We start from the raw sequence: 576,716 nt of genomic DNA, 5'->3' as shown, positions 1-576,716 counted from the left end.
GGAGGAGGAATCCCGTGACCAAAGTATCCTCCCAGAATGAGAAGCCTCTTTCTCTTCCAGGGAGTTGTTCAATTTTCACACCTGGATGTGACAGGACAGCAGAGCTTCGATCTTATCTATCGGTTGTGGAAACACTAAGTTCTGACTCTACTCCCTCTGCTTTTACTGCACAATCAGTCCTGATCTGTCACTTCACTGACCAACACCATCACTTACAAGTTCCCCTCCAAGCCACTCACCATCCTGACTTGGAAATATATTGCACTTCCTTCACTGTCACTGGGTCAAAATCCTGGAATTCCCTCCCTAATGACATTGTGGGTCTCCCACCACCACATGAACTGCTGCTGTTCAGGAAGGTACCTCACCCCCACCTTCTCAAGGACAGTTAGGGACGGGAAATAAATTCCAGCAGCCAGTGATTCCCACATCCCTCCAGTGAATAAAAAAGACATCACTTTTCATCTCTCCTTGGTCCTGCTCCTGTGATCCCTCCCACTTTCCTCATTGAACCGGGGTTGGTCCCCCTGGCTTGGTGGTAATGAGAGACTGGGGGTTGGGGTGAGCCATGAGGTTACAGTTTGTATTGGATGGCAGTTCTGCTGGTGTTGATGGCCCACAGTACCTCATGGACACACAGTCTTCATCTGCTCGACCTGTTCACATCCCACAGGAGGGGAGGGAGGGGGTGTGCCATGAGGTTTAATGGGGAAATGTGTTCTCACAAGATGGTTATTGGGAGGTGAAGGGTGAAGTGAACGGGAAGTAACCACCCTCCCCTCCCCGACACTGGGTTCTCTGTACCTGACTCTCACCATCAATCCCCCCCGACCCGCCCCCCCCCCACCCCGGGTTCTCTGTACCTGTACCAACCGGATTCACTTTAATTAAAAGTTTCAATCAATTCAGAAATAAATCCTTTTCACAAAAGCCCACAGGCCAACCTGACTCTCTGTAATTAATCCACTCCATGTTCCCTCACATTAAACTCTCTGTCAGGTTTAGCTCATTGATCACTGACTGGGTGAAGAATCTCTCTCACTGTAACTGTGTCCTCCTGTTCTGAATCTCTCGGTTTAGTTTAAAACAATCTCAGATTTCTCGTTTCCAGACTGTTTAATGTTTTATAAATCCCATCATGTGCTTCCTTTCTTGGTAGAATAGCCCAATTCTCTTTGCCACCTGACCCAGAACCTTGACCATGGGGGTGAGCCTGGGTGTTTCTCTCTCTGCACTCCCCCCTTCCACACTCCCCCCTCCCAGGGTCTGAGTGTCCCCCCTGTGACTGTGTCCTGAATTAGACTCAGTACCAGGAAGAACACCAGGGTCCATGGGATTCCCAGCCAGCAGAGGGTTAGCAGTGATTGATACTGACCTGTGACCCATGACCCAGGGTGGCACCATGCCTCAGTGGTTAGCACTTCTGCCTCACAGCACCAGAGACCTGAGTTTGATTCCAGCCTTGGGTGACTATCTGTATGTAGTTTCCCTGAGTCTGCATGGGGTTCCTCCGGGTGCTCCAGTTTCCTGTCATAGTCGAACAGGTGCACCTTGGGTGGATTGGCCATGCTCAATTGCCCAGTGTCCAGGGTTTATTTTTTGGCTAACATGTGCAGGGATGTGTATGTTGGGTGGATTTGCTGTCGGGATTCTATGATTCACGAATGGCATTTTAATCTCCCAGTTCACAGAGACAGAATGGAAAGCTGAATTCTGTACTCATCGGGAGAGACTCACGAAAAACACAGGGAGGTAAAGGAAAGGATCACAACATTCTGGGAATACACTGTCCCTATTCCAATCAGGGACTGGGAATTAAACACTCTGAGGGGAAACAGCTTCTGTTTACAAACTGGAAAAACCAGTAATACAACAATCTTTGGAGACTACACCCTATTTGTTGAGAAATTTGATCCATTGTTTGATGTGAAGCTGCAGAAGCAGAAAAATGGAACAAGTGCTAAGTGATGACCCGGTCCCAGTGACGGGGAAGCTCCAGCACAGCCAGGCTGAGGTTCAGGCTCTGAGCCAGTAAGGCTGGGGGTGAGAAGAGGCCTCCCCCACCAGCTCAAGGAGCATCAGGACAGCACGAGGACCCTGGGATCCCCCTCTCACCGTAAACATATGGCTCAGTCCTTCCAACTGGGGGAGGTGACGGTACATCGGGATAGTCCCTCGGGCATAGAGTCACGGAAACAGACCCTGCAGTCCAACTTCTCCATGTATCTGACATTGTACCTATTACCCGTGTGTGTACATCTTTCTACAGTCCTGAGTGAGCTGTGTATGGGTGCACACTGAACACTCTCTGTGTATCTGCCTATCTCCCTTCCCTTATCCCGGTTCCGTAAGTTCACTATCAGCCTCTTCTCGGCCACTTTGTGTTATTGCCTGTCCTGAAGTCTGCATTGGAGGATGGTCACCGGAAGATCTGAAGCTGAATGTCCCTGACCGCTGAAGTGTTCCCCACCTGGGAGGGAGCACACGCCTGCCTGGTGATGACTGAGCTGTTTCCCTGAGGGTAACTCAACCTGTCTGAGTGTGACCATCCTGGGAACTGGTGACAGGAATCTGTTCATCTCTTTATTGGGTATTTTACTGAGACTGGGACCAATCATTGACTCTCTGCTTCTGCAGCTTGAAGTTCTGGAAATGATCTGCAGCTCAGCATTGACATGGAGTGGCGGGGAGAAGGTGGTTTGTTCTTATAGACTCTAACAGCAGTTGATCCCGTTCCCTCACCCTGAATGTTTTATTCCCAATCCCTGATTCCCAGAGTAGATTCCCAGAATGTTGCTGATCCTTCTCTCCATCTCCCTGTGTTTTTCCCGGGTCTCTCCCGGTAAGTACAGAATTCAGCTTTCCATTCTCTCTCTCTCTCTCTGTGTCTGGGGTGAATGTGAATCTCTTGGGGAGAGTTTGAAATGGGGGATGTTTGATCAGCCGCCTGTTATACAGCCAGCCTGATCTTTTACACATTGAAGGCAGCACAGTCTGGAAGACTCTGATGGGATTTGTGTCCAGGTTTCCTGACAGCAGGATGTAGACACCCTGAGATCAGAGAGGCTCCAAGCAAATGGGAAATGGTTCCAATGGACAATTTTAATTTTCGCATCGATTAGGAGAAGCCAAACAGCTTCATCATTCCTGGTCTAAAGTCTTGTAAACACTGCGGGGAGGAGAAGGAGACTCCATGTTTAACCCAGCCCAGGCTCAGGGATCCATGATGGAGGTGACTCAGCAAGTCTGAGTCGATAGTGCTTCTCCCAAGACCGAGGCAAAGTGGGCCATCCTCCTTCACCACACTCACCAAGTCCTGACCTTCTTGAGAAGATATGTCCAGGTCGAGGGAGAGAGTACCGATGTGGTCGATCCTTTCGGGATCTGGACCAGCAAACGACAGGTCAGGGTAACCTTGAGGGTCGATGCCAGTGGGAACATCCTCCACCCACCCTCCAGCTTTGCCATCGGAGGAAGCAGAGGTTACCTGACATACGCAGGGCAGCCGAAAGTGTGCCGAACCTGCGGGAGGTCAGGCCACATGGCGGCGGATTGTAAGGTGACCGTCTGCCGAAACGGTAAGCAGGAAGGCCACCCGACCAAGGAATGTAAGGAGGCCAAGAACTGTAATCTGTGCGGAGAGGCGGGCCACATGTACAAGGCCTGCCCAAGACGAGGGGCCGCCACCTACGCACAGATGGCCGGAGGTGGCAACACGAGCCGTGGACCGAGTAAGACCAGCAAGGTACCACAAAACAGCACGGGAACGGTGCCTGGAGGCAACCAGAAGGAAGGGCGGGCTGTAGGGGAGCAGACGGCAGACAGCGGGGAGGTGCAGCAGCCGATCCAAGCTCCTTCAGGACAGACGGAGGAAATGGAAGAGAAGGGACCAAAGGAGGCAGAGGATTGGATTACTGTCAAAAGCAGGAAGAGGAAACCTCCCAGAGCCACCCAGCGAAGGGGGAAGCGACACCTACACGGCGAGGATACAGGCAGCTCTTCCGACGTTGAGGACGGGCGCAAGGAGGGTCGTCACCAGAGGAAGAGACAGAGCGCCGCGGGGAAAAAGGAGGGCAGCACCGCCCAAGCAGGAAAAGACCATCCCTCTGAGGGGATGGGTAAAGGCCTCCCCCCACCCGGTGAGAACCAAGAGGTACCCACCGGCCCACAGCTCCAGGTAACTGGGAGCAGCGGTCCTGTGACAGCCCCGCTGTCAGACAGAGAACTGGACCGTGCGGACCCTGGGCCCGACCTGAAGACACCAGAACGGGGAAATGGCTCCAGCGTGGAGCCGGACAGCTACCTCAGCCCTGGGAAGGTCCAGCAGTTTGCCGTCACCACGGGGATGCACACAGCTACCCCAGAGGGGCACGACCAGCAGCAAATGGACACTGTTAACTGAGTAAACTGTTAAAATGGGGTTTAGAATTGCCAGCATCAATATGCGTAGCATCAAATCGGCTACGCGATGTGTTTCTACGATGGCCTTCCTGGCCAACGTTAAAGCCGACGTCCTGTTTCTGCAGGAGTGTGGGATACCGCACCTCAGCAGCTACAGGAGATGGTCGAGATTGTGGGTCCATGGGCTGTCAGTTTGGTCGGGGGGCAACAATAGCCGCGCTTCCGGCCTGGGTATCCTGTTGAGAGGAGGCAACTTCACCATCTCGAGGTTAAGGAGGTGCTGGGCGGGCGTCTCCTCGTCGCCGACGTCATGCACAGGAATGCTCCCCTGAGACTGATTAATGTGTACGCCCCAGTGGGTAAGAGGGAACGGTTGGCCGTCCTGCAACAGCTTCCTCTGTTACTGGCTACGTCCAGGCCGGTCATTCTGGCCGGAGACTTCAACTGTATCATTGATGCAGATGGACGATCCGGCGGGGGGGGACAGTAAACTGGACACCACATCCAGAGCCCTGATGGACACGGTAAAAGATGCCAAGCTGCACGACGTCTTCAGCACCCCTGCAGACGGAGCGGAGCGTAGATACACCTGGCAGACGGGTCTATCCGCTCAAGGATAGATTACCTGTTTGTGTCCTGAACGCTCTTGGTCAGATCCACCAATGTCAAGCCGGTGTTCTTCTCTGACCACTGCCTCCTGCTGGCCGACTGTCGCCTACAGGATGAGCAGCGGGCTGGTAAGGGAACGTGGAAGCTGAACACCAAGCTGTTGACCCCGGGAAACATTGAGGAGCTCAAGAGGGACTACGCAGGTTGGAGAACCGTGAAGCCCCTCTTTGAGTCCCCAGAGGACTGGTGGGAAACAGTAAAAGGGAACATCAAGAGGTTCTTCATCCTCAAAGGTGTTCAGGAGGCGAGAGAGAGGTGGGGAAAACTGTCCCAGCTCCAGGAAAGTATGCAGAACCTGATCCTGCTGCAGACGATGGGGGTGGATGTCACGGAGGACCTCAAGGAGGTGAAGGGCCAGCAAGCCTCGCTCTTTGCTTCGGAGGCCTCCAAGATAATCTTCCGGTCCAGGGTCCGCTCGGTGGAGCAGGACGAGACGTGCTCACGTTTCTTCATCCAGAAGGTGCACAAAGAGAGCTCTGTGCTCAGCAGCCTGAAGGAAGAAGATGGATCGATAACGTCATCGCAGGCTGACGTCATGAGGATCAGTAAATCCTTCTATGCCACTCTGTATGACGCAAAGCCGACCGACAGCGCGGCCTCCCAGTCGTTCCTGTCCTCTATCACGGAGGTCTTAGACGAAAGAACACGGGAGAGGCAGGACCAACTGCTATCTCTGGATGAGCTGACCAAGGCCCTCGAGTCCTTCAAAAAGAATAAAACTCCCGGAAGCAACGGCTTATCGGTCCAGCTGTATTCCGCTCTGTGGGACTTGATTGGTCAGGACCTGCTGGAGGTGTATGTCAGTATGCTTCGGGCAGGTACCATGAGTGAATCCATGAGGAAAGGCATCATCACCCTCATCTACAAGCAGAAGGGGGAGAGGGAGGAATTCAAAAATTGGAGACCAATCTCACTGTTGAATGCGGATTACAAAATTCTGTCAAAGGTAATCGCCAACCGGGTCAGGTCTGCTCTGGGGTCGGTGATTCACCCTGACCAAACCTGTGCTGTACTGGGCAGGAAGATTGCTGAGAGACTCGTGCTCCTCAGGGATACGATCGCCTACGTGTAGGACAGAGGGTTGGACACCTGCCTGATCAGCCTGGACCAGGAGAAAGCCTTTGACAGGATATCACACAGGTATATGAGAGATGTTGTCTCCAAAATGGGCTTTGGGGAGGGAATCTGCAATTGGATCAGACTGCTCTACACCAACATTGTCAGTGCAGTCTCAATCAATGGGTGGGAATCAGATAGCTTCCCAGTCAGATCTGGAGTCAGGCAGGGCTGCCCTCTCTCTCCTGCCTTGTTTGTGTGCTGCATAGAGCCATTTGCCGAGTCCATCAGGAAGGATGCGAGCCTGAGAGGGGTGACTATTTCTGGCAGTGGGGGCCTGAAAGTTAAGGCCTCCCTGTACATGGATGACGTCGCCGTTTTCTGCTCGGATCCGCTGTCCGTGCGCAGACTCATGTGCATATGTCACCAGTTCGAACGGGCCTCGGGGGCCAAGGTAAACCGAGGCAAGAGCGAGGCCATGCTCTTCGGGAACTGGGCCGACCAATCCTCGATCCCCTTCACCGTCAGGACCGACCACCTGAAGGTGCTGGGTATTCGGTTCGGGGGGCTGGGGCATGTGCCAAGTCTTGGGAGGAGTGTATCAGCAAAATGAGGCAGAAACTGGGAAGATGGAAGCTACGGTCGCTCTCCATCGCGGGAAAAACCTGGTCATCAGTCGTGAGGCACTGTCATTGCTGTTATACGTGGCACAGGTCTGGCCTATTCCCAGAACCTGTGCCGCTGCAGTCACCCTGGCCATCTTCCAGTTTATATGGAGGTCAAAGATGGACCGGGTCCGAAGGGACTCGTTGTACAAAGATCTGGGCAACGAGGGAAAAAATACACCCAATGCCACCCTCACCCTGATGGCCACCTTTGTGTGTGGCTGCATCAAGCTGTGCGTGGATCCCCGGTACGCAAACACCAAGTGTCACTACGTACTGAGGTTCTACCTGTCCCCGGTGTTGCGAAGGATGGGCCTGGCCTCGCTGCCGCGGAACGCTCCGAGTTGTTGGACCGTCCCGTATCACCTGTCCTTCGTGGAGAAATTTATGAAGAAAAACACCTTTGACCACAAGTCCATTAGGAAGTGGTCAGCACGTAATGTCCTTGAGACCCTTCGGGAAAAGGAGAGGGCGGATCCTATTGAGCAGTTCCCTGAGCAGACTGTCAAAGCCATTTGGCAGAATGCCTCATCGCCAGAACTTTCCAACAAGCACCAAGACATGGCTTGGCTGGTGGTGAGAAGGGCTCTGCCTGTGAGATCCTTTATGCATGCCCGGACTCTCAGCCACACCGCACGCTGCCCTCGAAGCGGCTGCAGGGGGGACGAGACTGTCACACACCTCCTTCTGGAATGTGCCTACGCAGAGGAAGTCTGGAGAGGAATGCAGTGGTGTTTGTCGAGGTTCGTCCCGAGCAGCGCCGTGACGCAGGACTCCGTGCTCTACGGCCTGTTCCCCGGGACGCACACCGAGACGAACATCAACTGTGCCTGGAGGATCATCAACTCGGTGAAGGACGCTCTCTGGGTGGTCCGAAACCTGCTGATCTTCCAGCTGAAGGAGTTGGCCCCGACTGAATGTTGCAGACTGGCACATTCCATGGTCCAGGACTACGTGTTGAGGGACGCACTGAAGCTTGGGGCAGCTGCCGACAAGGCGCGGTGGGGAAAGACCACCGTGTAACATCTGCCTGCCTAACGAAGAACAGGGGGCCCGCGCAGTCATTTGGGCTCTGCTGACGCCTCAGCTAATAATATGGGCATATGATTCAAAAATGTACAGAAAAATGTACAAAATGATAAATTCTGATCTCTGTATGTAAATGTTTACATATGTATGGCATGACCAGCTGTACAGACCATCAAATTATTTTATGAATAAAGTATATTTTTGAAATAAAACAAAATAAATTGGCAGGGCAGGAGCAGCCTCATTAAACAAGCTGGGACTGATTGTGGGACCAGGAAGCATTCCAAATTGTCAAAAATTCACAAACTGTTTTTCATTTTTCTTCTGCCAAAAGTTACAAAACATCACACACGAGTCAAACACTGATGTTGTATGCTTACAGATCCAAACTGTAGTTGCTTCACACTTTTGTGCAAACCTTGAACTTTAAGTGCAATCGAGCAGGGGCATGATCGACTCTGAAGAGAATGACAGGATTGTGGGACAAGAGACTTTGGTTCAAATGAGCAGCTCTGGAATTGACACACCTCTCTCTCCCGAAGTGGATTCCTGCTGTTCTTCAATGTGGAACGACAAGTCAGAGACAAAAACACTGCAGATACTGGAATCCAAAATAATCAGGCAGGAGGCTGGAAGAACACAGCAAGCCAGGCAGCATCAGGAGGGGGAGAAGTCCACATTTCAGGTGTAACCCTTCTTCAGGACTGGGGGTGGGGGTGGGAGGACCTGCAGGTAAAGGGGGTGGTGGGGGCAGTGTGTGAGGTGAGGGATAGGTGAAGACAGGTAGAGGACACGACCTGGTTCGTCAATGGAAGGAGTGAATCCGGTGGGTGTCAGGGAGCAGTGGAAGGGAGGGCGTTTGTGGGCTGGGAAGGGAGTCAGGGAATGGTACAGGAGGTTATTTTGAGCAACGAGTTTTTCCTCCCTCTTGTCATCCAGAAGCCCTTTGCTGCACCATCTCCATTCCAGGTTCCACGGCTCTAAACACCCCACACCCCAATGCAATAAAGACAGAGTCACCCTTGTCCTCACCTATCACTCCACCAGTCTCCACATCCAACGCATCCTCCTTAAACACTTCCACCAACTCCAACTAGACCCCACCCCCTCCACACCGCCCTCTGCCTTTCGCAAGGACCATTCCTTTCAGCAGCCCTTGGTTTGCACCACTCTGCATCGGGGAGACCAAACCTAAACTTAGGGAACGGTTCACCGAGCATCTCAGGCGGGACCGCAGGGACTGACCGGACCTCCCATTTTAATTCCCCTTCCCACTCCCTTTCCAACACGACCAGCCTTGGTCTCCTCCACTGCCACAATGAACCCAACTGCAAATTGGAGGAACAACACCTCATCTTCGTCTGGACAGCCTCCAGCCTGGAGGACTCAACATTGGGTTCTCCAGTTTTAAATAACCTCCCTCCCCAACCCCCCGTCTCCCTTCCCAACCCCTCCCCCATCCCTTCCACTGCTCCCTCCCACCAACTGGATTCATTCCACCCATTGACCAAATGGGTTGTACTCTCTACCTGTCTTCACCTATCCCCATTTAACCACCCTGCCCTCACCACCCCCTTTATCTGCACCCCACCCCGAACACCCAGCCCTAGTCCTGAAAAAGGGTTACACCCGAAACGTTCACCTCTCCACCTCCTGGTGTTGCCTGGCCTGCTGTGGGATTACAAGAGAGGGCAGCACCGTTTCTGTGCCAAGAAGCTCAGGTTACTGTGTACCCAAATGTTTAATGGAATTTCACAGGGAAGGTGTGGCTTAAAAACACTTGGTGAGACAAATCAGGAAAAACAGCTTGTTGTTTGCCAGTCGGGGACTGGACTGAAGGACATAACACACTCTAACGTCACTGGTGCCTGAGCACTCTGACACGATGGCTTTCCTCAAGCTCTTCCCCACGGACTACACCTTGGCCCTATTGCTGCTGGCCCTCTTTCTCTTCCTGGTCGTGTCCGTAATTCGGCGGAGAGTTCCCATGAATTTCCCTCCCGGACCAAACCCGCTTCCTCTGATCGGAAACCTGCACCAACTGGACCTCAAAAGGCTGGACTGGTCTCTCATTGGGGTAAGTGAGAATCCTTCACTGGGGGACTGTCTGAGGGATGGGGCGGTGTGAGGGAACAGCTCCCAAGGAGAAGCTCACAGAGACCGAGAGAGACACAAACCGAAGCAGATCCCTAATCCCTGACTGAGGAATCTGTTAGTCCTGGGGGCTGTGTTCTGAGAGTCTCTGATCTCTGGTCGGACTTTAATTCTAAACAGAACGGGAGGCAGAAAAAAAAAGCAATTGCAAAGTTATGGCACCTCAGAGAGTGACCAATCTGGGAAATGTTCAATTTAATTAACGTGACAGTAAAGCGAGAGCGACGCTGGACGATGGACCGAATGGCCTCTGACCATGCTGGATTTGGTCTGAATCCTGAAGCCTATTTGAGAGCTTATCAGATCCTTACAACCAGATATTTAAAGCAGAGAGGGGATCGATATAAAATGATGGAAGAAGATTTGGGAGAATCAAAAATCTCTGGATTTTTTATTTCAGGCCATTATAACCAGATAATGACATTGTGAAAGTTCAGGAAAACACCTGAATTCACATCCTGATCAAAAACCTGATCAAAAACCGAAGTGAGGTCAGTGCAAAGGGAAGGGACTGGTTTGTGAGAGTGAGTGTTCCTTTGAGGAATATCCCAGAGCCAAGTGCCCATCAAATACGTGTCACAAGGGAAAGAAAAAAAAGTCTTAAAATTCAGTCCAATAATCATGAACAAAATGCGGACTGAGTTGTCTTTCTGTTTTGCAAATACAATCACCGCTTCCCAACGCAATTTAAAGTGCAAGGGTCCATACCACCAGAGGGGGGGCCCAAGGTTGGGAATGGGGTGGAGCAGGGTTGCAGGGGGAGGATTGGGAAAGCAACAGCTCTAAGGAATTTGGGACTTGGGAGATATGGCATGATTTGGAGGAGCCGGTGTTGGATTGGGGTGGACAAAGTTAAAGCTCACACAACACCAGCCAATAGCACTGCTTCTGCATCAGGTGGTTGTGGAACAAACACAGGATTTATAGCAACAGGATTGCAGTGTCATGGAGTGTCATAGTAAACAAATAAAGATCCAGTCTTTCATCTTTTAGAATGATCATGTTCGTTTCAGTTCTTTCATATGTAAATCCCAGAACTCCTTTTAAAGTTACATTCTCGAGGGATCTTGAACAATAGGTACCACCTCAACTCAGATAATGCATTGAAGGTGTGAGGTTAAAATCTGTCGGTGTCCCAGTTTACAGAATCTGACATGTATTTATGCAGTTTTTGAACAAAATAAAATGTAACACTTCAAGTACAAACTCACCCCACAAACATATACTCTGGATTAGTGGTGCTGGAAGAGCACAGCAGTTCAGGCAGCATCTGAGGAGCAGGAAAATCAATGTTTCAGACAACAGCCCTTCATCAGGAATAAGGGCAGTGAGTCTGAAGCGTGGAGAGATAAGCTAGAGGAGGGTGGGGGTGGGGAGAAAGTAGCATAGAGTACAATGGGTGAATGGGGGAGGGGATGAAGGTGATAGGTCAGGGAGGAGGGTGGAGTGGATAGGTGGAAAAGATTAGATTAGATTACTTACAGTGTGGAAACAGGCCCTTTGGCCCAACAAGTCCACACCGACCCGCCGAAGCGCAACCCACCAATTACCCTACATTTACCCCTTTACCTAACACTACGGGCAATTTAGCATGGCCAATTCACCTGACCTGCACATCTTTGGAGTGTGAGAGGAAACCGGAGCACCCGGAGGAAACCCACGCAGACACGGGGAGAATGTGCAAACTCCACACAGCCAGTCGTCTGACTCGGGAATTGAACCCGAGTCTCTGGCGCTGTGATGCAGCAGTGCTAACCACTGTGCCACCGTGCCGCCCCACAGAAAAGGAGTTAGGCAGGTAGGACAAGTCTGGACAAGTAATGGGGACAGTGCTGAGCTGGAAGATTGAAACTAGGATGAGGTGGGGGAAGGGGAAATGAGGAAGTTTCACAACCATGTCATGAAACAAACTCAACTTCAACAGCTTCCTCATTTCCCCTTCCCCCACCTCATCCTAGTTTCAAACTTCCAGCTCAGCACTGTCCCCATTACTTGTTCGGATTTGTCTGACCTGCCCAGCTCCTTTTCCACCTATCCATCCACCCTCTCCTCCCTGACCTATCACCTTCACCCCCTCCCCCACTCACCTATTGTACTCTATGCTACTCTCTCCCCACCCCCACCCTCCTTTAGCTTATCTCTCCACGCTTCAGGCTCTCTGCCTTTATTCCTGATGAAGGGCTTTTGCCCGAAACGTTGATTTTACTGCTGCTCCTCGGATGCTGGCTGAACTGCTGTGCTCTTCCAGCACCACTAATCCAGAATCTGGTCTCCAGCATCTGCAGTCATTGTTTTTACCACAAACTTATATGTGTGTGGGTGCGGGGGAGACTGAGTGTGTGTCTGTGCATGTGGGGGTGAGTGTATGTGAGAGAGTGAGAGGGTGGGGGGTGTATGTGTGAGTGTATGAGAGAGGGTCTGTGTGTGTGTGTGGTGTGTGTGTTTGGGTGTATGTATGAGAAAGTGTGTGTGTGTGTGTATATATACATATTCAAAGTTTGGGTGAAGATTTGTAGCTCGGGTGCTCGTTGTTGTGGTTCTGTTCACCGAGCTGGGAATTTGTGTTGCAGACATTTCGTCCCCTGTCTAGGTGACATCTTCAGTGCTTGGGAGCCTCCTGTGAAGTGCTTCTGTGATCTTTTCTCCGGCATTTATAGTGGTTTGAATCTGCCACTTCCAGTTGTCAGTTCCAGCTGTCCGTTGCAGTGGTCGGTATATTGGATCCAGGTCGATGTGCTTATTGACTGAATCTGTGGATGAGTGCCATGCCTCGAGGAATTCACTGGCTGTTCTCTGTTTGGCTTGTCCTATAATAGTAGTGTTGTCCCAGTCGAATACTGGCCAACATTGGCCTTCCTGGCCAACGTTAAAGCCGACGTCCTGTTTCTGCAGGAGTGTGGGATACTGCACCTCAGCAGCTACAGGAGATGGTCGAGCTTGTGGGCCCATGGGCCGTCAGTTTGGTCGGGGGGCAACGATAGCCGCGCCTCCGGCCTGGGTATCCTGTTGAGAGGAGGCAACTTCACCATCTCCGAGGTTAAGGAGGTGGTGGGCGGGCGCCTCCTCGTCGCCGACGTCATGTACAGGAATGCTCCCCTGAGACTGATTAATGTGTAGCCCCAGTGGGTAAGAGGGAACGGTTGGCCGTCCTGCAGCAGCTTCCACTGTTGCTGGCTACGTCCAGGCCGGTCATTCTGGCCGGAGACTTCAACTGTATCAATGATGCAGATGGACGATCCGGCGGGGGGGACCGTAAACTGGACACCACGTCCAGAGCCCTGATGGACACGGTAAAAGATGCCAAGCTGCACAATGTCTTCAGCACCCCTGCAGATGGAGCGCAGCGTAGATACACCTGGTCATGGGCAGACGGGTCTATCCGCTCAAGGATAGATTACCTGTTTGTGTCCTGAACGCTCTCGGTCAGATCCACCGACGTCAAGCCGGTGTTCTTCTCTGACCACTGCCTCCTGCTGGCCGACTGTCACCTACAGGACGAGCAGCGGGCTGGTATGGGAACGTGGAAGCTGAACACTAAGCTGTTGACCCCGGGAAGCATTGAGGAGCTCAAGATGGACTACGCAGGATGGAGAACCGTGAAGCCCCTCTTTGAGTCCCCAGCGGACTGGTGGGAAACAGTAAAAGGGAACATCAAGAGGTTCTTCATCCTCAAAGGTGTTCAGGAGGCGAGAGAGAGGCGGGGAAAACTGTCCCAGCTCCAGGAAAGTATGCAGAACCTGCTCCTGCTGCAGACGATGGGGGTGGATGTCACGGAGGACCTCAAGGAGGTGAAGGGCCAGCAAGCCTCGCTCTTTGCCTCGGAGGCCTCCAAGATAATCTTCCGGTCCAGAGTCCGCTCGGTGGAGCAGGACGAGACGTGCTCACGTTTCTTCTTCCAGAAGGTGCACAAAGAGAGCTCCGTGCTCAGCAGCCTGAAGGAAGAAGACAGCTCGATAACGTCATCTCAGGCTGATGTCATGAGGATCAGTAAATCCTTCTACGCCAGTCTGTATGACGCGAAGCCGACCGACAGTGCGGCCTCCCAGTCGTTCCTGTCCTCTATCACGGAGATCTTAGACGACAGAACAGGCAAGAGGCTGGACCAGCCGCTATCTCTGGACGAGCTGACCAAAGCACTCGAGTCCTTCGAAAAGAATAAAACTCCCGGAAGCGACGGCTTACCGGTCGAGCTCTATTCCGCTCTGTGGGACTTGATTGGCCGGGACCTGCTGGAGGTGTATGTCAGTATGCTTCGGGCAGGTACCATGAGTGAATCCATGAGGAAAGGCATCATCACCCTCATTTACAAGCGGAAGGGGGAGAGGGAGGAACTCAAAAATTGGAGACCAATCTCACTGTTGAATGCGGATTACAAAATTCTGTCAAAGGTAATCACCAACCAGGTCAGGTCTGCTCTAGGGTCGGTGATTCACCCTGACCAAACCTGTGCTGTGCCGGGCAGGAAGATCGCTGAGAGTCTCGCACTCCTCAGGGATACGATCGCCTATGTGCAGAACAGAGGGTTGGACACCTGCCTGATCAGCCTTCACCAGGAGAAAGCCTTTGACAGGATATCACACACGTATATGAAAGATGTTCTCTCCAAAATGGGCTTTGGGGAGGGAATCTGCAATTGGATCAGACTGCTCTACACCAACATTGTCAGTGCTGTCTCAATCAACGGGTGGGAATCAGATGACTTCCCAGTCAGATCTGGAGTCAGGCAGGGCTGCCCTCTCTCTCCTGCCTTGTTTGTGTGCTGCATAGAGCCATTTGTCGAGTCCATCAGGAAGGATGCGAGCCTGAGAGGGGTGACTATTCCTGGCAGCGGGGGCCTGCAGGTTAAGGCCTCCCTGTACATGGATGACATCGCCGTTTTCTGCTCGGATCCGCTGTCCGTGCACAGACTCATGTGCATATGTGACCAGTTCGAACGGGCCTCGGGGGCCAAGGTAAACAGAGGCAAGAGCGAGGCCATGCTCTTCGGGAACTGGGCCGACCAATCCTCGATCCCCTTTACCGTCAGGACCGACCACCTGAAGGTGCTGGGTATTTGGTTTTGGGGGGCTGAGGCGTGCGCCAAGTCTTGGGAGGAGCGTATTAGCAAAGTGAGGCAGAAACTGGGCAGATGGAAGCTACGGTCGCTCTCCATCACGGGAAAAAACCTGGTCATCAGGTGTGAGGCACTGTCATTGCTATTATACGTGGCACAGGTCTGGCCTATTCCCAGAACCTGTGCCGCTGCAGTCACCCGGGCCATCTTCCAGTTTATATGGAGGTCAAAGATGGACCGGGTCCGAAGGGACTCGCTGTACAAAGATCTGGGCGATGGGGGAAAAAATACACCCAATGCCACCCTCACCTGATGGCCACCTTTGTGTGTGGCTGCATCAAGCTGTGCGTGGATCCCCGGTACGCAAACACCAAGTGTCACTACGTACTGAGGTTCTACCTGTCCCGGTGTTGTGAAGGATGGGCCTGGCCTCGCTGCCGCGGAACGCTCCGAGTAGTTGGACCGTTCCGTATCACCTGTCCTTCGTGGAGAAGTTGATGAAGAAAAACACCTTTGACCACAAGTCCATCAGGAAGTGGTCAGCACGTAGTGTCCTTGAGACCCTTCGGGAAAAGGAGAGGGCGGATCCTATCGAGCAGTTCCCTGAGCAGACTTTCAAAGCCATTTGGCAGAATGCCTCATCGCCAGAACTTTCCAACAAGCACCAAGACATGGCTTGGCTGGTGGTGAGAAGGGCTCTGCCTGTGAGATCCTTTATGCACGCCCGGACTCTCAGCCGCACCGCACGCTGCCCTCGAAGCGGCTGCGGAGGGGACGAGACTGTCACACACCTCCTTCTGGAATGTGCCTATGCAGAGGAAGTCTGGAGAGGAATGCAGTGGTGTTTGTCGAGGTTCGTCCCGAGCTGCGCCATGACGCGGGACTCCGTGCTCTACGGTCTGTTCCCCGGGACGCACACCGAGACGAACATCAACTGTGCCTGGAGGATCATCAACTCGGTGAAGGACGCTCTCTGGGCGGTCCGAAACCTGCTGATCTTCCAGCTGAAGGAGTTGAACCCGACTGAGTGTTGCAGACTGGCACATTCCAAGGTCCAGGACTACGTGTTGAAGGACGCGCTGAAGCTTGGGGCAGCTGCCACCAAGGCGCGGTGGGGAAAGACCACCATGTAACATCTGCATCAGCTAAATATGTGGAGGGTCAATGTACAGACTTGTATATATGAATGATTACTCGATCTCTGTATGCAAAGAAATGGAATGTTTATGTATGTATGGCTTGACCAATTGTACAGATCTTCAAAATATTTTTATGAATAAAGTATATTTTTGAAATATAAAAAAAATCCTGGTTCAAGAACGTCACTGAATGAATGAAGAACATTCAGAAGGTGAACAGCTAGTGGCTATGCACCAGCTGGGTGGGGCCCTGCAGTTTGAGTTGAGGGAGCTGTGTTCCAGGTTGGTAACTGTGCCACCGCGATACCCTCCCGGGCACCCCCACCACCACCCATGTACACACCCATAACCTCCTCCTCTGCTCCAGATGTCTCCTACAACAGCACTCAGATCAGCTTCGTCTTCCCTCCAGCTCCCACCTCCACTTCTGGCTCTGCCCTCTCTGCAAGCAAGACTCGGACGACATTTCCCAGGGTCACCCCTGGGTCCTACTGCCAACCCTCAGCCTGTCAGCCAGTGCACCCACTCTCCCTCCTCACCCATCCACCTCCACAATGCACCCTACCCCTCCACCTCTTCCTCTTAACCTCACCCCTCCGACCCCAGCATCCCTTCCCCCCACATCCCCACAACACTCCCCAGCCCACTGCCCTCCCAATCTCCTTTCTCCCCCACACTCACTACCCTCTACCACACCACACATCCAAAACTCACCCACCACATGCCATCACCCTTCTCCCCTCCCCCACATCAGCCACCTCAGGATTTCACCCCAAAATTCCCAACCTCCCTCTGGTGAACCCCTCTTCCACCTCCAAGGTTCCTCCTCCACTTGGTCGCCACCCGCCCTTGTCCTCTGACGTGACATCCACCGCTTCAATGTCTCCAACCCTCCCCCACCCACTCCAACCTCACCCCCTCCAAACGTGCAGCACACCACTCGCTCCTCACCAAACACACTGACAAAGATAGTTGTCTGGACAACGGACCTCAATGTTCCAGAGGCTGAACGTCAACTCTCCAACACCACGTCCTACCCGCCCCCCTTGCCCACGACCCCCTCCCCCCACCAACCTTCGCGACCCATCAGGCTAAATTCACTCACACTGTCTGTGCCCTCATTGTCTCCAGTGATCTCCCCTCCACTGCCTCCAAACCCATAGTACCCATGCCCCACACTGCCCGGTCTACCTGCTCCCCAAGATCCACAAGCTCAACTACTCCAGCTGACCCATCGTCTCGGCATGCCCCTGTCCCACTGAACACATCCTGTCCTACCTTGACTCCATCCTCTCCCCCTTGGATCAGGCATTTCCCACCTACACCCACGACACTGACCACACCCTCCATCTCTTCAGCAACTTCCAGTTCTCTGGCCCCCAGCGCTTGATCTACTCTCTGGACGTGCCGTCCTTATTTACATCCATACCCCACAAGGATGGTCTCCAGGCCCTCCGCCTCTTCCTGTCCAACAGACCGATCCAGACCCCTCCTCCACCAATACCCTCCTCCACCTTGCTGAAAGGGTCCTCACCCTCAATAACTTTTCCTTTAACTCCTCCCATTTCCTCCAAATCAAGGTGATGTCCATGGGCACCTGGATGGGCCACAGCTACACCTGTCTTTTTGTTGGCTATATCGAACAGTCCCTCTTCAGTACTTATACAGGCACTGTGCCATAACTCTTCCACCATTACATCGATGACTGCATTGGGGCAGCATCCTGAATCCAGACTGAATTGGAGCTATTCAGCGATTTCACCCACAACTTCCACCCCTCCCTCAAATTCATTTGGTCCATTCCGGACACCTCCCTCCCCTTTCTTGACCTCACCATTTCCATCTCCAGCGACAGTCTCCAGATGGATGTTTACTACAAGCCCACAGACTCCCGTGACTACCTGGACTACACCTTTTCCCACCCAGTATCCTGCCAGAATTCCATCCCATTCTCCCAATTCCTCTGCCTCTGCCGCATTTGCTCAGACGAGGAGACATTCCTCTCCCAAGCATCCCAGATGTCCAGCTATTTTGAATAACCAGCTATTCCTCCCTCCATCATCCAGAGAGCCCTCTGCTACACCACCTCCATTTCCCACTCCACTGCTCTAAACCCCCACCAAAGCAATAATGTCTGAGTCCCCCTTGTCCTCACGTACCATCCCACCAGTCTGTGTATCCAATGCATCATTCATAAACACTTCCGCCAACTCCAACTCGACCTCACCACCCAGAATATCTCCCCCTGCCCACCCCCCTCTGCCTTCTGCAAGGACAGTTCCCTTCGACAGTCCTTTGTTTGCACCACTCTCCCCACCAACACCTCCGAACCCCCAGGTATCTTCCCCTGCAACCAGAAATGATTCAAAACTTGCCAGTACACCACCTCCCTCACCTCCATCCAGGGCCCAAACAGTCCTTCCGGGTGAGACAGAGATTCACCTGCCTCTCCTCCAACCTAGTTTACTGCATCAGGTGCTCCCGATGTGGTCTTCTCTACATCGGGGAAACTGAATGTAAACTTAGGGAATGGTTTACCGAGGATCTCTGCCGGGCCCGCAGCTGCTTTAATCCCACTTCCCACTCCCTTTCTGACATGACCATCCTTGACCTCCTGAATTGCCACAACGACCCCAATAACAAATTGGAGGAACAGCACCTCATCTTCCGCCCGGGCTGCCTCCTGCCTGGTGGACTCAACATTGAGTTCTCCAATTTCAAATAACCTCCCTCCCCATCCCCCGAATCCCTTCCCAGCCCCTCCCCCATCCCTTGCACTGCTCCCTCCCACCAACTGGATCCATTCCTCCCATTGACTAACCAGGTCATACCCTCTACCTGTCTTCATCTATCCCCACTTCACCACCCTGCCCCAACCTCCCACTTTATCTGCAGCCCACCACTCCCAACACCCACCCCAGTCCTGAAGAAGTGTTGCCCCTGAAATGTTGACCTCTCCACTGCCTGGTTTACTGTGTTCTTCCAGCCACCTCCTGCTTGTCCATAGCAGAACCTCAAAGGAAACAATCTCCAGATTACCCATAGTGCCACACACGGGTCAGGAAACAAGATGGAAGATAAGCAGATGGATACGTGCCAGGGGATATGGCATTTGGGGGGGTGAAAGTTTGGGGGAATTAGGCTCCTCAGAGATTAGTAACAATTCTGGAGCCGTTGAGACTTGTCCCGGCCGGATGGTTTGCACCTGAATAGAGGCTAGACCAGCGTCCTGATGGGATAGTATATTAATGTTATTGAGGAGGGTTCAGATTAATTTTTAGGGGGGGGATGGGAATGAGAAGATAACACTAGAGAGGAAAATCCAGGAATTGGAAGAGACAGCTAGCAAGAGAGTGAAAAAGGTTACTTACATTCTGAGTAAGAGGAACAGCAGTAAGGTCAAAATGACCATCACTGAGCCTGCCCATGAATTCATGGAGTGTGGTCAATGATATTGGTGAGTCGCTGATGCAGATAGCCAGCCACATGGGAACATGACAACATGGAAATAAGTTAGACCTGAATCTACAAGGACAAAGTATTGCTGTTCCTTCAGTGTCACTGGCTCAACAGTGGATGTGCAAAGAGACTTGAGAGTTTGGGTGCACAGATCTTTGAAATATTGTAAGTAGGTTCAGAATATAATCAAGAAAGTTGGTTGAATGTTGGCCTTCATACCTGGAATACAAAAGGATGAATAAATTAAGCTGCAGTTAGACAGGACCCTGGTCAGAGCCCACGTGGAGCACTGTGAGCAGGTCTGGGCTACACACCTCAGGGAGGATGGAATGGCCTTGGAGGGAGCACAGCGAAGGTTTACAGGAATAATGCATGTCCTTCAGGGGTTAGGTTATGAGGAGAGATGATCCAAATAAGGCCTGCTTTCTCTTAAATTTAGAAGGATAAGGGGTGATCTGATCAAAATCTTCGAGATTATTAACATGAAAAGGGTGGATAATGATAAACTATTTCCACTGTTTGGAGAGTCTCAAACGAAAGGACACAGTCTGGGCCAGACCATTTGGGAGGGAGATATGAGAAAGGGTGGTAGAACACTCTTCCACAAATGGCAGTGGGTGTGGGATCAGTTATTAGTTTTAAACTTGAGGTAGATACATTTTAATGAAGCAAAACCATGAGGGGATATGGGCCAAAGGCAGGAACATGGAGTTCGGCCAAAGATCATTCATGATGTCATTGAGTTGTGGAGGGAGCTTGAGGGGCTGAATGGCCTCCTTCTGTTTCTATGTTCAACATTCTGGAATTCCTTTCCCAACACCATTGAAGGTTTACCCACCTGCACTGCAGTGGGTCAGGAAGGCAGCTCACCAACACCTTCTCGAGGGAAAATACAGATGGGCATCAAATTCTTCAGAATTGGGGATTAATATTCTTTCCTTCATTTTTCGCCCCTGACTTGTGCTACAGCTGATTAGAAATGAAACCTTAATGAAATAAATCTCTCTTTGTTAGCTTGCAGAGAAATATGGAAGTGTATTTTCAGTGGAGCTCGGCCCGCTGAAGGCAGTGGTGTTGACTGGTTACGACACAGTGAAAGACGCTCTTGTGAATCACGCTGATCAATTCAGTGGGAGGCCACACTTACCGATATATGACGCAGTTTCATTCCAAAGTGGTAATTTCCCTCTTTCATCTCTGTGTTACTCTTTGGTCATTTCTGTCTTCAACTCAGCTCACCCGATCATGCTGGTTAAAGTGACACAAAATGTTCTGGAATTGAACTGTAGCCTTTTAGCCACTATTTCCGTCAATTTATAAATACCCAAGCTTCTCATTCACAATAATCCTGGGTTAGGCCAATGTTTATCAGTGATTACAACTGAAATGGTCCTGCTCCCCTGCCCTTTCCCTGCATCCCTGAAAAGCCTTTCCCTCGTCAGGCACTTATTCAAATCTTTTTTGAAAACTTCCATTGAATTTCCATTGATCAGGCACTTCTGATCATCACCATTCAATGTGTCTTTCACAAACCCTCTTTGTTTCTTTTGCCAATGCTATGAGCTCTGTGCCATCTGATTCTCAGTCCTCCAGCCAATGGGAAACAGTGTCTTTTCATTGACTCTGACGAGATCCCTTATGATCTTGGATATTTCCATCCAAAAGCCCACACAACCTTCTCTTCTCCAAGGTGAACAACACCACCTTTGACAAGCGATCATCTATCATTCGTCTGATGGTGACCCTCGCTCAACCATTTCCCGACAATGTGGCGCTCAGAATTGAATACATTGCTCCACTTGAAGCCAAACAAATGTTTTATTAAATTTCAACATAATTTCCTTTGGTTTTGCTGAAGAAATACACATTTTGACAATCTGAATTCTTGCAATGTGCTAGAAAATGCCAAAGTAATGCCAACCAAAACTTGTGCTGTGTGAGAGGAGGGCTACTAGCAATTAAAATCATTACATTTCACATCCACAGAAATACATAGTGCAACTTTGGCATCTCATTCAAAACCCCAATACGCTCGAGCTTCCTGCTGTCATAGTAAATGGCAGGGATCAGATCCCGAGCTGCTAACAGACCTCACACTCCTCCCTTGGTTAAGCTGCTGGGTTGGCAGTCAGACCCTGTTACCTTCCTACTTTTTATTTCCTGCCAATTGGCCACTTGCCAATACCTTGCTGTCTCAAGGTACTGCACTTCTCCCTCACCTCCCTCAATATAATGGGAGTCATTGAATACCTGGGACAATCCCCTGCATCAACAATTTGTCTAACTCCATAAATGTTGCTCAAGCTACAGAACATTAACCTTCACATGATATATTCGAGTTGTTCAATATTAAATCAACAAATAAAAAGGGCACATTTTACTGTGGGACAACCTTAAATATGAACTGACAAATACAGAAATTGGGAGTCATAGATCATAGAGTCATAAAACACTGAAACAGACCCTTCGGCCTAACCAGTCCATGCTGAACGTAATCCCAAACTAAACTTATCCCACTTGGCTGCGCTTGGTCCACATTCCTCCAAACATTTCTTATTCGTGTACTTATCCAAATGTCTTTTAAATGTTATAACTATATCCACTTCTACCACTTCCACTGGAAGTTCATTCCACACAAAAACCACACTCTGTATAAAACAACTGCCCCCATGTCTTTTTTTAAAACCTTTCTACTCACATCTAAAGAATATGCCCCTTGCCTTGAAATCCTCCATCCCGGGGAGAAAAGACACCTGCCATTCACCTTATCCATGTCCCTCATGATTTTATAAACTTCTGCAAGGTCACCCCTCAACCTCCCACACTCCAGTGAAAAACGTTGCAGCCTATGCAGCCTCTCCCCATACCTCAAACTCTCTAATCCCGGTAACATCCTGGTGAATCTCTTCTTAACCCCGTCCAGCTTAATAATATCCTCCCTGCAACAGGGAGACCAGAATTGGGCAGACTACATCAAAAGAGGCCACTTGGTTACAAAAATCAGAGGGAAGATGAGATTTGGTTTTACGGCTGTCATTGTCATCTGGAATGCAGTACCTGGGATGGTTCTGGAAGCAGGGTTAACAGGAACATCCAAAGGGGAATTGAGAATGACAACATCAAGAAGAATTTTGTGAAGTCAGACCAATGGCTCACTCCCCCAAAGAGCACTCATGGATACAATGACCTTCCTCTTGGTTGTAGAATGGTGTAATTCTCAGGAAAGGAAAGGGCGTTAGAAACCTGGGGTTTGGCAGCACTCACAGCAGAACCCGTGTACAATATTTGATCAGCTTTTTGTGTGTCACTTTCAGGCGTGATATTCAGTGACGGGAAGTTGTGGCGGGAGAACCGAAAGTTTGTGATCTCAGCTCTCCGAGGATTTGGCATGGGCAAGAAATCCATTGAAGACAGGATCAATGAAGAGGCCAGCTTTCTTGTCAATGTGTTTGAGAGTCACAAGGGTGAGTGCTTGGTAGGTCATGACATGCTGGGATTCATGGTTCCCTCGAAATTGACATCTACAGAAAAGATTTTCACTTGAACAAAAGATCCCAACACCAACTTTAGATCAAGAGAATGTTCCAGGGCAGCATTCACATACCAATGCTGCTGCTGCTGTGAAGATTCAGGTCTATTATTCCCCTCAATTTAACTAGGTCCTGCCTGATCAGCAGAGACTCTGCCACTCTGGTTCTTTGACCATCGCCTCCACGTGTTGGTGACAGGCTCTCACGTATACAGCAGAGATGTGGGTGGCGAGGTACCTAGACTTGCTGAGCTATGGCTGTGGTGAGGCTCCCAGGTCAGTCACTGTTGGGGTGGCCCTTGGGGGCCCTCAGGTTCCAGGTCCCAATACAACTTGGAGATGAGTGGAAAGCATCCTTGTGGGATTTCTTATTTTAAAATGTGGACTGGTCCGTGCACACCGATTCCCACAGGACACAACAGGGTGTGACACTGGTGCAGTGGCAAGGGAGTTTGAAGGTAATTTGAGTCCAGACTCTGGTGTGTAAGCACAGACACAACATGGTCTGTGTCTGGTTGTCCGCTCCTGCACAAAGCTTACTGAATTATTTCCATTCCTTCAGTGTGGACGGTGGTTGCTAAAAGTTAGGTGCGATGGTGTATTAACAGCCTTTCTCATGCTCTTCCCAACTCTCGGGTCAATTTAGGCATTTGTTTGTTCAAGCCATTGGTCCATTTCACCCCTAAAATCTGTTTGTTCCTCCTCGACTTGGTCTGACATAATTGACAGGTGAAATCACCGTTGTCCCTCTCTCTCTCACTGAGTAGACATGACTGGTGCTGAGTTTAACCTTAAACATGCCTCAGGTGAGGGACGAGATTGAAAAGGTGGGACCTTTATAGCAATCACAGCCAGTGTGAGAATTGAGACCATGCTATATGTTCAAACCTTTACACATGGCATTGGCACCGCTGACTGCCAGCAACATTTTGCCTGTGTCTAGTTGTCTCTTGAGAAGGAGATGGTGAGCTGTCTACTTGAACAATTCCAGTTCACGTGCTGTAGGTTGACCCACAATGTCCTAACAGAGGGAATTCCAGGAGTTTGATTCAGTGATGTTAAACAATGATACATTTCTTCCTCCCAACTCCAGTCTCTTCGGAGATGTAGCTTTGAATCCCATCGCTGCCAAGTCATTTTAAGCTGAAGGATTCTGCGTAACCTGAGGTGGAGGATGGGAAAAAATTGTGGCTGTAACAGCTGCTCCATATTGGAGATATTGCAGTGTTGGAGATGATTTCCTGGAATCTTTGGAGCAGTAATTACTGTTTTATAAGCTGTTGCTTTGATTATTTTGGGAAGAAATCAAAAGAACAATGGTTTTAAAAATGATGAAGCAAGACAAAGCAGATATCACATGGAAGGTTAGAAATGGAGACATCAAACCGAAACAGCTGAGTGACCCAGGAATGACCCTGTACAGCTGTGTGACCCAGCAATGACACTGTACAGCTGCATGACCCGGCAGTGAATGTGCACAACTGTGTTACACAGAAATGACCCTGAACAGCTGTGTGACCCAGCAATGACCCCGAACAGCTGTGTGAGACAGCGGTGACCCTGTACAACTGTTCTAACGGAGGGAATTCCAGGAGTTTGATTCAGTGATGTTAAACAATGATACATTTCTTCTTCCCACACTCCAGTCTCCTCAGAGATGTCGGTTTGAATCCCATCGCTGTGACCCAGCAGTGACCCTGCACAGCTGTGTTAACCCAGCAGTGATCCTGTACAGCTGTGTGACCCAGCAGTGACCCTGTACAGCTGTGTGACCCAGCAGTGATCTTGGACAGCTGTGTGACCCAGCAATGATCCTGTACAGGTGTGTGACCCAGCAGTGACCCTGTACAGCTGTGTGACCCAGCAGTGACCCTGTACAGCTGTGTGAGACAGCAGTGACCCTGTACAGCTGTGTGACCCAGCAGTGACCCTGTACAGCTGTGTGACCCAGCAGTGACCCTGTACAGCTGTGTGAGACAGCAGTGACCCTGTACAGCTGTGTGAGACAGCAGTGATCCTGTACAGCTGTGTTACCCAGCAGTGATCCTGTACAACTGTGTGACCCAGCAATGACCCTGTACAGCTGTGTGACCCAGCAGTGACCCTGTACAGCTGTGTGAGACAGCAGTGATCCTGTACAGCTGTGTTAGCCAGCAGTGATCCTGTACAACTGTGTGACCCAGCAGTGACCCTGCACAGCTGTGTGACCCAGCAGTGACCCTGTACAGCTGTGTGAACAAGCAGTGATCCTGTACAGCTGTGTGACCCAGTAGTGACCCTGTACAGCTGTGTGAACAAGCAGTGATCCTGTACAGTTGTGTGACCCAGCAGTGATCCTGTACAGCTGTGTGACCCAGCAATGATCCTGTACAGCTGTGTGGCCCAGCAGTGACCCTGTACAGCTGTGTGACCCAGCAATGATCCTGTACAGCTGTGTGACCCAGCAATGAACCTGTACAGCTGTGTGACCCAGCAATGACCCTGCACAGCTGTGTGACCCAGCAGTAACCCTGTACAGCTCTGTGACCCAGCAGTGACCCTGTAAAGCTGTGTGACCCAGCAGTGAGCCTGTACAGCTGTGTGACCCATCAATGACCAAGTACAGCTGTTTGACCCAGCAGTTACCCTGCACAGCTGTGTGACCCAGCAGTGATCCTGTACAGCTGTGTGACCCAGCAATGACCCTGCACAGCTGTGTGACCAATCAGTAAGTAACCCTGTACAGCTGTGTAACCTAGTAGTGACCCTGCACAGCAGTGTGACCCAGCAGTGATCCTGCACAGCTGTGTAACCCAGCAGTAACCCCCCGCACAGCTGTGTGACCAAGCAGTGACCCTGTACGGCTGCGTGACCCAGCAGTGACCCTGTACAGCTGCGTGACCCAGCAATGACCCTGCACAGCTGGGTAACCCAGCAATGACCCTGCACAGCTGTGTGACCCAGCAGTGACACTGCACAGCTGTGTTACCCAGCATTAATCCTGTACAGCTGTGTGACCCAGCAATGGCCCTGTACAGATGTGTGAACCAGCAGTGACCCAGTACAGCTGTGTTAACCAGCAGTGATCCTGTACAGCTGTGTGACCCAGCAATGACCCGGTACAGCTGTGAGAGACAGCAATGATCCTGTACAGCTGTGTGACCCAGCAGTGACCCTGTACAGTTGTGTGACCCAGCAGTGATCCTGGACAGCTGTCTGACCCAGCAAAGACCCTGTACAGCTGTGTGAGACAGCAGTGATCCTGTACAGCTGTGTGACCCAGCAATGATCCTGTACAGCTGTGTGACCCAGCAGTGACCCTGTACAGCTGTGTTACCCAGCAGTGATCCTGTACAGCTGTGCGACCCAGCAATGATCCTGTACAGCTGTGTGAGACAGCAGTGATCCTGTACAGCTGTGTGACCCAGCAATGACCGTGTACAGCTGTGAGAGACAGCAATGATCCTGTACAGCTGTGTGACCCAGCAGTGACCCTGTACAGCTGTGTGACCCAGCAGTGACCCTGCACAGCTGTGTGACCCAGCAGTGATCCTGTACAGCTGTCTGACCCAGCAAAGACACTGTACAGCTGTGTGAGACAGCAGTGTCCCTGTACAGCTGTGTAACCCAGCAGTAATCCCCCGCACAGCTGTGTGGCCAAGCAGTGACGCTCTACAGCTGCGTGACCCAGCAATGACCCTGTACAGCTGCGTGACCCAGCAATGACCCTGCACAGCTGTGTGACCCAGCAGTGATCCTGTACAGCTGTGTGACCCAGCAAAGACACTGTACAGCTGTGTGAGACAGCAGTGACCCTGTACAGCTGTGTTACCCAGCAGTGACCCTGTACAGCTGTGTTAACCAGCAGTGATCCTGGACAGCTGTCTGACCCAGCAAAGACCCTGTACAGCTGTGTGAGACAGCAGTGACCCTGTACAGCTGTGTGACCCAGCAATGATCCTGTACAGCTGTGTGACCCAGCAGTGACCCAGTACAGCTGTGTTACCCAGCAGTGATCCTGTACAGCTGTGTGACCCAGCAATGAACCTGTACAGCTGTGTGAGACAGCAGTGATCCTGTACAGCAGTGTTAACCAGCAGTGATCCTGTACAGCTGTGTGACCCAGCAATGACCGTGTACAGCTGTGAGAGACAGCAATGATCCTGTACAGCTGTGTGACCCAGCAGTGACCCTGTACAGCTGTGTGACCCAGCAGTGACCCTGCACAGCTGTGTGACCCAGCAGTGATCCTGTACAGCTGTCTGACCCAGCAAAGACACTGTACAGCTGTGTGAGACAGCAGTGACCCTGTACAGCTGTGTGACCCAGCAGTGACCCTGTACAGCTGTGTTACCCAGCAGTGATCCTGTACAGCTGTGTGACCCAGCAGTGACCCTGCACAGCTGTGTGACCCAGCAGTGACCCTGCAATGCTGTGTTACCCAGCAGTGATCCTGTACAGCTGTGTGGCCCAGCAATGAACGTGCACAGCTGTCTGACCAAGCAGTAACCCTGTACAGCTGTGTGACCCAGCAGTGTCCCTGTACAGCTGTGTAACCCAGCAGTAATCCCCCACACAGCTGTGTGGCCAAGCAGTGACGCTCTACAGCTGCGTGACCCAGCAATGACCCTGTACAGCTGCGTGACCCAGCAATGACCCTGCACAGCTGTGTGACCCAGCAGTCACCCTGCCCAGCTGTGTGACCCAGCAGTAACCCTGCACAGCTGTGTGACCCAGCAGTGACCCTGCACAGCTGCGTGACCCAGCAATTACCCTGCACAGCTGTGTGACCTAGCAGTGACCCTGCAAAGCTGTGTTACCCAGCAGTGATCCTGTACAGCTGTGTGACCCAGCAATTACCCTGTACAGCTGTGTGGCCCAGCAATGATCCTGTACAGCTGTGTGACCCAGCAATGACCCTGTACAGCTGTGTGACCCAGCAGTGATCCTGTACAGCTGTGTGACCCAGCAGTAACCCTGTACAGCTGTGTGACCCAGCAGTGACCCTGTACAGCTGTGTGGCCCAGCAAAGACACTGTACAGCTGTGTGAGACAGCAGTGACCCTGTACAGCTGTGTTACCCAGCAGTGACCCTGTACAGCTGTGTTAACCAGCAGTGATCCTGGACAGCTGTCTGACCCAGCAAAGACCCTGTACAGCTGTGTGAGACAGCAGTGACCCTGTACAGCTGTGTGACCCAGCAATGATCCTGTACAGCTGTGTGACCCAGCAGTGACCCAGTACAGCTGTGTTACCCAGCAGTGATCCTGTACAGCTGTGTGACCCAGCAATGAACCTGTACAGCTGTGTGAGACAGCAGTGATCCTGTACAGCAGTGTTAACCAGCAGTGATCCTGTACAGCTGTGTGACCCAGCAATGACCGTGTACAGCTGTGAGAGACAGCAATGATCCTGTACAGCTGTGTGACCCAGCAGTGACCCTGTACAGCTGTGTGACCCAGCAGTGACCCTGCACAGCTGTGTGACCCAGCAGTGATCCTGTACAGCTGTCTGACCCAGCAAAGACACTGTACAGCTGTGTGAGACAGCAGTGACCCTGTACAGCTGTGTGACCCAGCAGTGACCCTGTACAGCTGTGTTACCCAGCAGTGATCCTGTACAGCTGTGTGACCCAGCAGTGACCCTGCACAGCTGTGTGACCCAGCAGTGACCCTGCAATGCTGTGTTACCCAGCAGTGATCCTGTACAGCTGTGTGGCCCAGCAATGAACGTGCACAGCTGTCTGACCAAGCAGTAACCCTGTACAGCTGTGTGACCCAGCAGTGTCCCTGTACAGCTGTGTAACCCAGCAGTAATCCCCCACACAGCTGTGTGGCCAAGCAGTGACGCTCTACAGCTGCGTGACCCAGCAATGACCCTGTACAGCTGCGTGACCCAGCAATGACCCTGCACAGCTGTGTGACCCAGCAGTCACCCTGCCCAGCTGTGTGACCCAGCAGTAACCCTGCACAGCTGTGTGACCCAGCAGTGACCCTGCACAGCTGCGTGACCCAGCAATTACCCTGCACAGCTGTGTGACCTAGCAGTGACCCTGCAAAGCTGTGTTACCCAGCAGTGATCCTGTACAGCTGTGTGACCCAGCAATTACCCTGTACAGCTGTGTGGCCCAGCAATGATCCTGTACAGCTGTGTGACCCAGCAATGACCCTGTACAGCTGTGTGACCCAGCAGTGATCCTGTACAGCTGTGTGACCCAGCAGTAACCCTGTACAGCTGTGTGACCCAGCAGTGACCCTGTACAGCTGTGTGGCCCAGCAGTGATCCTGTACAGCTGTGTGACCCAGCAGTAAGCCTGTACAGCTGTGTGACCCAGCAGTAACCCTGCACAGCTGTGTGACCCAGCAGTGACCCTGCACAGCTGTGTGACCCAGCAATGATCCTATACAGCTGTGTGACCCAGCAGTGACCCTGCACAGCTGTGTGAGACAGCAGTGATCCTGTACAGCTGTGTGACTCAGCAGTAACCCTGCACAGCTGTGTGGCCCAGCAATGATCCTGTACAGCTGTGTGACCCAGCAATGACCCTGTACAGATGTGTGAGACAGCAGTGATCCTGTAAAGCTGTGTGGCCCAGCAGTGATCCTGTACAGCTGTGTGACCCAGCAGTAACCCTGTACAGCTGTGGGACCCAGCAGTAACCCTGCACAGCTGTGTGACCCAGCAGTGACCCTGTACAGCTGTGTGACCCAGCAATGACCGTGTACAGCTGTGAGAGACAGCAATGATCCTGTACAGCTGTGTGACCCAGCAGTGACCCTGTACAGCTGTGTGACCCAGCAGTGACCCTGCACAGCTGTGTGACCCAGCAGTGATCCTGTACAGCTGTCTGACCAAGCAAAGACCCTGCAGAGCTGTATGATTTTGCTGTTTAGTAATAAGTGTATCTGGACATTGGCGTTCATTCTGAGAAAAATGAACAAACAGTAAAATTCGAAGCTGACCTTTGAGAAACCATGTGGGGATCTCACAACAGGGAGCAGTGAAATGGCTAGCTTGAAAGTGTAACCTGACTGTGGTTTTTGGTAAATCTACAACAGTGAGTATAAGGGGTACTTTTGATTATATGTTTTTATTAAGATCTCTCTCTTCAATAAACTTTAATGATATAAAACACAGGTACTAAGTTATCCTTTTTTGAGCGGTACGACAAGGCTATTTTCTGCGTCTGTCGATTAAGGTGTAAAGATGGCTTTTAGTAGAGTGATGTGCTCTTCCTGTTGGATGTGGGAGATTGGGGAGAGTTTCCAAGTTACTGATGATTACATCTGCAGGAAGTGTGTTGTTTGCGAATTCTATTGGATTGCATGGATTGGTGAGAGTGGCAGGTTGAGGAAATGAGGAATTTACAGGAGCAAGGGGTGTGGTGGATGGCAGCTTCAGGAAGGGAGAAAAACTGCACAGACAGTCCGGTAGATGGGTTAACTCCAGGAAAGGTAGGCAGATAGTGCAGGAGTCTCCTGTGGCTATTCCATCTCAAACAAGTATGTTGTTTTGGAAAATGTAGGAGGTGGTGGGCTCTCAGGGAAATGTAGCACCAAGTTTTTAGTAGTGAGACTGGCTCTAATGTAACAAGATGGTATGTCTCCTTCAAAGTGATTTCTTGTAACTAAGAGGATTGATGTGGGCAGAGTGGTGGATGTGATCCAAATGGACTTCAGCAAGGCATTCAACAAGCTTCCGCATGGTAGACTGGTTAGCAAGGTTAGATCACATGGAATACAGAGAGAACTAGCCATTTGGATATAGAACTGGCTCAAAGGTAGAAGACAGAGGGTGGTAGTGAAGGGTTGCTTTTCAGACTGGAGGCCTATGATCAGTGGAGTGCCACAAGGATCAGTGCCTGGGTTCATTGATTTTTATCATTTATATAAATGATTTGGATGTGAACACAGGAAGTATTGTTGGTTTGTTTGCAGATGATGCCAAAATTGTAGGTGTTGCAGACAGCAACGAAGGTTATCTCAGAGTACTACAGGATCTTGGCGAGATGGGCCAGTGGACGAAGAGTGGCAAATAGAGGTCAATTTAAATAATCGGAGATGCTGTATTTTGGAAAGGCAAATCAGGCAGGGCTTATGCACTTAACGGTAAGGTCCTCGGGAGTGTTGCTAAACAAAGAGACCTTGGAGGGCAGGTTCATAGTTCCTTGAAAGTGGAGTTGCAGGTAGATAGGATCGTGAAGAAGGCATTTAGTATGCTTTTCTTTATTGGTAAGAGCAGTGAGTATAGGAGTTGGGAAGTCATGTTGTACAGGACATTGGCTAGGCCACTTTTGGAAGATTTTGTGCAATTCAGGTCTCCCTTCCTCAAGGAAGGATGTTGTGAAATGTGAAATGGTGTAGAAATGATTTACAAGGATGTTGCCAGGTTGGAGGGTTTGAGTTATAGGGAGAGGCTGAATAGGCTCGGGCTGTTTTCCCTGGAGTGTCGGAGGCTGAGGGGTGACCTCTTAGAGGTTTATAAAATCATGAGAGGCATGGATCAGGTAAATAGACAAGGCCTTTTCGCTGGGGTAGGGAAGCCCAGAACTACAGAGCATAGGTTTAGGGTGAGAGGGGAAAGATATAATGGACGCCTAAAGGGGCAACATTTTCATGCAAAGGGGGGTACATGGATGGAATAAGCTGCCAGAGGAAGTGGTGGAGGCTGATATGGTGACAACATTTAAAATTCATCTGGACATGTGTATGAATAGGATGGGTTTAGAGGGATATGGGCCATGTACAAGCAAAAGGCACTAGATATAGATGAATTGGATGGAATGGTCTATTTCTATGCTGTACATCCCTATCACTATGACTCATCTAAAAGCTGCAATTTTGACTTCCCGCTTCCTGATTAATCTTAAATCTTCCCAATTCTGACAAAACTCAGCAGGTCGGGGCATATATGTGGGAGAGAAAACAGCGTTAACCTTTCGAGTCCCCTTCTTCAGAACAGGAACATTGAATAGGGAACTGGACCGATTCCTGAAGAAGCAGGGAATAGAGGGATATGGAGTGTGTGGAGGCAGAAACGTTTTAGTTCAGAAAGGTTTCATGCATCAATACAGGCTCGATGGGCAGAAGGGCCTGTTCCAGTAATGTACTGTTGTTTGTTAAAATACTAACTCTGCTTTCTCCCCAGGGATGCTGCCAGATGTGCTGAGTTTCTCCAGCAATTTCTGTTGTCGCTTCAGATTTGCGGTTCTTTGTTTTATATGAGTAACTTGTGCTTTGTGAAAGAGGACAATGATTGAAGTATGATTACTGTTTAGAGGCCTTTTTGTAATGGAATTCTGTGTTTATTCACAGGTCAGCCTTTTGAAACTGCACAGATTATGTATTTGGCTGTGAGCAATATCGTCTGTTCCATCATATTTGGAGACCGTTTTGATTATAACAATGAAGTATTTATCCACCTAACAAACATGGTTAATGAGAACACGAGACTGTTGGGAACAGCTCCAATACATGTAATTGTCGTTTTGTGGTATTGTACTCAGGCTGAGTGTTGAGGTCATTTGCAATTTGGTGTGTGTGACGTCCACATTCCTGAGGAAGGGCCTGTGCCCGAAACGTCGAATCTCCTGTTCCCTGGATGCTGCCTGACCTGCTGTGCTGTTCCAGCAATAAAGTTTCAACTTTCACATCTGACTTGTTACAGGTTGAAGAATCGTGTTAACATTCTGTCTCAGTCATAAATGCTGATATGTGAGACAGGCTTACGTGGGCTAAATTGGAAAACTTTTGGTCAGAAAATAAACGTGGAAATCTATTTTAAAATAAAGCAAAGAACTGCAGCATTGCTGGCAATCAGAAAATGGTTGGGAAGTTGCTGGAAAGACCCAGGAGGTCTGGTCGTCTCTGAGGAGAGAAAGTTTCAGGTCCAATGGCCCTCCTTCAGCACTGACAAAATTAATCTGGCCTGGCACTGAACGTGTTGTCACCGTAATGAGTTTTCTGAACTCATTTAGAATGAAGTGAGGCATTTTATAGAATCACAGAAAGATTCCCCGAAGTGGAATCATTCTCCCAGACTCTTGATATGGAGAGGGAGTGGGTGGGGTCGGGGTGTGGGGGGGGGGAGGTGGGGTAATACTTTCAAGAGATGTGATTCCCTCAGCTTCCCACATGAAGGAAAATGATGCAAGTGACATCAACCTGGGGGAGCCGGGTTCAAATCCTGCTGTGGTGGATGGCGGAATTTCAATTCGCTTTAACAATACAAATCTGGATTTAAGAGTATAATGATGAATATAATTGGCAAGAAAAGCCCAGCTGGTCCACTAATTTGGAGGAAATCTGCTGTCCTTACTTGGTCTGACCTGTATCTGAGTTTTGGAATCCATGTGTAACAGATGATAGCTGATAGGTCACCCATTCTGGATGAGAGCTAAAGCATTCAAACTAAAGCTGTAAATTTGGAGGGTTTATGGGTTGGGGTAGGGGCACTGAGGAGAGGAGAGGAAGTGAGGTGTTGCCATGATAATCTCCTATCTCCCATGAAGCATCACTGAATGTAAGTAGTTGCTGCACTGACCGTGGACGAGCGATCACTGGATCCTCCAAAGGCCTGATCCTTATGTTCTTGTTCCAATCCAGCTGTTCAACTCTTTCCCATCTCTGGGATTTCTGATTCCGAGCCGCAGGAAGATTATTCAAAATCTCGTGAAGGTGCACGAAATAATTGAAGATTTCTTCAAAGCTGCCAAAGAGACGTTGAGCGAGAACAGCATCCAGACACTCAGCGAGGCCTTAATTCTGAGGCATCAGCAGGTACAGTGACACATCTCTTCAGCACTAAGGGGAATCTCTCCAGATTTCAGACTCCACACCAGGACTTTGTGGGTTTTGATGGAGGAAGATTCTGTGTCAAACATCTGTTAAAATGTCGCTCAGTGCTGCCCCTCGTTTCTGGATACAACCACGAATGTGTAACTTCAAGCGCTCACTGTATCTGATTATTTATCTCATCGTTTTGCTCATGACATCACGTGGATGCTCAATGTGTCCAGAATATAGCATTGATGGTGTGTGAGCTTCAATCTTGCAACAGTCAACACAGAAAGTCTCATGAGTAATTTAACTGAGGAGAGGTCTTTCCTAATTTTACACATTATTTTCCCCGAACACTGCCCTTGAAATTACACCTGGATCTGTTGTTCAGTGCTTTGGAACCACACTATTCTCATTTTGACTGGGAAATCAATCTCTTTAATGAATTTAAACCCCACATTCATTAAGTCCTGCCCCTTCATCTCTGCTGAGCTGCCAGAGTGAATTGAAACCTAATGGTGAACTCAGACAGGAAAGGCAACTTTCCTTCAGAGAATTGGAGGGTAATACAGCAAAGGGGAAGGTCGCTCGGCCCATCATATCGATAGCTGCTCCCTGGTAGAGCTATCCCACTCCCCTATTCTTTCTCCACTGCCTTGTCACTTATTTCCCTTCAAGTATATCCCCGACTCTCGTGTGAATGTAGCTTTGTGTCTGTGTCAGGAATTCCAGTCACTCAGCATCGCATTGCAGTAGAGTGCTCCTTGTTGCCCCCTCCTACTGGACTTGTCCCTGACCCACCCTGCTCCTGCAATCATCTCTCCTTACTTATCCAGTCAAACCCATTCATGATTTCCAACAGTTCTATCGAATCTCCCCTTGACCTTCTCCCCTTCAGTAAATCTGCCCTGCACCCACGCCCCAGCATTGACATTTTCCCAAAAGTGTGGCACCAGAACTGGATGCAATATTCCAGCTGAGGCCTCACCAGATTTTTATATATATTTGTATATAAAACAGAATGGTGTGGGTTAACTTCCTGATGTACGTACTCAGTCCAACAAAAGCTGTAAAGTTGCTTTAAAGGACTTCTCGACCTGTCCCTCCACCTTCAAATTGGTGAAATCTATTGCCTCCCCAAAGCCTGACCATGAGTGAGTGTATTTCTCCTCCCTCCACTTCCCATTTCCCTGCATTGTATTCTATCTGCCAAGTCTGTCATTGTCATTGTGACGTTCATGACCAGAGGCTGGAAGGATCACTATCCTCAGGCACACATACCCCTGTCCAGACATTTATGGAGCTGAATATTTTCCTGAAGGAGGCGACACACTCTCCTTTGTTTCATTTTGTCTTGAAGGAGCTGGGAGGTGAAGATTTAGAGAGTAAGAAAAAGGATATCGTGGTTACAATCACTGACCTGTTTGCTGCTGGCACAGAAACCACCTCCACTACCCTGTGCTGGGGACTTCTTCTGATGGTAAACTACCCAGAAATCCAGAGTAAGGAATTCTTCACTCTGTGTTTGTTAGTTTGCTGGTTGTGCCTAAATTGGCATCTGAATCTAATATAATATTGTTGCTTGTATAATTGTATCTTGTTGCTTGTAATGTATATAGATGGTTGGGCGGGGAATGCAGACATGGTCTGATTGATGCGTTTGTGGATGACACACAGTTCAGGGGTGCTGTGGATGGTAAGGAGGATTGTCAGAGGATACAGCAGGAAAGAGATTGGTTGGAGAGTTGGGTGGAGAAATGGCAGATGGAGTTTAATCCAGACAAATGGAAGGTGATGCATTTCGGGAGATCGAATGCAGGAGGGAAGTACTGCACACAGTAAATGGCAGAAACCTTCGTAGCACCAACATACCGAGGCATTTGGTGTGCAGGGCCACAGTTCCCTGAAAGTGACAACACAAGTTGATAAGGAGGTCAAGAAGACATCTGGGCGTGCTTGCCTTCACTAGTCAGGAATAGAGGATGAATAATTAGCAAGTCATGTGGCAGTGGTGTGGTACTTTCGTGAAGCCACATTTGAAATATTGTGTACAGTTCTGGTCACCACACTACCAGAAGGATGTGGAGGCTTTGGAGAGGGTTCAGAAATGGTTGATAAGGATGTTGCCTGGTGTAGAGGGCATTAGCCATGAGGAGACAGTGGAAAAACTCAGTTGTTTTCACTATAATTTCAAAGGATGAGGGGTGACCTGATAGATGTTTACAAATTATGAGAGGCATGGATAGATGGAGTCCTTAATGACAGTTCCTGGGTGACATCAATTTAAGGTAAAAGGGGGTAAGTTTAACAAAAATGTGAGAGCCAAATTTTTCTTACCCAGAGGGTGGTAAGTGCCTGGAGGAGGTGGTGGAGGTGGAGACAATAGTAACGTTTAAGAGACATCTTAACAATTGAGGAACAGGCAGGGAATAGAGGGATACTGACCACATAGAGGCAAAAGGGTTTTAGTTAGAGAGGCATCACGTGTCAAGCACAGTCTTGTTGGGCCGAAGGTCCTGTTCCTGGGCTCTACTCTCCTTTGTTTTGTTTTAGTCAGTCCTTTATGTTCACTGAGGGAGGTTAGTTCCAGTCATGAGTATCTTGGCACATGGCATTTCATATCTACATCTGGTGCTCAAACCCACCCTCCCCTCAGGGTAAAATACTGACCCCTGTAAGAATCTGATTGAGAATAAGACAAGACATTGTCAGTCAGGAACCCAGTGACCATCAAGAGCAATACTGAAACAGCTCTGGGTCAGCACGATATTGGCCATCTCAATCAGAAACCCCTCCAATGGTTGGGATTAGAAAGAGCTGATCATTAGTGAGCCAGCAAGTGGAGTCTTCCTGAGCTTGAGCCCAAGGTGACACCTCTGGGCACAGAGGAGACAACTTTCATTGCAGGTTCCGGGATGATTCCCAGGGTGACGTTCATAAAGACACAAAATCAATATTGACACATCTCATCAATCCACATTTTAAATTCTGTATTTGATTTCTGCCCTGGAATTGGAGCACAAAAACTTTATTAAACACCAGAGAAAGTGCTAGACCTGGGAGTGCAGGTTTGAAAGAGAGCAGAGCTATAACCTGTTGACAGTGTGGCACAGTCATACTCCTGCATCTACACACCAATCCCACTAGGTGGAGCCTTGCAGTCCAGCACTGAGCTCCATACCTGGATCGATGTTCGGAGAATTATCCAATTTATCACAATTTTCCTGAGTTTAAGCCCAGGTGAACACCCCAGTAGCTGCACAGTGAACCCTCCAATCTTGTGGATCGTTGTGGTCAAGGGGAACCAACGGCATGGAGTGTGGAGACAGAGCATTGATAAGCCTCGAACAAGTTGTATCCAAGACCTCTCTCGCTCTCTGACAGAGAGACAAAGCCTCCCTCAGGGACATCGGGAATCCAACAGAATTGGCAGATCCTCTGTCAGTCTGATTCACTTGGGTAAATAATTACCTCACTGTCTGATTCCCAATTGGACTGAAGGCAAGAAGGCTTTATGTAGGTTGAGGTGAACAGTTATCCCAATAAACAGGTCACTGAGGAGGGGATGGGCCACTTGGATTGATTTGTTATACTTTCGATCTAGGTTGAGGGGGGGAATACTCTGGGGGTGGCCCTAAAATGTCCCTCCTGGGATCATCCTGCCCCTGCCGAGTTTCCTGCCCAACGCTTATTTTATGGAAATTTCGGCTCGACAAATCAGCACTTTCAATCGGATCCTTCTCAAGGGTAATAAATATGAATAGTGGAATGGAATTATTTTAAATAGATTGTCAAATTGTCCTCAGTAGTTTACAATAAAAATTTACCTTGGAGGTTAGCACACAGTGGGTGGTATCACATCAGCTGTGTGTTTGGGGCAGTTTGATGTTTATGCCTGTCAGAGTTGATGAAGCAAAGTATTGAGAGGGGAATGTACTGGCAATGGAACTGATCGAGCCCGTTCCGTGTCACTCAACAACACAAAGTTCTCCACTTCAGTTCAGTCTGCTGTAAACTGTTACCCTCCATCCAAAGATCTTTACCTTTTTGCCTATTTCAGGGAAAGTTCAAGATGAAATTGATCGGGTGATAGGAGCTGGTCGATTCCCGAGGACAGAAGACCAGAGACACATGCCCTACACTGAGGCTGTGATTCACGAAATCCAGAGGTTTGCCAACATTGTCCCCACGAACCTTCCTCATTCGACAACTGAGGACACGCATTTCAGAGGGTATTTCCTTCCAAAGGTATCAGAGATACAAGGCTTACTTTTCACAATTTGTGCCACTTGGAGCATTGTTCGAGACAAAAGAAACTGCAGAGACTGGAAACCAAAATAAACAAACAGGAGGCTGGAAGGACACAGCAAGTCAGGCAGCACCAGGAGGTGGGGAAGTGGGCGTTTCGGGTGTAACCCTTCTTCAGGACGGGGGGTGGGGGTGAGGGGGTGAGGTGGGGGATGGGGGTCAGAGTGGTGAGGTAGGAATAGGTGAACACAGGGAGAGGGCACGATCTGGTTGGTCGATGGGAGGAATGTATCCAGTTGGTAGCCAGAAGGAAGGGTCGATCAGAGGAATGGAAGGGAGGAGGAGGGGCTGGGAAGTGAGCTGGATGGGGAGGTAGATTATTTGAAATGGGAGAACACAGTGTTGAGTCTTCCCGGCTGTAGGCTGTCCAGGCAGAAGATGAGCTGCTGTTCCTCCAACTTGTGGTCTGGCAATGGAGGAGGCTGAGGATGATCATATTGGAGAGGGAGTGGGAAGGGTTATTAAAATGGACAGTGACTGGGAGGTCAGGTCGGCCCCTGTGGGTCCGGCTGAGAGGTTCAGTGAACCGTTCCTTAAGTTTACATTTGGCCTCCCCAGTGTAGAGAAGACCACATTGGGAGGACCTGATACAGTAAACTAGGTTGGAAGTGAGGCAGGTGAACCTCTGTCTGACCTGGAAGGACTGTTTGGGGCCCTGGAGGGAGGTGAGGGAGGTGGTGTACTGACAAGTTTTGCATCTTTTCCAGTTGCAGGGGAGGTACCGTGGGTTGGATGTGGGATGACAGGGAGATATTGGTGGGGAGAGGGGCATAAACCAAAGGGAACATTTTTTTCCGGAGGGCAGAGAGGTGTGAGGAGGGGAGATGTTCTTGGGGTTGGGTCTAGTTGGAGTTGGCCAACCTGACCTCCCAACCACCACCTATTTCAATTCCCCTTCCCATACCCTCTCCGACATGTCCATCATCCTCCACCTCAACATTGAACTCTCCAATTTCAAACAACCTCCCTTCCCATCCCCCGACTCCCTTCACAGCCCCTTCCCCTCCCTTCAACTGCTCCCTGCCACCCTTCCCACCCAAAACCCTCCCCCACAACCCCACCCCATCTTTATCTCCAGCTCCCCTCACCCCCCACCCCCGGTCCTGAAGAAAGATTTTACTTGGAACATTGTTGCCATGGTAATAATATTATGGTACTTTCTGAATAAATGCAGGAACTGAGTTAGAAGGGAAACAAATTAAAACGGGGAATTTCAATGTTGAGGATTGCTATTAAAAAGTCTCATTGAAGGTTCTCATCACACAACCTTGTAAGAAATGGGGAAGTGTGCTGTTTTTACAGATATAGAAAAGCAAGAGTGTGTATGTGCAGAAAAGGGGTACAGGGAAAAATATCAGCTAGGCAAGCATTAGGGAAATGTATCTTTATCTTTAATGAATAATTGTGGATAATTTAATACTAACTTTAGTGCAGAATTATTAAAGCAAATAATTCTTTTTAATAATAGTCTCAGCAAAATAGCTGAGACAGCTGAAACGCATAAACCAAGCATGAAAAGGTACATTGTTAAAAGGTATGTTCAAGAATGGAATGTACCTGTGAACAATGGAAGATGTTCCAGGCAAAGTAAAAGAACATCAGGATACAAGTTTCGCCTTATGTCAGCACTTACAGAGGGAAAGGTTGCCAACTTGGAGAAAAGGGGGCAATAAGAGCGGAGCGCAGCTGGGTAGTGGTAGAATACAATAAGAAAGATTGGGTAATGTAAGAGTCGGGAGAGGTGACCTCACGCAGCTCAAAAGAATAACTGTGAACTAGTTTGAATGTTCATTGCTCATTTGCTTCTGCATTTGATGCCCTTTCTTGCAAGATCGTAGAATAAATTGTCTTGTTTCCAGTTTTGGTGGTCTCGTCTAAATTTTATTAAAATTGTTTCTAACAACCTCAACGGTGAAAAATGAGGCCATTTCTCCCATCTCATCTGTACTAGCTCACTTTAGCATTTTGACAGAACCAAACGCCTGCCTTTCCCCCATAAGCCATTGGTCCTATTGAAATAATCATCAAGTGCTCTCCTGAATGCCTCATGTGACCCTGCCTTGACCATACTTCATTCCAAACCCAGTCACTAACTGTGGGAAGAGGTTTGATTTTAAATCTCACCTCACATTTGTGTTTTTTAAAATGCGTTAAAACTGTGCTGTCTGATTCTCAATTCAGTTACAAACACTTGGCACTCATCAGGATGATGCCAATGTAAAGGGTAACATTGTTGTTAATGAATGAGAGGAGAGTGCTGATTGGTTGGCCAGTAAACCCTGAGTAGCAGAGGCTAAAGAAAATGCACCCGTTAATGATGACTGGCGCTTAACTTCCAAGCTCTGGTTAAGTTTAAAACTGGGCAGGTTGACTATGATTTCCCTGAAGGGTGAACTGGAGAGAGGCAGTCACCTATTTTATTGAGTTGAACAGGCTCAATCTATGTACGTGTTCCTTCTGTCAGCAAGTAGCGGGGCCCTGTGCACTAATCTACCCAGCCTCCGCTGCAGGTAAATGTGTCCCACTGCAGGCCAAGCAGCAATTTGGATTTTAGGAACTGAGTTTCTTTAATCGTGGGGATGCGCCGTTACATTTGACAATAAGGTGGAGCCGGTTATAACCTGAGGTGTCTAGTGAAACTAACAGGATCAGGGATAAAACTGGGTTTTCCACATCCTGCATGACTCACTCTCCATTAAACACAGGCACAGTAACACATTCAGAATGGCTTTCTGTGTTTTTCAGGGAACGTACGTTATTCCTTTACTGACCTCGGTGCTGTACGATAAAACCCAATGGGAAAAGCCCCACCAGTTTAACCCGGCTCACTTCCTGGATGCTGATGGGAATTTTGTGAAGAGAGACGCCTTCATGCCTTTCTCTGCAGGTAACCGGTTGTAAAAGGGGCCATGTGTTCCGTTACTAAAATATTCCCATTTCTGAAGTGAGGCAACTGACTGTGGAGAGCCAGCTCTGATTTGAACTGGGAGCGAGTTCCAAAATTTCACAATGGGAGGGAACTCCACGATTCTGAGCCAGCGACACTGAAGGAATGGGGAGATGGAAAAGGCAGGCCAGTGGATGTGAAGAATGTGGAATGAGCCATAATCCTATTGAATGACAGAACAGTCTCCAGGAGCCGAATGGTCTGCTCCAGTTCTTATTTCTCGTGGTCTTAAGGTCAGGATGGTGAGTGGCTTGGAGGGACTGTAGTGTTTCAAGAAGCCAGCTCACCACCACCTTCCCAATGGGACAAATCAGGAATGGGCAATAAGTGCTGGGCCCAGCCAGTGATGTTCATGTTCCATGAGTGAATAAGGAGAAGGGAAGTTAAATTCGAAGGCTATGACCAGTAATGTCAACTAATTCAGCTCAGGAGGTGCCACAGGTCCTGCGATCCCATAGGGGTTTGGTGGGACCACACTCAGTCACAGTTTTGGTCTCTCCACCCAAGGAAGGGTAAAGTTACCTTAGAGAGAGTCACTGAGCTGACTCCTGGAACAGGATCTTGGTGCTCTATTCCTTAAAGACATTGAAATAAGAATAATTCTTCAGGCCCTGGAGAGGGGATGTGTCATAGAGTCAAAGAGATGTACAGCATGGAAACAGACCCTTCGGTCCAACCCGTCCATGCCGACCAGGTATCCCAATCCAATCTTGTCCCACCTGCCAGCACCCGGCCCATATCCCTCCAAACCCTTCCTATTCATATACCCATCCAAATGCTTCTTAAATGTTGCAATTGTACCAGCCTCCACCACATCCTCTGGCAGCTCATTCTATACCCATACCACCCTCTGGGTGAAACGTTTGCCCCTTAGGTCTCTTTTATATCTTTCCCCTCGCACCCTAAACCTATGCCCGCTAGTTCTGAACTCCCTGACCCCATGGAAAAGACTTTGCCTATTTACCCTATCTATGCCCCTCAGAATTTTTAAACCACTATAAGGTCACCCCCAGCCTCCGACACTCCAGGGAAAACAGCCCCAGCCTGTTCAGCCTCTCCCTATAGCTCAAATCCTCCAACTCTGGCAACCTCCTTGTAAATCTTTTCTGAACCCTTTCACAACATCTTTCCGATAGGAAGGAGACCAGAATTACATGCAATATTCCAACAGTGGCCTCACCAAGGTCCTGTACAGCCACAACAGGACCTCCCAACTCCTGTACTCAATACTCTGACCAATAAAAGAAAGCATACCAAATGCCTTCTTCACTATCCTATCTAACTGCAACTTCACTTTCAAGGAGTTATGAACCTGCACTCGAAGGTCTCTTTGTTCAGCAACATTCCCTAGGACCTTACCATTAAGTGTATAAGTCCTGCTAAGATTTGCTTTCCAAAAATGTAGCACCTCGCATTTATCTGAATTAAACTCCATCATTTCTGTTCAATGGACAGCCTCACAGTAAAGGAGTGTCCATTTAGGACAGAGAGAAGGACAATGTTCTCTCACTCAGAGTGGGGTGTGTCTTTGGAATTCCCTGCACTGAGGGTCTGTGGATGTTCAGTCATTGAGTAGATTCAGGACCGATTCAGGATCTGAGTTAAATGGATAGGAATGGGGAAGGTTTGGGAAGGTGGGGTGAATGAGCAAAGAGCTTGAAGGGCTGAATGTACTCCCAGCTGTTTGATTTCTATCTGTACGGGGATAGAGAGACACACTGTGGGAATGGAATTGCTTGCAGTTGGTGACCATTGAGATGGTTTCAGCGATGGGGGTTTGGAAGATGGTGGTCTATGAACGGACTGTGTGTGTGTGTGTATGTCTGTGTGTGTGTATGTGTGTGTGTCTGTGTGTGTGAGTGGGTGTGTGTGTGGGGGTGTCAGTGTGGGTCTGTGTGTGTGTATCTGTGTGTGTTGCTGTGTCTGTGTGTGTTGGTGTGTATGTCTGTGAATGTGTTGGTGTGTGTGCGTCTGTGTGTGTGAGTGTGTGTGTGTGTACGTGTGTCTGTGTGTATGTGTGAGAATGTGTGTAAGTGTGTGTTGGTGTGTGTTGGTGAGTGTGCGTATCTGAGTATGTGTGTGTGAGTGTGTGAATGTCAGTGTGTGTGAGTGTGTGTGTCTGTGTGTGTGAGCGTGTGTGTATGTGTGTGTGTCTGTGTGTGTGAGTGTCTGTGTGTGTGTCTGTGTGTGTGTATGTTGGTGTGTGTCTATGTGTGTTTCTGTATTTCTATGTGTGAGTGCCTGTGTGTGTGTCTATGTGTTGGTGTGTCTGTGTGTGTGTGTCTGTGTGTGTAAGTGGGTGCGTGTGGGGGGGTGTCGGTGTGGGTCTGTGTGTGTGTCTGTGTGTGTTGGTGTGTCTGTGTGTGTTGGTGTGTATGTCTGTGAGTGTGTTGGTGTGTGTGCGTCTGTGTGTGTGTATGTGTGTGTGTGTATGTGTGAGAATGTGTGTAAGTGTGTGTTGGTGAGTGTGTGGGTCTGAGTATGTGTGTGTGTGTGTGTGTGTGTCTGTGTGTCTGTGTGCCTGTGTGAGAATGTGTGTCTGTGTGTGTTGGTGTGTGTTGGTGAGTGTGTGTGTCTGAGTATGTGTTTGTGTGTGTGAATGTGAGTGTGTGTGAGTGTGTGTGTCTGTGTGTGTGTGTGTGTCTGTGTATGTGTCTGTGTCTGTGTGTCTGTGTCAGTGTGTGTGTGTCTGTGTGTGTGGGTGAGGTACTGACCGTCCCCTGTTCTTTTTCAGGTCGGAGGGTGTGCGCTGGTGAGGCACTGGCTAAAGTGGAGCTTTTCCTGTTCTTCACCACTCTGCTGCAGAAATTCCACTTCCAGGCCCCACCAGGCGTGACAGACCTGGACACCAGCCCGAGAATCGGCTTAGTGTCCAACCCGAAACCCCACCGGGTTTGTGCTGTGTCTCGCTGATGGGACCCAGCGACAGGCCCAGTCGGTCTTTCACTGCTGGGTTTATAAAGGTGGGAGCTGCAGCACAAAGTGTGAGGCAGCACCAGAACCGGATTACCCTGTCTCTATGTGACGTGGCACACAATCATTTACTCTTCGTACAAATCTATATTGTCCCACCTTCACTTCTGTAACGATAATGTTTCCAGGGAATCGGCTGAGAATGTTCTCCCATTACAAAAGGAGGCAGACATTTCATTGAGGGTTTGAATGCTCTTTGCAAATTAACTCAGACCCCATTCCAAACCTGTCTGACTGATTCATTTTGAGGTGAATCCTTGCTTTTTGGAGCATTACATTCATTGAGGTATTTGAACTGATGCATTGCAATGACTGAATGATTAAACCATGTTCCCGAATCTTGCAATAATTCACATTTCTCTCTGAATTGTTTGTTTGGGAGGTTTCACACAGCCTAGTCAGACTGGTCGGTCTAGTTCCATACAAACCTAATTGTGCGAAAACTGTCAGATTAAAATGAATAACTGAATGGTTTAACCATGTTCGCTATTAGAGTCGTACAGTCATAGAGATGTACAGCACAGAAACAGGCCCTTCAGTCCACCTTGTCCATGCTGACCAGATATCCCAACCTAATCTAATACCTTTTGCCCGCACTTGGTCCATATCCCTCCAAACCCTTCCTATTCATACACCCATCCAGATGCCTTTTAAAGGTTGTAATTGTACCAGCCTCCACCACTTCCTCTGGCAGCTCATTCCATACACTCAACAGTCTCTATGTGAAAAAATTGTCCCTCAAGTCCCTTTTAAATCTTGCCCCTCTCACATTAAACCTAACCCCTTGCGTTTTAGACTCCCTACCTTGCGGAAACTACATTGGCTGTTCACCCTCTCCATATCCTTCATGGTTTTTGTAAACCCCTAGAAGGTCACCCCTCAGCCTCCGACACTCCAGTAAAACCAGCCCCAGCCTGTTCAGCCTCTCCCTGAAGCTCAAATCCTCCAATCCTGGCAACATCCTTGTAAATCTTTTCTGAACCCTTTCAGGTTTCACAACATCCTTCCTATAGCAGGGAGACCAGAACTGAACACAGTATTCCAAAAGGGCCCTAACCAAGGTCCTGTACAACCACAGCATGACCTCCAACTCCTATACTGAAGTGAATTGTTAATCTGCGACAGCCCATTTTGCTCTCTGTAATAATTGAGGAGTCACAGCTGGAAAGGAAAATTGTTTCTTATTGGACACCAAAATAGAGCCATTACTTGTTTTGTATATGAGCCAGTCCCAGCCTGGGGCAGACACACCCCTGAGTCTGCAGCACGATGGTCCTGTGGTTAGCACTGCTGCCTCACAGCGCCAAGGACCCGGGTTCGATCCCAGCCTCGGGCGATTGTCTGTGTGGAATTTGCACAGTCTCCCCGTGTCTGTGTGGGTTTCCTCCCACTATCCAAAGATATGCAGGTAAGGCTGGATTGGCTGTGCTAAATTACCCCAAAGTGTTCAGGGATGTGGTTAGATGCATTAGTCAGGGGTAAATGTAGAGTAATAGGGTGGGGAATGGGTCTGGGTGGGTTACTCTTCAGAGGGTCAGTGTGGACTTGTTGGGCTGAATGGCCTGTTTCCGTCCTGTGAGGATTCTACTCTATGAATAGTGCCCAGAGTGTGGGGCCCGGACTGGTGGCTGGTTGCTTGCTGTTTTGAGTCAGAGCATGGAGATGAGCAGGTTTGTACTTTCCCTCTGTTACACAGGCTCATGTATATCACACTGAGAGGCCACATGATAGAGAATTCATGGTGCCTTTTTGAACACCTCTGTATCCCTGGGTCTGCCGCTTAAACAGATCTCTGCTCGCAACTCACAGTGTCTCCGGGAATGGGGCAGACCAAGATTAATCTTTGTGCATTTAGGGAAGAGATAGAATCCCCACATTCGGCCCAACAGGTCCACACCAATCCTCCAAAGAGGATCCTATCCACATCCATCCTCAACCCTAACCCTGCCCTCCTCGTGGCTAATGCACCATCCTGCACATCCCTGGATACTGTGGACTATTTAACACAGGCCAATCCACCCTGACCCACAGCCCTGAACACTCTGGGCAATTTACTGTGCCAATCTATCGAACCTGCACATCCCTGGACACCATGGGTAATCCACCTAAGCTGCACATCTTTGGACTGTGGGAGGAAACTGGAGCACCTGGAGGAAACCCATTCAGACACGGGGAGAATGTGCAAACTCCACACAGACAGTTGCCCGAGGGTGGGATTGAACCCGGGTCCCTGCCGTTGTGAGGCAGCTGTGCTAACCACTGAGCCACCGTGCTGTCCCTAGATCTCCACTGTCTTTCTCTCCCTTCCATGTCACCTTCTCCTGCTATTGCTGAAGGCATCTCACTGACATAACAATGTAGGAACACAAGAAGTGGGAATGGGACTGACCAATTGAACCCCTTGATTGAATATGACCAAGGCTGAATTCATCTTGACTTCAACTCCACTTTGCTGCCCACTCTCCATATCCCTTCAACCCATCACTTATTAAACATCTGTCTATCTCCTGCTCAACTTTAATCAATGTCCTGGCATCCACCACATCCGTCCACATTCAACAGAGATTTGCCTGCACTTCCACACACTACTGTGTCCGTTGCTCCCGATGCGGTCTCCTCTCATTGGGGAGACAGAATGCCAATTTGTGGAACGTTTCATGGAATATCTCTGGGATATCTGCACCAAACAGCCCCACCACCCTGTGGTCGACCACTTCAACTCCCCCTCCCACTCCCGCAAGGATTTGCAAGTCCTGGGTCTCCTCCACCACCAAATTCTGGCCACCCGCCGCCTGGAGGCAGAATGCCTCATCTTCTGCCTTGGGACCCTCCAACCACACGGAATCAATGTTGATTTCACCAGTTTCCTTAATTCCCCTCCAATTCCAGATCCAACTTTCCAACTCGGCACCTCCCTCTTGAACTATTGTAACTGTCCATCTTCCTTCCCACCTATCCGTTCCACCCTCCACTCTGTCACCGTCACCCTCCCCTTCATCGACCTATCGCATTCCCAGCTGCCTTTCCCCCCACCCTCACACTCTCCCATTTATCTCTCAGACCCCTTGGGCACCCCCTCTCATTCCTGATGAAGATCTTATGCTTGAAACGTTGACTCTCATGCTCCTCGGATGCTGCCTGACCAGCTGTGCTTTTCCATCACCACACTCTCGACTTTGATCTCCAGCATCTGCAGTCCTCACTTTCTCCTGCTGCCAGATCTGCTGCGTTTCTCCACCCAGACCCCGATGTTTGCAGCAGATTTCCAGCACACACTGTATTTGACATTACTTTTCCCAGGTCTCGGACCTCAGTGGTATTTCGAAACAGGGCTCGGAAAAATTGCTTGAGTGAAGGAAAATGCAGAAGTGGCATTCATGGGGAGGTAATAAATGGCAGAGAGAAAATCGTACGTGTGGAGAGAATTGCAAGTAAGTGTAGGAATTATGTAGGATAGGGACAATCACGTGGCAGTTACTGCGGTATGGAACAATGTGAAAGGGGGGAAGTGATGATTGGAAGGGGTATCTGTGGGGTTAGAGAACGAAAGCTCAACAAACATACCTGACAGAATCGTCTTCTCTGTGGATTGTAAACCAGGGGAGGGGTGGGGAGGGGGTGGGTGGGATAGAGAGAAAGAAAGAGAGAGACAGGATCCACCAGTTTTGGCATCATCCGCAAACTTACTAACCATATCTCCTGTATTCACATCCACATCATTGATATAAATGATGAAAAGCCATGACCTAAATGAGCGGTGGGGCAACATCTACAGGCTGAATGGTCTACTCTTGTTGCTATCTTGTGAGGGGAGCATTGTAACTGTGCAGGCAGCTGGGGTGACTATCTTCCTTAATGCTGGAAAACGGTCAGCTCCAGTCACAGTCAGCGCCACAGACCGCAGCAGATGGACCACTGCCTCCCTCTGCTGGAGTAGCCCCTGCACTGCACATTAGGGCCAGTTGAAGGTCCAGCTCAAAAACAAGTGAAAAGCCCTTCCTCATGAAGAGTTTATGCCTGAAACGTCGACTCTCCTGCCCCTCGGATGCTGCCTGACTGGCTGTACTTTTCCAGCACCACACTCTTCAACTCTGACTCTCCAGCATCTGCAGTCCTCACATTCTCCTACGTTATTATCAGTACACCTCACAAACCTGATTCTGTTGTGATTACCACCTCTCATCCCCAGGGAACACAGGGACAGCAGACCATTTAGCCCGCCATTTAATGTAGCCATGGCTGATTGAACAGTTACCATTTACTCGCACTATCGCCATAGTCCCTTTTACCAACGATACCTAAAACTCTAAACTTTAAAGACAGCTAATTCCTGATTTCTTAGGATTCAAATTCCAGCATCTGTCGCAATGGGATTCGAACCTGCGCCTCAGAACATCTCCTGAGCTGTGGTTAGTACCAATATCCCATCGCCTCCCCAACAAGCCACGCTCTTTTTCCCTTTTATGTCACGAATGGGTCAAACTTTCTGTCAAAATGATGGATGGTGACTGCTTCAAATGTTCCATTCTGTGGGGAATTCCCTACCTGCAACACGACGTGGGAACAAATCCTCCAAAGTTCCATGCTCATTCCCATGCAACAATTGTAAGTGTATCCTCTGGAGTTATCCGAAAAACAGGAATGGTTTCTGCATGCCCACTTCTTCAAATTCCTTCCCAAAGTTAAAGATGCCCATTTGTTGTCCCCAACACTCCACAGTATAAAGTCTGAGATTGACATCATTTCCTGGCTGGCAGCTCCTTAACCTGAATCAATGATATGGAAACATGAGTGGTCCGGTGGCTCAGTGGTTAGCACTGCAGCCTCACGGCACCAGGATCCAGTTTCGGTTCCACCCTCGGGCAACTGTCTGTGTGGAGCTTGCACATTCTTCCCGTGTCCAATAGTGTGCAGGTTAGGGTGGATTGGCCATGGGAAATGCAGGGTTATAGGGTAGGGGGTGGGTCTGGTTGGGATGCTCCCTGGAGGGTCAGTATGGACTCGATGGGCCTAATGACCTGCTTCCACACTGTAGGGACTCTATGGTTTCTGTGCAATATTGCCCACATTTTCTCCAAAGATGTCTATTTAATATGAAGATTGGGGATCCTCACTGGCAAAACACGCAATGCTGACACGAGAAACAGCACAAGTGGATTGGATCTGGAATACATTGCCGCAGAGCACACAGGGGGCTCGATCAGTTGTGGCTTTCTGAGGAGAATTGATTAACTATCTGATGTAGAAATAGGGCAATCCTGTCTTACAGAGAGCTCTTCCTGGGGTGTAAGCACTCTCTTGATTCTCTTATTCCCCAAGTGTCATCGATGCACATTGGCACATTTTGACCTGGCTACAGAATTGGCTATTTGCCAAGAAACACTGAGTGGAGATAAGGGCTTCTTTTTCAGGTCGGTGACCTGTAACCAATTGGGTTCTCTAGAGGTCAGTGCTGGGACCACAAGTGTTTCTATTAACCACTTGGAGGAAGAAAGGGGATGTACCATCACCAAACTTACAGACAGCATAAAAATGGGTAGAAAGGCAGACAGTTTATGGAGGGAACTGAAAGAACTTTGGATGCTGTAAATCATAAACAAAACACCAATTGCTGGTTTCATCCCACCATCAGACTGACCATGGACTACTCCTTAGTAGCTGTCTCATTCTTCGACACATGCATCTCCATCAAGGATGTGGGCCTCAGTATTCCACTCTCCCCAAACCCACAGATAATCTCGTAATGCTACAATTCTCCAGCTTCCACCCACAACATATTAAAACAGCCATCCCCTATGGACAAGCCCTACACATTCACAGGATCTGTTCAGATGAGGAGTAACATGACGGACACCTGAAGGTGCTCAAGGATGTTCGTAAAAGAACAGGGTTCGATGATCAACTCATCGACTGCCAGTTCCGATGTGCCACAGCGAGTACCCGTAATGACCCCCTCAGGAGACAGATACGAGCTGCAACCAACAGTATCCTTTGTTGTTCAGTACTTCCTGGGAGCTGAAAAATGACACCGTGTTCTTCACAGCTTTCAACATGTTATCGATGAGGATGAGCATCTCGCCAAGACCTTCCCTATGCCTCCAGTTCTCACCTTTAAACAACCACCAGACCTTAAACAGACTGCCCAGCCTTCAGGATAACATCGACCACAACACTGTACATCCCTATCATGGGAACCCTGCAGGACATGTCAGAGTGTGGACACGGATACCACCATTACACGTGGGGACACCACCCACCGTGTACTGGCTGTATCCCAATCTTTGTCTCAGCCAGCGCTGTCTACCTCATACGCTGCAGGCAAGGATGCCCCGAGGTATGGCTCATTGGTGAGACCAAGCAGACGCTACAACAACAGATGACACCACACAGCAATCACCAGGCAGGGGGGTTCCCTCCCAGTTGGGGAACACTTCAGCAGTCAGGGAAATTTGGCCTCAGATCATCGGGTGACCATCCTCCAATGGGACTTTGGGATATACAACAACTCAGAATGGCCGAGCAGAGGCTGATAACCAAGTTCGGTATCCATGGGGATGGCCTCAACTGGGACCTTGGGTTCATGTCACACTACAGGTGACCCCACTACACTACACACTGTCCCTCACACATATACTCACACAGTCATGCAGACCCTCTCTCATACACACTCTCTCTCTCATACACACGAACATACACCTCCCACACTCACACATTTTCACCAAGCTTTCACACATGCAAACACACTCTCTCACTTTCACTAACACTCACCTACTCACATGCACATACCAACTCTCTCTCTCTCTCAAACACATGCACACACATATTAGTCGATAGGGTGAAGTTATATGTGTAGTATTATATTTGCAGATACATTCTATTTTGCTCAATGCACAATCTGCAGGCAGTCAATACATGCATGTTTTGTAAACTCCATGTTGGAAATAGAATCATAGCCCTTCTTCAGGAAAGGTTGGGACATAGACAGACTTTAACCTCACACCTTTAATGCATTGTCTGAGCTGAATTATCACCATTTGTGATGAAACCTTAAGTTATCTTGAAAAGGTGACTTGAAAGATATTCTGCGATTTACATATTAATGAATTGAAATATTCTAATGATGAAAGACTTAACAACAATCTAGGTTTGTTCAATATATTATTTTAGTTGCATGACACTGTATGCCCTCTCTCTCTCTCCTGCCTTGTTTGTACGCAAACACTAAGTGTCACTTCGTACTGAGGTTCTACCTGTCCCCGGTGTTGCGAAGGATGGGCCTGGCCTCGCTGCCGTGGAACGCTCCGAGTAGTTGGACCGTTCCGTATCAACTGTCCTTCGTGGAGAAGTTTATGAAGAAAAACACCTTTGACTACAAGTCCATCAGGAAGTGGTCAGCACGTAGTGTCCTTGAGACCCTTCGGGAAAAGGAGAGGGCGGATCCTATCGAGCGGTTCCCTGAGCAGACTGTCAAAGCCATTTGGCAGAATGCCTCATCGCCAGAACTTTTCAACAAGCACCAAGACATGGCTTGGCTGGCGGTGAGAAGGGCTTTGCCTGTGAGATCCTTTATGCACGCTCGGACTCTCAGCCGCACCGCACGCTGCCCTCGAAGCGGCTGCGGGGGGGACGAGACTGTCACACACCTCCTTCTGGAATGTGCCTACGCAGAGGAAGTCTGGAGAGGAATGCAGTGGTGTTTGTTCAGGTTTGTCCCGAGCAGCGCCGTGACGTGGGACTCCGTGCTCTACGGCCTGTTCCCCCGGTACGCACACCGAGACGGACATCAACTGTGCCTGGAGGATCATCAACTCGGTGAAGGACACTCTCTGGGCGGTCCGTAACCTGCTGATCTTCCAGCTGAAGGAGTTGCCCCGACTGAGTGTTGCAGACTGGCACATTCCAAGGTCCAGGACTACGTGTTGAGGGACGCGCTGAAGCTTGGGGCAGCTGCCGCCAAGGCGCGGTGGGGAAAGACCACTGTGTAACATCTGCCTGCCTAAAGAAGAACAGGGGGCCCACGCAGTCATTTGGGCTCTGCTGACGCCTCAGCACAATGTAATCGCATCAACCTGTAAATAAGTATGATTACACTGTCTCGATACGCAAAGAAATGGAATGTGTACATGTGTGTGACATGTCCAGTTGTATAGATCAAAGTATTTATGAATAAAGTATATTTTTGAAATAAAAAAGGGTGGCGCTTCCAGGACGAGTCTATCCCATTGCACTTCGGGTGTGCTGACGCCTGCGATGTCCCCAAATGCAGGATACTCGACTGCAAAATTTGTGGTAGTGGGGGACTGCGTTCGCGCTCTCCCCTGGTTTACAAACCAATGACAGAATCTGAATTGCGGTTTTTCTGGAGGCAGTGCTGTTATGCTGCGACTTGTCTTGTCACTGCTACATTAACACCCAAGTTTGCTCGGGCAGTCTTTGGTATACCTTTCTTCCCTCTCCAAGCAAGAGCCGTCCTAACTTTAAAACCGTTAAGCCCACCAAACCTCTGCTGCATATGCGACCATTTCCCTCTATTTCCTCACTATATCTCTCAACATGCTGCTTAACCACCTTCCCTCTTAACTGCTCTCAGTCACTATCTGCTCCATGTCTTACTACCGTTTGCTTCTTCGCCAACCTATCAAGCAAGGGCACCAACACCCTGAGCTACAAAGTGCAAAGTCCAGCCCACCTCACGCCTGGGGGGAGCAATGCCTCATCTTCCGCCTTCGGACTCTCCAACCACACAGCATCAATGTTGACTTCACCCGTTTCCTCATCTTCCAACCCCCACCTCATCTCAGACCCGACCCTCCACTTGACATGTCCCACCTGTCCATTTCCTTCCCACCTATCCACTCCACACTGACCTATCCCCATCAATGCTCCCCAACCCCCACCCACTTGCATGTGCCTATCACCTTCACAGTAAGTTTCCCCCACCTCCACAACCACCTCCAGTCCAATTACTGCTTTCGCTCCGCTCCAAGTCTCCAGTCTGCTCCAATTCAGCTCTCAGTCTTTCTGTACTGATCCAGGCCTCAGTCATCCTGTACTGATCCAGGCCTCGAATCCTGCCCCAACCAGCTCTCAGCCATTCTGTACTGATACAGGCCTCTAATCCACTCCAGTCCAACTCTCAGCCATTCTGTACTAATACAGGCCTCTAATCCGCCCCCATCCAGCTCTCAGCCATTCTGTAGTGACACAGGCCTCTAATCCACTCCAATCCAACTCTCAGCCATTCTGTACTGATCCAGGCCTAAATCCGCCTCCATCCAGCTCTCAGCCATTCTGAACTGATACAGGCCTCTAATCCGCTCCCCCCCATCCAGCTCTCAGCCATTCTGAACTGATACAGGCCTCTAATCCGCCCCCGCCCCCCATCCAGCTCTCAGCTATTCTGTACTGATCCAGGCCTCGAATCCGCCCCCATCCAGCTCTCAGCCATTTTGAACTGATACAGTCCTTCTAGATTAGTTTAGATTACTTACAGTGTGGAAACAGGCCCTTCGGCCCAACAAGTCCACACCGACCCGCCGAACGCACCCACCCAGACCCATTCCTCTCCACCTAACACCACGGGCAATTTAGCGTGGCCAATTCACCTAACCTGCACATTTTTTGCACTGTGGGAGGAAACCGGATCACTGGAAGAAACCCACGGGGAGAATGTGCAAACTCCACACAGTCAGTCACCTGAGTCGGGAATTGAACCCAGGTCTCTGGCGCTGTGAGGCAGCAGTGCTAACCACTGTGCCACCATGCCGCCCCGTCCTCTAATCCGCACCCCCCCCCCCCCCCCCCCGCATCCAGCTCTCAGCTATTCTGTACTGATACAGGCCTCGAATCCGCCCCCATCCAGCTCTCAGCCATTCTGTAGTGATCCAGGCCTCAAATCCGCACCAATCCAGCTCTCAACCATTCTGTCCTGATACAGGTCTCTAATCCACTTCAATCCAGCTCTCAGTCATCCTGTACTAATTCAGGCCTCGAATCCGCTCCAATCCAGCTCTCAGCCATTCGAGACTGTTGCAGCTCTCCATCGGCTCCTCTTCAGCTCTCAGCTGCTCCACACTGATCCAAGCCTCTGGCTCACTCTGTTCTGCCTCACATCTGCTCCACACTGATCCAGGCCTCCAGCCCACCCTGTTGTGCCTCTCAGACTCTCTACACCACACTAGGCCTCCAGCCCACTCTGATCTGCCTCTCAGCCTCACCACACCACACTAGGCCGCCAGTCCACTGTGTGCTGGGTCACAGCAGCCCCGCACTGATCCAGGTCTCCAGCCCACTTTGTTCTGCCGCACAGTTGCTCCGCAGTAATCCAGATATCCTAATTTAATCTTGTCCCGTTTGCCAGCACTTGGCCCTTATCCCTCTGAACCCTTCCTATTCAGATGCCTTTCGTGTACTTGTACCAACCTCCATCACTTCCTCTGGCAGCTCATTGCGTCCACGCAGCACCCTCTGTGTGAAATAGTTGCCCCCTAGATCCCTTTGAAATCTTTCTCTTCTCACCCTAAACTATGCCCTCTAAATTTGGAATCCTTTACCCTAGGGAAAGCAGCAGGTAAATCAGACACGGAAGAAAAGGACGATTACATTTTAATCACAGGCCAGTTTATTTTACACAGAGGGTGGTGAGTGCTCGGAATGTGCAGCCAGACGAGGTGGTGGTGGTCTCAGTTTCGTGTCTCATCCAACGTAATGTTGAGAAATATGTTTCCCTGGCACCCTTAATCTTGTATGTGATTTCAACCTGAAGTCACTAATCTGATTGAAGAGAGATTTGCAAAGCTGCAGCTAAACATTGTAGAAAGTCGAGGTAAATTGGTTTTAAAAAATGCTTCTAGTTTCACAATCAAAGATTGTAAGTTGCTTTTATTCGCGTTGACATCAAATTCGGACGAGTGTTTGAAAACAAAGTTGGAACTTTCCCTCCTGTTTTTCCGCGAATCAGGAGGCAGCCTGAAGGAAACAGGGGCGGGGCGCGTCCTTTTAAGGGATAGATGCAGATAAGCAGCGCAGGCGCAGCCGTGGGTGGTATTTGAGTAAAACGGGAGTCCTGGAGACATTCGGTGATCCAATTGAAGAATGAAGCTGATCGACAGGCAGGGCAGGTTGAGGAAGTGAATGTTCGATGTTGCAAAAGTGAGTGAGTGTGAGAGTGAGAGGGAGCGGCTGTTGTGGGGTGTGAGTGAGTGTGAGTGCTGAGCATACTTACCTGGCAGGGGAGATGACATGATCATTGCGGTGGCGCTCCCAGGACGAGACTATCCCATTGCACTTCGGGTGTGCTGACGCCTGCGATGTCCCCAAATGCGGGATACTCGACTGCAACATTTGTGGTAGTGGGGGACTGCGTTCGCGCTCTCCCCTGATTTACAAACCAATGACAGAATCTGAATTGCGGTTTTTCTGGAGGCAGTGCTGTTATGCTGTGACTTGTCTTGTCACTGCTACGTTAACACCCAAGTTTGCTCGGTCAGTCTTTGGTATACCTTTCTTCCCTCTCCAAGCAAGAGCCGTCCTAACTTTAAAACCGTTCAGCCCACCAAACCTCTGCTGCATATGCGACCATTTCCCTCTGTTTCCTCACTATATCTCTCAACATGCTGCTGAACCACCTTCCCTCTTAACTGCTCTCAGTCACCATCTGCTCCATGTCTTACCACCGTTTGCTTCTTCGCCAACCTACCAAGCAAGGGCACCAACACCCTGAGCTACAAAGTGCAAAATCCAGCCCACCTCACGCCTGGGGGGAGCAATGCCTCATCTTCCGCCTTCGGACCCTCCAACCACACAGCATCAATGTTGACTTCACCCGTTTCCTCATCTTCCCACCCCCACCTCATCTCAGACCTGACCCTCCACTTGACTTGTCCCACCTGTCCCAAAACAGCTGTTATTTTATCCCTAATATTTCGTACAAGGTTCCAGAAACTTCCTCACGTGCCTCCTTTAGCATTCTGGGATATTTCCCCATCGGATCCGGGGGACCTGTCCACCTTAATGCTTTTTAAAGGCCCCCAACCCCACCTGTTGTTTAATGTTGAGATGCCCGGAGTACCAACATACCTGTCCCTAAACTCCCCATCCACCATGCCCTCCTGCTTTGTGAATACTGGTGCAAAGTATTCGCCACCAACATCACCCACTTCCACCAACCCCACACATAGATTTAGGTTCTGTTGTGTCACGTGTACTCAAGTACAGGAGTACGGTGGAAAGTATATAATGTCGCCACACACGGGGTCACCTTCCAAATAAACTTTAGTACTAACTATTAAAAGTTTAAACGAAAAACACCACCCAACACCAGGTTATAGTCCAACAGGGTTTATTTGGAAATACAAGCTTTCGGAGCACTGCTTCTTCAGGTGGTTGTAGGAGATACAAGACACAGAACTTGTACCAAATACACCGGCGTCTCCAAATCATCACCGAACATAGTTCGTGGCTGGGGATCAGCCCTTGATCGCGGATTGAGGGTCAGCCCTTGATCGCGGATTGAGGATCAGCCCTTGATCGCGGATTGAGGATCAGCCCTTGATCGCGGATTGAGGATCAGCCCTTGATCGCGGATTGAGGATCAGCCCTTGATTGTAGAGTTGAGTCTTTCACACCCAGAGCCAGCTACCAGGCAGGGTTCAGCAAACAATCTGGCGCCTTCGGTGACCTGTGGGGAAAGGAAACAAAGTGGTTAAGGTTTCAACTTGCATCTGAACAGCATTAACACTGACGCACTGCTCGAGTAACTAACGTAACTAACTCAGTCAGAACAGAAAAGTGTAGTTCAGTTGGAAACTCCTGACTCGAAACCGGTTACTTTCTGAGCTAACCTTTAAAAAATAGGGGGAAGTAAGATGGAAGAGAATGGCAGAAGATAGGGTAGAAGTAGCAAGGTAGAGATTGACAGCCGAAAGAGGGAAGGAATGAAGGTAGTCCAAGTGAAGAGAGCGCTTAGCTTGGGTAAAGCCTTTGCTTGATGCAGCCGTCCGAGTGGTTGGTGTCCTCGAAGAGTCCCAGCAGGCAAAGTCTGGCTGGCCTCTTGCAGGACCATGGGGGCCGAGCTCTGGAAGCGCAGGTGGGTCTTGAAGCCCTGGGCGATGTCCCGTAGCGGGCGCTGGAAGGGCAGCTTGCGGATCAGCAGCTCGGTGGGGTTCTGGTAGCGGCGGATCTCTGGCAGTCCCACGGTCCTTTCCCCTCCCAGTGAACTTCCGCGCCGTCTGCTTCGTCCTCGCCCATCCCCACTCTCTCCCATCTCCATCCTCTCCCCCTCATCCCCATCCACTCTCTTAACCCCCTCCCCCCCTTACATACTCACTCACTCACTCACTCACTCACTCACTCACTCACTCACTCACTCACTCACTCACTCACTCACTCACTCACTCACTCACTCACTCACTCTCTCTCACACACACACACCCATCTCCCCGCCCCTCCTTTTATACAGTCCTGAGCCACTGGCGGCTGGCGCCCGGCGTTTTCTGATTGGTCCATTAAAGCCTTCGTCTGATTGGTGCATAAAGCACCCTCGCTGATCTCACTGATTGGTTGATATTGCGCTTTGTGATTGGACAGTTTGACAATCCGGGAACAATCACCCCCATATTTGGGAAACACAAAGTTTGAGCTTTAACCTCTGTGTTGCTGGACAGAATTGCATCAGGCTGCCTTATTAGGTTATGATGCTCGTGTTCAGCACAGGGTGCTGTTGTTTTGAGCGCATAACATTTTTTTTCTATTTTGTATGCTTTGTTCACACAAATCTTTGTTACATTCACAGCTGATGGTGCCATTCACATTCATAGAACAGATTCCGTCGTTGATTTCACTGGATTAAATGCCCATCCTCTTGGCTTCAGCTTGGGTCACTCAGCACATCGTCCTGGACCTTGGAATGTGCCAGTCTGCAACACTCAGTCAGGGGCTGGGAGATTTGTCATAACCAAAGCAATCATTTTGTCACAAACTAAAAGCCTGGAAACCATTTTGAATCTTATGTTAGTGTCTGTCTGTCATACGTTCCCTGGCTCAGTGAGGTGGTTGAACTTGCAGCTGCACAAATACCTAACAGTGAAGTCTTTCCCAGTTCTTCCTTTACAAGAACCTCTTGTATAAGACACTTTACAAGACACTTGCTTATCAGCTAATAACCAACACTTTCCAGACACTATGTGACTGAGGCTAGTGACTGGGCAAAGTGCCTGAACTCGCCTTATCCTGCAATTAACAGTTGATGCTGCTAGATTAGCAGAGCGCATGATGTGGAGGAGGAGGTCTTGGGCTGGGATGAACAAAGTTAAAAATCACACAAGCCCAGGTTCTGGTCCAAGAGGTTTATTTGGATCACTAGCTTTCAGAGTGCTGCTCCATCATCAGGTTGCTGTGGAGAATAGGACCAAGACACATAACTTATCGTGAAGGATTACAGTGTCATGCAACTGAAATAATATATTGAACAAACCTGGATTGTTGTTAAGTCTTTCATCATTTAGAATATTTTAATTCATTAATACGTAAATCCCAGAACTTCTTTTAAGTCACCTTTTCAAGATAACTTAAGGTTTCATAACAAATGGTGATAATTCAGCTCAGACAATGCATTAAAGGGGTGAGGTTAGAGTCTGTCTGTATCCCAACCTTTCCTGAAGAAGGGCTTATGCCCGAAATGTCGATTCTCCTGCTCCTCGGATGCTGCCTGACTTGCTGTGCTTTTCCAGCACCACACTCTCGACTCTGATCTCCAGCATCTGCGGTTCTCACTTTCTCCCAGATATCCCAATTTTGAGTCAGACTGGTTCTATTTCCAAAGTGGAATTTACAAAATGTTACATATATTGACTGCCTGCAGATTAAGCATTTTGTGAGCAAAATAGAATGTATCTGCAAATATAATTCTGCCAATACAAATTCACCCCATCGACTAATATGTGTGTGCACGTCTTTCAGAGAGAGAGAGAGCGAGGGTATGTGCGTGTGAGTGGGTGAGTGTGAGTGAAAGTGAGAAAGTGTGTGTTTGCATGTGTGAAAGCTTGGTGAAAGTGTGTATGTGGATGTGATGGAGTATAAGCCTGTGAGAGGGTGTGAGTATGGGAGGTGTATGTTTGTGTGTATGAGACAGAGCTTGTGTATAAGAGAGGATCTGCATGACTGTGTGAGTAAGTAAGAGTGTTTGTGTTTATGTGAGAGAGTGTGTATCGTGTAGTGGGGTCACCTGTAGTCCAGTTGAAGCCATTCCCATGGGTACCGAACTTAGTTATCAGCCTCTGCGAGGCCACTCTGATTTGTTGTATATCCCAAAGTCCTCCTTGGAGGATCTGAGGCCAAATTTCCCTGACTGCTGAAGTGTTCCCCGACTGGGAGGGAACACCCCTGCCTGGTGATTGTTGTGCGGTGTCATCTGTTGTTGTAGCGTCTGCTTGGTCTCACCAATGAGCCAGGCCTCGGGGCATCCTTGCCTGCAGTGTATGAGGTAGACAGTGCTGGCCGAGACAAAGATTGTGATACAGCCAGACCTGCTGCGTACACGGTGCGTGGTGTCCCCACGTATAATGGTGGTATCCGTGTCGACACTCTGACATGTGTTGCAGGGTTGCCATGATAGGGCTGTACAGTGTTGTGGTCGATGTTATCCTGCAGGCTGGGCAGTTTGCTGTGAATAATGGTCTGTTTAAGGTTTGGCAGTTGTCTAAAGGTGAAAAGTGGAGGCGTAGGGAAGGTCTTGGCGATAACGTGTTGCAAGCTGTGAAGAACATGGTGTCGTTTTTCACCAGCCTGAAAAAGAAGCCGTTAACTCCACTCGTTATTTCTTGCCCAATAGTCAATTCTGCAGCCAGGTCAAAATGCGCCAATGTGCATTGACGAGAGCATCCTAACCAAACCCACCCCCTACCTACACTATAACCCTGCATTTCCCAGTTGCAATGCACCCTAACCCTGCACGTGTTCAGACTGTGGGAGGAAACCCACACAGACACAGGGGGAAGGTGCAAGTTGCACACAGACAGTTGCCGGAGGGTGGAACCGAACCTGGATTCTTGGCGCTGTGAGGCTGCAGTGATAACTACTGAGTCACTGTACCACCCGGGTTTCCATATCATTGATTCAGGTTAAGGAGCTGCCACAGCCAGGAAATGATGTCAAGCTCGGAGTTTATACTGTGGAGTGTTGGGGTCGGACAACTCCAGAGGAAACCCTGACAATTATTGCTTGGGAAAGAGCATGGAACTTTGGAGGATTTGTTCCCACGTCGTGTTGCAGGTAGGAAATTCCCCACAGAATGGAGCGTTTGCAGCAGTCTCCATCCATCCTTCTCACAGAAAGTTTGATGCATTCGTGACGGAAAAGGGAAAAAGAGCGTGGCTTGTTGGGGAGGCGATGGGATATTGGTACTAACCACAGCTCAGGAGATGTTCTGAGGCGCAGGTTCCAATCCCCTTGTGACAGATGCTGGAATTTGAATCCTAAAAATAAATCAGGAATTAGATGTCCTTAAAGGTTAGGTTTTGAAGTGTCATTGTTAAAGGGATTATGATGGTAGTGCGAGTAAATGGGAACTGTTCAATCAGCCATGGCTACATTAAATGGCGGGCTAAATGGTCTGCTGTCCCTGTGTTCCTGGGGATGAGAGGAGGTAATCACAACAGGAGCAGGTTTGTGAGATGTTCAGAGAACAACGGAGGAAAACGTGAGGACTACAGATGCTGGAGAGTCAGAGTTGAAGAGTGTGGTGCTGGAAAAGTACAGCCAGTCAGGCAGCATCCGAGGGGCAGGAGAGTGGACGTTTCAGGCATAAGCCCTTCATGAGGAAGGGCTTTTCACTTGTTTTTGTGCTGGAACTTCAACTGGCCGTTATGTGCAGTGCAGGGGTTACTCCAGCAGAGGGAGGCAGTGGTCCATCTGCTGCGGTCTGTGGCGCTGACTGTGACTGGAGCTGACCGTTGTCCAGCATTAAGGAAGATATTCACCCCAGCTGCCTGCACAGTTACAATGGTCCCCTCACAAGGTAGCAACAGGAGTAGACCATTCAGTCTGTAGATGCTGCCCCACCGCTCATTTAGGTCATGGCTTTCATAATTTCTCTCAATGATGTGGATATGAATTTAGTAGATATGGTTAGTAAGTTTGCAGATGATGCCAAAATTGATGGTACAGGGTAACTTTCTCTCCCTCCCTCCCCTGGTTTACAAGATTTAGGCTGACAAGTGACAAGTAACATTCACACCACACAAATGCCAGACTATGACCATCTCCAATGCAAGACAATCTAACCACGCCCCTTCACATTCAATGGTGTTACCCTCACTGAATCCCCCACTATCAACATCCTGGGGGTTATCATTGACCAGACACTCAACTGGACTTACCACATAAACACAGCGGCTACAAGAACAGGTCAGAGGCGAGAAACATCTCTTGAGTCCCCAAAGCCTGTCCACCACCTACAAAGTGCAAGTCAGGAGTGTGATGGAATACTCCCCACTTGCCTGGATGGGTGCAGCTCCAACAACACTCAAGAAGCTTGACACCATCCAGGACAAAGCAGCCTTCGCTTGTTTGGCACCACATCCACAAGCATCCACTCCCTCCACCACCGATGCTCAGTAGCAGTAGTGTGTACTATCTACAAGATAGAACATAGAACATTACAGCACAGTACAGTCCCTTCAGCCCTCAATGTTGCGCCGACCTGTCATACCAATCTGAACCCCATCTAACCTACACTATTCCATGTCCGTCCATATGCTTGTCCAATGACAACTTAAATGTACCTAAAGTTGGCACTGCAGAAATTCACCAAAGATTCTCAGACAGCGCCTTGCAATCTAGACTTCCTCTATCTAAAAGGACAAGGACAGCAGATACATGGGAACACCACCCCTTGCAAGTTGCCATCCAAGCCACTCACCATCAAGAAGGGATTAGATTAGTTTAGATTCCCTACAGTGTGGAAACAGGCCCGTTGGCCCAACAAGTCCACACCGACCCTGTAACCCAGCCAGACCCATTTCCCTCTGACTAATGCACCTAACACTATGAGCAATTTAGAATGGCCAATTAACCTGACCTGCACATCTTTGGACTGTGGGAGGAAACCGGAGCACCCGGAGGAAATCACGCAGACACAGGGAGAATGTGCAAACTACACACAGACAGTCGCCCATGGCTGGGATTGCACCTGGGTCCCTGGTGTTGTGATGCAGCAGTGCTAACCACTGAGCCACCATGTTATCCTCATGGGTCTAGGTAGGATGCTGTTCGGAGGGTTGGTGTAGACCTGTTGGGCTGAATGGCCTGTTCCCACACTGTGGAGATATATCGCCGTTCCTTCACTGTCACTGGGTCAAAATCCTGGAATTCCCTCCCCACAGCAGGTGGGCAGCAGTGATTCAAGAAGGCAGCTCACCACCATCTTCAGAAGGGGGCAACTAGGGACGGGCAGTGACTGCTGGGCCCAGACAGTGATGCCCATGTCCCATGAGAGAATGAAATAAAATTGAGACCAAGAGGTATCCAATTTAAAAGAGTAATGAGGAGGAAGTGTTGTGAATTGATTAGCCCAGAGGGTGGTGGATGCCAGGAGATTGATTAAAGTTAAGGAGGAGATAGACAGATTTTTAATTAGCAATGAGTTGAAGGGATATGGAGAGTGAGAAGGAAAGTGGGGTTGAAGCTGAAATGAGATTCACTTTCGTCATATTAAATGGTGGAGCAGGCTCAAGGGGTTCAATTGGTCAGTTCCGCTCCCACCTCTTGAGTTCCAACATTTTTATGTAAGTGAGATGCTTCAGCAATAGCAGTAGAAGGTGACATGGAAGGGAGAGAGAGAGAGAGAGAAAGAGAGTGGGTTAGCACCAATGCCTCACTGTGCTAGTGACCCTGGTTCAATCACAGCCTCAGGCAACTGTCTGTGTTGAGTTTGCACATTCTCCCTGTGTCTGCGTGGGTTTCCTCTAAGTGCTCCGGTTTCCTCCCACCATCCAAACATGTGCAGGTTAAGTGGATTGGCCACAGTAACTTGCCCCATAATGTCCTGGGATGTGCAGGTTAGGGTGGAATGGCCCACGTGCAGGCTAGGTGCATTGGCCATGAGGAGGACAGGGAGTGGGTGGGATGCCCTTTGGAAGGTTGGTGTGGATCTGTTGGGCCGAATGGCCTGTTTCCACACTTGTGCGGATTCTATCTCTTCTCTAAATGCACAAAGATTAATCCTGGTCTGCCCCATTCCTGTGGACACTGCAAGTTGCAAGCAGAGATCTGTTTAAACGACAGACCCAGGGATACATTGGTGTTCCAAAAGGCACGATGAATTCTCTATCATGTGACCTCTCAGTGTTGTATACATGAGCCTGTGTAACAGAGAAAAAGTACAAACCTGCCCATCTCCACGCTCTGACTCAGAACAGCAAGCGACCAGCCACCAGTCCAGGCCCCACACTCTGGGCAGTGACAGGCATTGGGTGATACAGTTGGAACGCATCAACGGAGCCCTTTACAAAGCAGCCTCAGGGATGGGTCTGCAGAACTGTCTGCCCCAGGCTGGGACTAGCCCATATACAAAACAAGTAGTGGCTCTGTTTTGGTGTCCAACAAGAAACTATTTTCCTTTTCAGCTGTGATTCCGCAATTATCACAGAGAGCAAAATGGGCTGTCGCAGATTAACAGTTCACTTCAGTATAGGAGTTGGAGGTCATGTTGTAGTTGTACAGGACCTTGGTTAGGGCCCTTTTGGAATACTGCGTTCAGTTCTGGTCTCCCTGCTGTAGGAAGGATGTTGTGAAACTTGAAAGTGTTCAGAGGGATCTGGGTCAAATGCTGACAAAAGGGAGTTGATTAATTTCGGATATCTGGTCAGCATGGAGGAGTTGGACTGAAGGGTCTGTTTCCATGCTGTCCATCTCTGAGACGCGATGACCTCATACTCATTACATCTTGTTCTGAATCACTGGGGTCGCTGGTGGTTAAGCCTCATTGTTCCCAGTGTCATTAGGAACATTAACAATTTCAAGGAGTATTCCCCAGTTTCAAGGGGAATACTCCTTGAAATTGTTAATGTTCCTAATGACACTGGGAACAATGAGGCTTAACCACCAGCGACCCCAGTGATTTCTGATAAAAACAGCCCCAATTTCTGATAGAAATCACAGACCAGGTTTCTGCATTGAACCAGAATCAATATTTATTACAAGAAATTAGTCTCTAACTTCAGGTAACCATAATGTGGAGGAGCCGTGTTGGACTGGGGTGGGCCAAGTTAGAAACCACACAACACTTGGTTATAGTCCAACAGGTTTATTTGGAAACACTAGCTTACTTCCCAATAAGCCTTTTGGACTATAACCTGGTTCCACCGGCATATAATTACTAACTTCTAATCCCCTTCGAAACTCCCCTGTCACACACATGCACCCACAGACAAATGAGAGGGTAAAACAGATTGATCACAGGAAAGACTGGAAAGACAGCTCAATAGTGTTCATTCCCAGATTCTGTTGTCAAAATGATCTCATAGACTCACAGAGTCATAGACATGTCCAGCATGGAAACAGATCCTTCGGTCCAACCTGTCCATGCCGACCAGATATCCCAACCCAATCTGGTCCCACCTTACAGCACCCAGCCCATCTCCCTCCAAATCAATCCTATTCATATACCCATCCAAATGCCTCTTAAATGTTGTAATTGAACCAGCCTCCGCCACTTCCTCTGGCAGCTCATTCCATACACATATCACCCTCTGTGTGAAAAAATTGCCCCTTAGGTCTCTTTCATATCTTTCCCCTCTCACCCTAAACCTATGCCTTTTATTTCTGGACTCACCCACCCCAGGGAAAAGACTTTGCCTATTTATCCTAGCTCTGCCCATCTTGATTTTGTAAACGTCTACAAGGTCACCCTCAGCCTCCGACATTCCAGGGAAAACAGCCCCAAGCCTGTTCAGCCTCTCCCTACAGCTCAAAACCTCCAAACCTGGCAACATCCTTGTAAATCTTTTCTGAACCCTTTCAAGTTTCACAACATCTTTCCGATAGGAAGGAGACCAGAATTGCATGCAATATTCCAACAGTGGCCTAACCAATGTCCTGTACAGCCACAACATGACCTCCCAATTCCTGTACTCAATACTCTGACCAATAAAGGAAAGCATACCAAACGCCTTCTTCACTATCCTATTTACCTGTGACTTCACTTTCAAAGAGCTATGAACCTGCAGACCAAGGTCTCTTTGATCAGCAACCCTCCCTAGAACCTTATCATTAAGTGTATAAGTCTTCCTGCTGGCCAACACATTGCAGTACTCCTTACTCTGAATGCTTGCAGAGGCAGCAGATGGCTGGTACCACATAAAAAATGCCTCTGACTTATCAGTTACAAGCCACAGCTTACTATTGATGCAGGAAAGATAAGACCATAAGACATGGAGCAGAAATTAGGCCATTCAGCCCATCGAGTCTGCTCCACCATTCAGTCATGTCTGATAAAGTTCTCAATCCCATTCTCCCCATAACCCTTGATCCCCATGATACTCAAACTGCTTTTCATCAGATGCTTTGACTGCAGTGAACAGAGAGACCACTCCTGAGCTGAGTAAGTACTGTACTCCCCTCTTTCTCTTTGAAATTTGTTCCCAGCTTCAGGCTTTCCAGAGACCTGAGAACCAATCACTCAGTTGTTGCCAGGCAGAACAGTCTCTGTGTGGGAGAAGGGAATACCATTTTGCCAATTGACCACTTCCTTACAGAAAATATGTTTGGCTCTAGCGAAAGAGGGCCTACCCACAATGCCACTGGTACCTCAAATTAGCTACACTCAGGAACTAACAGTAAAAGAGCCAATACCTGAGCCATTACCTAATTGGAGGAATATGTTATCTAAACAACGCGCCAATGGGATTCTCGACTTCAGAATGGCACTGCACCTCCAGAATCCACAAAGGCTCTCTCTGTCTCCCCAGGAGCCTAGCCGACACAATGCCCCCACAGACTAAATGGCACCAGGGTATTCCATATGGATGACCACTGTCCTATGGAACTATTGTCAACAGGATGCTACCCCTTACTGTTTCAATGCCTTTAGATTAGCTAACCTCCTGTGGGCATTGTTTACCTGACAGATACTGCTGGACACACAGCATTGATTCAACAATCTCAAACTATCAACTGTAATCAGAACGGTATTGTCCTGTAATTAACTTTATTTTTATTTCAAAAATATACTTTATTCATAAAATAATTTGATGGTCTGCACAATTGGTCATGCCATAGATACGTAAATATTTGCACACAGAGATCAGAATTTATCATTTTTATACAGGTCTGTACATTTTTCAATCATATGCCCATATAATTCGCTTGAGGCGTCAGCAGAGCCCAAATGACTGCATGGGCCCCCTGTTCTTCTTTAGGCAGGCAGACTTTACACAGTGGTCTTTCCCCACCACGCCTTGGCGGCAGCTGCCCCAAGCTTCAGAGCGTCCCTCAACACGTAGTCCTGGACCATGGAATGTGCCAGTCTGCAACACTCAGTCGGGGTCAACTCCTTCAGCTGGAAGATCAGCAGGTTTCAGACCACCCAGAGAGCGTCCTTCACCGAGTTGATGATCCTCCAGGCACAGTTGATGTTCGTCTCGGTGTGCGTCCCGGGAAACAGACCGTAGAGCACGGAGTCCCGCATCACGGCGCTGCTTGGGATGAACCTCGACAAACACCTCTGCATTCCTCTCCAGACTTCCTCTGCGTCGGCACATTCCAGAAGGAGGTGTGTGACAGTCTGGTCCCCCCCGCAGCCGCTTCGAGGGCAGCGTGTGGTGCGGCTGAGAGTCCGGGCGTGCATAAAGGATCTCACAGGCAGAGCCCTTCTCACCACCAGCCAAGCCATGTCTTGGTGCTTGTTGGAAAGTTCTGGCGATGAGGCATTCTGCCAAATGGCTTTGACAGTCTGCTCAGGGAACCGCTCGATAGGATCCGCCCTCTCCTTTTCCCGAAGGGTCTCAAGGACACTACGTGCTGACCACTTCCTGATGGACTTGTAGTCAAAGGTGTTTTTCTTCATAAACTTCTCCACGAAGGACAGGTGATATGGAACGGTCCAACTACTCGGAGCGTTCCGCGGCAGCGAGGCCAGGACCATCCTTCGCAACACCGGGGACAGGTAGAACCTCAGTACGTAGTGACACTTGGTGTTTGCGTACCGGGGATCCACGCACAGCTTGATGCAGCCACACACAAAGGTGGCCATCAGGGGGAGGGTGGCATTGGGTGTATTTTTTCCCCCGTTGCCCAGATCTTTATACAGTGAGTCCCTTCGGACCCGGTCCATCTTTGACCTCCATATAAACTGGAAGATGGCCCGGGTGACTGCAGCGGCACAGGTTCTGGGAATAGGCCAGACCTGTGCCACATATAATAGCAATGACAGTGCCTCACACCTGATGACCAGGTTTTTTCCCACGATGGAGAGCGACCGTAGCTTCCATCTGCCCAGTTTCTACCTCCCTTTGCTGATACACTCCTCCCAAGACTTGGCGCACTCCCCAGCCCCCCCCGAACCAAATACCCAGCACCTTCAGGTGGTCGGTCCTGACGGAGAAGGGGATCGAGGATTGGTCGGCCCAGTTCCTGAAGAGCATGGCCTTGCTCTTGCCTCGGTTTACCTTGGCCCCCGAGGCCCGTTCGAACTGGTCACAAATGCACATGAGTCTGCGCACGGACAGCGGATCCGAGCAGAAAATGGTGATGTCATCCATGTAAAGGGAGGCCTTAACCTGCAGACCCCCGCTGCCAGGAATAGTCACCCCTCTCAGGCTCGCATCCTTCCTGATGGACTCGGCAAATGGCTCTATGCAGCACACAAACAAGGCAGGAGAGAGAGGGCAGCCATGCCTGACTCCAGATCTGACTGGGAAGCTATCTGATTCCCACCCATTGATTGAGACTGCACTGACAATGTTGGTGTAGAGCAGTCTGATCCAATTGCAGATTCCCTCCCCAAAGCCCATTTTGGAGAGAACATCTCTCATATACCTGTGTGATATCCTGTCAAAGGCTTTCTCCTGGTCCAGGCTGATCAGGCAGGTGTCCAACCCTCTGTCCTGCACGTAGGCGATCGTATCCCTGAGGAGTGCGAGACTCTCAGCGATCTTCCTGCCCGGCACAGCACAGGATTGGTCAGGGTGAATCACTGACCCCAGAGCAGACCTGACCCGGTTGGCGATTACCTCTGACAGAATTTTGTAATCTGCATTCAACAGTGAGATTGGTCTCCAATTTTTGAGTTCCTCCCTCTCCACCTTCCGCTTGTAGACGAGGGTGATGATGCCTTTCCTCATGGATTCACTCATGGTACCTGCCCGAAGCATACTGACATACACCTCTGGCAGGTCCTGGCCAATCAAGTCCCACAGAGCGGAATAGAGCTTGACCGGTAAGCCGTCACTTCCGGGAGTTTTATTCTTTTCGAAGGACTCGAGGGCCTTGGTCAGCTCGTCCAGAGATAGCGGCTGGTCCAGCCTCTCCCGTGTTCTGTTGTCTAAGACCTCCGTGATAGAGGACAGGAACGACTGGGGGCGGTGTCTTGTTTATAGGCTCTGCCTGGGTCGATACCTGCATGGAGGACACTGTCACCCTGCTTCACTGCCTGGCTCAGGATGGCCACACAGTCTCAGTTGAGAAGATGTTACTGTTTCAGGCAATGGTCCATTACTTGGGATTTGAATTCTCACTGTAGGAGAGCGCTGGCTCCTGATCTCCTCACTGCCAGTATCCACCTCCCTCCCCCTGCTACACACACTGAACTGTTGTCCTACTTGGGGATGGTGAATCACTGTAACCATTGGATACCTGATCACTGTGAAATCGATGTACCTCTCCGTGAGGCATTCTGGCTGTAATGGTGGGAAAGGCCAGCCCCATCGTGTTGGATTATCCATGCACAGTATCTGTTCCACATTCAGTGGTTAGCACTGTTGCCTTACAGTACCAGACACCAGGGTTCAATTCTGGCCTCAGGCGACTGACTGTGTGGAGTTTGCACATTCTCCCTGTGTCTGTGTGGGGTTCCTCCCACAATCCCAACATGTGCAGGTTAGGGGAATTGGCCCATGCTAAATTGTCTGTAGTGTGAGGTGAAGGGGGAAATGTAGGGGAATGGGTCTGGGTGGGTTGCGGGTCGGTGTGGATGTGTTGGGCCGAAGGGCCTGTTTCCACCCTGTATTTTCCCCACTCTCATCTCCCACAGTGACACGCCCCAGCGTTAGCCCCAGCTGCTCCCTGCTGCTGAGGATTCCCTGACAGAGGAACATGACTGTCTGCATGTTGTCCGCTCGCCCTGATCTCTCTGAGACCACCCCCCCCGACACCCAGATATGGGTCTAGTTCACAGACAGATGGTCTCTCCAACCCCCTGACCATCAGAGAGCAGCCGGCTCTGCAATATACCCGCCCTTTGGGATCCCCGAGGCTGCCGCGCTGCCGACTGCAGCATCCGCACAAACAGCTGAACTGCTCCCTCTGCCGGCAGCTTGGATTCTGGCCACTGGCCCCCGCGGCGCTTTCCGGGTGGGCCATGGGCTGGGCTCCCTCTGGAGGCACAGGGCCGCTATTACAGGGGCGTCTGGGAAACCCAGGCAGCGAGGCCGACTCCTGAGCAACCTTTTCCAGGCTGTCCTCCTGCCCTCTGCCATTGCAGTTATCATGTGCACCGTCCACACTCCTGCCGACGGTCCTGACACCCACAGAAATGCTGTCACTGGGCAAGCTTCTGTTAACCCGATGATGTGTGGTTCACAGACACCAAAACTAAAGGGAGCTCCTGTGCTCCCCGAGCTGATGGAAGGAATTTGCGCTGCACGCCTTCTCACTGTCTCGGTCCGGACGCGATGTGACTAGAGCTTGCCCTCTGCCTGGCCATTACTCTATAGTTAACAGCGATATATCACAAATAAACATGTCAATATTCAAGGCTCGTGTGCGCAAATCATTCCGAGAGTTTTTCTCCAACAGCTTTGATTGGTTTCACAGGTGGGTGAAACATTGAGGGCCGAAGGGCCTGTACTGTGCCTTAATGTTCTCTGCTCTACGTATGTAAATATAGTCTTGTGTGAATAAGAAATGTTTTTGGTTTGTTTTTGGATCCAGTGCTTGTTTGTTTTCCCCAAGTGATACAGAATAGAACGGCTTCAGTGCCTTCATTTATATGGTTAGAGTCATAGAGATGTACAGCATGGAAACAGACCCTTCGGTCCAACCCGTCCATGCCGACCAGATATCCCAACCCAATCTAGTCCCACCTGCCAGCACCCGGCCCATAACCCTCCAAACCCTTCCTATTCATAGACCCATCTAAATGCCTTTTAAATGTTGCAATTGTACCAGCCTCCACCACAGTCTCTGGCAGCTCATTCCACACACTCTGTGGGAAAAACATTGTCCCTTAGGTCTCTTTTATATCTTTCCCCTCTCACCCTAAACCTATGCCCTCTACTTCTGGACTCCCCGACCCCAGGGAAGAGACTTTGTCTATTTATCCTATCCATGCCTCTCATAATTTTATAAACCTCTATAAGGTCACCCCTCAGCCTCTTACACTCCATGGAAAATAGCTCCAGCCTGTTCAGCCTCTCTGTAGCTCAAACCCTCCAACTCTGGCAACATCCTTGTAAATCTTTTCTGAACCCTTTCAAGTTTCATGACATCTTTGCGATAGGAAGGAGACCAGAATTGCACACAATATTCCAACAGTGGCCTAACCAATGCCCTGTATATAATACTTTTTATCGAGATATTATATGTATATTATGAATAGAGTTTATGTTTGAAAACTTAAAAGCATTCTCATCTGCACATTTGGTCACCTCCTCGGCGTGACTTCCCTCTGACAAAGCCATTAGAACTATCCCTGATCAAACCTTGCCTCTCCCAGTGGTGAGAAATTCTCTCCTGCAGAATTGGCTGCAATGGTTCCCTTCCAAAGATGTTCACCTCACTGGCTGATAGTGTCATGGTCCATCTCTACTACTTCTCTTGTCAAGTGGAACCACCTCAGCTATTGGTGACTGGGTGATCACTCAGCAGAATATCTTTGTTCAGTCTGCAAGTGTCACTCTGACAGTCTGCAAGTGTAATTCTACCCCACGCTCTCACACTGCCATACCTGTCAGTGCACTGTTCATGTGAAGTTCAAGTTCAGATCAAGGATCAGCTCCTCATCTTCCAATCAGAAACCAATCATTTGGAATCAAAATTCAGTGCAACAGTCTCAGTCTATAAGCTCTGCTTCCTGAATCCTCTGTGTGGGGCTGGAATGACCAAATGATTCACTCTACACCCAGGAGTCCACTTCCAGCAACAAAGAGTTTATTGAAATTACCCCAAGGGGAGGAAACCCTCTGAAAATCCAGAGAGCACTTCCCCGAACAAAGGAAACATATATTTTCACACCTTTGTTTCATACTGCCTTTAACATTTACAAACTAATCACATTTTAATTAATTGCGTACATTTCCAATGAAGCGAGTGATCTGACTGCATGGCGAGATGTGGACAGGATTGTGGTCAGCTTTTAGCCCTCCAAGGTCTCATGATGTTTCCCAGACTCTCTCATCTCCCTTAGTAGGGTTTTTCCCAATGGCCACTGTATTCAAATACATTCCTGCCCAGATATTTACCAGCTGCCCCGTGTTAAATGACAGTTCATTGGATAGTCACCTATTTTACATTCCTTATTACAGGAAACACAAAAGCATATTGCTTTTTTACAAATTGTTATAATGTCAGTTCCAACAAAGTTAGATGGTCACATCTTATGTTAGAATTCTTTAGCTAACAAGTTGTGAGCAGTTTCTTCCTCACCATGCTTACTAGACTCCATGTTTATTCGGCTTTACAGAAACTATTCTTGATGAACAAAGTTGAGAATCACACAACACCAGGTTGTAGTCTGACAGGTTTATTTAGAAGTAGTGGCTTTCAGAGTGCTCCTCCTTCATCAGGTAGCTGTGGAGCAGAATCATAAGAAACAGAAATTATAGCAAAATATCTGTGTCATGCAAATAAAACGATAGGTTGAACAAATCTGGATTGCTGTTAAGTCTTTCATCTTTTAGAATGGGCTGCAGGTTTCGGGCCACATCATATTCTTGATGGAGCAACACCACCACCTACTGGCTTACATGGGGGCTCCACGGGCTTGTTCTTCTCCTGCATTACCGGCTATGGGCAATTGGTGGTGCTATTGTCCGTTTCCAAACCCACACCGTGGATTGACTGAACTTTTTTCAAGCCATTGCATTGTCATCGTTGATTTTGAAGTTATCTCTCGAAATGCAATTTGTCAAATAAGGAACTTCCCTAATCTACAGGCATAACCCTGAACTTCCAGTCACATGGTTTTAATTGCCCCAACCTCACTTCAACTTCTCTGTTCTACACTTTTCCGATGAATACTTACAATAGCTTGAGAGACAGCAACACCCCATCTTTCGATTTACAACCTTCCAGACTCAACATCAAATTCAACAATTTTACTGCCAAATTGCTGACACCATTGTTTTTGGGTGATGTGTTTTGGCGATGTTTCTGTGATTCCTATCAACATGCCATGGAAATGCACCTTTACATGTCCCACTGCTATTTCCTTCTGTCTTGCTCTCACCATCACTTTGCCATTTCGCCTTCCGCCCTCTGCCCTGTCTTCCTTCTGCATTGCCTCCTGTTCTTATCGCTCCACCGCATTTTTTCCTGCGGCTCCACAAACATAGAATCTGCAACATCTTTGGCCTTTTCCCAGTTCTGGCTAAAGTTCACAGGCCTGAAACGCTAAGTTTAGTTCTTTCTCCGCAGATGCTGAGTATTTACAGCGCGTTTGTTTGTTTATTTCAGTTTTCCAGCGTGCACAATGTTTTGATTTTGTGCCAGTGCCATCCATTGGATGTGATCGACGCTGAATGAATGCCGCAGTTCCGTTTGTCGCCAGGAGGTGGCAGACCTGTACCATCAGCGTCACCTGCGGGATAATTTTTTGTTTGCAGTACCACACACGGCCAGCAGGTGGAAATATTGCACCAATAATTCACCGACTGGGACAAAATTGTTGAAGTACATTCAATGTGACAGAAGGCAGAGAGGGGGAAACTGTCTAGAAATACTTCCCCTTAAAATTCAATGGTGTTACCGTCCCTGAATCCGCCAGGACCAACATCCTTGGGGTTACCATTGCCCAGAAACACCACTGGACTCAGCACATAAACACAGTGGCTACAAGAACAGGTCAGAGACTCGGAATACTGCGGTGAGTAACTCACCTCCTGACTCTCCAAAACCTGTCCATTACCTACAAGGCACAAGCCAGGAGTGTGATGGAGTATTCCCCTCTTACCTGGATGGGTGCAGCTCCAACAACACTCAAGGAGCTTGACACCATGTGGGACAACTGACACCACATCCACTCCCTCCACCATCAATGCTCAGGAGCAGCGTGTGTACCATCGACAAGATACTCTGCAGAAATTCCCCAAAGATCCTCAGACAGCACCTTCCAAACCCACGGCCACTTCCATCAGGAAGGAGATGGGGAGCAGATATACAGTATATACATATACAAGCCATTCACCATCCTGATTTGGAAGTATATCACTGTTCCATCACTGTCACTGGGGGAACATTCTGGAATTCCCACCCTCAGGGCACTCACCCATTTGGATGATGTTTTGATCTCTCTGCCCTTTCTCCTTCTGCCCATAAATTCTGTTTCCTGTGCTTCCCTCTCACTTCACCTGACCAAGGGCTGATGCTCCAAACACCAGTGATTCCGAATGAACCGATTGGACTCTAACCTGGTGTCATGGGAATTCTGACAATAACCTGGGACACACCTGGTCTATCATTAACCTGGGTCAGTAACCTGGGTCACCCCTGGTCTATCACTAACCTGGGTCAGTAACCTGGGACACACCCGGTCTATCACTAACCTGGCTCAGTAACCTGGGACACACCCGGTCTATCATTAACCTGGGTCAGTAACCTGGGACACACCCGGTCTATCACTAACCTGGGTCAGTAACATGGGACACACCCGGTCTATCGCTAACCTGGGTCAGTAACCTGGAACACATCAGGTCTATCATTAACTTGGGTCAGTAACCTGGTACACACCAGTCTATCACTAACCTGGCTCAGTAACCTGGGACACACCCAGTCTATTACTAGTTGAAAAATGTGGTGCTGGAAAAACACAGCAGGCCAGGCAACATCCGAGGAGCAGGAGAATCGAAGTTTCGGGCATAAGCCCTCCTTCGGGAAAGCACCACATTTTTCATGTCTGGTCTCCAGCATCTGCAGTCCTCACTTTCTCCAGTCTATCACTAACCTGGTTCAGTAACCTAGGGCCCACCCAGTCTAATACTAACCTGGATCAGTAACCTGGAACACACCAGGCCTATCACTAACCTGGATCAGTAACCTGGGATACACCCGGTCTATCACTAACTGGGATCAGTAAACTGGGACACACCCGGTCTATCACTAACCTGGGTCAGTAACCTGGGACACACTCGGTCTATCACTAACCTGGATCAGTAACCTGGGACACACCCGGTCTATCACTAACCTGGGTCAGTAACCTGGGACACACTCGGTCTATCACTAACTGGGATCAGTAAACTGGGATATGCCTGGTCTATCACTAACCTAGCTCAGTAACCTGGGACACACCTGGTCTATCACTAACCTGGGTCAGTAACCTGGGACACACCTGGTCTATCACTAACCTGAGTCAGTAACCTGGGACACACTCGGTCTATCACTAACTGGGATCAGTAACCTGGGACACACCCGGTCTATCACTAACCTGAGTCAGTAACCTGGGACACACCCGGTCTATCACTAACCTGGGTCAGTAGCCTGGGACACACCCCGGTCTATCACTAACCTGAGTTAGTAACCTGGGACACACCCCGGTCTATCACTAACCTGAGTCAGTAACCTGGGACACACTCGGTCTATCACTAACCTGGGTCAGTAAACTGGGATATACCTGGTCTATCACTAACCTGGGTCAGTAACCTGGGACACACCCGGTCTATCACTAACCTGGTCCTTTTGTTTGAATTCATTCCCTGGATGTAGCGATCATTGGTTGGCCAACATTTATTGCCTGCCCCTGGTTGCCTTTGAGCAGGTGATGGTGAGCTGCTTTCTTGAACCGATGTAGTCCACATGCTGTCCATTTACCCACAATGCCATTCGGGAGGCAGTTCCAGGATTTGACACAGTGAAGGATCGGCAATATCTTTCCAAGTCAGGAGAGCGAGTGGCTTGGAGGGGAACTTGCAGCTGGTGATGCTCTCAAGTATCTATTGCCCTTGTCCTTCTTGGTGGAAGTGGCTGTGGGTTTGGAATGCACTGTCGAAGGAGGTTTGGTGAATTTCTGCAGTGCATCATGTCGATAGTTCAAACTGCTGCTAGTTAGCAGGGGATGGTGGAGGGAGTGAGTGCACTGCTTCCTCCTGGATGGTGTCAAGCTCCTTGAGTGTTGTTGGAGCTGCACCCATCCAGGCAAGAGGGGAGTATTCCAGCACACTCCTGACTTGTGCCGTGTAGATAGTGAACAGGCTTTGGGATGTTAGGAAGTGAGTTACTCGCCTCAGTACTCCTGGCCTCTGACCTGCAGGTGGCAAGTCCAGTTCAGTTTCTGATCAATGGTAACCCCAAGGATGTTGACAGTGGGGGATTCAGTGACGGTAACACCATTACATTTTGAGAGGGGGTGATCAGATTGTCCTCTATTGCCTGGCATTTGTGGGGTGCACACGTTACCACTTGTCAGCCCAGGCCTGGATATCATCCACCCCTTTGTTCCATTTGAATGTGGACTGTTTCAGTATCTGAGGACTGACGAACAGTAATGAACATTGTGTCATCATCAGTGACCATCACATTTCTAATATGATGGAGAGAAGGTCAGAGGAAGATGGTTGGGCCTTGGACAGTCCCTCGAGGAACTCCTACAGAGATGACCTGAAGCTGAGATGACTGACCTCTAACAGCCCCAACCATCTTCCTCTGAGCCAGGTATGACTCGAACCAGTGGAGAGTTTTTCCCAGTACCCATTAATTCCAGTTTTCCCAGGGCTCCCTGGTGCATCAATCATCGGAATGCAGCCTCGATGTTCAAGGACGGTCACTCTCACCTCACCTCACCTTTTGGATTTCAGCTTTTTTGTCCATGTTTGGCCCAAGGCTGTATAAGGTCAGGAGCTGAGTGGCCCTGGTGGAACCTAAACTGGGTATTGCTGAGCAGCTGCTGCTTGTTGTCATTGTTGATAACACCTTCTGTTACTTCACTGGTGATTGAGAGGAGACTGATGGGGAGAGGGCGTAATTGGCCAGGTTGGATTTCTCCCGCTTTTCTGTACAGGAGATACCGCGGCAATTTTCCATGTTTTGGGGTAAATGCCAGTAGTTCTGGAACACAGGTCTTCAGCACAATTACCAAAATGTTGTCAGGACTGATAGCCTTTGGAGTATCCAGGGCTTCCAACTGTTCCTTGCCATTGCATGGAATGAATTGAATTGACTGAAGTTTGATATCTGTGATGCTGGGGACTACTGGAGGAGATGTTGTGGTATTATCATCAGACTGTAATAATACCAAAGACCATATAATGCTCTGGGGACCTCAGTTTGAATCCAACTGTGGCAAAGGTAGAAGTTGAAATCAATAAAAAAAATTGACATTATGTGTATAATGATGACTCTGAAACCATTGTCGATTGTCAGAAAACCCCATTTCATTGATTAATTCCCTTCAGAGAAGGAAACGAGCTGTTCCTGCCACCAAGTGACTCCATTTCCACTCCATTTACACTCCATTCACAATGTGGGTGACTTTCAACTGCCCACCAGGCAATTCAGATCAATGTTGTGGTTCTGTTCGCCGAGCTGGGAATTTGTGTTGCAGACGTTTCGTCCCCTGTCCAGGTAACATCCTCAGTGCTTGGGAGCCTCCTGTGAAGCGCTTCTGTGATCTTTCCTCCGGCATTTATAGTGGTTTGAATCTGCCGCTTGCAGTTGTCAGTTCCAGCTGTCCGTTGCAGTGGTCGGTATATTGGATCCAGGTTGATGTGCTTATTGACTGAATCTGTGGATGAGTGCCATGCCTCTAGGAATTCCCTGGCTGTTCTCTGTTTGGCTTGTCCTATAATAGTAGTGTTGTCCCAGTCAAATTCATGTTGCTTGCCATCCGCGTGTGTGGCTACTAAGGATAGCTGGTCGTGTCGTTTCGTGGCTAGTTGATGTTCGTGGATGCGGACCGTTAGCTGTCTTCCTGTTTGTCCCATGTAGTGTTTTGTGCAGTCCTTGCATGGGATCAGTCCTTGCATTCAGATCAATGCCAGGCCAGCCCATCTCACTTGCAGTTTGTGGTTTATATAATTGATTGAGACTTGAATGTCGAACAGTTGATCAGTTTGGTCACAGACAATACAAAGATTGGTGGGGTAGTAAACAGTGAGGAGGATAGCTTTAGGTTACAGGAGGGTACAGATGGGCTGGTCAGTGGCAAGTGGAATTCAATCCAGATGAATGTGTTGTACCTGGGAAGGATAAACAAGACAAGGGAACACGTGATGAACAGTAGGACCCCAGGAAACAGCAAGGATCAGAGGGAGCCTGATGTCCCTGTACACTGGTCCCATAATGTGTCAGCATAGATAGATCGTGATTAAGAAGGCATATGGGATACCAGACTTTATTAGCCAAGGCACAGAGTTTCAGAACTAGAAAAGTAAACTGGATCTATTTCAAAAGTTGGGTTTATTTATAATCATTCACAGGAAGACGACATTGCTGACTAGGCCAGCGGTTATTGACCATTCGTAATTGTCCAGTGGTCATTTAGAGTCAGCCACATTGCTGTGGGTCAGGAGTCACATGTAGGCCAGACCAGGTATGGAGAGCAGTTTCCCTCCCTAAAGGACATCAGGGAATCACAGGTTCGATCACAGCAGTTCTGGAACCCACATTCCCCTGGAGAGGCTGCAAGCGAGATTTACCAGAATGTTATCGGGTCGAGAGAGTTTTAGTTATGAAGACAGACTGGACAGATTGAATTTGTTTTGTTTGGAGTGGATGAGCAGGAGATGATTGAGATATATAAAATGTTGAGGGGCATCAATAGGGTAGACAGACAGAAACATTTCCCATTGTAGGGATCAATAACCAGGCATGGGGGTGGGAGGTTTAGAAAAGATGTGAAGAAAGATGTTTTCACTGAGATGGTGAGGGGAATCTGAAACTCACTGCCTGAAATGGCAGATAGAAACACTCATAACGATGACCAACTATATAGACGTGCACTTGTGATGTCAAGGCAGACAAGGCTCAGGGTCAAGTGCTGGTAATGGGATTAGAATAGGTAGTTGGTTGTATCCGTTGCTCCTGATGTGGTCTCCTCTACATTGGGGAGACTGGACGCCTCCTAGCAGAGCGCTTTAGGAAACATCTCTGGGACACCCGCACCAATCAACCACACCGCCCCATGGCCCAACATTTCAACTCCCCCTCCCACTCTGCCGAGGACATGGAGGTCCTGGGCCTCCTTCACTGCCGCTCCCTCACCACCAGACGCCTGGAGGAAGAATGCCTCATCTTCCGCCTCAGAACACTTCAACCCCAGGGCATCAATGTGGACTTCAACAGTTTCCTCATTTCCCCTTCCCCCACCTCACCCTAGTTCCAAACTTCCAGCTCAGCACTGTCCCCATGACTTGTCCTACCTGCCTATCTCCTTTTCCACCTATCCACTCCACCCTCTCCTCCCTGACCTATCACCTTCATCCCCTCCCCCACTCACCTATTGTACTCTATGCTACTTTCACCCCACCCCCACCCTCCTCTAGCTTATCTTTCCACGCTTCAGGCTCACTGCCCTTATTCCTGATGAAGGGCTTTTACCCAAAACATCAATTCCGCTGCTCCTTGGATGCTGCCTGAACTGCTGTGCTCTTCCAGCACCACTAATCCAGAATATGGTTTCCAGTATCTGCAGTCATTGTTTTTTACCTGTGTGAGTCTGAGTGATGGGGCCGAGTCAGGTAACATTTAATGTGATCAAGAGCTTCAGTTACAGCATTGCAAAAAGGCACACAAAAAGTTTCAGAATGTCTGAACATATACAGTTTAAGCAGAGAGTGTGCAGGACCCCCCTCCCCCACCAATTACAATTTGTCAATGATGCTGAGTTATCCCTCTGTAATTGGCTCTCTGTACAGCATCTTACACAGTTCAAGCTTACCTCAGTGTAAGAGATGGACAGGTTTGTAGTCCAACCCGAGTCCGTCATGATGTTTACCCAGCCTTTCTACTTGAGGTATTTCACAATGGATACTGTATTCCAGTGACTCTGCTGACGCCTCAGCTAAAAATGTAATCGTACAGACCTGTAAATAGGAATGATTACAAATGGAATGTTTACATATGTATGGCATGTCCAGTTGAACAGATCATCAAAGTATTTTATGAATAAAGTATATTTTTGAAATAAAAAAATACTGTACTCCAGTGACATCTCCCAGCTGCACCATGTTAACTGCCAATTTACTGGATACTTGCTTATCACATCAGGAAGCTTTCACATTTCTCATCACAGGAAATACAAACGAATATCAATTTTTGGTTTGTCCCAACAAAGTTATGTAGTTATACCTAATGTTAGAATTCTTCAGCTGACAAGTTCTGTCTTAAGGTATTCATTCAGTGCACATTCCATTGTCTGCTGATCTCTGTATTCATTCCTGTCGTGATGGGGGGAGGGGGGCTGCTTTTACTGTGTGAAACCGGTTTGAATCTTTTTCTCTAATTCTTTTAGTGTTTTTTTAATATATATGTAGATTCACAATTACTTCAGAATCTATATTCATGATTATCTGAAGAATCTGAACTAAAACCTACTCTTAATATTGTAACAGATTGATTAAATAATTCAAGAGAAACAGCTAATTAGTGTGAAATGTTCTTATCTAAGGAAGCAACTGCAGCTGCATCTTCTCTCTCAGTCAGTAACTTTGATTATACAGAGTTACTATTGTCCTCCATGTGAAGGCTACGTGAAGCAAACATTTTCCTAAGTGCTGTAACTACTGTCAGCCATGTCCTGCTGCATTAACCCCGAACGCTCTCGGTCAGATCCACCGACGTCAAGCCGGTGTTCTTCTCTGACCACTGCCTCCTGCTGGCCGACTGTCACCTACAGGACGAGCAGCGGGCTGGTAAGGGAACGTGGAAGCTGAACACAAAGCTGTTGACCCCGGGAAACATTGAGGAGCTCAAGAGGGACTACGCAGGATGGAGAACCGTGAAGCCCCTCTTTGAGTCCCCAGCGGACTGGTGGGAAACAGTAAAAGGGAACATCAAGAGGTTCTTCATCCTCAAAGGTGTTCAGGAGGCGAGAGAGGGGTGGGGAAAACTGTCCCAGCTCCAGGAAAGTATGCAGAACCTGTTCCTGCTGCAGACGATAGGGGTGGATGTCACGGAGGACCTCAAGGAGGTGAAGGGCCAGCAAGCCTCGCTCTTTGCCTCGGAGGGCTCCAAGATAATCTTCCGGTCCAGGGTCTGCTCGGTGGAGCAGGACGAGACATGCTCACGTTTCTTCTTCCAGAAGGTGCACAAAGAGAGCTCTGTGCTCAGCAGCCTGAAGGAAGAAGATGGATCGCTAACGTCATCTCAGGCTGACGTCATGAGGATCAGTAAATCCTTCTATGCCAGTCTGTATGACGCAAAGCCGCCCGACAGCGCGGCCTCCCAGTCATTCCTGTCCTCTATCACGGAGGTCTTAGACGACAGAACATGGGAGAGGCTGGACCAGCCGCTATCTCTGGACGAGCTGACCAAGGCCCTCGAGTCCTTCAAAAAGAATAAAACTCCCGGAAGCGACGGCTTACCGGTCGAGCTCTATTCCGCTCTGTGGGACTTGATTGGCCAGGACCTGCTGGAGGTGTATGTCAGTATGCTTTGGGCAGGTACCATGAGTGAATCCATGAGGAAAGGCATCATCACCCTCATCTACAAGCGGAAGGGGGAGAGGGAGGAACTCAAAAATTGGAGACCAATCTCACTGTTGAATGCAGATTACAAAATTCTGTCAAAGGTAATCGCCAACCGGGTCAGGTCTGCTCTGGGGTCGGTGATTCACCCTGACCAAACCTGTGCTGTGCCGGGCAGGAAGATCGCTGAGAGTCTCACACTCCTCAGGGATACGATCGCCTACGTGCAGGACAGAGGGTTGGACACCTGCCTGATCAGCCTGGACCAGGAGAAAGCCTTTGACAGGATATCACACAGGTATGTGAGAGATGTTCTCTCCAAAATGGGCTTTGGGGAGGGAATCTGCAATTGGATCAGACTGCTCAACACCAACATTGTCAGTGCAGTCTCAATCAACGGGTGGGAATCAGATAGCTTCCCAGTCAGATCTGGAGTCAGGCAGGGCTGCCCCCTCTCTCCTGCCTTATTTGTGTGCTGCATAGAGCCATTTGCCGAGTCCATCAGGAAGGTTGCGAGCCTGAGAGGGGTGACTATTCCTGGCAGCGGGGGCCTGCAGGTTAAGGCCTCCCTGTACATGGATGACGTCGCCGTTTTCTGCTCGGATCCGCTGTCCGTGTGCAGAATCATGTACATTTGTGACCAGTTCGAACGGGCCTCGGGGGCCAAGGTAAGCCGAGGCAAGAGCGAGGCCATGCTCTTCGGGAACTAGGCCGACCAATCCTCGATTCCCTTCACCATCAGGACCGACCACCTGAAGGTGCTGGGTATTTGGTTTGTAGGGGCTGGGGCGTGCGCCAAGTCTTGGGAGGAGCGTATCAGCAAAGTGAGGCAGAAACTGGGCAGATGGAAGCTACAGTCGCTCTGCATCGCGGGAAAAAACCTGGTCATCAGGTGTGAGGCACTGTCATTGCTGTTATACGTGGCACAGGTCTGGCCTATTCCCAGAACCTGTGCCGCTGCAGTCACCCGGGCTGTCTTCCAGTTTATATGGCGGTCAAAGATGGACCGGGTCCGATGGGATTCACTGTATAAAGATCTGGGCAACGGGGGAAAAAATACACCCAATGCCACCCTCACCCTGATGGCCACCTTTGTGTGTGGCTGCATCAAGCTGTGTGTGGATCCCCGGTACGCAAACACCAAGTGTCACTACGTACTGAGGTTCTACCTGTCCCCGGTGTTGCGAAGGATGGGCCTGGCCTCGCTGCCGCGGAACGCTCCGAGTAGTTGGACCGTTCCGTATCACCTGTCCTTCATGGAGAAGTTTATGAAGAAAACACCTTTGACCACAAGTCCATCAGGAAGTGGTCAGCACGTAGTGTCCTTGAGACCCTTCGGGAAAAGGAGAGGGCGGATCCTATCGAGCGGTTCCCTGAGCAGACTGTCAAAGCCATTTGGCAGAATGCCTCATCGCCAGAACTTTCCAACAAGCACCAAGACATGGCTTGGCTGGTGGTGAGAAGGGCTCTGCCTGTGAGATCCTTTATGCACGCCCGGACTCTCAGCCGCACCGCCCGCTGCCCTCGAAGTGGCTGCGGGGGGGACGAGACTGTCACACACCTCCTTCTGGAATGTGCCAACGCATAAGACGTCTGGAGAGGAATGCAGTGGTGTTTGTCGAGGTTCGTCCCGAGCAGCGCCGTGACGTGGGACTCCGAGCTCTACGGCCTGTTCCCCGGGACGCACACGGAGACGGACATCAACTGTGCCTGGAGGATCATCAACTCGGTGAAGGACGCTCTCTGGGTGGTTCGAAACCTGCTGATCTTCCAGCTGAAGGAGTTGACCCCGACTGAGTGTTGCAGACTTGCACATTCCAAGGTCCAGGACTACGTATTGAGGGACGCGCTGAAGCTTGGGGCAGCTGCCGCCAAGGCGCGGTGGGGAAAGACCACCGTGTAACATCTGCCTGCTTCATGAAGAACAGGGGGCCTGCGCAGTCATTTGGGCTCTGCTGACGCCTCAGCTGATTAGATGGGCATATGATGGAAAAATGTACAGACCTGTATAAAAATGATAAATTCTGATCTCTGTATGTACATGTTTACATATGTATGGCATTACCAACTGTACAGACCATCCAATTATTTTATGAATAAAGTACATTTTTGAAATAAAAAAAAATTTACCATGGGCAGTCGGCAGCCATTTTGTGCCACTCAGTGATGGGAGCCCTCCCACCAGACAATGTCACACAACTTGCTTTTTCCTGTTATGTGAGCATCTCTGTTTCTTCAATGCTGGCTCTGTGCAGTAACATCTTGCAGGTACCCTGCAGCATATCACAGTATAGAAAAATGTTGCAGGAGGCTGGAAATCTGAAATTTAAACAGAAAATGTTGGAAATTCAAAGCTGGCCAGGCAGCATCCGTTGAGAGATAAACAGAGTCAATCAAGGTTTGTGTAAAGATTTGTAGCTCGGGTGCCAGTTGCCATGCCCGAAACGTCGATTTCGAAGCTCCTTGGATGCTGCCTGAAATGCTGTGCTCTTCTAGCACCACCAATCCAGAATCTGGTTTCCAGCATCTGCAGTCATTGTTTTTACCCCGTGGTTATGGGTGTGTTCACCGAGCTGGGAAGTTGATTTGTAGATGGTTTGTCCCGGTCTAGGTGATACCTTCAGTGCTGTGGAGCCTCCTGTGAAGTGCTGCTCTGCTGTGTCCTCAGGAATTTATTTAGTTCCGTTCCTGCTGCATCCAGTTGCCAGTTCTGATTGTTCGTTTTAGTGGCTGGTACATTGGGTCTGGGTCACTGTGTTTGTGGATGGAGTCAGTGGATGAGTGTCTTGCCTCTAGAAATTCTCTGGCTGTCCTCTGTTTAGCTTGTCCTATGATCGTTGTGGTGTCCCAGTTGAATTTGTGGTCCCTGTCATCGGTGTGTGGGGCTATCAGGGACAGCTGGTTGTGGTGTTTAGTGGTTAGTTGGTGTTCGTGGATGCTGATTGCTAGCTGTCTGCCTGTTTGTCCTGTACAGTGTTTCATACAGTCTTTGCATGGAATCGTACCCAAGGGTCTGTCATGTTGTCTTCTCTGCTGTTGGTTAGTCATTTTGTTTTGGAGTGCCGTTCTCTTTCTGTGTGTCGCAAAAGAACTCCAACAAAAATGGAACCATCTTCTCAACGGATCCAAACACTCCATACAATCATCACAGGGATTCCTAGACAACGTCAAGAACATAAACAGAGATAAGGATGAAGCAACGGTCTCATTTGATGGAACAACACTGTTCACTTCAATTGACAAAACTCCAGCCAGAGAGACAATAGCCAACCTCCAGGACAAACAGAACAGGCGACACGACAGGGAACCTCCCAACAAGGACTGCAGAGTCACACTACCAGACCTGTGCTTGAGGACACACTTCCCATTTAACAACCAAATACAGAACAATCTCCGTTATCTGGACGTCAATTATCCAAATTATCCAAAGATCTTGAGGTCCCATAAAAATGGCATGAGGCAACTCAGCATTGCCGGATAACAGAGGAATGTTCAGATAATCAGCAATCATAAATTACTGCTTGCATACGATCAGATCAGTTACCCGACACATACTCCTCGCCCGTCTTGTTGAGATAATCGAGGTTATTCTGGATGTGAGCAGATCAACGGGACACCTGTGGGCTCACCCATCTTTGGGCTCAGAGCACAAACAAGTGATGCAAAGAGTAGAGCAAACAGCTCTCCTATAAATCTGAACCAATCTCTGAATCAGATAAGTGGATGACATTTTTGTATTTATTAAGAGAACAGAGATTGAGAACACACACTGCATTATCCATACCATGCTCACAGGGATCAAGTTTACATTCCTGGATGTGACGGTAGAAAGAACACAGAGCGGTGAATGTACCACAACAGTGTACAGAAAGGCCACACACATGGACCACGTCCTGAACTACTACAGCAACCACCCAAACACACACAAGGGAAGCTGCATGAGGCCCCTGTTCAAAAGGGCTACAACACACTGCAGCTCTCCCGGCCGACGAAGGGAAGAAGAAGAACACCTTTTCACCAAGGACGGATATCCCTGCAACTTCATCCGCAGATGCCTAACAGACAAGCAACGTGACCAGGATATACAAAGAACAAAGAAGATTACGGCACAGGAACAGGCCCTTCAGCCTTCCAAGCCTGTCCGAACCAGATCCTCCATCTAAACTGCCGCCTATTTTTGAAGCATCTGTATCCCTCTACTCCTTGCCCATTCATGTATCTGTCTCGATACATCTTAAATGACGCTCTAATGCCTGCCCCTACCAGCTCTGCTGACAATGTCCCCACCACCCTCTGTGTAAAGAACTTTCAAATTATATCTCCCCTCAACGTTTCCCCTCTCACTTTGAACTCATGACCCTTAGTAATTGAGTCCCCGACTCTGGGAAAAAGCTTCTTACTGTCCACCCTGGGAAAAATCAATCTTTAATAATTTTGTAGACCTCAATCAGGTTCTCCCTCAACCTCTGTCTTTCTCATGAAAATAATCCTAATCTACTCAACCTCTCTTCATAGCTCATGCCCTTCATACCAGGCAACATCCTGCTGACCCTCCTGTGCACCGTCTCCAAAGCATCCACATCCTTTTGGTAATGTGGTGATCAGAACTGCACAGAGCATTCCAAATGTGGCTGAACCAAAGACTTCTATAACTGTAACATGATCTGCCAACCCTTGTACTCAATACCCCGTCCAATGAAAGAAAGCATTCTGGACCACTCTACTGATCTGCATTGTCACCTTCAGGGAACAATTGGGCTTGAACACCCAGATCTCTCTGTACATCAATATCCTCAGGACCTTTCCTCCTACAGTATAGTTCACTCTTGAATTGGACCTTCCAAAATGCATCACTTCGCATTTGCTCGGATTGAACTCCACCTGCCATTTCTCTGCCCAACTTCCCAATCTATCTATATTCTGCTGCATTCTCTGACAGTGCCCTTCTTCTACTCCACCAATCTTAGTGGCATCTGCAAACTTGTTAATCAGGTCACCTATACCTTCCTCCAAATCATTTATACATATTACAAACAATTGTGGTCCTAGCACGGATCCCTGTGGCACACCACTTGTCACAGGTCTACATTTTGAGAAACTCCCTTCCACTGCTACTCTCTGTCTCCTGTTGCCCAGCCAGTTCTCTATCCATCTAGCTAGTACACCCTGGACTCCATGTGACTTCACCTTCTCCATCAGTCTACCATGGGGAAGCTTAGCAAATGCTTTGCTGAAGCCCATGTATATGACATCTACAGCCCTTCCCTAATCAATCAAATTTGTCAATTCCTCAAAGAATTCTATTAGGTTTGTAAGACATGACCTTCCCTGCACAAAATAATGTTGCCTATCACTGATAAGCCCATTTTTCTTTCAAATGGGAATAGATCCAGTCCCTCAGAATCTTCTCTGGCAGCTTCCCTACAACTGACGTCAGGCTCACCAGTCTATAATTGCCTGGATTATCCCTGTTACCATTCTTAAACAAGGGGAAAACACTAGCAATTCTCCAGTCTTCCGGGCCTCACCGGTGTTTAAGGATGCTGCAAAGATATCTGTTAAGGCTCCAGCTATTTCCTCTCTCACTTTCCTCAGTAACCTGGGATAGATCCCATCTAGACATGGGGACTTGTCTACCTTAATGCCTTTTAGAATACCCAACATGCCCTTCTTTCTTATGCCAACTTGACCTAGAGTTATCAAAGATCTATCCCTAACCTCAACATCTGTCGTGTCCCTTTCCTTGGTGAATACCGATGGAAAGTACTCGTTAAGAATCTCACCTATTTTCTTTGACTCCAAGCATAACTTTCCTCCTTTGTCTTTGAGTGAGCCAACCCTTTCTCTAGTTACCCTCTTGCTCCTTACATATGAATAAAAGGCTTTGGGATTTTCCTTAATCCTGTTTCCTTAACATGCCACAACCCAGCACACTAACCACTCGACTTCATGTAAAAAATATCTTGGAACTGACAGCCAGATGTCTCTGATCACTAGGATCCATGACAGTCCACAAACTGACAGGCACGCTCAGACACCTCACCAGGACAAAAGACCCTATACCCATTGTGTGCAAGACTAAGGTCATTTACAAGATTCCATGCAAAGACTGCATGAAACACCATATAGAAGAAACAGGCACACAACGAGCAATCTGCATCCACGAACACCAACTAACTGCTAAACACCATGACCAGCTGTCCCTAGTAGCCATATACACTGATTACAGGGACCACAAATTCGACTAAGTCAATACGACGATCATAGGACAAACTAAACAGAGGACAGCCAGAGACTCCGAGAGGCATGGCACCCACTACAGATGCCATCAACAAACACATTGACCTAGACCAGTATGCCAGCCAATATCTGCAACACATAATAAGAAAGGCAAATGGAATACTGGCATTTATTGCAAAGAAGTGTTGTTACAATCATATAAGGTGTTGCTGAGACCACACCTGGAGAATGATGTCCAGTTGTGGTCTCCTTACCTAAGGGAGGATGTGGTGACATTGCAGGCAGTTCAGACGAGGTTCACCAGGCTGTTCCAGGGATGAAAGGGTTATTGTACGAGAAGCAATTGTATAGCTTGGGTCTGGACTCACTGGAGACAAGAAGAATGAAGAAGGATCTGATTGAGGAATATAAAATGCTCAAGGGGATTGATAAGGTCGATGTCAAACAGACGTTCCCCTTGTGGGACAGTCTCGAACAATAGATGATAGATGTACAGAGAGAGGAGGTCGGTTCAAAACTGAGATGAGAATTACCTACCCCTTTCAGAGGGTTGTGAATCTGTGGAACTCACTGACCCAGAGCGGGGCAGAACCAATCAACAAATTCAGGACAGAAATGGCTACGTTTCTGATGGAAAGCAGGATAATGGGGGATGGGAGCAGGCAGGAAGGTGGAGGTGAGACCAGGATAAGATCAGCCATGATCATGTTAAATGGTGGAGTGGACTCAAAGGGCTGACTTGCCCACTCTCCCTCTGAACTCCCATGTTACTAGAATTAACTGGGAATGTGTTTGAAAGCAGCATATCAAGTGTAGCACTGGAATCTATTACTTGTTGTCATTAAAACAGAAAATATTTGCAAAGTAAACAATGCTTGGAATGAAGAAATATTTTAAAAATGAAGAAATTGATGGAATGATCATTAACATTAATCATGTTTAGTTATTAGGAGAAAGTGAGGACTGCAGATGCTGGAGATCAGAGCTGAAAATCTGTTGCTGGAAAAGCGCAGCAGGTCAGGCAGCATCCAAGGAGCAGGAGAATCGACATTTCGGGCATGATTCCTGAAGAAGGGCTCATGCCCAAAACCTCGACTGACCTGCTGCGCTTTTCCAGCAACACATTTTCAGCATGTTTAGTTATTAGCCAATCAGCAAACAGTGCGATAACTAATAAATTGAGAACATGAGGGACATGAAAGAGAACATTTGACTGTCACGGTCCATTCATGATCTGGAGATATTTTTGAATCACGTTGTGCAGATATATTGTGACCCCTTTGGGGCAGCTGGGACCTGAAACAGGGCATTCTGGGAAATCACCACTGACCCAAAAGAGGCCAACTCATTGTGTTTAATTTGTGATGAATGGATTAAACAACGAGAACAAAGTTTAAAAACACTGTAATAATTAGAGGAAATTGTACAGAAGGTAGATTCATAGAATCGTACAGCACAGAGACAGACCCAACAGTTCAACTCTTCCATGCAGACCAGATATCCTAAACTGATCTAAGTCCCATTTGTCAGCATTTAGAGTCAGAGAGATGTACAGCACAGAAACAGACCTTTCAGTTCAAGTCACCCATGCTGACGAGATATCCAAAATTAATCTGGTCCCCTGTGCCAGCACTTGGCCCATATTACTCTAAACCTTTCCCATTCATATACTCATCCAGATATTTTTAAATGTTGCAATTGTACCAACCTCCACAACTTCCTCTGACAGCCCATTTCATACATGCACCACCCTCTGTGTGAAAAAGTTGCCCCTTAGGTCCCTTTTATATCTTTTCCCTCTCTCCCTAAACCTATGCCCTCAAGTTCTGGACTCCCCGATCCCAGGGAAAAGACTTTGTCTATTTAACCAATCCATACCCCTCATGATTTTATGAACCTCTCTAAGATCACCCCACAGCCTCTGACACTTCTGGGAAAATAGCCCTAGCTTATTCAGCCTCTCCCCACAGCTCAAATCCTCCAACCCTGGCAACATCCTTGTAAATCTTTTCTGAACCCTTTCAAGTTTCACATCTTTCCGATAGGAAGGAGACCAGAATTGCACACAATATTCCAACAGTGGCCTAACCAATGTCCTGTACATAACCTCCTAACTCCGAAACTCAATGCCGTGACCAATGAAAGAAAGCATACCAAGCACCTTCTTCACTATCCTACCTACCTGCAACTCTACTTTGAAGGAGCTATGAACCTGCACTTCAAGGTCTCTTTGTTCAGCAACACTCCTTCGGACTTTATCATTAAGTGTATAAGTGATGCTCTGATTTGCTTTTCCAAAATGCAGCACCTCACATTTATCTAACTTAAACTCCATCTGCCACTTCTCAGCCCATTGGCTGATCTGATCAAGATCCCATTGTAATCTGAGGTAACCTTCTTTGCTGTCCATTACATCTCCAATTTTGGTGTCATCTGCAAACTTACTAATGATACCTCTGATGTTCACACCCAAATGATGTAAATAAATGATGAAAAGCAGTGGGCCCATCATCGATCCTTGTGGTACGCCACTGGTCACAGGCCTCCAGTCTGAAAAACAACCCTCCACCTCCACCATCTGTCTTCTACCTTTGAGCCAGTTCTATATCCAAATGGCTAGTTCTCCCTGTATTCCATGAGGAACCTTGTTGAACACCTCACTGAAGTCCATATAGATCATGTCTTCTGCTCTGTCCTCATCAATCCTTTTTGTTATTTCTTCAACATAACTCAATCAAGTTATAGAGTCATAGAATCAAAGAGATGTATAGCACAGAAACAGACCCTTCGGTCCAACCCGTCCATGCTGATCAGATATCCCAACCCAATCTGGTCCCACTTGCCAGCACCCAGCCCATATCCCTCCAAACCCTTCCTATTCATATATCCATCCAAATACCTTTTAAATGTTGCAATTGTACTAGCATCCACCACTTCCTCTGGCAGCTCATTCCATACACATACCACCCTCTGTGTGAAAACGTTGCCCCTTAGGTCTCATTAGATTTTAGATTACATTACAGTGTGGAAACAGGCCCTTCGGCCCAACAAGTCCACACCGACCCGCCGGAGCGCAACCCACCCATACTCCTACAATTACCTCTTACTAACACTACGGACAATTTAGCATGGCCAATTCACCTAACCTGCACACCTTTGGACTGTGGGAGGAAACCGGAGCACCCGGAGGAAACCCACGCAGACACTGGGAGAACGTGCAAACTCCACACAGTCGCCTGAGGCGGGAATTGAACCCGGGTCTCTGACGCTGTGAGACAGCAGTGCTAACCACTGTGCCACCGTGCCACCCACTGTCTCTTTTATATCTTTTCCCTCTCACCCTAAACCTATCCTCTCTAATTCTGGACTCCCTCACTCCAGGGAAGAGACTTTGTCTATTTATCTATACATGCCCCTCGTAATTTTGTAAACTTCTATAAGGTCACCCCTCAGCCTCCAACGCTCCAGGGAAAACAGCCCCAGCCTGTTCAGCCTCTCCCTATAGTTCAAATCCTCCATCCCTGGCAACATCCTTGTAAATCTTTTCTGAACCCTTTCAAGCTCCACAACATCCTTCGAAAAGGAAGGAGACCAGAATTGCATGCAATATTCCAACAGCGGCCTAACCAATGTCCTGTACAGCCGTAACATGAACTCCCAACTCCTGTACTCAATACTCTGACCAATAAGTTTGTCAGACATGACTTCCCATACACAAAGCCATGCTGACTATCCCTTAAATACATGTACATCCTGTCCCTCAGGATTCCCTCCAACAATTTTCCCCCCACCAATGCCAGGCTCACTGGTCTATAGTTCCCTGGCTTGTCCTTAACATCCTTCTTCAATAGTGGCACCATGTTAGCCAATCCCCAGTCTTCCTGTGACTATCAATGATACAAATATCTCAGCACGAGGCCCAACAATCACTTCTCTAGCTTCCCACAGAGCTCTAGGGTACACCTGATTAGGTCCTGGCGATTTATCCACCTTTATGCATTTCAAGACATCCAGCACTTCCTCCTCTATAATATGGACATTTTTCAAGATGTCACCATCCATTTCCCTATATTCTATATCTTCCATGTCCTTCTCCACCGTAAACATTGATGCAAAATACTTGTTTAGTATCTCCCCCATCTCCTTCAGCTGATCTTTGAGGGGCCTTATTCTCTCCCTAGTTACCCCTTATCCTTAATGTAAAAACCCTTTGGATTCTCCTTAACCCTTAGGACTCTCCTAACCCAAAGCTATCTCATGTCCCTTTTTTGCCCTCCGATTTCCCTCTTAAGTGTACTCCTACTGCCTTTACTCTATTCTGAGGATTCACTCAATCTCTCCTGTCTATACGCGACATATGCTTCCTTCTTTTTCTTAACCAAACCTTCAATTTCTCTTGTCATCCAGCATTCCCTATACCTACCAGTCTTTCCTTTCACCCTGACAGGAACATACTTTCTCTGGATTCATGTTATCTCATTCCTGAAGGATTCCCATTTTCCAGCCGTATTTTTACCTGCGAACACCTGCCCCCAGTCAGCTTTTGAAAGTTCTTGCCTAATACCGTCATCATTAGCCTTCCTCCAATTTAGAACTTCAACCTTTAGATCAGGTCTGTCCTTTTCCATCACTATTTTAAATCTAAGAGAATTATGGTCGCTGGCCCCAAAGTGCTCCCCCATTGACACATCAGTGACCTGCTCTGCCTTATTTCCCAAGAGTAGGTCAAGTTTTGCACCTCTCTAGTAGGTCCATCCCCATACTGATTCAGAAAATTTTCCTATACACAAATTCCCCTCGATCCAAACCCTTAACACTAAGGCAGTCCAAGTCTATGTTTGGAAAATTAAAATCCCCCACCATAACCACCCTATTATTCTTATAGATAACTGAAATCTCACTACAAACTTGTTTCTCAGTTTCCCTCTCACTATTAAGAGATCTATGATCTCAATAAGGTGATCATCCTTTCTTATTTCTCAGCTCCACCCAAATAACTCCCTTGGATGTATTTGTGGGAATATCCTCCCTCAGCACAGCTGTAATGCTATCCCTTATCAAATACACCGTCCCCCTCCTCGCTTGCCTCCCTTTCTATCTTTCCTGTAGCATTTATATCCTGGAACATTAAGCTGCCAGCCCTGTCCATCCCTGAGCCACATTTCTGTAATTACTATGATATTCCAGTCCCATGTTCCGAACCATGCCATGAGTTCATTTGCCTTCTCTGTATTAGCCTCTTGCATTGAAATAAATGCAGTTTAATTTTTCATTCCTGCCTTGCTCTTTGCTCTGTCCCTGCCTGTCCTGACTGTTTGACTCGCTTCTTTTCTCAGCTGTACCAGACTCAGATTGATCTCTTTCCATACCCTTACTAATTTAAATCCATCTGAACAGCTCAAGCAAATCTCCCTGCCAGTCCCCTTCCAGTTCTGGTGCAATTCTTGTACAGGTCACTTCTATCTCAGAAGAGGTTCCAATGATCCAAAAAGGTGAATCCTTCTCCCATGCACCAGCTCCTCAGCCGTGCATTCATCTGCTCTATCTTCCTATTTCTACACTCACTAGCTTGCAGCACCAGGAGTAATCCAGATATTACTACCCTCGAGGAACACCTTTTCAAATCTCTGCCTAACTTTGCAAGGTTTGTGAAGGTTTGTAGCTCAGGTTGGGGTTTAGGGTGTAGGTTTGCTCGCTGAGCTGTAGGTTTGATATCCAGATGTTTCATTACCTGGCTAGGTAACATCATTAGTGGTGACCTCCAAGTGAAGCGAAGCTGTTGTCTCCTGCTTTCTATTTATATGTATGTCCTGGATGGGGTTCCTGGGGTTTGTGGTGATGTCATTCTCTGTTCATTTTCTGAAGGGTTGATAGATGGTATCTAGATCTATGTGGTTGTTCATGGCGTTGTGGTTGGAGTGCCAGACCTCCAAGAATTCTCTGGCATGTCTTTGCTTAGCCTGTCCCAGGATAGATGTGTTGTCCCAGTCGAAATGGTGGGTTTTTTTCATCGGTGTGTAGGGCTACGAGGGAGAGAGGGTCGTGTCTTTTTGTGGCTAGCTGGTGTTCGTGTATCCTGGTGGCTAACTTTCTTCCTGTTTGTCCTACGTAGTGTTTGTGGCAGTCCTTGCATGGAATTTTGCACTCCAACCACAACGCCATAAACAAACAAATAGATAGATCTAGATCTATCAACCCCTCAGAAAATGAACAGGAAATGACATCACCACAAACCCCAGGAACCCCATCCAGGATAAACATATAAATAGAAAGCAGGAGACAACAGCTTCGCTTCACTTGGAGGTCGCCACTGATGATGTTACTGAGCCAGGTAATGAAACGTCAGGATATCAAACCTACAGCTCAGCGAGCAAACCTACACCCTAACACTCTGCCTAACTTTCTATATTCCCCCTTCAGAATCTCATCCTTTTCCCTTCCTATGTCATTGGTTCCAATATGTACAATGACAGCCTGCTGTCCCTCTCCCCTTTGAGAACATTCTGAACCCTCTCTGAGACATCCTTGATCCTGGCACCAGGGAGGCAATGCACCATTCTGATTTTTCACCGCTGGTCACAGAAACGTTGTCTGTGCCTCTGAATAGAGAGTCCTCTGACACAATCGATTGCTTGGAAATGAACATACCCCTCATTACATGAGAGCCAGTCTTGATACCAGAAACTTGACAGTTCCTGTTACATTCCCCTGAGAATCCATCACCCTCTTCATTTTTCAAAACTTTTTCATACTTGTTTGAAATGGGGATAGCCACAGGAGACTCCTGCACTTCCTGCTTAACCCTCCTACCTTTCCTGGAGGTAACCCATCTACCTGACTGTATCTGCAGCTTTTCTGCCTTCCTATAACTGCCATCCATCACACCCCATTGCTCTAGTAAATTCCTCTTTGCCTCTAACTGTTGCTCCAACCAATCCATGCGACTCAATAGGATTCGCTCCAACCAAACACATTTCCTGCAAACATAATCAGGCCCAGAAAATAGCACCATCTTATTGCCCTGAAAAGCAGTGCTCCAGGCTAAGTGGAAACGTGTGGTTTATATTTTTTAAAATTTAATCAAGAGACAGATTTCAACTAAACGTATAATCAAAACAGAATTTGACTCTATTTCGTACTGCAGACTTCCAGCAAGGTTACACATTAAAAATTATGAACGTATCTGTGCCTGTGCTGGTTCCTCCAAGGTCAGCTGTGAATTTCGCTGTTTGCTAATTTTCCAAGACACACTCTGATATCCACAGATACGTGAACTCTTTGTCTGCCTTTCCTCCTTTTAAAAGTGCTGTTGTTTTGACATTTCTTTTCTCCAAAGTTCCAAAACAATGCAACAGCATATACAACAGTAATTGCTGCTCCTGGAATTTGAGAAAATCACCCAAACACCTAAAATACCTCAAAACAAAAGCAGCTCTTCCAGACACAATTTCTTTCCTGTCCTCCATCTTGGATTACCCAGAACAGCCCAGATCCTTCTCAACTCTTTATAAACCCATCCTGATGCCTTTTAAATGCTGTAATTGTACCAGCCTCTATCACTTCCTCTGATGGCTCATTCCATCCTTGCACCAACGATTATGCAAAAAGTTGCCTCTTAGATCTCTTTTATATCTTTTCCCTCTCACCTTCAACCAATGCCCTTTAGTTTCAGACTCCTCTATTATGAAAAAAAGAACTTGGCTATTCACTTTATCCATGCCCCTCATGATTTTATAAACTTCTGTGAGCTCACCCCTCAGCCTCCAACACTGAAGGGAAAATAGCCCCAGCCTATTCAGTCTCTCCCTAGAGCTCCAAACCTTGTAAGTCCTTTCTGGACCCTTTCACATTTCCTATAGCAGTAAGTGCGGAATTTAACATAGCATTCGAAAAGTGGCTGAATCAATGTCCTGTACAGCTGCAGCATGACATCTCAACTCACGTACTCAATACATTGACCAATAAAGGCAAGTAGACCAAACACCTTCTTCACTATCCTGTCAATCTGCAACTCCACCTTCAGGAACTATGACTCTACACTCCAAGGTCTGTTTGTTTGGCAACACTCCCCAGCACCCTACCATTAACTGTATAAATGCCGCTATGATTTACCCAAAGTGCAACACCTCACATTTATCAAAATTAATCTCCATCTGCCACTCCTCAGCCCATCTGATCAAGGTCCCATTGTACTCTGAGATAACCTTCCTCACTGCCCACTACATTTCCTGTTTTGGTGTCATCTGAAAACAAACCATTACTAACCATTCCCTCCTATATGCACATCCAAATCATTTATAAAGATAATAGGAAGCAGTGGACACAGGTAGTGAGTAATTTAAAGAGATTGATCCTCATCTCCATTCCGCCAGGCTCAGGGGAAGAGATTGCACAGCCCCACGCAGAGAGAGGGTCCTTGTAAATAACACACAGAGTCCGATCGTGGGCCAGAGCCTGTGGGAGGCTGACAGAGTGGTCACTGACAGACATGGACTACATCCCCCAGAATGCAGCCTGTGATTGAAACAAATGACTGGAAGGACTGGGTCTGTCGTTCCAGGATAGTGGGAATGTGAGCGCTGGAATTCTGACCCGGATTGGAGAGCATATTGCTTATCTGCTCCAGGTTGAGGTGTGAGGCAGCCACTGGAGAAAGGGGCAGTACTGCCTGAGTCTGGGACCCTCTGACAGCACAGGCCCTGGAGATTAGCCCCATGTGTAACTCCCTCTCCCTGGCCCTGATACAGGATCCCCCTTCCCCTTTGATCAGATTGTTCCTGTGGTTATTAATGATTAATTATCTATGACTGTTTGATCACCGACAGGAATTCACATTTTTCAACAGAAACTACTGTTGAGGTCAGTGATGACGGCAGCATTAAGAGATCAATGAGATTTGGATTTGATGGAGAAGATTTTATCAGTTTAGACCCAGACAGAATGAGATCGCATACAATCCCATTGCAGTGATGACTAAAGAGAAATGGAATTCTGATGATTCCTGGAACAATTACTGGAAAAGACACCTGGAAGAAGTAACTGTAGAAATGTTAAAGAGATATCTGGAAGCTGGAAAAGATTATTTCAAAAGGAAAGGTATGTATTTCTGTTTTGCTCCATGTTCTGATCTAACCTCACTGATCTATGAAACCGCTCTCCCATTCCATTCAGTGTCTGTCTATTGTTTGTGGTTTCACCCTTTCCCATCACAGTTCAGCCTGAAGTGTTCATCTCCAGGAGGGAGCCCAATGGTCAGGACAAGCCGCTCACTCTCTCCTGCCTAGTCACTGGGTTTTATCCTGTAGACATCGAGGTGACCTGGCTAAGGAATGGAGAGGTCATGTCTGAGACCCAATCCTCGGGGGTACGACCGAACCACGATGGGACCCATCAGATCCAGAAAGAGATTGAGATCAATGCTGGGGATGAGGATCAATACTCCTGTCACATTGAACACAGCAGCCTGGCAGAGGGCAAGCTCTATCAGTGGGGTAAGGGACTGGAGAGAGAGAGAGAGAGAGAGAGAGAGAGTGTGTGTGTGAGAGAGAGAGAGAGAGAGAGCAGGCATTTGGAGAATCCAATACAATGTGTCAACCAATCCCATCAGTTCCCAATGGGCAGGATCTGTGACAATTGTCCCAATTGTCCCAATCAACACAGAACTGAGACTGGAAATGGAACAGCGACAATGTTGATTTATTACATTGTGTTTCAGAAATCCAACAAAACAGTGTGGAACGTTCCCATTGTGTACTTTTGATTGGATTAGTCTCTGCAATGGCTGCAATATTTGGAATAATCATCTGGAAAAAGCCCTGGAGAGGTAAGAATCCAAGAGAGGGGAATGTGGAACTGAGGAGACAGAGTGGGTGTGGGGGAATCTCCAGTACTGGGAGTACAGGGCACTGTGGGGAATGGAACTGATTGAATTCCCACACACAGATACACACGTATAAACACGTATTGTTCCCTGTCTTAAACCCCTGCACACACCCCATTCCTCACTGATTGAATATTGATGCAATGGAAGAGATGTTGAAAATCTCCATAAAGTGTAAGGATGGAGGGGAGTGTGGGAATAAGGATTTCTGACACAGTCTCCATCCCCTCACACTGTGTTGTCATCCTTTGAGAATGGATTATTCCCCATTCTAATGGACATTTACTTTGTTTCTGCAGGTTCACCAAGTGGAACCTACACAATAGCTCCCAGTAAGTGACTGAGGGGATAGAGTGTTGGGAATGATGGAGAAGGGATTGGAAGGTGTAGTGTTACATTCTCCTGGATGGGACACACATCAGGATCGCTTCTCGGCCTTTTGGCTAAGATCAAGTGTCTGTTCTTATCAGGACAGGGGTCGAGTTGCGAGTCATCAGAGCTAGTGGAGATCATTGCTGGATCGTGATTGGACGTTGGAGGATCGTCTGGTTGTGCTGACCTGCTATTGGTGGATCTTCATGCTGGCTTCGGCCTAACGCCAATTCAGGGACCAGCCAACCTCAGAGCTATGGCCTCAACAGCTGCGCGCAGCCCTGGGCAGGGTGTTCGAAACACCGTCCGGGTGTCTGTCAAGAAGGTGGAGGAGCGTACACCAGTCGATCGGACGGTGTTCATCAAGAAGGTGTTGTTCGAGTGCTGTGGATTTGCCGCAGCAGACATGTACTGCCTGCAGGATTTCCCTGGGGCAGGCTACTTCGACGTCACCTTCGGGAGTGTGAAGCAATGTGAGCAGCTCCTGAAGGTCTTCAAAGAAAAGGAAGGGGAGCCGCTGTTCTCCATCTTGTCGGCGGTCCCGTTGTGTGTGCTTCCTGCACAGAGGAGCCGGGTTGTTACAATCCACATGTACAACCCCTACGTGCCAGCAACTGATGTCCTGACGTTCCTGGGAAGATATGTGCAGGTCGAGGGTCAAAGCACCGACGTGGTTGACCCTTTCGGGGTCTGGACCAGCAAACGACAGGTCAAGGTAACCCTGAGGGTCGATGCCAGCGGGAATATCCTCCACCCACCCTCCAGCTTTGCTATCGGAGGGAGCAGAGGGTACCTGACTTATGCAGGGCAGCCGAAAGTGTGCCGAACCTGTGGGAGGTCAGGCCACATGGCGGCGGACTGCAAGGTCACGATCTGTCGCAATTGCAAGAAGGAGGGCCACCCGACCAAAGACTGCAAGGAGGAAAAGAACTGCAATCTGTGCGGGGAGGCGGGCCACGTGTACAGGGCCTGCCCAAGATGAGGGGCCGCCACCTACGCACAGATGGCCGGAGGGGGGCCACAAAAGGACAGCAAGGCACCGCAAACCGGCAAGGGAATGGTGTCAGGGGGCACGCAACAGGAAGGACAGGCCGGAGCAGAGCAGATGACAGTTACCGGAGAGGTACAGCTGCCGAGCGAAGCTCCAACAGGACAGGAGGAGGAGGCGGAGAAGGGAAAGAAGGAGGCAGAGGAATGGACCGTGGTGCAAAACAGGAAGAGGAAAACCCACCCGGTCACCAAGACCTCCCAGAAAAAGGGGAAAAGGCAGCTGCAGGTGGAAGACATGGACAGCTCTTCGGAGGGTGAGGACGGAAGAAAGGAGGGTCGTCACCAAAAGAAGAGGCAGAGCGCTGCGAGGAGAAAGGAGAGCAGCAACTGCCAACCAAGGGACGAGCCTCCTGAGGAAATGGGAAACCACCACCCCCCACCAGGTGAAAGCCAGAAGGGCCCCACCGCCACACAGCTCCAGGTCACTGGGAGCAGCGACCCTCTGACAGCCCCGCTGTCAGATATAGAAACAGACAGCGTGGACCCTGGTCGCGGCCCGATGACACCGAAGCGGGCAAATGGGCCGAGTGAGGAACTGGACAGCTACCTCAGCCCCGCGAGGGTCCAGCAGTTTGCGTACTGCATGGGGATGCAGACAGCTACCCCAGAGGGGCAGGACCAGCAGCAATCGGACATGGGTAACCTTACAACCTGTTAACAAAATGGGGTTTAAAATTGCAACTATTAATGTGCACAGCATAAAATCTGCTGCGCGATGTGTTTCAACACTGGCCTTCCTGGCCAACGTGAAAGCTGATGTCCTGTTTCTGCAGGAATGTGGGATACCGCACCTCAGCAGCTACAGGAGATGGTCGAGCTTGTGGGCCCATGGGCCGTCAGTGTGGTCGGGGGGTAACGATAACCGCGCCTCCGGCCTGGGTATTCTGTTACGGGGAGGCAACTTCACCATCTCCGAGGTTAAGGAGGTGGTGGGCGGGCGCCTCCTCGTCGCCGACGTCATGTACAGAAACGCTCCCCTGAGACTGATTAATGTGTACGCCCCAGCGGGTAAGAGGGAACGGTTGGCCGTCCTGCAGCAGCTCCACTGTTGCTGGCTACATCCAGGCCGGTCATTCTGGCCGGAGACTTCAACTGTATCATCGATCCGGCGGGGGGGACAGTAAACTGGACGCCACGTCCAGAGCCCTGATGGACACGGTCAAAGACGCCAAGCTGCACGACGTCTTCAGCACCCCTGCAGACCGAGCGCAGCGTAGATATACATGGTCATGGACAGACGGGTCTATCCGCTCAAGGATAGATTACCTGTTTGTGTCCCGAACGTTCTCGGTCAGATCCACCGACGTCAAGCCGGTGTTCTTCTCTGACCACTGCCTCCTGCTGGCCGACTGTCACCTACAGGACGAGCAGCGGGCTGGTAAGGGAACGTGGAAACTGAACACCAAGCTGTTGACCCCGGGAAGCATTGAGGAGCTCAAGAGGGATTACGCAGGTTGGAGAACCGTGAAGTCCCTATTTGAGTCTCCAGCAGACTGGTGGGAAACAGTAAAAGGGAACATCAAGAGGTTCTTCATCCTCAAAGGTGTTCAGGAGGCGAGAGAGAGACGGGGAAAACTGTCCCAGCTCCAGGAAAGTATGCAGAACCTGCTCCTGCTGCAGACGTTGGGGGTCGATGTCACGGAGGACCTCAAGGAGGTGAAGGGCCAGCAAGCCTCGCTCTTTGCCTCGGAGTCCTCCAAGATAATCTTCCGGTCCAGGGTCCGCTCGGTGGAGCAGGACGAGACGTGCTCACGTTTCTTCTTCCAGAAGGTGCACAAAGAGAGCTCTGTGCTCAGCAGCCTGAAGGAAGAAGATGGCTCGCTAACGTCATCTCAGGCTGACGTCATGAGGATCAGTAAATCCTTCTATGCCAGTCTGTATGACGCGAAGCCGACCGACAGCGTGGCCTCCCAGTCATTCCTGTCCTCTATCACGGAGGTCTTAGACGACAGAACACGGGAGAGGCTGGACCAGCCGCTATCTCTGGACGAGCTGACCAAGGCCCTCGAGTCCTTCGAAAAGAATAAAGCTCCCAGAAGCGACGGCTTACCGGTCGAGCTCTATTCCGCTCTGTGGGACTTGATTGGCCGGGACCTGCTGGAGGTGTATGTCAGTATGCTTCGGGCAGGTACCATGAGTGAATCCATGAGGAAAGGCATCATCACCCTCATCTACAAGCAGAAGGGGGAGAGGGAAGAAATTAGAAATTGGAGACCGATCTCACTGTTAAACACAGACTACAAAATCTTGTCAAAGGTCATCGCCAACCGGGTCAGGTCTGCTCTGGGATCGGTGATTCACCCTGACCAAACCTGTGCTGTACCGGGCAGGAAGATCGCTGAGAGTCTCGCACTCCTCAGGGATACGATCGCCTATGTGCAGGACAGTGGGGTGGACACCTGCCTCATCAGCCTGGACCAGGAGAAAGCCTTTGACAGGATATCACACACGTATATGAGAGATGTTCTATCCAAAATGGGCTTCAGGGAGGGAATCACTAATTGGATCAGACTGCTCTACACCAACATTGTCAGTGCAGTCTCAATCAATGGGTGGGAATCAGATAGCTTCCCAGTCAGATCTGGAGTCAGGCAGGGCTGCCCTCTCTCTCCTGCCTTGTTTGTGTGCTGCATAGAGCCAATTGCCGAGTCCATCAGGAAGGATGCGAGCCTGAGAGGGGTGACTATTCCTGGCAGCAGGGGTCTGCAGGTTAAGGCCTCCCTGTACATGGATGACGTCGCCGTTTTCTGCTCAGATCCGCTGTCCGTGCACAGACTCATGTGCATTTGTGACCAGTTCGAACGGGCATCGGGGGCCAAGGTAAACCGAGGCAAGAGCAAAGCCATGCTCTTCGGGAACTGGGCCGACCAATCCTCGATCCCCTTCACCGTCAGGACTGACCACCTGAAGGTGCTGGGTATTTGGTTCGGGGGGGGGCTGGGGCGTGCGCCAAGTCTTGGGAGGAGCGGATCAGGAAGGTGAGACAGAAACTGGGCAGATGGGAGCAACGGTCGCTCTCCATCGCAGGTAAGAACCTGGTCATCAGGTGTGAGGTACTCTCAGTATTGTTATACGTGGCACAGGTCTGGCCTATTCCCAGAACCTGTGCTGCCGCAGTCACCCGGGCCATCTTCCACTTCGTGTGGAGATCAAAGATGGACCGGGTCCGAAGAGATGTAATGTACAAAGACCGGTGCAATGCGGGAAAAAATACACCCAATGCAACCCTCACCCTGATGGCCACCTTTGTGTGTGGCTGCATCAAGCTGTGCGTGGATCCCTGGTACGCAAACACCAAGTGCCACTACGTACTGAGGTTCTACCTGTCCCCGGTGTTGCGAAGGATGGGCCTGGCCTCGCTGCCGCGGAACGCTCCGAGTAGTTGGACTGTTCCGTACCACCTGTCCTTCGTGGAGAAATTTATCAAGAAAAACACCTTTGACCACAAGTCCATCAGGAAGTGGTCAGCACGTAGTGTCCTTGAGACCCTTCGGGAAAAGGAGAGGGCAGATCCTATCGAGCGGTTCCCTGAGCAGACTGTCAAAGCCATTTGGCAGAATGCCTCATCGCCAGAACTTTCCAACAAGCACCAAGACATGGCTTGGCTGGTGGTGAGAAGGGCTCTGCCTGTGAGATCCTTTACGCACGCCCGGACTCTCAGCCGCACCGCACGCTGCCCTCGAAGCAGCTGCGGCGGGGACGAGACTGTCACACACCTCCTTCTGGAATGTGCCTATGCAGAGGAAGTCTGGAGAGGAATGCAGTGGTGTCTGTCGAGGTTCGTCCCGAGCAGCGCCGTGACGCGGGACTCCGTGCTCTACAGCCTGTTCCCCGGGACGCACACCGAGACGAACATCAACTGTGCCTGGAGGATCATCAACTCGGTGAAGGACCCTCTCTGGGTGGTCCGAAACCTGTTGATCTTCCAGCTGAAGGAGTTGACCCCGACTGAGTGTTGCAGACTGGCACATTCCATGGTCCAGGACTACGTGTTGAGGGACGCGCTGAAGCTTGGGGCAGCTGCCGCCAAGGCGCGGTGGGGAAAGACCACCGTCTAACATCTGCCTGCCTAATGAAGAACAGGGGGCCCACCCAGTCATTTGGGCTCCGCTGGCGTCTGAGCTCAATGTAATCGCACTAACCTGTGAATATGAATGATTACCCTGTTTCGATACGTAAAGAAATGGAATGTTTACAGAATGATGACATGTCCAATTGTATAGATTAAATATATATGAATAAAGTATATTTTTGAAATAAAAAAAAAAATTAGTTGTGTAATATTACATTTAAACAACTTAGTCCTAAGTTAAAATGACTAAAGGGAAGGGAGCCCGCAGCTCTCAGCAAGCAGGAACCCCTCCCCCACACACTCCAGCTGCAGCAGAGGCGTCCACAGCCGCCTCGGGGGACTTACCAACAGTAGCAAGCCTTGCAGAAATGCTTTCCAAGCTTGACTTGAAGATCAATGCTTTTATTGTCAAATCCAGAAACCGTTGGGAGTCGCTCTCGGCCGCGCTGCAGAAGCACGACCGTGAGATTGAAGAAATTCAACGCCGAGTCGGAGGGGCGGAGCTAAAGGCCGCGACCTCCGAGACAACCGCTCAATCGGCCGTGGATCAGGTCCGGACTCTCGAGCAGCGAGTCCGGACCTTGGAAAATCATATTGACGACCTCGATAATCGAGGTCGCCGAAAAAATATTCGTTTGCTGGGCCTTCCCGAACGGGAAGAGGAAGGCCAGCTTACAGCATTCCTGGAGCAGTGGCTGCCACAACTTTTAAATCTGGAGGCTGGATCAGGCCAGGTAAGGGTGGAATGGGCCTACCGGGTCGCAATACGTGGGCCCGGCTCGAACCAGCGCCCGCGCCCGGTCCTGTTCCGGCTGCAGGACTACAGGGAGAGGCAGATACTCCTAGAAGCCTCTAGAAATCTCGGAAAAGACCCCCAAGCTATGATCTACAAAAGATCCAAGATCATGCTATTTCAGGACTTTTCCCCGGCTCTGGTTCGAAAGAGGAAGGCATTCGACGAGGTGAAGAAGCGTTTAAGGGACTTAAATGTTCAGTACTCCTTACGCTACCCAGCGATGTTACGCTTTAACCATGAAGGATCCGTATATAACTTTGGATCACCAGAAAAGGCTAAGGAATTCTTGGACTCTCTTAGATAAACTGTAGGACATAATGGATGTTGGTCTGCCTTTCCCTACCCCCCCCCCTCTGCTTTGGTTTATATCCCCTCCCCTTTTTTTTTCTCTTCCCTTACTGCTTAATATTATCATGGGGGGTGGGGAGAGGGATTTGATTTTCTCCCCCCCCCCCCTTGGAGTTGTTTTCTGTTATTATTTTATGTATATATGAGGGATGTATGTATATGTGTGTGTATGTATATATGTATGTATATATATATATAAGCTGGGGGATTTGGTTAATGTTGGTGGGGGGAGGTGGTTACCTTATTCGATTTTACCTCTGTCTTTAGGAGCGGGGTTGTTTTCCCTTCGTTATTTTGTATTATCATATTTAATTATTATTTGTTGAAGTGGTAATTTTATAGTTATATGTTTATATATGGTATTAACATTACCAAATATACCCAGGTGTTGGTATGGGTGGGGGTGGGGTGCGCACTGTTAACTCTAGCTTTGTATTATATTTGAATTCTCCTCATTTTATTGAGGAGTGCCTGGGTCAAGGGTGGGGAAATGGTTGGGAGAGGGTATGAGGGACTTTTGGAGAGGAAGTGACGCCCCCTGGGAACAAAGGGGAAAGTCTCCACTTAGATACGTTTTATATTTTTTTTATTTAGAAATAGTTTTTTACTGTATTGTTGTGGGTGTATTAAAGAGGCTTTATTTTTGTAAATTTTACATGTTCCACGCTCGGGATGTCCTGGATAGGGTTCCCCCTCCCGAGGGGTCTCGGATTGGCCCAGAGGATTATGGTTGATCAGTCGGTTAAGTGGTGCACCTGGAATGTCAAGGGGAGTAATTCGCCACTCAAAAGGAAGAAAATATTATCAAATCTTAAGAAGGAAAGAGTTGATATAGCTCTCCTACAGGAGACACACCTGTCAGATAAAGAACACTTGAAATTACGACAGGGCGGATTTGATCAGGCCTTTTTTTCTTCTTTTAGCTCAAAAAGTCTCAGCAGGCTTGGAATGACAGTAAATGTCCCCTTGCGCTGGTTCAGGACCATCGCACCTACCTGACCTTTCCACATCACTGGTCCTGATCTCACATGGAGCATGCCTCTTTCCCATATAGGGCCATTTCCATCATTCTTACACCAAAACTCCTCCCCTTACTGTGATGATACTGCGACTTTGAGAGGTTATTTTGTCCTGTTTCTTTTTAAAGAGAGGTTGTAAGGCAGAGGTATCGAGTTGTCTGGTTGGAAAGCCAGTGAAGTGGCTGGCTTATGAGGCCTTGGGTTTTTTAAAGCAGGAACAATAGAAGCAGCCTGGCTGGGTGTGGCCCGCTCTCGGACCTAGATTTCTAGTTTGTAGTTTGTAGTTTTTTAGCTTTGTGATTCAGCATCAGTTACTGTTGGAGTCTCAACAGGCTTGGAATGACAGTAAATGTCCCCTTGCTGCTCCTCTCTCTGAGCTTTCTCTTGAAGCTTTTCCTTCTGGCTTGCTGCAGTTACCTGTGAGACAAATCTATTTTCTGAACTTTGCCAAGGGGTCTGTTTATGGGATGTTACTACATTGAATCATTAATTAGTAATCGGTACTGTATCTATTGATTTGTTAATTTTTCTGAGATTTATGGTATTCTAAATTCCACTTTCTTTAGTTATATTTTAGCTCTAGTGTTTCGATAAAGTGTGTTTTGCCTAAAGCTGTGTAGTGTGACCAATCGAATTGCATCTGGAACACAGCACTTTACAGTTGCCTTTAAAATAAGATAAAGTTAGGCTCCAGGCTTCCTTCTTAAAATATATTGCAGGGGTCTGGTCTGATCCTTAATTCCCTGCATCAAACAGTTTCTCTTGTTTGATGGAGACTTGTGTCCAGCATTGGTGTTCCTGAGGCCATTACACCCGACTCCCACAGGTCTGGGAAGATCAGATTCAACCTGGTGGAGAGTCTTCTACCCATTAGCAACTCTGCTGGCCCCAACTCTGCTGTTGCATGTGGGGTAATCCCATAATCAAATAAGAACCATGATACCTTGGTAACTATCAAGAGGGTAGGCTGTTTTTCAAGCCAGCCTTTAAAGTTTGTGTGCAAGATAGGGGACTCTGCGACCCCCCATCAGGCACTCTGCTTCCCTTCCCAAGAACAAAGACACGGAGGAGTTCGTCCAAAACTATTTATTCAATTCTGCAGAACCGGGTGTTACCTCAATGGCTTCCCACGAGGCACACACACAGATTGTAATCCCCGCACGTTATTTTCATGTAGGAGTGGGCTGGGCCTTCTACTGTCTCAGCCAATGAGTGTTAAAGTTCCCCACTGTCCTCCTGATGGATGAGATTATTTGGTTATTCACCCAGCCAATCAGTGTTCGAGTTCCCCGCTTCTCCCTTATATGGATGATGACGTACAGCCGTGGTTGTGGGTGGTCCCTCAGCCACGAGGAAAGCTGTTTCCATTGTTCCATTCATGAAAATCTGGGGGAGTGTCTGCTCGTGCTTACTACAAGGTAGAGAAGACTAAAATGGTGGCTTTGTACTTACTATGTGCTTACTACAGCAGTTAATGATTTCAAAACTACACCACCCCCTACAAATCCCCCGTGTCTTTTCTTACGGTTTGTAATTTTTAAACTGGGAGTTTCTTCTCCAGGGCGTCCAATAGCTCCCGAGCTTGTTTATCAAGCTGCCCGTCTCTAATGCTACCCCCGCCCAAGAGGGATTCAGACTGTTCTATCTCGAGGTTCATCCTTTCGACCTGCCCATAAGGAACATCCCTCTTAGTAAGGGCGGTTTCAATCAGTCGCTGAGTTAACCCCCTGGCGCAGGGAATGATGCAACACCCGAGGGCAGTTAGTACCCCTGCCACCACTATACATGAGACGAGAAAGGAAACGACCACCCCCTTCCATTTACCGAACCAAGCTTCCAACCAACCCGTGAGGCCAGAATCGATGCCCGAGTTTTCGGCGAGTTCATCCGCCAATGTGGTGAGCCCATCCAGGCCGCGGGTGATGGACCCATCAGGGGCTGTGTTGTTGGGGTGAAAGTGCAGCACTGAGTGCCTATCATGACACAAACACCCCCCTTCTCTGCTAACATCATGTCCAGGGCCAACCTATTTTCCCACGCCATTCTGCTAGTGGCGTCTAGTTGTTCTGCTATTCCCTTCACTGCATCCCGAGTATAATTAATGAACCTCTGCTGATTGTAGTAAATATAATTAATCCAATCCACGTTCTTATTGATGGTAACCCACCAGAACAGTGACGACTCAAAACCCGCCGCTATCTGGTTCCTAGCCTTGTATTCATCAGGAACACCCCTGGGGACCCCTATGACATCTAAATATATGTTATCATCGAAAGAGGTCTCCAAAGCCCTCTTAGTTCTTCTACTGGAACGGGGTTGCTCTTGTTTTTCGAATGCCACGGTGAATGGGATGGCCAATTGAACGATTGCACAAGTGCCCGCCCATTTTTGGGGCAGGGTCGGTCGCAGAATCTTCCCACCACAGTACCACTAGAGGTCTGCCCTAGGCACATGAATGTGGGAGTAATTCCTGCCCCCGGTAGTTTCGTTGACCCGCCGAATTGACCCGCTGCACTTGTCAAATGTCCCCACATCATTGTCCCATTGCGGTCCCGTCCGAGAGACGCAGGCTTGGTGCGTACCCGTTACCCCTGTGAATGACGGAGGGCGGGGCGCCCCTTTAGACCTGACGGGAGGAAACTTCAAACTTAAGGGTCGACAAGTGGGGTCGTTCCAGGCCTCTCGGTCCTGGTACAGCCTTACCATGCAGTCCAAGGCTTGTGTATGTTTCTCCCATCCCAGCGGGAATGGGACCACCTGAGGGTTAGGACGGGCACCCGTGCACGCGTAGCAATCACTCTTTTTCACGCTCCTTACCGTATATTTGACCCATTCCATCCAGGCATTCGCCTCCCCGTATCCCGTTTCTATTTCAAAGGTCCTTTCCAAGTCCATCACCTCAATCATCCTAACCTTTTCCTGCTCATCGGGGGTGGATGAGGCCCCAGACTCAGCTTCAATGACTGTGATGGTTGTGCAGCACAGCTGCAACCCCTTCTGTCCTGCCTGGCCCCCAACCCTAATACCCAGGATCGTTCCATTAAGGCTCGTCCCGTTGTTCCCCAAGGTCTTTATGGTCAGATAGAGTGGATTGCACTGATTCTGCTCACAATTCCGCCCAGGGGTGATGGGATCACGGACAATTGACACCATAGCCTGGACCCCGGGGGCCGGAGGCCTATTGATGCCTTCTTTGCCATGCAACTGTAATACTAACGTCTGACCCTGGAATCCCCTTTCTCTCTCTAGGTTACGCTTAGTCTGATTCAGTTCACTTTTAGTTGCACAGGGCACCAACCCACATAGGTCTAAACTAAGTGTCTGTGTTGGCTTGTTGGCGGGAACGGAGATGGAGAGCCACCGACGGTCCTCTGCCTGTTTTTTTCCCAGAGGCCGAATTGGGTAACACGCACACTATGACCCAGCCGAAGGATAATGGCAAAGCAAGTTAACAATACGATTGACTGCATTTTGTTGCAACACTCGTGTCCGGCCGGAGGACACAGTCCTTTAAACTCGCCAAAGTCCAATTAGTCTGTTCTCAGGGTCTCTGTTCCTTAGATGCCTCTGTCAGAGAGATTTGTTCGTCCTCCGTCGGTTGTGGCACCGGTCCCTTGATCCGAGTATAATGTGTCCAGCCCTTTTCGGCCGTGCGGACAGCCGTTTCGGTAGTCAAAAGTACTAGGAAGGGACCGTCCCAAGTTGGTTCGAGGGTGCGTTGCTTCCAGCTTTTAATCAGGACCCACTGACCCGGCTTGACGGTGTGCACCGCGAACTCGAGGGGCGGCGTCTGTGCCAAAAGTCCCTGTTGGCGTAAACGAGATAGAGCAGACCCCAGAGCCACCACATATTTTTGCACAAACATGTCCCGAGACTCGAATAAGGGAGGTTCTCCCTTCGGCCCATGGAACGGGAGGCCAAACAGCATTTCGTAAGGGGAGACGCCCAAATCCTGTCTTGGCTGGGTGCGAATTTGCAACAGGGCGAGGGGTAGGCATTTGGTAACTGTCTTCAGGCCCTGCCTCCCTTCCCAAGAGATGGGGTATTGGCGAACTCTGACGTCGGGGCTCTGGGGCTTTAATTTTACCTCCACAGGTTGAATTGCGAGCCCCCCCCGGTTCCCTTTGACGACCCAAACCCTAGGGTCTATCTCTGTCAATCGGGACTCACTAAGGTATGACATGGTAATGGCTAATTCTTCCTCTTCTCCCACTTCTATTCGTAGTCCGAAACGGACTATTAAATCCCGTCCCAACAACCCATAGGGAAGATGGGGGAGGTGAAGGAGTTCTACTTGGAGCTCCTCCTCCTCCAGCCGCAAGGGTTGTGGTTCAAATATTCTTGCACTGAAAACCCCACCCTTTACTCCTGAAATGTTTAATGTTTTAGCCTGGAAGCCAACCCCCCTAGGATGGAGGGGGATTGAGGACCTGCCGGCGCCTGTGTCAACTAAGAAAGTAACATCTTGTCTAAATGGGCCCACCTGTAAATTTACCAGGGGTTCTTGGTAGGCCCGTGTTCCGATCCTCCCCTGACTTCCCTAATCCATTTGTTCGCGCTCCATTTCATACATCCCTTCTCGCTCCCTTTTAAAATCGGGACAATCCCTCTTGAAGTGTCCCAGTTTCCCGCAATGGTAACATCCGGCCGCCTGAGGCCGTTCGATTCCATAAGATCCTCCTCTCCCACTTCTGCCCCGTCTCGCTCCTCTCCCTCTCCAACTTTCCCTCGACCTTCCTCTTTCTATCCCATAACCTTCTTCCCCCATTCCGGTGGATTTACAAGCTTCCCGTACAGCTGCCACCATCATTTTTGTCTTCTGTTTCTCCCTTATTACATCCCTCTGAACGTACACCTTCTGTGCTTCCCGTAATAATTCTGCAACATCTTTTTCAGCCCAATCCTCCACTTTCTGTAATTTCTTCTGAATGTCAGGCCATGACTTAGTCACAAAGTGCACCTTAAGCATGCCCTTGCCTATTTCCCCATCGGGGTCTAAACCTGAATACTTTCGTATGGACTCCCGCAAACGGTCTAAAAACTCACTCGGGGATTCATCCTTTTTCTGTCCAACTTCGAATGCTTTCGCTAAATTCCGCTGTTTAGGCACGCAGGTTTTGATTCCCCTGATTATAAGGTTTCTGAGGTCTGTCATATTAGCCCGTCCCCCCTCGTCATTATGATCCCACCGGGGGGTCCTCTAAGGGGTACTTCTGCTCTCCACGCTGAGGGCCGTCCTGATGCTCCCTATCCCAAATGGCCATTGCACTATTCCGGATCATGACAATTTCATCGTAATTAAATAGTATTCTCATCATGGCCTGCAATTCGGCCCATGTGCATATACTGGGCCCCAGAAATTGATCTAATTGTGTTCCCACACTGACGGGGTCGTCCAGTAGACGGGGTAGTTCATTACGGAGTTGTCGGATATCCCCAGAATTTAAAGGTTGTACTACGAATCCGGTCCGTTCGTTCCCAAACGGCACCTCTCGTAAAGGGTTCATCTGTTCAACATTGTTAACCCTCTCAGCACCCAATCTCTCTTCTTGATCTCTCCGCATCTCAATTCGGGCTGATCTCCTAATGCCTGGGGTGGGCTCTTCTTCCCTTCCTGTGTCCCCCCCAGCAGGCTCTCCCTCACTGAGCATGACCTGCCGGGAACCGGGATTATCCGACGCAGGAGAGAGGTCCGCGCTGGACGCCTGGTCGTGCGCCTGGTCGTGCGCCTGGTCGTGCGCCTGGCCGTGCGCGGGTTGTACATACGGGGGCGGGGCAGAAGGGGGCAAACCGTCGGTGAGGACGTCCCAAGACTTCTGGGGCTTTCTCGGGTCTGTTTGGGGAATCAGAGGATAGAGACGCGTGGGGTCCCCGCAGTCACTCGCCAACCAGGCGGCGGCGTATTTGCTCTCTTCTGGGTCAAACGGTTGTTTTCTGTTAACATATATATGTTTAGGAGTTGACACACCCAGTCTTCATCAGACCCATACTTGGGCCAAACTACCGAGGGGGCGCGGATAGGTTCTTTGGTCCATATAAAACAACAATATTTTATCATAGTCTCTTTCTTTAAGTCCTTTGTCCTACTGCTTTCCGTCCATAAACTCAATTTCCGACCTAGTGGACTATCGGGGGTATTTCTTTTCCATTTTCAGTCCTCCCTGACTTGTCCTTAGTGGACCTAAAAGTCTGATTTCCCATGGTCTATCTTCGGTCCTGGTCTTAAACGCCTAAAGCATTTTCACAGATAACCGTCAAAACCACAATTTCCCATGGTCTATCTTCGGTCCTGGTCTTAAACGCCTAAAGCATTTTCACAGATAACCGTCAAAACCACAATTTCCCGTGGCTTATCTTCGGTCCTGGTCTTAAACGCTTAAAGCGTTCTCACAGATGACCGTCAAAACCACGTGGCCAACAAGGAAGAACAAAAGAATCTCTTACCTTGATCCGTGCACGGAGTTGTCTGGCCTTTTTAAATGTGTGTACCCCCGCGTATAGTCACTAACCGGTCGTCCCAGCACTCGTCCGTGTGTTCCTTTTCTCGGGATCCAAAATTATTTTAATGAGCCGGGTCACTCTCTTGGCCGACGGCTGACGGACCAAGCCGATCCAGTGAGCAGTATAAATATATACCAGACGCGTCTTTTTGTATCAGACTTGATCCACGAGCCGAAGAGAGCCCCGGCAATAATTATTGCATCCCGGAAGAGCCCCCAATTGTGCACGATAGGGGCCTCTGCGACCCCCCATCAGGCACTCTGCTTCCCTTCCCAAGAACAAAGACACGGAGGAGTTCGTCCAAAACTATTTATTCAATTCTGCAGAACTGGGTGTTACCTCAATGGCTTCCCACGAGGCACACACACAGATTGTAATCCCCGCACGTTATTTTCATGTAGGAGTGGGCTGGGCCTTCTACTGTCTCAGCCAATGAGTGTTAAAGTTCCCCACTGTCCTCCTGATGGATGAGATTATTTGGTTATTCACCCAGCCAATCAGTGTTCGAGTTCCCCGCTTCTCCCTTATATGGATGATGACGTACAGCCGTGGTTGTGGGCGGTCCCTCAGCCACGAGGAAAGCTGTTTCCATTGTTCCATTCATGAAAATCTGGGGGAGTGTCTGCTCGTGCTTACTACAAGGTAGAGAAGACTAAAATGGTGGCTTTGTACTTACTATGTGCTTACTACAGCAGTTAATGATTTCAAAATTACACCACCCCCTACATTTGGACTGCTTTTTCTGCCAGGCCATTCAATGTTGGGTGGTATGAAGCTGTCCTTACCTGAAGAATCTCATCCCATTTTAAAAACATGACAAAATTTCTGGTTTGTGAATTGTGGTCTGTTACTTGTGCTACCTGGGAGGCTTTATCGTGCTACTGCAGAGGCTTTAAACTAGTAAGGGGAATGGCTCAAACCAAAGTAACAGTGAGTAAAGAGAAAGGGCTGAGGCTGGTACAGCAGGTAAGGGGAACAGCTCAAATAGTCAAAACAGGCAAGAGCTTGGCAGTGACCAAGGTCAGAATGATAAACTGCATTTACTTCAATGTAAGAGGTCTGTCAGGTAAGGCAGATGAACTTAGGGCATGGTTGGGAACATGGGACTAGGGTATCACCGCTATTACAGAGACATAGCTCAGAGATGGACTGGACTGGTATCTCAATGTTCCAAGGTATAGATGCTGCAGGAAGGATAGAAAGGGGGGGGAGGGCAAGAGAGGAGGACAAGATTTTGGTTCAGGATAACATTACAGCTGTACTTAGGGAGGCATATATTGGGAGATTGACCAGTGAAGTTATATGGGTGGAACTGAGAAATAAGGAGGAGATGATCAGCTGGTTGAGATTGTATTATAGCCCCCAGTAGGCAGCAGGAAATTGAAAACCAAATGTGTAAGGAGATCTCATATCTGTAAGAATATTCGGATGGTAAAAGTAGACTTTAATTTCCAAACTAGACTAGGGCTGTCATTGTGTTAAAGGCTTGGATTGGAAGGAAGTTGTTAAGTATGTCCAAGAAAACGTTCTTCTTCAATATGTGGATGTACCAACTGGAGAAGGAGTAATACTTGAACTTCTGTTGGGAAAAATTGTAGGGCAAGTGAATGAGGTGTCCAGGGGGAGCATTGTGGTGCAAGTGATCATAACTCTATTAGTTTTAAAGTAGTGATGGAAAAGGATAGAACTGATCAAAAAGTTAAAGTTCTAAATTGGAGTAAGACTAATTTGGACAGTATCAGACAGGAACGTGCAAAAGGTGATTGGAGGGAGGCTATTTGCAGGTAAAGGGATGAATGGGAAGTGGGAGGCCTTTAAGAATAAGATAATGAGGGTCCAGAGACAGTATGTTCCTGTTAGTGTGAAGTGTTACAAAGTCAAAAGCCAGTCTGTTCACTTTAAAATAGAAAGTGTTTTCTGAAGTTTGAAGTAAACTTCAAGAGCAGGCTCAGCTGCCTGAATGGAAAGACTGGGAGACGAGCTGTTCCAAAATAGATACATGCAGCAACTGGCTGTTAAATAGTTACCTGCAGCTCCCCTTACACCCAGCCCCCGACCTGAAGAAGGGTTACACCTGAAATGTTGGTTTCTCCACCTCCTGATGCTGCCTGGCCTGCTGTGTTCTTCCAGCCTCCTGCCTGTCTACCCTGAGCTTTGCTTGCTGTTTTGACAACAACTCGAATTTAACTGATCAGTTTAAATTGTGCCAAGGATACTAGAAACCCAATTGAGTTTGAGTTTATTGTTTTGACACCTGGAAACCAATCAAATTATAAGAATTTAGTGTGTCATGGAAGCGATAAAACATGGGAGTTTTGAAAATTTATCAGAAAGCAACTGCCATCAAACCGCGGAGCAACTGCCCATCTGACATCCTGCTCTCAAAGAAATTAGAAACAGTGTCTATCAAAGGTACCTTTGCATGTGAAACATCCTCGCAGTAACAAAGAAAGAAGACAACCCCAGGGAGATCAGCAGAGGGAAGACTGAAGACACCGAAGAAGATAGAGAGTAAGTGGTCTTGAGATTAAGTTAATGTAATGTTTAATAAGTGTGTTATTGGAATAGCTTTTTTTTGTAGAGTTGGGGTCAGATCGGAAGAAATTAAGAGAAGCGGGGAGGGGGGTTTGGATATGTGAATTTTTTTTGGTTTAATGTTCACTATTAGAGTTAGGAAAATAAATTGTTATTCTTTTTACGTAACAGAGGGGTTTGACCACGGCATGATAATAGAAGGACAAGGCTGGTAGATGTAGGGAATGCTGGAAGACTTGAGAAATTGAGGTTCTGGTCAAGATAAAGAAAGAGGCATAGACAGGTATAGACAGCAGGGATTGGGTAAATCCCAAGAAATGTATAAGGGCAGTTGGAGTATCCTTAAGAGGGAAATCAGGAGGACAAAAAGGGGACATGAGACAGCTTTAGCAAATGCAGTTAAGGAGAATCCAAAGAGACTCTAAAAGTACATTTTGGCAAAAGAGTAAATAGTTAGAGAATAGTGCACCTTAAAGATCAATGTGGCTGTCTATGTGTGGAATCATAAGAGATGAGTCAGATACTAATCACATATTTTGTGTCAGTGCGTATCATGGAGAAGGGCATGGAAGCAAGGGAACTTGGGAAAATAAATAGTAATGTCTTGAAAACAGTGCACATTACAGAAGAGGTACTGAAGATTAAAATGTATAATGGTAGATAAATCCCCAGGACCTGATCAGGTGTTACCCAGAATTCTGTGGGAAGCTAGGGAAGAGATTGCTGCGTACCTCGCTCAGATGTTTGGATCATTAATAGTCAAGGGAGAGGTGCCAGAAGACTGCAGAGTGGCTAATATGGTGCCACTATTTAAGAAAGGCTGTTATGAAAAGCTAGGGAACTATAGACCAATGAGCCATACGTCAGTGGTGCATACATAGTTGGAGGAGATTCTGAGGAATAGGACTTATATGCATTTGGAAAGCAAGGACTGATTAGGGATAGTCAACGTGGCTTTGTGCATGGGAAATTGTGTCTCTGTAACCTGACTGAGTTTTTTGAAGAAATAACAAAGAAGATTGGTGAAGGTAGAGGGGTAGATGTTGTCCATGTGGACTTCAGCAAAGTGTTTGACCAAGTTCTGCATGTAGACTGGTTAGTCAGGTTAGATCACATAGGACCCAGAGGAAGCTAGCTAACTGAATATAAAACTTGGCTTCAAGGTGGGAAACAAAGGTTGGTCTAAGAGGGTTGCTTTTTGGACCGGAAGCCTGTGACCAGTGGTGTGCCACAAGGATCGGTGCTGGCCCCATTGCTTTTCATCATTTATATAAATCAGTTGCAGATTTGGGCGGAAAAATGGTAGATGGAGTTTAATCCAGGTAATTGTGAGGTGCTGTGCTTTGGGAGATCACACGTTAAGGAAAAGGATACAGTTAATGGCAGGACTCTGAACAGCATTGATAGACAGAAGGATCTTGAGGTTCAAGTCTATAGCTCCCTGAAAGTGACCACCCAAGTAGAGAGGGTGGTAAAGAAGGCGTATGGCACCTTGCCTTCATTGGTCAGGGTCGAAGAATGTGGCACTGGAAAAGCACAGCCAGTCAGGCAGCATCTGAGGTGCAGGAGAATAAACGTTTTGAGAGTAAGCTCTTCATCAGGAATGAGGCTTGTGGCCCAAGATAAATGGGAGGGGAGGTTGGGTGAGGGGAAGGAAGCTGGGAATGCAATAGGTAGATGAAGGTGGGGGCAAAGATGATAGATTGAAGAGGAGAGTGGAGTGGATATGTGGGAAGAAATATGGATAGGTGGGACAGTTCAAGAGGGCGGTGCTGAGTTGGAAGGTTGCTTCTGGGATTAAGATATGGGGAGGGAAAATGAGGAAACTGGTGAAATCCACAAAGATCCTGTGTGGTTGGAGGGACCCAAGGTGGAAGATGAGGCGTTCTTCCTCCAGGCATCGGGTGGTTAGGGTTTGGCAGTGAAGGAGGCCCAGGGACTTGCATGACCTTGGCAGAGTGAGAGGGGGAGTTAAAGTGTTCAGCCACAGGGTGGTGTGTGTGTGTGTGTGTGTGAGAGATGTTCTCTGAAATGCCCTAAACATGCACTATGGCTGAACACTTTAACTTGCTTGCAAACATAAGCCCGAGATTTCAATGAAGTGATGAAACAACTGTCATTGTCTAAGGATTGGCACTCTGTGATCCCAAGGAAGATCTCGTGTTGACATGCGATGTCTCCCCGTGCATTTCATTTTAGAGATCCCTGGTGGAGTTCAGCTAGAGTTTGGCAGCGGCCTTTACTCAGGATAATCACACTTTCTCTAACAAGTTCTAACAATATTCCATCCTCTGCCGTGAGCTGGTATCTCTGGGTCCAAAAATTTTTCAATTCAAAGGATATCAACTGCCTTTTGGTTTCCCTCATAAATACAAGTTATTTCCGTTTTGAAGGGATTGGATCATTCTGTGTCCAAAGCCTGATAGTCAGCTCTGATTAGGAGCTTGTCCAGAAAGTTTAATACCATTATAGACTTTTCCATTGGGGGTGCTACCCAGTGGTGTATTTGCTAATGGTAGGCAGTTCAATGCATCCACATTCACTACTCAGTCTCCCAGGCGGTGTTCTGGCTTGCGATTGTAAGCACTTAGTATTAGAAACCCACCACTGATGGTGGCCCAAAATTACAGGGTGGCCCTGCCTTGTCTTCTTTAAGCACACCAAGTAGTCCATGATTATCATAAATTTTAATTCATAAAGGTATTGGTGGAATGTCCTGACTCCAGATATGACCATCAATCCTTCCTTCTGTATCTGGGTGTATTTACGTGCTGCATTGGCCAAAGTCCTGGATGTATATGCTCTTGGATGTTCCTCTCCACTGAGCCACCATGAGCTAATACAACTCCAATGCTGTGCGGGAAAACATCACATGTCAATACTAGATCTTTCTTGGGATCATAGAGTGCCAATCCTTCGAGGATGACAGTTGTATCGTTCCTTCATTGAAAGCTCGGTCTTATGTTTGCAACCATTTCCCAGGCTGATCCTTTCTGTCACGAGTTGATGTTACGTTGCCAGGACGGAGGCCAGGTTATGTACAAACTTTCCAAAATAATTTACCAGCCCAAGGTATGATGTAAGTTCCTGGACAGACGTAGGAACCAGAGCACCTTTGATCTCCCTCACTTTATCTTCCAACAAGTGTAACCCAGAGTTGTCGAATCTGTATCCCAAGTAGATCATTTGGCATATCCATTTTTCCCTTTTTATGTCTTTTTTCCCTTCCAATGCCTGCCTTGGAAAACCACCTTCGGACTATATCCAGTTCTCTGACTGCTCCTTATTAGTTTTCCCTGTTATTGGCTAATTTACCATCTAAGTAAATGGCGACCTGGGGTAGACCATGCAAGATGTTCTCTATTGTCCACTGAAAGATCAAACAGGCTGACAATACCTCAAATGGCAGTCTTGTATCTTGGTTCAATCCCTGATGGATATTAATTGGAGCATATGTCTGGGAACCTGGTCTAATCACAATTGCAAGAAAGCGTGGCTCATGTCCAGCTTTGTGAAGGAGAACTCCCATCCTGCACCAACGCTGTGCACAAATCCTGAGGGGCTGGTTATCTATTCTGCTGTCAAAAGCAGTTTACACTTTGTTTAAAATCCCCACAAAGCGACCCACTGGGCTTCAGAACCATTCCAATCACTGCTGCCTATTCCACAAACTGGACTGGTTTGATAATTCCTTCACTTTCCAGCCTTTTAATTTCTGCCTTGACTTTTGCCTGTCAGGCCAATGGCACTGGGCAGGCCTTACAGCATCATGGGATTGATTCCTGGTCAACATGCCAGGTGGCCTGGCTCCTCTGATAACCCCTAGATCTTCCTGGATGACCTGCAGGTAATTAAATTGAATTTCACTCAAGCAGCCATTTTCTAATTGAAACATATTGAGCCATTCAGGGTGAATCTCTCACAACTGATTTCTCCCCATTCAGCTTGGATTTGAAGCTTTTAGCACAATCACTGGTCACTGAACCAGCTGCCTTCCGTGAAAGAGCGGAACTGAAGTTGTAACCATATTCTCTGAAGCTTCCTCAGTTTAGGTTCTCAGTCTGGCCAAGATCTTGTGCAAAGTTAAGGGTTGGAATTCAGAGTGAATCTTGTTAAAGATTGGTTCTGTGATCACTGATCCAGCTGCATTCGGATCGTCCTCCATCAGAACAGAATGACCAGTTAACCAGACATTTAAATTGGTTGGTTCTGATTTTGATGTTGCGATGCAATTTAACTGTTCCAAACCAGATATAGGTGGATTTTTCAGGATACCCACCTGGATATGGGGCTATAATTTATCTCGCTCAATTTAAGTCGAGTAGGACACTTTTGCTGTCCACCCACCAACAGAAACTGCAATGCCTTAATGGCCAGGATCCTGATCAACATTTTAACTGTTTGTTGAGGCTTGGTTTAGAGTTTTACTATGAGCCAACCTCAAGTCCCTCTGATCGATATGTCCTGAGTGAGGCTATGCAATTGCATGCACCCAGGTGGTGTCCTCTCAGTTTAGTCGGACTATCGAGGGTGTCCAATTCCATTGGAATACCCTGTAACTCATGAGCTCCACTTGCTGCATTTTCCAATGATAAAGCCAGTTGTAGTACCTGCTTGAAGTGCAGTTGGGATTCAGCCAGTAGGTGTTTTTGCATAGTTACATCATTAATTACATCATAGTTATATCAGTATTACATCATAGTTACATCAGTAATTTCACATACCATTCTCTTAGCATCTCATTAAGGGTTAAACCAATTTCACATACTTTTGCCAGTCTTTTTAACCTAGTCAGATATCCCAGTGTGGATTTCCCTGGTTCTTGAATTGCCAAATAAAAATGATAGCATCTCAGAATTAGAAGAGGCTTTTGCTCATAATATTCCTTAATTATTCCTATCAATGCTTGAAAGGTTTTAGGGAAACCACAGGGAAAGCTAGAATCCTAATAACAGAAAAAGCTGCAGCTCCACAAGCTGTTAGGAGAATTACTCATTGCTTTTCACCTGCCACAATGCCATTTGCCCAGAAAATATGCCACATTATTTTCACACACTGGGCCCAGTCCTCGATGGCAGGATCGAACGAGTCAAGTTTCCCAAACAAAGGCATGATGTACCAAATGCTTCCCTCACTGAAAGGTGCCTGTTGTGAGCAAGTTTCTTCACGATCATGCTTTACTCCCATTGCCACTGAAATAACCCGACAGAAGCTGGCATTCACTCACCAAGTCACCCTTTATTTACACAAGAACAGTCCTAGACTTTAGTAGTACCTAATTCAGATTCAGCTGCCAGACCCTCAATACCTCTGACACTCATACTTTTTTTAATGTCAGTCAGGACTACCTAATTGGATCAGGTTAACGGCCCAATCAGAGGCCTCCTATTGATGCTAATGGAAATCTGGAGTTTTCTAACCAAATTGCTGTAAGTGCTGAGGATCAATTGAATATTTCCAGCCTGAGATCAGGAGGGTTTTGTTGGGGAAGAGCAGCAAAAGACATGGAGCAGGAATGGGTAAAGGGAATGAGGGACAGATCAGAGCAACCTCAATGAATGGTGGAACAGACAGGACACACACACACACACACAGACACACACACACAGACACACACACACAGACACAACAGACACACACAGACACACACAGACACACACAGACACACACAGACACACACAGACACACACACACACAGACACACTCCAGTCCCTTACCCCACTGATAGAGCTGGGCCTCTGCCAGACTGCTGTGTTCAATTTGACAGGAGTATTGATCCTCATCCCCAGCATTGATTTCAATCTCTTTCTGGATCTGATGGGTCCCATCGTGGTTTGGTCGTACCCCCGAGGATTGGGTCTCAGGCATGACCTCTCCATTCCTTAGCCAGGTCACCTCAATGCCTGCAGGATAAAACCCAGTGACCAGGCAGGAGAGAGTGAGCGGCTTGTCCTGACAACTGGGCTCCCTCCTGGAGATGAACACTTCAGGCTGAACTGTGATGGGAAAGGGTGAAAACACAAACAACAGACAGACACTGAATGGAATGGGAGAGCGGTTTCATAGATCAGTGAGGTTAGATCAGAACATGGAGCAAAACTGAAATACATACCTTTCCTTCTGAAATATTCCTTTCCAGCTTCCAGATATCTCTTTAAATGCTTAACAAAGATTCCATGCAGCTGTGTTTCCCAGTAATTGTTCCAGGATTCATCGGAATCCCATTCCTCTTTCGTCATCACTGCAAAGTGATTGGTTGCGATCCATCTCATTCTGTCTGGGTCTAAACTGATATAATCCTTTCCATTGAATCCAAATCTCATTGATCTCTTCACAGAGCCATCATCACTGACCTCAACAGAATGCATCCATTGGAGAGTGTGAATTCCTGTCAGTGACCAAACAGGGATCAATCATCAGTGATTAATTGTGAACTGAAACTGAGAAATGCAGTCTGATCAAAGCAGATTGGGGATCTCGTATCAGGCCCAGGGTGAGGGGGTTACACACGGTGCTAATCCCCAGGCCCTTTGGCCCAACAAGTCCACACTGACCCTCCAAAGAGTAACCCACCCAGACCCATTTCCCTCTGACTAATGCACCTGGCACTATGGGCAATTTAGCATGGCCAATTCACCTAACTTGCACATCTTTAGACTGTGGGAGGAAACCGGGAGCACCTGGCTAAGGAATGGAGGAAACCCACACAGACACGGGCAGAACGTGCAAACTCCACACAGACAGGAATCGAACCTGGGACCCTGGTGCTGTGAGGCATCAATGCTAACCACTGAGCCACCATGTCACCCAGTGGTGAGAAGTATTATATTTCTGTGATACACTTAGAGTGCTCTTATTAAATACATTTCCAATAAGTTACCAAAACTATTTTTTTCATTTGCACTTGACCAGACCACATGCACACTATTTCATGAAAATTAAAAATGGACTGTTTCTGGCTGGTGTGAGGGTCTGAGTCAACCATCTCCCAAATCAACCTTCTCCTTCACAATGGTATAATGTGGGAGTAGGGGACTGTTGGTGTGTGACCCACTGTGTGAACCCTGGACCAGGAGGGGAAGAAAACCCAGTTGGGAGGGAAACCCAATTCCTACACCTTCTTTTGTATGAATTCCATCTACAGCAGCTCAGAGAGTGCACCACCAGAGGAGAATGTAAACTCAGTGTTACTTAAACCCAACTCCTTATTGAATCTCCTCCCCCTCCCTGATGACCCAGATCTGAGCCTCAGGCTGTCCCCTTCCAGCTCTGCTTCTTAAGCAAAAAGACAAGAAAGATTTTTAGTTCGCTCTGCACCTTCACACATTTCATTGGTTATTTTTATCAATTACTCAATTTGTAACAAGCTATCAATGGATTGCTTTGTCTAGTTTGATTGCTGAGCAAGTTGTGAATGTTTACTTCATACATTAACATGATATAAAATTAAAGTTTAAAGTTGTGCTAAACGAGACCCCAAGCAGCTGCCTCTGGGTTTCTTGCTGTTGGAGAATGAGGAGCTCTGATGGCTTTTTGCAGGATGGACAAAGAGGTTTTTTAACTCCAGGAGAAAATGGCAAGTGTTGACAATGCTCAGCGAGTCTCTCAGTATCTGTGCAGGGAGAAGCAAGACCCTTCTTCAGGATTGGTGTAGATCTTGAACCTGAAGCTTTGACTCTCTTTTTCTCATTACAGATACTGCCTGACCTGCTGGGGATTTCCAGAATTTTGAATTTATATTTCAGGTTTCCAGTATCTGCAATAATCTGCTGTCCTATTACATGTCCCTGTGGCATTTGTAAATCTGATTTGTTTAAATCAAAATGAGAAAATATTTATCACACAATGCAGGATAAATAACAGGAATGGGACACTGAGATTGCATGATCATCTATGATCATATTGAATGGTGCTGTAGGCTCAAAGGGACAAATGGCCTATCCCTGCACCTACCTTCAATGTTTCTATGAAGGTGTGTCACTCTCTGAGTCGGCTGTGGTGATAAAGTGAGTCAAACTGAAACCTAAGCTTTCAATGAGTGTTTTAAATACAGGAACGGAGCACAAAGGCCAAGAAATTTTGCTGAAAGTCCGTAAAACAGTTTGGTGCTTCCGTAAGCTCCCAATGGCTCCCATTCTTCAATACCCAAGGATGTGAGGAGTGGGGTAAATGTCAGGGCTGAGCAGGTGATGGAAAAAAGGTTCAAGGAAACAGGAGAAGAACAAAGACATATCTTACCCAGCCCTGGAGCCCAGCAGTCAGTGCTGGGGAATGGATTAGGGTTTGTGATGAAAAGGGACAACAAACAGGGAATTTCTGACACGCCTGTTCTTACCTGGTGTCTGGTTTGTCCTCTTCGTTATCACATTCAGAGTTTTGTTTGCCATTTCTGTATGCTCGATCACAAGGTCTGTGATGTAATCCCAGAATTTCATGTCAAAATATTTTTTGATGAACTGCGGCCTGGGGATGCATCGATGGGTTTTGCTGTCACGATAACTTATTGTAACTCCATTGACCATTGCAGTGCTTGTAGCTTCAGGAAAATCATTAATTCCAGAAACAATTGTGTAAATCACATTAAGGTCGTTAGTAGCTGTAAATCAAAGAAAGGAGCTGATTACTAATCACCGTCAGAAACAACATCACAACAACAGCCTGCACTGACCATAATAACACCACCACAAAACTCAGGAAAATCACTGATGTCAGAGACTATCATGAAAACCACTTTAAACATGTTAATATCTGGAAGGCACACTTCAGGAACAGGCAAATAAACATTAGGGAAAAGTGAGGCAGCATCCAAATAGCGACAATCTTCATTAATTCAGTACTTTATCACACTATCAGAATCCTGTCTGATATAATAAACAGAATCAGATACAACTGGGACAGAATTAGCTGCTGTAGCGTCTCAGAACAGGGAGTAAACACAGAATCAGACTAAATCAGATACTCGATGGAGTCAGTGTAGACACAGGGGAGAGGCTGGGATACAATCCAGGGATTGGATTGTTCAACAGACGATCACTAACCAGGAACAGTAACCTGGGACACGCCGAATATGTCACTAACTTGGAACAGTAACCTGGGACACACCGAGTATATCACTGACCTGGAACAGTAACCGGGGACACACCGAGTACGTCACTGACATGGAACACTAACCTGGGACACACCGAGTATATCACTGACCTGGAACAGTAACCTGGGACACACCGAGTATGTCACTGACCTGGAACAGTAACCTGGGACACACCGAGTATATCACTGACATGGAACAGTAACCTGGGACACACCAAGTATGTCCCTGACCGGGAACAGTAACCTGGGACACACCGAGTATATCACTGACCTGGAACAGTAACCTGGGACACACCGAGTATATCACTGACCTGGAACAGTAACCTGGGACACACCCAGTATGTCCCTGACCTGGAACAGTAACCTGGGACACACCGGGTATATAACTGACTTGGAACAGTGATCTGGGACACACCGAGTACATCACTGACCTGGAACAGTAACATGGGACACACCGAGTACGTCACTGACCTAGAACAGTAACCTGGGACACACCGAGTATGTCACTGACCTGGAACAGTAACCTGGGACACACCAAGTATGTCACTGACTTGGAACAGTAACCTGGGACACACCGAGTGTATCACTGACCTGGAACAGTAACCTGGGACACACCGAGTATATCACTGACCTGGAACAGTAACCTGGGACACACCGAGTATATCACTGACCTGGAACAGTAACCTGGGACACACCGAGTATATCACTCACCTGGAAAAGTAACCTGGGACACACCGGGTATATCACTGACCTGGAACAGTAATCTGGGACACACCGAGTACATCACTGACCTGGAACAGTAACCTGGGACACACCAAGTACGTCACTGAACTGGAACAGGGATTGGATTGTTCAACAGACGATCACTAACCAGGAACAGTAACCTGGAACAGACCGAGTATGTCACTAACCTGGAACAGTAACCTGGGACACGCCGAGTATATCACTGACCTGGAACAGTAACCTGGGACACGCCGAGTATATCACTGACCTGGAACAGTAACCGGGGACACACCGAGTACGTCAGTGACATGGAACACTAACCTGGGACACACCGAGTATATCACTGACCTGGAACAGTAACCTGGGACACGCCGAGTATATCACTGACCTGGAACAGTAACCGGGGACACACCGAGTACGTCACTGACATGGAACACTAACCTGGGACACACCGAGTATATCACTGACCTGAAATAGTAAACTGGGACACGCCGAGTATGTCACTAACCTGGAACAGTAACCTGGGACACACCGAGTATGTCACTAACCTGGAACAGTAACCTGGGACACACCGAGTATGTCACTGACCTAGAACAGAAAGCTGGGACACAACGGGTATGTCACTCACCTGGAACAGTAACCTGGGACACACCGAGTATATCACTGATCTGGAACAGTAACCTGGGACACACCGAGTATGTCACTCACCTGCAAAAGTAACCTGGGACACACCGGGTATATCACTGACCTGGAACAGTAACCTGGGACACACCGAGTATGTCACTGACGTAGAACAGAAAGCTGGGACACAACGGGTATGTCACTCACCTGGAACAGTAACCTGGGACACACCGAGTATATCACTGATCTGGAACAGTAACCTGGGACACACCGAGTATGTCACTCACCTGCAAAAGTAACCTGGGACACACCGGGTATATCACTGACCTGGAACAGTAACCTTGGACACACCGAGTACGTCACTGAACTGGAACAGTAACCTGGGACACACCGAGTATATCACTGACCTGGAACAGTAACCTGGGACACACCCAGTATGTCCCTGACCTGGAACAGTAACCTGGGACACACCGGGTATATAACTGACTTGGAACAGTGATCTGGGACACACCGAGTACATCACTGACCTGGAACAGTAACATGGGACACACCGAGTACGTCACTGACCTAGAACAGTAACCTGGGACACACCGAGTATGTCACTGACCTGGAACAGTAACCTGGGACACACCAAGTATGTCACTGACTTGGAACAGTAACCTGGGACACACCGAGTGTATCACTGACCTGGAACAGTAACCTGGGACACACCGAGTATATCACTGACCTGGAACAGTAACCTGTGACACACCGAGTATATCACTGACCTGGAACAGTAACCTGGGACACACCGAGTATACCACTCACCTGGAAAAGTAACCTGGGACACACCGGGTATATCACTGACCTGGAACAGTAATCTGGGACACACCGAGTACATCACTGACCTGGAACAGTAACCTGGGACATACCAAGTACGTCACTGAACTGGAACAGGGATTGGATTGTTCAACAGACGATCACTAACCAGGAACAGTAACCTGGAACAGACCGAGTATGTCACTAACCTGGAACAGTAACCTGGGACACGCCGAGTATATCACTGACCTGGAACAGTAACCGGGGACACACCGAGTACGTCACTGACATGGAACACTAACCTGGGACACACCGAGTATATCACTGACCTGAAATAGTAAACTGGGACACGCCGAGTATGTCACTAACCTGGAACAGTAACCTGGGACACACCGAGTATGTCACTGACCTAGAACAGAAAGCTGGGACACAACGGGTATGTCACTCACCTGGAACAGTAACCTGGGACACACCGAGTATGTCACTCACCTGCAAAAGTAACCTGGGACACACCGGGTATATCACAGACCTGGAACAGTAACCTTGGACACACCGAGTACGTCACTGAACTGGAACAGTAACCTGGGACACACCGAGTATATCACTGACCTGGAACAGTAACCTGGGACACACCGAGTATATCACTGATCTGGAACAGTAACCTGGGACACACCGAGTATGTCACTCACCTGCAAAAGTAACCTGGGACACACCGGGTATATCACAGACCTGGAACAGTAACCTTGGACACACCGAGTACGTCACTGAACTGGAACAGTAACCTGGGACACACCGAGTACATCACTGACCTGGAACAGTAACCTGGGACACACCGAGTACGTCACTGAACTGGAACAGTAACCTGGGACACACCGAGTATGTCACTGACCTAGAACAGTAACCTGGGACACACCGAGTATGTCACTGACCTGGAAGAGTAACCTGGGACACACCGAGTATGTCACTGACCTGGAACAATAACCTGGGACACACCGAGTATGTCACTCACCTGGAACAGTAACCTGGGTCACACGGAGTATGTCACTGACCTGGAACAGTAACCTGGGACACACCGAGTATGTCCCTGACCTGGAACAGTAACCTGGGACACACTGAGTATGTCACTGACCTGGAACAGTAACCTGGAACACACCGAGTATATCACTGACCTGGAACCGTAACCTGGGACACACCGAGTATGTCACTGACCTGGAACAGTAACCTGGGACACACCGAGTATATCACTGACCTGGAACAGTAACCTGGGACACACCGAGTACGTCACTGACCTGGAACAGTAACCTGGGACACACCGAGTATATCACTGACCTGGAACAGTAACCTGGGACACACCGAGTATATCACTGACCTGGAACAGTAACCTGGGACACAGCGAGTATATCACTGATCTGGAACAGTAACCTGGGACACACCAAGTATGTCACTGACCTGGAACAGTAACCTGGGACACACCGAGTATATCACTGACCTGGAACAGTAATCTGGGACACACCGAGTATGTCACTGTCCTAGAACAGTAACCTCGGACACACCGGGTAAATCACTAACCTGGAACAGTAATCTGGGACACACCGAGTATATCACTGACCTGGAACAGTAACCTTGGACACACCGAGTATATCACTGACCTGGAACAGTAACCTGGGACACACCCAGTATGTCCCTGACCTGGAACAGTAACCTGGGACACACCGGGTATATAACTGACTTGGAACAGTGATCTGGGACACACCGAGTACATCACTGACCTGGAACAGTAACATGGGACACACCGAGTACGTCACTGACCTAGAACAGTAACCTGGGACACACCGAGTATGTCACTGACCTGGAACAGTAACCTGGGACACACCAAGTATGTCACTGACTTGGAACAGTAACCTGGGACACACCGAGTGTATCACTGACCTGGAACAGTAACCTGGGACACACCGAGTATATCACTGACCTGGAACAGTAACCTGTGACACACCGAGTATATCACTGACCTGGAACAGTAACCTGGGACACACCGAGTATATCACTCACCTGGAAAAGTAACCTGGGACACACCGGGTATATCACTGACCTGGAACAGTAATCTGGGACACACCGAGTACATCACTGACCTGGAACAGTAACCTGGGACATACCAAGTACGTCACTGAACTGGAACAGGGATTGGATTGTTCAACAGACGATCACTAACCAGGAACAGTAACCTGGAACAGACCGAGTATGTCACTAACCTGGAACAGTAACCTGGGACACGCCGAGTATATCACTGACCTGGAACAGTAACCGGGGACACACCGAGTACGTCACTGACATGGAACACTAACCTGGGACACACCGAGTATATCACTGACCTGAAATAGTAAACTGGGACACGCCGAGTATGTCACTAACCTGGAACAGTAACCTGGGACACACCGAGTATGTCACTGACCTAGAACAGAAAGCTGGGACACAACGGGTATGTCACTCACCTGGAACAGTAACCTGGGACACACCGAGTATATCACTGATCTGGAACAGTAACCAGGGACACACCGAGTATGTCACTCACCTGCAAAAGTAACCTGGGACACACCGGGTATATCACTGACCTGGAACAGTAACCTTGGACACACCGAGTACGTCACTGAACTGGAACAGTAACCTGGGACACACCGAGTACATCACTGACCTGGAACAGTAACCTGGGACACACCGAGTACGTCACTGAACTGGAACAGTAACCTGGGACACACCGAGTATGTCACTGACCTGGAAGAGTAACCTGGGACACACCGAGTATGTCACTGACCTGGAACAATAACCTGGGACACACCGAGTATGTCACTCACCTGGAACAGTAACCTGGGTCACACGGAGTATGTCACTGACCTGGAACAGTAACCTGGGACACACCGAGTATGTCCCTGACCTGGAACAGTAACCTGGGACACACTGAGTATGTCACTGACCTGGAACAGTAACCTGGAACACACCGAGTATATCACTGACCTGGAACCGTAACCTGGGACACACCGAGTATGTCACTGACCTGGAACAGTAACCTGGGACACACCGAGTATATCACTGACCTGGAACAGTAACCTGGGACACACCGAGTACGTCACTGACCTGGAACAGTAACCTGGGACACACCGAGTATATCACTGACCTGGAACAGTAACCTGGGACACACCGAGTATATCACTGACCTGGAACAGTAATCTGGGACACACCAAGTATATCACTGACCTGGAACAGTAACCTGGGACACACCGATTATATCACTGACCTGGAACAGTAACCTGGGACACACCGAGTATATCACTGACCTGGAACAGTAACCTGGGACACAGCGAGTATATCACTGACCTGGAACAGTAACCTGGGACACACCAAGTATGTCACTGACCTGGAACAGTAACCTGGGACACACCGAGTATATCACTGACCTGGAACAGTAATCTGGGACACACCGAGTATGTCACTGTCCTAGAACAGTAACCTCGGACACACCGGGTAAATCACTAACCTGGAACAGTAATCTGGGACACACCGAGTATATCACTGACCTGGAACAGTAACCTTGGACACACCGAGTATATCACTGACCTAGAACAGTAACCTGGGACACACCGAGTATGTCACTGACCTAGAACAGTAACCTGGGACACACCAAGTACATCACTGACCTGGAACAGTAACCTGGGACACACCGAGTATATCACTGACCTCGAACAGTAACCAGGGACACACCAGGTACGTCACTGACCTAGAACAGAAAGCTGGGACACACCGAGTGTATCACTGACCTGGAACAGTAACCTGGGACACACCGAGTATGTCACTGACCTGGAACAGTAACCTGGGACACACCGAGTATGTCACTGACCTGGAACAGTAACCTGGGACACACCGAGTGAATCACTGACCTGGAACAGTAACCTGGGACACACCGAGTATGTCACTGACCTGGAACAGTAACCTGGGACACACCGGGTGTATCACTGACCAGGAACAGTAACCTGGGACACACCGAGTATGTCACTGACCTAGAACAGTAACCTGGGACACACCGAGTATGTCACTGACCTAGAACAGAAAGCTGGGACACAACGGGTATGTCACTCACCTGGAACAGTAACCTGGGACACACCGAGTATATCACTGATCTGGAACAGTAACCAGGGACACACCGAGTATGTCACTCACCTGCAAAAGTAACCTGGGACACACCGGGTATATCACTGACCTGGAACAGTAACCTTGGACACACCGAGTACGTCACTGAACTGGAACAGTAACCTGGGACACACCGAGTACATCACTGACCTGGAACAGTAACCTGGGACACACCGAGTACGTCACTGAACTGGAACAGTAACCTGGGACACACCGAGTATGTCACTGACCTAGAACAGTAACCTGGGACACACCGAGTATGTCACTGACCTGGAAGAGTAACCTGGGACACACCGAGTATGTCACTGACCTGGAACAATAACCTGGGACACACCGAGTATGTCACTCACCTGGAACAGTAACCTGGGTCACACGGAGTATGTCACTGACCTGGAACAGTAACCTGGGACACACCGAGTATGTCCCTGACCTGGAACAGTAACCTGGGACACACTGAGTATGTCACTGACCTGGAACAGTAACCTGGAACACACCGAGTATATCACTGACCTGGAACCGTAACCTGGGACACACCGAGTATGTCACTGACCTGGAACAGTAACCTGGGACACACCGAGTATATCACTGACCTGGAACAGTAACCTGGGACACACCGAGTACGTCACTGACCTGGAACAGTAACCTGGGACACACCGAGTATATCACTGACCTGGAACAGTAACCTGGGACACACCGAGTATATCACTGACCTGGAACAGTAATCTGGGACACACCAAGTATATCACTGACCTGGAACAGTAACCTGGGACACACCGATTATATCACTGACCTGGAACAGTAACCTGGGACACACCGAGTATATCACTGACCTGGAACAGTAACCTGGGACACAGCGAGTATATCACTGACCTGGAACAGTAACCTGGGACACACCAAGTATGTCACTGACCTGGAACAGTAACCTGGGACACACCGAGTATATCACTGACCTGGAACAGTAATCTGGGACACACCGAGTATGTCACTGTCCTAGAACAGTAACCTCGGACACACCGGGTAAATCACTAACCTGGAACAGTAATCTGGGACACACCGAGTATATCACTGACCTGGAACAGTAACCTTGGACACACCGAGTATATCACTGACCTAGAACAGTAACCTGGGACACACCGAGTATGTCACTGACCTAGAACAGTAACCTGGGACACACCAAGTACATCACTGACCTGGAACAGTAACCTGGGACACACCGAGTATATCACTGACCTCGAACAGTAACCAGGGACACACCAGGTACGTCACTGACCTAGAACAGAAAGCTGGGACACACCGAGTGTATCACTGACCTGGAACAGTAACCTGGGACACACCGAGTATGTCACTGACCTGGAACAGTAACCTGGGACACACCGAGTATGTCACTGACCTGGAACAGTAACCTGGGACACACCGAGTGAATCACTGACCTGGAACAGTAACCTGGGACACACCGAGTATGTCACTGACCTGGAACAGTAACCTGGGACACACCGGGTGTATCACTGACCAGGAACAGTAACCTGGGACACATCGAGTATGTCACTGACCTAGAACAGTAACCTGGGACACACCGGGTGTATCACTGACCTGGAACAGTAACCTGGGACACACCGAGTATGTCACTGACTTGGAACAGTAACCTGGGACACACCGGGTATATCAGTGATCTGCAACATTAACCTGGGACACACCGAGTATATCAATGACCTGGAACAGTAACCTGGGACACACCAAGTATGTCACTGACTTGGAACCGTAACCTGGGACACACCGGGTATATCACTGACCTGGAACAGTAACCTGGGACGCACCGAGTGTATCACTGACCTGGAACAGGAACCTGGGACACACCGAGTATGTCACTGACCTAGAACAGTAACCTGGGACACACCGAGTGTATCACTGACCTGGAACAGTAACCTGGGACACACCGAGTACATCACTGACCTAGAACAGTAACCTGGGACACACCGAGTATGTCACTGACCTGCAACAGTAACCTGGGACACACCAAGTATGTCACTGACCTAGAACAGTAACCTGGGACACATCGAGTATGTCACTGACCTAGAACAGTAACCTGGGACACACCGAGTGTGTCACTGACCTGCAACAGTAACCTGGGACACACCAAGTATGTCACAGACCTAGAACAGTAACCTGGGACACACAGAGTACGTCACTGAACTGGAACAGTAACCTGTGACACAACGGGTATGTCACTGACCTAGAACAGTAACCTGGGACACACCGAGTATGTCACTGACCTGGAACAGTAACCTGGGACACACCGAGCATGTCACTGACCTAGAACAGTAACCTGGGACACACCGAGTATGTCACTCACCTGGAACAGTAACCTGGGACACACCAGTATGTCACTGACCTGGAACAGTAACCTGGGACACACCGAGTATGTCCCTGACCTGGAACAGTAACCTGGGACACACCGAGTATGTCACTGACCTGGAACAGTAACCTAGGACACACCGAGTATATCACTGACCTGGAACAGTAACCTGGGACACACCGAGTATGTCACTGACCTGGAACAGTAACCTGGGACACACCGAGTATGTCCCTGACCTGGAACAGTAACCTGGGACATACCGAGTATGTCACTGACCTGGAACAGTAACCTGGGACACACCGAGTATGTCACTGACCTGGAACAGTAACCTAGGACACACCGAGTATATCACTGACCTGGAACAGTAACCTGGGACACACCGAGTATGTCACTGACCTGGAACAGTAACCTGGGACACACCGAGTATGTCCCTGACCTGGAACAGTAACCTGGGACACACCGGGTATATCACTGACCTGGAACCGTAACCTGGGACATACCGAGTATGTCACTGACCTGGAACAGTAACCTGGGACACACCGAGTATGTCACTGACCTGGAACAGTAACCTAGGACACACCGAGTATGTCACTGACCTGGAACAGTAACCTGGGACACACCGAGTATATCACTGACCTGGAACAGTAACCTGGGACACACCGAGTATGTCACTGACCTGGAACAGTAACCTGGGACACACCGAGTATGTCACTGACCTGGAACAGTAACCTGGGACACACCGGGTATATCACTGACCTGGAACCGTAACCTGGGACACACTGAGTATATCACTGTCCTGGAACAGTAACCTGGGACACACCGAGTATGTCACTGACCTGGAACAGTAACCTGGGACACACCGAGTATGTCACTGACCTGGAACAGTAACCTGGGACACACCGAGTATATCACTGACCTGGAACAGTAACCTGGGACACACCGGGTATGTCACTGACCTGGAACAGTAAACTGGGACACACCGAGTATGTCACTGACCTGGAACAGTAACCTGGGACACACCGGGTATATCACTGACCTGGAACAGTAACCTGGGACACACCGAGTATATCACTGACCTGGAACAGTAACCTGGGACACACCGAGTATATCACTGATCTGGAACAGTAACCTGGAACACACCGAGTATGTCACTGTCCTAGAACAGTAACCTGGGACACACCGAGTATATCACTGACCTGGAACAGTAACCTGGGACACACCGAGTATGTCACTGACCTGGAACAGTAACCGGGGACACACCGAGTATATCACTGACCAGGAACAGTAACCTGGGACACACCGAGTATGTCACTGTCCTAGAACAGTAACCTGGGACACACCGGGTATATCACTGACCTGGAACAGTAACCTGGGACACACCGAGTATGTCACTGTCCTAGAACAGTAACCTGGGACACACCGGGTATATCACTGACCTGGAACAGTAACCTGGGACACGCCGAGTATGTCAATGACCTGGAACAGTAACCTGGGACACACCGAGTATATCACTGACCTGGAACAGTAATCTGGGACACACCGGGTACGTCACTGAACTGGAACAGTAACCTGGGACACACCGAGTATGTCACTGACCTCGAACAGTAACCTGGGACACACCGAGTATGTCACTGACCTGGAACAGTAACCTGGGACACACCGAGTATGTCACTGACGTGGAACCGTAACCTGGGACACACCGGGTATATCACTGACCTGGAACAGTAACCTGGGATACACCGAGTGTATCACTGACCTGGAACAGGAACCTGGGACACACCGAGTATGTCACTGACCTAGAACAGTAACCTGGGCTACACCGAGTGTATCACTGACCTGGAACAGTAACCTGGGACACACCAAGTATGTCACTGACCTAGAACAGTAACCTGGGACACACCGAGTACGTCACTGAACTGGAACAGTAACCTGTGACACACCGAGTATGTCACTGACCTAGAACAGTAACCTGGGACACACCGGGTATATCACTGACCTGGAACAGTAACCTGGGACACACCGAGTATATCACTGACCTGGAACAGTAACCTGGGACACACCGGGTATATCACTGACCTGGAACCGTAACCTGGGACACACTGAGTATATCACTGACCTGGAACAGTAACCTGGGACACACCGAGTATGTCACTGACCTGGAACAGTAAACTGGGACACACCGAGTATGTCACTGACCTGGAACAGTAACCTGGGACACACCGAGTATATCACTGACCTGAAACAGTAACCTGGGACACACCGAGTATGTCACTGACCTGGAACAGTAACCTGGGACACACCGAGTATGTCACTGACCTGGAACAGTAACCTGGGACACACCGGGTATGTCAATGACCTAGAACAGTAACCTGGGACACACCGAGTATATCACTGACCTGGAACAGTAACCTGGGACACACCGAGTATATCACTGACCTGGAACAGTAATCTGGGACACACCGGGTATGTCACTGAACTGGAACAGTAACCTGGGACACACCGAGTATGTCACTGACCTCGAACAGTAACCTGGGACACACCGAGTATGTCACTGACCTGGAACAGTAACCTGGGACACACCGAGTATATCACTGACCTCGAACAGGACCCTGGGACACACCGGGTATGTCACTGACCTGGGACACACCAGTATGTCTCTGACCTGGAACAGTAACCTGGGACACACCGAGTATGTCACTGACTTGGAACCGTAACCTGGGACACATCGGGTATATCACTGACCTGGAACAGTAACCTGGGACACACCGAGTGTATCACTGACCTGGAACAGGAACCTGGGACACACCGAGTATGTCACTGACCTAGAACAGTAACCTGGGCTTCACCGAGTGTATCACTGACCTGGAACAGGAACCTGGGACACACCGGGTATATCACTGACCTGGAACAGGAACCTGGGACACACCGAGTACATCACTGACCTGGAACAAGAACCGGGAACACACCGAGTACGTTACTGACCTGGAACAGTAACCTGGGACACACCGGGTGTATCACTGACCTGGAACAGTCACCTGGGACACACCGAGTATGTCACTGACCTGGGACACACCAAGTACGTCACTGACCTGGAACAGGAACCTGGGATACACCGGGTCTATTACTAACCTGGGACACACCGAGTGTATGACTGACCTGGAACTGTTACCTGGGACACACCAATATATTTGGACGGTATTATCAAGAACTTTTGAAAACTGATTGGGGGCAGATGTTTGCAGGTAAAGGGACGGCTGGAAAATGGGAAGCCTTCAGAAATGAGATAACAAGAATCCAGAGAAAGTATATTACTGTCAGGGTGAAAGGGAAGGCTGGTAGGTATAGTGAATGCTGGATGACTAAAGAAACTGAGGGTTTGGTTAAGAAAAATAAGGAAGCCTAGACAGGTATAGTCAGGATAGCAAGGTTTGTGAAGGTTTGTAGCTCAGGTTGAGGTTTAGGGTGTAGGTTTGCTCACTGAGCTGTAGGTTTGATACCCAGACATTTCATTACCTGGCTCGGTAACATCATCAGTGGTGACCTCCAAGTGAAGCGAAGCTGTTGTCTCCTGCTTTCTATTTATATGTTTGTCCTGGATGGGGTTCCTGGGGTTTGTGGTGATGTCATTTCCTGTTTGTTTTCTGAGGGGTTGGTCCGTAGATTCTTCAGGAACAAACCACGACAAACAGACCAAACACAGCCAGAAACCCTAACCACCTTACCACACATCAAAGAAGTCTCAGAAATGACAGCCAGACTACCAAGACCCCTCGGAATCCTAGTAGTACACAAACCCACTAACACTCTCAAACAGAACCTAACAAACTTAAAAGACCCAGTACAACCCGTGGACAAAACCAACATCATCTACAAAATTCCATGCAAAGACTGCCACAGACACTACGTAGGACAAACAGGAAGAAAGTTAGCCACCAGGATACATGAACACCAGCTAGCCACAAAAAGACACGACCCTCTCTCCCTCGCAGCCCTACACACGGAGGGAAAAGAAACCACCATTTCGACTGGAACAACACATCTATCCTGGGACAGGCTCAGCAAAGACATGCCAGAGAATTCCTAGAGGCCTGGCACTCCAACCACAACGCCATAAACAAACACATAGATCTAGATATCATCTATCAACCCCTCAGAAAACAAACAGGAAATGACATCACCACAAACCCCAGGAACCCCATCCAAGACAAACATATAAATAGAAAGCAGGAGACAACAGCTTCGCTTCACTTGGAGGTTGCCACTGATGATGTTACCGAGCCAGGTAATGAATCGTCTGGATATCAAACCTACAGCTCAGCGAGCAAACCCACACAGCACAGATTGAGTGAATTCTTAGAAGAGTATAAAGGAAGTAGGAGTATACTTAAGAGGGAAATCAGGAGGACAAAAAGAGGACATGAGATAGCTTTGGCAAATAGAATTAAGGAGAATCCAAAAGGGTTTTACAAATATATTCAGGACAAAAGAGTAACTAGGGAGAGAATAGGGCCCCCCAAAGGTCAGCAAGGCAGCCTTTGTATGGAGCCACAGAAAATGGGGGAGGTACTAAATGAGTATTTTGTATCAGTATTTACTGTGGAAAAGGATATAGAAGATATAGACTGTAGGGAAATAGATGGTGACATCTTGCAAAATGTCCAGATTATAGAGGAGGAAGTGCTGGATGTCTTGAAACGGTTAAAGGTGGATAAATCCCCAAGACCTGATCAGGTGTACCCGAGAACTCTGTGGGAAGCTGGAGAAGCAATTGCTGGGCCTCTTGCTGAGATAGTTGTATCATCGATAGTCACAGGTGAGGTGCCAGAAGACTGGCAGTAAAGACAAGCCAGGGAATTATAGACCAGTGAGCCTTGTCTCAGTAGTGGGCAAGTTGTTGGAGGGAATCCTGAGGGAAAGGATGTACATGTATTTGGAAAGGCAAGGACTGATTAGTGATAGTCAACGTGGCTTTGTGCATGGGAAATCACGTCTCACAAACTTGATAGAGTTTTTTGAGAAAGTAACAAAGAAGGTTGATGAGTGCAGAGCAGTAGATGTGATCTATGTGGACTTCAGTAAGGCGTTTGACAAGGTTCCCCATGGAAGACTGATTAGCAAGGTTAGATCTCATGGAATACAGGGAGAACTAGCCATTTGGAAACAGAACTGGCTCAAAGACAGAGAGTGGTGGTGGAGGGTAGTTTTTCAGACTGGAGGCCTGTGACTAGTTGAGTGCCACAAGGATCGGTGCTGGATCCTCTACTTTTTGTCATTTACATAAATGATTTGGATGCGAGCATAAGAGGTACAGTTAGTAAGTTTGCAGATTACACCAAAATTGGAGGTGTAGTGGACAGCGAAGAGGGTGACCACAGATTACAACAGGATCTGGACCAGATGAGCCAATGGGCTGAGAAGTGGCAGATGGAGTTTAATTCAGATAAATGCGAGGTGCTGCATTTTGGGAAAGCAAATCTTAGCAGAACTTATACACTTAATGGTAACGTCCGAGGGAGTGTTGCTGAACAAAGAGACCTTGGAGTGCAGGTTCATAGCTCCTTGAAAGTGAAGTCGCAGGTAGATAGGATTGTGAAGAAGTTGTTTGGTATGCTTTCCTTTATTGGTCAGAGTATTGAGTACAGGAGTTGGGTGATCATGTTGTGGCTGTACAGGACATTGGTTAGGCCACTGTTGGAATATTGCATGCAATTCTGGTTTCCTTCCTATTGGAAAGCTGTTGTGAAACTTGAAAGGGTTCAGAAAAGATTTACAAGGATGTTGCCAGGGTTGGAGGATCTGAGCTACAGGGAGAGGCTGAACAGGCTGGGGCTGTTTTCCCTAGAGCGTTGGAGGCTGAGGGGTGACCTTATAGAGGTTTACAAAATTATGAGGGGCATGGATAGGGTAAATAGGCAAAGTCTTTTCCCTGGGGTTGGGGAGTGCAGAACTAGAGGGCAGAGGTTTAGGGTGAGAGGGGAAAGACATAAAAGAGTCCTAAGGGGCAACCTTTTCACGCAGAGGGTGGTACGTGTATGGAATGAGCTTCCAGAGGATGTGGTGGAGGCTTGTACAATTGCAACATTTAAGAGGCATTTGGATGGGTATATGAATAGGAAGGGTTTGGAGGGATATGGGCCGGGTGCTGGCAGGTAGGACTAGATTGGGTTGGGATATCTGGTCGGCATGGACAGGTTGGACCGAAGGGTCTGTTTCCATGCTGTACATCTCTATGACTCTATGACTCTATTACTAACCTGGAACAGTAACCTGGGACACACCGGGTCTATTACTAACTGGAACATAGCCTGTCAGCAGCCTGGAATAGTGACCTGGGGCACACCTAGTGTACATCGAAGGGAAGGCGATGCAAGTGGTAATATTGCTAGTCTGTTAATCCAGAAACTCAGCTCGTCCGAGAACCCCATTCCACGTTGAACAATACTTTGAGGAAGTACTGAAGGTGGCAAGGGTACATAATTTCCTCTGGGCGGGGGATTTCAATGTCCACCTCCAAGTGTGGCTTGGCAGCAGCACCACTGATTGAGCTGGTTCAGGTCCCAAAGGAGATAGCTATTAGGCAGGTGATGAGGAAACCAACAAGAGGGAAAAACATACTTGACCTCATCCTTACTGATCTGCCAGCCATATATGTATCTGTCCTTGACAGTATTGGTAAGAGTGACCACTGCACAGTCTTTGTGGAGACTTCATGTTGAGAATAACCTCCATTATGTTGTGTGGCAATATCCCCACGCTAAATGGGACAGAGTTCAAACTGGGCATCCTGGAGACACTGTGAGCCATCAACAGCAGCAGAATCGTATTCCACACCTACTCAGAATTTGCAGCCTCTTTGGTCTGTCACACCACCATTAAGTTAGGGCATCAACCCTAGTTCAATGGAGAGTGCAGGAGGGTATGCCAGGAGCAGCACCAGACATTTCTAAAAATAAAGGTGTCAACCTGGTGAAGCTACCAAACAGGTCTCCTTGCATGCCAATTATAGTGGAGTTACCAAACAGGTCTCCTTGCATGCCAATTATAGTGGAGTTACCAAACAGGTCTCCTTGCATGCCAATTATAGTGGAGTTACCAAACAGGTCTCCTTGCATGCCAATTATAGTGGAGTTACCAAACAGGTCTCCTTGCATGCCAATTATAGTGGAGTTACCAAACAGGTCTCCTTGCATGCCAATTATAGTGAAGCTACCAAACAGGTCTCCTTGCATGCCAATTATAGTGGAGTTACCAAACAGGTCTCCTTGCATGCCAATTATAGTGGAGTTACCAAACAGGTCTCCTTGCATGCCAATTATAGTGGAGTTACCAAACAGGTCTCCTTGCATGCCAAATATGGTGAAGCTACCAAACAGGTCTCCTTGCGCCAAACAGCATGAGCAGCAAGTGATCAGCAGAGCTCAGTGACCCACAATCAACAGCCATAATGCATTCATACCACATCCAGTTGTGAATGATGGTGGATAATTATACAACTCACCGGAGGAGGACGCTGCACAAATAGCCCCATCCTCAATGATGGAAGAGCCCAGAAGATCAGTGCGAAAGGTAAGGCTGAAGCTCTCACAGCAATCTTCAGCAATAAATACCAAGTGGTTGTTCCATCTCGCCACCTCCAGTCGTCCCCAGCATCGCAGACTTCAACCAGTTTGATTTACTTCATGCGATAATAAGAAATGGTTGGAGGCACTGGATACTGCAAAGGCTATGACAACATGCCAGCAATAGTACTGGAGATGTGTGCTCCCCTAGCCAAGTTGTTCCAGTAGAGCAACAATACAGGCACCTATCGACAATGTGAAAAACTGCCCGTATGTCCGACACCCAAAAATCAGAGTGAACAAAAATCCAACCTGGCCAATAACCGTTCCATCAGCCTCCTCTCGATCATCAGTAAAGTGATGGAAGGGGTCATTAACAGTGCTATCAAGCAGCACCTGCTCAGCAATAACCTGCTCAGTGACGCCCAGTTTGGGCTCTGCCAGGGCCACTCAGCTCCTGACCTCATTACAGCCTTGGTTCGAACATGGACTAAAGAGCTGAATTCCAGAGGGAAGGTGAGAGTGACAGCCCTTGAACTCAAGGCTGCACTAAACCAAGTGTGGGATCAAGCAGCCCTAGCAAAACTGGAATCAATGTGTATCAGTGGTTTGGGTCAGACCTGGCACACAGGAATATTGATATGGTTGTTGATGGTCAGTCATCTCAAATCCAGGACATCTCTGCAGGAGTTCCTCAGGGTTGTGTCCCAGGGGCAACCATCTTCAGCTGCTTCATCAATGGCCTTCCCTCCATCATAAGGTCAGAAGTGGGATGTTCGCAGCTGATTATGCTTTTGTTCATCAGTCAGTGTTCAAGTGCCACAAGATCTAGACAATATCCAGGCTTGAGCTGACAAGTGGCAAGTAACAGTCACACCACACAAATGCCATCTCCAATAAGATACAAATCTAAACACGATCCTTTGAGATTCAATGGTGTTACCCTCACCTGAATCATCCACATCAACATCCTAGGGCTTACCATTGACCACAGCCATATAAACACAGTGGCTACAAGTTCAGGTCAGAGGCAAGGTATACTTTGGTGAGTAACTCACCACCTGACTCCCCTAAGCCTGTCCATCATCTACAAGACACAAGCCATGAGTATGATGGAATACTCCCCACTTGTTTGGATGAGTGCAGTTCCAAGAACACTCAAGAAGCTTGACACCATTATGATGACTCTGTGGCTTTAAGAGGTTATTTTGCTTTTTTTTTAAGAGAGGCTTTAGGGCACAGGTACCAAGCTGGCTAGTGAAGATCCATAAACTATACAACTTGTGGGGCCTTGGGTTTTTTAAAAGTTGGAACAATAGAAGCAGCCTGGCTGGGTGTGGCTAGCTGTCACAGACCAAGATTGCTAGTTATTTTTAGCTTTTAGATTTGACAGAGGCTGCTGGAGTTTTGAAGAAGTAGCAGATATCTTTTCTGTCTCTCAGTTACAGCTGAAAGCTGGGGTTTCTCTCTGCTGCTGAGTTACCTGGGAGACAGGTAATTTGCCTTTTTGCCAAGGGGTGTGTGTATGGGATGCTACTACATTGGAATAGTTAATTAGTAATAGATAGTGTATCTATTATTCTGTGAAGTTTTCCAATAGAGTTGTTACTCAAAATTCATCTTTCTTTTGTCGTATTTTAACCAAAGCCTTTTGCTTAACATTGAGTAGATTGATCAATCAAGTTTCATCTGGAACACAACATGTTATATTTCCATTTAAAATAAGAAAAGGCTGGGGTCTAGGATACCTTCTTAAAATATTTTGGGGGGATTTGGTCTGGTCCATAACCCTATCCAAAGCAGCTGCTTGATTGGCACTACATCCACAATATTCTAAGCAAGATGGCGGCAGAGTAGGATACCTCAGCCAGAGCTTTATCTGTTCATTTTCCTTTTTCTCACCTTTAGCCTTTCTTTCCTCCTCTTCTCTTTCTTGGCCTCGTACCTCACAGTGTCAGAACTCCAGGCTACCATTTTTCTCTCTGGATGCACATGTCAGACAGGGAGTGGGAAGGGGAATTGAAATGGGCAATGACCTGGAGGTCAGGCTGGTCCTTATGGGCCCAGCTGAGATGCTCGGTGAATTGTGCTGTTAGTTTACGTTTGGTCTTGCCAATGTATAGAAGATCACATCAGGAGCACTCCTTACAGTAAACTAGGTTGGAGGAGAGATAGGTGAATCTCTGTCTCACCCCAAAGGACTGGATGGAGGTAGTAGTGTACTGGCAGGTTTTGCATCTTGTACGGTTGCAGGGGAAGGTATGGGGTGGTGAGGTTAGGGAGTTGGTGGGGAGAGAAGTTGCACAAACCAAGGAGTGACAGAGGGAATGGTCCTTATGGAAGACAGAGAAGGGTGGGGAGGGGAAGATATTCTTGGTGGTGGAGCATCTCAGCCAGGCCTGTAAAGGCCGAACTGACCTCCCAGTCACTGCGCATTTCAGTTCCCCCTCCCACTCCCTCTCCAACATGTCTACCCTTGGCCTCCTCCATTGCCACAGTGAATCAGACCACAAACTGGAGGAACGACACTTCCATTGGGGCAGCCCACAGCCAAGGAGGACTCAACAACCTCAGCCTTCCTTCCAGTTACGAACCAGATTCATCCCTCCCATCGACCAACCAGGTCATACCCACCACCTGTATTCACCTCACCATTCTGCCCCTCTCCCCACCCATAACCCTCCCTCCTGTACCTGCAGCTCCCCCCATCTCTATCTCCATACCTGAAGAAAGATTACACCCTAAACGTCCACTTGTGTCCCTCCTAATGCTGCCTGGCTTGCTGTGTTCTTCCAGCCTCCTGGTGGTCTGAAAGATCAGGCTGGCTGTGTAACAGGCGGCTGATCAAACATCCCCCATTTCAAACTCTCACCAAGAGATTCACATTCACCCCAGACACAGAGAGAGAGAGAGAGAATGGAAAGCTGAATTCTGTACTTAACGGGAGAGACCCGGGAAAACCACAGGGAGATGGAGAGAAGGATCAGCAACATTCTGGGAATATAGTGATCCTGTTTCCTAAACAGGGACTTGATTCCTCCGAGGAGAAATAGCTCAAAAGCTGTTCATAAACCAGAAATCATCAAAGACAACTTTCTCGAAGCAGCATTTCATGTTGATCCTCGATCATTTCCTGATTGCAGAAGCAGAGATCTGGTTAGTCTCAGAGGGACATCCAATTCAAGAGATAAGCAGTCACTCGTTACCAGTTTCTGGGAAGATGTCTCTCAGTCAGGTTACAGTCAGTAACAACTACACACATCGATACTGTCCCCTTCAGGCAGTGCTAAACATCTCCTGTCTCTTCAGGGGATATTTTACCGAACAGAGGATGCTACCAAGCCACATTTTCTCATTTTCCACCCTCCGTGTTGCTGAGGGGTAGCCACAGGATGAACAGGGTCCCTGGTTACTCCCGGGGAAAAGGCTGCAGTGCTCTGACATTGCCTTCTGCAGGATGTCCTCACTATGAAGGGTTCCCCTCTCTCACAGACTGCCATCGGGCGGATTGGGAAGATTGATGGGCTGAGAAACAACATGTTTGGGCAGGTTACAAGAGTGGGATCAACAAAAGGTGAAATTGCTGGAGAAACTCGGCAGGTCTGGCAGCATCTTTGGAGAAAGAACAATGTTTAGGTTATGTGTCCAATGACACTTTTTCAGAACGAGCTTATGAGAGACAGATGGAAAGGTGTAGGGAGGGAGTTGGTGAGAGCCCAGCCAACTGGAGGTACAGCCCCCAATGTGGGCTGATGTTGATGTGGGTGGCTCAATGGCGAGCACAGCTGCCTCATAGTGCCAGCCCAGCCTCGGGCGACTGTCTGTGTGGAGTTTGCACATTCTCCCCGTGTCTGCGTGGGTTTCCTCCGGTTTCCTCCCACAGTCCAAAGATGTGCAGGTTAGGTGAGTTGGTCATGTAAAATTGACCCCTTGTGTTCAGGGATGTGTAGGCGTGTTAGTCAGTAATAGGATGGGACTGTAGGCTACTGTTTAGAGGGTAGGGATGGACTTGTTGGGCCCATTGGCCTTGTCTCCATTCAACAGGATGATGGATAATCTACCATTTCCTCATAACTTTTGACTCCCTAGCTAATCACAACACTATCTATCGAAGACTTGAACTTAAAAGGGAGAAGAACATACATAGGAAGCACATGGTGAGGACATTGCAGGAGAGAGAGAGAGAGAGAACCTGCACAGTTAGTGCCTTTGATGTTTGAATTTGTGTATCGCTGGACATCGAAGTGCACCTGGGAAAATGATCAAACAGTGAGATTCACAATTAATCGTGGAGGAACTGTTGAGCGAAGTTTACAGCACAGAATCAGATAAGTTAATCGTTGTTTTAAGTGTGGCTGACAGAGAATCTGCAGTAATAAGTAGAGTGGTTCTTTCTTGATTATATGTTTTTGGAGATATGTCTCTTGATTAAACTTAAAATATAAGCCATAACTATTAATTTAACCTGGGCAGTGTTTGTAGAGGAATAAGTGTTATTTTCTGTGTCTGTAGATTGTGAAGGAGCAAAAATGGCTTTTAATAGAGTGATAAGTACTTCTTGTGGGAGTATAAAGAGAGTTTAAGGGTTACTGTGGAGTATATCTGCCATAAATATGGCTGCAAATCTTATCAGATCGAATGGATCATTTGGAGAGACAATTAGAAGCAATAAGGAATTTGGAACAGCAACAGTATGTGATGGATGGCAGTTATAGGAAGGAGGGAACGTCTCAGATACAATCACATAGATAGGCTAACTCCAGGAAAGGTAAGAGAGGTAGGCACCTAGTGCAGGAGTATTTTATGGATATACCCATTTCAAACAGGTATGCTGTTGGAAAATGTAGGGGGTGATGGATTCTCAGGGGAACATAGCACAAACAGCTAAGTTTCTGGTATTGAGACTGGCTCTAATGCAAGAAGGGGCACGTCAGCTTCCAAGAGATCAATTGTGTTAGGGGATTCTGTAGTCTGAGGTTCAGGCAGACGTTTCTGTGGCCAGCAGAGAAAAATCAGAATGGTGTGTTGCTTCCCTGGTGCCAGGATTAAGGATGTCTCAGAGAGGGTGCAGAATGTTCTCATGGGGGACAGAGGTCCAGCAAGAGATCATTGTCCACATTGGAACCAATAACATAGGAAGGGAAATGGATGCAATTCTGTAGGGAGATTACAGAGAATTAGGCAGAAATTTAAAAAGGAGGTCCTCGAGAGTAGTTATATCTGGAATACTCCCAGTGCTCCGAGCTAGTGAGGGCAGGAATAGGAGGATACAGCAGATGAATGCATGGCTGAGCAGCTGGTGTATGGGGGACGGATTCACATTTTTGGATCATTGGAATCTCTTTTGGGGTAGAAGTGACCTGTACAAGAAGGATGGATTGCACCTAAATTGGAAAAGGACTAATATACTGGCAGGGAAATTTGCTGGAGCTGCTCAAGAGGATTTAAACGAGTATGATTGGGGGAGGCGGGTGGTGGGATCCAGGGAGATAGTGAGGAAAGAGATCAATCTGAGACTGGTACAGTTGAGAACAGAAGCGAGTCAAACAGTCAGGGCCGACAAAGACAAGGTAGGACTAATAAATTAAACTGCATTTATTTCAATGCAAGGGGCCGAACAGGGAAGGCAGATGAACTCAGGGCATGGTTAGGAACATGGGACTGGGATATCATAGTAATTATAGAAGCATGGCTCCGGGATGGGCAGGACTGGCAGCTTAATGTTCCAGAATATAAATGCTACAGGAAGGATAGAAAGGGAGGCAAGGGAGGAGGGGAGTGGCATTTTTGACAAGGGACAGGATTACAGCTGTGCTGAGTAAGAATATTCCTGGAAATACATCCAGGGAAGTTATTTGGGTGGAATTGAGAAATAAGAACGGGATGATAATGTTTTTGGGATTGTATTACAGACCCTCTAAGAGTCAGAGAGAAATTGAGAAACAAACTTGTGAGGAGATCTTAGCTATCTGTAAGAATAATAGGGTAGTTATGGTAGGGGATTTAACTTTCCAAACATAGACTGGGACTGCCATAGTGTGAAGGGTTTCGATGGAGAGGACTTTATTCAGTGGGTACAAGACAATTTTCTGATTCAGTATGTGGATGTACCTACCAGAGAAGGTGCAAAACTTGACTTACTCTTGGGAAATAAGGCTGGGCAGGTGACTGGGGTGTCAGTGGGGGAGCACTTTGGGGCCAGCAACCATAATTCTATTCATTTTAAAATAGTGATGGAAAAGGATAGACCAGATCTAAAAGTTGAAGTTCTAAATTGGAGAAAGGCCAATTTTGATGGTATTAGGCAAGAACTTTCAAAAGCTGATTGAGGACAGATGTTCACAGGTAAAGGGACGGCTGGAAAATGGGAAGCCTTCAGAAATAAGATAACGAGAATCCAGAGGGACAGGATGTACATGCATTTGGAAAGGCAAGGACTGATTAGGGATAGTCAACATGACTTTGTGCGTGGGAAATCATGTCTCACAAACATGATTGAGTTTTTTGAGGAAGTAACAAAGAGGATTGATGAGGGCAGAGCGGTAGATGTAATCAATAAGGCATTCGGCAAGGTTCCTTATGGGAGACTGGTGAGCAGGGTTAGATCTCACCGAATACAGGGAGAACTAGCATTTGGATACAGAACTGGCCCAAAGGTAGATGACAGGGGGTGGTGGTTGAGAGTTGTTTTTCAGACTGGAGGCCTGTGACCAGTGGAGTGCCACAAGGATCGGTGCTGGGTCCTCTACTTTGTCATTTACATAAATGATTTAGATGTGAGCATAAGAGGTACAGTAAGCAAGTTTGCAGATGACACCAAAATTGGAGGTGAAGTGGACAGCGAAGAAGGTTCCCTCAGATTACAACAGGATCTTGACCAGATGGGCCAATGGGCTGAGAAGTGGCAGATGGAGTTTAATTCAGCTAAATGAAAGGTGCTGCATTTTGGGAAAGCAAATCTTAGCAGGACTTATACACTCAATGGTAAGGTCCTAGGGAGTGTTACTGAAGAGACCTTGGAGTGCAGGTTCATAGCTCCTTGAAAGTGGAGTCGCAGATAAATAGGATAGGATAGCTTTCTTTTGTTGGTCAGAGCACTGACTACAGGAGTTGGGAAGTCATGTTGTGGTTGTACAGGACATTGGTTAGGCCACTGTTGGAATATTGCATGCAATTCTGGTCTCCTTCCTATCGGAAAGATGTTGTGAAACTTGAAAGGTTTTAGAAAAGATTTACAAGGATGTTGCCAGGGTTGGAGGATTTTAGCTAGAGGGAGAGGCTGAACAGGCTGGGGTTGTGTTCGCTGGAGCGTCGGAGGCTGAGGGGTGACCTCATAGAACATAGAACGTAGAACATTACAGCGCAGTACAGGCCCTTCGGCCCTCGATGTTGCACCGACCTGTCATACCAATCTGAAGCCCATCTAACCTACACTATTCCATATACATCCATATGCTTGTCCAATGACGACTTAAATGTACTTAAAGTTGGCAAATCTACTACAGTTGCAGGCAAAGCATTCCATACTCTTACTACTCTCTGAGTAAAGAGGTTTACAGAGGTTTACAAAATTATGAGGGGCATGGATAGGGTATATAGGCAACGTCTTTTCTCTGGGGTCAGGGAGTCCAGAACTAGAGGGCATAGGTTTAGAGTGAGAGGGGAAAGATATAAAAGAGACCTAAGGGGCAGCTTTTTCACACAGAGGGTGGTACGGGTATGGAATGAGCTGTCTCAGGAAGTGGTAGAAGCTGGTACAATGACAACATTTAAGAGGCATTTGGATGGGTATATGAATAGGAAGGGTTTGGAGGGATATGGGTTGGGCACTGGCAGGTGGGACTAGATTAGGTTGGGATATCTGGTTGGCATGGACGGGTTGGACCGAAGGGTCTGTTTCCATGCTGTACATCACGATGACTCTACGACTCTATGACTCCTTCACCCTTGACTCCCTCTGCACTGTGCTGTGTGAATGTGGTTCGTTAATGCTGAGGGTGAATGAATCCTGGGTCCAATGAGTGAGTGAATGTTTCAGAGTGTGTCATTTTATATTTCTTTCCATTTCAAACATTCTTTTGTTTATTTTCTCAGCCTTGGACATCTCTGTTCCAGCTTCTTCATAATTTAGTAAATGATATGTCAATTTCTCTATGTAGACTTATTTGGAACTTCTTCACTCCCCTCCTGACCCTGTCCCACCCTCCCAGAGACTGTTAAACCCTGTCAGACTAATTCCCCTCCCCTCCTGACCCTGTTCCACACTCCCAGACACTGTTAAACCCTGTCAGACTAATTCCCCTCCCCTCCTGACCCTGTCCCACACTCCCAGACACTGTTAAACCCTGTCAGACTAATTCCCCTCCCCTCCTGACCCTGTCCCACCCTCCCAGAGACTGTTATACCCTGTCAGACTAATTCCCCTCCCCTCCTGACCCTGTCCCACCCTCCCAGAGACTGTTAAACCCTGTCAGACTAATTCCCCAACCATCCTGACCCTGTCCCACCCTCCCAGACACAGTTAAACGCCGTCAGACTAATTCCCCTCCCCTCCTGACCCTATCCCGCCCTCCCAGACACTGTTAAACCCTGTCAGATTAATTCCCCTCCCCTCCTGACCCTGTCCCACCCTCCCAGACACTGTTAAACCCTGTCAGACTAATTCCCCAACCATCCTGACCCTGTCCCACCCTCCCAGACACTGTTAAACCCTGTCAGACTAATTCCCCTCCCCTCCTGACCCTGTCCCGCCCTCCCAGACACTGTTAAACCCTGTCAGACTAATTCCCCTCCCCTCCTGACCCTGTCCCACCCTCCCAGAGACTGTTAAACCCTGTCAGACTAATTCCCCTCCCCTCCTGACCCTGTCCCGCCCTCCCAGTCACTGTTAAACCCTGTCAGACTAATTCCCCACCCCTCCTGACCCTGTCCCACCCTCCCAGACACTGTTAAACCCTGTCAGACTAATTCCCCTCCCCTCCTGACCCTGTCCCGCCCTCCCAGTCACTGTTAAACCCTGTCAGACTAATTCCCCTCCCCTCCTGACCCTGTCCCACCCTCCCAGACACTGTTAAACCCTGTCAGACTAATTCCCCTCCCCTCCTGACCCTGTCCCACCCTCCCAGACACTGTTAAACCTTGTCATATTAATTCCCCATCGCTCCTGTCCCTATCTCACCCTCCCAGACTAATTCCCCTCCCCTCCTGACCCTGTCCCACCTGCCCAGACACTGTTAAACCCTGTCAGACTAATTCCCCTCCCCTCCTGACCCTGTCCCACCCTCTCAGTCACTGTTAAACCCTGTCAGACTAATCCCCCTTCCCTCCTGACCCTGTCCCAGCCTCCCAGACACTGTTAAACCCTGTCAGACTAATTCCCCTCCCCTCCTGACCCTGTCCCAGCCTCCCAGACACTGTTAAACCCTGTCAGACTAATTCCCCTCCCCTCCTGACCCTGTCCCACCCTCCCAGACACTGTTAAACCCTGTCAGAGTAATTCCCCTCCCCTCCTGACCATGTCCCACCCTCCCAGACACTGTTAAACCCTGTCAGACTAATTCCCCTCCCCTCCTGACCCTGTCCCACCCTCCCAGACACTGTTAAACCCTGTCAGAGTAATTCCCCTCCCCTCCTGACCATGTCCCACCCTCCCAGACACTGTTAAACCCTGTCAGACTAATTCCCCTCCCCTCCTGACCCTGTCCCGCCCTCCCAGTCACTGGTAAACCCTGTCAGACTAATCCCCCTCCCCTCCTGACCCTGTCCCACCCTCCCAGACACTGTTAAACCCTGTCAGACTAATTCCCCTCCCCACCTGACTCTGTCCCGCCCTCCCAGGCACTGTTAAACCCTGTCAGACTAATTCCCGAACCATCCTGACCCTGTCCCACCCTCCCAGACAATGATAAACGCCGTCAGACTAATTCCCCTCCCCTCCTGACCCTGTCCCGCCCTCCCAGTCACTGTTAAACCCTGTCAGACTAATTCCCCTCCCCTCCTGACCCTGTCCCACCCTCCCAGACACTGTTAAACCCTGTCAGACTAATTCCCCTCCCTTCCTGACCCTGTCCCACCCTCCCAGACACTTAAACCCTGTCAGACTAATTCCCCTCCCCTCCTGACCCTGTCCCACACTCCCAGACACTGTTAAACCCTGTCAGACTAATTCCCCTCCCCTCCTGACCCTGTCCCACCCTCACAGACACTGTTAATCCCTGTCAGATTAATTCCCCTCCCCTCCTGACCCTGTCCCACCCTCCCAGACACTGTTAAACCCTGTCAGACTAATTCCCCTCGCCTCCTGTCCCTATCTCACCCTCCCAGACACTGTTAAACCCTGTCAGACTAATCCCCCTCCCCTCCTGACCCTGTCCCACCCTCCCAGACACTGGTAAACCCTGTCAGACTAATTCCCCTCCCCTCCTGACCCTGTCCCACCCTCCCTGACACTGTTAAACCCTGTCAGACTAATTCCCCTCCCCTCCTGACCCTGTCCCACTCTCCCAGACACTGTTAAACCCTGTCAGACTAATTCCCCTCCCCTCCTGACCCTGTCCCACCCTCCCAGAGACTGTTATACCCTGTCAGACTAATTCCCCCCCCCTCCTGACCCTGTCCCACCCTCCCAGAGACTGTAAAACCCTGTCAGACTAATTCCCCAACCATCCTGACCCTGTCCCACCCTCCCAGACACAGTTAAACGCCGCCCGACTAATTTCTCTCCCCTCCTGACCCTGTCCCGCCCTCCCAGACACTGTTAAACCCTGTCAGACTAATTCCCCTCCCCTCCTGACCCTGTCCCACCCTCCCAGACACTGTTAAACCCTGTCAGACTAATTCCCCTCCCCTCCTGACCCTGTCCCACCCTCCCAGACACTGTTAAACCCTGTCAGACTAATTCCCCTCCCCTCCTGACCCTGTCCCACCCTCCCAGACACTGTTAAACCCTGTCAGACTAATTCCCCTCCCCTCCTGACCCTGTCCCACCCTCCCAGAGACTGTTATACCCTGTCAGACTAATTCCCCTCCCCTCCTGACCCTGTCCCACCCTCCCAGACACTGTTAAACCCTGTCAGACTAATTCCCCTCCCCTCCTGACCCTGTCCCACCCTCCCAGAGACTGTTAAACCCTGTCAGACTAATTCCCCAACCATCCTGACCCTGTCCCACCCTCCCAGACACTGTTAAAACCTGTCAGACTAATTACCCTCCCCTCCTGACCCTGTCCCACCCTCCCAGACACAGTTAAACGCCACCCAACTAATTCCCCTCCCCTGCTGACCCTGTCCCACCCTCCCAGACACTGTTAAACCCTGTCAGACTAATTCCCCTCCCCTCCTGACCCTGTCCCACCCTCCCAGACACTGTTAAAACCTGTCAGATTAATACCCCATCCCTCCTGACCCTGTCCCACCCTCCCAGACACTGTTAAAACCTGTCAGACTAATTACCCTCCCCTCCTGACCCTGTCCCACCCTCCCAGTCACTGTTAAACACTGTCAGACTAATTCCCTCCCCTCCTGACCCTGTCCCACCCTCCCAGACACTGTTAAATCCTGTCAGACTAATTCCCCTCCCCTCCTGACCCTGTCCCACCTGCCCAGACACTGTTAAACCCTGTCAGACTAATTCCCCTCCCCTCCTGACCCTGTCCCACCCTCCCAGTCACTGTTAAACACTGTCAGACTAATTCCCTCCCCTCCTGACCCTGTCCCAGCCTCCCAGACACTGTTAAACCCTGTCAGACTAATTCCCCTCCCCTCCTGACCCTGTCCCAGTCTCCCAGACACTGTTAAACCCTGTCAGACTAATTCCCCTCCCCTCCTGACCCTGTCCCACCCTCCCAGACACTGTTAAACCCTGTCAGACTAATTCCCCTCCCCTCCTGACCCTGTCCCACCCTCCCAGACACTGTTAAACCCTGTCAGACTAATTCCCCTCCCCTCCTGACCCTGTCCCACCCTCCCAGACACTATTAAACCCTGTCAGACTAATTCCCCTCCCCTCCTGACCCTGTCCCACACTCCCAGACACTGTTAAACCCTGTCAGACTAATTCCCCTCCCCTCCTGACCCTGTCCCACCCTCCCAGACACTGTTAAACCCTGTCAGACTAATTTCCTGACCCTGTCCCACCCTCCCAGACACTGTTAAACCCTGTCAGACTAATTCCCCTCCCCTCCTGACCCTGTCCCACCCTCCCAGTCACTGTTAAACCCTGTCAGACTAATCCCCCTCCCCTCCTGACCCTGTCCCACCCTCCCAGACACTGTTATACCCTGTCGGACTAATTCCCCTCCCCTCCTGACCCTGTCCCACCCTCTCACACACCTTTAAAACCTGTCTGTCTAATTTCATCCCTCTCCTTGCCCTGCCTCACCCTCACAGATACTGTTACAGCTGTAGCAGTCCAATTGACAGTCTAATTTCACTCCCCTCTAGACTTTGTCCCACCTTCCCAGACACTGCTAAATGCTGTCAGACTGATTTCAGTCTCCTCCTGGCCCTGCCTCACCTTCCCGGACACTGTTAATACCTGCCAGTCTAATTCCCCTCCCCTTCCCTCCCTGAAGCAATTACCTTGTTTCTGTCCATTCCTGACCTCGTGGGTTTCCTGGGATCCACTTCAGGACATACCAGGAGTCTCATTGAGGAATAGCAGGATTCTCGTGTTCCAGTGTGAACATGGAAACACCGTCCATCCTTCCATATCACAGCAGATACACAGAATTACAGCTCATTGCTCACACCCAGTTCTTTCAGGATTGAGATTGACTTCTCCTGGCAATGTGCTTCCACGGATTGAACAGTGGATCCCAGATCCAGCAGGTCAGGATCCTGATTCTTCAGTGAGACCTTCTCAAGGCGTGTTTCCATCCCATCTCAGAAATGTGAGCAGTGTCACCGTCAGAGGGATCTTCATGGTGGTTCCTCCCTCACACTTTCTCAAATCTGTCACTTTTATCTTCAGCGATTAAATGATCATTGCAGTTGCCAATCAATAAATTATTGTTGATCATTGATTTGTCTGAATTCATTAATGATTTCACAGGAAAGGGTTAATTCATTCACTCTGCAGATTGTGGATCTTGGAATCAGCAGTGTTTGAGCTTCAGTTCAGTGTGAACTGGGAGGGGGTTGTGACCATGCAACTCCCCAGGAAGCCTTCCCCAAACCAAGCAGGATGTACACAGTGAACACCGACAGAACTGTACATGCTGTAAATCAGAAACAACAATGGAAATGGCTGGAAAAGCTCAGCAGGTCTGGCAGCATCTGTGCAGAGAAATCAGAGTTACCGTTTCAGGTCTGGTGACCTTTCCTCAGAACTGGTCTGATTTCTTTGATTTCTCTTGACAGATGCTGCCAGACCTGCTGAGCTTTTCCAGCAATCTCTGTTTTTGTTCAGGAAGCACAAAATGATGTTTATTTAATATGTGTGTTTCAGAGTTGGATGGTTGATAATGTCTGGGAGTGTTCATTCCTGGGGTGGGGGCTTTTCTTTCAGAAGGATCTGAATGAGTGTGAAGAGGGGGCCAGGCAGCTGCTGGGAATCAGGAATACTTCACTGACTGGTGACCCAGCAGCTATTGGAGGGAGGAAAGGGCAGGCTCACCAGCTGAATGTTTCACCCAGGGCTGAGCACACAAGCCTCTGGGCTGGGACAGATGGAGAGGAACCTTCATTGTCAATTGTAGTGTGTCATTAATAAATAATTGTCAGTGGTTGATTTGTCCACTTTTTTCATTAATGAATTTCACAAGAAAGGTTTAATTCATTCACCCAGCAATTTGTGGCTCTTGGAATCAACAGATGTGGAGCTTCAATTCAATGTGAACTGGGGGAGTTAAGACCATCCAACTCCCCAACAAGCCTTCCCCAAACTAACCAGGAAGCTCAAAGTGAGGCTTATTCAATGTGTGTTAAGAATTGGATGGTTGACAATGTCTGTAAGTCTGCAGTTTTGGAACAAAATAAAATGTACCCACACCCCGTAGATATCGCACTTTCACTTAATGCCTGGCCCAGACTGCTGGGGGGGGTGGGGGGTGTGTGTGTGAAAATCTACCTTTTCCTCCAAACAAACCCCCATGCACACACCCTCTCACACTCAGACACACACTTGACCAAACCTACACACACATATACATACACTCACACCCACATGCACACATTCACATACACACACCCACTTTCTCTCCTGCACACGCGCACATATACATTTATGGAGTGGATCTGCAGTTGCAGAATTACATTTTTTTTGCTCAAAAACTGCATAAATCCATGTCAGAATCTAAGAGTCCCACTTTAAAAATAAAACTGACTCAACACTGGGACAGACTTTAAGTTCACACCTTTAATACATTGTCTGAGCTGGGATAACGTCTATTGTTAGATAAACTGAAGCTACCTTGAGAATGTACCTTCAAAGTTTTCGAATTTGCATATTAAAGAGCTGAAACCAATATGTCCCAATCTGAAAGATGCAAGACTTAATCTAAGTTTGTTTAATATGTCAGTACAACTCCGTAACCCTTTTGCTATAAATTCTGTGTCTTCTGGTCCTGCTCCACAACCACCATTTGAAGGAGCAGCGCTCCGAAAGCTAGTGCTTTCAAATAAACCTGTTGGACTCTAACCTGGTGTTGTGTGATTTTTAAGGTTGATCTTCGATTAAGATAAATGTTCAGTACAACATCATGGGCCGAAGGGCCTGTACTGTGCTGTACTGTTCTATGTTCTTTGTTTTATGTGCTATAGGTAGACCCACAATACTCTTGGGAGGGAATTCCAGGATTTTGACCCAGTGACAGGGAAGGTACGGCGATATGTTTCCTGATGAAGGAGCAGCGCTCTGAAAACTAGTGCTTCCAAATAAACTATAACTTGGGACTATAACTTGGTGTTGTGTGATTTTTAACTTTGTCCATCCCCGCCCCACGCTGGTTCCTCCTCATTCTGGATACATTTCCAAGTCAGGATGATGAGTAGCCTGGAGGGGAACTTGCAGATGGTAGTGTTACCATTGATCTATTACCCTTGCCCTTTGAGATGGATGTGGTCATGGGTGCCAGTATATCAGTAATAACGGATGTAACACTGGAAATACGGCCCAGGGTATCTGTGTGACTGGTCATGATCAGCCACAATGTCTGTGGTGACAATAATACATGGTACCAACAATACCAGTCATGCAGCCAGCAATGCTAATTGTGATGCCAGTGATGCTGGCCATGTTGCTTGACCAGACGTACTGGCTGTAATTGTGATTGTTTAACCTCTCTTTTTATAGACTCGAGCTTCATTCACTCTCAGGATCAGTGTCAGTGAACATTGTATAACACAGGCCAGACAGCAATGAGCACAGTGTAGTCCTTGGCTGCTATATAAATGCACCCTGCCCCTGCCCCTGATTGGGAATACTGCTTATCAACACAATCACTCATCACCCTTTCATCTGGCACCCTGCTCCCACTGGGAGTCCATTACTGGGAGCCTATTTCCTTTTACCATCTTCCTGGTTGCTTTCAATAGCAGTCCGGAGATGATGAAGAATCTGCTCATCTCCCTGCCTTCCAGGGGCAATTATCAACCTGAGCTCCCAGTCTCTCAGGGAATGTTACACTGGTGAGAGGCCCAGACTGGTGAGAGACCAGTTCCCTCATGAAACACTGTTAACCCCCTCACGTAAAATCCCAGGAAAGTTCCTGTCCTCATCCTGAGCTGCAGAACTGAGAGACAGAATGGAAAGCTGAATTCTGTACTCATCGGGAGGGACTCAGGGAAAACACAGGGAGGTAAAGGAAAGGATCAGCAACATTCTGGGAATACACTATCCCTATTCCAATCAGGGACTGGGAATTAAACACTGAGGGGAAACAGCTTCTGTTTACAAACTGGAAAAACCAGTAATACAACAATCTTTGGAGACTGCACCCTATTTGTTGAGAAATTTGATCCATTGTTTGATGTGAAGCTGCAGAAGCAGAAAAATGGAACAAGTGCTAAGTGATGACCCGGTCCCAGTGACGGGGAAGCTCCAGCACAGCCAGGCTGAGGTTCAGGCTCTGAGCCAGTAAGGCTGGGGCTGAGAAGAGGCCTCTCCCACCAGCTCGGAGCATCAGGACAGCGCTAGGACCCTGGGATCCCCCTCTCACAGTAAACATATGGCTCAGTCCTTCCAACTGGGGGAGGTGACGGTACATCGGGATTGTCCCTGGAGCAGGAATCCAGCAACTCAAGTGGAGCCTCCTCCTCCTACATTGAGTTGTTGAATGGTCATGACTGGATGTGGTAGGACAGCAGATCTGATCTGTTGGTTGTGGAATCTCTGAGCTCTGTCTCTGCTGCTCCTGTTGTTTCTGCACACCTCGGCCTGTTCTGTAGCTTCACCGAGGAACACCATCATCTGCAAGTTCCCTCAAAGCCACTCACCATCCTGACCATCCATTCCTTCACTGTCACTGGCTCCAAATCTTGGAATTCCCTCCCTCCATAATGACATTGTGGGTCTGTCTCCAGCACATGGAATGCTCCATGAGGATCACTGGGGAGATGGGCTCTCCCATGACTGCAGGGAACCAGCTGAATCTCCATGCTGGATTCTCTGTACCAGACTCTCACCATCAACTCCCATACTGGATCCTCTGGAACTAAACGTCCCACACCACTCTCTGTCATTAAACCACTCCATGAAGCCCCCACACCACACTCTTTGTTTCTCTCTCTGCACTCCCCTCCCTCCCCCAGGGTCTGAGTGTCTCCCCTGTGACTGTGTCCTGAATTAGACTCAGTACCAGGAAGAACACTGGGGTCCATGGGATTCCCAGCCAGCCCAGGGTTAGCAGTGACTGATACTGACCTGCGACCCATGAATAGCCTTAACTCTCCCAGGTCGCATTGAACTGACCCTCAACAACTGCTGATACGAGGACCCACAAGCTGCTGAGTGAAAATCTCGTGAAATTATTAGCAATGAATTCAATCAACAACGAACAATTATTTATTGATGATTAACCACAATTATCAGCATTTATAGTCAGCTTAATGATATAAATAGGAAAAGACTGTTTTCCTATTTGCATATTTACTGTCTAAAAATTGTAAAACAAATTTCCACATTGGATCCAATTTGCATGACACAAAGTACAAAGTCGGTCACATCCTTTCAGTGCAGTCTGTGGCTCTCTGAGCTGCCTCACTACATTTATAATTGTCGGTTATATTTTACAATATACACAGTACACATCCTCCGTATTATTGGAGACTAATAGGGTGATGTAAATTGCATACCTAACATCGAAACATCACCTTTCACATTAGCTTAGGGGCAGAGCGTCTGATTTACAATCCAGCTGTTGTTTGTATCAGCAATGGTAAGCACATCACACCCTCGAAAATATATCTAAGCAACAACAATATCTTGCATTTATATAGTATCTTTGATGAAGTAGACACTTCAGAAGAATAATTAGCAAACACAATTTAAGACCAAATCACTTAAGCAGCTATTAGGTGATGTCCATGAAACCATTTTTGATGAATGCTTCTGAATTATTCCAATTAGGAATGGCCAATAAATGCTGGCCTGGCTGTTGATGCCCTCATCCTGTGAATGAAGCTTTTTAAAAAAAAGGTCAGGTGACTGCACGCTTGGTCAAAGAGGTGGTTTTAGAGCATCTTAAAACAAGATTGAATGAGATAGAGATGTTCAGGAAGGGCATTCCCTACTTCAGGGTCCAGTGAGTTGGAGAGACACACATTGTTGGTGGAGGAACTAAGACAGAGGCAACTTGAAGAAGCCAGAGTTGGAGGAGTACAGAGACCCTGAAGGGTTGTGGGCTTGAGGATGTTATGGAGACAGAGAGAAGTGAGACCATGGAGGGATTTTAAAACATGTATGAAAATTTTCAAAATCAAGGCATTGTTTAACTGGGAGCTATCATGGACCAGTCACCAAGGTGGAGTGGGGAAATAAGATCTGAAAATGTGTTGCTAGAAAAGCGCAGCAGGTCAGGCAGCATCCAAGGAGCAGGAGAATCGACGTTTCGGGCATGAGCCCTTCTTCATGAATGAGGAAAGTGTGTCCAGCAGGCTAAGATAAAAGGTAGGGAGGAGGGACTTGGGGGAGGGGCGTTGGAAATGCGATAGGTGGAAGGAGGTCAAGGTGAGGGTGATAGGCCAGAGTGGGGGTGGGGGCGGAGAGGTCAGGAAGAAGATTGCAGGTTAGGAAGGCGGTGCTGAGTTCGAGGGATTTGACTGAGACAAGGTGGGGGGAGGGGAAATGAGGAAACTGGAGAAATCGGAGTTCATCCCTTGTGGTAGGAGGGTTCCTAGGCGGAAGATGAGGCGCTCTTCCTCCAACTGTCGTGTTGCTATGGTCTGGCGATGGAGGAGTCCAAGGACCTGCATGTCCTTGGTGGAGTGGGAGGGGGAGTTGAAGTGTTGAGCCATGGGGTGGTTGGGTTGGTTGGTCCAGGTGTCCCAGAGGTGTTCTCTAAAATGTTCCGCAAGTAGGCGGCCTGTCTCCCCAATATAGAGGAGGCCACATCGGGTTCAGCGGATGCAATAAATGATGTGTGTGGAGGTGCAGGTGAATTTGTGGTGGATATGGAAGGATCCCTTTGGACCTTGGAAGGAAGTAAGGGGGGAGGTGTGGGCGCAAGTTTTGCATTTCTTGCGGTTGCAGGGGAAGGTGCCGGAAGTGGAGGTTGGATTGGTGGGGGGTGTGGACTTGACGAGGGAGTCACAGAGGGAGTGGTCTTTTCGGGGAAATAAGATGTTCACTAATGAAGTGATGTTTGGCATGAAGCATGAGTTTGAAACATACTAAAACACATAATATTCAAATAGTATTGTGAAACATTCCTTGGTAAAGTGAGACACCCACCCTCCAGTTACTCTTTGCAGAGATTTAACCAAGAATTTAGTTGTTATTAAAGGTTACATGAAGTTGGATTAAATCTTTTTTTTTTGTAAAGTGATTAATTGCTGATTACATTTTGTACAGTTTCAAACCCGATTGCTTGATAAGGTTTACTTAACTAATGGAAGTGAGGACCATTTGTTCAGACTTTATGGGAAATCCAATTATGTTCAAACACTTTCAAACAGAATTCAAGCCTTTGTTCACCATGAAATTAACATTCTAAACAATTTATTTATCGTAGATTATAAAATCCTACAAAAGGACAACATTGCCAGAAACATTTTTGAAAGAGTAAAATCATAACATGTAACAATAGGAATAACTGAGTAGAAATGTTAATGTAGTGTTTAACCTCCAAAAACTGATATTTTAGGAATGTGTGATCGTTACTATTTTTTTCTGAAGTTAGTTCCTGATTTTCTTTAGATACATTCATGACCTTCCTCCTTGCCCTATCCATGGCACTGATCATCGCTGTGTGCAGTGTGGACAGATAACTCAAGAATAAGAAAATTGTTATGGAATTATTAAATAAATTTCTTCTCTGAAGCTAAAATAAAACAGATACAAATTGAAAATAGTGCAAATACATGATAGGCTAGTCAGCATTTGAATAGGGAAAGTACAGTTTCAGGTTTTAGACTGAGATTTTGAAAAGTCAATCTTATTGTTCCTTAAGGATTTTACATTGTGTCTTTTCAATCGGACTAGAATTAGGTTTATTGTCCTGTGTGTTCAAGTTACAAAAGACCAGGGGTTCAGTGTAAAGTGTACAATGTCACCAACACACTGCGCCAGCTTAGGTACAAATCTTAGTACAAAAAAGAGAAAATAAAAAAATGTTATGCTACATTAGAGATGTACATAATATAAATCAGGAAAATACAAAACAAAGCTAATAAGATAGACATTAGCCTTTCCACAAGGGCTTTCCACTGGTTACCAACCAGTATCCATCGTTGCTCCAGACTACTGGCCCCCCCACTCTAGAGATGCTGGTTGCCCCTGCCCTGGGCCCACTGGCTACTGTCCCCACTTCACTCTGGGCTGCTGGCTTCCCCACTGTGGGCCCACTAGTTGCCCCTGTTCTGGGCCCACTGGCTACCGGCCCAGAGTGAGGTGGGACAGCAGTCAGCAGGCTTGGAGCTGGGGTGACGAGCTGCATGGTCATTGTCTAACACGTGTCAGCTGGATGATACTTGCTACTTAATAGTAGATGTTGGGATCATGTCCAGGCCTTGCTGCATTTTGACTGCTCAGTATCTGAAAGGTCATGAATTGTGCTGAATATTGTGCACCCCCACCTCTGTCCTTATGATGGGGGGGGGGGGGGGGGATGTGGAGATCATTGACAAAACAGCTGGAGATGGTTGGGCGAAGTACACCACCCTGAAGAACTCATACAGTGACGTCTTCTGGATATGGTGAGTGATTCTTAACAATTACAGTCATTATTTATTGTGCGGGATGTGTCTCCAACCAGTGGGGAGTTTTCCCCGATTCCGATTGACTAGTTTTACAGGACTCATTAAGGTTACACTTGGTCAAATAAAACACTGAAATCATTGGCAGTCATCCTTACTTTCCCTCTTGAATTTTCTTTTGTCCATTTTGTACCAAGGCTGTAATGACAGTAGGAGGTGAATGGGCCAAGTGCAACCCAAACTGAGTGATAAGGTTATTGTGGAGAAAGTGCCACTTGATGGCATTGTCAATGACACGTTTTATAGTTTTGCTGATGAATGAGAGTAGAATTACAGGGTGGAAACAGGGTGGATTTTTGTGTACAGGACCTACCTGGATGATTTTCCACATTCTTGGTAAATACTAATGTTGTAGCTGCACTGGATCAGCTTGGCTAGGTGCATGGCTCATTCTGGAGGCTTAGTCTTCACTGCTGTTGCTGGAATATTGTCTGGGCATAAAACTGCGATGGTATCCAGTGCCAAGATCATTCACTTGGCATGTCTAGCTGAAGAAAATGCTTCCACCTTAGTAAAGGAACAACAAAAACCGTGGAAGACATCTACATCCAGGCAATTTGATTTGATTTAAGTGACCTGGATTCTTCAAATCACATGAGTGGTGAGCACAAATGAGGCGAGTAATACCAAGTGATAAATTGTTCACAAAATTGGGTTTAAGAGCCTTTGGATGGTGGCTCTTATCAAAAGGGGGATTGTTCGGGTAACCATGACCGAGCAGCACAAAACGGCCAATGACTGCACCTGAGTGAAACAGCAGAACATGGCTGACAGTTGTCTTAGAGCTTGGAAAAATATTTGCTGAATGTAGCCTGCACAACCTCGTCGCTCTGTGGACCCAAGGTACCAGAACTGAGATAGAATATGCAGCTGCAGTTGTTTAACCATAAGACATAGATAAGAAATTTTAACACTACAATAGACAATAGGTGCAGGAGTAGGCCATTCAGCCCTTCGAGCCTGCACCGCCATTCAATATAATCATGGCTGATGATTCCTAATCAGTATCCTGTTCCTGCCTTATCTCCATAACCCTTGATTCCACTATCTTTGAGAGCTCTATCCAACTCCTTCTTAAATGAATCCAGAGAGTGGGCCTCCACTGCCCCCTGTGGCAGAGCATTCCACACAGCCACCACTCTCTGGGTGAAGAAGTTTCTCCTGAGCTCTGTCCTAAATGGTCTACCCCATATTTTTAAGCTGTGTCCTCTGGTTCGGCACTCATCCATCAGTGGAAATATGTTTCCTACTGCGAGCGTGTCCAATCCTTTCATAATCTTATACGTCTCAATCAGATCCCCTCTCAATCTTCGAAACTCAAGGGTATACAAGCCCAGTCGCTTCAGTCTTTCAGTGTAAGGTAATCCTGCCATTCCAGGAATTGACCTTGTGAACCTACGCTGCACTCCCTCAATAGTCAGAATGTCTTTTCTCAAATTTGGAGACCAGAACTGCACACAGTACTCCATGTGTGGTCTCACCAGGGTCCTGTACAGCTGCAGAAGCACCTCTTTGCTTCTATACTCAATTCCTCTTGTTATGAAGGCCAGCATGCTATTAGCCTTCTTCACTACCTGCTGTACCTGCATGCTTGCCTTCATTGACTGGTGTACAAGAACACCCAGATCTCTCTGTACTGCCCCTTTACATAAATTGATTCCATTGAGGTAGAAGTCTGCCTTCCTGTTCTTGCTACCAAAGTGGATAACCATACATTTATCCACATTAAACTGCATCTGCCATGCATCTGACCACTCACCTAACTTGTCCAGGTCACCCTGTAATCTCCTAACATCCTCATCACTTTTCACCCTGCCACCCAGCTTTGTATCATCAGCAAATTTGCTAATGTTATTGCTGATACCATCTTCTATATCATTAACATATATTGTAAAAAGCTGTGGTCCCAGCACGGATCCCTGCGGTACCCCACTGGTCATTGCCTGCCATTCCGAAATGGAGCCGTTTATCACTACCCTTTGTTTCCTATTAGCCAACCAATTTTCAATCCAATCTAGTACCTTGCCCCCAATACCATGCACCCTAATTTTACTCACTAACCTCCTGTGTGGGACTTTATCAAAAGCTTTCTGAAAGTCCAGGTACACTACATCTACTGGATTTCCCTCGTCCAACTTCATAGTTACATCCTCAAAAAATTCAAGAAGATTAGTCAAGCATGATTTCCCCTTCATAAATCCATGCTGACTCTGTCCTATCCTGTTACTACTATCCAGATGTGCAGTAATTTCATCCTTTATAATAGACTCCAGCATCTTTCCCACCACTGAGGTCAGACTAACTGGTCTATAATTACCTGCTTTCTCTCGCCCACCTTTCTTAAAAAGTGGTATAACATTTGCCACCCTCCAATCCTCAGGAACCGACCCCGAATCTATTGAACTCTGGAAAATAATCACCAACGCATCCACGATTTCCCGAGCCACCTCCTTCAGTACCCTGGGATGCAGACCATCAGGCCCCGGAGACTTATCAACCTTCAGACCCAACAGCTTCTCCAACACCAAATCCTGGCAAATATAAATTCCCTTAAGTTCAGTGCCTTCAGCCACTGTTACCTCAGGGACATTGCTTGTGTCTTCCCAAGTGAACACAGATCTGAAGTACCCATTTAATTCCTCTGCCATTTCTTTGTTCCTAGTAATATATTCCCCTGTTTCTGTCTTCAAGGGCCCAATTTTTGTCCTAACCATTTTTTTGCCTTGCACATACCTAAAAAAGCTTTTACTATCCTCCTTAATATTCTTGGCCAGTTTACATTCGTACCTCATTTTTCCTCTGCGTATTTCCTTCTTAGTAATCCTCTGTTGCTCTTTAAAAGCTTCCCAGTCCTCAGTTTTCCCACTTATCTTAGCTATGTTATACTTTTTCTCTTTTAACTTTATATGTTTCTTTACTTCCCTCGTCAGCCATGGCCGCCCATGCCTCCTCCTGGGATCTTTCTTCCTTTTAGGAATGAACTGATCCTGCAACTTCTGCTTCTGCATTATACACTACATTTAATTAGTGAGTCTGTCTTGAATTATTTAATTAATCTGTTACAATACTAATAGTAGCTTTTCGTTAAGATCCTTCAAATAATCATCGGTATGGATTCTGAGGTAGTTCTATATTCATTTATATACAAAAATGAAAACTGAAAACATGAAGGGGAAAGATCCAAATAAAATCATGAGGGAAAACCAGTGTCAGAGAGTAAAAGCAGCCTCTATATCATTACAGGGAGAACAGGTACAGAAACTAGCATGCAGGTTAAATGAACATATTGTAAGACACCCAAGGGTAAAGATCAGGGTGTCTCAAACACGGTGAGAAAGAAACTGCTCACAACTCAGTAGCTAAAGAATTCTAACATTAGGTGTAACTCAGTAGCTAAAAAATTCTAACATTAGGTGGAAACCATATAACTTCATTGGAACTGATATTATAACAACTAGTAAAGATTGTTTTTTGCATTTCATGTAATGAGGTTAATGAGGAACTTAAAAAGTCCTTAAGGTGAATATCCAATTAATTTTCAGTTATTTGGGCGGGAATGTACTTGAATACAGTGCCCATTGTGAAAAGTCCCAAGAAGGGAGTGAGGAGAGTCTGGGAAACATTATGAGACCATGGAGGACTGGGGGCTGACCACAAGCATGTCCATCTGTAGCTGTTTAGACAGACAATTACCTTAATTGAAAATATATGTAATTAATTAACGATTAGTTTGGAAGCGTTACAGGCGAGATGAAACAAATGTATAAAAATGTACATTGTCCTTTGTTAGTGAAGACTTCTTTGGATTTTCAGCTGTTTTTCTTCCCCAATGGAATAAACTCTTTGGTGCTGGCAGTGAACTCCTGGGTGCAGAGTGAATCATTTGGTCATTCCACCCCGACACTAGAAATCTGAAACAAATATAGAAAATATTGGCTATGTTCAGCTGAAGTCAACAGGATCTGTGGACCAAGAAAAACAACATTTACTAATGGTGTTGACTACCTTTCAACAGAAATGGAATGGAATATTGATGGTGAACAAAAGTCTAAGTTTTCAGCTTTGGAGGTTATGCCAACACTAGTGAACACCGACCCTCCAATCTTCCAGCACCTCACCCATGGCTAACAATGATGCAAAAATATCAGCCAGGGTTGATATTTCAGTCTTTGTTTCAGATTTCTGAGGAATTCAGTCTGGTTCGGTGGCACGTGGAACCTGGTCAAGCTGGATGGGTGAAAGCTTCATGGGACCTGACCCAATATTCTCTCAGAGATTTGTTCCTGCTGATAGGGGTGGGTTTAAACCCACCCCTATCAGGGAAAGGAAACTTGAGGGGTAACCCAAATTAGAGAGCAGTGAAGTTGGTAAAAGGATAGCAAAATGATTCTTGGGAGAATAGCAGGTAGGAGAACAAAGTAGAGGCACTGATTAAGGTTTGAAAATAGAATGATGTCAAAAATCCAAAGTTAAAGGCACTTGACCTAAAAGCACACTGCTTTCACAGCAATATAATCAATCTAAAGGCACAAATAAAGATCATGGGTATGATCTAATGTTGCTGCTGAAACAATGGCTGCATGGTAACCAGGACTGGGAATGCAATATTTAAAGGCAGATAGAAGGAAAAGGAAGTGGTGTTGTGCTGATAATAATAGATGGGATCAATACAGTAATGAGGGAGGATTTCAGATCAGCAGAGTAAATGTGTGTCAGCTGTCTGGGTGGAGCTAAGAAACAGGAAGGGGCAACAATATCAGCTGGATTTGTTTATTTGCCACCAACAGTAGTAATGGTGTGGGGTGTGGTATTCATCAGGAGATGAAATTATGTTCTAACATGGGCAATACAGCTGGGTGACTTCAATCTGCATATGCAATGGGAAAACTAATTATGCATAATGCAGTGAAGGACAATATTTTATTTCAATTCACTCATGGATGAGAGTGAGACTGGCTGGGCTAGAATTTATTGCCCGTCCTTAGCTACCCTTGAAAAGATAGTTGTGAGCTGCCTTCTTGAACATCAGCAGTCCATCTGCTCTAGTTACAGCCATTATGCCATTGAAGAGGGAATTACAGGATTTTGATTCAGCAACAATAAAGTAACGGTGATATAGTTCCAACACAGAATGGTGAATGGTTTAGAGGGGAAACTGTAGATGGTGGTGATGCTAAGTATCTGTGGCTTGGAATGTATCTGTTGCTCTTGTCCTTTTGGAAGGAAGTGGTAATGGGTTCAGAAGGTGCTGTCTCAGGATCTTTGGCAAATTTCTGTAGTGAATCTTATCGCTAGTATGCAGTGATGCAACTGAGTGGGTGGTGGGGAGTGTGGATATTTGAGGATTAGGTACCAGTCAAGCTGGTTGCTTTATGAGAGATGGTTTTAAGCTCCTTGTGTGTTCTTTGAGCTTTTCTCATCCTGACAAGTGTAGAGTATTCCATCACACTCCTGACTTGTGCCTTGCAGATAGTAGCTAGGCTTTGGGAAGTTAGAAGTTACTCGGTGCGCTAATCCTCACCTCACTGGAATGTATTTGGGATGGGGTTGTCAAGCAATATCTTGGTTAACCAACTCGATCATGTGTCATTTTTGATCTAGTATTTTGTAACGCAAAAATGCTAATTAGTAATCTCATTCTTCAAGACCCAAATGGAGTGAGTTGTCACTCAGACACTGTTACATTATGTTTAAAAGTGAAGAAGTTCATTTGAATTAAGGAAATGAAGGAGACAAGAGTAACAAATGGTTCAGGTGAATTGGAAAAAGACTTTATAAGGCATGACTGCACAAAGTAATGGATGGGTTTGTTTGAAAAGCTTGGTCACATGACTTACAGCAACTATCCATTTGTTCATGCTGCAAAAACTGAAAAAAAGCCAGTCAACGGAGGTTAACAAATGAAGTTCAGAGTTGCCTTGCACTAAAAGGAATGATCTGTAAAGTTGCGAGAAATAGCAGCAATTCTCACTTTTGCAAGGTTCATAGAATAGAGTGACAGAGGCCTGAGAATCTGATAAACTAATAGAACGTTAACATAATTTAACAACTTAAATATGTAAATAGTCTGTAAAAGCTTACATAGAGATGTAAACAGAAAACACGACTGAAATAAAGTTGAATATATTACAGAAAGTTTATATTGATGAATATAGAAATGGCAGAGAAGCTTTATATATATTTTCAATAAGGAAGATACCAGAGATCTCCAGAAATTTTAGAGATGGTATGGTTATACTGGAGATATTAATGCAGCTGGAAATGGATAAATCCCTCAGACCTGATAGTCTTCATCCCAATATATTGAAGGAGATGGCTATGGAGATAATTGATGCATTTTTATTATCTGTTCTCACTGATTGGAAATTAGTGAATGTCACTATTATTTAAAAGGGAGCCAGAGAGAAAATAAGGAATTACAAACATGTTAGGCCGACGTTAGTAACAGGAAAAAATGCTACAAATCTACAGAATCAATGAGCAAAAACTGATAGTCAAGTTCAATACCCATGAAGATGACCTCAACCATGATCTTGGGTTCATGTCATTTACATGTGAGCCCACCACACAGTTCTGTATCTGTAAAACCTTCCTTTCTGCCCTGTTTTGACACAATCACCTTGATAAATTATGATTGATCTTAATTACATCATATAGTTTTAGATTTATTACTTTTGTTAGACCTGTAACATGCGATTCTTATACCGATTATATTATTCAAACAAAACCAAAAGAATTACGGATACTGAAAATGAGGAGGGGGTTTGCTTAGTGGGTCTAGCGGCATCTGTGAAAAAGATTCAGAGTTAACGCTTTGGGTCCGGTGATCCTTCCTCCGGGATTTCTTCCCAGATACTGCCGGGCCTGCTGTGCTTTTCCAGTAGCTTCCGTTTGTGTTCCCTGTTACTCCAGTCAATTGGGCTGTGTCCAGCACCACTTTATTTTCATTTTTTTGTAATTATCTCTCTGCCTCACTTAAACTGATTAGAGGTTATCCTTTCAGCTGTTATTCAGCTGTTGACACTTTACTCACACTGTATAATACTCTTAGTCACCTGCAGAGGCTTATTGTGTAACACTTGACTCACACCATTGATATGATCTGATTTCTTGCCGATAAACTGTGTTCTGTGTTTTTCTCACTCACTTCACCTGACAAAGGGGCTACACTTTGAAAGCTTGTGATTTCAAATAAACCTGTTGGGCTATAAGCTGGTGTTGTCTAATTACTGACTTTGTTCACCCCAGTCCAACACCGGCACCTCCACATCATATAAATCTATTGTGGAGGATGGGATAATCCACACCTAGGTGTTGAAGATCGGTTTGGGCATAGACAGTGTGGATTTGCAAAAGAGAAATTGTGTTGGACAAAATCGTTGGAGTTTCCTTAAAACAGAATTTTAAGAAGAGAGCCAATGATGTGAATAAACTTAATTTTTAGAATATGTTTGATGAAGTCCTCTGTGCAGGCTAGTTAGAAAGATTAAATATATTGGATAGGACTGGCACAGATTAATGATTGGCAAACAGACAGAATCAGAGATACAGGTCATTCTCATGTTGGCAGGATGTGCTTCATGGGATAACACAAAGATCTGTATTTAGTTCCAGCTCTTCACAATATACATCAGTGATTTGGAGGCAAGGATCAAATGCAATATTTCCAAATCTGCAGCTCATATAAACTGAGGACAGGGAGAGGCCATTCAGCCCCTCGAGGCTGTTCCATCGTTCAATAAAACATGGCTGGCCTATGGCCTAAATCTATATACTAAAATCTTGAGACTTTTGTCCAATAAAAATCTGTCCATCTTAGATGTAGTAGCCTGCTATTGTTCAAGAAAACTAAAGTCATTAAAAAACAAAGCCAGAAATACAATCAGAGCAACTGAAATAAACAGGGCAGAAACACTGGCCAAAAAGCAAGGTATGGTGGCAACACCGAAGCCAAGACACAGACAATTTTGCCCAAACAGGTCCTTGCAAAGATTCAAGCCCAGACAACTCAAAAGTAGAGAGATTCAAGACTGCTTTACAGAGTGTAAAGGGCAACTCAATATTTCCTTTCAAACAAGTCACCACATGGGGCAGATATGCCTCAATAAAAAAGATTAGGTTCATACTCTGGTTTCAAAAGGTGGACACTCAGTCCCCAAAGTAAACAATTCAAACAGGTCACTGTTAGCAAGCCATCAAAAACTATTAACAATATTTCAAGATGGCAAAAGCAATTAACTCAATGCCCCAATTGTTCAAGTTTTTGGGAAAAATCAGCAAAATTTACTTATCCAGGTATTTTTCAGTGTAATCGGGAAAGGACTACACACCAGCAGCCAACCATACGTGAAGCATGTAGACACTTTATTCAAATACAACAAAAGGTAAGAAATAAACTTTTACAGTTTTAACTGGAACAACTTGTTTCTTTGGAAACTTGAATATTCCCAGAGACTGTCAGCTTTTGCTGGCTTTTCAAACTCATAGAAATCCATTTAGTCCACACAGATCCTTCAAAGAGCATTCCACCCAGACCCATTCCCCACGGCCTGAACACTGTGGGTAATTTAAAGTATGGCCAATTCAGCTAATCTGCACATCTTTGGTCTGTGGTCGGAAACCCACAGAGAAACTCTACACAGACAATGGTCCCGAGTGTGGAATCGAACCTCCGTCCCTGGAGCTGTAATGCAGCAGCGCTAACCACTGAGCTCCCGTGCTCCCCTGACAGTGACCATTCAGGGTCTACTCCTTTTTCCTGCCCTTCCTTCGGTCGGAGGCAGGACTTTAATCGAGGTTTGCAGCCTTTAATAAATGTTTTGAACCATTTCCCCATCCACCCTCCGGCTCCAAGGTTCACCTTCTCGTTCCCACATCCTCACCACCAGCATCACCCAGCCCTCTGTCACAATGCGCATGCTCCAGAGTGAGGGCGTTACTGCGTCTGCGTCCTTCCCTGTTGTGGCCTGTATAGGGGAAGTTCTCAACCGCGGGGATTTCTGGGTAGGTAGACTAGCCATTGCTGTGTAACTTCTCTTCGTTGGATATGGAGTGTGGGCAGGGAGATGGTGGTTTTTAATTAATAAAATTTGGAACCAAATTATACTTGAATAGCGGTAGTGTAACGAACAATGAAGTGTAAATGTTCTGCGAGCAGCTGCTGGGCGGATTACACCTTTAACTGTGCCGGATCTGATATCCCGAAAGCGAGATTTCCGAGAGTTGTTGGTGTGGGTTTAAACCAGCTCATCGGGGATACAAACCTAATTGGAAGGAAGTAATTTTGATAACAAGAAGCAGAACAAAGGCAAGGAAGACGAGAAGGCAGGACAGAGAGCTGAACATCGAGCATGGTCTGAAAGTGAAATGGTGTCAAAAAGGTAAAGTTAATAGCACTCCCCCTGAATGGATGGAACATTCACAGCAAGGTAACCAAGCAAAAGGCTCGAATAGAGCTCACTATGAGCTAATTGCTATTACACAAACAAAGGTCACATGTTTAGCAGAACTGGGAAGTGAATAGTCAAGGAAATTCGAAGATTTGGAACAAATGACAAGTTGTAAAGGGAGGTTGTGTTAGAACAGTATTACGGGATGCGATGAATGGATTACCAAGGGAACAGCTCGGATCAGGAGCGGTGTGTGGAATCTGTTCAGACGTGGCTAAAAGATAGCAGGGGGGCAGCAGACGTTAGTTAGATTCATTTAGAGGCCACCAAATAGCGGTGGGGGTGTGTGGCATGATTTTCATCAGGACATGAGAGTGTTATGTCACATGGACATCTGAGTTGCCATGGGTGACTTCTATCCGCATATATAATGAGAAAACACAACACAGTTGAACGCCGAAGCTGTGAAGAACGAGATTGTGGAGTCTTTATCGGGTGGTTTTCTCAAACACAGTGTTGAAGGGCCAATGACAGGATGTGTTATTGTAGATCTAGTATTTTGGAAGAAGAAATGATTAATTAATAATCTTGTTATTATTTTTAAAAAAAAACTTCAAGAATGAGTGATCTGAAAACGACAGAATGTTATATAATCTTTAAAATCATGGTAGCATTCTAGCAAGGGTGTTAATTTTCACATAAGGCAAATTATGAAAACCTGAGTTCCAAATTAGTTTTGGTGAAGTTGAAAAATACAATAAACGGCATGACTCTACATAAGCAATGGACAGTCATTAAAGGACTGTCACATAACTTGCAGCCAGTATGCATTCTGTCAATGTGCAATAAAGACAAAACAAAATACATCAACCAGCCTGGACAGACGCGAGGCAATCACTTCGGGGGCGGGGGAGTTATTTTGAGAGGTTTAAGAGTCTGGGAGGGTGAAACAGGGTTCTGAGAGAGTGAAAATGTCTCAGATACATAAATGGATCCAAGCTAAATGTCACTTTTCCCCACCCCCACATACTAGGCCTTGTTATCACATCAGCTGCTATTGGACATAATCCTTTGTCAGATGCAAATAGTCCCAGTAGCAGCTATTAATGTTCCCAGACTAACCATTATCCACTCCTTTGTTTGTCTAACTGTTTATCTCTCTCTTTAGACTATTTCCACCTATTGTTTACCCATCCCCATCCCCCACAACATTTATCTCAAAAAATGCTGTCAGACCTGCTGAGTTTTCCCAGCAATTTCTGTTTTTGTTTGATTTCCAGCATCCGCACACAGTTAATTCAGGTTTTTGTTAACTGTTTAACTCACTGCCACGTCTCTTCTGGTTATGGCCAATTTGAAGAAGTGCTGCTCCTCTCTCTGACAGGATTTCCATTCCAATCTTTCTTTTTTCTTGTTCACCACCGTTAATTTTGCTGTCACTCCTGGTGTTTGACAAGGTATTTGTGAAAACCACTATCCACAATCACATCATATTTCTCAGAGACTGCCTCCGGCTCAGACTCCCCCCACGTGGATTCCAACTCCAGTTCCATCCTTTGTGTTGAATCCATCCAGCATCACAGGGATCTCTGTGCTGTTCAACGGGCCCCTGACAGCTGTTCTCATCATTTCCTGAGATCCACACTCAGCGTCATACATCGTCATATGCACATTCCCAACCTCTGTCCAACAGCAGCGCCTCATGCTGGCTCAGACCTGTGGTTGTTGCCTGATGTACTGATCTCTACATTGCACAGGATGAGCACCAGCTCTCTGGTCCCTCCTCCTATCTCCCCCTGACCCATGACCCTACCATTGGTACAACAGTGCATTGTGTCCACAATGGTCACCAACCTCATCTCATCCAAGAATCTCACCCTCTGTGTATCCCAGCTCATAGTCTCCTAACTCCACACATCTCATTTCTACCTCCTTCCCAAAATCCCCACACTGGGCTGCCTGGGCAGACTCACTGCTCCAGCTGCACAGGAACCATCTTATCCTTCCTCTACTTTGTTTTGTGGTCTGCCCTTGTCCAGTCCCTTCCCCCTTACACCTACCATTCCTCTGCTTTATGTCAGTTTAGAATTTCCAGTTCATGGGCTCTGGCTACCTCCTCTTCACCTTGGATGTATTATCCCCTTTTACACATCTATCCCCAGTCAGGATGGTCTCAGGGCTCTCCGCGTCTTCGTGGTAAAATGGTCTGAACCATCTCCATCCATCACCAACCTCCTCCTGGCCAAGCCCATCCTTACAACTTCCCTCAACTCTTTCTTAAGGTCAAAGGTATGCGTACCAGACATATCCACTTGCCTGCCTCTTGGAACATTCCTTGTTCCACTCTTATTCTGGCCTCCATCACAACTGTTTCTCCGGTAGGTCAATGATATCACCAATGCTGCTTCCCTCCCTTATCCAGAATTGGTTTATCAAGTTTATCAATTTCCCTTTCAGTTTCCACCCTGTTCTCACCCTCACTTGGTCCATCTCTGACTCCTCCCTTCCCTTCCTTAACACCTGTTTCCATTTCTGGGAGAGCCTGGTGACAATACCCACTACAAACCGACCGAGTCCCACGGGTACCTTGACTGGACATCCTCACATCCTGCTTCCTGTAAAGACTGTTCTATTCTCTGAGCGACTTTGTCTCCACTGCATCTGTTTGAATGATGCCAGCTTCGATAAGATGGCCTCAGAAATGTCCATCTTCTTCCTCAGCCGAGGAATTCCCAACACCGTGGTTGACAGGGCAGTTGGCCGGGTCTGACCCATCTCCCACACTTTGCCCCCCCCCCCTTCCCACAACAGTGATAGGGTCTCCCTTGTCTTCACCCACCGTCCCACCATCTACATCCGGAGGACCATTAGCTGCCATTTCCACCTCCAGCAGGATGCCAGCACCAAACCGACATTCCACTGCCTGACCCTTCCCGACCTTCTACAAGGACCATTCCCTCTGGGAAACCCTGGTCCATTCTTTCTTCACTCCCAACCCCCACCCCAATCCCCCTGCTGACCTCCGCGTCTCCCCCCCCCACAGCCACACAGCACCTTTCCCTGTCATGGCAGAAGGTGTGTCACCTACCCATTTACTTCCACTGTCCTCCGTATCCCAGAATCAAAACACAACTTCCAGGTGAAGCATTCCACTCAATCCCGGCGACTGTATTCACTGCTGAGACTGTGGTCCCCTCTCCATTGGGGAAACAAAGCGTACACTGCGGGACTGCTCCACACAACCCCATGCTCTAGTCGCAGAAACGACCTGGAGATTTCAGTTCCTATCACTTCAACACATCACCCTGTTCCCTGGCCAACATCTCTGTCTCAGGCTTGCTGCAGTGCACCAGTGAAGCTCAGCACAAGCTTGAAGGACAGCACTTCATTTTCTGCTTGGGAACCCTGCAGCTGTGTGGACTCAATACAGAGTTTAACAATTTCAGGCTTGAGTACCTTTCTCCATGTTACACACACACACACACACACACACACACACACACACACACACACACACACACACACACACACACACACACACACACACACACACACACACACACACACACACACACACACACACACACACACACACACACACACACACACACACACACCTATTGGCCACAACCCTTGTCAGCCATTAATAATCCCCATTAGCAGTGACCCATTCTCCCAGGCTCTGTTATCCAATCCTTTGTCTGTACAACTGGTTTTCTCTCTATTTGGGCTTTATCTCCACTGATTGTTTACCTTTATCCAGATCCTTTTATTGTACAACGTGAACAGTTGTGCTCCCAACACGGAGTCCTACAGAATTATACCATCCTTAAAAAGATCCCTTTATCCCTACTCTCTGCCTTCTGCCAGTCAGCCAATCCTGTAACCGTGCCAGTATCTTGCCCCTAACAGGGTGGGCTCTTGTTGTCTTGAGCAGCCGTCTGTGTGGCACCTTGTCAAAGGTCTTCTAGAAATCCAAATAGATTCACTGCCTCTCCTTGTCAAACTTGCTCATTACCTCCTCGAAGAATTCTAACGGATCTGTCAGACATGCTGGCTCAGCCTTACTTTACCTTCACTTCCAATACTCCACATTCTCATCCTTCAGTATAGACTCTCAAATCTCACCAATGACCAAGGGCAGGCTAAAGGGCCAAGTATTTCTTTCTTTTGCTTTTGAACAGGGGTGTTATATTAACCATTTCACAATCCATGTTACTGCTTCAAGAAGACCACCATCATCCCAGTGCCAAGGAAAACCCACACAATGTGCCTTAATGTGGACTGCCCAGTGGCTCTGACCTCCATCATCATGAAGTGCTCGAGAGGCTGGTCATGACTCACACCAACTCTAGTCTCCCCCTTGATCCCCTCCAATTTGCCGACCAGCAAAACAGGTCCACAGTGGATGCATTTCCGTAGCCCGACACTCATCCCTGGAACATCTGGACAGTAAGGACACCTATGACTACAGCTCCTCCTTAAACACCATAACCCGCTCCAGTCCGATCTCAAAACACCAAGACCTAGGTCTCGCCCCCACCCTCAGCTTCCTGACCTACAGACCACAATCAGTGAAGATAGATAACAGCACCTCCTCCATGATAATCCTTAACACTGACACCCCACAATGATGCGTACTCAGTCCTCTACCATATTCCCTGTACCCCCATAGCTGTGGTGCCAAATTCCCAACAAATGCCATCTGCACATTTGCTGATGACACCACCGTGGTAGGATGGGTATCAAACAGTGGGGAGTCCGAACACAGGAAGGAGTTAGAGTGCTCAGTGCCATGGTGCAATGATAACATTCCCCCTCTCAATGTTGGCAAAACTAATGAGCTGATCATTGACTTCCTGAAGCAGGGAGGAGGACATGCCGTTATCTACATTAACAGAGCTGAGGTGGAGAGGGTCGAGCCTTTCGTTGGGAAGCCTGATGCAAACTATCTATTCAGTTCCCCCACCATTTCCTTGTGCCTCATTACTGTTTCTCCAGCCTCAGCGTCCAGTGATCCAAAGGCCACTCTTGTCTCTCACATTTTTAGTCATCAAAAAATCTCTTGCAACCTTCTTTCATATTACTAGTTGGCCTCACTTATATTTCAGCTTCTCCCCCTTATTGCTTCTTCAATTGTCCTCTGCTGGGTTTTAAAGTTATCCCAATTTTCACCACACTCTATCCTTTATCATTTGACTTTTATTCTGTCCTGACTTCACTTGTCAGCCGTGGTTACCTCATCCTCCCTTTAGTATGTTTCTTCTTCCCTGGGATGAGTTTTAGGTGTATCTCCTGGATCATCCCCCCCCCCCCCAGAAACCCCTCTTATTGCTGCTGGGCTCCCCTTCCGATTCACTCAGGCCTGCTCCTCCCTCATGTCTTTGTGGTTACCTTTTACTCAATGGTAATACTGTAACATCTGATTCAAGCTTCTCCCTCTCAAACTGCAAGGTGAAACTTTTCATATTATCATCACTGACGACTCAGGGTTCCTTCCCCTTCACCTCAGGTCTGCCTCATTACACATCATCAAACCCAGAACGGCCTGTTCCCTGGGGGCTCCACCACCAGCTGCTGCAAAAGACATCTCATAGACATTCCACACAAGCTCATTTCTGAGGCTCCACTGCCGAGCTGATTTTCCCAGATCACCTTCTTATTGAAGTCCCTCATGATTATTGTAATAGTGCCTTTTCTTACAGACCTTTTCTATCCCTAGATTTATTTTCTGCCCCACACCCTGATTCCTGCTGGGAACGGAACACAACTCCCATCAGGGTTATTATGTCGTTGTGGTTCCTGACCTGTATACAGACAGATTCGACACCTTCTGTCCATATGTTGCTTTTTGCTGTAAATTGAATTTCATTTCTTATTAACAAGGCAATCCTGCCTCCTCTGCCCACCTGTCTATCTTATTGGTAGGACTTGTTTCTGGGATATTTCATTCCCAACCCCGATCTCCTTGTAACTATGTCTCTGTGATGCCCAGAACCATATACCTACTGATTTCAACCTGAGCTACAAACTCAACTCATTCACTTTGTTTTGTATCCTGGATATTCCCCTCAACCACCCTGACCCCTCAGTTTGACATTTTCCACTCCTTGTTTCTTACCTCTCCACGGCCTTTTCCAGATAATTATTCCAAATATTGCAGCCATTGCAGTGTCTAATACAAGCACAGGTACGAGATGGAAATGTCCCACATTGTTTTCTGGGATTTCTGAAACATATTCGAATAACATCAAGATTGTCTCTGTTCCCAAATCCATTCCCAGGTCTGTGTTATTTGGGGACAATTTTAACTGGCCTTGCCCACCGGGAATTGATGGAATTGGTTGAAATGTTGGTTTGACCCACACCTGACTTCACTCTTCAGAGTCATTCCTGAAGATCCCATTTCTGGGGCTGTGAAAGATCTGGTGCTAGAATCCTGGACAAGACAGAAACATTGTGAAATAATCCTTTCCAGCTTCCAGATACCTCTTTAAATGCTCAACAAACTGTCCATGCAGCTGTGTTTCCCAGTAATTGTTCCAGGATTCATCGGAATCCCATTCCTCTTTTGTCTTCACTGCAAAGTGATTGGTTACGATCCATCTCATTCTGTCTGGGTCTAAACTGATATAATCCTTTCCATTGGCTCCAAATCTCATCGATCCCTTCACAGAGCCACCATCACTGACCTCAACAGTAATAAACCATTGAAAGATGTGAATTCCTGTCACTAACCCAATAAGAATCAATGATCAATAATTAATTCTTAACTGAAACTGCGAAACAATATGATCAAAGGTGAATGGGGATCCTGTATCAGGCCCAGGGTGAGGGGGGTTACACATGGTGCTAATCCCCAGGGCCTGTGCTGTCAGAGGGTCCCAGACTCAGGCAGCACTGCCCCTTTCTCCAGCTGCTGCCTCACACCTCAACCTGGAGCAGATAAGGAACGGGCTCTCTGATCCGGGTCAGAATTCCAGCGTTCACATTCCCACTGTCCTGGAACGACAGGCCCAGTCCTTCATTAAAACAATGTGACTGGAAGTTCAGGATCATGTCTGTAGAACAGAAAAGTTTTTTATTTGACAAATTGTGTTTAGAGAGATGCATCGTAATCAACGATGGCAGCGCGGTGGCTTGAAAGAAGTACATTAACTCCATTGTGTGAGTTTGGATGGTGGAAGATGGACAATACCACCACCAACTGTCCACCGCCGGTAATGCAGGAGATGAACAAACACATGAAGTCCCGTTGTTAGGCAGCAGGTGGTGGTGTTGCTCCATCAAGAAGATTTTGTGGCCCATAGTCTGGGACCCTCTGAAACCTGCAACCCATTCGAAAAGATTGCACAACACCAGGTTATCGTCCAACATGTATATTTGGAAGCACTAGCTTTCGACCGCTGCTCCTTCATCTCCTTTCCTTATCCTCATATTCCTAACTTTCAACTTTATTGATTGTATTTGCTGATTTTCTAAGCCTGCACTCCTTCACTCCCTTGCAAATGCTATGGCTCCCACCTCCTCTGCCCTCCAATGTTTTCAATCCTCACCCGAGCCCCTCAGCACATTTTGGTGGAGAACATTTAGTGAGGACCTTTGGTAAGATTCTTGTTCAATACCTGTAGAATCAAAGTTGGTTCATTAAATATTTTTAAACATCATTTCAATGATCAGATTTTCTGTCTATGTAGATACTGCCCACAGAGGAAACCAATTACTATATTTAGTAAAAAAATTAAACTGGCCAATTAAACAGTCTGAATAAAAAAAAGAGTTATTATAGTTGTTAGTTGATCATTTTTGACTCACCCAAAACCACAAGCCTGACTCTGCACTGCTTTATTCAGGAATTCAATTGTTTGCAAAGATTAAAATAAACTGAATGAAATAAGCTATTTTATTGTCAACTGAATAAAATTAATTCCGTTTCAGTAACTAAGAGGACACAGAAAATTGACTGTAAATCTTATAGAATGTTTAACTAATTGCAGCCATTTAGGATTTGTTGACTGGAATTGGAATTTTGAATAATTGCTGTCAGATTGTTTTGCATAATGATTTCCGAGGTTAACAAGATAACGTTGTCACAGGTCACATATTGTCCACTTATTGGGCACTCGTGACATCATTGATAATCTGCAAACTAATTCGGAGAAAACATAAGACCTGTAAAATGCGAATAAATCTGTTTGAATAGCCCTGTACAAATGTTCAAATTATGTTTTACCTGTCTGTATTACACAGAAGACTGGTACAGTGTCTATTTATTTCAACAGTTAGCTATTGATTTCCTTTTGGCATTCATACACAATGATTAAACAACACAACTGTATTCTATCTCCAAATAACTATAGAAAATAATACAAATTCACATCAAGCCTGGAATGAGCTGCCAGAGGAAGTGGTGGAGGCTGGTACAATTACAACATTTAAGAGGCATTTGGATGGGTACATGAATAGGAAGGGTTTGGAGGGATATGGGCCAGGTGCTGGCAGGTGGGACTAGATTGGGTTGGGATATCTGGTCAGCATGGACGGGTTGGACCGAAGGGTCTGTTTCCGTGCTGTACATCTCAATGACTCTATTACTATATAAGCCAGTCAGCATTAGTAAAGACAATAGAGTTTAAATATGTTGATCATAGTATTTTACATTTTCAGTCATCAGTTATAAAAGACAATATTCTTTTTCTCTCTTTGTTCTGCTTGCAATTGTAAAGCAAACTGTTTCATTTCCTTTTCATATTCAAGCTGTTCTAATTCTTTTGCTCTTTGTTCTACTGCAATTCTCTCTCTCCTTTACTGTTGCCTCTATTATTAGATCCTTCATGTGCAATTGAAGTTTAGCCATTTCCAACGGTTCTGAGAGCACCTACATTTGCCAGAAATGCAGAGCTCTCACTGCCATTATCTCCCACTTTCCTCACATCTGCAGGTAACTGGAGCTCATCTGCCAACTCCAAAAGCTTTCCATTATTCACCATCTGCAATCTACCCCAAGTGACTACTTGCCCCGCAGCCCAGAAACGTTTAACCTCTGAGAACAGCCATTATTATACAACCCACCCCTATTCAAACCAACTGATTGCAACACACCAATAGAGAATACCAACCCTCCCCATTTGCTGCCTTTGAGGACAATCCTCCTGAACCCAACCTGGAGTTGGAGGTTCTGATCCCAGACCAGACGTCCCGATTTATTACAGATCACACCAGTTCCCTCACTAAGTATATGATGGAAATTGCCTCGACCCGAACTTTTATATTTATTGAAAGGCAAGTCAAGGTGTTGTGTTCCAGATGTGATTTGATTGGCCCATCGCTAGGCTTGAAACAAAACACATTTTATTTTTACAGTGCAGTTAAAATACAAAAGAAGGGCATAACTTTCATCCCTTAAACTCTTGACAAATGAAATTCAGCAGAAGTTATTATTCTCACATGCTATCTCTCTCCAGCTCAATTGTAGGAAACACCCAAATAAACATTTGCCCATGTTGATTCCTGAAAGGAAGCCTCTCTGTCGAAGGTTTCACTCCAGCAGCAGAGAACTCAGGTTTTCAGCTCCAGCAGCCAGCAAAGACTTCACCAAACCCACCCCACGCAGCCCGACCCCACCCACTCATGATTCAAAGCTGTTCACCACCTGCTTGTCTGAATGAGACATTTAGGTCCCAGTGTGACAACACCCCTCTGCAAGAGAAACAGGACAAAACACATCCCTTAAAGGCACAGCACTGTCACACCTCACATACACCAGAACATGGTGAGGGAGAGGGTGGGGAGGGCTGCGGCTGAGGGGAGGATGCTGAGAGACCTGGACAGTGAGCAAGTGGATGAAAAATGATTGAGGAAGAGAGATTGAAGAGCAAGGACGAAAGAAGGAACAACTGCAGGCTGAGGATCTGGATGTTGAGGATTCCACGACTGAGTAACTCCCAGGGAGTTTAATTCTCCACATTCCAATCCCTCTCCCACCATTCCCAACACTCTGTCCCCTCAGTCACTTACTGGGAGCTGTTGTGTAGGTCCCACTTGGGGAACCTGCAGAAACAAAATAAATGTCCATGAGGATGGGGAATGATCCATTCTCAGAGAGTGAGAACACAACAAGTGTGAGGGGATGGAGACTGTGTCAGAAATCCTCATTCCCACACTCCCCTCCATCCTTATACCTTATGGAGACACTGGAGATCTCTCCCATCCCATCAGTATTCAGTCAGTGAGGATGAGAGTGTGTGTGATGGGTTTAATGATCAATATTAGACCTGGTCTGGGCCGATCACACAAAGGAAGATCAGATAGGGAGCAAGATGTGCTTATGTGTGTAGACTGCTCGCACTGGGCATGCTCCAAACATTGGCTGTCAGTGTGTCCGTGCACCACTCCCCTGTGTCCTTGGGAGGGGATAGTCCCCACTGTATAGACGGCTGGGTAAAGCAATCAGCCATTAAGCGTCTCTCGTTTTCTGTGATATGAAATGTGGGACGGGGGAGGGGGGAAAGGTATTTAAACAAACAAAATTAGGAACTAAGCCAAATGGGAATATCAGGAGTATACAGAATAGTAAAGTCCAAGAGTGTGAGAGTGTGCTGAAGGAGATTTTCTCCCATGTGTGGAGCTGCAGGAGATGGGGGAGACACTAAATGAGTATTTCGCATCAGTATTCACTGTGGTAAAGGACATGGAAGATACAGAATGTAGGGAAATAGATGGTGACATCTTGAAAAGTGTTATATTGCAGAGGAGGAAGTGCTGGATATCTTGAAACGCATAAAAGTGGATAACTCCCCAGGACCTGATCAGGTGTACCCTAGAACTCTGTGGGAAGCTAGGGAAGTGATTGCTGGGCCTCTTGCTGAGATATTTGTATCATCGATAGTCACAGGTGAGGTGCCGGAAGACTAGAGGTTGGCAAATGTGGTGCCACTGTTTAAGAAGGATAGTAAGGACAAGCCAGGGAACTATAGGCCAGTGAGCCTGACCTCGGTGGTGGGCAAGTTGTTGGAGGGAATCCTGAGGGACAGGATGTACATATATTTGGAAAGGAAAGGACTGATTAGGGATAGTCAACATGGCTTTGTACGTGGGGAATCATGTCTCAAAACATGATTGAGTTTTTTGAAGAAGTAACAAAGAGGATTGATGAGGGCAGAGCGGTAGACGTGATCTATGTGGACTTCAGTAAGGCATTCGACAAGGTTCCCCATGGGAGACAGATTAGCAAGGTTAGATCTCATGGAATACAGGGAGAACTAGCCATTTGGATACAGAACTGGATCAAAGGTAGAAGACAGAGGGTGGTGGTGGAGGGTTGTTTTTCAGACTGGAGGCCTGTGACCAGTGGAGTGCCACAAGGATTGGGCCCACTACATTTCATATAAATGATTTACATAAATGATTTGGATGTGAGTTTAAGAGGTACAGTTAGTAAGTTTGCAGATGACACCAAAATTGGAGGTGTAATGGACAGCGAAGAGGGTTACCCTGAATTATAATGGGATCTTGACCAGATGGGCCAATGGGCTGAGCAATGGTAGATGGAGTTTAATTCAGATAAATGCGAGGTGCTGCATTTTGGGAAAGCAAACCTTAGCAGGATTTATACACTTATTGGTAAGGTCCTAGGGAGTGTTGCTGAACAAAGAGACCTTGGAGTGCAGGTTCATAGCTCCTTGAAAGTACAGTCACAGGTAGATAGGATAGTGAATAAGGTGTTTAGAATGCTTGCCTTTATTGGTCAGAGTATTGAGTACAGGAGTTGGGAGGTCATGTTGCAGCTGTACAGAACATTGGTTAGGCCACTCTTGGAATATTGTCTGCAATTCTGGTCTCCTTCCTATCGGAAGGATGTTGTGAAACTTGAAAGAGTTCAGAAAAGATTTAAAAGGATGTTTCCAGGGAGTGTTGGAGGCTGAGGGGTGACCTTATAGAGGTTTACAAAATCATGAGGGGCATGGATAGGGTAGATACCCAAGGTCTTTTCCCTGGGGTCGGGGAGTCCAGAACCAGAGGGCATTGGTTTAGGGCGCAAGGGGAAAGATATAAAAGAGACCTAAGGGTCAACCTTTTCATGCAGAGGGTGGTATGTCTATGGAATGAGCTGCCAGAGGAAGTGGTGGAGACTGGTACAATTACAACATATAAAAGGCATTTGGATGGGTATATGTTTAGGAAGGGTTTGGAGGGATATGGGCCGGGTGCTGGCAGGTGGGCCTAGATTGGGTCGGGATATCTGGTCAGTATGGACGGATTGGACCGAAGGGTCTGTTTCCATGCTGTACATCTCTGTGACTCTATGACTCTGACTTGCTTCCAGTTCAGTCAGAGAGGAGACACTGTGAGACTTTGTTCTCAGGAATGAGGGAGGCACCAAGTTAGCAGGGAACATTTAAAGGACGGTGATCGTTGTAGCATGAGGTTTCGGCTGATTAAAGAATAGGACATGAAACAATCCAAAGTAAGAAGTGATTATAAGAACAGGAGGATCAGTTGTTTCAATCCATGGTGAGAGAAGCAATGCTGAGGGACGGCATGAGACTTCCGAGGAATTCAATCTAATCCTGGGGAAGGTGAGACTTGTCAAGAGGAACTTTTGTTTTATTTTACCCATTTTCCTAATGAATGTTGTTCCATACCTCTGGAGCAGGTAGGACTGGAACCAGGCCTCGCGGTCTAGCGTAGGGACACTACCACTTGGTTACACCCTATTGGGACTAGAAGTGAAATGCCTATGTGGAGATTTGCTGATGCTGATGAGATGAGTTCAGATGGATGGGAACCAAACTGATGGAAGTAAAGTTGGTGACAGTGAGTTAAAAAGCCATGAGGAAGTCTAGAAGGCCGAGGGAAGAAAGTGGAGCATCCAGTGTGCTTGGGAAATGGAATGGTGTCAAAAAGAGCAAGTTCAGGTGTCCCCACTTGGATGTATGTAACACTCACAATGAGGTAAACAACGGAAGGCTCAACTGAAGGCTTTGGAATGACCTAAATGACGGAAACAATGATTACATGGGAACCATGACTGGGAATGGAATATCTGAGGAAAATCAGGAGGAAATGGAATGGGATGTGGAAAATGGGAGGTGACCCCCTTTGTCAGGAAAAAGAGGTGTGTCAAGTATTCCCAAAATGGTAAGAGAACATCGCAGGGTGTGGTTAGTAAGTTTGCAGATGACCCCAACAGTTTTGGTGGAGTGGACAGTGAAGAAGGTGACCTCAGAGTACAATGGGGTCTTGATCAGATGGGCCAGTGGGGTGAGGAGTGGCAGATGGAGCTTGATTTACATAAATGCGAGGTGCTGATTTTAGAAAGGGCAGGACTTATACACTTCATGGTAAGGTCTGAGGAGTGATTCTGAACAAAGAGACCTTGGAGTACTGGTTCATAGTTCCTCAAATGTGGGGTTGCAAGTTTATAGGATAGTGAAGAAGGCATTTGGTATGTTCGCCGTGTTGGTCAGAGTATTGAGTACATGAGCTGGGAGGTCCTATTGTGGCTGTACAGGACATTGGTGAGCCTACTTATGAAATTCTGTGTGCAATTCTGGTCTCCCTGCTGTCGGAAGGATGAAATATGAACATTTTTCAAGTTGTCACTACTTGTTTCCTCATGTCCCCTATCTTCCATATCCTTCCTCACAATAAACACTGATACAACTCATTTAGTATCTCCCCCATCTCATGTGGTTCCACACATAGGTGTCCTTGCTGATCTTTGAGGGACTCTGTTCTCTCCTTTTCTCCTTAATGTATTTCCAGAACCCCTTTAGATTGTCATTAACCCCCGTTTGCCAAAGCTTCCTCATGTCCCCTTTCTGCCTTCCTGATTTCCCTGTGAAGTATACTCAGTCCGTCAGATACTTTCCTCATGAAGGGTGAGGAACTGAATGTCAGACAGGCCACTGCCTGTCTCGGTTCTTCCTGCCCGACAGTGGGCGTTTTACCCTGGGGATGGGAGAAAGGGAGTTATTAAAGGAGATAGAAGGGGGTTGGACAGCTCTTGGTGCTGGTGCAGGTGGGGGCAAGTGGGGAGTTGTCCCAAGCAGGCAGCGTAGAGGGAGCATGCAGGGTTTCTGATGTTGGGGTCGGTGGGAACGACTGGGGGAAGATGTTGCATGCAAAAGTGAGGGTGGGTGGAATTTAGCCTTGGTGGGAGCTGGGTCCAGTTACAGAGATAGAGTGAACGTGAGGTGTTGGAGTGAGATGGTGACCCCCACACTGTCTGAGTGGACATTGTCACTGACCCCCATCCTACACTGCTGGACATTCCTCCAATCAGCCGACACTGCACTGACCTGACTGGCAATGTCAGGGCAGACTGGCAGGATCTATTCCCATAGCATTCTCTGTGGTCCTGAGGAAAGAGGACACCCCTCCTCTGCATCACCCTGCTCAGTAGGGCCTCCAGGTACCTGTCCACAATGTGGGACACAAAATGTCCCCTGTATGCCATGGCCGGGGAAGATCTCAGAAAGCAGTCAGGAAATCTCCAGACTGACAGTGCTTGGCCAAATGAAGAATGTCCTTCAGGAATGGCACTGGCATCAGTCAGTATTCAGATCACCAGAATGTTTTTAGAAATTAGACGGGGAGATGGGAAAAGATTATTTCTCTTTGTAGAAGAGTTGAAGAGAAGAGAGCTTAAACCCAGAGTAAGGGGTTAGCTATTTAAGGAGTGTTTTTTGGGGGGATGAATCTCTGGAATTCTGTACCACATTGGGCTTTCAAGCTTGTTTATTAAGTATTTTCAAGGCTGAGACAGACAGATTTTAATCAGTTAGGGTCAGGAAGGAAAATGCAGCTGTAAGATTATCAGATCAGCCACGAGTTAATCAAATCATGGAGCAGGAACTAATGAGCTGGATGATCTAGTTCTGGTCCTGTGCCTTCAGGCCTTTGGACAAAATTAGGCAGATCTTCTGAATTCCAAGTGCCGGTATCAGAAATAATTACAAATATATTGTTATGAAGTTGTGTAGAGTACTCCTGAAGTGGAATGGAATTTGTTTGTTAAAATGATAGGAGGAAAGAGTGCATGGTCCCTTTAAGAGATAAAGTGCTTATCTAAACTTAACATTTAACACAGAGACTGAGTTAATAAACAGATGCATATTACAGGCAGTTCTCAAATTGAAACATGCATCAATTAGCTGTGTGATTGCTGTTTTGGCAGCAATTTGAATTTAACCAATCAGTTTAAATTATGCTCCAGGATACTAAAACATTATCAAGTTTCAATTTATTGTCTTGCGAACGTTGACCCAATGAGATGATCCAATGTTGGGAATATAAAACAGGCAGGCATTTTGAAAATCAGACAGAGCAATTGCCATCAACACACATCCAAGAAATTAGGAAACACTATCTATCAAAGGTACCTTTTCATATGAAGCATTATCAAAGGATAAAGAAAGATGATGACCCAGGGAGATCTTCATCCAGAAGAAGAAAGACACCGATGACGACAGCTGTTGTGTGGTTTTGAAATTAAGTTGATGTAATTTTAATAAGTGTCTTACTGGAACAGTATATTGTTATACAGTTGGAAACAAGTAATAAACAGATATGAGAAAGGGGGGGCTCAGGGTTGTGAACAGTTGTTGGTTAATGTTCACTTTTAGAATTAAAAAAATAAACACGTTATTTTCTTTAAATAGTGAAATTTGTGTGTTCTCTGTCACTCATATTTTAACAGATTACAAGGTGAGATGAGCTTTTCTGTGTGTTTGGTTTAATTAGCAGAAGAGTTTACCCCATGTCCTAACAGTCGGGGGCTTGGGTCTGTGATTTGGACAGGTTTAGACAGATCCAGTCTGAGATTAGGACAGATTTGAACAGATTTGGGGTTTGAAAGGTCCCAGCAGATTTAACCACTTGCTGATTAGTCTCCTGGATTTTTAAATAAATGGTAGGGGAGGCAATTTATATGATTTTGGTCACTTGTGGTTGGTTAAATTAAAAGTGAGGGAAATGGCTCTTAAGAATTGCAGAGGAGGTTCTGGGGTTTGAAGAAAACTTGTTTCCCAAATTTGCCAAAAACATTTAGAAAGATAGTGGAAGGACATATTTTAAAAATTAGCAAGTAGGTTAGAATTGGGTTTAACCAGGGACAAAAGTAAAGCTGAAATTGTCATGGAGTTGGTCAAGCACTTTGGTGTCTCAGAGAAACAGACCAGTGCAGTAGAGTTAGAAAAACTTAAATTGCAATTGAGACAAATGGAGTTAGATGATAAAGGAAGAGAAGAAGAGCCATGAGAGAAGAAAGAGAGAGAGAGAGAGAGAGAGAGAGAGGGGAAAAAGAAAGAAAGAGCTGAGCAAAGAGGAAGAGAAAGGAGAGAGAATTTGAACTTCAGAAGTTGCGAATTAGTCAGGAAAATCAAATTAAAAGGATGGAGATGCAGAGAAAAGGTAGTGATACATACAAATGGAGTTGTGGTTGTGGAGAGTCAGTCATTTCAGCTCCAGGACATCTCTGCAGGAGTCCCTCAGGGTAGTGTCCTAGGCCCAACCATCTTCAGCTGCTTCATCAATGACCTTCCCTCTGTCATCAGGTCAGAAGGGGGGATGTTCGCCGATGGTTGCACAGTGTTCAGCATCATTCGCGACTCCTCAAGTACTGAAAGAGTCTGTGCTCAAATGCAACACGACCTGGACAATATTCAGGCTGGGCTGACAAGTGACAAGTAACATTCGCACCATTTAGAAAGATAGTGGAAGGACACACCTCTTCTGCAATTCTTAAGAGCCATTTCCCTCATTTTTAATTTAACCAACCACAAGTAACCAAAATCATATAAATATACCAGACAATGACTATCACCAATAAGAGACACTCTAACCACTGCCCCTTGGCATTCAATGGCATTACCATCACTGAATCCCCTACTGTCAACATCCTTGGGGTCACTATTGACCAGAAACACAACTGGACTCACCACATAAACACAGTGGCTACAAGAGCAGGTCAGAGACAAGCGACACAGCAGCAGGTAACTCACTTCCTGACACCCCAAAGTCGATCCACCATCTACAGGCACAAGGCAGGGGTGTGATGGGATCCTCCCCACTTGCCTGGATGGGGGCAGCTCCAACAACACTCAAGAAGCTTGACACCATCCAGGACAAAGCAGCCCACTTGATTGGCACCACATCTACAAACCTTCAATCCCTCCACCACCAGTGCTCAGTAGCAGCGTGTGTACTATCTACAAGATGCGCTGCAGAAATTCACCAAAGATCCTTAAACAGCACCTTCCAAACCCACGACCACTTCCATCGAGAAGGACAAGGGCAGCAGGTACTTGGGAACACCACCACCTGCAAGTTCCCCTCCAAGCCACTCACCATCCTGACTTGGAAAATATACTGCCGTTCCTTCACAGTCACTGGGTCAAAATCCTGGAATTCCCTCCCTACCAACATTGTGCGTTAACCCACAGCACGTGGACTGCAGCGATTCAAGAAGGCAGCTCCCCACTACCTTCTCCAGGGTAAATAGGGATGGGCTATCAATGCTGACCCAGCCAGCAACACCCAAATCCTGCAAATGGATTTTTAAAAAGTGTTTAAACATTGCTACATTTTGGTGAGAAAGATGTCGAAGCCACCTTTATTTCATTTAAAAAATTGGTGTGGTGGATAGAGTGGTCAGAGAACTTGTGGGTAATGCTAGATCAGACTGAGCTGGTAGGCAGTTCGAGTGAGATATAGGCAACGCTGTCAGATGATGGGTCAAGAGATCATGCAGATGGCAAACAGACTACTTTGAGAGCTCATGGATTGGTGCCAGAAACATATAGACAGTGGTTCAGAAACAGAAAGAAGGAACCAGGTCAGACTTACACTGCGTTCAAAAGAATTAAATATGGTCATTTTGATAGATGGGTGCAGGCCTTAAAACTAGATAAGACCTGTGAGGCTGTAAGAGAGATTATTTTGCTGGAGGAGTTTAAAAGCTCATGTCCAGAGATGATAAGAATTTATGTGGATGAACAGAGAGTGCAAAAAGTGAGAAGAGCAGCAGAGATGGCAGATGAATGTACGTTGGTACATACGCAAATTTCAGCTTCCGGCAAGCATTTCATCCTGTGAGGGATAGAAACTGGGAGAAGGGGAGATCCGACACTACACAACAAAGAGTAGAGCACACTGGGAATAGTTTACCACAGGTGAAAAAAGAAGCCCAAAAGGGTGGAAAGGAGGTGAAAGGCGGGACATGGGAAGGTGGGACATGGAAAGTCACAGTGCTGTTTGTTGAAGAAAGGCACTGTGGGAAAAAAATGTGGTAAAGGAGGCGAAGCCAGTGGCATTAGTGAAAGTAGTACTGAGGAAGTGGGGAGGCTACAGAAGGATCTAGACAGGTTGGGAGAGTGGTCTAGGAAATGGCTGATGGAATTTAACGTGAGCAAATGCGAGGTCTTGCACTTTGGCAAAAAGAATAAAAGCATAGACTACTTTCTAAATGGTGAGAAAATTAATAAAGCCAAAGCACAAAGGGATCTGGGAGTCCTAGTCGAGGATTCTCTAAAGGTAAACATGCAGGTTGAGTCCGTGATTAAGAAAGCGAATGCAATGTTGTCTCTTATCTCAAGAGGGTTGGAATATAAAAGCAGAGATGTACTACTAAGACTTTATAAAGCTCTGGTTAGGCCCCATTTGGCGTACTGTGTCCAGTTTTGATCCCCACACCTCAGGAAGGACATACTGGCACTGGAACGTGTCCAGCGGAGATTCACACGGATGATCCCTGGAATGACAGGTCTAACATATGAGGAATGGCTGAGGATACTGGGATTGTATTCGTTGGAGTTTAGAAGATTAATGGGAGACTTAATAGAGACGTACAAAATAATACATGGCTTGGAAAAGGTGGATGCTAGGAAATTGTTTCAGTTAGACGAGGAGACTAGGACCCGTGGATACAGCCTTAGAATTAGAGGGGGTCATTTCAGAACAGAAATGCGGAGACATTTTTCAGCCAGAGAGTGGTGGGCCTGTGGAATTCATTGCCACGGAGTGCAGTGGAAGCCGGGACGCGAAATGTCTTCAAGGCCGAGATTCATAGATTCTTGTTGTCAAGAGGAATTAAGGGCTATGGGGAGAACGCTGGTAAGTGGAGCTGAAATGTGCATCAGCCATGATTGAATGGCGGAGTGGACTCGATGGGCCGAATGGCCTTACTTCCACTCCTATGTCTTATGTCTTATCTTATGGTCTTATAGTGAAGGAAACCCCAAGAGAAGTCGAGGATCTGCAGGAGAGTGCACGGCCTCGGCACGGGCTGGGGACTGAGTTAGTGCCTGATCTCTATAAAGACATCACCTCCATGGGTAAAGTTTATTCAGAAAGAAGGGGGGAGAAGGCAAAGATGTTAAAATTTTGAAAGATAAGGAATTCAATCAGACTTTAATAGAAAGAGATGACTGTATTTACGCTCTTTCTGACATGTGACCTGAGACAGTGGTAATTTGTGGAATAGATGGACATTTCGTGTTCTCCAGTGTAAGATCAGGTTGGAGAGCCAAATCAAGACTGGGGAAGTAACAGTGGGAGTGATTGACAGAGTGTCAGTTCCAGGAATATAGATTGTTCTTGGGAACGATCTAGCAGGATCCAAGGTGGGAGTGACACCCCTTGTTGTGGAGAAACCAAAGGAAGACCAGGGAACTGAGGAATTAAAAGAAAAATACCCTGGAAATTTCCCAGACTGTGTAGTAACAAGGTCCCACCATCATAATTCATAGCACGAAGGAAAAACTAAAGAGAAAGATGAAGGAGTTGAAGTTCAGTTAGCGGACACCCTGTTTGATGTAATGGTGCAGGAAAGGCCTGAACAGGGAGAGGGGCCTGGTAATGTGACGACCAGAATTGAATGCAATACTCTAAGTGTGGCCTAAGTGCAGCAATCTTACAAAGCTGCAATATGACATCCTGACTCTTTTACTCCATTCCCCGACTGTAAAGGCCAGTATGCCATACGCCTTCTTTACCACCCTCTCTACTTGGGTGGTCACTTTCAGGGAGCTATGGACTTGAACCCCAAGATCCTTCTGTTCAGAGTCCTGCCATTAACTGTATTCTTTTGCTTAACATCTGATCTCCCAAAACGCATCACCTCACACTGACCTCGATTGAACTCCATCTACCATTCCTCACCCATATCTGCAACTGATCTATGTAAATGATGAAAAGCAGTGGACCCAGCACCGAACCTTGTGGCACTCCACTGGTCACAAGTCTCCAGTCTGAAAAACAACCCTAAAAAGCTTGATGGTTTTCCTGCCAATGACTTCTCCTGTCCCCTCCTGGCTCCTCTTAGCTCCCTCTTTAGCTCCTTTCTGGCTAACGTGTATCTCCCAAGTATCCTAGCTGAGCTTTACACCTCATCTTAGCAGAAGTCTCCTTCTCCCACTTGACAAGAGATTCAACTTCTTTTGTAAACCACAGTTTCCTCGCTCGACCATTTCCTCCCTGCCTGAAAGGTACATACTTATCAAGGATATGCAGTAGCTGTTCCTTGAATAAGCTCCACATTTCAGTTGTGCCCATCCCCTGCAGTTTCCTTCCCCATCCTATACATCCTAAATCTTGCCTAAACTCCTCATAATTGCTTTTCCCCCAACTATAATGCTTGCCTTGCGCTATATATCTATCCCTTTCCATCGCTAACGTAAATGTAAATAAATTGTTGTCACTATCACCAAAGTGCTCACCTACCTCCAAATCTAACACTTGGCCTGGTTCATTCTTGTCACATCCTCAAAGAATTCAATAAGGCTTGTGAGGCATGACCTGCCCCTCACAAAACCAAGCTAACCATCCTTAACCAAGCTGTGCTTTTCCAAAATATGATAAATCCTGTTTCTCAGGATGCTCTCCAATACTTTCCACACCACCGATATAAGACTGACTGCTCTTTGATTCCCAGGGTTATCCCTATTCCCTTCCTTGAACAAGGGAATAATTTGTGCCATCCTTCAATCATCTGTCACTACTCCAGTGGATAGTGAGGGTGCAAAGATCATCGCCAAAGGAACAGCAAGCTCTTGCCTTGCTTCTCCTAGTAACCTTGGATATATTCCGTCTGGCCCAGAGGACTTACCTAGCCTCATGTTTTTCAAACTTTCCAGCATATCCTCAGTCTTTACATCAACCTGTTCAAGTGTATCCGCCTGTTCCACGCTGTCCTCACAAATGACAAGGTCGTTTTGAGGTAAATGTGAGGTGTTGCATTTTTCTTAGGCAAATCAGCAGAGGACTTATCCAGATAATGTTAGGGCCCTGGGGTGTGTTGCTGAACAAAGAGACTGAGGGCTGGAAGTTCAGTTCCTTAAAAGTGGAGTCACTGGGAGACAGGGTGGTGTAAAAGGCACTGGGAGACCCCGCCGTCATTGATCAGTGCATTGAGTTTCGGAGTTAGGATGTCATTTTCTGGCTGTACAGGACATTGGTTATGCCACTTTTACAATATTACATTCAATTCTCCCTGCTATAGGAAGGATGCTGTCAGTGCAGGTTCATAGCTCCTTGAAAGTGGAGACGCAGGTAGATAGGATAGTGAAGAAGGCTTTTGGTATGCTTTCCATTATTGGTCAGAGTATTGAGTATAGGAGTTGGGAGGTCATATTGTGGCACTACAGGACATTGGCTTGGCCACTTTTACAATATTACATTCAATTCTGGTCTCCCTGCTGCAGGAAGGATGTTATCAAACATCAAAGGGTTCACAAAAGATTTACAAGGATGTTGCCAGGATTGAGGCGGGTTTGAGATACAGGGAGAGGCTGAATATGCTGAGGCTTTTTTCACTGGAGAGTCAGAGGCTGAGGATTGACTTTATGGAGGCTCATATATTCATGAGAGACTTGGATAGGATGAATAACCAAAGGAATTTTTCCCCAAGTTGGTGCAGTCCATAACTCGAGGTGCATAGGTTTAAGGGAGGAGGGGAAAGCTTGAAAAGGGACCTGAACAGCAACATTTTCACTCGGTGGGTGTTCGGTGGATAGAATGAACAGCCAGAGGAAGTGATGGAGATGTGTGAAAATAGAACATTTACAAGGCATCTGGACCAGCACATGGGCAGGAAGGGTTAGAGGCAGACAGGTCAAATGCTGGTCAATGGGATTAGATCAGTTCAGGGTATCTGGTTGGCATGATGAGTTGAAAGGAAGGGTCTGTTTCCCAACTACTGTCAGTTCTGAAGAAGAGTAACTGGACCCAAAATATTAACTCTGATTTCTCTCCACAGATGCTGAAGCACTTGCTGAGATCTTCCAGCAATTTCTGGTTTTGTCTCAGGTTTCCAACTTGTTTTTTTTGGATCGGAAACATTCCCAGTTTCACTCTGACTCATCCAGAATCATGCTCAGTGAGACCATGATTCCAGCAGAAACATTCACAGTGAGAATATAACTTGGGCAAAATAATTCCGAGTGTGAGTCTGACTTGGTCCGAATCAAGCTGAGTGTGAATCGGAGTAGACTGGAATCATTCCAAATGTGAATCTGATTCACTGGATTAACTATGACCTGAACAGAAAACCAATCTGTGTGTCAATCTGCCAGGCCTGCAGCATCCTGAGAGTGGATCTGAGGATCACAGAATGATGCTGAATGGCACTCTGACAGATTGGAATCACTCTTCGGCTCAGTCTGATAAAACTGGATGAATTTTGAGTGTGAATCTGATGAGATGGTTCCCATTCTGAGTGTGAATGTGACTCCTCTAGAATCACTCTGATAGTGAGTCTGACTAGTGCCGAATGATTGAGTGTGAATCAGACCAGAGCACAATCGTTCTGAGTGTGAATGTGACCAGCCGTGATTAGTACAAATCTGTCGACACTGGAATAATTCTGAACGTGATCCGACCAGGGCAGTCTGAGGCCGTGTTTGAATCTGATTCAACCGGGATCATTCTGAGTATGAGTCTGACCAGGCGATTGGCATTTGAAATGGGAACATTAGGAAACTAGAATCATCCTAAGTGTGAAACACCTTGTCACGGGCAGAAGGGTCTATCTGCTCAAGGATAGATTACCTGTTTGTGTCCCGAACGCTCTCGGTCAGATCCACTGACGTCAAGCCGGTGTTCTTCTCTGACCACTGCCTCCTGCTGGCCGACTGTCACCTACAGGACGAGCAGCGGGCTGGTAAGGGAATGTGGAAGTTGAACACCAAGCTGTTGACCCCAGGAAACATTGAGGAGCTTAAGAGGGACTACGCAGGTTAGAGAACCGTGAAGCCCCTCTTTGAGTCCCCAGCGGACTGGTGGGAAACAGTAAAAGGGAACATCAAGAGGTTCTTCATCCTCAAAGGTGTTCAGGAGGCGAGAGAGAGGCGGGGAAAACTGTCCCAGCTCCAGGAAAGTATGCAGAACCTGCTCCTGCTGCAGACGATGGGGGTGGATGTCACGGAGGACCTCAAGGAGGTGAAGGGCCAGCAAGCCTCGCTCTTTGCTTCGGAGGCCTCCAAGATAATCTTCCGGTCCAGGGTCCGCTCGGTGGAGCAGGACGAGACGTGCTCACGTTTCTTCTTCCAGAAGGTGCACAAAGAGATCTCTGTGCTCAGCAGCCTGAAGGAAGAAGATGGCTCGGTAACATCATCTCAGGCTGACGTCATGAGGATCAGTAAATCCTTCTATGCCAGTCTGTATGACGCGAAGCCGACCGACAGCGCGGCCTCCCAGTCGTTCCTGTCCTCTATCACGGAGATCTTAGACGACAGAACACGGGAGAGGCTGGACCAGCCGCTATCTCTGGACGAGCTGACCAAGGCCCTCGAGTCCTTCGAAAAGAATAAAACTCCCGGGAGTGACGGCTGACCGGTCAAGCTCTATTCCGCTCTGTGGGACTTGATTGGCCAGGACCTGCCGGAGGTGTATGTCAGTATGCTTCGGACAGGTACCATGAGTGAATCCATGAGGAAAGGCATCATCACCCTCATCTACAAGCGGAAGGGGGAGAGGGAGGAACTCAAAAATTGGAGATCAATCTCACTGTTGAATGCGGATTACAAAATTCTGTCAAAGGTAATCGCCAACCGGGTCAGGTCTGCTCTGGGGTCGGTGATTCACCCTGACCAAACCTGTGCTGTTCCGGGCAGGAAGATCGCTGAGAGTCTCGCACTCCTCAGGGATACGATCGCCTACGTACAGGACAGAGGGTTGGACACCTGCCTGATCAGCCTGGACCAGGAGAAAGCCTTTGACAGGATATCACACAGGTATATGAGAGATGTTCTCTCCAAAATGGGCTTTGGGGAGGGAATCTGCAATTGGATCAGACTGCTCTACACCAACATTGTCAGTGCAGTCTCAATCAATGGGTGGGAATCAGATAGCTTCCCAGTCAGATCTGGAGCCAGGCAGGGCTGCCCTCTCTCTCCTGCCTTGTTTGTGTGCTGCATAGAGCCATTTGCCGAGTCCATCAGGAAGGATGTGAGCCTGAGAGGGGTGACTATTCCTGGCAGCGGGGGCCTGCAGGCCCACGCCTCCCTGTACATGGACGACGTCGCCATTTTCTGCTCGGATCCGCTGTCCGTGCGCAGACTCATGTGCATTTGTGACCAGTTCGAACGGGCCTCGGGGGCCAAGGTAAACCGAGGCAAGAGCGAGGCCATGCTCTTCGGGAACTGGGCCGACCAATCCTCGATCCCCTTCCCCGTCAGGACCGACCACCCTGAAGGTGCTGGGTATTTGGTTCGGAGGAGCTGGGGTGTGCGCCAAGTCTTGGGAGGAGCGTATCAGCAAAGTGAGGCACAAACTGGGCAGATGGAAGCTACGGTCGCTCTCCATCGCGGGAAAAAACCTGGTCATCAGGTGTGAGGCACTGTCATTGCTGTATACGTGGCACACGTCTGGCCTATTCCCAGAACCTGTGCCGCTGCAGTCACCCGGGCCATCTTCCAGTTTATATGGAGGTCAAAGATGGACCGGGTCCAAAGGGACTCGCTATACAAAGATCTGGGCAACAGTGGAAAAAACACACCCAATGCCACCCTCACCCTGATGGCCACCTTTGTGTGTGGCTGCATCAAGCAGTGCGTGGATCCCCGATACGCAAACACCAAGTGTCACTACGTACTGAGGTTCTCCCTGTCCCCGGTGTTGCGAAGGATGGGCCTGGCCTCGCTGCCATGGAATGCTCTGAGCAGTTGGACCGTTCCGTATCACCGTCCTTCATGGAGAAATTTATGAAGAAAAACACCTTTGACCACAAGTCCATCAGGAAGTGGTCAGCACGTAGTGTCCTTGAGACCCTTCGGGAAAAGGAGAGGGCGGATCCTATCGAGCGGTTCCCTGAGCAGACTGTCAAAGCCATTTGGCAGAATGCCTCATCGCCAGAACTTTCCAACAAGCACCAAAACATGGCTTGGCTGGTGGTGAGAAGGGCTTTGCCTGTGAGATCCTTTATGCACGCCCGGACTCTCAGCCGCACCGCACGCTGCCCTCGAAGCGGCTGCGGGGGGGACAAGACTGTCACACACCTCCTTCTGGAATGTGCCAGGGAGAATACGACTTGACCGGGATTATTCCGAGTATGAATCTGACTACACTGGAATCATTCTGAATTTGACTCTGGTTGGAAAACTGCAGTCATCCTGAATGTGAATCTGAGTGGACCAGAATCAATCTGTGTCTGAATCTGTCTAGTTCAGGAATTATTCCGAATGTGAGTACACGAGACAGTGTGAATCCTAGTGAGTGTGAATGTGAGTACACGCTGAGCATTCTGAATTTGAATCCGATTAGACCAGCATCATTCTGAGTGGAAATCTGACTGGACCAAAAATATTCTGAAAGTCAATCTGATGAGCACAAAATGATTCTGACTGTGAGCCCGGCTCGACTGCAATCATTCTTTATCTCAATCTGACTAGAAGGGAATCGCCGAGTGTGAATCTAACTAGATAGTAATCACTCAGTTTCTGTTGAGACTGGGATCTTTGTTAATGTGAGTCTGAGGAGTGGAGTATGAGACTGAGTGAGAATCTGATGAGACTGGAATCATATTTTGTCTGACTGTGATGAGATTGGGTTCATTTAGGAAGGGACAGAGAAAGGGGAGAGAGTTGGTCAGAGTGTGGATGTAAGTCGGACAGGAAGAGAGAGAGAGGGGAAAGAGGGTTTGAACAGGAAGTGTACCTCAGGGCTCGAGGGAGACAAGGGAGAGTTTGTCAAGGTCACTATGAGAGCATGAGAATCCAAAGTATATGATAGGGCAGTGCATTGTGGACTGGGTGTCCCCATGGATTGTGTATCAATGGAGGCCGGTCAGGGAGCATCAGACAGGCAACTGTGATGGGGTGGGACAAAATTAGGGGGTAAAAACCTGGGATGTAAAACTGCGGGAAGCACAATTTGGGGGTGGTGCAAACCTTTGGGCAACACAGGTGAGAGAATGGATCCCCATGGAGCAAGGGAAATGTGAGATGAAAGAGGAAGAGAAAGAGAGACATAAGAGGGAAAGAGAAACATTTTACTCTGTAATGTGCAGCCTGATTCCGAAAACATCAGAGAGGCATTGTGACACTCGATGTTTTCAATGGTTGTAATTGTGGTAAGAACATCAACAAAACAAAATTGGGCCTTATGTTACGTGGTTATTGTGCATATTTAACGATCTTTTCTTTCGGGAATAAAATGTATTTTTAACATCTATATATATCTTCAGTAGTTTCCAAAGTATCAGCGATTAAAGTATTGCAATTCAGTCTCAAAAAGCTAAAATATATTCTGTCAGAATTTGGACTCAATTTGGTGTCGTCATTTGCATGCTCTCCTTTACAAATAAGTGCGAACAATGTGGTAACATCAGTGTCCCAGTGGAGATCCTGTCGAGAATAAATTAAAGAGTTCTGATAATAAACTGTCTCGGAGTTGTACTCGAGAGATCTCTTCAGCACGAATAAGCAAATCACTTCACAGTGGAAATGCTTGAACCATTTAACAGCATCAGGAAGACATACTATACGGCTCTAGCTGCCATTGGTGTCCCTGGTAAGTGCCTTTCACCATAGGATTGTGTAATTTTATCTGCATCTGGATTGGATCTGGGGTTGATGATATATCACAATGAAACAGCAGTGACGGTTATACAGAGGCCGATATCATTTTCTGAAAGCAACTGTCCAGAGTTATCGCTGATGCGTTATCATATCTCAGTTTAATAATACCCTGGATTAGAGCCAATCATCTTTGATGGGTCGTCGTATAATGTTAAGAAAGCTTCAAACAACTTCATACAGGTATTGGAGTAAGTTGAGCATTTCTTACGCTAAAAATCCAGCATTGAAACATTTACCCTGTGCCCAACTGTTACTGATTGTACCTGTCATTATAAGTTCTACTGAGTGGAGCTTATGAACTGAAGCAAGCCACCCAACACAACTGACCCAATTTTACTGTTTGTATCTACTCACTGTTTGTCAGGCGTTAATGAAACATTAACATCTCTCATTCGCTACTTGAACTTTCAAAGTTCATGCTGAAGGACATTTTTGGAATGTTGCAGTCCACGGTCAACATAGGTAGGTCATTTTTTGGGCTGCAGTTTGAGCTTTCTGGATCCGAAGTGGGAAAGTAAAATGACCAACATATAAATTAAGACCAAGAGTTTCATTGGTTTGGCCTGTAACATCCAATGTCCCATATTTCTGCTGCGATTGTACAGGTTGTGGGTGGGGCAGGATATTTTTCGAAGGATACTTGGTGTGCTGTTACAATTTATGCTATAGATTGTGGCAACTACTGACAACGTGAACATCTCGGGGCCCGAATGAATTTCATGCAGTGCCCACAAGTGGTTACTTTGCCCTGGGGAAACGTCGTGTGATTTGGAACAAACCTATAGAGGCAAATGGTGTCCAGTCCTTACAATCGTGACTTGTGCTGTAGTCATGGTGGGAAGTGTTGTGGAGTGAGAGACGAATGAATATCTGCTGAATTCCCAGTCTTGACCGATTCTTGTGCTCAAAAACTGGTCCAGTTAAACATTCACTCAAGTCGGATGCACAGATTGTTGGCATGGGCTGTTGTAGTGCACTGTCAATTCTCAAACAGCATGAGCTTTCAACTTGATTTTTAGATACATTTGTTACGTATGCAGGTACATTCTTCCGAACAGCTGATTAAACCATAACGATGGCGTTATGATAATGGCACACTGCATGGCAGGCAGATCTCGGCCATTAGTGACTCGTGGATGATCAGCTGTGAACTAGTGAATCAATTCTGAAAACCTAACAGCCTTGGTGTGCAGTGCTAATGTCCCTCCCTCTGAGACAGGAGAGCCAAATTCAAAACTCACATGTGCCAGAGATGTGTAATAACATCTACGGACTGTATGATTCAAAAATATCTATTGACTGCATATTATTGCAAATGTTTGCTGTAGGGTGTTTTCAATGGTACAGAAGCAGAATTGGCAGGAACTGCTGTTCTCAGTTTTTGGAACTAACTGAAATGTTAAGGTGAGAGGAGAGAGATTTCGTAAACACATGAGGGACCAATGTTTCACACAGTGGTTGGTTCTATTGTAGAATAAACCTCCTGAGAAATTGGTGGATGTTGGTACAATTACAACATTTAAAAGGCACTTGGATAAATACGTGAGTTTGGACCAGGAGCAGGCAGACTGGTTGAACTGAAGGGTTTGATTCCGTGTTGTATGACCCCATGACATTAACGAGACCCAGGGCAGCATGGGAGATTTTGAAACCTTGTCTCTCCCTTAAGGCATCTGCAGCTAACTAACAGTGTGGCAGGGTCATCCCTTTTCAACTGTGAGGAGATCATTGCATTTCTGAACGAGTTTTGCCTTTCACAAGACAATTTACACGACTTTTCTGTGGAGATTTCTGTGTTAATCAATTACGTAGTTATCAAGTAACAAGGGTCAGGTACTTTAGATAAATATTCTCATTTCCACCCAATGGGAAATTTGTTTTCATTCTCACTTTCTTGGAAAGTCGCCTTAACATTTCATTAGATATCTGGGTTCTTCGTGGGCAACAATATTCCATTTTATAACTGATCGTTATAATCTCACAATTCTGGTTTAATTACTGCAAACAAAAATCAAATGACAGCCTTCTCCATTATCTTGATATCCTTTCTCATATATGTCAGGTGGCTGTAGGTAAGTCAATCTTAGCTTGCTGTGTTTTGATTAATTTTAAACAGTTTTCTAATCGTGTTCCTAATTCAATTTACTTTTACGTTTCTGATCAAGAAGCACGTTGCCATTCACATATTTTGTTACTTTCTGACATATAGCTGAGTGTTTCTTTTTTAACTGTCACCGATTATTCCCAGGGAGTATAGTTGCTTGGTTACCCAGCATGCCAGTTTCCAGGTGCCTGTCCTCTCAATCAATCTCCTCCATTGCCAACTTGATGTCATTGATTCTATTGAACTCACTCCAGTCGCTTCCTCATGCAATACACCACTTTCAGCTCAAGGCACCAGCCCACACCTTGCCTTCTGTCCACATCAAGATGCAACATCCTGGTTTATTCTCTCACTCTCCAAATTCAGTCCAATACATGAAAGGAAGTACGAGACACCCCTGATCCCATATTTCTGTCCACTTTCAGAGGCTGAAACAGTCCTTTCAGATAAACAGTAATTTGGTTCATTTCTTCATATTTCGTGAGCATATTGAATACCCACAATTCACTTTGTTGTATTCTGAGGATAGTATGATTTTTGTTTTGCTGAACCCTTCCTTTAATTGCAATTATCAGCCTTTACTTTTGTTGCATTTTCCTTGTAAGTTTAAATACATCCTCCATCTCCTCAGCCTCTGAAACTATGTAACCTTTAAACCCAATAAAGAATAACTATCCATTTGTCATCGGATATTTGCTGGACACAGCACGAGAATAAAAGCTTCAGTTTACAACCATTGCTCCGAATTCATTCGATGGCGTGTTTCAGTGAATCTGGGTGAGGTCAGACAGGATGATTGCCAGTGGGGTTGGCACAGGCTGGATTTGGAAGGGTGAAGCCCCAGTTGCAGCACAACTGACAGGCCGACCAAGACCATTTGGGGTCGACCCAACGTTCTCTGTCATACAGCAGCATTCTCCTTTTGGCCAGGGCATCCATGGCTTCCCAGAATTCCTCAACCTGCTCTTGGGTCAGCATTTACAACTTCATTTTTTATTTATTTCACAGTCATATTCAGTTTTTTGAAAAGCAGAGTACTTCCAACAACCTGAATTCTATTCTCACACCAGCTGAGTTCCCATGAAGGACTCTCCTTTGGAACCTCTATCCATGTCTGAGGTGTGGTGACCCTCAGGTTAAACCACCATTGGTCCTGTCTCGAGTGAGAGTACAGCCTGGTAGGACAATGTCGACTTTCCCATTATAGTTTTCCTTCTTCTTGTTTTGTTATTGAGCTAGTGTTAGGGTTGGGCTTTTCAATCACCGCCGTTCTTTCCTTCCCCTCTATTTGTTTCTCTGATTGTATGATTAGCTTGAAACTGCTTTTACTAACATTTCCTGTCATTATTATCAGATACTTTTTTCTGTTGTAAAAATTTACCCAAGCTGTTGAGTGATTTGTTAATTCTCTGTATGTTCATTTTTTTTTCAATTGGATTCCCTTGCGGATCAGTACAGCGTTTTACTTTTACCATCCACAGCTGTGTTCTCAGACAGTACAGTCCAACTTTAAAGCTGTACAAGACAGCTGTACAAGGCATTGGTGAGGCCACGTTTGGGGTACTGTGTACAAATCTGGGCACCCTTTTCTGGGAAGGATGTATTTAAATTGGAAAGGGTGCAAAACAAATTACAAAGATGTTACCGGGACTGGAAGGTATGAGTTATAGGGAAGGCTGGATACGCAGGGAAACTTTTTTCATCTCTGGAGCATAGGAGGCTGAGGTGACCTTATGATAGTTTATAAAATCATGAGGGGCATAGATAAGGCAAACAGCCAAGGTCTCTTCCCCGTGGTTGGGGAGTCCAAAACACAAAGGCAGTGGTTTAAGGCGAGAAGGGAAAGATTTAAAAGCAACGTGAGGGACAAGAAGATTGGAAAAAGGAAAGTGACTTTTTTTTATTCAGGGCATGAGGACGTCACTGGCTAGGCCAGCATTTATTGCCCACAGGGTAGTTAAGTGTCAACCACATTGCAGTGGGTCTAAAGTCATATGCAGGCCAGACAAGGATGGCAGTTCCCTTCCTTGAAGGATATTAGTGAACCAGATAGGTTTTTCCAACCATCGATAATGGATTCATGATCATCTGAATTCCAGGTTTTTGTTGAATTCCAATTCCACCATCTGTCATGGTGGGATTCAAACCACCTGTGTCTCTGAATGAATAGTCCAGCGATTACACCACTAGGCCATTGCCTCCCCTGGACATTGTGCAGAATCTAGATGGTGTGGGAGTGTTCAATCCTTGGCAGAGCTATGGCAGAGACTTAGCATGGTGCAGATAGTTCAAACTTGGTGGTTCACAGGCAACACATAAAATTTGTGGCTCTGGTTACTGGTACAGGTTTAGAAATTTTTTAAGGTCCAGAATCGATAGGCTGAACAGCCATTTATGTACTGTATAATATTACAATTTTATGACTAGACAATCCATTATCCTGTTGCAGATTGGTCATTATTCTTGCATATTATTGCACCATGTCTAAGAATCCAATTGGTCTTTACTAGCATTCAGTGTTTCATCCAAATCTCTCAGCATTGTTTCAATATTAATAACCTAACTTCCCTGCTCTCCCATTTGTTAACATTGGAAAGGAACAGAATAGACATGGATGAATATTGTGGTTGTGATTATGCAAACTCAGAAATCATTCCAACCAATAATTTTTGAGTAGTAAATAAACAGCTCCAACGGCTGTGTATGGACACTGAGAAAATGTGATCAGTATTTTTAAGCTTATGCTGACATTTCTGTCTTACAGTTAATTTAATGGCGATAGGCATCCTGTCCCGAAGAAAGTGTGGCCTCTCGAACTGTACAACTTGCTATCTGGTGGCCATGGCGACAGTGGATCTCATGGTCATTCTGACCGAGATTATACTGAGGCGTTTTCGTTATTATTATTACAGGAACGGTGGTTTAATCCTGCATTTCCTTGACATTACTCCTCTGTGCAGTGTTCTCTATGTCCTGCATCGTGCAGCCATTGATTGTTCTGTCTGGTTCACTGTCACATTCTCCTTTGACCGATTTGTAGCTATTTGTTGTAGAAAGTTTACAATCAAGTATTGCAACCAGAAAACTTCATTTACAGTACTAGCGACAACCTGCATTCTGCTTTGTTCCAAAAATGTTCCCTTTTACTTTAGATTTGAAGCTAAAATGTTCATCAACAACGTGCCATGGTTCTGTTCGAATAAGCGAAACTATTTTAGTGACCCTGGATGGATTGGTTTTAAGATGATCGATAAACTTTTAACCCCATTGATCCCATTCACTTTAATTTTGTTGCTCAACGTTTTGACAGTCAGATATATTTTACTGGCCAATCAAGCCCGTGTGGCACTGAGGAGTCAGACTAATGGGCAGAATCGCGGTGATCCAGAGATAGAAAGTAGAAGGAAATCAATTGTGTTACTCTTCACCATATCTGGCAGCTTCATATTTCTGTGGTTTGTAAACGTTTTGTATTTCTTTAATATTACACATCACTTTGATTACAATTCTTTTTATATCTTTGAGCAATGTGGATATATGCTGCGGAACCTGAGCTGCTGCATGAACACGTTTATTTATGTGGTGACTCAGTCCAAGTTCAGACATCAATTCAAGACTGCAATGAAATATCCAATTAAATCTATCACTCGTTTAATTAATTTTCAGAAATCTTAGAGCATCCTATGATCCAATGTACGAGGAGCAAGATCTCACAAGTTAAAGACCAGAAAGAATTGATGAGCTGAGATTGGAGAATATGATAACTAAGTAAGAGGCAAGATTCATTCCTGATGAATGGCTTTTGCCCGAAACATCAATTTTTCTGCTCCTCGGATACTGCCTGACTGGCTGTGCTTTTACAACACCACTCTAATCTAGACTCTGATCTCCAGCATCTGCAGTCCACACTTTTGCCTATGAGACAAGAGGTGGCCGCTGAGGAAGAAGAAGGAAATTGTGTACATGTGTACAAAACCCAAAAGAGCTGTGAATGACAGAAATGTATCTGGAGCACGAGTTACACAAGCAAGAAGAATCCAACAAACCAAACTTCTGTGCTGTAGGGCAAAAGGCAACATTTGCAAGTCCAGAAACAACAGATGCAGGACCTATATCTCAGCCCGAGAGTCTGGTGCTGGAAAAGCACAGTAGGTTGGGCAGCGTTCGACGAGCAGGAGAATCGACGTTTCAGGCAAAAGTCCTTCATCAGGAATGGGCGGAATCCTGATGAAGGGCTTATGTCCAAAATGTCAATTCTCCTGCTCCTCGGATGCTGCCTGACCTGCTGTGCTTTTCCAGCAGCACTCTGTGGATTCTGATCTCCAGAATCTGCAGTCCTCACTTTCTCCTATATCTCAGCCCCCACCACATTGAATGAAGAGACTTGCTCACTCCTCCAACTCCTATCGCTCGACTTGTTCACCTCCCATCAACTCAGAAATGAAACCAAGCTGTTCCCACTGAGCTAAATTACTTCAGATCTGTGAAATCAAATAACTACAGAATGGCTATGGCACAGGAAGTGCCCATTCTCTCAGCCATGTTTGGGCTGGGTCTCACTAGGGAAATTCCCCCACCTTCTCCAATTAATTCTACCTGTTATAAGCTTGCAAATATTAATCTAAATTTATCTTGCATGCTTGATTCAATATTCCCAATTGCTGCATAAATTTTTTTTTTCTCGAATTTCCCCACAGCTAGTTTTGCCAATTCCATTCCATCAGAGTGCCATCGGTTCTTCATCCCTCCAGCAATGGGAAGATTTGCTCCCTTTTGACTCTGTTCATATTTCCTCATGATGTCAAATGTGACTCACTAATATTTTGTTAACATTCCCTTCTCCAGCATAAACAAGCCGAACTGTTCCTGAAGCTCCTCATCCCTGAAACAATTCTTAACGGCAGCCTTCAAATTCTGCTTGGACTGGAGCAGCAGGACTACATAAAATATGCAATTAAGTCTGAATCAGAGCTGTATCCAATGTTTAAACAATTTGGTTCCCTGTCTTCTTCAAACTCTTAGGATAGATTTTGCACATGGTATTGACTGCTTTCTCAGCCCACGTTGGCATCTTTAACTATTTATACAGAGTAGTCAACCAGATCCCTTCTTTGCCCCCCTCTTTTGGTGTGTAAAGTTACATCTGTTGTGTTCTTCCCACAAAAAAAGCTTCATCCTCCCTGCATGAACTTTCATTCAGCACATCTCTGCTCATTCCGACAGAATCACAAGCCTGTTGCAATGTAGAAACAGGAGATTTGTCCCCTCATTACTGCACCATCTGTGCAAATTGCCATTTCACTTAGTGACATTCCTGGGCCTACTCCCCATGATGTTGCATTTTTCCATTTTATCAAATACCTGATGTCATTCCCATTTGAATGCTTCAATTGAAACAAACTCGTATATTGTCTCTGACAATGCAAACTTTTTATTTTACTTTTTAGAAAAAAACAATAGCTATTTTTCATCAACTTGTTCAAAGGTATTACTACAGACCTACCAGAGCAAGTTAAACTTCAATTCAGTTCGGGACATTCCCTCTGCAGCACAAGAAACCCCAAACCCAAATCGGTCTCTGTTTTTCTCCCTCCCTCTAAACCAGCACTAAAAGACATTGAAGGGAAGGGGGCAAGTTCTTCAAAGTCAAGCAAAGATCGACACCTGTTTGACCAAACAGAGAATTGAAGAACTGCTATAATCAAAACAAAGGCGATTTCTTCCCCTGAGAACTAAGAGACATGCACTTTGTCTTATACTTGGGTTTTGGATTCCTAATACACTGTGAATTTACATATTAATCAGTAAACACCATTTTGCCACTTGTTAATTGATAAATTTGTGAATATAAATAATATTGATTATTTTTGCTGGTGAAATGTTTGTGAGTTTCTCATACTGAGATGATAACTAACTGCTAGCACATTAAACTATGAGAGATTATGTGGTTATGTGCATATTTGTGACCACTTGCAGAATAATGGGGCTTTAATTTCAGCATACCCTCACATCAGCATCATGGGAATGCTGCCTAGCATTGCTTATTGATCTATCCTTTATGTTAAACTGTCCTTTTCTGTCCTCTCGAGCAATAAGTCTTCTCGCCGGTCCTCAAAATTATTTTAATCATGTTAAAGATTCATGCACAATTCTCCTCACAGTTCCTTGTGTTTTAGATTTTTATAACATCTTCAAACATTTAAGTTGATCCATGTACCCAAAGTTTCAGTCATCAGAAGTAAAAAACATTTAGAACATTGAATTCTTGGGAATTCCACTTCAAGCTTTGTACTGGGATGAGAAAAACCTCTGGAAGTCACAGAGTCATTGAGTCATGCAGCACCGAAACAGACTCTTCGGTTCAACCAGGCCATTTTGACCATAATCGAAATCTAAACTAGTCCCACCTGCCTGGCCCTGGCCCATATCCCTGCCTTTCCTATTCATGGCCTTATTCAAGCCTCTTTTAAATGCTGTAATAGTACGCACAACCCACCACTTCCTCAGGAAGTTCATTCCACACACAAAACACGCTGTAAAAATATACTGTGTACTCTCAGTGGGTAAAAACAATGACTGCAGATGCTGGAAACCAGATTCCTGATGAAGGGCTTTTGCCCGAAACGTCGATTTTACTGCTCCTCGGATGCTGCCTGAACTGCTGTGCTCTTCCAGCACCATTAATCCAGAATGTGTACTCTCAGTGTTTGGAGTATCCTGAGTTAAACTGATATGTTTGTCCAGAATCTCATACCTCCCCTTTTATATACAGTTAATTCTAACATGAAAGAAAATCAGGTTAAAAAGATATATGAATCCATAAATACTTACTGCGATTCATTGAGAATGAAGTGTTAGCCTGTGCAGTTCCCTCAGCCAAGGATAGTTGTTCTTCATTTCCGCTCCATGGTTAAATTGAGTAGCTTTAAATGCATCAGCTCTTCAAGAAATTTATGAAATTTGTGAAATATAATTTTGATTTAATAATTACAAGCCAGTTGTATTTAATTAAACTCATATTTTTTCATGAGTATTGTTTTTATCCACAATCATTCTTTGAAAACACTTGGCCATTTTCAAGCTTAAACTATGTGAAGCAGCTTTTATTTTGGTCTCCCTGAAGATGAAACAAAAATGTTAACTCCTGTTATAGCAAGTAATTTGGAAGGAGCATCAAATGCAGTCCTGTCCTTGCAAGGTGTGGCGCATAACAATGGACGATAAGCACTTAGCTAAGTCTGCAAATGGTGTACTGTGTACAGATTTTCTCAGGATTTCATGGAACATCATAAGGGAGGACATTAAAAGATAGGACCTCAAGAGAAGCAAAATCAGGATTAATCACAATTCCCTATGTTCATAAACATAGGAGAAGGAGGTGATCGATTGAACATAGCTGAAGGAAAGGTGCATGTGATATGACATCAGATTTCTAAAACATTGGGACATATTATGGGATGGGGTAACAGTTACAAAGGTTGGCCAGATTACACCTTCCAAAACCCTGACTGACATCCTCAGGGGGATTTTCTACTGGTGTTGTGCTGGTTTTATACTAATTTATCAATAGATTGTGAACTGAAAAGTAGCTCACACTGGAAGGACAGAAGATGTGAAAGGAAAGGAGAAAGTTTGGAAGGCAAATTAGAAGGCAGGGAACATAACCCAGTCATTCACTAATCTAAACAGCAGAATGACATCAAAATGGCAAAGTTAAGGGTATCCTGCTTGAATGCACGAAATGTTCACAACAAGGTAGATGACATAAATACTCAAATTGTAAATGGCTGAGAATTAGTGGATGAGCCATGTCTGGCTAAAACATTGGTTAGAGACAAAAAAGAGTGCAGATGCTGGAATCCAAAGTAGATGGCAGGAGGCTGCAAGAACACAGCAAGCCAGGCAGCTTCAGGAAGTGCAGAAGTTGATGTTTCAAGTATAACCCTTCTTCAGGACCCGGGGTGGATGTGGGGGGACCTGCAGATAAAAGGGGTGGTGGGGGCAGAGTGATGAAGTGGGGATAGGTAAAGACCTGGTTGGTCAATGGGAGAAATCTATCCGGTTGGTGGCAGGGAGCAGTGGAAGGGAGGGGGAGGGGTTGGGAAGGGGGTCGGGGGATGGGGAGAGAGGTTATTTGAAATTGGAGAATACAATGTTGAGTCCTCTGGGCTGTAGGGTGCCAGGCGGAAGATGAGGTGTTCCTCCAATAGGAGCTGTGGTTTGTTTTGGCAATGAAGGAGGCCAAGGATGGTCATGTTGGAAAGGGAGTGGCTGGGGGAATTGAAATGGGCGGTGACTGGGAGGATGGCCATATTGGAAAGGGAGTGGTTAGGGAATTGAAATGGGCGGTGACTGGGAGGATGGTCATGTTGGAAAGGGAGTGGCTGGGGGAATTGAAATGGGCGGTGACTGGGAGGATGGTCTTGTTGGAAAGGGAGTGGTTGTGGGAATTGAAATGGGCGGTGACTGGGAGGATGGTCATGTTGGAAAGGGAGTGGTTGGGGGAATTGAAATGGGCGGTGACTGGGAGGATGGTCATGTTGGAAGGGGAGCGGTTGGGAGAATTGAAATGGGCGGTGACTGGGAGGTCCGATCGGCCCCTACAGACCCGGCTGTGATACTCGATGAACCGTTCCCTCAGTTTACATTCGGCCTCTCTGATGTAGAGAAGACCCCACCGGGAGCACCTGATGCAGTAAACTGGGTTGGAAGAGAGGCAGGTGAATCTCTATCTCACCTGGAAGGAGGGTTTGCAGCCCTGGATGGAGGTGAGGGGTGTGTTGAGCAGGTTTTGCATCCTGTCTGGTTGCAGGGGTAGGTACCTGGGGGTTCGGGGGGGTTCGGTGGGGAGAGTGGCGCAAAGCAAGGTCTGGCAGAGGGAATGGTCCTTGTGGAAAACAGTGAGGGGTGGGGAGGGGAAGATGTTCTTTGGGGAGGGGGAGATGTTCTTGGTGGTGGGGTCAAGTTGGAGTTGGCAGAAGTGTTTAAGGGTGATGTGCTGGATGTGGAGACTGATGGGATGGTAGGTGAGGACAAGAGGGGCCACCCCCTTTATCTGCAGCTCCCCCCACACCCACCCCCAGTCCTAAAGAAGGGTTATCCCCAAAACGACAAGTTCTCCACCTCCTGATGCTGCCTGGCTTGCTGTGTTCTTCCAGCCTCCTGCCTCTCTGGTTTGGATTCCCAGCACCTGCAGTTTTTTTGTCTCTGTCAATAATAAAATGTGAGCTGTGGTGTGGATGGCCCTCAGTTTGAAATGTGTAAAAACAGTGTATTTTTATTGTGATTTTTAATATTGTGGACTGAAATGGGAAAGCCCTGTTTTCCAGCAGGGATTTACAAGGATGGCTGCATGTTTTGGAAGTAAGGAATTCGATATCTTTTGTGAACCCTGTTTGTGTAGCTGTTGGTTTCAGCTGAAATATCTCCACCAAGGCTGGGATCCTGTCACCAAGTCACATGTTCATAAGATCTAGGAGCAGAATTAGGCCATTCGGCCCATCAAATCTGCTCTGCCATTCTATCATGGCTGTTCTGCTCCTCACCCCCATTTTCCTGCCTTCTCCCCATATCCCTTCACCCCATTACCAATTAAACATCTGTCTCACTCCTCCTTAAATTTACTCACTGTCCCAGCATCCACCGCACTTTGGGGGAATGAATCCCACCGATTCGCAACCCTTTGGGAGAAGTCGCTTCTCCCCAACTCTGTTTGAAATTTGCTCCCTCTCATCCTACAACCTCCCGTCCGAGGATGCCCCACAAGGGGAAGCATCCATTCCCCATCCATTTTATCCATGACTTTTATCATCTTGACAACCTCAATTTGATCTCCCCACATTCTTCGAAACTCCAGACAGTATCGGCCTACACTGGTCAATCTCTCTTCATGTGACAAACCCCTTATCTCTGGGGTCAATCTCATGAACCCTCTTGGGAACTGCCTCCAATGCCATTACATCTTTCCTCAAATAAGGGGATCAAAACTGTGCACAATACTCCAGGTGCGGTCTCACTAATGCCTTGTATAGCTGCAAAATTATGGCCTTCCCTTGATATTTTATTCACTTGCTTTACTATCTGCTGGACCTGAATGCGAGCTTTCTGTACCTCATGAATGAGGACACCCACCTCCCTCTGTACCTCAGCATCACAAGTCTCTTCCCATGTAGATAAAAGGTCACCTTCCCATTGCTTGACCCCAATGCATGACCTCACACATATCCGTATTAAACTCCATCTGCCACATTTTGGCTGACTCCCCTACCCTATCTGTTGTAAGGTTCCTGTTTCCTCATTGCAATTTACCATCCCGCCTATTTTTGGCAACCTTCCCTATCTCCAAGTCGTGAATATAGATTGTCAAAAACTGGGGCCCAAGGACCAAACCCTGTGGCACCCCACTCGTAACCTCTTGCCATCCGGAAAAAAAACCCTATTTATCCCGATTCTCTGTCTTCTGTCCATTAGCCAGTCATCTGCCCAAGATAATAAATTACCCATAATCCCATATGATCCAACTTTGTGAATTATCCTTTTGTGCGGCACCTCATCAAATGTCTGCCAAAAGTCCAGATACATTCCACCTAAAGGATCCCCAGTATCTACTTTGCTTCTCACATCTTCAAAGCCATCCAGCAAATTAGTCAAACATGATTTGCCCTTCATAAACCCATGCTGACTCTGATGGACCACATTCTGACTTGCCACCTGTCCTGATGTTGCTTCCTTAATAATTGATTCTAACACTTTCCCATCAACAGATATTAAACTAACTGGTCTGTAATTTTTGAACAAGATTAGTATTTTTCCAATCCATGGGAGCTTTTCCTGTGTCGAGGGAATTTTGGAATATTGTAATGAATGGATCCATGATCTCCACCGTCACTTCCTTTAATACCCTCGGCTCTCGGCCATCTGGCCCGGGGGACTTGTCTGCCCTCAATCCTAATAGTTTGCTGAGTACCTTTTCCTGATCAATGCTGATTGTTTTACGTTCTCCCCTTTCTATTGCCTCTGACTCGAACCAATAAGAATGGTCCTTCACTGTGAAAACTGGGGCAAAGCATTGCTTTGGCATCTCTGCCATTTCAGTTGTCCCCACGATTAACTCTCCAGTTTCACCTTCCAAGGGAACCAACATTCACATCAGCGACTCTCTTCCCTTTTGTACACTTATAGAAGCTTTTGCTATCCTTTTTGGTTTTTTGTGCCAATTTTCTTTCATCATTTACCTTAGCTCATTTTATGAATTATTTAGTATCCCTTTACTTATGTTTGACAGTTTCCCAAGCTTCCAGCCTGCCACTGGCCTTTGAAATGGGCCACCGTGGGCGGCACGGTGGCACAGTGGTTAGCACTGTTGCCTCGCAGCGCCAGAGACCCGGGTTCAATTCCCGCCTCAGGCGACTGACTGTGTGGAGTTTGCACGTTCTCCCCGTGTCTGCGTGGGTTTCCTCCGGGTGCTCCGGTTTCCTCCCACAGTCCAAAGATGTGCAGGGCCAGGTGAATTGGCCATGCTAAATTGCCCGTAGTGTTAGGTAAGGGGTAAATGTAGGGGTAGGGGTATGGGTGGGTTCGCTTCGGCGGGTCGGTGTGGACTTGTTGGGCCGAAGGGCCTGTTTCCACACTGTAATGTAATCTAAAAATCTAAAAATATGGTAGACCTTCATTTTTGACTTTATATTGTCCTTGACCTCCTTTTTTAGCCATGGATGTTTTTGACTCCCCCACCCCCCCTCCCCCACACCTCCCTTACCACCTTTCTTATTCACTGGGATATATTTTAGTTGTGAGGAATTGAGTGGCTCATAAACCAACTGCCACTGCTCATCCGTTGTCTTACTTTTTAGCCTTCCCACCCAATCTTTACATGGGCCAAACCTGTCCTCATGCCTATGTAAATTCCTATGTTTAATTCTAGAACATTGGTGTGGGACTCCACTTTCTCCCTCCAAATGGGAGTCACCCTTTATTTACAGGTACATAGCACATGACAGTGACTCAGCTAGCATGGAGCCAGCTCCAAGAGTGGACAGAACCCCTGACCCTCCTGTTTATTTTTTTTCTTTTTTTTCTTTTTTCTTTTTTTTTAGATTAGATTAGATTACAGTGTGGAAACAGGCCCTTCGGCCCAACAAGTCCACACCGACCCGCCGAAGCATGACCCACCCATACCCCTACATTTTTACCCCTTACCTAACATACGGGCAATTTAACATGGCCAATTCACCTGACCCTGCACATCTTTGGACTGTGGGAGGAAACCGGAGCACCCGGAGGAAACCCACGCAGACATGGGGAGAATGTGCAAACTCCACACAGTCAGTCGCCTGAGGCGGGAATTGAACCCGGGTCTCTGGCGCTGTGAGGCAGCAGTGCTAACCACTGTGCCACCGTGCCGCCCACGGTGACACTCCTGTTAATTTTTTTTTCTTTTTTGCAGGTGTGAGACACAGTGAAAGACGCAAAGTGCACGAATCTTTATTCAAATTCCACCACCAGGAAGATAGGAAAACACCCGGGTGGCCAGTGACAAACACTGCTCTTCACATCAAAGGGCAATGGTGTGTGATCAAAACAGTGAAGGGGAGGGTAGGGACTAAATCAAAATAGAGTTGGACCCCTCCTGTTTATTTTTTTTTTATTTTTCTTCTTTTTTTTCTTTTTTTCTCTTTTTTTCTTTTTTTTTGTGAGACACAGTGAAAGACACAGTGAAAGAGGGGTAGGGACTAAATCAAAATAGAATTGGAGGGAGAAATGATGCACTCCACTCCCTGCGGCGTCCACCTCTCCCTGAACAACTCCAGGGTGTTGGTCGACACCACGTGCTCCTTCTCCAAGGACACCCGGGCCCTAACGTAACCGCGGAAGAGGGGCAGGCAGTCGGCCCTAACGACCCCCTCCACTGCCCGCTGCCTGGACCTGTTAATGGCCAGTTTGGCCAGGCCCAGGAGCAGACCCACGAGGAGGTCTTCAGACCTGCCCTCCCTCCTCCGTACCGGGTGCCCAAAGATCAGGAGCGTGGGACTGAAGTGCAGCCAAAAACAGAGGAGAAGGTTTTTAAGGAAATCAAAAAGGGAGTGCAAACGCCCACACCCAATATATACATGGTCCACGGACTCCACAGCGCCACAGAACAAGCAGTTGGGCTGGGAGTCTGTGAACCACCGCAGTCTGCGGTTGCAGGGGACTGCTGCGTGCAGCACCCTCCACCCCAGATCCCCGAGAGAAAGGGGGAGGACTCCCGCGTAGAGAGCCCTCCACTGGGGATCCCCACCGCCCGGTGGCAACCCTCCTGTTTATTTTTTTTTTAAATTTTTTTTTTACACTACCACCTAAGTGCGGTAGTGCTTATTTTATCCCCAGCACCCATGGTGTGTGTGTGCAGGTGTAAGACACAGTGGAAGACACAAAGTGCACGAATCTTTATTCAAATTCCACCACCAGGAAGATAGGAAAACACCCGAGTGGCCAGTGACAAACACTGCCCTTCACATCAAGGGACAGTGCTGTGTGATCAAAACAGTGAAGGGGAGGGGAGGGACTAAATCAAAATAGAATTGGAGGGGGAAATGATGCACTCCACTCCCTGCGGCACCCACCTCTCCCTGAACAACTCCAGGGTGTTGGTGGACACCGCGTGCTCCTTCTCCAAGGACACCCGGGCCCTAACGTAACCGCGGAAGAGGGGCAGGCAGTCGGCCCTAACGACCCCCTCCACGGCCCGCTGCCTGGACCTGTTGATGGCCAGTTTGGCCAGGCCCAGGAGCAGACCCACGAGGAGGTCTTCAGACCTGCCCTCCTTCCTCCGTACCGGGTGCCCAAAGATCAGGAGCGTGGGACTGAAGTGCAGCCAAAAACAGAGGAGAAGGTTTTTAAGAAAATCAAAAAGGGAGTGCAAACGCCCACACCCCATATACACATGGTCCACGGACTCCACAGCGCCACAGAACAAGCAGTTGGGCTGGGAGTCTGTGAACCACCGTAATCTGCGGTTGCAGGGGACTGCTGCGTGCAGCACCCTCCACCCCAGATCCCTGAGAGAAAGGGGGAGGACTCCCGCGTAGAGAGCCCTCCACTGGGGATCCCCACCGCCCGGTGGCAACCCTCCTGTTTATATCTGTCAGCTGGGGTTCCCTGATTGGATTAAGTTAACAGCCATAATCAGGGAACTCATATTCGATGAGGTAAATCTGAATGATATCATACGGATCAGTACACCAGTAAACTGGGGCTGAGGGGTGGTTTAAAGTGAAGCTGATTGGTTTGTGGCCTCATAGCCGGTTGTAATGACAGGGGTCCTCTGCCCGCCAACAGCAAGGTGATTGGTTGTCAGGGAACTGAACAGCTCAGGGCTGACAGCAAAATTGTATTGAATTTATTGTCATGTGTACCGAGGAACAGTGAAAAGCTTTGTCTTGTGAGCAATACAGGCAGATCACAGAGTTAAGTAGCATAGATAAGCAAATAATAATTAAAACAGCAGCAAAACAAAAACACAGGTACAGGCAAATGCTACGAGTTTGTGAGTCCATTCAGTATTCTAGCAACAGTCGGGTAGAAACGGATTTGAAACCAGCTGGTGAATGTGTTCAGGCTTCTGTACCTTCTCCCTGATGGCAGAGGGTATAGAAAAACATTGCCAGGGTGGGATGGATCTTTAAGAATGCTGGTGGCCTTTCCTTGACAGCGGGCCTGGTAGATGGATTCCATAGATGGGAAGTTGACCTTTGTGATTGTCCGGGCTGAGTTCACCACTCTCTGTAACCGTCTCCGATCTTGAATGGTACAGTTGCCATACCAGGTAGTGATACATCCAGACATAATGCTCTCAGTGGCGCACCTATAAACGTTGGCAGAGCGTCATGCCAAATTCCCTCAGCTGCCTGAGGAAGAAGAGACGTTGTTGGGCCTTTGTCACCCGTGTGTCCACATGAAGAGTCCAAGAAAGCTTGTTGTGGATGACCACTCCCAGGAGCTTGACACTCTCCACTCGTTCCACATCTGTGCTGTTAATGTGTAGGGGGGGCATGAGTAACATCCCACCGAAAGTCAATAATGAGTTCCTTGGTTTTGCCGGCATTGAGAGCTAGGCTGTTCTCAGTGCACCATTTTTCCAGGTCTTCCACCTCCCGTCTGTAGTCTGTATCATTGCCATCTGAGTTTCGACCGACTATGGTGGATGTCATCAGCGAACTTGTAAATGACATTAGTCTGGTATTTGGCGACACAGTCATGGGTATACAGTGAGTAGTGTAGGGGACTGAGTATGCACCCCTGAGGTTAGGGTGTGTGTGTGTTGTGGGGGGAGGTGTGGGGGTGTGGGGTATTGGTTCCAGTGTTGAGTGTTGGTGAAGATAAAATATTGTCCCCAATCTTCACTGTTTGTGGCCTGTTGGTCAGAAAACTGAGGATCCAGTTGCAGAGAGTGAGGCTTAGTCCGAGATCACTAAGTTTAGTCATCAGTCTCGAGGGGATAATAGTGTTGAAGCCTGAACTGTAGTCAATGAGTAGGATTCTTACATAGCTGCTCTTGGTGTCAAGATGTTCTTGGGAGGAGTGAAGGACAAGTGATATGGCATCTGATGTGGATCTGTTGGTTCGATAGGCAAATTGGAGTGGGTCAAGAATTGTGGGGAGGCTGGAGTTGATTAATGCCATGACCAAACTTTCAAAGCACTTCATGATCACCGAAGTTAGGGCCACTGGGCGGTAATCACTGAGACATGTAGCATGAGTGTTCTTAGGCACAGGGATGATGTTGGCCCTCTTGAAACAGGCAGGGACAGTGGCCTGCTCCAGGGAGAGGTTGAAGGTGTCCAAGAAGACCTCTGTCAGTTGATCTGCGCATGCTCTGAATGCACAGCCTGGTACTCCGTCTGGTCCCATCGCTTTCATTGGATTCACATGAAGGAAAACTGATCTGACCTCTGATACAGTGACTGTTAGGATAGGTTGGTGAGGACTTGTCAGGTAGGTGTTACCTCTCTCCCGAAATTCTGCTCAAAGCGAGCATAGATGGTGTTGAGACAATCTGGGAGGGATGTGTCAATGTCTACTAACTTAAACTGTCTCTTTTTAGAACTGATTCGGAGATCACCTGATGAAGGAGCGTCGCTCCGAAAGCTAGTGTGCTTCCAATTAAACCTGTTGGACTATAACCTCATGTTGTGTGATTTTTATCTTTTTAGAACATGTGGTATCATTCAGTCCTTGCCATAGTCGCTGGGTGTCTGTCTGGGTCTCTAGTTTGGATTGGTATTGGTCCTTGGCTGTCTTCATGGCTCTGTGAAGGTCATACTTGGATTCCAGAGTGAAGCCAGTTCAGAGAACAAGAGAGGCCAGCAGGTCTGCAGCTGCCTCTGTCTCTCAGTTCTCTGCAGTAAGCCACTTGAAACCCGAAGAAAACCACCTTATATTTCCTTCAGCAAAATGTGCAAATTGTGGTCTTTAATTGAATATGTCCGAGAGCTCTCATATGTAAACCAGTAGCTGCATTTGAGAAAGGGATGTTTGAGGGGAAAGCTTCATTTCAGCAAAAACGAACCCAATAGATCTTGTGAGCAAAACATTACTGAACTATTTTCACTCTGCCTGTGTGCTTCTTTCCTGTTTATGTGTGTGTGTCTGTGTGTGTGTGCACATGTGCTTGTGTATCTGTGTGTGTCTGTGTGTGTATGTGTGTCTGTGTGTGTGTCTGTGTCTATGTGTGTGTGTCTGTGTCTATGTGTGCGTGTGTGTGTGTGTCTGTGTGTGTGTGCGTGTGTGTCTGTGTCTGTGTGTGCGCGTGTGTGTGTCTGTGCATGTGTCTGCGTGTGTGTGTCTATGTCTGTGTGTGCGTGTGTCTGTGTGTGTCTGTGCATGTGTCTGTGTGTGCGCATGTGTGTGTCTGTGTGTGTGTGTCTGTGTGTGTCTGTGTGTGTGTGCGTGTGTGTCTGTGTCTGTGTGTGCGCGTGTGTGTGTCTGTGCATGTGTCTGCGTGTGTGTGTCTATGTCTGTGTGTGCGTGTGTCTGTGTGTGTCTGTGCATGTGTCTGTGTGTGCGCATGTGTGTGTCTGTGTGTGTGTGTCTGTGTGTGCGTGTGTGTGAGAGAGATAGTGAAAGAGAGAGAGAGAGAGAGAGATAGCGAGGAGGTGTTCAAGGAGCTTTCAAGCTTCAGTTTGAAGAGTTTCCTGGCTTTAGTTTAATTGCTTATCTGCAGCGAGAACATAATGAACAGTAATACTGGTCATTCTTGGTAAGTACAGAAACCTGGACTGTGATCGCAATTAATCTGGGACTGAACATTTGGTGATTTTTGCCCATTTTGTTTTAAAAAACCCTTTAACTGTTGTGATGGCTCTGGGAGTAGTGGTGCTTTATTTCCAGTGTATCACCCATACAATGAAAACAGAATATCAAATTCATATTGAAATAACAGACCTTTAACCATGAACATATTTTACCAAACCCCATCCCATTTGTTTGGATTAAACAATGTAGAAATGTCCTTCCTACTCGCTCTGATCATGTGTCTTCTACCCTGAGAGACACACATCTGTAGGCAGTTTGTCTTCTCCTCAATAAAGTGTTCCTGGAGAACACACTGCAGTGTTAGAAGAGGGATTGATGTGAGTGTTTCAGAGCTGTGTGATCGGCCAGTAGAATTAAAACAATGCATGGATTAATGAAGCAAACCCCAGTTCAAATACCAAATGAAATGATGTGGCACAGCTCCTGTTTAAATGACAGGGATAAATGAAGCGAAATTGGACATTTTTAACATCCAATGGCAGAACTACGAAATATCAACCGAATTATTGAACAAACTTCCAAATCTCTCTCTTTTTCCGGATAATCTCTCTCTCTTCCTTCCCACTGCTCTCTCTCTTACCTCTCCCTCTCTCTCTCCCTTTCTGTTCCTCCTGAGTCTCTCCATCTCCTCCTAGCTCTTATCCCCCCCTCACCCTCAGCCTCTTTCCCATCCCCTCCAACCTTCCCCAGAGTCTCATTTCCCTCCCTGGTCTCAACCCCTCCACCCTGCTCCCCATCCCAGTTTCTTTCTGTCCTGTGTAATCTCTCTCTCCCCCTCCTTCACAGTCTTTATCCCCCTCATCACTCCCTTTGCTCCTCCCAATCCCTTTCCCTCCCCTGCAATACCTTTGCCTTTTACACCCGTCTCTCCTCCTTCCCGATGTGTAACCTCTCCCATTCTATTCCTCCAGATCCCAGTCTCTTGTCCACATCCTCTTCACCTCTGACTTTCCTTATTTCATTTCCAAACCCTCCACAATATCTCCCCACACCTCAGTGTCCTTCCTCCATGCTCTCCAGTCTCCCTCACTTCCCAGTTCCTCCCCAATGTCTCTCTCTTCCCCCATCCCCAGTATTTATCTTCCATTCCAAGCCCCTGTCACTTCCCAGCCTCTGCCCCCTCCCAATCTCTGTCCCTCCCCAGTCTCTGTTCCTCTCCAATCTCTGTCTCTCCCCAGTCCCTTTTCCTCCCCAATCTCTGTCCCTCCCCAATCTCTGCCCCTCCCCAGTCTCTGTCCCTCCCCAGTCACTGTCCCTCTCCAATCTCTGTCCCTCCCCAGTCTCTGTCCCTCCCCAATCTCTGTCCCTCCCCAGTCTCTGTCCCTCCCCAGTCTCTGTCCCTCCCCAATCCCTGTCCCTCCCCAATCTCTGTCCCTACCCAGTCTCTGTCCATTCCCAATCTCTGTCCCACCCCAATCTCTGTCCCACCCCAGTCTCTGTCCCTCCCCATTCTCTGTCCTCCCCCAGTCTCTGTCCATCCCCAGTCTCTGTCCCTCCCCAATCTCTGTCCTCCCCTGTCTCTGTCCCTCCAAAGTCTTTGTCCCTCCCCAGTCTCTGCCCCTCCCCAATCTCTGTCCCTCCCCAAGCCCTTTTCCTCCCCAATCTCTGTCCCTCCCCAATCTCTGTCCCTCTCAGTCTGGCTCTCTTCATCCCCCAAGTCTCTCTTCCTCCCCCCACCCCAGCCACATTCTGTCTTGTTTGCTAGTTCCACTCCCTCCCAGTTTCCCTTCCAGTGCTTGTTCTGCAGTTTGATAACCAGCTCCTCGAACTGTTTATATTACAGAGACTAATTCACGAACTATAAAATATACAATTGTCTCAGGAGAACAAGATTTCCCTGAAGTCACTGTTGTTGCGATGGTCAACGGAATACAAACAGGTTACTTTGACAGTGATACCCGTCGCTGTGTCCCCAGGCAGCAGTTCCTGGCTGATTCACTCAGTGTGAAATTCTGGGATGATGCTACAGATCAGGCGAAAACACACACCAGGCTGGCAAAGGGGAATCTGAAATCGATCACACACACACCGGGCTGGCAAAGGGGAATCTGAAATCGATCACACACACCGGGCTGGCAAAGGGAATCTGAAATCGATCACACACACCGGGCTGGCAAAGGGGAATCTGAAATCGATCACACACACCGAGCTGGCAAAGGGGAATCTGAAATCGATCACACACACACCGGGCTGGCAAAGGGGAATCTGAAATCGATCACACGCACCGGGCTGTCAAAGGAGGATCTGAAATCGATCACACACACACCGGGCTGGCAAAGGGGAATCTGAAATCGATCACACACACCGGGCTGGCAAAGGGGAATCTGAAATCGATCACACACACCAGGCTATCAAAGGGGAATCTGAAATCGATAACACACACCAGGCTGGAATAGGAGGATCTGAAATCGATCAAACACACACCGGGCTGGCAAAGGAGGATCTGAAATTGATCACACACATCGGGCTGGCAAAGGGGAATCTGAAATCGATCACACACACCGGGCTGGCAAAGGGGAATCTGAAATCGATCACACACACACCGGGCTGGCAAAGGGGAATCTGAAATCGATCACACGCACCGGGCTGTCAAAGGAGGATCTGAAATCGATCACACACACCAGGCTATCAAAGGGGAATCTGAAATCGATAACACACACCAGGCTGGAAAAGGAGGATCTGAAATCGATCAAACACACACCGGGCTGGCAAAGGGCAATCTGAAATCGATCACACACACACCGGGCTGGCAAAGGGGAATCTGAAATCGATAACACACAACGGGCTGCCAAAGGGGAATCTGAAATCGATCACACACACCGGGCTGGCAAAGGAGGATCTGAAATCGATCACACACACCGGGCTGGCAAAGGGGAATCTGAAATCGATCACACACACCGGGCTGGCAAAGGGGAATCTGAAATCGATCACACACATCAGGTTGGCAAAGGAGGATCTGAAATCGATCAAACACACACCAGGCTGGCAAAGGAGAATCTGAAATCGATCACACACACCGGGCGGCAAAGGAGAATCTGAAATCGATCACACACACACCGGGCTGGCAAAGGAGAATCTGAAATCGATCACACACACCGGGCTGGCAAAGGAGAATCTAAAATCGATCAAACACACACCGGGCTGGCAAAGGGGAATCTGAAATCGATCACACACACACCGGGCTGGCAAAGGGGAATCTGAAATCGATCACAAACACACCAGGCTGGCAAAGGAGAATCTGAAATCGATCACACACACCGGGCTGGCAAAGGGGAATCTGAAATCGATCACACACACCGGGCTGGCAAAGGGGAATCTGAAATCGATCACACACACCAGGCTGGCAAAGGAGAATCTGAAATCGATCACACACACCGGGCGGCAAAGGAGAATCTGAAATCGATCACACACACACCGGGCTGGCAAAGGAGAATCTGAAATCGATCACACACACCGGGCTGGCAAAGGAGAATCTAAAATCGATCAAACACACACCGGGCTGGCAAAGGGGAATCTGAAATCGATCACACACACACCGGGCTGGCAAAGGGGAATCTGAAATCGATCACAAACACACCGGGCTGGCAAAGGAGAATCTGAAATCGATCACACACACCGGGCTGGCAAAGGGGAATCTGAAATCGATAACACACACCGGGCTGCCAAAGGGGAATCTGAAATTGATCACACACACCGGGCTGGCAAAGGAGGATCTGAAATCGATCACACACACCGGGCTGGCAAAGGGGAATCTGAAATCGATCACACACACCGGGCTGGCAAAGGGGAATCTGAAATCGATCACACACACCAGGTTGGCAAAGGAGGATCTGAACTCGATCAAACACACACCAGGCTGGCAAAGGAGAATCTGAAATCGATCACACGCACCGGGCGGCAAAGGAGAATCTGAAATCGATCACACACACACCGGGCTGGCAAAGGGGAATCTGAAATCGATCACACACACCGGGCTGGCAAAGGAGAATCTGAATTCGATCAAACACACACCGGGCTGGCAAAGGGGAATCCGAAATCGATCACACACACCGGGCTGGCAAAGGAGAATCTGAAATCGATCACACACACAGCGGGCTGGCAAAGGAGAATCTGAAATCGATCACACACACCGGGCTGGCAAAGGGGAATCTGAAATCGATCACACACACCGGGCTGGCAAAGGGGAAACTGAAATCGATCACACAAACCAGGCTGGCAAAAAAGGGATCTGAAATCGATCACACACACCGGGCTGGCAAAGGGGAATCTGAAGTCGATCACACAAACCGGGCTGGCAAAGGGCAATCTGAAATAGACCACACACACCAGGCTGGCAAAGGAGGATCTGAAATCGATCAAACACACACCATGCTGGCAAAGGAGAATCTGAAATCGATCACACGCACACCGGGCTGGCAAAGGAGAATCTGTAATCGATCACACACATCAGGTTGGCAAAGGAGGATCTGAAATCGATCAAACACACACCAGGCTGGCAAAGGAGAATCTGAAATCGATCACACACACCGGGCGGCAAAGGAGAATCTGAAATCGATCACACACACACACCGGGCTGGCAAAGGAGAATCTGAAATCGATCACACACACCGGGCTGGCAAAGGAGAATCTGAAATCGATCACACACATCAGGTTGGCAAAGGAGGATCTGAAATCGATCAAACACACACCAGGCTGGCAAAGGAGAATCTGAAATCGATCACACACACCGGGCGGCAAAGGAGAATCTGAAATCGATCACACACACACACCGGGCTGGCAAAGGAGAATCTGAAATCGATCACACACACCGGGCTGGCAAAGGAGAATCTAAAATCGATCAAACACACACCGGGCTGGCAAAGGGGAATCTGAAATCGATCACACACACACCGGGCTGGCAAAGGGGAATCTGAAATCGATCACAAACACACCGGGCTGGCAAAGGAGAATCTGAAATCGATCACACACACCGGGCTGGCAAAGGGGAATCTGAAATCGATCACACACACCGGGCTGGCAAAGGGGAATCTGAAATCGATAACACACACCGGGCTGCCAAAGGGGAATCTGAAATTGATCACACACACCGGGCTGGCAAAGGAGGATCTGAAATCGATCACACACACCGGGCTGGCAAAGGGGAATCTGAAATCGATCACACACACCGGGCTGGCAAAGGGGAATCTGAAATCGATCACACACACCAGGTTGGCAAAGGAGGATCTGAACTCGATCAAACACACACCAGGCTGGCAAAGGAGAATCTGAAATCGATCACACGCACCGGGCGGCAAAGGAGAATCTGAAATCGATCACACACACACCGGGCTGGCAAAGGAGAATCTGAAATCGATCACACACACCGGGCTGGCAAAGGAGAATCTGAATTCGATCAAACACACACCGGGCTGGCAAAGGGGAATCCGAAATCGATCACACACACCGGGCTGGCAAAGGAGAATCTGAAATCGATCACACACACAGCGGGCTGGCAAAGGAGAATCTGAAATCGATCACACACACCGGGCTGGCAAAGGGGAATCTGAAATCGATCACACACACCGGGCTGGCAAAGGGGAATCTGAAATCGATCACACAAACCAGGCTGGCAAAAAAGGGATCTGAAATCGATCACACACACCGGGCTGGCAAAGGGGAATCTGAAGTCGATCACACAAACCGGGCTGGCAAAGGGCAATCTGAAATAGACCACACACACCAGGCTGGCAAAGGAGGATCTGAAATCGATCAAACACACACCATGCTGGCAAAGGAGAATCTGAAATCGATCACACGCACACCGGGCTGGCAAAGGAGAATCTGTAATCGATCACACACACCGGGCTGGCAAAGGGGAATCTGAAATCGATCACACACACCGGGCTGGCAAAGGGGAATCTGAAATCGATCACACACACCAGGCTGGCAAAGGAGGATCTGAAATCGATCATACACACCGGACTGGCAAAGGGGAATCAGAAATCGATCACACACACCGGGCTGGCAAAGGGGAATCTGAAATCGATCACACACACCAGGCTGGCAAAGGAGGATCTGAAATGGATCAAACACACACCAGGATGGCAAAGGAGAATCTGAAATCTCACACACACCGGGCTGGCAAAGGAGAACATGAAATCGATCACACACACCGGGCTGGCAAAGGAGAATCTGAAATCGAGCACACACACACACCGGGCTGGCAAAGGAGGATCTGAAATCGATCACACATACCGGGCTGGCAAAGGGGAATCTGAAATCGATCACACACACCGGGCTGGCAAAGGGGAATCTGAAATCGATCACACACACCAGGCTGGCAAAGGAGGATCTGAAATCGATCACACACACCGGACTGGTAAAGGGGAATCAGAAATCGATCACACACACCGGGCTGGCAAAGGGGAATCTGAAATCGATCACACACACCAGGCTGGCAAAGGAGGATCTGAAATGGATCAAACACACACCAGGATGGCAAAGGAGAATCTGAAATCGATCATACACACCAGGCTGTCAAAGGGGAATCTGAAATTGATCACACATACCGGGCTGGCAATGGGGTATCTGAAATCGATCATACACACATCGGCTGGCAAAGGAGAATCTGAAATCGATCAAACACACCGGGCTGGCAAAGGAGGATCTGAAATCGATCACACACACCGGGCTGGCAATTGGGAATCTGAAATTGATCACACACACACCGGGTTGGCAAAGGGGAGTCTGAAATCGAGCACACACACACTGGGCTGGCAAAGGGGAATCTGAAATCGATCACACACACACCGGGCTGGCAAATGGGAATCTGAAATCGATCACACACACTGGGCTGGCAAAGGGGAATCTGAAATCGATCACGCACACACCGGGCTGGCAAAGGGGAATCTGAAATCGATCACACACACCGGGCTGGCAAAGGGGAAACTGAAATCGATCACACAAACCAGGCTGGCAAAAAAGGGATCTGAAATCGATCACACACACCGGGCTGGCAAAGGGGAATCTGAAGTCGATCACACAAACCGGGCTGGCAAAGGGCAATCTGAAATAGACCACACACACCAGGCTGGCAAAGGAGGATCTGAAATCGATCAAACACACACCATGCTGGCAAAGGAGAATCTGAAATCGATCACACGCACACCGGGCTGGCAAAGGAGAATCTGTAATCGATCACACACATCAGGTTGGCAAAGGAGGATCTGAAATCGATCAAACACACACCAGGCTGGCAAAGGAGAATCTGAAATCGATCACACACACCGGGCGGCAAAGGAGAATCTGAAATCGATCACACACACACACCGGGCTGGCAAAGGAGAATCTGAAATCGATCACACACACCGGGCTGGCAAAGGAGAATCTGAAATCGATCACACACATCAGGTTGGCAAAGGAGGATCTGAAATCGATCAAACACACACCAGGCTGGCAAAGGAGAATCTGAAATCGATCACACACACCGGGCGGCAAAGGAGAATCTGAAATCGATCACACACACACACCGGGCTGGCAAAGGAGAATCTGAAATCGATCACACACACCGGGCTGGCAAAGGAGAATCTAAAATCGATCAAACACACACCGGGCTGGCAAAGGGGAATCTGAAATCGATCACACACACACCGGGCTGGCAAAGGGGAATCTGAAATCGATCACAAACACACCGGGCTGGCAAAGGAGAATCTGAAATCGATCACACACACCGGGCTGGCAAAGGGGAATCTGAAATCGATCACACACACCGGGCTGGCAAAGGGGAATCTGAAATCGATAACACACACCGGGCTGCCAAAGGGGAATCTGAAATTGATCACACACACCGGGCTGGCAAAGGAGGATCTGAAATCGATCACACACACCGGGCTGGCAAAGGGGAATCTGAAATCGATCACACACACCGGGCTGGCAAAGGGGAATCTGAAATCGATCACACACACCAGGTTGGCAAAGGAGGATCTGAACTCGATCAAACACACACCAGGCTGGCAAAGGAGAATCTGAAATCGATCACACGCACCGGGCGGCAAAGGAGAATCTGAAATCGATCACACACACACCGGGCTGGCAAAGGAGAATCTGAAATCGATCACACACACCGGGCTGGCAAAGGAGAATCTGAATTCGATCAAACACACACCGGGCTGGCAAAGGGGAATCCAAAATCGATCACACACACCGGGCTGGCAAAGGAGAATCTGAAATCGATCACACACACAGCGGGCTGGCAAAGGAGAATCTGAAATCGATCACACACACCGGGCTGGCAAAGGGGAATCTGAAATCGATCACACACACCGGGCTGGCAAAGGGGAATCTGAAATCGATCACACAAACCAGGCTGGCAAAAAAGGGATCTGAAATCGATCACACACACCGGGCTGGCAAAGGGGAATCTGAAGTCGATCACACAAACCGGGCTGGCAAAGGGCAATCTGAAATAGACCACACACACCAGGCTGGCAAAGGAGGATCTGAAATCGATCAAACACACACCATGCTGGCAAAGGAGAATCTGAAATCGATCACACGCACACCGGGCTGGCAAAGGAGAATCTGTAATCGATCACACACACGAGGCTGGCAAAGGGGAATCTGAAATCGATCACACACACCGGGCTGGCAAAGGGGAATCTGAAATCGATCACACACACCAGGCTGGCAAAGGAGGATCTGAAATCGATCATACACACCGGACTGGCAAAGGGGAATCAGAAATCGATCACACACACCGGGCTGGCAAAGGGGAATCTGAAATCGATCACACACACCAGGCTGGCAAAGGAGGATCTGAAATGGATCAAACACACACCAGGATGGCAAAGGAGAATCTGAAATCTCACACACACCGGGCTGGCAAAGGAGAACATGAAATCGATCACACACACCGGGCTGGCAAAGGAGAATCTGAAATCGAGCACACACACACACCGGGCTGGCAAAGGAGGATCTGAAATCGATCACACACACCGGGCTGGCAAAGGGGAATCTGAAATCGATCACACACACCGGGCTGGCAAAGGGGAATCTGAAATCGATCACACACACCAGGCTGGCAAAGGAGGATCTGAAATCGATCACACACACCGGACTGGTAAAGGGGAATCAGAAATCGATCACACACACCGGGCTGGCAAAGGGGAATCTGAAATCGATCACACACACCAGGCTGGCAAAGGAGGATCTGAAATGGATCAAACACACACCAGGATGGCAAAGGAGAATCTGAAATCGATCATACACACCAGGCTGTCAAAGGGGAATCTGAAATTGATCACACATACCGGGCTGGCAATGGGGTATCTGAAATCGATCATACACACATCGGCTGGCAAAGGAGAATCTGAAATCGATCAAACACACCGGGCTGGCAAAGGAGGATCTGAAATCGATCACACACACCGGGCTGGCAATTGGGAATCTGAAATTGATCACACACACACCGGGTTGGCAAAGGGGAGTCTGAAATCGAGCACACACACACTGGGCTGGCAAAGGGGAATCTGAAATCGATCACACACACACCGGGCTGGCAAATGGGAATCTGAAATCGATCACACACACTGGGCTGGCAAAGGGGAATCTGAAATCGATCACGCACACACCGGGCTGGCAAAGGTGAATCTGAAATCGATCACACACACCGGGCTGGCAAAGGGGAATCTGAAATCGATCACACACACCAGGCTAGCAAAAGAGGATCTGAAATCGATCACACACACCGGGCTGACAAAGGGGAATCTGAAATCGATCACACACACCGGGCGGCAAAGGAGAATCTGAAATCGATCACACACACATCAGGCTGGCAAAGGAGAAACTGAAATCGATCACACACACACCGGGCTGGCAAAGGAGAATCTGAAATCGATCACACACACCGGGCTGGAAAAGGAGAATCTGAACTCGATCACACACACACCGGGCTGGCAAAGGAGAATCTGAAATCGATCACACAAACCGGGCTCGCAAAGGGGAATCTGAAATCGATCACACACACCAGGCTGACAAAGGAGGATCTGAAATTGATCACACACACCGGGCTGGCAAAGGGGAATCTGAAATCGATCACACACACCGGGCTGGCAAAGGGGAATCTGAAATCGATCACACACACCAGGCTGGCAAAAGGGAATCTGAAATCGAACACACACACCGGGCTGGCAAAGGAGGATCTGAAATCGATCACACACACCGGGCTGGCAAAGGGGAATCTGAAATCGATCATACACACCGGGCTGGCAAAGGGGAATCTGAAATCGATCACACACACACCTGGCTGGCAAAGGAGGATCTGAAATCGATCACACACACCGGGCTGGCAAAGGGGAATCTGAAATCGAACACACACACCGGGCTGGCAAAGGGGAATCTGAAATCGATCACACACACCAGGTTGGCAAAGGAGGATCTGAAATCGATCAAACACACACCAGGCTAGCAAAGAAGAATCTGAAATCGATCACACACATCGGGCGGCAAAGGAGAATCTGAAATCGATGACACACACACCGGGCTGGCAAAGGGGAATCTGAAATCGATCACACACACCAGGCTGGCAAAGGAGGATCTGAAATCGATCATACACACCGGACTGGCAAAGGGGAATCAGAAATCGATCACACACACCGGGCTGGCAAAGGGGAATCTGAAATCGATCACACACACCAGGCTGGCAAAGGAGGATCTGAAATGGATCAAACACACACCAGGATGGCAAAGGAGAATCTGAAATCTCACACACACCGGGCTGGCAAAGGAGAATCTGAAATCGAACACACACACACACCGGTCTGGCAAAGGAGAATCTGCAATCGATCACACACACCAGGCTGGCAAAGGAGAATCTGAAATCGATCACACGCACACTGGGCTGGCAAAGGAGAACATGAAATCGATCACACACACCGGGCTGGCAAAGGAGAATCTGAAATCGAGCACACACACACACCGGGCTGGCAAAGGAGGATCTGAAATCGATCACACACACCGGGCTGGCAAAGGGGAATCTGAAATCGATCACACACACCGGGCTGGCAAAGGGGAATCTGAAATCGATCACACACACCAGGCTGGCAAAGGAGGATCTGAAATCGATCACACACACCGGACTGGGAAAGGGGAATCAGAAATCGATCACACACACCGGGCTGGCAAAGGGGAATCTGAAATCGATCACACACACCAGGCTGGCAAAGGAGGATCTGAAATGGATCAAACACACACCAGGATGGCAAAGGAGAATCTGAAATCGATCATACACACCAGGCTGTCAAAGGGGAATCTGAAATTGATCACACATACCGGGCTGGCAATGGGGTATCTGAAATCGATCATACACACATCGGCTGGCAAAGGAGAATCTGAAATCGATCAAACACACCGGGCTGGCAAAGGAGGATCTGAAATCGATCACACACACCGGGCTGGCAATTGGGAATCTGAAATTGATCACACACACACCGGGCTGGCAAAGGGGAATCTGAAAGCAATCACACACACACCGGGTTGGCAAAGGGGAGTCTGAAATCGATCACACACACACTGGGCTGGCAAAGGGGAATCTGAAATCGATCACACACACACTGGGCTGGCAAAGGGGAATCTGAAATCGATCACACACACACCGGGCTGGCAAATGGGAATCTGAAATCGATCACACACACTGGGCTGGCAAAGGGGAATCTGAAATCGATCACGCACACACCGGGCTGGCAAAGGTTAATCTGAAATCGATCACACACACCGGGCTGGCAAAGGGGAATCTGAAATCGATCACACACACCAGGCTAGCAAAGGAGGATCTGAAATCGATCACACACACCGGGCTGACAAAGGGGAATCTGAAATCGATCACGCACACACCGGGCTGGCAAAGGTTAATCTGAAATCGATCACACACACCGGGCTGGCAAAGGAGGATCTGAAATCGATCACACACACCGGGCTGACAAAGGGGAATCTGAAATCGATCACACACACCGGGCGGCAAAGGAGAATCTGAAATCGAGCACACACACACACCGGGCTGGCAAAGGAGGATCTGAAATCGATCACACACACCGGGCTGGCAAAGGGGAATCTGAAATCGATCACACACACCGGGCTGGCAAAGGGGAATCTGAAATCGATCACACACACCAGGCTGGCAAAGGAGGATCTGAAATCGATCACACACACCGGACTGGGAAAGGGGAATCAGAAATCGATCACACACACCGGGCTGGCAAAGGGGAATCTGAAATCGATCACACACACCAGGCTGGCAAAGGAGGATCTGAAATGGATCAAACACACACCAGGATGGCAAAGGAGAATCTGAAATCGATCATACACACCAGGCTGTCAAAGGGGAATCTGAAATTGATCACACATACCGGGCTGGCAATGGGGTATCTGAAATCGATCATACACACATCGGCTGGCAAAGGAGAATCTGAAATCGATCAAACACACCGGGCTGGCAAAGGAGGATCTGAAATCGATCACACACACCGGGCTGGCAATTGGGAATCTGAAATTGATCACACACACACCGGGCTGGCAAAGGGGAATCTGAAAGCAATCACACACACACCGGGTTGGCAAAGGGGAGTCTGAAATCGATCACACACACACTGGGCTGGCAAAGGGGAATCTGAAATCGATCACACACACACTGGGCTGGCAAAGGGGAATCTGAAATCGATCACACACACACCGGGCTGGCAAATGGGAATCTGAAATCGATCACACACACTGGGCTGGCAAAGGGGAATCTGAAATCGATCACGCACACACCGGGCTGGCAAAGGTTAATCTGAAATCGATCACACACACCGGGCTGGCAAAGGGGAATCTGAAATCGATCACACACACCAGGCTAGCAAAGGAGGATCTGAAATCGATCACACACACCGGGCTGACAAAGGGGAATCTGAAATCGATCACGCACACACCGGGCTGGCAAAGGTTAATCTGAAATCGATCACACACACCGGGCTGGCAAAGGAGGATCTGAAATCGATCACACACACCGGGCTGACAAAGGGGAATCTGAAATCGATCACACACACCGGGCGGCAAAGGAGAATCTGAAATCGATCACACACACATCAGGCTGGCAAAGGAGAAACTGAAATCGATCACACACACACCGGGCTGGCAAAGGAGAATCTGAAATCGATCACACACACCGGGCTGGAAAAGGAGAATCTGAACTCGATCACACACACACCGGGCTGGAAAAGGAGAATCTGAAATCGATCACACACACCGGGCTGGCAAAGGGGAATCTGAAATCGATCACACACACCAGGTTGGCAAAGGAGGATCTGAACTCGATCAAACACACACCAGGCTGGCAAAGGAGAATCTGAAATCGATCACACGCACCGGGCGGCAAAGGAGAATCTGAAATCGATCACACACACACCTGGCTGGCAAAGGGGAATCTGAAATCGATCACACACACCGGGCTGGCAAAGGAGAATCTGAATTCGATCAAACACACACCGGGCTGGCAAAGGGGAATCCGAAATCGATCACACACACCGGGCTGGCAAAGGAGAATCTGAAATCGATCACACACACAGCGGGCTGGCAAAGGAGAATCTGAAATCGATCACACACACCGGGCTGGCAAAGGGGAATCTGAAATCGATCACACACACCGGGCTGGCAAAGGGGAATCTGAAATCGATCACACAAACCAGGCTGGCAAAAAAGGGATCTGAAATCGATCACACACACCGGGCTGGCAAAGGGGAATCTGAAGTCGATCACACAAACCGGGCTGGCAAAGGGCAATCTGAAATAGACCACACACACCAGGCTGGCAAAGGAGGATCTGAAATCGATCAAACACACACCATGCTGGCAAAGGAGAATCTGAAATCGATCACACGCACACCGGGCTGGCAAAGGAGAATCTGTAATCGATCACACACACGAGGCTGGCAAAGGGGAATCTGAAATCGATCACACACACCGGGCTGGCAAAGGGGAATCTGAAATCGATCACACACACCAGGCTGGCAAAGGAGGATCTGAAATCGATCATACACACCGGGCTGGCAAAGGGGAATCTGAAATCGATCACACACATCAGGTTGGCAAAGGAGGATCTGAAATCGATCAAACACACACCAGGCTGGCAAAGGAGAATCTGAAATCGATCACACACACCAGGCTGTCAAAGGGGAATCTGAAATTGATCACACATACCGGGCTGGCAATGGGGTATCTGAAATCGATCATACACACATCGGCTGGCAAAGGAGAATCTGAAATCGATCAAACACACCGGGCTGGCAAAGGAGGATCTGAAATCGATCACACACACCGGGCTGGCAATTGGGAATCTGAAATTGATCACACACACACCGGGCTGGCAAAGGGGAATCTGAAAGCAATCACACACACACCGGGTTGGCAAAGGGGAGTCTGAAATCGATCACACACACACTGGGCTGGCAAAGGGGAATCTGAAATCGATCACACACACACTGGGCTGGCAAAGGGGAATCTGAAATCGATCACACACACACCGGGCTGGCAAATGGGAATCTGAAATCGATCACACACACTGGGCTGGCAAAGGGGAATCTGAAATCGATCACGCACACACCGGGCTGGCAAAGGTTAATCTGAAATCGATCACACACACCGGGCTGGCAAAGGGGAATCTGAAATCGATCACACACACCAGGCTAGCAAAGGAGGATCTGAAATCGATCACACACACCGGGCTGACAAAGGGGAATCTGAAATCGATCACGCACACACCGGGCTGGCAAAGGTTAATCTGAAATCGATCACACACACCGGGCTGGCAAAGGAGGATCTGAAATCGATCACACACACCGGGCTGACAAAGGGGAATCTGAAATCGATCACACACACCGGGCGGCAAAGGAGAATCTGAAATCGATCACACACACATCAGGCTGGCAAAGGAGAAACTGAAATCGATCACACACACACCGGGCTGGCAAAGGAGAATCTGAAATCGATCACACACACCGGGCTGGAAAAGGAGAATCTGAACTCGATCACACACACACCGGGCTGGAAAAGGAGAATCTGAAATCGATCACACACACCGGGCTGGCAAAGGGGAATCTGAAATCGATCACACACACCAGGTTGGCAAAGGAGGATCTGAACTCGATCAAACACACACCAGGCTGGCAAAGGAGAATCTGAAATCGATCACACGCACCGGGCGGCAAAGGAGAATCTGAAATCGATCACACACACACCTGGCTGGCAAAGGGGAATCTGAAATCGATCACACACACCGGGCTGGCAAAGGAGAATCTGAATTCGATCAAACACACACCGGGCTGGCAAAGGGGAATCCGAAATCGATCACACACACCGGGCTGGCAAAGGAGAATCTGAAATCGATCACACACACAGCGGGCTGGCAAAGGAGAATCTGAAATCGATCACACACACCGGGCTGGCAAAGGGGAATCTGAAATCGATCACACACACCGGGCTGGCAAAGGGGAATCTGAAATCGATCACACAAACCAGGCTGGCAAAAAAGGGATCTGAAATCGATCACACACACCGGGCTGGCAAAGGGGAATCTGAAGTCGATCACACAAACCGGGCTGGCAAAGGGCAATCTGAAATAGACCACACACACCAGGCTGGCAAAGGAGGATCTGAAATCGATCAAACACACACCATGCTGGCAAAGGAGAATCTGAAATCGATCACACGCACACCGGGCTGGCAAAGGAGAATCTGTAATCGATCACACACACGAGGCTGGCAAAGGGGAATCTGAAATCGATCACACACACCGGGCTGGCAAAGGGGAATCTGAAATCGATCACACACACCAGGCTGGCAAAGGAGGATCTGAAATCGATCATACACACCGGGCTGGCAAAGGGGAATCTGAAATCGATCACACACATCAGGTTGGCAAAGGAGGATCTGAAATCGATCAAACACACACCAGGCTGGCAAAGGAGAATCTGAAATCGATCACACACACCGGGCGGCAAAGGAGAATCTGAAATCGATCACACACACACCGGGCTGGCAAAGGAGAATCTGAAATCGATCACACACACCGGGCTGGCAAAGGAGAATCTAAAATCGATCAAACACACACCGGGCTGGCAAAGGGGAATCTGAAATCGATCACACACACACACCGGGCTGGCAAAGGGGAATCTGAAATCGATCACAAACACACCGGGCTGGCAAAGGAGAATCTGAAATCGATCACACACACCGGGCTGGCAAAGGGGAATCTGAAATCGATCACACACACCGGGCTGGCAAAGGGGAATCTGAAATCGATAACACACACCGGGCTGCCAAAGGGGAATCTGAAATTGATCACACACACCGGGCTGGCAAAGGAGGATCTGAAATCGATCACACACACCGGGCTGGCAAAGGGGAATCTGAAATCGATCACACACACCGGGCTGGCAAAGGGGAATCTGAAATCGATCACACACACCAGGTTGGCAAAGGAGGATCTGAACTCGATCAAACACACACCAGGCTGGCAAAGGAGAATCTGAAATCGATCACACGCACCGGGCGGCAAAGGAGAATCTGAAATCGATCACACACACACCGGGCTGGCAAAGGAGAATCTGAAATCGATCACACACACCGGGCTGGCAAAGGAGAATCTGAATTCGATCAAACACACACCGGGCTGGCAAAGGGGAATCCGAAATCGATCACACACACCGGGCTGGCAAAGGAGAATCTGAAATCGATCACACACACAGCGGGCTGGCAAAGGAGAATCTGAAATCGATCACACACACCGGGCTGGCAAAGGGGAATCTGAAATCGATCACACACACCGGGCTGGCAAAGGGGAATCTGAAATCGATCACACAAACCAGGCTGGCAAAAAAGGGATCTGAAATCGATCACACACACCGGGCTGGCAAAGGGGAATCTGAAGTCGATCACACAAACCGGGCTGGCAAAGGGCAATCTGAAATAGACCACACACACCAGGCTGGCAAAGGAGGATCTGAAATCGATCAAACACACACCATGCTGGCAAAGGAGAATCTGAAATCGATCACATGCACACCGGGCTGGCAAAGGAGAATCTGTAATCGATCACACACACGAGGCTGGCAAAGGGGAATCTGAAATCGATCACACACACCGGGCTGGCAAAGGGGAATCTGAAATCGATCACACACACCAGGCTGGCAAAGGAGGATCTGAAATCGATCATACACACCGGACTGGCAAAGGGGAATCAGAAATCGATCACACACACCGGGCTGGCAAAGGGGAATCTGAAATCGATCACACACACCAGGCTGGCAAAGGAGGATCTGAAATGGATCAAACACACACCAGGATGGCAAAGGAGAATCTGAAATCTCACACACACCGGGCTGGCAAAGGAGAACATGAAATCGATCACACACACCGGGCTGGCAAAGGAGAATCTGAAATCGAGCACACACACACACCGGGCTGGCAAAGGAGGATCTGAAATCGATCACACACACCGGGCTGGCAAAGGGGAATCTGAAATCGATCACACACACCGGGCTGGCAAAGGGGAATCTGAAATCGATCACACACACCAGGCTGGCAAAGGAGGATCTGAAATCGATCACACACACCGGACTGGTAAAGGGGAATCAGAAATCGATCACACACACCGGGCTGGCAAAGGGGAATCTGAAATCGATCACACACACCAGGCTGGCAAAGGAGGATCTGAAATGGATCAAACACACACCAGGATGGCAAAGGAGAATCTGAAATCGATCATACACACCAGGCTGTCAAAGGGGAATCTGAAATTGATCACACATACCGGGCTGGCAATGGGGTATCTGAAATCGATCATACACACATCGGCTGGCAAAGGAGAATCTGAAATCGATCAAACACACCGGGCTGGCAAAGGAGGATCTGAAATCGATCACACACACCGGGCTGGCAAGTGGGAATCTGAAATTGATCACACACACACCGGGTTGGCAAAGGGGAGTCTGAAATCGAGCACACACACACTGGGCTGGCAAAGGGGAATCTGAAATCGATCACACACACCGGGCTGGCAAATGGGAATCTGAAATCGATCACACACACTGGGCTGGCAAAGGGGAATCTGAAATCGATCACGCACACACCGGGCTGGCAAAGGTGAATCTGAAATCGATCACACACACCGGGCTGGCAAAGGGGAATCTGAAATCGATCACACACACCAGGCTAGCAAAGGAGGATCTGAAATCGATCACACACACCGGGCTGACAAAGGGGAATCTGAAATCGGTCACACACACCGGGCGGCAAAGGAGAATCTGAAATCGATCACACACACATCAGGCTGGCAAAGGAGAAACTGAAATCGATCACACACACACCGGGCTGGCAAAGGAGAATCTGAAATCGATCACACACACCGGGCTGGAAAAGGAGAATCTGAACTCGATCACACACACACCGGGCTGGCAAAGGAGAATCTGAAATCGATCACACACACCGGGCTCGCAAAGGGGAATCTGAAATCGATCACACACACCAGGCTGACAAAGGAGGATCTGAAATTGATCACACACACCGGGCTGGCAAAGGGGAATCTGAAATCGATCACACACACCGGGCTGGCAAAGGGGAATCTGAAATCGATCACACACACCAGGCTGGCAAAAGGGAATCTGAAATCGAACACACACACCGGGCTGGCAAAGGAGGATCTGAAATCGATCACACACACCGGGCTGGCAAAGGGGAATCTGAAATCGATCATACACACCGGGCTGGCAAAGGGGAATCTGAAATCGATCACACACACACCTGGCTGGCAAAGGAGGATCTGAAATCGATCACACACACCGGGCTGGCAAAGGGGAATCTGAAATCGATCACACACACCGGGCTGGCAAAGGGGAATCTGAAATCGATCACACACACCAGGTTGGCAAAGGAGGATCTGAAATCGATCAAACACACACCAGGCTGGCAAAGGAGAATCTGAAATCGATCACACGCACCGGGCTGGCAAAGAAGAATCTGAAATCGATCACACACATCGGGCGGCAAAGGAGAATCTGAAATCGATGACACACACACCGGGCTGGCAAAGGGGAATCTGAAATCGATCACACACACCAGGCTGGCAAAGGAGGATCTGAAATCGATCATACACACCGGACTGGCAAAGGGGAATCAGAAATCGATCACACACACCGGGCTGGCAAAGGGGAATCTGAAATCGATCACACACACCAGGCTGGCAAAGGAGGATCTGAAATGGATCAAACACACACCAGGATGGCAAAGGAGAATCTGAAATCTCACACACACCGGGCTGGCAAAGGAGAATCTGAAATCGAACACACACACACACCGGTCTGGCAAAGGAGAATCTGCAATCGATCACACACACCAGGCTGGCAAAGGAGAATCTGAAATCGATCACACGCACACTGGGCTGGCAAAGGAGAACATGAAATCGATCACACACACCGGGCTGGCAAAGGAGAATCTGAAATCGAGCACACACACACACCGGGCTGGCAAAGGAGGATCTGAAATCGATCACACACACCGGGCTGGCAAAGGGGAATCTGAAATCGATCACACACACCGGGCTGGCAAAGGGGAATCTGAAATCGATCACACACACCAGGCTGGCAAAGGAGGATCTGAAATCGATCACACACACCGGACTGGTAAAGGGGAATCAGAAATCGATCACACACACCGGGCTGGCAAAGGGGAATCTGAAATCGATCACACACACCAGGCTGGCAAAGGAGGATCTGAAATGGATCAAACACACACCAGGATGGCAAAGGAGAATCTGAAATCGATCATACACACCAGGCTGTCAAAGGGGAATCTGAAATTGATCACACATACCGGGCTGGCAATGGGGTATCTGAAATCGATCATACACACATCGGCTGGCAAAGGAGAATCTGAAATCGATCAAACACACCGGGCTGGCAAAGGAGGATCTGAAATCGATCACACACACCGGGCTGGCAATTGGGAATCTGAAATTGATCACACACACACCGGGCTGGCAAAGGGGAATCTGAAAGCAATCACACACACACCGGGTTGGCAAAGGGGAGTCTGAAATCGATCACACACACACTGGGCTGGCAAAGGGGAATCTGAAATCGATCACACACACACTGGGCTGGCAAAGGGGAATCTGAAATCGATCACACACACACCGGGCTGGCAAATGGGAATCTGAAATCGATCACACACACTGGGCTGGCAAAGGGGAATCTGAAATCGATCACGCACACACCGGGCTGGCAAAGGGGAATCTGAAATCGATCACACACACCAGGCTGGCAAAGGAGGATCTGAAATGGATCAAACACACACCAGGATGGCAAAGGAGAATCTGAAATCTCACACACACCGGGCTGGCAAAGGAGAACATGAAATCGATCACACACACCGGGCTGGCAAAGGAGAATCTGAAATCGAGCACACACACACACCGGGCTGGCAAAGGAGGATCTGAAATCGATCACACACACCGGGCTGGCAAAGGGGAATCTGAAATCGATCACACACACCGGGCTGGCAAAGGGGAATCTGAAATCGATCACACACACCAGGCTGGCAAAGGAGGATCTGAAATCGATCACACACACCGGACTGGTAAAGGGGAATCAGAAATCGATCACACACACCGGGCTGGCAAAGGGGAATCTGAAATCGATCACACACACCAGGCTGGCAAAGGAGGATCTGAAATGGATCAAACACACACCAGGATGGCAAAGGAGAATCTGAAATCGATCATACACACCAGGCTGTCAAAGGGGAATCTGAAATTGATCACACATACCGGGCTGGCAATGGGGTATCTGAAATCGATCATACACACATCGGCTGGCAAAGGAGAATCTGAAATCGATCAAACACACCGGGCTGGCAAAGGAGGATCTGAAATCGATCACACACACCGGGCTGGCAATTGGGAATCTGAAATTGATCACACACACACCGGGTTGGCAAAGGGGAGTCTGAAATCGAGCACACACACACTGGGCTGGCAAAGGGGAATCTGAAATCGATCACACACACACCGGGCTGGCAAATGGGAATCTGAAATCGATCACACACACTGGGCTGGCAAAGGGGAATCTGAAATCGATCACGCACACACCGGGCTGGCAAAGGTGAATCTGAAATCGATCACACACACCGGGCTGGCAAAGGGGAATCTGAAATCGATCACACACACCAGGCTAGCAAAGGAGGATCTGAAATCGATCACACACACCGGGCTGACAAAGGGGAATCTGAAATCGGTCACACACACCGGGCGGCAAAGGAGAATCTGAAATCGATCACACACACATCAGGCTGGCAAAGGAGAAACTGAAATCGATCACACACACACCGGGCTGGCAAAGGAGAATCTGAAATCGATCACACACACCGGGCTGGAAAAGGAGAATCTGAACTCGATCACACACACACCGGGCTGGCAAAGGAGAATCTGAAATCGATCACACACACCGGGCGGCAAAGGAGAATCTGAAATCGATCACACACATCGGGCGGCAAAGGAGAATCTGAAATCGATGACACACACACCGGGCTGGCAAAGGGGAATCTGAAATCGATCACACACACCAGGCTGGCAAAGGAGGATCTGAAATCGATCATACACACCGGACTGGCAAAGGGGAATCAGAAATCGATCACACACACCGGGCTGGCAAAGGGGAATCTGAAATCGATCACACACACCAGGCTGGCAAAGGAGGATCTGAAATGGATCAAACACACACCAGGATGGCAAAGGAGAATCTGAAATCTCACACACACCGGGCTGGCAAAGGAGAATCTGAAATCGAACACACACACACACCGGTCTGGCAAAGGAGAATCTGCAATCGATCACACACACCAGGCTGGCAAAGGAGAATCTGAAATCGATCACACGCACACTGGGCTGGCAAAGGAGAACATGAAATCGATCACACACACCGGGCTGGCAAAGGAGAATCTGAAATCGAGCACACACACACACCGGGCTGGCAAAGGAGGATCTGAAATCGATCACACACACCGGGCTGGCAAAGGGGAATCTGAAATCGATCACACACACCGGGCTGGCAAAGGGGAATCTGAAATCGATCACACACACCAGGCTGGCAAAGGAGGATCTGAAATCGATCACACACACCGGACTGGGAAAGGGGAATCAGAAATCGATCACACACACCGGGCTGGCAAAGGGGAATCTGAAATCGATCACACACACCAGGCTGGCAAAGGAGGATCTGAAATGGATCAAACACACACCAGGATGGCAAAGGAGAATCTGAAATCGATCATACACACCAGGCTGTCAAAGGGGAATCTGAAATTGATCACACATACCGGGCTGGCAATGGGGTATCTGAAATCGATCATACACACATCGGCTGGCAAAGGAGAATCTGAAATCGATCAAACACACCGGGCTGGCAAAGGAGGATCTGAAATCGATCACACACACCGGGCTGGCAATTGGGAATCTGAAATTGATCACACACACACCGGGCTGGCAAAGGGGAATCTGAAAGCAATCACACACACACCGGGTTGGCAAAGGGGAGTCTGAAATCGATCACACACACACTGGGCTGGCAAAGGGGAATCTGAAATCGATCACACACACACTGGGCTGGCAAAGGGGAATCTGAAATCGATCACACACACACCGGGCTGGCAAATGGGAATCTGAAATCGATCACACACACTGGGCTGGCAAAGGGGAATCTGAAATCGATCACGCACACACCGGGCTGGCAAAGGTGAATCTGAAATCGATCACACACACCGGGCTGGCAAAGGGGAATCTGAAATCGATCACACACACCAGGCTAGCAAAAGAGGATCTGAAATCGATCACACACACCGGGCTGACAAAGGGGAATCTGAAATCGATCACACACACCGGGCGGCAAAGGAGAATCTGAAATCGATCACACACACATCAGGCTGGCAAAGGAGAAACTGAAATCGATCACACACACACCGGGCTGGCAAAGGAGAATCTGAAATCGATCACACACACCGGGCTGGAAAAGGAGAATCTGAACTCGATCACACACACACCGGGCTGGCAAAGGAGAATCTGAAATCGATCACACACACCGGGCTCGCAAAGGGGAATCTGAAATCGATCACACACACCAGGCTGGCAAAGGAGGATCTGAAATTGATCACACACACCGGGCTGGCAAAGGGGAATCTGAAATCGATCACACACACCGGGCTGGCAAAGGGAATCTGAAATCGATCACACACACCAGGCTGGCAAAAGGGAATCTGAAATCGAACACACACACCGGGCTGGCAAAGGAGGATCTGAAATCGATCACACACACCGGGCTGGCAAAGGGGAATCTGAAATCGATCATACACACCGGGCTGGCAAAGGGGAATCTGAAATCGATCACACACACACCTGGCTGGCAAAGGAGGATCTGAAATCGATCACACACACCGGGCTGGCAAAGGGGAATCTGAAATCGAACACACACACCGGGCTGGCAAAGGGGATTCTGAAATCGATCACACACACCAGGCTAGTAAAGAAGAATCTGAAATCGATCACACACATCGGGCGGCAAAGGAGAATCTGAAATCGATGACACACACACCGGGCTGGCAAAGGAGAATCTGAATTCGATCAAACACACACCAGGCTGGCAAAGGGGAATCTGAAATCGATCACACACACCATGCTGGCAAAGGAGGATCTGAAATCAATCAAACACACGCCAGGCTGGCAAAGGAGAATCTGAAATCGATCACACACACACTGGGCTGGCAATGGAGAATCTGAAATCGATCACACACACACCGGGCTGGCAAAGGGGAATCTGAAATCGATCACACACACTGGGCTGGCAAAGGGGAATCTGAAATCGATCACAAACACCAGGCTGGCAAAGGGGAATCTGAAATCGACCAAACACACACCGGGCTGGCAAAGGGGAATCTGAAATCAATCACACACACATCGGGCTGGCAAAGCAAAATCTGAAATCGATCACACACACTGGGCTGGCAAAGGGGAATCTGAAATCGATCACACACACACCGGGATTGGCAAAGGGGAATCTGAAATCGAACACACACACTGGGCTGGCAAAGGGGAATCTGAAATCGATCACACACACCAGGCCGGCAAAGGGGGATCTGAAATCGACCAAACACACACCGGGCTGGCAAAGGGGAATCTGAAATCAATCACACACACATCGGGCTGGCAAAGTCAAATCTGCAATCGATCACACACACTGGGCTGGCAAAGGGCATACTGAAATCGATCACACACACACACCGGGCTGGCAAAGGAGGATCTGAAATCGATCAAACACACACTGGGCTGGCAAAGGGGAATCTGAAATCGATCACACACACCAGGCTGGCAATGGAGGATCTGAAATCGATCAAACACACACCAGGCGGGCAAAGGAGAATCTGAAATCGATCACACACACCGGGCTGGCAAAGGGGAATCTGAAATCGATCACACACATCGGGCGGGCAAAGGAGAATCTGAAATCGATCACACACACGTGGCTGGCAAAGGAGGATCTGAAATCGATCACACACACCGGGCTGGCAAAGGGGAATCTGAAATCGATCACAGACACCGGGCTGGCAAAGGGGAATCTGAAATCGATCACACACACCAGGCTAGCAAAGGAGGATCTGAAATCGATCAAACACACACCAGGCTGACAAAGGGGAATCTGAAATCGATCACACACACCGGGCGGCAAAGGAGAATCAGAAATCGAGCACACACACACCAGGCTGGCAAAGGAGAAACTGAAATCGATCACACACACACCGGGCTGGCAAAGGAGAATCTGAAATCGATCACACACACCGGGCCGGAAAAGGAGAATCTGAAATCGATCACACACACACCGGGCTGGCAAAGGAGAATCTGAAATCGATCACACACACCGGGCTGGCAAAGGGGAATCTGAAATCGATCACACACACCAGGCTGGCAAAGGAGGATCTGAAATTGATCACACACACTGGGCTGGCAAAGGAGAGTCTGAAATCGATCACACACACCGGGCTGGCAAAGGGGAATCTGAAATCGATCACACACACCAGGCTGGCAAAAGGGAATCTGAAATCGAACACACACACCAGGCTGGCAAAGGAGGATCTGAAATCGATCACACACACCGGGCTGGCAAAGGGGAATCTGAAATCGATCATACACACCGGGCTGGCAAAGGGGAATCTGAAATCGATCACAGACACCAGGCTATCAAAGGGGAACCTGAAATCGATCACACACACCGGCCTGGCAAAGGAGGATCTGAAATCGATCAAACACACACCGGGCTGGCAAAGGGGAATCTGAAATCGATCACGCACACCAGGCTGGCAAAGGAGAATCTGAAATCGATCACACACACCGGGCTGGCAAAGGGGAATCTGAAAGCAATAACACACATCGGGCTGCCAAAGGGGAATCTGAAAGCGATCACACACACACCTGGCTGGCAAAGGAGGATCTGAAGTCGATCACACACACCGGGCTGGCAAAGGGGAATCTGAAATCGAACACACACACCGGGCTGGCAAAGGGGAATCTGAAATCGATCACACACACCAGGTTGGCAAAGGAGGATCTGAAATCGATCAAACACACACCAGGCTGGCAAAGGAGAATCTGAAATCGATCACACACATCGGGCGGCAAAGGAGAATCTGAAATCGATGACACACACACCGGGCTGGCAAAGGAGAACCGGAATTCGATCAAACACACACCGGGCTGGCAAAGGGGAATCTGAAATCGATCACACACACACCGGGCTGGCAAATGGGAATTTGAAATCGAACACACACACCGGGCTGGCAAAGGGGAATCTGAAATCGATCACACACACCAGGCCGGCAAAGGGGGATCTGAAATCGACCAAACACACACCAGGCTGACAAAGGGGAATCTGAAATCAATCACACACACCGGGCGGCAAAGGGGAATCTGAAATCGATCACACACACACCGGGCTGGCAAAGGGGAATCTGAAATCGATCACACACACCGGGCCGGAAAAGGAGAATCTGAAATCGATCACACACACCAGGCTAGCAAAGGGGGATCTGAAATCGATCAAACACACACCGGGCTGACAAAGGGGAATCTGAAATCGATCACACACACCGGGCGGCAAAGGGGAATCTGAAATCGATCACACACACTTCAGGCTGGCAAAGGAGAAACTGAAATCGATCACACACACACCGGGCTGGCAAAGGAGAATCTGAAATCGATCACACACACCGGGCTGGCAAAGGAGGATCTGAAATCGATCACACACACCGGGCTGGCAAAGGGGAATCTGAAGTCGATCATACACACCGGGCTGGCAAATGGGAATCTGAAATCGATCACAGACACCAGGCTATCAAAGGGGAACCTGAAATCGATCACACACACCGGCCTGGCAAAGGAGGATCTGAAATCGATCAAACACACACCGGGCTGGCAAAGGGGAATCTGAAATCGATCACGCACACCAGGCTGGCAAAGGAGAATCTGAAATCGATCACACACACCGGGCTGGCAAAGGGGAATCTGAAATCAATAACACACATCGGGCTGCCAAAGGGGAATCTGAAAGCGATCACACACACACCTGGCTGGCAAAGGAGGATCTGAAGTCGATCACACACACCGGGCTGGCAAAGGGGAATCTGAAATCGAACACACACACCAGGCTGGCAAAGGGGAATCTGAAATCGATCACACACACCGGGCTGGCAAAGGGGAATCTGAAATCGATCACACACACCAGGCTGGCAAAAGGGAATTTGAAATCGAACACACACACCGGGCTGGCAAAGGGGAATCTGAAATCGATCACACACACACTGGGCTGGCAATGGAGAATCTGAAATCGATCACACACACACCGGGCTGGCAAAGGGGAATCTGAAATCGATCACACACACACTGGGCTGGCAAAGGGGAATCTGAAATCGATCACACACACCAGGCTGGCAAAGGGGAATCTGAAATCGATCAAACACACGCCAGGCTGGCAAAGGAGAATCTGAAATCGATCACACACACACTGGGCTGGCAATGGAGAATCTGAAATCGATCACACACACACCGGGCTGGCAAAGGGGAATCTGAAATCGATCACACACACACCAGGCTGGCAAAGGGGAATCTGAAATCGATCACACACACCAGGCTGGCAAAGGGGAATCTGAAATCGACCAAACACACACCGGGCTGGCAAAGGGGAATCTGAAATCAATCACACACACATCGGGCTGGCAACGAAAAATCTGAATTGATCACACACACTGGGCTGGCAAAGGGGAATCTGAAATCGATCACACACACACCGGGATTGGCAAAGGGGAATCTGAAATCGAACACACACACTGGGCTGGCAAAGGGGAATCTGAAATCGATCACACACACCAGGCCGGCAAAGGGGGATCTGAAATCGACCAAACACACACCGGGCTGGCAAAGGGGAATCTGAAATCAATCACACACACATCGGGTTGGCAAAGGCAAATCTGCAATCGATCACACACACTGGGCTGGCAAAGGGCATACTGAAATCGATCACACACACACCGGGCTGGCAAAGGAGGATCTGAAATCGATCAAACACACACTGGGCTGGCAAAGGGGAATCTGAAATCGATCACACACACCAGGCTGGCAATGGAGGATCTGAAATCGATCAAACACACACCAGGCGGGCAAAGGAGAATCTGAAATCGATCACACACACCGGGCTGGCAAAGGGGAATCTGAAATCGATCACACACATCGGGCGGGCAAAGGAGAATCTGAAATCGATCACACACACGTGGCTGGCAAAGGAGGATCTGAAATCGATCACACACACCGGGCTGGCAAAGGGGAATCTGAAATCGATCACACACACCAGGCTAGCAAAGGAGGATCTGAAATCGATCAAACACACACCAGGCTGACAAAGGGGAATCTGAAATCGATCACACACTCCAGGCTGGCAAAGGAGGATCTGAAATTGATCACACACACCGGGCTGGCAAAGGAGAATCTGAAATCGATCACACACACCGGGCTGGCAAAGGGGAATCTGAAATCGATCACACACACCAGGCTGGCAAAAGGGAATCTGAAATCGAACACACACACCAGGCTGGCAAAGGAGGATCTGAAATCGATCACACACACCGGGCTGGCAAAGGGGAATCTGAAATCGATCATACACACCGGGCTGGCAAAGGGGAATCTGAAATCGATCATACACACCGGGCTATCAAAGGGGAACCTGAAATCGATCACACACACCGGCCTGGCAAAGGAGGATCTGAAATCGATCACACACACCGGGCTGGCAAAGGGGAATCTGAAATCGATCACACACACCAGGTTGGCAAAGGAGGATCTGAAATCGATCACACACACCAGGTTGGCAAAGGAGGATCTGAAATCGATCACACACATCGGGCTGGCAAACAAGAATCTGAAATCGATCAAACACACACCAGGCTGGCAAAGGAGAATCTGAAATCGATCACACACATCGGGCGGCAAAGGAGAATCTGAAATCGATGACACACACACCGGGCTGGCAAAGGAGAATCTGAATTCGATCAAACACACACCGGGCTGGCAAAGGGGAATCTGAAATCGATCACACACATCGGGCTGGCAAAGGGGAATCGGAAATCGATCACACACACCGGGCTGGCAAAGGAGAATCTGAAATCGATCACACACATCGGGCGGCAAAGGAGAATCTGAAATCGATGACACACACACCGGGCTGGCAAAGGAGAATCTGAATTCGATCAAACACACACCGGGCTGGCAAAGGGGAATCTGAAATCGATCACACACATCGGGCTGGCAAAGGGGAATCGGAAATCGATCACAGACACCGGGCTGGCAAAGGGGAATCTGAAATCGAACACACACACCAGGCTGGCAAAGGAGGATCTGAAATCGATCAAACACACACCAGGCTGGCAAAGGAGAATCTGAAATCGATCACACACACACCGGGCTGGCAAAGGAGAATCTGAAATCGATCACACACACCGGGCTGGCAAAGGGGAATCTGAAATCGATCACACACACACCGGGATGGCAAAGGGGAATCTGAAAACGATCACATACACCGGGCTGGCAAAGGGGAATCTGAAATCGATCACATACACCTGGCTGGCAAAGGAGGATCTGAAATCGATCACACACACCGGGCTGGCAAAGGGGAATCTGAAATCGATCACACACACTGGGCTGGCAAAAGGGAATCTGAAATCGATCACACACACCAGGCTGGCAATGGAGGATCTGAAATCGATCAAACACACACCAGGCGGGCAAAGGAGAATCTGAAATCGATCACACACACCGGGCTGGCAAAGGGGAATCTGAAATCGATCACACACACCAGGCTATCAAAGGGGAATCTGAAATCGATCACACACACCTGGCTGGCAAAGGAGGATCTGAAATCGATCACACACACCGGGCTGGCAAAGGGGAATCTGAAATCGATCACACACACCGGGCTGGCAAAGGGGAATCTGAAATCGATCACACACACCAGGCTAGCAAAGGAGGATCTGAAATCGATCAAACACACACCAGGCTGACAAAGGCGAATCTGAAATCGATCACACACACCGGGCGGCAAAGGAGAATCTGAAATCGATCACACACACACCAGGCTGGCAAAGGAGAAACTGAAATCGATCACACACACACCGGGCTGGCAAAGGAGAATCTGAAATCGATCAAACACACCGGGCTGGAAAAGGAGAATCTGAAATCGATCACACACACACCGGGCTGACAAAGGAGAATCTGAAATCGATCACACACACCGGGCTCGCAAAGGGGAATCTGAAATCGATCACACACACCAGGCTGGCAAAGGAGGATCTGAAATTGATCACACACACCGGGCTGGCAAAGGAGAATCTGAAATCGATCACACACACCGGGCTGGCAAAGGGGAATCTGAAATCGATCACACACACCAGGCTGGCAAAAGGGAATCTGAAATAGAACACACACACCGGGCTGGCAAATGAGGATCTGAAATCGATCACACACACCGGGCTGGCAAAGTGGAATCTGAAATCGATCATACACACCGGGCTGGCAAAGGGGAATCTGAAATCGATCACAGACACCAGGCTATCGAAGGGGAACCTGAAATCGTTCACAGACACCAGGCTGGCAAAGGAGGATCTGAAATCAATCAAACACACACCGGGCTGGCAAAGGGGAGTCTGAAATCGATCACACACACCAGGCTGGCAAAGGAGAATCTGAAATCGATCACACACACCGGGCTGGCAAAGGGGAATCTGAAATCGATAACACACATCGGGCTGCCAAAGGGGAATCAGAAAGCGATCACACACACACCTGGCTGGCAAAGGAGGATCTGAAGTCGATCACACACACCGGGCTGGCAAAGGGGAATCTGAAATCGAACACACACACCGGGCTGGCAAAGGGGAATCTGAAATCGATCACACACACTGGGCTGGCAAAGGGGAATCTGAAATCGATTACTCACACCAGGCTGGCAAAGGAGGATCTGAAATCGATCAAACACACACCAGGCTGGCAATGGAGGATCTGAAATCGATCACACACACCGGGCTGGCAAAGGGGAATCTGAAATCGATCACACACACTGGGCTGGCAAAGGGGAATCTGAAATCGATCACACACATCGGGCGGGCAAAGGAGAATCTGAAATCGATCACACACACCTGGCTGGCAAAGGAGGATCTGAAATCGATCACACACACCGGGCTGGCAAAGGGGAATCTGAAATCGATCACACACACACCGGGCTGGCAAAGGGGAATCTGAAATCGATCACACACACCAGGCTAGCAAAGAGGATCTGAAATCGATCAAACACACACCAGGCTGACAAAGGGGAATCTGAAATCGATCACACACACCGGGCGGCAAAGGAGAATCTGAAATCGATCACACACACACCAGGCTGGCAAAGGAGAAACTGAAATCGATCACACACACACCGGGCTGGCAAAGGAGAATCTGAAATCGATCAAACACACCGGGCTGGAAAAGGAGAATCTGAAATCGATCACACACACACCGGGCTGGCAAAGAAGAATCTGAAATCGATCACACACACCGGGCTCGCAAAGGGGAATCTGAAATCGATCACACACACCAGGCTGGCAAAGGAGGATCTGAAATTGATCACACACACCGGGCTGGCAAAGGAGAATCTGAAATCGATCACACACACCGGGCTGGCAAAGGGGAATCTGAAATCGATCACACACACCAGGCTGGCAAAAGGGAATCTGAAATCGAACACACACACCAGGCTGGCAAAGGAGGATCTGAAATCGATCACACACACCAGGCTGGCAAAGTGGAATCTGAAATCGATCATACACACCGGGCTGGCAAAGGGGAATCTGAAATCGATCACAGACACCAGGCTATCTAAGGGGAACCTGAAATCGATCACACACACCAGGCTGGCAAAGGAGGATCTGAAATCAATCAAACACACACCGGGCTGGCAAAGGGGAGTCTGAAATCGATCACACACACCAGGCTGGCAAAGGAGAATCTGAAATCGATCACACACACCGGGCTGGCAAAGGGGAATCTGAAATCGATAACACACATCGGGCTGCCAAAGGGGAATCAGAAAGCGATCACACACACACCTGGCTGGCAAAGGAGGATCTGAAGTCGATCACACACACCGGGCTGGCAAAGGGGAATCTGAAATCGATCACACACACCGGGCTGGCAAAGGGGAATCTGAAATCGAACACACACACCGGGCTGGCAAAGGAGGATCTGAAATCGATCAAACACACACGGGGCTGGCAAAGGAGGATCTGAAGTCGATCAAACACACCGGGCTGGCAAAGGAGGATCTGAAATCGATCACACACACACCTGGCTGGCAATGGGGAATCTGAAATCGATCACACACACACCGGGCTGGCAAAGGAGGATCTGAAATCGATCACGCACACACCGGGCTGACAAAGGGGAATCTGAAATCGATCACACACACCGGGTTGGCAAAGGGGAATCTGAAATCGATCACACACACCGGGCTGGCAAAGGGAATCTGAAATCAATCACACACACCGGGCTGGCAAAGTGGAATCTGAAATCGATCTCATAAAATGGGATGGCAAAGGGGAATCTGAAATCGATCTCATAAAACGGGATGGCAAAGGGGAATCTGAAATCGATCACACACACCAGGCTGGCAAAGGGGAATCTGACATTGATCACACACACACCGGGCTGGCAAAGCAGAATCTTAAATCGATCACACAGACCGGGCTGGCAAAGGAGGATCTGAAATCGATCACACACACCGGGCTGGCAAAGGAGGATGTGAAATCGATCACACACATACCGGGCTGGCAAAGGGGAATCTGAAATCGATCACACACACCGGGATGGCAAAGGAGGATCTGAAATCGATCACACACACCAGGCTGGCATAGGAGGATCTGAAATCGATCACACACACCGGGCTGGCAAAGGGGAATCTGAAATCGATCACACACACCGGGCTGGCAAAGGGGAATCTGAAATCGATCACACACACCCGGCTGGCAAAGGGAATCTGAAATCAATCACACACACCGGGCTGGCAAAGTGGAATCTGAAATCGATCTCATAAAACGGGATGGCAAAGGGGAATCTGAAATCGATCACACACACCAGGCTGGCAAAGGGGAATCTGACATTGATCACACACACACCGGGCTGGCAAAGCAGAATCTTAAATCGATCACACAGACCGGGCTGGCAAAGGAGGATCTGAAATCGATCACACACACCGGGCTGGCAAAGGAGGATGTGAAATCGATCACACACATACCGGGCTGGCAAAGGGGAATCTGAAATCGATCACACACACCGGGCTGGCAAAGGAGGATCTGAAATCGATCAAACACACCGGGCTGGCAAAGGAGGATGTGAAATCGATCACACACATACCGGGCTGGCAAAGGGGAATCTGAAATCGATCACACACACCGGGCTGGCAAAGGAGGATCTGAAATCAATCACACACACCGGGCTGGCAAAGGGGAATCTGAAATCGATCACTCACACACCGGGCTGGCAAAGGGGAATCTGAAATCAATCACACACACACCGGACTGGCAAAGGGGAGTCTGAAATCGATCTCACACACACCGGGTTGGGAAAGGGGAATCTGAAATCGATCACACACACACCGGGCTGGCAAAGGGGAATCTGAAATCGATCACACACATCGGGTTGGCAAAGGAGGATCTGAAATCGATCACACACACACTGGGCTGGCAAAGGGGAATCTGAAATCGATCACACACACCGGGCTGGCAAAGGGGAATCTGAAATTGATCACACACATCGGGCTGGCAAAGGAGTATCTGAAATCGATCACGCACTCACCGGGCTGGCAAAGGGGAATCTGAAATCAATCACACACACACCGGGCTTGCAAAGGGGAATCTGAAATCGATCACACACATCGGGCTGGCAAAGGAGGATCTGAAATCGATCACACACACCGGGCGGGGAAAGGGGAATCTGAAATCGATCACACACACCGGGCTGGCAAAGGGAATCTGAAATCAATCACACACACCGGGCTGGCAAAGGGAATCTGAAATCGATCTCATAAAACGGGATGGCAAAGGGGAATCTGAAATCGATCACACACACCAGGCTGGCAAAGGGGAATCTGACATTGATCACACACACACCGGGCTGTCAAAGGAGAATCAGAAATTGATCACATACACACCGGGCTGGCAAAGGGAAATCTGAAATCGATCACACACACACCGGGCTGGCAAAGGAGGATCTGAAATCGATCACACACACCGGGCTGGCAAAGGAGGATGTGAAATCGATCACACACACCAGGCTGGCAAAGGAGGATCTGAAATCGATCACACACACCGGGCTGGCAAAGGGGAATCTGAAATCGATCACACACACCGGGCTGGCAAAGGGGAATCTGAAATCAATCACACACACCGGGCTGGCAAATGAGGATCTGAAATCGATCACATACACACCGGGCTGGCAAAGGGAATCTGAAATCGATCACACAAACACCAGGCTGGCAAAGGGCAATCTGAAATCGATCACACACACCGGGCTGGCAAAGGAGGATCTGAAATCGATCACACACACCGGGCTGGCAAAGGAGGATGTGAAATCGATCACACACACCGGGCTGGCAACGGAGGATCTAAAATCGATCACACACACCGGGCTGGTAAAGGAGGATCTGAAATCGATCACACACACCAGGCTGGCAAAGGAGGATCTGAAATCGATCACACACACCGGGCTGGCAAAGGGGAATCTGAAATCGATCACACAGGCACCGGGCTGGCAAAGAGGAATCTGAAATCGATCACACACACCGGGCTGGCAAAGGGGAATCTGAAATCGATCACACACACACCGGGCTGGCAAAGGAAATCTGAAATCGATCACACACACACCAGGCTGGCAAAGGAGGATCTGAAGTCGATCAAACACACCGGGCTGGCAAAGGAGGATCTGAAATCGATCACACACACCGGGCTGGCAATGGGGAATCTGAAATCGATCACACACACACCTGGCTGGCAAAGGAGGATCTGAAATCGATGAAACATACACCGGCCTGGCAAAGGGGAATCTGAAATCGATCACACACACACCAGGCTTGCAAAGGAGAATCTGAAATCGAACACACACACACCGGGCTGGCAAAGGAAAATCTGAAATCGAACACACACACCGGGCTGGCAAAGGAGAATCTGAAATCGATCACACACACCGGGCTGGCAAAGTGGAATCTGAAATCGATCTCATAAAACGGGATGGCAAAGGGGAATCTGAAATCGATCACACACACCAGGCTGGCAAAGGGGAATCTGACATTGATCACACACACACCGGGCTGGCAAAGGAGAATCAGAAATTGATCACACACACACCGGGCTGGCAAAGGAGAATCTTAAATCGATCACACACACCGGGTTGGCAAAGGAGGATCTGAAATCGATCACACACATACCAGGCTGGCAAAGGGGAATCTGAAATCAATCACACACACACCGGGCTGGCAAAGGGGAATCTGAAATCGATCACACACACACCGGGCTGGAAAAGGAGGATCTGAAATTGATCACACACACCGGGCTGGCAAAGGGGAATCTGAAATCGATCACACACACCGAGCTGGCAAAGGGGAATCTGAAATCGATCACTCACACCGGGCTGGCAAAGGGGAATCTGCAATCGGTCACGCACACACCGGGCTGGCAAAGGAGGATCTGAAATCGATCAAACACACCGGGCTGGCAAAGGAGGATCTGAAATCGATCACACACACCGGGCTGGCAATGGGGAATCTGAAATCGATCACTCACACACCGGGCTGGCAAAGGGGAATCTGAAATCAATCACACACACACCGGACTGGCAAAGGGGAGTCTGAAATCGATCTCACACACACCGGGTTGGGAAAGGGGAATCTGAAATCGATCACACACACACCGGGCCGGCAAAGGGGAATCTGAAATCGATCACACACATCGGGTTGGCAAAGGAGGATCTGAAATCGATCACACACACACCGGGCTGGCAAAGGGGAATCTGAAATCGATCACACACACCGGGCTGGCAAAGGGGAATCTGAAATTGATCACACACACACCGGGCTGGCAAAGGGGAATCTGAAATCGATCACACACATCGGGCTGGCAAAGGAGGATCTGAAATCGATCACACACACCGGGCGGGGAAAGGGGAATCTGAAATCGATCACACACACCGGGCTGGCAAAGGGAATCTGAAATCAATCACACACACCGGGCTGGCAAAGTGGAATCTGAAATCGATCTCATAAAACGGGATGGCAAAGGGGAATCTGAAATCGATCACACACACCGGGCTGGCAAAGGGGAATCTGACATTGATCACACACACACCGGGCTGTCAAAGGAGAATCAGAAATTGATCACATACACACCGGGCTGGCAAAGGAGAATCTTAAATCGATCACACACACCGGGCTGGCAAAGGAGGATCTGAAATCGATCACACACACCGGGCTGGCAAAGGAGGATGTGAAATCGATCACACACATACCGGGCTGGCAAAGGAGGATCTAAAATCGATCACACACACCGGATTGGCAAAGGAGGATCTGAAATCGATCACACACACCAGGCTGGCAAAGGAGGATCTGAAATCGATCACACACACCGGGCTGGCAAAGGGGAATCTGAAATCAATCACACACACACCGGGCTGGCAAAGGGGAATCTGAAATCGATCACACACACCAGGCTGGCAAAGGAGAATCTGAAATCGATCACACACACCGGGCTGGCAAAGGGGAATCTGAAATCGATCACACAGGCACCGGGCTGGCAAAGGGGAATCTGAAATCGATCACACACACCGGGCTGGCAAAGGGGAATCTGAAATCGATCACACACACACCGAGCTGGCAAAGGGAATCTGAAATCGATCACACACACACCAGGCTGGCAAAGGAGGATCTGAAGTCGATCAAACACACCGGGCTGGCAAAGGAGGATCTGAAATCGATCACACACACCGGGCTGGCAATGGGGAATCTGAAATCGATCACACACACACCTGGCTGGCAAAGGAGGATCTGAAATCGATGAAACATACACCGGCCTGGCAAAGGGGAATCTGAAATCGATCACACACACACCAGGCTTGCAAAGGAGAATCTGAAATCGAACACACACACCGGGCTGGCAAAGGAGAATCTGAAATCGAACACACACACCGGGCTGGCAAAGGAGAATCTGAAATCGATCACACACACCGGGCTGGCAAAGTGGAATCTGAAATCGATCTCATAAAACGGGATGGCAAAGGGGAATCTGAAATCGATCACACACACCAGGCTGGCAAAGGGGAATCTGACATTGATCTCACACACACACCGGGCTGGCAAAGGCAATCAGAAATTGATCTCACACACACCGGGCTGGCAAAGGAGAATCTTAAATCGATCACACACAGCGGGCTGGCAAAGGAGGATCTGAAATCGATCACACACACCGGGCTGGCAAAGGAGGATGCGAAATCGATCACACACACCAGGCTGGCAAAGCGGAATCTGAAATCAATCACACACACACCGGGCTGGAAAAGGAGGATCTGAAATTGATCACACACACACTGGGCTGGCAAAGGGGAATCTGAAATCGATCACACACACCGAGCTGGCAAAGGGGAATCTGAAATCGATCACTCACACCGGGCTGGCAAAGGGGAATCTGCAATCGGTCACGCACACACCGGGCTGGCAAAGGAGGATCTGAAATCGATCAAACACACCGGGCTGGCAAAGGAGGATCTGAAATCGATCACACACACCGGGCTGGCAATGGGGAATCTGAAATCGATCACTCACACACCGGGCTGGCAAAGGGGAATCTGAAATCAATCACACACACACCGGACTGGCAAAGGGGAGTCTGAAATCGATCTCACACACACCGGGTTGGGAAAGGGGAATCTGAAATCGATCACACACACACCGGGCTGGCAAAGGGGAATCTGAAATCGATCACACACATCGGGTTGGCAAAGGAGGATCTGAAATCGATCACACACACACCGGGCTGGCAAAGGGGAATCTGAAATCGATCACACACACCGGGCTGGCAAAGGGGAATCTGAAATCGATCACACACATCGGGCTGGCAAAGGAGGATCTGAAATCGATCACGCACTCACCGGGCTGGCAAAGGGGAATCTGAAATCAATCACACACACACCGGGCTGGCAAAGGGGAATCTGAAATCGATCACACACATCGGGCTGGCAAAGGAGGATCTGAAATTGATCACACACATCGGGCGGGGAAAGGGGAATCTTAAATCGATCACACACACCAGGATGGCAAAGGGAATCTGAAATCAATCACACACACCGGGCTGGCAAAGTGGAATCTGAAATCGATCTCATAAAACGGGATGGCAAAGGGGAATCTGAAATCGATCACACACACCAGGCTGGCAAAGGGGAATCTGAAATCGATCACACACACACCGGGCTGGAAAAGGAGGATCTGAAATTGATCACACACACCGGGCCGGCAAAGGGGAATCTGAAATCGATCACAAACACCGAGCTGGCAAAGATGAATCTGAAATCGATCACTCACACCGGGCTGGCAAAGGGGAATCTGCAATCGATCACGCACACACCGGGCTGGCAAAGGAGGATCTGAAATCGATCAAACACACCGGGCTGGCAAAGGAGGATCTGAAATCGATCACACACACCGGGCTGGCAATGGGGAATCTGAAATCGATCACTCACACACCGGGCTGGCAAAGGGGAATCTGAAATCAAACACACACACACCGGGCTGGCAAAGGAGGATCTGAAATCGATCAAACACACCGGGCTGGCAAAGGAGGATCTGAAATCGATCACACACACCGGGCTGGCAATGGGGAATCTGAAATCGATCACACACACACCGGGCTGGCAAAGGGGAATCTGCAATCGATCACACACACCGGGCTGGCAAAGGGGAATCTGAAATTGATCACACACACACCGGGCTGGCAAAGGAGAATCTGAAATCGATCACACACACACCGGGCTGGCAAAGGGGAATCTGCAATCGATCACACACACCGGGCTGGCAAAGGGGAATCTGAAATTGATCACACACACACCGGGCTGGCAAAGGGGAATCTGAAATTGATCACACACACATCGGCTGGCAAAGGAGGATCTGAAATCGATCACGCACTCACCGGGCTGGCAAAGGGGAATCTGAAATCAATCACACACACACCGGGCTGGCAAAGGGGAATCTGAAATCGATCACACACATCGGGCTGGCAAAGGAGGATCTGAAATCGATCACACACACCGGGCGGGGAAAGGGGAATCTGAAATCGATCACACACACCGGGCTGGCAAAGGGAATCTGAAATCAATCACACACACCGGGCTAACAAAGTGGAATCTGAAATCGATCTCATAAAACGGGATGGCAAAGGGGAATCTGAAATCGATCACACACACCGGGCTGGCAAAGGGGAATCTGACATTGATCACACACACACCGGGCTGTCAAAGGAGAATCAGAAATTGATCACATACACACCGGGCTGGCAAAGGAGAATCTTAAATCGATCACACACACCGGGCTGGCAAAGGAGGATCTGAAATCGATCACACACACCGGGCTGGCAAAGGAGGATGTGAAATCGATCACACACATACCGGGCTGGCAAAGGAGGATCTAAAATCGATCACACACACCGGGTTGGCAAAGGAGGATCTGAAATCGATCACACACACCAGGCTGGCAAAGGAGGATCTGAAATCGATCACACACACCGGGCTGGCAAAGGGGAATCTGAAATCAATCACACACACACCGGGCTGGCAAAGGGGAATCTGAAATCGATCACACACACCAGGCTGGCAAAGGAGGATCTGAAATCGATCACACACACCGGGCTGGCAAAGGGGAATCTGAAATCGATCACACAGGCACCGGGCTGGCAAAGGGGAATCTGAAATCGATCACACACACCGGGCTGGCAAAGGGGAATCTGAAATCGATCACACACACACCGGGCTGGCAAAGGGAATCTGAAATCGATCACACACACACCAGGCTGGCAAAGGAGGATCTGAAGTCGATCAAACACACCGGGCTGGCAAAGGAGGATCTGAAATCGATCACACACACCAGGCTGGCAATGGGGAATCTGAAATCGATCACACACACACCTGGCTGGCAAAGGAGGATCTGAAATCGATGAAACATACACCGGCCTGGCAAAGGGGAATCTGAAATCGATCACACACACACCAGGCTTGCAAAGGAGAATCTGAAATCGAACACACACACCGGGCTGGCAAAGGAGAATCTGAAATCGAACACACACACCGGGCTGGCAAAGGAGAATCTGAAATCGATCACACACACCGGGCTGGCAAAGTGGAATCTGAAATCGATCTCATAAAAAGGGATGGCAAAGGGGAATCTGAAATCGATCACACACACCAGGCTGGCAAAGTGGAATCTGACATTGATCTCACACACACACCGGGCTGGCAAAGGAGAATCAGAAATTGATCACACACACACCGGGCTGGCAAAGGAGAATCTTAAATCGATCACACACAGCGGGCTGGCAAAGGAGGATCTGAAATCGATCAAACACAGCGGGCTGGCAAAGGAGGATCTGAAATCGATCACACACACCAGGCTGGCAAAGGGGAATCTGAAATCAATCACACACACACCGGGCTGGCAAAGGGGAATCTGAAATCGATCACACACACACCGGGCTGGAAAAGGAGGATCTGAAATTGATCACACACACCGGGCTGGCAAAGGGGAATCTGAAATCGATCACACACACCGAGCTGGCAAAGGGGAATCTGAAATCGATCACTCACACCGGGCTGGCAAAGGGGAATCTGCAATCGGTCACGCACACACCGGGCTGGCAAAGGAGGATCTGAAATCGATCAAACACACCGGGCTGGCAAAGGAGGATCTGAAATCGATCACACACACCGGGCTGGCAATGGGGAATCTGAAATCGATCACTCACACACCGGGCTGGCAAAGGGGAATCTGAAATCAATCACACACACACCGGACTGGCAAAGGGGAGTCTGAAATCGATCTCACACACACCGGGTTGGGAAAGGGGAATCTGAAATCGATCACACACACACCGGGCTGGCAAAGGGGAATCTGAAATCGATCACACACATCGGGTTGGCAAAGGAGGATCTGAAATCGATCACACACACACCGGGCTGGCAAAGGGGAATCTGAAATCGATCACACACACCGGGCTGGCAAAGGGGAATCTGAAATTGATCACACACATCGGGCTGGCAAAGGAGGATCTGAAATCGATCACGCACTCACCGGGCTGGCAAAGGGGAATCTGAAATCAATCACACACACACCGGGCTGGCAAAGGGGAATCTGAAATCGATCACACACATCGGGCTGGCAAAGGAGGATCTGAAATCGATCACACACACTGGGCGGGGAAAGGGGAATCTGAAATCGATCACACACACCGAGCTGGCAAAGGGAATCTGAAATCAATCACACACACCGGGCTGGCAAAGTGGAATCTGAAATCGATCTCATAAAACGGGATGGCAAAAGGGAATCTGAAATCGATCACACACACCAGGCTGGCAAAGGGGAATCTGACATTGATCACACACACACCGGGCTGTCAAAGGAGAATCAGAAATTGATCACATACACACCGGGCTGGCAAAGGAGAATCTTAAATCGATCACACACACCGGGCTGGCAAAGGAGGATCTGAAATCGATCACACACACCGGGCTGGCAAAGGAGGATGTGAAATCGATCACACACATACCGGGCTGGCAAAGGAGTATCTAAAATCGATCACACACACCAGGCTGGCAAAGGAGGATCAGAAATCGATCACACACACCAGGCTGGCAAAGGAGGATCTGAAATCGATCACACACACAGGGCTGGCAAAGGGGAATCTGAAATCGATCACACACACACCGGGCTGGCAAAGGGGAATCTGAAATCGATCACACACACACCAGGCTGGCAAAGGGGAATCTGAAATCGATCACACACACCGGGCTGGCAAAGGGGAATCTGAAATCAATCACACACACCGGGCTGGCAAAGGAGGATCTGAAATCGATCACACACACACCGGGCTGGCAAAGGGAATCTGAAATCGATCACACACACACCAGGCTGGCAAAGGGGAATCTGAAATCGATCAAACACACCGGGCTGGCAAAGGAGGATCTGAAATCGATCACACACACCGGGCTGGCAAAGGAGGATGTGAAATCGATCACACACACCGGGCTGGCAACGGAGGATCTAAAATCGATCACACACATCGGGCTGGCAAAGGAGGATCTGAAATCGATCACACACACCAGGCTGGCAAAGGAGGATCTGAAATCGATCACACACACCGGGCTGGCAAAGGGGAATCTGAAATCGATCACACAGGCACCGGGCTGGCAAAGGGGAATCTGAAATCGATCACATACACCGGCCTGGCAAAGGGGAATCTGAAATCGATCACACACACACCAGGCTTGCAAAGGAGAATCTGAAATCGAACACACATACCGGGCTGGCAAAGGAGAATCTGAAATCGAACTCACACACCGGGCTGGCAAAGGAGAATCTGAAATCGATCACACACACACCGGGCTGGCAAAGGAGAATCTGAAATCGATCACACACACACCGGGATGGCAAAGGAGGATCTGAAATCGATCACACACACCAGGCTGGCAAAGGAGGATCTGAAATCGCTCACACACACCGGGCTGGCAAAGGAGGATCTGAAATCGATCACGCACTCACCGGGCTGGCAAAGGGGAATCTGAAATCGATCACACACACACCGGGCTGTCAAAGGGGAATCTGAAATCAATCACACACACATCGGGCTGGCAAAGGAGAATCTGAAATCGATCACACACACACTGGCTGGCAAAGGGGAATCTGAAATCGATCACACACATCGGGTTGGCAAAGCAGGATCTGAAATCGATCACACACACACCGGGCTGGCAAAGGGGAATCTGAAATCGATCAGACACACCGGGCTGGCAAAGGAGGATGTGAAATCGATCACACACATACCGGGCTGGCAAAGGAGTATCTAAAATCGATCACACACACCAGGCTGGCAAAGGAGGATCTGAAATCGATCACACACACCAGGCTGGCAAAGGAGGATCTGAAATCGATCACACACACAGGGCTGGCAAAGGGGAATCTGAAATCGATCACACACACACCAGGCTGGCAAAGGGGAATCTGAAATCGATCACACACACACCAGGCTGGCAAAGGGGAATCTGAAATCGATCACACACACCGGGCTGGCAAAGGGGAATCTGAAATCAATCACACACACCGGGCTGGCAAAGGAGGATCTGAAATCGATCACACACACACCGGGCTGGCAAAGGGAATCTGAAATCGATCACACACACACCAGGCTGGCAAAGGGGAATCTGAAATCGATCAAACACACCGGGCTGGCAAAGGAGGATCTGAAATCGATCACACACACCGGGCTGGCAAAGGAGGATGTGAAATCGATCACACACACCGGGCTGGCAACGGAGGATCTAAAATCGATCACACACATCGGGCTGGCAAAGGAGGATCTGAAATCGATCACACACACCAGGCTGGCAAAGGAGGATCTGAAATCGATCACACACACCGGGCTGGCAAAGGGGAATCTGAAATCGATCACACAGGCACCGGGCTGGCAAAGGGGAATCTGAAATCGATCACAAACACCGGGCTGGCAAAGGGGAATCTGAAATCGATCACACACATACCTGGCTGGCAAAGGAGGATCTGAAATCGATGAAACATACACCGGCCTGGCAAAGGGGAATCTGAAATCGATCACACACACACCAGGCTTGCAAAGGAGAATCTGAAATCGAACACACACACCGGGCTGGCAAAGGAGAATCTGAAATCGATCACACACACCGGGCTGGCAAAGTGGAATCTGAAATCGATCTCATAAAACGGGATGGCAAAGGGGAATCTGAAATCGATCACACACACCAGGCTGGCAAAGTGGAATCTGACATTGATCTCACACACACACCGGGCTGGCAAAGGAGAATCAGAAATTGATCACACACACACCGGGCTGGCAAAGGAGAATCTTAAATCGATCACACACAGAGGGCTGGCAAAGGAGGATCTGAAATCGATCACACACACCGGGCTGGCAAAGGAGGATGTGAAATCGATCACACACACCAGGCTGGCAAAGGGGAATCTGAAATCAATCACACACACACCGGGCTGGCAAAGGGGAATCTGAAATCGATCACACACACACCGGGCTGGAAAAGGAGGATCTGAAATTGATCACACACACCGGGCTGGCAAAGGGGGATCTGAAATTGATCACACACACCGAGCTGGCAAAGGGGAATCTGAAATCGATCACTCACACCGGGCTGGCAAAGGGGAATCTGCAATCGGTCACGCACACACCGGGCTGGCAAAGGAGGATCTGAAATCGATCAAACACACCGGGCTGGCAAAGGAGGATCTGAAATCGATCACACACACCGGGCTGGCAATGGGGAATCTGAAATCGATCACTCACACACCGGGCTGGCAAAGGGGAATCTGAAATCAATCACACACACACCGGACTGGCAAAGGGGAGTCTGAAATCGATCTCACACACACCGGGTTGGGAAAGGGGAATCTGAAATCGATCACACACACACCGGGCTGGCAAAGGGGAATCTGAAATCGATCACACACATCGGGTTGGCAAAGGAGGATCTGAAATCGATCACTCACACACCGGGCTGGCAAAGGGGAATCTGAATTCGATCACACACACCGGGCTGGCAAAGGGGAATCTGAAATTGATCACACACATCGGGCTGGCAAAGGAGGATCTGAAATCGATCACGCACTCACCGGGCTGGCAAAGGGGAATCTGAAATCAATCACACACACACCGGGCTGGCAAAGGGGAATCTGAAATCGATCACACACATCGGGCTGGCAAAGGAGGATCTGAAATCGATCACACACACTGGGCGGGGAAAGGGGAATCTGAAATCGATCACACACACCGAGCTGGCAAAGGGAATCTGAAATCAATCACACACACCGGGCTGGCAAAGTGGAATCTGAAATCGATCTCATAAAACGGGATGGCAAAAGGGAATCTGAAATCGATCACACACACCAGGCTGGCAAAGGGGAATCTGACATTGATCACACACACACCGGGCTGTCAAAGGAGAATCAGAAATTGATCACATACACACCGGGCTGGCAAAGGAGAATCTTAAATCGATCACACACACCGGGCTGGCAAAGGAGGATCTGAAATCGATCACACACACCGGGCTGGCAAAGGAGGATGTGAAATCGATCACACACATACCGGGCTGGCAAAGGAGTATCTAAAATCGATCACACACACCGGGCTGGCAAAGGAGGATCAGAAATCGATCACACACACCAGGCTGGCAAAGGAGGATCTGAAATCGATCACACACACAGGGCTGGCAAAGGGGAATCTGAAATCGATCACACACACACCGGGCTGGCAAAGGGGAATCTGAAATCGATCACACACACACCAGGCTGGCAAAGGGGAATCTGAAATCGATCACACACACCGGGCTGGCAAAGGGGAATCTGAAATCAATCACACACACCGGGCTGGCAAAGGAGGATCTGAAATCGATCACACACACACCGGGCTGGCAAAGGGAATCTGAAATCGATCACACACACACCAGGCTGGCAAAGGGGAATCTGAAATCGATCAAACACACCAGGCTGGCAAAGGAGGATCTGAAATCGATCACACACACCGGGCTGGCAAAGGAGGATGTGAAATCGATCACACACACCGGGCTGGCAACGGAGGATCTAAAATCGATCACACACATCGGGCTGGCAAAGGAGGATCTGAAATCGATCACACACACCGGGCTGGCAAAGGAGGATCTGAAATCGATCACACACACCGGGCTGGCAAAGGGGAATCTGAAATCGATCACACAGGCACCGGGCTGGCAAAGGGGAATCTGAAATCGATCACATACACCGGCCTGGCAAAGGGGAATCTGAAATCGATCACACACACACCAGGCTTGCAAAGGAGAATCTGAAATCGAACACACATACCGGGCTGGCAAAGGAGAATCTGAAATCGAACTCACACACCGGGTTGGCAAAGGAGAATCTGAAATCGATCACACACACACCGGGCTGGCAAAGGAGAATCTGAAATCGATCACACACACACCGAGATGGCAAAGGAGGATCTGAAATCGATCACACACACCAGGCTGGCAAAGGAGGATCTGAAATCGCTCACACACACCGGGCTGGCAAAGGAGGATCTGAAATCGATCACGCACTCACCGGGCTGGCAAAGGGGAATCTGAAATCGATCACACACACACCGGGCTGTCAAAGGGGAATCTGAAATCAATCACACACACATCGGGCTGGCAAAGGAGAATCTGAAATCGATCACACACACACTGGCTGGCAAAGGGGAATCTGAAATCGATCACACACATCGGGTTGGCAAAGCAGGATCTGAAATCGATCACACACACACCGGGCTGGCAAAGGGGAATCTGAAATCGATCAGACACACCGGGCTGGCAAAGGAGGATGTGAAATCGATCACACACATACCGGGCTGGCAAAGGAGTATCTAAAATCGATCACACACACCAGGCTGGCAAAGGAGGATCTGAAATCGATCACACACACCAGGCTGGCAAAGGAGGATCTGAAATCGATCACACACACAGGGCTGGCAAAGGGGAATCTGAAATCGATCACACACACACCAGGCTGGCAAAGGGGAATCTGAAATCGATCACACACACACCAGGCTGGCAAAGGGGAATCTGAAATCGATCACACACACCGGGCTGGCAAAGGGGAATCTGAAATCAATCACACACACCGGGCTGGCAAAGGAGGATCTGAAATCGATCACACACACACCGGGCTGGCAAAGGGAATCTGAAATCGATCACACACACACCAGGCTGGCAAAGGGGAATCTGAAATCGATCAAACACACCGGGCTGGCAAAGGAGGATCTGAAATCGATCACACACACCGGGCTGGCAAAGGAGGATGTGAAATCGATCACACACACCGGGCTGGCAACGGAGGATCTAAAATCGATCACACACATCGGGCTGGCAAAGGAGGATCTGAAATCGATCACACACACCAGGCTGGCAAAGGAGGATCTGAAATCGATCACACACACCGGGCTGGCAAAGGGGAATCTGAAATCGATCACACAGGCACCGGGCTGGCAAAGGGGAATCTGAAATCGATCACAAACACCGGGCTGGCAAAGGGGAATCTGAAATCGATCACACACATACCTGGCTGGCAAAGGAGGATCTGAAATCGATGAAACATACACCGGCCTGGCAAAGGGGAATCTGAAATCGATCACACACACACCAGGCTTGCAAAGGAGAATCTGAAATCGAACACACACACCGGGCTGGCAAAGGAGAATCTGAAATCGAACTCACACACCAGGCTGGCAAAGGAGAATCTGAAATCGATCACACACACACCGGGCTGGCAAAGGAGAATCTGAAATCGATCACACACACACCGGGATGGCAAAGGAGGATCTGAAATCGATCACACACACCAGGCTGGCAAAGGAGGATCTGAAATCGCTCACACACACCGGGCTGGCAAAGGAGGATCTGAAATCGATCACGCACTCACCGGGCTGGCAAAGGGGAATCCGAAATCGATCACACACACACCGGGCTGTAAAAGGGGAATCTGAAATCAATCACACACACATCGGGCTGGCAAAGGAGAATCTGAAATCGATCACACACACACCGGGCTGGCAAAGGGGAATCTGAAATCGATCACACACATCGGGTTGGCAAAGGAGGATCTGAAATCGATCACACACACACCGGGCTGGCAAAGGGGAATCTGAAATCGATCACACACACAGGGCTGGAAAAGGGGAATCTGAAATTGATCACACACATCGGGCTGGCAAAGGAGGATCTGAAATCGATCACGCACTCACCGGGCTGGCAAAGGGGAATCTGAAATCAATCACACACACCGGGCTGGCAAAGGGGAATCTGAAATCGATCACACACATCGGGCTGGCAAAGGAGGATCTGAAATCGATCACACACACCGGGCGGGGAAAGGGGAATCTGAAATCGATCACACACACCGGGCTGGCAAAGGGAATCTGAAATCAATCACACACACCGGGCTGGCAAAGTGGAATCTGAAATCGATCTCATAAAACGGGATGGCAAAGGGGAATCTGAAATCGATCACACACACCAGGCTGGCAAAGGGGAATCTGACATTGATCACACACACACCGGGCTGTCAAAGGAGAATCAGAAATTGATCACATACACACCGGGCTGGCAAAGGAGAATCTTAAATCGATCACACACACCGGGCTGGCAAAGGAGGATCTGAAATCGATCACACACACCGGGCTGGCAAAGGAGGATGTGAAATCGATCACACACATACCGGGCTGGCAAAGGAGGATCTAAAATCGATCACACACACACCGGGTTGGCAAAGGAGGATCTGAAATCGATCACACACACCAGGCTGGCAAAGGAGGATCTGAAATCGATCACACACACCGGGCTGGCAAAGGGGAATCTGAAATCGATCACACAGGCACCGGGCTGGCAAAGGGGAATCTGAAATCAATCACACACACCGGGCTGGCAAAGCAGAATCTGAAATCGATCACACACACACCGGGCTGGCAAAGGGAATCTGAAATCGATCACACACACACCAGGCTGGCAAAGGGGAATCTGAAATCGATCAAACACACCGGGCTGGCAAAGGAGGATCTGAAATCGATCACACACACCGGGCTGGCAAAGGAGGATGTGAAATCGATCACACACACCGGGCTGGCAACGGAGGATCTAAAATCGATCACACACACCGGGCTGGCAAAGGAGGATCTGAAATCGATCACACACACCAGGCTGGCAAAGGAGGATCTGAAATCGATCACACACACCGGGCTGGCAAAGGGGAATCTGAAATCGATCACACAGGCACCGGGCTGGCAAAGGGGAATCTGAAATCGATCACACACACCGGGCTGGCAAAGGAGGATCTGAAATCGATCACACACACCGGGCTGGCAAAGGGGAATCTGAAATCGATCACACACACCGGGCTGGCAAAGGGGAATCTGAAATCAATCACACACACCAGGCTGGCAAAGCAGAATCTGAAATCGATCACACACACACCGGGCTGGCAAAGGGAATCTGAAATCGATCACACACACACCAGGCTGGCAAAGGGGAATCTGAAATCGATCAAACACACCGGGCTGGCAAAGGAGGATCTGAAATCGATCACACACACCGGGCTGGCAAAGGAGGATGTGAAATCGATCACACACACCGGGCTGGCAACGGAGGATCTAAAATCGATCACACACACCGGGCTGGCAAAGGAGGATCTGAAATCGATCACACACACCAGGCTGGCAAAGGAGGATCTGAAATCGATCACACACACCGGGCTGGCAAAGGGGAATCTGAAATCGATCACACAGGCACCGGGCTGGCAAAGGGGAATCTGAAATCGATCACACACACCGGGCTGGCAAAGGGGAATCTGAAATCGATCACATACACCGAGCTGGCAAAGGAGGATCTGAAATCGATGAAACATACACCGGCCTGGCAAAGGGGAATCTGAAATCGATCACACACACACCAGGCTTGCAAAGGAGAATCTGAAATCGAACACACACACCGGGCTGGCAAAGGAGAATCTGAAATCGAACACACACACCGGGCTGGCAAAGGAGAATCTGAAATCGATCACACACACACCAGGCTGGCAAAGGAGAATCTGAAATCAATCACACACACACCGGGCTGGCAAAGGGGAATCTGAAATTGATCACACACACCAGGCTGGCAAAGGGGAATCTGAAATCGATCACACACACTGAGCTGGCAAAGGGGAATCGGAAATCGATCACTCACACCGGGCTGGCAAAGGGGAATCTGAAATCGATCACTCACACCGGGCTGGCAAAGGGGAATCTGAAATCGATCACACACACCGGGCTGGCAAAGGAGGATCTGAAATCGATCAAACACAGCGGGCTGGCAAAGGAGGATCTGAAATCGATCACACACACCGGGCTGGCAATGGGGAATCTGAAATCGATCACTCACACCGGGCTGGCAAAGGGGAATCTGAAATAGATCACACACACACCGGGCTGGCAAAGGAGGATCTGAAATCGATCAAACACACCGGGCTGGCAAAGGAGGATCTGAAATCGATCACAGACACCGGCTGGCAATGGGGAATCTGAAATCGATCACTCACACACCGGGCTGGCAAAGGGGAATCTGAAATCGATCACACACACACCGGGCTGTCAAAGGAGGATCTGAAATCGATCAAACACACCGGGCTGGCAAAGGAGGATCTGAAATCGATCAAACACACCGAGCTGGCAAAGGGGAATCTGAAATCGATCACTCACACCGGGCTGGCAAAGGGGAATCTGAAATCGATCACACACACCGGGCTGGCAAAGGGGAATCTGAAATCGATCACACACACACCGGGCTGGCAAAGGAGGATCTGAAATCGATCAAACACACCGGGCTGGCAAAGGAGGATCTGAAATCGATCACACACACCGGGCTGGCAATGGGGAATCTGAAATCGATCACTCACACCGGGCTGGCAAAGGAGGATGTGAAATCGATCACACACATACCGGGCTGGCAAAGGAGGATCTAAAATCGATCACACACAGCAGGCTGGCAAAGGAGGATCTGAAATCGATCACACACACCAGGCTGGCAAAGGAGGATCTGAAATCGATCACACACACAGGGCTGGCAAAGGGGAATCTGAAATCGATCACACACACCGGGCTGGCAAAGGGGAATCTGAAATCAATCACACACACCGGGCTGGAAAAGGAGGATCTGAAATCGATCACACACACACACCGGGCTGGCAAAGGGAATCTGAAATCGATCACACACACACCAGGCTGGCAAAGGGGAATCTTAAATCGATCAAACACACCGGGCTGGCAAAGGTGGATGTGAAATCGATCACACACAACGGGCTGGCAACGGAGGATCTAAAATCGATCACACACACTGGGCTGGCAAAGGAGGATCTGAAATCGATCACACACACCAGGCTGGCAAAGGAGGATCTGAAATCGATCACACACACCGGGCTGGCAAAGGGGAATCTGAAATCGATCACACAGGCACCGGGCTGGCAAAGGGGAATCTGAAATCGATCACACACACCGGGCTGGCAAAGGGGAATCTGAAATCGATCACACACACACCTGGCTGGCAAAGGAGGATCTGAAATCGATGAAACATACACCGGGCTGGCAAAGGGGAATCTGAAATCGATCACACACACACCAGGCTTGCAAAGGAGAATCTGAAATCGAACACACACACCGGGCTGGCAAATGAGAATCTGAAATCGAACACACACACCGGGCTGGCAAAGGAGAATCTGAAATCGATCACACACACACCGGGCTGGCAAAGGAGAATCTGAAATCGATCACACACACACCGGGATGGCAAAGGAGGATCTGAAATCGATCACACACACCAGGCTGGCAAAGGAGGATCTGAAATCGCTCACACACACACCGGGCTCGCAAAGGAGAATCAGAAATTGATCACACACACATCGGGCTGGCAAAGGAGGATCTGAAATCGATCACGCACTCACCGGGCTGGAAAAGGGGAATCTGAAATCAATCACACACACACCGGGCTGGCAAAGGGGAATCTGAAATCGATCACACACACCGGGCTGGCAAAGGGGAATCTGAAATCGATCACACACACCAGGCTGGCAAAGGGGAATCTGAAATCGATCACACACACACCGGGCTGTCAAAGGAGAATCTGAAATCAATCACACACACATCGGGCTGGCAAAGGAGAATCTGAAATCGATCACACACACACACCGGGCTGGCAAAGGGGAATCTGAAATCGATCACACACATCGGGTTGGCAAAGGAGGATCTGAAATCGATCACACACACACCGGGCTGGCAAAGGGGAATCTGAAATCAATCACACACACCGGGCTGGCAAAGGGGAATCTGAAATCGATCACACACATCGGGCTGACAAAGGAGGATCTGAAATCGATCACACACACCGGGTGGGGAAAGGGGAATCTGAAATCGATCACACACACCGGGCTGGCAAAGGGAATCTGAAATCAATCACACACACCGGGCTGGCAAAGTGGAATCTGAAATCGATCTCATAAAACGGGATGGCAAAGGGGAATCTGAAATCGATCACACACACCAGGCTGGCAAAGGGGAATCTGACATTGATCACACACACACCGGGCTGTCAAAGGAGAATCAGAAATTGATCACATACACACCGGGCTGGCAAAGGAGAATCTTAAATCGATCACACACACCGGGCTGGCAAAGGAGGATCTGAAATCGATCACACACACCGGGCTGGCAAAGGAGGATGTGAAATCGATCACACACATACTGGGCTGGCAAAGGAGGATCAAAAATCGATCACACACACCGGGTTGGCAAAGGAGGATCTGAAATCGATCACACACACCAGGCTGGCAAAGGAGGATCTGAAATCGATCACACACACCGTGCTGGCAAAGGGGAATCTGAAATCGATCACACACACCGGGCTGGCAAAGGGGAATCTGAAATCAATCACACACACCGGGCTGGCAAAGCAGGATCTGAAATCGATCACACACACACCGGGCTGGCAAAGGGAATCTGAAATCGATCACACACACACCAGGCTGGCAAAGGGGAATCTGAAATCGATCAAACACACCGGGCTGGTAAAGGAGGATGTGAAATCGATCACACACACCGGGCTGGCAACGGAGGATCTAAAATCGATCACACACACCGGGCTGGCAAAGGAGGATCTGAAATCGATCACACACACCGGGCTGGCAAAGGGGAATCTGAAATCGATCACACACACCGAGCTGGCAAAGGGGAATCTGAAATCGATGAAACATACACTGGCCTGGCAAAGGGGAATCTGAAATCGAACACACACACACAAGGCTTGCAAAGGAGAATCTGAAATCGAACACAAACACACCGGACTGGCAAAGGAGAATCTTAAATCGATCACACACACCGGGCTGGCAAAGGAGGATCTGAAATCGATCACGCACACCGGGCTGGCAAAGGAGGATGTGAAATCGATCACACACATACCGGGCTGGCAAAGGAGGATCTAAAATCGATCACACACACCAGGCTGGCAAAGGAGGATCTGAAATCGCTCACACACACCAGGCTGGCAAAGGAGGATCTGAAATCGCTCACACACACCAGGCTGGCAAAGGAGGATCTGAAATCGATCACACACACCGGGCTGGCAAAGGAGGATCTGAAATCGATCACACACACCAGGCTGGCAAAGGAGGATCTGAAATCGATCACACACACCAGGCTGGCAAAGGAGGATCTGAAATTGCTCACACACACCAGGCTGGCAAAGGAGGATCTGAAATTGACCACACACACCGAGCTGGCAAAGGAGAATCTGAAATCAATCACACACACACCGGGCTGGCAAAGGGGAATCTGAAATTGATCACACACACCAGGCTGGCAAAGGGGAATCTGAAATCGATCACACACACTGAGCTGGCAAAGGGGAATCTGAAATCGATCACTCACACCGGGCTGGCAAAGGGGAATCTGAAATCGATCACTCACACCGGGCTGGCAAAGGGGAATCTGAAATCGATCACACACACCGGGCTGGCAAAGGAGGATCTGAAATCGATCAAACACAGCGGGCTGGCAAAGGAGGATCTGAAATCGATCACACACACCGGGCTGGCAATGGGGAATCTGAAATCGATCACTCACACCGGGCTGGCAAAGGGGAATCTGAAATAGATCACACACACACCGGGCTGGCAAAGGAGGATCTGAAATCGATCAAACACACCGGGCTGGCAAAGGAGGATCTGAAATCGATCACAGACACCGGGCTGGCAATGGGGAATCTGAAATCGATCACTCACACACCGGGCTGGCAAAGGGGAATCTGAAATCGATCACTCACACCGGGCTGGCAAAGGGGAATCTGAAATCGATCACACACACACCGGGCTGGCAAAGGAGGATCTGAAATCGATCAAACACACCGGGCTGGCAAAGGAGGATCTGAAATCGATCAAACACACCGAGCTGGCAAAGGGGAATCTGAAATCGATCACTCACACCGGGCTGGCAAAGGGGAATCTGAAATCGATCACACACACCGGGCTGGCAAAGGGGAATCTGAAATCGATCACACACACACACCGGGCTGGCAAAGGAGGATCTGAAATCGATCAAACACACCGGGCTGGCAAAGGAGGATCTGAAATCGATCACACACACCGGGCTGGCAATGGGGAATCTGAAATCGATCACTCACACCGGGCTGGCAAAGGAGGATGTGAAATCGATCACACACATACCGGGCTGGCAAAGGAGGATCTAAAATCGAACACACACAGCAGGCTGGCAAAGGAGGATCTGAAATCGATCACACACACCAGGCTGGCAAAGGAGGATCTGAAATCGATCACACACACAGGGCTGACAAAGGGGAATCTGAAATCGATCACACACACCGGGCTGGCAAAGGGGAATCTGAAATCAATCACACACACCGGGCTGGAAAAGGAGGATCTGAAATCGATCACACACACACACCAGGCTGGCAAAGGGAATCTGAAATCGATCACACACACACCAGGCTGGCAAAGGGGAATCTGAAATCGATCAAACACACCGGGCTGGCAAAGGTGGATGTGAAATCGATCACACACAACGGGCTGGCAACGGAGGATCTAAAATCGATCACACACACCGGGCTGGCAAAGGAGGATCTGAAATCGATCACACACACCAGGCTGGCAAAGGAGGATCTGAAATCGATCACACACACCGGGCTGGCAAAGGGGAATCTGAAATCGATCACACACACCAGGCTGGCAAAGGGGAATCTGAAATCGATCACACACACACCGGGCTGTCAAAGGAGAATCTGAAATCAATCACACACACATCGGGCTGGCAAAGGAGAATCTGAAATCGATCACACACACACACCGGGCTGGCAAAGGGGAATCTGAAATCGATCACACACATCGGGTTGGCAAAGGAGGATCTGAAATCGATCACACACACACCGGGCTGGCAAAGGGGAATCTGAAATCAATCACACACACCGGGCTGGCAAAGGGGAATCTGAAATCGATCACACACATCGGGCTGGCAAAGGAGGATCTGAAATCGATCACACACACCGGGTGGGGAAAGGGGAATCTGAAATCGATCACACACACCGGGCTGGCAAAGGGAATCTGAAATCAATCACACACACCGGGCTGGCAAAGTGGAATCTGAAATCGATCTCATAAAACGGGATGGCAAAGGGGAATCTGAAATCGATCACACACACCAGGCTGGCAAAGGGGAATCTGACATTGATCACACACACACCGGGCTGTCAAAGGAGAATCAGAAATTGATCACATACACACCGGGCTGGCAAAGGAGAATCTTAAATCGATCACACACACCGGGCTGGCAAAGGAGGATCTGAAATCGATCACACACACTGTGCTGGCAAAGGAGGATGTGAAATCGATCACACACATACTGGGCTGGCAAAGGAGGATCAAAAATCGATCACACACACCGGGTTGGCAAAGGAGGATCTGAAATCGATCACACACACCAGGCTGGCAAAGGAGGATCTGAAATCGATCACACACACCGTGCTGGCAAAGGGGAATCTGAAATCGATCACACACACCGGGCTGGCAAAGGGGAATCTGAAATCAATCACACACACCGGGCTGGCAAAGCAGGATCTGAAATCGATCACACACACACCGGGCTGGCAAAGGGAATCTGAAATCGATCACACACACACCAGGCTGGCAAAGGGGAATCTGAAATCGATCAAACACACCGGGCTGGTAAAGGAGGATGTGAAATCGATCACACACACCGGGCTGGCAACGGAGGATCTAAAATCGATCACACACACCGGGCTGGCAAAGGAGGATCTGAAATCGATCACACACACCGGGCTGGCAAAGGGGAATCTGAAATCGATCACACACACCGAGCTGGCAAAGGGGAATCTGAAATCGATGAAACATACACTGGCCTGGCAAAGGGGAATCTGAAATCGAACACACACACACAAGGCTTGCAAAGGAGAATCTGAAATCGAACACACACACACCGGACTGGCAAAGGGGAATCTGAAATCGATCAAACACACCGGGCTGGTAAAGGAGGATGTGAAATCGATCACACACACCGGGCTGGCAACGGAGGATCTAAAATCGATCACACACACCGGGCTGGCAAAGGAGGATCTGAAATCGATCACACACACCGGGCTGGCAAAGGGGAATCTGAAATCGATCACACACACCGAGCTGGCAAAGGGGAATCTGAAATCGATGAAACATACACTGGCCTGGCAAAGGGGAATCTGAAATCGAACACACACACACAAGGCTTGCAAAGGAGAATCTGAAATCGAACACACACACACCGGGCTGGCAAAGGAGGATCTGAAATCGATCACACACACCAGGCTGGCAAAGGAGGATCTGAAATCGATCACACACACCAGGCTGGCAAAGGAGGATCTGAAATTGCTCACACACACCAGGCTGGCAAAGGAGGATCTGAAATTGACCACACACACCGGGCTGGCAAAGGGGAATCTGAAATCGATCACACACACCGAGCTGGCAAAGGGGAATCTGAAATCGATCACACACACCGGGCTGGCAAAGGGGAATCTGAAATCGAACACACACACCGGGCTGGCAAAGGAGAATCTGAAATCGATCACACACACACCAGGCTGGCAAAGGAGAATCTGAAATCAATCACACACACACCGGGCTGGCAAAGGGGAATCTGAAATTGATCACACACACCAGGCTGGCAAAGGGGAATCTGAAATCGATCACACACACTGAGCTGGCAAAGGGGAATCTGAAATCGATCACTCACACCGGGCTGGCAAAGGGGAATCTGAAATCGATCACTCACACCGGGCTGGCAAAGGGGAATCTGAAATCGATCACACACACCGGGCTGGCAAAGGAGGATCTGAAATCGATCAAACACAGCGGGCTGGCAAAGGAGGATCTGAAATCGATCACACACACCGGGCTGGCAATGGGGAATCTGAAATCGATCACTCACACCGGGCTGGCAAAGGGGAATCTGAAATAGATCACACACACACCGGGCTGGCAAAGGAGGATCTGAAATCGATCAAACACACCGGGCTGGCAAAGGAGGATCTGAAATCGATCACAGACACCGGGCTGGCAATGGGGAATCTGAAATCGATCACTCACACACACCGGGCTGGCAAAGGGGAATCTGAAATCGATCACTCACACCGGGCTGGCAAAGGGGAATCTGAAATCGATCACACACACACCGGGCTGGCAAAGGAGGATCTGAAATCGATCAAACACACCGGGCTGGCAAATGAGGATCTGAAATCGATCAAACACACCGAGCTGGCAAAGGGGAATCTGAAATCGATCACTCACACCGGGCTGGCAAAGGGGAATCTGAAATCGATCACACACACCGGGCTGGCAAAGGGGAATCTGAAATCGATCACACACACACCGGGCTGGCAAAGGAGGATCTGAAATCGATCAAACACACCGGGCTGGCAAAGGAGGATCTGAAATCGATCACACACACCGGGCTGGCAATGGGGAATCTGAAATCGATCACTCACACCGGGCTGGCAAAGGAGGATGTGAAATCGATCACACACATACCGGGCTGGCAAAGGAGGATCTAAAATCGAACACACACAGCAGGCTGGCAAAGGAGGATCTGAAATCGATCACACACACCAGGCTGGCAAAGGAGGATCTGAAATCGATCACACACACAGGGCTGACAAAGGGGAATCTGAAATCGATCACACACACCGGGCTGGCAAAGGGGAATCTGAAATCAATCACACACACCGGGCTGGAAAAGGAGGATCTGAAATCGATCACACACACACACCAGGCTGGCAAAGGGGAATCTGAAATCGATCAAACACACCGGGCTGGCAAAGGTGGATGTGAAATCGATCACACACAACGGGCTGGCAACGGAGGATCTAAAATCGATCACACACACCGGGCTGGCAAAGGAGGATCTGAAATCGATCACACACACCAGGCTGGCAAAGGAGGATCTGAAATCGATCACACACACCGGGCTGGCAAAGGGGAATCTGAAATCGATCACACAGGCACCGGGCTGGCAAAGGGGAATCTGAAATCGATCACACACACCGGGCTGGCAAAGGGGAATCTGAAATCGATCACACACACACCTGGCTGGCAAAGGAGGATCTGAAATCGATGAAACATACACCGGGCTGGCAAAGGGGAATCTGAAATCGATCACACACACACCAGGCTTGCAAAGGAGAATCTGAAATCGAACACACACACCGGGCTGGCAAAGGAGAATCTGAAATCGAACACACACACCGGGCTGGCAAAGGAGAATCTGAAATCGATCACACACACACCGGGCTGGCAAAGGAGAATCTGAAATCGATCACACACACACCGGGATGGCAAAGGAGGATCTCAAATCGATCACACACACCAGGCTGGCAAAGGAGGATCTGAAATCGCTCACACACACCGGGCTAGCAAAGGGGAATCTGAAATCGATCACACACACCGGGCTGGCAAAGGGGAATCTGAAATCGATCACACACACACCGGGCTCGCAAAGGAGAATCAGAAATTGATCACACACACATCGGGCTGGCAAAGGAGGATCTGAAATCGATCACGCACTCACCGGGCTGGAAAAGGGGAATCTGAAATCAATCACACACACACCGGGCTGGCAAAGGGGAATCTGAAATCGATCACACACACCGGGCTGGCAAAGGGGAATCTGAAATCGATCACACACACCAGGCTGGCAAAGGGGAATCTGAAATCGATCACACACACACCGGGCTGTCAAAGGAGAATCTGAAATCAATCACACACACATCGGGCTGGCAAAGGAGAATCTGAAATCGATCACACACACACACCGGGCTGGCAAAGGAGGATCTGAAATCGATCACACACACACCGGGCTGGCAAAGGGGAATCTGAAATCAATCACACACACCGGGCTGGCAAAGGGGAATCTGAAATCGATCACACACATCGGGCTGGCAAAGGAGGATCTGAAATCGATCACACACACCGGGCGGGGAAAGGGGAATCTGAAATCGATCACACACACCGGGCTGGCAAAGGGAATCTGAAATCAATCACACACACCGGGCTGGCAAAGTGGAATCTGAAATCGATCTCATAAAACGGGATGGCAAAGGGGAATCTGAAATCGATCACACACACCAGGCTGGCAAAGGGGAATCTGACATTGATCACACACACACCGGGCTGTCAAAGGAGAATCAGAAATTGATCACATACACACCGGGCTGGCAAAGGAGAATCTTAAATCGATCACACACACCGGGCTGGCAAAGGAGGATCTGAAATCGATCACACACACCGGGCTGGCAAAGGAGGATCTGAAATCGATCAAACACAGCGGGCTGGCAAAGGAGGATCTGAAATCGATCACACACACCGGGCTGGCAATGGGGAATCTGAAATCGATCACTCACACCGGGCTGGCAAAGGGGAATCTGAAATAGATCACACACACACCGGGCTGGCAAAGGAGGATCTGAAATCGATCAAACACAGCGGGCTGGCAAAGGAGGATCTGAAATCGATCACACACACCGGGCTGGCAATGGGGAATCTGAAATCGATCACTCACACCGGGCTGGCAAAGGGGAATCTGAAATAGATCACACACACACCGGGCTGGCAAAGGAGGATCTGAAATCGATCAAACACACCGGGCTGGCAAAGGAGGATCTGAAATCGATCACAGACACCGGGCTGGCAATGGGGAATCTGAAATCGATCACTCACACACCGGGCTGGCAAAGGGGAATCTGAAATCGATCACTCACACCGGGCTGGCAAAGGGGAATCTGAAATCAATCACACACACCGGGCTGGCAAAGCAGGATCTGAAATCGATCACACACACACCGGGCTGGCAAAGGGAATCTGAAATCAATCACACACACACCAGGCTGGCAAAGGGGAATCTGAAATCGATCAAACACACCGGGCTGGCAAAGGAGGATCTGAAATCGATCACACACACCGGGCTGGTAAAGGAGGATGTGAAATCGATCACACACACCGGGCTGGCAACGGAGGATCTAAAATCGATCACACACACCGGGCTGGCAAAGGAGGATCTGAAATCGATCACACACACCAGGCTGGCAAAGGAGGATCTGAAATCGATCACACACACCGGGCTGGCAAAGGGGAATCTGAAATCAATCACACAGGCACCGGGCTGGCAAAGGGGAATCTGAAATCGATCACACACACCGGGCTGGCAAAGGGGAATCTGAAATCGATCACACACACCGAGCTGGCAAAGGGGAATCTGAAATCGATGAAACATACACTGGCCTGGCAAAGGGGAATCTGAAATCGATCACACACACACCAGGCTTGCAAAGGAGAATCTGAAATCGAACACACACACACCGGACTGGCAAAGGAGAATCTTAAATCGATCACACACACCGGGCTGGCAAAGGAGAATCTGAAATCGAACACACACACACCGGACTGGCAAAGGAGAATCTTAAATCGATCACACACACCGGGCTGGCAAAGGAGGATCTGAAATCGATCACGCACACCGGGCTGGCAAAGGAGGATGTGAAATCGATCACACACATACCGGGCTGGCAAAGGAGGATCTAAAATCGATCACACACACCAGGCTGGCAAAGGAGGATCTGAAATCGCTCACACACACCAGGCTGGCAAAGGAGGATCTGAAATCGCTCACACACACCGGGCTGGCAAAGGAGGATCTGAAATCGATCACACACACCGGGCTGGCAAAGGAGGATCTGAAATCGATCACACACACCAGGCTGGCAAAGGAGGATCTGAAATCGATCACACACACCAGGCTGGCAAAGGAGGATCTGAAATTGCTCACACACACCAGGCTGGCAAAGGAGGATCTGAAATTGACCACACACACCGGGCTGGCAAAGGGGAATCTGAAATCGATCACACACACCGAGCTGGCAAAGGGGAATCTGAAATCGATCACACACACCGGGCTGGCAAAGGGGAATCTGAAATCGATCACACACACCGAGCTGGCAAAGGGGAATCTGAAATCGATCACACACACCGGGCTGGCAAAGGGGAATCTGAAACCGATCACACACACTGGGCTGGCAAAGGAGGATCTGAAATCGATCAAACACACCGGGCTGGCAAAGGAGGATCTGAAATCGATCACACACACCGGGCTGGCAAAGGAGGATCTGAAATCGATCAAACACACCGGGCTGGCAAAGGAGGATCTGAAATCGATCACACACACCGGGCTGGCAATGGGGAATCTGAAATCGATCACTCACACACCGGGCTGGCAAAGGGGAATCTGAAATCAATCACTCACACACCGGGTTGGGAAAGGGGAATCTGAAATCGATCACACACACACCAGGCTGGCAAAGGAGAATCTGAAATCGATCACACACACCGGGCTGGCAAAGGGGAATGTGAAATCGATCACAAACACACCGGGCTGGCAAAGGGGAATCTGAAATCGATCAACAACACACCAGGCTGGCAAAGGAGAATCTGAAATCGATCACACACACCGGGCTGGCAAAGGAGAATCTGAAATCGATCACACACGCACCGGGCTGGCAATGGAGAATCTGAAATCGATCACACACACCGGGCGGGGAAAGGGGAATCTGAAATCGATCACGCACACCGGGCTGACAAAGGGGAATCTGAAATCGATCACACACACCGGGCTGGCAAAGGGGAATCTGAAATCAATCACACACACCGGGCTGGCAAAGGGAATCTGAAATCGATCAACAACACACCAGGCTGGCAAAGGAGAATCTGAAATCGATCACACACACCGGGCTGGCAAAGGAGAATCTGAAATCGACCACACACGCACCGGGCTGGCAATGGAGAATCTGAAATCGATCACACACACCGGGCGGGGAAAGGGGAATCTGAAATCGATCACGCACACCGGGCTGGCAAAGGGGAATCTGAAATCGATCACACACACCGGGCTGGCAAAGGGGAATCTGAAATCAATCACACACACCGGGCTGGCAATGGAGAATCTGAAATCGATCACACACACCGGGCGGGGAAAAGGGAATCTGAAATCGATCTCATAAAACGGGATGGCAAAGGGGAATCTGAAATCGATCTCATAAAACGGGATGGCAAAGGGGAATCTGAAATCGATCACACACACCAGGCTGGCAAAGGGGAATCTGACATTGATCACACACGCACCGGGCTGGCAAAGGAGAATCTTAAATCGATCTCATAAAACGGGATGGCAAAGGGGAATCTGAAATCGATCACACACACCAGGCTGGCAAAGGGGAATCTGACATTGATCACACACACACCGGGCTGGCAAAGGGGAATCTTAAATCGATCACACACACCGGGCTTGCAAAGGAGGATCTGAAATCGATCACACACACCGGGCTGCCAAAGGAGGATGTGAAATCGATCACACACACACACCGGGCTGGCAAAGGGGAATCTGAAATCGATCACACACACACCGGGCTGGCAAAGGAGTATCTGAAATTGATCACACACACCGGGCTGGCAAAGGGGAATCTGAAATCGATCACACACACCGAGCTGGCAAAGGGGAATCTGAAATCGATCACTCACACCGAGCTGGCAAAGGGGAATCTGAAATCGATCACACACACACACCAGGCTGGCAAAGGAGGATCTGAAATCGATCAAACACACCGGGCTGGCAAAGGAGGATATGAAATCGATCACACACACCGGGCTGGCAATGGGGAATCTGAAATCGATCACTCACACACCGGGCTGGCAAAGGGGAATCTGAAATCAATCACACACACACCGGACTGGCAAAGGAGAGTCTGAAATCGATCTCACACACACCGGGTTGGGAAAGGGGAATCTGAAATCGATCACACACACCGGGCTGGCAAAGGGGAATCTGAAATCGATCACACACATCGGGCTGGCAAAGGGGAATCTGAAATTGATCACACAGACCAGGCTGGCAAAGGGGAATCTGAAATCGATCACACACACACCGGGCTGGCAAAGATGAATCGGAAATCAATCACACACACACCGGGCTGGCAAAGGGGAGTCTGAAATCGATCACACACACCGGGCTGGCAAAGGAGGATCTGAAATCGATCACGCACTCACCGGGCTGGAAAAGGGGAATCTGAAATCAATCACACACACACCGGGCTGGCAAAGGGGAATCTGAAATCGATCACACACACCGGGCTGGCAAAGGGGAATCTGAAATCGATCACACACACACCGGGCTGTCAAAGGAGAATCTGAAATCAATCACACACACATCGGGCTGGCAAAGGAGAATCTGAAATCGATCACACACACACACCGGGCTGGCAAAGGGGAATCTGAAATCGATCACACACATCGGGTTGGCAAAGGAGGATCTGAAATCGATCACACACACACCGGGCTGGCAAAGGGGAATCTGAAATCAATCACACACACCGGGCTGGCAAAGGGGAATCTGAAATCGATCACACACATCGGGCTGGCAAAGGAGGATCTGAAATCGATCACACACACCGGGCGGGGAAAGGGGAATCTGAAATCGATCACACACACCGGGCTGGCAAAGGGAATCTGAAATCAATCACACACACCGGGCTGGCAAAGTGGAATCTGAAATCGATCTCATAAAACGGGATGGCAAAGGGGAATCTGAAATCGATCACACACACCAGGCTGGCAAAGGGGAATCTGACATTGATCACACACACACCGGGCTGTCAAAGGAGAATCAGAAATTGATCACATACACACCGGGCTGGCAAAGGAGAATCTTAAATCGATCACACACACCGGGCTGGCAAAGGAGGATCTGAAATCGATCACACACACCGGGCTGGCAAAGGAGGATGTGAAATCGATCACACACATACCGGGCTGGCAAAGGAGGATCTAAAATCGATCACACACACACCGGGTTGGCAAAGGAGGATCTGAATTCGATCACACACACCAGGCTGGCAAAGGAGGATCTGAAATCGATCACACACACCGGGCTGGCAAAGGGGAATCTGAAATCGATCACACACACCGGGCTGGCAAAGGGGAATCTGAAATCAATCACACACACCGGGCTGGCAAAGCAGGATCTGAAATCGATCACACACACACCGGGCTGGCAAAGGGAATCTGAAATCAATCACACACACACCAGGCTGGCAAAGGGGAATCTGAAATCGATCAAACACACCGGGCTGGCAAAGGAGGATCTGAAATCGATCACACACACCGGGCTGGTAAAGGAGGATGTGAAATCGATCACACACACCGGGCTGGCAACGGAGGATCTAAAATCGATCACACACACCGGGCTGGCAAAGGAGGATCTGAAATCGATCACACACACCAGGCTGGCAAAGGAGGATCTGAAATCGATCACACACCGGGCTGGCAAAGGGGAATCTGAAATCAATCACACAGGCACCGGGCTGGCAAAGGGGAATCTGAAATCGATCACACACACCGGGGTGGCAAAGGGGAATCTGAAATCGATCACACACACCGAGCTGGCAAAGGGGAATCTGAAATCGATGAAACATACACTGGCCTGGCAAAGGGGAATCTGAAATCGATCACACACACACCAGGCTTGCAAAGGAGAATCTGAAATCGAACACACACACACCGGACTGGCAAAGGAGAATCTTAAATCGATCACACACACCGGGCTGGCAAAGGAGGATCTGAAATCGATCACGCACACCGGGCTGGCAAAGGAGGATGTGAAATCGATCACACACATACCGGGCTGGCAAAGGAGGATCTAAAATCGATCACACACACCAGGCTGGCAAAGGAGGATCTGAAATCGCTCACACACACCAGGCTGGCAAAGGAGGATCTGAAATCGCTCACACACACCGGGCTGGCAAAGGAGGATCTGAAATCGATCACACACACCGGGCTGGCAAAGGAGGATCTGAAATCGATCACACACACCAGGCTGGCAAAGGAGGATCTGAAATCGATCACACACACCAGGCTGGCAAAGGAGGATCTGAAATTGCTCACACACACCAGGCTGGCAAAGGAGGATCTGAAATTGACCACACACACCGGGCTGGCAAAGGGGAATCTGAAATCGATCACACACACCGAGCTGGCAAAGGGGAATCTGAAATCGATCACACACACCGGGCTGGCAAAGGGGAATCTGAAATCGATCACACACACCGAGCTGGCAAAGGGGAATCTGAAATCGATCACACACACCGGGCTGGCAAAGGGGAATCTGAAACCGATCACACACACTGGGCTGGCAAAGGAGGATCTGAAATCGATCAAACACACCGGGCTGGCAAAGGAGGATCTGAAATCGATCACACACACCGGGCTGGCAAAGGAGGATCTGAAATCGATCAAACACACCGGGCTGGCAAAGGAGGATCTGAAATCGATCACACACACCGGGCTGGCAATGGGGAATCTGAAATCGATCACTCACACACCGGGCTGGCAAAGGGGAATCTGAAATCAATCACTCACACACCGGGTTGGGAAAGGGGAATCTGAAATCGATCACACACACACCAGGCTGGCAAAGGAGAATCTGAAATCGATCACACACACCGGGCTGGCAAAGGGGAATGTGAAATCGATCACAAACACACCGGGCTGGCAAAGGGGAATCTGAAATCGATCAACAACACACCAGGCTGGCAAAGGAGAATCTGAAATCGATCACACACACCGGGCTGGCAAAGGAGAATCTGAAATCGATCACACACGCACCGGGCTGGCAATGGAGAATCTGAAATCGATCACACACACCGGGCGGGGAAAGGGGAATCTGAAATCGATCACGCACACCGGGCTGGCAAAGGGGAATCTGAAATCGATCACACACACCGGGCTGGCAAAGGGGAATCTGAAATCAATCACACACACCGGGCTGGCAAAGGGAATCTGAAATCGATCAACAACACACCAGGCTGGCAAAGGAGAATCTGAAATCGATCACACACACCGGGCTGGCAAAGGAGAATCTGAAATCGACCACACACGCACCGGGCTGGCAATGGAGAATCTGAAATCGATCACACACACCGGGCGGGGAAAGGGGAATCTGAAATCGATCACGCACACCGGGCTGGCAAAGGAGGATCTGAAATCGATCACACACACCGGGCTGGCAAAGGAGGATGTGAAATCGATCACACACATACCGGGCTGGCAAAGGAGGATCTAAAATCGATCACACACACACCGGGTTGGCAAAGGAGGATCTGAATTCGATCACACACACCAGGCTGGCAAAGGAGGATCTGAAATCGATCACACACACCGGGCTGGCAAAGGGGAATCTGAAATCGATCACACACACCGGGCTGGCAAAGGGGAATCTGAAATCAATCACACACACCGGGCTGGCAAAGCAGGATCTGAAATCGATCACACACACACCGGGCTGGCAAAGGGAATCTGAAATCAATCACACACACACCAGGCTGGCAAAGGGGAATCTGAAATCGATCAAACACACCGGGCTGGCAAAGGAGGATCTGAAATCGATCACACACACCGGGCTGGTAAAGGAGGATGTGAAATCGATCACACACACCGGGCTGGCAACGGAGGATCTAAAATCGATCACACACACCGGGCTGGCAAAGGAGGATCTGAAATCGATCACACACACCAGGCTGGCAAAGGAGGATCTGAAATCGATCACACACACCGGGCTGGCAAAGGGGAATCTGAAATCAATCACACAGGCACCGGGCTGGCAAAGGGGAATCTGAAATCGATCACACACACCGGGGTGGCAAAGGGGAATCTGAAATCGATCACACACACCGAGCTGGCAAAGGGGAATCTGAAATCGATGAAACATACACTGGCCTGGCAAAGGGGAATCTGAAATCGATCACACACACACCAGGCTTGCAAAGGAGAATCTGAAATCGAACACACACACACCGGACTGGCAAAGGAGAATCTTAAATCGATCACACACACCGGGCTGGCAAAGGAGGATCTGAAATCGATCACGCACACCGGGCTGGCAAAGGAGGATGTGAAATCGATCACACACATACCGGGCTGGCAAAGGAGGATCTAAAATCGATCACACACACCAGGCTGGCAAAGGAGGATCTGAAATCGCTCACACACACCAGGCTGGCAAAGGAGGATCTGAAATCGCTCACACACACCGGGCTGGCAAAGGAGGATCTGAAATCGATCACACACACCGGGCTGGCAAAGGAGGATCTGAAATCGATCACACACACCAGGCTGGCAAAGGAGGATCTGAAATCGATCACACACACCAGGCTGGCAAAGGAGGATCTGAAATTGCTCACACACACCAGGCTGGCAAAGGAGGATCTGAAATTGACCACACACACCGGGCTGGCAAAGGGGAATCTGAAATCGATCACACACACCGAGCTGGCAAAGGGGAATCTGAAATCGATCACACACACCGGGCTGGCAAAGGGGAATCTGAAATCGATCACACACACCGAGCTGGCAAAGGGGAATCTGAAATCGATCACACACACCGGGCTGGCAAAGGGGAATCTGAAACCGATCACACACACTGGGCTGGCAAAGGAGGATCTGAAATCGATCAAACACACCGGGCTGGCAAAGGAGGATCTGAAATCGATCACACACACCGGGCTGGCAAAGGAGGATCTGAAATCGATCAAACACACCGGGCTGGCAAAGGAGGATCTGAAATCGATCACACACACCGGGCTGGCAATGGGGAATCTGAAATCGATCACTCACACACCGGGCTGGCAAAGGGGAATCTGAAATCAATCACTCACACACCGGGTTGGGAAAGGGGAATCTGAAATCGATCACACACACACCAGGCTGGCAAAGGAGAATCTGAAATCGATCACACACACCGGGCTGGCAAAGGGGAATGTGAAATCGATCACAAACACACCGGGCTGGCAAAGGGGAATCTGAAATCGATCAACAACACACCAGGCTGGCAAAGGAGAATCTGAAATCGATCACACACACCGGGCTGGCAAAGGAGAATCTGAAATCGATCACACACGCACCGGGCTGGCAATGGAGAATCTGAAATCGATCACACACACCGGGCGGGGAAAGGGGAATCTGAAATCGATCACGCACACCGGGCTGGCAAAGGGGAATCTGAAATCGATCACACACACCGGGCTGGCAAAGGGGAATCTGAAATCAATCACACACACCGGGCTGGCAAAGGGAATCTGAAATCGATCAACAACACACCAGGCTGGCAAAGGAGAATCTGAAATCGATCACACACACCGGGCTGGCAAAGGAGAATCTGAAATCGACCACACACGCACCGGGCTGGCAATGGAGAATCTGAAATCGATCACACACACCGGGCGGGGAAAGGGGAATCTGAAATCGATCACGCACACCGGGCTGGCAAAGGGGAATCTGAAATCGATCACACACACCGGGCTGGCAAAGGGGAATCTGAAATCAATCACACACACCGGGCTGGCAATGGAGAATCTGAAATCGATCACACACACCGGGCGGGGAAAGGGGAATCTGAAATCGATCTCATAAAACGGGATGGCAAAGGGGAATCTGAAATCGATCTCATAAAACGGGATGGCAAAGGGGAATCTGAAATCGATCACACACACCAGGCTGGCAAAGGGGAATCTGACATTGATCACACACACACCGGGCTGGCAAAGGAGAATCTTAAATCGATCTCATAAAACGGGATGGCAAAGGGGAATCTGAAATCGATCACACACACCAGGCTGGCAAAGGGGAATCTGACATTGATCACACACACACCGGGCTGGCAAAGGAGAATCTTAAATCGATCACACACACCGGGCTTGCAAAGGAGGATCTGAAATCGATCACACACACCGGGCTGGCAAAGGAGGATGTGAAATCGATCACACACACACACCGGGCTGGCAAAGGGGAATCTGAAATCGATCACACACACACCGGGCTGGCAAAGGAGTATCTGAAATTGATCACACACACCGGGCTGGCAAAGGGGAATCTGAAATCGATCACACACACCGAGCTGGCAAAGGGGAATCTGAAATCGATCACTCACACCGAGCTGGCAAAGGGGAATCTGAAATCGATCACACACACACACCAGGCTGGCAAAGGAGGATCTGAAATCGATCAAACACACCGGGCTGGCAAAGGAGGATATGAAATCGATCACACACACCGGGCTGGCAATGGGGAATCTGAAATCGATCACTCACACACCGGGCTGGCAAAGGGGAATCTGAAATCAATCACACACACACCGGACTGGCAAAGGGGAGTCTGAAATCGATCTCACACACACCGGGTTGGGAAAGGGGAATCTGAAATCGATCACACACACCGGGCTGGCAAAGGGGAATCTGAAATCGATCACACACACCGGGCTGGCAAAGGGGAATCTGAAATTGATCACACAGACCAGGCTGGCAAAGGGGAATCTGAAATCGATCACACACACACCGGGCTGGCAAAGATGAATCGGAAATCAATCACACACACACCGGGCTGGCAAAGGAGAATCTGAAATCGATCACACACACCGGGCTGGCAAAGGGGAATGTGAAATCGATCACACACACACCGGGCAGGAAAAGGAGGATCTGAAATCGATCAAACACACACCGGGCTGGCAAAGGGGAATCTGAAATCGATCAACAACACACCAGGCTGGCAAAGGAGAATCTGAAATCGATCACTCACACCGGGCTGGCAAAGGAGAATCTGAAATCGATCACACACGTACCGGGCTGGCAATGGAGAATCTGAAATCGATCACACACACTGGGCTGGCAAAGCAGAATCTGAAATCGATCACGCACACCGGGCTGGCAAAGGGGAATCTGAAATCGATCACACACACCAGGCTGGCAAAGGGGAATCTGAAATCGATCACACACACCGGGCTGGCAAAGGGGAATCTGAAATCGATCACACACACCGGGCTGGCAAAGGGAATCTGAAATCAATCACACACACCGGGCTGGCAAAGTGGAATCTGAAATCGATCTCATAAAACGGGATGGCAAAGGGGAATCTGAAATCGATCACACACACCGAGCTGGCAAAGGGGAATCTGAAATCGATCACTCACACCGGGCTGGCAAAGGGGAATCTGAAATCGATCACACACACCGAGCAGGCAAAGGGGAATCTGAAATCGATCACACACACACCGGGCTGGCAAAGGAGGATCTGAAATCGATCAAACACACCGGGCTGGCAAAGGAGGATCTGAAATCGATCACACACACCGGGCTGGCAATGGGGAATCTGAAATCGATCACTCACACACCGGGCTGGCAAAGGGGAATCTGAAATTAATCACACACACACCGGACTGGCAAAGGGGAGTCTGAAATCGATCTCACACACACCGGGTTGGGAAAGGGGAATCTGAAATCGATCACACACACACCGGGCTGGCAAAGGGGAATCTGAAATCGATCACACACACCGGGCTGGCAAAGGGGAATCTGAAATTGATCACACACACCAGGCTGGCAAAGGGGAATCTGAAATCGATCACACACACACCGGGCTGGCAAAGGGGAATCGGAAATCAATCACACACACACCGGGCTGGCAAAGGAGAATCTGAAATCGATCACACACACCGGGCTGGCAAAGGGGAATGTGAAATCGATCACACACACACCGGGCTGGCAAAGGAGGAAATGAAATCGATCAAACACACACCGGGCTGGCAAAGGGGAATCTGAAATCGATCAACAACACACCAGGCTGGCAAAGGAGAATCTGAAATCGATCACACACACCGGGCTGGCAAAGGAGAATCTGAAATCGATCACACACGCACCTGGCTGGCAATGGAGAATCTGAAATCGATCACACACACTGGGCTGGCAAAGCAGAATCTGAAATCGATCACGCACACCGGGCTGGCAAAGGGGAATCTGAAATTGATCACACACACTGGGCTGGCAAAGGGGAATCTGAAATCGATCACACACACCGGGCTGGCAAAGGGAATCTGAAATCAATCACACACACCAGGCTTGCAAAGTGGAATCTGAAATCGATCGCATAAAACGGGATGGCAAAGGGGAATCTGAAATCGATCACACACACCAGGCTGGCAAAGGGGAATCTGACATTGATCACACACACACCGGGCTGGAAAAGGAGAATCAGAAATTGATCACACACACACCGGGCTGGCAAAGGAGAATCTTAAATCGATCACACACACCGGGCTGGCAAAGGAGGATCTGAAATTGATCACACACACCGCGCTGGCAAAGGAGGATGTGAAATCGATCACACACACCAGGCTGGCAAAGGAGAATCTGAAATCAATCACACACACACCGGGCTGGCAAAGGGGAATCTGAAATCGATCACACACACACCGGGCTGGGAAAGGAGGATCTGAAATTGATCACACACACCGGGCTGGCAAAGGGGAATCTGAAATCGATCACACACACCGGGCTGGCAAAGGGGAATCTGAAATCGATCACTCACACTTGGCTGGCAAAGGGGAATCTGCAATCGATCACACACACACCAGGCTGGCAAAGGAGGATCTGAAATCGATCAAACACACCGGGCTGGCAAAGGAGGATCTGAAATCGATCACATACACCGGGCTGGCAATGGGGAATCTGAAATCGATCACTCACACACCGGGCTGGCAAAGGGGAATCTGAAATCAATCACACACACACCGGGCTGGCAAAGGGGAGTCTGAAATCGATCTCACACACACCGGGTTGGGAAAGGGGAATCTGAAATCGATCACACACACACCGGGCTGGCAAAGGGGAATCTGAAATCGATCACACACACCGGGCTGGCAAAGGGGAATCTGAAATTGATCACACACACCAGGCTGGCAAAGGGGAATCTGAAATCGATCACACACACACCAGGCTGGCAAAGGGGAATCTGAAATCGATCACACACATACCGGGCTGGCAAAGGAGAATCTGAAATCGATCACACACACCGGGCTGGCAAAGGGGAATGTGAAATCGATCAGACACACACCGGGCAGGAAAAGGAGGATCTGAAATCGATCAAACACACACCGGGCTGGCAAAGGGGAATCTGAAATCGATCAACAACACACCAGGCTGGCAAAGGAGAATCTGAAATCGATCACACACACCGAGCTGGCAAAGGGGAATCTGAAATCGATCACTCACACCGGGCTGGCAAAGGGGAATCTGAAATCGATCACACACACCGAGCTGGCAAAGGGGAATCTGAAATCGATCACACACACACCGGGCTGGCAAAGGAGGAAATGAAATCGATCAAACACACACCGGGCTGGCAAAGGGGAATCTGAAATCGATCAACAACACACCAGGCTGGCAAAGGAGAATCTGAAATCGATCACACACACCGAGCTGGCAAAGGGGAATCTGAAATCGATCACTCACACCGGGCTGGCAAAGGGGAATCTGAAATCGATCACACACACCGAGCTGGCAAAGGGGAATCTGAAATCGATCACACACACACCGGGCTGGCAAAGGAGGAAATGAAATCGATCAAACACACACCGGGCTGGCAAAGGGGAATCTGAAATCGATCAACAACACACCAGGCTGGCAAAGGAGAATCTGAAATCGATCACACACACCGGGCTGGCAAAGGAGAATCTGAAATCGACCACACACGCACCGGGCTGTCAATGGAGAATCTGAAATCGATCACACACACTGTACTGGCAAAGGAGGATCTGAAATCGATCACACACACTGTGCTGGCAAAGGGGAATCTGAAATCGATCACACACACCGGGCTGGCAAAGGAGAATCTTAATTCGATCACACACACCGAGCTGGCAAAGGGGAATCTGAAATCGATCACACACACACCGGGCTGGCAAAGGAGGATCTGAAATCGATCAAACACACCGGGCTGGCAAAGGAGGATCTGAAATCGATCACAGACACCGGGCTGGCAATGGGGAATCTGAAATCGATCACTCACACACCGGGCTGGCAAAGGGGAATCTGAAATCAATCACACACACACCGGACTGGCAAAGGGGAGTCTGAAATCGATCTCACACACACCGGGTTGGGAAAGGGGAATCTGAAATCGATCACACACACACCGGGCTGGCAAAGGGGAATCTGAAATCGATCACACACACCGGGCTGGCAAAGGGGAATCTAAAATTGATCACACACACCAGGCTGGCAAAGGGGAATCTGAAATCGATCACACACACACCGGGCTGGCAAAGGGGAATCGGAAATCAATCACACACACACCGGGCTGGCAAAGGAGAATCTGAAATCGATCACACACACCGGGCTGGCAAAGGAGAATCTGAAATCGATCACACACACACCGGGCTGGCAAAGGAGGAAATGAAATCGATCAAACACACACCGGGCTGGCAAAGGGGAATCTGAAATCGATCAACAACACACAAGGCTGGCAAAGGAGAATCTGAAATTGATCACACACACCGGGCTGTCAAAGGAGAATCTGAAATCCACCACACACGCACCTGGCTGGCAATGGAGAATCTGAAATCTATCACACACACACCGGGCTGGGAAAGGAGGATCTGAAATTGATCACACACACCGGGCTGGCAAATGGGAATCTGAAATCGATCACACACACCGGGCTGGCAAAGGGGAATCTGAAATCGATCACTCACAATTGGCTGGCAAAGGGGAATCTGCAAACGATCACACACACACCAGGCTGTCAAAGGAGGATCTGAAATCGATCAAACACACCGGGCTGGCAAAGGAGGATCTGAAATCGATCACACACACCGGGCTGGCAATGGGGAATCTGAAATCGATCACTCACACACCGGGCTGGCAAAGGGGAATCTGAAATCAATCACACACACACCGGGCTGGCAAAGGGGAGTCTGAAATCGATCTCACACACACCGGGTTGGGAAAGGGGAATCTGAAATCGATCTCACACACACACCGGGCTGGCAAAGGGGAATCTGAAATCGATCACACACACCGGGCTGGCAAAGGGGAATCTGAAATTGATCACACACACCAGGCTGGCGAAGGGGAATCTGAAATCGATCACACACACACACCGGGCTGGCAAAGATGAATCGGAAATCAATCACACACACACCGGGCTAGCAAAGGAGAATCTGAAATCGATCACACACACCGGGCTGGCAAAGGGGAATGTGAAATCGATCACACACACACCGGGCAGGAAAAGGAGGATCTGAAATCGATCAAACACACACCGGGCTGGCAAAGGGGAATCTGAAATCGATCAACAACACACCAGGCTGGCAAAGGAGAATCTGAAATCGATCACACACACCGGGCTGGCAAAGGAGAATCTGAAATCGATCACACACACCAGGCTGGCAAAGGGGAATGTGAAATCGATCACACACACACCGGGCTGGCAAAGGAGGAAATGAAATCGATCAAACACACACCGGGCTGGCAAAGGGGAATCTGAAATCGATCAACAACACACCAGGCTGGCAAAGGAGAATCTGAAATCGATCACACACACCGGGCTGGCAAAGGAGAATCTGAAATCGACCACACACGCACCGGGCTGTCAATGGAGAATCTGAAATCGATCACACACACTGTGCTGGCAAAGGAGGATCTGAAATCGATCACACACACTGTGCTGGCAAAGGGGAATCTGAAATCGATCACACACACCGGGCTGGCAAAGGAGAATCTTAATTCGATCACACACACCGGGCTGGCAAAGGAGGATCTGAAATCGATCACACACACTGTGCTGGCAAAGGAGGATGTGAAATCGATCACACACACCAGGCTGGCAAAGGAGAATCTGAAATCAATCACACACACACCGGGCTGGCAAAGGGGAATCTGAAATCGATCACACACACACCGGGCTGGCAAAGGAGGATCTGAAATTGATCACACACACCGGGCTGGCAAAGGGGAATCTGAAAACGATCACACACACCTAGCTGGCAAAGGGGAATCTGAAATCGGTCACTCACACAGGGCTGGCAAAGGGGAATCTGCAATCGATCACACACACACCGGGCTGGCAAAGGAGGATCTGAAATCGATCAAACACACCGGGCTGGCAATGGAGGATCTGAAATCGATCACACACACCGGGCTGGCAATGGGGAATCTGAAATCGATCACTCACACACCGGGCTGGCAAAGGGGAATCTGAAATCGATCACACACACACCGGGCTGGCAAAGGGGAATCTGAAATCGATCACACACACCGGGCTGGCAAAGAGAAATCTGAAATTGATCACACACACCAGGCTGGCAAAGGGGAATCTGAAATCGATCACACACACACCGGGCTGGCAAAGATGAATCGGAAATCAATCACACACACACCGGGCTAGCAAAGGAGAACCTGAAATCGATCACACACACCGGCTGGCAAAGGGGAATGTGAAATCGATCACACACACACCGGGCAGGAAAAGGAGGATCTGAAATCGATCAAAAACACACCGGGCTGGCAAAGGGGAATCTGAAATCGATCAACAACACACCAGGCTGGCAAAGGAGAATCTGAAATTGATCACACACACCGGGCTGGCAAAGGAGAATCTGAAATCCACCACACACGCACCTGGCTGGCAATGGAGAATCTGAAATCTATCACACACACACCGGGCTGGGAAAGGAGGATCTGAAATTGATCACACACACCGGGCTGGCAAAGGGGAATCTGAAATCGATCACACACACCGGGCTGGCAAAGGGGAATCTGAAATCGATCACTCACAATTGGCTGGTAAAGGGGAATCTGCAATCGATCACACACACACCAGGCTGTCAAAGGAGGATCTGAAATCGATCAAACACACCGGGCTGGCAAAGGGGAATCTGAAATCAATCACACACACACCGGGCTGGCAAAGGGGAGTCTGAAATCGATCTCACACACACCGGGTTGGGAAAGGGGAATCTGAAATCGATCACACACACACCGGGCTGGCAAAGGGGAATCTGAAATCGATCACACACACCGGGCTGGCAAAGGGGAATCTGAAATTGATCACACACACCAGGCTTGCAAAGGGGAATCTGAAATCGATCACACACACACCGGGCTGGCAAAGATGAATCGGAAATCAATCACACACACACCGGGCTAGCAAAGGAGAATCTGAAATCGATCACACACACCGGGCTGGCAAAGGGGAATGTGAAATCGATCACACACACACCGGGCAGGAAAAGGAGGATCTGAAATCGATCAAACACACACCGGGCTGGCAAAGGAGAATCTGAAATCGATCACACACACCGGGCTGGCAAAGGAGAATCTGAAATCGATCACACACACCAGGCTGGCAAAGGGGAATGTGAAATCGATCACACACACACCGGGCTGGCAAAGGAGGAAATGAAATCGATCAATCACACACCGGGCCGGCAAAGGGGATTCTGAAATCGATCAACAACACACCAGGCTGGCAAAGGAGAATCTGAAATCGATCACACACACCGGGCTGGCATAGGAGAATCTGAAATCGACCACACACGAACCGGGCTGGCAATGGAGAATCTGAAATCGATCACACACACCAGGCTGGCAAAGCAGAATCTGAAATCGATCACGCACACCGGGCTGGCAAAGGGGAATCTGAAATCGATCACACACACCGGGCTGGCAAACGGGAATCTGAAATCGATCACACACACCGGGCTGGCAAAGGAGAATCTGAAATCGATCACACACACCGTGCTGGCAAAGGAGGATGTGAAATCGATCACACACACCAGGCTGGCAAAGGAGAATCTGAAATCAATCACACACACACCGGGCTGGCAAAGGGGAATCTGAAATCGATCACACACACACCGGGCTGGCAAAGGAGGATCTGAAATTGATCACACACACCGGGCTGGCAAAAGGGAATCTGAAATCGATCACACACACCGAACTGGCAAAGGGGAATCTGAAATCGATCACTCACACCGGGCTGGCAAAGGGGAATCTGAAATCAATCACACACACACCGGACTGGCAAAGTGGAGTCTGAAATCGATCTCACACACACCGGGCTGGCAAAGGGGAATCTGAAATCGATCACACACACCGGGCTGGCAAAGGCGAATCTGAAATTGATCACACACACCAGGCTGGCAAAGGGGAATCTGAAATCGATCACACACACACCGGGCTGGCAAAGGGGAATCGGAAATCAATCACACACACACCGGGCGAGCAAAGGGGAATCTGAAATCGATCACACACACACCGGGCTGGCAAAGATGAATCGGAAATCAATCACACACACACCGGGCTAGCAAAGGAGAATCTGAAATCGATCACACACACCGGGCTGGCAAAGGGGAATGTGAAATCGATCACACACACACCGGGCAGGAAAAGGAGGATCTGAAATCGATCAACACACACCGGGCTGGCAAAGGGGAATCTGAAATCGATCAACAACACACCAGGCTGGCAAAGGAGAATCTGAAATCGATCACACACACCGGGCTGGCAAAGGAGAATCTGAAATTGATCATACACGCACCGGGCTGGCAACGGGGAATCTGAAATCGATCACACACACCGGGCTGGCAAAGGGGAATCTGAAATCGATCACACACACCGGGCTGGCAAAGGGGAATCTGAAATCGATCACACACACCGGGCTGGCAAGGGGAATCTGAAATCAATCACACACACCAGGCTGGTAAAGTGGAATCTGAAATCGATCGCATAAAACGGGATGGCAAAGGGGAATCTGAAATCGATCACTCACACCAGGCTGGCAAAGGGGAATCTGACATTGATCACACACACACCGGGCTGGCAAAGGAGAATCAGAAATTGATCACACACACACCGGGCTGGCAAAGGAGAATCTTAAATCGATCACACACACCGGGCTGGCAAAGGAGGATCTGAAATCGATCACACACACTGTGCTGGCAAAGGAGGATGTGAAATCGATCACACACACCAGGCTGGCAAAGGAGAATCTGAAATCAATCACACACACACCGGGCTGGCAAAGGGGAATCTGAAATCGATCACACACATCGGGCTGGCAAAGGAGGATCTGAAATCGATCACACACACCGGGCGGGGAAAGGGGAATCTGAAATCAATCACACACACACCGGGCTGGCAAAGGGGAGTCTGAAATCGATCTCACACACACCGGGTTGGGAAAGGGGAATCTGAAATCGATCACACACACACCGGGCTGGCAAAGGGGAATCTGAAATCGATCACACACACCGGGCTGGCAAAGGGGAATCTGAAATTGATCACACACACCAGGCTTGCAAAGGGGAATCTGAAATCGATCACACACACACCGGGCTGGCAAAGATGAATCGGAAATCAATCACACACACACCGGGCTAGCAAAGGAGAATCTGAAATCGATCACACACACCGGGCTGGCAAAGGGGAATGTGAAATCGATCACACACACACCGGGCAGGAAAAGGAGGATCTGAAATCGATCAAACACACACCGGGCTGGCAAAGGAGAATCTGAAATCGATCACACACACCGGGCTGGCAAAGGAGAATCTGAAATCGATCACACACACCAGGCTGGCAAAGGGGAATGTGAAATCGATCACACACACACCGGGCTGGCAAAGGAGGAAATGAAATCGATCAAACACACACCGGGCCGGCAAAGGGGATTCTGAAATCGATCAACAACACACCAGGCTGGCAAAGGAGAATCTGAAATCGATCACACACACCGGGCTGGCATAGGAGAAACTGAAATCGACCACACACGAACCGGGCTGGCAATGGAGAATCTGAAATCGATCACACACACCAGGCTCGCAAAGCAGAATCTGAAATCGATCACGCACACCGGGCTGGCAAAGGGGAATCTGAAATCGATCACACACACCGGGCTGGCAAACGGGAATCTGAAATCGATCACACACACCGGGCTGGCAAAGGAGAATCTGAAATCGATCACACACACCGTGCTGGCAAAGGAGGATGTGAAATCGATCACACACACCAGGCTGGCAAAGGAGAATCTGAAATCAATCACACACACACCGGGCTGGCAAAGGGGAATCTGAAATCGATTACACACACACCGGGCTGGCAAAGGAGGATCTGAAATTGATCACACACACCGGGCTGGCAAAAGGGAATCTGAAATCGATCACACACACCGAACTGGCAAAGGGGAATCTGAAATCGATCACACGCACCGGGCTGGCAAAGGGGAATCTGAAATCAATCACACACACACCGGACTGGCAAAGTGGAGTCTGAAATCGATCTCACACACACCGGGCTGGCAAAGGGGAATCTGAAATCGATCACACACACCGGGCTGGCAAAGGCGAATCTGAAATTGATCACACACACCAGGCTGGCAAAGGGGAATCTGAAATCGATCACACACACACCGGGCTGGCAAAGGGGAATCGGAAATCAATCACACACACACCGGGCGAGCAAAGGGGAATCTGAAATCGATCACACACACACCGGGCTGGCAAAGATGAATCGGAAATCAATCACACACACACCGGGCTAGCAAAGGAGAATCTGAAATCGATCACACACACCGGGCTGGCAAAGGGGAATGTGAAATCGATCACACACACACCGGGCAGGAAAAGGAGGATCTGAAATCGATCAACACACACCGGGCTGGCAAAGGGGAATCTGAAATCGATCAACAACACACCAGGCTGGCAAAGGAGAATCTGAAATCGATCACACACACCGGGCTGGCAAAGGAGAATCTGAAATCGATCATACACGCACCGGGCTGGCAAAGGGGAATCTGAAATCGATCACACACACCGGGCTGGCAAAGGGGAATCTGAAATCGATCACACACACCGGGCTGGCAAAGGGGAATCTGAAATCGATCACACACACCGGGCTGGCAAGGGGAATCTGAAATCAATCACACACACCAGGCTGGTAAAGTGGAATCTGAAATCGATCGCATAAAACGGGATGGCAAAGGGGAATCTGAAATCGATCACTCACACCAGGCTGGCAAAGGGGAATCTGACATTGATCACACACACACCGGGCTGGCAAAGGAGAATCAGAAATTGATCACACACACACCGGGCTGGCAAAGGAGAATCTTAAATCGATCACACACACCGGGCTGGCAAAGGAGGATCTGAAATCGATCACACACACTGTGCTGGCAAAGGAGGATGTGAAATCGATCACACACAGCAGGCTGGCAAAGGAGAATCTGAAATCAATCACACACACACCGGGCTGGCAAAGGGGAATCTGAAATCGATCACACACACACCGGGCTGGCAAAGGAGGATCTGAAATTGATCACACACACCGGGCTGGCAAAGGGGAATCTGAAAACGATCACACACACCTAGCTGGCAAAGGGGAATCTGAAATCGATCACTCACACAGGGCTGGCAAACGGAAATCTGCAATCGATCACACACACACCGGGCTGGCAAAGGAGGATCTGAAATCGATCAACACACCGGGCTGGCAAAGGAGGATCTGAAATCGATCACACACACCGGGCTGGCAATGGGGAATCTGAAATCGATCACTCACACACCGGGCTGGCAAAGGGGAATCTGAAATCAATCACACACACACCGGACTGGCAAAGGGAAGTCTGAAATCGATCTCACACACACCGGGCTGGCAAAGGGGAATCTGAAATCGATCACACACACACCGGGCTGGCAAAGGGGAATCTGAAATCGATCACACACACCGGGCTGGCAAAGAGAAATCTGAAATTGATCACACACACCAGGCTGGCAAAGGGGAATCTGAAATCGATCACACACACACCGGGCTGGCAAAGATGAATCGGAAATCAATCACACACACACCGGGCTAGCAAAGGAGAATCTGAAATCGATCACACACACCGGGCTGGCAAAGGGGAATGTGAAATCGATCACACACACACCGGGCAGGAAAAGGAGGATCTGAAATCGATCAAACACACACCGGGCTGGCAAAGGAGAATCTGAAATCGATCACACACACCGGGCTGGCAAAGGAGAATCTGAAATCGATCACACACACCAGGCTGGCAAAGGGGAATGTGAAATCGATCACACACACCGGGCTGGCAAAGGGGAATCTGAAATCAATCACACACACACCGGGCTGGCAAAGGAGGAAATGAAATCGATCAAACACACACCGGGCTGGCAAAGGAGAATCTGAAATTGATCACACACACCGGGCTGGCATAGGAGAATCTGAAATCGACCACACACGCACCGGGCTGGCAATGGAGAATCTGAAATCGATCACACACACTGGGCTGGCAAAGCAGAATCTGAAATCGATCACGCACACCGGGCTGGCAAAGGGGAATCTGAAATCGATCACACACACCGGGCTGGCAAAGGGGAATCTGAAATCGATCACACACACCGGGCTGGCAAAGGGGAATCTGAAATCGATCACACACACCGGGCTGGCAAAGGGGAATCTGAAATCGATCACACACACCGGGCTGGCAAAGGGAATCTGAAATCAATCACACACACCGGGCTGGCAAAGTGGAATCTGAAATCGATCTCATAAAACGGGATGGCAAAGGGGAATCTGAAATCGATCACACACACCGAGCTGGCAAAGATGAATCGGAAATCAATCACACACACCGGGCTGGCAAAGTGGAATCTGAAATCGATCACACACACCGGGCTGGCAAAGGGAATCTGAAATCAATCACACACACCGGGCTGGCAAAGTGGAATCTGAAATCGATCTCATAAAACGGGATGGCAAAGGGGAATCTGAAATCGATCACACACACCGGGCTAGCAAAGGAGAATCTGAAATCGATCACACACACCAGGCTGGCAAAGGGGAATCTGAAATCGATCACACACACCGAGCTGGCAAAGGGGAATCTGAAATCGATCACACACACACCGGGCTGGCAAAGGAGGATCTGAAATCGATCACACACACCGGGCTGGCAATGGGGAATCTGAAATCGATCACTCACACACCGGGCTGACAAAGGGGAATCTGAAATCAATCACACACACACCGGACTGGCAAAGGGGAGTCTGAAATCGATCTCACACACACCGGGTTGGGAAAGGGGAATCTGAAATCGATCACACACACACCGGGCTGGCAAAGGGGAATCTGAAATCGATCACACACACCGGGCTGGCAAAGGGGAATCTCAAATTGATCACACACACCAGGCTGGCAAAGGGGAATCTGAAATCGATCACACACACACCGGGCTGGCAAAGGGGAATCGGAAATCAATCACACACACACCGGGCTGGCAAAGGAGAATCTGAAATCGATCACACACACCGGGCTGGCAAAGGGGAATGTGAAATCGATCACACACACCGGGCTGGCAAAGGAGGAAATGAAATTGATCAAACACACACCGGGCTGGCAAAGGGGAATCTGAAATCGATCAACAACACACCAGGCTGGCAAAGGAGAATCTGAAATCGATCACACACACCGGGCTGGCAAAGGAGAATCAGAAATCGACCACACACGCACCGGGCTGTCAATGGAGAATCTGAAATCGATCACACACACTGTGCTGGCAAAGGAGGATCTGAAATCGATCACACACACTGTGCTGGCAAAGGGGAATCTGAAATCGATCACGCACACCGGGCTGGCAAAGGGGAATCTGAAATCGATCACACACACCGGGCTGGCAAAGGAGAATCTGAAATCGACCACACACGCACCTGGCTGGCAATGGAGAATCTGAAATCGATCACACACACTGGGCTGGCAAAGCAGAATCTGAAATCGATCACGCACACCGGGCTGGCAAAGGGGAATCTGAAATCGATCACACACACCGGGCTGGCAAAGGGGAATCTGAAATCGATCACACACACCGGGCTGGCAAGGGGAATCTGAAATCAATCACACACACCAGGCTGGCAAAGTGGAATCTGAAATCGATCGCATAAAACGGGATGGCAAAGGGGAATCTGAAATCGATCACACACACCGGGCTGGCAAAGGGGAATCTGAAATCGATCACACACACCGGGCTGGCAAAGGGGAATCTGAAATCGATCACACACACCGGGCTGGCAAAGGGGAATCTGAAATCGATCACACACACCGGGCTGGCAAAGGGAATCTGAAATCAATCACACACACCGGGCTGGCAAAGTGGAATCTGAAATCGATCTCATAAAACGGGATGGCAAAGGGGAATCTGAAATCGATCACACACACCGGGCTGGCAAAGGGGAATGTGAAATCGATCACACACACACCGGGCAGGAAAAGGAGGATCTGAAATCGATCAAACACACACCGGGCTGGCAAAGGAGAATCTGAAATCGATCACACACACCGGGCTGGCAAAGGAGAATCTGAAATCGATCACACACACCAGGCTGGCAAAGGGGAATGTGAAATCGATCACACACACCGGGCTGGCAAAGGGGAATCTGAAATCAATCACACACACACCGGGCTGGCAAAGGAGGAAATGAAATCGATCAAACACACACCGGGCTGGCAAAGGAGAATCTGAAATTGATCACACACACCGGGCTGGCATAGGAGAATCTGAAATCGACCACACACGCACCGGGCTGGCAATGGAGAATCTGAAATCGATCACACACACTGGGCTGGCAAAGCAGAATCTGAAATCGATCACGCACACCGGGCTGGCAAAGGGGAATCTGAAATCGATCACACACACCGGGCTGGCAAAGGGGAATCTGAAATCGATCACACACACCGGGCTGGCAAAGGGGAATCTGAAATCGATCACACACACCGGGCTGGCAAAGGGGAATCTGAAATCGATCACACACACCGGGCTGGCAAAGGGAATCTGAAATCAATCACACACACCGGGCTGGCAAAGTGGAATCTGAAATCGATCTCATAAAACGGGATGGCAAAGGGGAATCTGAAATCGATCACACACACCGAGCTGGCAAAGATGAATCGGAAATCAATCACACACACCGGGCTGGCAAAGTGGAATCTGAAATCGATCACACACACCGGGCTGGCAAAGGGAATCTGAAATCAATCACACACACCGGGCTGGCAAAGTGGAATCTGAAATCGATCTCATAAAACGGGATGGCAAAGGGGAATCTGAAATCGATCACACACACCGGGCTAGCAAAGGAGAATCTGAAATCGATCACACACACCAGGCTGGCAAAGGGGAATCTGAAATCGATCACACACACCGAGCTGGCAAAGGGGAATCTGAAATCGATCACACACACACCGGGCTGGCAAAGGAGGATCTGAAATCGATCACACACACCGGGCTGGCAATGGGGAATCTGAAATCGATCACTCACACACCGGGCTGACAAAGGGGAATCTGAAATCAATCACACACACACCGGACTGGCAAAGGGGAGTCTGAAATCGATCTCACACACACCGGGTTGGGAAAGGGGAATCTGAAATCGATCACACACACACCGGGCTGGCAAAGGGGAATCTGAAATCGATCACACACACCGGGCTGGCAAAGGGGAATCTCAAATTGATCACACACACCAGGCTGGCAAAGGGGAATCTGAAATCGATCACACACACACCGGGCTGGCAAAGGGGAATCGGAAATCAATCACACACACACCGGGCTGGCAAAGGAGAATCTGAAATCGATCACACACACCGGGCTGGCAAAGGGGAATGTGAAATCGATCACACACACCGGGCTGGCAAAGGAGGAAATGAAATTGATCAAACACACACCGGGCTGGCAAAGGGGAATCTGAAATCGATCAACAACACACCAGGCTGGCAAAGGAGAATCTGAAATCGATCACACACACCGGGCTGGCAAAGGAGAATCAGAAATCGACCACACACGCACCGGGCTGTCAATGGAGAATCTGAAATCGATCACACACACTGTGCTGGCAAAGGAGGATCTGAAATCGATCACACACACTGTGCTGGCAAAGGGGAATCTGAAATCGATCACGCACACCGGGCTGGCAAAGGGGAATCTGAAATCGATCACACACACCGGGCTGGCAAAGGAGAATCTGAAATCGACCACACACGCACCTGGCTGGCAATGGAGAATCTGAAATCGATCACACACACTGGGCTGGCAAAGCAGAATCTGAAATCGATCACGCACACCGGGCTGGCAAAGGGGAATCTGAAATCGATCACACACACCGGGCTGGCAAAGGGGAATCTGAAATCGATCATACACACCGGGCTGGCAAGGGGAATCTGAAATCAATCACACACACCAGGCTGGCAAAGTGGAATCTGAAATCGATCGCATAAAACGGGATGGCAAAGGGGAATCTGAAATCGATCACACACACCGGGCTGGCAAAGGGGAATCTGAAATCGATCACACACACCGGGCTGGCAAAGGGGAATCTGAAATCGATCACACACACCGGGCTGGCAAAGGGGAATCTGAAATCGATCACACACACCGGGCTGGCAAAGGGAATCTGAAATCAATCACACACACCGGGCTGGCAAAGTGGAATCTGAAATCGATCTCATAAAACGGGATGGCAAAGGGGAATGTGAAATCGATCACACACACACCGGGCTGGCAAAGGAGGAAATGAAATCGATCAAACACACACCGGGCTGGCAAAGGGGAATCTGAAATCGATCAACAACACACCAGGCTGGCAAAGGAGAATCTGAAATCGATCACACACACCGGGCTGGCAAAGGAGAATCAGAAATCGACCACACACGCACCGGGCTGTCAATGGAGAATCTGAAATCGATCACACACACTGTGCTGGCAAAGGAGGATCTGAAATCGATCACACACACTGTGCTGGCAAAGGGGAATCTGAAATCGATCACACACACCGGGCTGGCAAAGGAGAATCTTAATTCGATCACACACACCGGGCTGGCAAAGGAGGATCTGAAATCGATCACACACACTGTGCTGGCAAAGGAGGATGTGAAATCGATCACACACACCAGGCTGGCAAAGGAGAATCTGAAATCAATCACACACACACCGGGCTGGCAAAGGGGAATCTGAAATCGATCACACACACACCGGGCTGGCAAAGGAGGATCTGAAATTGATCACACACACCGGGCTGGCAAAGGGGAATCTGAAAACGATCACACACACCTAGCTGGCAAAGGGGAATCTGAAATCGATCACTCACACAGGGCTGGCAAAGGGGAATCTGCAATCGATCACACACACACCGGGCTGGCAAAGGAGGATCTGAAATCGATCAAACACACCGGGCTGGCAATGGAGGATCTGAAATCGATCACACACACCGGGCTGGCAATGGGGAATCTGAAATCGATCACTCACACACCGGGCTGGCAAAGGGGAATCTGAAATCAATCACACACACACCGGGCTGGCAAAGGGAAGTCTGAAATCGATCTCACACACACCGGGTTGGGAAAGGGGAATCTGAAATCGATCACACACACACCGGGCTGGCAAAGGGGAATCTGAAATCGATCACACACACCGGGCTGGCAAAGAGAAATCTGAAATTGATCACACACACCAGGCTGGCAAAGGGGAATCTGAAATCGATCACACACACACCAGGCTGGCAAAGATGAATCGGAAATCAATCACACACACACCGGGCTAGCAAAGGAGAATCTGAAATCGATCACACACACCGGGCTGGCAAAGGGGAATGTGAAATCGATCACACACACACCGGGCAGGAAAAGGAGGATCTGAAATCGATCAAACACACACCGGGCTGGCAAAGTGGAATCTGAAATCGATCAACAACACACCAGGCTGGCAAAGGAGAATCTGAAATCGATCACACACACCGGGCTGGCAAAGGAGAATCTGAAATCGATCACACACACCAGGCTGGCAAAGGGGAATGTGAAATCGATCACACACACACCGGGCTGGCAAAGGAGGAAATGAAATCGATCAAACACACACCGGGCCGGCAAAGGGGATTCTGAAATCGATCAACAACACACCAGGCTGGCAAAGGAGAATCTGAAATCGATCACACACACCGGGCTGGCATAGGAGAATCTGAAATCGACCACACACGAACCGGGCTGGCAATGGAGAATCTGAAATCGATCACACACACCAGGCTGGCAAAGCAGAATCTGAAATCGATCACGCACACCGGGCTGGCAAAGGGGAATCTGAAATCGATCACACACACCGGGCTGGCAAACGGGAATCTGAAATCGATCACACACACCGGGCTGGCAAAGGAGAATCTGAAATCGATCACACACACCGTGCTGGCAAAGGAGGATGTGAAATCGATCACACACACCAGGCTGGCAAAGGAGAATCTGAAATCAATCACACACACACCGGGCTGGCAAAGGGGAATCTGAAATCGATCACACACACACCGGGCTGGCAAAGGGGAATCTGAAATCGATCACACACACCGGGCTGGCAAAAGGGAATCTGAAATCGATCACACACACCGAGCTGGCAAAGGGGAATCTGAAATCGATCACTCACACCGGGCTGGCAAAGGGGAATCTGAAATCAATCACACACACACCGGACTGGCAAAGTGGAGTCTGAAATCGATCTCACTCACACCGGGCTGGCAAAGGGGAATCTGAAATCAATCACACACACACCGGACTGGCAAAGTGGAGTCTGAAATCGATCTCACACACACCGGGCTGGCAAAGGGGAATCTGAAATCGATCACACACACACCGGGCTGGCAAAGGGGAATCTGAAATCGATCACACACACCGGGCTGGCAAAGGGGAATCTGAAATTGATCACACACACCAGGCTGGCAAAGGGGAATCTGAAATCGATCACACACACACCGGGCTGGCAAAGGGGAATCGGAAATCAATCACACACACACCGGGCTGGCAAAGGAGAATCTGAAATCGATCACACACACCGGGCTGGCAAAGGGGAATGTGAAATCGATCACACACACCGGGCTGGCAAAGGAGGAAATGAAATTGATCAAACACACACCGGGCTGGCAAAGGGGAATCTGAAATCGATCAACAACACACCAGGCTGGCAAAGGAGAATCTGAAATCGATCACACACACCGGGCTGGCAAAGGAGAATCTGAAATCGACCACACACGCACCTGGCTGGCAATGGAGAATCTGAAATCGATCACACACACTGGGCTGGCAAAGCAGAATCTGAAATCGATCACGCACACCGGGCTGGCAAAGGGGAATCTGAAATCGATCACACACACCGGGCTGGCAAAGGGGAATCTGAAATCGATCACACACACCGGGCTGGCAAGGGGAATCTGAAATCAATCACACACACCAGGCTGGCAAAGTGGAATCTGAAATCGATCGCATAAAACGGGATGGGAAAGGGGAATCTGAAATCGATCACACACACCAGGCTGGCAAAGGGGAATATGACATTGATCACACACACACCGGGCTGGCAAAGGAGAATCAGAAATTGATCACACACACACCGGGCTGGCAAAGGAGAATCTTAAATCGATCACACACACCGGGCTGGCAAAGGAGGATCTGAAATCGATCACACACACTGTGCTGGCAAAGGAGGATGTGAAATCGATCACACACACCAGGCTGGCAAAGGAGAATCTGAAATCAATCACACACACACCGGGCTGGCAAAGGGGAATCTGAAATCGATCACACACACACCGGGCTGGCAAAGGAGGATCTGAAATTGATCACACACACCGGGCTGGCAAAGGGGAATCTGAAAACGATCACACACACCTAGCTGGCAAAGGGGAATCTGAAATCGATCACTCACACAGGGCTGGCAAAGGGGAATCTGCAATCGATCACACACACACCGGGCTGGCAAAGGAGGATCTGAAATCGATCAAACACACCAGGCTGGCAAAGGAGGATCTGAAATCGATCACACACACCGGGCTGGCAATGGGGAATCTGAAATCAATCACACACACACCGGACTGGCAAAGGGGAGTCTGAAATTGATCTCACACACACCGGGTTGGGAAAGGGGAATCTGAAATCGATCACACACACACCGGGCTGGCAAACGGGAATCTGAAATCGATCACACACACCGGGCTGGCAAAGGGGAATCTGAAATTGATCACACACACCAGGCTGGCAAAGGGAAATCTGAAATCGATCACACACACACCGGGCTGGCAAAGATGAATCGGAAATCAATCACACACACCGGGCTGGCAAAGGAGAATCTGAAATCGATCACACACACCGGGCTGGCAAAGGGGAATGTGAAATCGATCACACACACACCGGGCAGGAAAAGGAGGATCTGAAATCGATCAAACACACACCGGGCTGGCAAAGGGGAATCTGAAATCGATCAACAACACACCAGGCTGGCAAAGGAGAATCTGAAATCGATCACTCACACCGGGCTGGCAAAGGAGAATCTGAAATCGATCACACACGCACCGGGCTGGCAATGGAGAATCTGAAATCGATCACACACACTGGGCTGGCAAAGCAGAATCTGAAATCGATCACGCACACCGGGCTGGCAAAGGGGAATCTGAAATCGATCACACACACCGGGCTGGCAAAGGGGAATCTGAAATCGATCACACACACCGGGCTGGCAAAGGGGAATCTGAAATCGATCACACACACCGGGCTGGCAAAGGGAATCTGAAATCAATCACACACACCGGGCTGGCAAAGTGGAATCTGAAATCGATCTCATAAAACGGGATGGCAAAGGGGAATCTGAAATCGATCACACACACCGAGCTGGCAAAGGGGAATCTGAAATCGATCACTCACACCGGGCTGGCAAAGGGGAATCTGAAATCGATCACACACACCGAGCTGGCAAAGGGGAATCTGAAATCGATCACACACACACCGGGCTGGCAAAGGAGGATCTGAAATTGATCAAACACTCCGGGCTGGCAAAGGAGGATCTGAAATCGATCACACACACCGGGCTGGCAATGGGGAATCTGAAATCGATCACTCACACACCGGGCTGGCAAAGGGGAATCTGAAATCAATCACACACACACCGGACTGGCAAAGGGGAAACTGAAATCGATCTCACACACACCGGGTTGGGAAAGGGGAATCTGAAATCGATCACACACACACCGGGCTGGCAAAGGGGAATCTGAAATCGATCACACACACCGGGCTGGCAAAGGAGAATCTGAAATCGATCACACACACCGGGCTGGCAAAGGGGAATCTAAAATTGATCACACACACCAGGCTGGCAAAGGGGAATCTGAAATCGATCACACACACACCGGGCTGGCAAAGGGGAATCGGAAATCAATCACACACACACCGGGCTGGCAAAGGAGAATCTGAAATCGATCACACACACCGGGCTGGCAAAGGAGAATCTGAAATCGATCACACACACACCGGGCTGGCAAAGGAGGAAATGAAATCGATCAAACACACACCGGGCTGGCAAAGGGGAATCGGAAATCAATCACACACACACCGGGCTGGCAAAGGAGAATCTGAAATCGATCACACACACCGGGCTGGCAAAGGAGAATCTGAAATCGATCACACACACCGGGCTGGCAAAGGAGAATCTGAAATCGATCACACACACACCGGGCTGGCAAAGGAGGAAATGAAATCGATCAAACACACACCGGGCTGGCAAAGGGGAATCTGAAATCGATCAACAACACACCAGGCTGGCAAAGGAGAATCTGAAATTGATCACACACACCGGGCTGGCAAAGGAGAATCTGAAATCCACCACACACGCACCTGGCTGGCAATGGAGAATCTGAAATCTATCACACACACACCGGGCTGGGAAAGGAGGATCTGAAATTGATCACACACACCGGGCTGGCAAAGGGGAATCTGAAATCGATCACACACACCGGGCTGGCAAAGGGGAATCTGAAATCGATCACTCACAATTGGCTGGCAAAGGGGTATCTGAAATCGATCACACACACCAGGCTGTCAAAGGGGAATGTGAAATCGATCACACACACACCGGGCTGGCAAAGGAGGATCTGAAATCGATCACACACACCGGGCTGGCAATGGGGAATCTGAAATCGATCACTCACACACCGGGCTGGCAAGGGGGAATCTGAAATCAATCACACACACACCGGGCTGGCAAAGGGGAGTCTGAAATCGATCTCACACACACCGGGTTGGGAAAGGGGAATCTGAAATCGATCACACACACACCGGGCTGGCAAAGGGGAATCTGAAATCGATCACACACACCGGGCTGGCAAAGGGGAATCTGAAATTGATCACACACACCAGGCTGGCAAAGGGGAATCTGAAATCGATCACACACACACCGGGCTGGCAAAGATGAATCGGAAATCAATCACACACACACCGGGCTAGCAAAGGAGAATCTGAAATCGATCACACACACCGGGCTGGCAAAGGGGAATGTGAAATCGATCACACACACACCGGGCAGGAAAAGGAGGATCTGAAATCGATCAAACACACACCGGGCTGGCAAAGGTGAATCTGAAATCGATCAACAACACACCAGGCTGGCAAAGGAGAATCTGAAATCGATCACACACACCGGGCTGGCAAAGGAGAATCTGAAATCGATCACACACACCAGGCTGTCAAAGGGGAATGTGAAATCGATCACACACACACCGGGCTGGCAAAGGAGGAAATGAAATCGATCAAACACACACCGGGCTGGCAAAGGGGAATCTGAAATCGATCAACAACACACCAGGCTGGCAAAGGAGAATCTGAAATCGATCACACACACCGGGCTGGCAAAGGAGAATCTGAAATCGACCACACACGCACCGGGCTGTCAATGGAGAATCTGAAATCGATCACACACACTGTGCTGGCAAAGGAGGATCTGAAATCGATCACACACACTGTGCTGGCAAAGGGGAATCTGAAATCGATCACACACACCGGGCTGGCAAAGGAGAATCTTAATTCGATCACACACACCGGGCTGGCAAAGGAGGATCTGAAATCGATCACACACACTGTGCTGGCAAAGGAGGATGTGAAATCGATCACACACACCAGGCTGGCAAAGGAGAATCTGAAATCAATCACACACACACCGGGCTGGCAAAGGGGAATCTGAAATCGATCACACACACACCGGGCTGGCAAAGGAGGATCTGAAATTGATCACACACACCGGGCTGGCAAAGGGGAATCTGAAAACGATCACACACACCTAGCTGGCAAAGGGGAATCTGAAATCGATCACTCACACAGGGCTGGCAAAGGGGAATCTGCAATCGATCACACACACACCGGGCTGGCAAAGGAGGATCTGAAATCGATCAAACACACCGGGCTGGCAATGGAGGATCTGAAATCGATCACACACACCGGGCTGGCAATGGGGAATCTGAAATCGATCACTCACACACCGGGCTGGCAAAGGGGAATCTGAAATCAATCACACACACACCGGGCTGGCAAAGGGAAGTCTGAAATCGATCTCACACACACCGGGTTGGGAAAGGGGAATCTGAAATCGATCACACACACACCGGGCTGGCAAAGGGGAATCTGAAATCGATCACACACACCGGGCTGGCAAAGAGAAATCTGAAATTGATCACACACACCAGGCTGGCAAAGGGGAATCAGAAATCGATCACACACACACCGGGCTGGCAAAGATGAATCGGAAATCAATCACACACACACCGGGCTAGCAAAGGAGAATCTGAAATCGATCACACACACCGGGCTGGCAAAGGGGAATGTGAAATCGATCACACACACCGGGCTGGCAAAGGAGGAAATGAAATTGATCAAACACACACCGGGCTGGCAAAGGGGAATCTGAAATCGATCAACAACACACCAGGCTGGCAAAGGAGAATCTGAAATCGATCACACACACCGGGCTGGCAAAGGAGAATCTGAAATCGACCACACACGCACCTGGCTGGCAATGGAGAATCTGAAATCGATCACACACACTGGGCTGGCAAAGCAGAATCTGAAATCGATCACGCACACCGGGCTGGCAAAGGGGAATGTGAAATCGATCACACACACCGGGCTGGCAAAGGGGAATCTGAAATCGATCACACACACCGGGCTGGCAAGGGGAATCTGAAATCAATCACACACACCAGGCTGGCAAAGTGGAATCTGAAATCGATCGCATAAAACGGGATGGCAAAGGGGAATCTGAAATCGATCACACACACCAGGCTGGCAAAGGGGAATATGACATTGATCACACACACACCGGGCTGGCAAAGGAGAATCAGAAATTGATCACACACACACCGGGCTGGCAAAGGAGAATCTTAAATCGATCACACACACCGGGCTGGCAAAGGAGGATCTGAAATCGATCACACACACTGTGCTGGCAAAGGAGGATGTGAAATCGATCACACACACCAGGCTGGCAAAGGAGAATCTGAAATCAATCACACACACACCGGGCTGGCAAAGGGGAATCTGAAATCGATCACACACACACCGGGCTGGCAAAGGAGGATCTGAAATTGATCACACACACCGGGCTGGCAAAGGGGAATCTGAAAACGATCACACACACCTAGCTGGCAAAGGGGAATCTGAAATCGATCACTCACACAGGGCTGGCAAAGGGGAATCTGCAATCGATCACACACACACCGGGCTGGCAAAGGAGGATCTGAAATCGATCAAACACACCAGGCTGGCAAAGGAGGATCTGAAATCGATCACACACACCGGGCTGGCAATGGGGAATCTGAAATCAATCACACACACACCGGACTGGCAAAGGGGAGTCTGAAATCGATCTCACACACACCGGGTTGGGAAAGGGGAATCTGAAATCGATCACACACACACCGGGCTGGCAAAGGGGAATCTGAAATCGATCACACACACCGGGCTGGCAAAGGGGAATCTGAAATTGATCACACACACCAGGCTGGCAAAGGGAAATCTGAAATCGATCACACACACACCGGGCTGGCAAAGATGAATCGGAAATCAATCACACACACCGGGCTGGCAAAGGAGAATCTGAAATCGATCACACACACCGGGCTGGCAAAGGGGAATGTGAAATCGATCACACACACACCGGGCTGGAAAAGGAGGATCTGAAATCGATCAAACACACACCGGGCTGGCAAAGGGGAATCTGAAATCGATCAACAACACACCAGGCTGGCAAAGGAGAATCTGAAATCGATCACTCACACCGGGCTGGCAAAGGAGAATCTGAAATCGATCACACACGCACCGGGCTGGCAATGGAGAATCTGAAATCGATCACACACACTGGGCTGGCAAAGCAGAATCTGAAATCGATCACGCACACCGGGCTGGCAAAGGGGAATCTGAAATCGATCACACACACCAGGCTGGCAAAGGGGAATCTGAAATCGATCACACACACCGGGCTGGCAAAGGGGAATCTGAAATCGATCACACACACCGGGCTGGCAAAGGGAATCTGAAATCAATCACACACACCGGGCTGGCAAAGTGGAATCTGAAATCGATCTCATAAAACGGGATGGCAAAGGGGAATCTGAAATCGATCACACACACCGAGCTGGCAAAGGGGAATCTGAAATCGATCACTCACACCGGGCTGGCAAAGGGGAATCTGAAATCGATCACACACACCGAGCTGGCAAAGGGGAATCTGAAATCGATCACACACACACCGGGCTGGCAAAGGAGGATCTGAAATCGATCAAACACACCGGGCTGGCAAAGGAGGATCTGAAATCGATCACACACACCGGGCTGGCAATGGGGAATCTGAAATCGATCACTCACACACCGGGCTGGCAAAGGGGAATCTGAAATCAATCACACACACACCGGACTGGCAAAGGGGAATCTGAAATCGATCTCACACACACCGGGTTGGGAAAGGGGAATCTGAAATCGATCACACACACACCGGGCTGGCAAAGGGGAATCTGAAATCGATCACACACACCGGGCTGGCAAAGGGGAATCTAAAATTGATCACACACACCAGGCTGGCAAAGGGGAATCTGAAATCGATCACACACACACCGGGCTGGCAAAGGGGAATCGGAAATCAATCACACACACACCGGGCTGGCAAAGGAGAATCTGAAATCGATCACACACACCGGGCTGGCAAAGGAGAATCTGAAATCGATCACACACACACCGGGCTGGCAAAGGAGGAAATGAAATCGATCAAACACACACCGGGCTGGCAAAGGGGAATCTGAAATCGATCAACAACACACCAGGCTGGCAAAGGAGAATCTGAAATTGATCACACACACCGGGCTGGCAAAGGAGAATCTGAAATCCACCACACACGCACCTGGCTGGCAATGGAGAATCTGAAATCTATCACACACACACCGGGCTGGGAAAGGAGGATCTGAAATTGATCACACACACCGGGCTGGCAAAGGGGAATCTGAAATCGATCACACACACCGGGCTGGCAAAGGGGAATCTGAAATCGATCACTCACAATTGGCTGGCAAAGGGGTATCTGAAATCGATCACACACACCAGGCTGTCAAAGGGGAATGTGAAATCGATCACACACACACCGGGCTGGCAAAGGAGGATCTGAAATCGATCACACACACCGGGCTGGCAATGGGGAATCTGAAATCGATCACTCACACACCGGGCTGGCAAGGGGGAATCTGAAATCAATCACACACACACCGGGCTGGCAAAGGGGAGTCTGAAATCGATCTCACACACACCGGGTTGGGAAAGGGGAATCTGAAATCGATCACACACACACCGGGCTGGCAAAGGGGAATCTGAAATCGATCACACACACCGGGCTGGCAAAGGGGAATCTGAAATTGATCACACACACCAGGCTGGCAAAGGGGAATCTGAAATCGATCACACACACACCGGGCTGGCAAAGATGAATCGGAAATCAATCACACACACACCGGGCTAGCAAAGGAGAATCTGAAATCGATCACACACACCGGGCTGGCAAAGGGGAATGTGAAATCGATCACACACACACCGGGCAGGAAAAGGAGGATCTGAAATCGATCAAACACACACCGGGCTGGCAAAGGGGAATCTGAAATCGATCAACAACACACCAGGCTGGCAAAGGAGAATCTGAAATCGATCACACACACCGGGCTGGCAAAGGAGAATCTGAAATCGATCACACACACCAGGCTGTCAAAGGGGAATGTGAAATCGATCACACACACACCGGGCTGGCAAAGGAGGAAATGAAATCGATCAAACACACACCGGGCTGGCAAAGGGGAATCTGAAATCGATCAACAACACACCAGGCTGGCAAAGGAGAATCTGAAATCGATCACACACACCGGGCTGGCAAAGGTGAATCTGAAATCGACCACACACGCACCGGGCTGTCAATGGAGAATCTGAAATCGATCACACACACTGTGCTGGCAAAGGAGGATCTGAAATCGATCACACACACTGTGCTGGCAAAGGGGAATCTGAAATCGATCACACACACCGGGCTGGCAAAGGAGAATCTTAATTCGATCACACACACCGGGCTGGCAAAGGAGGATCTGAAATCGATCACACACACTGTGCTGGCAAAGGAGGATGTGAAATCGATCACACACACCAGGCTGGCAAAGGAGAATCTGAAATCAATCACACACACACCGGGCTGGCAAAGGGGAATCTGAAATCGATCACACACACACCGGGCTGGCAAAGGAGGATCTGAAATTGATCACACACACCGGGCTGGCAAAGGGGAATCTGAAAACGATCACACACACCTAGCTGGCAAAGGGGAATCTGAAATCGATCACTCACACAGGGCTGGCAAAGGGGAATCTGCAATCGATCACACACACACCGGGCTGGCAAAGGAGGATCTGAAATCGATCAAACACACCGGGCTGGCAATGGAGGATCTGAAATCGATCACACACACCGGGCTGGCAATGGGGAATCTGAAATCGATCACTCACACACCGGGCTGGCAAAGGGGAATCTGAAATCAATCACACACACACCGGGCTGGCAAAGGGAAGTCTGAAATCGATCTCACACACACCGGGTTGGGAAAGGGGAATCTGAAATCGATCACACACACACCGGGCTGGCAAAGGGGAATCTGAAATCGATCACACACACCGGGCTGGCAAAGAGAAATCTGAAATTGATCACACACACCAGGCTGGCAAAGGGGAATCAGAAATCGATCACACACACACCGGGCTGGCAAAGATGAATCGGAAATCAATCACACACACACCGGGCTAGCAAAGGAGAATCTGAAATCGATCACACACACCGGGCTGGCAAAGGGGAATGTGAAATCGATCACACACACACCGGGCAGGAAAAGGAGGATCTGAAATCGATCAAACACACACCGGGCTGGCAAAGGGGAATCTGAAATCGATCAACAACACACCAGGCTGGCAAAGGAGAATCTGAAATCGATCACACACACCGGGCTGGCAAAGGAGAATCTGAAATCGATCACACACACCAGGCTGGCAAAGGGGAATGTGAAATCGATCACACACACACCGGGCTGGCAAAGGAGGAAATGAAATCGATCAAACACACACCGGGCCGGCAAAGGGGATTCTGAAATCGATCAACAACACACCAGGCTGGCAAAGGAGAATCTGAAATCGATCACACACACCGGGCTGGCATAGGAGAATCTGAAATCGACCACACACGAACCGGGCTGGCAATGGAGAATCTGAAATCGATCACACACACCTGGCTGGCAAAGCAGAATCTGAAATCGATCACGCACACCGGGCTGGCAAAGGGGAATCTGAAATCGATCACACACACCGGGCTGGCAAACGGGAATCTGAAATCGATCACACACACCGGGCTGGCAAAGGAGAATCTGAAATCGATCACACACACCGTGCTGGCAAAGGAGGATGTGAAATCGATCACACACACCAGGCTGGCAAAGGAGAATCTGAAATCAATCACACACACACCGGGCTGGCAAAGGGGAATCTGAAATCGATCACACACACACCGGGCTGGCAAAGGAGGATCTGAAATTGATCACACACACCGGGCTGGCAAAAGGGAATCTGAAATCGAACACACACACCGAGCTGGCAAAGGGGAATCTGAAATCGATCACTCACACCGGGCTGGCAAAGGGGAATCTGAAATCAATCACACACACACCGGACTGGCAAAGTGGAGTCTGAAATCGATCTCACACACACCGGGCTGGCAAAGGGGAATCTGAAATCGATCACACACACCGGGCTGGCAAAGGCGAATCTGAAATTGATCACACACACCAGGCTGGCAAAGGGGAATCTGAAATCGATCACACACACACCGGGCTGGCAAAGGGGAATCGGAAATCAATCACACACACACCGGGCGAGCAAAGGGGAATCTGAAATCGATCACACACACACCGGGCTGGCAAAGATGAATCGGAAATCAATCACACACACACCGGGCTAGCAAAGGAGAATCTGAAATCGATCACACACACCGGGCTGGCAAAGGGGAATGTGAAATCGATCACACACACACCGGGCAGGAAAAGGAGGATCTGAAATCGATCAACACACACCGGGCTGGCAAAGGGGAATCTGAAATCGATCAACAACACACCAGGCTGGCAAAGGAGAATCTGAAATCGATCACACACACCGGGCTGGCAAAGGAGAATCTGCAATCGATCATACACGCACCGGGCTGGCAAAGGGGAATCTGAAATCGATCACACACACCGGGCTGGCAAAGGGGAATCTGAAATCGATCACACACACCGGGCTGGCAAAGGGGAATCTGAAATCGATCACACACACCGGGCTGGCAAGGGGAATCTGAAATCAATCACACACACCAGGCTGGCAAAGTGGAATCTGAAATCGATCGCATAAAACGGGATGGCAAAGGGGAATCTGAAATCGATCACACACACCAGGCTGGCAAAGGGGAATCTGACATTGATCACACACACACCGGGCTGGCAAAGGAGAATCAGAAATTGATCACACACACACCGGGCTGGCAAAGGAGAATCTTAAATCGATCACACACACCGGGCTGGCAAAGGAGAATCTGTAATCGATCACACACACCGGGCTGGCAAAGGAGGATCTGAAATCGATCACACACACTGTGCTGGCAAAGGAGGATGTGAAATCGATCACACACACCAGGCTGGCAAAGGAGAATCTGAAATCAATCACACACACACCGGGCTGGCAAAGGGGAATCTGAAATCGATCACACACACACCGGGCTGGCAAAGGAGGATCTGAAATTGATCACACACACCGGGCTGGCAAAGGGGAATCTGAAAACGATCACACACACCTAGCTGGCAAAGGGGAATCTGAAATCGATCACTCACACAGGGCTGGCAAACGGAAATCTGCAATCGATCACACACACACCGGGCTGGCACAAGGAGGATCTGAAATCGATCACACACACCGGGCTGGCAATGGGGAATCTGAAATCGATCACTCACACACCGGGCTGGCAAAGGGAAATCTGAAATCAATCACACACACACCGGGCTGGCAAAGGGAAGTCTGAAATCGATCTCACACACACCGGGTTGGGAAAGGGGAATCTGAAATCGATCACACACACACCGGGCTGGCAAAGGGGAATCTGAAATCGATCACACACACCGGGCTGGCAAAGAGAAATCTGAAATTGATCACACACATCAGGCTGGCAAAGGGGAATCTGAAATCGATCACACACACACCGGGCTGGCAAAGATGAATCGGAAATCAATCACACACACACCGGGCTAGCAAAGGAGAATCTGAAATCGATCACACACACCGGGCTGGCAAAGGGGAATGTGAAATCGATCACACACACACCGGGCAGGAAAAGGAGGATCTGAAATCGATCAAACACACACCGGGCTGGCAAAGGGGAATCTGAAATCGATCAACAACACACCAGGCTGGCAAAGGAGAATCTGAAATCGATCACACACACCGGGCTGGCAAAGGAGAATCTGAAATCGATCACACACACCGGGCTGGCAAAGGGGAATCTGAAATCGATCAACAACACACCAGGCTGGCAAAGGAGAATCTGAAATCGATCACACACACCGGGCTGGCAAAGGAGAATCTGAAATCGATCATACACGCACCGGGCTGGCAAAGGGGAATCTGAAATCGATCACACACACCGGGCTGGCAAAGGGGAATCTGAAATCGATCACACACACCGGGCTGGCAAAGGGGAATCTGAAATCGATCACACACACCGGGCTGGCAAGGGGAATCTGAAATCAATCACACATACCAGGCTGGCAAAGTGGAATCTGAAATCGATCGCATAAAACGGGATGGCAAAGGGGAATCTGAAATCGATCACACACACCAGGCTGGCAAAGGGGAATCTGACATTGATCACACACACACCGGGCTGGCAAAGGAGAATCAGAAATTGATCACACACACACCGGGCTGGCAAAGGAGAATCTTAAATCGATCACACACACCGGGCTGGCAAAGGAGGATCTGAAATCGATCACACACACTGTGCTGGCAAAGGAGGATGTGAAATCGATCACACACACCAGGCTGGCAAAGGAGAATCTGAAATCAATCACACACACACCGGGCTGGCAAAGGGGAATCTGAAATCGATCACACACACACCGGGCTGGCAAAGGAGGATCTGAAATTGATCACACACACCGGGCTGGCAAAGGGGAATCTGAAAACGATCACACACACCTAGCTGGCAAAGGGGAATCTGAAATCGATCACTCACACAGGGCTGGCAAACGGAAATCTGCAATCGATCACACACACACCGGGCTGGCAAAGGAGGATCTGAAATCGATCAACACACCGGGCTGGCAAAGGAGGATCTGAAATCGATCACACACACCGGGCTGGCAATGGGGAATCTGAAATCGATCACTCACACACCGGGCTGGCAAAGGGGAATCTGAAATCAATCACACACACACCGGGCTGGCAAAGGGAAGTCTGAAATCGATCTCACACACACCGGGTTGGGAAAGGGGAATCTGAAATCGATCACACACACACCGGGCTGGCAAAGGGGAATCTGAAATCGATCACACACACCGGGCTGGCAAAGAGAAATCTGAAATTAATCACACACACCAGGCTGGCAAAGGGGAATCTGAAATCGATCACACACACACCGGGCTGGCAAAGATGAATCGGAAATCAATCACACACACACCGGGCTAGCAAAGGAGAATCTGAAATCGATCACACACACCGGGCTGGCAAAGGGGAATGTGAAATCGATCACACACACACCGGGCAGGAAAAGGAGGATCTGAAATCGATCAAACACACACCGGGCTGGCAAAGGGGAATCTGAAATCGATCAACAACACACCAGGCTGGCAAAGGAGAATCTGAAATCGATCACACACACCGGGCTGGCAAAGGAGAATCTGAAATCGATCACACACACCAGGCTGGCAAAGGGGAATGTGAAATCGATCACACACACACCGGGCTGGCAAAGGAGGAAATGAAATCGATCAAACACACACCGGGCTGGCAAAGGGGATTCTGAAATCGATCAACAACACACCAGGCTGGCAAAGGAGAATCTGAAATCGATCACACACACCGGGCTAGCATAGGAGAATCTGAAATCGACCACACACGCACCGGGCTGGCAATGGAGAATCTGAAATCGATCACACACACTGGGCTGGCAAAGCAGAATCTGAAATCGATCACGCACACCGGGCTGGCAAAGGGGAATCTGAAATCGATCACACACACCGGGCTGGCAAAGGGGAATCTGAAATCGATCACACACACCGGGCTGGCAAAGGGGAATCTGAAATCGATCACACACACCGTGCTGGCAAAGGAGGATGTGAAATCGATCACACACACCAGGCTGGCAAAGGAGAATCTGAAATCAATCACACACACACCGGGCTGGCAAAGGGGAATCTGAAATCGATCACACACACACCGGGCTGGCAAAGGAGGATCTGAAATTGATCACACACACCGGGCTGGCAAAGGGGAATCTGAAATCGATCACACACACCGAGCTGGCAAAGGGGAATCTGAAATCGATCACTCACACCGGGCTGGCAAAGGGGAATCTGAAATCAATCACACACACACCGGACTGGCAAAGTGGAGTCTGAAATCGATCTCACACACACCGGGCTGGCAAAGGGGAATCTGAAATCGATCACACACACCGGGCTGGCAAAGGCGAATCTGAAATTGATCACACACACCAGGCTGGCAAAGGGGAATCTGAAATCAATCACACACACACCGGGCTGGCAAAGGGAAGTCTGAAATCGATCTCACACACACCGGGTTGGGAAAGGGGAATCTGAAATCGATCACACACACACCGGGCTGGCAAAGGGGAATCTGAAATCGATCACACACACACACCGGGCTGGCAAAGAGAAATCTGAAATTGATCACACACACCAGGCTGGCAAAGGGGAATCTGAAATCGATCACACACACACCGGGCTGGCAAAGATGAATCGGAAATCAATCACACACACACCGGGCTAGCAAAGGAGAATCTGAAATCGATCACACACACCGGGCTGGCAAAGGGGAATGTGAAATCGATCACACACACACCGGGCAGGAAAAGGAGGATCTGAAATCGATCAAACACACACCGGGCTGGCAAAGGGGAATCTGAAATCGATCAACAACACACCAGGCTGGCAAAGGAGAATCTGAAATCGATCACACACACCGGGCTGGCAAAGGAGAATCTGAAATCGATCACACACACCAGGCTGGCAAAGGGGAATGTGAAATCGATCACACACACACCGGGCTGGCAAAGGAGGAAATGAAATCGATCAAACACACACCGGGCTGGCAAAGGGGATTCTGAAATCGATCAACAACACACCAGGCTGGCAAAGGAGAATCTGAAATCGATCACACACACCGGGCTGGCATAGGAGAATCTGAAATCGACCACACACGCACCGGGCTGGCAATGGAGAATCTGAAATCGATCACACACACTGGGCTGGCAAAGCAGAATCTGAAATCGATCACGCACACCGGGCTGGCAAAGGGGAATCTGAAATCGATCACACACACCGGGCTGGCAAAGGGGAATCTGAAATCGATCACACACACCGGGCTGGCAAAGGGGAATCTGAAATCGATCACACACACCGTGCTGGCAAAGGAGGATGTGAAATCGATCACACACACCAGGCTGGCAAAGGAGAATCTGAAATCAATCACACACACACCGGGCTGGCAAAGGGGAATCTGAAATCGATCACACACACACCGGGCTGGCAAAGGAGGATCTGAAATTGATCACACACACCGGGCTGGCAAAGGGGAATCTGAAATCGATCACACACACCGAGCTGGCAAAGGGGAATCTGAAATCGATCACTCACACCGGGCTGGCAAAGGGGAATCTGAAATCAATCACACACACCGGGCTGGCAAAGGGGAATCTGAAATCGATCACACACACCGGGCTGGCAAATGCGAATCTGAAATTGATCACACACACCAGGCTGGCAAAGGGGAATCTGAAATCAATCACACACACACCGGGCTGGCAAAGGGAAGTCTGAAATCGATCTCACACACACCGGGTTGGGAAAGGGGAATCTGAAATCGATCACACACACACCGGGCTGGCAAAGGGGAATCTGAAATCGATCACACACACCGGGCTGGCAAAGAGAAATCTGAAATTGATCACACACACCAGGCTGGCAAAGAGGAATCTGAAATCGATCACACACACACCGGGCTGGCAAAGATGAATCGGAAATCAATCACACACACACCGGGCTGGCAAAGGGGAATCTGAAATCGATCACACACACACACCGGGCTGGCAAAGATGAATCGGAAATCAATCACACACACACCGGGCTAGCAAAGGAGAATCTGAAATCGATCACACACACCGGGCTGGCAAAGGGGAATGTGAAATCGATCACACCCACACCGGGCAGGAAAAGGAGGATCTGAAATCGATCAAACACACACCGGGCTGGCAAAGGGGAATCTGAAATCGATCAACAACACACCAGGCTGGCAAAGGAGAATCTGAAATCGATCACACACACCGGGCTGGCAAAGGAGAATCTGAAATCGATCACACACACCAGGCTGGCAAAGGGGAATGTGAAATCGATCACACACACCGGGCTGGCAAAGGAGAATCTGAAATCGATCACACACACCGGGCTGGCAAAGGAGAATCTGAAATCGATCACACACACCAGGCTGGCAAAGGGGAATCTGAAAACGATCACACACACCTAGCTGGCAAAGGGGAATCTGAAATCGATCACTCACACAGGGCTGGCAAACGGAAATCTGCAATCGATCACACACACACCGGGCTGGCACAAGGAGGATCTGAAATCGATCACACACACCGGGCTGGCAATGGGGAATCTGAAATCGATCACTCACACACCGGGCTGGCAAAGGGGAATCTGAAATCAATCACACACACACCGGGCTGGCAAAGGGAAGTCTGAAATCGATCTCACACACACCGGGTTGGGAAAGGGGAATCTGAAATCGATCACACACACACCAGGCTCGCAAAGGGGAATCTGAAATCGATCACACACACCGGGCTGGCAAAGAGAAATCTGAAATTGATCACACACACCAGGCTGGCAAAGGGGAATCTGAAATCGATCACACACACCGGGCTGGCAAAGGGGAATCTGAAATCGATCACACACACCGTGCTGGCAAAGGAGGATGTGAAATCGATCACACACACCAGGCTGGCAAAGGAGAATCTGAAATCAATCACACACACACCGGGCTGGCAAAGGGGAATCTGAAATCGATCACACACACACCGGGCTGGCAAAGGAGGATCTGAAATTGATCACACACACCGGGCTGGCAAAGGGGAATCTGAAATCGATCACACACACCGAGCTGGCAAAGGGGAATCTGAAATCGATCACTCACACCGGGCTGGCAAAGGGGAATCTGAAATCAATCACACACACACCGGACTGGCAAAGTGGAGTCTGAAATCGATCTCACACACACCGGGCTGGCAAAGGGGAATCTGAAATCGATCACACACACCGGGCTGGCAAAGGCGAATCTGAAATTGATCACACACACCAGGCTGGCAAAGGGGAATCTGAAATCAATCACACACACACCGGGCTGGCAAAGGGAAGTCTGAAATCGATCTCACACACACCGGGTTGGGAAAGGGGAATCTGAAATCGATCACACACACACCGGGCTGGCAAAGGGGAATCTGAAATCGATCACACACACCGGGCTGGCAAAGAGAAATCTGAAATTGATCACACACACCAGGCTGGCAAAGGGGAATCTGAAATCGATCACACACACACCGGGCTGGCAAAGATGAATCGGAAATCAATCACACACACACCGGGCTAGCAAAGGAGAATCTGAAATCGATCACACACACCGGGCTGGCAAAGGGGAATGTGAAATCGATCACACACACACCGGGCAGGAAAAGGAGGATCTGAAATCGATCAAACACACACCGGGCTGGCAAAGGGGAATCTGAAATCGATCAACAACACACCAGGCTGGCAAAGGAGAATCTGAAATCGATCACACACACCGGGCTGGCAAAGGAGAATCTGAAATCGATCACACACACCAGGCTGGCAAAGGGGAATGTGAAATCGATCACACACACACCGGGCTGGCAAAGGAGGAAATGAAATCGATCAAACACACACCGGGCTGGCAAAGGGGATTCTGAAATCGATCAACAACACACCAGGCTGGCAAAGGAGAATCTGAAATCGATCACACACACCGGGCTGGCATAAGAGAATCTGAAATCGACCACACACGCACCGGGCTGGCAATGGAGAATCTGAAATCGATCACACACACTGGGCTGCCAAAGCAGAATCTGAAATCGATCACGCACACCGGGCTGGCAAAGGGGAATCTGAAATCGATCACACACACCGGGCTGGCAAAGGGGAATCTGAAATCGATCACACACACCGGGCTGGCAAAGGGGAATCTGAAATCGATCACACACACCGTGCTGGCAAAGGAGGATGTGAAATCGATCACACACACCAGGCTGGCAAAGGAGAATCTGAAATCAATCACACACACACCGGGCTGGCAAAGGGGAATCTGAAATCGATCACACACACACCGGGCTGGCAAAGGAGGATCTGAAATTGATCACACACACCGGGCTGGCAAAGGGGAATCTGAAATCGATCACACACACCGAGCTGGCAAAGGGGAATCTGAAATCGATCACTCACACCGGGCTGGCAAAGGGGAATCTGAAATCAATCACACACACCGGGCTGGCAAAGGGGAATCTGAAATCGATCACACACACCGGGCTGGCAAATGCGAATCTGAAATTGATCACACACACCAGGCTGGCAAAGGGGAATCTGAAATCAATCACACACACACCGGGCTGGCAAAGGGAAGTCTGAAATCGATCTCACACACACCGGGTTGGGAAAGGGGAATCTGAAATCGATCACACACACACCGGGCTGGCAAAGGGGAATCTGAAATCGATCACACACACCGGGCTGGCAAAGAGAAATCTGAAATTGATCACACACACCAGGCTGGCAAAGGGGAATCTGAAATCGATCACACACACACCGGGCTGGCAAAGATGAATCGGAAATCAATCACACACACACCGGGCTGGCAAAGGGGAATCTGAAATCGATCACACACACACACCGGGCTGGCAAAGATGAATCAGAAATCAATCACACACACACCGGGCTAGCAAAGGAGAATCTGAAATCGATCACACACACCGGGCTGGCAAAGGGGAATGTGAAATCGATCACACACACACCGGGCAGGAAAAGGAGGATCTGAAATCGATCAAACACACACCGGGCTGGCAAAGGGGAATCTGAAATCGATCAACAACACACCAGGCTGGCAAAGGAGAATCTGAAATCGATCACACACACCGGGCTGGCAAAGGAGAATCTGAAATCGATCACACACACCAGGCTGGCAAAGGGGAATGTGAAATCGATCACACACACCGGGCTGGCAAAGGAGAATCTGAAATCGATCACACACACCGGGCTGGCAAAGGAGAATCTGAAATCGATCACACACACCAGGCTGGCAAAGGGGAATCTGAAAACGATCACACACACCTAGCTGGCAAAGGGGAATCTGAAATCGATCACTCACACAGGGCTGGCAAACGGAAATCTGCAATCGATCACACACACACCGGGCTGGCACAAGGAGGATCTGAAATCGATCACACACACCGGGCTGGCAATGGGGAATCTGAAATCGATCACTCACACACCGGGCTGGCAAAGGGGAATCTGAAATCAATCACACACACACCGGGCTGGCAAAGGGAAGTCTGAAATCGATCTCACACACACCGGGTTGGGAAAGGGGAATCTGAAATCGATCACACACACACCGGGCTGGCAAAGGGGAATCTGAAATCGATCACACACACCGGGCTGGCAAAGAGAAATCTGAAATTGATCACACACACCAGGCTGGCAAAGGGGAATCTGAAATCGATCACACACACACCGGGCTGGCAAAGATGAATCGGAAATCAATCACACACACACCGGGCGAGCAAAGGAGAATCTGAAATCGATCACACACACCGGGCTGGCAAAGGGGAATGTGAAATCGATCACACACACACCGGGCAGGAAAAGGAGGATCTGAAATCGATCAAACACACACCGGGCTGGCAAAGGGGAATCTGAAATCGATCAACAACACACCAGGCTGGCAAAGGAGAATCTGAAATCGATCACACACACCGGGCTGGCAAAGGAGAATCTGAAATCGATCACACACACCGGGCTGGCAAAGGGGAATCTGAAATCGATCAACAACACACCAGGCTGGCAAAGGAGAATCTGAAATCGATCACACACACCGGGCTGGCAAAGGAGAATCTGAAATCGATCATACACGCACCGGGCTGGCAAAGGGGAATCTGAAATCGATCACACACACCGGGCTGGCAAAGGGGAATCTGAAATCGATCACACACACCGGGCTGGCAAAGGGGAATCTGAAATCGATCACACACACCGGGCTGGCAAGGGGAATCTGAAATCAATCACACATACCAGGCTGGCAAAGTGGAATCTGAAATCGATCGCATAAAACGGGATGGCAAAGGGGAATCTGAAATCGATCACACACACCAGGCTGGCAAAGGGGAATCTGACATTGATCACACACACACCGGGCTGGCAAAGGAGAATCAGAAATTGATCACACACACACCGGGCTGGCAAAGGAGAATCTTAAATCGATCACACACACCGGGCTGGCAAAGGAGGATCTGAAATCGATCACACACACTGTGCTGGCAAAGGAGGATGTGAAATCGATCACACACACCAGGCTGGCAAAGGAGAATCTGAAATCAATCACACACACACCGGGCTGGCAAAGGGGAATCTGAAATCGATCACACACACACCGGGCTGGCAAAGGAGGATCTGAAATTGATCACACACACCGGGCTGGCAAAGGGGAATCTGAAAACGATCACACACACCTAGCTGGCAAAGGGGAATCTGAAATCGATCACTCACACAGGGCTGGCAAACGGAAATCTGCAATCGATCACACACACACCGGGCTGGCAAAGGAGGATCTGAAATCGATCAACACACCGGGCTGGCAAAGGAGGATCTGAAATCGATCACACACACCGGGCTGGCAATGGGGAATCTGAAATCGATCACTCACACACCGGGCTGGCAAAGGGGAATCTGAAATCAATCACACACACACCGGGCTGGCAAAGGGAAGTCTGAAATCGATCTCACACACACCGGGTTGGGAAAGGGGAATCTGAAATCGATCACACACACACCGGGCTGGCAAAGGGGAATCTGAAATCGATCACACACACCGGGCTGGCAAAGAGAAATCTGAAATTGATCACACACACCAGGCTGGCAAAGGGGAATCTGAAATCGATCACACACACACCGGGCTGGCAAAGATGAATCGGAAATCAATCACACACACACCGGGCTAGCAAAGGAGAATCTGAAATCGATCACACACACCGGGCTGGCAAAGGGGAATGTGAAATCGATCACACACACACCGGGCAGGAAAAGGAGGATCTGAAATCGATCAAACACACACCGGGCTGGCAAAGGGGAATCTGAAATCGATCAACAACACACCAGGCTGGCAAAGGAGAATCTGAAATCGATCACACACACCGGGCTGGCAAAGGAGAATCTGAAATCGATCACACACACCAGGCTGGCAAAGGGGAATGTGAAATCGATCACACACACACTGGGCTGGCAAAGGAGGAAATGAAATCGATCAAACACACACCGGGCTGGCAAAGGGGATTCTGAAATCGATCAACAACACACCAGGCTGGCAAAGGAGAATCTGAAATCGATCACACACACCGGGCTGGCATAGGAGAATCTGAAATCGACCACACACGCACCGGGCTGGCAATGGAGAATCTGAAATCGATCACACACACTGGGCTGGCAAAGCAGAATCTGAAATCGATCACGCACACCGGGCTGGCAAAGGGGAATCTGAAATCGATCACACACACCGGGCTGGCAAAGGGGAATCTGAAATCGATCACACACACCGGGCTGGCAAAGGGGAATCTGAAATCGATCACACACACCGTGCTGGCAAAGGAGGATGTGAAATCGATCACACACACCAGGCTGGCAAAGGAGAATCTGAAATCAATCACACACACACCGGGCTGGCAAAGGGGAATCTGAAATCGATCACACACACACCGGGCTGGCAAAGGAGGATCTGAAATTGATCACACACACCGGGCTGGCAAAGGGGAATCTGAAATCGATCACACACACCGAGCTGGCAAAGGGGAATCTGAAATCGATCACTCACACCGGGCTGGCAAAGGGGAATCTGAAATCAATCACACACACACCGGACTGGCAAAGTGGAGTCTGAAATCGATCTCACACACACCGGGCTGGCAAAGGGGAATCTGAAATCGATCACACACACCGGGCTGGCAAAGGCGAATCTGAAATTGATCACACACACCAGGCTGGCAAAGGGGAATCTGAAATCAATCACACACACACCGGGCTGGCAAAGGGAAGTCTGAAATCGATCTCACACACACCGGGTTGGGAAAGGGGAATCTGAAATCGATCACACACACACCGGGCTGGCAAAGGGGAATCTGAAATCGATCACACACACCGGGCTGGCAAAGAGAAATCTGAAATTGATCACACACACCAGGCTGGCAAAGGGGAATCTGAAATCGATCACACACACACCGGGCTGGCAAAGATGAATCGGAAATCAATCACACACACACCGGGCTAGCAAAGGAGAATCTGAAATCGATCACACACACCGGGCTGGCAAAGGGGAATGTGAAATCGATCACACACACACCGGGCAGGAAAAGGAGGATCTGAAATCGATCAAACACACACCGGGCTGGCAAAGGGGAATCTGAAATCGATCAACAACACACCAGGCTGGCAAAGGAGAATCTGAAATCGATCACACACACCGGGCTGGCAAAGGAGAATCTGAAATCGATCACACACACCAGGCTGGCAAAGGGGAATGTGAAATCGATCACACACACACCGGGCTGGCAAAGGAGGAAATGAAATCGATCAAACACACACCGGGCTGGCAAAGGGGATTCTGAAATCGATCAACAACACACCAGGCTGGCAAAGGAGAATCTGAAATCGATCACACACACCGGGCTGGCATAGGAGAATCTGAAATCGACCACACACGCACCGGGCTGGCAATGGAGAATCTGAAATCGATCACACACACTGGGCTGGCAAAGCAGAATCTGAAATCGATCACGCACACCGGGCTGGCAAAGGGGAATCTGAAATCGATCACACACACCGGGCTGGCAAAGGGGAATCTGAAATCGATCACACACACCGGGCTGGCAAAGGGGAATCTGAAATCGATCACACACACCGTGCTGGCAAAGGAGGATGTGAAATCGATCACACACACCAGGCTGGCAAAGGAGAATCTGAAATCAATCACACACACACCGGGCTGGCAAAGGGGAATCTGAAATCGATCACACACACACCGGGCTGGCAAAGGAGGATCTGAAATTGATCACACACACCGGGCTGGCAAAGGGGAATCTGAAATCGATCACACACACCGAGCTGGCAAAGGGGAATCTGAAATCGATCACTCACACCGGGCTGGCAAAGGGGAATCTGAAATCAATCACACACACCGGGCTGGCAAAGGGGAATCTGAAATCGATCACACACACCGGGCTGGCAAATGCGAATCTGAAATTGATCACAGACACCAGGCTGGCAAAGGGGAATCTGAAATCAATCACACACACACCGGGCTGGCAAAGGGAAGTCTGAAATCGATCTCACACACACCGGGTTGGGAAAGAGGAATCTGAAATCGATCACACACACACCGGGCTGGCAAAGGGGAATCTGAAATCGATCACACACACCGGGCTGGCAAAGAGAAATCTGAAATTGATCACACACACCAGGCTGGCAAAGGGGAATCTGAAATCGATCACACACACACCGGGCTGGCAAAGATGAATCGGAAATCAATCACACACACACCGGGCTGGCAAAGGGGAATCTGAAATCGATCACACACACACACCGGGCTGGCAAAGATGAATCGGAAATCAATCACACACACACCGGGCTAGCAAAGGAGAATCTGAAATCGATCACACACACCGGGCTGGCAAAGGGGAATGTGAAATCGATCACACACACACCGGGCAGGAAAAGGAGGATCTGAAATCGATCAAACACACACCGGGCTGGCAAAGGGGAATCTGAAATCGATCAACAACACACCAGGCTGGCAAAGGAGAATCTGAAATCGATCACAAACACCGGGCTGGCAAAGGAGAATCTGAAATCGATCACACACACCAGGCTGGCAAAGGGGAATGTGAAATCGATCACACACACCGGGCTGGCAAAGGAGAATCTGAAATCGATCACACACACCGGGCTGGCAAAGGAGAATCTGAAATCGATCACACACACCAGGCTGGCAAAGGAGAATCTGAAATCGATCACACACACCGGGCTGGCAAAGGAGGAAATGAAATCGATCAAACACACACCGGGCTGGCAAAGGGGATTCTGAAATCGATCAACAACACACCAGGCTGGCAAAGGAGAATCTGAAATCGATCACACACACCGGGCTGGCATAGGAGAATCTGAAATCGACCACACACGCACCGGGCTGGCAATGGAGAATCTGAAATCGATCACACACACTGGGCTGGCAAAGCAGAATCTGAAATCGATCACGCACACCGGGCTGGCAAAGGGGAATCTGAAATCGATCACACACACCGTGCTGGCAAAGGAGGATGTGAAATCGATCACACACACCAGGCTGGCAAAGGAGAATCTGAAATCAATCACACACACACCGGGCTGGCAAAGGGGAATCTGAAATCGATCACACACACACCGGGCTGGCAAAGGAGGATCTGAAATTGATCACACACACCGGGCTGGCAAAGGGGAATCTGAAATCGATCACACACACCGAGCTGGCAAAGGGGAATCTGAAATCGATCACTCACACCGGGCTGGCAAAGGGGAATCTGAAATCGATCACACACACACCGGACTGGCAAAGTGGAGTCTGATATCGATCTCACACACACCGGGCTGGCAAAGGGGAATCTGAAATTGATCACACACACCAGGCTGGCAAAGGGGAATCTGAAATCGATCACACACACACCGGGCTGGCAAAGGGGAATCGGAAATCAATCACACACATACCGGGCTAGCAAAGGGGAATCTGAAATCGATCACACACACACCGGGCTGGCAAAGGGGAATCGGAAATCAATCACACACACACCGGGCTGGCAAAGGGGAATCTGAAATCGATCACACACACCGGGCTGGCAAAGGGGAATGTGAAATCGATCACACACACACCGGGCAGGAAAAGGAGGATCTGAAATCGATCAACACACACCGGGCTGGCAAAGGGGAATGTGAAATCGATCACACACACACCGGGCAGGAAAAGGAGGATCTGAAATCGATCAACACACACCGGGCTGGCAAAGGGGAATCTGAAATCGATCAACAACACACCAGGCTGGCAAAGGAGAATCTGAAATCGATCACACACACCGGGCTGGCAAAGGAGAATCTGAAATCGATCATACACGCACCGGGCTGGCAATGGAGAATCTGAAATCGATCACACACACTGGGCTGGCAAAGCAGAATCTGAAATCGATCACGCACACCGGGCTGGCAAAGGGGAATCTGAAATCGATCATACACACCGGGCTGGCAAAGGTGAATCTGAAATCGATCACACACACCGGGCTGGCAAAGGGGAATCTGAAATCGATCACACACACCGGGCTGGCAAAGGGAATCTGAAATCAATCACACACACCGGGCTGGCAAAGTGGAATCTGAAATCAATCTCATAAAACGGGATGGCAAAGGGGAATCTGAAAACGATCACACACACCAGGCTGGCAAAGGGGAATCTGACATTGATCACACACACACCAGGCTGGCAAAGGAGAATCAGAAATTGATGACACACACACCGGGCTGGCAAAGGAGAATCTTAAATCGATCACACACACAGGGCTGGCAAAGGAGGATCTGAAATCGATCACCCACACCGGGCTGGCAAAGGAGGATGTGAAATCGATCACACACACACCGGGCTGGCAAAGGAGGATCTAAAATCGATCACACACACCGAGCTGGCAAAGGAGGATCTGAAATCGATCACACACACCAGGCTGGCAAAGGAGGATCTGAAATCGATCACACACACCGGGCTGGCTGGCAAAGGGGAATCTGAAATCGATCACACACACCGGGCTGGCAAAGGAGAATCTGAAATCGATCACACACACCGGGCTGGCAAAGGAGGATGTGAAATCGATCACACTCACACCGGGCTGGCAAAGGAGGATCTAAAATCGATCACACACACCGGGCTGGCAAAGGAGGATCTGAAATCGATCACACACACCAGGCTGGCAAAGGAGGATCTGAAATCGATCACACACACCGGGCTGGCAAAGGGGAATCTGAAATCGATCACACACACCGGCCTGGCAAATGGGAATCTGAAATCGATCACACACACCGGGCTGGCAAAGGGGAATCTGAAATCGATCACACACACACCGGGCTGGCAAAGGGAATCTGAAATCGATCACACACACACCAGGCTGGCAAAGGAGGATCTGAAATCGATCAAACACACCGGGCTGGCAAAGGAGGAACTGAAATCGATCACACACACCGGGCTGGCAAAGGGGAATCTGAAATCGATCACACACACCGGGCTGGCAAAGGGGAATCTGAAATCGATCACACACACACCGGGCTGGCAAAGGGAATCTGAAATCGATCACACACACACCAGGCTGGCAAAGGAGGATCTGAAATCGATCAAACACACCGGGCTGGCAAAGGAGGATCTGAAATCGATCACACACACCGGGCTGGCAATGGGGAATCTGAAATCGATCACACACACACCTGGCTGGCAAAGAGGAATCTGAAATGAATCACACACACACCGGGCTGGCAAAGGAGAATCTGAAATCGATCACACACACACCGGGCTGGCAAAGGAGGATCTGAAATCGATGAAACATACACTGGCCTGGCAAGGGGGAATCTGAAATCGATCACACACACACCGGGATGGCAAAGGATGATCTGAAATCGATCACACACACCAGGCTGGCAAAGGAGGATCTGAAATCGATCACACACACCAGGCTGGCAGTGGAGGATCTGAAATCGATCACACACACCGGGCTGGCAAAGGGGAATCTGAAATCGATCACACACACCGGGCCGGTAAAGGGGAATCTGAAATCGATCACACACACCGGGCTGGCAAAGGGGAATCTGAAATCGATCACACACACCGGGCTGGCAAAGGGGAATCTGAAATCGATCACACACACCGGGCTGACAAAGGAGAATCTGAAAACGATCACACACACACCGGGCTGGCAAAGTGGAATCTGAAATCGATCACACACACCGGGCTGACAAAGGAGAATCTGAAAACGATCACACACACACCGGGCTGGCAAAGTGGAATCTGACATTGATCACACACACACCGGGCTGGCAAAGGAGAATCAGAAATTGATCACACACACACCGGGCTGGCAAAGGAGAATCTTAAATCGACCACACACACCGGGCTGGCAAAGGAGGATCTGAAATCGATCACACACACCGGGCTGGCAAAGGAGGATGTGAAATCGATCACACACACCGGGCTGGCAAAGGAGAATCTGAAATCAATCACACACACCGGGCTGGCAAAGGGGAATCTGCAATCGATCACACACACACTGGGCTGGCAAAGGAGGATCTGAAATCGATCAAACACACCGGGCTGGCAAAGGAGGATCTGAAATCGATCACACACACCGGGCTGGCAATGGGGAATCTGAAATCGATCACTCACACACCGGGCTGGCAAAGGGGAATCTGAAATCAATCACACACACACCGGACTGGCAAAGGGGAGTCTGAAATCGAACTCACACACACCGGGTTGGGAAAGGAGAATCTGAAATCGATCACACACGCACCGGGCTGGCAAAGGGGAATCTGAAATCGATCACACACACCGGGCTGGCAAAGGGGAATCTGAAATTGATCACACACACCAGGCTGGCAAAGGGGAATCTGAAATCGATCACACACACACCGGGCTGGCAAAGGAGAATCTGAAATCGATCACACACACCGGGCTGGCAAAGGGGAATGTGAAATCGATCACACACACACCGGGCAGGCAAAGGAGGATCTGAAATCGATTACACACACCGGGCTGGCAAAGGGGAGTCTGAAATCGATCACACACCAGGCTGGCAAAGGAGGATCTGAAAACGATCACACACACCGGTCTGGCAAAGGAGGATCTGAAATCGATCACACACACCGGGCTGGCAAAGGAGGATGTGAAATCGATCACACACACACCGGGCTGGCAAAGGAGGATCTAAAATCGATCACACACACCGGGCTGGCAAAGGAGGATCTGAAATCGATCACACACACCAGGCTGGCAAAGGAGAATCTGAAATCGATCACACACACCGGGCTGGCAAAGGGGAATCTGAAATCGATCACGCACACCGTGCTGGCAAAGGGGAATCTGAAATCGATCACACACACCGGGCTGGCAAAGGGGAATCTGAAATCGATCAACAACACACCAGGCTGGCAAAGGAGAATCTGAAATCGATCACACACACCGGGCTGGCAAAGGAGAATCTGAAATCGACCACACACGCACCGGGCTGGCAATGGAGAATCTGAAATCGATCACACACACTGGGCTGGCAAAGCAGAATCTGAAATCGATCACACACACCGGGCTGGCAAAGGGGAATCTGAAATCGATCACACACACCGGGCTGGCAAAGGAGGATCTGTAATCGATAAACATACACCGGCCTGGCAAGGGGGAATCTGAAATCGATCACACACACACCGGGATGGCAAAGGATGATCTGAAATCGATCACACACACCGGGCTGGCAAAGGAGGATCTGAAATCGATCACACACACCAGGCTGGCAAAGGAGGATCTGAAATCGATCACACACACCGGGCTGGCAAAGGGGAATCTGAAATCGATCACACACACCGGGCTGGCAAAGGGGAATCTGAAATCGATCACACACACCGGGCTGGCAAAGGGGAATCTGAAATCGATCACACACACCGGGTTGGGAAAGGGGAATCTGAAATCGATCACACACACCGGGCTGACAAAGGAGAATCTGAAAACGATCACACACACACCGGGCTGGCAAAGTGGAATCTGACATTGATCACACACACACCGGGCTGGCAAAGGAGAATCAGAAATTGATCACACACACACCGGGCTGGCAAAGGAGAATCTTAAATCGACCACACAGACCGGGCTGGCAAAGGAGGATCTGAAATCGATCACACACACCGGGCTGGCAAAGGAGAATCTGAAATCAATCACACACACCGGGCTGGCAAAGGGGAATCTGCAATCGATCACACACACACCGGGCTGGCAAAGGAGGATCTGAAATCGATCAAACACACCGGGCTGGCAAAGGAGGATCTGAAATCGATCACACACACCGGGCTGGCAATGGGGAATCTGAAATCCATCACTCACACACCGGGCTGGCAAAGGGGAATCTGAAATCAATCACACACACACCGGACTGGCAAAGGGGAGTCTGAAATCGAACTCACACACACCGGGTTGGGAAAGGAGAATCTGAAATCGATCACACACGCACCGGGCTGGCAAAGGGGAATCTGAAATCGATCACACACACCGGGCTGGCAAAGGGGAATGTGAAATCGATCACACACACACCGGGCAGGCAAAGGAGGATCTGAAATCGATCAAACACACACCGGGCTGGCAAAGCATAATCTGATATCGATCACACACGCACCGGGCTGGCAATGGAGAATCTGAAATCGATCACACACACCGGGCTGGCAAAGGAGGATGTGAAATCGATCACACACACCGGGCTGGCAAAGGGGAATCTGAAATTGATCACACACACCGGGCTGGCAAATGGGAATCTGAAATCAATCACACACACTGGGCTGGCAAAGGAGTATCTGACATTGATCACACACACACCGGGCTGGCGAAGGGGAATCTGAAATCGATCACACACACCGCGCTGGCAAAGGGGAATCTGAAATCGATCACACACGCACCGGGCTGGCAAAGGGGAATCTGAAATCAATCACACACACCGGGCTCGCAAAGGGGAATCTGAAATCAATCACACACATACCGGGCTGGCAAAGGGGAATCTGAAATCGATCACACACACCGGGCTGGCAAAGGGGAATCTGAAATCGATCACACACGCACCGGGCTGGCAAAGGGGAAACTGAAATCGATCACACACACCGGGCTGGCAAAGGAGAATCTGAAATCGATCACACGCACCGGGCTGGCAGAGGGGTCTCTGAAATCGATCACACACACCGAGCTGGCAAAGGAGAAGCTTAAATCGATCACACACACCGGGCTGGCAAAGGAGAATCTGAAATCGATCACACACACCGGGCTGGCAAAGGGGGATCTGAAATCGATCACACACACCAGGCTGGCAAAGGGGAATCTGACATTGATCACACACACACCGGGCTGGCAAAGGAGAATCAGAAATTGATCACACACACACCGGGCTGGCAAAGGAGAATCTTGAATCGATCACACACATCGGGCTGGCAAAGGAGGATCTGAAATCGATCTCACACACCAGGCTGGCAAAGGAGGATCTGAAATCGATTACACACACCGGGCTGGCAAAGGGGAATATGAAATCGATCACACACCAGGCTGGAAAAGGAGGATCTGAAAACGATCACACACACCGGTCTGGCAAAGGAGGATCTGAAATCGATCACACACACCGGGCTGGCAAAGGGGGATGTGAAATCGATCACACACACACCGGGCTGGCAAAGGAGGATCTAAAATCGATCACACACACCGGGCTGGCAAAGGAGGATCTGAAATCGATCACACACACCAGGCTGCCAAAGGCGGATCTGAAATCGATCACACACACCGGGCTGGCAAAGGGGAATCTGAAATCGCTCACACACACCGGGCTGGCAAAGGGGAATCTGAAATCGATCACGCACACCGGGCTGGCAAAGGGGAATCTGAAATCGATCACACACACCGGACTGGCAAAGGGGAATCTGAAATCGATCAACAACACTCCAGGCTGGCAAAGGAGAATCTGAAATCGATCACACACACCGGGCTGGCAAAGGAGAATCTGAAATCGACCACACACGCACCGGGCTGGCAATGGAGAATCTGAAATCGATCACACACACTGGGCTGGAAAAGCAGAATCTGAAATCGATCACGCACACCGGGCTGGCAAAGGGGAATCTGAAATCGATCACACACACCGGGCTGGCAAAGGGGAATCTGAAATCGATCAACAACACACCGGGCTGGCAAAGGAGAATCTGAAATCGATCACACACACCGGGCTGGCAAAGGAGAATCTGAAATCGACCACACACGCACCGGGCTGGCAATGGAGAATCTGAAATCGATCACACACACTGGGCTGGCAAAGCAGAATCTGAAATCGATCACGCACACCGGGCTGGCAAAGGGGAATCTGAAATCGATCACACACACCGGGCTGGCAAAGGAGGATCTGTAATCGATGAAACATACACCGGCCTGGCAAGGGGGAATCTGAAATCGATCACACACACACCGGGATGGCAAAGGATGATCTGAAATCGATCACACACACCGGGCTGGCAAAGGAGGATCTGAAATCGATCACACACACCAGGCTGGCAAAGGAGGATCTGAAATCGATCACACACACCGGGCTGGCAAAGGGGAATCTGAAATCGATCACACACACTGGGCTGGCAAAGGGGAATCTGAAATCGATCACACACACCGGGCTGGCAAAGGGGAATCTGAAATCGATCACACACACCGGGCTGGCAAAGGGGAATCTGAAATCGATCACACACACCGGGCTGACAAAGGAGAATCTGAAAACGATCACACACACACCGGGCTGGCAAAGTGGAATCTGACATTGATCACACACACACCGGGCTGGCAAAGGAGAATCAGAAATTGATCACACACACACCGGGCTGGCAAAGGAGAATCTTAAATCGACCACACACACCGGGCTGGCAAAGGAGGATCTGAAATCGATCACACACACCGGGCTGGCAAAGGAGGATGTGAAATCGATCACACACACCGGGCTGGCAAAGGAGAATCTGAAATCAATCACACACACCGGGCTGGCAAAGGGGAATCTGCAATCGATCACACACACACCGGGCTGGCAAAGGAGGATCTGAAATCGATCAAACACACCGGGCTGGCAAAGGAGGATCTGAAATCGATCACACACACCGGGCTGGCAATGGGGAATCTGAAATCGATCACTCACACACCGGGCTGGCAAAGGGGAATCTGAAATCAATCACACACACACCGGACTGGCAAAGGGGAGTCTGAAATCGAACTCACACACACCGGGTTGGGAAAGGAGAATCTGAAATCGATCACACACGCACCGGGCTGTCAAAGGGGAATCTGAAATCGATCACACACACCAGGCTGGCAAAGGGGAATCTGAAATCGATCACACACACACCGGGCTGGCAAAGGAGAATCTGAAAACGATCACACACACCGGGCTGGCAAAGGGGAATGTGAAATCGATCACACACACACCGGGCAGGCAAAGGAGGATCTGAAATCGATCAAACACACACCGGGCTGGCAAAGCATAATCTGATATCGATCACACACGCACCGGGCTGGCAATGGAGAATCTGAAATCGATCACACACACCGGGCTGGCAAAGCAGAATCTGAAATCGGTCACACACACCGGGCTGACAAAGGAGGATCTGAAATCGATCACACACACCGGGCTGGCAAAGGGGAATCTGAAATTGATCACACACACCGGGCTGGCAAAGGGGAATCTGAAATCAATCACACACACTGGGCTGGCAAAGGAGTATCTGACATTGATCACACACACACCGGGCTGGCGAAGGGGAATCTGAAATCGATCACACACACCGGGCTGGCAAAGGGGAATCTGAAATCGATCACACACGCACCGGGCTGGCAAAGGGGAATCTGAAATCAATCACACACACCGGGCTCGCAAAGGGGAATCTGAAATCAATCACACACATACCGGGCTGGCAAAGGGGAATCTGAAATCGATCACACACACTGGGCTGGCAAAGGTGAAACTGAAATCGATCACACACGCACCGGGCTGGCAAAGGGGAATCTGAAATCGATCACACACACCGGGCTGGCAAAGGAGAATCTGAAATCGATCACACGCACCGGGCTTGCAGAGGGGTCTCTGAAATCGATCACACACACCGAGCTGGCAAAGGAGAAGCTTAAATCGATCACACACACCGGGCTGGCAAAGGAGAATCTGAAATCGATCACACACACCGGGCTGGCAAAGGGGGATCTGAAATCGATCACACACACCAGGCTGGCAAAGGGGAATCTGACATTGATCACACACACACCGGGCTGGCAAAGGAGAATCAGAAATTGATCACACACACACCGGGCTGGCAAAGGAGAATCTTGAATCGATCACACACACACCGGGCTAGCAAAGGAGGATCTGAAATCGATCTCACACACCAGGCTGGCAAAGGAGGATCTGAAATCGATTACACACACCGGGCTGGCAAAGGGGAATATGAAATCGATCACACACCAGGCTGGCAAAGGAGGATCTGAAAACGATCACACACACCGGTCTGGCAAAGGAGGATCTGAAATCGATCACACACACGGGGCTGGCAAAGGAGGATGTGAAATCGATCACACACACACCGGGCTGGCAAAGGAGGATCTAAAATCGATCACACACACCGGGCTGGCAAAGGAGGATCTGAAATCGATCACACACACCAGGCTGCCAAAGGAGGATCTGAAATCGATCACACACACCGGGCTGGCAAAGGGGAATCTGAAATCGATCACACACACCGGGCTGGCAAAGGGGAATCTGAAATCGATCACGCACACCGGGCTGGCAAAGGGGAATCTGAAATCAATCACACACACACCGGACTGGCAAAGGGGAATCTGAAATCGATCAACAACACACCAGGCTGGCAAAGGAGAATCTGAAATCGATCACACACACACCGGGATGGCAAAGGAGAATCTGAAATCGACCACACACGCACCGGGCTGGCAATGGAGAATCTGAAATCGATCACACACACTGGGCTGGCAAAGCAGAATCTGAAATCGATCACGCACACCGGGCTGGCAAAGGGGAATCTGAAAACGATCACACACACCGGGCTGGCAAAGGGAATCTGAAATCAATCACACACACCGGGCTGGCAAAGTGGAATCTGAAATCGATCGCATAAAACGGGATGGCAAAGGGGAATCTGAAATCGATCACACACACCAGGCTGGCAAAGGGGAATCTGACATTGATCACACACACACCGGGCTGGCAAAGGAGAATCAGAAATTTTTCACACACACACCGGGCTGGCAAAGGAGAATCTTAAATCGATCACACACACACCGGGCTGGCAAAGGAGGATCTGAAATTGATCACACACACCGGGCTGGCAAAGGGGAATCTGAAATCGATCACACACACCTAGCTGGCAAAGGGGAATCTGAAATCGATCACTCACACCGGGCTGGCAAAGGGGAATCTGCAATCGATCACACACACACCGGGCTGGCAAAGGAGGATCTGAAAGCGATCAAACACCCCGGGCTGGCAAAGGAGGATCCGAAATCGATCACACACACCGGGCTGGCAATGGGGAACCTGAAATCGATCACTCACACACCGGGCTGGCAAAGGGGAATCTGAAATCAATCACACACACACCGGACTGGCAAAGTGGAGTCTGAAATCGATCTCACACACACCGGGCTGGCAAAGGGGAATCTGAAATCGATCACACACACCGGGCTGGCAAAGGCGAATCTGAAATTGATCACACACACCAGGCTGGCAAAGGGGAATCTGAAATCGATCACACACACACCGGGCTGGCAAAGGGGAATCGGAAATCGATCACACACACACCGGGCTAGCAAAGGGGAATCTGAAATCGATCACACACACCGGGCTGGCAAAGATGAATCGGAAATCAATCACACACACACCGGGCTAGCAAAGGAGAATCTGAAATCGATCCCACACACCGGGCTGGCAAAGGGGAATGTGAAATGGATCACACACACACCGGGCAGGAAAAGGAGGATCTGAAATCGATCAAACACACACCGGGCTGGCAAAGGGGAATCTGAAATCGATCAACAGCACACCAGGCTGGCAAGGGAGAATCTGAAATCGATCACACACACCGGGCTGGCAAAGGAGAATCTGAAATCGATCACACACACACCGGGCTGGCAAAGGAGAATCTTGAATCGATCACACACACACCGGGCTAGCAAAGGAGGATCTGAAATCGAACTCACACACCAGGCTGGCAAAGGAGGATCTGAAATCGATTACACACACCGGGCTGGCAAAGGGGAATATGAAATCGATCACACACCAGGCTGGCAAAGGAGGATCTGAAATCGATCTCACACACCGGGCAGGAAAAGGAGGATCTGAAATCGATCAAACACACACCGGGCTGGCAAAGGGGAATCTGAAATCGATCAACAGCACACCAGGCTGGCAAGGGAGAATCTGAAATCGATCACACACACCAGGCTGGCAAAGGAGAATCTGAAATCGATCACACATGCACCGGGCTGGCAATGGAGAATCTGAAATCGATCACACACACTGGGCTGGCAAAGCAGAATCTGAAATCGATCACGCACACCGGGCTGGCAAAGGGGAATCTGAAATCGATCATACACACCGGGCTGGCAAAGGTGAATCTGAAATCGATCACACACACCGGGCTGGCAAAGGGGAATCTGAAATCGATCACACACACCGGGCTGGCAAAGGGAATCTGAAATCAATCACACACACCGGGCTGGCAAAGTGGAATCTGAAATCAATCTCATAAAACGGGATGGCAAAGGGGAATCTGAAATCGATCACACACACCAGGCAGGCAAAGGAGGATCTGAAATCGATCAAACACACACCGGGCTGGCAAAGGGGAATCTGAAATCGATCAATAACACACCAGGCTGGCAAAGGAGAATCTGAAATCGATCACACACACCGGGCTGGCAAAGGAGAATCTGAAATCGATCACATACGCACCGGGCTGGCAATGGAGAATCTGAAATCGATCACACACACCGGGCTGGCAAAGCATAATCTGATATCGATCACACACACCGGGCTGGCAAAGGAGGATCTGAAATAGATCACACACACCGGGCTGGCAAAGGGGAATCTGAAATTGATCACACACACCGGGCTGGCAAAGGGGAATCTGAAATCGATCACATACGCACCGGGCTGGCAATGGAGAATCTGAAATCGATCACACACACCGGGCTGGCAAAGGAGGATCTGAAATCGATCACACACACCGGGCTGGCAAAGGGGAATCTGAAATTGATCACACACACCGGGCTGGCAAAGGGGAATCTGAAATCAATCACACACACTGGGCTGGCAAAGGAGTATCTGACATTGATCACACACACACCGGGCTGGCGAAGGGGAATCTGAAATCGATCACACACACACCAGGCTCGCAAAGGCGAATCTGAAATCAATCACACACATACCGGGCTGGCAAAGGGGAATCTGAAATCAATCACACACATACCGGGCTGGCAAAGGGGAATCTGAAATCGATCACACACACCGGGCTGGCAAAGGGGAATCTGAAATCGATCACACACACCGGGCTGGCAAAGGGGAATGTGAAATCGATCACACACACACCAGGCAGGCAAAGGAGGATCTGAAATCGATCAAACACACACCGGGCTGGCAAAGGGGAATCTGAAATCGATCAATAACACACCAGGCTGGCAAAGGAGAATCTGAAATCGATCACACACACCGGGCTGGCAAAGGAGAATCTGAAATCGATCACATACGCACCGGGCTGGCAATGGAGAATCTGAAATCGATCACACACACCGGGCTGGCAAAGCATAATCTGATATCGATCACACACACCGGGCTGGCAAAGGAGGATCTGAAATCGATCACACACACCGGGCTGGCAAAGGGGAATCTGAAATTGATCACACACACCGGGCTGGCAAAGGGGAATCTGAAATCGATCACATACGCACCGGGCTGGCAATGGAGAATCTGAAATCGATCACACACACCGGGCTGGCAAAGCAGAATCTGAAATCGATCACACACACCGGGCTGGCAAAGGAGGATCTGAAATCGATCACACACACCGGGCTGGCAAAGGGGAATCTGAAATTGATCACACACACCGGGCTGGCAAAGGGGAATCTGAAATCAATCACACACACTGGGCTCGCAAAGGAGTATCTGACATTGATCACACACACACCGGGCTGGCGAAGGGGAATCTGAAATCGATCACACACACACCAGGCTCGCAAAGGCGAATCTGAAATCAATCACACACATACCGGGCTGGCAAAGGGGAATCTGAAATCGATCACACACACCGGGCTGGCAAAGGGGAATCTGAAATCGATCACACACACCGGGCTGGCAAAGGGGAATCTGAAATCGATCACACACACCGGGCTGGCAAAGGGGAATCTGAAATCGATCACACACACCGGGCTGGCAAAGGGGAATCTGAAATCGATCACACACACCGGGCTGACAAAGGAGAATCTGAAAACGATCACACACACACCGGGCTGGCAAAGTGGAATCTAACATTGATCACACACACACCGGGCTGGCAAAGGAGAATCAGAAATTGATCACACACACACCGGGCTGGCAAAGGAGAATCTTAAATCGACCACACACACCGGGCTGGCAAAGGAGGATCTGAAATCGATCACACACACCGGGCTGGCAAAGGGGAATCTGCAATCAATCACACACACCGGGCTGGCAAAGGGGAATCTGCAATCGATCACACACACACCGGGCTGGCAAAGGAGGATCTGAAATCGATCAAACACACCGGGCTGGCAAAGGAGGATCTGAAATCGATCTCACACACCGGGCTGGCAATGGGGAATCTGAAATCGATCACTCACACACCGGGCTGGCAAAGGGGAATCTGAAATCAATCACACACACACCGGACTGGCAAAGGGGAGTCTGAAATCGAACTCACACACACCTTGTTGGCAATGGAGAATCTGAAATCGATCACACACACCGGGCTGGCAAAGGGGAATGTGAAATCGATCACACACACACCAGGCAGGCAAAGGAGGATCTGAAATCGATCAATAACACACCAGGCTGGCAAAGGAGAATCTGAAATCGATCAATAACACACCAGGCTGGCAAAGGAGAATCTGAAATCGATCACACACACCGGGCTGGCAAAGGAGAATCTGAAATCGATCACATACGCACCGGGCTGGCAATGGAGAATCTGAAATCGATCACACACACCGGGCTGGCAAAGCATAATCTGATATCGATCACACACGCACCGGGCTGGCAATGGAGAATCTGAAATCGATCACACACACCGGGCTGGCAAAGCAGAATCTGAAATCGATCACACACACCGGGCTGGCAAAGGAGGATCTGAAATCGATCACACACACCGGGCTGGCAAAGGGGAATCTGAAATTGATCACACACACCGGGCTGGCAAAGGGGTATCTGAAATCAATCACACACACTGGGCTGGCAAAGGAGTATCTGACATTGATCACACACACACCGGGCTGGCGAAGGGGAATCTGAAATCGATCACACACACACCAGGCTCGCAAAGGGGAATCTTAAATCGATCACACACACACCGGGATGGCAAAGGAGAATCTGAAATCGATCACACACACCGGGCTGGCAAAGGGGGATCTGAAATCGATCACACACACCAGGCTGGCAAAGGGGAATCTGACATTGATCACACACACACCGGGCTGGCAAAGGAGAATCAGACATTGATCACACACACACCGGGCTGGCAAAGGAGAATCTTGAATCGATCACACACATCGGGCTGGCAAAGGAGGATCTGAAATCGATCTCACACACCAGGCTGGCAAAGGAGGATCTGAAATCGATTACACACACCGGGCTGGCAAAGGGGAATCTGAAATCGATCACACACCAGGCTGGCAAAGGAGGATCTGAAAACGATCACACACACCGGTCTGGCAAAGGAGGATCTGAAATCGATCACACACACCGGGCTGGCAAAGGAGGATGTGAAATCGATCACACACACACCGGGCTGGCAAAGGAGGATCTAAAATCGATCACACACACCGGGCTGGCAAAGGAGGATCTGAAATCGATCACACACACCAGGCTGCCAAAGGAGGATCTGAAATCGATCACACACACCGGGCTGGCAAAGGGGAATCTGAAATCGATCACACACACCGTGCTGGCAAAGGGGAATCTGAAATCGATCACGCACACCGGGCTGGCAAAGGGGAATCTGAAATCGATCACACACACCGGGCTGGCAAAGGGGAATCTGAAATCGATCAACAACACACCAGGCTGGCAAAGGAGAATCTGAAATCGATCACACACACCGGGCTGGCAAAGGAGAATCTGAAATCGACCACACACGCACCGGGCTGGCAAAGGGGAATCTGAAATCGATCACACACACCGGGCTGGCAAAGGGAATCTGAAATCAATCACGCGCACCGGGCTGGCAAAGTGGAATCTGAAATCGATCGCATAAAACGGGATGGCAAAGGGGAATCTGAAATCGATCACACACACCAGGCTGGCAAAGGGGAATCTGACATTAATCACATACACACCAGGCTGGCAAAGGAGAATCAGAAATTTTTCACACACACACCGGGCTGGCAAAGGAGAATCTTAAATCGATCACACACACACCGGGCTGGCAAAGGAGGATCTGAAATTGATCACACACACCGGGCTGGCAAAGGGGAATCTGAAATCGATCACACACACCTAGCTGGCAAAGGGGAATCTGAAATCGATCACACACACCGGGCTGGCAAAGGGGAATCTGCAATCGATCTCACACACACCGGGCTTGCAAAGGGGAATCTGAAATCGATCACACACACCGGGCTGGCAAAGGCGAATCTGAAATTGATCACACACACCAGGCTGGCAAAGGGGAATCTGAAATCGATCACACACACTCCGGGCTGGCAAAGGGGAATCGGAAATCAATCACACACACACCGGGCTAGCAAAGGGGAATCTGAAATCGATCACACACACACCGGGCTGGCAAAGATGAATCGGAAATCAATCACACACACACCGGGCTAGCAAAGGAGAATCTGAAATCGATCACACACACCGGGCTGGCAAAGGGGAATGTGAAATCGATCACACACACACCGGGCAGGAAAAGGAGGATCTGAAATCGATCAAACACACACCGGGCTGGCAAAGGGGAATCTGAAATCGATCAACAGCACACCAGGCTTGCAAGGGAGAATCTGAAATCGATCACACACACCGGGCTGGCAAAGGAGAATCTGAAATCGATCACACATGCACCGGGCTGGCAATGGAGAATCTGAAATCGATCACACACACTGGGCTGGCAAAGCAGAATCTGAAATCGATCACGCACACCGGGCTGGCAAAGGGGAATCTGAAATCGATCATACACACCGGGTTGGCAAAGGGGATTCTGAAATCGATCACACACACCGGGCTGGCAAAGGGGAATCTGAAATCGATCACACACACCGGGCTGGCAAAGGGAATCTGAAATCAATCACACACACCGGGCTGGCAAAGTGGAATCTGAAATCAATCTCATAAAACGGGATGGCAAAGGGGAATCTGAAATCGATCACACACACCAGGCTGGCAAAGGGGAATCTGACATTGATCACACACACACCAGGCTGGCAAAGGAGAATCAGAAATTGATGACACACACACCGGGCTGGCAAAGGAGAATCTTAAATCGATCACACACACAGGGCTGGCAAAGGAGGATCTGAAATCGATCACACACACCGGGCTGGCAAAGGAGGATGTGAAATCGATCACACACACACCGGGCTGGCAAAGGAGGATCTAAAATCGATCACACACACCAGGCTGGCAAAGGAGGATCTGAAATCGATCACACACACCAGGCTGGCAAAGGAGGATCTGAAATTGATCACACACACCAGGCTGGCAAAGGGGAATCTGAAATCGGTCACACACACTCCGGGCTGGCAAAGGGGAATCGGAAATCAATCACACACACACCGGGCTAGCAAAGGGGAATGTGAAATCGATCACATACACACCGGGCTGGCAAAGATGAATCGGAAATCAATCACACACACACCGGGCTAGCAAAGGAGAATCTGAAATCGATCACACACACCGGGCTGGCAAAGGGGAATGTGAAATCGATCACACACACACCGGGCAGGAAAAGGAGGATCTGAAATCGATCAAACACACACCGGGCTGGCAAAGGGGAATCTGAAATCGATCAACAGCACACCAGGCTTGCAAGGGAGAATCTGAAATCGATCACACACACTGGGCTGGCAAAGGAGAATCTGAAATCGATCACACATGCACCGGGCTGGCAATGGAGAATCTGAAATCGATCACACACACCGGGCTGGCAAAGCAGAATCTGAAATCGATCACGCACACCGGGCTGGCAAAGGGGAATCTGAAATCGATCATACACACCGGGTTGGCAAAGGGGAATCTGAAATCGATCACACACACCGGGCTGGCAAAGGGGAATCTGAAATCGATCACACACACCGGGCTGGCAAAGGGAATCTGAAATCAATCACACACACCGGGCTGGCAAAGTGGAATCTGAAATCAATCTCATAAAACGGGATGGCAAAGGGGAATCTGAAATCGATCACACACACCAGGCTGGCAAAGGGGAATCTGACATTGATCACACACACACCAGGCTGGCAAAGGAGAATCAGAAATTGATGACACACACACCGGGCTGGCAAAGGAGAATCTTAAATCGATCACACACACAGGGCTGGCAAAGGAGGATCTGAAATCGATCACACACACCGGGCTGGCAAAGGAGGATGTGAAATCGATCACACACACACCGGGCTGGCAAAGGAGGATCTAAAATCGATCACACACACCAGGCTGGCAAAGGAGGATCTGAAATCGATCACACACACCAGGCTGGCAAAGGAGGATCTGAAATCGATCACACACACCGGGCTGGCAAAGGGGAATCTGAAATCGATCACACACACCGGGCTGGCAAAGGAGAATCTGAAATCGATCACACACACCGGGCTGGCAAAGGAGGATGTGAAATCGATCACACTCACACCGGGCTGGCAAAGGAGGATCTAAAATCGATCACACACACCGGGCTGGCAAAGGAGGATCTGAAATCAATCACACACACCAGGCTGGCAAAGGAGGATCTGAAATCGATCACACACACCGGGCTGGCAAAGGTGAATCTGAAATCGATCACACACACCGGGCTGGCAAAGGGGAATCTGAAATCGATCACACACACCGGGCTGGCAAAGGGGTATCTGAAATCGATCACACACACACCGGGCTGGCAAAGGGAATCTGAAATCGATCACACACACACCATGCTGGCAAAGGAGGATCTGAAATCGATCACACACACACCGGGCTGGCAAAGGAGGATCTGAAATCGATCACACACACCGGGCTGGCAAAGGGGAATCTGAAATCGATCACACACACCGGGCTGGCAAAGGGAATCTGAAATCGATCACGCACACCGGGCTGGCAAAGGGGAATCTGAAATCGATCACACACACCGGGCTGGCAAAGGGGAATCTGAAATCGATCACACACACCGGGCTGGCAAAGGGGAATCTGAAATCGATCACACACACCAGGCTGGCAAAGGGGAATCTGACATTGATCACACACACACCAGGCTGGCAAAGGAGAATCAGAAATTGATGACACACACACCGGGCTGGCAAAGGAGAATCTTAAATCGATCACACACACAGGGCTGGCAAAGGAGGATCTGAAATCGATCACACACACCGGGCTGGCAAAGGAGGATGTGAAATCGATCACACACACACCGGGCTGGCAAAGGAGGATCTAAAATCGATCACACACACCAGGCTGGCAAAGGAGGATCTGAAATCGATCACACACACCAGGCTGGCAAAGGAGGATCTGAAATCGATCACACACACCGGGCTGGCAAAGGGGAATCTGAAATCGATCACACACACCGGGCTGGCAAAGGAGAATCTGAAATCGATCACACACACCGGGCTGGCAAAGGAGGATGTGAAATCGATCACACTCACACCGGGCTGGCAAAGGAGGATCTAAAATCGATCACACACACCGGGCTGGCAAAGGAGGATCTGAAATCAATCACACACACCAGGCTGGCAAAGGAGGATCTGAAATCGATCACACACACCGGGCTGGCAAAGGTGAATCTGAAATCGATCACACACACCGGGCTGGCAAAGGGGAATCTGAAATCGATCACACACACCGGGCTGGCAAAGGGGTATCTGAAATCGATCACACACACACCGGGCTGGCAAAGGGAATCTGAAATCGATCACACACACACCATGCTGGCAAAGGAGGATCTGAAATCGATCACACACACACCGGGCTGGCAAAGGAGGATCTGAAATCGATCACACACACCGGGCTGGCAAAGGGGAATCTGAAATCGATCACACACACCGGGCTGGCAAAGGGGAATCTGAAATCGATCACACACACACCGGGCTGGCAAAGGAGAATCTGAATTCGATCACACACACACCAGGCTGGCAAAGGAGGATCTGAAATCGATCAAACACACGGGGCTGGCAAAGGAGGATCTGAAATCGATCACACACACCGGGCTGGCAATGGGGAATCTGAAATCGATCACACACACACCTGGCTGGCAAAGGGAATCTGAAATGAATCACACACACACCGGGCTGGCAAAGCAGAATCTGAAATCGATCACGCACACCGGGCTGGCAAAGGGGAATCTGAAATCGATCATACACACCGGGTTGGCAAAGGGGAATCTGAAATCGATCACACACACCGGGCTGGCAAAGGGGAATCTGAAATCGATCACACACACAGGGCTGGCAAAGGAGGATCTGAAATCGATCACACACACCGGGCTGGCAAAGGAGGATGTGAAATCGATCACACACACACCGGGCTGGCAAAGGAGGATCTAAAATCGATCACACACACCAGGCTGGCAAAGGAGGATCTGAAATCGATCACACACACCAGGCTGGCAAAGGAGGATCTGAAATCGATCACACACACCGGGCTGGCAAAGGGGAATCTGAAATCGATCACACACACCGGGCTGGCAAAGGAGAATCTGAAATCGATCACACACACCGGGCTGGCAAAGGAGGATGTGAAATCGATCACACTCACACCGGGCTGGCAAAGGAGGATCTAAAATCGATCACACACACCGGGCTGGCAAAGGAGGATCTGAAATCAATCACACACACCAGGCTGGCAAAGGAGGATCTGAAATCGATCACACACACCGGGCTGGCAAAGGTGAATCTGAAATCGATCACACACACCGGGCTGGCAAAGGGGAATCTGAAATCGATCACACACACCGGGCTGGCAAAGGGGTATCTGAAATCGATCACACACACACCGGGCTGGCAAAGGGAATCTGAAATCGATCACACACACACCATGCTGGCAAAGGAGGATCTGAAATCGATCACACACACACCGGGCTGGCAAAGGAGGATCTGAAATCGATCACACACACCGGGCTGGCAAAGGGGAATCTGAAATCGATCACACACACCGGGCTGGCAAAGGGGAATCTGAAATCGATCACACACACACCGGGCTGGCAAAGGAGAATCTGAATTCGATCACACACACACCAGGCTGGCAAAGGAGGATCTGAAATCGATCAAACACACGGGGCTGGCAAAGGAGGATCTGAAATCGATCACACACACCGGGCTGGCAATGGGGAATCTGAAATCGATCACACACACACCTGGCTGGCAAAGGGAATCTGAAATGAATCACACACACACCGGGCTGGCAAAGCAGAATCTGAAATCGATCACGCACACCGGGCTGGCAAAGGGGAATCTGAAATCGATCATACACACCGGGTTGGCAAAGGGGAATCTGAAATCGATCACACACACCGGGCTGGCAAAGGGGAATCTGAAATCGATCACACACACCGGGCTGGCAAAGGGAATCTGAAATCAATCACACACACCGGGCTGGCAAAGTGGAATCTGAAATCAATCTCATAAAACGGGATGGCAAAGGGGAATCTGAAATCGATCACACACACCAGGCTGGCAAAGGGGAATCTGACATTGATCACACACACACCAGGCTGGCAAAGGAGAATCAGAAATTGATGACACACACACCGGGCTGGCAAAGGAGAATCTTAAATCGATCACACACACAGGGCTGGCAAAGGAGGATCTGAAATCGATCACACACACCGGGCTGGCAAAGGAGGATGTGAAATCGATCACACACACACCGGGCTGGCAAAGGAGGATCTAAAATCGATCACACACACCAGGCTGGCAAAGGAGGATCTGAAATCGATCACACACACCAGGCTGGCAAAGGAGGATCTGAAATCGATCACACACACCGGGCTGGCAAAGGGGAATCTGAAATCGATCACACACACCGGGCTGGCAAAGGAGAATCTGAAATCGATCACACACACCGGGCTGGCAAAGGAGGATGTGAAATCGATCACACTCACACCGGGCTGGCAAAGGAGGATCTAAAATCGATCACACACACCGGGCTGGCAAAGGAGGATCTGAAATCAATCACACACACCAGGCTGGCAAAGGAGGATCTGAAATCGATCACACACACCGGGCTGGCAAAGGTGAATCTGAAATCGATCACACACACCGGGCTGGCAAAGGGGAATCTGAAATCGATCACACACACCGGGCTGGCAAAGGGGTATCTGAAATCGATCACACACACACCGGGCTGGCAAAGGGAATCTGAAATCGATCACACACACACCATGCTGGCAAAGGAGGATCTGAAATCGATCACACACACACCGGGCTGGCAAAGGAGGATCTGAAATCGATCACACACACCGGGCTGGCAAAGGGGAATCTGAAATCGATCACACACACCGGGCTGGCAAAGGGAATCTGAAATCGATCACGCACACCGGGCTGGCAAAGGGGAATCTGAAATCGATCACACACACCGGGCTGGCAAAGGGGAATCTGAAATCGATCACACACACCGGGCTGGCAAAGGGGAATCTGAAATCGATCACACACACCAGGCTGGCAAAGGGGAATCTGACATTGATCACACACACACCAGGCTGGCAAAGGAGAATCAGAAATTGATGACACACACACCGGGCTGGCAAAGGAGAATCTTAAATCGATCACACACACAGGGCTGGCAAAGGAGGATCTGAAATCGATCACACACACCGGGCTGGCAAAGGAGGATGTGAAATCGATCACACACACACCGGGCTGGCAAAGGAGGATCTAAAATCGATCACACACACCAGGCTGGCAAAGGAGGATCTGAAATCGATCACACACACCAGGCTGGCAAAGGAGGATCTGAAATCGATCACACACACCGGGCTGGCAAAGGGGAATCTGAAATCGATCACACACACCGGGCTGGCAAAGGAGAATCTGAAATCGATCACACACACCGGGCTGGCAAAGGAGGATGTGAAATCGATCACACTCACACCGGGCTGGCAAAGGAGGATCTAAAATCGATCACACACACCGGGCTGGCAAAGGAGGATCTGAAATCAATCACACACACCAGGCTGGCAAAGGAGGATCTGAAATCGATCACACACACCGGGCTGGCAAAGGTGAATCTGAAATCGATCACACACACCGGGCTGGCAAAGGGGAATCTGAAATCGATCACACACACCGGGCTGGCAAAGGGGTATCTGAAATCGATCACACACACACCGGGCTGGCAAAGGGAATCTGAAATCGATCACACACACACCATGCTGGCAAAGGAGGATCTGAAATCGATCACACACACACCGGGCTGGCAAAGGAGGATCTGAAATCGATCACACACACCGGGCTGGCAAAGGGGAATCTGAAATCGATCACACACACCGGGCTGGCAAAGGGGAATCTGAAATCGATCACACACACACCGGGCTGGCAAAGGAGAATCTGAATTCGATCACACACACACCAGGCTGGCAAAGGAGGATCTGAAATCGATCAAACACACGGGGCTGGCAAAGGAGGATCTGAAATCGATCACACACACCGGGCTGGCAATGGGGAATCTGAAATCGATCACACACACACCTGGCTGGCAAAGGGAATCTGAAATGAATCACACACACACCGGGCTGGCAAAGGAGAATCTGAAATCGATCACACACACACCGGGCTGGCAAAGGAGGATCTGAAATCGATGAAACATACACCGGCCTGGCAAAGGGGAATCTGAAATCGATCACACACACACTGGGATGGCAAAGGAGGATCTGAAATCGATCACACACACCGGGCTGGCAAAGGAGGTTCTGAAATCGATCACACACACCAGGCTGGCAAAGGAGGATCTGAAATCGATCACACACACCGGGCTGGCAAAGGGGAATCTGAAATCGATCAAACACACCGGGCTGGCAAAGGGGAATCTGAAATCGATCACTCACACAGGGCTGGCAAAGGGGAATCTGAAATCGATCACACACACCGGGCTGGCAAAGGGGAATCTGAAATCGATCACACACACCGGGCTGACAAAGGAGAATCTGAAAACGATCACACACACACCGGGCTGGCAAAGGGGAATCTGACATTGATCACAGACACACCGGGCTGGCAAAGGAGAATCAGAAATTGATCACACACACACCGGGCTGGCAAAGGAGAATCTTAAATCGATCACACACACCGGGCTGGCAAAGGAGGATTTGAAATCGATCACACACACCGGGCTGGCAAAGGAGGATGTGAAATCGATCACACACACCGGGCTGGCAAAGGAGGATCTGAAATCGATCAAACACACCGGGCTGGCAAAGGAGGATCTGAAGTCAATCACACACACCGGGCTGGCAATGGGGAATCTGAAATCGATCACTCACACACCGGGCTGGCAAAGGGGAATCTGAAATCAATCACACACACACCGGACTGGCAAAGGGGAGTCTGAAATCGATCTCAAACACACCGGGTTGGGAAAGGAGAATCTGAAATCGATCACACACGCACCGGGCTGGCAAAGGGGAATCTGAAATCGATCACACACACCGGGCTGGCAAAGGGGAATCTGAAATTGATCACACACACCAGGCTGGCAAAGGGGAATCTGAAATCGATCACACACACACCGGGCTGGCAAAGATGAATCGGAAATCAATCACACACACACCAGGCTGGCAAAGGAGAATCTGAAATCGATCACACACACCGGGCTGGCAAAGGGGAATGTGAAATCGATCACACACACACCGGGCAGGCAAAGTAGGATCTGAAATCGATCAAACACACACCGGGCTGGCAAAGGGGAAACTGAAATCGATCAATAACACACCAGGCTGGCAAAGGAGATTCTGAAATCGATCACACACACCGGGCTGGCAAAGGAGAATCTGAAATCGATCACACACGCACCGGGCTGGCAATGGAGAATGTGAAATCGATCACACACGCACCGGGCTGGCAATGGAGAATCTGAAATCGATCACACACACCGGGCTGGCAAAGCAGAATCTGAAATCGATCACACACACCGGGCTGGCAAAGGGGAATCTGAAATCGATCACACACACACCAGGCTGGCAAAGGGGAATCTGAAATTGATCACACACACCGGGCCGGGAAAGGGGAATCTGAAATCAATCACACACACTGGGCTGGCAAAGGAGTATCTGACATCGATCACACACACACCAGGCTGGCAAAGGGGAATCTGAAATTGATCACACACACCGGGCTGGCAAAGGGGAATCTGAAATCAATCACACACACTAGGCTGGCAAAGGAGTATCTGACATCGATCACACACACACCGGGTTGGCAAAGGGGAATCTGAAATCGATCACACACACACCAGGCTCGCAAAGGGGAATCTGAAATCAATCACACACATACCGGGCTGGCAAAGGGGAATCTGAAATCGATCACACACACCGGGCTGGCAAAGGGGAATCTGAAATCGATCACACACACCGGGCTGGCAATGGAGAATCTGAAATCGATCACACACACCGGGCTGGCAAAGCAGAATCTGAATTCGATCACACACACCGGGCTGGCAAAGGGGAATCTGAAATCGATCACACACACACCAGGCTGGCAAAGGGGAATCTGAAATTGATCGCACACACCGGGCTGGCAAAGGGGAATCTGAAATCAATCACACACACTGGGCTGGCAAAGGAGTATCTGACATCGATCACACACACACCGGGCTGGCAAACGGGAATCTGAAATTGATCACACACACCGGGCTGGCGAAGGGGAATCTGAAATCGATCACACACACACCAGGCTCGCAAAGGGGAATCTGAAATCAATCACACACATACCGGGCTGGCAAAGGGGAATCTGAAATCGATCACACACACCGGGCTGGCAAAGGGGAATCTGAAATCGATCACACACACACCGGGCTGGCAAAGGGGAATCTGAAATCGATTACACACACCGGGCTGGCAAAGGAGAATCTGAAATCGATCACACGCACCGGGCTGGCAGAGGGGTCTCTGAAATCGATCACAGACACCGGGCTGGCAAAGGAGAATCTTAAATCGATCACACACACCGGGCTGGCAAAGGAGAATCTGAAATCGATCAAACACACACCGGGCTGGCAAAGGGGAATCTGAAATCGATCAACAACACACCAGGCTGGCAAAGGAGAATCTGAAATCGATCACACACACCGGGCTGGCAAAGGAGAATCTGAAATCGATCACACACACCAGGCTGTCAAAGGGGAATGTGAAATCGATCACACACACACCGGGCTGGCAAAGGAGGAAATGAAATCGATCAAACACACACCGGGCTGGCAAAGGGGAATCTGAAATCGATCAACAACACACCAGGCTGGCAAAGGAGAATCTGAAATCGATCACACACACCGGGCTGGCAAAGGAGAATCTGAAATCGACCACACACGCACCGGGCTGTCAATGGAGAATCTGAAATCGATCACACACACTGTGCTGGCAAAGGAGGATCTGAAATCGATCACACACACTGTGCTGGCAAAGGGGAATCTGAAATCGATCACACACACCGGGCTGGCAAAGGAGAATCTGAAATCAATCACACACACACCGGGCTGGCAAAGGGAAGTCTGAAATCGATCTCACACACACCGGGTTGGGAAAGGGGAATCTGAAATCGATCACACACACACCGGGCTGGCAAAGGGGAATCTGAAATCGATCACACACACCGGGCTGGCAAAGAGAAATCTGAAATTGAACACACACACCAGGCTGGCAAAGGGGAATCAGAAATCGATCACACACACACCGGGCTGGCAAAGATGAATCGGAAATCAATCACACACACACCGGGCTAGCAAAGGAGAATCTGAAATCGATCACACACACCGGGCTGGCAAAGGGGAATGTGAAATCGATCACACACACACCGGGCAGGAAAAGGAGGATCTGAAATCGATCAAACACACACCGGGCTGGCAAAGGGGAATCTGAAATCGATCAACAACACACCAGGCTGGCAAAGGAGAATCTGAAATCGATCACACACACCGGGCTGGCAAAGGAGAATCTGAAATCGATCACACACACCAGGCTGGCAAAGGGGAATGTGAAATCGATCACACACACACCGGGCTGGCAAAGGAGGAAATGAAATCGATCAAACACACACCGGGCCGGCAAAGGGGATTCTGAAATCGATCAACAACACACCAGGCTGGCAAAGGAGAATCTGAAATCGATCACACACACCGGGCTGGCATAGGAGAATCTGAAATCGACCACACACGAACCGGGCTGGCAATGGAGAATCTGAAATCGATCACACACACCTGGCTGGCAAAGCAGAATCTGAAATCGATCACGCACACCGGGCTGGCAAAGGGGAATCTGAAATCGATCACACACACCGGGCTGGCAAACGGGAATCTGAAATCGATCACACACACCGGGCTGGCAAAGGAGAATCTGAAATCGATCACACACACCGTGCTGGCAAAGGAGGATGTGAAATCGATCACACACACCAGGCTGGCAAAGGAGAATCTGAAATCAATCACACACACACCGGGCTGGCAAAGGGGAATCTGAAATCGATCACACACACACCGGGCTGGCAAAGGAGGATCTGAAATTGATCACACACACCGGGCTGGCAAAAGGGAATCTGAAATCGAACACACACACCGAGCTGGCAAAGGGGAATCTGAAATCGATCACTCACACCGGGCTGGCAAAGGGGAATCTGAAATCAATCACACACACACCGGACTGGCAAAGTGGAGTCTGAAATCGATCTCACACACACCGGGCTGGCAAAGGGGAATCTGAAATCGATCACACACACCGGGCTGGCAAAGGCGAATCTGAAATTGATCACACACACCAGGCTGGCAAAGGGGAATCTGAAATCGATCACACACACACCGGGCTGGCAAAGGGGAATCGGAAATCAATCACACACACACCGGGCGAGCAAAGGGGAATCTGAAATCGATCACACACACACCGGGCTGGCAAAGATGAATCGGAAATCAATCACACACACACCGGGCTAGCAAAGGAGAATCTGAAATCGATCACACACACCGGGCTGGCAAAGGGGAATGTGAAATTGATCACACACACACCGGGCAGGAAAAGGAGGATCTGAAATCGATCAACACACACCGGGCTGGCAAAGGGGAATCTGAAATCGATCAACAACACACCAGGCTGGCAAAGGAGAATCTGAAATCGATCACACACACCGGGCTGGCAAAGGAGAATCTGAAATCGATCATACACGCACCGGGCTGGCAAAGGGGAATCTGAAATCGATCACACACACCGGGCTGGCAAAGGGGAATCTGAAATCGATCACACACACCGGGCTGGCAAAGGGGAATCTGAAATCGATCACACACACCGGGCTGGCAAGGGGAATCTGAAATCAATCACACACACCAGGCTGGCAAAGTGGAATCTGAAATCGATCGCATAAAACGGGATGGCAAAGGGGAATCTGAAATCGATCACACACACCAGGCTGGCAAAGGGGAATCTGACATTGATCACACACACACCGGGCTGGCAAAGGAGAATCAGAAATTGATCACACACACACCGGGCTGGCAAAGGAGAATCTTAAATCGATCACACACACCGGGCTGGCAAAGGAGAATCTGAAATCGATCACACACACCGGGCTGGCAAAGGAGGATCTGAAATCGATCACACACACTGTGCTGGCAAAGGAGGATGTGAAATCGATCACACACACCAGGCTGGCAAAGGAGAATCTGAAATCAATCACACACACACCGGGCTGGCAAAGGGGAATCTGAAATCGATCACACACACACCGGGCTGGCAAAGGAGGATCTGAAATTGATCACACACACCGGGCTGGCAAAGGGGAATCTGAAAACGATCACACACACCTAGCTGGCAAAGGGGAATCTGAAATCGATCACTCACACAGGGCTGGCAAACGGAAATCTGCAATCGATCACACACACACCGGGCTGGCACAAGGAGGATCTGAAATCGATCACACACACCGGGCTGGCAATGGGGAATCTGAAATCGATCACTCACACACCGGGCTGGCAAAGGGGAATCTGAAATCAATCACACACACACCGGGCTGGCAAAGGGAAGTCTGAAATCGATCTCACACACACCGGGTTGGGAAAGGGGAATCTGAAATCGATCACACACACACCGGGCTGGCAAAGGGGAATCTGAAATCGATCACACACACCGGGCTGGCAAAGAGAAATCTGAAATTGATCACACACATCAGGCTGGCAAAGGGGAATCTGAAATCGATCACACACACACCGGGCTGGCAAAGATGAATCGGAAATCAATCACACACACACCGGGCTAGCAAAGGAGAATCTGAAATCGATCACACACACCGGGCTGGCAAAGGGGAATGTGAAATCGATCACACACACACCGGGCAGGAAAAGGAGGATCTGAAATCGATCAAACACACACCGGGCTGGCAAAGGGGAATCTGAAATCGATCAACAACACACCAGGCTGGCAAAGGAGAATCTGAAATCGATCACACACACCGGGCTGGCAAAGGAGAATCTGAAATCGATCACACACACCGGGCTGGCAAAGGGGAATCTGAAATCGATCAACAACACACCAGGCTGGCAAAGGAGAATCTGAAATCGATCACACACACCGGGCTGGCAAAGGAGAATCTGAAATCGATCATACACGCACCGGGCTGGCAAAGGGGCATCTGAAATCGATCACACACACCGGGCTGGCAAAGGGGAATCTGAAATCGATCACACACACCGGGCTGGCAAAGGGGAATCTGAAATCGATCACACACACCGGGCTGGCAAGGGGAATCTGAAATCAATCACACATACCAGGCTGGCAAAGTGGAATCTGAAATCGATCGCATAAAACGGGATGGCAAAGGGGAATCTGAAATCGATCACACACACCAGGCTGGCAAAGGGGAATCTGACATTGATCACACACACACCGGGCTGGCAAAGGAGAATCAGAAATTGATCACACACACACCGGGCTGGCAAAGGAGAATCTTAAATCGATCACACACACCGGGCTGGCAAAGGAGGATCTGAAATCGATCACACACACTGTGCTGGCAAAGGAGGATGTGAAATCGATCACACACACCAGGCTGGCAAAGGAGAATCTGAAATCAATCACACACACACCGGGCTGGCAAAGGGGAATCTGAAATCGATCACACACACACCGGGCTGGCAAAGGAGGATCTGAAATTGATCACACACACCGGGCTGGCAAAGGGGAATCTGAAAACGATCACACACACCTAGCTGGCAAAGGGGAATCTGAAATCGATCACTCACACAGGGCTGGCAAACGGAAATCTGCAATCGATCACACACACACCGGGCTGGCAAAGGAGGATCTGAAATCGATCACACACACCGGGCTGGCAATGGGGAATCTGAAATCGATCACTCACACACCGGGCTGGCAAAGGGGAATCTGAAATCAATCACACACACACCGGGCTGGCAAAGGGAAGTCTGAAATCGATCTCACACACACCGGGTTGGGAAAGGGGAATCTGAAATTGATCACACACACACCGGGCTGGCAAAGGGGAATCTGAAATCGATCACACACACCGGGCTGGCAAAGAGAAATCTGAAATTGATCACACACACCAGGCTGGCAAAGGGGAATCTGAAATCGATCACACACACACCGGGCTGGCAAAGATGAATCGGAAATCAATCACACACACACCGGGCTAGCAAAGGAGAATCTGAAATCGATCACACACACCGGGCTGGCAAAGGGGAATGTGAAATCGATCACACACACACCGGGCAGGAAAAGGAGGATCTGAAATCGATCAAACACACACCGGGCTGGCAAAGGGGAATCTGAAATCGATCAACAACACACCAGGCTGGCAAAGGAGAATCTGAAATCGATCACACACACCGGGCTGGCAAAGGAGAATCTGAAATCGATCACACACACCAGGCTGGCAAAGGGGAATGTGAAATCGATCACACACACACCGGGCTGGCAAAGGAGGAAATGAAATCGATCAAACACACACCGGGCTGGCAAAGGGGATTCTGAAATCGATCAACAACACACCAGGCTGGCAAAGGAGAATCTGAAATCGATCACACACACCGGGCTGGCATAGGAGAATCTGAAATCGACCACACACGCACCGGGCTGGCAATGGAGAATCTGAAATCGATCACACACACTGGGCTGGCAAAGCAGAATCTGAAATCGATCACGCACACCGGGCTGGCAAAGGGGAATCTGAAATCGATCACACACACCGGGCTGGCAAAGGGGAATCTGAAATCGATCACACACACCGGGCTGGCAAAGGGGAATCTGAAATCGATCACACACACCGTGCTGGCAAAGGAGGATGTGAAATCGATCACACACACCAGGCTGGCAAAGGAGAATCTGAAATCAATCACACACACACCGGGCTGGCAAAGGGGAATCTGAAATCGATCACACACACACCGGGCTGGCAAAGGAGGATCTGAAATTGATCACACACACCGGGCTGGCAAAGGGGAATCTGAAATCGATCACACACACCGAGCTGGCAAAGGGGAATCTGAAATCGATCACTCACACCGGGCTGGCAAAGGGGAATCTGAAATCAATCACACACACACCGGACTGGCAAAGTGGAGTCTGAAATCGATCTCACACACCGGGCTGGCAAAGGGGAATCTGAAATCGATCACACACACCGGGCTGGCAAAGGCGAATCTGAAATTGATCACACACACCAGGCTGGCAAAGGGGAATCTGAAATCAATCACACACACACCGGGCTGGCAAAGGGAAGTCTGAAATCGATCTCACACACACCGGGTTGGGAAAGGGGAATCTGAAATCGATCACACACACACCGGGCTGGCAAAGGGGAATCTGAAATCGATCACACACACACACCGGGCTGGCAAAGAGAAATCTGAAATTGATCACACACACCAGGCTGGCAAAGGGGAATCTGAAATCGATCACACACACACCGGGCTGGCAAAGATGAATCGGAAATCAATCACACACACACCGGGCTAGCAAAGGAGAATCTGAAATCGATCACACACACCGGGCTGGCAAAGGGGAATGTGAAATCGATCACACACACACCGGGCAGGAAAAGGAGGATCTGAAATCGATCAAACACACACCGGGCTGGCAAAGGGGAATCTGAAATCGATCAACAACACACCAGGCTGGCAAAGGAGAATCTGAAATCGATCACACATACCGGGCTGGCAAAGGAGAATCTGAAATCGATCACACACACCAGGCTGGCAAAGGGGAATGTGAAATCGATCACACACACACCGGGCTGGCAAAGGAGGAAATGAAATCGATCAAACACACACCGGGCTGGCAAAGGGGATTCTGAAATCGATCAACAACACACCAGGCTGGCAAAGGAGAATCTGAAATCGATCACACACACCGGGCTGGCATAGGAGAATCTGAAATCGACCACACACGCACCGGGCTGGCAATGGAGAATCTGAAATCGATCACACACACTGGGCTGGCAAAGCAGAATCTGAAATCGATCACGCACACCGGGCTGGCAAAGGGGAATCTGAAATCGATCACACACACCGGGCTGGCAAAGGGGAATCTGAAATCGATCACACACACCGGGCTGGCAAAGGGGAATCTGAAATCGATCACACACACCGTGCTGGCAAAGGAGGATGTGAAATCGATCACACACACCAGGCTGGCAAAGGAGAATCTGAAATCAATCACACACACACCGGGCTGGCAAAGGGGAATCTGAAATCGATCACACACACACCGGGCTGGCAAAGGAGGATCTGAAATTGATCACACACACCGGGCTGGCAAAGGGGAATCTGAAATCGATCACACACACCGAGCTGGCAAAGGGGAATCTGAAATCGATCACTCACACCGGGCTGGCAAAGGGGAATCTGAAATCAATCACACACACCGGGCTGGCAAAGGGGAATCTGAAATCGATCACACACACCGGGCTGGCAAATGCGAATCTGAAATTGATCACACACACCAGGCTGGCAAAGGGGAATCTGAAATCAATCACACACACACCGGGCTGGCAAAGGGAAGTCTGAAATCGATCTCACACACACCGGGTTGGGAAAGGGGAATCTGAAATCGATCACACACACACCGGGCTGGCAAAGGGGAATCTGAAATCGATCACACACACCGGGCTGGCAAAGAGAAATCTGAAATTGATCACACACACCAGGCTGGCAAAGGGGAATCTGAAATCGATCACACACACACCGGGCTGGCAAAGATGAATCGGAAATCAATCACACACACACCGGGCTGGCAAAGGGGAATCTGAAATCGATCACACACACACACCGGGCTGGCAAAGATGAATCGGAAATCGATCTCACACACACCGGGCTAGCAAAGGAGAATCTGAAATCGATCACACACACCGGGCTGGCAAAGGGGAATGTGAAATCGATCACACACACACCGGGCAGGAAAAGGAGGATCTGAAATCGATCAAACACACACCGGGCTGGCAAAGGGGAATCTGAAATCGATCAACAACACACCAGGCTGGCAAAGGAGAATCTGAAATCGATCACACACACCGGGCTGGCAAAGGAGAATCTGAAATCGATCACACACACCAGGCTGGCAAAGGGGAATGTGAAATCGATCACACACACCGGGCTGGCAAAGGAGAATCTGAAATCGATCACACACACCGGGCTGGCAAAGGAGAATCTGAAATCGATCACACACACCAGGCTGGCAAAGGGGAATCTGAAAACGATCACACACACCTAGCTGGCAAAGGGGAATCTGAAATCGATCACTCACACAGGGCTGGCAAACGGAAATCTGCAATCGATCACACACACACCGGGCTGGCACAAGGAGGATCTGAAATCGATCACACACACCGGGCTGGCAATGGGGAATCTGAAATCGATCACTCACACACCGGGCTGGCAAAGGGGAATCTGAAATCAATCACACACACACCGGGCTGGCAAAGGGAAGTCTGAAATCGATCTCACACACACCGGGTTGGGAAAGGGGAATCTGAAATCGATCACACACACACCGGGCTGGCAAAGGGGAATCTGAAATCGATCACACACACCGGGCTGGCAAAGAGAAATCTGAAATTGATCACACACACCAGGCTGGCAAAGGGGAATCTGAAATCGATCACACACACCGGGCTGGCAAAGGGGAATCTGAAATCGATCACACACACCGTGCTGGCAAAGGAGGATGTGAAATCGATCACACACACCAGGCTGGCAAAGGAGAATCTGAAATCAATCACACACACACCGGGCTGGCAAAGGGGAATCTGAAATCGATCACACACACACCGGGCTGGCAAAGGAGGATCTGAAATTGATCACACACACCGGGCTGGCAAAGGGGAATCTGAAATCGATCACACACACCGAGCTGGCAAAGGGGAATCTGAAATCGATCACTCACACCGGGCTGGCAAAGGGGAATCTGAAATCAATCACACACACACCGGACTGGCAAAGTGGAGTCTGAAATCGATCTCACACACACCGGGCTGGCAAAGGGGAATCTGAAATCGATCACACACACCGGGCTGGCAAAGGCGAATCTGAAATTGATCACACACACCAGGCTGGCAAAGGGGAATCTGAAATCAATCACACACACACCGGGCTGGCAAAGGGAAGTCTGAAATCGATCTCACACACACCGGGTTGGGAAAGGGGAATCTGAAATCGATCACACACACACCGGGCTGGCAAAGGGGAATCTGAAATCGATCACACACACCGGGCTGGCAAAGAGAAATCTGAAATTGATCACACACACCAGGCTGGCAAAGGGGAATCTGAAATCGATCACACACACACCGGGCTGGCAAAGATGAATCGGAAATCAATCACACACACACCGGGCTAGCAAAGGAGAATCTGAAATCGATCACACACACCGGGCTGGCAAAGGGGAATGTGAAATCGATCACACACACACCGGGCAGGAAAAGGAGGATCTGAAATCGATCAAACACACACCGGGCTGGCAAAGGGGAATCTGAAATCGATCAACAACACACCAGGCTGGCAAAGGAGAATCTGAAATCGATCACACACACCGGGCTGGCAAAGGAGAATCTGAAATCGATCACACACACCAGGCTGGCAAAGCGGAATGTGAAATCGATCACACACACACCGGGCTGGCAAAGGAGGAAATGAAATCGATCAAACACACACCGGGCTGGCAAAGGGGATTCTGAAATCGATCAACAACACACCAGGCTGGCAAAGGAGAATCTGAAATCGATCACACACACCGGGCTGGCATAGGAGAATCTGAAATCGACCACACACGCACCGGGCTGGCAATGGAGAATCTGAAATCGATCACACACACTGGGCTGGCAAAGCAGAATCTGAAATCGATCACGCACACCGGGCTGGCAAAGGGGAATCTGAAATCGATCACACACACCGGGCTGGCAAAGGGGAATCTGAAATCGATCACACACACCGGGCTGGCAAAGGGGAATCTGAAATCGATCACACACACCGTGCTGGCAAAGGAGGATGTGAAATCGATCACACACACCAGGCTGGCAAAGGAGAATCTGAAATCAATCACACACACACCGGGCTGGCAAAGGGGAATCTGAAATCGATCACACACACACCGGGCTGGCAAAGGAGGATCTGAAATTGATCACACACACCGGGCTGGCAAAGGGGAATCTGAAATCGATCACACACACCGAGCTGGCAAAGGGGAATCTGAAATCGATCACTCACACCGGGCTGGCAAAGGGGAATCTGAAATCAATCACACACACCGGGCTGGCAAAGGGGAATCTGAAATCGATCACACACACACACCGGGCTGGCAAAGGGGAATCTGAAATCGATCACACACACCGGGCTGGCAAATGCGAATCTGAAATTGATCACACACACCAGGCTGGCAAAGGGGAATCTGAAATCAATCACACACACACCGGGCTGGCAAAGGGAAGTCTGAAATCGATCTCACACACACCGGGTTGGGAAAGGGGAATCTGAAATCGATCACACACACACCGGGCTGGCAAAGGGGAATCTGAAATCGATCACACACACCGGGCTGGCAAAGAGAAATCTGAAATTGATCACACACACCAGGCTGGCAAAGGGGAATCTGAAATCGATCACACACACACCGGGCTGGCAAAGATGAATCGGAAATCAATCACACACACACCGGGCTGGCAAAGGGGAATCTGAAATCGATCACACACACACACCGGGCTGGCAAAGATGAATCAGAAATCAATCACACACACACCGGGCTAGCAAAGGAGAATCTGAAATCGATCACACACACCAGGCTGGCAAAGGGGAATGTGAAATCGATCACACACACACCGGGCAGGAAAAGGAGGATCTGAAATCGATCAAACACACACCGGGCTGGCAAAGGGGAATCTGAAATCGATCAACAACACACCAGGCTGGCAAAGGAGAATCTGAAATCGATCACACACACCGGGCTGGCAAAGGAGAATCTGAAATCGATCACACACACCAGGCTGGCAAAGGGGAATGTGAAATCGATCACACACACCGGGCTGGCAAAGGAGAATCTGAAATCGATCACACACACCGGGCTGGCAAAGGAGAATCTGAAATCGATCACACACACCAGGCTGGCAAAGGGGAATCTGAAAACGATCACACACACCTAGCTGGCAAAGGGGAATCTGAAATCGATCACTCACACAGGGCTGGCAAACGGAAATCTGCAATCGATCACACACACACCGGGCTGGCACAAGGAGGATCTGAAATCGATCACACACACCGGGCTGGCAATGGGGAATCTGAAATCGATCACTCACACACCGGGCTGGCAAAGGGGAATCTGAAATCAATCACACACACACCGGGCTGGCAAAGGGAAGTCTGAAATCGATCTCACACACACCGGGTTGGGAAAGGGGAATCTGAAATCGATCACACACACACCGGGCTGGCAAAGGGGAATCTGAAATCGATCACACACACCGGGCTGGCAAAGAGAAATCTGAAATTGATCACACACACCAGGCTGGCAAAGGGGAATCTGAAATCGATCACACACACACCGGGCTGGCAAAGATGAATCGGAAATCAATCACACACACACCGGGCTAGCAAAGGAGAATCTGAAATCGATCACACACACCGGGCTGGCAAAGGGGAATGTGAAATCGATCACACACACACCGGGCAGGAAAAGGAGGATCTGAAATCGATCAAACACACACCGGGCTGGCAAAGGGGAATCTGAAATCGATCAACAACACACCAGGCTGGCAAAGGAGAATCTGAAATCGATCACACACACCGGGCTGGCAAAGGAGAATCTGAAATCGATCACACACACCGGGCTGGCAAAGGGGAATCTGAAATCGATCAACAACACACCAGGCTGGCAAAGGAGAATCTGAAATCGATCACACACACCGGGCTGGCAAAGGAGAATCTGAAATCGATCATACACGCACCGGGCTGGCAAAGGGGAATCTGAAATCGATCACACACACCGGGCAGGCAAAGGGGAATCTGAAATCGATCACACACACCGGGCTGGCAAAGGGGAATCTGAAATCGATCACACACACCGGGCTGGCAAGGGGAATCTGAAATCAATCACACATACCAGGCTGGCAAAGTGGAATCTGAAATCGATCGCATAAAACGGGATGGCAAAGGGGAATCTGAAATCGATCACACACACCAGGCTGGCAAAGGGGAATCTGACATTGATCACACACACACCGGGCTGGCAAAGGAGAATCAGAAATTGATCACACACACACCGGGCTGGCAAAGGAGAATCTTAAATCGATCACACACACCGGGCTGGCAAAGGAGGATCTGAAATCGATCACACACACCGGGCTGGCAAAGGAGGATGTGAAATCGATCACACACACCAGGCTGGCAAAGGAGAATCTGAAATCAATCACACACACACCGGGCTGGCAAAGGGGAATCTGAAATCGATCACACACACACCGGGCTGGCAAAGGAGGATCTGAAATTGATCACACACACCGGGCTGGCAAAGGGGAATCTGAAAACGATCACACACACCTAGCTGGCAAAGGGGAATCTGAAATCGATCACTCACACAGGGCTGGCAAACGGAAATCTGCAATCGATCACACACACACCGGGCTGGCAAAGGAGGATCTGAAATCGATCAACACACCGGGCTGGCAAAGGAGGATCTGAAATCGATCACACACACCGGGCTGGCAATGGGGAATCTGAAATCGATCACTCACACACCGGGCTGGCAAAGGGGAATCTGAAATCAATCACACACACACCGGGCTGGCAAAGGGAAGTCTGAAATCGATCTCACACACACCGGGTTGGGAAAGGGGAATCTGAAATCGATCACACACACACCGGGCTGGCAAAGGGGAATCTGAAATCGATCACACACACCGGGCTGGCAAAGAGAAATCTGAAATTGATCACACACACCAGGCTGGCAAAGGGGAATCTGAAATCGATCACACACACACCGGGCTGGCAAAGATGAATCGGAAATCAATCACACACACACCGGGCTAGCAAAGGAGAATCTGAAATCGATCACACACACCGGGCTGGCAAAGGGGAATGTGAAATCGATCACACACACACCGGGCAGGAAAAGGAGGATCTGAAATCGATCAAACACACACCGGGCTGGCAAAGGGGAATCTGAAATCGATCAACAACACACCAGGCTGGCAAAGGAGAATCTGAAATCGATCACACACACCGGGCTGGCAAAGGAGAATCTGAAATCGATCACACACACCAGGCTGGCAAAGGGGAATGTGAAATCGATCACACACACACCGGGCTGGCAAAGGAGGAAATGAAATCGATCAAACACACACCGGGCTGGCAAAGGGGATTCTGAAATCGATCAACAACACACCAGGCTGGCAAAGGAGAATCTGAAATCGATCACACACACCGGGCTGGCATAGGAGAATCTGAAATCGACCACACACGCACCGGGCTGGCAATGGAGAATCTGAAATCGATCACACACACTGGGCTGGCAAAGCAGAATCTGAAATCGATCACGCACACCGGGCTGGCAAAGGGGAATCTGAAATCGATCACACACACCGGGCTGGCAAAGGGGAATCTGAAATCGATCACACACACCGGGCTGGCAAAGGGGAATCTGAAATCGATCACACACACCGTGCTGGCAAAGGAGGATGTGAAATCGATCACACACACCAGGCTGGCAAAGGAGAATCTGAAATCAATCACACACACACCGGGCTGGCAAAGGGGAATCTGAAATCGATCACACACACACCGGGCTGGCAAAGGAGGATCTGAAATTGATCACACACACCGGGCTGGCAAAGGGGAATCTGAAATCGATCACACACACCGAGCTGGCAAAGGGGAATCTGAAATCGATCACTCACACCGGGCTGGCAAAGGGGAATCTGAAATCAATCACACACACACCGGACTGGCAAAGTGGAGTCTGAAATCGATCTCACACACACCGGGCTGGCAAAGGGGAATCTGAAATCGATCACACACACCGGGCTGGCAAAGGCGAATCTGAAATTGATCACACACACCAGGCTGGCAAAGGGGAATCTGAAATCAATCACACACACACCGGGCTGGCAAAGGGAAGTCTGAAATCGATCTCACACACACCGGGTTGGGAAAGGGGAATCTGAAATCGATCACACACACACCGGGCTGGCAAAGGGGAATCTGAAATCGATCACACACACACACCGGGCTGGCAAAGAGAAATCTGAAATTGATCACACACACCAGGCTGGCAAAGGGGAATCTGAAATCGATCACACACACACCGGGCTGGCAAAGATGAATCGGAAATCAATCACACACACACCGGGCTAGCAAAGGAGAATCTGAAATCGATCACACACACCGGGCTGGCAAAGGGGAATGTGAAATCGATCACACACACACCGGGCAGGAAAAGGAGGATCTGAAATCGATCAAACACACACCGGGCTGGCAAAGGGGAATCTGAAATCGATCAACAACACACCAGGCTGGCAAAGGAGAATCTGAAATCGATCACACACACCGGGCTGGCAAAGGAGAATCTGAAATCGATCACACACACCAGGCTGGCAAAGGGGAATGTGAAATCGATCACACACACACCGGGCTGGCAAAGGAGGAAATGAAATCGATCAAACACACACCGGGCTGGCAAAGGGGATTCTGAAATCGATCAACAACACACCAGGCTGGCAAAGGAGAATCTGAAATCGATCACACACACCGGGCTGGCATAGGAGAATCTGAAATCGACCACACACGCACCGGGCTGGCAATGGAGAATCTGAAATCGATCACACACACTGGGCTGGCAAAGCAGAATCTGAAATCGATCACGCACACCGGGCTGGCAAAGGGGAATCTGAAATCGATCACACACACCGGGCTGGCAAAGGGGAATCTGAAATCGATCACACACACCGGGCTGGCAAAGGGGAATCTGAAATCGATCACACACACCGTGCTGGCAAAGGAGGATGTGAAATCGATCACACACACCAGGCTGGCAAAGGAGAATCTGAAATCAATCACACACACACCGGGCTGGCAAAGGGGAATCTGAAATCGATCACACACACACCGGGCTGGCAAAGGAGGATCTGAAATTGATCACACACACCGGGCTGGCAAAGGGGAATCTGAAATCGATCACACACACCGAGCTGGCAAAGGGGAATCTGAAATCGATCACTCACACCGGGCTGGCAAAGGGGAATCTGAAATCAATCACACACACCGGGCTGGCAAAGGGGAATCTGAAATCGATCACACACACCGGGCTGGCAAATGCGAATCTGAAATTGATCACACACACCAGGCTGGCAAAGGGGAATCTGAAATCAATCACACACACACCGGGCTGGCAAAGGGAAGTCTGAAATCGATCTCACACACACCGGGTTGGGAAAGGAGAATCTGAAATCGATCACACACACACCGGGCTGGCAAAGGGGAATCTGAAATCGATCACACACACCGGGCTGGCAAAGAGAAATCTGAAATTGATCACACACACCAGGCTGGCAAAGGGGAATCTGAAATCGATCACACACACACCGGGCTGGCAAAGATGAATCGGAAATCAATCACACACACACCGGGCTGGCAAAGGGGAATCTGAAATCGATCACACACACACACCGGGCTGGCAAAGATGAATCGGAAATCAATCACACACACACCGGGCTAGCAAAGGAGAATCTGAAATCGATCACACACACCGGGCTGGCAAAGGGGAATGTGAAATCGATCACACACACACCGGGCAGGAAAAGGAGGATCTGAAATCGATCAAACACACACCGGGCTGGCAAAGGGGAATCTGAAATCGATCAACAACACACCAGGCTGGCAAAGGAGAATCTGAAATCGATCACACACACCGGGCTGGCAAAGGAGAATCTGAAATCGATCACACACACCAGGCTGGCAAAGGGGAATGTGAAATCGATCACACACACCGGGCTGGCAAAGGAGAATCTGAAATCGATCACACACACCGGGCTGGCAAAGGAGAATCTGAAATCGATCACACACACCAGGCTGGCAAAGGAGAATCTGAAATCGATCACACACACCGGGCTGGCAAAGGAGAATCTGAAATCGATCACACACACCGGGCTGGCAAAGGAGAATCTGAAATCGATCACACACACCAGGCTGGCAAAGGAGAATCTGAAATCGATCACACACACCAGGCTGGCAAAGGAGAATCTGAAATCGATCACACACACCGGGCTGGCAAAGGAGAATCTGAAATCGATCACACACACACCGGGCTGGCAAAGGAGAATCTGAAATCGATCACACACACCGGGCTGGCATAGGAGAATCTGAAATCGACCACACACGCACCGGGCTGGCAATGGAGAATCTGAAATCAATCACACACACCGGGCTGGCAAAGGGGAATCTGAAATCGATCACACACACCGGGCTGGCAAATGCGAATCTGAAATTGATCACACACACCAGGCTGGCAAAGGGGAATCTGAAATCAATCACACACACACCGGGCTGGCAAAGGGAAGTCTGAAATCGATCTCACACACACCGGGTTGGGAAAGGAGAATCTGAAATCGATCACACACACACCGGGCTGGCAAAGGGGAATCTGAAATCGATCACACACACCGGGCTGGCAAAGAGAAATCTGAAATTGATCACACACACCAGGCTGGCAAAGGGGAATCTGAAATCGATCACACACACACCGGGCTGGCAAAGATGAATCGGAAATCAATCACACACACACCGGGCTGGCAAAGGGGAATCTGAAATCGATCACACACACACACCGGGCTGGCAAAGATGAATCGGAAATCAATCACACACACACCGGGCTAGCAAAGGAGAATCTGAAATCGATCACACACACCGGGCTGGCAAAGGGGAATGTGAAATCGATCACACACACACCGGGCAGGAAAAGGAGGATCTGAAATCGATCAAACACACACCGGGCTGGCAAAGGGGAATCTGAAATCGATCAACAACACACCAGGCTGGCAAAGGAGAATCTGAAATCGATCACACACACCGGGCTGGCAAAGGAGAATCTGAAATCGATCACACACACCAGGCTGGCAAAGGGGAATGTGAAATCGATCACACACACCGGGCTGGCAAAGGAGAATCTGAAATCGATCACACACACCGGGCTGGCAAAGGAGAATCTGAAATCGATCACACACACCAGGCTGGCAAAGGAGAATCTGAAATCGATCACACACACCGGGCTGGCAAAGGAGAATCTGAAATCGATCACACACACCGGGCTGGCAAAGGAGAATCTGAAATCGATCACACACACCAGGCTGGCAAAGGAGAATCTGAAATCGATCACACACACCAGGCTGGCAAAGGAGAATCTGAAATCGATCACACACACCGGGCTGGCAAAGGAGAATCTGAAATCGATCACACACACACCGGGCTGGCAAAGGAGAATCTGAAATCGATCACACACACCGGGCTGGCATAGGAGAATCTGAAATCGACCACACACGCACCGGGCTGGCAATGGAGAATCTGAAATCGATCACACACACTGGGCTGGCAAAGCAGAATCTGAAATCGATCACGCACACCGGGCTGGCAAAGGGGAATCTGAAATCGATCACACACACCGTGCTGGCAAAGGAGGATGTGAAATCGATCACACACACCAGGCTGGCAAATGAGAATCTGAAATCAATCACACACACACCGGGCTGGCAAAGGGGAATCTGAAATCGATCACACACACACCGGGCTGGCAAAGGAGGATCTGAAATTGATCACACACACCGGGCTGGCAAAGGGGAATCTGAAATCGATCACACACACCGAGCTGGCAAAGGGGAATCTGAAATCGATCACTCACACCGGGCTGGCAAAGGGGAATCTGAAATCAATCACACACACACCGGTCTGGCAAAGTGGAGTCTGATATCGATCTCACACACACCGGGCTGGCAAAGGGGAATCTGAAATCGATCACACACACCGGGCTGGCAAAGGCGAATCTGAAATTGATCACACACACCAGGCTGGCAAAGGGGAATCTGAAATCGATCACACACACACCGGGCTGGCAAAGGGGAATCGGAAATCAATCACACACATACCGGGCTAGCAAAGGGGAATCTGAAATCGATCACACACACACCGGGCTGGCAAAGGGGAATCGGAAATCAATCACACACACACCGGGCTGGCAAAGGGGAATCTGAAATCGATCACACACACCGGGCTGGCAAAGGGGAATGTGAAATCGATCACACACACACCGGGCAGGAAAAGGAGGATCTGAAATCGATCAACACACACCGGGCTGGCAAAGGGGAATGTGAAATCGATCACACACACACCGGGCAGGAAAAGGAGGATCTGAAATCGATCAACACACACCGGGCTGGCAAAGGGGAATCTGAAATCGATCAACAACACACCAGGCTGGCAAAGGAGAATCTGAAATCGATCACACACACCGGGCTGGCAAAGGAGAATCTGAAATCGATCATACACGCACCGGGCTGGCAATGGAGAATCTGAAATCGATCACACACACTGGGCTGGCAAAGCAGAATCTGAAATCGATCACGCACACCGGGCTGGCAAAGGGGAATCTGAAATCGATCATACACACCGGGCTGGCAAAGGTGAATCTGAAATCGATCACACACACCGGGCTGGCAAAGGGGAATCTGAAATCGATCACACACACCGGGCTGGCAAAGGGAATCTGAAATCAATCACACACACCGGGCTGGCAAAGTGGAATCTGAAATCAATCTCATAAAACGGGATGGCAAAGGGGAATCTGAAAACGATCACACACACCAGGCTGGCAAAGGGGAATCTGACATTGATCACACACACACCAGGCTGGCAAAGGAGAATCAGAAATTGATGACACACACACCGGGCTGGCAAAGGAGAATCTTAAATCGATCACACACACAGGGCTGGCAAAGGAGGATCTGAAATCGATCACCCACACCGGGCTGGCAAAGGAGGATGTGAAATCGATCACACACACACCGGGCTGGCAAAGGAGGATCTAAAATCGATCACACACACCGAGCTGGCAAAGGAGGATCTGAAATCGATCACACACACCAGGCTGGCAAAGGAGGATCTGAAATCGATCACACACACCGGGCTGGCTGGCAAAGGGGAATCTGAAATCGATCACACACACCGGGCTGGCAAAGGAGAATCTGAAATCGATCACACACACCGGGCTGGCAAAGGAGGATGTGAAATCGATCACACTCACACCGGGCTGGCAAAGGAGGATCTAAAATCGATCACACACACCGGGCTGGCAAAGGAGGATCTGAAATCGATCACACACACCAGGCTGGCAAAGGAGGATCTGAAATCGATCACACACACCGGGCTGGCAAAGGGGAATCTGAAATCGATCACACACACCGGGCTGGCAAATGGGAATCTGAAATCGATCACACACACCGGGCTGGCAAAGGGGAATCTGAAATCGATCACACACACACCGGGCTGGCAAAGGGAATCTGAAATCGATCACACACACACCAGGCTGGCAAAGGAGGATCTGAAATCGATCAAACACACCGGGCTGGCAAAGGAGGATCTGAAATCGATCACACACACCGGGCTGGCAAAGGGGAATCTGAAATCGATCACACACACCGGGCTGGCAAAGGGGAATCTGAAATCGATCACACACACACCGGGCTGGCAAAGGGAATCTGAAATCGATCACACACACACCAGGCTGGCAAAGGAGGATCTGAAATCGATCAAACACACCGGGCTGGCAAAGGAGGATCTGAAATCGATCACACACACCGGGCTGGCAATGGGGAATCTGAAATCGATCACACACACACCTGGCTGGCAAAGAGGAATCTGAAATGAATCACACACACACCGGGCTGGCAAAGGAGAATCTGAAATCGATCACACACACACCGGGCTGGCAAAGGAGGATCTGAAATCGATGAAACATACACTGGCCTGGCAAGGGGGAATCTGAAATCGATCACACACACACCGGGATGGCAAAGGATGATCTGAAATCGATCACACACACCAGGCTGGCAAAGGAGGATCTGAAATCGATCACACACACCAGGCTGGCAGTGGAGGATCTGAAATCGATCACACACACCGGGCTGGCAAAGGGGAATCTGAAATCGATCACACACACCGGGCCGGTAAAGGGGAATCTGAAATCGATCACACACACCGGGCTGGCAAAGGGGAATCTGAAATCGATCACACACACCGGGCTGGCAAAGGGGAATCTGAAATCGATCACACACACCGGGCTGACAAAGGAGAATCTGAAAACGATCACACACACACCGGGCTGGCAAAGTGGAATCTGACATTGATCACACACACACCGGGCTGGCAAAGGAGAATCAGAAATTGATCACACACACACCGGGCTGGCAAAGGAGAATCTTAAATCGACCACACACACCGGGCTGGCAAAGGAGGATCTGAAATCGATCACACACACCGGGCTGGCAAAGGAGGATGTGAAATCGATCACACACACCGGGCTGGCAAAGGAGAATCTGAAATCAATCACACACACCGGGCTGGCAAAGGGGAATCTGCAATCGATCACACACACACTGGGCTGGCAAAGGAGGATCTGAAATCGATCAAACACACCGGGCTGGCAAAGGAGGATCTGAAATCGATCACACACACCGGGCTGGCAATGGGGAATCTGAAATCGATCACTCACACACCGGGCTGGCAAAGGGGAATCTGAAATCAATCACACACACACCGGACTGGCAAAGGGGAGTCTGAAATCGAACTCACACACACCGGGTTGGGAAAGGAGAATCTGAAATCGATCACACACGCACCGGGCTGGCAAAGGGGAATCTGAAATCGATCACACACACCGGGCTGGCAAAGGGGAATCTGAAATTGATCACACACACCAGGCTGGCAAAGGGGAATCTGAAATCGATCACACACACACCGGGCTGGCAAAGGAGAATCTGAAATCGATCACACACACCGGGCTGGCAAAGGGGAATGTGAAATCGATCACACACACACCGGGCAGGCAAAGGAGGATCTGAAATCGATTACACACACCGGGCTGGCAAAGGGGAGTCTGAAATCGATCACACACCAGGCTGGCAAAGGAGGATCTGAAAACGATCACACACACCGGTCTGGCAAAGGAGGATCTGAAATCGATCACACACACCGGGCTGGCAAAGGAGGATGTGAAATCGATCACACACACACCGGGCTGGTAAAGGAGGATCTAAAATCGATCACACACACCGGGCTGGCAAAGGAGGATCTGAAATCGATCACACACACCGGGCTGGCAAAGGAGAATCTGAAATCGATCACACACACCGGGCTGGCAAAGGGGAATCTGAAATCGATCACGCACACCGGGCTGGCAAAGGGGAATCTGAAATCGATCACACACACCGGGCTGGCAAAGGGGAATCTGAAATCGATCAACAACACACCAGGCTGGCAAAGGAGAATCTGAAATCGATCACACACACCGGGCTGGCAAAGGAGAATCTGAAATCGACCACACACGCACCGGGCTGGCAATGGAGAATCTGAAATCGATCACACACACCGGGCTGGCAAAGCAGAATCTGAAATCGATCACACACACCGGGCTGGCAAAGGGGAATCTGAAATCGATCACACACACCGGGCTGGCAAAGGAGGATCTGTAATCGATAAACATACACCGGCCTGGCAAGGGGGAATCTGAAATCGATCACACACACACCGGGATGGCAAAGGATGATCTGAAATCGATCACACACACCGGGCTGGCAAAGGAGGATCTGAAATCGATCACACACACCAGGCTGGCAAAGGAGGATCTGAAATCGATCACACACACCGGGCTGGCAAAGGGGAATCTGAAATCGATCACACACACCGGGCTGGCAAAGGGGAATCTGAAATCGATCACACACACCGGGCTGGCAAAGGGGAATCTGAAATCGATCACACACACCGGGTTGGGAAAGGGGAATCTGAAATCGATCACACACACCGGGCTGACAAAGGAGAATCTGAAAACGATCACACACACACCGGGCTGGCAAAGTGGAATCTGACATTGATCACACACACACCGGGCTGGCAAAGGAGAATCAGAAATTGATCACACACTCACCGGGCTGGCAAAGGAGAATCTTAAATCGACCACACAGACCGGGCTGGCAAAGGAGGATCTGAAATCGATCACACACACCGGGCTGGCAAAGGAGAATCTGAAATCAATCACACACACCGGGCTGGCAAAGGGGAATCTGCAATCGATCACACACACACCGGGCTGGCAAAGGAGGATCTGAAATCGATCAAACACACCGGGCTGGCAAAGGAGGATCTGAAATCGATCACACACACCGGGCTGGCAATGGGGAATCTGAAATCCATCACTCACACACCGGGCTGGCAAAGGGGAATCTGAAATCAATCACACACACACCGGACTGGCAAAGGGGAGTCTGAAATCGAACTCACACACACCGGGTTGGGAAAGGAGAATCTGAAATCGATCACACACGCACCGGGCTGGCAAAGGGGAATCTGAAATCGATCACACACACCGGGCTGGCAAAGGGGAATCTGAAATCGATCACACACACCGGGCTGGCAAAGGGGAATGTGAAATCGATCACACACACACCGGGCAGGCAAAGGAGGATCTGAAATCGATCAAACACACACCGGGCTGGCAAAGCATAATCTGATATTGATCACACACGCACCGGGCTGGCAATGGAGAATCTGAAATCGATCACACACACCGGGCTGGCAAAGGAGGATGTGAAATCGATCACACACACCGGGCTGGCAAAGGGGAATCTGAAATTGATCACACACACCGGGCTGGCAAATGGGAATCTGAAATCAATCACACACACTGGGCTGGCAAAGGAGTATCTGACATTGATCACACACACACCGGGCTGGCGAAGGGGAATCTGAAATCGATCACACACACCGCGCTGGCAAAGGGGAATCTGAAATCGATCACACACGCACCGGGCTGGCAAAGGGGAATCTGAAATCAATCACACACACCGGGCTCGCAAAGGGGAATCTGAAATCAATCACACACATACCGGGCTGGCAAAGGGGAATCTGAAATCGATCACACACACCGGGCTGGCAAAGGGGAATCTGAAATCGATCACACACGCACCGGGCTGGCAAAGGGGAAACTGAAATCGATCACACACACCGGGCTGGCAAAGGAGAATCTGAAATCGATCACACGCACCGGGCTGGCAGAGGGGTCTCTGAAATCGATCACACACACCGAGCTGGCAAAGGAGAAGCTTAAATCGATCACACACACCGGGCTGGCAAAGGAGAATCTGAAATCGATCACACACACCGGGCTGGCAAAGGGGGATCTGAAATCGATCACACACACCAGGCTGGCAAAGGGGAATCTGACATTGATCACACACACACCGGGCTGGCAAAGGAGAATCAGAAATTGATCACACACACACCGGGCTGGCAAAGGAGAATCTTGAATCGATCACACACATCGGGCTGGCAAAGGAGGATCTGAAATCGTTCTCACACACCAGGCTGGCAAAGGAGGATCTGAAATCGATTACACACACCGGGCTGGCAAAGGGGAATATGAAATCGATCACACACCAGGCTGGAAAAGGAGGATCTGAAAACGATCACACACACCGGTCTGGCAAAGGAGGATCTGAAATCGATCACACACACCGGGCTGGCAAAGGGGGATGTGAAATCGATCACACACACACCGGGCTGGCAAAGGAGGATCTAAAATCGATCACACACACCGGGCTGGCAAAGGAGGATCTGAAATCGATCACACACACCAGGCTGCCAAAGGAGGATCTGAAATCGATCACACACACCGGGCTGGCAAAGGGGAATCTGAAATCGCTCACACACACCGGGCTGGCAAAGGGGAATCTGAAATCGATCACGCACACCGGGCTGGCAAAGGGGAATCTGAAATCGATCACACACACCGGACTGGCAAAGGGGAATCTGAAATCGATCAACAACACTCCAGGCTGGCAAAGGAGAATCTGAAATCGATCACACACACCGGGCTGGCAAAGGAGAATCTGAAATCGACCACACACGCACCGGGCTGGCAATGGAGAATCTGAAATCGATCACACACACTGGGCTGGAAAAGCAGAATCTGAAATCGATCACGCACACCGGGCTGGCAAAGGGGAATCTGAAATCGATCACACACACCGGGCTGGCAAAGGGGAATCTGAAATCGATCAACAACACACCGGGCTGGCAAAGGAGAATCTGAAATCGATCACACACACCGGGCTGGCAAAGGAGAATCTGAAATCGACCACACACGCACCGGGCTGGCAATGGAGAATCTGAAATCGATCACACACACTGGGCTGGCAAAGCAGAATCTGAAATCGATCACGCACACCGGGCTGGCAAAGGGGAATCTGAAATCGATCACACACACCGGGCTGGCAAAGGAGGATCTGTAATCGATGAAACATACACCGGCCTGGCAAGGGGGAATCTGAAATCGATCACACACACACCGGGATGGCAAAGGATGATCTGAAATCGATCACACACACCGGGCTGGCAAAGGAGGATCTGAAATCGATCACACACACCAGGCTGGCAAAGGAGGATCTGAAATCGATCACACACACCGGGCTGGCAAAGGGGAATCTGAAATCGATCACACACACTGGGCTGGCAAAGGGGAATCTGAAATCGATCACACACACCGGGCTGGCAAAGGGGAATCTGAAATCGATCACACACACCGGGCTGGCAAAGGGGAATCTGAAATCGATCACACACACCGGGCTGACAAAGGAGAATCTGAAAACGATCACACACACACCGGGCTGGCAAAGTGGAATCTGACATTGATCACACACACACCGGGCTGGCAAAGGAGAATCAGAAATTGATCACACACACACCGGGCTGGCAAAGGAGAATCTTAAATCGACCACACACACCGGGCTGGCAAAGGAGGATCTGAAATCGATCACACACACCGGGCTGGCAAAGGAGGATGTGAAATCGATCACACACACCGGGCTGGCAAAGGAGAATCTGAAATCAATCACACACACCGGGCTGGCAAAGGGGAATCTGCAATCGATCACACACACACCGGGCTGGCAAAGGAGGATCTGAAATCGATCAAACACACCGGGCTGGCAAAGGAGGATCTGAAATCGATCACACACACCGGGCTGGCAATGGGGAATCTGAAATCGATCACTCACACACCGGGCTGGCAAAGGGGAATCTGAAATCAATCACACACACACCGGACTGGCAAAGGGGAGTCTGAAATCGAACTCACACACACCGGGTTGGGAAAGGAGAATCTGAAATCGATCACACACGCACCGGGCTGTCAAAGGGGAATCTGAAATCGATCACACACACCAGGCTGGCAAAGGGGAATCTGAAATCGATCACACACACACCGGGCTGGCAAAGGAGAATCTGAAAACGATCACACACACCGGGCTGGCAAAGGGGAATGTGAAATCGATCACACACACACCGGGCAGGCAAAGGAGGATCTGAAATCGATCAAACACACACCGGGCTGGCAAAGCATAATCTGATATCGATCACACACGCACCAGGCTGGCAATGGAGAATCTGAAATCGATCACACACACCGGGCTGGCAAAGCAGAATCTGAAATCGATCACACACACCGGGCTGACAAAGGAGGATCTGAAATCGATCACACACACCGGGCTGGCAAAGGGGAATCTGAAATTGATCACACACACCGGGCTGGCAAAGGGGAATCTGAAATCAATCACACACACTGGGCTGGCAAAGGAGTATCTGACATTGATCACACACACACCGGGCTGGCGAAGGGGAATCTGAAATCGATCACACACACCGGGCTGGCAAAGGGGAATCTGAAATCGATCACACACGCACCGGGCTGGCAAAGGGGAATCTGAAATCAATCACACACACCGGGCTCGCAAAGGGGAATCTGAAATCAATCACACACATACCGGGCTGGCAAAGGGGAATCTGAAATCGATCACACACACTGGGCTGGCAAAGGTGAAACTGAAATCGATCACACACGCACCGGGCTGGCAAAGGGGAATCTGAAATCGATCACACACACCGGGCTGGCAAAGGAGAATCTGAAATCGATCACACGCACCGGGCTTGCAGAGGGGTCTCTGAAATCGATCACACACACCGAGCTGGCAAAGGAGAAGCTTAAATCGATCACACACACCGGGCTGGCAAAGGAGAATCTGAAATCGATCACACACACCGGGCTGGCAAAGGGGGATCTGAAATCGATCACACACACCAGGCTGGCAAAGGGGAATCTGACATTGATCACACACACACCGGGCTGGCAAAGGAGAATCAGAAATTGATCACACACACACCGGGCTGGCAAAGGAGAATCTTGAATCGATCACACACACACCGGGCTAGCAAAGGAGGATCTGAAATCGATCTCACACACCAGGCTGGCAAAGGAGGATCTGAAATCGATTACACACACCGGGCTGGCAAAGGGGAATATGAAATCGATCACACACCAGGCTGGCAAAGGAGGATCTGAAAACGATCACACACACCGGTCTGGCAAAGGATGATCTGAAATCGATCACACACACGGGGCTGGCAAAGGAGGATGTGAAATCGATCACACACACACCGGGCTGGCAAAGGAGGATCTAAAATCGATCACACACACCGGGCTGGCAAAGGAGGATCTGAAATCGATCACACACACCAGGCTGCCAAAGGAGGATCTGAAATCGATCACACACACCGGGCTGGCAAAGGGGAATCTGAAATCGATCACACACACCGGGCTGGCAAAGGGGAATCTGAAATCGATCACGCACACCGGGCTGGCAAAGGGGAATCTGAAATCAATCACACACACACCGGACTGGCAAAGGGGAATCTGAAATCGATCAACAACACACCAGGCTGGCAAAGGAGAATCTGAAATCGATCACACACACACCGGTATGGCAAAGGAGAATCTGAAATCGACCACACACGCACCGGGCTGGCAATGGAGAATCTGAAATCGATCACACACACTGGGCTGGCAAAGCAGAATCTGAAATCGATCACGCACACCGGGCTGGCAAAGGGGAATCTGAAAATGATCACACACACCGGGCTGGCAAAGGGAATCTGAAATCAATCACACACACCGGGCTGGCAAAGTGGAATCTGAAATCGATCGCATAAAACGGGATGGCAAAGGGGAATCTGAAATCGATCACACACACCAGGCTGGCAAAGGGGAATCTGACATTGATCACACACACACCGGGCTGGCAAAGGAGAATCAGAAATTTTTCACACACACACCGGGCTGGCAAAGGAGAATCTTAAATCGATCACACACACACCGGGCTGGCAAAGGAGGATCTGAAATTGATCACACACACCGGGCTGGCAAAGGGGAATCTGAAATCGATCACACACACCTAGCTGGCAAAGGGGAATCTGAAATCGATCACTCACACCGGGCTGGCAAAGGGGAATCTGCAATCGATCACACACACACCGGGCTGGCAAAGGAGGATCTGAAAGCGATCAAACACCCCGGGCTGGCAAAGGAGGATCCGAAATCGATCACACACACCGGGCTGGCAATGGGGAACCTGAAATCGATCACTCACACACCGGGCTGGCAAAGGGGAATCTGAAATCAATCACACACACACCGGACTGGCAAAGTGGAGTCTGAAATCGATCTCACACACACCGGGCTGGCAAAGGGGAATCTGAAATCGATCACACACACCGGGCTGGCAAAGGCGAATCTGAAATTGATCACACACACCAGGCTGGCAAAGGGGAATCTGAAATCGATCACACACACACCGGGCTGGCAAAGGGGAATCGGAAATCAATCACACACACACCGGGCTAGCAAAGGGGAATCTGAAATCGATCACACACACCGGGCAGGAAAAGGAGGATCTGAAATCGATCTCACACACCGGGCAGGAAAAGGAGGATCTGAAATCGATCAAACACACACCGGGCTGGCAAAGGGGAATCTGAAATCGATCAACAGCACACCAGGCTGGCAAGGGAGAATCTGAAAACGATCACACACACCGGGCTGGCAAAGGGGAATGTGAAATCGATCACACACACACCGGGCAGGCAAAGGAGGATCTGAAATCGATCAAACACACACCGGGCTGGCAAAGCATAATCTGATATCGATCACACACGCACCGGGCTGGCAATGGAGAATCTGAAATCGATCACACACACCGGGCTGGCAAAGCAGAATCTGAAATCGATCACACACACCGGGCTGACAAAGGAGGATCTGAAATCGATCACACACACCGGGCTGGCAAAGGGGAATCTGAAATTGATCACACACACCGGGCTGGCAAAGGGGAATCTGAAATCAATCACACACACTGGGCTGGCAAAGGAGTATCTGACATTGATCACACACACACCGGGCTGGCGAAGGGGAATCTGAAATCGATCACACACACCGGGCTGGCAAAGGGGAATCTGAAATCGATCACACACGCACCGGGCTGGCAAAGGGGAATCTGAAATCAATCACACACACCGGGCTCGCAAAGGGGAATCTGAAATCAATCACACACATACCGGGCTGGCAAAGGGGAATCTGAAATCGATCACACACACTGGGCTGGCAAAGGTGAAACTGAAATCGATCACACACGCACCGGGCTGGCAAAGGGGAATCTGAAATCGATCACACACACCGGGCTGGCAAAGGAGAATCTGAAATCGATCACACGCACCGGGCTTGCAGAGGGGTCTCTGAAATCGATCACACACACCGAGCTGGCAAAGGAGAAGCTTAAATCGATCACACACACCGGGCTGGCAAAGGAGAATCTGAAATCGATCACACACACCGGGCTGGCAAAGGGGGATCTGAAATCGATCACACACACCAGGCTGGCAAAGGGGAATCTGACATTGATCACACACACACCGGGCTGGCAAAGGAGAATCAGAAATTGATCACACACACACCGGGCTGGCAAAGGAGAATCTTGAATCGATCACACACACACCGGGCTAGCAAAGGAGGATCTGAAATCGATCTCACACACCAGGCTGGCAAAGGAGGATCTGAAATCGATTACACACACCGGGCTGGCAAAGGGGAATATGAAATCGATCACACACCAGGCTGGCAAAGGAGGATCTGAAAACGATCACACACACCGGTCTGGCAAAGGATGATCTGAAATCGATCACACACACGGGGCTGGCAAAGGAGGATGTGAAATCGATCACACACACACCGGGCTGGCAAAGGAGGATCTAAAATCGATCACACACACCGGGCTGGCAAAGGAGGATCTGAAATCGATCACACACACCAGGCTGCCAAAGGAGGATCTGAAATCGATCACACACACCGGGCTGGCAAAGGGGAATCTGAAATCGATCACACACACCGGGCTGGCAAAGGGGAATCTGAAATCGATCACGCACACCGGGCTGGCAAAGGGGAATCTGAAATCAATCACACACACACCGGACTGGCAAAGGGGAATCTGAAATCGATCAACAACACACCAGGCTGGCAAAGGAGAATCTGAAATCGATCACACACACACCGGTATGGCAAAGGAGAATCTGAAATCGACCACACACGCACCGGGCTGGCAATGGAGAATCTGAAATCGATCACACACACTGGGCTGGCAAAGCAGAATCTGAAATCGATCACGCACACCGGGCTGGCAAAGGGGAATCTGAAAACGATCACACACACCGGGCTGGCAAAGGGAATCTGAAATCAATCACACACACCGGGCTGGCAAAGTGGAATCTGAAATCGATCGCATAAAACGGGATGGCAAAGGGGAATCTGAAATCGATCACACACACCAGGCTGGCAAAGGGGAATCTGACATTGATCACACACACACCGGGCTGGCAAAGGAGAATCAGAAATTTTTCACACACACACCGGGCTGGCAAAGGAGAATCTTAAATCGATCACACACACACCGGGCTGGCAAAGGAGGATCTGAAATTGATCACACACACCGGGCTGGCAAAGGGGAATCTGAAATCGATCACACACACCTAGCTGGCAAAGGGGAATCTGAAATCGATCACTCACACCGGGCTGGCAAAGGGGAATCTGCAATCGATCACACACACACCGGGCTGGCAAAGGAGGATCTGAAAGCGATCAAACACCCCGGGCTGGCAAAGGAGGATCCGAAATCGATCACACACACCGGGCTGGCAATGGGGAACCTGAAATCGATCACTCACACACCGGGCTGGCAAAGGGGAATCTGAAATCAATCACACACACACCGGACTGGCAAAGTGGAGTCTGAAATCGATCTCACACACACCGGGCTGGCAAAGGGGAATCTGAAATCGATCACACACACCGGGCTGGCAAAGGCGAATCTGAAATTGATCACACACACCAGGCTGGCAAAGGGGAATCTGAAATCGATCACACACACACCGGGCTGGCAAAGGGGAATCGGAAATCAATCACACACACACCGGGCTAGCAAAGGGGAATCTGAAATCGATCACACACACCGGGCAGGAAAAGGAGGATCTGAAATCGATCTCACACACCGGGCAGGAAAAGGAGGATCTGAAATCGATCAAACACACACCGGGCTGGCAAAGGGGAATCTGAAATCGATCAACAGCACACCAGGCTGGCAAGGGAGAATCTGAAATCGATCACACACACCAGGCTGGCAAAGGAGAATCTGAAATCGATCACACATGCACCGGGCTGGCAATGGAGAATCTGAAATCGATCACACACACTGGGCTGGCAAAGCAGAATCTGAAATCGATCACGCACACCGGGCTGGCAAAGGGGAATCTGAAATCGATCATACACACCGGGCTGGCAAAGGTGAATCTGAAATCGATCACACACACCGGGCTGGCAAAGGGGAATCTGAAATCGATCACACACACCGGGCTGGCAAAGGGAATCTGAAATCAATCACACACACCGGGCTGGCAAAGTGGAATCTGAAATCAATCTCATAAAACGGGATGGCAAAGGGGAATCTGAAATCGATCACACACACCAGGCAGGCAAAGGAGGATCTGAAATCGATCAAACACACACCGGGCTGGCAAAGGGGAATCTGAAATCGATCAATAACACACCAGGCTGGCAAAGGAGAATCTGAAATCGATCACACACACCGGGCTGGCAAAGGAGAATCTGAAATCGATCACATACGCACCGGGCTGGCAATGGAGAATCTGAAATCGATCACACACACCGGGCTGGCAAAGCATAATCTGATATCGATCACACACACCGGGCTGGCAAAGGAGGATCTGAAATAGATCACACACACCGGGCTGGCAAAGGGGAATCTGAAATTGATCACACACACCGGGCTGGCAAAGGGGAATCTGAAATCGATCACATACGCACCGGGCTGGCAATGGAGAATCTGAAATCGATCACACACACCGGGCTGGCAAAGGAGGATCTGAAATCGATCACACACACCGGGCTGGCAAAGGGGAATCTGAAATTGATCACACACACCGGGCTGGCAAAGGGGAATCTGAAATCAATCACACACACTGGGCTGGCAAAGGAGTATCTGACATTGATCACACACACACCGGGCTGGCGAAGGGGAATCTGAAATCGATCACACACACACCAGGCTCGCAAAGGCGAATCTGAAATCAATCACACACATACCGGGCTGGCAAAGGGGAATCTGAAATCGATCACACACACCGGGCTGGCAAAGGGGAATCTGAAATCGATCACACACACCGGGCTGGCAAAGGGGAATGTGAAATCGATCACACACACACCAGGCAGGCAAAGGAGGATCTGAAATCGATCAAACACACACCGGGTTGGCAAAGGGGAATCTGAAATCGATCAATAACACACCAGGCTGGCAAAGGAGAATCTGAAATCGATCACACACACCGGGCTGGCAAAGGAGAATCTGAAATCGATCACATACGCACCGGGCTGGCAATGGAGAATCTGAAATCGATCACACACACCGGGCTGGCAAAGCATAATCTGATATCGATCACACACACCGGGCTGGCAAAGGAGGATCTGAAATCGATCACACACACCGGGCTGGCAAAGGGGAATCTGAAATTGATCACACACACCGGGCTGGCAAAGGGGAATCTGAAATCGATCACATACGCACCGGGCTGGCAATGGAGAATCTGAAATCGATCACACACACCGGGCTGGCAAAGCAGAATCTGAAATCGATCACACACACCGGGCTGGCAAAGGAGGATCTGAAATCGATCACACACACCGGGCTGGCAAAGGGGAATCTGAAATTGATCACACACACCGGGCTGGCAAAGGGGAATCTGAAATCAATCACACACACTGGGCTCGCAAAGGAGTATCTGACATTGATCACACACACACCGGGCTGGCGAAGGGGAATCTGAAATCGATCACACACACACCAGGCTCGCAAAGGCGAATCTGAAATCAATCACACACATACCGGGCTGGCAAAGGGGAATCTGAAATCGATCACACACACCGGGCTGGCAAAGGGGAATCTGAAATCGATCACACACACCGGGCTGGCAAAGGGGAATCTGAAATCGATCACACACACCGGGCTGGCAAAGGGGAATCTGAAATCGATCACACACACCGGGCTGGCAAAGGGGAATCTGAAATCGATCACACACACCGGGCTGACAAAGGAGAATCTGAAAACGATCACACACACACCGGGCTGGCAAAGTGGAATCTAACATTGATCACACACACACCGGGCTGGCAAAGGAGAATCAGAAATTGATCACACACACACCGGGCTGGCAAAGGAGAATCTTAAATCGACCACACACACCGGGCTGGCAAAGGAGGATCTGAAATCGATCACACACACCGGGCTGGCAAAGGGGAATCTGCAATCAATCACACACACCGGGCTGGCAAAGGGGAATCTGCAATCGATCACACACACACCGGGCTGGCAAAGGAGGATCTGAAATCGATCTCACACACCGGGCTGGCAATGGGGAATCTGAAATCGATCACTCACACACCGGGCTGGCAAAGGGGAATCTGAAATCAATCACACACACACCGGACTGGCAAAGGGGAGTCTGAAATCGAACTCACACACACCGGGTTGGCAATGGAGAATCTGAAATCGATCACACACACCGCTGGCAAAGGGGAATGTGAAATCGATCACACACACACCAGGCAGGCAAAGGAGGATCTGAAATCGATCAATAACACACCAGGCTGGCAAAGGAGAATCTGAAATCGATCAATAACACACCAGGCTGGCAAAGGAGAATCTGAAATCGATCACACACACCGGGCTGGCAAAGGAGAATCTGAAATCGATCACATACGCACCGGGCTGGCAATGGAGAATCTGAAATCGATCACACACACCGGGCTGGCAAAGCATAATCTGATATCGATCACACACGCACCGGGCTGGCAATGGAGAATCTGAAATCGATCACACACACCGGGCTGGCAAAGCAGAATCTGAAATCGATCACACACACCGGGCTGGCAAAGGAGGATCTGAAATCGATCACACACACCGGGCTGGCAAAGGGGAATCTGAAATTGATCACACACACCGGGCTGGCAAAGGGGAATCTGAAATCAATCACACACACTGGGCTCGCAAAGGAGTATCTGACATTGATCACACACACACCGGGCTGGCAAAGGAGAATCAGAAATTTTTCACACACACACCGGGCTGGCAAAGGAGAATCTTAAATCGATCACACACACACCGGGCTGGCAAAGGAGGATCTGAAATTGATCACACACACCGGGCTGGCAAAGGGGAATCTGAAATCGATCACACACACCTAGCTGGCAAAGGGGAATCTGAAATCGATCACTCACACCGGGCTGGCAAAGGGGAATCTGCAATCGATCACACACACACCGGGCTGGCAAAGGAGGATCTGAAAGCGATCAAACACCCCGGGCTGGCAAAGGAGGATCCGAAATCGATCACACACACCGGGCTGGCAATGGGGAACCTGAAATCGATCACTCACACACCGGGCTGGCAAAGGGGAATCTGAAATCAATCACACACACACCGGACTGGCAAAGTGGAGTCTGAAATCGATCTCACACACACCGGGCTGGCAAAGGGGAATCTGAAATCGATCACACACACCGGGCTGGCAAAGGCGAATCTGAAATTGATCACACACACCAGGCTGGCAAAGGGGAATCTGAAATCGATCACACACACACCGGGCTGGCAAAGGGGAATCGGAAATCAATCACACACACACCGGGCTAGCAAAGGGGAATCTGAAATCGATCACACACACCGGGCAGGAAAAGGAGGATCTGAAATCGATCTCACACACCGGGCAGGAAAAGGAGGATCTGAAATCGATCAAACACACACCGGGCTGGCAAAGGGGAATCTGAAATCGATCAACAGCACACCAGGCTGGCAAGGGAGAATCTGAAATCGATCACACACACCAGGCTGGCAAAGGAGAATCTGAAATCGATCACACATGCACCGGGCTGGCAATGGAGAATCTGAAATCGATCACACACACTGGGCTGGCAAAGCAGAATCTGAAATCGATCACGCACACCGGGCTGGCAAAGGGGAATCTGAAATCGATCATACACACCGGGCTGGCAAAGGTGAATCTGAAATCGATCACACACACCGGGCTGGCAAAGGGGAATCTGAAATCGATCACACACACCGGGCTGGCAAAGGGAATCTGAAATCAATCACACACACCGGGCTGGCAAAGTGGAATCTGAAATCAATCTCATAAAACGGGATGGCAAAGGGGAATCTGAAATCGATCACACACACCAGGCAGGCAAAGGAGGATCTGAAATCGATCAAACACACACCGGGCTGGCAAAGGGGAATCTGAAATCGATCAATAACACACCAGGCTGGCAAAGGAGAATCTGAAATCGATCACACACACCGGGCTGGCAAAGGAGAATCTGAAATCGATCACATACGCACCGGGCTGGCAATGGAGAATCTGAAATCGATCACACACACCGGGCTGGCAAAGCATAATCTGATATCGATCACACACACCGGGCTGGCAAAGGAGGATCTGAAATAGATCACACACACCGGGCTGGCAAAGGGGAATCTGAAATTGATCACACACACCGGGCTGGCAAAGGGGAATCTGAAATCGATCACATACGCACCGGGCTGGCAATGGAGAATCTGAAATCGATCACACACACCGGGCTGGCAAAGGAGGATCTGAAATCGATCACACACACCGGGCTGGCAAAGGGGAATCTGAAATTGATCACACACACCGGGCTGGCAAAGGGGAATCTGAAATCAATCACACACACTGGGCTGGCAAAGGAGTATCTGACATTGATCACACACACACCGGGCTGGCGAAGGGGAATCTGAAATCGATCACACACACACCAGGCTCGCAAAGGCGAATCTGAAATCAATCACACACATACCGGGCTGGCAAAGGGGAATCTGAAATCGATCACACACACCGGGCTGGCAAAGGGGAATCTGAAATCGATCACACACACCGGGCTGGCAAAGGGGAATGTGAAATCGATCACACACACACCAGGCAGGCAAAGGAGGATCTGAAATCGATCAAACACACACCGGGTTGGCAAAGGGGAATCTGAAATCGATCAATAACACACCAGGCTGGCAAAGGAGAATCTGAAATCGATCACACACACCGGGCTGGCAAAGGAGAATCTGAAATCGATCACATACGCACCGGGCTGGCAATGGAGAATCTGAAATCGATCACACACACCGGGCTGGCAAAGCATAATCTGATATCGATCACACACACCGGGCTGGCAAAGGAGGATCTGAAATCGATCACACACACCGGGCTGGCAAAGGGGAATCTGAAATTGATCACACACACCGGGCTGGCAAAGGGGAATCTGAAATCGATCACATACGCACCGGGCTGGCAATGGAGAATCTGAAATCGATCACACACACCGGGCTGGCAAAGCAGAATCTGAAATCGATCACACACACCGGGCTGGCAAAGGAGGATCTGAAATCGATCACACACACCGGGCTGGCAAAGGGGAATCTGAAATTGATCACACACACCGGGCTGGCAAAGGGGAATCTGAAATCAATCACACACACTGGGCTCGCAAAGGAGTATCTGACATTGATCACACACACACCGGGCTGGCGAAGGGGAATCTGAAATCGATCACACACACACCAGGCTCGCAAAGGCGAATCTGAAATCAATCACACACATACCGGGCTGGCAAAGGGGAATCTGAAATCGATCACACACACCGGGCTGGCAAAGGGGAATCTGAAATCGATCACACACACCGGGCTGGCAAAGGGGAATCTGAAATCGATCACACACACCGGGCTGGCAAAGGGGAATCTGAAATCGATCACACACACCGGGCTGGCAAAGGGGAATCTGAAATCGATCACACACACCGGGCTGACAAAGGAGAATCTGAAAACGATCACACACACACCGGGCTGGCAAAGTGGAATCTAACATTGATCACACACACACCGGGCTGGCAAAGGAGAATCAGAAATTGATCACACACACACCGGGCTGGCAAAGGAGAATCTTAAATCGACCACACACACCGGGCTGGCAAAGGAGGATCTGAAATCGATCACACACACCGGGCTGGCAAAGGGGAATCTGCAATCAATCACACACACCGGGCTGGCAAAGGGGAATCTGCAATCGATCACACACACACCGGGCTGGCAAAGGAGGATCTGAAATCGATCTCACACACCGGGCTGGCAATGGGGAATCTGAAATCGATCACTCACACACCGGGCTGGCAAAGGGGAATCTGAAATCAATCACACACACACCGGACTGGCAAAGGGGAGTCTGAAATCGAACTCACACACACCGGGTTGGCAATGGAGAATCTGAAATCGATCACACACACCGCTGGCAAAGGGGAATGTGAAATCGATCACACACACACCAGGCAGGCAAAGGAGGATCTGAAATCGATCAATAACACACCAGGCTGGCAAAGGAGAATCTGAAATCGATCAATAACACACCAGGCTGGCAAAGGAGAATCTGAAATCGATCACACACACCGGGCTGGCAAAGGAGAATCTGAAATCGATCACATACGCACCGGGCTGGCAATGGAGAATCTGAAATCGATCGCACACACCGGGCTGGCAAAGCATAATCTGATATCGATCACACACGCACCGGGCTGGCAATGGAGAATCTGAAATCGATCACACACACCGGGCTGGCAAAGCAGAATCTGAAATCGATCACACACACCGGGCTGGCAAAGGAGGATCTGAAATCGATCACACACACCGGGCTGGCAAAGGGGAATCTGAAATTGATCACACACACCGGGCTGGCAAAGGGGTATCTGAAATCAATCACACACACTGGGTTGGCAAAGGAGTATCTGACATTGATCACACACACACCGGGCTGGCGAAGGGGAATCTGAAATCGATCACACACACACCAGGCTCGCAAAGGGGAATCTTAAATCGATCACACACACACCAGGATGGCAAAGGAGAATCTGAAATCGATCACACACACCGGGCTGGCAAAGGGGGATCTGAAATCGATCACACACACCAGGCTGGCAAAGGGGAATCTGACATTGATCACACACACACCGGGCTGGCAAAGGAGAATCAGAAATTGATCACACACACACCGGGCTGGCAAAGGAGAATCTTGAATCGATCACACACATCGGGCTGGCAAAGGAGGATCTGAAATCGATCTCACACACCAGGCTGGCAAAGGAGGATCTGAAATCGATTACACTCACCGGGCTGGCAAAGGCGAATCTGAAATCGATCACACACCAGGCTGGCAAAGGAGGATCTGAAAACGATCACACACACCGGTCTGGCAAAGGAGGATCTGAAATCGATCACACACACCGGGCTGGCAAAGGAGGATGTGAAATCGATCACACACACACCGGGCTGGCAAAGGAGGATCTAAAATCGATCACACACACCGGGCTGGCAAAGGAGGATCTGAAATCGATCACACACACCAGGCTGCCAAAGGAGGATCTGAAATCGATCACACACACCGGGCTGGCAAAGGGGAATCTGAAATCGATCACACACACCGTGCTGGCAAAGGGGAATCTGAAATCGATCACACACACCGGGCTGGCAAAGGGGAATCTGAAATCGATCAACAACACACCAGGCTGGCAAAGGAGAATCTGAAATCGATCACACACACCGGGCTGGCAAAGGAGAATCTGAAATCGACCACACACGCACCGGGCTGGCAAAGGGGAATCTGAAATCGATCACACACACCGGGCTGGCAAAGGGAATCTGAAATCAATCACGCGCACCGGGCTGGCAAAGTGGAATCTGAAATCGATCGCATAAAACGGGATGGCAAAGGGGAATCTGAAATCGATCACACACACCAGGCTGGCAAAGGGGAATCTGACATTAATCACATACACACCAGGCTGGCAAAGGAGAATCAGAAATTTTTCACACACACACCGGGCTGGCAAAGGAGAATCTTAAATCGATCACACACACACCGGGCTGGCAAAGGAGGATCTGAAATTGATCACACACACCGGGCTGGCAAAGGGGAATCTGAAATCGATCACACACACCTAGCTGGCAAAGGGGAATCTGAAATCGATCACTCACACCGGGCTGGCAAAGGGGAATCTGCAATCGATCTCACACACACCGGGCTTGCAAAGGGGAATCTGAAATCGATCACACACACCGGGCTAGCAAAGGCGAATCTGAAATTGATCACACACACCAGGCTGGCAAAGGGGAATCTGAAATCGATCACACACACTCCGGGCTGGCAAAGGGGAATCGGAAATCAATCACACACACACCGGGCTAGCAAAGGGGAATCTGAAATCGATCACACACACACCGGGCTGGCAAAGATGAATCGGAAATCAATCACACACACACCGGGCTAGCAAAGGAGAATCTGAAATCGATCACACACACCGGGCTGGCAAAGGGGAATGTGAAATCGATCACACACACACCGGGCAGGAAAAGGAGGATCTGAAATCGATCAAACACACACCGGGCTGGCAAAGGGGAATCTGAAATCGATCAACAGCACACCAGGCTTGCAAGGGAGAATCTGAAATCGATCACACACACCGGGCTGGCAAAGGAGAATCTGAAATCGATCACACATGCACCGGGCTGGCAATGGAGAATCTGAAATCGATCACACACACTGGGCTGGCAAAGCAGAATCTGAAATCGATCACGCACACCGGGCTGGCAAAGGGGAATCTGAAATCGATCATACACACCGGGTTGGCAAAGGGGACTCTGAAATCGATCACACACACCGGGCTGGCAAAGGGGAATCTGAAATCGATCACACACACCGGGCTGGCAAAGGGAATCTGAAATCAATCACACACACCGGGCTGGCGAAGTGGAATCTGAAATCAATCTCATAAAACGGGATGGCAAAGGGGAATCTGAAATCGATCACACACACCAGGCTGGCAAAGGGGAATCTGACATTGATCACACACACACCAGGCTGGCAAAGGAGAATCAGAAATTGATGACACACACACCGGGCTGGCAAAGGAGAATCTTAAATCGATCACACACACAGGGCTGGCAAAGGAGGATCTGAAATCGATCACACACACCGGGCTGGCAAAGGAGGATGTGAAATCGATCACACACACACCGGGCTGGCAAAGGAGGATCTAAAATCGATCACACACACCAGGCTGGCAAAGGAGGATCTGAAATCGATCACACACACCAGGCTGGCAAAGGAGGATCTGAAATTGATCACACACACCAGGCTGGCAAAGGGGAATCTGAAATCGGTCACACACACTCTGGGCTGGCAAAGGGGAATCGGAAATCAATCACACACACACCGGGCTAGCAAAGGGGAATGTGAAATCGATCACATACACACCGGGCTGGCAAAGATGAATCGGAAATCAATCACACACACACCGGGCTAGCAAAGGAGAATCTGAAATCGATCACACACACCGGGCTGGCAAAGGGGAATGTGAAATCGATCACACACACACCGGGCAGGAAAAGGAGGATCTGAAATCGATCAAACACACACCGGGCTGGCAAAGGGGAATCTGAAATCGATCAACAGCACACCAGGCTTGCAAGGGAGAATCTGAAATCGATCACACACACTGGGCTGGCAAAGGAGAATCTGAAATCGATCACACATGCACCGGGCTGGCAATGGAGAATCTGAAATCGATCACACACACCGGGCTGGCAAAGCAGAATCTGAAATCGATCACGCACACCGGGCTGGCAAAGGGGAATCTGAAATCGATCATACACACCGGGTTGGCAAAGGGGAATCTGAAATCGATCACACACACCGGGCTGGCAAAGGGGAATCTGAAATCGATCACACACACCGGGCTGGCAAAGGGAATCTGAAATCAATCACACACACCGGGCTGGCAAAGTGGAATCTGAAATCAATCTCATAAAACGGGATGGCAAAGGGGAATCTGAAATCGATCACACACACCAGGCTGGCAAAGGGGAATCTGACATTGATCACACACACACCAGGCTGGCAAAGGAGAATCAGAAATTGATGACACACACACCGGGCTGGCAAAGGAGAATCTTAAATCGATCACACACACAGGGCTGGCAAAGGAGGATCTGAAATCGATCACACACACCGGGCTGGCAAAGGAGGATGTGAAATCGATCACACACACACCGGGCTGGCAAAGGAGGATCTAAAATCGATCACACACACGAGGCTGGCAAAGGAGGATCTGAAATCGATCACACACACCAGGCTGGCAAAGGAGGATCTGAAATCGATCACACACACCGGGCTGGCAAAGGGGAATCTGAAATCGATCACACACACCGGGCTGGCAAAGGAGAATCTGAAATCGATCACACACACCGGGCTGGCAAAGGAGGATGTGAAATCGATCACACTCACACCGGGCTGGCAAAGGAGGATCTAAAATCGATCACACACACCGGGCTGGCAAAGGAGGATCTGAAATCAATCACACACACCAGGCTGGCAAAGGAGGATCTGAAATCGATCACACACACCGGGCTGGCAAAGGTGAATCTGAAATCGATCACACACACCGGGCTGGCAAAGGGGAATCTGAAATCGATCACACACACCGGGCTGGCAAAGGGGTATCTGAAATCGATCACACACACACCGGGCTGGCAAAGGGAATCTGAAATCGATCACACACACACCATGCTGGCAAAGGAGGATCTGAAATCGATCACACACACACCGGGCTGGCAAAGGAGGATCTGAAATCGATCACACACACCGGGCTGGCAAAGGGGAATCTGAAATCGATCACACACACCGGGCTGGCAAAGGGAATCTGAAATCGATCACGCACACCGGGCTGGCAAAGGGGAATCTGAAATCGATCACACACACCGGGCTGGCAAAGGGGAATCTGAAATCGATCACACACACCGGGCTGGCAAAGGGGAATCTGAAATCGATCACACACACCAGGCTGGCAAAGGGGAATCTGACATTGATCACACACACACCAGGCTGGCAAAGGAGAATCAGAAATTGATGACACACACACCGGGCTGGCAAAGGAGAATCTTAAATCGATCACACACACAGGGCTGGCAAAGGAGGATCTGAAATCGATCACACACACCGGGCTGGCAAAGGAGGATGTGAAATCGATCACACACACACCGGGCTGGCAAAGGAGGATCTAAAATCGATCACACACACCAGGCTGGCAAAGGAGGATCTGAAATCGATCACACACACCAGGCTGGCAAAGGAGGATCTGAAATCGATCACACACACCGGGCTGGCAAAGGGGAATCTGAAATCGATCACACACACCGGGCTGGCAAAGGAGAATCTGAAATCGATCACACACACCGGGCTGGCAAAGGAGGATGTGAAATCGATCACACTCACACCGGGCTGGCAAAGGAGGATCTAAAATCGATCACACACACCGGGCTGGCAAAGGAGGATCTGAAATCAATCACACACACCAGGCTGGCAAAGGAGGATCTGAAATCGATCACACACACCGGGCTGGCAAAGGTGAATCTGAAATCGATCACACACACCGGGCTGGCAAAGGGGAATCTGAAATCGATCACACACACCGGGCTGGCAAAGGGGTATCTGAAATCGATCACACACACACCGGGCTGGCAAAGGGAATCTGAAATCGATCACACACACACCATGCTGGCAAAGGAGGATCTGAAATCGATCACACACACACCGGGCTGGCAAAGGAGGATCTGAAATCGATCACACACACCGGGCTGGCAAAGGGGAATCTGAAATCGATCACACACACCGGGCTGGCAAAGGGGAATCTGAAATCGATCACACACACACCGGGCTGGCAAAGGAGAATCTGAATTCGATCACACACACACCAGGCTGGCAAAGGAGGATCTGAAATCGATCAAACACACGGGGCTGGCAAAGGAGGATCTGAAATCGATCACACACACCGGGCTGGCAATGGGGAATCTGAAATCGATCACACACACACCTGGCTGGCAAAGGGAATCTGAAATGAATCACACACACACCGGGCTGGCAAAGGAGAATCTGAAATCGATCACACACACACCGGGCTGGCAAAGGAGGATCTGAAATCGATGAAACATACACCGGCCTGGCAAAGGGGAATCTGAAATCGATCACACACACACTGGGATGGCAAAGGAGGATCTGAAATCGATCACACACACCGGGCTGGCAAAGGAGGTTCTGAAATCGATCACACACACCAGGCTGGCAAAGGAGGATCTGAAATCGATCACACACACCGGGCTGGCAAAGGGGAATCTGAAATCGATCAAACACACCGGGCTGGCAAAGGGGAATCTGAAATCGATCACTCACACAGGGCTGGCAAAGGGGAATCTGAAATCGATCACACACACCGGGCTGGCAAAGGGGAATCTGAAATCGATCACACACACCGGGCTGACAAAGGAGAATCTGAAAACGATCACACACACACCGGGCTGGCAAAGGGGAATCTGACATTGATCACACACACACCGGGCTGGCAAAGGAGAATCAGAAATTGATCACACACACACCGGGCTGGCAAAGGAGAATCTTAAATCGATCACACACACCGGGCTGGCAAAGGAGGATTTGAAATCGATCACACACACCGGGCTGGCAAAGGAGGATGTGAAATCGATCACACACACCGGGCTGGCAAAGGAGGATCTGAAATCGATCAAACACACCGGGCTGGCAAAGGAGGATCTGAAATCAATCACACACACCGGGCTGGCAATGGGGAATCTGAAATCGATCACTCACACACCGGGCTGGCAAAGGGGAATCTGAAATCAATCACACACACACCGGACTGGCAAAGGGGAGTCTGAAATCGATCTCAAACACACCGGGTTGGGAAAGGAGAATCTGAAATCGATCACACACGCACCGGGCTGGCAAAGGGGAATCTGAAATCGATCACACACACCGGGCTGGCAAAGGGGAATCTGAAATTGATCACACACACCAGGCTGGCAAAGGGGAATCTGAAATCGATCACACACACACCGGGCTGGCAAAGATGAATCGGAAATCAATCACACACACACCAGGCTGGCAAAGGAGAATCTGAAATCGATCACACACACCGGGCTGGCAAAGGGGAATGTGAAATCGATCACACACACACCGGGCAGGCAAAGTAGGATCTGAAATCGATCAAACACACACCGGGCTGGCAAAGGGGAAACTGAAATCGATCAATAACACACCAGGCTGGCAAAGGAGATTCTGAAATCGATCACACACACCGGGCTGGCAAAGGAGAATCTGAAATCGATCACACACGCACCGGGCTGGCAATGGAGAATGTGAAATCGATCACACACGCACCGGGCTGGCAATGGAGAATCTGAAATCGATCACACACACCGGGCTGGCAAAGCAGAATCTGAAATCGATCACACACACCGGGCTGGCAAAGGGGAATCTGAAATCGATCACACACACACCAGGCTGGCTAAGGGGAATCTGAAATTGATCACACACACCGGGCCGGGAAAGGGGAATCTGAAATCAATCACACACACTGGGCTGGCAAAGGAGTATCTGACATCGATCACACACACACCAGGCTGGCAAAGGGGAATCTGAAATTGATCACACACACCGGGCTGGCAAAGGGGAATCTGAAATCAATCACACACACTGGGCTGGCAAAGGAGTATCTGACATCGATCACACACACACCGGGTTGGCAAAGGGGAATCTGAAATCGATCACACACACACCAGGCTCGCAAAGGGGAATCTGAAATCAATCACACACATACCGGGCTGGCAAAGGGGAATCTGAAATCGATCACACACACCGGGCTGGCAAAGGGGAATCTGAAATCGATCACACACACCGGGCTGGCAATGGAGAATCTGAAATCGATCACACACACCGGGCTGGCAAAGCAGAATCTGAATTCGATCACACACACCGGGCTGGCAAAGGGGAATCTGAAATCGATCACACACACACCAGGCTGGCAAAGGGGAATCTGAAATTGATCGCACACACCGGGCTGGCAAAGGGGAATCTGAAATCAATCACACACACTGGGCTGGCAAAGGAGTATCTGACATCGATCACACACACACCGGGCTGGCAAACGGGAATCTGAAATTGATCACACACACCGGGCTGGCGAAGGGGAATCTGAAATCGATCACACACACACCAGGCTCGCAAAGGGGAATCTGAAATCAATCACACACATACCGGGCTGGCAAAGGGGAATCTGAAATCGATCACACACACCGGGCTGGCAAAGGGGAATCTGAAATCGATCACACACACACCGGGCTGGCAAAGGGGAATCTGAAATCGATTACACACACCGGGCTGGCAAAGGAGAATCTGAAATCGATCACACGCACCGGGCTGGCAGAGGGGTCTCTGAAATCGATCACACACACCGGGCTGGCAAAGGAGAATCTTAAATCGATCACACACACCGGGCTGGCAAAGGAGAATCTGAAATCGATCACACACACCGGGCTGGCAAAGGGGAATGTGAAATCGATCACACACACACCGGGCAGGCAAAGGAGGATCTGCAATCAATCAAACACACACCGGGCTGGCAAAGGGGAATCTGAAATCGATCAATAACACACCAGGCTGGCAAAGGAGAATCTGAAATCGATCACACACAACGGGCTGGCAAAGGAGAATCTGAAATCGATCACACACACCGGGCTGGCAATGGAGAATGTGAAATCGATCACACACACCAGGCTGGCAAAGGAGAATCTGAAATCGATCACACACACCGGGCTGGCAAGGGGAATCTGAAATCAATCACACACACCAGGCTGGTAAAGTGGAATCTGAAATCGATCGCATAAAACGGGATGGCAAAGGGGAATCTGAAATCGATCACACACACCGGGCTGGCAAAGGAGAATCTGAAATCGATCACACACACCGGGCTGGCAAAGGAGAATCTGAAATCGATCACACACACCGGGCTGGCAAAGCAGAATCTGAAATCGATCACACACACCGGGCTGGCAAAGGGGAATCTGAAATCGATCACACACACACCAGGCTGGCAAAGGGGAATCTGAAATTGATCACACACACCGGGCCGGGAAAGGGGAATCTGAAATCAATCACACACACTGGGCTGGCAAAGGAGTATCTGACATCGATCACACACACACCAGGCTGGCAAAGGGGAATCTGAAATCGATCACACACACACCAGGCTGGCAAAGGGGAATCTGAAATTGATCACACACACCGGGCTGGCAAAGGGGAATCTGAAATCAATCACACACACTGGGCTGGCAAAGGAGTATCTGACATCGATCACACACACACCGGGTTGGCAAAGGGGAATCTGAAATCGATCACACACACACCAGGCTCGCAAAGGGGAATCTGAAATCAATCACACACATACCGGGCTGGCAAAGGGGAATCTGAAATCGATCACACACACCGGGCTGGCAAAGGGGAATCTGAAATCGATCACACACACACCGGGCTGGCAAAGGGGAATCTGAAATCGATTACACACACCGGGCTGGCAAAGGAGAATCTGAAATCGATCACACGCACCGGGCTGGCAGAGGGGTCTCTGAAATCGATCACACACACCGGACTGGCAAAGGAGAATCTTAAATCGATCACACACACCGGGCTGGCAAAGGAGAATCTGAAATCGATCACACACACCGGGCTGGCAAAGGGGGATCTGAAATCGATCACACACACCAGGCTGGCAAAGGGGAATCTGACATTGATCACACACACACCGGGCTGGCAAAGGAGAATCAGAAATTGATGACACTCACACCGGGCTGGCAAAGGAGAATCTTGAATCGATCACACACATCGGGCTGGCAAAGGAGGATCTGAAATCGATCACACACGCACCGGGCTGGCAATGGAGAATGTGAAATCGATCACACACGCACCGGGCTGGCAATGGAGAATCTGAAATCGATCACACACACCGGGCTGGCGAAGGGGAATCTGAAATTGATCACACACACCAGGCTGGCAAAGGGGAATCTGAAATCGATCAAACACACCGGGCTGGCAAAGGAGGATCTGAAATCGATCACACACACTGGGCTGGCAAAGGGGAATCTGAAATCGATCACTCACACGGGGCTGGCAAAGGGGAATCTGAAATCGATCACACACACCGGGCTGGCAAAGGGGAATCTGAAATCGATCACACACACCGGGCTGACAAAGGAGAATCTGAAAACGATCACACTCACAGCGGGCTGGCAAAGGGGAATCTGACATTGATCACACACACACCGGGCTGGCAAAGGAGAATCAGAAATTGATCATACACACACCGGGCTGGCAAAGGAGAATCTTAAATCGATCACACACACCGGGCTGGCAAAGGAGGATCTGAAATCGATCACACACACCGGGCTGGCAAAGGAGGATGTGAAATCGATCACACACACCGGGCTGGCAAAGGAGAATCTGAAATCAATCACACACACCGGGCTGGCAAAGGGGAATCTGCAATCGATCACACACACACCGGGCTGGCAAAGGAGGATCTGAAATCGATCAAACACACCGGGCTGGCAAAGGAGGATCTGAAATCGATCACACACACCGGGCTGGCAATGGGGAATCTGAAATCGATCACTCACACACCGGGCTGGCAAAGGGGAATCTGAAATCAATCACACACACACCGGACTGGCAGAGGGGAGTCTGAAATCGATCTCAAACACACCGGGTTGGGAAAGGAGAATCTGAAATCGATCACACACACACCGGGCTGGCAAAGGAGAATCTGAAATCGATCACACACACCGGGCTGGCAATGGGGAATCTGAAATCGATCACACACACACCTGGCTGGCAAAGGGAATCTGAAATGAATCACACACACACCGGGCTGGCAAAGGGGAATCTGAAATCGATCACACACACACTGGGATGGCAAAGGAGGATCTGAAATCGATCACACACACCGGGCTGGCAAAGGAGGTTCTGAAATCGATCACACACACCAGGCTGGCAAAGGAGGATCTGAAATCGATCACACACACCGGGCTGGCAAAGGGGAATCTGAAATCGATCAAACACACCGGGCTGGCAAAGGGGAATCTGAAATCGATCACTCACACAGGGCTGGCAAAGGGGAATCTGAATTCGATCACACACACCGGGCTGGCAAAGGGGAATCTGAAATCGATCACACACACCGGGCTGACAAAGGAGAATCTGAAAACGATCACACACACACCGGGCTGGCAAAGGGGAATCTGACATTGATCACACACACACCGGGCTGGCAAAGGAGAATCAGAAATTGATCACACACACACCGGGCTGGCAAAGGAGAATCTTAAATCGATCACACACACCGGGCTGGCAAAGGAGGATTTGAAATCGATCACACACACCGGGCTGGCAAAGGAGGATGTGAAATCGATCACACACACCGGGCTGGCAAAGGAGGATCTGAAATCGATCAAACACACCGGGCTGGCAAAGGAGGATCTGAAATCAATCACACACACCGGGCTGGCAATGGGGAATCTGAAATCGATCACTCACACACCGGGCTGGCAAAGGGGAATCTGAAATCAATCACACACACACCGGACTGGCAAAGGGGAGTCTGAAATCGATCTCAAACACACCGGGTTGGGAAAGGGGAATCTGAAATCGATCACACACGCACCGGGCTGGCAAAGGGGAATCTGAAATCGATCACACACACCGGGCTGGCAAAAGGGAATCTGAAATTGATCACACACACCAGGCTGGCAAAGGGGAATCTGAAATCGATCACACACACACCGGGCTGGCAAAGATGAATCGGAAATCAATCACACACACACCAGGCTGGCAAAGGAGAATCTGAAATCGATCACACACACCGGGCTGGCAAAGGGGAATGTGAAATCGATCACACACACACCGGGCAGGCAAAGTAGGATCTGAAATCGATCAAACACACACCGGGCTGGCAAAGGGGAAACTGAAATCGATCAATAACACACCAGGCTGGCAAAGGAGATTCTGAAATCGATCACACACACCGGGCTGGCAAAGGAGAATCTGAAATCGATCACACACGCACCGGGCTGGCAATGGAGAATGTGAAATCGATCACACACGCACCGGGCTGGCAATGGAGAATCTGAAATCGATCACACACACCGGGCTGGCAAAGCAGAATCTGAAATCGATCACACACACCGGGCTGGCAAAGGGGAATCTGAAATCGATCACACACACCAGGCTGGCAAAGGGGAATCTGAAATTGATCACACACACCGGGCCGGGAAAGGGGAATCTGAAATCAATCACACACACTGGGCTGGCAAAGGAGTATCTGACATCGATCACACACACACCAGGCTGGCAAAGGGGAATCTGAAATTGATCACACACACCGGGCTGGCAAAGGGGAATCTGAAATCAATCACACACACTGGGCTGGCAAAGGAGTATCTGACATCGATCACACACACACCGGGTTGGCAAAGGGGAATCTGAAATCGATCACACACACACCAGGCTCGCAAAGGGGAATCTGAAATCAATCACACACATACCGGGCTGGCAAAGGGGAATCTGAAATCGATCACACACACCGGGCTGGCAAAGGGGAATCTGAAATCGATCACACACACCGGGCTGGCAATGGAGAATCTGAAATCGATCACACACACCGGGCTGGCAAAGCAGAATCTGAATTCGATCACACACACCGGGCTGGCAAAGGGGAATCTGAAATCGATCACACACACACCAGGCTGGCAAAGGGGAATCTGAAATTGATCGCACACACCGGGCTGGCAAAGGGGAATCTGAAATCAATCACACACACTGGGCTGGCAAAGGAGTATCTGACATCGATCACACACACACCGGGCTGGCAAACGGGAATCTGAAATTGATCACACACACCGGGCTGGCGAAGGGGAATCTGAAATCGATCACACACACACCAGGCTCGCAAAGGGGAATCTGAAATCAATCACACACATACCGGGCTGGCAAAGGGGAATCTGAAATCGATCACACACACCGGGCTGGCAAAGGGGAATCTGAAATCGATCACACACACACCGGGCTGGCAAAGGGGAATCTGAAATCGATTACACACACCGGGCTGGCAAAGGAGAATCTGAAATCGATCACACGCACCGGGCTGGCAGAGGGGTCTCTGAAATCGATCACACACACCGGGCTGGCAAAGGAGAATCTTAAATCGATCACACACACCGGGCTGGCAAAGGAGAATCTGAAATCGATCACACACACCGGGCTGGCAAAGGGGAATGTGAAATCGATCACACACACACCGGGCAGGCAAAGGAGGATCTGCAATCAATCAAACACACACCGGGCTGGCAAAGGGGAATCTGAAATCGATCAATAACACACCAGGCTGGCAAAGGAGAATCTGAAATCGATCACACACAACGGGCTGGCAAAGGAGAATCTGAAATCGATCACACACGCACCGGGCTGGCAATGGAGAATGTGAAATCGATCACACACGCACCGGGCTGGCAATGGAGAATCTGAAATCGATCACACACATCGGGCTGGCAAAGCAGAATCTGAAATCGATCACACACACCGGGCTGGCAAAGGGGAATCTGAAATCGATCACACACACACCAGGCTGGCAAAGGGGAATCTGAAATTGATCACACACACCGGGCCGGGAAAGGGGAATCTGAAATCAATCACACATACTGGGCTGGCAAAGGAGTATCTGACATCGATCACACACACACCAGGCTGGCAAAGGGGAATCTGAAATCGATCACACACACACCAGGCTGGCAAAGGGGAATCTGAAATTGATCACACACACCGGGCTGGCAAAGGGGAATCTGAAATCAATCACACACACTGGGCTGGCAAAGGAGTATCTGACATCGATCACACACACACCGGGTTGGCAAAGGGGAATCTGAAATCGATCACACACACACCAGGCTCGCAAAGGGGAATCTGAAATCAATCACACACATACCGGGCTGGCAAAGGGGAATCTGAAATCGATCACACACACCGGGCTGGCAAAGGGGAATCTGAAATCGATCACACACACACCGGGCTGGCAAAGGGGAATCTGAAATCGATTACACACACCGGGCTGGCAAAGGAGAATCTGAAATCGATCACACGCACCGGGCTGGCAGAGGGGTCTCTGAAATCGATCACACACACCGGACTGGCAAAGGAGAATCTTAAATCGATCACACACACCGGGCTGGCAAAGGAGAATCTGAAATCGATCACACACACCGGGCTGGCAAAGGGGGATCTGAAATCGATCACACACACCAGGCTGGCAAAGGGGAATCTGACATTGATCACACACACACCGGGCTGGCAAAGGAGAATCAGAAATTGATGACACTCACACCGGGCTGGCAAAGGAGAATCTTGAATCGATCACACACATCGGGCTGGCAAAGGAGGATCTGAAATCGATCACACACGCACCGGGCTGGCAATGGAGAATGTGAAATCGATCACACACGCACCGGGCTGGCAATGGAGAATCTGAAATCGATCACACACACCGGGCTGGCGAAGGGGAATCTGAAATTGATCACACACACCAGGCTGGCAAAGGGGAATCTGAAATCGATCAAACACACCGGGCTGGCAAAGGAGGATCTGAAATCGATCACACACACTGGGCTGGCAAAGGGGAATCTGAAATCGATCACTCACACGGGGCTGGCAAAGGGGAATCTGAAATCGATCACACACACCGGGCTGGCAAAGGGGAATCTGAAATCGATCACACACACCGGGCTGACAAAGGAGAATCTGAAAACGATCACACTCACAGCGGGCTGGCAAAGGGGAATCTGACATTGATCACACACACACCGGGCTGGCAAAGGAGAATCAGAAATTGATCACACGCACCGGGCTGGCAAAGGGGAATCTGAAATCAATCACACACACTGGGCTGGCAAAGTAGTATCTGACATCGATCACACACACACCGGGTTGGCGAAGGGGAATCTGAAATCGATCACACACACACCAGGCTCGCAAAGGGGAATCTGAAATCAATCACACACATACCGGGCTGGCAAAGGGGAATCTGAAATCGATCACACACACCGGGCTGGCAAAGGGGAATCTGAAATCGATCACACACACACCGGGCTGGCAAAGGGGAATCTGAAATCGATTACACACACCGGGCTGGCAAAGGAGAATCTGAAATCGATCACACGCACCGGGCTGGCAGAGGGGTCTCTGAAATCGATCACACACACCGGGCTGGCAAAGGAGAATCTTAAATCGATCACACACACCGGGCTGGCAAAGGAGAATCTGAAATCGATCACACACACCGGGCTGGCAAAGGGGGATCTGAAATCGATCACACACACCAGGCTGGCAAAGGGGAATCTGACATTGATCACACACACACCGGGCTGGCAAAGGAGAATCAGAAATTGATGACACTCACACCGGGCTGGCAAAGGAGAATCTTGAATCGATCACACACATCGGGCTGTCAAAGGAGGATCTGAAATCGATCTCACACACCAGGCTGGCAAAGGAGGATCTGAAATCGATTACACACACCGGGCTGGCAAAGGGGAATCTGAAATCGATCTCACACACCAGGCTGGCAAAGGAGGATCTGAAATCGATTACACACACCGGGCTGGCAAAGGGAAATCAGAAATCGATCACACACCAGGCTGGCAAAGGAGGATCTGAAAACGATCACACACACTGGGCTGGCAAAGGAGGATGTGAAATCGATCACACACACACCGGGCTGGCAAAGGAGGATCTAAAATCGATCACACTCACCGGGCTGGCAAAGGAGGATCTGAAATCGATCACACACACCGGGCTGGCAAAGGAGGATCTGAAATCGATCACACACACCGGGCTGGCAAAGGGGAATCTGAAATCGATCACACACACCGGGCTGGCAAAGTGGAATCTGAAATCGATCACACACACCGGGCTGGCAAAGGGGAATCTGAAATCGATCACACACACACCAGGCTGGCAAAGGGAATCTGAAATCGATCACACTCATACCAGGCTGGCAAAGGAGAATCTGAAATGGATCACACACACCGGGCTGGCAAAGGGGAATCTGAAATCAATCACACACACACCAGGCTGGCAAAGGAGAGTCTGAAATCGATCACACACACACCAGGCTGGCAAAGGGGAATCTGAAATCGATCACACACACCAGGCTGGCGAAGGGGAATCTGAAATCGATCACACACACACCGGGCTGGCAAAGGAGAGTCTGAAATCGATCACACACACACCAGGCTGGCAAAGGGGAATCTGAAATCGATCACACACACCAGGCTGGCAAAGGGGAATCTGAAATCGATCACACACACACCGGGCTGGCAAAGGAGAATCTTAAATCGATCACACACACCGGGCTGGCAAAGGAGGATCTGAAATCGATCACACACACCGGGCTGGCAAAGGGGAATCTGAAATCGATCACACACACCGGGCTGGCAAAGTGGAATCTGAAATCGATCACACACACCGGGCTGGCAAAGGGGAATCTGAAATCGATCACACACACACCAGGCTGGCAAAGGGAATCTGAAATCGATCACACTCATACCAGGCTGGCAAAGGAGAATCTGAAATTGATCACACACACCGGGCTGGCAAAGGGGAATCTGAAAGCAATCACACACACACCGGGTTGGCAAAGGGGAGTCTGAAATCAATCACACACACACCGGACTGGCAAAGGGGAGTCTGAAATCGATCTCAAACACACCGGGTTGGGAAAGGAGAATCTGAAATCGATCACACACGCACCGGGCTGGCAAAGGGGAATCTGAAATCGATCACACACACCGGGCTGGCAAAGGGGAATCTGAAATTGATCACACACACCAGGCTGGCAAAGGGGAATCTGAAATCGATCACACACACACCGGGCTGGCAAAGATGAATCGGAAATCAATCACACACACACCGGGCTGGCAAAGAAGAATCTGAAATCGATCACACACACCGGGCTAGCAAAGGGGAATGTGAAATCGATCACACACACACCGGGCAGGCAAAGGAGAATCTGAAATCGATCAAACACACACCGGGCTGGCAAAGGGGAATCTGAAATCGATCAATAACACACCAGGCTGGCAAAGGAGAATCTGAAATCGATCACACACACCGGGCTGGCAAAGGAGAATCTGAAATCGATCACACACGCACCGGGCTGGCAATGGAGAATGTGAAATCGATCACACACGCACCGGGCTGGCAATGGAGAATCTGAAATCGATCACACACACCGGGCTGGCAAAGCAGAATCTGAATTCGATCACACACACCGGGCTGGCAAAGGGGAATCTGAAATCGATCACACACACACCAGGCTGGCAAAGGGGAATCTGAAATTGATCACACACACCGGGCTGGCAAAGGGGAATCTGAAATCAATCACACACACTGGGCTGGCAAAGGAGTATCTGACATCGATCACACACACACCGGGTTGGCGAAGGGGAATCTGAAATCGATCACACACACACCAGGCTCGCAAAGGGGAATCTGAAATCAATCACACACATACCGGGCTGGCAAAGGGGAATCTGAAATCGATCACACACACCGGGCTGGCAAAGGGGAATCTGAAATCGATCACACACACACCGGGCTGGCAAAGGGGAATCTGAAATCGATTACACACACCGGGCTGGCAAAGGAGAATCTGAAATCGATCACACGCACCGGGCTGGCAGAGGGGTCTCTGAAATCGATCACACACACCGGGCTGGCAAAGGAGAATCTTAAATCGATCACACACACCGGGCTGGCAAAGGAGAATCTGAAATCGATCACACACACCGGGCTGGCAAAGGGGGATCTGAAATCGATCACACACACCAGGCTGGCAAAGGGGAATCTGACATTGATCACACACACACCGGGCTGGCAAAGGAGAATCAGAAATTGATGACACTCACACCGGGCTGGCAAAGGAGAATCTTGAATCGATCACACACATCGGGCTGTCAAAGGAGGATCTGAAATCGATCTCACACACCAGGCTGGCAAAGGAGGATCTGAAATCGATTACACACACCGGGCTGGCAAAGGGGAATCTGAAATCGATCTCACACACCAGGCTGGCAAAGGAGGATCTGAAATCGATTACACACACCGGGCTGGCAAAGGGAAATCAGAAATCGATCACACACCAGGCTGGCAAAGGAGGATCTGAAAACGATCACACACACTGGGCTGGCAAAGGAGGATGTGAAATCGATCACACACACACCGGGCTGGCAAAGGAGGATCTAAAATCGATCACACTCACCGGGCTGGCAAAGGAGGATCTGAAATCGATCACACACACCGGGCTGGCAAAGGAGGATCTGAAATCGATCACACACACCGGGCTGGCAAAGGTGAATCTGAAATCGATCACACACACCGGGCTGGCAAAGTGGAATCTGAAATCGATCACACACACCGGGCTGGCAAAGGGGAATCTGAAATCGATCACACACACACCAGGCTGGCAAAGGGAATCTGAAATCGATCACACTCATACCAGGCTGGCAAAGGAGAATCTGAAATTGATCACACACACCGGGCTGGCAAAGGGGAATCTGAAATCAATCACACACACACCAGGCTGGCAAAGGAGAGTCTGAAATCGATCACACACACACCAGGCTGGCAAAGGGGAATCTGAAATCGATCACACACACCAGGCTGGCGAAGGGGAATCTGAAATCGATCACACACACACCGGGCTGGCAAAGGAGAGTCTGAAATCGATCACACACACACCAGGCTGGCAAAGGGGAATCTGAAATCGATCACACACACCAGGCTGGCAAAGGGGAATCTGAAATCGATCACACACACACCGGGCTGGCAAAGGAGAGTCTGAAATCGATCACACACACACCAGGCTGGCAAAGGGGAATCTGAAATCGATCACACACACCAGGCTGGCAAAGGGGAATCTGAAATCGATCACACACACCAGGCTGGCAAAGGGGAATCTGAAATCGATCACACACACCAGGCTGGCAAAGGGGAATCTGAAATCAATCACATACACACCGGGCGGGCAAAGGGGAATCTGAAATCGATCACACTCACACCGGGCTGGCAAAGGGGAATCTGAAATCAATCACAAACATAGCGGGCTGGCAAAGGGGAATCTGAAATCGATCACACACACTGGGCTGGCAAAGGGGAATCTGAAATCGATCACACACACACCGGGCTGGCAAAGGGGAATCTGAAATCGATCACACACACCGGGCTGGCAAAGGGGAATCAGAAATCGATCACACACACATCGGGCTGGCAAATGCGAATCTGAAATCGATCACACACACACTGTGCTGGCAAAGGGGAATCTGAAATCAATCACACACACCGGGCTGGCAAAGGGGAATCTGAAATCAATCACACACACACCGGGCTGGCAAAGGGGAATCTGAAATCGATCACACACACCGGGCTGGCAAAGGAGGATCAGAAATCGATCACACAAACACCGGGCTGGCAAAGGGGAATCTGAAATCGATCACACACACCGGGCTGGCAAAGGGGAATCTGAAATCGATCACACACACCGGGCTGGCAAAGGGGAATCTGAAATCGATCACACACACCGGGCTGGCAAAGGTGAATCTGAAATCGATCTCATAAACGGGATGGCAAAGGAGAATCTGAAATCGATCACACACACCAGGCTGGCAAATGGGAATCTGAAATCGATCACACACACCGGGCTGGCAAAGGGGAGTCTGAAATCAATCACACACACCAGGCTGGCAAAGGAGGATCTGAAATCGATCACACACACCGGGCTGGCAAAGGGGAATCTGAAATCGATCACACACCAGGCTGGCAAAGGCGGATCTGAAATCAATCACACACACCAGGCTGGCAAAGGAGGATCTGAAATCGATCACACACACCGGGCTGGCAAAGGAGAAGCTGAAATCGATCACACACACACCGGGCTGGCAAAGGAGGATCTGAAATCGATCACACACACCGGGCTGGCAAAGGAGAAGCTGAAATCGATCACACACACCGGGCTGGCAGAGGGGAGTCTGAAATCGATCACACACACCAGGCTGGCAAAGGGGAATCTGAAATTGATCATACACACACCGGGCTGGCAAAGGAGAATCTGAAATCGATCACACACACCGGGCTGGCTAAAGGGGAATCTGAAATCGATGGGCTGAGTGGAGTGACCCAGGAGTCAGTGCTGTGGTATGGACTGAGTGGAGTGATCTGAAATCGATCACACACACCGGGCTGGCAAAGGAGAATCTGAAATCGATCACACACACCGGGCTGGCAAAGGGGAATCTGAAGTCGATCACACACACCGTCTGGCAAAGGAGAATCTGAAATTGATCACACACACCGGGCTGGCAAAGGGGAATCTGAAATCGATCACACACACCGGGCTGGCAAAGGGGAATCTGAAATTCATCACACACACCAGGCTGGCAAAGGAGAATCTGAAATCGATCACACACTCCAGGCTGGCAAAGGAGAATCTGAAATTGTTCACACACACCGGGCTGGCAAATGAGAATCTGAAATCGATCACACACACCGAGCTGGCAAAGGAGAATCTGAAATTCATCACACACACCAGGCTGGCAAAGGAGAATCTGAAATTCATCACACACACCAGGCTGGCAAATGAGAATCTGAAATCGATCACACACACCGGGCTGGCAAATGAGAATCTGAAATCGATCACACACACCGAGCTGGCAAAGGGGAATCTCAAATCGATCATGTAAAGGGCAAAATAAACTTCACCAAATCTCACCGTCAATTATCAAAGTCATCACATGGGTCGCTCAGTGCATCTCCCAGCACTGAGTCCTGGGTCACTCCACTCAGTCCGTCCCCCAGCACTGACCCCTGGCTCACTCCACTTAATCCATCCCCCAGCTCTGACCCCTGGGTCACTCTACTGAGTCCATCCCCCAGCACTGACCCCTGGCTCACTCCACTCAGTCCATCCCCCAGCACTGACCCCTGGCTCACTCCACTTAATCCATCCCCCAGCACTGACCCCTGGGTCACTCCACTCAGTCCATCCCCGAGCACAGACCCCTGGGTCACCCCACTCAGTCCATCCCTCAGCACAGACCACTGGGTCACTCCACTCAGAACATCCCCCAGCACTGACCACTGGGACACTCCACTCAGACCATCCCCCAGCACTGACCTCTGGGTCACTCCACTCAGTCCATCCCTCAGCACAGACCACTGGGTCACTCCACTCAGACCATCTCCCAGTACTGACCCCTGGGTCACTCCACTTAGTCCATCCCCCAACAATGACCCCTGGGTCACTCCACTTAGTCCATCCCCCAACAATGACCCGGGGTCACCCCACTCAGTCCATCCTCCAGAACTGACCCCTGGGTCAATCCACTCAGTCCATCCCCCAGCACTAACCCCTGGGTCACTCCACTCAGTCCACCCCCCAACACTGACCCCTGGGTAACTCCACCCGGTCCACCCACCAGCACTGACCCCTGGGTCACGCCACTCAGACCATCCCCCAGCACAGACCCCTGGGTCACTCCACTCAGACCATCCCCCAGCACTGACCTCTGGGTCACTCCACTCAGTCCATCCCCGAGCACTGACCCCTGGGTAACTCCACCCGGTCCACCCACCAGCACTGACCCCTGGGTCACGCCACTCTGCCCATCCCCGAGCACTGACCCCGGGGTCACTTCACTTATTCCATCCCCCAGCACTGACCCCTGTGTCACTCCACTCAGTCCATCCCCGAGCACTAACCCCTGGGTCACTCCACTCAGTCCATCCCCCAGCACTAACCCCTGGGACACTCCACTCAGTCCATCCCCGAGCACTGACCCCAGGGTCACTCCACTCAGTCCATCCCTGAGCACTGACCCCTGGGTCACTCCACTCAGTCCATTCCTGAGCACTGACCTCTGGGTCACTCCACTCAGTCCATCCCCCAGCACTGACCCCTGGGTCACTCCACTCAGTCCATCCCCCGGCACTGACCCCTGGGTCACTCCACTTAGTCCATCCCCCAGCACTGACCCCTGGGTCACTCCACATAGTCCATCTCCCAGCACTGACCCCTGGGACACTCCACTCAGACCATCCCCCAGCACTGACCCCTGGGTCACTCCACTCTGCCCATCCTCCAGCACTGACCCCTGGGTCACTCCACACAGTCCATCCTCCAGCACTGACCCCTGGGTCTCTCCACACAGTCCGTCCTCCAGCACTGACCCCTGGGTCACTCCATACAGTCCATCCTCCAGCACTGACGATGGAGGGTGACAGGGAAGGAGAATTAAGGACAACATCAAAAGACAGAAAAATGACATGCGGAGAATTCAGGGCCAGTAACACAAAGAGCCACGATTACAAAGAATGGGAGTGGGAGAGATTTGGCTATGGCCTGCAACTGTCTAACACTCGGTGTTCTGCAGTATAACTATAGCCTGCTCGCTGTCTCACACTCGGTGTTCTGCAGTATAACTATAGCCTGCTCGCTGTCTCATACTCGGTGTTCTGCAGTATAACTATAGCCTGCTTGCTGTCTCACACTCAGTGTTCTGCAGTACAACTATAGCCTGCTCGCTGTCTCACACTCGGTGTTCTGCAGAATAACAATAGCCTGCTTGCTGTCTCACACTCAGTGTTCTGCAGTATAACTATGGCCTGCTTGCTGTCTCACACTCGGTGTTCTGCAGTATAACTATAGCCTGCTCGCTGTCTCACACTCGGTGTTCTGCAGTATAACTATAGCCTGCTTGCTGTCTCACACTCAGTGTTCTGCAGTATAACTATAGCCTGCTCGCTGTCTCACACTCGGTGTTCTGCAGTATAACTATAGCCTGCTCGCTGTCTCACACTCGGTGTTCTGCAGTATAACTATAGCCTGCGAGCTGTCTCACACTCGTTGTTCAGCAGTATAACTATAGCCTGCGAGCTGGCTCACACTCGGTGTTCTGCAGTATAACTATGGCCTGCGAGCTGTCTCACACTCGGTGTTCTGCAGTATAACTATAGCCTGCGAGCTGGCTCACACTCAGTGTTCTGCAGTATAACTATAGCCTGCTCGCTGTCTCACACTCGGTGTTCTGCAGTATAACTATAGCCTACTAGCTGTCTCACACTCGGTGTTCTGCAGTATAACTATAGCCTGCTCGCTGTCTCACTCTCGGTGTTCTGCAGTATAACTATAGCCTGCGAGCTGTCTCACGCTCGGTGTTCTGCAGTATAACTATAGCCTGCTCGCTGTCTTACACTCGGTGTTCTGCAGTATAACTATGGCCTGCTTGCTGTCTCACACTCGGTGTTCTGCAGTATAACTATGGCCTGATTGCTGTCTCACTCTCGGTGTTCTGCAGTATAACTATGGCCTGCAACAGTCTCACACTCGGTGTTCTGCAATATAACTATAGACTGCTCGCTGTCTCACTCTCGGTGTTCTGCAGTATAACTATGGCCTGCGAGCTGTCTCACACTCGGTGTTCTGCAGTATAACTATAGCCTGCGAGCTGTCTCACACTCGGTGTTCTGCAGTATAACTATAGCCTGCTTGCTGTCTCACACTCAGTGTTCTGCAGTATAACTATAGCCTGCTCGCTGTCTCACACTCGGTGTTCTGCAGTATAACTATAGCCTGCGAGCTGTCTCACTCTCGGAGTTCTGCAGTATACCTATGGCCTGCGAGCTGTCTCACACTCGGTGTTCTGCAGTATAACTATAGCCTGCGAGCTGTCTCACACTCGGTGTTCTGCAGTATAACTATAGCCTGCTCGCTGTCTCACACTCGGTGTTCTGCAGTATAACTATAGCCTACTAGCTGTCTCACACTCGGTGTTCTGCAGTATAACTATAGCCTGCTCGCTGTCTCACTCTCGGTGTTCTGCAGTATAACTATGGCCTGCTTGCTGTCTCACACTCGGTGTTCTGCAGTATAACTATAGACTGCTCGCTGTCTCACTCTCGGTGTTCTGCAGTATAACTATGGCCTGCTTGCTGTCTCACACTCGGTGTTCTGCAGTATAACTATAGACTGCTCGCTGTCTCACTCTCGGTGTTCTGCAGTATAACTATAGCCTGCGAACTGTCTCACACTCGGTGTTCTGCAGTATAACTATAGCCTGCTTGCTGTCTCACACTCGGTGATCTGCAGTATAACTATAGCCTGCTTGCTGTCTCACACTCGGTGATCTGCAGTATAACTATAGCCTGCTTGCTGTCTCACACTCAGTGTTCTGCAGTAGAACAAAGGCCTGCTCGCTGTCTCACACTCGGTGTTCTGCAGTATAACTATAGCCTGCTTGCTGTCTCACACTCAGTGTTCTGCAGTATAACTATGGCCTGCTTGCTGTCTCACACTCGGTGTTCTGCAGTAGAACAAAGGCCTGCTCGCTGTCTCACACTCGGTGTTCTGCAGTATAACTATAGCCTGCTTGCTGTCTCACACTCAGTGTTCTGCAGTATAACTATGGCCTGCTTGCTGTCTCACACTCGGTGTTCTGCAGTATAACTATAGCCTGCTCGCTGTCTCACACTCGGTGTTCTGCAGTATAACTATAGCCTGCTTGCTGTCTCACACTCAGTGTTCTGCAGTATAACTATAGCCTGCTCGCTGTCTCACACTCGGTGTTCTGCAGTATAACTATAGCCTGCTCGCTATCTCACACTCGGTGTTCTGCAGTATAACTATAGCCTGCGAGCTGTCTCACTCTCAGAGTTCTGCAGTATAACTATGGCCTGCGAGCTGTCTCACACTCGGTGTTCAGCAGTATAACTATAGCCTGCGAGCTGTCTCACACTCGGTGTTCTGCAGTATAACTATAGCCTGCGAGCTGTCTCACACTCGTTGTTCTGCAGTATAACTATAGCCTGCTTGCTGTCTCACACTCGTTGTTCTGCAGTATAACTATAGCCTGCGAGCTGTCTCACACTCGGTGTTCTGCAGTATAACTATAGCCTGCTTGCTGTCTCACACTCGTTGTTCTGCAGTATAACTATAGCCTGCGAGCTGTCTCACACTCGGTGTTCAGCAGTATAACTATAGCCTGCGAGCTGTCTCACACTCTGTTCTGCAGTATAACTATGGCCAGCGAGCTGTCTCACACTCGGTGTTCTGCAGTATAACTATACCCTGCGAGCTGTCTCACACTCGGTGTTCTGCAGTATAACTACAGCCTGCTCGCTGTCTCACACTCGGTGTTCTGCAGTATAACTATAGCCTACTAGCTGTCTCACACTCGGTGTTCTGCAGTATAACTATAGCCTGCTCGCTGTCTCACACTCGGTGTTCTGCAGTATAACAATAGCCTGCTTGCTGTCTCACACTCAGTGTTCTGCAGTATAACTATGGCCTGCTTGCTGTCTCACACTCGGTGTTCTGCAGTATAACTATAGCCTGCTCGCGGTCTCACACTCGGTGTTCTGCAGTATAACAATAGCCTGCTTGCTGTCTCACACTCAGTGTTCTGCAGAATAACTATAGCCTGCTCGCTGTCTCACACACAGTGTTCTGCAGTATAACTATAGCCTGCTCGCTGTCTCACACTCGGTGTTCTGCAGTATAACTATAGCCTGCGAGCTGTCTCACTCTCAGAGTTCTGAAGTATAACTATGGCCTGCGAGCTGTCTCACACTCGTTGTTCTGCAGTATAACTATGGCCTGCGAGCTGTCTCACACTCGGTGTTCTGCAGTATAACTATAGCCTGCGAGCTGTCTCACACTCGATGTTCTGCAGTATAACTATAGCCTGCTCGCTGTCTCACACTCGGTGTTCTGCAGTATAACTATGGCCTGCTTGCTGTCTCACACTCGGTGTTCTGCAGTATAACAATAGCCTGCTTGCTGTCTCACACTCAGTGTTCTGCAGTATAACTATAGCCTGCTCGCTGTCTCACACTCAGTGTTCTGCAGTATAACTATAGCCTGCTCGCTGTCTCACACTCGGTGTTCTGCAGTATAACTATAGCCTGCTCGCTGTCTCACACTCGGTGTTCTGCGGTATAACTATAGCCTGCGAGCTGTGTCACACTCGGTGTTCTGCAGTATAACTATAGCCTGCGAGCTGTCTCACACTCGGTGTTCTGCAGTATAACTATAGCCTGCTTGCTGTCTCACACTCAGTGTTCTGCAGTATAAATATAGCCTGCTCGCTGTCTCACACTCGGTGTTCTGCAGTATAACAAACGCCTGCTCGCTGTCTCACACTCGGTGTTCTGCAGTATAACAAAGGCCTGCTCGCTGTCTCACACTCGGTGTTCTGCAGTATAACTATGGCCTGCTCGCTGTCTCACACTCGGTGTTCTGCAGTATAACTATAGCCTGCTTGCTGTCTCACACTCAGTGTTCTGCAGTATAACTATGGCCTGCTTGCTGTCTCACACTCGGTGTTCTGCAGTATAACTATAGCCTGCGAGCTGTCTCACACTCAGTGTTCTGCAGAATAACTATAGCCTGCTCGCTGTCTCACACTCGGTGTTCTGCAGTATAACTATAGCCTGCTCGCTGTCTCACACTCGGTGTTCTGCAGTATAACTATAGCCTGCTTGCTGTCTCACACTCGGTGTTCTGCAGTATATCTATGGCCTGCTTGCTGTCTCACACTCGGTGTTCTGCAGTATAACTATAGCCTGCTCGTTGTCTCACACTCGGTGTTCTGCAGTATATCTATGGCCTGCTTGCTGTCTCACACTCGGTGTTCTGCAGTATAACTATAGCCTGCTTCCTGTCTCACACTCAGTGTTCTGCAGTATAACTATAGCCTGCTCGCTGTCTCACACTCGGTGTTCTGCAGTATAACTATAGCCTGCTCGCTGGCTCACACTCAGTATTCTGCAGTATAACTATAGCCTGCGAGCTGTCTCACACTCGGTGTTCTGCAGTATAACTATAGCCTGCGAGCTGTCTCGCACTCGGTGTTCTGCAGTATAACTATAGCCTGCGAGCTGTCTCACACTCGGTGTTCTGCAGTATAACTATTGCCTGCGAGCTGTCTCACACTCAGTGTTCTGCAGTATAACTATAGCCTGCGAGCTGTCTCACTCTCGGAGTTCTGCAGTATAACTATGCCCTGCAAGCTGTCTCACACTCGGTGTTCTGCAGTATAACTATAGCCTGCGAGCTGTCTCACACTCGGTGTTCTGCAGTATAACTATAGCCTGCTTGCTGTCTCACACTCGTTGTTCTGCAGTATAACTATAGCCTGCGAGCTGTCTCACTCTCGGAGTTCTGCAGTATAACTAAGCTCTGCAAGCTGTCTCACACTCGGTGTTCTGCAGTATAACTATAGCCTGCGAGCTGTCTCACACTCGGTGTTCTGCAGTATAACTATAGCCTGCTTGCTGTCTCACACTCGTTGTTCTGCAGTATAACTATAGCCTGCGAGCTGTCTCACACTCGGTGTTCAGCAGTATAACTATAGCCTGCGAGCTGGCTCACACTCGGTGTTCTGCAGTATCACTATAGCCTGCTTGCTGTCTCACACTCGGTGTTCTGCAGTATAAGTATAGCCTGCTCGCTATCTCACTCTCGGTGTTCTGCAGTATAACTATGGCCTGCTCGCTGTCTCACACTCAGTGTTCTGCAGTATAGCAATGGCCTGCTTGCTGTCTCACACTCGGTGTTCTGCAGTATAACTATAGCCTGCGAGCTGTCTCACACTCGGTGTTCTGCAGTATAACTATAGCCTGCTTGCTGTCTCACACTCGTTGTTCTGCAGTATAACTATAGCCTGCGAGCTGTCTCACACTCGGTGTTCAGCAGTATAACTATAGCCTGTGAGCTGGCTCACACTCGGTGTTCTGCAGTATAACTATAGCCTGCTCGCTGTCTCACACTCTGTGTTCTGCAGTATAACTATGGCCTGCGAGCTGTCTCACTCTCGGTGTTCTGCAGTATAACTATGGCCTGCTCGCTGTCTCACACTCGGTGTTCTGCAATATAACTATGGCCTACCAGCTGTCTCACACTCAGTGTTCTGCAGTATAACTACGGCCTGCTAGCATCTCACTCTCGGTGTTCTGCAATATAACTATGGCCTACCAGCTGTCTCACACTCAGTGTTCTGCAGTATAACTACGGCCTGCTAGCGTCTCACTCTCGGTGTTCTGCAATATAACTATGGCCTTCTCGCTGTCTCACGCTTGGTGTTCTGTAGTATAACTATGGCCTGCGAGCTGTCTCACACTCGGTGTTCTGCAGTATAACTATGGCCTGCTAGCTGTCTCATACTCGGTGTTCAGCAGTATAACTATGGCCTGCTAGCTGTCTCACACTCGGTGTTCTGCAGTCTAACTATAGCCTGCTAGCTGTCCCACACTCGGTGTTCTGTCGTATAACTATGGCCTGCGAGCTGTCTCACACTCGGTGTTCTGCAGTACAACTATGGCCTGTTAGCTATCTCACGCTCAGTGTTAATCAGTACAACCATGGCCTGCTAGCTGTCTCACACTCAGTACTCTGCAGCATAACTACAACCTGGTAGCAGTCTCACACTCGGTGTTCTGTAGTATAACTATAGCCTGTTCATTGTCTCATACTCGGTGTCCTGCAGTATAACTGGAACCTACCAGCTGTCTTACACACGGTGTTCTCCAGTATAACTATAGCCAGCGATCAGTCTCACACTCGGTGTTCTGCAGTATAACTATAGCCTGCTAGCTGTCTCACACTCGGTGTTCTGCAGTATATCTATAGCCTGCTAGCTGTCTCACACTCGGTGTTCTGCAGTATAACTGTAGCCTGCTAGCTGACTCACACTCGGTGTTTTGCAGTGTAACTGAGGCCTCCTTGCTGTCTCACAATCGTTTTCAGCAGTATAGCTATAACCTGCTAGCTGTCTCACACTCGGTGTTCTGCAGTATAAATATGGCCACCTAGCTGTCTCACACTCGGTGTTCTGCAGTATAACTATGGCCTGCTAGCTGTCTCACACTCAGTGTTCTGCAGTATAACTATGGCCTGCTAGCTGTCTCACACTCGGTGATCTGCGGTATAACGATGGCCTGCTAGCTGTCTCACACTCGGTGTTCTGCGGTATAACTATGGCCTGCTAGCTGTCTCACACTCTGTGTTCTGCAGTATAACTATGGCCTGCTAGTTGTCTCATACTCGGCGTTTTGCGGTATAACTATAACCTGCTAGCTGTCTCACACTCCGTGTTCTGCTCTGTAACTATATCCTGCTAGCTGTCTCACACTCGGTGTTCTGCAGTATAACTATGGCCTGCTAGCTGTCTCACACTCGGTGTTCTGCAGAATAACTATAGCCTGCTAGCTGTCTCACACTCGGTGTTCAGCAGTATAGCTATAGCCTGCTAGCTGTCTCACACTCGGTGTTATGCAGTATAACGATAGCCTGCTAGCTGTCCCACACTCGGTGTTGTGCAGAATAACTATAGCCTGCTAGCTGTCTCACACTCCGTGTTCTGCAGTATAACTACGGCCTGCTGGCTGTCTCACACTCGATGTTCTGCAGTATAACTATGGCCTTCTAGCTGTCTCACACTCGGTGTTCAGCAGTATAGCTCTCGCCTGCTCGCTGTCTCACACTCGGTGTTATGCAGTATAACTATAGCCTGCGAGCTGTCCCACACTCGGTGTTCATCAGTATAACTATGGCCTGCTAGCTGTCTCACACTCGGTGTTCTGTAGTATAACTATAGCCTGTTCACTGTCTCACACTCGGTGTTCTGCAGTATAACTGTAGCCTACTAGCTGTCTTACACTCGGTGTTCTCCAGTATAACTATAGCCTGTGATCAGTCTCACACTCGATGTTCTGCAGTATAACTATAGCCTGCGAGCTGTCTCACACACAGTGTACTGCAGTATAACTATAGCCTGCTCGCTGTCTCACACTCGGTGTTCTGCAGTATAACTATGGCCTGCCAGCTGTCTCACACTCGGTGTTCTGCAGTATAACTATAGCCTGCTCGCTGTCTCACACTCGGTGTTCTGCAGTATAACTATAGCCTGCTCGCTGTCTCACACTCGGTGTTCTGCAGTATAACTATAGCCTGCTCGCTGTCTCACACTCTGTGTTCTGCAGTATAACTATGGCCTGCTTGCTGTCTCACACTCGGTGTTCTGCAGTATAACTATAGCCTGCTCGCTGTCTCACACTCAGTGTTCTGCAGTATAACTATGGCCTGCGAGCTGTCTCACACTCGGTGTTCTGCAGTATAACTATAGCCTGCTTGCTGTCTCACACTCAGTGTTCTGCAGTATAACGATAGCCTGCTCGCTGTCTCACACTCGGTGTTCTGCAGTATAACTATAGCCTGCTCGCTGTCTCACACTCAGTATTCTGCAGTATAACTATAGCCTGCGAGCTGTCTCACACTCGGTGTTCTGCAGTATAACTATAGCCTGCGAGCTGTCTCACACTCGGTGTTCTGCAGTATAACTATAGCCTGCAAGCTGTCTCACACTCGGTGTTCTGCAGTATACCTATGGCCTGCGAGCTGTCTCACACTCAGTGTTCTGCAGTATAACTATAGCCTGCGAGCTCTCTCACTCTCGGAGTTCTGCAGTATAACTATGGCCGGCGAGCTGTCTCACACTCGGTGTTCTGCAGTATAACTATAGCCTGCGAGCTGTCTCACACTCGGTGTTCTGCAGTATAACTATAGCCTGCGAGCTGTCTCACAATCGTTGTTCTGCAGTATAACTATAGCCTGCGAGCTGTCTTACACTCGGCGTTCAGCAGTATAACTATAGCCTGCGAGCTGGCTCACACTCGGTGTTCTGCAGTATAACTATAGCCTGCGAGCTGTCTCACACTCGGTGTTCTGCAGTATAACTATGGCCTGCCTGCTGTCTCACACTCGGTGTTCTGCAGTATAACTATAGCCTGCAAGCTGTCTCACCCTCGGTGTTCTGTAGTATAACTATGGCCTGCAACTGTCTCACATTCGGTGTTCTGCAGTCTAACTATAGCCTGCTCGCTGTCTCACTCTCGGTGTTCTGCAGTATAACTATGGCCTGCTCGCTGTTTCACTCTCGGTGTTCTGCAGTATAACTATGGCCTGCTCGCTGTCTCACACTCGGTGTTCTGCAGTATAACTATGGCCTGCTCGCTGTTTCACTCTCGGTGTTCTGCAGTATAACTATGGCCTGCTCGCTGTCTCACTCTCGGTGTTCTGCAGTATAACTATGGCCTGCTCGCTGTTTCACTCTCGGTGTTCTGCAGTATAACTATGGCCTGCTCGCTGTCTCACACTCGGTGTTCTGCAATATAACTATGGCCTACCAGCTGTCTCACACTCAGTGTTCTGCAGTATAACTACGGCCTGCTAGCGTCTCACTCTTGGTGTTCTGCAATATAACTATGGCCTTCTCGCTGTCTCAATCTTGGTGTTCTGTAGTATAACTATGGACTGCGAGCTGTCTCACACTCGGTGTTCTGCAGTATAACTATGGCCTGCGAGCTGTCTCATACTCGGTGTTCTGCAGTATAACTACAGCCTGCTAGCTGTCTCACACTCGGTGTTCTGCAGTATAACTATAGCCTGCTAGCTGTCCCACACTCGGTGTTCTGTAGTATAACTATGGCCTGCGAGCTGTCTCACACTCGGTGTTCTGCAGTACAACTATAGCCTGCTAGCTGTCTCACATTTGGTGTTCTGCAGTATAACTATGGCCTGCTAGCTGTCTCACACTCGGTGTTCTGCAGTATAACTATGGCCTGTTAGCTATCTCACGCTCAGTGTTCTGCAGGATAACTATGGCCTGCTTGCTGTCTCACACTCGGTGTTCAGCAGTATAACTATAGCCTGCTTGCTGTCTCACTCTCGGTGTTCTGTAGTATAACTATGGCCTGCAACTGTCTCACATTCGGTGTTCTGCAGTCTAACTATAGCCTGCTCGCTGTCTCACTCTCGGTGTCCTGCAGTATAACTATGGCCTGCTCGCTGTTTCACTCTCGGTGTTCTGCAGTATAACTATGGCCTGCTCGCTGTCTCACACTCGGTGTTCTGCAGTATAACTATGGCCTGCTCGCTGTTTCACTCTCGGTGTTCTGCAGTATAACTATGGCCTTCTCGCTGTCTCACTCTCGGTGTTCTGCAGTATAACTATGGCCTGCTCGCTGTTTCACTCTCGGTGTTCTGCAGTATAACTATGGCCTGCTCGCTGTCTCACACTCGGTGTTGTGCAATATAACTATGGCCTACCAGCTGTCTCACACTCAGTGTTCTGCAGTATAACTACGGCCTGCTAGCGTCTCACTCTCGGTGTTCTGCAATATAACTATGGCCTTCTCGCTGTCTCACGCTTGGTGTTCTGTAGTATAACTATGGCCTGCGAGCTGTCTCACACTCGGTGTTCTGTAGTATAACTATGGCCTGCTAGCTGTCTCACACTCGGTGTTCTGCAGTATAACTATAGCCTGCTAGCTGTCCCACACTCGGTGTTCTGTAGTATAACTATGGCCTGCGAGCTGTCTCACACTCGGTGTTCTGCAGTACAACTATAGCCTGCTAGCTGTCTCACATTTGGTGTTCTGCAGTATAACTATGCCCTGCTAGCTGTCTCACACTCGGTGTTCTGCAGTATAACTATAGCCTGCTCGCTGTCTCACACTCGGTGTTCTGCAGTATAACTATAGCCTGCTTGCTGTCTCACACTCAGTGTTCTGCAGTATAACTATAGCCTGTTCGCTGTCTCACACTCCGTGTTCTGCAGTATAACTATAGCCTGCTCGCTGTCTCACACTCAGTATTCTGCAGTATAACTATAGCCTGCGAGCTGTCTCACACTCGGTGTTCTGCAGTATAACTATAGCCTGCGAGCTGTCTCACACTCGGTGTTCTGCAGTATAACTATAGCCTGCGAGCTGTCTCACACTCGGTGTTCTGCAGTATAACTATGGCCTGCGAGCTGTCTCACACTCAGTGTTCTGCAGTATAACTATAGCCTGCGAGCTCTCTCACTCTCCGAGTTCTGCAGTATAACTATGGCCTGCGAGCTGTCTCACACTCGGCGTTCTGCAGTATAACTATAGCCTGCGAGCTGTCTCACACTCGGTGTTCTGCAGTATAACTATAGCCTGCGAGCTGTCTCACACTCGTTGTTCTCCAGTATAACTATAGCCTGCGATCTGTCTTACACTCGGTGTTCAGCAGTATAACTATAGCCTGCGGGCTGGCTCACACTCGGTATTCTGCAGTATAACTATCGCCTGCGAGCTGTCTCACACTCGGTGTTCTGCAGTATAACTATGGCCTGCTTGCTGTCTCACTCTCGGTGTTCAGCAGTATAACTATAGCCTGCTTGCTGTCTCACTCTCGGTGTTCTGTAGTATAACTATGGCCTGCAACTGTCTCACACTCGGTGTTCTGCAGTCTAACTATAGCCTGCTCGCTGTCTCACTCTCGGTGTTCTGCAGTATAACTATGGCCTGCTCGCTGTTTCACTCTCGGTGTTCTGCAGTATAACTATGGCCTGCTCGCTGTCTCACACTCGGTGTTCTGCAGTATAACTATGGCCTGCTCGCTGTTTCACTCTCGGTGTTCTGCAGTATAACTATGGCCTGCTCGCTGTCTCACTCTCGGTGTTCTGCAGTACAACTATGGCCTGCTCGCTGTTTCACTCTCGGTGTTCTGCAGTGTAACTATGGCCTGCTCGCTGTCTCACACTCGGTGTTCTGCAATATAACTATGGCCCACCAGCTGTCTCACACTCAGTGTTCTGCAGTATAACTACGGCCTGCTAGCATCTCACTCTCAGTGTTCTGCAATATAACTATGGCCTTCTCGCTGTCTCACGCTTGGTGTTCTGTCGTATAACTATGGCCTGCGAGCTGTCTCATACTCGGTGTTCAGCAGTATAACTATGGCCTGCTCGCTGTCTCACACTCGGTGTTCTGCAGTATAACTATAGCCTTCTAGCTGTCCCACACTCGGTGTTCTGTAGTATAACTATGGCCTGCGAGCTGTCTCACACTCGGTGTTCTGCAGTACAACTATAGCCTGCTAGCTGTCTCACATTTGGTGTTCTGCAGTATAACTATGGCCTGCTAGCTATCTCACACTCGGTGTTCTGCAGTATAACTATAGCCTGCTCGCTGTCTCACACTCGGTGTTCTGCAGTATAACTATAGCCTGCTTGCTGTCTCACACTCAGTGTTCTGCAGTATAACTATAGCCTGCTCGCTGTCTCACACTCGGTGTTCTGCAGTATAACTATAGCCTGCTCACTGTCTCACACTCAGTATTCTGCAGTATAACTATAGCCTGCGAGCTGTCTCACACTCGGTGTTCTGCAGTATAACTATAGCCTGCGAGCTGTCTCACACTCGGTGTTCTGCAGTATAACTATAGCCTGCGAGCTGTCTCACACTCGGTGTTCTGCAGTATAACTATGGCCTGCGAGCTGTCTCACACTCAGTGTTCTGCAGTATAACTATAGCCTGCGAGCTCTGTCACTCTCGGAGTTCTGCAGTATAACTATGGCCTGCGAGCTGTCTCACACTCGGTGTTCTGCAGTATAACTATAGCCTGCGAGCTGTCTCACACTCGGTGTTCTGCAGTATAACTATAGCCTGCGAGCTGTCTCACACTCGTTGTTCTGCAGTATAACTATAGCCTGCGAGCTGTCTTACACTCGGTGTTCAGCAGTATAACTATCGCCTGCGAGCTGTCTCACACTCGGTGTTCTGCAGTATAACTATGGCCTGCTAGCTGTCTCACACTCGGTGTTCTGCAGTACAACTATAGCCTGCTAGCTGTCTCACATTTGGTGTTCTGCAGTATAACTATGGCCTGCTAGCTGTCTCACACTCGATGTTCTGCAGTATACCTATGGCCTGTTAGCTATCTCACGCTCAGTGTTAATCAGTACAACCATGGCCTGCTAGCTGTCTCACACTCAGTACTCTGCAGCATAACTACAACCTGGTAGCAGTCTCACACTCGGTGTTCTGTAGTATAACTATAGCCTGTTCATTGTCTCATACTCGGTGTCCTGCAGTATAACTGGAACCTACCAGCTGTCTTACACTCGGTGTTCTGCAGTATAACTATAGCCTGCTAGCTGTCTCACACTCGGTGTTCTGCAGTATATCTATAGCCTGCTAGCTGTCTCACACTCGGTGTTCTGCAGTATAACTATAGCCTGCGAGCTGTCTCACACTCGGTGTTCTGCAGTATAACTATGGCCTGCTCGCTGTCTCACACTCGGTGTTCTGCAGTATAACTATAGCCTGCTTGCTGTCTCACACTCGGTGTTCTGCAGTATAATTATAGCCTGCTCGCTATCTCACACTCGGTGTTCTGCAGTATAACTATGGCCTGCTCGCTGTCTCACACTCAGTGTTCTGCAGTATAACTATGGCCTGCTTGCTGTCTCACACTCGGTGTTCTGCAGTATAACTATAGCCTGCGAGCTGTCTCACACTCGGTGTTCTGCAGTATAACTATAGCCTGCTTGCTGTCTCACACTCATTGTTCTGCAGTATAACTATACCCTGCGAGCTGTCTCACACTCGTTGTTCTGCAGGATAACTATAGCCTGCGAGCTGTCTCACACTCGGTGTTCAGCAGTATAACTATAGCCTGCGAGCTGGCTCACACTCGGTGTTCTGCAGTATAACTATAGCCTGCTCGCTGTCTCACACTCTGTGTTCTGCAGTATAACTATGGCCTGCGAGCTGTCTCACTCTCGGTGTTCTGCAGTATAACTATGGCCTGCTCGCTGTCTCACACTCGGTGTTCTGCAATATAACTATGGCCTACCAGCTGTCTCACACTCAGTGTTCTGCAGTATAACTACGGCCTGCTAGCATCTCACTCTCGGTGTTCTGCAATATAACTATGGCCTTCTCGCTGTCTCACGCTTGTTGTTCTGTAGTATATCTATGGCCTGCGAGCTGTCTCACACTCGGTGTTCTGCAGTATAACTATGGCCTGCTAGCTGTCTCATACTCGGTGTTCAGCAGTATAACTATGGCCTGCTAGCTGTCTCACACTCGGTGTTCTGCAGTCTAACTATAGCCTGCTAGCTGTCCCACACTCGGTGATCTGTAGCATAACTATGGCCTGCGAGCTGTCTCACACTCGGTGTTCTGCAGTACAACTATAGCCTGCTAGCTGTCTCACATTTGGTGTTCTGCAGTATAACTATGGCCTGCTAGCTGTCTCACACTCGATGTTCTGCAGTATAACTATGGCCTGTTAGCTATCTCACGCTCAGTGTTAATCAGTACAACCATGGCCTGCTAGCTGTCTCACACTCAGTACTCTGCAGCATAACTACAACCTGGTAGCAGTCTCACACTCGGTGTTCTGTAGTATAACTATAGCCTGTTCATTGTCTCATACTCGGTGTCCTGCAGTATAACTGGAACCTACCAGCTGTCTTACACACGGTGTTCTCCAGTATAACTATAGCCAGCGATCAGTCTCACACTCGGTGTTCTGCAGTATAACTATAGCCTGCTAGCTGTCTCACACTCGGTGTTCTGCAGTATATCTATAGCCTGCTAGCTGTCTCACACTCGGTGTTCTGCAGTATAACTGTAGCCTGCTAGCTGACTCACACTCGGTGTTTTGCAGTGTAACTATGGCCTCCTTGCTGTCTCACAATCGTTTTCAGCAGTATAGCTATAACCTGCTAGCTGTCTCACACTCGGTGTTCTGCAGTTTAAATATGGCCACCTAGCTGTCTCACACTCGGTGTTCTGCAGTATAACTATGGCCTGCTAGCTGTCTCACACTCAGTGTTCTGCAGTATAACTATGGCCTGCTAGCTGTCTCACACTCGGTGATCTGCGGTATAACTATGGCCTGCTAGCTGTCTCACACTCGGTGTTCTGCGGTATAACTATGGCCTGCTAGCTGTCTCACACTCTGTGTTCTGCAGTATAACTATGGCCTGCTCGTTGTCTCATACTCGGCGTTTTGCGGTATAACTATAACCTGCTAGCTGTCTCACACTCCGTGTTCTGCTCTGTAACTATATCCTGCTAGCTGTCTCACGCTCGGTGTTTTGCAGTATAACTACAGGCTGCTGGCTGTGTTCGATTCGGTGTTCTGCAGTAAAACTATCACATGCCAGCTGTCCCACACTCGGTGTTCTGTATATAACTATGGCCTGCGAGCACTCTCACTCTCGGTTTTCAGCAGTATAACTATGGTCTGCTCGCTGTCTCACACTCGGTGGTCGGCAGTATAACTATGGCCTGCGAGCTGTCACACACTTGGTGTTTGGCAGTATAACTATGGCCTGCTAGCTGTCTCACACTCGGTGTTCTGCAGAATAACTATAGCCTGCTAGCTGTCTCACACTCGGTGTTCAGCAGTATAGCTATAGCCTGCTAGCTGTCTCACACTCGGTGTTATGCAGTATAACTATAGCCTGCTAGCTGTCCCACACTCGGTGTTGTGCAGAATAACTATAGCCTGCTAGCTGTCTCACACTCCGTGTTCTGCAGTATAACTACGGCCTGCTAGCTGTCTCACACTCGATGTTCTGCAGTATAACTATGGCCTTCTAGCTGTCTCACACTCGGTGTTCAGCAGTATAGCTCTCGCCTGCTCGCTGTCTCACACTCGGTGTTATGCAGTATAACTATAGCCTGCGAGCTGTCCCACACTCGGTGTTCATCAGTCTAACTATGGCCTGCTAGCTGTCTCACACTCGGTGTTCTGTAGTATAACTATAGCCTGTTCACTGTCTCAAACTCGGTGTTCTGCAGTATAACTGTAGCCTACTAGCTGTCTTACACTCGGTGTTCTCCAGTATAACTATAGCCTGTGATCAGTCTCACACTCGATGTTCTGCAGTATAACTATAGCCTGCGAGCTGTCTCACACACAGTGTTCTGCAGTATAACTATAGCCTGCTCGCTGTCTCACACTCGGTGTTCTGCAGTATAACTATGGCCTGCCAGCTGTCTCACACTCGGTGTTCTGCAGTATAACTACAGCCTGCTCGCTGTCTCACACTCGGTGTTCTGCAGTATAACTCTCGCCTGCTGGCTGTCTCACACTCGGTGTTCTGCAGTATAACTATAGCCTGCTCGCTGTCTCACACTCTGTGTTCTGCAGTATAACTATGGCCTGCTTGCTGTCTCACACTCGGTGTTCTGCAGTATAACTATAGCCTGCTCGCTGTCTCACACTCAGTGTTCTGCAGTATAACTATGGCCTGCTCACTGTCTCACACTCGGTGTTCTGCAGTATAACTATAGCCTGCTTGCTGTCTCACACTCAGTGTTCTGCAGTATAACGATAGCCTGCTCGCTGTCTCACACTCGGTGTTCTGCAGTATAACTATAGCCTGCGAGCTGTCTCACACTCGGTGTTCTGCAGTATAACTATAGCCTGCGAGCTGTCTCACACTCGGTGTTCTGCAGTATAACTATAGCCTGCAAGCTGTCTCACACTCGGTGTTCTGCAGTATACCTATGGCCTGCGAGCTGTCTCAAACTCAGTGTTCTGCAGTATAACTATAGCCTGCGAGCTCTCTCACTCTCGGAGTTCTGCAGTATAACTATGGCCGGCGAGCTGTCTCACACTCGGTGTTCTGCAGTATAACTATAGCCTGCGAGCTGTCTCACACTCGGTGTTCTGCAGTATAACTATAGCCTGCGAGCTGTCTCACACTCGTTGTTCTGCAGTATAACTATAGCCTGCGAGCTGTCTCACACTCGGTGTCCAGCAGTATAACTATAGCCTGCTCGCTGTTTCACTCTCGGTGTTCTGCAGTATAACTATGGCCTGCTCGCTGTCTCACTCTCGGTGTTCTGCAGTATAACTATGGCCTGCTCGCTGTTTCACTCTCGGTGTTCTGCAGTATAACTATGGCCTGCTCGCTGTCTCACACTCGGTGTTCTGCAATATAACTATGGCCTACCAGCTGTCTCACACTCAGTGTTCTGCAGTATAACTACGGCCTGCTAGCATCTCACTCTCGGTGTTCTGCAATGTAACTATGGCCTTCTCGCTGTCTCACGCTTGGTGTTCTGTAGTATAACTATGGCCTGCGAGCTGTCTCACACTCGGTGTTCTGCAGTACAACTATGGCCTGCTAGCTGTCTCATACTCGGTGTTCAGCAGTATAACTATGGCCTGCTAGCTGTCTCACACTCGGTGTTCTGCGGTATAACTATGGCCTGCTAGTTGTCTCATACTCGGCGTTTTGCGGTATAACTATAACCTGCTAGCTGTCTCACACTCCGTGTTCTGCTCTGTAACTATATCCTGCTAGCTGTCTCACGCTCGGTGTTTTGCAGTATAACTACAGCCTGCTGGCTGTGTTCGATTCGGTGTTCTGCAGTAAAACTATAACCTGCCAGCTGTCCTACACTCGGTGTTCTGTATATAACTATGGCCTGCGAGCACTCTCACTCTCGGTTTTCAGCAGTATAACTATGGTCTGCTCGCTGTCTCACACTCGGTGGTCGGCAGTATAACTATGGCCTGCGAGCTGTCACACACTTGGTGTTTGGCAGTATAACTATGGCCTGCTAGCTGTCTCACACTCGGTGTTCTGCAGAATAACTATAGCCTGCTAGCTGTCTCACACTCGGTGTTCAGCAGTATAGCTATAGCCTGCTAGCTGTCTCACACTCGGTGTTATGCAGTATAACTATAGCCTGCTAGCTGTCCCACACTCGGTGTTGTGCAGAATAACTATAGCCTGCTAGCTGTCTCACACTCCGTGTTCTGCAGTATAACTACGGCCTGCTAGCTGTCCCACACTCGGTGTTCTGTAGTATAACTATGGCCTGCGAGCTGTCTCACACTCGGTGTTCTGCAGTACAACTATAGCCTGCTAGCTGTCTCACATTTGGTGTTCTGCAGTATAACTATGGCCTGCTAGCTATCTCACACTCGGTGTTCTGCAGTATAACTATGGCCTGTTAGCTATCTCACGCTCAGTGTTCTGCAGTATAACTATGGCCTGCTTGCTGTCTCACACTCGGTGTTCAGCAGTATAACTATAGCCTGCTTGCTGTCTCACTCTCGGTGTTCTGTAGTATAACTATGGCCTGCAACTGTCTCACATTCGGTGTTCTGTAGTATAACTATGGCCTGCAACTGTCTCACACTCGGTGTTCTGCAGTCTAACTATAACCTGCTCGCTGTTTCACTCTCGGTGTTCTGCAGTATAACTATGGCCTGCTCGCTGTCTCACACTCGGTGTTCTGCAGTATAACTATGGCCTGCTCGCTGTTTCACTCTCGGTGTTCTGCAGTATAACTATGGCCTGCTCGCTGTCTCACTCTCGGTGTTCTGCAGTATAACTATGGCCTGCTCGCTGTTTCACTCTCGGTGTTCTGCAGTATAACTATGGCCTGCTCGCTGTCTCACACTCGGTGTTCTGCAATATAACTATGGCCTACCAGCTGTCTCACACTCAGTGTTCTGCAGTATAACTACGGCCTGCTAGCGTCTCACTCTCGGTGTTCTGCAATATAACTATGGCCTTCTCGCAGACTCACGCTTGGTGTTCTGTAGTATAACTATGGCCTGCGAGCTGTCTCACACTCGGTGTTCTGCAGTATAACTATGGCCTGCTAGCTGTCTCATACTCGGTGTTCAGCAGTATAACTATGGCCTGCTAGCTGTCCCACACTCGGTGTTCTGTAGTATAACTATGGCCTGCGAGCTGTCTCACACTCGGTGTTCTGCAGGACAACTATAGCCTGCTAGCTGTCTCACATTTGGTGTTCTGCAGTATAACTATGGCCTGCTAGCTGTCTCACACTCGGTGTTCTGCAGTATAACTATGGCCTGTTAGCTATCTCACGCTCAGTGTTAATCAGTACAACCATGGCCTGCTAGCTGTCTCACACTCAGTACTCTGCAGCATAACTACAACCTGGTAGCAGTCTCACACTCGGTGTTCTGTAGTATAACTATAGCCTGTTCATTGTCTCATACTCGGTGTACTGCAGTATAACTGGAACCTACCAGCTGTCTTACACACGGTGTTCTCCAGTATAACTATAGCCAGCGATCAGTCTCACACTCGGTGTTCTGCAGTATAACTATAGCCTGCTAGCTGTCTCACACTCGGTGTTCTGCAGTATATCTATAGCCTGCTAGCTGTCTCACACTCGGTGTTCTGCAGTATAACTGTAGCCTGCTAGCTGACTCACACTCGGTGTTTTGCAGTGTAACTATGGCCTCCTTGCTGTCTCACAATCGGTTTTCAGCAGTATAGCTATAACCTGCTAGCTGTCTCACACTCGGTGTTCAGCACTGAACTATGGACTCACTAGCTGTCTCACACTCGGTGATCTGCAGTATAACTATGGCCTGCTTGCTGTCTCACACTCGGTGTTCTGCTGTATAACTACAGCCTGCTAGCTGTGTTCGATTCAGTGTTCTGCAGTATAACTATGGCCTACTAGCTGTCTCACACTCTGTATTCTGCTGTAGAACTATAGCCTGCCAGCTGTCTCACACTCAGAATTCTGCAGTATAACTTTCGCCTGCTAGCTGTCTCACACTCAGTATTCTGCAGTATAACTATAGACTGCCAGCTGTCTCACACTCGGTGTTCTGCAGTATAAATATGGCCACCTAGCTGTCTCACACTCGGTGTTCTGCAGTATAACTATGGCCTGCTAGCTGTCTCACACTCAGTGTTCTGCAGTATAACTATGGCCTGCTATCTGTCTCACACTCGGTGTTCTGCAGTATAACTATGGCCTGCTCGCTATTTCACTCTCGGTGTTCTGCAGTATAACTATGGCCTGCTCGCTGTCTCACTCTCGGTGTTCTGCAGTATAACTATGGCCTGCTCGCTGTTTCACTCTCGGTGTTCTGCAGTATAACTATGGCCTGCTCGCTGTCTCACACTCGGTGTTCTGCAATATAACTATGGCCTACCAGCTGTCTCACACTCAGTGTTCTGCAGTATAACTACGGCCTGCTAGCATCTCACTCTCGGTGTTCTGCAATATAACTATGGCCTTCTCGCTGTCTCACGCTTGGTGTTCTGTAGTATAACTATGGCCTGCGAGCTGTCTCACACTCGGTGTTCTGCAGTATAACTATGGCCTGCTAGCTGTCTCATACTCGGTGTTCAGCAGTATAACTATGGCCTGCTAGCTGTCTCACACTCGGTGTTCTGCGGTATAACTATGGCCTGCTAGTTGTCTCATACTCGGCGTTTTGCGGTATAACTATAACCTGCTAGCTGTCTCACACTCCGTGTTCTGCTCTGTAACTATATCCTGCTAGCTGTCTCACGCTCGGTGTTCTGTATATAACTATGGCCTGCGAGCACTCTCACTCTCGGTTTTCAGCAGTATAACTATGGTCTGCTCGCTGTCTCACACTCGGTGGTCGGCAGTATAACTATGGCCTGCGAGCTGTCACACACTTGGTGTTTGGCAGTATAACTATGGCCTGCTAGCTGTCTCACACTCGGTGTTCTGCAGAATAACTATAGCCTGCTAGCTGTCTCACACTCGGTGTTCAGCAGTATAGCTATAGCCTGCTAGCTGTCTCACACTCGGTGTTATGCAGTATAACTATAGCCTGCTAGCTGTCCCACACTCGGTGTTGTGCAGAATAACTATAGCCTGCTAGCTGTCTCACACTCCGTGTTCTGCAGTATAACTACGGCCTGCTAGCTGTCTCACACTCGGTGTTCTGCAGTATAACTATAGCCTGCGAGCTCTCTCACTCTCGGAGTTCTGCAGTATAACTATGGCCGGCGAGCTGTCTCACACTCGGTGTTCTGCAGTATAACTATAGCCTGCGAGCTGTCTCACACTCGGTGTTCTGCAGTATAACTATCGCCTGCGAGCTGTCTCACACTCGGTGTTCTGCAGTATAACTATTGCCTGCTTGCTGTCTCACACTCGGTGTTCAGCAGTATAACTATAGCCTGCTTGCTGTCTCACTCTCGGTGTTCTGTAGTATAACTATGGCCTGCAACTGTCTCACACTCGGTGTTCTGCAGTCTAACTATAGCCTGCTCGCTGTCTCACTCTCGGTGTTCTGCAGTATAACTATGGCCTGCTCGCTGTTTCACTCTCGGTGTTCTGCAGTATAACTACGGCCTGCTAGCGTCTCACTCTCGGTGTTCTGCAATATAACTATGGCCTTCTCGCTGTCTCACGCTCGGTGTTTTGCAGTATAACTACAGGCTGCTGGCTGTGTTCGATTCGGTGTTCTGCAGTAAAACTATAACCTGCCAGCTGTCCCACACTCGGTGTTCTGTATATAACTATGGCCTGCGAGCACTCTCACTCTCGGTTTTCAGCAGTATAACTATGGTCAGCTCGCTGTCTCACACTCGGTGGTCGGCAGTATAACTATGGCCTGCGAGCTGTCACACACTTGGTGTTTGGCAGTATAACTATGGCCTGCTAGCTGTCTCACACTCGGTGTTCTGCAGAATAACTCTAGCCTGCTAGCTGTCTCACACTCGGTGTTCAGCAGTATAGCTATAGCCTGCTAGCTGTCTCACACTCGGTGTTATGCAGTATAACTATAGCCTGCTAGCTGTCCCACACTCGGTGTTGTGCAGAATAACTATAGCCTGCTAGCTGTCTCACACTCCGTGTTCTGCAGTATAACTACGGCCTGCTAGCTGTCTCACACTCGATGTTCTGCAGTATAACTATGGCCTTCTAGCTGTCTCACACTCGGTGTTCAGCAGTATAGCTCTCGCCTGCTCGCTGTCTCACACTCGGTGTTATGCAGTATAACTATAGCCTGCGAGCTGTCCCACACTCGGTGTTCATCAGTCTAACTACGGCCTGCTAGCTGTCTCACACTCGGTGTTCTGTAGTATAACTATAGCCTGTTCACTGTCTCACACTCGGTGTTCTGCAGTATAACTGTAGCCTACTAGCTGTCTTACACTCAGTGTTCTCCAGTATAACTATGGCCTGTGATCAGTCTCACACTCGATGTTCTGCAGTATAACTATAGCCTGCGAGCTGTCTCACACACAGTGTTCTGCAGTATAACTATAGCCTGCTCGCTGTCTCACACTCGGTGTTCTGCAGTATAACTATGGCCTGCCAGCTGTCTCACACTCGGTGTTCTGCAGTATAACTACAGCCTGCTCGCTGTCTCACACTCGGTGTTCTGCAGTATAACTCTCGCCTGCTGGCTGTCTCACACTCGGTGTTCTGCAGTATAACTATAGCCTGCTCGCTGTCTCACACTCTGTGTTCTGCAGTATAACTATGGCCTGCTTGCTGTCTCACACTCGGTGTTCTGCAGTATAACTATGGCCTGCTTGCTGTCTCACACTCGGTGTTCTGCAGTATAACTATAGCCTGCTTGCTGTCTCACACTCGGTGTTCTGCAGTATAACTATAGCCTGCTCGCTTTCTCACACTCAGTATTCTGCAGTATAACTATAGCCTGCGAGCTGTCTCACACTCGGTGTTCTGCAGTATAACTATAGCCTGCTCGCTGTCTCACACTCAGTATTCTGCAGTATAACTATAGCCTGCGAGCTCTCTCACACTCGGTGTTCTGCAGTATAACTATGGCCGGCGAGCTGTCTCACACTCGGTGTTCTGCAGTATAACTATAGCCTGCGAGCTGTCTCACACTCGGTGTTCTGCAGTATAACTATAGCCTGCGAGCTGTCTCACACTCGTTGTTCTGCAGTATAACTATAGCCTGCGAGCTGTCTTACACTCGGTGTTCAGCAGTATAACTATAGCCTGCTCGCTGTTTCACTCTCGGTGTTCTGCAGTATAACTATGGCCTGCTCGCTGTCTCACTCTCGGTGTTCTGCAGTATAACTGTGGCCTGCTCGCTGTTTCACTCTCGGTGTTCTGCAGTATAACTATGGCCTGCTCGCTGTCTCACACTCGGTGTTCTGTAGTATAACTATAGCCTGTTCATTGTCTCATACTCGGTGTACTGCAGTATAACTGGAACCTACCAGCTGTCTTACACACGGTGTTCTCCAGTATAACTATAGCCAGCGATCAGTCCCACACTCGGTGTTCTGCAGTATAACTATAGCCTGCTAGCTGTCTCACACTCGGTGTTCTGCAGTATATCTACAGCCTGCTAGCTGTCTCACACTCGGTGTTCTGCAGTATAACTGTAGCCTGCTAGCTGACTCACACTCGGTGTTTTGCAGTGTAACTATGGCCTCCTTGCTGTCTCACAATCGGTTTTCAGCAGTATAGCTATAACCTGCTAGCTGTCTCACACTCGGTGTTCAGCACTGAACTATGGACTCACTAGCTGTCTCACACTCGGTGATCTGCAGTATAACTATGGCCTGCTTGCTGTCTCACACTCGGTGTTCTGCTGTATAACTACAGCCTGCTAGCTGTGTTCGATTCAGTGTTCTGCAGTATAACTATGGCCTACTAGCTGTCTCACACTCTGTATTCTGCTGTAGAACTATAGCCTGCCAGCTGTCTCACACTCAGAATTCTGCAGTATAACTTTCGCTTGCTAGCTGTCTCACACTCAGTATTCTGCAGTATAACTATAGACTGCCAGCTGTCTCACACTCGGTGTTCTGCAGTATAACTATGGCCACCTAGCTGTCTCACACTCGGTGTTCTGCAGTATAACTATGGCCTGCTAGCTGTCTCACACTCAGTGTTCTGCAGTATAACTATGGCCTGCTAGCTGTCTCACACTCGGTGATCTGCGGTATAACTATGGCCTGCTAGCTGTCTCACACTCGGTGTTCTGCGGTATAACTATGGCCTGCTATCTGTCTCACACTCGGTGTTCTGCAGTATAACTATGGCCTGCTCGCTGTTTCACTCTCGGTGTTCTGCAGTATAACTATGGCCTGCTCGCTGTCTCACTCTCGGTGTTCTGCAGTATAACTATGGCCTGCGAGCTGTCTCACACTCGGTGTTCTGCAGTATAACTATGGCCTGCTCGCTGTCTCACACTCGGTGTTCTGCAATATAACTATGGCCTACCAGCTGTCTCACACTCAGTGTTCTGCAGTATAACTACGGCCTGCTAGCATCTCACTCTCGGTGTTCTGCAATATAACTATGGCCTTCTCGCTGTCTCACGCTTGGTGTTCTGTAGTATAACTATGGCCTGCGAGCTGTCTCACACTCGGTGTTCTGCAGTATAACTATGGCCTGCTAGCTGTCTCATACTCGGTGTTCAGCAGTATAACTATGGCCTGCTAGCTGTCTCACACTCGGTGTTCTGCGGTATAACTATGGCCTGCTAGTTGTCTCATACTCGGCGTTTTGCGGTATAACTATAACCTGCTAGCTGTCTCACACTCCGTGTTCTGCTCTGTAACTATATCCTGCTAGCTGTCTCACGCTCGGTGTTCTGTATATAACTATGGCCTGCGAGCACTCTCACTCTCGGTTTTCAGCAGTATAACTATGGTCTGCTCGCTGTCTCACACTCGGTGGTCGGCAGTATAACTATGGCCTGCGAGCTGTCACACACTTGGTGTTTGGCAGTATAACTATGGCCTGCTAGCTGTCTCACACTCGGTGTTCTGCAGAATAACTATAGCCTGCTAGCTGTCTCACACTCGGTGTTCAGCAGTATAGCTATAGCCTGCTAGCTGTCTCACACTCGGTGTTATGCAGTATAACTATAGCCTGCTAGCTGTCCCACACTCGGTGTTGTGCAGAATAACTATAGCCTGCTAGCTGTCTCACACTCCGTGTTCTGCAGTATAACTACGGCCTGCTAGCTGTCTCACACTCGGTGTTCTGCAGTATAACTATAGCCTGCGAGCTCTCTCACTCTCGGAGTTCTGCAGTATAACTATGGCCGGCGAGCTGTCTCACACTCGGTGTTCTGCAGTATAACTATAGCCTGCGAGCTGTCTCACACTCGGTGTTCTGCAGTATAACTATCGCCTGCGAGCTGTCTCACACTCGGTGTTCTGCAGTATAACTATGGCCTGCTTGCTGTCTCACACTCGGTGTTCAGCAGTATAACTATAGCCTGCTTGCTGTCTCACTCTCGGTGTTCTGTAGTATAACTATGGCCTGCAACTGTCTCACACTCGGTGTTCTGCAGTCTAACTATAGCCTGCTCGCTGTCTCACTCTCGGTGTTCTGCAGTATAACTATGGCCTGCTCGCTGTTTCACTCTCGGTGTTCTGCAGTATAACTACGGCCTGCTAGCGTCTCACTCTCGGTGTTCTGCAATATAACTATGGCCTTCTCGCTGTCTCACGCTTGGTGTTCTGTAGTATAACTATGGCCTGCGAGCTGTCTCACACTCGGTGTTCTGCAGTATAACTATGGCCTGCTAGCTGTCTCATACTCGGTGTTCAGCAGTATAACTATGGCCTGCTAGCTGTCTCACACTCGGTGTTCTGCAGTATAACTATAGCCTGCTAGCTGTCCCAGACTCGGTGTTCTGTAGTATAACTATGGCCTGCGAGCTGTCTCACACTCGGTGTTCTGCAGTACAACTATAGCCTGCTAGCTGTCTCACATTTGGTGTTCTGCAGTATAACTATGGCCTGCGAGCTGTCTCACACTCGGTGTTCTGCAGTATAACTATGGCCTGTTAGCTATCTCACGCTCAGTGTTCTGCAGTATAACTATGCCCTTCTTGCTGTCTCACACTCGGTGTTCGGCAGTATAACTATAGCCTGCTTGCTGTCTCACTCTCGGTGTTCTGTAGTATAACTATGGCCTGCAACTGTCTCACATTCGGTGTTCTGCAGTCTAACTATAGCCTGCTCGCTGTCTCACTCTCGGTGTTCTGCAGTATAACTATGGCCTGCTCGCTGTTTCACTCTCGGTGTTCTGCAGTATAACTATGGCCTGCTCGCTGTCTCACACTCGGTGTTCTGCAGTATAACTATGGCCTGCTCGCTGTTTCACTCTCGGTGTTCTGCAGTATAACTATGGCCTGCTCGCTGTCTCACTCTCGGTGTTCTGCAGTATAACTATGGCCTGCTCGCTGTTTCACTCTCGGTGTTCTGCAGTATAACTATGGCCTGCTCGCTGTCTCACACTCGGTGTTCTGCAATATAACTATGGCCTACCAGCTGTCTCACGCTCAGTGTTCTGCAGTATAACTACGGCCTGCTAGCGTCTCACTCTCGGTGTTCTGCAGTATAACTATGGCCTGCTCGCTGTTTCACTCTCGGTGTTCTGCAGTATAACTATGGCCTGCTCGCTGTCTCACTCTCGGTGTTCTGCAGTATAACTATGGCCTGCTCGCTGCTTCACTCTCGGTGTTCTGCAGTATAATTATGGCCTGCTCGCTGTCTCACACTCGGTGTTCTGCAATATAACTATGGCCTACCAGCTGTCTCACACTCAGTGTTCTGCAGTATAACTACGGCCTGCTAGCGTCTCACTCTCGGTGTTCTGCAATATAACTATGGCCTTCTCGCTGTCTCACGCTTGGTGTTCTGTAGTATAACTATGGCCTGCGAGCTGTCTCACACTCGGTGTTCTGCAGTATAACTATGGCCTGCTAGCTGTCTCATACTCGGTGTTCAGCAATATAACTATGGCCTGCGAGCTGTCTCACACTCGGTGTTCTGCAGTACAACTATAGCCTGCTAGCTGTCTCACATTTGGTGTTCTGCAGTATAACTATGGCCTGCTAGCTGTCTCACACTCGGTGTTCTGCAGTATAACTATGGCCTGTTAGCTATCTCACGCTCAGTGTTAATCAGTACAACCATGGCCTGCTAGCTGTCTCACACTCAGTACTCTGCAGCATAACTACAACCTGGTAGCAGTCTCACACTCGGTGTTCTGTAGTATAACTATAGCCTGTTCATTGTCTCATACTCGGTGTACTGCAGTATAACTGGAACCTACCAGCTGTCTTACACACGGTGTTCTCCAGTATAACTATAGCCAGCGATCAGTCTCACACTCGGTGTTCTGCAGTATAACTATAGCCTGCTAGCTGTCTCACACTCGGTGTTCTGCAGTATAACTGTAGCCTGCTAGCTGACTCACACTCGGTGTTTTGCAGTGTAACTATGGCCTCCTTGCTGTCTCACAATCGGTTTTCAGCAGTATAGCTATAACCTGCTAGCTGTCTCACACTCGGTGTTCAGCACTGAACTATGGACTCACTAGCTGTCTCACACTCGGTGATCTGCAGTATAACTATGGCCTGCTTGCTTTCTCACACTCGGTGTTCTGCTGTATAACTACAGCCTGCTAGCTGTGTTCGATTCAGTGTTCTGCAGTATAACTATGGCCTACGAGCTGTCTCACACTCTGTATTCTGCAGTACAACTATAGACTGCCAGCTGTCTCACACTCGGTGTTCTGCAGTATAAATATGGCCACCTAGCTGTCTCACACTCGGTGTTCTGCAGTATAACTATGGCCTGCTAGCTGTCTCACACTCAGTGTTCTGCAGTATAACTATGGCCTGCTAGCTGTCTCACACTCGGTGATCTGCGGTATAACTATGGCCTGCTAGCTGTCTCACACTCGGTGTTCTGCAGTATAACTATGGCCTGCTAGTTGTCTCATACTCGGCGTTTTGCGGTATAACTATAACCTGCTAGCTGTCTCACACTCCGTGTTCTGCTCTGTAACTATATCCTGCTAGCTGTCTCACGCTCGGTGTTTTGCAGTATAACTACAGCCTGCTGGCTGTGTTCGATTCGGTGTTCTGCAGTAAAACTATAACCTGCCAGCTGTCCCACACTCGGTGTTCTGTATATAACTATGGCCTGCGAGCACTCTCACTCTCGGTTTTCAGCAGTATAACTATGGTCTGCTCGCTGTCTCACACTCGGTGGTCGGCAGTATAACTATGGCCTGCGAGCTGTAACACACTTGGTGTTTGGCAGTATAACTATGGCCTGCCAGCTGTCTCACACTCGGTGTTCTGCAGTATAAATATGGCCACCTAGCTGTCTCACACTCGGTGTTCTGCAGTATAACTATGGCCTGCTAGCTGTCTCACACTCGGTGTTCTGCAGAATAACTATAGCCTGCTAGCTGTCTCACACTCGGTGTTCAGCAGTATAGCTATAGCCTGCTAGCTGTCTCACACTCGGTCTTATGCAGTATAACAATAGCCTGCTAGCTGTCCCACACTCGGTGTTGTGCAGAATAACTATAGCCTGCTAGCTGTCTCACACTCCGTGTTCTGCAGTATAACTACGGCCTGCTAGCTGTCTCACACTCGGTGTTCTGCAGTATAACTATGGCCTTCTAGCTGTCTCACACTCGGTGTTCTGCAGTATAACTATGGCCTTCTAGCTGTCTCACACTCGGTGTTCTGTAGTATAACTATAGCCTGTTCACTGTCTCACACTCGGTGTTCTGCAGTATAACTGTAGCCTACTAGCTGTCTTACACTCGGTGTTCTCCAGTATAACTATAGCCTGTGATCAGTCTCACACTCGATGTTCTGCAGTATAACTATAGCCTGCGAGCTGTCTCACACACAGTGTTCTGCAGTATAACTATAGCCTGCTCGCTGTCTCACACTCGGTGTTCTGCAGTTTAACTATAGCCTGCTTGCTGTCTCACACTCAGTGTTCTGCAGTATAACTATAGCCTGCTCGCTGTATCACACTCGGTGTTCTGCAGTATAACTATAGCCTGCTCGCTGTCTCACACTCAGTATTCTGCAGTATAACTATAGCCTGCGAGCTGTCTCACACTCGGTGTTCTGCAGTATAACTATAGCCTGCGAGCTGTCTCACACTCGGTGTTCTGCAGTATAACTATAGCCTGCGAGCTGTCTCACACTCGGTGTTCTGCAGTATAACTATGGCCTGCGAGCTGTCTCACACTCAGTGTTCTGCAGTATAACTATAGCCTGCGAGCTCTCTCACTCTCGGAGTTCTGCAGTATAACTATGGCCGGCGAGCTGTCTCACACTCGGTGTTCTGCAGTATAACTATAGCCTGCGAGCTGTCTCACACTCGGTGTTCTGCAGTATAACTATAGCCTGCGAGCTGTCTCACACTCGTTGTTCTGCAGTATAACTATAGCCTGCGAGCTGTCTTACACTCGGTGTTCAGCAGTATAACTATAGCCTGCGAGCTGGCTCACACTCGGTGTTCTGCAGTATAACTATCGCCTGCGAGCTGTCTCACACTCGGTGTTCTGCAGTATAACTACGGCCTGCTCGCTGTTTCACTCTCGGTGTTCTGCAGTATAACTATGGCCTGCTCGCTGTCTCACACTCGGTGTTCTGTAGTATAACTATAGCCTGTTCATTGTCTCATACTCGGTGTACTGCAGTATAACTGGAACCTACCAGCTGTCTTACACACGGTGTTCTCCAGTATAACTATAGCCAGCGATCAGTCCCACACTCGGTGTTCTGCAGTATAACTATAGCCTGCTAGCTGTCTCACACTCGGTGTTCTGCAGTATATCTATAGCCTGCTAGCTGTCTCACACTCGGTGTTCTGCAGTATAACTGTAGCCTGCTAGCTGACTCACACTCGGTGTTTTGCAGTGTAACTATGGCCTCCTTGCTGTCTCACAATCGGTTTTCAGCAGTATAGCTATAACCTGCTAGCTGTCTCACACTCGGTGTTCAGCACTGAACTATGGACTCACTAGCTGTCTCACACTCGGTGATCTGCAGTATAACTATGGCCTGCTTGCTGTCTCACACTCGGTGTTCTGCTGTATAACTACAGCCTGCTAGCTGTGTTCGATTCAGTGTTCTGCAGTATAACTATGGCCTACTAGCTGTCTCACACTCTGTATTCTGCTGTAGAACTATAGCCTGCCAGCTGTCTCACACTCAGAATTCTGCAGTATAACTTTCGCCTGCTAGCTGTCTCACACTCAGTATTCTGCAGTATAACTATAGACTGCCAGCTGTCTCACACTCGGTGTTCTGCAGTATAACTATGGCCACCTAGCTGTCTCACACTCGGTGTTCTGCAGTATAACTATGGCCTGCTAGCTGTCTCACACTCAGTGTTCTGCAGTATAACTATGGCCTGCTAGCTGTCTCACACTCGGTGATCTGCGGTATAACTATGGCCTGCTAGCTGTCTCACACTCGGTGTTCTGCGGTATAACTATGGCCTGCTATCTGTCTCACACTCGGTGTTCTGCAGTATAACTATGGCCTGCTCGCTGTTTCACTCTCGGTGTTCTGCAGTATAACTATGGCCTGCTCGCTGTCTCACTCTCGGTGTTCTGCAGTATAACTATGGCCTGCGAGCTGTCTCACACTCGGTGTTCTGCAGTATAACTATGGCCTGCTCGCTGTCTCACACTCGGTGTTCTGCAATATAACTATGGCCTACCAGCTGTCTCACACTCAGTGTTCTGCAGTATAACTACGGCCTGCTAGCATCTCACTCTCGGTGTTCTGCAATATAACTATGGCCTTCTCGCTGTCTCACGCTTGGTGTTCTGTAGTATAACTATGGCCTGCGAGCTGTCTCACACTCGGTGTTCTGCAGTATAACTATGGCCTGCTAGCTGTCTCATACTCGGTGTTCAGCAGTATAACTATGGCCTGCTAGCTGTCTCACACTCGGTGTTCTGCGGTATAACTATGGCCTGCTAGTTGTCTCATACTCGGCGTTTTGCGGTATAACTATAACCTGCTAGCTGTCTCACACTCCGTGTTCTGCTCTGTAACTATATCCTGCTAGCTGTCTCACGCTCGGTGTTCTGTATATAACTATGGCCTGCGAGCACTCTCACTCTCGGTTTTCAGCAGTATAACTATGGTCTGCTCGCTGTCTCACACTCGGTGGTCGGCAGTATAACTATGGCCTGCGAGCTGTCACACACTTGGTGTTTGGCAGTATAACTATGGCCTGCTAGCTGTCTCACACTCGGTGTTCTGCAGAATAACTATAGCCTGCTAGCTGTCTCACACTCGGTGTTCAGCAGTATAGCTATAGCCTGCTAGCTGTCTCACACTCGGTGTTATGCAGTATAACTATAGCCTGCTAGCTGTCCCACACTCGGTGTTGTGCAGAATAACTATAGCCTGCTAGCTGTCTCACACTCCTTGTTCTGCAGTATAACTACGGCCTGCTAGCTGTCTCACACTCGGTGTTCTGCAGTATAACTATAGCCTGCGAGCTCTCTCACTCTCGGAGTTCTGCAGTATAACTATGGCCGGCGAGCTGTCTCACACTCGGTGTTCTGCAGTATAACTATAGCCTGCGAGCTGTCTCACACTCGGTGTTCTGCAGTATAACTATCGCCTGCGAGCTGTCTCACACTCGGTGTTCTGCAGTATAACTATGGCCTGCTTGCTGTCTCACACTCGGTGTTCAGCAGTATAACTATAGCCTGCTTGCTGTCTCGCTCTCGGTGTTCTGTAGTATAACTATGGCCTGCAACTGTCTCACACTCGGTGTTCTGCAGTCTAACTATAGCCTGCTCGCTGTCTCACTCTCGGTGTTCTGCAGTATAACTATGGCCTGCTCGCTGTTTCACTCTCGGTGTTCTGCAGTATAACTACGGCCTGCTAGCGTCTCACTCTCGGTGTTCTGCAATATAACTATGGCCTTCTCGCTGTCTCACGCTTGGTGTTCTGTAGTATAACTATGGCCTGCGAGCTGTCTCACACTCGGTGTTCTGCAGTATAACTATGGCCTGCTAGCTGTCTCATACTCGGTGTTCAGCAGTATAACTATGGCCTGCTAGCTGTCTCACACTCGGTGTTCTGCAGTATAACTATAGCCTGCTAGCTGTCCCAGACTCGGTGTTCTGTAGTATAACTATGGCCTGCGAGCTGTCTCACACTCGGTGTTCTGCAGTACAACTATAGCCTGCTAGCTGTCTCACATTTGGTGTTCTGCAGTATAACTATGGCCTGCTAGCTGTCTCACACTCGGTGTTCTGCAGTATAACTATGGCCTGTTAGCTATCTCACGCTCAGTGTTCTGCAGTATAACTATGCCCTTCTTGCTGTCTCACACTCGGTGTTCGGCAGTATAACTATAGCCTGCTTGCTGTCTCACTCTCGGTGTTCTGTAGTATAACTATGGCCTGCAACTGTCTCACATTCGGTGTTCTGCAGTCTAACTATAGCCTGCTCGCTGTCTCACTCTCGGTGTTCTGCAGTATAACTATGGCCTGCTCGCTGTTTCACTCTCGGTGTTCTGCAGTATAACTATGGCCTGCTCGCTGTCTCACACTCGGTGTTCTGCAGTATAACTATGGCCTGCTCGCTGTTTCACTCTCGGTGTTCTGCAGTATAACTATGGCCTGCTCGCTGTCTCACTCTCGGTGTTCTGCAGTATAACTATGGCCTGCTCGCTGTTTCACTCTCGGTGTTCTGCAGTATAACTATGGCCTGCTCGCTGTCTCACACTCGGTGTTCTGCAATATAACTATGGCCTACCAGCTGTCTCACGCTCAGTGTTCTGCAGTATAACTACGGCCTGCTAGCGTCTCACTCTCGGTGTTCTGCAGTATAACTATGGCCTGCTCGCTGTTTCACTCTCGGTGTTCTGCAGTATAACTATGGCCTGCTCGCTGTCTCACTCTCGGTGTTCTGCAGTATAACTATGGCCTGCTCGCTGCTTCACTCTCGGTGTTCTGCAGTATAATTATGGCCTGCTCGCTGTCTCACACTCGGTGTTCTGCAATATAACTATGGCCTACCAGCTGTCTCACACTCAGTGTTCTGCAGTATAACTACGGCCTGCTAGCGTCTCACTCTCGGTGTTCTGCAATATAACTATGGCCTTCTCGCTGTCTCACGCTTGGTGTTCTGTAGTATAACTATGGCCTGCGAGCTGTCTCACACTCGGTGTTCTGCAGTATAACTATGGCCTGCTAGCTGTCTCATACTCGGTGTTCAGCAATATAACTATGGCCTGCTAGCTGTCTCACACTCGGTGTTCTGCAGTATAACTATAGCCTGCTAGCTGTCCCACACTCGGTGTTCTGTAGTATAACTATGGCCTGCGAGCTGTCTCACACTCGGTGTTCTGCAGTACAACTATAGCCTGCTAGCTGTCTCACATTTGGTGTTCTGCAGTATAACTATGGCCTGCTAGCTGTCTCACACTCGGTGTTCTGCAGTATAACTATGGCCTGTTAGCTATCTCACGCTCAGTGTTAATCAGTACAACCATGGCCTGCTAGCTGTCTCACACTCAGTACTCTGCAGCATAACTACAACCTGGTAGCAGTCTCACACTCGGTGTTCTGTAGTATAACTATAGCCTGTTCATTGTCTCATACTCGGTGTACTGCAGTATAACTGGAACCTACCAGCTGTCTTACACACGGTGTTCTCCAGTATAACTATAGCCAGCGATCAGTCTCACACTCGGTGTTCTGCAGTATAACTATAGCCTGCTAGCTGTCTCACACTCGGTGTTCTGCAGTATAACTGTAGCCTGCTAGCTGACTCACACTCGGTGTTTTGCAGTGTAACTATGGCCTCCTTGCTGTCTCACAATCGGTTTTCAGCAGTATAGCTATAACCTGCTAGCTGTCTCACACTCGGTGTTCAGCACTGAACTATGGACTCACTAGCTGTCTCACACTCGGTGATCTGCAGTATAACTATGGCCTGCTTGCTGTCTCACACTCGGTGTTCTGCTGTATAACTACAGCCTGCTAGCTGTGTTCGATTCAGTGTTCTGCAGTATAACTATGGCCGACTAGCTGTCTCACACTCTGTATTCTGCAGTACAACTATAGACTGCCAGCTGTCTCACACTCGGTGTTCTGCAGTATAAATATGGCCACCTAGCTGTCTCACACTCGGTGTTCTGCAGTATAACTATGGCCTGCTAGCTGTCTCACACTCAGTGTTCTGCAGTATAACTATGGCCTGCTAGCTGTCTCACACTCGGTGATCTGCGGTATAACTATGGCCTGCTAGCTGTCTCACACTCGGTGTTCTGCAGTATAACTATGGCCTGCTAGTTGTCTCATACTCGGCATTTTGCGGTATAACTATAACCTGCTAGCTGTCTCACACTCCGTGTTCTGCTCTGTAACTATATCCTGCTAGCTGTCTCACGCTCGGTGTTTTGCAGTATAACTACAGCCTGCTGGCTGTGTTCGATTCGGTGTTCTGCAGTAAAACTATAACCTGCCAGCTGTCCCACACTCGGTGTTCTGTATATAACTATGGCCTGCGAGCACTCTCACTCTCGGTTTTCAGCAGTATAACTATGGTCTGCTCGCTGTCTCACACTCGGTGGTCGGCAGTATAACTATGGCCTGCGAGCTGTAACACACTTGGTGTTTGGCAGTATAACTATGGCCTGCTAGCTGTCTCACACTCGGTGTTCTGCAGAATAACTATAGCCTGCTAGCTGTCTCACACTCGGTGTTCAGCAGTATAGCTATAGCCTGCTAGCTGTCTCACACTCGGTCTTATGCAGTATAACAATAGCCTGCTAGCTGTCCCACACTCGGTGTTGTGCAGAATAACTATAGCCTGCTAGCTGTCTCACACTCCGTGTTCTGCAGTATAACTACGGCCTGCTAGCTGTCTCACACTCGGTGTTCTGCAGTATAACTATGGCCTTCTAGCTGTCTCACACTCGGTGTTCTGTAGTATAACTATAGCCTGTTCACTGTCTCACACTCGGTGTTCTGCAGTATAACTGTAGCCTACTAGATGTCTTACACTCGGTGTTCTCCAGTATAACTATAGCCTGTGATCAGTCTCACACTCGATGTTCTGCAGTATAACTATAGCCTGCGAGCTGTCTCACACACAGTGTTCTGCAGTATAACTATAGCCTGCTCGCTGTCTCACACTCGGTGTTCTGCAGTTTAACTATAGCCTGCGAGCTGTCTCACACTCAGTATTCTGCAGTATAACTATAGCCTGCGAGCTGTCTCACACTCGGTGTTCTGCAGTATAACTATAGCCTGCGAGCTGTCTCACACTCGGTGTTCTGCAGTATAACTATAGCCTGCGAGCGGTCTCACACTCGGTGTTCTGCAGTATAACTATGGCCTGCGAGCTGTCTCACACTCAGTGTTCTGCAGTATAACTATAGCCTGCGAGCTCTCTCACTCTCGGAGTTCTGCAGTATAACTATGGCCGGCGAGCTGTCTCACACTCGGTGTTCTGCAGTATAACTATAGCCTGCGAGCTGTCTCACACTCGGTGTTCAGCAGTATAACTATAGCCTGCGAGCTGTCTCACACTCGTTGTTCTGCAGTATAACTATAGCCTGCGAGCTGTCTTACACTCGGTGTTCAGCAGTATAACTATAGCCTGCGAGCTGGCTCACACTCAGTGTTCTGCAGTATAACTATCGCCTGCGAGCTGTCTCACACTCGGTGTTCTGCAGTATAACTATGGCCTGCTTGCTGTCTCACACTCGGTGTTCAGCAGTATAACTATAGCCTGCTTGCTGTCTCACTCTCGGTGTTCTGTAGTATAACTATGGCCTGCAACTGTCTCACATTCGGTGTTCTGCAGTCTAACTATAGCCTGCTCGCTGTCTCACTCTCGGTGTTCTGCAGTATAACTATGGCCTGCTCGCTGTTTCACTCTCGGTGTTCTGCAGTATAACTATGGCCTGCTCGCTGTCTCACACTCGGTGTTCTGCAGTATAACTATGGCCTGCTCGCTGTTTCACTCTCGGTGTTCTGCAGTATAACTATGGCCTGCTCGCTGTCTCACTCTCGGTGTTCTGCAGTATAACTATGGCCTGCTCGCTGTTTCACTCTCGGTGTTCTGCAGTATAACTACGGCCTGCTAGCGTCTCACTCTCAGTGTTCTGCAATATAACTATGGCCTTCTCGCTGTCTCACGCTTGGTGTTCTGTAGTATAACTATGGCCTGCGAGCTGTCTCACACTCGGTGTTCTGCAGTATAACTATGGCCTGCTAGCTGTCTCATACTCGGTGTTCAGCAGTATAACTATGGCCTGCTAGCTGTCTCACACTCGGTGTTCTGCAGTATAACTATAGCCTGCTAGCTGTCCCACACTCGGTGTTCTGTAGTATAACTATGGCCTGCGAGCTGTCTCACACTCGCTGTTCCGCGGTACAACTATAGCCTGCTAGCTGTCTCACATTTGGTGTTCTGCAGTATAACTATGGCCTGCTAGCTGTCTCACACTCGGTGTTCTGCAGTATAACTATGGCCTGTTAGCTATCTCACGCTCAGTGTTCTGCAGTATAACTATGGCCTGCTTGCTGTCTCACACTCGGTGTTCAGCAGTATAACTATAGCCTGCTTGCTGTCTCACTCTCGGTGTTCTGTAGTATAACTATGGCCTGCAACTGTCTCACATTCGGTGTTCTGCAGTCTAACTATAGCCTGCTCGCTGTCTCACTCTCGGTGTTCTGCAGTATAACTATGGCCTGCTCGCTGTTTCACTCTCGGTGTTCTGCAGTATAACTATGGCCTGCTCGCTGTCTCACACTCGGTGTTCTGCAGTATAACTATGGCCTGCTCGCTGTTTCACTCTCGGTGTTCTGCAGTATAACTATGGCCTGCTCGCTGTCTCACTCTCGGTGTTCTGCAGTATAACTATGGCCTGCTCGCTGTTTCACTCTCGGTGTTCTGCAGTATAACTATGGCCTGCTTGCTGTCTCACACTCGGTGTTCTGCAATATAACTATGGCCTACCAGCTGTCTCACGCTCAGTGTTCTGCAGTATAACTACGGCCTGCTAGCATCTCACTCTCGGTGTTCTGCAATATAACTATGGCCTTCTCGCTGTCTCACGCTTGGTGTTCTGTAGTATAACTATGGCCTGCGAGCTGTCTCACACTCGGTGTTCTGCAGTATAACTATGGCCTGCTAGCTGTCTCATACTCGGTGTTCAGCAGTATAACTATGGCCTGCTAGCTGTCTCACACTCGGTGTTCTGCAGTATAACTATAGCCTGCTAGCTGTCCCACACTCGGTGTTCTGTAGTATAACTATGGCCTGCGAGCTGTCTCACACTCGGTGTTCTGCAGTACAACTATAGCCTGCTAGCTGTCTCACATTTGGTGTTCTGCAGTATAACTATGGCCTGCTAGCTGTCTCACACTCGGTGTTCTGCAGTATAACTATGGCCTGTTAGCTATCTCACGCTCAGTGTTAATCAGTACAACCATGGCCTGCTAGCTGTCTCACACTCAGTACTCTGCAGCATAACTACAACCTGGTAGCAGTCTCACACTCGGTGTTCTGTAGTATAACTATAGCCTGTTCATTGTCTCATACTCGGTGTACTGCAGTATAACTGGAACCTACCAGCTGTCTTACACACGGTGTTCTCCAGTATAACTATAGCCAGCGATCAGTCTCACACTCGGTGTTCTGCAGTATAACTATAGCCTGCTAGCTGTCTCACACTCGGTGTTCTGCAGTATATCTATAGCCTGCTAGCTGTCTCACACTCGGTGTTCTGCAGTATAACTGTAGCCTGCTAGCTGACTCACACTCGGTGTTTTGCAGTGTAACTATGGCCTCCTTGCTGTCTCACAATCGGTTTTCAGCAGTATAGCTATAACCTGCTAGCTGTCTCACACTCGGTGTTCAGCACTGAACTATGGACTCACTAGCTGTCTCACACTCGGTGATCTGCAGTATAACTATGGCCTGCTTGCTGTCTCACACTCGGTGTTCTGCTGTATAACTACAGCCTGCTAGCTGTGTTCGATTCAGTGTTCTGCAGTATAACTATGGCCTACTAGCTGTCTCACACTCTGTATTCTGCTGTAGAACTATAGCCTGCCAGCTGTCTCACACTCAGAATTCTGCAGTATAACTTTCGCCTGCTAGCTGTCTCACACTCAGTATTCTGCAGTATAACTATAGCCTGCTAGCTGTCACACACTCAGTGTTCTGCAGTATAACTATAGACTGCCAGCTGTCTCACACTCGGTGTTCTGCAGTATAAATATGGCCACCTAGCTGTCTCACACTCGGTGTTCTGCAGTATAACTATGGCCTGCGAGCTGTCTCACACTCAGTGTTCTGCAGTATAACTATGGCCTGCTAGCTGTCTCACACTCGGTGATCTGCGGTATAACTATGGCCTGCTAGCTGTCTCACACTCGGTGATCTGCAGTATAACTATAGCCTGCTAGCTGTCTCACACTCGGTGTTATGCAGTATAACTATGGCCTGCTAGCTGTCTCACACTCGGTGTTCTGCAGTATAACTATAGCCTGCTCGCTGTCTCACACTCGGTGTTCTGCAGTATAACTATAGCCTGCTGGCTGTCTCACACTCGGTGTTCTGCAGTATAACTATAGCCTGCGAGCTGTCTCACACTCGGTGTTCTGCAGTATAACTATAGCCTGCGAGCTGTCTCACACTCGGTGTTCTGCAGTATAACTATAGCCTGCTGGCTGTCTCACACTCGGTGTTCTGCAGTATAACTATAGCCTGCGAGCTGTCTCACACTCGGTGTTCTGCAGTATAACTATAGCCTGCGAGCTGTCTCACACTCGGTGTTCTGCAGTATAACTATGGCCTGCGAGCTGTCTCACACTCGGTGTTCTGCAGTATAACTATAGCCTGCGAGCTGTCTCACACTCGTTGTTCTGCAGTATAACTATAGCCTGCGAGCTGTCTCACACTCGGTGTTCTGCAGTATAACTATAGCCTGCGAGCTGGCTCACACTCGGTGTTCTGCAGTATAACTATCGCCTGCGAGCTGTCTCACACTCGGTGTTCTGCAGTATAACTATGGCCTGCTTGCTGTCTCACACTCGGTGTTCTGTAGTATAACTATAGCCTGTTCATTGTCTCATACTCGGTGTACTGCAGTATAACTGGAACCTACCAGCTGTCTTACACACGGTGTTCTCCAGTATAACTATAGCCAGCGATCAGTCTCACACTCGGTGTTCTGCAGTATAACTATAGCCTGCTAGCTGTCTCACACTCGGTGTTCTGCAGTATATCTATAGCCTGCTAGCTGTCTCACACTCGGTGTTCTGCAGTATAACTGTAGCCTGCTAGCTGACTCACACTCGGTGTTTTGCAGTGTAACTATGGCCTCCTTGCTGTCTCACAATCGGTTTTCAGCAGTATAGCTATAACCTGCTAGCTGTCTCACACTCGGTGTTCAGCACTGAACTATGGACTCACTAGCTGTCTCACACTCGGTGATCTGCAGTATAACTATGGCCTGCTTGCTGTCTCACACTCGGTGTTCTGCTGTATAACTACAGCCTGCTAGCTGTGTTCGATTCAGTGTTCTGCAGTATAACTATGGCCTACTAGCTGTCTCACACTCTGTATTCTGCTGTAGAACTATAGCCTGCCAGCTGTCTCACACTCAGAATTCTGCAGTATAACTATAGCCTGCTAGCTGTCTCACACTCAGTATTCTGCAGTATAACTATAGCCTGCTAGCTGTCACACACTCAGTGTTCTGCAGTATAACTATAGACTGCCAGCTGTCTCACACTCGGTGTTCTGCAGTATAACTATGGCCTGCTAGCTCTCTCACACTCAGTGTTCTGCAGTATAACTATGGCCTGCTAGCTGTCTCACACTCGGTGATCTGCGGTATAACTATGGCCTGCTAGCTGTCTCACACTCGGTGTTCTGCGGTATAACTACGGCCTGCTAGCTGTCTCACACTCGGTGTTCTGCAGTATAACTATGGCCTTCTAGCTGTCTCACACTCGGTGTTCAGCAGTATAGCTATAGCCTGCTAGCTGTCTCACACTCGGTGTTATGCAGTATAACTATGGCCTGCTAGCTGTCTCACACTCGGTGTTCTGTAGTATAACTATAGCCTGTTCACTGTCTCACACTCGGTGTTCTGCAGTATAACTGTAGCCTACTAGCTGTCTTACACTCGGTGTTCTCCAGTATAACTATAGCCTGTGATCAGTCTCACACTCGATGTTCTGCAGTATAACTATAGCCTGCGAGCTGTCTCACACACAGTGTTCTGCAGTATAACTATGGCCTGCCAGCTGTCTCACACTCGGTGTTCTGCAGTATAACTATAGCCTGCTTGCTGTCTCACACTCGGTGTTCTGCAGTATAACTATAGCCTGCTTGCTGTCTCACACTCAGTGTTCTGCAGTATAACTATAGCCTGCTTGCTGTCTCACACTCGGTGTTCTGCAGTATAACTATAGCCTGCTCGCTGTGTCTCACTCAGTGTTCTGCAGTATAACTATAGCCTGCTCGCTGTCTCACACTCGGTGTTCTGCAGTATAACTATAGCCTGCTCGCTGTCTCACACTCGGTGTTCTGCAGTATAACTATAGCCTGCGAGCTGTCTCACACTCGGTGTTCTGCAGTATAACTATGGCTTGCGAGCTGTCTCACACTCAGTGTTCTGCAGTATAACTTTAGCCTGCGAGCTCTCTCACTCTCGGAGTTCTGCAGTATAACTATGGCCGGCGAGCTGTCTCACACTCGGTGTTCTGCAGTATAACTATAGCCTGCGAGCTGTCTCACACTCGGTGTTCTGCAGTATAACTATAGCCTGCGAGCTGTCTCACACTCGTTGTTCTGCAGTATAACTATAGCCTGCGAGCTGTCTTACACTCGGTGTTCAGCAGTATAACTATAGCCTGCGAGCTGGCTCACACTCGGTGTTCTGCAGTATAACTATCGCCTGCGAGCTGTCTCACACTCGGTGTTCTGTAGTATAACTATGGCCTGCATCTGTCTCACATTCGGTGTTCTGCAGTCTAACTATAGCCTGCTCGCTGTCTCACTCTCGGTGTTCTGCAGTATAACTATGGCCTGCTCGCTGTTTCACTCTCGGTGTTCTGCAGTATAACTATGGCCTGCTCGCTGTCTCACACTCGGTGTTCTGCAGTATAACTATGGCCTGCTCGCTGTTTCACTCTCGGTGTTCTGCAGTATAACTATGGCCTGCTCGCTGTCTCACACGCGGTGTTCTGCAATATAACTATGGCCTACCAGCTGTCTCACACTCAGTGTTCTGCAGTATAACTACGGCCTGCTAGCGTCTCACTCTCGGTGTTCTGCAATATAACTATGGCCTTCTCGCTGTCTCACGCTTGGTGTTCTGTAGTATAACTATGGCCTGCGAGCTGTCTCACACTCGGTGTTCTGCAGTATAACTATGGCCTGCTAGCTGTCTCATACTCGGTGTTCAGCAGTATAACTATGGCCTGTTAGCTGTCTCACACTCGGTCTTCTGCAGTATAACTATAGCCTGCTAGCTGTCCCACACTCGGTGTTCTGTAGTATAACTATGGCCTGCAAGCTGTCTCACACTCGGTGTTCTGCAGTACAACTATAGCCTGCTAGCTGTCTCACATTTGGTGTTCTGCAGTATAACTATGGCCTGCTAGCTGTCTCACACTCGGTGTTCTGCAGTATAACTATGGCCTGTTAGCTATCTCACGCTCAGTGTTAATCAGTACAACCATGGCCTGCTAGCTGTCTCACACTCAGTACTCTGCAGCATAACTACAACCTGGTAGCAGTCTCACACTCGGTGTTCTGTAGTATAACTATAGCCTGTTCATTGTCTCATACTCGGTGTACTGCAGTATAACTGGAACCTACCAGCTGTCTTACACACGGTGTTCTCCAGTATAACTATAGCCAGCGATCAGTCTCACACTCGGTGTTCTGCAGTATAACTATAGCCTGCTAGCTGTCTCACACTCGGTGTTCTGCAGTATATCTATAGCCTGCTAGCTGTCTCACACTCGGTGTTCTGCAGTATAACTGTAGCCTGCTAGCTGACTCACACTCGGTGTTTTGCAGTGTAACTATGGCCTCCTTGCTGTCTCACAATCGGTTTTCAGCAGTATAGCTATAACCTGCTAGCTGTCTCACACTCGGTGTTCAGCACTGAACTATGGACTCACTAGCTGTCTCACACTCGGTGATCTGCAGTATAACTATGGCCTGCTTGCTGTCTCACACTCGGTGTTCTGCTGTATAACTACAGCCTGCTAGCTGTGTTCGATTCAGTGTTCTGCAGTATAACTATGGCCTACTAGCTGTCTCACACTCTGTATTCTGCTGTAGAACTATAGCCTGCCAGCTGTCTCACACTCAGAATTCTGCAGTATAACTATAGCCTGCTAGCTGTCACACACTCAGTGTTCTGCAGTATAACTATAGACTGCCAGCTGTCTCACACTCGGTGTTCTGCAGTATAAATATGGCCACCTAGCTGTCTCACACTCGGTGTTCTGCAGTATAACTATGGCCTGCTAGCTCTCTCACACTCAGTGTTCTGCAGTATAACTATGGCCTGCTAGCTGTCTCACACTCGGTGATCTGCGGTATAACTATGGCCTGCTAGCTGTCTCACACTCGGTGTTCTGCGGTATAACTACGGCCTGCTAGCTGTCTCACACTCGGTGTTCTGCAGTATAACTATGGCCTTCTAGCTGTCTCACACTCGGTGTTCAGCAGTATAGATATAGCCTGCTAGCTGTCTCACACTCGGTGTTATGCAGTATAACTACGGCCTGCTAGCTGTCTCACACTCGGTGTTCTGTAGTATAACTATAGCCTGTTCACTGTCTCACACTCGGTGTTCTGCAGTATAACTGTAGCCTACTAGCTGTCTTACACTCGGTGTTCTCCAGTATAACTATAGCCTGCGAGCTGTCTCACACACAGTGTTCTGCAGTATAACTATGGCCTGCTTGCTGTCTCACACTCGGTGTTCTGCAGTATAACTATAGCCTGCTTGCTGTCTCACACTCAGTGTTCTGCAGTATAACTATAGCCTGCTCGCTGTCTCACACTCGGTGTTCTGCAGTATAACTATAGCCTGCTCGCTGTCTCACACACAGTGTTCTGCAGTATAACTATGGCCTGCCAGCTGTCTCACACTCGGTGTTCTGCAGTATAACTATAGCCTGCTCGCTGTCTCACACTCGGTGTTCTGCAGTATAACTATAGCCTGCTGGCTGTCTCACACTCGGTGTTCTGCAGTATAACTATAGCCTGCTCGCTGTCTCACACTCTGTGTTCTGCAGTATAACTATAGCCTGCTTGCTGTCTCACAGTCGGTGTTCTGCAGTATAACTATAGCCTGCTTGCTGTCTCACACTCAGTGTTCTGCAGTATAACTATAGCCTGCGAGCTGTCTCACACTCGGTGTTCTGCAGTATAACTATAGCCTGCTCGCTGTCTCACACTCAGTATTCTGCAGTATAACTATAGCCTGCGAGCTGTCTCACACTCGGTGTTCTGCAGTATAACTATAGCCTGCGAGCTGTCTCACACTCGGTGTTCTGCAGTATAACTATAGCCTGCGAGCTGTCTCACACTCGGTGTTCTGCAGTATAACTATGGCCTGCTCGCTGTCTCACACTCGGTGTTCTGCAGTATAACTATGGCCTGCTCGCTGTTTCACTCTCGGTGTTCTGCAGTATAACTATGGCCTGCTCGCTGTCTCACTCTCGGTGTTCTGCAGTATAACTATGGCCTGCTCGCTGTTTCACTCTCGGTGTTCTGCAGTATAACTACGGCCTGCTAGCGTCTCACTCTCAGTGTTCTGCAATATAACTATGGCCTTCTCGCTGTCTCACGCTTGGTGTTCTGTAGTATAACTATGGCCTGCGAGCTGTCTCACACTCGGTGTTCTGCAGTATAACTATGGCCTGCTAGCTGTCTCATACTCGGTGTTCAGCAGTATAACTATGGCCTGCTAGCTGTCTCACACTCGGTGTTCTGCAGTATAACTATAGCCTGCTAGCTGTCCCACACTCGGTGTTCTGTAGTATAACTATGGCCTGCGAGCTGTCTCACACTCGCTGTTCCGCGGTACAACTATAGCCTGCTAGCTGTCTCACATTTGGTGTTCTGCAGTATAACTATGGCCTGCTAGCTGTCTCACACTCGGTGTTCTGCAGTATAACTATGGCCTGTTAGCTATCTCACGCTCAGTGTTCTGCAGTATAACTATGGCCTGCTTGCTGTCTCACACTCGGTGTTCAGCAGTATAACTATAGCCTGCTTGCTGTCTCACTCTCGGTGTTCTGTAGTATAACTATGGCCTGCAACTGTCTCACATTCGGTGTTCTGCAGTCTAACTATAGCCTGCTCGCTGTCTCACTCTCGGTGTTCTGCAGTATAACTATGGCCTGCTCGCTGTTTCACTCTCGGTGTTCTGCAGTATAACTATGGCCTGCTCGCTGTCTCACACTCGGTGTTCTGCAGTATAACTATGGCCTGCTCGCTGTTTCACTCTCGGTGTTCTGCAGTATAACTATGGCCTGCTCGCTGTCTCACTCTCGGTGTTCTGCAGTATAACTATGGCCTGCTCGCTGTTTCACTCTCGGTGTTCTGCAGTATAACTATGGCCTGCTTGCTGTCTCACACTCGGTGTTCTGCAATATAACTATGGCCTACCAGCTGTCTCACGCTCAGTGTTCTGCAGTATAACTACGGCCTGCTAGCATCTCACTCTCGGTGTTCTGCAATATAACTATGGCCTTCTCGCTGTCTCACGCTTGGTGTTCTGTAGTATAACTATGGCCTGCGAGCTGTCTCACACTCGGTGTTCTGCAGTATAACTATGGCCTGCTAGCTGTCTCATACTCGGTGTTCAGCAGTATAACTATGGCCTGCTAGCTGTCTCACACTCGGTGTTCTGCAGTATAACTATAGCCTGCTAGCTGTCCCACACTCGGTGTTCTGTAGTATAACTATGGCCTGCGAGCTGTCTCACACTCGGTGTTCTGCAGTACAACTATAGCCTGCTAGCTGTCTCACATTTGGTGTTCTGCAGTATAACTATGGCCTGCTAGCTGTCTCACACTCGGTGTTCTGCAGTATAACTATGGCCTGTTAGCTATCTCACGCTCAGTGTTAATCAGTACAACCATGGCCTGCTAGCTGTCTCACACTCAGTACTCTGCAGCATAACTACAACCTGGTAGCAGTCTCACACTCGGTGTTCTGTAGTATAACTATAGCCTGTTCATTGTCTCATACTCGGTGTACTGCAGTATAACTGGAACCTACCAGCTGTCTTACACACGGTGTTCTCCAGTATAACTATAGCCAGCGATCAGTCTCACACTCGGTGTTCTGCAGTATAACTATAGCCTGCTAGCTGTCTCACACTCGGTGTTCTGCAGTATATCTATAGCCTGCTAGCTGTCTCACACTCGGTGTTCTGCAGTATAACTGTAGCCTGCTAGCTGACTCACACTCGGTGTTTTGCAGTGTAACTATGGCCTCCTTGCTGTCTCACAATCGGTTTTCAGCAGTATAGCTATAACCTGCTAGCTGTCTCACACTCGGTGTTCAGCACTGAACTATGGACTCACTAGCTGTCTCACACTCGGTGATCTGCAGTATAACTATGGCCTGCTTGCTGTCTCACACTCGGTGTTCTGCTGTATAACTACAGCCTGCTAGCTGTGTTCGATTCAGTGTTCTGCAGTATAACTATGGCCTACTAGCTGTCTCACACTCTGTATTCTGCTGTAGAACTATAGCCTGCCAGCTGTCTCACACTCAGAATTCTGCAGTATAACTTTCGCCTGCTAGCTGTCTCACACTCAGTATTCTGCAGTATAACTATAGCCTGCTAGCTGTCACACACTCAGTGTTCTGCAGTATAACTATAGACTGCCAGCTGTCTCACACTCGGTGTTCTGCAGTATAAATATGGCCACCTAGCTGTCTCACACTCGGTGTTCTGCAGTATAACTATGGCCTGCGAGCTGTCTCACACTCAGTGTTCTGCAGTATAACTATGGCCTGCTAGCTGTCTCACACTCGGTGATCTGCGGTATAACTATGGCCTGCTAGCTGTCTCACACTCGGTGATCTGCAGTATAACTATAGCCTGCTAGCTGTCTCACACTCGGTGTTATGCAGTATAACTATGGCCTGCTAGCTGTCTCACACTCGGTGTTCTGCAGTATAACTATAGCCTGCTCGCTGTCTCACACTCGGTGTTCTGCAGTATAACTATAGCCTGCTGGCTGTCTCACACTCGGTGTTCTGCAGTATAACTATAGCCTGCGAGCTGTCTCACACTCGGTGTTCTGCAGTATAACTATAGCCTGCGAGCTGTCTCACACTCGGTGTTCTGCAGTATAACTATAGCCTGCTGGCTGTCTCACACTCGGTGTTCTGCAGTATAACTATAGCCTGCGAGCTGTCTCACACTCGGTGTTCTGCAGTATAACTATAGCCTGCGAGCTGTCTCACACTCGGTGTTCTGCAGTATAACTATGGCCTGCGAGCTGTCTCACACTCGGTGTTCTGCAGTATAACTATAGCCTGCGAGCTGTCTCACACTCGTTGTTCTGCAGTATAACTATAGCCTGCGAGCTGTCTCACACTCGGTGTTCTGCAGTATAACTATAGCCTGCGAGCTGGCTCACACTCGGTGTTCTGCAGTATAACTATCGCCTGCGAGCTGTCTCACACTCGGTGTTCTGCAGTATAACTATGGCCTGCTTGCTGTCTCACACTCGGTGTTCTGTAGTATAACTATAGCCTGTTCATTGTCTCATACTCGGTGTACTGCAGTATAACTGGAACCTACCAGCTGTCTTACACACGGTGTTCTCCAGTATAACTATAGCCAGCGATCAGTCTCACACTCGGTGTTCTGCAGTATAACTATAGCCTGCTAGCTGTCTCACACTCGGTGTTCTGCAGTATATCTATAGCCTGCTAGCTGTCTCACACTCGGTGTTCTGCAGTATAACTGTAGCCTGCTAGCTGACTCACACTCGGTGTTTTGCAGTGTAACTATGGCCTCCTTGCTGTCTCACAATCGGTTTTCAGCAGTATAGCTATAACCTGCTAGCTGTCTCACACTCGGTGTTCAGCACTGAACTATGGACTCACTAGCTGTCTCACACTCGGTGATCTGCAGTATAACTATGGCCTGCTTGCTGTCTCACACTCGGTGTTCTGCTGTATAACTACAGCCTGCTAGCTGTGTTCGATTCAGTGTTCTGCAGTATAACTATGGCCTACTAGCTGTCTCACACTCTGTATTCTGCTGTAGAACTATAGCCTGCCAGCTGTCTCACACTCAGAATTCTGCAGTATAACTATAGCCTGCTAGCTGTCTCACACTCAGTATTCTGCAGTATAACTATAGCCTGCTAGCTGTCACACACTCAGTGTTCTGCAGTATAACTATAGACTGCCAGCTGTCTCACACTCGGTGTTCTGCAGTATAACTATGGCCTGCTAGCTCTCTCACACTCAGTGTTCTGCAGTATAACTATGGCCTGCTAGCTGTCTCACACTCGGTGATCTGCGGTATAACTATGGCCTGCTAGCTGTCTCACACTCGGTGTTCTGCGGTATAACTACGGCCTGCTAGCTGTCTCACACTCGGTGTTCTGCAGTATAACTATGGCCTTCTAGCTGTCTCACACTCGGTGTTCAGCAGTATAGCTATAGCCTGCTAGCTGTCTCACACTCGGTGTTATGCAGTATAACTATGGCCTGCTAGCTGTCTCACACTCGGTGTTCTGTAGTATAACTATAGCCTGTTCACTGTCTCACACTCGGTGTTCTGCAGTATAACTGTAGCCTACTAGCTGTCTTACACTCGGTGTTCTCCAGTATAACTATAGCCTGTGATCAGTCTCACACTCGATGTTCTGCAGTATAACTATAGCCTGCGAGCTGTCTCACACACAGTGTTCTGCAGTATAACTATGGCCTGCCAGCTGTCTCACACTCGGTGTTCTGCAGTATAACTATAGCCTGCTTGCTGTCTCACACTCGGTGTTCTGCAGTATAACTATAGCCTGCTTGCTGTCTCACACTCAGTGTTCTGCAGTATAACTATAGCCTGCTTGCTGTCTCACACTCGGTGTTCTGCAGTATAACTATAGCCTGCTCGCTGTGTCTCACTCAGTGTTCTGCAGTATAACTATAGCCTGCTCGCTGTCTCACACTCGGTGTTCTGCAGTATAACTATAGCCTGCTCGCTGTCTCACACTCGGTGTTCTGCAGTATAACTATAGCCTGCGAGCTGTCTCACACTCGGTGTTCTGCAGTATAACTATGGCTTGCGAGCTGTCTCACACTCAGTGTTCTGCAGTATAACTTTAGCCTGCGAGCTCTCTCACTCTCGGAGTTCTGCAGTATAACTATGGCCGGCGAGCTGTCTCACACTCGGTGTTCTGCAGTATAACTATAGCCTGCGAGCTGTCTCACACTCGGTGTTCTGCAGTATAACTATAGCCTGCGAGCTGTCTCACACTCGTTGTTCTGCAGTATAACTATAGCCTGCGAGCTGTCTTACACTCGGTGTTCAGCAGTATAACTATAGCCTGCGAGCTGGCTCACACTCGGTGTTCTGCAGTATAACTATCGCCTGCGAGCTGTCTCACACTCGGTGTTCTGCAGTATAACTATGGCCTGCTTGCTGTCTCACACTCGGTGTTCAGCAGTATAACTATAGCCTGCTTGCTGTCTCACTCTCGGTGTTCTGTAGTATAACTATGGCCTGCATCTGTCTCACATTCGGTGTTCTGCAGTCTAACTATAGCCTGCTCGCTGTCTCACTCTCGGTGTTCTGCAGTATAACTATGGCCTGCTCGCTGTTTCACTCTCGGTGTTCTGCAGTATAACTATGGCCTGCTCGCTGTCTCACACTCGGTGTTCTGCAGTATAACTATGGCCTGCTCGCTGTTTCACTCTCGGTGTTCTGCAGTATAACTATGGCCTGCTCGCTGTCTCACACGCGGTGTTCTGCAATATAACTATGGCCTACCAGCTGTCTCACACTCAGTGTTCTGCAGTATAACTACGGCCTGCTAGCGTCTCACTCTCGGTGTTCTGCAATATAACTATGGCCTTCTCGCTGTCTCACGCTTGGTGTTCTGTAGTATAACTATGGCCTGCGAGCTGTCTCACACTCGGTGTTCTGCAGTATAACTATGGCCTGCTAGCTGTCTCATACTCGGTGTTCAGCAGTATAACTATGGCCTGTTAGCTGTCTCACACTCGGTCTTCTGCAGTATAACTATAGCCTGCTAGCTGTCCCACACTCGGTGTTCTGTAGTATAACTATGGCCTGCAAGCTGTCTCACACTCGGTGTTCTGCAGTACAACTATAGCCTGCTAGCTGTCTCACATTTGGTGTTCTGCAGTATAACTATGGCCTGCTAGCTGTCTCACACTCGGTGTTCTGCAGTATAACTATGGCCTGTTAGCTATCTCACGCTCAGTGTTAATCAGTACAACCATGGCCTGCTAGCTGTCTCACACTCAGTACTCTGCAGCATAACTACAACCTGGTAGCAGTCTCACACTCGGTGTTCTGTAGTATAACTATAGCCTGTTCATTGTCTCATACTCGGTGTACTGCAGTATAACTGGAACCTACCAGCTGTCTTACACACGGTGTTCTCCAGTATAACTATAGCCAGCGATCAGTCTCACACTCGGTGTTCTGCAGTATAACTATAGCCTGCTAGCTGTCTCACACTCGGTGTTCTGCAGTATATCTATAGCCTGCTAGCTGTCTCACACTCGGTGTTCTGCAGTATAACTGTAGCCTGCTAGCTGACTCACACTCGGTGTTTTGCAGTGTAACTATGGCCTCCTTGCTGTCTCACAATCGGTTTTCAGCAGTATAGCTATAACCTGCTAGCTGTCTCACACTCGGTGTTCAGCACTGAACTATGGACTCACTAGCTGTCTCACACTCGGTGATCTGCAGTATAACTATGGCCTGCTTGCTGTCTCACACTCGGTGTTCTGCTGTATAACTACAGCCTGCTAGCTGTGTTCGATTCAGTGTTCTGCAGTATAACTATGGCCTACTAGCTGTCTCACACTCTGTATTCTGCTGTAGAACTATAGCCTGCCAGCTGTCTCACACTCAGAATTCTGCAGTATAACTTTCGCCTGCTAGCTGTCTCACACTCAGTATTCTGCAGTATAACTATAGCCTGCTAGCTGTCACACACTCAGTGTTCTGCAGTATAACTATAGACTGCCAGCTGTCTCACACTCGGTGTTCTGCAGTATAAATATGGCCACCTAGCTGTCTCACACTCGGTGTTCTGCAGTATAACTATGGCCTGCTAGCTCTCTCACACTCAGTGTTCTGCAGTATAACTATGGCCTGCTAGCTGTCTCACACTCGGTGATCTGCGGTATAACTATGGCCTGCTAGCTGTCTCACACTCGGTGTTCTGCGGTATAACTACGGCCTGCTAGCTGTCTCACACTCGGTGTTCTGCAGTATAACTATGGCCTTCTAGCTGTCTCACACTCGGTGTTCAGCAGTATAGATATAGCCTGCTAGCTGTCTCACACTCGGTGTTATGCAGTATAACTACGGCCTGCTAGCTGTCTCACACTCGGTGTTCTGTAGTATAACTATAGCCTGTTCACTGTCTCACACTCGGTGTTCTGCAGTATAACTGTAGCCTACTAGCTGTCTTACACTCGGTGTTCTCCAGTATAACTATAGCCTGCGAGCTGTCTCACACACAGTGTTCTGCAGTATAACTATGGCCTGCTTGCTGTCTCACACTCGGTGTTCTGCAGTATAACTATAGCCTGCTTGCTGTCCCACACTCGGTGTTCTGCAGTATAACTATGGCCTGCGAGCTGTCTCACACTCGGTGTTCTGCAGTATAACTATAGCCTGCGAGCTGTCTCACACTCAGTGTTCTGCAGTATAACTATAGCCTGCTCGCTGTCTCACACTCGGTGTTCTGCAGTATAACTATAGCCTGCTCGCTGTCTCACACACAGTGTTCTGCAGTATAACTATGGCCTGCCAGCTGTCTCACACTCGGTGTTCTGCAGTATAACTATAGCCTGCTCGCTGTCTCACACTCGGTGTTCTGCAGTATAACTATAGCCTGCTGGCTGTCTCACACTCGGTGTTCTGCAGTATAACTATAGCCTGCTCGCTGTCTCACACTCTGTGTTCTGCAGTATAACTATAGCCTGCGAGCTGTCTCACACTCGGTGTTCTGCAGTATAACTATAGCCTGCTCGCTGTCTCACACTCAGTATTCTGCAGTATAACTATAGCCTGCGAGCTGTCTCACACTCGGTGTTCTGCAGTATAACTATAGCCTGCGAGCTGTCTCACACTCGGTGTTCTGCAGTATAACTATAGCCTGCGAGCTGTCTCACACTCGGTGTTCTGCAGTATAACTATGGCCTGCGAGCTGTCTCACACTCAGTGTTCTGCAGTATAACTATAGCCTGCGAGCTCTCTCACTCTCGGAGTTCTGCAGTATAACTATGGCCGGCGAGCTGTCTCACACTCGGTGTTCTGCAGTATAACTATAGCCTGCGAGCTGTCTCACACTCGGTGTTCTGCAGTATAACTATAGCCTGCGAGCTGTCTCACACTCAGTATTCTGCAGTATAACTATAGCCTGCGAGCTGTCTTACACTCGGTGTTCAGCAGTATAACTATAGCCTGCGAGCTGGCTCACACTCGGTGTTCTGCAGTATAACTATCGCCTGCGAGCTGTCTCACACTCGGTGTTCTGCAGTATAACTATGGCCTGCTTGCTGTCTCACACTCGGTGTTCAGCAGTATAACTATAGCCTGCTTGCTGTCTCACTCTCGGTGTTCTGTAGTATAACTATGGCCTGCATCTGTCTCACATTCGGTGTTCTGCAGTCTAACTATAGCCTGCTCGCTGTCTCACTCTCGGTGTTCTGCAGTATAACTATGGCCTGCTCGCTGTTTCACTCTCGGTGTTCTGCAGTATAACTATGGCCTGCTCGCTGTCTCACACTCGGTGTTCTGCAGTATAACTATGGCCTGCTCGCTGTTTCACTCTCGGTGTTCTACAGTATAACTATGGCCTGCTCGCTGTCTCACACTCGGTGTTCTGCAGTATAACTATGGCCTGCTCGCTGTTTCACTCTCGGTGTTCTGCAGTATAACTATGGCCTGCTCGCTGTCTCACACGCGGTGTTCTGCAATATAACTATGGCCTACCAGCTGTCTCACACTCAGTGTTCTGCAGTATAACTACGGCCTGCTAGCGTCTCACTCTCGGTGTTCTGCAATATAACTATGGCCTTCTCGCTGTCTCACGCTTGGTGTTCTGTAGTATAACTATGGCCTGCGAGCTGTCTCACACTCGGTGTTCTGCAGTACAACTATAGCCTGCTAGCTGTCTCACATTTGGTGTTCTGCAGTATAACTATGGCCTGCTAGCTGTCTCACACTCGGTGTTCTGCAGTATAACTATGGCCTGTTAGCTATCTCACGCTCAGTGTTATTCAGTACAACCATGGCCTGCTAGCTGTCTCACACTCAGTACTCTGCAGCATAACTACAACCTGGTAGCAGTCTCACACTCGGTGTTCTGTAGTATAACTATAGCCTGTTCATTGTCTCATACTCGGTGTACTGCAGTATAACTGGAACCTACCAGCTGTCTTACACACGGTGTTCTCCAGTATAACTATAGCCAGCGATCAGTCTCACACTCGGTGTTCTGCAGTATAACTATAGCCTGCTAGCTGTCTCACACTCGGTGTTCTGCAGTATATCTATAGCCTGCTAGCTGTCTCACACTCGGTGTTCTGCAGTATAACTGTAGCCTGCTAGCTGACTCACACTCGGTGTTTTGCAGTGTAACTATGGCCTCCTTGCTGTCTCACAATCGGTTTTCAGCAGTATAGCTATAACCTGCTAGCTGTCTCACACTCGGTGTTCAGCACTGAACTATGGACTCACTAGCTGTCTCACACTCGGTGATCTGCAGTATAACTATGGCCTGCTTGCTGTCTCACACTCGGTGTTCTGCTGTATAACTACAGCCTGCTAGCTGTGTTCGATTCAGTGTTCTGCAGTATAACTATGGCCTACTAGCTGTCTCACACTCTGTATTCTGCTGTAGAACTATAGCCTGCCAGCTGTCTCACACTCAGAATTCTGCAGTATAACTTTCGCCTGCTAGCTGTCTCACACTCAGTATTCTGCAGTATAACTATAGCCTGCTAGCTGTCACACACTCAGTGTTCTGCAGTATAACTATAGACTGCCAGCTGTCTCACACTCGGTGTTCTGCAGTATAAATATGGCCACCTAGCTGTCTCACACTCGGTGTTCTGCAGTATAACTATGGCCTGCTAGCTGTCTCACACTCAGTGTTCTGCAGTATAACTATGGCCTGCTAGCTGTCTCACACTCGGTGATCTGCGGTATAACTATGGCCTGCTAGCTGTCTCACACTCGGTGTTCTGCGGTATAACTACGGCCTGCTAGCTGTCTCACTCTCAGTGTTCAGCAGTATCACTCTGGCCTGCTAGCTGTCTCACACCCGGTGTTCTGCAGTATAACTACGGCCTGCTAGCTGTCTTCGATTCGGTGTTCTGCAGTATAACTATAGCCTGCTAGCTGTCTCATACTCAGTGTTCTGCAGTATAACTATGGCCTGCTAGCTGTCTCACACTCGGTGTTCTGCAGTATAACTATGGCCTGCGATCTGTCTCACACTCGGTGTTCTGCAGTATAAATATGGCCTGCGAGCTGTCTCACACTCAGTGTTCTGCAGTATAACTATGGCCTGCTAGCTGTCTCACACCCGGTGTTCTGCATTATAACTACAGCTTGCTAGCTGTCTTACACTTGGTGTTCTGCAGTATAACTATGGCCTGCGAGCTGTCTCACACTCGGTGTTCTGCAGTATAAATATGGCCACCTAGCTGTCTCACACTCGGTGTTCTGCAGTATAACTATGGTCTGCTAGCTGTCTCACATTCAGTGTTCGGCAGTATAACTATGGATTGCTAGCTGCTCACACTCGATGTTCTGCAGTATAACTATGGCCTGCTAGCGTTCTCACACTCGGTGTTCTGCATTATAACTATGGCCTGCTAGCTGTCTCACACACGGTGTTCTGCAGTATAACTATAGACTGCTATCTGTCTCACACTTGGTGTTCTGCAGTAAAAATTATGTCCTGCTTGCTGTCTCACACTCAGTTTTCAGCAGTATAACTACAACCTGCTAGCTGTCTCACACTCGGTGTTCAGCACTGTAACTATGGCCTGCTCGCTGTTTCACACACGGTGTTCTGCAATCTACCTATAGCCTGCTAGCTGTCTCACACTCAGTGTTCAGCAGTATAATTCTGGCCTGCTAGCTGTCTCACACTCGGTGTTCTGCAGCATAACTACGGCCTGCTATCTGTCTTCGATTCGGTGTTCAGCAGTGTAACTATAGCCTGCCAGCTATCTCATACTCGGTGTCAGCAGTATTACTATGGCCTGCCTGCTATCTCTGCTGACTGTATTCTGCAGTATAACTATAGCCTGCTAGCTGTCTCACACTCAGTATTCTGCAGTATAACTATGGCCTGTGAGCTGTCTCACACTCAGTGTTCTGCAGTATAACTATGGCCTGCGAGCTGTCTCACACTCGGTGTTCTGCAGTATAACTATGGCCTGCTAGCTGTCTCACACTCGGTGTTCTGCAGTATAACTATGGCCTGTGAGCTGTCTCACACTCGGTGTTCTGCAGTATAACTATGGCCTGCTAGCTGTCCCACACTCGGTGTTCTGCAGTATAACTATGGCCTGCTAGCTGTCTCACACTCGGTGTTCGGCAGAAAAACTATGGACTGCTAGCTGCCTCACACTCGATGTTCTGCAGTATAACTGTGGCCTGCTAGCTTTCTCACACTCGGCGTTCTGCAGTATAACTATGGCCTGCTAGCTGTCTCACACTCGGTGTTCTGCAGTATAACTATAGCCTGCCAGCTGTCTCACACTCAGTATTCTGCAGTATAACTTTCGCCTGCGAGCTGTCTCAACTCAATGTTCTGCAGTATAACTATGGCCTTCCAGCTGTCTCACGCTCAGTATTCTGCAGTATAACTTTCGCCTGCTAGCTGCCTCACAGTCGGTATTCTGCAATATACCTACAGCCTGCTAGCTGTCTCACACTTAGTGTTCTGAAGTATAACTACAGCCTGCTAGCTGTCTCACACTCGGTGTTCTGCAGTATAACTATGATCTGCTCGCTGCCTCACACTTGGTGTTCTGCAGTATAACTATGGCCTGCTAGCTGTCTCACACTCAGTGTTCTGCAGTATAACTATGGCCTGCTAGCTGCCTCACACTTGGTGTTCTGCAGTATAACTATGGCCTGCTAGTTGTCTCACACTCGGTGTTCTCCAGTATAACTATGGCCTGCTCGCTGCCTCACACTTGGTGTTCAGCAGTATAACTATGGCCTGCTTGTTGTCTCACACTCGCTGTTCTGCAGTATTACTATGGCCTGCTCGCTGCCTCACACTCGGTGATCTGCAGTTTAACTATGGCCTGTTAGCTGTCTCACACTCGGCGTTCCGCAGTATAACTATGGCCTGCTAGCTGTCTCACACTCAGTGTTGTTCAGTATAACTATGGCCTGCTAGCTGTCTCACACTCAGTTTTCAGCAGTATAACTACAACCTGTTAGCTGTCTCACACTCGGTGTTCAGCACGGTAACTATGGCCTGCTAGCTGTCTCACACTCAGTGTTCTGCAGTATAACTATGGCCTGCTAGCTGTCTCACACTCAGTATTCTGCAGTATAACTATGGCCTGCTAGCTGTCTCACCCTCGTTTTTCAGCAGTATAACTACAACCTGCTAGCTGTCTCACAATTGGTGTTCAGCAGTATAACTACAGCCTGCTAGCTGTCTCACATTTGATGATCTGCAGTATAACTACAGTCTGCTAGCTGTCTCACACTCGGGTGTTCTGTAATATACCTACAGCCCGATAGCTGTCTCACTCTCAGCGTTCAGCAGTATAATTCTGGCCTGCTAGCTGTCTCACACTTGGTGTTCTGCAGTATAACTACGGCCTGCTAGCTGTCTTCGAATCGGTGTTGTGCTGTATAACTATAGCCTGCTAGCTGTCTCACGCTCGGTGTTCTGCAGTATAACTACAGCCTGCTAGCTGTCTTCGATTTGGTGTTCTGCAGTATAACTAAAGCCTGCCAGCTGTCTCACACCCGGTGTTCTGCAGTATAACTATAGCCTGCCAGCTGTCTCACACGCGGTGTTCTGCAGCGTAACTATACCCTACTAGCTGTCACACCCTCAGTATTCTGCAGTATAAATTTATCCTGCTAGCTGTCTGACACTCGGTGATCTGCATTATAACTATGGCCTGCTAGCTGTCTCACACTCGGTGTTCAGCAGTTTAACTATGGCCTGCTAGCTGTCACACACTTAGTGTTCTGCAGTATAACTATGGCCTGCTAGCTGTCTCACATTTAGTGTTCTGCAGTATAACTATAGCCTGCTGGCTGTCTCACACTCGGTGTTCTGCAGTATAACTATGGCCTGTTAGCTGTCTTACACTCGGTATTCTGCAGTATAACTATGGCCTGCTAGCTGTCTCACATTTAGTGTTCTGCAGTATAACTACGGCCTGCTAGCTGTTTCACACTCAGTGTTCTGCAATATACCTACAGCCTGCTAGCTGTCTCACAGTTAGTGTTCTGCAGCATCACTGTGGCCTGCTAGCTGTCTCACACTCGGTGTTCTGCCTTATAACTATGGCCTGCTCGCTTCCTCACACTTGGTGTTCAGCAGTATAACTATGGCCTGCTAGCTGTCTCATACTCGGTGTTCCGCACTATAACTATAGCCTGCTATCTGCCTTACACTCGGTGTTCTGCATTTAACTACAGCCTGCTAGCTGTCTCTATCTCGGTGTTCTGCAGTATAACTACAGCCTGCTAGCTGTCTCACACTAGGGTGTTCTAGAATATACCTACAGCCCGATAGCTGTCTCACTCTCAGTGTTCAGCAGTATAACTCTGGCCTGCTAGCTGTCTCACACTCGCTGTTCTGCAGTATAACTACGGCCTGCTAGCTGTCTTCAATTCGGTGTTCTGCAGTATAACTATAGTCTGCTAGCTGTCTCATACTCAGTGTTCTGCAGTATAACTATGGCCTGCTAGCTGTCTCACACTCGGTGTTCTGCAGTATATCTATGGCCTGCTAGCTGTCCCACACTCGGTGTTCTGCAGTATAACTATGGCCTGTAGCTGTCTCACATTCGGTGTTCTGCAGTATAATTATGTCCTGCTAGCTGTCTCACACTCGGTGTTCTGCAATATAACTATGGCCTGCTAGCTGTCCCACACTCGGTGTTCTGCAGTCTAACTGTGTCCTGCTAGCTGTTCCACACACGGTGTTCTGCAGTATAACTACGGCCTGCTAGCTGTCTCACATTCGGTGTTCCGCAGTATAATTATGTCCTGCTTGCTGTCCCACACTCGGTGTTCTGCAGTATAACTATGGCCTGCTAGCTGTCTCACACTCGGTGATCTGCGGTATAACTATGACCTGCTAGCTGTCTCACACTCGGTGTTCTGCGGTATAACTACGGCCTGCTAGCTGTCTCACACTCGGTGTTCTGCAGTATAACTATGGCCTTCTAGCTGTCTCACACTCGGTGTTCTGCAGTATAATTATGTCCTGCTAGCTGTCCCACACTCGGTGTTCAGCAGTATAACTATGGCCTGCTAGCTGTCTTCAATTCGGTGTTCTGCAGTATAACTATAGCCTGCTAGCTGTCTCATACTCAGTGTTCTGCAGTATAACTCCGGCCTGCTAGCTGTCTCACACTCCGTGTTCTGCAGTATAATTATGTCCTGCTAGCTGTCTCACACTCGGTGTTCTGCAGTATAACTACAGCCTGCTAGCTGTCTCACACTCGGTGTTCTGCAGTATAACTACAGCCTGCTAGCTGTCCCACACTCAGTGTTCTGCAGTATAACTATGGCCTGCTAGCTGTCTTCAATTCGGTGTTCTGCAGTATAACTATAGCCTGCTAGCTGTCTCATACTCAGTGTTCTGCAGTATAACTACGGCCTGCTAGCTGTCTCACACTCCCGTGTTCTGCAGTATAATTATGTCCTGCTAGCTGTCTCACACTCGGTGTTCTGCAGTATAACTACAGCCTGCTAGCTGTCTCACATTCGGTGTTCTGCAGTATAACTACAGCCTGCTAGCTGTCTCACATTCGGTGTTCTGCAGTATAACTATGTCCTGCTAGCTGTCTCACACTCGGTGTTCTGCAGTATAACTATGTCCTGCTAGCTATCTCACACTCGGTGTTCTGCATAGCTTCCTGATGAAGCAGCAACACTTTCAATTCACTTCCCACAGCCTCGTCTACTGCATTCCCTGCTCAGTATTTGGTCTCTCCCCTACATTGGGGGAATGAAGCATAGCCTGGTGACTGCTTCACAGAATACTTGCATTCTGTTCACAGTGATGGCCCTGACTATCCTGCCACATTAACACGCCACCCTGTTCCCTGGCCAACGTCTCTGTCTCAGGCTTGCTGCAGTGATCCAGCAAAGCTCAGTCTGAGCTGGAAACATAACGCCTCATTTTCTATATGGCCCCTCTGCACATTCTGGTCTTAATATTGAGTTGAAAAATTTCTGGGATTGATCTCTGCCATGTCCTTACGCCGATCCTCACACATCAGGTCTTGTTATCACACAGTTCTGCTATTACACACAACCTATTGTTAACCAGCTAACCGTCTCCATTAACAGCTATTCACCCTCGTCACCAGATTGTTGTCAACTGCTTTGTCTGTCCAACTGCTCTTCTCTCTGTTTGGGCTCTATCTCCACCTCTTGTTTACTCCTTACATCCTTCCCCACCCTACCCGTGAATAAAATCCCACATTTTCCTCACTACCATCACTTTCTGAGGAAGGGCCACTTGACCTGAAACGTTAACTCTGATTTCTCTCCATAAATGCTGCCGCATCTGCTGTGCTTTTCCAGCGCCACACTCTCGACTCTGATCTCCAGCATCTGCCGTCCTCACCTTCTTCAATTTTGTTCTGGGTTTGGCTTGACTTTTGGCACCAAATTTCCTGCAGACACGTGCCCACTGTCCCTTAGTGGCACATCCTTTACAGATTTGAAGGAAGGTTGAACAGCCTACAAGGAGGTGTGACAAACCACAATTGGTTACAGAATTTAAATAAAAAAAGGAAGTTCAGGGAAAACTCAGCATGTCTGGCAGCAGGTCTTAATATTTCAAGTCCAATATCACCCTTTGGAATGTGAGGTTGTGTAGGGATGGAACATGAGAACAAGGGTAGGCATGCTGTTATCCTGGGAGGGGTGGAGGGATGGGATAAGTGCAGAAATTCAGAAAATGGATCATACGTGACTGAGGCCCCTGTCAACCACAAGCTTGGAGGAAAATTCATGGTTGAGGAAAAAGAACTAAATGACAGAGGCACCTCTGTGGGATGTGGCATCAACAGAACAGATGCAGTGGAGATGGAGAGTGGAATGGAATGGAATCCTTGCAGGAAGCAGTGTTCGGGGAAATGCAGTCGAGGTAATTATGGGAGTGGGTGGGCTTGTTATGGATATAGATGGAAAGTTTCACTTCAGAAATAGAAACATGGAAGTCCAGCAAGGGAAGGGAAGAGTCAGAGATGTGTGTGGTCAGAGTGAGAGAATGATGGAATCAGTTACAAAAGTAATGAATTTTTCTAACTTCAGGCAAAAGCAGGAAGCAACATCAACTATATCATCAACGTATCAAAGAAAGAATTTGGGTGGGGACTCGAATCGGACTGTGAAAAGGGAATGTTTCACATCACCCACAAGGAGCCAGCCAGTTGTGGCCAAACCTTTCACTTGGAGAAAGTGAGATGAATGAAAAGGGAACTAGTTCACACACAATGATCTCTGCCAGGTGAAGGAGCCTGGAGGTGGGTGACCCAAATCGGGTACATGGTCTGTCTTTACAGCTCAGATTCTATTTTGAAATAATCAATAATTAACACCGATACAGGACACTCTTTTGAATGGGAATCTGATCAGTCACAAACACAATGATTTCCAGTAAATATTGTGAGTTCAATTTGTGACATTATCAGTTCCATTCCACAAACTGGTCAATAAAACTAACCTGTGATAAAGGGATTGGATTTTGGCCAGTCTGACAGTTCCAGGGGTTTGAATTAGGAACCTGGAAACAAACAAAACAGCAGCTGCTCCTGTCAGTATTATTGGTCTGAAAAAGGAAAGAGAATCTCCAGCTGAAAGAACAAAAACCGAAAGTAACGTGGATGCAGGAAATCAGAAACAAAAACCAGAGATTGCTGGCAAAGGTCAGCAAGTCTGGCAGCATCTGGGAGGGTCATCAGAGCTAATGTTTCAGGACCAGGAACCCTTCTTCTGAACTAATGGTAGTGCGGAAAATGTTGGTTTTTATGCAGAAGATTGGGTGGGGGAGAAGGTAAGGATTAAAATCAGGTGGAGATAGAGCCTAAAGAGAGAAACAGTTGGACAGCTAAAGGACTGTATAGCAGTCAGCTTAGGAAACTGAATATCTATAAAGAGGGACTGTTAGTGGTTAAAAATAGGTTGTGTGTAATAGCAGACCATGTGATAACAAGGCCTGGTATGTTCTCCCTGGCCTGGACCTGGGGGAAGACATAGGAGAAGCTAAAGCCTGAAAATTGTTGAACTCAGTATTGAGTCCAGAAGGCTGCAGGTCCCTAAGTGGATAAGGCGGCGTTGTTCTTCCAGCTTGCACTGAGCTTCACTGGAGCACTGCAGCAAACCTGAGACAGATGTTGGCCAGGGAACATGGCGGGGTGTTGTAATGGCAGACAATTGGAAGCTCAGGCTCTTATTTTGCAGACAGAGCATAGGTGTTCTGCAAAGCAAGCACCCAGGCTGAACTTCCTTTCCCACTCCATGCTTTATTTCCTCAGTGCAGTGGAGACCACATTGTGAACAGCATATATACTCGGCTAGTTTGAATCCAGTGCAGGTAAATCGCTACTTCACCTTGAAGGTGTGTTTCGGGCCTTGGAGAGTGAGAAGGGAGGAAGTAAAGGGACAGGTGTTACACCTTCTGCAGTGACAGGAGAAGGTTCCATGGGTCTGTGGATGGCCAGTGTTGAGAGTGAAGGTGGAATGAGCCAGGGTGTCCTGGAGGGAATGGGCCTTGGGGAAGGCAGATGACAGAGAGGAGGGCAATATGCATCTGGTGGCAGCATCTTACTGGTACTGATGGAAATAGCAGCGAATGATCCTTTGGATGTGGATGCTGGTGGGATGCGAGGTGACAACAAGGGGATTCTTATTGCTGTTGTTCATCAGAAGAGATAGGGTGAGGGCCAAAGTGTGGGTCAGACTTGGCTGAGGGTCCTCTCAACCATGGTGCTGAGGAATCAGTGCTCAGTTCAGGAAGGAGGTGGATATTTTGGAGGCCACCTTATCAAAGCTGGCATCGACAGAGGAACTGGGAGAATGGAACAGAGTCGTTACAAGAAGCAGGATGTGAGGATGTCTAGTCAAAGTAACTGTGGGAGTCGGTTGGTTTGAGGTGGATGTTGGTGTCCAGCTTATCACCAAACATGGAAACAGAGATGTGGAAAGAAGGAAAGGGAGGATTCAGTGAAAGACCAGGGGAAGGTGAGGACATGGTGGAAATAGATGAACATTTCCAATTTCAGATGAGAGCAAGAAGCAGCACCAATAACATTACTGATATACTGGAGAAAGAGTTGTGGGTGGGGGCTGGAATAGGACTGAACAAGGAACATTCCTCATACTCCATAAGGATACAGATATAACAGGGGCCCTAATGGGTACACCTCTTCCCTGAAAAAGTGAGAGAAGTAAAAGGAGAAGTTGCCCAGGGTGAGAACAAGCTGGGCCAGGCAGAGGGGAGTGGTGGTGGATGGGGACAGTACCGGCCTTTTTCCCAGGAAGAGGCGGAGATCCCTGAGACCATCCTGATGGGGATCGGCGTGGAAAGGGGTTGCTGTATCCCATGAACTGGAAATTCCAAAACTGAGGTAAAGTCTGCGAAAAATCGGGGATATAAGTGGGCAGGATCTGGACAAGGGAAGAAAAAAACTCAAATCGATGTCGGAAGAGATGAGTTCAATGGGACAGGAGCAGGTATTAACTATGGGTCTGCCAGAGCAGTTCTGTCCAAGGATTTTGTAAAGGAGATAGAAGCGAGGTGTGCAGAGTTGGGAGACAATGACTTTGGAGGTAGTTGTGGGAGGTGATCACCAGATGAAATGAGATTAGTGACTGAATCATAAAATCCTTATGGAAGCAGGCCATTCAGCCCATCGAGTCCACACTTAACCTCTGAAGAGCACCCAACCTAGACCAACCTGCTTGCCATATCCCTGTAACTCTGCCTTTTCCTTGGCCAATCCAACTAACCTTACATTTTGAGGACAGATTATGCATTATGGGAGAAACCGGAGTACCCAGAGGAAACCCACATAGACTCAGGGAGATTGTGCAATCTCCACACAGACAGTCACCTGAGTGTGTAACTGAAGCCGGGCCGCTAGCTTTGTGAGGTAGCAGTGCTAAGCACTTGGCCACTGTGCTGCCCAACTATTGTGGAGATGATGGCCTGGTGTTCCATGTCGGGGTCATGGTCCAGGGGGCATTCAGAGGGAGCTTCATAATGTCGAGATCCATGTGCCAGGCAACAACAGCACCACCCTTGTTAGCAGCCTTGAATACAAAGTCAGGGCTGGATCTGAGAGCATGGAGTGCCATCAGTTCAGAGGGAGAGAGGTTGGAATGAGCAAAGGGGCTGAAAAATTGCAGCACACAATGTCACATCAACAGTTCTTGATGAACAAGTGTAGGTAATAGGCAAGACAGAGGGATTTAGGAAGGGAAAGTATTGGAGATGAGTGAAAGGATCTGTGTGATGGGGATAGGACTCTTGTCCAAAGAAATGGGCATGAAGGTGAAGATGACAGATGAGGAATTTAATATCATGCTCGTGTCTGAAATTCATTAAGGTAGGGACTCAGTGGGATAAAACTGAGACCTTTGCTGAATACAGAATACTCAGCAGGGAATGGAAGGTCTGATGGGACTCATAATTTGTAATAAACTTTTTATTCAGAAGTATTATAATTATAATGAGCTATTCTGTGCAGACATCAGTGACACTGTTTTAATTAATGGGTGGGATCAGGAAGCTTTTTAATCAAGCCTGGCAGGAAGCAAGAGAAGTCGAGGTTAAATCGCATTTATTGTAATGCCAGAGGCCTAAGAGGTAAAACAAATTAACTCAGGGCAAGGATGGATCATGGGACAGATATTTTCGCCACTACAGAAACATGGCTGAGGGAGGGCATGACTGACAGCTCAATGTTCCATGGTACAGACATTATAGCAAGGTTAGAGGAGAGGCAAAAAAGGATGAGGAATTGCACTTTTGATTCAGGAGATCAGCACAGCAATGCTGACAGATGACATTCTTGAGGGTTCATCCTCTGAGTTTATATGTGTAGACCTGACAAATAAAAATGTGGAGATCACTTTCATGGCATTGTACTGTACACTTTCCAAAGGTCAGCAGAAGATTGAGGAGTAAATATGTAAGGGGTCTGGTGATAGCTGCAAGAGTAATAAGGTTGTAATCGATGGGAATTTTAACTTTTGCATCATTGACTGGGACTGTCATTGTTTTAAAGACTTGGATGGAGAGAAATTTGTTGAGTTCATTCAGGAAGACTTTCTCATGTTGTATGCAGATGGCCCTACTAGAGAAGGGGCAAAACTTGACCTCCTTTTGGGAAATTATGCAGGGCAAATGACTGAAGTGTTAGTGGGGAAGCACCTTGGGACCAATGACCATAACTCCATTAGTTTTAAAACAGTTCTGCAAAAGAATAGGTCTGGTCCACAAGTTAAAGTTCTAAACTGGGCCAACTTTGATGGTCTTAGACAGGAACTTCCAAAAGTTGATTGAGGGAGGCTGTTTGCAGGCAAAGGGACTGGTTAGTGGGAGGCTCTCAAAAGTGAGGTAAGGAGAGTACAGGGCTAGCATGTTCCTGGGAGAGTGAAGGGTAAGGCTGGCAGGAGTAGGGAACACTGGATGACTAGAGTTATTGAGATCCTTGTCAAGAAAAGGGAGGAGGAATATGACAGTTATAAGCAACTGAGATCAACTTATTTCCTTGAGGAGTTTAGAGGGTGTCAGAGTACACTTAAGAGAGGAATCAGGATGGTTAAAAGGAGACATGAGAGGCCTTTGGCAGATAAGAGAAGAGAGAATCCAAAGGGACTCTACAAGTACATGAGGACAATATAGTAACTAGGGAGAGAATAGGACCTCTTAAAGATTAACAAGGTCGTCTATGTGTGGAGCCACAAGAGATGGGTGAGACTAGAAATGAATATTTCTCCTCAGTATTTCCCATCAAGAAAGACTTGGATGCGAGAGAATTTGGGGGATTAAACAGTGATGCCTTGAAGAGAATCCACATTACAGAAGAGGAGGTTCTTAAAATACATTAAGGTAGATAACTTCCCAGGAGCTGATAAAGTGTATCTGAGGACTTTGTGGGAAGCGAGCGAGGAAATTGTGGGGCCCTTAGCAGAGATATTTGTCTCATTGACAGCCACAGGGGAAGTGCTTGACGATAAGAGTTTGGCTAATTTTGTGCCATTATTTAAGAAAAACCACAGGGAAATGCCTGGAAACTACAGATTGGTGAGCCTAACATCTGTGGCAGTAAAATGTTAGATGGAATTCTAAGAGTCAGGATCTACAGGCATTTGGAGAGGCAAGGACTTATTTGGAATAGTCAGCACGGCTTTGTGCATAAGAAATCATGTCTCACAAGTTTGATTGAGTTTTTGAACGGGTGATCAAGGAAGTAGATGAAGGACAGTGCAGTAGACCATGTTTCTCCAATGTGAAATTTGAGTAAAAACGAAACTTTCAGCATTTCCCGGAAACAGTTTCATTGTGGAGAACTGCAACTGAACAAGTGAAAGTGAAACGGTTTGAAACCCCAATGCTGACTTCTATACAAGGTCAGAATTTTATGATCTGGCGAAGAAAGTATCAGTGCCCACAGTAACTAATCCTTATCTATATCGGATTGCAGCTTTATTCCAGATATAAATACCTGTTAAGACAAGACTTTTAGCCACTGAAACAATCAGAAACTAACTTCATCTCCCACGACGGATGAGAGTCTTCGACAGTGTTTCAGCAAGTGCCGTTGTTCCTGTATCTGAGATCTTTGTGAAAACTCTGGTCCATCCAGTCCCGATAGTGACTCCCCCACAGCTGGAACACAGACAGTTTATGTACAGGTCAGTGAAATAGATTCATGTGGGAAAGAACCTGCAAGTGTGAGTTTAGCTGTTTGTATATATGAGTGTGAGGATGGTCTTCTACATTACTGTGAGACAGTGAGAGGGTGGCCGGATAGTGTGAAATACTATTTGGAGGTGTGTGAATGTAAAATATTTTGAGCATGTGTATAAGCACGTGTGATCGAGATAATCACAAGGGGCAAAAAACAGTAAAACTGGTCAATGAGACAGACTGGTCAGACTTATCTTGTATACCTCCAAGTAAAGGTTAGTACATCCAGCTCATTTCCTTTGTGACTGTCTTTTTACTGATTGATTCCTTGCTTGAGTTACACTCGTTATACTGTAACATCAATTTCTGTCTTGGGGTTGTTGTACTGTGATATCAAGTACATTGGATCAATCCACTGCTCTTCACTGTCCAATGGGATTGACAGACTTCAGTCTTCTGCTTGGGCTGTGACTTTTAATGTGTTCTATATTTTTCTACTTTCACTGTTCCAAATCAGAGTATCACCTTTCTGGTGCTGTTGGATTTTATAATGTATTCCAACTCTATTGTGAAAACATTCAGAGTCAGGAAATTCTGATAGTTTTCTTTTCACATAACAGGTGCTGTCAATGCAGGAGAAGAGATCTTACTGAAACCACTGGTGTCTCCACACATTGCAGTGATTCCCCTACAACTGGAAAACAATTTCATTTCAAGGAAACCTGTAGAATGTGAGATTATCTATTCGTGTGTCTGAGTATAAGGGGGGCTGGAGTATTATTATGAGACAACAAGGTTGTGGATAGGTGTGACAATGGTTGTGTTAGCATTACAGTAATTCCATAAGTATTAAAAATGTCTGTGAATTCACCACATTTGTGTTTTTAGAAATATGTCTGACTACAAAAGATGATACTGTACTGTACTTTAGGGAGGGTGAAGGCCCTGCGGTATTATTATTTGACTATTAATCCAGAGACCCAGGTAATGTCCTTGGCACCTGCTTAGCAAACAGCAGAACATGAATTCCATTCAAATCTGGAATTAAGAGACCATAAATTCATTGTCAATTGTCAGAAAAAAAAATCTGGTTTGCTCATGTCCCTTAAGGAAGAGAATTGCCATCCTTACCTGGTCTGGTCTGGTCTGGTCTACATATGACTTCAGGCCCACAGCAATGTGGTTGACTCTTAATGCCCTCTGGGCAATGAGAGATGGGCTATAATTGCTGACCTCGCCAGCAATGCCCTCATCCCGTGAATGAATCATTTTTAAAAATTTGCATATGTGTTCAAAATGTGTTCAGAAATTAGGAAGTTGTGCTTTGGTTATAAAGCGCACTGGTGTGACCACACCTGCAGTTCTGTGTACAGTATTGGTCTTGTCATTTACGAAAGAATGGAAAGAAACTGGAAGCTGTTCAGGGAAGGTTTAAAGAGTAGTATCTGGAATGGCCAGGTCACCTGATGAGGAAAGTTTGACATGTTATGTTTGTAAATGCTGGAGTTTAGATCTGTCTGTAGCAGTGACTTGATTGAAACACACAAGATCTGGAGGGATCCTGACAGGTTGGTATGGAGAGAGTGTATCCTCTTTAGGGAGAGTCTAGAATGTGGGATCATTCCTTGGAGATAAAGTTTTTTTTATGTAGTCAGGAGTAACAAAGGCTGAGATAGGAGATTGGTTGGTCAATAGGAAGCAGAAAGCAGAAAAAAGTGGGTCTATTTTTCAATGTGGTATGGTATCACATGTGCCACAGGGGTCAGTGCTGAACTCACAATCCTTGACAATTTATGTCAAGGATTTGGATGAAGGAATTAAAGGCATGGTACCCAAGTTGCTAATGGCAGATAGATTGGCGGGAAAATGAGATGACATAAGGAGCCTACAAATGGATGTAGATGGGTTAAATGAGTGGGAAAAGATCTGGCAATGGATTATAATGTAGGAAAATGCACAGTTGTCCACTTCGGCAGAGAGAATTTTTTAAAAATGTAATCTAAATGCTGAGAGCTTGGAGAGTTCTGAGATGCAGAGAAACCTGATGTCCTGGTTTGTGAATTGGAGGTCAGTATTCAGGTCCAGCAAGTAATCAGGAAAACTAATAGAATGTTATGATTGACTGGAAGGGGAACTGAATGCCAAACTAGAGAGGATTTTTATGTATGCACAGCATTGGTGAGACTGCATCGGGTATACTGTGTACACTACTGAGCACCAGACTTATGGGAAGATATTAATGTCAATATTGGAAGCAGTTCTGAGAAGGTTTACCAGACTGAAATGAGTGATTTGGTTTGATTTGATTTACTGTTGTCACATGTACCTGGGTACAGATCATACCTTACAAAATGCATTAGAGTCATAGAACAAAGCAAAGACAGTGCTACGGCTACAAAGGAGGTACAAAAAGAGTGAGATCAACATTAAATTTAGGATTTGCGTGGTCCATTCAGAAGTCTAAAAGATGCAGGGAAGAAGCTGTTCTTGAATCTGTTGGTCCATGAATTGAAGCTTTTTTATCTTCTGCCTTTTGGAAGAGGTTGGAAGAGATGATAACCAGGATGGAAGGGGCCTTTGATTATGTTGGCTGCCTTACCAAGTCAGTAGGTATAAATGGTGTCAGTGGATGAGAGATCCACTTACATAATGGACTGGGATGTGTTCACAACTCTCTGTAGTTTCTTACAGTCCTGAGCAGAGCAGTTGCCATGCCAGGATGTAATGCATCCAGATAGAATGCTTTCCACGGTACATCTATTAAAATTGGCAACAGTCTTTAAATTTCCTTCGCCTCCTGAGGAAGTAGAGGTGTTGTTGGCCTTTCTTGCCCAAGTGGATGGAACAGGACCAATTGTTGGTTATTGTCACTGCCAGGAACCTGACACTTTCAACCTCCTCAACACCATGGAAGCAGACAGTGGCAAGCCCTCCACTCTGCTTTTTGAAATCAATAACCAGCTCGTTCACTTTGATGACTTTAAGAAAGAGAATATTGCCATCAAGCACTTGCTCTCTTTCTTGTATTCTGTTTCATTGTTGTTTGAGATCCGAATGACAATGGTAGTTTTGTCAGCAGCGTAGTTGGAGTTAAGATGGGATTTGGTCACACAGTCATGAGTGTACAGGGAGCATACTAAGGGGTTGAGTACACAGGCCTTGCAGGACAGTGGTATTGAGGATTATTGTAGCGGAGATATTGTGATATCAAGTACATTGGATCAATCCACTGCTCTTCACTGACCAATGGGATTGACAAGCTTCGGTCTTCTGCTTGGGCTGTGACTTTTAATGTGTTCTATATTTTTCTACTTTCACTGTTCCAAAACAGAGTATCACCTTTCTGGTGCTGTTGGATTTTATAATGTATTCCAACTCTATTGTGAAAACATTCAGAGTCAGGAAATTCTGATAGTTTTCTTTTCACATAACAGGTGCTGTCAATGCAGGAGAAGAGACCTTACTGAAACCACTGGTGTCTCCACACATTGCTTTAATTCCCCTACAACTGGAAAACAATTTGCAGCTTGTGTGTCAGGGAGTCGAGGGCCCAGTTACAGAGTGGGGGTTGCTCAGACCTAGGTCTTGGAGTTTAGAAATGAGTTTGGTTGGTATTGTTGTGTTGAAGGCAGTTATGTAGTCAGTAAGTAGTCGTCTGATGAGGAAAGGCATCTGGATGAACTGACCCTTGTCTGTTCCAGAATTCGACATTGGACCTGTGCCACAGACCCACCCTGTGATGTGCTGTTCTTCATTCTGGGCTGCCTCAGAGATATCTTCCCAGTGTCTTTTGGATGGCTAATGCTGAACTCTCTCCACTGTCATACTTTTCCCTACCATACAGACACGCCTTGGCACAATGTTCTGCCCACAAGCAACGGATATCCCCAGTGGACGGCAATCTACCAAGGTGTTGTTCCCTCTTACATCAGGGATCTGAGTGCAGAGTGCTGCATGTGGTGTCCATGCAACCAGCAACTAAGCAAAGTTATTGGGTGCCACACCATGGGCAAATTCTGTGGCCTGGAGGAGATGTTTCATATTTATGTAGAGAGAGTCTGGTCCTTTTAGTTGGTTGAGGGGGCTGCTCTTAAAAGTGTAGTTCCCCCGATATCAGCCCCACCGTCCTGATCCATGGGCATCCGATGTGGTACCGATGGACAAGTGTACAAGTCTTCTCATGGCTTTGATCCTGAGCCTGTCTAAGATGGCCATTCGCAGCATACTGAGGAGGGGCTCAGTGTTCCTGACTGTCTGCCCCACTTTCACAGTTACATCTGAATTCAGGTGCCCCTGGAGTGGAAGCATGCAGTGTTCACTGGCACAGTGGAGGCTGCTCATGACCAATGGGATGGAGAGCATGATTAGCCTGGATCATGATATTATGATTTAGTTCATCTTTCTTTGCTTCTGTAGTACAAGTTTCCTTTTGATCTTGAGCTTTGTATTTGTTTTGATTTGATCCATTTTGAGGGCTGTTTTATTTCCCTTTGTTTTGATTTTGGATCCCTTCAAAGAGGGTTTTTTTACTTTAGCCCCACGTTGTCCCTGTCCCATCTGCAGCCTGGCAGACAAGGCATTCGGCCCCAACACCACATGTGCACTCAAGGTGATTCAGGCGTGTGGTGGGCTTCCAGATGAACTGAGCCCTGTCTGACTGGATGTCGATATTAGTTCTGCACCATGGACCCTCCCCTGCGGCAATCTGAGCCATCTCAGGGATATCCTCCTGGTGCCCCTTTCTGATAGCACAGAGGCACTATCTGTATAAGCTGATGCTGTACACTCTACCCTGTGATGTTATCAATCAGCACCCACACACCCTGGCATAATATTCTGCCCTCAGGAAGTGGAGGGCCCTCTACAAAGGGGTCCTCCCCTCTTACTTGGGGGATCAGGGGTGGAGAGTGCTGCACACGGTGGGCCCGTGTAACTGGTGATTCAGATTTACTGGGTGCCAGACCCACATGCACGTTCTGTAATCTGGAGGAGATGGTGTGGCACATTTATGTTGAGTGCAACTATTTGCATATCCTTTTTGGTTTTTTTGAAGGGGCTGCTGTTAAAACTTTGGTTGCACTTCAGCCCCACACTCCTGATCTACAGGTACCTGATGCGGGGAGGGGCTGACAAGTCTACAGACATTCCCATGCCTTTACGCCTGGGCCTGGCCAAGATTGCCATTAACAGGTGCAGACATGGTGCTGAGGAGGATCTTATCATTCCTGACCGTCTGCTTCTCTTTCACCTTTCTCTTATATCTGCACTCGGGTGTCCATGGAGCGGGAGCAGATGGTGCTCAGTGGCACAGTCACAACCTTTCAAGACTTCTCGGTGCCGCACGCTCTAGAAGATATTATCAGTCTGGATAACAATATTCTGAGTTAGTTAGTTTTACGGTTGCTTCCATTTGATTTTGAGTTTGTATCTGTTTTTGATTTGTGCCCCAGGAAGTGTCCTATGGTATCAACATGCAATTCCTGTCCTCTCCTATATCAGGGATCTGGGGTGGACAGTGCTGCATTGTTGATCCCGTGCAAATGGCTAATGAGTTAATTTACCAGGTGACAGACCATGGCCATAGTCTGGGCCTGGAGAGGATGGTGTTTCAGATTTACATTGAGCGTGTCCATTTGCAGTCTTTTTCAGTTTTTGAAGGGTCTCCTGTTGAAGTCTTGTTTGCATTTCAGCCTCACACTCGTGATCTTTGGGCACTTGGTGCAGGGGAGGTGTAGCAAGTCTCTGAGCCTATTCATGGCTGTGGTCCTAGCCATGATGGAGATGAACAGGTACAGGTAGCAGGCTGAAGAGGGTCTCCTTGATACTGACTGTCTATCCCTCTCTGAGGGTGACTTCCACACTCGGGTGGAGAGGAAGCATACAGTGATCACTGCTGTGGTTCTGTTCGCCGAGCTGGAAGTTTTTGTTGCAAACGTTTCATCCCCTGTCTAGGTGACATCCTCAGTGCTTGGGAGCCTCCTGTGAAGCGCTTCTGTGGTGTTTCCTCCGGCATTTATAGTGGCCTGTCCCTGCCGCTTCCGGTTGTCAGTTTCAGCTGTCCGCTGTAGTGGCTGGTATATTGGGTCCAGGTCGATGTGTTTGTTGATGGAGTTTGTGGATGAGTGCCATGCTTCTAGGAATTCCCTGGCTGTTCTTTGTTTCGCTTGCCCTATAATGGTAGTGTTGTCCCAGTCAAATTCATGTTGCTTGTCGTCTGCGTGTGTGGCTACTAGGGATAGCTGGTCGTGTCGTTTCGTGGCTAGTTGATGTTTGTGGATGCGGATCGTTAGCTGTCTTCCTGTTTGTCCTATGTAGTGTTTTGTGCAGTCCTTGCATGGGATTTTGTACACTACATTAGTTTTGCTCATGCTAGGTATCGGGTCCTTTGTTTTGGTGAGTTGTTGTCTGAGAGTGGCTGTTGGTTTGTGTGCTGTTATAAGTCCTAGTGGTCGCAGTAGTCTGGATGTCATTTCAGAGATGTTCTTGATGTATGGTAGTGTGGCTAGTCCTTTGGGTTGCGGCATGTCCTCGTTCTGTTGTCTTTCCCTTAGGCATCTGTTGATGAAATTGCGAGGATATCCGTTTTTTGCGAATACCTTGTATAGGTGTTCCTCTTCCTCTTTTTGCAGTTCTGGTGTACTGTAGTGTGTTGTGGCCCTTTTGAATAGTGTCTTGATGCAACTTCGTTTGTGTGTGTTGGGGTGGTTGCTTTCATAGTTCAGGACTTGGTCTGTGTGTGTGGCTTTCCTGTGTACCTTAGTGGTGAATTCTCCGTTTGGTGTTCTCTGTACCATCACGTCTAGGAATGGGAGTTGGTTGTCCTTTTCTTCCTCTCCAGTGAATCGGATTCCTGTGAGTGTGGCGTTGATGATCCGGTGTGTATTCTCTATTTCCGTGTTTTTAATGATTACAAAGGTGTCATCAAAATACCTGACCCAGAGTTTGGGTTGAATTTGTGGTAAGACTGTTTGTTCTAACCTTTGCATTACTGCTTCTGCTCTGAGTCCAGAGATCGGTAAGCCCATGGGTGTTCCTTTGATTTGTTCGTATATCTGGTTGTTGAATGTGAAGTGTGTTATGAGGCACAAGTCCAGTAGTTTAAGTATGCCGTCTTTGTTGATGGGTTCAACGTCCTGTTGTCTGTTATGTCTGTTCAGCAGGTTGGCTATTGTTTCTCTGGCTAGGGCTTTGTCAATAGACGTGAACAGTGCCGTTACGTTGAATGAGACCATGGTTTCTTCCTTGTCTACGTGTATATTTCTGATGATGTCCAAGAATTCCTGTGTTGATTGTATAGAGTGTCTGGATCCGCTGATCAAGTGTTTCAGTTTCTGCTGTAGTTCTTTAGCCAGTTTGTGTGATGGTGTCCCTGGTAGTGATACTATGGGTCTGAGTGGGATGTCTGGTTTGTGCACTTTAGGTCCATCGAATCTGGGGGTGTTGTTGCTTTCAGGTTTCATTCTTTGTAGGTCAGCTCTGGTTATCTGTCCGTTTTTTTGTAGGTTCCTCAGTGTGTTGTTTATCCTATTGGTGAGCTGTGGGGTGGGGTCAAACTCCCTCTTTTGGTAGGTGTTGGTATCTGCAAGTAGTTGTTGTGCTTTTTGGATGTACTCTGCTTTGTCCAGGATGACCGTCAATCTGCCTTTGTCTGCTGGTAGTATGATTATGTTCTTATCGTTTCTTAGTGATTTTAGTGCTTCCCTCTCCTTGGTGTTGAGGTTATGTGTTTGTCTTTTCCTTGTTATCAGGGGTACGATACTTTGCCTCACTGTTTGTTGTGTCTCTTCTGTCAGTCCACTATTCCTGAGTGTGCATTCTAGTGCTGCTAGGAAGTCTGCTGTCTTGGCGTCCCTGTGGTTGTAGTTGAGCCCCTTGGCCAGTATTGTTCTTTCCGTGTCTGTGAGCTGTCTGTGGGAGAGGTTTTTAACCCAGGTGTGTGTTGTGGTGTCCTCTTTGTTGTGTGTTAGTTTGGCCATTTTTTCTTTTAGTGCCGTTTTTTTGCGGTGTGTAGTCCTGTTCTGTCCTATGGTGACAGCCTGTTCTATGGTCCGGGTCCATTCCTGATTCGTGGTTTTTGAAATTAACGACTTTTGGCGCGCAATTTCATGTCTGTATCTGTGAAGTATGTTGTGAGCGTCTGTAATCATTACCTGGATCACCCTGAGTCCTTTCTGTCTGGCTGTGTCTCTGGCTTGTGGGTTGTTGACTGGTGGTCTGTATCTGACACTTGGTGGAAGGATTCGATTCTTTCGGCATTCATGCAGGAACCGGAGTTGTTCGTTTGTGGCGCTTAGGCGGTTAGCGCAGGATTCCCATTTCCTGGCTTGTCGTAGCGTCTCTCGCCCGTAGGTGTTCAAAGTTTGTGAGAACATTTGTAGCTCGGGTGCTCGTTGCTGTGGTTTTGTTCGCCAAGCTGGAAGTTTTTGTTGCAAACGTTTCGTCCCCTGTCTAGGTGACATCCTCAGTGCTTGGGAGCCTCCTGTGAAGCACTTCTGTGGTGTTTCCTCCGGCATTTATAGTGGCCTGTCCCTGCCGCTTCCGGTTGTCAGTTTCAGCTGTCCGCTGTAGTGGCCGGTATATTGGGTCCAGGTCGATGTGTTTGTTGATGGAGTTTGTGGATGAGTGCCATGCTTCTAGGAATTCCCTGGCTGTTCTTTGTTTCGCTTGCCCTAGAATGGTAGTGTTGTCCCAGTCAAATTCATGTTGCTTGTCGTCTGCGTGTGTGGCTACTAGGGATAGCTGGTCGTGTCGTTTCGTGGCTAGTTGATGTTCGTGGATGCGGATCGTTAGCTGTCTTCCTGTTTGTCCTATATAGTGTGATCCTATACAGTGATCAGTGGAGTCTTTCGTGACTGATGGGTGTCGCTGGAGCTGGACAATGATGGTTTAGCCTGGACAATGATGGTTTAGCCTGGACAATGATAGTTTAGCCTGGACAATGATGGTTTAGCCTGGACAATGATAGTTTAGCCTGGACAATGATGGTTTAGCCTGGACAATGATAGTTTAGCCTGGACAATGATGGTTTAGCCTGGACAAAGATGGTTTAGCCTGGACAATGATAGTTTAGCCTGGACAATGATGGTTTAGCCTGAACAATGATAGTTTAGCCTGGACAATGATAGTTTAGCCTGGACAATGATGGTTTAGCCTGGACAATGATGGTTTAGCCTGGACAATGATAGTTTAGCCTGGACAATGATAGTTTAGCCTGGACAATGATGGTTTAGCCTGGACAATGATAGTTTAGCCTGGACAATGATGGTTTAGCCTGGACAATGATGGTTTAGCCTGGACAATGTAGGTTTAGCCTGGACAATAATGGTTTAGCCTGGACAATGATAGTTTAGCCTGGACAATGATGGTTTACCCTGGACAATGATGGTTTAGCCTGAACAATGATAGTTTAGCCTGGACAATGATGGTTTAGCCTGGACAATGATGGTTTAGCCTGGACAATGATAGTTTAGCCTGAACAATGATAGTTTAGCCTGGACAATGATGGTTTAGCCTGGACAATGATGGTTTAGCCTGAACAATGATGGTTTAGCCTGGACAATGATAGTTTAGCCTTGACAATCATGGTTTAGCCTGGACAATGATAGTTTAGCCTGGACAATGATGGTTTAGCCTGGACAATGATAGTTTAGCCTGGACAATGATGGTTTAGCCTGGACAATGATGGTTTAGACTGGACAATGATAGTTTAGCCTGGACAATGATGGTTTAGTCTGGACAATGATGGTTTAGCCTGAACAATGATGGTTTAGCCTGGACAATGATAGTTTAGCCTTGACAATAATGGTTTAGCCTGGACAATGATAGTTTAGCCTGGACAATGATAGTTTAGCCTGGATAATGATGGTTTAGCCTGGACAATGATGGTTTAGCCTGGACAATGATGGTTTAGCCTGGACAATGATGGTTTAGCCTGGACAATGATGGTTTAGCCTGAACAATGATAGTTTAGCCTGGATAATGATGGTTTAGCCTGGACAATGATGGTTTAGCCTGGACAATGATGGTTTAGCCTGGACAATGATGGTTTAGCCTGGACAATGATGGTTTAGCCTGGACAATGATAGTTTAGCCTGGACAATGATGGTTTAGCCTGGACAATGATGGTTTAGCCTGGACAATGATAGTTTAGCCTGAACAATGATAGTTTAGCCTGGACAATGATGGTTTAGCCTGGACAATGATGGTTTAGCCTGGACAATGATGGTTTAGCCTGGACAATGATGGTTTAGCCTGGACAATGATAGTTTAGCCTGGACAATGATGGTTTAGCCTGGACAATGATGGTTTAGCCTGAACAATGATGGTTTAGCCTGGACAATGATAGTTTAGCCTTGACAATAATGGTTTAGCCTGGACAATGATAGTTTAGCCTGGACAATGATAGTTTAGCCTGGATAATGATGGTTTAGCCTGGACAATGATGGTTTAGCCTGGACAATGATGGTTTAGCCTGGACAATGATAGTTTAGCCTGGACAATGATGGTTTAGCCTGGACAATGATGGTTTAGCCTGGACAATGATAGTTTAGCCTGGACAATGATAGTTTAGCCTGGACAATGATGGTTTAGCCTGGACAATGATAGTTTAGCCTGGACAATGATGGTTTAGCCTGGACAATGATGGTTTAGCCTGGACAATGATAGTTTAGCCTGGATAATGATGGTTTAGCCTGGACAATGATAGTTTAGCCTGGACAATGATGGTTTAGCCTGGACAATGATGGTTTAGCCTGGACAATGATCGTTTAGCCTGGATAATGATGGTTTAGCCTGGACAATGATGGTTTAGCCTGGACAATGATGGTTTAGCCTGGACAATGATAGTTTAGCCTGGATAATGATGGTTTAGCCTGGACAATGATAGTTTAGCCTGGACAATGATAGTTTAGCCTGGACAATGATGGTTTAGCCTGGACAATGATAGTTTAGCCTGGACAATGATGGTTTAGCCTGGACAATGATGGTTTAGCCTGGACAATGATAGTTTAGCCTGGATAATGATGGTTTAGCCTGGACAATGATAGTTTAGCCTGGACAATGATGGTTTAGCCTGGACAATGATGGTTTAGCCTGGACAATGATAGTTTAGCCTGGATAATGATGGTTTAGCCTGGACAATGATGGTTTAGCCTGGACAATGATGGTTTAGCCTGGACAATGATATTTTGATTCCGTAACTTTTTTGTATTTCAATAGCATAGGTATTCATTTTGCCTTTAGAGTTTGTGCTTGTTTTTGATTTTCTGCCCTAGGAAGAGGTCTGTTTTATTTCCCTTTGTTTCAGTTTTGGACTCTTTGTAAGGCCAAGGAATCTTTATCTATTCCCTTTGATAATGGATGCCAATTTCTTGTGATTCATGTACCAGGACTCCTTTGTTCTATCAGTTTCTTGAGTCTTTCTCCATTTAAATAATATTTAGCTCCTCCATTTATAATTATAGAATCATAGAATCCCTACAGTGTGGAAACAGGTCCTTCAGCCCATCAAGTCCACACTGACCCTCCAAAGAGTAACCCACCCAGACCCATTCCCGAACCCTATTATCCTCCAATTACCCCTGACTAATGGACCTAATCTACTTATCCCCGAAAACTATGGGCAATTTAGCATGGTCAGTTCACCGAACCTGCACATCTTTGGATTATAGAAGGAAACCAGAGCACCCGGAGGAAACCCACGCAGACACGGGGAGAATGTGCAAACTCCACACGGACACTCGTCCGAGACTGGAAACAAACCCCGCTGTGAGGCAGCAGTGCTCACCACTGAGCCATCAGGCTGCCCATTTTTTAAAAAATGTTTTTTTAAAAAACTGTGATCACAGTTTTTTAAAAAATGTCTTTGCCCTTCACCAAAGCAATGAAGCAAGAGAGGAACACAATATAATAAAAACCCACAAGAACACCAGTTTGCAAAGTAATGCAAAGCCAAGAGATGTTCAAAGGAAGGGGGAGGGGAACCACAGCACAACGGTCACATTTCCCTTTCCACATTTATATACTTTGTCAAGGTTGACACAAACTCTGAAACATGTCATAACTATAGCAAATAAACTTCAGAAATAAAACAGACCTCTTCCTAGGGCAGAAAAATCAAAATTCAGAAATTCAATTCACTGTTTTAAAACCCAAGTTGTTTGCAAACACAGCCCATGTGAAAACACTACATTTCCTTACCATAATGATAAAAAGTTTACATTATTTCCTGAATGATTACAACCACTTCTAATTTTGCCTGTGGGGGACACAGTGTGAAATATCCATTCTAACTAACAAAAATATCTGCAATTTATTTCATCTTCCTTTTCTCCAGCCAATGTGCATGATCTCACATTTTCCCACACATATTCCATCTGCCACGTTTTTGCCCACTCACTTAACCTGAATATATCCTCTGTGGACTTTTTGTGTCATCCTCACTACTTACCCTCCCATCAATGCTCATGAAACTCACAAACTTGACAATAGTATATTCACTTCCCCATCCAAGTGCTGAATATATTGTAAATAATTGTGGCCCCTGCACCAATTCCAGTTGCATGCTGAGTTACACATTGCCAACATGAAAATGTTGAATTTATTCCAATGCTCTGCCTTCTATTAATTAGTCAATACTCTATCTATACTAAGAAATTATCTCCAACATCACGGGCTTTTATCAAATGGCCTAATATGAGGCACCTTCATCAAATTTGGAATTTCAAAGACCAAATATATTACATGCTGGTTCCTCTTTACATATTCTGCTTGTTACTTCAAGAATTTTAAAAAATTTGTCCATCATGATGTCATCATGGATGTCTTGTTGGGATTATACAGGATGTTAGGGAGGCTTCTTCTCGAGTACCTGTACCTCTACCAATGTCAGCTACTGCATTCGTTGCACCCGGTATGGTCTCCTGTCCATCGGGGAAACAGGACGCCTTCTTGCGGATCTTTTCAGAGAACATCTTTATGTCACCTGCACCCACCAACCCAACCACCTCGTTGCTGAACACTTCAACTCCCCCTCCCACTCCGATAAGGACATGCAGGTCCTGGGCCTCCTCCACTGCCAAACCATTCCCACACAATGCCTGGAGGAGGAACCCCTCATATTCTGCCTTGGGACCCTGCAACCACACCATCAACAATGTGAATTTCAACAACTTCCTCATTTCCCCTCCCCCCACATTATCCCATTCCCAAGCCTCCAAGTCGGCACCATGCTCCGGATCCGTCCATCACTCCCTCCTTTGACCTATCTCCTTCTCCCTCACCTTCATCCACCTATCACTTTCCCAGGTACCTTCCCACCAACCCCACCCCTTCCCATGTATCTCTCAGCCCTGATCCACAAGCCACATTCCTGATGAAGGGCTTTTGCCCAAAACATCGATTTTCCTCCTCCTCGGATGCTGCCTGACCCAGCTTTTCCAGCACCACAATCTTAACTTCTTCTGGAGTACTGTCCAGTGCTGGTTGCCCTGTTGTAGGAAGGGTATTATTAAGCTGGAGAGATTTCAGAAGTGACTTACCAAGACTTTACCAGGAATGGAGTGTCTGAGCATATGGAGATGCTGGATAGGCTGGGACCTTTTCACCGGAGTGTAGGGGGTTGAAGGGTGACCTTGTAGAGGTTTATAAAAGCATGAGGGGTATAGATAAGGGGAATGATAGGAGTTCTTTCTCTAGGGTGGCAGAGGTGGGTGCAGGTATTTGAGATTGAATGGCATATTTTGAAGTGACAGGAGAAAGATTTCAAAAAGACATGAGGAATAACTGAGGGCAGTTCCTGAAAGACCCATTTTGGAGTTTTGCTGATAATACATCATCTGCAGATCCCAAATTGGAGCCAAGTTTGTGACTGATTGCAGCAGCTCACAGAGTGGGACTGGCAGTAGTTAACAAAGCAATTCAGTGTCATGTAAAGTAAACCACTTTCTGCATGTACATCAGGAAGGTAAGATCAATGGGACCAAGGTTTCTTGCTGTCCAGGTACACTGATATCGAAGAAGCGATATGTAGAAAACAGGAGAGCAATTATTTTCTTCTTGATACAAAGAAAATAATATTGCTGAAAAAACACATTTTGTCAAAGATTTTTGTCTTACAAACATGAAGATACTTTGCATGTGAACAAATTCAAAGGGAAAACCAACATTTCTCCAACATTAAAGAAGGGTCATGATTGGCCAACAAGTGGAATCTGTACTGAAAATAACAAATGCTGGCGATCACAGTGGGTTAAGCAGCATCCATGGAGAGACAGCAAGCTCATGTTTCAAGTCTAGATGACTCTTGGCTGTGTTGAACCCAATAATGATGATCGACAGTTAACCGCCAGGCTTTGTTAAATTTTAAATCAAGCAGGTTAACACCGATTGGTCTTTGAGTTGGTATTCATGATTGCCTCACCTTCCTTGAATCCTCGTGAATGCAGGACTTTGTTCAGTAATTTTCAAGTTCTGTACAAGAAATGACTATAGAAAACAATATGAAAACAATAGGCAGAGTGACACCAAGGGAATTTGTGAATGAGAGTGAATTCATGAGCTGGGGGCTTAGGCCAGAGTTGGCGGATGCAGAGTGTAAGGTGATAGGATAACAAAGCCGTATAGTTCTGTTTTTTTACAGCACTGTTTGAATTACTGGCTGAATAATGTTGATCAAATAATTTAATATGATATCTTTCTTAGTTTCAGCACAGCCAGAGCCTGATCTCTCTCTGCACCATCAGGAAGCCATGAATACTGAGGTGGAACAGATGATAACTGAATCTAACTCACAGTTCACAACAAAGCCTGTTCTGGGAGAATCAGAACACAGCACAGGGTCACATAACTCAGTGGAAGGAAACAAAACCACAACTGACCAAGAACAGAATTCAGTCCAAAGAGATAATTCAGTTTCTGAAAACAATTATTCTGATATTAGTTATGGAAAATTTAATACAGGAAACAATATTCCCAAACTCCTCATGGAATTAGCGTATCAAAGTAAGAAGCTGTTCCTGAGTGACATTCTCAGCGTAAATGCAGAAACACTTCAAAATCAATCACCTGATTCACCTCAGGAAATACCAGGATATTTTCTCCGGAATTTAATGATGGTTCATTCCAGGGCAAGAAATTTTAATTATGAACTAACTAAGACACAAAATCAGTCAGAATCAGAAAACTTGGATTTTCTATCTCAGGATGAACACAGTGAAGGTTTATACCATCCCCTGGATATCATTGTGTCTATTTTCCTGTGTGCTGACCCATTCGTGCAGCAGGAGCTGATGGTAAAGATGTCCCTGTGCCAGTTTGCATTGCCACTGTTACTGCCTGCTGGCAACAAGGGCTACACCTTCCTACTGTGGGCCCTGCGCTCCATTGTGAAGAAGTGGTGCCCACTCTCACTCCGAGACAGTGCAGGCTTTAAGGAAACAAATATGGTGACTGCCGACATTCCCATCTTTTCCTTCATTCGACTCGGTTCCTGCTCCATCTCCAAATCAATGATTCTAAATGAAGTCCTCAGCCCCTCCCAGCAACATCACAACTTCTTCATCCATCACAATATGGAGGGCGGTGATATCCCTCGCAGGATTTCTGATGGTCTTGTCGAGTTGTGCTGGTACCTGCCCAGTGGGAGTGAGGAATTGGATCTTTTCCCAGAGCCAATGACCATATTAAACCTTCGAGGTGACGGTCACGAGTTCCACACACAGGTTCAGTTTCTGACAACCATCTCTTCAGCTGTTTTTATTTGGATTGATAATGTTGACAGTGGCTCAAGCAAGACCCTGAAGTCCCTCGCCCAGTCTCCAGCGAGTAAATACATAGTGCTCACTGGGAGCAGTGTGAGCAGTGAGACTAAAGGGCACTTAAAGGAATTCATTACATCCTCAGTGTTTAAAAAGGAACAAATATTCTTTCAAGGAAAAAGAAACAATGCAGAGTTTACTAAGACACTGCGATCCACATTGAAAAAGGCCTTGGAAATAACCCATCAAAATAATATTCGGGACCCCAGCCATTTGGAGACACTGGCAGTAACTGCAAGAGAGATGGGAATTTCAATAGATGAGGATGACGAGCTGTGTTCACAGGGTAAAGAAAAATCTGGTAACATTTATAACCCTATTAAAGGAGAGACCATTAGCCAATACAAATCAAAAAACATGTCTTTTCAGGGTTTCACTTGGCAACAAGTTTCCAAAATAGAAAAAGAACAATGTCGCCTAAAACAGGGAAAGGAGAGTTCACCACAAAAATATTGGAATGACCTTGAGGAAGAGAAGAGGAAACTCCTAAAGCAGCAGCGAGAGAAAGGTATATCGGCTGATATGAAAGGTTTTATCACAGCCCTGACAGACAGGGATGAGAGGACATATTTCCTGCAGTGGATGAAATTCCAGTTGGATTCCAGATCGAGAGACACTCTCTCTGTTTTACGTGAACAGTATAAAGCTTTGTATGAGAAATCTCAGGGACAGTCAACGGAGCAGAAAGACCCTACAATCAACAAACAGTTACAGGAATTAGACCGACAGATAACTGCCAGCTCCCTTGGACTTGAACACTTCATGCGAGAAATCGGACTGATCTATGAAACACTGATAAAGCAGGAGAACCGTAATGAGGAAGAGAGAGACACAGTGCAAATATTACCCCACTTTGCTGCTGAGCTGATGTTGGACGGGTTCCCTCTGGAGCTCATCGATGGAGATGTTTCCAACATCCCTTTACAATGGGTCGCTGATGTACTGAAGGCAGTTGAAGCCAGGATTGGCAGAGAGACCCATATGTTTGTGCTGACGGTGCTGGGTGTGCAGAGCACAGGCAAGTCCACACTTCTCAACACCATGTTTGGTTTGCAGTTTGCTGTGAGCAGTGGGCGCTGTACCCGTGGGGCCTTCATGCAGCTCATTAAGATTACAGGAGATCTACAGATGGAGCTGGGCTGTGGGTACATCATGGTGATCGACACTGAGGGGCTGAAAGCACCAGAACTGTCAGACATTGACGGCAGCTATGAACATGACAATGAGCTTGCCACCCTGGTGATCGGGTTAAGTGATGTCACCTTGATAAATATGGCCATGGAGAACTCCACCGAGATGAAGGACGTGCTGCAGATAGTGGTCCACGCATTTATACGAATGAGAGAAGTGGGGAAAAGGCCAGTTTGTTACTTTGTTCACCAGAATGTGAGTGACGTGGCTGCTCATGATCAGAATATCAGAGGCTGCAAACATCTGCTGGAACAGCTGGATGTGATGACACGGGCAGCAGCTAAAATGGAAAACCGAGATGGACAGTTCAGCAAATTCTCCGATGTGTTAGAGTATGATCCGATGGAGAATAACTGGAATATCCCAGGCCTGTGGCATGGGAATCCACCCATGGCAGCTGTTAATAGCAGCTACAGCCACAAGGTGTTTGAGCTGAAGAAAAGGCTTTTTCAGAATCTGAAAGAGAAGAGAAATAAAGGGAGACTGTCGACCATCTCTGAGTTTATTGAGTGGACTAAATCCCTGTGGAATGCAGTGAAATATGAGAATTTCATCTTCAGTTTCCGGAACAGTCTGGTAGCCGAAGCTTATAAAGAACTCTCTGTCACATACACCGATCTGGAGTGGGAACTGAGGAAAGAGATACATTCCTTCCTGCAAAAGGCACAGAACAGAATCTTTAATACAAAACAGGATCCAGAAAGGGAAGCTCAAAGTTTGAAAAGTGAACAGATTGCATTGCTCAATGATCAGAAAGGAAAAGCTCTCCGAAAATTAGAGGAATATTATTCCACTGACAATAACTCAAACCTTGTCGAAAAATACAGGGAGGATTTTGTCGGAAGCATCAATTCTCTGATCATTGAACGTGGGATGTACATGGACAGAAAGTGTAATGAAGCAGTGCAAAGGAAGAGAGCTTTGCAGAAGGTGAATGAGATTAAGGAACAATATCAGAGTCAGATTGAAGAACAGGTCAATAACCTCCTACAGCAGTGCAGACAGGAAAACAGGGAAATGGATGAAACACAACTGGAGAGAGCGTTTGAGAAAATGTGGCAAGAGACAATTTCAATGTTTAACTATTCACCACCACCAAAAGCCAATATAATGAAGGACATGGAACAAAGTCTACAGCAGAACATGCCTGCGAATACCAAACTCCTCAATGAGCAACTTAGCAAGAAAACCCTGTGTCAACTGAGTGATGTAAAACTCCAAGTAAATGGCAGCCATATTCAGCAATGTGGTTGGAAATGTGTTGATAAACTGAAGTCTTTTTTTATTGGTAAGAATGACATACCAAGTGCCCAGGAGCTGTGTGCTCAGTGGGTGAGGGAGTGTAAACAGTTTGTGAATCAGACAGTGAACCAGGAACAGGATTATGATTCTAATCATTGCAGAGAACTCCTGAGAGTCATTGATGGGAAAATCCAGACACACCAGGATCAGAGATTCACTTTTACTCAACAATTCAGTGTGGATTTTAAACTTCATATCTGTGGATTTGCCATCAAAAAATATGAAGAAGTGCAGGAAAACTTCCTGAAGAAACACAATCCTGTGGAGCAGTTACAAAAGGAGAAAGCAGCTTACTGCCAAAGTTTTAAGGATACCTACCAGGAGAAGGATCAAACCAAACGGAGAGCAGAACTATTCTGTGAAAATTGTCTGATTCCAGCCATAATCCAAGCTGTGGAGAATAAACTGGGATCGAATATTGCTCATCACATGAGGTACAACTGCAAGGGAGGGAAATTCTTGTACCGGAAAAACTTCCAAGTGGCTCTGATGCTTCACTTGAGGGAGAGAGATACGTTTGAAGAATATTACCGATATATAAAACACACCATGTCATTCGAAAAAGATTGGCTGAAAGAACAAGTTGTCCTTTATTGTACAGCCACAGATGATGAACATGTTCCTCTGCTGTGCTCTCACGCACTCTATATTCTGTCTGGGGTTATCACCCGGGTGAGGGAAACTCTGACATATATCACACCTCCAAATAATGAGCAATCAGTGACTGGGATCATTCAGACATTTAGGGCAAAACTGGGGGATGAGATACAGATTCCACAAGAGACACTGGGACCTGTTACTTTTCAGTCTGAAAAGATTAACGCCCAGAACTTCAAACAAGAAATTGAAAGCTTTATCAGTACAAATGATTTGAACGAAAGGGTTAAAGATTGGGGGAAGGATATTGCTGGGAAAATCTCTGCACTCCCCACAGATCCATCCAGTGAATTGTATACAATGTTATGTGGCTGTGGGGAGCGGTGTCCCTTCTGTGGGGTCCTGTGTGATTGTACAAGCAGGGAGCACTCACAGCACAGCACTGAATATCACCGGAGTAAAGGGCTGAATGGAGAAAGATATGTCACTACTGAGATATTGGTGTCAGAGAATTGTACAACATGTGTTGGGAGTGATGGCAGCTTCATGAATGAAGATACCGGCGGGAAATGGTTTCCTACCAAGAACTACAGGCAACTCAATGACCGGTACAAACGCTGGAATATTCCATTTGATACCAGCATTGAAACGTCAGCCTTTTGGAAATGGGTTTTCTACAAATACAACACTGAATTTGCTGATAAATACTCAGCAAAACCAGCAGACAGCATTTCTAGTTGGAATATATCTTGGGAACAAGTTGAAAAAGACATTGAAGATAAATACAAATTAACAATTAGTGAGTTAAAATAGCTTGCTAACTTCAAACACAGACCCTGAGACGCCCCTTTTCCTCTTCGCCCCCATCCATACCATCCCACCTACTCTCGGAAGCTGTCTGCCCCTTCCTCTTCGCTCCCCCCTGCTATGATACTCATCTCCAGAAATCTGCCAGCCCCACTTCCCACCTTCAGTCCAAAGTGCTTTATTGGTATCTCTTCAGCTCACACCCAGTCCTACCGGAAGGTCATGGAGTGGCAGAGACAGCAGCTCTGAGAAATTTCCAGCCGATTTACCAGGTTTGAAGGAGTTTCTAAAGGTGCAACTGATGGTTAGCAGGTGGAAAAAGTAAACCAGTCCCACATGTAAATAATTGACCAGAAAATTAAATTTGGGGTAATTGTTTCTTCACCTTTAAGTAATTTCTATATAGGCCTACAAACCAGAGTGAGACAGGCACCTGATTGGGTCTCCTGATTTATTGCCAGGCAGCAAGTTGAAACTCCTCTTCTTAATGTCACTAAAAGGATCTCATCTGAAAAGGGAAGCTGCCTTTTTGTTCTTCCAGTTATCTGTCATGAATTCACCTGATATTCTATTTTGAACTGTCTCTTTGAAAGTCAAATAAGACTGACATTGCTGAATCATTGTAATTGATGTCACAACGATATGGATTATTCAGAATAAAGTGGTAATTGTAACAGGTTTCTAATTCTGTAAAGCAGAAATAATAAACATGTTATTAACAAATACGATTATTCCTTTAGGTTTTGGTGTTTTATTATTATCGATACTTTCCTTAAATAATTAAATAACAGATGACAAATTTGTTGTTGTTTACATCAATTATTGGAGAAAATATGATTCCTGGCAATATTATCCCAATAGAATATTAAAATTTTCATCCAAACAATACCAACTAAGATGGTATTCGGAAATTCTTCGCTGGTGATAGTTTGAAATTGTATCCAAACAATCTGTATTCTGCTCTACAGTTTTGAATGTAATTAAATTTTCTATAAAGATATTCCTCGATTCAACTTTTTTCATGAAATATAATCAGCTATCACCTCCTTGTCAATAAACAAATGATTTAATCCAGCTTAGTGTTGCCTTTAATAACAAATAAATGGTTGGACAAACCTGTGTAGAAAATAACTGAGTGGAGGATAGATTTCTATATATTATCTGTTAAGTGCTTGACCTGTTTTAATGAAATATTTTCCTCATATCCCCTAATGATATCTCCTCATCCAATGTTTTTAAAGCTAAGTTGGATAATCTTTTGAACAGTAAAGGAGTTAAGGGATATAGTGAGAGGGTGGGTAAGTGGAGCTGAGGCCATGGAAAGATCAGCCATGATCTTATTGAAGGGTGGAGCAGGCTCAAAGGGCCAGATGGCCGACTCCTGCTCCTAGACAAAAGTGAGGACTGCAGATGCTGGAGATCAGAGTTGAGAGTGTGGTGCTGGAAAAGCGCAGCAGGTCAGGCAGCATCCAAGGAGCAGGAAAACCGAAATTTCAGGCAAAAGCCCTTCATCAGGAATCCATATCTCATCCCTACCCTGCTACGGTATCTATACATCAGAGGGTGTCTGTAAATGTTTCCTACCTTATATTTGCTGAGACATGATGCCAATGTTTTTCATTTTGCACTCATCAGAACAAACGTAAAAATGCCAAATTCCAAATGATGACAACAATAATTGACCAAGAGAAGAGGTGCTGATTGGTTAAAGAGTAAACCTAATTGGTCAAAGAATTGCTACGTAGGAAGGAATGGGTAACTAACACCCCAAAACATTGGGAAATTTAAAAAATAATATTTATGATAATCCTAATTTTGTTCTTGGTCGAGGTTTTGTTCACTACAGCAAGAGCAGACTAATCAGAGAATCACATTTAACAGTAGATTTAAACATCTCAAAGACTAAGCAAGCCCAGTCCCTCTGTTACTGTGCAGTGGCAATGTGAGTGGTATTCTACACAAACAGGATTTTCCTTAGGAAATACAAAAAGATATTCTGCCTCCCACACAACTGAGCAATGCTTTGTATAAATTTCCATGTCAGTGTGATGCTAAATATGTGGCAATATATCCCACTGATAGGCTGATTGACTCAATCAGTATGTTCCTTGGTTCATAACAGCAGAATGCAGACCATAATTAACCAACCTAAGCCTGCAAAACCCGAAACAAAACATCTATTGTTCAATCTCTTCAACAATCAGACATTTGCTGAACAATCTTGAGTGTACTGGGAGTATCATTTGAAAACAAAACTTGAGGTCGTCACATAAGCTCATAATGTGGTTGATTGACCCTTGATAGAAGACACATCCATATGTTGGGATCCCTTCTCTGCAACCAAAATTAATATGTTTAACCTCACTTTTTCTTAAAGTAGCTGAGATATTGAGGAGTCTATATATCTTCTCTTTTTATGGCAATGGCTCAGTGAATCAATCATCTTGTCCCAAAGAATAAGCACACTTTTCTGGTGGAGAAATATCTATATTCTTTTGATATTCTTGTGTGTGTCCTGATGAGTACAAATTGAAACTCTTTGAAGAAATGTCTCTGTTTTCAGAAATTTCCAAATTCTGAAGAGCCAAAAAAACCTGTGAATATCTGATAACATAGATTGGAACAGAAAGTGAATAAAATCTCTTATTCTGACCTTCAGCATATTATGCAATGCCTGAGCATTAAATATTGGTGGAATATTGATTGAATTGCCTTTAGTTGCAAAAGATCTAAGATCTGGAAATCCATCTCTAATAGTGTACATTTCTCAATCTCTCTTTGTTCTTTGCAATTTGATGACAACCAGGGAACACAGATTTAAGGTAATGGGAAAGAAAAATAACAAGGAGCTCTGACTATCCTCAGTGGCACAGAAAAGAGAGTAAGTTGGCAACTCTACCCACTGCAGGAGATGCACCAGCTCTGCCATTGAGCTGAGTGCTGAAACTTTTCATCTGATGGAATGAGTTTCAGACTTTTATGGAAAAGGGAGTTAGATAGGTTCAAGTACAGTATTGAATTTGAAAATGGTGATGGTGGTAGGGTGGAGAGACAGGCATCAGCTCCATGGCAGCTCAGAGGCTGGAAAAAGACCCAACAGTACAGTTTCAAACTGGGAATAAGTTACAGAAAGAGAGAGAGGAGTTCAGTTCTCCCGACTTCAGCAGCTGTCTGTCTGTTATGTGCAATCAAAACTCATTGCAAACCTGAAGAGTACAAGGCAACATTTCCTTCAGCTGGTGTTGTACTTTCAATTGATTAGGTAGAGACCTTTTATCTGTGAACCAGGCATTGTGTGTCCCTTGCAACCTATTAGGAGCATCCGGAGAAAGATGATTGAAAAATAAGTTCTGACCAGCATAAGAATTATCAAGATCATCACAGTAACCCATGAAGAGGAACTGTCCTCCCAGTTTTTCTCTGCCAACAACCTAATTTCTCCTTTCCTTTTTTTGTGCGCGTGTGTATTAGTAGGAGTAATCCTAACACAGCACAGAAAGCTGATCTGTGTTTTCGACCAACGTGGGTCTGAAAGTCTGAAAAATTGGGGAATTTTGCACACTTTTTAAAACCTTAAACTTTTCATGCAACTCCACAAAAAGCAAGGCTTTATTTTCAGCACATTATCATGATGGTACATGACAGTTGTCAATCAATATTTTAACTTAGACTTGAATATGTTTAATAACCCAACTTCCATCACACTGGGGTTAAGAATTTCAAATAGTAATGATCTTCTGAGGGATGGAATTCCTTCTCATCTTAATCAGATTCCTTATTATCGAATCATTTGCCCTGGGTCTAGATTGTCATGCAAGGTTAAACACCCTCTCAACATTCAGCCTGACAAGTCCCTCAGGAATTTGTACATGCCAGTAGAATCCCCTCTCCTTCTTCAGAGAAGACTTACTCAGGTAATTCCTGGGATGAGCCCCGTGACTGATGAGAAAGCATTAAGCAAGTGGAGTTGGAGCTATAGTTAGTTGAGTTCTGAAGAATGAGAGGGATCTTACTTGTCCTTCTAGATGGAAGTGGTCATGGGTTTGAAAGGTGCTGTCTTTGGTCAGCATGGACAAGTTTGACTGAAGATCTCACCAATGCCCAATGCAGTTGCAGCAAGGCACCTCTGCTTTGATACTTTATCTGCCTTGCAATGAAAAAGTCCATCTTTCTTAATTACCATGGTGCCCCTACAACAGAAACATGGGAACACCAGCAAATTCCCCTCCAAGCTGTTCACTGTCCTGTGATGTTGTTCCTTCAGTGTTCTGGATCAAAATCCTGGAATGCCCTTCCAAAATCCTGGAATTTCCACCCAAAAGGATTAAGGTACAGCACACGGACTGGAGCAGTTCAAGAAATCAGCTCACCTCCATCTTCTCAAGGGAAAGTCAGAATGGGCAATAAATGTCAGCCTAGCTAGTAATGCTTAAGTCCCATGAGCGAATAAAAGAAAGCATTTAGACTGCAAGCACATCCATCCTATAGAGTGATGAACAGAACTGCACAGAGTACTCAGTTGTGGACTAACCAGTATTATAGACCAGGCCAGACCCCCTCAAAGCATTTCAAGAAAGCAGCCCAGATCCTAACTTTTCTAGTTATTTGACGCAAGTGTAGAGTGGATATTCCAGGAGTGATGCAGCTGGCCAATCACACTGTTTTAAACAAAATAAAAGTTATTTATACATGAACAAAAGAAACCAGAATACAGAATAACATAATTTATCTGAAAACCCAATCGACTCCACTACGACTTAATGATGCTGTTCCAAATACTTGCCAAATCCCCACAAACATCCCCTTGGCAAAAACGGTAGAATCAAACACAGGTTCTTACAGGGGAGATATCTGAGAGGGGGAGAGAGGATCAGAATGGAGCTGTTTCTTTGGGTCGGACAGCTTCTCTGGGTTCCCAGCTAAAGCTTGATCAGCAGCTGCAAACATAACAGGTTCTTAAAACCAAACAAAATACAACCCAGTATTGGAAGAAATAGCCACTCTCCTTTCATTGTACATGTGTTTTAAAAGAAAGACTTAAAACATTCTCAAGTAGATAAACCCAGACATATCAGAACCTCTGACTTTATGACCCCTCTGGAAAAAAAGCAGTTAAAGGCTAGTATACTATATGCTTTCTCAATTACCATCTATCTGCCTTGCTACCTTCAGGCTCTACGGATGTGCACACTAAGATCACTCGGACCTTCAGTACTTTCATTGTCCTGCTCTTCATCACTGCTCCTTTCACCCTCCAATATCTACCATGTGCTGATGTAAAATTACATCTCCCAACTCTCAGTTTCCTGTTATTTAGCCAGTCCTGTAATCATGCCAATGTATTATCCTCGACATTATGTGCTTTTCTTTTCATCTAGCATATTTTTATGTGACACCATTCTGTCTCTGTTTACAAATAATGTGAAAAAGAAACAAAATCCACTCACCACTCACCCATTTGATCACCTAAATAATGTTTCCAGTCTTCAGCACGCATATCCCACTGCTCATCTCTGTCACTCCTCTCTCTTTGGTCCACTCCTTTTATGTTAAGGATTAGAATTGTATTTCTGCCCTCACTGCATTGAATTCTCTCACCCACCATGTTTCCATTCTCACACTCTATTTCAAAATGCTCTCAGTGATCAGCTGCTATCATTCAATTGTTCAGGGAGGTCTTTTTTTAAATACTTGTTGAAATTTTGCAGAGATGATGTGGCACTGCTGGCAAGAGAACACTTCTAGATAGCTATTTAATTAACTACACAAAGTTGTTCTTCATAACATAGCAAATATATCCTTGACTAAGACTGAGATAAACCAAACTTCTATCGTAAATTGTCATTCAATACTAAATTCAAATTTGACTAGATTTTATTAACTAATTTTCAGATTAGATTAGATTAGATTTATTGTTACATGTATTGGAATACAATGTCAGTGTAAAGAGTTTCCACTCTTCAACGTCTTTTGAAAAGAACAAAAAAAAAGCAAGAAACTAAACCAAAGATTTGGAATTTTGTCCAGTTTAACGCTGGCGAAGGGTTTGGTTCCTACTTGCCAGCGTGGTTGTGATTCGGTTTGGCTACCCTTCCCGATGCTGGAAATTGGCGAGGTCTCCACTGCCACAACTGGCTATCCTGCAGGCGTGTCTGAGCTGGAGCCAGTCATGGGCCTGGGCCTGGGCCTGTGCTGGGACCAGTGGGCTCTTGGTTGAGGATTCCACCACCACAGCTGTGGCCGAGCTGAACTTAGAGTTAACTTCCAAGGTTTTCCCACTCACCAATTCACAAGCTCACACTCTGTCTTAAACGACACTCAGTCACAGTTACAAGAGGAATTCTGTGGTGAATAACTCACGTCCTAACTCCGCCAAGACAGTCCACCATCTAAATGCACAAGTCAGGAGTATGATGGAATATTCACCACTTGCCAAGACAACAACACATAAGAAGCTTAACACCATGCAGGTCAAAACAGCCCGCTTGATTGGTACCACATTCACAAATATGCATTCCTTCAAGCACGGGTGCTCAATAGGAGCAGTGTGCGCCATCCACAGTGGTGGGGGGTGCACATCAGAAACTCACCAATGATCCTGAAACACCACCTTTCAAACCTACAATGACTACCATCTAGGAGGTCAAAGGCAGAAGACAAATGAGAACACCATCATCCTGACTTGGAAATATATCACGGCTTCGTCACTGACATTTGGCCAAATACCTGGAATTCCAGCCCTGAATTATGAACACTGAATTTGCAGGTTTGCAATCATTTTCTTAATGCTTAGAACCATTCCCTGTCCACCCTCCACCTCTAATCCTCCCTTCCTTGTTCCCACATCCACATCGCCTGCAGGTAGAGAAAAGATAGCTCCACCCATGGCCATTAGCTTGCACTGCACATGCTCCAAGTGCAGGGTGGCACTGTGTCTGTGCGCTGTTCTCCTGTGGTTTGGATAGTGGTTTTCTACACCACAGGGACTGCTGAACAACGAATCAGCCATTATATGGTGTGAACTGCGAATGGGGGAAGAGTGGTGAAATCAATTAATTCAGGACCAAGTTAGGAAAACTGGTGATTATAAAGAACAGGAAAGTGCAATAGCTCTAAGGGTGTGCTCAAAAAGTTTTCCATAATGTCATAATTCCAGTTTAACAAGAGAGGAGATATTGCTCTTTGGAATGAGGAGTGCGACATGTTATAGGGAATGATACATTGGATGGTGATCATTGCAACATGAAGTCTCTGCTGACTATGGAATAGGAACATTGAACAATCCAAAGTAAGAAGTGAGCTTGTAAACAGAAAGGTCCAGTGTTTCAATATATGCCGAGAGAACTGGTGTAAAGGGAGGGCATAAGAGCATAAGAACTAGGAGCAGGAGTGGGCTGCCTGCCCCTTCAAACCTGCTCCACCCTTCAATAAGATCATGGCTGAGCTTTACATGGCATCAGCTCCACTTACCCGCCCTCTGACTGTGTCCCTTAATTCCTTTATTTTCAAAAAAAATCTATCTTTGCTTAAAAATATTTACTGAAGTAGCATCAACTACTTTACTGGGCAAGGAATTCCACCGACTTACAACCCTCTGGGAAGGTATCAGACTTCAGAGCAATTCAACTTCATTCTTGGATAGGTAAGACTTTTTGTGACCAGAACTGATATCCTTGCATAGAGATGTGCTTGTGCTGTTGGAATGGAATTAAAAAATAAGATCCCATCCTCCTGACAAGCTGAGGTGAACCCAAATTGCAAGGAAGTAACGATAGCACCAGGAAGTCAAAAGATGCCAGGGAGACAGGAAGGCAGGGAAAACAGCAAGTTTTAAAATTAGAAAGCTCAGGGCACTTCATCTGAATGCACACAGCATTTGCAAGAAGGTAAACAACTTAGAGGCAATAATAAAGGATATAAAATTGCCATTCCAGAAACAATAGTTGCATCATAACCAGCCCTGGGAACTGAATATTCCAAGTTTCGGAAGGGTGTTAAATTGGAATAGGGGAAATGATAAAGGCATTAAGCTCAAATTGTTTGAGGTGAATTGTGAAAATACAATAAAACAAATGTTTCTATACAATAATGAATAGTTTTCGGTAACAGTTGCATGACGTACAGCAAGAATGCATTTTTCAAAGAACAAAAACTCATGAAAGGTCAATCAACCATGACCAACAAAGGAAGTTGAGAATTCCATATGGTTAAAAGAAAAGATCCATAATGTTGTCAGGAATATCAGGGATTCTTGGGAAGTTCACAGAATACAAAGGAGGACGAAGAAAGGGGGTATGGGGAATAGAATATGAGAGGTATGTCGCAAAAACACAGTACTGTAATTGCTTTTATAGATGCATAAAAGGAAAGCATTTAACCAAAATGAAACGAGGTTAACTAAAAGGACTGTCTGAATAATTTGTATTGGGGAATACAGAAATGACAGAGAAGGTAAATGATTACTTTGTGCTCATATTTAATGAATATAGATCTGAATGATTAGGGAGAATGAAGAGCTGAAGGGGATTTGATTTAGTCAGATAAAGCTGCTGAAATTATGGAGGCTTAATGCTTTACATCTCAGGTCCACACTGTTGAGGGAGGTGCTTGTAGAAATATTTGATGATTCCCATGGATTGGAAGGTGGTAAATGCAATCCAATAAGACAAAAAAAGTTGCAAGAGAGAACACAGGGAACGACAGACCTTTTTGCCTCACATTAGGGTTAAAGTAAATGTGAGAATTTATTATAAATTATGGGTTAATTGGGCACCTGACTGATAATACTCTGATTGGGTATCATCAGCATGGATCTGTGAATAAAGATCTTATTTGATACACAGAGATATGTACAAGACACACGCATACACACACACGGCCTCATACTGACACAAAGTCAGATACATTGACACGAATAAAGGTTTAGAGACGCAAAAGGCTCCTGAATTACAAATGTAGGTCTTGTTGGTTGTGAATTGCAATCTTGAATTAGTGTTTCAATTGATTCTTGGCTTTTTGTCTAAGATCAAGTGTAAATTCTGAGTTGAGAATTATCACAGGGTCTCAAGAGCATTACTGGATCGTGATTGAACTTTGGGAGATCATCATTTGAGCTGAGGTGCAATTGGTGTATCTTTATGCTGGCTTCAGCTGAACACCAATTCAATGTCCAGTCAATCAGAGCAAGCACTCAAACTCCAGGCCAGTGGAGTAGCTGGAATACATTCGAGGGTAACTGTGAAGAAGATGGGGGAAGGTATGCTGGTCGACTGGAAGGTTTTTGAGAAGAGAATCTATCCGGATTGCTCTGGGTTTCATAGAGTAGATATTTTCTCCATGTAGGATTTTCTCATACTTCGACATGACCCCTGGGAATATGTAATAATGTCAACCTCTCCCAACAATATTTGAAGAAAAGGTAGTTGAGATCTCCTCTCCATTCTGTCTGTCCTCCCTACACTGGTTACATTTGACACACATAACCCCCATGTCCCAGCAGCTGTTGCTCTGCCCTTCCTGGGAAAGTATGTATAATTGGAAAGAGGCAACACTGATATGGTAGACCCCTTCAGAATGTGGAGTAACAAATGGGGGCAAGGTGACCCTGAAGGTCGATGTCAGTGGGGCCATGCAGCACAGAAACAAAAACCTTCGGACTAACCCGTCCATGCTGGCCAAGTTTCCTGAACTAAATTAGTCTCAATTTGCTGTGTTTGGCCCATATCTCTCGAAACCTTTCCTACTTATGTATCTGTTGAAATGTGTTTTTAAATGTTGTGACTGTATCAATATCGACATCATCCTCTGGCAGTTAATTCCAAACGTGCCCTTCAGGTCCCTTTTAAATCTTTCTCCTCCCACTTTAAAATTATGCCCTTTAGCTTTGAATTCCCCAAAGACCTTCCTCCTCTCACATTTTGTGAAAGAGCTTTCGGATTTTAAGAGCAGTTCCCTAGAGGCAGGACGGGGTGCACCAAGGTGTAGGGCAATTAGACACAGTTAAGGAAGAGATCATCATGTCTCTTTATGTCAGAGAAGTTAAAGCCTGTGAAAATTGGATTGTATTCACAGGGAGTTCCCAAGACATTTACAACAAGAGTACCCCATAAACTCAGCTGAAATCTGTACAAAAACAAGGAGTTATCCAAAAGCATCACAGGTTCAAAACTCTCAAACCTACTTCATCGGAAAGTTTAACAAGTGTGTTTTTTTATATGCGGTGCAGAAAAGATATCGTGGAAAGGTGTTGTCGCTTGTACTCAAAACATAGATAAACATTTTGGAAGATATCCAATTTGAACTCAGAATTTGGAATAAGAAATGTTTTATCTGTTAATGGGGCAGCCCTTGGTCAGAGGTGGCACATTATGGTCACCCGTTGGCATTAATATAACTGCAGTAAGAGTATTCACTTGCCTGATGCTGCATTAAAGTGAGGTCACATGTTAGCACAATGGTAGCTTTGAAAAGGAGTTATCCCAAGGTAACAGGGTCCACTTTGAACAAAGAATCTTACCAATTAATATCCAGGAAGTTGTGTAAAAATAATGCCTATAAGATACAGTTTGGTAAGAGATGTATGAAAACAGACAGCTTGATGTTTGTAGCAAGCATGAAAAATAAAAATAGGATCCCACAATAACAGAGATAAACGATAAAGGTGGGATTATTCCTGATGAAGAAATTATGCTCGAAATTCTGCTTGACTCTCCTGCTCCTGGGATGCTGCCTGACTGGCTGTGCTTTTCCAGCACCACACTCTTCGACTCTGATCTCCAGCACCTGCAGTCCTCACTTTCTCCTAAATTTGGGATTATGTCTCATAAAAACGTAGGAGATCTGGCAAGTTGATTGAGCTGTGAAAGTGATTGAGCTTTAGTCTTATTAATGAAAAAGGTATTGTCTTATTAGGTAAATGTTAGTCAGAGTAGGGGCAGTACATTTCATGTGGCGAGAATGAGTTATAATGCAGCTGCAGGATAGAGGGGAGTGTCTAACTGAGCATTCAAGGTCAGGTGGAACAGGAACTGCTCACAATTCATGAGCTAAAGAATGCCAACAGTAAGTGTGAAAACAAAACTTTACATATAACTAACTCTATAGTCAAAATACTATTATGAATCTTGCAAATAATTAGCAAGAACTAACCTCCTTTTGTACCTCCCATGACTTGGACAGTGAGAAATATAAGATGAGCAACAGAATTTGATAGGGATTGCATTAGATACAATGAATAACAGAATTTGAGCAGCCCTTCAAGATAAGCAAATCTGGGAAACATTTAAAAGAGAGCATAAACACTAACTTTAAAATGTAGATTAATGGTCTGATGATAATGATGTCCGGTCAGCATCATGATTGATTGATGCGTTATCATGTCCTGAAGTACAGTGAAAAGCTTTGCTTACAAGCTGTACAGGCAAATCATAGTAAGCAAGGATGTACAGAGCAAAGAGACCGAGCCAGAGGCCCACAGGTAATCGGGAACCTAGTGCTGTTCATAGGGATGTCAATCATTGACCACAAGACTGGATGTATAAATGAAGGGGGAAGGAACAATGCCAATGCTCCATGTAATGAGATTAGATTCCCTACAGTATGGAAACAGGCCCTTCAGCCCAACAACCCTCTGAGGAGGAACCCACCCAGACCCATTTCCCCTCCATTTACCCCTGACTAATACACTTAACTTACACATCCCTGAACACTGTGGGTCAATTCACCTAACCTGCATATTTTTGGACTGTAGGATGAAACTGGAGCACTTGGAGGAAACCCATGCAGACACAGGGAGAATGTGCAAACTCCACACAGACAGTTATCTGGGGCTGGAATTGAACCCGGGTCTCTGGTACTGTGAGGCAGCAGTGCTTACCATTGTGTCACCGTGCAGCCATAATCTCTCGCATCATCATTTTATTCAACATTTCCCTCCCATCGGGTAACATCCAGCGCCCATCTGCTGTCTTTGCAGCTCCTAAATCTTTTAGTACCTTTCCCTCCTTTGCAGTAAACAACGGGGTACCCTGGAGATCTGGAATTGTAGGTATTAGGGAGTGTATCACTGCTCCCTGTGTATTCAGGGCTGCTTCCTTAGCTACCTCATCAGCCAGTCTATTTCCCCTTACTTCTGGCTCATTCCCCTTCTGATGTCCATTTATATGAACTACCGCTATTTCTCTCAGGAGTAACAGGTAATCCAGCACTTGTTTTATCAATTCCTCATGTGCTAGTTCTTTTCCTCTGCTATTTATCAGTCCTCTTCTGAAGGTATGTACCACTCCAAACGCGTATTTGGAGTCTGTGTACACTGTTCCTTCCTTGACTTCTAAGCTTAGAACATAGAACATAGAACATAGAACAGTACAGCACAGAACAGGCCCTTCAGCCCACGATGTTGTGCCGACCACTGAACCTCATGTATGCACCCTCAAATTTCTGTGACCATATGCATGTCCAGGAGTCTCTTAAATGCCCCCAATGACCTTACTTTCACAACTGCTGCTGGCAACGCATTCCATGCTGTCACAACTCTTTGTGTAAAGAACCCACCTCTGACATCCCCTCTATACTTTTCTCCAACCAGCTTAAAACTATTACCCCTCATGTTAGTCATTTCTGCCCTGGGAAATAGTCTCTGGCTATTGACTCTATCTATGCCTCTCACTATCTTGTATACCTCAATTAGGTCCCCTCTCCTCCTCCTCCTTTTCTCCAATGAAAAAAGTCTGAGCTCAGTCAATCTCTCTTCATAAGATAATCCCTCCAGTCCAGGCAGCATCCTGGTAAACCTCCTCTGAACCCTCTCCAAAGCATCCACATCTTTCCTATAATAGGGTGACCAGAACTGGACGCAGTATTCCAAGTGCGGTCTAACCAAAGTTTTATAGAGCTGCAACAAGATCTCACGACTCTTAAACTCAATCCCTCTGTTAATGAAAGCCAAAACACCATATGCTTTCTTAACAACCCTGTCCACTTGGGCGGCCATTTTAAGGGATCTATGTACCTGCACACCAAGATCCCTCTGTTCCTCCACACTGCCAAGAATCCTGTCTTTAATCCTGTACTCAGCTTTCAAATTCGACCTTCCAAAATCCATCACCTCGCATTTATCCAGGTTGATCTCCATCTGCCACCTCTCAGCCCATCTCTGCATCCTGTCAATATCCCGCTGCAGCCTACAACAGCCCTCTATACTGTCAACGATAGTGTCATCTGCAAACGTGCTGACCCATCCTTCAATCCCCTCATCCAAGTCATAATAGAAATTACAAACAGTAGAGGCCCAAGGACAGAGCCCTGTGGAACACCACGCACCACTTTCCTTCTACTACCACTCGCTGTCTTCTGTTGGCCAGCCAATTCTGTAACAGCTAAGTTCCCCTGTATCCCATTCCTCCGAACCTTCTGAATGAGCCTACCATGGGGAACCTTATCAAATGCCTTGCTGAAGTCCATATACACCACATCCACAGCTCTACCCTCATCAACTTTTCTAGTCACATCCTCAAAGAACTCAATAAGGTTTGTGAGGCATGACCTGCCCCTCACAAAGCCATGTTAACTGCATTTAATCAAGCCATGCCCTTCCAGATGGTCATAAATCCTATCCCTCAGAATCCTTTCTAACACCTTGCAGACGACAGACGTGAGACTTCCTGGTCTGTCATTGCCGGGGATTTCCCTATTTCCTTTCTTGAAGAGAGGAATTACATTTGCCTCTCTCCAGCCCTCAGGTACAACTCCAGTGGAGAGCGAGGATGTAAAGATCTTCGCAAGTGGCGAAGCAATTACATTTCTCGCTTCCCAAAGCAGCCGAGGACAAATCTGGTCTGGGCCTGGCGACTTGTCAATCTTAATGTTTGACAAAATTTTCAGCACATCAGCTTCCTCAATCTCTATTCATTTTAGCATGCACACCTTCTCTTCAAAGGTTTCATTCATTACAAAGTTTGTTTCTTTTGTAAAGACAGAAGCAAAAAACTCATTTAGGGCTTCCCCTACCTCCTCAGACTCCACACACAAGTTCCCTTTGCTATCCCTGATCTGCCCTACTCTTTCATTGACCATTCTCTTATTCCTCACATAAGTGTAAAACACCTTTGTGTTCTCCCTAATCCGTTCTGCCAAGCCTTTCTCGTGCCCCCTCCTGACTCTTCTCACTATTTTTGAGCTCCTTCCTCGCCTGCCTGTAATCCTCTCGAGCTGAGCTTGACCCGAGCTTCCTCCACCTTATGTAAGCTCCACCGTTCTCGTCATCCAAGGTTCCTTTATCTTACCACTTCCTGCCTGTCTCAGAGGGACATATTTATTCATCATTTGCAACAACTGTTCCTTAAACAGTCTCCACATGTCTCTAGTGCCTTTACCATGGAACAATTGCTCCCAATCCATGCTTCCTAACTCATGTCTAATCGCATCATAGTTTCCTCTTCCCCAATTAAATATCCTCCCATTTTGCCTAATCCTCTCCTTCTCCATAGCTATGTAGAATGTGAGGCAGTTGTGGTCACTATCACCAAAATGCTCTCCCACCACAAGACCTGATACCTGCCCCGGCTCATTTCCGAGCACCAAGTCTAGAATGGCCTCTCCCCTCATCGGCCTGTCAACGTACTGAGTTAGGAAACCCTCCTGAACATACCTTATAAAAACAGCTCCATTCAAATCTTCTGCTCAAAGGAGGTTCCAATCAATATTGGGAAAGTTAAAGTCACCCATTACAACAACCCTACTACGTCCACACTTTTCCAAAATCTGCCGAGCTATGCTTTCTTCCATCTTCCTGTTGCTATTGGGGGGCCAGTAGTAAACCCCTAATGAGGTGACTGCTCCCTTGCTGTTCCTAATTTCCACCCATACTGACTCGGTAGGCAGATCTTCCTTGACAATGGAAGCTTCTGTAGCTGTAATACCCTCTCTGATTAGTAGTGCTACACCCCTCCTCTTTGTCCCCCTCCCTATTCTTTTTAAATGCTCTAAACCCTGGAACATCCTGCAACCATTCCTGCCCCTGAGAAACCCATGTCTCTGAGAACTCTTTCTAGGGCACAGAGCCCACAAACCCGGGCCGACCAGCCACCAGGCGGTCTTTCAGCATCGATAACTCTTCCCCCTATCCCGTCTAGTACAGTATATCCATTGTGTCTTTTACCCTCAATCACTGGGAGGACCCGTCGATAAACAACCGAGCTCCCGTATGCAGCGGGACGTCCCTTAGGTCCATTCACACTTTAGTTGGATATTTAGTAATATCAAGGCAGTCATGTTCTGGATTGCCAAGGGCCATCCACCCCCCCCCCCACCCCCCACCCCCCCTCCCCACCACAGAAATGCAGCTGGATTCAAGCAACTGTCTGCGACTAACACAAGGTCATCCTGTTTTATTAAGATTGTCTCATATTTCAAGATCCGAGAGTCTGTGAGCCATTGTCCTGCTTTCTGATTTAGTATGGTCTGTACCTGATGTGGGGTGCTGGCTATTAAGGCTCTCCCTGATGTACATTTCCAACTCTCCTCTACCAATAAGGCTGTTGCTGTCACTGCCTGCACACACTCCGGCCAGTGATGTAGCTTTCCATTCTTTAATTAACAATGAATTAATGCAGTCATGTTTTAAATTAACCATGAATCAATATGACAGGTCACTGAGAATGTGTGAAGGAATCCTGCCAATTAATATTGATTCAGGCTAGCACAATTGATTTATTATAAATATTAGATATTAGTTATATATTATATCATTCAGGGTGAAAATGCAACAAGTGACTAAAACATTTTAAAACTGTAATCGCACAGTTCTGTTTGTTTCCCAGTCACTGTGAATTCTTGTTCTGTTTCTGTCATTGCTTTGCTTGAGCACATTCATTTTTAAGAACAGATTCCATAGCACCATTTGCAGTTAATTCAATCCCCAATTTAGTGGCAGTATCTTGTCATGAGCACAAAACTGATTCTGTGTGCCTCTCATCACAAAACTGTCACCATAATCGAATTAACTCTTTCCCGCTGCCTTGGGCTTAAAATCTAAGGATGACCTTGCTGCCCCCGTATCGACCAGGAAATCTACATCCTCTTTGTAAGGTCCCACCTTTAAATTTATCAAGGGTGGGTCCCCGGGGGCAGGAACTCCTGACACCCCTATTCTTCATCGAAATCCATAAGCAATATCGCCCTCTCTTCCCTTTTTCGGATCTGGACACTGTCTCTTAAAGTGACCCGTCCTTTCACAGTAATTACATCCCGAGTGTGGGGATTTCCACTTCGATCCTTGTTCCTATCCACCAGACCCCTCCACATCTCCTCCCCGATCCCTTCTCCTCCCTTTATGTTCAACATGCTGCCCACCACCATTCCGGTTTCCTTCTCCTTTTAGTTTTGTCCTTTTCTTTATTACCTCATCAACCGTGGGCTAGCATTATTTTTGCCTTTTTGTTTCTGCTTCCCATGTTACGTTGCCAGATCAATTGCTGAGCCCATTTAACCAACTGAACAGCTTTAGGGCCACCCAATGGCTGTTCTTCATCCCCCAGTGTTTTGTTTAGACCTTTATTTTTTAAAAGAAACATTACAATATTTCTTGCTCCCTGTAACCTCAAACACCAGGAAGCCTCTGCTCCCTGTAACTTCACCCTGTCACTTGAAATAGCAGGAGCCTCTCTCTCCCTGTAATCTCAAATACTAATTCATCAATTGATGCTTGTCTAACTTTAAAGCCTGTTCCTAACTATACATTTTGGAACCTTACTTGTAAATATATATTTATATATTATAAATTCATTTATTCAGTATTCAATATTTAAACTGTAAAATGCACACAGTTCCCAACTTTGAAATCCACTATAATTACCCAGTTTTAGTCCCTTAATTTAGAACCAAAATTAGTTTTCTTAAGTAATCCTGACCAATCATTGCTCAATTACAATGCTATAGGTTGTGAAATAACTCGAGCTGCCTTAAAAGGATTTGTTTATTCAAGTTAAAAAACTTCTAATGCATGAACAATGGCCGAATCCAATGTCACAGATATTAACCATAGGATTTTTTTAATTACAATCTAATATTGAACTGAAACTTCAACTGTCCTCCATAAATCGCTTTCATGTAAGGATAAAAGAGATTAATAAGACAATGATAGTAAGGCAGTCATGACCTGTAAAAAGAACAGGAGTTAACATTTTATTTCATAATCACTGTGAAATCCTTAACCTTAAAAGAAATCATGTTAAATTTCCATAATAGAAATCAGATTCAAAACAGTCCTGGAACTCAAGCTCCTGGGAACAAAGCACAAACACTCAATCACCAACAAATAAATGTGCATTCAAACCGAATCACAAAGGGTTAAACTTTCTACCAGCTGTACACCTCTTTTCTCTCTCTCTCTCTCTCACACTCACACTCACACCGTATCTCACAGGCATTTTCTGAGCTTCCATAACAACACCTCTAGGTGCTCCTCGCTTCATCCCTCTATCTTTTGAATATCTTTCTGGATGTCTGGCCATGATTTAGTTACAAAGTGTACCCTCAGTAGCCCTTCAGCCACTAGCTCTTCTGACTTGAAGCATAATCTGTTCCCTCCTGACTGTAAGGCTGTTTTCCATTGACATATAGATTCAAATAGTTACAAACCCAGTCTTCGTCCGACCCGTACTTTGGCCAGAACTCAGCTCTTGGCTGAAACAATTATACACTGGTGTGAGTTCATTTACCTTGCATAAGAAATTATGATTGCAGAAGTAACACTGCTTTACCTATATCCCATACATTCCTGGTTCAGTGTTGCTTGGGGACAATTGTAACTGATCCCACTTGTTGGGAATTGCAGTACAGGGACAGGGACAGGGACAAGGACAGGGACAAAAACTCCACACCATCTCTCCAACAAGCATCCCACCCAGACTGACTGTGTAACCCTGCATTTCCCATGGCCAATCCATCTAACCTGCACACCTTTAGACTGTGGGAGGAAACTGGAGCACCCACAGGAAACCCACATAGACACAAGGAGAACGTGCAAACTCCACACACACAGTTCCTAGGGGCTGGAATTCAGCCCAGATCCCTGGTGCTGTGAGGCAGCAGAACTAACCACTGAGCCACTGCACCAACTGACTGGTTTATGTCTGAAGGATTGTGTGGGTCTGGTGCACATTGTACAAGGTTCCCCTGCAGGAAGCACTGAGCCTTCAGCCCACAGACCATATGGGGCCAGAAACCGATGAAATGGAGGCTCCCAACGTGGATGTGACTGGAGCCAGGCCTCATAGAGCAGCTGAGGAAACCCGGCCTGCAGCTGCCAGGGCAGCTCGAGAGCAGCTGGGGGCTGTTGGATTTGGACATTGAGAAGGAGAAAATCCCTCTCCCTCCCCCAGGAAATCAGAGAGAAGAGCAGTGGAGATGGAGAGGGAAACAAGGGACATTTTAGTTCAGCAGCAAATAGACTTTGCAGGATGTTTGTGGGAGATATTGCTGAACAACGTCAACTTCATCTGCTCAGATCAAAACCTTTCAGATCATTTATATTAATGAGCAGTTTCTCTACTTTGTAAACTGTTGCAATGACTGATAGTTACATGTCAATAAAAATTGTTTTGTACAATTTGAAATTATTCCAGGCCAATCTATAAATAAAATAAGGACTCCAACAGAACAGGGACCGTTGAAAATTTAGTAATAGGACACTCCTTAAATAAAACATTTCCCCAAAGTGAAACAGTAAAAATTCACCTTCTCATCAGTGCCTGAGGGTCACTCTCACAGGGCAGGAGTGGGGGCAGATAAAGCCGACTTGCCCAGTTAGAGCTGCCACCCTCATGCCTCATGTATCTCCCCCTGTGCCCGTATCCTGCCCCCCCCTCCTGTCCCAGAGACATGCCCAGCAGCTGAGAACTCCTCCCTGGGGAGCTGCTGGCCAGAAGCTGCATCCATGACAGCTCCAGCTGCTCTCCCTTGGGCCTGCCCTGTTTCTGTACTCGGAGCTGCCAGGAGGCCTTCTATTGGGCTGCTTTGTATTCCTGCCCGAGCAGCTGTCTCCAACTGCTGGGTTTGTATTGGCCTCTGGTTAGGGGGCCTTGCAGCATCCTCCATGTGGCCAGAAGGATTGAGATGGGTCTGCTTTGGACCAGGCAATGCATCAGGAATGCTTTTTCTCCAAAGGCCCAGCTGCTGTAGAAGCCCTTGTCTGAACCTCCCCCATCTCCTGTGTGGAAGTCATTTTGTCACCTACTAATTGTGTGGAAACCGTGTTGTCACATAACCCAGCGCCACAACCTGAGGAAGGCCTTTTTTACCTCTGTCAAGGAATCCTCAGCAGCAGGGCGCAGGGAGCAGCTGGGTTTAACGCTGGGGCGTGTCACAGTGTGAGATTAGAATGGGAAAGCAGGATGGTCACACAGACCGTTCACCTTAATGCAGTAAAATGTTGGGTTGCTGCAGAATTCAGCAGCAGGGCAACCGAATGTGGAACAGATACTGTACATGGATAATCCAACACATAACTGTGGAAGGAATCCCATGGAATAGGGATTGTCTTGTTATGGAAGTGACATGAATTCATCTGCCTTTTACATAGTGTGTGTGTGTCTGTGTGTGTCTGTGTGTGTGTGTGTGTGTGCGTGTGTCTGTGTGTGTGTGTGTCTGTGTGTGCGTGTGTCTGTCTGTGTGCACGTGTGTGTGTGTGTCTGTGTATGTGTGTGTCTGTGTGTTTGTGTGTGTGTGTCTGTGTGCACGTGTGTGTGTGTCTGTCTGTGTGTGTCTGTGTCTGTGTGTGTGTCTGCGTGTGTGTGTGTGTGCGTGCGTGAGATGCAAGCTCGATTTGATTTATTATTGTCACATGTATCTAAGTTGCCTCATGTAGACTCATACCGTTCCCTTGCTCTCTCTCCATGGATGCTGTCTGACCAGGATTTGTTGTTTCCAATCCAGGTCCCAGCATCTGCAGGAATTTGCTCCGACAGTGGAAACGTGTTGTTCCGTGTGCAGTCCAGGCAGATGATCCCATACAAAGACCGTGTGGTGATTGATCAGGTCTAATTTCCCCCTCCTTACAAAACACGTGATCACTCAGGCAACTCTTATCCAACACCAAGGTGAGTGTTTCCCAGGTTCCTGGGTGATCTGTGGGTGATCACAATTCTCACAATATCATAGAATCGCACAGAATAGAACAAGGGCCCAGTGGGGTCTCTCTCTGACGTTTTGGTGATAACTATCATCCCGGCTGCAGGTGGCTGTGGCGCTGGGGGTTTACAGAAACTATTCTTGATGAACAAAGTTACAAATCACACAACATCAGGTTATAGTCCAACAGGTATATTAGGAAGTACTAGCTTTCAGAGCCCTGCTCCTTCTGTGGTAGCTGTGGAACAGGATCATAAGACACAGAATTTACAGAAAACGATCTCAGTGTCATGCAACAAAAACGATATTTTGAACAAACCGAAATTGCTGCTGAGTCTTTCATCTTTTCGATTGGAGCGGGCCACATCGTATTCCAGAATCTGGTTTCCAGCATCTGCAGTCATTATTTTTACCTTGTTGATTTTAACCCGACTGCGAATCCTCTTGCAAGGATGCCTGCCTTGAAGAAGTTTTCCTCCTCTCTCTACAAGAATCTCAGGGAGTCCCTCTCCCACTGCAACTCCCAGGTCATTTCCTCTGCCCTGAAGCTCTTCAACCGTGTCGTGAAACAAACTCGCTACCACAGCCACATTTGCTTCCCTCACCACCAGACACCTGGAGGAAGAACGCCTCATCTTCCGCCTCGGAACACTTCAACCCCAGGGCATCAATGTGGACTTCAACAGTTTTCTCATTTCCCCTTCCACAGCTCAGCACTGTCCCCATGACTTGTCCTACCTGCCTATCTTCTTTTCCACCTATCCACTCCACCCTCCTCCCTGACCTATCACCTTCATCCCCTCCCCCACTCACCTATTGTATTCTGTACTACTTTTTCCCCACCTCCACCCTCCCCTAGCTTATCTCTTCACCCTTCACAGCCTCTGCCTTTACTCCTGATGAAGGGCTTTTGCCCGAAACGTCGATTTCGCTGCTCCTCGGATGCTGCCTGAACTGCTGTGCTCTTCCAGCACCACTAATCCAGAATCTGGTTTCCAGCATCTGCAGTCATTGTTTTTAACCACATCGTATTCTTGATGGAGCAACACCACCACCTTGTGGTCGACGTCGGTACTCTACGAATTTGTTCTTTTCCTGCATTACCAGCTCTGGGCAGTTGATGGTGCTATTGTCCGTCTTCCACCTTCAAGCCACCGCATTGCCATCGTTGATTATGAAGTTATTTCTCAAAATACAATTTGTCAGATAAAGAACTTCCCTATTCTACAAGCATGAACCTGAACTTCTAGTCACATGGTTTTAATTGACTCAATCTCATTCCAACTTATCTGTTTTGTTCGTACACCTACACTCTTCCGATGAATAATTACAATAACTTTAGAGACAGCAATATCTCATCTTTCTATTTGCAAACTTCCAGACATCAAATTCAACAATTTTACTTCCAAATTGCCGACACCGTTGTTTTTGGGTGATGTGTTTTGGCGATGTTTCTGTGATTTTTATCAACATGCCATGGAAATGCACCTTTACATGTCCCACTGCTATTTCCTTCTGTCTTGCTCTCACCATCACTTTGCCATTTCGCCTTCCGCCCTCTGCCCTGTCTTCCTTCTGCATTGCCTCCTGTTCTTATCGCTCCACCGCGCTTTTCCCTGCGGCTCCACAAACATAGAATCTGCAACATCTTTGGCCTTTTCCCAGTTCTGGCCAAAGTTCACAGGCCTGAAACGTTTTGATTTTGTGACAGTGCCATCCCTTGGATGTGATCGACACTGAATGAATGCCGCAGTTCCGTTTGTCGCCAGGAGGTGGCAGACCTGTACCATCAGCGTCTCCTGCGGGATAATTATTTGCTCGTAGTACCACACACCACCAGCAGGTGGAAATATTGCACCAATAATTCACCGACTGGGACAAAACTGTTGAGATACATTCAATGTGTCAGAAGGCAGAGAGGGGGAAATTGTCTAGAAATGCCGCTCCTTAAAATCCAATGGTGTTACCGTCCCTGAATCCGCCAGGACCAACATCCTTGGGGTTACCATTGCCCAGAAACACCACTGGACTCAGCACATAAACACAGTGGCTACAAGAACAGGTCAGAGACTCGGAATACTGCGGTGAGTAACTCACCTCCTGACTCTCCAAAACCTGTCCATTACCTACAAGGCACAAGCCAGGAGTGTAATGGAGTATTCCCCTCTTACCTGGATGGGTGCAGCTCCAACAACACTCAAGGAGCTTGACACCATGTGGGACAACTGACACCACATCCACTCCCTCCACCATCAATGCTCAGGAGCAGCGTGTGTACCATCGACAAGATACTCTGCAGAAATTCCCCAAAGATCCTCAGACAGCACCTTCCAAACCCACTGCCACTTCCATCAGGAAGGAGTGGGGAGCAGATATACAGTATATACATATACAAGCCATTCACCATCCTGATTTGGAAGTATATCACTGTTCCATCACTGTCACTGGGGAAACATTCTGGAATTCCCACCCTCAGGGCACTCACCCCATTTGGATGATGTTTTGATCTCTCTGCCCTTGCTCTCCCTGCCCATAAATTCTGTTTCCTGTGCTTCCCTCTCACTTCACCTGACCAAGGGCTGATGCTCCAAACACCAGTGATTCCGAATGAACCGATTGGACTATAACCTGGTGTCATGGGAATTCTGACAGTAACCTGGGACACACCTGGTCTATCACTAACCTGGGACACACCCGGTCTATCGCTAACCTGGATCAGTAACCTGGGACACACCCGGTCTATCACTAACCTGGGACACACCTGGTCTATCACTAACCTGGGTCAGTAACCTGGGACACACCCGGTCTATCACTAACCTGGGTCAGTAACCTGGGGCCCTGGATTAATTATGGTTCTGCCCAAGCCATTGTCTCCCTGACCTTTGACCTGGAACAGTAACCGAGGAGACAGCAGGTTTATCTCAGAGAAAATTAAAGTGGAATAAAGTCAATGTGAACATAAGGAAACGATGACTCGGACAACTCACACATCCCAGGACAGGTGAAACAAAGACACACACGAGACTCCTGAGCGACACGGCACTCTATTCAGAACTCCATCAATAAACACATCCATTTCGATCCTATCGACCTTCCCGTGAATACAAGAACCGGAAATGACATCACCCACCTTATAAACAGAGAGACAGGACATCCCACCGGGGACTCTCACTGACCATGTTACTGCATATGCTGACGAAACATCTGAAAACAAGCCTTCCAGCTCAGTGAGCTAACTTACAGACTTATCATCAACCTGAGCTACAAATCTTCTCAAAAACCGCTAAGATGCTGAAGTGTTCCTTTTTGCCAGAGAACATCTGGAGAGAGATATTGAGGAGAAACTCCTGCCCAGGGAACACCTGGAGTGAGGAATTCAGGATAACCCAGGGGCAGATCTGTGGTTTATCATCATAACCAGGGAAGGTGTGGGGTGAGTGAATCCGGATTGAAATGAAGAGAAACAGGAATATTTTGGGATGATGAAGTGTGAGACCGTGGGGGACAGTTACTGTGTGAACAGTCTCTCTGTCAAACAGGGGGGTGGACAATCCAGAGCAGGATCCTCACTGTCCTTCACTGAGCTTTTTAATCAGCCCTTTATACACGGTCAGTAGGATGTTGGTGTCTGAGATAACCCGGCCTATTCAACCATGAGGGCATCACAGCTGAGCCTGGGCTGGGTTAAACATGGAGTACCCTTCTCCTCCCCGCAGTGGTTACAAGACTTTAGACCAGGAATGATGAAGCTGTCTGGCTTCTCCCAATCGATGTGAAAATTAAACTTGTCCAATGGAACCATTTCCCATTTGCTCGGAGCTTCTCTGATCTCGGGGTTTCTACATCCTGCTGTCAGGAGACCTGGACACAAATCCCATCAGAGTCTCCCAGACTGTGCTGCCTTCAATGTGTAAAAGATCAGGCTGGCTGTATAACAGGCGGCTGGTCAAACATCCCCCATTTCAAACTCTCCCCAAGAGATTCACATTCACCCCAGACACAGAGAGAGAGAGAGAGAGAATGGAAAGCTGAATTCTGTACTTACCGGGAGAGACCCGGGAAAAACACAGGGAGATGGAGAGAAGGATCAGCAACATTCTGGGAATCCACACTCCCTATTCCATTGAGAATTAAACACTTTGAAACTGATTGGAAAAACAAATGAAAGGATTAGCTGCTTTGCACAAAGTCTGATCTTTTTGATGAACTGATGTTGGAGGAACAGAGAGGGAAGGATGGGTTTCCACTCGGAACAATATCCAGGGAAAGGCCAGAAACACTGACATGGGACAGTGAGCAGGACATTCGATCCCTGACTGATTCCGAATCAGGCTGGGAGTTACACTGACAGGGGGAGAGTGAGGGGAGGGAGTCACACTGACAGGGGAGAGTGAGGGGACGGAGACACACTGACAGGGAGAGAGTGAGGGGAGGGAGTCACACTGATGGGGGAGAGTGAGGGGACGGAGACACACTGACAGGGGGAGAGTGAGGGGAGGGAGTCAGACTGACAGGGGGAGAGTGAGGGGAGGAGTCCCACACTGACAGGGGGAGAGTGAGGGGAGGGAGTCACACTGACAGGGGGAGAGTGAGGGGAGTGAGTCACACTGACAGGGGGAGAGTGAGGGGAGTGAGTCACACTGACAGGGGGAGAGTGAGGGGAGGGAGACACACTGACAGGGGGAGAGTGAGGGGAGTGAGTCACACTGACAGGGAGAGAGTGAGGGGAGTGAGTCACACTGACAGGGGGAGAGTGAGGGGAGGGAGACACACTGACAGGGGGAGAGTGAGGGGAGTGAGTCACACTGACAGGGGGAGAGTGAGGGGAGGGAGTCACACTGACAGGGGGAGAGTGAGGGGAGGGAGTCACACTGACAGGGGGAGAGTGAGGGGAGTGAGTCACACTGACAGGGGGAGAGTGAGGGGAGGGAGACACACTGACAGGGGTAGAGTGAGGGGAGGGAGTCACACTGAAAGGGGGAGAGTGAGGGGAGGGAGTCACACTGACGGGGGAGAGTGAGGGGAGGGAGTCACACTGACAGGGGGAGAGTGAGGGGAGGGAGTCACACTGACAGGTGGAGAGACAGGGGAGGAAGTCACACTGACGGGGGAGAATGAGGGGAGGGAGTCACACGAAAAGGGGGAGGGTGTGGGGAGTGAATCACACTGACAGGGGAGTGTGAGGGGAGGGAGTCACACTGACAGGGGGAGAGTGAGGGGAGGGAGACACACTGACAGGGGGAGAATGAGCGAAGGGAGTCATGCTAACAGGGGGACAGTGAGGGAAGGGAGTCATACTGACAGGGGGAGAGTGAGGGAGGGAATCACACTGAAAGGGGGGAGAGAGAGAGATGAGGGAGTCACACTGACAGGGGTAGAGTGAGGGGAGGGAGACACTAACAGGGGGAGAGTGAGGGGAGGGAGTCACACTGACAGGGAGGGAGTGAAGGGAGGGAGGCACACTGACAGGGGGAGAGTGAGGGGAGGGAGTCACACTGACAGGAGGAGAGTGAGGGGAGGGAGACAGACTGACAAGGGGAGAGTTAGAGGAGGGAGACACACTGACAGGGGGACAGTAAGGGGAGGGTGTCACACTGACAGGTGGAGAGTGAGAGGAAGGAGTCACACTGACGGTGGAGAGTGAGAGGAAGGAGTCACACTGACGGGGGAGAGTGAGGGGAGGGAGTCACAATGATGGGGGAGAGTGAGGGAGGGAGTCATACTGACAGGGGAGATTGAGGGGATGGGGTCAGACTGACAGGGGGAGAGTGAGGGGAGGGCGTCACACTGACAGGGGGAGAGTGAGGGGAGGGAGTCATACTGACAGGTGGAGAGTGAGGGGAGGGAGTCACACTGATGGGGGAGAGTGAGGGGAGGTAGTCACACTGACAAGGGGAGAGTTAGAGGAGGGAGTCACACTGACGGGGGGGAGTGAGGGGAGGGAGACAAACTGACAGGGGGAGAGTGAGGGGAGGGAGTCACACTGACAGGGGGAGAGTGAGGGGAGGGAGTCACACTGACAGGGGGAGTGTGAGGGGAGGGAGTCACCCTGACAGGGAGAGAGTTAGAGGAGGGAGACACACTGACAGGTGGAGAGTTAGAGGAGGGAGTCACACTGACAGGGGGAGAGTTAGAGGAGGGAGTCACACTGACAGGGGGACAGTGAGGGGAGGGAGTCACACTGACAGGGGGAGTGTGAGGGGAGGGAGTCACACTGACAGGGCGAGAGTGAGAGGATGGAGTCAGACTGAGAAGGGGAGAGTTAGAGGAGGGAGTCACACTGACGGGGGGAGTGAGGGGAGGGAGACACACTGACAGGGGGAGAATGAGGGAAGGGAGTCACACTGAAAGGGGGGAGAGAGAGAGATGAGGGAGTCACACTGACAGGGGGAGAGTGAGGGGAGGGAGTCACACTGACAGGGGGAGAGTGAGGGGAGGGAGTCACACTGACAGGGGGAGAGTGAGGGAGGGAATCACACTGAAAGGGGGGAGAGGAAGAGATGAGGGAGTCACACTGACAGGGGGAGAATGAGGGAAGGGAATCACACTGAAAGGGGGGAGAGAGAGAGATGAGGGAGTCACACTGACAGGGGGAGAGTGAGGGGAGGGAGTCACACTGACAGGGGGAGAGTGAGGGGAGGGAGTCAGACTGACAAGGGGAGAGTTAGTGGAGGGAGTCACACTGACAGGGGGGAGTGAGGGGAGGGAGACACACTGACAGGGGGAGAATGAGGGGAGGGAGTCACACTGACAGGGGGACAGTGAGGGGAGGGAGTCACACTGACAGGGGGAGAGTGAGGGAGGGAATCACACTGAAAGGGGGGAGAGAGAGAGATGAGGGAGTCACGCTGACAGGGGTAGAGTGAGGGGAGGGAGACACTAACAGGGGGAGAGTGAGGGGAGGGAGTCACACTGACAGGGAGGGAGTGAGGGGAGGGAGTCACACGGAAAGGGGGAGAGTGAGGTGAGGGAGACACACTGACAGGTGTGGAGTGAGGGGAGGGAGTCAGACTGACAGGAGGAGAGTGAGGGGAGGGAGACACACTGACAGGGGGAGAGTGAGGGGAGGGAGTCACACCGACAGGGGGAGAGTGAGGGGAGGGAGTCAGACTGACAAGGGGAGAGTTAGAGGAGGGAGTCACACAGACAGGGGGAGTGAGGGGAGGGAGATACACTGACAGGGGGAGAATGAGGGGAGGGAGTCAGACTGACAAGGGGAGAGTTAGAGGAGGGAGTCACACTGACAGGGGGACAGTGAGGGGAGGGTGACACACTGACAGGGGGAGAGTGAGGTGAGGGAGTCATACTGACAGGTGGAGAGTGAGAGGAGGGAGTCACACTGACAGGGAGAGTGATGGGAGGGAGTCACACTGATGGGGGAGAGTGAGGGAGGGAGTCATACTGACAAGGGAGAGTGAGGGGATGGAGTCAGACTGACAGGGGGAGAGTGAGGGGAGGGCGTCACACTGACAGGGGGAGTGTGAGGAGAGGGAGTCACACTGACAGGGCGAGAGTGAGGGGATGGAGTCAGACTGACAGGGGGAGAGTGAGGGGTGGGCGTCACACTGACAGGAGGAGAGTGAGGGGAGGGAGTCATACTGACAGGGGGAGAGTGAGGGGAGGGAGTCACACTGACAGGGAGAGGGTGAGGGGGTGGGAGTCGCACTGATGGGGGGAGAGTGAGGGGAGGTAGTCACACTGACAAGGGGAGAGTTAGAGGAGGGAGTCACACTGACGGGGGGGAGTGAGGGGAGGGAGACACACTGACAGGGGGAGAATGAGGGAAGGGTGTCATACTGACAGGTGTAGAGTGAGGCGAGGGAGTCAGACTGACAAGGGGAGAGTTAGAGGAGGGAGACACACTGACAGGTGGAGAGTGAGGGGAGGGAGTCAGACTGACAAGGGGAGAGTTAGAGGAGGGAGACACACTGACAGGTGGAGAGTGAGGGGAGGGAGTCACACTGACAAGGGGAGAGTTAGAGGAGGGAGTCACACTGACAGGGCGAGAGTGAGGGGATGGAGTCAGACTGACAGGGGGAGAGTGAGGGGTGGGCGTCACACTTACAGGGGGAGAGTGAGGGGTGGGCGTCACACTGACAGGGGGGTGTGAGGGGAGGAGTCACACTGACAGGGGGAGAGTGAGGGGAGGGAGTCACACTGACAGGGGGAAAGTGAGGGGAGGGAGTCAGACTGACAAGGGGAGAGTTAGTGGAGGGAGTCACACTGACAGGGGGGTGTGAGGGGAGGGAGACACACTGACAGGGGGAGAATGAGGGGAGGGAGTCAGACTGACAAGGGGAGAGTTAGAGGAGGGAGTCACACTGACAGGGGGACAGTGAGGGGAGGGAGTCACACAAACAGGGGGAGAGTGAGGGGAGGGAGTCATACTGACAGGTGGAGAGTGAGGGGAGGGAGTCACACTGACAGGGGAGAGTGAGGGGAGGGAGTCACACTGAAGAGGGAGAGTGAGGGGAGGGGGAGTCACACTGAAAGGGGGAGAGTGAGGTGAGGGAGACACACTGACAGGGGAAGTGTGAGGGGAGGGAGTCACAGTGACAGGGCGAGAGTGAGGGGTTGGAGTCAGACTGACAGGGGGGGGAGTGAGGGGAGGGAGACACTAACAGGGGGAGAGTGAGGGGAGGGAGTCAGACTGACAAGGGGAGAGTTAGTGGAGGGAGTCACACAGACAGGGGGGTGTGAGGGGAGGGAGACACACTGACAGGGGGAGAATGAGGGGAGGGAGTCAGACTGACAAGGGGAGATTTAGAGGAGGGAGTCACACTGACAGGGGGAGAGTGAGGGGAGGGAGTCACACTAACAGGGGGAGAGTGAGGGGAGGGAGTAACACTGATGGGGGAGAGTGAGGGAGGTAGTCATACTGACAGGGGAGAGTGAGGGGAGGGCGTCACACTGACAGGGGGAGTGTGAGGGGAGGGAGACACACTGACAGGGCGAGAGTGAGGGGTTGGAGTCAGACTGACAGGGGGGGTAGTGAGGGAAGGGAGTCATGCTAACAGGGGGACAGTGAGGGGAGGGAGTCACACTGACAGGGGGAGAGTGAGGGGAAGGAGTCATACTGACAGTTGGAGAGTGAGGGGAGGGAGTCACACTGACAGGGGGAGTGTGGGGGGAGGGAGTCACACTGACAGGGCGAGAGTGAGGGGTTGGAGTCAGACTGACGGGGGGGAGTGAGGGGAGGGAGACACTAACAGGGGGAGAGTGAGGGGAGGGAGTCACACTGACAGGGGGAGAGTGAGGGGAGGGAGACACTCACAGGGGGAGGGTGAGGGGAGGGAGTCACACTGACAGGGAGGGAGTGAAGGGAGGGAGTCACACTGACAGGGGGAGAGTGAGGGGAGGGAGTCACACTGACAGGGGGAGAGTGAGGGGATGGAGTCAGACTGACAGGGGGAGAGTGAGGGGAGGCGTCACACTGACAGGAGGAGAGTGAGGGGAGGGAGTCACACTGATGGGGGGAGAGTGAGGGGAGGGAGTCAGACTGACAAGGGGAGAGTTAGTGGAGGGAGTCACACTGACAGGGGGGTGTGAGGGGAGGGAGACACACTGACAGGGGGAGAATGAGGGGAGGGAGTCAGACTGACAAGGGGAGATTTAGAGGAGGGAGTCACACTGACAGGGGGAGAGTGAGGGGAGGGAGTCACACTAACAGGGGGAGAGTGAGGGGAGGGAGTAACACTGATGGGGGAGAGTGAGGGAGGTAGTCATACTGACAGGGGAGAGTGAGGGGAGGGCGTCACACTGACAGGGGGAGTGTGAGGGGAGGGAGACACACTGACAGGGCGAGAGTGAGGGGTTGGAGTCAGACTGACAGGGGGGGGAGTGAGGGAAGGGAGTCATGCTAACAGGGGGACAGTGAGGGGAGGGAGTCACACTGACAGGGGGAGAGTGAGGGGAAGGAGTCATACTGACAGGTGGAGAGTGAGGGGAGGGAGTCACACTGACAGGGGGAGTGTGGGGGGAGGGAGTCACACTGACAGGGCGAGAGTGAGGGGTTGGAGTCAGACTGACAGGGGGGGGAGTGAGGGGAGGGAGACACTAACAGGGGGAGAGTGAGGGGAGGGAGTCACACTGACAGGGGGAGAGTGAGGGGAGGGAGACACTCACAGGGGGAGGGTGAGGGGAGGGAGTCACACTGACAGGGGGAGAGTGAGGGGAGGGAGTCACACTGACAGGGAGGGAGTGAAGGGAGGGAGTCACACTGACAGGGGGAGAGTGAGGGGAGGGAGTCACACTGACAGGGGGAGAGTGAGGGGATGGAGTCAGACTGACAGGGGGAGAGTGAGGGGAGGCGTCACACTGACAGGAGGAGAGTGAGGGGAGGGAGTCACACTGATGGGGGGAGAGTGAGGGGAGGGAGTCAGACTGACAAGGGGAGAGTTAGTGGAGGGAGTCACACTGACAGGGGGGTGTGAGGGGAGGGAGACACACTGACAGGGGGAGAATGAGGGGAGGGAGTCAGACTGACAAGGGGAGATTTAGAGGAGGGAGTCACACTGACAGGGGGAGAGTGAGGGGAGGGAGTCACACTAACAGGGGGAGAGTGAGGGGAGGGAGTAACACTGATGGGGGAGAGTGAGGGAGGTAGTCATACTGACAGGGGTGAGTGAGGGGAGGGCGTCACACTGACAGGGGGAGTGTGAGGGGAGGGAGACACACTGACAGGGCGAGAGTGAGGGGTTGGAGTCAGACTGACAGGGGGGGGAGTGAGGGAAGGGAGTCATGCTAACAGGGGGACAGTGAGGGGAGGGAGTCACACTGACAGGGGGAGAGTGAGGGGAAGGAGTCATACTGACAGGTGGAGAGTGAGGGGAGGGAGTCACACTGACAGGGGGAGTGTGGGGGGAGGGAGTCACACTGACAGGGCGAGAGTGAGGGGTTGGAGTCAGACTGACAGGGGGGAGTGAGGGGAGGGAGACACTAACAGGGGGAGAGTGAGGGGAGGGAGTCACACTGACAGGGGGAGAGTGAGGGGAGGGAGTCAGACTGACAAGGGGAGAGTTAGTGGAGGGAGTCACACTGACAGGGGGGTGTGAGGGGAGGGAGACACACTGACAGGGCGAGAGTGAGGGGTTGGAGTCAGACTGACAGGGGGGGGAGTGAGGGGAGGGAGACACTAACAGGGGGAGAGTGAGGGGAGGGAGTCACACTGACAGGGGGAGAGTGAGGGGAGGGAGACACTCACAGGGGGAGGGTGAGGGGAGGGAGTCACACTGACAGGGGGAGAGTGAGGGGAGGGAGTCACACTGACAGGGAGGGAGTGAAGGGAGGGAGTCACACTGACAGGGGGAGAGTGAGGGGAGGGAGTCACACTGACAGGGGGAGAGTGAGGGGAGGGAGACACTAACAGGGGGAGGGTGAGGGGAGGGAGTCACACTGACAGGGGGAGAGTGAGGGGAGGGAGTCACACTGACAGGGAGGGAGTGAAGGGAGGGAGTCACACTGACAGGGAGGGAGTGAAGGGAGGGAGTCACACTGACAGGGGGAGAGTGAGGGGAGGGAGTCAGACTGACAGGAGGAGAGTGAGGGGAGGGAGACACACTGACAGGAGGAGAGTGAGGGGAGGGAGTCAGACTGACAAGGGGAGAGTTAGAGGAGGGAGTCACATTGACAGGGGGATTGAGGGGAGGGAGATACACTGACAGGGGGAGAATGAGGGGAGGGAGTCAGACTGACAAGGGGAGAGTTCGAGGAGGGAGTCACACTGACAGGGGGACAGTAAGGGGAGAGTGTCACACTGACAGGTGGAGAGTGAGAGGAAGGAGTCACACTGACAGGGGGAGAGTGAGGGAGGGAGTCATACTGACAGGGGGAGTGTGAGGTGAGGGAGTCACACTGATGTGGGAGAGTGAGGGGAGGGAGACACACTGACAGGGGGAGAGTGAGGGGAGTGAGTCACACTGACAGGGAGAGAGTGAGGGGAGTGAGTCACACTGACAGGGGGAGAGTGAGGGGAGGGAGACACACTGACAGGGGGAGAGTGAGGGGGGTGAGTCACACTGACAGGGGGAGAGTGAGGGGAGGGAGTCACACTGACAGGGGGAGAGTGAGGGGAGGGAGTCACACTGACAGGGGGAGAGTGAGGGGAGTGAGTCACACTGACAGGGGGAGGGTGAGGGGAGGGAGACACACTGACAGGGGTAGAGTGAGGGGAGGGAGTCACACTGACAGGGGGAGAGTGAGGGGAGGGAGTCACACTGACGGGGGAGAGTGAGGGGAGGGAGTCACACTGACAGGGGGAGAGTGAGGGGAGGGAGTCACACTGACAGGTGGAGAGACAGGGGAGGAAGTCACACTGACGGGGGAGAGTGAGGGGAGGGAGTCACACTGACAGGGGGAGAATGAGGGGAGGGAGTCACACGAACAGGGGGAAGGTGTGGGGAGTGAATCACACTGACAGGGGAGAGTGAGGGGAGAGAGTCACACTGACAGGGGGAGAGTGAGGGGAGGGAGACACACTGACAGGGGGACAGTGAGGGAAGGGAGTCATACTGACAGGGGGAGAGTGAGGGAGGGAATCACACTGAAAGGGGGGAGAGAGAGAGATGAGGGAGTCACACTGACAGGGGTAGAGTGAGGGGAGGGAGACACTAACAGGGGGAGAGTGAGGGGAGGGAGTCACACTGACAGGGAGGGAGTGAAGGGAGGGAGGCACACTGACAGGGGGAGAGTGAGGGGAGGGAGTTACACTGACAGGTGTAGAGTGAGGGGAGGGAGTCAGACTGACAGGAGGAGAGTGAGGGGAGGGAGACACACTGACAGGTGGAGAGTGAGGGGAGGGAGACACACTGACCGGGGGAGAGTGAGGGGAGGGAGTCACACTGACAGGAGGAGAGTGAGGGGAGGGAGTCAGACTGACAAGGGGAGAGTTAGAGGAGGGAGACACACTGACAGGGGGACAGTAAGGGGAGGGTGTCACACTGACAGGTGGAGAGTGAGAGGAAGGAGTCACACTGACGGTGGAGAGTGAGAGGAAGGAGTCACACTGATGGGGGAGAGTGAGGGAGGGAGTCATACTGACAGGGGAGATTGAGGGGATGGGGTCAGACTGACAGGGGGAGAGTGAGGGGAGGGCGTCACACTGACAGGGGGAGTGTGAGGGGAGGGAGTCACACTGACAGGGGGAGAGTGAGGGGAGGGCGTCACACTGACAGGGGGAGAGTGAGGGGAGGGAGTCACACTGATGGGGGAGAGTGAGGGGAGGTAGTCACACTGACAAGGGGAGAGTTAGAGGAGGGAGTCACACTGACAGGGGGAGAGTGAGGGGAGGGAGTCACACTGACAGGGGGAGTGTGAGGGGAGGGAGTCACCCTGACAGGGAGAGAGTTAGAGGAGGGAGACACACTGACAGGTGGAGAGTGAGGGGAGGGAGTCAGACTGACAAGGGGAGAGTTAGAGGAGGGAGTCACACTGACAGGGGGACAGTGAGGGGAGGGAGTCACACTGACAGGGGGAGAGTGAGGGGAGGGAGTCACACTGACAGGGGGAGCGTGAGGGGAGGGAGTCATACTGACACGGGGAGTGTGAGGGGAGGGAGTCAGACTGACAGGGGGAGAGTGAGGGGAGGGCCTCACACTGACAGGGGGAGTGTGAGGGGTGGGAGTCACACTGACAGGGCGAGAGTGAGAGGATGGAGTCAGACTGACAAGGGGAGAGTTAGAGGAGGGAGTCACACTGACGGGGGGGAGTGAGGGGAGGGAGACACACTGACAGGGGGAGAATGAGGGAGGGAATCACACTGAAAGGGGGGAGAGGAAGAGATGAGGGAGTCACACTGACAGGGGTAGAGTGAGGGGAGGGAGACACTAACAGGGGGAGAGTGAGGGGAGGGAGTCACACTGACAGGGGGAGAGTGAGGGGAGGGAGTCAGACTGACAAGGGGAGAGTTAGTGGAGGGAGTCACACTGACAGGGGGGATTGAGGGGAGGGAGACACACTGACAGGGGGAGAATGAGGGGAGGGAGTCAGACTGACAAGGGGAGAGTTAGAGGAGGGAGTCACACTGACAGGGGGACAGTGAGGGGAGGGAGTCACACTGACAGGGGGAGAGTGAGGGAGGGAATCACACTGAAAGGGGGGAGAGAGAGAGATGAGGGAGTCACGCTGACAGGGGTAGAGTGAGGGGAGGGAGACACTAACAGGGGGAGAGTGAGGGGAGGGAGTCACACTGACAGGGAGGGAGTGAGGGGAGGGAGTCACACGGAAAGGGGGAGAGTGAGGAGAGGGAGACACACTGACAGGTGTAGAGTGAGGGGAGGGAGTCAGACTGACAGGAGGAGAGTGAGGGGAGGGAGACACACTGACAGGGGGAGAGTGAGGGGAGGGAGTCACACTGACAGGGGGAGAGTGAGGGGAGGGAGTCAGACTGACAAGGGGAGAGTTAGAGGAGGGAGTCACACTGACAGGGGGACAGTGAGGGGAGGGAGTCACACTGACAGGGGGAGAGTGAGGGGAGGGAGTCACACTGACAGGGGGAGCGTGAGGGGAGGGAGTCATACTGACACGGGGAGTGTGAGGGGAGGGAGTCAGACTGACAGGGGGAGAGTGAGGGGAGGGCCTCACACTGACAGGGGGAGTGTGAGGGGAGGGAGTCACACTGACAGGGCGAGAGTGAGAGGATGGAGTCAGACTGACAAGGGGAGAGTTAGAGGAGGGAGTCACACTGACGGGGGGGAGTGAGGGGAGGGAGACACACTGACAGGGGGAGAATGAGGGAGGGAATCACACTGAAAGGGGGGAGAGGAAGAGATGAGGGAGTCACACTGACAGGGGTAGAGTGAGGGGAGGGAGACACTAACAGGGGGAGAGTGAGGGGAGGGAGTCACACTGACAGGGGGAGAGTGAGGGGAGGGAGTCAGACTGACAAGGGGAGAGTTCGTGGAGGGAGTCACACTGACAGGGGGGATTGAGGGGAGGGAGACACACTGACAGGGGGAGAATGAGGGGAGGGAGTCAGACTGACAAGGGGAGAGTTAGAGGAGGGAGTCACACTGACAGGGGGACAGTGAGGGGAGGGAGTCACACTGACAGGGGGAGAGTGAGGGAGGGAATCACACTGAAAGGGGGGAGAGAGAGAGATGAGGGAGTCACGCTGACAGGGGTAGAGTGAGGGGAGGGAGACACTAACAGGGGGAGAGTGAGGGGAGGGAGTCACACTGACAGGGAGGGAGTGAGGGGAGGGAGTCACACGGAAAGGGGGAGAGTGAGGTGAGGGAGACACACTGACAGGTGTAGAGTGAGGGGAGGGAGTCAGACTGACAGGAGGAGAGTGAGGGGAGGGAGACACACTGACAGGGGGAGAGTGAGGGGAGGGAGTCACACTGACAGGGGGAGTGAGGGGAGGGAGATACACTGACAGGGGGAGAATGAGGGGAGGGAGTCAGACTGACAAGGGGAGAGTTAGAGGTGGGAGTCACACTGACATGGGGACAGTGAGGGGAGGGTGACACACTGACAGGGGGAGAGTGAGGTGAGGGAGTCATACTGACAGTTGGAGAGTGAGAGGAGGGAGTCACACTGACAGGGAGAGTGATGGGAGGGAGTCACACTGATGGGGGAGAGTGAGGGAGGGAGTCATACTGACAGGGGAGAGTGAGGGGATGGAGTCAGACTGACAGGGGGAGAGTGAGGGGAGGGTGTCACACTGACAGGGGGAGTGTGAGGAGAGGGAGTCACACTGACAGGGCGAGAGTGAGGGGATGGAGTCAGACTGACAGGGGGAGAGTGAGGGTTGAGCGTCACACTGACAGGAGGAGAGTGAGGGGAGGGAGTCATACTGACAGGGGAGAGTGAGGGGAGGGAGTCATACTGACAGGTGGAGAGTGAGGGGAGGGAGTCACACTGACAGGGAGAGGGTGAGGGGGTGGGAGTCGCACTGATGGGGGGAGAGTGAGGGGAGGTAGTCACACTGACAAGGGGAGAGTTAGAGGAGGGAGTCACACTGACGGGGCGGAGTGAGGGGAGGGAGACACACTGACAGGGGGAGAATGAGGGAAGGGTGTCATACTGACAGGTGTAGAGTGAGGCGAGGGAGTCAGACTGACAAGGGGAGAGTTAGAGGAGGGAGACACACTGACAGGTGGAGAGTGAGGGGAGGGAGTCACACTGACAAGGGGAGAGTTAGAGGAGGGAGTCACACTGACAGGGGGAGAGTGAGGGGATGGAGTCAGACTGACAGGGGGAGAGTGAGGTGAGGGAGACACACTGACTGGGGTAGAGTGAGGGGAGGGAGTCACAGTGACAGGGTGAGAGTGAGGGGAGGGAGTCACACTGGCAGGTGGCGAGTGAGGGGAGGGAGTCACACTGACGGGGGAGAGTGAGGGGAGGGAGTCACACTGACAGGGGGAGTGTGAGGGGAGGGAGTCACACTGACAGGGCGAGAGTGAGGGGAGGGAGTCACACTGACGGGGGAGAGTGAGGGGAGGGAGTCACACTGGCAGGTGGCGAGTGAGGGGAGGGAGTCACACTGTCAGGTGGCGAGTGAGGGGAGGGAGTCACACTGACAGGGGGAGAGTGAGGGGAGGAGTCACACTGACAGGGGGGGAGTGAGGGGAGGTAGTCACACTGACAAGGGGAGAGTTAGAGGAGGGAGTCACACTGACAGGGGGGGGAGTGAGGGGAGGGAGACACACTGACAGGGGGAGAATGAGGGAAGGGAGTCATGCTAACAGGGGGACAGTGAGGGGAGGGAGTCACGCTGACAGGGAGAGAGTGAGGGAGGGAATCACACTGAAAGGGAGTAGAGAGAGAGATGAGGGAGTCACACTGACAGGGGTAGAGTGAGGGGAGGGAGACACTAACAGGGGGAGAGTGAGGGGAGGGAGTCACACTGACAGGGGGAGAGTGAGGGGAGGGAGTCAGACTGACAAGGGGAGAGTTAGTGGAGGGAGTCACACTGACAGGGGGGTGTGAGGGGAGGGAGACACACTGACAGGGGGAGAATGAGGGGAGGGAGTCAGACTGACAAGGGGAGAGTTAGAGGAGGGAGTCACACTGACAGGGGGACAGTGAGGGGAGGGAGTCACACAAACAGGGGGAGAGTGAGGGGAGGGAGTCATACTGACAGGTGGAGACTGAGGGGAGGGAGTCACACTGACAGGGGAGAGTGAGGGGAGGGAGTCACACTGAAGAGGGAGAGTGAGGGGAGGGAGTCACACTGACAGGGGGAGAGTGAGTGGGTGGGAGTCACACTGAAAGGGGGAGAGTGAGGTGAGGGAGACACACTGACAGGGGAAGTGTGAGGGGAGGGAGTCACAGTGACAGGGTGAGAGTGAGGGGAGGGATTCACACTGATGGGGGGAGAGTGAGGGGAGGTCGTCATACTGACAGGGGGAGAATGAAGGAAGGGAGTCACACTGACGGGGGAGAGTGAGGGGAGGGAGTCACACTGATGGGGGGAGAGTGAGGGGAGGGAGTCACACTGACAGGGCGAGAGTGAGGGGATGGAGTCAGACTGACAGGGGGAGAGTGAGGGGTGGCGTCACACTGACAGGAGGAGAGTGAGGGGAGGTAGTCATACTGACAGGGGGAGAATGAGGGAAGGGAGTCATGCTAACAGGGGGACAGTGAGGGGAGGGAGTCACACTGACAGGGGGAGAGTGAGAGGAAGGAGTCACACTGACAGGGGGAGTGTGGGGGGAGGGAGTCACACTGACAGGGGGAGTGTGAGGGGAGGGAGTCACACTGACAGGGCGAGAGTGAGGGGTTGGAGTCAGACTGACAGGGGGGGGAGTGAGGGGAGGGAGACACACTGACAGGGGGAGAATGAGGGAAGGGAGTCACACTGACAGGGGGAGAGTGAGGGGAGGGAGACACTAACAGGGGGAGGGCGAGGGGAGGGAGTCACACTGACAGGGGGAGAGTGAGGGGAGGGAGTCAGACTGACAAGGGGAGAGTTAGTGGAGGGAGTCACACTGACAGGGGGGAGTGAGGGGAGGGAGACACACTGACAGGCGGAGAATGAGGGGAGGGAGTCAGACTGACAAGGGGAGATTTAGAGGAGGGAGTCACACTGACAGGGGGAGAGTGAGGGGAGGGAGACACTAACAGGGGGAGAGTGAGGGGAGGGAGTCACACTGACAGGGAGGGAGTGAAGGGAGGGAGTCACACTGACAGGGGGAGAGTGAGGGGAGGGAGTCACACTGACAGGTGTAGAGTGAGGGGAGGGAGTCAGACTGACAGGGGGAGAGTGAGGGGAGGGCGTCACACTGACAGGTGTAGAGTGAGGGGAGGGAGTCACTCTGACAGGTGTAGAGTGAGGGGAGGGAGTCACACTGACAGGGGGAGAGTTAGGGGAGGGAGACACACTGACAGGAGGAGAGTGAGGGGAGGGAGTCAGACTGACAAGGGGAGAGTTAGAGGAGGGAGTCACATTGACAGGGGGATTGAGGGGAGGGAGATACACTGACAGGGGGAGAGTGAGGGGAGGGAGTCAGACTGACAAGGGGAGAGTTCGAGGAGGGAGTCACACTGACAGGGGACAGTAAGGGGAGGGTGTCACACTGACAGGTGGAGAGTGAGAGGAAGGAGTCACACTGACGGTGGAGAGTGAGGGGAGGGAGTCACACTGATGGGGGAGAGTGAGGGAGGGAGTAATACTGACAGGGGAGATTGAGGGGATGGGGTCAGACTGACAGGGGGAGAGTGAGGGGAGGGCGTCACACTGACAGGGGGAGTGTGAGGGGAGGGAGTCACACTGACAGGGGGAGAGTGAGGGGAGGGCGTCACACTGACAGGGGGAGAGTGAGGGGAGGGAGTCACACTGATGGGGAGATAGTGAGGGGAGGTAGTCATACTGACAGGGGGAGAATGAGGGAAGGGAGTCATGCTAACAGGGGGACAGTGAGGGGAGGGAGTCACACTGACAGGGGGAGAGTGAGGGGAAGGAGACAGACTGACAGGTGGAGAGTGAGGGGAGGGAGTCACACTGACAGGGGGAGTGTGAGGGGAGGGAGTCACACTGACAGGGCGAGAGTGAGGGGAGGGAGTCACACTGACAGGGGGAGAGTGAGGGGAGGGAGACACGAACAGGGGGACAGTGAGGGGAGGGAGTCACACTGACAGGGGGAGAGTGAGGGGAGGGAGACACTAACAGGGGGAGAGTGAGGGGAGGGAGTCACACTGACAGGGGGAGAGTGAGGGGAGGGAGTCAGACTGACAAGGGGAGAGTTAGTGGAGGGAGTCACACTGACAGGGGGAGTGTGAGGGGAGGGAGTCACACTGACAGGGCGAGAGTGAGAGGATGGAGTCAGACTGAGAAGGGGAGAGTTAGAGGAGGGAGTCACACTGACAGGGGGAGAGTGAGGGGAGGGAGACACTAACAGGGGGAGAGTGAGGGGAGGGAGTCACACTGATGGGGGAGAGTGAGGGAGGGAGTCATACTGACAGGGGAGAGTGAGGTGAGGGCGTCACACTGACAGGGGGAGTGTGAAGGGAGGGAGTCACACTGACAGGGAGAGTGAAGGGAGGGAGACACACTGACAGGGGGAGAGTGAGGGGAGGGAGTCACACTGACAGGAGGAGAGTGAGGGGAGGGAGTCAGACTGACAAGGGGAGAGTTAGAGGAGGGAGTCACATTGACAGGGGGATTGAGGGGAGGGAGATACACTGACAGGGGGAGAATGAGGGGAGGGAGTCAGACTGACAAGGGGAGAGTTAGAGGAGGGAGTCACACTGACAGGGGGACAGTAAGGGGAGGGTGTCAAACTGACAGGTGGAGAGTGAGAGGAAGGAGTCACACTGACGGTGGAGAGTGAGGAGAGGGAGTCATACTGACAGGGGAGAGTGAGGGAGGGAGTCATACTGACAGGGGGAGAGTGAGGGGATGGAATCAGACTGACAGGGGGAGATTGAGGGGATGGGGTCAGACTGACAGGGGGAGAGTGAGGGGAGAGCGTCACACTGACAGGGGGAGTGTGAGGGGAGGGAGTCACATGACAGGGGGAGAGTGAGGGGGGGCGTCACACTGACAGGGGGAGAGTGAGGGGACGGAGTCATACTGACAGGTGGAGAGTGAGGGGAGGGAGTCACACTGATGGGGGAGAGTGAGGGGAGGTAGTCACACTGACAAGGGGAGAGTTAGAGGAGGGAGTCACACTGACGGGGGGGGAGTGAGGGGAGGGAGACACACTGACAGGGGGAGAGTGAGGGGAGGGAGTCACACTGACAGGGGGAGAGTGAGGGGAGGGAGTCACACTGACAGGGGGAGTGTGAGGGGAGGGAGTCACACTGACAGGGAGAGAGTTAGAGGAGGGAGACACACTGACAGGTGGAGAGTGAGGGGAGGGAGTCAGACTGACAAGGGGAGAGTTAGAGGAGGGAGTCACACTGACAGGGGGACAGTGAGGGGAGGGAGTCACACTGACAGGGGGAGAGTGAGGGGAGGGAGTCACACTGACAGGGGGTGAGTGAGGGGAGGGAGTCATACTGACAGGGGGAGTGTGAGGGGAGGGAGTCACAGTGACAGGGGGAGAGTTAGAGGAGGGAGTCACACTGACAGGGGGACAGTGAGGGGAGGGAGTCACACTGACAGGGGGAGAGTGAGGGGAGGGAGTCAGACTGACAGGGGGAGAGTGAGGGGAGGGCGTCACACTGACAGGGGGAGTGTGAGGGGAGGGAGTCACACTGACAGGGCGAGAGTGAGAGGATGGAGTCAGACTGACAAGGGGAGAGTTAGAGGAGGGAGTCACACTGACGGGGGGGAGTGAGGGGAGGGAGACACACTGACAGGGGGAGAATGAGGGAAGGGAGTCATGCTAACAGGGGGACAGTGAGGGGAGGGAGTCACACTGACAGGGGGAGAGTGAGGGAGGGAATCACACTGAAAGGGGGGAGAGAGAGAGATGAGGGAGTCACACTGACAGGGGTAGAGTGAGGGGAGGGAGACACTAACAGGGGGAGAGTGAGGGGAGGGAGTCAGACTGACAGGGGGAGAGTGAGGGGAGGGAGACACTAACAGGGGGAGAGTGAGGGGAGGGAGTCACACTGACAGGGAGAGAGTGAGGGGAGGGAGTCAGACTGACAAGGGGAGAGTTAGTGGAGGGAGTCACACTGACAGGGGGGAGTGAGGGGAGGGAGACACACTGACAGGGGGAGAATGAGGGGAGGGAATCAGACTGACAAGGGGAGATTTAGAGGAGGGAGTCACACTGACAGGGGGAGAGTGAGGCGAGGGAGTCACACTAACAGGGGGAGAGTGAGGGGAGGGAGTAACACTGATGGGGGAGAGTGAGGGAGGTAGTCATACTGACAGGGGAGAGTGAGGGGAGGGCGTCACACTGACAGGGGGAGTGTGAGGGGAGGGAGACACACTGACGGGGGGAGAGTGAGGGGAGGGAGTCACACTGACAGGAGGAGAGTGAGGGGAGGGAGTCAGACTGACAAGGGGAGAGTTAGAGGAGGGAGTCACATTGACAGGGGGATTGAGGGGAGGGAGATACACTGACAGGGGGAGAATGAAGGGAGGGAGTCAGACTGACAAGGGGAGAGTTAGAGGAGGGAGTCACACTGACAGGGGGACAGTGAGGGGAGGGTGTCACACTGACAGGTGGAGAGTGAGAGGAGGCAGTCACACCGATGGGGGGAGTGAGGGAGGGAGTCATACTGACAGGGGAGAGTGAGGGGATGGAGTCAGACTGACAGGGGGAGATGGAGGGTATGGGGTCAGACTGACAGGGGGAGAGTGAGGGGAGGGCGTCACACTGATGGGGGAGAGTGAGGGAGGGAGTCATACTGACAGGGGAGAGTGAGGGGATGGAGTCAGACTGACAGGGGGAGATTGAGGGGATGGGGTCAGACTGACAGGGGGAGAGTGAGGGGAGGGCGTCACACTGACAGGGGGAGTGTGAGGGGAGGGAGTCACACTGACAGGGGGAGAGTGAGGGGAGGGCGTCACACTGACAGGGGGAGAGTGAGGGGAGGGAGTCATACTGACAGGTGGAGAGTGAGGGGAGGGAGTCACACTGATGGGGGAGAGTGAGGGGAGGTAGTCACACTGACAAGGGGAGAGTTAGAGAAGGGAGTCACTCTGACGGGGGGGGAGTGAGGGGAGGGAGACACACTGACAGGGGGAGAGTGAGGGGAGGGAGTCACACTGACAGGGGGAGAGTGAGGGGAGGGAGTCACACTGACAGGGGGAGAGTGAGGGGAGGGAGTCACACTGACAGGGAGAGAGTTAGAGGAGGGAGACACACTGACAGGTGGAGAGTGAGGGGAGGGAGTCAGACTGACAAGGGGAGAGTTAGAGGAGGGAGTCACACTGACAGGGGGACAGTGAGGGGAGGGAGTCACACTGACAGGGGGAGAGTGAGGGGAGGGAGTCACACTGACAGGGGGAGAGTGAGGGGAGGGAGTCATACTGACAGGGGGAGTGTGAGGGGAGGGAGTCACACTGACAGGGGGAGAGTTAGAGGAGGGAGTCACACTGACAGGGGGACAGTGAGGGGAGGGAGTCACACTGACAGGGGGAGAGTGAGGGGAGGGAGTCAGACTGACAGGGGGAGAGTGAGGGGAGGGCGTCACACTGACAGGGGGAGTGTGAGGGGAGGGAGTCACACTGACAGGGCGAGAGTGAGAGGATGGAGTCAGACTGACAAGGGGAGAGTTAGAGGAGGGAGTCACACTGACGGGGGGGAGTGAGGGGAGGGAGACACACTGACAGGGGGAGAATGAGGGAAGGGAGTCATGCTAACAGGGGGACAGTGAGGGGAGGGAGTCACACTGACAGGGGGAGAGTGAGGGAGGGAATCACACTGAAAGGGGGGAGAGAGAGAGATGAGGGAGTCACACTGACAGGGGTAGAGTGAGGGGAGGGAGACACTAACAGGGGGAGAGTGAGGGGAGGGAGTCACACTGACAGGGGGAGAGTGAGGGGAGGGAGTCAGACTGACAAGGGGAGAGTTAGTGGAGGGAGTCACACTGACAGGGGGGAGTGAGGGGAGGGAGACACACTGACAGGGGGAGAATGAGGGGAGGGAGTCAGACTGACAAGGGGAGAGTTAGAGGAGGGAGTCACACTGACAGGGGGACAGTGAGGGGAGGGAGTCACACTGACAGGGGGAGAGTGAGGGAGGGAATCACACTGAAAGGGCGGAGAGAGAGAGATGAGGGAGTCACGCTGACAGGGGTAGAGTGAGGGGAGGGAGACACTAACAGGGGGAGAGTGAGGGGAGGGTCTCACACTGACAGGGAGGGAGTGAGGGGAGGGAGTCACACGGAAAGGGGGAGAGTGAGGTGAGGGAGACACACTGACAGGTGTAGAGTGAGGGGAGGGAGTCAGACTGACAGGAGGAGAGTGAGGGGAGGGAGACACACTGACAGGGGGAGAGTGAGGGGAGGGAGTCACACTAACAGGGGGAGAGTGAGGGGAGGGAGTCAGACTGACAAGGGGAGAGTTAGAGGAGGGAGTCACACTGAAAGGGGGAGTGAGGGGAGGGAGATACACTGACAGGGGGAGAATGAGGGGAGGGAGTCAGACTGACAAGGGGAGAGTTAGAGGAGGGAGTCACACTGACAGGGGGACAGTGAGGGGAGGGTGACACACTGACAGGGGGAGAGTGAGGGGAGGGAGTCATACTGACAGGTGGAGAGTGAGAGGAGGGAGTCACACTGACAGGGAGAGTGATGGGAGGGAGTCACACTGACAGGGAGGGAGTGAAGGGAGGGAGTCACACTGACAGGTGTAGAGTGAGGGGAGGGAGTCAGACTGACAGGAGGAGAGTGAGGGAAGGGAGACACACTGACAGGGGGAGAGTGAGGGGAGGGAGACACACTGACAGGGGGATAGTGAGGGGAGGGAGTCACACTGACAGGAGGAGAGTGAGGGGAGGGAGTCAGACTAACAAGGGGAGAGTTAGAGGAGGGAGTCACATTGACAGGGGGATTGAGGGGAGGGAGATACACTGACAGGGGGAGAGTGAGGGGAGGGCGTCACACTGACAGGGGGAGAGTGAGGGGAGGGAGTCATACTGACAGGTGGAGAATGAGGGGAGGTAGTCACACTGAGGGGGGAGAGTGAGGGGAGGTAGTCACACTGACAAGGGGAGAGTTAGAGGCGGGAGTCACACTGACAGGGGGACAGTAAGGGGATGGTGTCACACTGACAGGTGGAGAGTGAGAGGAAGGAGTCACACTGACAGGGGAGAGTGAGGGGAGGGAGACACACTGACAGGGGGAGAGTGAGGGTAGGGAGTCACACTGATGGGGGAGAGTGAGGGAGGGAGTCATACTGACAGGGGAGAGTGAGGGGATGGGGTCAGACTGACAGGGGGAGAGTGAGGGGAGGGCGTCACACTGACAGGGGGAGTGTGAGGGGAGGGAGTCACACTGACAGGGGGAGAGTGAGGGGAGGGCGTCACACTGACAGGGGGAGAGTGAGGGGAGGGAGTCATACTGACAGGTGGAGAGTGAGGGGAGGGAGTCACACTGATGGGGGAGAGTGAGGGGAGGTAGTCACACTGACAAGGGGAGAGTTAGAGGAGGGAGTCACACTGACGGGGGGGGAGTGAGGGGAGGGAGACACACTGACAGGGGGAGAGTGAGGGGAGGGAGTCACACTGACAGGGGGAGAGTGAGGGGAGGGATTCACTCTGACAGGGGGAGTGTGAGGGGAGGGAGTCACACTGACAGGGAGAGAGTTAGAGGAGGGAGACACACTGACTGTTGGAGAGTGAGGTGAGGGAGTCAGACTGACAAGGGGAGAGTTAGAGGAGGGAGTCACACTGACAGGGGGACAGTGAGGGGAGGGAGTCACACTGACAGGGGGAGATTGAGGGAGGGAATCACACTGAAAGGGGAGAGAGTTAGAGGAGGGAGACACACTGACTGGTGGAGAGTGAGGTGAGGGAGTCAGACTGACAAGGGGAGAGTTAGAGGAGGGAGTCACACTGACAGGGGGACAGTGAGGGGAGGGAGTCACACTGACAGGGGTAGATTGAGGGAGGGAATCACACTGAAAGGGGGGAGAGAGAGAGATGAGGGAGTCACGCTGACAGGGGTATAGTGAGGGGAGGGAGACACTAACAGGGGGAGAGTGAGGGGAGGGTGTCACACTGACAGGGAGGGAGTGAGGGGAGGGAGTCACACGGAAAGGGGGAGAGTGAGGTGAGGGAGACACACTGACAGGTGTAGAGTGAGGGGAGGGAGTCAGACTGACAGGAGGAGAGTGAGGGGAGGGAGACACACTGACAGGGGGAGAGTGAGGGGAGGGAGTCACACTGACAGGGGGAGAGTGATGGGAGGGAGTCAGACTGACAAGGGGAGAGTTAGAGGAGCGAGTCACACTGACAGGGGGAGTGAGTGGAGGGAGAAACACTGACAGGGGGAGAGTGAGGGGAGGGAGTCATACTGACAGGTGGAGAGTGAGAGGAGGGAGTCACACTGACAGGGAGAGTGATGGGAGGGAGTCACACTGATGGGGGAGAGTGAGGGAGGGAGTCATACTGACAGGGGAGAGTGAGGGGATGGAGTCAGACTGACAGGGGGAGAGTGAGGGGAGGGTGTCACACTGACAGGGGGAATGTGAGGGGAGGGAGTCACACTGACAGGGCGAGAGTGAGGGGATGGAGTCAGACTGACAGGGGGAGAGTGAGGGGTGGGCGTCACACTGACAGGAGGAGAGTGAGGGGAGGGAGTCATACTGACAGGTGGAGAGTGAGGGGAGGGAGTCACACTGACAGGGAGAGGGTGAGGGGGTGGGAGTCGCACTGATGGGGGGAGAGTGAGGGGAGGTAGTCACACTGACAAGGGGAGAGTTAGAGGAGGGAGTCACACTGACGGGGGGGAGTGAGGGGAGGGAGACACACTGACAGGGGGAGAATGAGGGAAGGGTGTCATACTGACAGGTGTAGAGTGAGGCGAGGGAGTCAGACTGACAAGGGGAGAGTTAGAGGAGGGAGACACATTGACAGGTGGAGAGTGAGGGGAGGGAGTCTCACTGACAGGGGGAGAGTGAGGGGAGGGAGTCAGACTGAAAGGGGGAGAGTGAGGTGAGCGAGACACACTGACTGGGGTAGAGTGAGGGGAGGGAGTCACAGTGACAGGGTGAGAGTGAGGGGAGGGAGTCACACTGGCAGGTGGCGAGTGAGGGGAGGGAGTCACACTGACAGCGGGAGAGTGAGGGGAGGTAGTCACACTGACAAGGGGAGAGTTAGAGGAGGGAGTCACACTGACAGGGGGGGGAGTGAGGGGAGGGAGACACACTGACAGGGGGAGAATGAGGGAAGGGAGTCATGCTAACAGGGGGACATTGAGGGGAGGGAGTCACACTGACAGGGAGAGAGTGAGGGAGGGAATCACACTGAAAGGGGGTAGAGAGGGAGATGAGGGAGTCACACTGACAGGGGTAGAGTGAGGGGAGGGAGACAGTAACGGGGGAGAGTGAGGGGAGGGAGTCACACTGACAGGGGGAGAGTGAGGAGAGGGAGTCAGACTGACAAGGGGAGAATTAGTGGAGGGAGTCACACTGACAGGGGGGTGTGAGGGGAGGGAGACACACTGACAGGGGGAGAATGAGGGGAGGGAGTCAGACTGACAACGGGAGAGTTAGAGGAGGGAGTCACACTGACAGGGGGACAGTGAGGGGAGGGAGTCACAATGACAGGGGGAGAGTGAGGGGAGGGAGTCACACTGACTGGTGGAGAGTGAGGTGAGGGAGTCAGACTGACAAGGGGAGAGTTAGAGGAGGGAGTCACACTGACAGGGGGACAGTGAGGGGAGGGAGTCACACTGACAGGGGTAGATTGAGGGAGGGAATCACACTGAAAGGGGGGAGAGAGAGAGATGAGGGAGTCACGCTGACAGGGGTATAGTGAGGGGAGGGAGACACTAACAGGGGGAGAGTGAGGGGAGGGTGTCACACTGACAGGGAGGGAGTGAGGGGAGGGAGTCACACGGAAAGGGGGAGAGTGAGGTGAGGGAGACACACTGACAGGTGTAGAGTGAGGGGAGGGAGTCAGACTGACAGGAGGAGAGTGAGGGGAGGGAGACACACTGACAGGGGGAGAGTGAGGGGAGGGAGTCACACTGACAGGGGGAGAGTGATGGGAGGGAGTCAGACTGACAAGGGGAGAGTTAGAGGAGCGAGTCACACTGACAGGGGGAGTGAGTGGAGGGAGAAACACTGACAGGGGGAGAGTGAGGGGAGGGAGTCATACTGACAGGTGGAGAGTGAGAGGAGGGAGTCACACTGACAGGGAGAGTGATGGGAGGGAGTCACACTGATGGGGGAGAGTGAGGGAGGGAGTCATACTGACAGGGGAGAGTGAGGGGATGGAGTCAGACTGACAGGGGGAGAGTGAGGGGAGGGTGTCACACTGACAGGGGGAATGTGAGGGGAGGGAGTCACACTGACAGGGCGAGAGTGAGGGGATGGAGTCAGACTGACAGGGGGAGAGTGAGGGGTGGGCGTCACACTGACAGGAGGAGAGTGAGGGGAGGGAGTCATACTGACAGGTGGAGAGTGAGGGGAGGGAGTCACACTGACAGGGAGAGGGTGAGGGGGTGGGAGTCGCACTGATGGGGGGAGAGTGAGGGGAGGTAGTCACACTGACAAGGGGAGAGTTAGAGGAGGGAGTCACACTGACGGGGGGGAGTGAGGGGAGGGAGACACACTGACAGGGGGAGAATGAGGGAAGGGTGTCATACTGACAGGTGTAGAGTGAGGCGAGGGAGTCAGACTGACAAGGGGAGAGTTAGAGGAGGGAGACACATTGACAGGTGGAGAGTGAGGGGAGGGAGTCTCACTGACAGGGGGAGAGTGAGGGGAGGGAGTCAGACTGAAAGGGGGAGAGTGAGGTGAGCGAGACACACTGACTGGGGTAGAGTGAGGGGAGGGAGTCACAGTGACAGGGTGAGAGTGAGGGGAGGGAGTCACACTGGCAGGTGGCGAGTGAGGGGAGGGAGTCACACTGACAGCGGGAGAGTGAGGGGAGGTAGTCACACTGACAAGGGGAGAGTTAGAGGAGGGAGTCACACTGACAGGGGGGGGAGTGAGGGGAGGGAGACACACTGACAGGGGGAGAATGAGGGAAGGGAGTCATGCTAACAGGGGGACATTGAGGGGAGGGAGTCACACTGACAGGGAGAGAGTGAGGGAGGGAATCACACTGAAAGGGGGTAGAGAGGGAGATGAGGGAGTCACACTGACAGGGGTAGAGTGAGGGGAGGGAGACAGTAACGGGGGAGAGTGAGGGGAGGGAGTCACACTGACAGGGGGAGAGTGAGGAGAGGGAGTCAGACTGACAAGGGGAGAATTAGTGGAGGGAGTCACACTGACAGGGGGGTGTGAGGGGAGGGAGACACACTGACAGGGGGAGAATGAGGGGAGGGAGTCAGACTGACAACGGGAGAGTTAGAGGAGGGAGTCACACTGACAGGGGGACAGTGAGGGGAGGGAGTCACAATGACAGGGGGAGAGTGAGGGGAGGGAGTCATACTGACAGGTGGAGAGTGAGGGGAGGGAGTCACACTGACAGGGGAGAGTGAGGGGAGGGAGTCACACTGAAGAGGGAGAGTGAGGGGAGGGAGTCACACTGACAGGGGGAGAGTGAGGGGGTGGGAGTCACACTGAAAGGGGGAGAGTGAGGTGAGGGAGACACACTGACAGGGGAAGTGTGAGGGGAGGGAGTCACAGAGACAGGGTGAGAGTGAGGGGAGGGATTCACACTTGCAGGTGGCGAGTGAGGGGAGGGAATCACACTGACAGGGGAGAGTGAGGGGAGGGCGTCACACTGACAGGAGAAGAGTGAGGGGAGGGAGTCACACTGATGGGGGGAGAGTGAGGGGAGGTAGTCATACTGACAGGGGGAGAATGAGGGAAGGGAGTCACACTGACGGGGGAGAGTGAGGGGAGGGAGTCACACTGATGGGGGGAGAGTGAGGGGAGGGAGTCACACTGATAGGGCGAGAGTGAGGGGATGGAGTCAGACTGACAGGGGGAGAGTGAGGGGAGGGAGTCACACTGATGGGGGAGAGTGAGGGGAGGGAGTCACACTGACAGGGCGAGAGTGAGTGGATGGAGTCAGACTGACAGGGGGAGAGTGAGGGGAGGCGTCACACTGACAGGAGGAGAGTGAGGGGAGGGAGTCACACTGATGGGGGGAGAGTGAGGGGAGGTAGTCATACTGACAAGGGGAGAGTGAGGGGAAGGAGTCACACTGAGAGGTGGAGAGTGAGGGGAGGGAGTCACACTGACAGGGGGAGTGTGAGGGGAGGGAGTCACACTGACAGGGGGAGTGTGAGGGGAGGGAGTCACACTGACAGGGGGAGAATGAGGGAAGGAAGTCATGCTAACAGGGGGACAATGAGGGGAGGGAGTCACACTGACAGGGGGAGAGTGAGGGGAAGGAGTCATACTGAGAGGTGGAGAGTGAGGGGAGGGAGTCACACTGACAGGGGGAGTGTGAGGGGAGGGAGTCACACTGACAGGGGGAGAATGAGGGAAGGGAGTCACACTGACAGGGGGAGAGTGAGGGGAGGGAGACACTAACAGGGGGAGAGTGAGGGGAGGGAGTCACACTGACAGGGGGAGAGTGAGGGGAGGTAGACACTAACAGGGGGAGAGTGAGGGGAGGGAGTCAGACTGACAAGGGGAGAGTTAGTGGAGGGAGTCACACTGACAGGGGGGAGTGAGGGGAGGGAGACACACTGACAGGGGGAGAATGAGGGGAGGGAGTCAGACTGACAAGGGGAGATTTAAAGGAGGGAGTCACACTGACAGGGGGAGAGTGAGGGGAGGGAGTCACACAAACAGACTGACAAGGATAGAGTGAGGGTAGGGAGTCATACTGACAGGTGGAGAGTGAGGGGAGGGAGTCACACTGACGGGGGGAGAGTGAGGGTAGGGAGTCATACTGACAGGTGGAGAGTGAGGGGAGGGAGTCAGACTGACAGGGGGAGAGTGAGGGGTGGGCGTCACACTGACAGGGGGGTGTGAGGCGAGGGAGTCACACTGTAAGGGGGAGAGTGAGATGAGGGAGACACACTGACTGGGGTAGAGTGAGGGGAGGGAGTCACAGTGACAGGGTGAGAGTGAGGGGAGGGAGTCACACTGGCAGGTGGCGAGTGAGGGGAGGGAGACACACTGACAGGGGGAGAATGAGGGAAGGGAGACACTAACATGGGGAGAGTGAGGGGAGGGAGTCACACTGACAGGGGTAGAGTGAGGGGAGGGAGACACTAACATGGGGAGAGTGAGGGGAGGGAGTCACACTGACAGGGGGAGAGTGAGTGGAGAGTGTCAGACTGACAAGGGGAGAGTTAGTGGAGGGAGTCACACTGACAGGGGGGTGTGAGGGGAGGGAGACACACTGACAGGGGGAGAATGAGGGGAGGGTGTCAGACTGACAAGGGGAGAGTTAGAGGAGGGAGTCACACTGACAGGGGGACAGTGAGGGGTGGGAGTCACAAAAACAGGGGGAGAGTGAGGGGAGGGAGTCATACTGACAGGTGGAGAGTGAGGGGAGGGAGTCACACTGACAGGGGAGAGTGAGGGGAGGGAGTCACACTGAAGAGGGAGAGTGAGGGGAGGGAGTCACACTGACAGGGGGAGAGTGAGGGGGTGGGAGTCACACTGAAAGGGGGAGAGTGAGGTGAGGGAGACACACTGACAGGGGAAGTGTGAGGGGAGGGAGTCACAGTGACAGGGTGAGAGTGAGGGGAGGGATTCACACTTGCAGGTGGCGAGTGAGGGCAGGGATTCACACTAACAGGGGGAGAGTGAGGGGAGGCGTCACACTGACAGGAGGAGAGTGAGGGGAGGGAGTCACACTGACGGGGGAGAGTGAGGGGAGGGAGTCATACTGACAGGGCGAGAGTGAGGGGATGGAGTCAGACAGATAGGGGTAGAGTGAGGGGAGGGCGTCACACTGACAGGAGGAGAGTGAGGGGAGGGAGTCACACTGACAGGGGGGAGTGAGGGGAGGTAGTCACACTGACAAGGGGAGAGTTAGAGGAGGGAGTCACACTGACAGGGGGTGAGTGAGGGGAGGGAGACACACTGACAGGGGGAGAATGAGGGAAGGGAGTCATGCTAACAGGGGGACAGTGAGGGGAGGGAGTCACACTGACAGGGAGAGAGTGAGGGAGGGAATCACACTGAAAGAGGGGAGAGAGAGAGATGAGGGAGTCACACTGACAGGGGTAGAGTGAGGGGAGGGAGACACTAACATGGGGAGAGTGAGGGGAGGGAGTCACACTGATGGGGGGAGAGTGAGGGGAGGGAGTCACACTGACAGGGCGAGAGTGAGGGGATGGAGTCAGACTGACAGGGGGAGAGTTAGTGGAGGGAGTCACACTGACAGGGGGGAGTGAGGGGAGGGAGACACACTGACAGGGGGAGAACGAGGGGAGGGAGTCAGACTGACAAGGGGAGATTTAGAGGAGGGAGTCACAATGACAGGGGGACAGTGAGGGGAGGGAGTCACACAAACAGGGGGAGAGTGAGGGGGTGGGAGTCACACTGAAAGGGCGAGAGTGAGGAGAGGGAGACACACTGACAGGGGTAGAGTGAGGGGAGGGAGTCACACTGGCAAATGGCGAGTGAGGGGAGGGAGTCACACTGACAGGGGGAGAGTGAGGGGAGGGAGTCACACTGACAGGCCGAGAGTGAGGGGATGGAGTCAGACTGACAGGGAGAGAGTGAGGGGAGGGAGTCACACTGATGGGGGAGAGTGAGGGGAGGGAGTCACAATGATGGGGGGGAGTGTGAGGGGGTGGGAGTCACACTGAAAGGGCGAGAGTGAGGAGAGGGAGACACACTGACAGGGGGAGAGTGAGGGGAGGGAGTCACACTGACAGGCCGAGAGTGAGGGGATGGAGTCACACTGACAGGAGGAGAGTGAGGGGAGGGAGTCACACTGATGGGGGGAGAGTGAGGGGAGGTAGTCACACTGACAAGGGGAGAGTGAGAGGAGGGAGTCACGCTAATGGGGGAGAGTGAGGGGAGGGAGTCACACTGACAGGGCGAGAGTGAGGGGATGGAGTCAGACAGATAGGGGTAGAGTGAGGGGAGGGCGTCACACTGACAGGAGGAGAGTGAGGGGAGGGAGTCACACTGACAGGGGGGAGTGAGGGGAGGTAGTCACACTGACAAGGGGAGAGTTAGAGGAGGGAGTCACACTGACAGGGGGGGGAGTGAGGGGAGGGAGACACACTGACAGGGGGAGAATGAGGGAAGGGAGTCATGCTAACAGGGGGACAGTGAGGGGAGGGAGTCACACTGACAGGGAGAGAGTGAGGGAGGGAATCACACTGAAAGGGGGGAGAGAGAGAGATGAGGGAGTCACACTGACAGGGGTAGAGTGAGGGGAGGGAGACACTAACATGGGGAGAGTGAGGGGAGGGAGTCACACTGACAGGGGGAGAGTGAGGGGAGGGAGTCAGACTGACAAGGGGAGAGTTAGTGGAGGGAGTCACACTGACAGGGGGGTGTGAGGGGAGGGAGACACACTGACAGGGGGAGAATGAGGGGAGGGAGTCAGACTGACAAGGGGACAGTGAGGGGAGGGAGTCACACAAACAGGGGGAGAGTGAGGGGAGGGAGTCATACTGACAGGTGGAGAGTGAGGGGAGGGAGTCACACTGACAGGGGAGAGTGAGGGGAGGGAGTCACACTGAAGAGGGAGAGTGAGGGAAGGGAGTCACACTGACAGGGGGAGAGTGAGGGGGTGGGAGTCACACTGAAAGGGGGAGAGTGAGGTGAGGGAGACACACTGACAGGGGAAGTGTGAGGGGAGGGAGTCACAGTGACAGGGTGAGAGTGAGGGGAGGGATTCACACTTGCAGGTGGCGAGTGAGGGCAGAGATTCACACTAACAGGGGGAGAGTGAGGGGAGGGCGTCACACTGACAGGAGGAGAGTGAGGGGAGGGAGTCACACTGACGGGGGAGAGTGAGGGGAGGGAGTCATACTGACAGGTGGAGTGAGAGGGGAGGGAGTCACACTGATGGGGGGAGAGTGAGGGGAGGGAGTCACACTGACAGGGCTAGAGTGAGGGGATGGAGTCAGACTGACAGGGGGAGAGTGAGGGGTGGGAGTCACACTGACAGGAGGAGAGTGAGGGGAGGGAGTCACACTGACAGGGGGAGAGTGAGCGGAGGGAGTCATACTGACAGGTGGAGAGTGAGGGGAGGGAGTCAGACTGACAAGGGGAGAGTTAGAGGAGGGAGACACACTGACAGGTGGAGAGTGAGGGGAGGGAGACATACTGACAAGGGGAGAGTTAGAGGAGGGAGTCACACTGACAGGGGGGAGTGAGGGGAGGGAGACACACTGACAGGGGGAGAATGAGGGAAGGGAGTCATACTGACAGGTGTAGAGTGAGGGGAGGGAGTCAGACTGACAAGGGGAGAGTTAGAGGAGGGAGACACACTGACAGGTGGAGAGTGAGGGCAGGGAGTCACACTGACAAGGGGAGAGTTAGAGGAGGGAGTCACACTGACAGGGGGAGAGTGAGGGGAGGGAGTCATACTGACAGGGGGAGAGTGAGGGGAGCGAGTCATACTGACAGGTGGAGAGTGAGAGTAGGGAGTCAGTCTGACAAGGGGAGAGTTAGAGGAGGGAGTCACACTGACAGGGGGGGAGTGAGGGGAGGGAGTCAGTCTGACAAGGGGAGAGTTAGAGGAGGGAGTCACACTGACAGGGGGACAGTGAGGGGAGGGAGTCACACTGACAGGGGGAGAATGAGGGGAGAGAATCAGACTGACAAGCGAAGAGTTAGAGGAGGGAGTCAGACTGACAGGGGGACAGTGAGGGGAGGGTGTCACACTGACAGGGGGAGAGTGAGGGGAGGGAGTCATACTGACAGGTGGAGAGTGAGAGGAGGGAGTCACACTGACGGGGGAGAGTGAGGGGAGGGAGTCACACTGATGGGGGAGAGTGAGGGGAGGGAGTCATACTGACAGGGGAGAGTGAGGGGAGGGCGTCACACTGACAGGGGGAGTGTGAGGGGAGGGAGTCAGACTGACAGGGCGAGAGTGAGGGGATGGAGTCAGACTGACAGGAGGAGAGTGAGGGGAGGGTGTCACACTGACAGGAGGAGAGTGAGGGGAGGGAGTCATACTGACAGGGGGAGAGTGAGGGGAGGGAGTCATACTGACAGGTGGAGAGGGAGGGGAGGGAGTCACACTGATGGGGGAGAGTGAGGGGCGGTAGTCACACTGACAAGGGGAGAGTTAGAGGAGGGAGTCACACTGACAGGGGGAGTGAGGGGAGGGAGACACATTGACAGGGGGAGAATGAGGGAAGGGTGTCATACTGACAGGTGTAGAGTGAGGGGAGGGAGTCAGACTGACAAGGGGAGAGTTAGAGGAGGGAGACACACTGACAGGTGGAGAGTGAGGGGAGGGAGTTACACTGCCAAGGGGAGAGTTAGAGGAGGGAGTCACACTGACAGGGGGAGAGTGAGGGGAGGGAGTCATACTGACAGGGGGAGAGTGAGGGGAGGGAGTCACACTGACAGGGGGAGAGTGAGGGGAGGGAGTCAGTCTGACAAGGGGAGAGTTAGAGGAGGGAGTCACACTGACAGGGGGAGAGTGAGGGGAGGGAGTCAGTCTGACAAGGGGAGAGTTAGAGGAGGGAGTCACACTGACAGGGGGAGAGTGAGGGGAGGGAGTCACACTGACAGGGGGAGAATGAGGGGAGAGAATCAGACTGACAAGCGAAGAGTTAGAGGAGGGAGTCAGACTGACAGGGGGACAGTGAGGGGAGGGTGTCACACTGACAGGGGGAGAGTGAGGGGAGGGAGTCATACTGACAGGTGGAGAGTGAGAGGAGGGAGTCACACTGACGGGGGAGAGTGAGGGGAGGGAGTCACACTGATGGGGGAGAGTGAGGGGAGGGAGTCATACTGACAGGGGAGAGTGAGGGGAGGGCGTCACACTGACAGGGGGAGTGTGAGGGGAGGGAGTCAGACTGACAGGGCGAGAGTGAGGGGAGGGTGTCACACTGACAGGAGGAGAGTGAGGGGAGGGAGTCATACTGACAGGGGGAGAGTGAGGGGAGGGAGTCATACTGACAGGTGGAGAGTGAGAGTAGGGAGTCACACTGACGGGGGAGAGTGAGGGGAGGGAGTCACACTGATGGGGGAGAGTGAGGGGAGGGAGTCATACTGACAGGGGAGAGTGAGGGGAGGGCGTCACACTGACAGGGGGAGTGTGAGGGGAGGGAGTCAGACTGACAGGGCGAGAGTGAGGGGATGGAGTCAGACTGACAGGAGGAGAGTGAGGGGAGGGTGTCACACTGACAGGAGGAGAGTGAGGGGAGGGAGTCATACTGACAGGGGGAGAGTGAGGGGAGGGAGTCATACTGACAGGTGGAGAGGGAGGGGAGGGAGTCACACTGATGGGGGAGAGTGAGGGGCGGTAGTCACACTGACAAGGGGAGAGTTAGAGGAGGGAGTCACACTGACAGGGGGAGTGAGGGGAGGGAGACACACTGACAAGGGGAGAGTTAGAGGAGGGAGACACTGACAGGTGGAGAGTGAGGGGAGGGAGTCACACTGCCAAGGGGAGAGTTAGAGGAGGGAGTCACACTGACAGGGGGAGAGTGAGGGGAGGGAGTCATACTGACAGGGAGAGAGTGACGTGAGGGAGACACACTGACTGGGGTAGAGCGAGGGAAGGGATTCACACTGAAAGGGGGAGAGTGAGATGAGGGAGACACACTGACTGGGGTAGAGTGAGGTGAGGGAGTCACAGTGACAGGGTGAGAGTGAGGGGAGGGAGTCACACTGGCAGGTGGCGAGTGAGGGGAGGTAGTCACACTGACAAGGGGAGAGTTAGAGGAGGGAGTCACACTGAAAGGGGGGGGAGTGAGGGGAGGCAGACACACTGACAGGGGGAGAATGAGGGAAGGGAGTCATGCTAACAGGGGGACAGTGAGGGGAGGGAGTCACACTGACAGGGGGAGAGTGAGGGGAGGGAGACACACTGACAGGGGGAGAATGAGGGAAGGGAGTCATGCTAACAGGGGGACAGTGAGGGGAGGGAGTCACACTGACAGGGGGAGAGTGAGGGAGGGAATCACACTGAAAGGGGGGAGAGAGAGAGATGAGGGAGTCACACTGACAGGGGTAGAGTGAGGGGAGGGAGACACTAACAGGGGGAGAGTGAGGGGAGGGAGTCACACTGACAGGGGGAGAGTGAGGGGAGGGAGTCAGACTGACAAGGGGAGAGTTAGTGGAGGGAGTCACACTGACAGGGGGGAGTGAGGGGAGGGAGACACACTGACAGGGGGAGAATGAGGGGAGGGAGTCAGACTGACAAGGGGAGAGTTAGAGGAGGGAGTCACACTGATGGGGGAGAGTGAGGGGAGGGAGTCACACTGATGGGGGAGAGTGAGGGAGGGAGTCACACTGATAGGGCGATTGTGAGGGGGTGGGAGTCGCACTGATGGGGGGATGAGTGAGGGGAGGTAGTCACACTGACAAGAGGAGAGTTAGAGGAGGGAGTCACACTGACAGGGGGAGAATGAGGGAAGGGTGTCATACTGACAGGTGTAGAGTGAGGGGAGGGAGTCAGACTGACAAGGGGAGAGTTAGAGGAGGGAGACACACTGACAGGTGGAGAGTGAGGGGAGGGAGTCACACTGACAAGGGGAGAGTTAGAGCAGGGAGTCACACTGACAGGGAGAGAGTGACATGACGGAGGCACACTGACTGGGGTAGAGTGAGGGGATGGAGTCACACTGAAAGGGGGAGAGTGAGGTGGGGAGACACTCTGACTGGGGTAGAGTGAGGGGAGGGAGTCACAGTGACAGGGTGAGAGTGAGGGGAGGGAGTCACACTGGCAGGTGGCGAGTGAGGGGAGGGAGTCACACTGACGGGGAAGAGTGAGGGGAGGGAGTCACACTGACGGGGGAGTGTGAGGGGAGGGAGTCACACTGACGGGGAAGAGTGAGGGGAGGGAGTCACACTGACGGGGGAGTGTGAGGGGAGGGAGTCACACTGACAGGGCGAGAGTGAGGGGATGGAGTCAGACAGACAGGGGTAGAGTGAGGGGAGGGCGTCACACTGACAGGAGGTGAGTGAGGGGTGGGAGTCACACTGACAAGGGGAGAGTTAGAGGAGGGAGTCACACTGACAGGGGGGGTAGTGAGGGGAGGGAGACACACTGACAGGGGGAGAATGAGGGAAGGGAGTCATGCTAACAGGGGGACAGTGAGGGGAGCGAGTCACACTGACGGGGGAGAGGGAGGGAGGGAATCATACTGAAAGGGGGGAGTGAGAGAGATGAGGGAGTCACACTGACAGGGGTAGAGTGAGGGGAGGGAGACACTAACAGGGGGAGAGTGAGGGGAGGGAGTCACACTGACAGGGGGAGAGTGAGTGGAACGAGTCAGACTGACAAGGGGAGAGTTAGTGGAGGGAGTCACACTGACAGGGGGGAGTGAGGGGAGGGAGACACACTGACAGGGGGAGAATGAGGGAAGGGAGTCAGACTGACAAGGGGAGAGTTAAAGGAGGGAGTCACACTCACAGGGGGACAGTGAGGGGAGGGAGTCACAATGACAGGGGGAGAGTGAGGGGAGGGAGTCATACTGACAGGTGGAGAGTGAGGGGTGGGACTCACACTGATGGGAGAGAGTGAGGGGAGGGAGTCAGACAGACAGGGGTAGAGTGAGGGGAGGGCGTCACACTGACAGGAGGTGAGTGAGGGGTGGGAGTCACACTGACAAGGGGAGAGTTAGAGGAGGGAGTCACACTGACAGGGGGAGAGTGAGGGAGGGAATCACACTGAAAGGGGGGGGAGAGAGAGAGATGAGGGAGTCACACTGACAGGGGTAGAGTGAGGGGAGGGAGACACTATCAGGGGGAGAGTGAGGGGAGGGAGTCACACTGACAGGGGGAGAGTGAGGGGAGGGAGTCAGACTGACAAGGGGAGAGTTAGTGGAGGGAGTCACACTGACAGGGGGGAGTGAGGGGAGGGAGACACACTGACAGGGGGAGAATGAGGGGAGGGAGTCAGACTGACAAGGGGAGAGTTAGAGGAGGGATTCACACTGACAGGGGGACAGTGAGGGGAGGGAGTCACACAAACAGGGGAGAGTGAGGGGAGGGAATCATACTGACAGTTGGAGAGTGAGGGGAGGGAGTCACACTAACGGGGGAGAGTGAGGGGAGGGAGTCACACTGAAGAGGGAGAGTGAGGGGAGGGATTCACACTGACAGGGGGAGAGTGAGGGGGTCGGCCTCACACTGAAGGGGGAGAGTGAGGTGAGGGAGACACACTGACAGGGGGAAAGAGAGGGGAGGGAGTCACACTGACAGGGAGGGAGTGAGGGGAGGGAGTCACACTGAAAGGGGGAGAGTGAGGTGAGGGAGACACACTGACATGTATAGGGTGAGGGGAGGGAGTCAGCCTGACAGGAGGAGAGTGAGGGGAGGGAGACACACTGACAGGGGGAGAGTGAGGGGAGGGAGTCACACTGACAGGGGGAGAGTGAGGGGAGGGAGTCAGACTGACAAGGGGAGAGTTAGAGGAGGGAGTCACACTGACAGGGGGGAGTGAGGGGAGGGAGACACACTGACAGGGGGAGAGTGAGTGAAGGGAGTCATGCTAACAGGGGGACAGTGAGGGGAGGGAGTCACACTGACGGGGGAGAGGGAGGGAGGGAATCACACTGAAAGGGGGGAGTGAGAGAGATGAGGGAGTCACACTGACAGGGGTAGAGTGAGGGGAGGGAGACACTAACAGGGGGAGAGTGAGGGGAGGGAGTCACACTGACAGGGGGAGAGTGAGTGGAACGAGTCAGACTGACAAGGGGAGAGTTAGTGGAGGGAGTCACACTGACAGGGGGAGAATGAGGGGAGGGAGTCAGACTGACAAGGGGAGAGTTAAAGGAGGGAGTCACACTCACAGGGGGACAGTGAGGGGAGGGAGTCACAATGACAGGGGGAGAGTGAGGGGAGGGAGTCATACTGACAGGTGGAGAGTGAGGGGTGGGACTCACACTGATGGGAGAGAGTGAGGGGAGGGAGTCACACTGATGGGGGAGAGTGAGGGAGGGAGTCATACTGACAGGGGAGTGTGAGGGGATGGAGTCAGACTGACAGGGGGAGAGTGAGGGGAGGGCGTCACACTGACAGGGGGAGTGTGAGGGTAGGGAGTCACACTGACAGGAGGAGAGTGAGGGGAGGGCGTCACACTGACAGGAGGAGAGTGAGGGGAGGGAGTCACACTAACAGTGGGACAGTGAGGGGAGGGGGTCACACTGACAGGGGGAGAGTGAGGGGAGGGATACACACTGACGGGGGAAAGAGAGGGAAGGGAGTCATACTGACAGGTGGAGTGTGAGGGGATGGAGTCACACTGACAGGGGCAGCGTGAGGGGAGGGTGTCACACTGACAGGAGGAGAGTGAGGGGAGGGAGTCACACTGATGGGGGGAGAGTGAGGGGAGGTAGTCACACTGACAAGGGGAGAGTTAGAGGAGGGAGTCACACTGACAGGGAGGGAGTGAGGGGAGGAAGTCAGACTGACAGGAGGAGAGTGAGGGGAGGGAGACACACTGACAGGGGGAGAGTGAGGGGAGGGAGACACACTGACAGGGGGAGAGTGAGGGGAGGGAGTCAGACTGACAAGGGGAGAGTTAGAGGAGGGAGTCACACTGACAGGGGGGAGTGAGGGGAGGGAGACACACTGACAGGTGGAGAATGAGGGGAGGGAGTCAGACTGACAAGGGGAGAGTTAGAGGAGGGAGTCACACTGACAGGGGGACAGTGAGGGGAGTGAATCTCACTGACAGGGGGAGAGTGAGGGGAGGGAGTCATACTGACAGGTGGAGAGTGAGGGGAGGGAGTCACACTGATGGGAGAGAGTGAGGGGAGGGAGTCACACTGACATGACGAGAGAGAGGGGAGGGAGTCACACTGACAGGGAGAGGGTGAGGGGAGGGAGTCACACTGACATGAGGAGAGTGAGGGGAGGGAGTCACACTGACAGGGAGAGGGTGAGGGGAGGGATACACACTGACAGCGGGAGAGTGAGGGGAGGGAGTCACACTGACAGGGTGAGAATGAGGGGACGGAGACACACTGACGGGGGAGAGTGATGGGAGGAAGTCACACTAACAGGGGTAGAGTGAGGGGAGGGAGTCACACTGACTTGGGGAGAGTGAGGGGAGGGAGTCACAATGACGGGGGGAGAGTGAGGGGAGGGAGACACACTGACAGCGGGAGAGTGGGGGGAGGGAGTCACACTGACAGGGGGAGAGTGAGGGAGGGAATCACACTGAAAGGGGGGAGAGAGAGAGATGAGGGAGTCACACTGACAGGGGTAGAGTGAGGGGAGGGAGACACTAACAGGGGGAGAGTGAGGGGAGGGAGTCACACTGACAGGGGGAGAGTGAGGGGAGGGAGTCAGACTGACAAGGGGAGAGTTATTGGCGGAGTCACACTGACAGGGAGAGAGTGAGGGGAGTGAGTCACACTGAGAGGGGGAGAGTGAGGGGAGGGAGTCATACTGACAGGTGGAGAGTGAGGGGAGGGAGTCACACTGACGGGGGAGAGGGAGGGGAGGGAGTCACACTGATGGGGGAGACTGAGGGGAGGGAGTCACACTGACAGGGGGAGAGTGTGGGGGTGGGAGTCACACTGAAAGGGGGAGAGTGAGGTGAGGGAGACACACTGACAGGGGTAGAGTGAGGGGAGGGAGTCACAGTGACAGGGTGAGAGTGAGGGGAGGGAGTCACACTGGCAGGTGGCGAGTGAGGGGAGGGACTCACACTGACAGGGGGAGAGTGAGGGGAGGGATACACACTGACAGGGGAAAGAGATGGAAGGGAGTCATACTGACAGGTGGAGAGTGAGGGGATGGAGTCAGACTGACAGGGGCAGCGTGAGGGGAGGGCGTCACACTGACAGGAGGAGAGTGAGGGGAGGGAGTCACACTGATGGGGGGGAGAGTGAGGGGAGGTAGTCACACTGACAAGGGGAGAGTTAGAGGAGGGAGTCACACTGACAGGGGGCGGAGTGAGGGGAGGGAGACACACTGACAGGGGGAGAATGAGGGAAGGGAGTCATACTGAACGGGGGAGAGTGAGGGGAGGGAGTCACACTGACAGGGGGAGAGTGAGGGGAGGGAGACACACAGACAGGGGGAGAATGAGGGAAGGGAGTCATGCTAACAGGGGGACAGTGAGGGGAGGGAGTCACACTGACAGGGGGAGAGTGAGGGAGGGAATCACACTGGAAGGGGGGAGAGAGAGAGATGAGGGAGTCTCACTGACAGGGGTAGAGTGAGGGGAGGGAGACACTATCAGGGGGAGAGTGAGGGGAGGGAGTCACACTGACAGGGAGGGAGTGAGGGGAGGGAGTCACTAACGGGGGAGAGTGAGGGGAGGGAGACACTAACAGGGGGAGATTGAGGGGAGGGAGTCACACTGACAGGGGGAGAGTGAGGGGAGGGAGACACACTGACAGGGGGAGAGTGAGGGAAGGGAGTCATGCTAACAGGGGGACAGTGAGGGGAGGGAGTCACACTGACAGGGGGAGAGTGAGGGGAGGGAGACACACTGACAGGGGGAGAGTGAGGGGAGGGAGTCACACTGACAGGGGGACAGTGAGGGGAGCGAGTCACACTGACGGGGGAGAGGGAGGGAGGGAATCACACTGAAAGGGGGGAGAGAGAGAGATGAGGGAGTCACACTGACAGGGGTAGAGTGAGGGGAGGGAGACACTAACAGGGGGAGAGTGAGGGGAGGGAGTCACACTAACAGGGGGAGAGTGAGGGGAGGGAGACACACTGACAGGGGGAGAGTGAGGGGAGGGAGTCACACTGACAGGGGGACAGTGAGGGGAGCGAGTCACACTGACGGGGGAGAGGGAGGGGAGGGAGTCACAGTGACAGGGTGAGAGGGAGGGGAGGGAGTCACACTGACAGGGGGAGAGTGAGAGGGGGGAGTCACACTGACAGGGGGAGAGGGAGGGGAGGGAGCCACACTAACGGGAGAGAGTGAGAGGCGGACATCACGCCGACAAGGAGAGAGTGAGGGGAGAGAGTCACACTGACTTGGGGAGAATGAGGGGAGGGAGTTACACTGACATGGGGAGAGTGAGGGGAGGGAGTCACACTGACAGGGGGAGTGTGAGGGGAGGGCGTCACAGTGACAGGGGGAGAGTGAGGGGAGGGAGTCACACTGACAGGGGGAGAGTGAGGGGAGGGGGTCGCACTGACAGGGCGTGAGTGAGGGGAGGGCGTCACAGTGACAGGGGGAGAGTGAGGGGAGGTAGTCACACTGACAGGGGGAGAGTGAGGGGAGGTAGTCACACTGACAGGGGAGAGTGAGGGGAGGGGGTCACACTGACAGGGAGTTTGTGAGGGGAGGGAGTCACACTGAAAGGGGGAGAGTGAGAGAAGGGAGTCACACTGACAGGGTGAGAGTGAGGGGAGGGAGTCACACTGACAGGGAGAGAGTGAGGGGCGGGAGTCACACTGACGGGGAGAGTTAGGGTAGGGAGCCACACTAACGGGGGAGAGTGAGAAGAGGGAGTCACACTGACTTGGGGAGAATGATGGGAGGGAGTTACACTGACATGGGGAGAGTGAGGGGAGGGAGTCACACTGACAGGGGGAGAGTGAGGGGAGGGAGTCACAATGACAGGAGGAGGGTGTGGGGAGGGAGTCACACTGACAGGGGGAGACTGAGGGGAGGGAGTCACACTGACAGGGGGAGAGTGAGGGGAGGGGATCGCACTGACAGGGCGTGAGTGAGGGGAGGGCGTCACAGTGACAGGGGGAGAGTGAGGGGAGGTAGTCACACTGACAGGGGGAGAGTGAGGGGAGGTAGTCACACTGACAGGGGAGAGTGAGGGGAGGGGGTCACACTGACAGGGAGTTTGTGAGGGGAGGGAGTCACACTGAAAGGGGGAGAGTGAGAGAAGGGAGTCACACTGACAGGGGGAGAGTGAGGGTACGGAGTCACATTGACGGGGGGAGTGAGGGGACGGAGTCACACTAACAGGGGGAGAGTGAGGGGAGGGAGTCACACTGACAGGGGGAGAGTGAGGGGAGGGAGTCACCCTGACAGGGGGAGAGTGAGGGGTGGGGGTCGCACTGACAGGGCGTGAGTGAGGGGAGGGCGTCACACTGACAGGGTGAGCGTGAGACGAGGGAGACACACTGACAGGGGGAGAGTGAGGGGAGGGAGTCACACTGATAGGGGGAGAGTGAGGTGAGGGAGTTACACTAACAGGGGAGAGTGAGGGGAGGGAGTAACACTGTCAGGAGGAGAGTGTGGGGAGGGAGACACACTAACAGGGGGAGAGTGAGGGGAGGAGTCACATGACAGGGGGAGAGTGAGGGGAGGGAGTCACACTGACAGGGGGAGAGTGAGGGGAGGGAGTCACACCGACAGGGGCAGAAAAAAGGGAGGGAGTCACACTCACAGGGGGAGAGTGAGGGTAGGGAGTCATACTGACAGGGGGTGAGTGAGGGGAGGGAGTCAAACTGACAGGGGGAGAGTGAGGTGAGGGAGACACACTGAGAGGGGTTGTGTGAGGGGAGGGATTCACACTGACAGGTGTAGAGTGAGGGGTGGGAGTTACAGTTGCATGGGGAGAGTGAGGGGAGGGAGTCACACTGACAGGGGGAGAGTGAGGGGAGGGAGTCACACTGACAGGGGAGAGTGAGGGGAGACGGTCACACTGAAAGGGGGAGAGTGAGGTGAGGGAGACACACTGACAGGGGTAGAGTGAGGGGAGGGAGTCACAGTGACAGGGTGAGGATGAGGGGAGGGGGTCACACTAACATGGGGAGAATGAGGGGAGGGAGTCACACTGACAGCGGGAGAGTGAGGGGAGGGAGGCACACTGACAGGGGGAGAGTGAGGGGAGGGAGGCACACTGACAGGGGGAGAGTGAGGGGAGGGAGTCACACTGACAGGGGGTGAGTGAGGGGAGGGAGTCAAACTGACAGGGGGAGAGTGAGGTGAGGGAGACACACTGAAAGGGGTTGTGTGAGGGGAGGGATTCACACTGACAGGGGTAGAGTGAGGGGTAGGAGTTACAGTTGCATGGGGAGAGTGAGGGGAGGGAGTCACACTGACAGGGGGAGAGTGAGGGGAGGGAGTCACACTGACAGGGGAGAGTGAGGGGAGACGGTCACACTGAAAGGGGGAGAGTGAGGGGAGAGAGTCACATTGACTTGGGGAGAATGAGGGGAGGAGTTACACTGACATGGAGAGAGCGAGGGGAGGGAGACACACTGACAGGGGAAGAGTGAGGGGTGGTGGTCACGCTGACAGGTGGAGAGTGAGGGGAGGGAGACACACTGACAGGGGCAGTGTCAGGGGAGGGACTCACACTGACAGGTGAAAAGTGAGGGGAGTGTGTCACACTGACAGGGGGAGAGTGAGGGAGGGAGTCATACTGACAGGGGGATAATGAAGGGAGGGAGTCACACTGACAGGGGGAGAGTGAGGGGAGGGGGTCACACTGACAGGGCGTGAGTGAGGGGAGGGCGTCACAGTGACAGGGGGAGAGTGAGGGGAGGTAGTCACACTGACAGGGGGAGAGTGAGGGGAGGTAGTCACACTGACAGGGGAGAGTGAGGGGAGGGGGTCACACTGACAGGGAGTTTGTGAGGGGAGGGAGTCACACTGAAAGGGGGAGAGTGAGAGAAGGGAGTCACACTGACAGGGGGAGAGTGAGGGGAGGGAGTCACACTGACAGGGAGAGAGTGAGGGAGGGAGTCATACTGACAGGGGGATAATGAGGGGAGGGAGTCATGCTAACAGGGGGAGAGTGAGGGGAGGGAGTCACACTGACAGGGGGAGAGTGAGGGGAGGGAGTCACACTGACAGGAGGAGAGTGAGGAGAGGGAGTCACACTGACCGGGGGGGAGAGTGAGGAGAGTGAGGCTCACTGACAGGGGGAGAGTGAGGGGAGGGAGGCTCACTGACAGGGGGAGAGTGATGGGAGGGGGTCACACTGACAGGAGGAGAGTGAGGGGAGGGAGGCTCACTGACAGGGGGAGGGTTTGGGGTGGGAGGCTCACTGACAGGGGGAGAGTGTGGGGAGGGAGTCACACTGACAGGGGGAGACTGAGGGGAGGGAGTCACACTGACAGGCGGAGAGTGAGGGTAGGGAGTCTCACTGACAGGGGGAGAGTGTGGGGAGGGAGTCACACTGACAGGGCGATAGTGTGCGGAGGGAGTCACACGAACAGGGGGGAGGGTGTGGGGAGTGAATTACATTGACGGGGGAGAGTGTGGGGGTGGGAGTTACACTGACATGGGGAGAGTAAGGGGAGGGAGCCACACTGACAGGGGGAGGGTGTGGGGAGTGAATTACACTGACAGGGGGAGTGTGAGGGGAGGGAGCCACACTGACAGGGGGAGAGTGTGGGGAGGGAGTCACACTGACAGGGGGAGAGTGAGGGCGTGGGAGTCACACTGACAGGGGAGAGTGTGGGGAGGGAGTCACACTGACAGGGGGAGAGTGAGGGCGTGGGAGTCACACTGAAAGGGGAGAGTGTGCGGAGGAAGTCTCACTGACAGGGGGTGAGTGAGGGGACGGAGTCACACGAACAGGGGGAGGTTGTGGGGAGTGAATTACACTGACAGGGGGAGTGTGAGGGGAGGGAGCCACACTGACAGGGGGAGAGTGTGGGGAGGGAGTCACACTGACAGGGGGAGTGTGAGGGGAGGGAGTCACACTGACATGGGGAGGGTGAGGGGAGGGAGTCACACTGACAGGGGGAGAGTGAGGGGAGGGAGATACACTGACAGGGGGAGAGTGAGAGGGGGACATCACGCCGACAGGGGGAGGGTGAGGGGAGGGAGTTACACTGACAGCGGGTGAGTGAGGGAAGGGAGTCATGCTAACGGGGCATAGTGAGGGGAGGGAGTCACAGTGACGGGGGATAGTGAGGGGAGGGAGTCACAATGACAGGAGGAGGGTGTGGGGAGGGAGTCACACTGACAGGGGGAGACTGAGGGGAGGGAGTCACACTGACAGGGGGAGAGTGAGGGGAGGGGGTCGCACTGACAGGGCGTGAGTGAGGGGAGGGCGTCACAGTGACAGGGGGAGAGTGAGGGGAGGTAGTCACACTGACAGGGGGAGAGTGAGGGGAGGTAGTCACACTGACAGGGGAGAGTGAGGGGAGGGGGTCACACTGACAGGGAGTTTGTGATGGGAGGGAGTCACACTGAAAGGGGGAGAGTGAGAGAAGGGAGTCACACTGACAGGGGGAGAGTGAGGGTACGGAGTCACATTGACGGGGGGAGTGAGGGGACGGAGTCACACTAACAGGGGGAGAGTGAGGGGAGGGAGTCACACTGACAGGGGGAGAGTGAGGGGAGGGAGTCACCCTGACAGGGGGAGAGTGAGGGGTGGGGGTCGCACTGACAGGGCGTGAGTGAGGGGAGGGCGTCACACTGACAGGGTGAGCGTGAGACGAGGGAGACACACTGACAGGGGGAGAGTGAGGGGAGGGAGTCACACTGATAGGGGGAGAGTGAGGTGAGGGAGTTACACTAACAGGGGAGAGTGAGGGGAGGGAGTAACACTGTCAGGGGAGAGTGAGGGGAGGAGTCACACTGATAGGGGAGAGTGAGGTTAGGGAGTCACACTGACAGGAGGAGAGTGTGGGGAGGGAGACACACTAACAGGGGGAGAGTGAGGGGAGGGAGTCACACCGACAGGGGCAGAATAAAGGGAGGGAGTCACACTCACAGGGGGAGAGTGAGGGTAGGGAGTCATACTGACAGGGGGTGAGTGAGGGGAGGGAGTCAAACTGACAGGGGGAGAGTGAGGTGAGGGAGACACACTGAGAGGGGTTGTGTGAGGGGAGGGATTCACACTGACAGGTGTAGAGTGAGGGGTGGGAGTTACAGTTGCATGGGGAGAGTGAGGGGAGGGAGTCACACTGACAGGGGGAGAGTGAGGGGAGGGAGTCACACTGACAGGGGAGAGTGAGGGGAGACGGTCACACTGAAAGGGGGAGAGTGAGGTGAGGGAGACACACTGACAGGGGTAGAGTGAGGGGAGGGAGTCACAGTGACAGGGTGAGGATGAGGGGAGGGGGTCACACTAACATGGGGAGAATGAGGGGAGGGAGTCACACTGACAGCGGGAGAGTGAGGGGAGGGAGGCACACTGACAGGGGGAGAGTGAGGGGAGGGAGGCACACTGACAGGGGGAGAGTGAGGGTAGGGAGTCATACTGACAGGGGGTGAGTGAGGGGAGGGAGTCAAACTGACAGGGGGAGAGTGAGGTGAGGGAGACACACTGAAAGGGGTTGTGTGAGGGGAGGGATTCACACTGACAGGGGTAGAGTGAGGGGTAGGAGTTACAGTTGCATGGGGAGAGTGAGGGGAGGGAGTCACACTGACAGGGGGAGAGTGAGGGGAGGGAGTCACACTGACAGGGGAGAGTGAGGGGAGACGGTCACACTGAAAGGGGGAGAGTGAGGGGAGAGAGTCACATTGACTTGGGGAGAATGAGGGGAGGAGTTACACTGACATGGAGAGAGCGAGGGGAGGGAGACACACTGACAGGGGAAGAGTGAGGGGTGGTGGTCACGCTGACAGGTGGAGAGTGAGGGGAGGGAGACACACTGACAGGGGCAGTGTCAGGGGAGGGACTCACACTGACAGGTGAAAAGTGAGGGGAGTGTGTCACACTGACAGGGGGAGAGTGAGGGAGGGAGTCATACTGACAGGGGGATAATGAAGGGAGGGAGTCACACTGACAGGGGGAGAGAGAGGGGAGGGAGTCACACTAATAGGGGGAGAGTGAGGGGAGGGAGTCACACTGACAGGGGGAGAGTGAGGGGAGGGAGACACACTGACAGGGGGAGAATGAGGGGAGGGAGTCAGACTGACAGGGGGAGAGTGACGGGAGGGAGTCACACTGACAGGAGGAGAGTTAGAGGAGGGAGTCACACTGACAGGGGGAGAGTGAGGGGAGGGAGTCACACTGACAGGGAGAGAGTGAGGGAGGGAGTCATACTGACAGGGGGATAATGAGGGGAGGGAGTCATGCTAACAGGGGGAGAGTGAGGGGAGGGAGTCACACTGACAGGGGGAGAGTGAGGGGAGGGAGTCACACTGACAGGAGGAGAGTGAGGAGAGGGAGTCACACTGACCGGGGGGGAGAGTGAGGAGAGTGAGGCTCACTGACAGGGGGAGAGTGAGGGGAGGGAGGCTCACTGACAGGGGGAGAGTGAGAGGAGGGAGTCACACTAACAGGGGGAGAGTGATGGGAGGGGGTCACACTGACAGGAGGAGAGTGAGGGGAGGGAGGCTCACTGACAGGGGGAGGGTTTGGGGTGGGAGGCTCACTGACAGGGGGAGAGTGTGGGGAGGGAGTCACACTGACAGGGGGAGAGTGAGGGGAGGGAGTCACACTGACAGGCGGAGAGTGAGGGTAGGGAGTCTCACTGACAGGGGGAGAGTGTGGGGAGGGAGTCACACTGACAGGGCGATAGTGTGCGGAGGGAGTCACACGAACAGGGGGGAGGGTGTGGGGAGTGAATTACATTGACGGGGGAGAGTGTGGGGGAGTGAATTACACTGACAGGGGGAGTGTGAGGGGAGGGAGCCACACTGACAGGGGGAGAGTGTGGGGAGGGAGTCACACTGACAGGGGGAGAGTGAGGGCGTGGGAGTCACACTGACAGGGGAGAGTGTGGGGAGGGAGTCACACTGACAGGGGGAGAGTGAGGGCGTGGGAGTCACACTGAAAGGGGAGAGTGTGCGGAGGAAGTCTCACTGACAGGGGGTGAGTGAGGGGACGGAGTCACACGAACAGGGGGAGGTTGTGGGGAGTGAATTACACTGACAGGGGGAGTGTGAGGGGAGGGAGCCACACTGACAGGGGGAGAGTGTGGGGAGGGAGTCACACTGACAGGGGGAGTGTGAGGGGAGGGAGTCACACTGACATGGGGAGAGTGAGGGGAGGGAGTCACACTGACAGGGGGAGAGTGAGGGGAGGGAGACACACTGACAGGGGGAGAGTGAGAGGGGGACATCACGCCGACAGGGGGAGGGTGAGGGGAGGGAGTTACACTGACAGCGGGTGAGTGAGGGAAGGGAGTCATGCTAACGGGGCATAGTGAGGGGAGGGAGTCACAGTGACGGGGGATAGTGAGGGGAGGGAGTCACAGTGACAGGGGAAAGTAATGGGAGGGAGTCACGCTAACAGGGGGAGGTTGAGGGGAGGGAGTCATACCGATAGGGGGAGAGTGAGGGGAGGGAGTCACACTGACAGGGGGAGGGTGAGAGGAGGGAGTCACACTGACAGTGGGAGCGTGAGGGGAGGGAGTCACACTGACAGGGGGAGAGTGAGGGGGAGGGAGTCACACTGACAGGGGGAGAGTGAGGGGAGGGAGTCATACTGACAGTGGGAGCGTGAGGGGAGGGAGTCACACTGACAGGGGTAGAGTGAGGGGGAGGGAGTCACACTGACAGGGGAAGAGTGAGGGGGAGGGTGTCACACTGACAGGGGGAGAGTGTGGGGAGGGAGTCACACTGACAGGGGGAGAGTGTGGGGAGGGAGTCACACTGACAGGGGGAGAGTGTGGGGAGGCAGTCACACTGACAGGGGGAGAGTGTCGGGAGGGAGTCACACTGACAGGGGAAGAGTGTGGGGAGGGAGTCACACTGATAGAGGGAGAGTGTGGGGAGGGAGTCACACTGACCGGAGGAGTGTGAGGGAAGGGAGTCATACTGACAGGGGAGAGTGTGGGGAGAGAGTCACACGTACAGGGGGAGAGTGAGGGGAGGGAGTCACACTGACAGGGGGAGAGTGAGGGGAGGGAGTCACACTGACAGGGGGAGAGTGAGGGGAGGGAGTCACACTGACAGGGGAAGAGTGAGGGGAGGGAGGCTCACTGACAGGGGGAGAGTGTGGGAAGGGAGTCACACTGACAGGGGGAGAGTGTGGGGATGGAGGCTCACTGACAGGGGGAGAGTGAGGGGAGGGAGTCACACTGACAGGGGGAGAGTGTGGGGAGGGAGTCACACTGACAGGATTTTCCACAGCTTTTCATCATTTATATAAATGACTTGGATGTGAACATAGGAGATATATTTAGTAAGTTAACAGATGACACCAAAATTGGAGGTGTAGTGGGCAGTAAAGAAGGTTAACTCAGATTAAAACAAGTTCTTGACCAGATGGGCCAATGGGCTGAGAAGTGGCAGAATGAATTTAATTTAGATAAAGTTGAGGTGTTGAATTTTGGGAAAGCAAATCTTAGCAGGGCTTATAGACTTAAAGGTTAGGTCCTCCGGAGTGTTGCTGAACAGAGAGACCTTGGAGTGCGGGTTCATAGCTTCTTGAAAGTGGAGTTGCAGGTAGATAGTATAGTGCAGAAGGAGTTTGGTATGCTTTCCTTTATTGGTCAGAATATTGAGCACAGGAGTTGGGAGGTCATGTTGCAACTGTACAGGACATTGGTTCGGCCATTTTCAGAAGATTGCGTGCAATTCTGGTCTCCTCCCTTTCAGAAGGATGTTGTGAAACTTGAATGATTTACAAGGATGTTGCCAGGGTTGGAGGATCTGAGCTTTAGGGAGAGGCTGAACAGGCTGGGACTGTTTTCCCTGGAGTGTCGGAGGCTGAGGGGTGACCTTATCGAGGTTTATAAAATCATGTGGGACATGGATAGGATAAATAGGCAAAGTATTTTCCCTGGGATGGGGGACCCAGAACTAAAGGGTGTAGTTTTAAGGTGAGAGGGAAAAGATATAAAAGAGACCTGAGAGGCAATGTTTTCCCACAGAGGGTGGTGCACGTATGGAATGAGCTGCCAGAGGATATGGTGGAGGCTGGTACAATTGCAACATTTAAAAAGCACCTGGATGGGTATATGAATAGGAAGGGTTGAGAGAGGGATATGGGTCAAGTGCTGGCAAATGGGATGAGATTAGTTTGGGATATCTGGTCAGCACGGACAGCTTGGACTGACAGGTCTGTTTCCGTGTTGGACATCTCTATGACTCTATGACTGACTCTAAGTGTCTAAGTGACTCTGATTCCTTGTTTATTCCCTGTTCTGAGGGGCTGCTGCAACTAATTCTGACCCAGTTGAATCTGGCTCTGTTTATAATATCAGACAGGACTCTGACAGTGGGATGATGTGGTGAATTATTGGTGCTTGTCACTGTCACGGTATGGATGGGACTTCACTTTGTACTGAGAGGAATGTGAATGAGTGTTTGTTAAATTGTCCCTTTAATTTTTGTTTTCCAGACACTAACTCATTGACTGTGATCGACACAGCAATTTCAGGCACTGAAGATTTTCCTGTTGTAACACAGGTTGCCATGGTGAATGGAGTCAGAGTTAATTATCATGTCAGTAATATTCAATAAACACTGGTCAGGCAGCAATTCATGGCAGAATCTTTCAATCAGTCAGACTGGAAGGAAATCACAGCGTTCGGGAACAATCATTCAAACTTCACAAAGAAATATCTGTGTACAATAAAGAAGAGCATGAACCAGACACATGGTCAGAGAATTGATTCAGAAACTCCCCCTGGTCTGTCTGGTGTTCCCAGTCCCATAGTCAGACTCCACACTGGAATGCCATGAGTTATGGACACAGGGCAAGTTCTTCTGTTCCCTCTCCTTTTCCTGAAGAAGATATTTGGAAAGTTGTGATGCACTGAGGAAGGTCAGGAGTTGGGTTTGTGATCAAGTGGGCACCTGGTTGGATGGTTAAGATTCTCCAGGAATGAGCAGCTTGTTGGACAACTCCTGTCATCCCACTGGGCCTCAGTGTCTATTCATAAAGAAAAGCTGGGAATGGGAAATCGATCTTAACCAGGATTACGGAATGGGCAGTGTGGATCCAGGAGGCAGTGTGAACAGGGAATAGAAATCTCTGTCGGAAGTGTTTCTGAGAGATAAAGAATGGGAGATGATCAAGGACAGAGTCAGTCCCTCATGGATAGAGAAGGTGAGGAGAATCGATCGGCAGAAATGAATGTGCCTGAGTGTTTGCTGGAGAGGATGGCTCCCTGTTCCTGTTCAAACTGCCAGGGGTCAATCAAGATCATTAATTCCACACCTGTGCGGTACAGTTCTAACTGACCAATCAGCTGATGAAACAGATGGATTGGTGAAGGGGGGCTCATGTCTGACCAACCTCACTGAATTTGCTGAGGAGCTGACTGACATGGTGTTTAACAGGTTGTCTTTGGATCTGGTCCATATGGATTTCCAGAAGTTCATTGATAAGGTTCCACACCAGATAATTATTGACAATAAGAAGATTGTATGAAATTGGAGGGAGTCAGGCAATGCTGAAATAAATCAGGACGATAGGGTTCCATTCAACCGACACAGCCAAGAATCTCAAAATTGACTCTCAACTAACGCTTACTTGTAACATACACTACAATGGCCACGATGTTCAAATTTTCATTATTTGTGAACAATTCAGAGGTTGATCTACCTTCTTTTAAAATTTTCATCTTATTTCTAAACTCTTATCATATGTGTTGCTTCCCGATTTCCTCTTGTAGTTAATATTGAATATACTCAGTTTTTATTAATGCTGAATACTCTGATTACATCAGAAAAATATCAGTTCATTCAGGTGATTAACCAGGGCTGAGTGCAGCCACATACAGACACGGCCACAAGGGCAGACACAGACACACAAACCTTGCGCCCAGTCCCTTACCCCACTGATAGAGCTTGCCCTCTGCCAGGCTGCTGTGTTCAATCTGACAGGAGTATTGATCCTCATCCCCAGCATTGATCTCAATCTCTTTCTGGATCTGATGGGTCCCATCGTGGTTCGGTCGTACCCCCGAGGATTGGGTCTCAGACATGACCTCTCCATTCCTTAGCCAGGTCACCTCGATGTCTACAGGATAAAACCCAGTGACCAGGCAGGAGAGAGTAAGCGGCTTGTCCTGACCATTGGGCTCCCTCCTGGAGATGAACACTTCAGGCTGAACTGTGATGGGAAAGGGTGAAAACACAAACAACAGACAGACACTGAATGGAATGGGAGAACGGTTTCACAGATCAGTGAGGTTAGATCAGAACATGGAACAGACGAATCCAGCATTATCTTTCCCAGCATTTGTTCCAAGATTCATCCGAATCTCATTTCTCCTTTGCCTTTTGTGCAAAGTGATTGGTTTCAATTCATCTCATCCTGTCTGGTTCTAAACTAATGTAGTCCTTTCCATCAAATCCAAATTGCATTGACCTCATCGCTGACCTCAACAGAATGTATCCATTGCAGAGTGCGAATTCCTGTCAGTGACCAAGCAGGGGTCAATCATCAATAATTAATGGATAGTCACCCACTGTCTGATCAGAGAGGAAAGGGGATGCAGTATCAGACTGAAATAAAGAGACCAGGAGTTGGTGGGGATTTGTTGCAAATGACCATAATCACAAAACACCGATAATGTTGGATTGACATTGAGACAGAGCCTGGGTCTTACAGTAAGAAGCACAGCCAGGTTTACATTCCATCTTGTACCCAGTCTCCACTGCACAATAAGGAGGAGAAATGTGTGCCAGTTCTCCTACAGTGAGTGCAGTACATTTGTTCTGTTTGGTCGTTGGGGGTAAGACGTACTTGTGGCTAAGGTGAGGCCCTTCAGGAGGTAGATGCATTAGTCAGGCATTGTAGGGTCAATGATGAGACACATTCATCATCAAATTACTCCTCACCTACAGCTCACCCCTTGACCAACAATATAAATGACAAAACACAGCCTCAAACAGGAAACCTGGCTAGCATGGATGAGTTGGTCTGAAGGGTCTGTTTACTGTATGATTCTTTGAATCTATGAGCAATCATGTCCATTCTATTGAACAGGACAATTTCACTTCTTGGAAGCAGAACAGATATTGACACGGTGGCTCAGTGGTTAGCACTGCTGCCTCACAGCACCAGGAACCCAGGTTCGATTCCAGCCTCGGGTGACTGTGTGGAGTTTGCACATTCTCCCCGTGTCTGTGTGGGTTTCCTCCGGGTGCTCCGGTTTCCTCCCACAGTCCAAAGATGTGCAGGTCAGGTGAATTGCGCAGAGTGTTAGGTGCATTAGTGAGAGGGAAATGGGACGGTGGTTTACTCTTCGGAGAGTCGGTGTGGACTTGTTGGGTCGAAGGGCCTGTTTCCACATTGTAGGGAATCTAATCTAAAAAAACAGTGTTGCTTGTAGTCACCAATTCTCAAATGTATTACCAAGTTCTCATGCCTGCATAAGGTCTCTGAGCTGTTTCCCTCTCACAGTGAACTGTAAGTATGTGACAACATGTGCACTGATATTCACTGCTGTCTTTCAGTATGGGAGCTGGGTTGTAACATGGAGGAAGTATTCATTCCATAGTTATAATATCCCAATGTTTGTGAGTGCCATAACTTGTGTTGGGTGTAATATGTCAGAGGTGCATGTATACGCATTGCACAGCCTTCTCCTTGGAAGACCCCATGACCACTGTATTGCAGTCTGTGCTCAAACCTCATTTTTGTTTGGTGCAGCCATTCAGGCATCACATGACTGAGAAGCTGTATTATTTCTAATATTTCCCACATCGAATCATCACAACCATCCAGAAAGGGTCCAGCAATGGAAGATACTAGTGTTTTTTGGCTTTGTCCAAAGACAGAACAGAAAAATTCAGGTGCTAGAAAGCTAAGAGCGAGTCTCAGGCCAGAATAACATCGAGCAGCTATCAAGAATGGCTAAACAGGTTCAACCTGTATTCATTCGGGTTTACTAGAATGGGAGGTGATAGTATTGAAACATACAAGATTTTGAGAGTGGGTAGATGTTCAGAAGGCATTTTCATTAATTGGGAATCTTGAACAAGGGGACATAGTTACAGAAAAATGAGACACTCATTTCGAATGGAGGTGGAAATGAATTTCTTCTCCCAGAGGATGGTGAATGTCTGGAATTCCCTATCCCAGAGATTTACAGAGGCTAGAATACTGAAAACATTTAAAAAGTGGAGGGAGATAGGTTTTTGAAAAGTAGGTAGCTGAGGGTGATGAGGAGTTGAGACCTGAGACAGATCAGCTATGACCTTGTAACTGACAGGCCAGGCTTAAGAAGGGGCAAAACGGCTTCCTGCTGCTCCAATTTCTCATATTCCCATGAAATCAGGTCAAAGTCTCTGTTCCCCTTCGGGCCTTGTCATTGATGTAGAGTACCATCAGCCAGACTGATGGAGTGCAGCTCTGTGTATATTATCGGCTGCCACTGAGTATGTACGAGCCCAGAGTCTCCATGGTAACTGCTAAACTCTCCATGGAGACAATCAGACACACGGTATGCAGAGCCAGCCCAGAAAAACTAACATCGATGGACTCTTCTAACCTTCAATCCAATGTCTCTGAACAAACCTGCCCGCTGCTACTAGGCCTGTACAGTTTAGTGAAATCATGACTGGCCAGTCACCTGCTCCCTGGGACTGAGCAGGCTCTCACTCTGACCATCCTCCAAATGCCAGGGGCCTGGGCTGTTTCTTCCACAACCCACTGCAGAGACGTGCCAGAAATGTGCCCACCAGAATGTGGGGCTGTGTTAACGGGAGAAAGGGATCCTACTGCAGTGAATGTTACTCACCTGGTGGGCAGTGGGAGAGGGGGTTCAGTTGGTGCACCCTCTGAGGGTGTAGTGATGCCTCCCCAGCAGTGGAGGAGGAGCTGACGCACGGAGGGGTTTGCCTCTTTGGGTGGTGGCTGTGTGGCTGCTGCCTGTAAAAGGGAAGAGTGGGCATTCATTGTCCAATAGGTTTGTGTATATTAAGGTGTTGACAGCGGTGGTAATGGATGTACAGAGCAGTCCAGCTTAATGTAGCTCACTGGGTCACCAAGACATGCAGCTATCAGTCTTTCCACATGAATGGTTACACTCCTCTCCAGCAATGTCGAGGGTCTTCTCCACTTTGGGACTAAGGAGTCAAACGGTGGTGAGCTGTCTCTCCCACCTTGGTTCAGTCAGCCTGAAGGTATGAGAAATTCTCCAGCAATGTGACAAAGGGAGGGAACACCAACTTAATATTTCCAATCTGATGTGACTCTGTTTTGGAACTCAGCATTCGGAACTGAATTACAAAGATGAGCCACACTGAACTCAAAATGTTCAGTCTGTGTTTCTGTCCCCACAGATGTTGCTTGACCTGCTGAGTTTCTCCAGCACTTTCTGCTTTTATTTCAGATCTTCAGCAGCTGCAGTGTTTTGCTTTGGTTTGAGGCAAAGGGAGGGATTGAGTCAGATGACAATGGATGGAGGAGCAGTTCATGATAATTCAAGAGCAGGAGAGGTGGTGAAATGTCCCCAGTGAGGGAGTAAGAAACACAGAGGGCAGGTAGGGTTAGTCATTTCGGAGGATGACGTGGGTGAGAGTCATTGAGAGGTGATACTATGAATAATAGTGACAGTTGTAAACCATGAGCCTTTTGAGCTTCCTGTGCAGTGGAAGAGTGAGAGTGATTATGGAGAAGCAGAGTGAAGGTGGTGACACTTACACCAGCAGAGTAAAGAGTATCAGCAACTTTCTTCCAGCACTGCTGTGCCTTTCTCTGATTGCACAAAGTGGAACTGACTTGGGCGATTGTATTAATCCAGGCTTCCTGGATCTGGGGGCAAGGCCTCCTTTGTCAGTCAGCAGGATACATCACTGCCCTCCTCGCTACTGTCTCGTCCCCCAGCAAAGGATTCTGGGTAATCCAAGATGGAGGACGGGAAAAGTTTCTGGCTGTAAGAGCTGCCCCTGTTTTTGAAGTATTTTAGGTGCTGGAGGTGATTTCCTCGAATTCCAGGAGCAGCAATTACTGTTTTATATGCTGTTGCATTGTTTTGGAACTTTGGGGAAAAAAAGTCAAAACAACAGCAGTTTTAAAAGGGAGAAGAACAGACAAAGGAAGCACATGGTGAGGACAGTGCAGGAGAGAGAGGGAGAGAGAACCTGCACAGTTACTGCCTTTGCTGTATTTGAATTCATGTCTCGCTGGACATCGGAGTGCATCTGGGAAAATTAACAAACAGTGAATTTCACAACTAATCTTGGAGGAACCTGTTAGCTGCCAGAGGATGTGGTGGAGGCTGGTGCAATTGCAATATTTAAGAGGCATTTGGATGGGTCTATGAATAGGAAGGGTTTGGAGGAATATGGGCCGGGTGCTGGTAGGTGGGACTAGTTTGGGTTGGGCTATCTGGTCGGCATGGACGGGTTGGACCGAAGGGTCTATTTCTGTGCTGTACATATCTATGACTCTATAACTCCAGGTCCCTGTCAATGAAGCTTCACATCCTCATTGGAACAGAACAGTGAGAGGGCAGTCTCAGGCTTCGAGTTTTAGAAGTGTTGGGGAACTGGATGTTAAACATGACTCCAGCATCGAAGCAACTCAAGGCCCCTGTGCAGTGGTAATTATCGCTGGTAAGGTACGAACACCCAAAAGGCCATCAAACTGTTAATTAATGAACAGCAAAGTATAGAATTGTGTAACACAAGTCACCATGGGTCATGATGGGAAATTCATCAAGAAACTTCCTGAAATCTATACATAGCTTAAAAACGAGAAGCTTCAGCCCCATAACCTGTTCTTGATCATCTCCACTTCCTTATCTCTGAGGTATTTACTTTAGAGATCCCCGTCTCTTTTCATATTTCCTCCTGGATTCATATCGTCCATTCTGTAATACTGGAGAATATTGATCTCCCCCCTTTATGTATGAATGGACACTGAGACCCCGTGAGATGACAGAATTCCCCAACAATTCTCCTGGAGGATCACAACCACCTTACTGGATTCTTACTTGCACAATCTCAAATCTGTCCCCAGGGGACATGGTGGTAACATGGTACTGTCACGAGATTTGTAATCCTGAGGTTTAGGTTAATGTTCAGGGGACACATGTTCAACTTAAACACAGCAGCTGGTGGAATTTAAACTCCAAGAATAAATCTGGATTCTGAAGCTAAACTCGGCTGTGGTGACCATAGCAATTGTCATTGTTTTAAAAACCTATCTTTTCAGAAAGGAAATGGCCATCCACACCCAGAGTAGCCAAAATATGATTCCTGACTGACCTTCTTAATGGTCCTCAAACTATCCAGTTGGAATAGTCAGGGATGGACAGCAAATGCTGCCTTATATGCAGAATGTCTAAAGAGATGCAAATCTCCTGACCTTCATTTCCAGTGATGATAATTCTGAAAGATTTAACATAGTTATTGGGAAGGATAAGGCTGGTCCTCAGGTGAAAGGGCTAAACTGGGGAAAGGATAATCCCAAACATATTTGGCAGGAATTGGAGAAATTAGATTGCAGGGGACTGTTTGATGGTAAATCCACATCTGACACGTGGGAAGACTTTTTAAGGCCAGTTAATGAGAATTCAGGACCAGCCTGTTCCTGTGAGGATGAAAAATAAGGATAACGAGATTTGGGAATCCTGGATGATAAGAAATATTGAAAGATTAGTTAAAAATGAGAAGCAAAGCACATTTATGTTTAAGAAACTGAAATCAGACAAAGCAGTTGAGAAGATAAAGGAAGTATGAAAGTATTTAAATAAGGAATTAGGAGCAATAAAAGGGGCCATGAGGTGTCCTTGGCAATCAGGATTTAGGATAATCCCAAAGCATTTTAGACAAATATTAGAAAGTGACCAACTATGGAAAGGGCAGTGTAGGGGTTAATGGGGTGGGTCATGTACAGAGAGCCCAGTGTGGGGGTTAATTGGGTGGGTCATGTACAGAGAGCCCAGTGTGGGGGTTAATGGGGTGAGCTTAAAAATGTGTTGCTGGAAAAGCACAGCAGATCAGGCAGCATCAAAGGAGCAAGAGAATCGATGTTTCAGGCATAAGCCCTTCTTCAGGCTTATGCCCGAAATGTCGATTCTCCTGCTCCTTGGAAGCTGCCTGACCTGCTGCGCTTTTCCAGTGACACATTTTTAAGCTCTGATCTCCAGCATCTGCAGTCCTCACTTTCTCCTAGTTAATGCGGTGAGTCATGTACAGAGAGCCCACTGTGAGGGTTAATGCAGTGGGTCATGTACAGAAAGCCCAGGGAGGGGGTTAATGGGGTGAGTCATGTACAGGGAGCCCAGCGTGGGGGTTAATGGAGTGGGTCATGTAGAGGGAGCCCATGTGAGGGTTAATGGAGTGAGTCATGTACAGGGAGCCCAGCGTGGGGGTTAATGGAGTGGGTCATGCAGAGGGAGCCCAGTGTGGGGGTTAATGGAGCGGGTCATGTACAGGGAGCCCAGTGTGGGGTTTAATGGAGTGGGTCATGTACAGAAAGCCCAGTGAGGGGGTTAATCAGGTGAGTCATGTACAGGGAGCCCAGCGTGGGGGTTAATGGAGTGAGTCATGTACAGGGAGCCCAGCGTGGGGGTTAATGGAATGGGTCATGTAGAGGAATCCCAGTGTGAGGGTTAATGGAGTGAGTCATGTACAGGGAGCGCAGCGTGGAGGTTAATGGAGTGGGTCATGTACAGAGAGCCCAGTGTGGGGGTTAATGGGGTGGATCATGTACAGAGAGCCCAGTGTAGGGGTTCATGGAGTGGGTCATCTACAGGGAGCCCAATGTGGGGGTTAATGGAGTGGGTCATGTACAGAGAGTACACTGTGGGGGTTAATGGAGTGAGTCATTTACGGAGAGCCCAGTGTGGGGATTAATGGAGTGGGTCATGTACACAGGGCCCATTGTGGGGGCTAATGGGGTGAGTCATGTGCAGGGAGGCCAGTGTGTGGGCTATTGGAGTGGGTCATGTACAAAGAGTCCAGTGTGAGGGTTAATAGAGTGGGTCACGTACGGAGAGCCCAGTGTGGGGGCTATTGGAGTGGGTCATGAACAAAGAGTCCAGTGTGAGGGTTAATAGAGTGGGTCACGTACGGAGAGCCCAGTGTGGGGGCTATTGGAGTGGGTCATGAACAAAGAGTCCAGTGTGAGGGTGAATAGAGTGGGTCATGTACAGAGAGCACAGTGTGGGGGTTAATGGGATGGGTCATGTACTGGGAGCCCAGTATGGGGGTTTATTGGGGTGAGTCATGTACAGGGAGCCCAGTGTGGGGGTTAATGGAGTGGGTCATGTATAGACAGCCAATTGTGGGGTTAATGGAGTTGGTCATGTACACAGAGCCCATGTGAGGGTTAATTGAGTGGGTCATGTACAGGGAGCCCAGCGTTGGTGTTAATGGAGTGGGTCATGTAAAGGGAGCCCAGTGTGAGGGTTAATGGAGTGAGTCATGTACAGAGAGCCCAGTGTGAGGGTTAATGGAGTGAGTCATGTACAGAGAGCCCAGTGTGAGGGTTAATGGGTAGGTCATGTGCAGGGAGCCCAGTGTGAGGGTTAATGGAGTGGAAAGTGAGGACTGCAGATGCTGGAGATCAGAGCTGAAAATGTGTTGCTGGAAAAGCGCAGCAGGTCAGGCAGCATCCAAGGAACAGGAGAATCGACGTTTTGGGCATGAGCCATTCTTCAGGAATGGAGGGGTCATGTACAGAGAGCCCAGTGAGAGAGTTAATGGGATGGGTTATGTACAGGGAGCCCAGTGTGGTGATTAATGGAGTGGGTCATGTACACAAAGCCCAGTGTGGGGGTTAATGGGGTGGCTCATGTACAGGGAGCCCAGCGTGGGGATCACTGGAGTGAGTCATGTACAGGGAGCCCAGTGTGAGGGTTAATGGAGTGGGTCATGTAGAGGGAGCCCAGTGTGGGGGTTAATGGAGTAGGTCATGTACAGAGAGCCAGTGTGGGGGTTAATGGAGTGGGTCATGTACAGAGAGCCCAGTGTGGGGGTTAATGGAGTAGGT

At 49.6% G+C, this 576,716-nt stretch overlaps 4 protein-coding genes, 2 long non-coding RNA genes, 1 other non-coding gene and 1 pseudogene across 8 annotated transcripts; 6 read left to right on the top strand and 2 right to left on the bottom strand.

Annotated features, from left to right (window-relative positions):
• The first annotated feature begins 9,513 nt into the window (after nt 1-9,513).
• On the top strand, nt 9,514-23,169 carry LOC148140800 (cytochrome P450 2B19-like). The gene is made up of 3 exons (XM_087979775.1): nt 9,514-9,897; nt 20,640-20,802; nt 22,940-23,169. The coding sequence occupies exons 1-3, from the start codon at nt 9,706-9,708 to the stop codon at nt 23,167-23,169; spliced, it is 585 nt and encodes a 194-aa protein (XP_087835901.1). The 5' UTR covers nt 9,514-9,705.
• An 11,907-nt stretch (nt 23,170-35,076) lies between these two features.
• Nucleotides 35,077-41,111, top strand: LOC148140799 (uncharacterized). Its single transcript, XR_015753085.1, has 3 exons — nt 35,077-35,413; nt 37,972-38,159; nt 40,965-41,111. It is a non-coding gene; the product is annotated as an uncharacterized LOC148140799 (long non-coding RNA).
• Nucleotides 41,112-52,323: 11,212 nt separating this feature from the next.
• Nucleotides 52,324-52,460, top strand: LOC148140798 (U1 spliceosomal RNA; annotated as a pseudogene).
• A 2,895-nt stretch (nt 52,461-55,355) lies between these two features.
• Nucleotides 55,356-55,519, top strand: LOC148140797 (U1 spliceosomal RNA). The gene has a single exon (XR_015753210.1). It is a non-coding gene; the product is annotated as a U1 spliceosomal RNA (small nuclear RNA).
• Nucleotides 55,520-96,394: 40,875 nt separating this feature from the next.
• Nucleotides 96,395-97,645, top strand: LOC148140796 (class I histocompatibility antigen, F10 alpha chain-like). The gene is made up of 3 exons (XM_087979033.1): nt 96,395-96,521; nt 96,731-96,916; nt 97,605-97,645. Exons 1-3 carry the CDS (start codon nt 96,395-96,397, stop codon nt 97,643-97,645), a joined length of 354 nt encoding a protein of 117 aa, XP_087835159.1.
• A 21,345-nt stretch (nt 97,646-118,990) lies between these two features.
• Nucleotides 118,991-520,050, bottom strand: LOC148140794 (class I histocompatibility antigen, F10 alpha chain-like). Its single transcript, XM_087979032.1, has 5 exons — nt 519,997-520,050; nt 122,334-122,594; nt 120,111-120,386; nt 119,716-119,994; nt 118,991-119,190 (listed from the first exon to the last, which is right to left on the bottom strand). Exons 1-5 carry the CDS (start codon nt 520,046-520,048, stop codon nt 118,991-118,993), a joined length of 1,068 nt encoding a protein of 355 aa, XP_087835158.1. The 5' UTR covers nt 520,049-520,050.
• On the bottom strand, nt 216,001-470,936 carry LOC148140795 (uncharacterized). Its single transcript, XR_015752962.1, has 3 exons — nt 470,920-470,936; nt 469,816-469,931; nt 216,001-216,017 (listed from the first exon to the last, which is right to left on the bottom strand). It is a non-coding gene; the product is annotated as an uncharacterized LOC148140795 (long non-coding RNA).
• LOC122544964 (interferon-induced very large GTPase 1-like) lies at nt 475,810-496,547 on the top strand. 2 transcript variants are annotated; one of them, XM_087979580.1, is made up of 3 exons: nt 475,810-476,117; nt 476,733-476,843; nt 490,813-496,547. In XM_087979580.1, exon 3 carries the CDS (start codon nt 490,860-490,862, stop codon nt 495,828-495,830), a length of 4,971 nt encoding a protein of 1,656 aa, XP_087835706.1. In that variant the 5' UTR covers nt 475,810-476,117; nt 476,733-476,843; nt 490,813-490,859; the 3' UTR covers nt 495,831-496,547. The 2 variants fall into 2 exon arrangements, with proteins under 2 accessions (XP_087835706.1, XP_087835707.1); XM_087979581.1 differs by lacking the exon at nt 476,733-476,843.
• Nucleotides 520,051-576,716: the final 56,666 nt, after the last annotated feature.

This window comes from Chiloscyllium plagiosum, unplaced genomic scaffold (assembly GCF_037043375.1).
Source record: "Chiloscyllium plagiosum isolate Xiang-an unplaced genomic scaffold, Cpla_swu_hap1 HiC_scaffold_35, whole genome shotgun sequence".
NCBI classification, from domain to species: Eukaryota; Metazoa; Chordata; class Chondrichthyes; order Orectolobiformes; family Hemiscylliidae; genus Chiloscyllium; species Chiloscyllium plagiosum.
Note: the sequence above shows the minus strand (reverse complement) of the source record. Positions and strands in the feature narration are given on the sequence as shown.

Bases quoted from the DNA above. Each gene is read 5' to 3' on its own strand.
- LOC148140800 (XM_087979775.1), top strand. From the start codon at position 9,706: ATGGCTTTCCTCAAGCTCTTCCCCACGGACTACACCTTGGCCCTATTG. The intron at 9,898-20,639 runs GTAAGTGAGAAT...TCTCTTTGTTAG, and splicing joins TGGACTGGTCTCTCATTGGG to CTTGCAGAGAAATATGGAAG. The intron at 20,803-22,939 runs GTAATTTCCCTC...TGTCACTTTCAG, and splicing joins CGCAGTTTCATTCCAAAGTG to GCGTGATATTCAGTGACGGG.
- LOC148140796 (XM_087979033.1), top strand. From the start codon at position 96,395: ATGACTAAAGAGAAATGGAATTCTGATGATTCCTGGAACAATTACTGG. The intron at 96,522-96,730 runs GTATGTATTTCT...TTTATCCTGTAG, and splicing joins AGATTATTTCAAAAGGAAAG to ACATCGAGGTGACCTGGCTA. The intron at 96,917-97,604 runs GTAAGGGACTGG...TTGTTTCTGCAG, and splicing joins GGGCAAGCTCTATCAGTGGG to GTTCACCAAGTGGAACCTAC.
- LOC122544964 (XM_087979581.1), top strand. From the start codon at position 490,860: ATGAATACTGAGGTGGAACAGATGATAACTGAATCTAACTCACAGTTC.
- LOC148140794 (XM_087979032.1), bottom strand. From the start codon at position 520,048: ATGTTGCTGATCCTTCTCTCCATCTCCCTGTGTTTTTCCCGGGTCTCT. The intron at 122,595-519,996 runs GTAAGTACAGAA...TTTGATTTACAG, and splicing joins TTTTTCCCGGGTCTCTCCCG to CTACTAACGACCTTAATGTG. The intron at 119,995-120,110 runs GTATGTATTTCA...TTCCCATCACAG, and splicing joins GGAATATTTCAGAAGGAAAG to TTCAGCCTGAAGTGTTCATC.